The 559762-nt window shown below is 54.5% G+C and overlaps 21 protein-coding genes, 1 long non-coding RNA gene and 4 pseudogenes across 48 annotated transcripts in view; 15 read left to right on the top strand and 11 right to left on the bottom strand.

Annotated features, from left to right (window-relative positions):
- LOC308520091 overlaps window positions 1-7040 on the bottom strand; it is a 16122-nt gene extending 9082 nt beyond the window's left edge. Inside the window, exon 1 of the long non-coding RNA XR_013996070.1 lies at window positions 6873-7040. This is a non-coding gene — a long non-coding RNA (uncharacterized lncRNA). The remainder of the gene's footprint in view (window positions 1-6872) is intronic.
- Window positions 7041-25291: 18251 nt separating this feature from the next.
- TLE6 (TLE family member 6, subcortical maternal complex member) lies at window positions 25292-36921 on the top strand (the record flags this gene model as incomplete). The annotated part of the gene is made up of 14 exons (XM_081092730.1): window positions 25292-25366; window positions 25468-25560; window positions 26557-26630; window positions 27014-27059; window positions 28052-28114; window positions 32935-33223; window positions 33834-33898; window positions 34006-34043; window positions 34660-34912; window positions 35008-35258; window positions 35560-35698; window positions 36091-36241; window positions 36481-36557; window positions 36702-36921. 14 exons carry the CDS (start codon window positions 25292-25294, stop codon window positions 36804-36806), a joined length of 1719 nt encoding a protein of 572 aa, XP_080948856.1. The 3' UTR covers window positions 36807-36921.
- A 1368-nt stretch (window positions 36922-38289) lies between these two features.
- TLE2 (TLE family member 2, transcriptional corepressor) lies at window positions 38290-59218 on the bottom strand. Of its 2 annotated transcripts, XM_081092576.1 has the most exons (20): window positions 59090-59218; window positions 58920-59017; window positions 58553-58616; window positions 57892-57936; window positions 54055-54117; window positions 52675-52749; window positions 52292-52472; window positions 51916-51935; window positions 51686-51793; window positions 50100-50144; window positions 49399-49548; window positions 47531-47669; window positions 46554-46714; window positions 44961-45037; window positions 43943-44192; window positions 43213-43460; window positions 42927-43074; window positions 40992-41142; window positions 40324-40400; window positions 38290-38715 (listed from the first exon to the last, which is right to left on the bottom strand). In XM_081092576.1, the coding sequence occupies exons 1-20, from the start codon at window positions 59111-59113 to the stop codon at window positions 38608-38610; spliced, it is 2232 nt and encodes a 743-aa protein (XP_080948702.1). In that variant the 5' UTR covers window positions 59114-59218; the 3' UTR covers window positions 38290-38607. The 2 variants fall into 2 exon arrangements, with proteins under 2 accessions (XP_080948702.1, XP_080948703.1); XM_081092577.1 differs by lacking the exon at window positions 51916-51935 and having other exon boundaries at window positions 51686-51791; window positions 52255-52472.
- On the top strand, window positions 54676-55715 carry LOC308519223 (transmembrane and ubiquitin-like domain-containing protein 1; annotated as a pseudogene). The gene is made up of 2 exons: window positions 54676-54699; window positions 54762-55715. The product of its transcript is annotated as a transmembrane and ubiquitin-like domain-containing protein 1 (transcript).
- Window positions 59219-60809: 1591 nt separating the features above from the next.
- LOC308520200 (large ribosomal subunit protein eL32-like) lies at window positions 60810-61284 on the top strand (annotated as a pseudogene). The gene has a single exon. The product of its transcript is annotated as a large ribosomal subunit protein eL32-like (transcript).
- A 12587-nt stretch (window positions 61285-73871) lies between these two features.
- On the bottom strand, window positions 73872-82926 carry TLE5 (TLE family member 5, transcriptional modulator). The gene is made up of 7 exons (XM_081092575.1): window positions 82741-82926; window positions 81532-81629; window positions 78627-78690; window positions 77330-77374; window positions 76621-76683; window positions 75072-75146; window positions 73872-74987 (listed from the first exon to the last, which is right to left on the bottom strand). Exons 1-7 carry the CDS (start codon window positions 82765-82767, stop codon window positions 74766-74768), a joined length of 594 nt encoding a protein of 197 aa, XP_080948701.1. The 5' UTR covers window positions 82768-82926; the 3' UTR covers window positions 73872-74765.
- Window positions 82927-102802: 19876 nt separating this feature from the next.
- Window positions 102803-128325, top strand: GNA11 (G protein subunit alpha 11). Of its 2 annotated transcripts, XM_081092573.1 has the most exons (8): window positions 102803-102948; window positions 120263-120447; window positions 122254-122408; window positions 123009-123137; window positions 125854-125983; window positions 126139-126292; window positions 127787-127971; window positions 128092-128325. In XM_081092573.1, the coding sequence occupies exons 1-8, from the start codon at window positions 102813-102815 to the stop codon at window positions 128179-128181; spliced, it is 1164 nt and encodes a 387-aa protein (XP_080948699.1). In that variant the 5' UTR covers window positions 102803-102812; the 3' UTR covers window positions 128182-128325. The 2 variants fall into 2 exon arrangements, with proteins under 2 accessions (XP_080948699.1, XP_080948700.1); XM_081092574.1 differs by lacking the exon at window positions 128092-128325 and having other exon boundaries at window positions 127787-128091.
- A 7838-nt stretch (window positions 128326-136163) lies between these two features.
- GNA15 (G protein subunit alpha 15) lies at window positions 136164-159198 on the top strand. The gene is made up of 7 exons (XM_081090646.1): window positions 136164-136718; window positions 144909-145093; window positions 149045-149199; window positions 149882-150010; window positions 152427-152556; window positions 153709-153862; window positions 157622-159198. Exons 1-7 carry the CDS (start codon window positions 136574-136576, stop codon window positions 157846-157848), a joined length of 1125 nt encoding a protein of 374 aa, XP_080946772.1. The 5' UTR covers window positions 136164-136573; the 3' UTR covers window positions 157849-159198.
- Window positions 159199-166664: 7466 nt separating this feature from the next.
- Window positions 166665-171610, top strand: S1PR4 (sphingosine-1-phosphate receptor 4). Its single transcript, XM_081090645.1, has one exon. It carries the CDS (start codon window positions 166680-166682, stop codon window positions 167835-167837), a length of 1158 nt encoding a protein of 385 aa, XP_080946771.1. The 5' UTR covers window positions 166665-166679; the 3' UTR covers window positions 167838-171610.
- Window positions 171611-172997: 1387 nt separating this feature from the next.
- NCLN (nicalin) lies at window positions 172998-193179 on the top strand (the record flags this gene model as incomplete). Of its 2 annotated transcripts, none has more annotated exons than XM_081092571.1 (15): window positions 172998-173543; window positions 179310-179500; window positions 180407-180551; window positions 182126-182220; window positions 183972-184052; window positions 185946-186049; window positions 187189-187277; window positions 187371-187510; window positions 187946-188124; window positions 189609-189696; window positions 189790-189828; window positions 189909-190072; window positions 191005-191058; window positions 191185-191263; window positions 191420-193179. In XM_081092571.1, 15 exons carry the CDS (start codon window positions 173360-173362, stop codon window positions 191477-191479), a joined length of 1692 nt encoding a protein of 563 aa, XP_080948697.1. In that variant the 3' UTR covers window positions 191480-193179. The 2 variants fall into 2 exon arrangements, with proteins under 2 accessions (XP_080948697.1, XP_080948698.1); XM_081092572.1 differs by having other exon boundaries at window positions 173360-173543; window positions 189912-190072.
- An 11921-nt stretch (window positions 193180-205100) lies between these two features.
- CELF5 (CUGBP Elav-like family member 5) lies at window positions 205101-248522 on the top strand. Of its 4 annotated transcripts, none has more exons than XM_081092556.1 (13): window positions 205101-205451; window positions 221293-221375; window positions 231793-231841; window positions 233598-233726; window positions 234741-234820; window positions 236740-236886; window positions 237729-237870; window positions 237955-238101; window positions 239607-239669; window positions 240066-240152; window positions 243556-243699; window positions 245687-245929; window positions 247277-248522. In XM_081092556.1, exons 1-12 carry the CDS (start codon window positions 205193-205195, stop codon window positions 245887-245889), a joined length of 1533 nt encoding a protein of 510 aa, XP_080948682.1. In that variant the 5' UTR covers window positions 205101-205192; the 3' UTR covers window positions 245890-245929; window positions 247277-248522. The 4 variants fall into 4 exon arrangements, 3 of the variants coding, with proteins under 3 accessions (XP_080948682.1, XP_080948683.1, XP_080948684.1); XM_081092557.1 differs by having other exon boundaries at window positions 231793-231844; window positions 245762-245929; XR_013996069.1 differs by lacking the exons at window positions 205101-205451; window positions 221293-221375 and adding an exon at window positions 228779-229120 and having other exon boundaries at window positions 231793-231844; window positions 243597-243699; window positions 245762-245929.
- Window positions 248523-264702: 16180 nt separating this feature from the next.
- On the top strand, window positions 264703-359434 carry NFIC (nuclear factor I C; the record flags this gene model as incomplete). Of its 9 annotated transcripts, none has more annotated exons than XM_081092562.1 (11): window positions 295021-295086; window positions 310803-311334; window positions 336034-336105; window positions 339549-339623; window positions 340364-340487; window positions 341082-341206; window positions 347195-347320; window positions 349146-349330; window positions 349892-350039; window positions 352045-352130; window positions 356283-358632. In XM_081092562.1, 11 exons carry the CDS (start codon window positions 295084-295086, stop codon window positions 356298-356300), a joined length of 1494 nt encoding a protein of 497 aa, XP_080948688.1. In that variant the 3' UTR covers window positions 356301-358632. The 9 variants fall into 9 exon arrangements, with proteins under 9 accessions (XP_080948690.1, XP_080948689.1, XP_080948692.1 ...); XM_081092561.1 differs by lacking the exon at window positions 295021-295086 and adding an exon at window positions 301317-301427; XM_081092563.1 differs by lacking the exons at window positions 295021-295086; window positions 349892-350039 and adding an exon at window positions 264819-264914.
- Window positions 359435-366368: 6934 nt separating this feature from the next.
- SMIM24 (small integral membrane protein 24) lies at window positions 366369-368946 on the bottom strand. Its single transcript, XM_081093269.1, has 4 exons — window positions 368741-368946; window positions 368424-368535; window positions 367949-368011; window positions 366369-367324 (listed from the first exon to the last, which is right to left on the bottom strand). The coding sequence occupies exons 1-4, from the start codon at window positions 368805-368807 to the stop codon at window positions 367213-367215; spliced, it is 354 nt and encodes a 117-aa protein (XP_080949395.1). The 5' UTR covers window positions 368808-368946; the 3' UTR covers window positions 366369-367212.
- Window positions 368947-370344: 1398 nt separating this feature from the next.
- Window positions 370345-371076, bottom strand: SMIM44 (small integral membrane protein 44; the record flags this gene model as incomplete). Its single annotated transcript, XM_081093205.1, has 2 exons — window positions 370777-371076; window positions 370345-370580 (listed from the first exon to the last, which is right to left on the bottom strand). The coding sequence occupies exons 1-2, from the start codon at window positions 370976-370978 to the stop codon at window positions 370345-370347; spliced, it is 438 nt and encodes a 145-aa protein (XP_080949331.1). The 5' UTR covers window positions 370979-371076.
- A 2993-nt stretch (window positions 371077-374069) lies between these two features.
- On the bottom strand, window positions 374070-379824 carry DOHH (deoxyhypusine hydroxylase). Its single transcript, XM_081092570.1, has 5 exons — window positions 379435-379824; window positions 376928-377245; window positions 376032-376108; window positions 375215-375455; window positions 374070-374863 (listed from the first exon to the last, which is right to left on the bottom strand). Exons 2-5 carry the CDS (start codon window positions 377199-377201, stop codon window positions 374544-374546), a joined length of 912 nt encoding a protein of 303 aa, XP_080948696.1. The 5' UTR covers window positions 377202-377245; window positions 379435-379824; the 3' UTR covers window positions 374070-374543.
- Window positions 379825-382177: 2353 nt separating this feature from the next.
- LOC308520199 (large ribosomal subunit protein eL38-like) lies at window positions 382178-382817 on the top strand (annotated as a pseudogene). Its single transcript has 2 exons — window positions 382178-382540; window positions 382768-382817. The product of its transcript is annotated as a large ribosomal subunit protein eL38-like (transcript).
- Window positions 382818-391153: 8336 nt separating this feature from the next.
- On the top strand, window positions 391154-418308 carry FZR1 (fizzy and cell division cycle 20 related 1). Of its 2 annotated transcripts, none has more exons than XM_081092551.1 (14): window positions 391154-391358; window positions 408741-408875; window positions 410002-410127; window positions 410235-410298; window positions 410386-410513; window positions 411187-411269; window positions 411679-411862; window positions 412637-412702; window positions 413152-413254; window positions 413395-413579; window positions 413795-414028; window positions 414400-414504; window positions 415048-415140; window positions 415418-418308. In XM_081092551.1, the coding sequence occupies exons 2-14, from the start codon at window positions 408807-408809 to the stop codon at window positions 415457-415459; spliced, it is 1482 nt and encodes a 493-aa protein (XP_080948677.1). In that variant the 5' UTR covers window positions 391154-391358; window positions 408741-408806; the 3' UTR covers window positions 415460-418308. The 2 variants fall into 2 exon arrangements, with proteins under 2 accessions (XP_080948677.1, XP_080948678.1); XM_081092552.1 differs by having other exon boundaries at window positions 391200-391551.
- LOC308520197 (neo-calmodulin-like) lies at window positions 397233-399071 on the bottom strand (annotated as a pseudogene). The gene is made up of 2 exons: window positions 398741-399071; window positions 397233-397322 (listed from the first exon to the last, which is right to left on the bottom strand). The product of its transcript is annotated as a neo-calmodulin-like (transcript).
- Window positions 418309-418817: 509 nt separating the features above from the next.
- On the top strand, window positions 418818-422392 carry TEKTIP1 (tektin bundle interacting protein 1; the record flags this gene model as incomplete). Its single annotated transcript, XM_081092727.1, is given in 5 exon segments — window positions 418818-418900; window positions 421678-421916; window positions 421995-422172; window positions 422174-422202; window positions 422205-422392. Coding segments are annotated over 5 exon segments (717 nt in total).
- Window positions 422393-422566: 174 nt separating this feature from the next.
- Window positions 422567-433085, bottom strand: MFSD12 (major facilitator superfamily domain containing 12; the record flags this gene model as incomplete). 3 transcript variants are annotated; one of them, XM_081092554.1, is made up of 10 exons in its annotated part: window positions 432637-433085; window positions 429206-429416; window positions 426242-426380; window positions 425939-426121; window positions 425561-425653; window positions 425378-425470; window positions 424279-424449; window positions 424093-424187; window positions 423004-423134; window positions 422567-422910 (listed from the first exon to the last, which is right to left on the bottom strand). In XM_081092554.1, coding segments are annotated over exons 1-10 (1416 nt in total). In that variant the 5' UTR covers window positions 432935-433085. The 3 variants fall into 3 exon arrangements, with proteins under 3 accessions (XP_080948680.1, XP_080948681.1, XP_080948679.1); XM_081092555.1 differs by lacking the exon at window positions 426242-426380 and having other exon boundaries at window positions 425939-426056; window positions 432637-433062; XM_081092553.1 differs by lacking the exon at window positions 422567-422910 and having other exon boundaries at window positions 422993-423134; window positions 432637-433077.
- Window positions 433086-445149: 12064 nt separating this feature from the next.
- On the top strand, window positions 445150-450437 carry HMG20B (high mobility group 20B). 2 transcript variants are annotated; one of them, XM_081092283.1, is made up of 10 exons: window positions 445150-445193; window positions 445447-445502; window positions 445927-446035; window positions 446558-446761; window positions 447367-447487; window positions 447680-447726; window positions 447992-448064; window positions 448333-448548; window positions 449131-449263; window positions 449777-450437. In XM_081092283.1, exons 2-10 carry the CDS (start codon window positions 445465-445467, stop codon window positions 449787-449789), a joined length of 954 nt encoding a protein of 317 aa, XP_080948409.1. In that variant the 5' UTR covers window positions 445150-445193; window positions 445447-445464; the 3' UTR covers window positions 449790-450437. The 2 variants fall into 2 exon arrangements, with proteins under 2 accessions (XP_080948409.1, XP_080948408.1); XM_081092282.1 differs by having other exon boundaries at window positions 445181-445279.
- Window positions 450438-453207: 2770 nt separating this feature from the next.
- GIPC3 (GIPC PDZ domain containing family member 3) lies at window positions 453208-455784 on the top strand (the record flags this gene model as incomplete). The annotated part of the gene is made up of 6 exons (XM_081091081.1): window positions 453208-453432; window positions 454121-454306; window positions 454445-454625; window positions 455049-455161; window positions 455428-455509; window positions 455633-455784. 6 exons carry the CDS (start codon window positions 453208-453210, stop codon window positions 455782-455784), a joined length of 939 nt encoding a protein of 312 aa, XP_080947207.1.
- Window positions 455785-456356: 572 nt separating this feature from the next.
- On the top strand, window positions 456357-458858 carry LOC308520195 (uncharacterized protein; the record flags this gene model as incomplete). Its single annotated transcript, XM_081092726.1, has 3 exons — window positions 456357-457262; window positions 458473-458561; window positions 458720-458858. Coding segments are annotated over 3 exons (1134 nt in total), but the record flags the coding sequence as incomplete, so codon positions are not given.
- Window positions 458859-459727: 869 nt separating this feature from the next.
- TBXA2R (thromboxane A2 receptor) lies at window positions 459728-467586 on the bottom strand. Of its 2 annotated transcripts, XM_081092868.1 has the most exons (4): window positions 467278-467586; window positions 463676-463764; window positions 461724-462592; window positions 459728-460391 (listed from the first exon to the last, which is right to left on the bottom strand). In XM_081092868.1, exons 2-4 carry the CDS (start codon window positions 463737-463739, stop codon window positions 460146-460148), a joined length of 1179 nt encoding a protein of 392 aa, XP_080948994.1. In that variant the 5' UTR covers window positions 463740-463764; window positions 467278-467586; the 3' UTR covers window positions 459728-460145. The 2 variants fall into 2 exon arrangements, with proteins under 2 accessions (XP_080948994.1, XP_080948995.1); XM_081092869.1 differs by lacking the exon at window positions 463676-463764 and having other exon boundaries at window positions 467278-467582.
- Window positions 467587-471514: 3928 nt separating this feature from the next.
- Window positions 471515-487676, bottom strand: CACTIN (cactin, spliceosome C complex subunit). Its single transcript, XM_081092867.1, has 10 exons — window positions 487209-487676; window positions 483489-483960; window positions 480352-480447; window positions 479842-479987; window positions 478720-478882; window positions 478526-478640; window positions 475201-475393; window positions 474358-474480; window positions 473955-474238; window positions 471515-473082 (listed from the first exon to the last, which is right to left on the bottom strand). Exons 1-10 carry the CDS (start codon window positions 487382-487384, stop codon window positions 472592-472594), a joined length of 2259 nt encoding a protein of 752 aa, XP_080948993.1. The 5' UTR covers window positions 487385-487676; the 3' UTR covers window positions 471515-472591.
- A 2052-nt stretch (window positions 487677-489728) lies between these two features.
- Window positions 489729-545374, bottom strand: PIP5K1C (phosphatidylinositol-4-phosphate 5-kinase type 1 gamma). Of its 4 annotated transcripts, none has more exons than XM_081091601.1 (19): window positions 545159-545374; window positions 517581-517612; window positions 515442-515534; window positions 512857-512987; window positions 511980-512097; window positions 511455-511607; window positions 509810-510109; window positions 508466-508671; window positions 506053-506136; window positions 504920-504968; window positions 503443-503527; window positions 501385-501546; window positions 500558-500696; window positions 500388-500420; window positions 498698-498802; window positions 496583-496706; window positions 495206-495283; window positions 492911-492994; window positions 489729-492629 (listed from the first exon to the last, which is right to left on the bottom strand). In XM_081091601.1, exons 1-19 carry the CDS (start codon window positions 545250-545252, stop codon window positions 492627-492629), a joined length of 2073 nt encoding a protein of 690 aa, XP_080947727.1. In that variant the 5' UTR covers window positions 545253-545374; the 3' UTR covers window positions 489729-492626. The 4 variants fall into 4 exon arrangements, with proteins under 4 accessions (XP_080947727.1, XP_080947730.1, XP_080947729.1 ...); XM_081091604.1 differs by having other exon boundaries at window positions 515462-515534; window positions 545159-545348; XM_081091603.1 differs by lacking the exons at window positions 492911-492994; window positions 495206-495283; window positions 498698-498802 and having other exon boundaries at window positions 492349-492629.
- Between the last annotated feature and the right edge of the window lie 14388 nt (window positions 545375-559762).

Here is a 559762-nt window from a genome sequence, read left to right as displayed (position 1 = left end):
ACGCACTCTTTTGCTGAAATTTTTCCATGACCGTTTTGCATAAATGTGGCTGAATTTTGATGAGGCTCATTTTCATCTTGATGGCTTGGTTAATCGACAAAATTGTCGCATTTGGGATTCAGAAAATCCACGAGTGATTGTTGAGAAACAAATGCATCCACAACGTGTCACTGTTTGGTGCGGATTTGGGGCTGGAGGCATCATCGGACCATTCTTCTTTGAAAATGCGGCTGCTCAGGCAATAACAAAAGAGTGCGCATGTGCCAGCAAAGCCGTGGAGGCCATTTACCCAATATGCTATTCCATACGTAACCCTATACTGTATACTTTATGAATCAATAAAAAATTTACAATTTTTAATTATAAACCTGTGTTTTCTATCAAAAGTACTTCTTGCGTGAATTTTGGGACACCCTTTATTTCTCTTCCCCTCTCCCTTCCTCTCTGAAGTCAATCTATAATAATAAAAGCGTGATATGCTAATTAGACTGGATGTCCTTCCAAACAACCTTCTAGACCAGCGGTTCTCAACATGTGGGTCGCAACCCCTTTGGGGTAGAATGACCCTTTCACAGGGGTCGCCTAAGACCATCGGAAAACACATATATAATTACATATTGTTTTTGTGATTAATCACTATGCTTTAATTATGTTCAATTTGTAACAATGAAATTGGGGTCACCATAACATGAGGAACTGTATTAAAGGGTCGCGGCATTAGGAAGGTTGAGAACCACTGTTCTAGATGAAGCCGGGGCTGCGAGGGAAGCCCGATCCCAGGTGCCTGCCGGTGGCTGGAGGGAAGCCTGGGTCCTGGGTGCCAGAGGGAAGCTGGTGCTGGTAGCCAGGGGGAAGGAAGACCTACTCTTGGACAAATTTCATGCATTGGCCTCTAGTACAAATATATTAAAAAAAAAAAAAAGACTATGTCTCTGTAGCAAAAAGGGGATGTGGGTGTGATATATAGGGTGTCCCCCAAAAATGTATATACACTTTAACAGCTGATAACTCAGTTTTCACTCCATTTCAGATTTAACTGATTTAAAATAATGGGTGAAGCCAGACTAAGCTTTGAACAAAGAAAATTTATTCTAAAGTGCCACTAGACTTTTTTTTAATGGGGATACATCAACTTTATCTACAGTACAAAACTGGCAACAGTCGACAAATTGAGGGCACACAAATACAAATGAAATAATTCCTAATGTTTGCGATCCATTGCTTGGCATTATCAGCAGAGCCTGGACCAGAACAGTCATCAGTTTGAAAACCGGCATTGAAAAAAAAATTACTCATTTCTGTATATTCTTTTAAAATTTGAAAATGAGCTGTATGTTAATAAACACTGACTTGATAATCACTCAAAGTGCATATACATTTTTGGGGGATACCTTAAGAGAAAAGAAGAGGCAGGTGCTAACACGAGTAACCTGTAGCCACGTGGCACGTGCCTGTTAAAGGCAGTAAATAACGAGTGGGCCCGCTTGTCTGTACAATAACATTCCTTTCAGGTGACAGGAACCTACTTACCAAGAGGCGAATTGGTGCTCAGCTAGCTTCCTAATGATGGCATGGCCATGTTAAGTAATGAGAAAAATTTAGGCTAACAACTATGCTTTTTATTGTTATGTTAGACTGTACTTTTTATACTTGCTTTTAAAAAGCCCTGGCCTGTGTTCTCCGTGGTTAGAGCGTCAGCCTGCGCACCAAAGGGTTGCGGGTTCAATTCCTGATCAAGGGCATGTACCTGAGGTTCAATCCCTGTCTTGGATCAGAGCCAGTGTGGAGGCAACCAATCAATGTGTCTTTCTCACATCTCTCTCTCTCTCTCTCTCTCTCTCTCTCTCTCTCTCTCTCTCTCAAAATCCATAAAAATTTTTAATGTCCTAATATAAGAATAATTGCACAATTCTGTAAATATGCCAGATACCAATGAATTTTATAAATTAAATAGGTAAACTTTATAGTATGTAAATTATATCTCATATAAAACTGTTGTTAAAAAGTTCAGACAGCCCTGGCCTGGTGGCTCAGTTGATTGGAGCATCATCCCATACACCAAAGGGTTGTGGGTTCGATTCCCAGTCAGGGCACATACCTAGGTTGCAGGTTGGAGCCCAGGTCAGGGGGCATACAGGATCCATGTTTCTCTCTCTCACCGGAATAGAACCTGAAACCGTTTGGTGCACAGGACGAAGATCAATCATCTGAGCCACTCCAGCTGAGCTACTTTATTATTTTCCATATGAATAACTGTAAATCTATTTTTGCCCCACCCTGTATATCCTCCTTAAACTAATGGCATTTTCATTCAAATTCCATTGAATTTAACCAAATAAGAGTAGGAAAATGGAACAAAACTTCAGATGTTTCATAGATTAAATACACCAAGGAGCTATTACCACTTATGGGAAGAGATTTTTTTAATATTAGATGTAATGGGATAAATGTATAGAAATCAGTAAACATACCTGAGATGACACAAGAGGACACCTGAGAATGTCTGTGTTCTTTAAAGAAACAAAACCAGCTGATTCTACTATCCCCACATACTAAATGCAATTCTCAAAGGGTTCCTCGGCCAGGTACTAAATATTCAAAAATCAGCGGTTCAGGGGCAGGGAGTGGGATGGAGGAGGTCAATGGAGGAGAAAGGGGGGGAATCTGTAATATTTTCAACAATAAAAATAAATTTAAATAAATAATCAGCGATTCCAAATTGTAGGGAAAAAAACCAGAGTATTACCAAGACCAGAAAGGGACAATTCAAAAAAAATATTCAAAGGCAACGACATTCATAAATATAGAGGCAAAAGGAGTTTTAAAAGGCAATCTAGCCCCGCTGGTGTGGCTCAGTGATTGAACGTCAACCTATGAACCAGGAGGTCATGGTTCAATTCCTGGTCAGGGCACATGACCCGGCTGCAGCCTTGATTCCCAGTGTGGGGGGTGTGCAGGAGGCAGCCAATCAATGATTATCTCTCATCATTGATGTCTCTCTCTCCCTTCCTCTTGGAAATAAAAAAAAAAAAACAACATACTTTTTTTAAAAAAGACAGTCTAGTCTAGGCCCTAGTCGGTTTGGTGCAGTGGATAGATCATGGGCCTGCAGACTGAAGGGTCCCGGGTTCGGTTGCAGGCTCCATCCCCAGCCCAGTCGGTGCATTCGGGAGGCAACCAATCAATGGGTTTCTCTCTCTCTCTCTGTCTCTCCCCCTCCCACTCTCTCTAAAAATCAATGGAAAAATATCCTTGAATGAGGATTAACAAAAAATCTAATAAATAAATGAATAAAAAGAATATTAACTCAAAACCAAGTTCATTTCATTCCAGAAAGGCAAGATGGAGTAAATATTGATTGTTTGCCCTAGCCAGTTTTGCTCAGTGGATAGAGTGGTGGCCTGCGGACTGAAGGGTCCCAGGTTCGATTCCGGTCAAGGGCACATGCCCAGGTTGTGGGCTCGATCCCCAGTAGGGGTCGTGCAGGAGGCAGCCAATCAATTATTCTCTCTCATCATTGATATCTCTATCTCTCTCTCCCTCTCCCTTCCTCTCTGAAATCAATATATATACATATACATATATATACACACTAAAAATGCTTTTTAAAAATATTGATTGTTCAATGAGTACAATTTATCCCATTCATGAAGAAAAGGCACACTAACCATAGGCTTCCAGTCTATAGATGCTGAGGACATGCTGGTCTCATGTCACTGCTCATTGATGACAATACAACTTAAAGACAAGGGAACAATCAGAAAGAAATGGTATCTACATAAAGCCCAGAGACAACTTCCTATTTAACAGTGAAATGTTACAACTGTTCCCTCTGAGATCAGGAACAAAAGATGAGAGAGGGCATGTATACGATTGTACACCTGTGAAGGCCTAGCCAGTGCAGCGATGAAAAACAACAACGTGGGAAAAGGCTTACTAAGGGAAAACACTAAACTTCACTAGTACCACATAAAAAGATTTAGTATTTAGAAATCTCCCAATCCTACAGACAAATTATTAACTTAAAACTGATCATAGCCGCCAAAACCGGTTTGGCTCAGTGGATGGAGTGTCGGTCTGCGGACTGAAGGGTCCCGGGTTCGATTCCGGTCGGGGGCATGTGCCTGGGTTGCGGGCATGTCCCCGGTGGGAGATGTGCAGGAGGCAGCTGATCGATGTTTCTCTCTCATCGATGTTTCTGACTCTCTGTCTCTCTCCCTTCCACTCTGTGGAAAATCAATAAAATATATTAAAAACAAACAAACAAACAAAAAAAAACTGATCATAGCCAAAACCGGTTTGGCTCAGTGGATAGAGCGTCGGCCTGCGGACTGAAAGGTCCCAGGTTCGATTCCGGTCAAGGGCATGTACCTGGGTTGCGGGCACATCCCCAGTAGGAGATGTGCAGGAGGCAGCTGATCGATGTTTCTCTCTCATCGATATTTCTAACTATCTCTCTCCCTTCCTCTCTGTAAAAAATCAATAAAATATATTTTTAAAAAAAAAACTGATCATAGCAGGGGTATTGGTTAAAATACAATATTAAAAAACCAGTATCATCACCAATAATACATCTAATAACGGGTTAATATCCAATATTATAAAGAACTCCATGTAACTCAACACACACACACACACACACACACACACACACACACAAAATCCAATTAAAAAAATGGATGCCCAGGTGGCGTGGCTCAGTGGTTGAGCGTTGACCTATGAACCAGGAAGTCACAGTTTGATTCCCGGTCGGGGCACATGCTCAGGTTGTGGACAGGAGGCAATCAATGACTCATCATTGATGTTTCTATCTCTCTCTCCCTCTCCCTTCCTCTCTCGCAAATCAATAAAAAAAATATATTTTTAAAAAATGGGCAAGGACCTAAACAGACAGTTTTCCAAAGAGGATATACAGATGGCCATTAGACATGAAAAGATGCTCAAAGTCACTAATCATCAGAGAGATGCAAATTAAAACCAAAATGAGATCACCTCATACCGGTCGGAATACCTGTGTGCATGTTCCCCACAATTATTATTATATAAAAAATATATATATATAATTTTAGTCCAAAGCCCATGCCACACCCAAGATCTTTGAAATCTCTGGGGTGGGACAAAGGCATTGTTAGCTTTTTGTTGTTAATCCTCACTGGAGGATATTTTTTCTATTGAATTTTTGTTTTGTTTTGTTTTTTAGAGGGAGAATGGAAGGGAGAGGGAGAGACAGAGAGAAACATCAATGTGAGAGAGACACATCAATTGGTTGCCTCCCACACACCCTGACCAGAGCCAGGGATTGAGCCTGCAAATGAGGTACATGCCCTTGACTGGAAACGAATTCAGGACCCTTCACAGTCTTACTCAGTCTGCACAAATCACACTTAACTCCAGCAACTCTGTGGATGATGCCAAACCAACTATAACAAATCACAATCACATCATTTGCATTAATCTTTGACATCAAGTGTCACAGACTCTGCACCCTGAATGGAAGCGTCACTATGGTTTTTATGAATCTTTTTACTGTGGATCTCCACCAACCTTGCATGAAGGTGGGAAGCTGTATGCATGTTGCCCGCGATCCTATAGAAGAGAGGACGTTTACTGTATCTGAAACACTCTCAGAGGCACCTCTGGTTAAGCGGGGGAATAATATGAGTCAGCAGACGGACAAAGACCTGAGACACCGAGCCACCCTCCCTCACCTGGAGAAACCCGAGGCTGGAGTAAGGGAAGGCTCCTAGCGCCGAGCTGGACACAGAAGAGGCTGCACAGGCGCCAGGTGACAATGCTATCGCAATCCTTCCTGACCCTGTTCTCCTGGAACATCCACGGAAGGTGAAAGGCACCACCCCAACCACCAGCTCTGGAAAAAGGCACATTGCAGGAGCCACCGACTTAGGTAAGACTCAGATGTCTCCACGTTTACCTCTGACAGCCCAGAGGCAGACACCCACATCCCCATTCTCTGGCCCTGAATGGTCGGCTGTATGTTCCTCCAAGCAGAGCTTGGCTGAGCTGCTCTCCGGACCCCAGAGCCCTGAACTCAGGCCTGTCCTCCGCCGCAGCCCAGACGCCCTCTCCTGAGGACACGCTGGCCTCCGGGGGCTGCTCTCCCAACCACACCAGTCCCTCCTGCCTTTGTTGACTCCTCTCCATAAAGGCAAGACTCGGAAAGCCCACTCCTGAGACCCCCGCAGGTGGCACGGCCTGAGAGTGCTCCCCGCTGCCCAGCCTCTGCCCAAGTGCAGTCCCCTCTCCGCCCTGCGCAGGAACTCTTCCGAATGAAAATCTCTCCTTACAAAGCTTGGACTTTTTCAAACTTCACGGGCTTGACCAAGTGGTCATAATTTCCCACCTTTTACCCAAGCTTTCCTAGTTTATGTCCTCCCGACAGGCGCAGGCACTGTCCCCATCCTGTCTGAACAAGCACGGAGGCGCCGACAAAGCCCGCTGACCGGAGCTGAGTGCGCGGACCACAGGGTGGCAGGTGCCGTCACGCCGCCTTCCCGCTCCCCCTCCTGCCTCGGAGAAGAAAAGCCTGTTTCTCCCTGGAGGCGGCACAGCTCGGGTCCCAGCCTGTCCCCACTGCACAGTCTGAACCAAGTCCGATTCGACGTTATCTGTCGGGTCCAGCTCAGGTCCGCCCCGGCGTCCATCCCGCCCCCAGCCCCTGGCCGCCCGCGATGGCGGCCGGCTGGTCCTTCCTCGGTCCCCCAGCTCGGCCAAGGCCTCGGCGCCGGGACACGACGCCGGCCCAGACCGCCACCGAGAAAGGACACTCGGGGGGATTGGGGGAGTGGGGGCCGCGCGGCTTCCAGCCGGTCCGAACCAGCACAGCCCGGCCTCGGCCCGCTCCGCGCACTCACCATCTCGCGACCTGCTCCGGGCTCTCGGGCGGCGTCCTCTCCGCAGCCCGGGAAGTGGGACAAGATGACGGGAACCCAGGGCCCCGCGCGGACCCGCGAGAGCGCCGCCGCCGCCGGAGACCTCGGCGCAGATCGGCAGCGCCCGCTCCGGGTGAACGCGCGGCCCCCCCGCTGATTGGACGGTGCTGCAGGCTGGCCCTTCCTGAGGACTCTGATTGGGCACAACTCCGTCACGCCACCAGGCCGTGATTGGACAGTTTCTGAGGACCCCCCCCTTCCCATGTCTTGATTGGGCAGCCCCTCAACCCCGCCCCTGCTCCCTGATGTTGCTCTGGGCCCCGCCTCGCTCTCCCCTCATTGGACAGTCACAGACCCGGGGCTGAGTAGCGGGCGGGGTCGCGGGCTGTGGGCTTCAGCCTCCCCTGCTCAGCCCCAGCCCTGCCTTCAGGTCTTCGCAGCGCGACGCGCGCCCTGTGGCCTGAGCCCGTCCCCTGCCAGTCACTGACCCCACAGCCAGAAACAACGGCCATTCCTTGACCAAGGGTCTCAAGGTTTGAGTTTCTGTGAAGCTAAAGCTAAAATCACGGCCTACCTTGTGTTTCAGCTCCTGAGCCCTCAGGCGGAAGGACCACTGGCCACGTCCCCATTAAACCGAGGGACGCCGATGCCGACCCAAAGATCTGAAATGATGATTTACTGCCCTCACTTCATTCTTGACCAATCAAATCAGCAAGACCCACGACCCCAAATCCCTTACTCATATGACTTGTGATTTTGCTCTATACAACTCCTTGTCCATAAAAATTCAATGAGTTAGGCAGGCCTTTGGGCTTCAGCTGCCTGTTCTCTTGGGTGGCTCCATTCATAATAAAAATAACCAACCTTTCTCCATTACAATTCTTGGTGTTCAGTGTTTGGCTCTCCTAGTGCCAGGTGGTCGAACCTTCTGTTCGGTAACATTCACCCACTGGTAGACATGTCCACCTTTTGGCTGTTTAGAAGAGTGCTGCAGGGTGCATTCGTGTAACCTATTTGAGTGCTGTTTCAATGCAGGTAAGAGGGAATAGCAGGGTCACATATAATAGGGGGTTAACTTTCTGAGAACCGCCAGCTCTCTTCCCCCATGGCTGCACCATGTCACGTTCCCACTGGAAGTGTACAAGGGTCCCAGTTTCTTCACATCATCCCTTTTTTCTGAATGGCTTCATTCTAGACATCGTAATGGGTAGAAGTGGTAACACCTTGTGGGTCTGATTTGCATTCCCCTGGTGATTTGTGATGTTGAGAATCTTCTCATGTATTTATTGCCATTTGTAACTCATCTTTTGAGAAATATCCATTCAAGTTCTTTGCCCATTTTTTATTTTGTTTTGTTGTTAATCCTCACCTGAGGATATTTTTCCATTGATGTTTAGAGAGAGTGGAAAGGAGGGGAAGAGACAGAAACATCAATGTGAGAGATACGCTGATTGGTTGCCTCCCACATGTGCCCGGGGGTCAAGGGCCCGGGGTCAAGCTGCAACCCATAGTGCCCTTGACCAGAATGGAACCCAGGATCCTTCAGTCCGTGGGCTGGTGCTCTATTCACTGAGCCAAAATGGTTAGGATTTCCACATTCCAGACATTCATAGGGTTTCACTCCCAAGGCTTTCCCACACTTTTTATACTCACACAGTTTCTTCCCGGTGTGTGTTCTCCCGGGTTCTTGTAGGTAGGAGTAACAACAGAAAGTTTTTCCACAATGCTTACATTCATAGGGCATCTCTCCAGTGTGAGTGCTTACATGTCATGTAAGGTAGGAATAATATCTAAAGGCTTTCCCGCATGCTTTACAGGCGTGAATTTTCTGTCCACAGGGACCTCTCACATGTCCCAGAAAGGATGAGTGGCACGTGAAAGCTTTTCCACATTTCTTACAATGAAAGGAGTTTTTACTACTCAGACTTCACGAAGCTCTCAGGTGATCTCCCAGTATCCTGACTTTGATAGTGTTTCTTCACAAGGTCTGTTTCCACATGCGTGCTTAGACACAAGACACACTTGGAGGCTTTTCCACACTCCTCACATGGGTGAGGTTTGTGTCCAGTGCGAGATCTTTGCTGATTCATAAGGAAACAAAGATCTGTGAAGATTTTTCCACACTTAGTACATTCATAGGGTTTAACTCCAGTCAGATGTCTCTTGTGCACGGGAGGATCTGTGATCTGGTTCAGGGTGTCTCCACATTCATTGCCTTCATTACTTTCACAGGGAGTCTCCAGCACATGACTGTTCAAAATAGGGAGCACACTATTAGGGATTAAAGATTGTAAATGTCGCCTTGGCTGGTGTGGTTAGAGCGTCGGCCATGCACTGAAGGCTCAAGGGCACGTAGCCACCCATCAGTGTTGGTCTGTCACTCTGTCTCTTTCTTTCTCCCCCTCCCTTCCTTCCTTCCCTTCTCTCTAAAAATCAATGGAAAAAATATCCTTGGGTGAGGATTAACGACAACAACAAGATTATAAATGTCTTGATTAATGACTTATTCATGGTTCGTCATGACTATATTGACTATGTAGCTGCCATTTTCAACAAGTGGGTATGTTGTTGGCACTGTCTGCATTGTTACTCTGTGCAACAAGCTTTTTGCTCTGGCTGAGCTCACATGGAGCCCTAACTCTCAGTATTTCTTACATCTGGGGCTTCCTGATCATGGTTTCCAACTGAATTCTGTTTTAGACAATATCTACATCACATTTATGAAAATGTTATCTTGTGAACAGTCTCTGAGTACGCTGTTGATTAGCTAGGTTTTCTCATAAATTTCAAGTTAGTCTGACATTCTGCCAAGAACCCCCTTCCGCCCGCGGGAATGCCACTCACCTCAAACACCTCTCTCAGGTTTCGTGATGATCTCCAAATGCTATGAAATGTCCAGTGTTCTCCAAAAAACAGACCAGGAAGCATTTCTTGTGAATCTTACTATTTTCTCTTCACTGGGCATTTCAGTCTCTAAAATATTCCACTGAGAACACGATCTACTGATTTTGTGCAGGAAACAACCTGCAGTAATTGGTAGCATATACTTTCTTGGGATCAAGATGGTGCAACAGAGGAAAGTAAGAGACCCTACGTGGATTTTTTTTCATACACTGATCCCAAAATAGAAAAAGAACAACTGGACATGTGAACAAAGAAACACTCCAAGGACCTTAGCTGTCTGAAACGTTGGCAATAATAGAAAATAAGTCAAAATGGCAGCCTCTTCACTAAGAAATGCTTCCAAGAAATGCAGACTAATGTTGAGCTAAATATTCTCAGAAAATCGAAGTAGGTGTAAGAGGAGATACAGAAAGTCTTCCCACATGAGTGAGGAGAAATGAAAAGTCCAACAGAGAAGCTGCATGAAAGACAAACGTCACCTGTCGCACACACAGACTGAGTCATGCTTCTGTTGGACATGTCCAAATGTCATGCCTTTATTCAGAACTTATTCCTCCTGAGGGTTGTTGTTCTGCTGTTTGCAGGAACAAAGGCCTAAATTAAGCCTTTTATTTTTTAATTGATTTCAGAGAGGAAGGGAGAGGGCGAGAGAGATAGAAACATCAATGATGAGAGAAAATCATTGATTGGCTGCCTCCTGCATGCCCCACACTGGGGATGGAGCCCGCAACCCAGGCATGTGGCCTGACTGAAAATCGAACCATGATCTCCTGGTTCATAGGTAAACGCTCAACCACTGATCCACACTGGCTGGGCAATGGAGTCTTTCTTTATGGTCCCCAGCTGCCATTGGGAGATCAGATGGTATGTGGCCACTGCCTTGCACCTGGACAAAAGCTCGTCATAGGGGAAGATGGAGGGCAACAAACATTCTATGAAAAGGGCTAATACTAGGACCTTAAAGTGACGTTGAGTAAGTGTAGGTTCAATTTCAGCAAAATTATCACGTTAAATGTGTATTAACCACAGTGTAACTGTCTCAAGGGTGATGCTCTCACTGCCCCACAGCGAACTGGAGACTTGCTCACACTTATAAAAATGGGAAGTGCCCCGGCCAGGTGGCTCAGTTGGTTGTAGTGTTCTCCTGTACACCAAAAGGTTGCCAGTATGATTCCCGGTTGGGGCACATACCTAGATTGTGGGTTCGATCCCCAGTTAGGGCATATATGGGAGGCAACCAATCGATGTTTCTCTTTCACATCAATGTTTACCACCCCCCTTCCTTCCTCTCTAAAGAGAAGAAAAAAATCAATTAGAAAAAACACACCAACATATCCTTTGGTGAGAATTTAAAAAAAAAGAAGCCTCAGACTTTCCTCAACAGTAATAAACAGACTAATATATGAATCTTTGTTTTCATGGAAAAGCTATTGGATTCTAGGTAGGTCCTATGAAGGCTTGGACTGTGTCTGTCTTTTTCCCAACATATCCCCATTCCTTGGCCCCAAAAAGAAGGGACAACTGTAAAAACTATTTCTTCCCTAAAATCTAAGTAAAGGGGCCTTACCTACTGAGGTAAGTCTCCAGCATCACTTCTCTGTGGAGCTTCCTCTGAGCACCATTCAGCAAAGCCCACTCCTCCCCGGTGAAGTTCACAGCCACATCCCCAAAGACCGTGTCCTGAAACATCCCACATATTCTATTTCAACAGGGAACCTCTTCACCAATGTGTGTGTGTTGGGGCGGGGGGGGGATGAGGAAGACTATCAGGGAACTGGACTCAATTCCTAGGACTCCTGCGTTCATATTCGCAGGGGAAATGATAGTGAGCAAGCAAACCAAATGCAGTACACTCAGGGATAATAAGTGCTTGAAATCTGGAAGCCAAGTGCACCAACAAGTGATACAGGCGTATCCACAGACAATTACAAGAATGATCTTTACTGAGATAGAGTGGATTCTGAGTAAGGCAAAGACTGAAAACCATCATTCTGATGACACAGAATGGATACTTGGCTTGCTCAAAAGTTATTTCCTTGTCAGCTCCTAGACCCAGAGCCAGAATGTCAGGATTCTGGGAGCAATGAGATTTCGGTGCTGCTTGGCGTGAACAACTCTCGCCTTGGAAGTCAAGAGCAGCGAGGAGCCTGGTCTAGCCCCTCATGTCCAAAGGCAGGGGCACAGCCCCTCCCCAGCGGAGGTGGACTCTAGGCGGAGGTGGAGGCCGGCACCTGGGCCTGGCACACCTGTTGGGTAAGAGGAGCCTAGTTCCTGAAGACTCTGTCCAGTCAGCAGGTCTCACAAACAACTGAGGACCCAGAATTTGAGGAAAATGGAAGTTGTAGTAAAAACAATACAAATTGGACAAATAAAAGAAAGTATAAAAAAGGAATAAAGTGCCCTAACCGATTTGGCTCAGTGGATAGAGCATCGGCCTGCGGACTGGAAGGTCCCAGGTTCGATTCCGGTCAAGGGCATGTACCTGGGTTGCGGGCACATCCCCAGTAGGAGATGTGCAGGAGGCAGCTGATCGATGTTTCTCTCTCATCGATGTTTCTAACTCTCTATCCCTCTCCCTTCCTCTCTGTAAAAAATCAATTAAATATATATTTAAAAAAATACACATCCATAACAAACCCACATGGAAAATTTAATTTTAAATAATCACATATCAGCCCGGCTGGTGTGGCTCAGTGGTTGAACATCGGCCCAGGATCCAAGAAGTCACGGGTTCACATCTAGGTCAGGGCTTGGACCCCCAGTAGGGGCATGCAGGAGGCAGCCAATTTATGATGTTTCTATCTCTCTATCCCTCTTCCTTTCTCTCTAAAAATCAATAGAGGGGCCCTAGCTGGTTTGGCTTAGTGGATAGAGCCTGCAGACCAAAAGGTCCTGGGTTTGATTCTGGTCAAGAGCACATACCTTGGTTGCAGGCTCCTCCCCAGCCTGGGCCCTGGTCTGGGCTCATGCAGGAGGCAACCAATCGATGTGCTTCTCTCACATCAATGTTCCTCTTTGTCTTTCCCTTTCTCTTCCACTCTCTCTAAAAAAAATCAACAGAAAAAGAGCCTCGGGTGAGGATTTAAAAAAATTAAAATCAATAGAGAGGAAAAAATTTTAATAACCACGTATCAGATACATCAGGGATTTCAAGCATCCTTAAAACAGTGGCTTCAGGAGGAATCTTTGTAGTAATAAACAGATTTTGGTGGCAGTTTGCACAAATCTACATCATAAAATGGCAGAAAATTACACACACACACACACACACATACATGCGCGCGCACACACACATGCACACACGCACACACACGCACACATGTAAAACTGCCAAAATCTGAATAAGCCTTTTGGATTGTACGAATGTCGATCTCCTGGTTTGTTTTTGTTTTTTTTAAATAGTTTATTGATTTTTTTAGAGAGGAAGGGAGAGGGAGAGGAAGGGAGAGGGAGAGGAAGAGAGAGAGAGAGAGACATTGATGTGAGAGATAAACATCAATCAGAGTGAAACATCAATCAGCTGCCTCCTGCACATTCCCTGCTGGGAATCAAGTCTGAAACCTGAGCATGTTCCCAGACCCGGACGATGCCCAACCAACTGAGCCACACTGGCCAGGGCTCTATCTCCTGGTTTGTACGAAAGCTCTGTAAGATGCTACCACTGGAGGAAGATGGGGCAAGGGTACAAGACCTCTCTGTGAAACTCTAGTTATTTTTAAGTTAAAAAAGCCCTAGCCTGTTGTTCAGTGGTTAGAGCATCAGACTGACGGTCTTGGGTTCGATTCTGGTCAAGGGCACCTGCCTTGGTTGCAGGCTTGCTCCCTGGCCCCGTGGCACATGCGGGAGGCAACCAATCCACGTGTCTCTCTCTCCCCGCTTCCCTTCCTCCCTCCCACTCTCTCTAAGAATCAGTGGAAAAATATCCTGGGGCGAGGATTAACAACAACAATAAAAAAGTTAAAAAAAAATGAGTGGCTGAACCATCACAGGGTTCTTTTCCTCACATAAAGACGCTGAAAGTTAACCAAACAGAAGTGGAGCGGCTGCCTCGGTGTGCCGCTGCAGGCCCACGCTCCTGCGCCTTGCTTCAGCTGGGGGCTGTGACCTTCGTGGCTACACCCCACTGAAGGCACCAGGTGGGGATTTCAGGCATACACGCCAAGGAAGGTGGGAGGCAGCGAGGCAAAGGGTGAGGAGTACAAGCTGGTCATCTCTGTCCCCAGTGACTTCTCTCGACCTCTCATTGTCCAGGACCACGGGGCGTGGCAATCAGTGGATGCAATGAAGAGTAGGAGGTGACGTTTTTGTTCATTATTGTGTGTTTCTGGTTTTCTTCCATTCAGAGCACATCACTCCCCTGAACAAAACAGGGGCTCTGTAAGTAAGGCAAGAGAGCTGACTACCCGACCACCTCACGTGGCGTCTGCAATTGAGCCGGATAGCACACCCTAACAAAGACCAAAGAACTGTTAGCGAGGCCACACACTCTCATCACAACGCCATCAACTAGAGCAATCAATTGTGACAGATAACTTACAATAGCCACGCTGTGAATATTAATACACGTTGGACAGTATTTAGAATTTGTGGTGGCCTGGAGGGAGATGGGGAGAGAGGAGCCAGGGGGTCCCAGGCCTCCCCAAGTCCTCCGGCCGCCACTTTCCTACCCCCAGGGCCACACACCGGCACCACACAGCCCACTGGAGAGGAAGCGATATCCCGTTTTGCAGATGTGGAAAGTGTAGCCCAGAGAGATCCGGTTGCTCACTTGGCCAACGTGGCAAATGAACTCGCAAACAGAGTTCGGGAGTCACTCTCCCAGCAAACTCTCCCGTCTCCGCATCAACCGCTGAGCGCCTCGGCCAGTGATGGCGAACCTTTTGAGCTCGGCGTGTCAGCATTTTGAAAAGCCCTAACTTAACTCTGGTGCCCTGTCACATATAGAAATATTTTGATATTTGCAACCATAGTAAAACAAAGATTTATATTTTTGACATGTATTTTATATATTTAAATGCCATTTAACAAAGAAAAATCAACCAAAAACATGAGTTCGCGTGTCACCTCTGACACGAGCGTCATAGGTTCGCCATCACTGGTAGGCCTTCGTGCGGCCAACCTCTGGTGGGACCACAGGACACCCCCACAGTCGGGCACCGCCCACACCGACACCAGGAGTGCACCGTCCGACATGTGCCAACCTGCAGATCTCACCTGGTGCTAATGACAGGAGCGTGCCCACCCCGGGTCCTGGGGACCTTTATACGTCATTTGCTTCAGGTTCTGGCGTGGCAGGGAGCGGAATGGGGGCGGGTCTTGGTTTGGGGGGGGCTACCTCCTCCAATCGCTGAGCAGAGCTGGGACACCATTGAGCCCAAGGGCCGGTCCGCCCTTCCAGGGCGGGTCTGAAGCTGGAATGGCACGGGGGCTGTGGGCGTGGCTTACATGGGACCCGCCCCGGGGCGTGGCTATGGTCAGAGCGCCGACCCGCTGTGTGGCTGGAGGCGCGGTCACCGTGCCGGTCTAAGGCGCCCATGTCACCCTAATCCACAATAACTACTCACAAACGCTTATTTCCTCCAACACCTTCTTCACGCTAACACACGTATAAAAAGATATTTCCATGGTTGGAATGTTTCTTCCTTGAATCTCATTTCTTCCAGAAGTGGGGTCAAATTTTGTGCATTTCTTACACGGGGCTTTTCTTACTTATAAATTCCTTGTGATATCCTGTCCTGGATGGCACCTCGTTCATGTTGTCACATTTGTGAATATTTTGTTTTGTGCATGGGTGGACCCAGGAAAACTGCGTGTGGATTCCTCAAGTACATTCTCATTAAGCACCTTCCATAGCCCCCACTCTGTTCACTGAACAGAAAAAATCCTTGCCCTCATCCTTTTTAGATTCTGGTAGGGAGGAACCAAATTAACCATATTAATAAATAGCATATATAACAAATTTAATATGTCACAGTGTGACAAGGGACTGGCTCGAGCACCGGTCCCTTCTGCTGTCTCTCCCAAGCCCCACACAGCTGTTTGACTGGCATCATATACAGGAAGCCTCTAACCTGCCTCACTACCCTCACTCCTCCCCTTCTGAGGACCAAGCCCCAGCTTTTTCCAGTTTCTAGGCAAGATGCTTCTGGTACTGGTGGGCTGGCCCAAGGTGACGGAGGTGGGTCCGGGCCAGGTCTAGGACTTTGTGGGCAGCTTCTGGCTGCAAGCTGCCATCTCAGGCACCTGGAGAAGGTCATGTGTTCGGTGGGTGGCAGGTGGGATGAGCTGGGTCAGCTGGTGGAAATTGCACTAACAGGCTCAATTTAGAGAGAATTGAAAATTCTTGCAGGTCTTCCATTTAAGGACATGTCTGCCTATTCAGAATTGATAACTTCATCACACCATAGTATACACAAATCAATTCGGAGCGAGTCATAGACATGAATGAAAGATAATAAAACTTCCAGAAGAAACACAGGGGAAAAAATCTCTGTTTCCCTTAGGTCAGGCAGAGTTCTTTGATAAGACAGAAAATGGGACAAACACACACCAAGAAAAAATCAAGTGGGTCACTAAAATTTGTTAATATTTGCTCTTTAAAAGCCACTGTGAAGAAAGCAAATGACAAGGAAAAAATATTTGCAAGACATACTGACAAAGTCATTATATCCAGACGAGATCAAGAATTATTTCAATAGAGAAAAAGCATGGTCACAAAAGGGCTGCCTGTCACTCTCAAAACCTCCTAGCTCAGTATTCTTAGAAAATGCCCCCTGACTTGGGATAAAGGGGCACAGAATGCAATTAACTCTCAAAATTAAAGGGGGAAACATGCATAATTTACGTGTGCACATGCATACATACACCCAGAGAGTACGTATCTCGGTTGCAGGTTTGAACCCCCACCCAGTTAGGATGAGAACAGGAGGCAACCGATTGATGTATCTCTCACATCGATGTTTTTTTTCTCTCACATCAATGTTTTTTTCTCTCTCTCCACCTCCTTCTTCCCCTCCATTTTCTCTAAAAAACAAACAAATAGACACTTTCCCTTTCCACAGAAGAGTCAGTGCTGTGTCTCCCTGGCTGAGATGAGAGAGTTTGGGGGAGGAGAGTGGCTCAGACCAGGGGAGGCCAGAGCAGACTGACCCAGAAAAGGAGCAGACCAAACCACAGCAGAGCAGACCAGTGTAGTGCAAAACAGACTGGCAAGAGCAGAGCTGTGTAGCCCGAGAAGGGGCTGACCCCAGGGCTGCTTCACAGCTATGCCATATCACAAGTGAGCTGTTTTACACTGAAAAAAGTTACCTCACCTCAAATTGAGGGTTCCTGCTGGTGCTGAATTGGCATCAATGACCATCAGTTGACACCTGCTATATGTTTTCATACTTCTACTAATTAAGTATGTATTGTAAAATAATACATGGTATTATTTTGCATATTTTGGTATAATATTCTGTATATCTTTTGGCAACTCCTTTTACTCAACATCATGTTTTGATTCTTTTTACCAAAAATAAAAAAAATAAAAAACAAACAAACAAAAAACTATGGGAAAAATATCCTTGGGTGAAGATTAAAAAATATATATTCTCAGTGAAAGCAGCCAGGCACAAAAGACCACATATTTTGTGATTCCATTCATATGACATTTCTAGAAAAGTCACAACTACAGAGACAGAAAAGTAGGGATGGGAGGAAAGGATTGATTCAAAAAGGACAAGAGGGACATTTCAGCGGCAATGGACATTTTTCTAAAATTGGGTTCTGGTGATGGTTGTACAATTGTACAACTATACAAAAAATCCTCAAACAGTATGCTTAAAATGGATGACCCCGTTGTTATGTAATTATACTTCAATAAGTCTGTAATTAGAAATTCTACCAGAAGAGGGTGCCAGAGACCACGAGTTCAGCTCAGAGCCAGCCCTGGGCAGCAATTTTCAACGATTCTCATTTTATGGCACACAAATTAATTACTAAAATTCTGCGGCACACCAAAAAATAGAATATTTTTTGCTAATCTGACAAAAATAGGTATAATTTTGATTTCTTTATACCGGACAGCTATTGTATTGTTGGCTGTCATTTTTTAATTTGACTATCTAAGGGAAAAGAGGTCAGTGCCCATGACTAAATAATTAGTTATTGCCTATTTTAACAATTCTTGTGGCACACCTGTGTGCTGCAGCACACCCAGTGTAGCTCAGTTGGCTGGATCCTCGTCCGGATACACCAAGGTTGCAAGTTTGATCCCCAGTCAGGGTACTATACTAAAAAGATTTAAAAATCACTAGCCTAGCCCACCTGGTGTGGCTCAGTGGTTGACCATTGACCCATGAACCAAGAAAGAGGCCACCAGTCTGATTCCCGGTCAGGGCACATGCCTGGGTTGCAGGCTCCATCCCCAGCGTGGGGCATGCAGGAGGCAGCCAGTCAATGATTCTCTCTCATTGTTGTCTATCTCCCTCTCCCTTCCCCTCTGAAATCAATAAAAATATCTATATCAGGGGTCCTCAAACTACGGCCCGCAGGCCACACGCTGCCCGCCGAAAACATTTATCCGCCGGCAGGGTGTTTTTGCTGCCACTGCCTGTTGCTTAGCAGCCAACTCGTCCCGCCCGCAGTGCGCGTGTGTGTGGAATGTGCGCCACACTCTGTCTCTCGACTCCTCCGCTCAGTCTCTGGTGTGATCAGACTAGTCATGAGCTTGCCTGTGCAGAGCCTGCTGCTGCCTGAGGACTGAGGTAAGAACAAGTTAGGATTTTTTTATTTTTTTTTTAAGTTAGGAGGTCTATTTTTTTTTTATTTTGAAGTTAGTAGGGCCTTTTTTTTTTTTTTGAAGTTTTGTTTTTTCACTTCAAAATAAGATATGTGCAGTGTGCATAGGCATTTGTTCATAGTTTTTTTTTTAAACTATAGTCCGGCCCTCCAACGGTCTGAGGGACAGTGAACTGGCCCCCTGTTTAAAAAGTTTGAGGACCCCTCATCTATATATATAAAAGCCAACGTGACCATTATGATGGAACGACCAGTCGCTATGATGTGCACTGACCACCAGGGGGCAGATGCTCAATGCAGGAGCTGCCTCCAACCTGCTGTCCCTGATCACCTGATTGGGGCTGAGCCCCCAGGCTGGTATGGGGAACCAGGGGGTGGGCGGCAGTGAGGGAAGGAGTGGGGGAGGCAGGGAACCGCATGGTGGTGGTGCACGGGCGGCCAGGGAAGGAGGAGGCGGGAGGCAGGGAGACAGGGAACCTGATCGGCCCTGATTGCCGGGAACCCACCTGTGCACAAATTTTGTGCACCAGGCCTCTAGTATTTAAATAAATAAATAAGCACAATAAAAACATATTTTTTTAAAAATCGCAGCCCTAGCCAGAGTGGTTGGAGTATCGGCCTGTGCATCAAAGGGTCTTGGGTTCAATTCCTGGTCAAGGGCACCTACCTGGGTTACAGGTTCGATCCTCAGCAGCTATCTGGGTGCGTGCAACCAATTGTTGTGTCTCTCTTACATCAGTCTCTCTCCCTCTCTCCCCTCCCTCCCTTCCACTCTCTGTAAACAGCAATGGAACCCTGGTGGGTGTGGCTCAGTTGGTTGGGTGTCCTCCCATGCACCAAAAGGTTGCTGGTTCTATTCCAGGTCATGGCACATGCCCAGGTTGTGGGTTCTATCTGTGGTCCCAGTGCATGTGGGAGGCAACCAATGGATATTTTTCTTTTCTCTCTTTCCCTCTCCCTTCCCCTCTCTCTAAAATCAATAAAACCATATCTTTTTGAAAAAGCAATGGAAGAAACATCCTCTGGTGAAGATTTTTTTTTTTTAAATCGGGTGCACTCTCTTTCCAGGGAGCACACCAGTGCCTTTCCCTTTCCCTGTCCCCCCCTCCGCCCCCAGTGTTACCATTAGCTTCCTCACTCCCAAGCTCCAAGGGCCTTACCATTACCTCCATAACTCATTCCCTAAGCCCATGTATTCTAGGAATTCCTTTTTCTACCTCTGTCATTTACCCAATAAATGTTCTCTTACCAATATATATATATATATATATATATCACCGGCCTAGGGGATTATGTCTAATTTGCACAGACTACCTTCTCCTCCTCGCACCTCATTTAGGGAACGCACGACTCTCAAGAAGGTGTTCTGCAGCCTCTCCAGCCACTGCCCCCTTCACGTGACAGCACTGGGATTGGCCAGCTGCACATTTGCTGGGAGGCCTTCCACAATCTCAGACAGCCTTAGCTTGACTGTCAAAAGCAACCTCAGCACGCCCTGCCCGCCCAGCCCTGATGGGGAAGTGTCCGCGGCATGCAGGGCCCCTGGAGACACAGGCACAGGGAAAGTCGGCAACAAAGGACTGCACGTGTGTGGACAGTGTCTTCCCTGCAGCCTCCTTCCAGCAACACGTAACCCAGTGGTTCTCAACCTTCTGGCCCTTTAAATACAGTTCCTCACGTTGTGACCCAACCATAAAATTATTTTCGTTGCTACTTCATAACTGTGATGTTGCTACTGTTAGGAATCGTCATGTAAATATCTGATATGCAGGATGGTCTTAGGCGACCCCTGTGAAAGGGTCATTTGACCGCCACAGGGGTCGCGACCCACAGGTTGAGAACCGCTGGCGTAAACACAGCAGACAGAGGAGAGTTAAATAAAACAAAAAATACCACAGGGCGGTGAGAGGAGAAAGAAAGGCTGGAACTTGGATCATTGCTCATCAGTGACCCAACGTCAAACCAGCAAAGCCACCCCCAGGTTCCTGCCCACCAGAACCTGTGAGAAGATAAAGGTTTATTGTTTCAAGCCACCAGGTTTGGGGGCAATTTGATCTGTAACACTAGCTAAGACATCTCGATTTCTTTAAAAGTGAGAGCGGAGTCCAGGAGATCCGAAATCCGCTTCTGGAATGGATGTGCCTTCCTCCAGGCTTGGGTCCTGGTGGTGGTCCAACCTACTGCCACTATGTGGGCAGTTCCATGGCAGAACCCTAACTTAGATGTGAGCATTAGAGTGTAAGGGCTACAAGGCTCCATCCCCTGGGAGCAAGATGACCTGGGTTCAAATCCTAGCTTAGCCATTTTAGTAACTATGTGACCTTGGGCAGATTAGGTGACCTCTCTGGTAACCCCAGTTTTCCCCTCTGCAAAATGGGGATATCAGGCTTCCTGGAGGAGTGAATGAGTCACTATAGTTACTTCATTTCTTTTTTGAGCCTTGTGGAGAGCAGAATTATGTCCCCCCAAAAGATACATTCAAGTCCTAACCCACTACCCCACTCCGCTCCCCTCACCTATCCCCCCACAACCTGAAGACGTGACGTCACTTGGAAATGGGTTATTACGGATGTTACGATGAAGTCATGCTGAAATAGGGTGAGCCCTAATCCAATGACTGGTGTCCTTACAAGAAGAGGGAAATTTTAACAGAGAGACACACGGGGGAGAAGGCCACGTGAAGACAGACACAACAATGAAGACGATGTGTCTACAAGCCCAGGAAGGCCAAGGACTGCGGGCCATCCCCAGAGGCTGGAAAAGGCAGGAAAGGCCCTCCCTGCAGCCTTTAGACTCTGCAGGGGTTCTCAACCGTCTGGCCCTTTAAATACAGCTCCTCATGTTGTGACCCAACCATAACATTATTTTCGTTGCTGCTTCATAACTGTCATGTTGCTACTGTTATGAATCGTCATGTAAATATCTGACATGCAGGATGGTCTTAGGCGACCCCTGTGAAAGGGTCGTTCGACCGCCAAAGGGGTCACGACCCACAGGTTGAGAACCGCTGCTTTAGAGGGAGCTTGGTCCTGCTGACACCTTGATTTTGGACTTTGGGCTTTAGAATGTGAGGTGCTAGAATTCCATCGTCGTAAGCCGCATATCCTGGTCATTCGTTACAGAGGCCCAGAGGAAAGGAATACAAGCCTCTTTCCACCAGGTGGCAGAAAGCAAACCTCCATCAAAGCCAGGTAATTTGATAAATTCACTTTTCCTGGGGCCAGGTCTAAGTGCAACGGTGGTCATGTGGTGTCTGAGAGTGGGGACAGCTGGGGGCATCCTGCCCTTGAGCATCTCCCCGTCCGGCCAGTGTCTTCAGAGAGTCCTTGTCCCCTTGCGCTGCTCCTGGTCATTCATTCGCTGGCTGGACACCAGAGTCCTTCTACCTACAGGCTTCCTGCAGCTTCTTCCTCCCTTCTGACACTTGGCTATTGTTTCTTGCTCACGTGGGCCACTGGGAAGTTCTGGGGACGGAGGAGAGAGTGGGACCGGTGAAGCCCATCCCCATCTCCCTGCTGTCACTTCTCTGTGGTCACGCCCCAGCCCCCTCTCCACTCTGGGCTTTTTCTTGCCTCAATCCAGGTGACTCTGGGATCCCTAAGGTAACAGGCCTGAGGTGTCCAGGACAGGCCTAGGAAATGCCAGAGCTTTGGAAATGCAAACCTCTTTTCTCTCAAACATTCATCCAGGCCTTGGATTTCCACCAAGTAGCGCACAGCTCAGAAGCCAAGAAGGAAATCTGTGCTTCCGCCTTTCCTCTGCGTTGTGTCATCCATCCCCTTCCCCAGAGCTCAAGGAGGCTGCAGAGCTGGCTGGCCAGGCTGGGGCGGGCAGGGGACAGTGAAAGAACCAGCAGGGAACACATACCAACAAAATGTCCAAATATTACCCAGCCCCACACACAGGGCTTTCACCAAGTGAGAATGGAATGGCTGCCACCAAATGCCTCCCACTTCTGCCGGGACCCAGAATCTTTGTTTTTGAAGAACCTCAGGTCTGTGCCATTCAGTGAACTCTCTGCAACGACGGGAATAGTCCAGATCTGTGCTGCCCAACGCGGACAGTCCCCAGCCACAGGTGACCACTGAGCAATTGACATGAGGCCAGTGCACCTGAGGGACTGAATCAGCGGTTCTCAACCTGTGGGTCGCGACCCCTGTGGCGGTCGAACGACCCTTTCACAGCGGTCGCCTAAGACCATCCTGCATATCAGATATTTACATGACGATTCATAACAGTAGCAACATTACAGTTATGAAGTAGCAAAGAAAATAATGTTATGGTTGGGTCACAACATGAGGAACTGTATTTAAAGGGCCAGAAGGTTGAGAACCACTGGACTGAATTTTAAATTTTATTTAATTTTAATCGTTTTAAGCAGTGACAGGGACCCAGCAGAAACTAGGCAAGACAAGCCAGCTTTGGATGAATTAGTGTGCTCAGCTGAAAGTCTACAACCACAGAGGGAGGGAGAGCCAAGCGCACAGAGGGAGGCAATTAGCAGGTTGGACCATAAGTAAAATACACTTCAATTAAGGGCCGGTTGAGGGATCATGGGTGAAAACCTATTTTGCGGTTCAAATATGGCAGCCCTCGCTTTCTCTTCCATAGACCAGCCAGAAAACCCAAGTTATGTGTTTACACCAGAACCTCTCAGGGCTCAGAGTTCAGATCTGAACTCTGTTTCCCCCTGTAGCACAGATCAGGGGAAATGGGAGATCTCTGGACCATGTGGATCCCAAGCCAGCACACCTGCCCAGGATTCTGTGGCTCCTTGTGAGAATGTGTTAGAGTCCTGTTGGCATTCTATGAATTTTGAACACAACAGGGCTGAGAGCCACGGAGATTAAAACAAGATGAGCTCTCATTCAAACCACATTTCGAGTAAATAAAACAAGAATGGGAGAATGGAGGTCTCACTGAGGTGGTGACCTCTCGGGCAGAGCTGAAGGTGAGGGAGGGAGTCAGTGGCTGTCAGACTACCCCAGGCAGATGGAATAACTAGTGCAAAGGTCCTGGGGTAGGCAGAAACTTGGCCTCTCACTCCAAAACTCCAGACTGACCACTTTACATCTTGAGTAGGCATTTTAAACCAGGCCAAAACAGAGTATATATATTATTGATTTCAGAGAGGAAGGGAGAGGGAAAGAGAGATAGAAACATCAATGATGACAGGGAATCATTGATCAGCTGCCTCCGCACGCCCCACACTGGGGATCAAGCCCGCAACCTGGGCATGTGCCCTGGACTGGGAATGGAACCCTGACCTCCTGGTCCAAAGGTTGATGCTCAATCACTGAGCCACACTGGCCAGGCCCAAAACAGAACTCTTGAATCCCTCAACAGCCCCCTACAACCACCCACTGTTCTCAGATACAGCCTAGATACCCACCGCTCTTCCCACCTTGGCCTTGAACCTGGAAAAATATGTACCAGCCTCAAGGCCTTCGCAGCAGCTGCTTTCTGTTCTCAGATCTGCAGTCCCTGGGCTTGGAGGGCAGTTGGGAAAATTCCTGATAAAATGCGCAGCCTAGGGCTTGGCTCATGGGATGCGCTGGATAAAAGGGAGCGGTTAAGTTTTCCTCGGAAAGGGGGCTTGAAGCTTCGTTTGCATTGCACGTTATTAGCCCATATCTAAGAATTAGAGTGAAAGCATTAAAGATTCCCCGCATTCCAAGTGCCACCCCCCAGCCCCCATCTCCTGCGCTAAGCCACTCCTGGGCCTCACGAAAAATTATCAGGCTTCTCACCAAACAATGAAATTACACGCCGCCCAGCCCCTCCCCACTGGCACCTTCCGACCCCAAGCCCCATGCCCTTCTACATATCCTCGCCCTCCTCCGCAACCCAAACTGCCTGCGGCTTTGCACGCACGCCGCTCGTCTCCGCAAGGGGACCGCAAGGGTTAAACCGCGGCCCCGGGTGAGCTGATTGACAGCACGACCAGCGGCCCCGGGCGAGCCGACCAATCAACGATAGCGGTCGTGGCCCACGTGGGAAAGCGGCCTTGCGATTGGTCAGAGCTGCCGACTGTCGCCCCCGGAGCCCGAACCCACGTGCAGCTGCTGAGCCTTCATTGATCCGCTTCGCGGCGCAGGTGGCGGCGGGGCGGGGCGGGGGCGGGGCGGGGCGGGACCAGGGCGGGCCGGGGCGGGGCCCGACGGGTCAAAGGCCCCCCGGGGGAGGGGAGGGGAGGGGGCTTCCTCTTGGCCTGAACTTGGCTGACCTCCGCGGTTTCCTCTGGCTCCTCTGAGCCTCTGTTGTAAGGGAGGTGAGTAGGCCCCGGGCCTTTTGGAGGACTCCAAGGTCACCGGCTGGTGAGGAGACTTGGAGGGGCATTGGGGGACAGAAGCAAAGGGAAGAAGGGACTTGGCGCAACAAGAGTGATTATGGTAGAGAGGTCTCTTTCCTCCGACCTGAGACATTCCTCCTCATTCACCTGGCCAACTCTTACTCATCCTTCAAAACCCCTTTCCGATGGTGTTCTCTCGGCCTTTGGGAAATGGCCTCAAAGCTGAGGTTGAGCCTTGTGTACTTCTCTGGGTCCCCCACGCTCTGACTGCCCTCCCCAAGCCCTGATTTTCCCAAGCCCTGACTGTTCTCCCCGGACACATCATAGGGGGCCCCATCACAGGGCGAGACCTCGGGGGCCCGACTATTAATCAGCACAGCTGCAGGCACCAGAGTGTTTGAGGAGTGGACATAAACTGTAGGGAATGCAGTGGGTGCTGGAGGTCAGGGGTGGGGTTGGGGGCCAGGACTGCGGACTGGGCCCCGCAGTGGAGACCAGGGTGAGGGGTGCAGGAGGCCCCCGCAGGGGTGGGGCTGGTCTGTCACTGTCACTGCCTTAGCTTTCTGCCCTCAGGACCTTCCATTTCCCTGTTGCTTTTAGAGTCCTGGTGAGCACTACCTGAAGATGACCTCTTCTGGCCATCCCAGCCCCCGGGGGCACCCTCCACGGATGCTGAAGCCCCCAGGAACTTTGGTGAGGAGGGAGAGGATGTGCTATGGCATTCACTTCTGGGGGGAGGGGAAGAGCCTGGGGGCTGGGCTCATATCTAATTCTCCTGCTGCTGCTGCTGCTTTTTTTTTTTTTTAATCCTCACCAGAGGATATTTTTTCCATTGATCTTTTAGAGAGAGAGGGTGGAAAGGAGGAGGAGGGGAAGAAAGAGGGGGAGGGAAACATGGATGATAGAGAGACACCTAGACTGGTTGCCTCCCACACAGGCTCCCACCAGGACTGGGCCAGGGATCAAATGTGCATCCGAGGTACAAGGTAAATGCCCTTGACTCGGAGGCAAACCAAGATCCTTCGTCTGCAGGCCAATGCTCTAACCACTGAGCAACCGGCCAAGGCTAATTCTCCTCCTTCTGATGGAGGAATATGGGGTGACTGGCCAGGCCTTGAAGTTGGGGTCACTAACCCATCATACTGACAGATGCAAAGGCACATACTTGCTTGATATATATATCTTTAATGATATTTAGAGAGAGAGGAAGGGAGAGGGAGAGAGAAACATCGATCAGCTGCCTCCTGCACGCCCCCCCGACGGGGGATTGAGCCCAAAAGAGACCCAGGCATGTGCCCTGACCTGGAATCTAAGGGGCAACCTTCCCGTGCATAGGACGACACCCAACCATCTGAGCCACACTGGCTAGGGCGGCATTTGGTTTTTAAACATTAAACTTACTTCTTATGACCCAGGTGTAAAACACATGACTAGATCATCTGTTTTGTTAATATTTTCCAAGCAAAATTTCCCACCCTCCAGATGTTACTTCCCAGAGATGACCATTGCGAACGGTTTAGGCCAGGACTGGGCAGATTTCTTCCATAAAGGGCAAGAGAGGGAATACTTCAGATTTTTAAAGCAAGATGCAGAATGAAAGGTACTCTGTGGGTGCTTCAGTAACAAGAGAGAAGGCAAATTACCTGCAGGTTTCGGAGATCCCATCTCACACTCCATCAACCCTTCCAGGCTCCTCATGAGGCCGACACTCCAGGCCTGAGCTCTCAGGACATCCTGGCTCAGCTGAAGAAGCAGTTCCCGAGGTGAGGACAGTGCAGGGGGGGCAGAAGTCCCTCTGTGGTCCTAGACCCCACGGGGGCGAGGGGCTCTCCGGGTGGCTCAGAAGTCCCTGACCCAAAAGACAGGACCAGTGACAGGGAAGCCTGAAGCACAAAGGAAGCCAGTAATCCTAACCCTGGCTTTTATGTAAATGTTTGGTTTTTGTTGTTGTTTAGTGTGAATTTGCATGCATTTAATTTTATAGATGTATTTAAATGCTGCACTAAAACTGTATTCATCTTGACACTGCTCTACATGTGGTCCCTGGAAGGGGATCCTCTTCCCCTCCCAGCCAGGGTCTCATTCTGGGGGAGGGTCCTGCCCGCCCCCGCTCCCTCCCCCCCAGCTGGTCTTTTTCCCCCCACAGGTTCCCTCCTCACCTGCGGGCACAGGTGGACAGCCTTTACTACTTGGTGAGCCACGAACCAGACAGCGCCTCTGGGCAGCCCCGGGAAAGGCTGTTCTGTTTTAGCCTCAGGAACAGGGTTTTGAGACAAATTTATTTTGCTAACTTTGGGCAAGTGAGTTACCCCATTGAACCCTAGCTTCATGTGAGTTTTTCTTAATAATAATCTCGCTGTGACAACTGGAAATTCCATCTTTAAAGGAGCGGCTTCTTTAGCTCACAGCACATGACTAGAGTCCTGCCCTTGAGGCGTGTATGTTCTAGTGTGCCATGTTTTCTAGAACTTTCCATGATGTTCTGTGTCCACAATGTCCAATATGACACCGGCTAGCCACATGTGGCAATTGAGCACTTTGTAAGGACCTGAATGTTTGGTTTAAACTTAAATAGCCGCACTTGACTGGTGGCTACCCCATTGGACAGGGCAGCTCTAAGGGGATGAGAGGAACAAGTAAGTAAATAGAAAAAAACAAAATTTTAAAAAAATGTCAGAATTAAAAGGAAAATAGAAAAGGATGAGTGGAAAATGAGTAAAGATTTTGAGCTAGGGTAGCCAGAAAGGGCTTCTGAGAGGAAGTGGTGGTCACAGAGGATAAGGGCTCCTGCTAGCCCTCGAGAGAACAGGGACAGGTGTCCCAGGCAGTGGGTACTGTATGTGTAAAGGCCCTGGGGCAGGATTGTGTATGACGCGTTGGAAGAACAGTAAGGTGGCAGGCCAGTGTGCTTGGAGCAGAGTGAGCAAGAGGGTGAGAGAGAAGGGGTGGGGAGAGGTCTCTGGGAAGGCCTTTGACCTTCGCATCTAGAATGAAATCCAGGGGTCTCCCTACTTAGCTCTCATTTCGAGGGTATGAAGTGCCATCCTATTTGATGAGAGCAGGGACCAGAGAGGTACAGTGACTTGCCCAGGGTCACACAGCTGGGGAGAAGCATGCACAGCATTCAAATTCTGCCCACTTCCACTGACCACCGCCCGGTGTGACCCCTGTTGTTCCTTTGTAGCTCCAGAAGATTCGGCGCGATCTACAGGAACATCACAGGCAGGTGCGTCGCCAGGAGCTCTGGGTACAGCTGCCTCTCCTGGAAAGGCAGGGGAGAAGGGGGAGAGGTGAAAGCAGGGTGGGGGCGGGGGCGGAGGCAGGTCATTCCAGGCTTTTTGGGCTTTTTACCCCAGGGAGGTGGGAGCCCTGGAGGGCTGTGGGCAGAGGAGGGGTGGGGCCTAGAACCTCCCAGGATGTCAGTGGATCCACAGTCTTGGGAGTATATCTCCCATCCTCTCTCTGAGCCTCTTCTTCTGGCCTGCTCCCTGGGTTCGTGCGTGGCTCAGATGAGTCCAGGAGTGTTTTTCACACTTTGCAGGTCAGTTGCTTCAGCTCTGAAGGGCCTGTTATGTGTGCCAGACATACCTGGATTACCCTCTTCCTTGTGTCTGAGAGTTCTCAAGGGCCTGGCTCACATCTGAGCCAGGGACAGGTCCGCACCGAGGCCCTGGCTCCCTGCACAGGGCGCTGTGCCCAGGCTGCAGCATGACTTCCACCCCTGCCTGTCCTCCTGCCACCTGGCCTCTTTCTCCTGGGTGCCGGCAGGGCTTTCTGCCGGTGCCAGATGTGCCTGGCAGAAGGCCAGGGCCATGTCTGTGATTTAGCAGGGGCTGGGGTGGGCAGCTCAGGGAACTGGGAGAGACAGATGGGGGAGAGGCAGGAAGCAACCAGAACAGTTATTCATTCAACAGATATTTATCTATCACCTTGCCAAGGGCTGTTGTAGGCGCCAGGAAAATAGCAGAGAAGAACACAGACAAACCCTGGCCCTTGGGGTGAGCAGAGCTTGGTAAATAGAGGTGTCAGATGATGAGGGCTGGGCAAGGTGGACATGGAATGGAGCAGCCCCCAGGGGACGTGGGGGACCAGATTGGGAGTGGGTTGCAATTCAGGGTGGCCAGGAAAGACTCATTGAGAAGGTGACATTTGAGCAGAGAACTAAAGGAGAGGGGAGCGGACCATGAAGGTATCTGAAAAACAGCACGTGCAAAGGACCTGGGGCAGTAACCAGGCCCGGCATGCTGGGGAAACAGCAAGGAGGCTCTTCCTGGAGCAGAGTGAGACGGGGGAGGCAGCGAGGGCAGGTTGTGCAGAGCTGTGTGGGCCACGGTGAGGACTTGGGCTTTTACCACAGTGGGGATGGGAGCCCTGGAGGGCTGTAGGCAGAGATAGCACCTGACTCAGGTGCTCACAGGCGGTCTCTGACTGCTACAGGGAGGACTGACTGTAGCTGGGCAGGAGCTGTGTGGGGGTTGGGGGGACCAGGTGACAGATGTGTGGGAGTATATCTCACACAGTTATGTGGTGAGAAGTAATCAGATTGTGGACCGTGTTTTGGGGAGGGGCCAGAGAGCTCTTACTGAGTATCAAGACTTGGGGGGGGGGGGGCGAGGCCCCAAGATGGGCCACTTCTGTTGTTGCTCAACCCAGGAGCGTCCTCCCCACCCCCAGGTGATGATTCTAGCAGCCTTGATGGCCTCTTGGTCCCCAATAGACCACTTCCCCCTCCCCCTCTTCTCTATTTCCCTCTCCTTGTTTTCCCAGCCTCCTTGCTGTGCATTTAAAATCCCAAGCTAGCAGCAGCAGCAGCAGCAGCAGCAGCCGCCGAAGCCAGCCGCTACTCCCACTCCCACTACTCCCCACCGTCTGCCGGCACACAGCTTTCCCCTGGGAGGGCCAGCTAGCAGGCAGGAGGGAGCAGCACTTTTCATGCTGAGTGCATTAAAGTGCCAGTAAATTGCGCATTAACGAGCCAGGGCGAATTGGGGAAGGCTCCCCTGGGCCTCCTGCGGCTGGGAGGCCCAGCTGGGGAATCCATCACTGCTGGCCCCAGGAGGCAGCCGCCCTGAGCTCTGATGGCTCAGAGAGGGGTTCCCACATCCCAGACCCTCCCACCACCACCCTGTTTGCCCAACAGGCAGGGGAGGGACTGGGCTGTTCCAAGAGGCCGGTAAACACTGCCTGGCTGCACTTCCCTGCTCCCGCCCCCCCTCCCCCCGCTCCCGCCCCCCCCCCCCCGCCCACCCCACGCCCTCTCCCCCGCTCCCGCCCCCCCCCACGCCCTCTCCCACTCCCGTCTCCTCTAACTTTGGTGCTTTTCTGGGCCTTAAGTTTTCTCGCCTGCAAAATGGGAATGGCAGTAATGCCTATTAGACACCTGACTGCCGTTAGTGCTTATGCTGCGTTTCCTTCTTATCTTTCTTTGTGAATCAGAACATTTCCCCAGTATTTTGGAGTCTGCCCTGGGCCAGACGACTTTGAGGGGCTGCTGGAGGGGAGTGGGAGCCGTAGGCCAGCAGACAACGGTGCTATCCTAAGTGGTAGCCATGGGCACGTGTGGCTATTTGACTTAAACAGGTGGCACCAGTCACATTTCGAGTGCTCCGTAGCCACGTAAAGCTGGCAGCTGCCCCATTAGACAGGCCGCTCTAGAACCATTTGCTGGAACTATGTTTCGTCTGGTACTGGATTAAATATAGCTGCACATGCGCACATCTCCACATGCACTGGCTGGGAGGTTCCAGCCTTGTTTGCTCTTGTCCCCAGCTGGAGGCACGTTCTGGGAACCACTGTCCTTGGTTCTAGGCACTTGTGCCATCTGGTTCCCAAGCCACTGGCCCCACGTGGCTGCTGAGCCCTGGAAATGTGCCTGTTGGAACGGCAGGAATGTCATTTTCAATTGTACGTAGCTCTGTTTAAATAGCCACCCGTGGCTGGTAGCTTCCGTGCAGGGCTGCACAGTCCTAAGGACGGAGGGTTAAAAACAAACGCAGTACCTGTCAGATCAGTGCCATGGAGAAAAGGGATAGGGTATGTGGTAGGGAGGAGCCTATGCTAAAAGAAGAGCCCTAGCTGGTTTGGCTCAGTGGATAGCGTGTTGGCCCGAACGCTAAAGGTCCCGGGTTTGATTCCGGTCAAGGGCAAGTACCGTGCTTACAGGTCAGGCAGTGTGCGGGAGGCAAGCAATTGATGTGTTTCTCTCACATCGATGTTTCTCTTTCTCTGTCTCTCCCCCTCCCTCCCACTCTCTCTAAAAATTGACGGAAAAATATCTTCCAGTGAAGATTAACAACAACAAAAAAGTACTGACAGGCAGGCTGGTGGGTAGGTAGAAAAAGGAAACTTGAAGATAGATCACGCTGTCCCTTCCATGTCCATAGAACTTTTTTTTTTTTTTTTAATATTTTTAGAGAGGACGGAAGAGGGAGAGAGAAAAGAAACATCAATGATGAGAGAGAATCATTAGTTGGCTGCCTCCTGCACACCCCACACTGGGGATCGAGCCCACAACCATGCCAGGAATCGAACTGTGACCTCCTGGTTCATAGGTTGATGCTCAACCACTGAGCCATGCCTGCCGGGCTCCTCAGAACTTTTTTTTTTTTTTTAAATAAAACCTATTTATTTGTTTGTTTGTTTGTTTTAATTTTTGTTGTTGTTGTTGTTAATCCTCACCCGAGGATATCTTCCCATTGATTTTTAGAGAGAGTGGAAGAGAGAGGGAAAGACAGAGAAACATATCGATGTGAGAGAAACACATCAGTTGGTTGCCTCCTGCACACACCCTAACCAGGGCCTGGGCTGGGGAGGAGCCTGCAACTGAGGTATGTGCCCTTGACCGGAATCGAACCCGGGACCCTTCAGTCCACAGGCCGATGCTCTATCCACTGAGCCAAACCAGCTAGGATTATTTAAAAATATATATCCTATATAATAAAACCCTAATATGCAAATCAATCGAACTACAGAACTACCAGTCGCTATGACACACACTGACCACCAGGGGGCAGATGCTCAATGCAGGAGCTGCCCCCTGCTGGTCAGTGGGCTCCCACAGGGGAGTGCCGCTCATCCAGAAGCCAGGCTCACACAGCCAAGGTGGTGGGAGCCTCTCCCACCTCCGCTGCAGGCCGGCGGTAAGAAGCCGAGGGGTCCCGGACTGCGAGAGCCCTGGACTGCAAGAGGGATGTCTGACTGCCATCTTAGGCCCGGACTGCGAGAGGGATGTCTGACTGCCGGGCCTAAGCCAGCAGGTGGACATCCCCCAAAGGTCCTGGACTGCAAGAGGGTGCAGGCCCGGCTGAGGAATGCCCCCCCACCCCCGCCCCTGGCCCAGCCCACGAATTTCGTGCACCAGGCCTCTAGTATATATATATTAATGATTTTAGAGAGGAGGGTAGAGGGAGAGAGAGATAGACACATCAGTGATGAGAAGGAATCATTGATTGGCTGCCTCCTGCACACCCCACACTGGGGATGGAGCCCACAACCCAGGAATGTGCCCTGACTGGGAATCGAACTGTGACCTCCTGGTTTCATAGGCCAACGCTCAACTACTGAGACAGAATAGATGGCTCAGGTTTTAGTTTTCAAACATCCCAAGAAAACAGGATGTGCACCCAGATCTGACTCCGCTTTCTACCATCCTATAGCAGCGCTGTCCTCAGGATAGATTTTATCGGCCACTGCCGAGGCTGGCTTCTGGGTACCACAAACTTGCTTTATGCTATGTAGTGCAGAGGGCTCTGTGTTATCGGTAATCACCCCAAAATGTTCAAGGTAGGTGGTGTATCCCCATTTCCACACAGGGAAACTGGCTTGCAAGCTGGGGTTCGCACCCAGGGCTGTCCAATTACAAAGCTTTAGCTGGAATAATGTTTCCCTCCTCTAGGCAGAACTTTTTCGACAGTTCATAGAGACATGCAACCAATCCCTGGGCTTCCAGCCACGGGAGGTAGGTTTCTGGGTCCTCCAGAGGGAGGGCACGGGCGTGGGCACATCCTCCTGTCCCTCACAACCCGGTGCCGGCAGTACCAGGTAAACCAGGTCTCCTTTGGTGAACAGGCTGACCAGGACGCCTGGGGACCCGCCAGTACCAAGGTTTCCCAGCACCCAAGGGTCAAGCCCCCACAGCCCTCCGGTCTTCAGGGGCCAGACTTCAAAGACGTCATGGCCACTAGGTCATCTGACTGGCACCAGCAGCCCTCTGGAGTGGACGACTCCCCAGCTCACCAGCTGGACACACGGCCGTCTGGGGACTCTGAGCCCCAGTTTTGGCAGGATGTTCTGACCCAGCAACTCTGGCAGATGTTTGCCGGGACCCACGATAAGGTGGACCCATGGAGACACAGGCGTGAGTCTCCCTAAGGTTGGGAAGTGGGCGGCCTCGGCACGCGTGGAGGGCGGCGCAGGCTGAACCGTGTCTTCCTCCTGCCTCTCCCCATCCCTTCCTCCCCTCCCCTCGTCACAGTGAGAGAACAGATGCCAGGCATGGTGAGTGAATGGGCTGGCGGTGATCCTGGCTGGGCCCCAGTGCGGGTACTCAAGTTTCTGTGGGATTGGCCCACCTCCTCCACCCTCAGCCCTTTCGTGCCCTCCAAGGAGTCGGGACTCTGTCCTGAGACTGTCTGAACTCTGCCTGGGTCAGGGGACTCGGGCAGTTGCCTCGTCCCATCCTCACCACCTGGGCTGTGAGGTTCTAAGACTAACCCTGGGCAGGTCCTTGGGTCTGACCCTGTTTCTTGCTGGCAGGAGAGCCAGAACGTAGGACCATTCTACTTTGGAGCAAAACCCTATACCGAAGATGCTTTGGGTAATTCCGGTGGGACGGGGGTGCGGGGGGGGGCGCGGCGGGGAGGACAGGGGGAGGCAGCTTGTTCCAGGGGGGCCATATCTGCTGCTAAACTGCTCTTATCTCAGCCCAGTTCTCCGCCCACCTGTGCCCTTCCACATCTCCCCTCCAGGTTTCCCAGAAGGGAGCATAGGGCCAGGCATGGCACCAGGGGTGATGCTGTCCCGTGTGGCCCAGGTAAGACCCAGGCAAGAGCCAGGCGTGAGATGCCCCCGCATTGAAAGCCTGGGCCTCGGGCAGAGCGAGCCAACGTGGCTTAGCTTTGATCTTGGTCCCCCCCGCAGGAGCCTGCTAGGAGAACCTATCGCTTTCTGAAGCCCATGTAAGTGTTAGACCTGCCTCTCCTACATGTACCTCTGTCCCCAGGAGGTGGAAGAGCCCAGAGGTACAGGCATGTCCTCACCCTCCCCATCACCGCCATACTGTCTTCAGTAACTGGCGAAGAGGGGTCTGGGTAGGGATGGGAAACTCGAGTTACTTTCATACCAGCATCACTATCCCTACCCACATGACCAGCCCAGGTTCAAGGGATTGGAGGAGGCAACTCCCATGGAATGGGGAGGGGGAGAGGCTGTTTCCGGGCTGGAGGCAGGCATCCCCAGCCTGGCGGTCTGAAGCTAGGGGAGCCCAGATGTGGGAGAGACAGTTTGCCTGGAAGAAGGGGCATAGTGGCTGGGACCTTGAAGGATGAGCAGGAGTTTTCCAGGGGGCAAATCATTGCAGGCAGACGGGCGCAGTATTTGGTTATAGGACAGGGAGAATACTTGGAGGGGTGTGGGCAGGAGATGGGAAAGGGTAGTGTAGTGGGGAGAGAAGGCCTGAGAGAAAATCCCCGCATCCGAAAAAGAAAAAAGCCCCTCTAGGGCCTTGATGGGTGCCCCCCTTTGGGCAAAGGGGCTCCCAGGCAGGCCAGTGACCCCAAGGTCTCCCCTCCTAAGATGCTGGGACCCTGAGGACTTCGAAGTCACATGGAAGAGGCCAGATGCCTTGCCCTGGCAACCCAAGAAGCTGGCCATCCCACACAGGATGAGGCTGATGCGGACGCTGAAGCACGGGGAGTCCGTGCTGGCCACCGCGGTGAGCAGCTTCACGCGGCACGTGTTCACCTGCAGCAGGGGTGGCGTCAAGGTGTGGAGCCTGGTCGGCCAGATGGTGGAGGACAGATTCCCCGTCAGCCACCTGCGTGTCCAGGTGAGCGTGGGGCTGGTTCCAGGGGGCGAGGCTTGTGGGAGCAGGAAGAGCTCCCAGGAGCGGAGGACGCTCACCTGTGCCTCTGCCCTTCCCAGACCCCGGGGGCCTACCTGCGCACCTGCCTGCTGTTCTCCAACAGCACGACGCTGCTGACGGGCGGCCACAACCTGGCCAGCGTGAGCGTTTGGGACCTGATGGCACCCTCCCTGCACATACGAAATGAGCTACCCGCTGAAGATCTCACTTGTCAGGCCCTGGCTGCCAACCTGGAGGACAGCCTGGCCTTTGCCGGCTTCACCGAAGGCACCATCAGGATCTGGGACTTGCGGGACCACAGTGTGGTTAGGTGTGGCCCCGGGGTGGGCGGGGTCACCCTGAGAGCCCCTTCAGACATCATCTGCTGAGCAGGGGCTCAGCAGTCACAGGGTTAACGCCTTTGCCTGCTTGAACTCAGATCTGAGAGGGTTGAAGACCTGGGTTCAAATCTTGACTGGGCTGGGCTGTTTCCTCAAAGCCCCCAGTCCTGGTACTTTTTGTCTATCTCAGTTTCCCCATCTGTCAACTGGGGATGGTTGGGTGAGTGATGTTCCTTGGGCCCAAAGCTTAGAGTCTCAGTTCCAACCCCCTCTGCTGCCTCTCCTGGCCAGGGACCTGCCGGGCCCTCCGAATGGAGCCAAGAGCATTGTTGTCAAAGACAATAACATCTGGACCGGGGGTCTCGATGCCTGCCTGCGGTGCTGGGACCTGAGGACCAAGGAGCCCCGGGAATACCAATTTGAGTCTCAGGTGTGCAGGCTGGGATGGGGCCTGCTTGGCCAGGTAGCAGCTGGGTCTTGGGCTAGAGGAGGAGGTGGATGCTGTGAGGTAGGGTGGGGGATAGTGGTACCCCAAGTCTTGGTGGTGCTGGGAAGAATAGGGGCCATTAGAAATGTTCTTTCCTGTTGCCCAAATAGCATTGGATACTTTCACAGTCTTTGTGATAATTTCATAAAGTGGAGAGGACCCGCCCATTCTACAGATGAGCAAACCAAGGCTTGGAGATGTAGAGTTGCTTGTTGGGAGCCTTGCAACCAGGAAATGGGCAGATGGTCAGCCCCTGGGGGTGGTTCCCGTACTGTTGCCCACCTCCTGGGCCAGGCTGGGCCCTGACCAGCTTCTTTCCTGCCATGTACCCCCAGATAATAAGCCTGTCCCCCAGCCCCCGGGAGGACTGGGTTCTGGTGGGCACAGCCAATGGCCAGCAGTGGCTGCAGTCCACCCTCGGAGGCCAGAAGCACATGGTGGGCTGTAAGAACAGCACCATCCTCGGTCTCAAGTTCTCCCCTCTCGGTGAGTGGGGGAGTACTCTGTCCCCCAGCCAACCTCAGGGCCCCACCCCACTCTGACTGGGCCCGGCCCTCTCTGACCTGCCCTGAGCCCCTTCCTCCCCTCTACCCTTCATCAGCCTGAGCCTGTCACATTGCTGCTAGGGGACAGGTGGGAGGTGGGGGTTCCTCCATTTCCCGGGTCCCCAGGAGTGTGGCCCTCCGCTGCCAGTTTTGACTTGGTGCCCCTCTGCCTCCTTCCAGGCCAGTGGTGGGTGAGCGTGGGGATGGACAACCTGGTCAGCATCTACAGCATGCCCACAGGAACCTTGCAGTTCCAGGTACCGTGGAGGCCCGGGGTGGGGCAGGCGGTGCTTAGGCCAGGACTCCCAGTGCCAAGGGCCCACGGGGACCACATTTGAACTGACAGGCACGGGTAGGGCCAGGGTGAGTGCGCCTCCCCTGCTGTGCTCCAATCCTCCCAGGCTCCCGAGAGAACTTCCGTCATGTGCTGTGACGTTTCCTCTAACAACCGCCTGATCGCCACGGGGTCCAGGGACCATGCCTCGGTGTACCAGATCATGTACTAGGGGGCTCACCACTGCCATCTCAGCTCGGGGTCCTTTCCCCCCCAATGAGGGGGAAGCGGTGGAGGGTCATGATGGGTGGGCCGGTGATCTTTGTCACGTGTAATAAAGCAACTGGAAAAAGCAGAGCTGCCCTGGTTCTGCATCGCGTGCCCTGGCCGTCTTGTGAAGATGTGGAAGGACTTTGTCCAGCCTGGGTCTCTGAGCCTTAGAGTCCACATTCTCTGAGATCTGATCAACGCCACCAACCCCTAGCCCTGGGTGGTTTGGCTCAGTGGATAGAGCGCTGGCCTGTGGACTGAAGGGTCCCGGGTTCGATTCCGGCCAAGGGCGTTAACAAAAAAAGCCACTAACCCCCACTTGGGAGGCAGGGGGCATATGGAACACTTCCTCTTGTTCCCCTGAGCTAATCTCTCCTCATCTCACAGAGATGTTTTTCTGCCGCTTCCTGCACAATTCCAGGGATGGAGTTCTCGGTCCTTTTGAAAGCGCCCTGTCTGACTAGACCAGAGCTTCTCACCCTCCCAGTGGGACTCCCATAGCACCATTTGCTCACCTGTCCTTCCAGGTTAAGGAGTCCCAAACGGTGCCAACAGGTGTAGCTCCCTCCACCACAGAATTATCCTTCTCCATAAAGAATCTGCAGAAACTCCACCTGGGGGTGGCTTTTGTTTCCAGCAGGGACCCTGTCACCCTGCCATCTCCCTCCGGAAGGTCCCAGCAGCTTCCCTGTTTGGTCCCCCAGCCCCTTCTACTCCATGGTCCTGGTGGCAGCCCGAGGGAGCTTCCAGAACCCAGATCTGATTGTCACCACCCCTACCAGCCCTGCCCCTCTCTGGCTCCTACTTCCGTGGCTTTCTCTGCTTAAGCTCCATCTGGAGACCTAACCCCTCTTGTAGCTGAGGAGGAACCCCCCCCCCGGCCCCACCCTCCTGGTTTTCACCAGGCCAAGCTCCTTCCTTACCTCTGAGTCTCTGCACATGTTGTTCCCTTTGTCTTTGGTGACCTTTCCTCCCTTAACTCTTGGCTTAGCCACCTCCCCTGGGACTGGGACTTTCGCTGTGATGATGACAGTGGGCCAGGCATCGTGTGCCAGGCTCATAGGCGTTATCTCTGGGCCTCAAAGGAAACACGATGCCACCCCAAACACCACATGCTCCACTATAAACCCCAACCCTTTGTAAATGGGCAGTGTCTTGGGATGATTCCGTTCAAAAGGCTGGACTAAAAGTGATCATGTGAAACTCTTAGGCTAGGGGTTTAAAAGCCATGTATGACCCATCTTCCTGGTATGTTGGACCCTGAAGTGACATGTCGAGGTGGTGAAACCTCCACCAGCCTGGAGCCCTGAGTGTACCTGGAGTTGAGCCCCAAATGCCACATGGACTTGCCCGAGAAATATCTATTGTGTTCAACCACTGAGACCTGGGGGCTGTTTGTTACATGGCACGACTTAAGCCAGGCTGCCCAATACAACACAGTATTTCACACATAATGAATGATCTCATCCAGATTAGGGAGGAGAAAGACACCCACACAGCTAGAAAGTGGCCTTCCTTCAATAACAGCTGCCCAATTAAAGCAACAGTGCCCAATTCCCCAGCCCAGGACAGAAGGAAATTGTGACAAATACATTTATTTCCCCAAAGTCCCTCTGCCCATCTGGCCCCACACCCAGCAGGGGAAGATGTGAGGGGTTGGTCAGAGAGCAGATGAGATCCGGCGCCCACAGGTACAACTAGAGAGGGGATGCTGGGGTCTCTCCTGCACACCCTCTCCCCACGAGTGCAGGAAGGGGGTTCCGTCAGTAGACCACCTCATACACCGTGGCTTTCTTGTCCCCTGAGCCCGTCACAATGTACTTGTTATTCCCAGAGATGTCGCAGCTCAGCACGGAGGAGGATTCCTTGGACTGTAGGAGGGAGGAGAGAAGGCAGAGGTGAGACGTGGCTGACACTGGCACAGGCTGGTCAAGCTCCCAGCGACCTGCACATGTTCGCAGGGATGAGGCAAGGTGACTGGGGCCACTGCCTGTAGCATGAGCCCGTAGTCAAGGTGGGGCCAAGACAGGAGAGCCCAGAGTGGGAGCCAGGAACAGGGAGGCGACACGGGTGCCAGAGAAAGGGCCTTTCTGCACAAGTGATGATGCAGGACCTGTTATTTGGACACCAGGGGAGGTGGGACTGGAACACTGCCCTTTCCTGGGAAGCTCAGGGAGTGCGCACCAGGCAGACACCCAGCACAGCAGAGGGCCAAGCTTAGGGCACGGTGACCTCCTGCAGGGCGCAGCAAACTCTCCGCTCAGGGCACAACAGTAAATTTTCAGGCTTGGCCTAAAGTCCAAATTAGTCATTAGCCATTAAATCCCGAGACTAAATAAATCAACCTCACTTTTTTTTTATAGCCCTTTAAAAATGTAAAAACCTCCTCCCACCCACCAGGATGACTATAACACAAAAGACACCGCAGCCTTAACCAGAGCGGCTCAGTGGTTGAACACTGTCCAGGGCGCCGAAAGGTTGCTGGGTCGATTCCTGGTCAGAGCACATACCTGGGTTTCGGGTTTGATCCTCAGTCAGGGAGCGTATGGAAGGTAACCCAATCCATATCTCTCTCTCTCTCTCTCTCTCTCTCTCTCAGTCTGTCCTCAGGTGAGGGTTTAAAACAAAAAAGACACAATAGTAAGCCTTGCTGAGAATGGGGAGAATTTTGAACGCTCCTATGCTGCTGATAGGAATGGAAAATTTGGAAAAGTCTTGCGGTTCCATCGAAGATTAAATTACCAACAAATTGCACTCCTCGGTATATGCCCAGGAGAAATGAAAATGTGTCTACACCAGAACATGTACGTGAATGTTCACAGCAGCACGATCACAATCGCCAAAAGGTAGACATAACCAAGTGTCCATCAACAGATGAATGGGTGAAGTGTCCACTCACACAACGGAATATGACTCAGCCTTAAAAAGGAAGGAAATTAGACGCCTGCTACAAAGTAGATAAACCTTGAGGACTTGATACTCAGTGAAATAAGCCAGAGACAAAAGGTTAAATACTATATGACCGCACTCACAGGAGGTCCTTAAAGGAGTCAGAGTCATGGAGACAGCAGGTATAGATGGTGGTGGGGAGGGTTTGGGGGGAGGGAAGGGAGAATGGGGGAGCGGAAGAAAGTGTTAGTGTTTAATGGGCATAGAATGTCAGTTTGGGAAGATGAGAAAGTTCTGGAGATGGATGGTGGTGATGATGACACAACAGTGTGAATATACTTAATGCCACTGAACGGTGCACTTAAAAATGGTTAAGATGGCACACTTTGTCCTATTTTACCACAATGAAAAGGGAAACAGGCTGGGCAGCAATGCAGCCCGTGGGCTGCAGTTTGCGGACCCAGTGTTAGCAGCCGTCTGCAGGTGTGATGGAGGACCCAGGAGAGCTGTTTCACCGCCAGTGCAGCCACCCCGGGGCCCTGGGCACATGGCATCCTGCAGGGGCTGGGCTCCAGACTGCCCCCACGTACCTGGAAAATGCTGGCACCATATGGCGTCCTCCAGGCATTGAGCAGGTTGTCCTTCCCTGTGCTCACGAACCACCGCCCTGGGGGAAGGAGAGGGGTGGGGGGTTGGAGGAGGGAGGGACTGAAGAAGCCTGGGGCTGTGGACTGCTGGCAGCGGTGGGCCTGGCCTCTCACTTTAGGGGGACACAAGCCCCCTTAGGGAACTGAGGCTTGATCCTTCCATTTCCCAGATGGTAAAGTCAAGGCCCCAGGCCTCCATCTGATTTTCAAGAAGGGGTGCCCCCAGGAGAGGGCTGGCCAGATAAAATACACTGCCCAGGGACATCTGAATTGTGATGAACCACAAGTTATCTGTAGTGCAGAGGTGTCCCAATGATTGTTTTTCTTCTTAGTATATGTGTGTCCCATGCAATATTTAGGACATACTTATACTAAAAAAAAAAAAAAAAATTTGTTAGCGTAAGTAAATCCCATGCAATATTTGGGATGCATTAACTGCTTTTTAGTATAAATATGTCCCGTGCATTATTTGGGACATACTTATTGTAACACATTATATGTTGTTTAAGATTCAAATTTAACTGTTTTTGTGGGGGGGGGGGTGCTATTTTGTGTTTTGGCAACCCTGTCCCAATGCCCTGGAGTCCCCCCCAAGCCCCAGGCAGACACACCGCAGGAGGCAAATTTCAGGGACAGCACACAGCTCTCATGAAGGTGCAGCTGGTATTTCTCTGGCTTGCGGACGTGCAAGATCTCAACATTGCTGCTCTCCATGCCGACGGCCAGCCAGTCTTGGTTGGGGCAGTGGCCCAAGGAAAAAATCTGGGAGGGAAGAGGGAAGAGGTAGGGTCAAAACCCCTTGGGACAGTGGGAGGTGCCCAGAAGAAGGGGTGGGGGAGGGGGAAGTCCAACGCTCTCCCACCGAGGCCCCGGCTTGGAGTGCAGCTGGCCCAGGGCCTAGCAGCAGCAGGCAACTGCATGTCAAATCATTAATATTAATCAGCATTACACGGAACCCCGGGGCCTCACATCCATTATCTGCTTTGAACGCACAACAGCTCTGGGAGGGAGGGGGGGAGGGGGTGGTGGGGGAAGCCAGGCGAGGACAGTCGCTCCCCTTGAGCAGATGGTGGAAGGGAAGCTGAGGCCAAGTCTGGCTCAAAGTCACGAAGCAAGTCCAGCAAGTCTGTGAAGGGCCAGGCCTTCCGACTCGCAGCTTGGAACTTCCCTGCTGCCAACACCTCCTTTTATTTTGATTTGAAAGGACTTGGTGGCCTCCTCATTCTGGGCCGCACCCCACACGAGGCACAGAGAGGAATAAGGCCCTGCTCCATCCTAAGTCTCACAAAGCCTTACAAGTAAGACATGTTTGGAAAGAACCATAAATACATAGAGAGAAGACTGGAAGTTCTCACATGTTCTCTTCTGGCCAGACAGAATGTTCCCGCATAGAGACAGGTGCCCACGTGGGATAGGAGACACTCACCACGGAATCCCCTGATGTGTATGTAACTCAGCTAAGTTTTGGAGATAGAGGATGGACAACTATCCACCTGTACCCCTCATTTCCCGGCCAAGAAAACACTCAAGCTAAAAAGAAGGTAGAACAGAAAAGGTTGGGGAACATAAAGAGTTGGGGGCTTCAAGGAGGGGGGCAAATTTGTTGGGGTTTGAAGGATGAGTAGGAGTGTACCAATTGGAGAGAGGAAGGGGAAGGCATGTCAGTCAGAGGGAACAGTAAGTAAGGAGGACTAGAGTGTCCCAGGGCATGGTGTGTTTGAGACGAGAGAATGGAAGCCTTAAAGGACTGTCCCCTGAGCGGTGGGAGACAGGGTCTGGGGCCAGGGTATCTGAAGGCCTGTCTTTAATGGACTCTTTGCTCAGCCCTGAGAAGCCCCCTGATTCTGTCCAGCTCCTTCACCACATCGTTCAGCCTGGATTCCCACAGGGCCCTCAACAGAGACCTCTCTGTGCCCTGCTCCTATGTCAACCTCTACCTCTCCCCCAAGAGTCCTGAGGTGGGGGCGGTCAGAAGCTCTCAATAAGGTCAAAGGTTGAAGGCTGGGTGGAGAAACCAGTCGTACAAGGAGAGACAAAGGAATGTGGGAATGGCTTGGCCAGAGCATCTGGGAAAATGATCTGAAGGTCTTAGCAGCCCTGCAGTGTAATATAAATCAGCTCCTTTGTGGTTCTCTGTGTCTGTCTTGGAGAATAAAGGGGAAAGCCTTGCCCTTGCTGGTTTGGCTCAGTGGATAGAGTGTCGGCCTGGGACTGAAGGGTCCCGGGGTTCAATTCCAGTCAGCGGCACATGCCCGGATTGCTGGCTCGATCCCCAGTGGGGGGTGTGCAGGAGGCAGCCGATTGATGATTCTCTCTTGTCATTAATGTTTCTATCTCTCTCTCCCTCTCCCTTCCTCTCTGAAGTCAATAAAAATATATTAAGATATAAAATAAAGGGGAAAGCCTGTATCTGAAGGACAAGAACGATGGACACAGGTAGCAGGCATTTGATTCTGCTCCGAATCTGGAAGTGGGTACCCCGGGGGAGAGGAAAAGAGGCCAGATTCCTGGAGCGTCTACCCCCTCCCACTGGGCCCCTTCGGCACCTGGGAGCTGAAGTCATGCTGCTGCAGCTGGCGGCCCTCCCGCAGGTCCCAGCAACGCACAGTGTTGTCCAGGCCCCCCGTCCAGAGCCGAGTGCCATAGTCAGAAATGTCAATACAGCTGGCACCATCCGTGTGGCCCTGGAACTGCCTGGAGGGAGAAGGGCCCGGGCATCCATCCTGGAGCTGGTGCTGCTCCAGCATCCTCCAATGCCACTCCTCTGCCCCCACAGCACAAAAGGAAAGGAGGCGGGGGCTGGCCCAAGGTCCCATGGCACCCTCCGCCCACCTGACCATGGTCTGGTTCTGCAGGTCCCACACCACGATGTTGCCATCGCTGCAGCAGGAAAAGCAGACCTTGGCGTCCGGGCTGACCGCCAGGGCGTAGCAGGCGGGGGCTGAGGAGGTCAGCTCGGCCTTGATGCGCGGGGTGGGTGCTGCCAGGTCCCAAATGGACAAAGTACTGGCCTCACCGCCCACGATAAGGCTCCGGCCATCGGGCAGTAGCTTACAGGAACGAATGTAATTGTCCCGGTTCTGGAGGAGAGAGAAGCAAGGGCATGGGGATGACCCCCCCACCCCCCGCCATGCTCCCTTGCCTCCAAGAGCCCAGCTGAAGAAGCTGCACCCCACTTCTGGTTAGCTTGAAAGTCCTGCCCCAGGTTGGCTTGTAAGCCCCACCCATTGGGCTAGAAGCTCCAACCCTACAGAATTCATAGCAGTTATGAACGCTGATGTCCTTAAGCCCCGCCCCATTGGACTTCAAGCTCCGCCCCTGATTGGCCTAAGTTCTACCTATTGGCTGATAAACCCCGACTGGTTGGCCTATAAGCTCCACCTCATTGGCCTAGAAGCCCCGCCCCTTATTTGCCTATAAACTCCACGCCATTGACTGATAATCCCTGACCCTGCTTGGCCAGTAAGCGCCCCCCACCCCTTCCTTGGTATATAAACCCCATACTGTTGACCTTTGGCCGCAAGCCCCACCCCCGTGCGTTACAGGCCCCGCCCCGCCTCACCAGGCAGTCCAGCTGGGCCACTGGTGTCTTGGCGCCAGGCTGGCCCACATCCCACACCTTCACGCAGCCCTTGCCTCCCGTGTACACGTGCTGCGTGGAGCCGCTGATGGTGACCGCGCAGACCACCTCGCCGTGCGCCAGTGTGTGCAGCTGCCGCGCGTGCCGTGGGATGCCTGCACCCACTAGCGCATCGGATGGGAAGGGCACTGGTTGCATCTGCCCGTCCGCAGACACGTGGAAGGAGTAGGCCCTGGACAGAAGATGGGCATGATGCGCGCCCCAGAGGGCATGGGGAGGCCTCCGCACCCTCTCCCCGGAAGGCAGCACGGTGCCTCTGCTTGCCTGCTGCCCCGCCCCGCCTCATTTAGGCAAGGGAACCACGGACCAAAGGGGATGTGAGAAGGTCGGTGTGGTACAAAAGGAAGAAAGGGCTCCAGGTGGTGGTCTGGTGCATGGTCAACAAACACTTAGTAAATGTTTGTCCACGAAGAGGCCTTGAAAATGCTGTCCAGCAGTGGCCACCAGCCACATGTGGCAAGTTAAAGGCAAGTAAATTTAAAATTTCAGTTCCCTGGACGCACTGACCACATGTCTAGCGCTCAAAAGCCACAGGGAGCTGATGGCGATCAGAGTGGACAGCAGCAGGCAGAGAACGTGCCCTGACAGGAAGGTCTATGGAGACTCGGTGCCAGGTCCTTCTCTGTGGGGCGTCCTGGGTGCTGTGAGTATCGAGCAGCATCCCCACCCGCCCACCAGAGGCTGGGAGCATTTGGCTGTGATAACCAAACACGTCACCAGATATCATCGCATGTTCTGAAACAGGGGAGCAAAATGTACCCCTGTTGGGAACCACTGGTCTACACTTTCCTGGTTACCTACCTCTCTCCAGAGAGAAGAAAGAAGGGAGAAGGGAGCTCCCATTATCTTACAGAAGAGACTTTCTGCGGGGGCATCAAGACACCCCACCCCACCCCACCCCACCATGGAATGCCCTTGGAGGGAGCCCCCCTGTACTCACGGCTTTCCCCCAGAGATGCTGGGCAGGGAGGAAGAGATGGATGACCCCCGGAGATGTGGATGAGATTCAAAAGCCATCTGTCAAAATGCCAAAGGGGGTGTCACAGGGTAGGTGACTCAAACTCTCATGTGCCCTCTCCCAGACCCTCCCTGCTATAGCCCCTGTGTATCAGAGGACCCCAATGTGTTTCTTAGCCCCTCCCCAAGAAAGCATAGAGGCCCTCTCCTCTCCCATACTACAGATGGCAGAGCGGAGGCTTTCACATGAGGGAACCCCAAGATCTCTGTCCAGGGAATCCTAGAGCCCCAGAATTGTAAGGAACCCAAAGAATCTTCCATCCAGTGCTCAGAACAGGAGTCTGCAAACGACAGCCCCCTGCTTGTTTTTGTAAATGAGTTTTATGGGCAGACAGCCACATTCGTTCATTTATGTTTTGTCTATGGTGGCTTCTGAGCTATATAAAGGCAGAGCTGGATAGTTGTGACAGAGACCAACTGGTCTGCAAAGCCAAAAATACTATCTGGCCCCTTACAGAAAACATTTGCTGACTCCTTTTCTTTTTTTAATATATTTTTTATTGATTTCAGAGAGGAAGGGAGGAGAGAGATAGAAACATCAATGAAAAAGAATCATTGATTGGCTGCCTCCTGCACATCCCGCACAGGAGATCAAGCCTGCAATCCAGGCATGTGCCCAGACTGGGAATCGAACCCTGATCTCCTGATTCATTGGTCAAAACTCAACCACTGAGCCACACCGGCGAGGCACTGATTCCTTTTCTATGGCATCTCTTGCAAGTGCCCACCCAGCCTCTGGCCTGGGTATCTACAGTGAAAGGCATTCTATTGCCTCTGGAGGCACCTTGATCCACTTGGGGAGGGCTCACTCCAGCAGTCATCTGTCCCAGTACTGCCTCTGGGGCCATGCAGGCCCTGTCTGCTCCCTCCACTGCAGCTCAGGAGTCTCATGTCTCATTTCTTCAACTCCTCCTCATGGAAACTCACTTCCGGTTCACTCCCCAGGCTAGTCCTTCCTCTGCAAGCTACCAGAATTGTCACTGGCCCTTAAATATCAAGGCTCAGCCCAGCTGGTGGAGCTCAGCGGCTGAGCATTGAGCCAGGAACCAAGAGGCCACTGGTTCAATTTCCGGTTGGGGCATATACCCAGGTTGTGGGCCCGAGCCCCTGTGGGGGGTGCTGCCTCCTGATGATGTTTCTCTCTCATCGATGTTTCTATCTCTCTCTCCTTCTCCCTTCCTCTCTAAAATCAATAAAAATATATTTTTTTAAAAAAATCAAGGCTAACAAATGACAGCATCTGCCAGGAGGTTGAATGGGACCCTCCCCTTTCCTGGCTGGGCTCTCCATTCCTCTTTACTGCAGCACAATCACAGCTGCTTTTCCACAGTCACGTGTGCTGATTTGTATTAAGCTTGTGGAACTACTGAGACCCTCAGATTAGCTTTCTACATGTACTTGTCAAGTCGGGGCTCCCCTCCCTTTCCCCAGCTCCTGTTTTTCGTTATATAACTGGTTTTCCCTCCCAGCCTCCAGCTTTTGGTCCCTGCTGACATCTCCCACACTGAGGACTCACCATGGGGGAGCGTCCATATACCATAGAGCTACTGACTTGGGGGGACAGGTGGAGGCTGACGTAGGAGCTGGGCACAGAGAGATCCCCATTAAGTGCACTGTGGGAGCCCAGGCTGAAGGACGCGGTGAAGGGACTGGGCAGGGCCAGAGGGCTCCTCAGGGCTGAGTGAGAAGAGACAAAGACAGGTCTTCAGACATCCTGGACCCAGATCCTGCCTCCCACTCGCTTGGGGTCAGGGCGCCAGCACTGTGACCTGCCATTCAGGGCTCCTGTGCTCTGTTCCAGCATTCACCACACCCTGTCGTATCTCCAGGCATTTACAAATGCGTTTCCCTCTGGCTGACATGCCTTTCCCTTTCCTTCTTCAGTTTCTGAACTTCTACTCATCCCTCAAAACCTAGACGTCATGTTTAACATTTCAGGAACATCCCTGAACCTCTCCAGTCCACCCTAGCCTCCGACTTTGGGTCTCTCCTTCTCCCCCAGGTGTATCACACAGGGCTGGGAGTTCTGGGGTCTGGGTCTCCTTGCCACCATCTGGGAGCTCCTTGAGGGCAAGTTTTCTTTTTGGGACCCCGAAACCAGCACAGGCCTAGAAGAAGAGCACCGTCATCCCCATATTACTAACGGGGAATCTGAGGCTCAGAGGGCTTGGGTCCGTTCCCCAAGGTCACCCAGCTGGCAAGTGTCCAAGGCTGGCCTCAAACCCAAGCCTTTCTGACTCTAAAGCTTGTCTTTCCAGGGCACTAGGCTGAAGGCCCCGAGTACGCCTGGGCATCAATTTGCCCACCTTTCAAACGAAGACAGTGAGAAAAGCAAGGCCCAGGGTGAGGCAGCATCCGACTCAGAGTCATGAAAAGGATCAAGGCCATGCGAGGGCTGGCATCCAATCTCCTGCCTCCCTCACCCCCGACCACTTTCTAGAACCTCCCTCCCAGAGAGGAGACCCGCTCGGGCAGGCACCAGTGGGCGCTCACCAATGCTGTCCGTGGAAGGCGTTGGCTTGGCAGCGAGCTGGCGGAGGTGACTGGCCGAGCTGGGCCCGGGTGTGGACGCATCCTGGGGCGGGGAGGAGTCGCAGGACTTGGAGGCAGGGGTGCTGGCAGGAAGGTCATTCTGGGGAGAAAAGGCAGGACAGAACACTGCCAGGCACCTGGCACCTTGCAGGCCAAGGATCTGGTCAGAGATGGATGAGAAGGAGCAGGTGGACCTGGGAGGCCAGGGCTCATGGGAAGTGACCACACACGGCAGTGCAGCTCTGCAGCTGCCGACACTTTCAGACAAGTCCTCACCAGGAGAGGGGGCCCACAGCTGATCCCCTAGGCACAGGGGACACGTGAGCGTCTGCACACGTTGGAATGCCAGGTGGGTGCCTGGGCACACGCACGCACATGCATGGCAATGGGAACCAACACGCACATGCATGGTGAGAACCGTGCATGCATATGATAAGGTGTGCAGTGTGGATACACAGTCAGGAACACCATGTAGACAGAATGGGCAAGGTGGGCCCTCAGGCAAGGTCACACCCTGAGGAAGACGGGGGGAGAGACAAAGTTGAAGGCTGCCGGGGACAAGGAATGGGAAACTCTGGGAGGGGCTGGAGACGCTGGAGACCACACAGCATTCTCCCAGTGAAGGAACAGCACCTGGTGCTGGTGGGCTTTCCTTCTCCCCACGGGGAGGGGATACTCCTCACAGCTGCTCCTTCCACAGGAACGCTGGAGAAGAAGGGAGGCCGGGCCTCCACACGGGAGCACGCGGGTGTCTCTCCTGCCTGCCATGACCAACCTCGCCTTTTAAGAGACTGATTCACATCTGTGTCTTGCGTCCGTTACATCTTATCTTCCCCTCACAAAATGACACGTATTGTCACATGACACACCCACGACAGGGAGTGGACGGGGACAGCATGGTGACGGGGCCTCTCCGTTAGAACAGAGCTGCTCCTCCCCCTCTCTGGTCTCTTGAGAAGCAAAGTGAGCCCTAACCTTGACGGTTGCCATAGCAACCTGCTGGGAGGGTAAGCCTAGAAACTGAAGCAATCTCCCAAGTAAGTTCAGGGCAAGGGTCTAGGGGAGACCTGGGGGAGGGAGAGGGACAAATAGCTGAATTAAGAATTCCTTGGGGGTGCCGGGTCGGGTGGCTCAGTTGGTGAGAGCAGCTTCCTGAGACACCAAGGTGGCAGGTTCGATCCCTGGCCGGGGCACATACACAAATCAACCAGTGAATGCCTAAATAAGTGGAACAAGAAATTGCTATTTCTCTCTCTCTCTCTCTCATCAGTCAATAAAAACGTTTTTAAAAATTCCCCCCAGGGGTGTATGTAATCTTAGGCGGTCCTATACTGGCATTAAACCTGGGAGAGGCAAGTAGAAAGTTGTTCTGATGTGGATCCTGGTTCCTGGTGGGGACAGCATTTCAGGTGGGGTCTGGTGTGTCTTCATTGCCTCTCAAAGGCCTTACCACTCGCAGGGCTGAAGTCTGCCTTGTGACTGGTCCATTCTACAGTCTCACTGTTTATTTTCAGAGCATTTCCTATTTATTGCAAGCGATGCCTGACTTCCCCATAAGATGGTGAGTTGCCTCTTAGTATGTATTTACAAAGTTTACTTACAACGTTGCCTTTTAATGTTTATTTAGGTGCAACAGATGAGTCCACTTGAAAAAAAAATTACCTAAGTAGGGTAGAGGGGGTTTTAGGAAGGTGGCCAAATAATCTGGAGGGGAATGCTGGACACACCAGTCTCACCAATTTTTCCTCTCCTCGTGTCAAATGGGTAGTATCTGTTTCCAGGCCTTCAGGGTGAACAAAGTGAGTTTCAAGGCCTCCCCTACTTCTTACCAGAACGAGCTCCTTGGTTCTGGGGAGCGGTGAGCTGAGGCTGGAGGCCAAGGAGGCTGGGCTTTCCACAAGGTCCCGACGGGCAGGGACGCAGATGGGCGCCTTCCCACAAGGGGTGGTAGTTGGGCTGGGGGGCTCAGAGGGCTGGTCCTAAGTTTGAGGTGATGTTGAGTGGGTGAGAAAGAGAGCCTCTCTCTTTACCCATCCTGAGCCCAACCCCAACCTCTAGACAGGGCACCTGCAACCCACCTTGGGAGGATTGTGAAACTCCCTGTGCCTCAGTTTACTCATCTGTGAAAGGGTTTAATGTTGGGACCTACTCTATAAGCACAAACGGCAAGGACTTATAAAGGCTTGGTTTTGTTTTTTCCCCACTGGACAGATGGGGAAAGAAGCAGCCAGGAAAGGGGGAACACTCCTCCAAAGTCACACAGTGAGCCAGTGCTTGAAGCCACTTCTGCAGTCCATCACCAGTGTGCCCTGGGACTCAGTTTCCCCACTGTGCTATGGAGAAGATGTCCACCTGAAGTGACCGATAACCCCTACCTCCCTTGGCCCCAGCCATCCCACAGAGAGGGGACCAGTAATTCCATGCCCTCTGCCCCCTCCCCCCCAACTCCAAAACCCACCACTTGCTCTGTGTCCAGACCTAGTTCCCTGCCTCTGAGTCCTGGAGTCAAAGAGTCAGAACCTCAACTCACCTCATCCACCACCAGGTTGTAATCACTCTTGTCCTCGTCGCTCTCCTGGGGGGACACGGAGAGAGAGCTCACCCTGCCAGGCCCCTGCCTCCACACCCCCTTCCGTCACTCGGGAAGGGGAGCATGCATCCAGCAGGCCCTGGGTCGGATAGGAAGTCTGGGGCTACAGCAGCCCATTGGCTTGGTTCAGAGGCGAAGATGCATTTGCTCAGTGCAAGGGAGGGTTTGAGGTAAGGGGGTGAAGGGAGTGGGTCTCTCCTAGAGAAGGACGAGAGAAATAGTGCTGAATGCCCAAGACTTGCGGTGTTGCCGTTTATTTCCGTGCAACAGAATGACTCCTGAGTGACTCCCAGTCCTCCCTGACCTCCGTTTCCTCCCTGTGCGATGGGAGGAGAGCCAGAGACCAGGAGTATCCATACTTCCTTCTCACGCATCCATCTGTGCCCCATCCCCATGGCTCCAGCACAGACCTCATCCCCTCCTTGATCCCCTGGCCTGCAACCTTGCCCCTTCCAAGTAGCCTTCCAAGCTAGCCCCAGAGAGATGTTCTTAAAACCTGTTCCCACATCTGCTCTACATCCTCATAGGGCTCCCCATGGCCCCCGGAGAAACACACGTTGGGCTGCCCTCTGGTTTGGCTAGAAAGCAAGGGAAGACCAAAGGCTGCAGCCTGAAGGCCACATCTGCCCAGCGGGTGGGTTTTCTTTGACCTCCTTATGCCCAGTTTTCTTTAACACAAAATTAAGCCCTAGCCGGTTTGACTCAGTGGATAGAGCTTTGTCCTGCGGACCAAAGGGTCCCGGGTTCTATTACTGTCAAGGGCACATACCTCGGTTGCGGGCTCCTCCCTGGCCCAGGCCCTGGTTGGGACTCAACCTGGTGCAGGAGGCAACCAATCGAAATGCTTCTCTCACATCAATATTTCTCTCCGTCTTTCCCTCTCTCTTCTACTCTCTCTAAAAATCAATGGAAAAATATCCTCGGGTGAGGATTAAAAAAAAAAGATTAAAGGCTTCCTTTAAAAAAAGCTTAAAAGCTTCTCTGAGAAAGAGTGGCCGACATGGGCTCAGTAGTCAGCCAGGACCAAGTCACAGCTGCCCCTCTAGATGGGACAAATGCCCCCCATCTGGCCACTGTCCCAAGCCTCACTTTCAACATGACCCCTGGGGCACTAGAGCTTGAAACTACAGGAGCAGCAACTGCTCTGACATTGAGAGAGGAGGAGGTCCCAGCCCTCCAGGGAGGGGGCCAGGGACAGCTCCCTGCAGAAGAGTACAGTGATTTTTGTGCCTGAGAGGCAGAGGGGAAGAGGTTCTGGGGGTAGGGAACAGCTAGAGCAGAAGCCAGGAGGTGGGAAAACAGTGCATGGTTCAGAGGCTACAGGGACTTGAGCGACTAAAGGATTAAGCCTGACGCCACAGGGTCTCTTCTGATTGGCCAGTGCTCCGTGAGCAATGGGGAGTTATGGAAGGCTCTGGAGTGAGAGTCATGGGCAGAACTGGGCTCTGGAAGCCTCCGAGGGGTGGGGCTTGGGGCTGGTCAAGGCCACGCACGCCCACCCCAGTCTTCCTCTCGCCCCCACTCACATAAGGTCCCGACAGATCTTTTTCCTCAGCTTGCTGCTTCCCGTTGCCACCCAGGCCGCCTGGTCGCTCGTCTTCCACCACGCTCTCAGGGGGCGAGGGGGATGCACTCTGCAGAGGGAGGAGCCAGGCAGGAAGAAGATCAGGGTCCCGGGCCCCCATCCTGCATCCCCTCACGAATACAAAGCAAATGTTATATAAGAGGGCAAGTCCCCGGATAACCCTGCACTTACCCTGCTCGGAGCTCTCTCCACTGGCGGGTTGGGGGCCAAGGAGAGAGAGAGAGAAGGAAAAAGAAGGAGGGTTTCACCTCCCATGGTACCAGACATGGCACAGCCCTCTACAGTGTATAAATCCCTCTTCCCAGCTCAGACTCTCCCTTCTCCTGCCAACACCATTGCAGAGTGGGTTATCCCTTCCACATACCGTCAGATAAATGCCCAGAGCGGGTTAGTAACTTGCCCAAGGACACACCGTCAGTTGGAAGTAAAGGGGCCCTGCAGCCCCCTCACACTTATGTGAGTTTGATGCTCTGGGCAGGGTGGTCTGCCAGTCCTCGCCCCAACCACCACAACCCCTGGCCAATGCTACCCTGCCCCATCCGCTTACCTCTGGACCCCTCAGCCTCCACACCTGCCCGGTCCTCCTTCGCAGCCGCGGCCAGCTGAGCCTGGGCAGCCAGTGCTCCGGACAGGGCCAGCAGCCCCGTGGCACTGCCACCCACCAGCCCAGATGGGCGAGGAGTGAGGGGCACAGGGGGGATGTGGTGGGACAGTGGCTGGAGCTGCTGCTGCTAGAGAGGAGGAGGGGTGGGCCAGGGGCAGGTGGGGTGTTCGGGTGCCCAGTAATACCCCTGGCCCAAGAGGTTGCAGAGTGGGGACAAGGTCCACCAAGACCAGCTGCCCACACAGCACCCCCAACTTTAGCACCTACTGGTGCAGGGACCTGGGGTAGGGTCTCCCCAGGACAGGGCAGGGGCCAGGATGACTCACCCCAATGAGGCTGTTCAGCTCCCCCACAGTCACCTGCTTGGCACGTTCCATGGCCTGTAGCACCTGCTGTTGATGCTGGGAGGTGGGGATATGGAAAGGGGGACCTCAGAACCCCCTGACCGCTTGGAAATCCCATCTGCCCAGGCAATTCCCTCTGTGGCCCGCTCTCCTCTCCCACCCTCACCCATGGCATTTGCTATTTCTCCTCTATCTGCCTCTTCTTTTAAAAAAACAACAACCATGAAATAGAGAAAAAGAAACAAAGCATATAAATGCAATTAATACTAATAATTATAAATCGGAGCTTATAAAGTGGGGTCTCCCCTCGGCACTGCTGGCGTGGGGGCCGGACCATTCTCTGGGGGGCCGCCCTGGACACTGTGGAGGACTGAGCAGCATCCCTGACCCCGCCCACTCGATGCCAGGAGCCCCTCCAGGGCCAGCCACCGATGTCCCCAGACATTGCCCAGTGTCCCTGGGGCCTGATCACCTTCAGTAAAGAACCACTGTAGACGTCAGCACCGACAGACCAACCACCCAGATCAGAAAATACGCCCTGGCAGCCCCTAGGAGGCCCCACGCACCCCGCCCTCTTGTCCGGCCTCTCTTCCCTCCCCTCCCCTTCCCACACGAACTCTCTTGTTTTCTGTATAATGTTCCCACCTACGGCTGCCTTCCCAAATCTGCCTGAATTGGTCCACGTGGAACCATTTCATGTCTCAATCTCCGTGTTCTCTTTTGTGTCTGACTTCCTTCACTCAGCATTATGTGTGCAGCCTTATCCATGATGTGGCCGGGGGCTGTGCAGCGTTCAGCGTGCAGTGCTGTAGAACTTTCTGTGGTGCGGTGATTAAATGTTCCCTACCCATGCTGCTGGATACAGAAACCACTGGCCACGTGTAGCCACTGAACACGTGAAGTGTGGCCGGTGCAACTTCCATTGTTTTCCTCTCTGCCTCTATGGATCTGACTCCTCTAGGGGCCTCCTCTGAGCGGAATCGCACAGTATGTGTCCTTCTGCGTCTGGCTGATTTTACTGCGTGCAATGTAAGGGCTAACTTTTACTGGGAGCTCCCTAAGCACCCAGCATCATCCTCAACACCCTCCTAAACTTCACCACAGCTGCACAGAGAGGACAAGCAACTTGCCCAAGGCCACAGCACGCAGCCGGAACTCAGACCCTGGTGCAGGGCTTGAGCCCCACTCCTCCCTCCCCCTCAGCCAGCCCACCTTCCATCCCTGAAGCCCATGCCCCAGCCAGTGCCCTGGCCCCTAAGCCACTCTGCAGAAACACTGCCTGTGGCAGGTTCATCGGCATCCAACCCTGCCCACCCCCTCCGTCGTCTTCCAGCTTCCTCCCGCCGCCACAGGCCCACTCACCTCCTGAGTCAGGAACGGGACAATCTGAGCACAGATGCCACTGAGGCGCTTCACAATCTCGGCCTGGCAGGAAGCAATCGGGAGGGGCTTGGAGGGGGAGCCTCCACTGGGAGGCCCAGGTTTGAGCCCTGGCTGAACCCACGTCCCTCTCTGCGGCTGCAGCCAGGTAGAGATCCTGGCACCACCCTCAGGGCAGGGCGTTGTGATGGGACAGAACAAGTAGGCATTTGCTCTCTGTGCCTAGTTCCTGGCATAGAGCTCCTAAACCAGCCGTGGGCAAACTACGGCCCGTGGGCCAGATCCGGCCCGTTTGAAATGAATAAAACTATTGAAAAAAAAGACCGTACCCTTTTATGTAATGATGTTTACTTTGAATTTATATTAGTTCACACAAACACTCCATCCATGCTTTTGTTCTGGCCCTCCGGTCCAGTTTAAGAACCCACTGTGGCCCTCCAGTCAAAAAGTTTGCCCACCCCTGCCCTAAACCCTTGGGATTTCTGAGGGGGGCGGTATCTTTGGTTATCTGTAATAAGCCCCTTTCAACCGCACCTGAGTTTATTTTAGCCCCACCCCCTGACCTCCAGGGTGGGGAGAAAGCCTGGGATTGAGCCAGTCACAATGGCCAATGCTCTGATCAATCCTGCCCGTGGAATGAGGCCTCTAGGCGGCAGGGAGCGGGTACTTTCAGGTATCTGCGACCACAGCCTGGCGCCTCCGGCCCAGAGGTGCCCAAGGGTCTGCTTTGGAGCTGGCCAAGCCGGGCACTGCCCTGGCTGAATGTCCTGGCTGAAGGGGTGGGTGATGAGATGAGTGGTTGGGGTGCTTGCCTGCCTTCTGCTGTGGGTTCTTGCCTGGGTCTCTGACCCACCGCCCCAGGTGTCAGGGACGCCAGCACCGGCACAGCACAGCGAAGCAATGGCGGCCACCAACAGCATCAGAGAGGAGGCCCCAGGAGCCAAGACCTCCAGCCAGAGACACAGGTCAGGCCGCACAGCCAGAGCCTGGAACGGGCCTCCCAGCAACTCTGCGGCTCCTGGGCCACCCCTCCCCCCAGGAGCCCCTAGTACTACTGCTGAAACGCCTCAGTGGTTTTAAGCAGCCGGCCAGGGCCTGGCCCCATGGCACCACTGGCTCCCGGAAAAGGACCCAGTTTCCCAGCCGGGAGCAATTGGCACAACTCATTACCAAGGGCAACTGCTGGGAGACGACACCCAGACCCTGGGCAGCCTTCACCTTCCTCCCAACGGTGTTCTCAGCTTCCACGGTCCACATGGGCTGGCCCCGAAATTCCCTCTGCCCCCCCAGGGTCAGAGCCAGGCCCCGGCAGCTGGAAATGGGCAGCCTGCTGCCCTGCTCCTGCTGTGATACTACCAGACCCAGGACCCCCCTTCTTCCCCCTGCCCGCTGCTCTGGGTCCGGTTGGCTTCACCCTGCTCCTCAGTCTCCTGGCCTCTGCCATGTACCCCGCAGGCTCTTGGCAGGATGGCTGGCCCCTCCGGACCTCGCTCTGCAGGACAAGGTGGGAGCTGCCGTCTGCCCAAGCGCAGTTCCCTGGCCTGCCTCTTCCCGCTACCCTCAGGGGCAGGCGGCGGCCCCTCCCTGTGACCTCCATGGCTCTGAGCCATCACTCAGGGTTGCTGGCCCTCAGCCCCCACTGACAGTGGGCTCCTCCTCCAGGGCCAGGCAGCTGCTGTCCTTTCTTGGCCTTGGGCAGAGTGGGCCCCGCCCCTGGGCCCAGCCTGAGGACCCAGCACCTCTAGTCTCTAATTGCTCGTTGGGCTGAGTTGGGGACCCAGGGATCTGCCCGGAACACGTGCAGATTAAAAACTCTGATTTTTTTTTCTTCCTCACCCGAGGATATGCTTTTTAAAAAATTTTTATTTGAGAAAGAGGAAGAGAGAGAGAGAGAGAGAGAGAGAGAGAGAGAGAGAGAGAGAAAGAGAGAGAGAGAGATGAGAGAAATATCGATCGTTTGCCTCCTATAAGCGCCCTGACCGGGAATTGAACCCACCATCTTTTGGTGTACTGGATGATGCTCCAACCAACTGAGCCACACTGGCCAGGAAAAGCTTTGAAGTTTTTAAAAAGGAAAAAAAAAACCTCTAAAATACAGGGTATAGAGAGCTTTCGGGTGAGTGAGCACGCAGAGGTGCTGTGAGGGTGGTGCCCTGGGGAGGGCCTGGAAGCTTCTAGCCCTGTCCCCATACCTTAGCCTCTGCAGCTGTCCATCCAGCTGTCCCTGAGTTATAACCTTTATAATGAACACCTAATAGTAAGTAAGAACTTTCCTGAGTTCTGTGAGCCATTTTAGCAAATTATTGAACCCATGGAAGGAGTATTGGGACCCCCCCCCCAATTTATAGCCAATTGATAATGGTGGCCCAGACTTGCAATTGGTGTCTGAAGAGGGGACTGAGCCCTGAACCTGTGGGGTCTGCACTAACTCTGGGCAGAGAGTGTCGGAATGGAGCTGAACTGCAGGACAGCTCGCTGGTGTTGAAGTTGGAGAATCGGTTGGTGTGGGGGAAACCCACACTGAGTGTTGGAAGTACAGAGCAGATAGAAAACAAGGGGGCTTTACTTGCAGGATTCATCTGGGACCAGGTCTGGGCTGGGGGTGCCTCATTAAGGCTGAACAGAGGGGACTCCTTGTGGATGGGGAAGGGGTGGCTATGGCATATCCAAGGGTGTATGCAGTCAGCCTGTGCTTTGCATCTGCCTCGGTTACAGGAGTGCTATGTGCTGTGTGTCAGGGGGGGAGTGTTCCCAGGCCTGAGTCCTACCCTGTGCCTGCCACCCCATAAGGGGGTCTATTTCATACACCTCTGGGACCACATCATGCTCCAGAAAGACACTTTCCCTCCCACCCACCCCAGAACCAGCAGAGCCCACACATACCTGAAAAAGCATGCCAGGGCAGACACCCCCAGCACCCTACATTCCTAGCCCACCTACTCAGAAGACCCAGTACTAGGCTCCACCCAGTAACTCTAATATTCTGATGGACAGAATCTAAGATTCCATCCGCCTCAGAATCTCCATCCTATTAGAAGCCATCAAAGAACTCTCAGTTCAGGGTCAGGATCTTGGGGTTAATCTTGGACAACTGAAGTCAATCTCAGAACCTTCGATTCTAACTCAGAACCTTGAGATCACTCTTAGAAGTATAGGCCAGTCTTAGAACCTCAGAGCACTAGAGTCGATCTCAGACCCTTTGGAACGGCAAACAAAGCCCAGACCAAAGTAACTCAGTTGGTTAGATATGTCAAACTTGTGGGTTCGATTCTGGGTTCAGTTCCCGGTCAGGGCACATACAGGAAGCAACCAATGAATGCATAAATAAGTGGAACAACAAATCAATGTTTCTCTCTCTCTCTCTCTCTCTCTCTCTCTCTCTCTCTCTCTCTCTCTCTCTCTCTCTCCCCCTTTCTCTCTCTCAGACCCTCAGGATCCGTCTCCAAACCTCAGATTCTGCAGGCTGAAAGGGACCTCCAAGACTGTCCATCTGGCCCCTCCCAAGACAGAAGTCACATCCACAGCCTCCCCGGCTTGCTGCCAACCTCTGCTATGAGCCCTCCCCGACAGGGATGCCTGGCTCTGCCCGCCATTCCCATCTCTGCTGGTAACATCTCCAAAGGCTAGACAAAGTCTCCAGAAGTTCAGAATCATTTTTCTATCCTGAGGCTAAAACCTGGCCCCCTGGTCCCAGAGATTTCAGGTTAAGATCCCTGTTCCCCGAATCTGCCTTGTCCCAGACTGCCCTGGAGCTATCCCTCCCACAGCTTCCTGACCCCCACTCTCCCTGCTGAACATCTTTATCCCCAACACAGTTACCTGCTTATGCATTTCAACGTTGAGCCCGTAGGACATCTCATAGTACTGCAAAGGAAAAGCCAGTGGAATGTCCATGGTGTGCTGGGTGACTCTGGGTCTTCCAGGAGCCCCCAGGCTGGGGGATCACAGCAGGACACAGATCATCCAGACCCATGGGACCCCCTAGAGCAGTGGTTCTCAACCATCCTAATGCTGTGACCCTTTAATACAGTTCCTCATGTTGTGGTGACCCCTAATTTCATTGTTACAAATTGAACATAATGAAAGCATAGTGGTTAATCACAAAAAACAATATGTAATTATAGATGTGTTTTCCGATGGTCTTAGGCGACCCCTGTGAAAGGGTCGTTCGACTGGCAAAGGGGTTGTGACCCACAGGTTGAGAACCGCTGCCCTAGAGGGAAGCAGGGCCCCCTCCACTCCCTCCAGAGAGGTGGGGCAGGTGGTGGTGCCCAAAGACGCTGACCCCTCGGAGATGCCCATGAGAACAGGGGACACCCTTGTCTTACCCTTGTGAGGGTCCCTGGAGGAACAGCCTGCAATCCCAACCAGCCCACTTTACAGGTAGGGAAAACGAGACCCCAGAACGGCACAGGGAGTCCGGGTTCACACCCCGAGCCCTGCTCCCCACTCCCCCCACCTGGCATGCCAACCCCCTCACCATGACATAATGTCGCTGCATTTCAGTCTTCTCACTGGCCAGCTTCTCACATTCCAGCTTGAGGCTGGGGAGGAGACAGGGCATGGGGGCCCCACTCTCCCTGCCTCCCCCAAGGGAGACCCACGCGCACCCCCTCTGGGCCGGTTTCAAAGTGATGGGTATCACGCAGCCCTCCCCACTTCCTGATACCACCCCGTCCCAGGCCCAAATGCCCCAACACCGAGGGTCCCCCTCCACCTCCCCTGCGCTTCGCCCCCAGCCAGGCCTGGCCCCGCCCCTTGGCCCCGCGGGCCCCGCCCCTTCCCCCCCGCTCCCAGGTGAGCCGGCGGGTGAACTCGGGTCCCCGCGGGGCGCCGCCCCCCCTCACCTGTGGTACTGCGCCTGGAGGAACTGGAATTCCTCCTTGATGCGGTCGCAGATCTCCAAGATCGAGAACTTGAAGGGCTGGCCGGACTGAAGCGGGGTCTGGGGGGGACACCAGGGATGAGTTCCCGGGCGCCCGGGACGCCCACCCCCGCAGCCCGGGACCCCACTCACCGGGTGCCTTCCCTGGGGGTACATCCTGCCGGAGCGGGGAGCGCACCTCGCGCCGGGGTGTGACAATGTGATGGGGAGCGGGGCGGAGTGGGGGGGGCGGGGGGCTTCCTGGAGAGAGAAGCGGGGCTGGGGCGGCGCGGGGCAGGGACCCCGGAGTCCCCGCGCCCCCCGAGCTGGCGCGAGGGGTAGCGGGGACGGAGGCGCGCGCGAGGCCCTCCCTCGGGCGGGGGCGCGGGGCGCGGGCGGCGGGCGGGCGGGGAAGGTCGGCGAGCGCGGCCGGTGTCGGAGGCGCGGGCGGCGGGCCGCGCACGGAGCCGCCTCCCTCCGGCGGGGCTCGGCCGGGAGCCGCGGGCAGAGCCGCCTTAAGGTGGCGCCGCCGTCCCCCGGGCCCGCCCACCCGGCCCGCCGGCCCCCACCCGCGCCCTCCCCGCCTCCAGCCCACCCCCTCCCTTCGGCCGGTGCCCGGCGGGACACTGAGCCCCGCGTCCAGTCCCGCAAACAGCGCCCCCCTCCCCCGGTGGAAGCACAAGAGAGACAAACAAGGAAGCAAATACCTACCTGGTGGCCGCCGCGGGGCCGCTTGGCGGGAGCGAGCGGCGTGCGGTCCGGACGGCCTTGCTGGGGACGCAGCTGCGGCTGGAGGGCCGGGAGGAAGCCGCCTGCCAGGGCCGCAGGGACGCATCCCCCGGGAAAGGGGCGATAGCGCACGCAAAGGCCCAGAGGAGGGGAGGGGGTGCTGGGCAGATCCAGGGTCGCCCCGACTCTGGGCTTCAGGCTTCTCTGAAAATGGCAGAGTCGGGGCCCGTTTTTAAATGAGATGGTACATGAACGGTCCTCGGCCTGGCCTGCACACAGTACGTTCCCAGAGGCGGGAGCTGGTGTTCTGATGGCCACCACCAGCAGCCTGGGCTGTCTCCCCCCTCAGACTATGGGCTCCTAGAAAGCAGAGGTCCCAGTGAGAATGGAAATGGAATCTCTGCCATCAGGCCGAGGTCTCTAAGGACAGGGGCTCCACCCGCCACCGCAGACCTCAGACATCCAGTGAGCGTTCCTCACACTCACCTGGGAAGTGGGCCATTCTTACTCCATCTTGCATATAAGAAACCTCAGGGTTATTCGTTAAGTCAATCAACAAATATGTATTGAGCGAGTGCCTACTGTGGACCATACACTGCTCTAGGCAATGAGGCTCAGAAGGGAACAAAACAGCCCAGCCTGCGTGGCTCAGTGATTGAACTTGGACCTATGAACCGGGAGGTCATGGTTCGATTCCCCGTCACAGCACATGCCTAGGTTTCGGGCTTGATCCCCAGTAGGGGACGTGCAGGAGGCAGCCAATCAATGGTTCTCATCATGGATGTTTCTATCTCGCTCTCCCTCTCCCTTCCTCTCTGAAATCAATAAAAATATTTAAAAAAAAAAAAAGGGAACTAAACAGGAAAAACTCTTGCCCTGTGTTTATGTCTGCACCCATGTCCATAGGTGAGGGAAAGCATACAAAAGTGTTTATCAAACTTAAAAGTATCACTTTCCAGCCAATAAATTTATTGAGCATCTACTATATGCCAGACATCCTTCAGGCACCAGGAATACAAGGGTGAGTGAAGGCGAACAGATTGTGGCCTCGTCTGACAAGATCACGACTTGATGATTAGGGAATTATTTGTGTGCACAAAGAAAGTTTAGGGAGCAGTGATAGAAGTAGAAAGAGACCCCTCTCTTCCTCGGTGCTGCCTACGGAGGTGGCAGCCATCTCCTACTCGGCACCATGGCTGCCCTCAGACCCCTCGTGAAACCCAAGATTGTCAAAAAGAGGACCAAGAAGTTCACCCGGCACCAGTCACACCGATATGTCAAAATTAAGCGGAACTGGCAGAAACCCAGAGGCATTGACAATGGGTGCGTAGAAGATCCAAGGGCCAGATCTTGATGCCCAGCCTTGGTTATGGGAGCAACAAGAAGACAAAGCACATGCTGCCCAGTGGCTTTCGGAAGTTTCTGGAAGTTCAGGAGCTTGAAGTGCTGCTGATGTGCAACAAATCTTCCTGTGCTGAGATGCTCACAACGTCTCCTTCAAAGAACCACAAGCCGTTGTGGAAAGAGCAGCCCAGCTGGCCGTCAGAGTCACCGATCCCAATGCCAGGCTGCGCAGCAAAATGAATAGACAGAGTGTGTACACATTGTATTTGTGTTAATAAAATCATAAAATTCTGCAAAAAAAATGTAGACAAGAGAGAACCTACTTATCTGGGGTATCTGGGGGAGGCCTCTTTGAGGAGGTTAACATTGGAGATGAGACCGGAAGGATAAAAATGAAAAGCCATGGGAGGGGAGGGGAAGAGACATCCTGAAAGTGTCTGTGTGTTGAAGGGAGTATTCCATGGCTCCCTATTGCCATCAAAATAAAATCCAAATTCCTCCCTCTTCCCACAAAGCCCTGCACAAACCTCCTCCCTGTCTTCCCCTCCCTGATTCCAACTCTCTTCACCCTCACCCTCACTCACTGGCCACCTCACTGTTCCTCCAACTCACCAGGCACAGTCCTGCCTCAGGCCTTGGAACTGACTAGTCCCTCTACCTGGAACACTGTTCCCTTGTTTCTCATCATTCAAGTCTCAGCTCAAATGTCACCTCCTCAGAAAGGCCCCTGCTGGCCACCCATTTAAGAGGCATTTACCTGCTATTTTCAAACACTGCATCCTATTCTCTCTCTTTCTAGGTCCTAACAGAGTTTGTTTTGTTTTTGACATGATCATGTTTCTTCCTGGATTGTTCTAGTCATTACTTGTCTCCCCCTAGTACCAGGCTGTGTGGGGACAAAGCCTGTCTTGGTCCCTGCAGAGCTGGCACACAGTAAATGCTCAATAAATGAACAGGCAGTGGGGTGAGAAGAAACAGCTGATGTAGCTAAAGGCAGCTATCACTGGCCACACTCCTGGAAATACTAAGAAAAAGGGAGTGCCAAGATTCCACAATGGTTGGGGTGTGGGTGGGGGCGGGGGTCTGTGAAGTCCTCATTTTAAAACTTTTCCAGGCATCCTTTCCTCCCCCTGCCTCCATGTTCTCCTGACTACTTCCACGAGGATGGCTCCAAGCTCTGGCTCCATCCCTAGTCCCTACCCTGAGACCCAGCCACGAACCCCAGGTCTACAGACCAAACATCTTCCCTGACCTGTTAGGCCTCACAGTCCATCCTGATCCCCCAAGACAGAGCATTAGCCTAGCCTCTTTTAAAATATATATAGTTCAGAGAGGAAGGGAGAGAGAGAGAGAGAGAGAGAGAGAGAGAGAGAGAGAGAGAGAGAGAGAGAGAAACATCAATGATGCGAGAGAATCATTGAACGTTTGCCTCCTGCACATCCCACACTGGGGATCGAGCCGGCAACCCAGGCATGTGCCTTGATCGGGAATCAAACCCGAACCACGTCCTCTTGGTTCATAGGTCAATGCTCAACTGCTGAGCCACTCTGGCTGGACTAGGCTAGCCTCTTCTCTCCCCATCACCTGCTGTGCAACCCTGCTCCCATCCCCACAGCCTCCTGCCTGCATCAGCCCTTCATCCTCTCCCATTGGAGCTCAAGTCAGCTCCCTGCTCTGAGCAGCCTTCACTGTTGTCACCTTCCATTTGAGTCTGCCCTCCTTCACTTAAAACCCTCCGGTGGTTTCCTGTTGACCTTGGGACAAACTCCCAGATCTTCGGGCTAGCCTGGATGGCCTTCACCTCCGGGCCTGGATGGCCTTCACCTCCGGGCCTGGCACAGCTTCACCTCCCGCCACCACTCCACACTCCCTCGGCTCCAGCTGCTCCAGCCAGATGACTCAGTCTTTGTTCTTTCCCACCTCTGGGCCTTTGCTTATCTCTTCCTTGAATTCCCTCAGATCTTTTTCTGCCTGAACAAAACCCATTCCTTCAAGGCCTAGCCCAAAAGGCATCTCCTCCAGAAGGCATCTTTTCCCCCACATACACATCCTTGGTAGTAAGTGGATAGTTACTCTATAACCACCTCCTCATGATAGATTCTGGGGCCCTAGAAAGGACCCAGCCCCAGGCTTTGCCAAGAGAATTCCCAGGGTGGATTTGGCGGGGGAGAGGGGGGGGAGCTGAGGACACACTCCAGGGCCCACATAGTTGATACCAGGACAGAGGGGCAGACCCAGGGCCCAAGGGACCCAGAGTTAGAACAGAGTCTGTGCCTAGTGGGTCCACGGGGGGCTTCCTGGAGGAGGGGACCTCTACCCACCAGTCTTTAGATCTCTCAGCCAGGCACACTCCACAGGGGAGGATAAATACAGATTTGTGGATTGTCTGAGAAGCCACAAGACCACACACCACGAAGAGACTTTTTTTTTTTTTTTTTTTTTGCCTTAAGCAATAGCATCCCCAGCTTGGGAGCAGTTTAGAGAGTTTGGGGAGACTCAGCTGAGAGCAGTCTGTGAGATGGGGGGACCCCAGGCAGCCTGTTACTCCATAACTTGCCAAAATCCCACATCCAGCCAGAGCAGGAGGCTGGGAAGGCCTCGCCATGTGTGAGTTACAGCCTGAGCAGTGTAGCATGACCTTCTCATTTCCCCAGCTAACTCTTTACCACGGTGGTGATTGGGGGCGGGGAAGGGGGGGCGCTTCAAGCTCCACTTCTCTGGGCCTCGGTTTCCCCATCTGCAAAATCCAGGAAGAAGTTGCAAAATGAGGGAAGGGGCTTAGCTTCCACTATCTCCCTTCTCACTGTACAGAAAGGCTCAGCCCTGGTTTCTGGCTGGGTTTTAGGATGAGGGTGTGTGTGTGTGTGTGTGTGTGTGTGTGTGTGTGTGTGTGTGGTGTGGTGTGGTGTGGTGTGGTGTGGTGTGGTATGTGGTATGTGTTTTAAAGGAAAAAGCTGAGAAGCAGCGGTGGGACCCCGGATTGCTCAGACCACCTTAAATCAGCCTCACAGCCTGGGCTACTGTGGAAATTCCTTTCTCTGCGGTGGTTGGCTGGGCGCGCCAGCCAATCCGCTCGCGGTGCTCCCACATGGGTCCGTGACGACACAGTAGGGCTGGCGAATGGGGATCGAGGAACTAGCAACCAATGGCAGGAGGCACTAAGGTTGGCGGGGCCAATCGCAAGGCGGCGAGGCGCTCCCAGCAGGGTGTGAAGAGTGTGGCTCCCCCTCCCTGGAAGCTGAGACCCCCGCGAATGCCTAACCTGACAGGGTAGGGGGGCGGGGGGGGGGAGCCTGGATTAGCACCCTACAGCACTGAGGGAGCCACCCCCTGAGCCTGACAGGCCTCCATGAAAAGCAAGAGCCCCTCATTTAACAGCTTCTTGGAAAAGCCCGGCCAGCTGACGGGGCCAGCTGGGCGCCTTTCGCCCTATTTCACCGGTAGGTAAACTGAGGTAGACGTTAAGTCGCGCTAGACCCCCTTGAGAAGAGCTGAGACTATCACGGAAGACGCAGGCTTTTAGCACCGCTCAATTTTTGTCCCCAGGTCAGATGGATCGATTTATAGGCGGGTGTGTGTGTGGGGGGGGGGGGGGGGGGACGGGGAAGCGGTTGTTGCTTGTTCCCGTGCCTCAGTTTCCCGAGCGCGAAGGGAGGAGAGACAGGGAGCAGGGTTTCTTGGAAAGACTACGATCCCCAGAAACGCCCGCGCGGCGCCCTCCCGGGCTGTCAATCAAAGTAACGTGGGTACCTCTCCTGCCCACGCTCTCCCGCCCGCTTCCAGCTCCTGCCAGCTCCCGCTCCCTCCCCGCCGGCGCTGGGCCCGGCGCGGTATAATTACAGCCCATTGATCCGACCCGGGCCGGGAAAGCGGCTCCCTCGGGGAGGCCAAGCCTTTGGCTTCCGACATCGCCAACCTCTGCCTACCGCCCTCCCAGCAGAGCTGCTGGGCCACCAGCCAGGCCTGTCCCCTCTCGCAGGCTAGGGCTCTTGGGTGACCTCAGAGCCTCCATTCCCTGCCAAGGTTGGCGGAGCCCCCCACCCCCTGGAAAATCACACTCGTGGTTACTTCCATCCAGAAATATGGGGTGTCCTTCGCCATGTTCTAGCGCCCACTGCTTCATGCGACCTTGAGAGTCTTGAGGGCCTCTCTCTGGGCCTCAGTTTACTTACTGTATAGTGAGATTGTTCCACAAGACTTATTCATGAAAACCAGTGGTTTTCTTTTGTTTTTTCTGTCCACCTGTGAGTAGCCAGGCCTAGACTATGCTGGGGTCTCAAGAAGGGTTCCCAATTGGGGGAAGTTGGGGGAGACCAAGCAGAACCCTCTCAGGCCCCTGTGGCCAGGGCTGGGGTAGAAGGAGGGACCAGAGGTGGGCATGGTGGGGAGCTCATCCAGGAGTGAGGTCCCTGCTTGGGAAGTTGGGAAGGCTTCCTAGATGTCAGGTGGGGGTGCTTATACTGGGGTTCTGCAGAATGCATAGAATGTCTCATCTAAGCAGTGCATTTATATTACCCTAACCCAGCGATTTTTAACCAGTGTGCCGCAATAATTTTTAAAACATGCAATAACACTTGACTATTTAATCAGGGGCACTGATCCCTTTTCCCTTAGATTGTCAAATTTAAAAATGATAAGAGCTGCCCTAGGCAGTATGGTTTAGTGGATAGAGCGTCGGCCTGCAGACCAAAGGGTCCTGGGTTCGATTCTTCTATTCCTGTCAAGGGCATGTACCTTGGTTGCAGGCTCCTTCCTGGCCTGGGCCCTGGTTGGGGCTCGTGCAGGAGGCAACTAATCGATGTGTTTCTCTCACATTGATGTTTCGCTCTGTCTTTCCCTCTTCCACTCTCCCTAAAAAAAAAAAAATCCTTGGGTGAGGATTAACAAAAAATGATAATAGGCAATACAATAATAGCCATCCAGTGTGAATGAATCAAAATTATATCTATTTTTGTTAGATTGGCAAAAAATATATTTTTTGGTGTGCCACAGAATTTTAGTAATTAGTTTATGTGTGCCATGAGATTAAAAAGGTTGAAAATCGCTGCCCTAACCCAAAGTGGACGGAGGAAAGATGGGGCAACTTTAAGTCCCTCTTGGGTTTGAGGAGCCATGAACTCCTGGCCTTGCTGGCTGAACCTTACCTGGCTGAGAAGTTGGGGGGAGGTGGATATACCCACGGACTATGGGCCCCTCTGCCTACTTTCACCAGGGTTTGTAGAGTCTCCATAGGCTCAGTGGCAGGAAGCACTCCAGCCTCTCCCTGGGCAAGAACTGGGCAGCTCAGGGGAGAAGAGAGTGACAAGGAGCCCAGTATGTACCCTGGCTGGAGGAAATGAGGTTGGTAACTTCAAATAAGTTAAGGCCTATAAAATACTTAATACAATTCATAGTAAATGTTCGGTAAGGGGTAGCCATTTGAACTCCCCAAAGGGCCCTTCTCTCCCACCCTGACCTCACACCCCACCGCTGGGGTACACATCATTCTTCATTCCTCCTACATCTTTGATCAACCATTAAAATGTGAATCAGATACCATCCTGCCCTCTGCTTAAGAACCTTCCATAGGTCCTCGTCACTCTCAGAATAAAATGCAAACTCCCCACCACTGTCTACAAGATCTGACCTTGTCCCTCCCTACTCTTACCTCCTCCGTCTCCCCTTCACTCACTCTCCTCTAGCCACATGAGCCTCCTCCTGGATCTTCCAACACACCAGGTCCTGCCTCAGGGCCTTTGGCTGTGCTGTTGTTTCCTTTGGCTGGACCATGGTTTCTTTTCCTTCCAGTTTTGGATCAAACACCGGGTCCTACTGAGGCCTTGCCTAGCCAGCCTGTGGCTACAGTGGCCCAGACCTCTCTGCCTGATCAGCCTCTCATTTCCTTTCCTTCACAAGCCTCATGACTTTCTGAACACTTACTATGTATTTACTTGTGTGTTTATGGTCTTCCCAGGCCCCACACAGTGCCTGCGCCTTGTGTATACAGGGAGGATAAAGGGACAAGCCCAGAGAGGAGTAGAGCCTCATCTAGGTCTCCAGGGCTCCTGAAAACCTGCCCCGTGCCAACCCTGCCTACCGGGGTCCTCTGCAATCTAAGGTCACACTATCCCGATGGCCTGGCTGCTCTGTCACTATGATTCTATAAATCAGAGGTCCTTATTGGAAACTTCATCTTATTATTATAGGATCAAATAACTCAATAGATGAACCAGGTTTAGCTATTATTGTGTATATATGTGTGTGTGTGTGTGTATGTATGAATGAGAGAGAGCAAGAGAGAGAGAGAGGGAGAGAGAGAGAGAGGTAGGTATGGGGTGGGGGTGGGGCAAGGCTGGAGCTGGCATCAAAAGACATCCCGTTTTTATTTTTAACTAGAGGCCTGGTGCACAAACTCGTGCATGGGTGGGGTCCGGTCGGCCACCTGATTGGGGCGATGGGGCTGGCGGGGGGGAGTGGCCACAGGCGGTTGGCCAGCTGGCCCGGCCCCTTGGTTGAATTCCCAGTCAAGGGGACAATGTGCATATTAGCCTTTTATTATATAGAATATGTTTTTTAAAATGTTTTTATTTAGAAAATAAATAAATATATTTTTATTGATTTCAGAGAGAGGGAGAGGGAGAGCGATAGAAACATTGATGATGAGAGAGAAACACTGATTGGCCACTTCCTGCTGGGGATCCAGTCGGAAACCCAGGCATGAGCCCTGACCAGGAATTGAACCTCCACCTCAGGGGAGACACGCAACCAACTGAACCACACCGGCTGGGCACATCCCCTGGCTGGCCATGTGCCAAGGTTTCTGTGGCTTAGTCTCCAGGCCAGGGTGGCAATGCCTCCGTCGTCAGTGCACAGGACAGTGCTGGAGCCACAGCCCTGCTCATGTGGGGCGCCCTCTCTGCGGAACTTGGCTGCCGGGTACACATGACAAAGCTGGACACACCCTCTCATTCTGTCTTCATTACTTTACATTCCATCACCTCGCTGCCCCTGAGGGTGTCAAATTTCTGAAGCCCTGGGGGCATCCTGGTCGGAGCTTCTGTTCCAGACCCGTCACCATCCATGCCCCCTCCATCCCAAGTCCGGGCTTCACCCTCTGTACCCTTTGACCTGGCATCCTCTTGCCTGACCCCAGACCGGCCCAGCCGCCTGTAGGCACTGCACAGGTGTAGGTGGAACAGACCCGGGAGCCCAGTATGAATCTTACTCCTCCGGTTCTGGTTTGTGCCGAGACCTTTCATCCCCTTGGGCCTCAGCTTGCTCAGCTGGAGAAGAGGGCCCAGTAGAGGCCTGGGTAATGGCAGCTGCAGCTGTTCTTATTCTGGAGCTAGTGGTTTATTCCCTTGACCTTGTGGGAGACCACTAGGCCTTGCAAAATAGGGCGGAGGGCCTGCAGCAGAGGGCTCAGTCCTGCCTCCAGCTTTGGCTTTGGCGGTTCCCTCTGCCGGGAACTCCCACCCGAAGCCATCTCCCCCTGCAAGGCAGGCTCCTGTCCTCCAGGGCTCAGCTCAACTGTCACCTCCTCAGAGGGGCCTCCTCCAGTCTCCTGTCATTCTGTCTGCTGCTCCTGCTGGATTTTTCTTCTGGCGCTTGACTGTTCTCTGGAATTATCTTATTTACTAATTTGTTTGTTGTCTGTCTTCCCCACCACCCAGTGGGTTCCATGAGAGTTGAGAGGGCCTAAGTCAGGGTCTCTGGGCACCCAACTCAGTGTCTGGCATACTGCAGGCAGGTGTCAGTTGGCCTTGCTTAGGGTTGGGTGGGGTAGGGGGGCAAAGGCCCTGAGAGGCCTAGGGACCTGTTCAAGGTCACAGCCCTGCGCTATTTGCTGTGGGGGGAGGGGGGCACTCTGTGGCCACCATTCAGGGGCCTGGGACCACCCCCTCCCCTAGTCCCATGCCTGGCCTGGCAAAATGCCAGATGGCTGGCCTCCTCCTCCTCCCCTGAAGCCCCCACTGCCGCTGCCACCTGGGAACCCACCATTACCCACACAGCCTGGCCCAGCTTATAACCAACACGCTGGGTCAGGCCCAGCAGGGGACCGGGAGCTCGGGCTCTGGGAGGCGGAGATGGAGAGCGGGGCAAGGGGAGGAGGAAACAGAATGGGCAAAGCTCCAGGAGGCTGAGGGGAGGGCGGGGAGGGTCAAGGGCAGCCGAGGGGCGGGCTTCCAGGCCTGGCAGTCGCCCAGCAACAGGGCTCAGGGGGCCTGGTGGCTGGGAGAGGCTGGTAGGAGGAGGCAGCGGGGGTGGGGGAGTGGGGACACATTAGGTCAGGTGAGAGGCGGGGTGAGACACCGGATGACAGGTAGAGGGGCACAGAGCGGGGGGGGGGGGGGGGGGGGGACACACAGAGCGGGGCAAGGGGAGAGTAGGAGGGAGAGATAGAGGGAGGAGAAATCTAAGAAAGACCTTGAAGGACAGAGGGAGAATTAGATCAGAGAGAGAGAGAAAGAACACACACAAACCTACAGAGGCAGAGACTCAGAGACACCCAGAGGCAGAGAGGTGGAGATATAGTCAGAGCTGGGTGGAGACTGGGGAGAGACCCTCAGAGGGGCATCCTGGGCAGTGAGTAGGGGGTTGGGGTGCATGCAGCCCCCTCCTGCAGCTCCAAATGCCAGCAAACATCTAAATACCCACAGCCTCTTCCCGAGCCCCTGCAGCTCTCTCTACTTCAGCCTGACTCTAGTCCCCAGAAGAGCTTGCTCATGGCACCTCTGGGTGTATCCTTCCCCTGCTTAAACACCTCCCGTGGCTCTCAGAAGCCCCAGCTCCCCTCAGCCCCCCCCCACCCCTTCCGTGCCACCCTGCAGGGCAGGCCCAGACCCAACCATCTCACTTCAACCATGTCCTCACTTTCTCCCTCACTGAACACGTGTGTGCCACGGAGGATTCTAAGCTAAGTCCCGGGGATCCAGGAGTGACCAAAGGGACCAAATCTCTATGGTCACAGAAGGAACATATCAGAGCAGTGTGGGGCGTGCAGGAGGCAGCCCATCAATGATTCTCATCATTGAGTCTATCTCTCTCTCTCTCTCCCTCTTCCTTCCTCTCAGAGGGCAAGAGAGAGAAATATCAATGATGAGAATCTGATCGCACGCCCCACACTGGGGATCAAGCCCGCAACCTGGCCATATGCTCTGACCAGGAATTGAACTGTGACCTCCTGGTTCATAGGTTGATGCTCAACCACTGAGCCACACCACTGGGCACTTTCTGATTATTTTGGTCTCCAGTCAAGGGCAGGAGACTCAGCTGTGGCCTGCCTTGTTTTATGACTTTGATGATTCCCTGCCCTTCCTGGGGTCTCAGTTTTGCCCTCTGCACAATGGGGAGAGAGATCTTATCATCAAGGTCTCTAATTTCACCATCACTGCAGTATAGCTCCTTTTTGTTTCGCCTCCAAGTCCATGTTCAAGCCAACAACACCCAGATAACCTGGGAAAGAGGAAGGCCAGGTAAATATTTCAGGCAGCAGAGGTACCGAGCTGGCCTGGACTGTGAATGTTTAATGTGTCACATCCTAATTACAGTTCATACTCTGAGGGTGTTTTTCTCCAGGGCCGGGCAATCCAGCAGTCCTACCGCCCCTGCTGAGCCCTGGCGGCCAGACCAGGAGAAGGAGATGGGCCTCGCTCTGGGGAGCTTGGGTGTTCTCAGTCTCTCCACCCCCATCCCCCCCTCCCAACCCCCTCTGTCCCACCTGCAGGAGTGAGTGGAGTGTCTGTCGGGTCAGGGCAACTGGGACTTGTAGGATTCTCCAATATTAAGGCCATTAGAACCATTATATGGACTGGTAAATCGAGGCACAGAGAGAGCTGGGTAGCCTCACACCCTTGATGCACTCAGATCCCTTGCTAGAAAGACCCGTAAAGCTCGAGGAGGCAGGGAGAGAGGAGGGGTCAAATAGGAGAGGGGCCTTTCAGAGGGATTCCCAGAGGTAACGGGGTCTCAGACGGGGGGACGGGGGGCAGGGACGAGGGGGGAAAGCTGGGCAGTTATAAAGGATGAGTTCACTCCACTCCCCGCTCCTCCTCTCCCCTAAAGTCCCGTGCCCAGGGAGCTGGGAGCATTGCTTCCCCTCCCCCCTTCCCCTTGAACTCCCGCCCCCTCTTTCCTCCTCCTCCTCCCTTCCCTCTCCCATCCCCTCTCTTCTCTCCAGCCCCCCTTCTCACTTCTCTCCCCGCTTTTCCCCTACCCCCCTCTTCCCCTCCATTCTCTTCCCCTCCCCCTCCACCCTTTCCCTTTCCTCCCTCCTCTCTCCTGCATCCCTGCTTAACCCCCACCTCCTCCTCTATTCTCTTCCCTCCCCCTCTCCTCCTCCTCCAGTCCCTAACCCCCCTCCTCCTCTCCTACCGCCCCCTCCTCCCCTTTCTCCCGCCTCATTAGGCGCGGCCGCGGCGCGGGGCCCATTAGCGGATCAATTAGCTGAGGTCGCCGGCGGCGCGTCGTTAAGCGCGGGAGGCCTCGGCGGGGAGGAAGCTCCGGAGATGGCACCTCCTCTTGCCCGGCTTCCCGGCGGAGATCGCGCACCCACCCACCCCCGCCCCGGCCCGGCGGCCTCCCAGACCCTCCCTAAACCCACAGGGGACCCGCCCCGCAGGCGGGATGGGGGCGATGGGGGCTCCGAGGCCGAGAGGGAGACCCGAGGTCACAGATCTGTCCTTAGTTTAGCAGGACCCCACTTCCTCGGAGAAGACCCTTGGGTGGGGGCTGTCGGGTTTGTGACCCCCCCCCCATACACACACACTTAGGGCTCTTCATCAGCCAGCAGCATCAGTGATAATATCACCCACAGCTGCTGAGCCCGTGCAAGCTTTCTGCTAATTCTCCCAACATTTCCCAGAAACTGGGATCAGACAAGTGACTTCATGCCTCAAATCACTACTTAGGGTAGGAGGGGGTACAAACCCAGATCTGCCCTCAATACATTTGCTAACATGTATTGCATTGCTTCTATGTGCACATTTAAAAAAAAAAAATGCTGACAGTCTCCATCCCTCTTCTGCTTTGTTCTCTATCAACAAGCCTCCTGATGCATTTCGTATTTCCCTTATTTGTTTATCCCCCCCAGGAGGGCAAGGATATGTGTCTGTTTTGTTCCCTGCTGTGTCTCTAGGGCTCATAGTTGGGTCTCTAAATGAATGGATGACTGGCCAGGCTTTGCTCTAAGCACTTGTCAAGGTGGGGGGAGGTTAGGGGGAGGCCTGCAGAAAAGTACCTTCCGGGAGTCTTGGAGGGTTAGAATGCTGCGGAGGGGGAAAGAGAACATTGTTCCAGGCAGAGGGAACAGCGTGTGCAAAGGAACAGCAAGATGTTTCAGCCGGGCTGCAGTTTGCTGAAGAAGACTGATTGCAAGGCCTGCCAAGTGGGACCAGGTGGAAAACTTAGAATGTATTTTGAGGGCTATGGAGGCCAAAGATCATCTATTCTTTTAAGTAATTGTTTTAAATTGTGAAATATAACACACAAAAGAGCAAACGGATTGTAAGTGAACGATTCGATGAATTATCTCAAAGTGAACATAGGTAACCAGCCCCCAGTTACACAAAACATGACCAGTGTTGTTAGAAATCCCCTTCCCTCCTACCTCCGCTCAGGGGATAACCGGAGGAAGTCACTTGGACCTGCTTTTGTTCTTTATATAGATGGGATCACGCCATACTTTATTTTGTGCCCAGCTTCTTTTGTTCAGCATTATGTATGAGAGCTGCATGGGGTTGAGTGTAGCAATAGCACATTTTTCATGGCTGTGTAACATTCCACAACACAACTATGTCACAACTTGTGTGTTCTGCTGTTACTGAGCATCTGGTCATTTCCAGTTTGGGGCAATGATGACTCGCCTCCAGGATTCTGAACACTCTGGTCTCTTTTGGCAGACTCAAGTGGCATGTCTGTTGGGGGGGTGAGTCTAATAGGGACACTGCTGGGTGCCAAACAGCCTTCCAAAATAGATGTAACAATTTACAGTCCCCGAGCGTGATTTGTGGTTTTCAACACAAGGATGAATATTAAGCAGTGAGTTACCCTATCACACTGGTGTTCCTCAGAGGTGCTTTGGCTCCAGTGAGAGAGGTGGGGCCCAGCGGGAGGCTGGTGTGACTACCCAGTCTCCTCTCCCCTCTCAGCTCCTCCTCTTCTCTTTAGCAACATGAGACATTTCCCTGAGGCCAGTGGGCCGCCACCACCCATCATCCTGCCTCCCTTTCTGTGCACTTGCCCCCTGCTCATGGGAACCCACTGGATTAGGGAGGCAGATGAGCATTCCTTGCACTTTAAAAAGTCCTCTGGGTGCTCCAGCTCCCTGAGGGTGGGATTTCTGTGTCATACAGTCCTTGCAAAGCTCTTGCAAATTTGGGATGGCTGCCCACCCAAGTCCACATCAGGAAATCTTTCCTTATGGCTCTCTCTGGGGGGGTGGGGGGTGGGAAAGGGCGGGCCTTCAATCTGTTCCTTGTGTGTGTGTGTGTGGGGGGGGTGTCCAGGTTCAGCTGGGGGTCTGCATTCTCTGATCCGGGAAAAGGGTCCATGGGTGTGTGCGCAGTGGGGTTAGATTCTGCAGTCTCAGTATCTTCTGCTCTAAGGGAAAAGAATGTCACTTAGGGGCCTTTGGGCCTGCTAATCAGAAACCAGCCCTGCTAACCCGCCAGCACCTGGGCTGGCTGTGTGACCTGCAGCCTGCAGCTGACCCTCTCTGGTCTATGCATCAAGTTAGGGAGTACACTTATAAGATGGACTCATCTAGGACTCTCGATATTTGGTCCTGTAACAGAGGGAGCCCAGACATAAAAGAAGTCCTCTTCTCCCTGGGAAGGGGGGGAACCACAGGCAGCCCGCAACACAGAGGCAGGGACACAGCAACCAACCTTCTCACATCTTTATTTGAAAGGCACAGCTAAGCCCACCCTCGATACAGCATTTTCACTTCTCTGCAGAGTTCAAACGACTGAACACAACAAAAGCCGACCGTCTAAGAGGCTATATACAGACACAGGTGTGGGTGTTGCTTTTTTTTTTAAACATTTTGTCTTTTTTTTTTTTTTTAATATCCCCTTTCTTAAAAGACAAGCTAGTATACCGAAAAAAGAAAAAAGAAAAAAAAAAAAAAACCAAGACAACTTGAGTACCCTCATCTTTATTCGGGAAAAGGAGAAGGGGAATCTTGGGTTGCCCACCCCCACCCTGCTCATCCTGGCTTAACTTTCATCCTTGGTGGGCGAGGAGAGGAGAGAGGACCAGGTGGGCATGAGCATCTGAAACTAGCAGAGGTGAGTGGGTGGGAGGTGGCGGGAGAGACAGGGGTGCCCAGGGCAGGAAGGGGCAGCTAGCATTGTGTTTGCATGCAGTGCCAGGGTGGGAGGCTGGGATGTGCCCTACGGGGGCCCAGCAGGCATACTGTCAGTTACACATGTGCAAAATGGGGAAGTGCAGGGGGTGTTAGACTTCTTGAGGTTTTGCCTCCTGACCTGACCTCCCATTTGCATCTCCAGGCCTCAGCTTGCCTTATCTGTGGTACAAGCAGGTATTGACCCATTCAGGCTGCAGGGGGGTGGAGGAGGGAGGCTGGGAGCCAGAGCAAAGCTGGGGGGGCGGGGGGGGTGTGGCACACAAGCAGGGCTAAAGGCCCCAGCAGCTACTATAAATACTACCGGAGTTTAGCCAATCCCGAGCTATACTGTCTTGCAGTGAACATTCCTCTCTCTCTGTATCTTGTGTCTCCTCTTTGTCCCCCCACCCTCCCCATCCCGGCCACCAGCTAATCCGACTTCTCCCCATCATCCTCCTGGTGAGTGTCGCCGTCGTGCCCATTCTTGTCCTCCTTGGAGAGATGGGCCTGGGAGCCCAGCGCAGACAGCGAGAGGAGGCCAGTGCCCGCGCTGACCGCCGGCAGGGAAGGTGGCTGCAGCCCCACGGGCAGTGGGGTCAGGGGCAGGGCCAGAGCCTGCAGCTGAGACAGCTGGTGGGCTTGGAGCTGCTGCTGCAGGACAGAGGGAGGGGGTATTAGCCACTTCGGGCCCACTGGCCACCTCTCATCCTCCCGCCCACCCTAGACCCGACTTACTCGGATGATGGAGTTCAGCTCTGGAGCCGTGACCTGCTTAGCTCTCTCGATGGCTCCCAAGACTTGCTGCTGGTGCTTGAAAGAGAGAGGACACAGGGGGTTTGTGTCAGCCTGGGAGAAGCCCTCCTCCCACCCGGCCTGTTAGTGCGATCCCAACCCCCGTGGCTTTCCATCCCACCAGCAAGCCCCCTCTCTCTGGCCGCTTCCTTTCACCCAGCCTCAGTCTCTTATCTGGAAAATGGGGACAAATGGAGATGCACAGAAAACCCAAAGGGGTCGGGGCCAGATACTTAGAGGAAAAAAGGCCTTTGGCTGAGGAGAGAAACCTTGGATCATGATGCCACGTGCAAAGAAAAGTGCAGTGCACGGCCTGGCCAACTGTACAGGGAAGTCTTGTTCCTTCAAGAGCTCAGAGACTGTGCTGGGAGATCCGCTAATCCAAGCTCCCGTCCTCCCCGCACACGCCCTGTCCCTGGCCATGAATTCTGGCAGGGCTGGGGTATGAGTCTAGGTTTAGGGAATATCTCCCACCTATTCCCACCCCTCCTTGAAAGTCAGTCTCTCCTGCTCTCAGATGCTAGAATCTGCCATCTTCCTTTTTGCCTTGGCTGCTGGGAAGCCCTGTCATGAAAAGTAAGCACAAGTCTAGGTCTGAGGGCTCCCAGACCCTCTTCTCTGGGATTTTCATGGTGTCCTTCTGGAATGGTCCCAAGACACACACATCCCCTAAAGGTCCTTGAGATACGGGTAGAGCTTAAAGAGGGAATGACGAATTATCGACAGTAAACCTGGCAGAGAGCAGCAGCTGGGCCTTATTCGGTTGGGTGGGGCACAGGTGTGGGGTCTCTGTGGAGCGGGTCTTACACCAAGAGTTTGAGAACCCCAAAAAATAGAAGAGGAAGAACGGGGTGCCTGGTTCTCCTGGATGTGTGCATGTGTCCATGTGTGCCTCGCATCTGTATACATCTGTGTATGCAGCTGTGTCTGTGTATCCGTGTCCATATCCACATTTGTATCTGTGCACGTGTGCGTGTCTCTGCACCTGTTGCACAAACATGTATCTGTGTGTGCCTATGGGTATGTGCACCGTGTGTATCTGTGTGTTGCATCTGTTTGTCTGCCTCTCTGTATGTCTTCGTGTGTGTGCAGTGCCCTCCCGCACACGCCGCTTGTCCCTGGCGCGAAGCAGCCCACAGGGCCTGGCAGGTGAATCTCAGGAGGGTGAAAGGTAGAAGCAAAACAAGGAAAAAAAACCTCTTGGTGGAGCCCTTGGCATAGCTAACATTTTTACAGTGAAATGACTCACTCAGGCTAGGAATTCCAGAGTAGGGTGAGGCCCCTCCTTCCCCAGCCCTCCACCCCTGGGGGTTCTCCAGCCTGGGGATTTTTCTGCACAGGCTGACTAGTAGCTGGGAGGTCCAGAGAGGGGAGGCATGTGCCCTGGGGCGCCCAGATCACTGCTGCCCAGGTGACTGCAGTGGGGAGGACCTGGAGCAAGTTCATGGTCCATCTATGCTTCTTCTCTGAAGCCCCCGGGGACACAGCTTACCTCTTGGGAAAGGTAGGGGAGGACCTGGGCACAGATCCCATTCAGCCTCTTGACAATTTCAGCCTAGAACAAACACACAGACTCTTCAGTCCCTAGTTCTCTCCCAAGCACAGGTGCAGACCAGCCCCAGAGGCCCGGGGTTCTGACTAAGAGGCATCAGCTTAGCCCAGGGTGGGATCAACACCTGGGACCCTGCCGGCATCTCATCAGTGGCAAAGGCAGGATCTGAGGCTGGTGCTCAGCCCTTCAGCTAACAGTGCAGGCCCAGTCCAGAACCCAGGCTGGGCCACTCAGGATGTGGGTGGCCCTGGGAAGATGACGCCCAGCGCCGGGTAGGTAGTGAGCACTCCCTGGGAGGAAGACAGGGCGGAGCAGTGGCATTATTCTTCTGTGACATCCTTGACAGTGGCCTCCTCAGGGCAGAGATGGCTAAAGCAAGGCCGGAGGGCGAGAAGCAATCCTTGGGTCTTACCGAGTGAGTGAGTGTGAGTACATGTCACCCGCCTGCCACTGTCACAAAGGGGTGGCAGATCTAGGGAAGGCCTCTGGCCCTCCTCCTCAGGCAGAACAATCTCCCAGGGAGACCTCAGAAAGAAGGGGGGTGCTTGGGAGGGAACAAGATCGGAGCACCAGGGCAGGCTTGGCATCCGGCCAAGGGGCGGGCTCCTACCTGCCTGGGGTGCCATGGAGAGAGCGAGAGAGGGCGTACCTGCTTGTGCATCTCAATGTTCAAGCCATAGGACATCTCGTAGTACTGCAAGAGGGGAGACAAAGAGAAAGAAATGGGGGCTGGTGAAAGATGGGGGGGCTCAAGTGACAAAGAGATAGGGTGACAGAGACAAAGGGGGAGGCAGAGCAGGGGAAAGCAGAGAGAGGCATGGAGTAGGGAGCGATGGAGACAGGCAGGTGGGAGGGAGACAGAAGTGGGGGGAGGCACCCACCCCCGGAATGGGCCCAGGTGCCTGGCGGGGCTGCTTACAGAGCTGAGGGCGCTCTAGGGCCTCAGCGGCAGCCTGGCTCCCTGGTTTCTGAAAGAATCATCCAGCCCCACCTCCCCCCAACACACACATTCCAGGGCTCCTAATCTTTTATCTTTATGTGTCTTGTCTGCGGGTGGCCCCAGACTGCAGGGAAGTTTGCCTTCCTGGGTATAAATAATGGAAGATAAACAAAGCCTGCTGGGTTTGGCTCTGGAGCCAGGAGCCCCCTTTCCAAGCCCCAGATCTAACCCTGCTCCCTCCCCCGTTCTAAACCCTCTCATGGCTTCCCACCCCCCCCCCCCCCCAAGCCCAGTGGTTCCTAGGCCTCTGCTTAGTCCTTTGTCCTCCCTCCTCCATCCCCCAAGCTCCTACTCATTCTTCAAGACCCCAGGGACAATGCCCCCAATTCTCCAAGCAGGGCCTTCCCTCTGCCGTCCCCCAGCCCCCTCCTTCTGGAGCTGGGAGCTGTAGTGTCAGTCTGCCTCCCGCACAGCCGGGGAGAGCCGGGCTAGAGCCTGGGCCAAGGCAAGGGTTTTTTGATGTGGAACTCACCACCTGGTGAGCATGAACCAGCAAGTGATTCTGGCAGTGTGGATGGGCAGGCTCTCAACTGTCAGTGGGAAGAATGCCTTGTCACCCCCTCCCTCCCACCGACCTCAAAGGGTGTCAGCCTCCTGGGGAAAGCTCAGGAGTCCTCTTCCCAAAGCTTGGGAGAGGAGGGGTTAAGCGCTGGGATGCTGGATGGTGGGGGCGGGGATCCGGCCGCTCCCCCACGTCAGTTCCTGGCTTCCACAGCCGCTGCCTCCTCTGCCGGCTGCCAAGGACAGCCAGGGGACCTGGCAGGCCCAGGCTGCAACCCGGCGGTTTGGCAGCTCCACCGCCGCCTGGGCCTGCAGCCAGGCCAGCAAGGTGGACCCTGAATCCTCACACTTCCCAGAGGAGGTGGCCAGGCTTCAGCGGCAGCTGCTGGTGGTGCAGGACGGTCTGGGCTCCCCCACCCCCACCCACGGGCCTCAGCCGGCTCACCATCACATAATGACGCTGCATCTCCGACTTCTCGCTGGCCAGCTTGTCACATTCGAGCTTCAGGCTGAAAAAGAACATGGGACAGGGGGTGGGGGCTGGGCTTACCCCCAAACCTTGACAGGAGACACACACAACACGACCTCTGTGAGGATGGGGTGAGGGGAACCTCAAGTCCCCCAACTGTACAATGGGGGTTAAGAAACCAGCCTTGCAGATCTGGCGGTGGAGAAAACGATAGTGATAATAATAAAATAACAAGTCTGAGCAAACACCCCGTGGGGTCAGCCAGGGATTCAAACAGCCTTTTACCCATCCCCCAAACCCGACGAAGTCAGGACTGTGAGCATCACTCATTTTACAGATGATGCAATGGCCGCCCAGAGAGGCTGAGTAACTGGCTCAAGGTCACAGAGCCAGGAAGCTGGCTTCAGAGCCACACTCTAACCACGGTGGAAAACTCCAACAAGGGGAAGGACAAATCGAAACTATAAAGGGGCCCAGGAGAGGCCCAGGGGCTGACCGATAGGGCTCTGGGTTGGACTCACCAAGTAATCTCCAATGGGGCCCAGCCCCTCTTATGGCCTTGATTTCACCAGGGGGTAAAAGTTCTACTGTTGGGTGATAAGAGATGGGGACCCCCTGGCCTCTATCAAGCTCCGCCAAGCAAGGAGGAGCTTCAGGCATTTATTAAAGCTTCCCCCCACCCCACCATGAAGGCCTCCCGGGGGAAAGGCAGGAAATCCCAGGAGTCCGACAGCACAGACTCAATCCAGACAGATGGGTTCAAAGTTCAGCCCTGGGACTCGGATGCTGTGTGACTCTGGGCCTGTCTCTGTGCCTGTTAAAAGCACCAACCTCCCTGGTGGGAAGATGAAAACGAAAGGGATTAAATCAGGAATGTTCTTAGAATAATGCCTGGCATATTTTAGCCCCAATAAATGCCTGTTGATCGCACAGTCACCCAGGAACCTGTGTGTCACTCTGCCAGACTGACCGTAACTGCACACCCAGTTCAGAGATGAGCCATGGCTAGGGTTGTTGTGACACTCCCCCGTCTTGAGTTTGTTTTCGGATTTTTTTTTTTAAGTTCATTTGTTGCTACATTAAAAACAAACCCAGCCCTGGCCAATCTGGCTCAGTAGTTAGAGCATGGGCCCGAGGACTGAAGGGTTGCGGGTTTGACTCCGGGTCAAGGGCACGTACCTCATACCTCGGTTGCAGGTTCAATCCCAGGAAGCAACCAACCATTCATTATGTGTCTCTCTCACATCAATATTCTTCTCCCCCCCCCCCCCCCCCGCTTCCCTTCCACTCTCCCTAAAAATCAATGCAAAACATTTCCTCACTCCGTGGGTGAGGATTCAAACAAACAAACAAACAAACAAACAAACAAACAAAAATAGGTGGGGCCCGGTAACTCAGTTGTTAGAGCATTGTCCTCATACACCACGGTGTGGGGTTTCGACCTCCGGTCAGGGTACAGACAAGAATCAACCAATGAATGCATAAATAAGTGGAATGACAAATGAATGTCTCTCTCTCTCTCTCTCTCAAAAACAAAACAAAACACACACACAACAAAAACACGAAGAACCACCAATAAATAATTTAAAACAACAGGCAATTTCATCCTAAATTCTGGATCTCTGGCTCCTCTGGAAGGTCTCGCAGACCCTGTGTGCCAACATGGTAGGAGCCCTCACTGTATGGTGGGAAGCCCAGGCCAGGGGATGGAGTCCGCAGAGTGTAGGGAGGGATCCACTTTACCCAAGGACACAGCAGCACTCCAGCGGCACTGTGACCCTGGTCTCCGGACAGGCAGTCCTAGTGCTCACTGTGACGTGGGCCCGGGCCAGACAGGTGGGGAGGGCCCCCTGCAGGGGCTCAGAAAGGCCAGACCTGCCAGGCCAAGCCCCTAAACTCTCCACATCATAGGACCAGAGCGAAGTTCCTGCGCCTGCCCTTCCACCATCAATGCCTCAGTTTCCTCATCTTTGAAAGGGGCACAATAGAACAGCAAAGAAAATAACATAAAATGATGTGTTTTCAGTATGTAACACTTTGGGAGCATGGGAAGGACCCGAAGAGGATGGATGTTTGTTAAAATAAAAAGCAAGACGATATATCACTATTCCCCCTTTCTTCTTGAAAGATCTTTTTGGGTGGGTCCACTAAGGTCCAGAGAGGGCCCAAGGCCTTGCTGAAAACGGTGGCTGGCAATCCCCTTCCGATTCCCAGGCAAAGCTCTCTTCTCTAACAGAGATGTTGAGGATTTGCATTCTTCAACCCAGAAATGGGGTGCACATCTCAGTTGTCACTTCCTCGCTGTGCTTCCCCTAGAGACCCCAACTTCTCTGGGCTTGGTTTCTCTAAGTGTGAGTTACAGATAATAGCAGTTCCTTCCCCTTGGATCCCAATCCCAGTCCATGGCAAACGTTAGAAGATTAAATTCTGGAAGGAGAATGAAAATCTGTTGGATGCCAGGAATCCTTTCCCCAGAACTGGGCAGAGAGATAAGAGGCAGAAGAATTTTTTCTTTGGGGGAACTTTTCCCATTATTTTTCTTTTTGGGGGGGTAGGAGGTCCAACCCCAACTCCAGTTGTTGCCAGGTTTTTAATCCAGTGGGGATTGGAGTGGGGGGCAGGGGAGCAGGGTTCCGAAGCCATACAGCTGAGTCAGGCAAATGATTTAATTTTGTGCCTCCACTTTTCTTATCTGTGAAATGGGCTGCTCTGAAGACTAAATGAGTTTAATATTGCTACGTGCCCAGGACCGCGACCGCCTTACAATAGGACACCCTACACCTACATTTTTTCAAGTTTTGTGTATAGCAAGGCCCACCACCTTGCCATCTGCGCTGGGGGCGCCACCTCTCCCTGGGCAGGACCTACGCCCCCAGCTCACCTGTGGTACTGAGCCTGCAGCAGCTGAAACTCGTCTTTGATGCGGTCGCAGGAGTCCGAGGTCGTGAATTTGAGTTGCTGGGGTAGGTGCGACGAGCCCTGTGGGGAGGGGACGAGCCCGGGTCAGGCGGGCGCGGCGGCCGCCCACTTCCCTTTGGGGCGCCCCGAGGCAGCAGCCGGCGCAGCTGCAGAGCGCCCCCCCCCCCCGCCCCCCACACACACTCTGCCCCACTTCCCCCGCCGGTGTTTACAGCCCCTGGCGCGGGCCCCGCCCTCGCTTCCTGCCCCCGCCTCTCCCAGGGAAGCCAACGGGGTGGGTGCACCCGGAGCCGCTGCATCCCTCCCACCCCCCGCTGTGGAGGTGTGTTTCAAAGCACGCCCTTGGTGGGGGACGGGGTGCGCCCTCTACCGCCGCTTCGAAGCGCTGGGAGGGGGTCGCAACATCCAAGAACCCCAACTGCCTCCGGGAGGGGGGGAACAAGTCCTAGGGAGTCCCTTCCCCAAGTGTGTGTGTGTGGGGGGAATGCGGCCTCCCCGCAAAGTCCCACTGGGGGAGGGGTGTCTCAGCGCCCGAAATTTAACCGGGCCCCCACCCCAGATTCCCAGCACCCTCCCTCCAGGCCGCACTCTTCCGCGAGGGGTGCTCCTCGGATCTCCTCCGGCTCCTAGGCCCCGAAAGCAGGCCAGGCGTTAGAGGTGCCTGGTGGGGCTCCCGGGGCGCCCGAGGCCAAGGCCACCCAGGCCCGACTTGGCTCGGTGGGGGGGCGGGCCGCAGGGCTCAGGGACTAGGGTGCTGTCCGGGCGGGGAGCTGGAGTGAACCCCGCCTGGGAGCTGGGGGGACGCCGGGCCCGGAAGCTGGGAGGGGGGCAAGGAACTACAGTGGGGGGAAAGTCTGGAGAGCTCAGGGAGTGGGGGCAGAGTAGCGCTGGGCCCAGAGCTGGAGGGGACCGGGCCCTGGAGTTGTGGGGAGGCGCCGAGCAGGGAGCTGGGGTGGGGGGAGGGCGCATGGCTCAGATCTGGAGGGGGATGGACCGGCGGGGAACTGGGGGGCGCAGCGCCCGGACCTGGAGTAGAGGAGCCAGGCGAGGATCGAGGGGGCCCCAGGGCCGGGAACGAGGTGGGGGGGGTGGCCCGGCCGGGAGCTGGGGGGTGCGCAGGGCCCGAACCTGGGGGGGAGGGGGAGGGCGCCGGGCCGCGGGCCCCGCTTACCGAATGCCTGCTTTGTGGAAACATCATGTCAGTCGCTGCGGGGGGCGCGGGCTGCGCCCCGGCTGTGCGCCCCGGCTCCGGCGCCTCGGGGCGCCGGGCGGCCGCGCCTTTGTCCCGGCGCTGATCCGCAGCTCCCGGGGCCGCCGCCGCCGCCTCCCGCTCCCGGCCTCGACCGCTTCCTGCGCCCCCTCCCCGTGCGCCCGGCCCCGGCGCGCCCCGGGCCCCGCTTCCTGCGCGCCCGGCGCCCCTCCCGCCGCCCGCCTCCTCGCACGCCGGGCCGCCGCTCCTATTGTCTAATGGCGGCGACGTCGGCAGTGGCCGCGGCCTCGGCTGCGCGGAGGCTCCGACTCCACCTGCTGCTGCCGCCCGGGCCCCGTGCGCGCCGCCGAGGGGGGGGGGCGCGCGCCCGGGGAGGCCTGCGGATCCCCACCCAGCCCGCCTCTTGCGGGCCGCCGGCTCAGTGACCTTGGGCCCGGCTCGGCCTCGGCCCTGGCAGCTGCCTGGGCCTCGGTTTCCCTGTCAAAAAAGGGGCCCCGGCAGCCCCCATCTAAACCGCCAGCGCTGTCATGGGGAGACCTGGACACGTGCCAGGGACATGCTCTGTAACCTTGGCTCCCCGGCTGTTCTCTCGGAAACTCGTTTTTCTCTTCTGTAGAAAGGCAGGGGTCATACAAGCAACACGCATTTATTGAGCACCTACTGTGTGCCAGGCCCTGCTCCAGGAAGTGGGGGTGGGGGTGGGGGTGGGGCATACAAAGTCCCAACTCTGGTGGAGATGACTTGAGACAGACAAGAGACAAATAATGGAGCCCAAACCCTGGCAGGTCAGATGTTGGTAACAGCTATGCAGAAAATAAATCAGTGGAGAGGGCTAGGAAGGTGCAATTTTAAACAGGAGGCCTCCTTGCCTGCAAAGGACCCGAAGGTGACAGAGGGAGCCGATAGGAGTACAGGGAACGGTGGCTTATTCAAGGAGGCAGTAACAGCAAGTGCAAAGGCCTGGAAGCAGCCCTGGTGTCGGCTCCCAGGAGCCGAGGAGGAGGTGAAGGCAGGGAGGCAGGGTCAGCCGCTCCAGCATTGGAACAAGGGCCATTCTTCCAGAAAGGCCTGTGCTTGGATTCGTGATCTGCTGTTGCGGTCTGGAAATTCCTAATTATTTTTGAACAAGAGGTCTCGAAGTTCCATTTTGCACTGGGCCCTGTGAATTCTGTAGCTGGTGATGTATAGATGGTGCAGGGCCTTGCCGGCTGCAGGAAGGACCGGAGATTTTACTCTGAAGAAGGTGGGAGCCCTGGAGGGCTGTGGATGGAGGAGGGATGGCACCTGACTCAGATTTGATAGAATGTCTCTCCCTGCCATGCGGAGATCAGGCCTCATTGAAATAATGCGTGTTACCATCCTGGCAAGTGTTAAATGCACAGTCTCTTAACTCTCATATCATTATCAACCATGCAGCTTGCCCTCTACAGAAGAATAACTTTTTTGAGCCTTGGGTTTTCCCATTTATAAAATGGAAGTTAGACCCTGTCACTTTTCCCAGGCAGATAAGGGCCTAGAATGAGGGCCAATTGAATAAGCAAAATTTAAAGCACCCCCAAAACCCTTCAAGATAAATAATACTTTAATGTAATATTTTTAAAAACAAAAGTTAATGTAAGAAATTTTCATGGCGCCCAGCTGGCATGGCTCAGTGGTTGAGAGTAAACCTGTGAACCAGGAGGTGGTTCGATTCGATTCCTGGTCAGGGCACATGCCCAGGTTGTGGACTCGAGCCCCTGTGTGGGGTGTGCAGGAGGCAGCCAATCAATGATTTCTCTCATCATTGATGTTTCTATCTCTCTCTCCCACTCCCTTCCTCTCTGGAATCAATCAATATATATTTTTTAAAAAAATTCATGGTGATGGGAGGAAACTAAACTTTGGGAGGTGAGCACACAATGGAATATACAAATGTAGGATGATAATGTTGTACACCTCATATTTATATAACGTTATTAACCAATGTTATCCCAATAAATTTCATAGAAATAAATAAATAAAAATATAGGATGAGCAGCCTGGCTGGTGTGTTCAGTGGTTAGAGCGTTAGCCCACACACTGAAGGGTCAGGGGTTCAATCCCTGGCCCTGGTCAGGGCATGTCTGGGAGGCAGCCAATGGATGTTTCTCTCTCACACCCATCTCTCTCTTTCCCTTTCTCTCTCTCTCCCCTCCTCCTTCTTCCCTTTAACAACAAAAAAATGCATGATGAGCAAAATGCCAACCTATTACATAATGGCGGGATCCGATGGGGCCAGAAACGAGTTATAAAAATTCAGGGCCTCCCCAGTCCTGTGCTGTAAAAGAAAAGGAGCTGCTTTTAGGAAGTTCTTCACTATTCCAGCCGGGTTCTGGAGCACACAGACCCCGCAAGCATATGAGAATCCCCGACTTACATTATTTTTGGGGCCCAGGGCAAAATGAAGATGTATGGCCGCTTGTTCAAAAACGGTGAGGAATTTTGAGACGGTGATAATAGAGCGGTAAACCGAGGGCAGGGTCCTTCCCTGGAGAGGACAGGGTCCTGTTGGAGTGCACGAGTCGCCTGTCCTCGAAGCTGGCCCTACTCCCAGTACACACCTCCCACACACCTCGGGGCCAGACACCCGCTCTCCTGGGAGGCCCCCTCATCTGACCCTCACCTGCGCAGGCACCTCCTGGTATTAAGGCACTCGCTCCGGGACCAGACACTTCCATGTTAACAGACTCCAGAGACACTCCCGGCACAGTGGGGTCAGGGCGGGGCCACAGGGAGGGACTCCGAGCTTTGCCTTTGAAGGAGAGTAATTATGAAAAAGTAATTTTCAGATAAAAGGGCCTGTCAGCACATCGCGAAGCCCAGAAGTGTGGCCCAAACTATGCATAATAATAAATTCACCCACATGTATGTGTCTTTACTACATGCCAGGCTCTGCCGTAAGCATTTTAATCCGAGGTCCTGCCATTAACGCATTTGAATGAAGGGGAAGTGAAGGCTCTGAGAGGTTAAGTGACTTGGCCGAAATCACACAGCCGGCAGGTGGCAGAGCCAGGCTGTGCACCTAGGGACTTAGACCCTTGACTCCAACTTACTGCCCTTCCAGAGAGGGCATGAGGCGGGCAGATCTCAGTAGAGCTGTGCCTGGGGCTGAATTCTATCCTCCCCAATCTCTGTGTTGAAGCCCTGACCCCCAATGTGGTTGTCTCTGGCGATGAGGCTTTTAGGAGATAAGCTTTAGTGAGGTCATAAGGGTGGGGCCCATGGCCGATAGCACCTGTGTCTGTATAAAAAGAGGAAGAGAGATCTCTCCATCACACTCAGCGTAGGAAGGCCGAGGGAGGACAGCAGTGAGGCGGCCATCTGCAAGCCAGAGCGTCCTCACCAGAAACAGAATCCGCTGACACCTTGATCTTGGACCTCCCGGCCTCCAGGACTGTGGGAAATGCGTGTTTATTGTTTAGAAGCCACCAGGTCTGTGGTGTTTGGTTACGGCAGCCGGAGCTGACTCAGCTGCATTCTGCTTCGACGGGGCAGCCTAATCCTGACAAAGGTCATTTTCCGATCCACCAAGATTCATTGAGCACTTACTGTGTGACAAGCGCTGTGCAGGGAATTGAAAAAGACCAAATCCCTGCCTTGCAGAGCTGCCACTCTGGTGGGGGTCATACGCACAGACATGGACATATAAAGACAGAGATTTTACTATTAAGGAGACTAGAGAAGGGCGAGTGCATGGATGTCAGGAAGTTTTCGGGAGGGCACAACAGCCTGTGTGAGGAAGTGATATCGGAGCTGAGACCTGGAGGGAGCGGGGTGAAGTCTAGAGGGAGATCCTTCCAGGCAAAGGGCACAGCCATGCGAAGGCCCTGAAGCAGGAAGGCCTGGTGGTCGGAGGAAGAGAGAAGAGGCCTGGCTGGGGCTGGAGCGGAGTGAGCAAAGGGGAGAGAGGGAGGAAGTGAGGCTAGGGAGGGGATCGGGGCAAGTTCAGGGCCATGTGGGCCACGGACAGGACCCGGGCTTTTACCACAAGGGAGCTTGGAGCCCCGGAGAGCTGTGGGCAGAGGAGGAACAGGATCTGAGTCAAGATTTGCAAGCCTATCAGCTCTGCAAGGGGAGAGGTTTTGTCCTCCCTGGTCACTGCTGTCAGTCTCCACTTAGAGTCATGCTTGGCACACAGTAAGTGCACTGAATTTTTACTGAGGGAATGAGTGACTAATAGCTCCCTTAGGGTTTGGGGGGTGGGGGGGGGGGTACTGAGAGCAGTGAAATCACATGGTTCCAGGTCACCTAGCCAGGTTATGGCAGGCCAGGGACTGAACCCAGAGCTGGACAGCTGAGGCCCCAGCTCCGCCAGACCGATCAGGGAGTCTCCGTGTCCGAATGGTGGCCACCTGTTTCCCCTGCCTGTGATTAATGGCCAAGCAGCCCCATCCATCACTTGCCAGCCAGCGCCTGGCTCTGCCCGGGAGGCCGTGGGGCCCAGCACTCATTTGTAAGCGGGCGGCCAGGCTAGTCTCAGATGGCTGGTGACACGAGACAGATCCCTGCTCCGATGTGGCCCCGGCTGTGGCCCTGAGAACCCCAGGGGAGGAAAGGCCAGCGTGTGGGCCCAAGGGGCTGGGGATGGGTGGGGTCTGAGGGATGTGGAATGGCAGCCACCCAGACAGTAAGATCTTCGAGAGCCCCGATTCTCCCCCCAATTTATTACATAATCAAACTGTCCCCTTCTTGGTTGCAGTGTTCCACTCTGCCTTTCCCTCCCCTGCTGTGTTCTAGTCTTCCTACCCCGCCCCCCCCCAAAAAAAAATCACAACAAAAACATGCTCCTTGGTGCAGTGGGCGCAGCCCGACCTGCCCCTCTCCCCAGCCTCAGTTTGGGCATCCCCCTGGCCCGCTGGCCTCTCTCCTTGCCTTCCCCCATTCCCACTCCCAGCAAAACCTTCTAGGCCTGGGCTCAGGGACATGACTGACCAGTGCCGCCCTCCTGCCTGGAGTGTGTGCCTTGAAGCCTCAGGAAGGAAGGATAGGCTCCCGGTCCACCTGGTGCAGGCACAGCTGGGGAGGCAGGCGTTGATCTGACTGCCACTCCAATGTGGCTCCCAGCCAGGGGGGATCCTGCCCCCAGCAGGCATTTTGCAACATCTGGGGACATCTGTTGTCACACGGAGGAAGTGCTCCTGGCATCCAGTGGGTGGGGGTCAGGGATGCTGCCTGGCACCCCACAGTGCCCAGGATGGTCCCCAACAGAGTGACCCGGCCCATTGAGAACAAGGGGGGACCGTGATGCCTGAATAAGAGCCGAGTGACAAATTGGGAGAAGAGAGTGAGGAGTTCCCTTCCAGGAGAGTTTGTAACAAGGAGCCTGACCTTGCCTAGAGGGTCGGAGGGTCAGAGGTCCCTACTGGAGGGCGTCCCCTAAGATAAATGATGTGGGGGTTACCTAGGCGACAGCTCGTTCAGTTGGAGAAAACTGCAGGTTCAAAGGCCCTGAGGAGGGGGCAAAGCTGCTGGGACTGGGGATGACGAGGAGGCTGGAGGGGAGGGGGCCAGAGGGAGAGAAGATGGGGAGTGAGAGGGGGCAGACCACCAGGGCCTGGATTCTGCTTTCACCCAGAAGGCTTGTGAGTATCAGAAGAGAGAGAGCAGGGAGCAGGGTGGCCTTATGGCTTTCATGGGTCCCTTACTCTGCAAAAATTATTAAGACAGCCCTAACTGGTTTGGCTCAGTGGATAGAGTGTCAGCCTGAAGACTGAAGGGTCCCAGGTTCGATTCTGGTCAAGGGCATGTACCTTAGTTGCCGGCACATCCCCAGTAGGGAGTGTGCAGGAGGCAGCTGATCGATGTTTCTCTCTCATCGATGTTTCTAACTCTCTATCCCTCTCCCTTCCTCTCTGTAAAAAATCAATAAAATATATTTAAAAAATTATTAAGACATTTCGCCATGGTGTTGGTATATAGACAGATATCAGCTGGGCTGGATGAATGACAATCTACTTGTGATTATTATATTCATTGTTTTCTTCCAATTTTTTTAAAATCCTCACCCAAGGATATGCTTTTATTGATTTTTATAGAGAGGAAGGGAGAGAGAGAAAGAGAGATAGAGAGACACTGATGTCAGAGAAAAAACTGGATGGGTTGCCTTCTGTACACACCCTGACTGAGCCTGCAACCTTTTGGTGGATGGGATGATGCTCCAACCAACTGAGCCACCTGGCCAGGACTTCCAATTTTAAAGGAAATTAAAACATGTTACAGGCTCCTAAAAGCACCATGGGGCCTGGGCATTGTGCCCAGTGGATACCATAGCCCTGGTAGGAAAAGCCTCAGAGAGCAGAGCGGCAGTGGGGCAGGTGGAGACGGGGTGCAGGCTGGACGAGGGTGGGGATGGGCAGGGAGGGAAAGGACCCCATACAAGATACAAGGAGATCCATCAGGGAGGTGTTCAGCATGGACAGCGGGATGGAGGGCAGAGCCATCGTGAGCGGGAGCTGGCCCGGGAGACGGTGCCTGGGGTGGCTTGCTAGCTCCGTTTTGGATAAGCTGAGTTCAAGGACCCTGTGAGACGCCCACAAAAATGTCAAGGAGGGGAAACATAGAATCACTGGACTTCATCGAAATGAAGAACATGTGTGCTTCAAAGGACACCATTATGAGAATGAAATGACAACTCAGAATGGGAGAAAATGGTTGCAAATCCTGTATCTGAGCAGAATCCATTATCTTCCACTCTGAATATAAAGAAATAGAAAGGACTGGTAGAGTGTCGACCTATGAACCAGGAGGCCATGGTTCCATTCTCGGTCAGGGCACACGCCCAGATTGCAGGTTTGATCCCCAGTGTGGGGTGTGCAGGAGGAAGCCAATCAATGATTCTCTCTCATCATTGATGTTCCTATCTCTCTCCCTCTCCCTTCCTCTCTCTAAAATCAGTTGGGGGTGACCAGGCCAGCAGGGGAGCAGTTAGGTATCGATCAGGCTGGCAGGGGAGTGGTTAGGGGGTGATCAGGCTGGCAGGCAGAAGCAGTTAGGGGCAATCAGGCAGGCAGGCAGGCAGGCAGGCAAGCGGTTGGGAGCAGGCAGTCCTGGATTGTGAGAGGGATGTCCGACTGCTGGTTTAGGGATCAGGCCTAAACTGGCAGTCGGACATCCCCCAAGGTGTCCCAGATTGGAGAGGGTGCAGGCTGGGCTGAGGGACACCACCCCCAGTGCACGAATTTCATGCACCCGGCCTCTAGTGTGTGTGTATATATATATATATATATATATATATATAGAGAGAGAGAGAGAGAGAGAGAGAGAGAGAGAGAGAGAGAGAGAGACTGGGCAAAGGGCTTGAACAGACAGTTCTCTAAAAACGACATGCTTTTGGCCATGATGCTCAACATCACTAATTATTAGGGAGATGCATGTCAAAGTCACAATGAGATACCACTTCGCATGCATGAGGGTGGTTATAATGAAAAATAACTTTTTTGTTGTTGTTAATCCTCACCTGCAGATATTTTTCCCATTGATTTTTAGAGAGAGTGGAAGGGAGGGGGAGAGACAGAGAGAAACATTGATGTGAGAGAGACACATTGACTGGTTGCCTTCCCACAGCCCCCGCCCCTGTCAGGGCCAGGGATCGAGCCTGCAATAGAGGTACCTGCTCTTGACTGGAATTGAACCCGAGACACTTCGGTCTGCGGGCCAGTGCTCTAACCACTGAGTCAAAGCGGCCAGGACAGATTTTGTGGAGGAACTGGAGCCCTTGTGCACTGCTGGTGGGAATGAAAAATAGGGCAGCTGCCCAGGGAAATTCAATGGCGGTTCTCCAGAAAGTTGAACATAGAGTTACCACATGACCCAGCAATTCCACTCCTAGGTGTAGCCCACAAAGAATTGAAAGCAGGAATCCAAACAGATATTTGTATACCAGTGATGGTAGCAGCTTATTCACAACAGCCTAAAGAGGAAACAAGAGTCCATCGACGGATGCGTGGATAAACGCAATTCACCACCTTCACCGCTTCCCAGTGCACAGCTCAGTGACATGAGGTACACGATGAATGTGTTTTATTTTTGTGTTTCTTCTTCTCTTGGGAGCTTTGAGCTGTGCCCTGGGGAACCTGGCCTTGGCAGGGCGGGGAGCTGCTGCTGGAGTGTCAAAAGGCCTTTGAAAGGTGTTCTCGGCATTTCCCGGATGCTGCGCAGTAATTAAGTGTGGTGATTAGCAGAGCACCTTCAGTGGGCGCGTCTCTGGGGACACCTGGGGACGTTTGGGAACTGTACGGAGCAGGGAGGTGTGGCTCCCTGAGACACCCAAGGGCCAAGGGCCTGCAGCAGCTCTGCAGCTGGTGGGCTGTGTGGCTCTATACCGTGTCTGTGAGTCTCTGGGCCTCTGCTGGGTGGGATTTAGGTCCTTATAAGAAGAGAAGCAGCCCGGCCAGGCGTGGCTCCGTGGTTGAGCACCGACCTATGAACCAGGAGGTCACGGTTAGATTCCGGGGCAGGGCATATGCTCAGATTGCTCAGGGTGGGGCTTGCAGGAGGCAGCTGATCAATGATCCTCTCTCGTCATTGATGTTTCTATCTCTCTCTCCCTCTCCCTTCCTCTCTGAAATCATTAAAAAATAAATAAAATTTTTTTTTAAAGAGAGGAGGCCAGAGCTCTCTCTCCGCAATGTGAGGACAGAGCGAGAAGCAACCATCTGCAGGCCAGAAAGAGGGCCCTCACATATTCAAGGTTCTAACCCTGCAGGCACCTTGGTCTTAGAATTCCAGTCTCCAGAACCGAGAGAAAATAAATGATGGTTGTTTAAGCCACCCAGTCTATGGCATTTAGTTATGGCAGCCTGAGCAGACTAAGACACGGAGTTACGTAATTCAATCCTCAGAATAGCCCCAGTAGGAAGCTGCTGTAGCCAAGGAGATGCAGAGGCCCAGAGAGGGCAAGACACCCCCCCAGGATCACACAGACAGGAGATTCAGACTCAAGCCTGGCTAGTTCTCAGTTCCCCATGTATTTCCCAAACCTTCCCTGGGCACCATTCCCCCCACCCCCCCAACCCCACCCCCACTGCAAACCACTCCAGGGAGGCAGTTTAGGTTCATTGTTTTTTTAATTTGTCTTTATTGTTGAAAGTATTACAGATAGCTCCTTTTTTTCCATCAGTGACCCCCTCCCCCCCTCCAGGTTCATTGTTAATAGAGAGATGTGAGTTCAAATTCTTACTCTGGCATTCTACTTTCTGAGTGATGTGAGCAAGGTACAGTCTATGTCTGAGCCTCAGTTTCCTCATCTGCAAAACAGGAGTCCTAACAGTTCCAGGAAGTTGTGAGGGTGGAAAAAAATTAGGCATGATAGCCCCTTAGCTGGGGCTTAGCACAGAGTAAGAGTACTTGAGCAGGAGTGCTCTCTGACCCTCCATTTCTTCTTCTATAAAGTGGGCATAGTGTTGGTACCTACTTGTGCAAAGTGCTTGAGTCAAAGACTTGAGTGGATGGCAGTAAAGAGCTCAGAACAGGGTCTGAAACCAGTAAGCACTTGATATATATTAATTTTTTTAAATGGTCAGAAGGCCCTGGCCGGTGTGGCTCAGTTGGTTGGGCGTCGCCCTGTGCACCCAGGGGTTGCCGGTTAGATTTCCTGGGACACATGTTCGGGTTGTGGGCTTGATCCCGGTGCTCATAAAAACAAACATGCCCACCAACCCAGAGACACACCCACCAGGACCCGGCTCCCCGAGGATGCGTGGCTGCTTTCTCTACAAACTGGGCTGTCCAGCCTGGTCTGAGAGGAGCACACAGGGCTATTTGCATTTAAATGTAAATGAATTCAAATGAAAAAAACCGAGTTTTTTAGTTGCCCTGGCACACACATCTAAAGGGCTCAGTGGCCACAAGCGGCTGGCTTGTCGACAACCCCAAACTAGAGTAGTGCCATCTTGGCAGAAAGTGCTGGTGGGCAGCGCCGCGTGGAGAACCGCTCCTGGGTCAGGCGGCGCAGGGAGCTCGGTCTCCCCCGCCCACGGGCGCGGTTCCACGACCGTCCACACGGGGGCAGTATGTCCCAGGATCCAGCGACTTGGGCACAAGCTGAACTAAGGGTACCGCATCCCTCAGCTTGCAGGTCCCGGAAAAGCACCCACTGAGAGTCAGGCACTGTGCTGGACACCGCGCAGCCCCGGGATAGTCTAGTCCAGGGTCCCCCCTCTTCACTTGGACATCGGGGCGGGTCACTGTCTGTAGGGGGACATCCTGGGCACTGTCGGGGTGTTGAGCAGCATCCCAGGACTCCACCCACTCAATTCCAGGAGCACCCACAGTAGTGACCACCAGAAATGTCACCAATATTACTGTCTTTTGTAGGGCATAATCACACTCAGGTGAGAATCACCATTGATTAGTGGAATAATAAATGATAATAATAATTATTATAATAACAAGAAAAAACACTCCTGGACGTGTTTACTGTGTACTAGGTCTTGTTTTAAGCATTTTGCATAAATCAAACCCTTTGAGGTAGGTACCTGTTCACAATATCTCTGTTTTACAAAAAAAGAAATGGAGAAAGTTTGAATCACTGCCTCAAGGTTGCAGCTCGACATCATGGAGCTGGGATTTGAACCCAGAAATTGTGGGTGCAGAGTCTGGGCTATTACTGCCCGGCCCACTTCTCACCATTCCCGCAGCCTCCACCCATCGTCTACTGTCTGGGCCAGCACAACCCTCTCTGCCCTGGTCCTTCAGCTCCCACCCTCGCCCTACCACCACAGCCTGTCCTCCCAGCGGCAGCCATCAGAGGGCGCCTGCGAGCCCCCCATGGCTCTCCTCTCTCTTAGGGAAAAAGCCCCAGGCCGCCCGGTCCCCCCATAAGTTCCTGCACCGTCTGCACTCCTGCCCTCACCTCCTCCCTTCCTCCCCCTGGCTCACTCTGCTCCAGCTATACGCATTCCGCCAACACACCGGGCTCTGTCCTGCCTCAGGACATTTGCATGGGCTGTGTCCTCTGTCTGGATTGCTCTTCTTGTGGATATATCAAATGCCTTCCTCACTTCCCTTTCTAATTCCTGTATCTAAAACTCCACCCCTTCCCAAGCCCCCTACTCTGCTTTATTTCCTTCTCTTTAGCATTACTCCTATCTAATATTTTATATATTTAAACTATTTATATTTGTTTGTTACCTGTCTGCCCCCACTTAGAATGCCAGCTCCATGAAGGCAGAAATTTTTGTCTGACTTTTCATTGCTGTGTCCCCAGTGCCGAGAACCGTGCCTGACACACAGCAGGTGCTTGATAAATTTTTGTTGAATAAAAAACCGGCTTGTCCTGGCCGGTTTGGCTCAGTGGATAGAGCGTCAGCCTGTGGACTGAAGGGTCCCAGGTTTGATTCCGGTCAAGGGCATATGACAGGATTGCAGACTCGATCCTCAGTGTGGGGCCTGCAGATGGCAGCCAATCAATGACTCTCTCTCATCACTGATGTTTCTACCTCTCTCTCCCTCTCCCTTCCTCTCTGAAATCAATAAAAATGTATTTAAAAAAAAAAACAACCACAAAAAACTCTGGCTCTATTATGTCCATTCAGCTCATTATAACGATAAGCCGGAGCATTTATTGAGTACTTATGTGTGCCAAGCTATGTGGGAATTTTTTTATCCCTTACTTATTTTTTGAGATATAGTTCACATAGCAAATTTACACAAATTTAAAAATTTATTTTAAAGTGTACAAGGGTTTTTAATATATTTAAGATGCCGTGTTGCCAGTACCACTAATTACAGCATATTCCATCACCCCAAAAAGAAACCCTGTCCCTGTTAGCAGTCACTCACCATCCCCTCCCCAAACTCCTGGCAACCACTCACCCACTTCCCGACTCTGTGGATTTGCCTGTTCTGGACATTTCATGTAAATGGAATCACACGCTGTGTAGCTTTTGCATCTGGCTTCTCTCACTGAGCACCATGTTTTCAACGTTCATCCACGATGGAGCGTATGTCAGTGCTTCCCTGCTTCTCACCGCTGCCTGGTATTCCGGCGTGTTCTGGGTTTCACGCGGACGACACATTGTGTTTATTCACCCACCAATGGGTGCGTGGGTTGTTCCCGCTTTTTGGCTGTCATGAATGACATCGCTGTGAACATTCATGTGCACGGTTTTTGTTTGAACACCTGTTTTCTCCGTGTCCTTGCCAACACTTGCTATTATCTGTCTTTTTTTTTAATGGTTTTATTTATTTATTGTATTGGTTTCAGAGACAGAAAGGAAGAGAGAGAGAGAGAGAGAGAGAAACATCAATGATGAGAGTGAATCATTGATCGTCTGCCTCCTGCACACCCCCTACCGGGGGTCAAGCCCACAACCTGGGCAAGAGCCGTGACTGGGAATAGAACCATGACCTGGTTCATGGGTGGATCTTCAACCACTGAGCCACACTGCTTGGGCTATCTATCTTTTTTATTCTAGTCATCCTAGCGGCTGTTGAATGCTACCTCACTGTGGTTCTCATTTGCATTTTCCTGGGTATCTACTATGTGCAGAGAACCTTTTCATGTGTTTATTGCTACTTGGAAATTTTAAAAATTTTTTAATCGATTAAGGTATTACAACTGTGTCTTTATCCCCCCATTGTCCCCTCATCCCCCCCAGTCCTGCCCTCACCCCCTGTTTGTCTGCGTCCGTTGCTTATGCTTATATGCATGCATACATGTCCTTTGGTTGATCTCTTCCCCTTACCCCCACCCTCCCCTGCCTTCCCTCTGAGGTTTGAGCATTTGATCGATGCTTCTCTGTCTCTAGATCTGTTTTTGTTCATCGGTTTATGTTGTTCATTATAATCCACAAATGAGTGAATACTTGAAAATTGTTATCGTTACCCCAACAGTTGCAGAAACAGGGGCTCAGAGAGGGATAGCCACTTCCTGCAAGTCACACAGCTGGGCTGGAGGGGCAAGTGTGTGAGGTATGAGAACCAGATAGTCTACTAGCTGCTCAAAATGAGACTGCCCTGATCATCTGTGTGCAAATCTTTGTATGGATGTATATTTTCTTTTCTGTTGGGTAAATGCCTAGAGTGAAATGGCTAGATCCAACGGGAGGTCTGTGTCTAACCTTTTGAAAACCTGCCACATAGCTTTCCGCAGTGGCTGCGCCATTTTGCATTCCCACCAGCTGGGGATTGGGGTTCCAGTGGCTCCCTACTTTTGCCAGCACTTAGTATAGTCAGACTTTTTCATTCTGGTCTAACTGTATCTCACTGTGCTTTTAATCCGCCTTTTCCTAAGTGCTTCCTGGCCATCTGTATGTCTTTTTCGGTAAAGAGTCAAAGCTAATGTTCACGGAGCTGTGCAGCAAACATTCGTGAGTGCCTCCTACAGACCAGGCCCACCGGGTACTGAGAACAAACCGTGACCCAGACAGACCCAGAACCCTCAGTCTTCTTGGATTAGACCATCTTCGAGAAACTAAAAATAAAAGGAAACAAATGATTCTCCTCTCTGATTGCAGGCTGGGGACAGGGCTGGGGGCCTGCGGCAGGATCAGGTGTGAGCCCCTTTCCAGTTCCCCTAACACCATGTCCACGAGATACCACCGATTTCCTTTTTTTATTGATCTCAGAGAGGAAGGGAGAGGGAGAGAGAGAGAGAAACATCAACGATGAGAGAGAATCATGGATCAGCTGCCTCCTGCACGCCCCCAGCTGGGGATCGAGCCTGCAACCTGGGCATGTGCCCTGACCGGGAATCGAACGGTGACCTCCTGGTTCATAGGTCAACGCTCAACCACTGAGCCACACCGGCTGGGCTCAGCGATTTTCTTTACAGGGGAAGGCGGCGAGCGCTCCCTTTCAGCCACGAGGCATGGAGAAGGGTAGGGACTTGAGTGCTGTGGGATCTGCCACCTGACTCCAGGGCTGGCACTTTGACCCCAGGTGCCCCTCTGTCCTGTCTGCCTCGAGCCTGGGTTCTATTCACCTTTGCTCTCAGCTCCGTGCCAGGAAATGGTGTTGTTCCGTGGCTCCTGGAGCCCCTCATAAAATCAAATTCCTCAAGGCAAGGAGGCCAATGTCCTAGGGAAGCGGAGAAGAGGCCCAGGGAGCCAGGAGGGCAGGCCTCCCAGACATCAAGGTGTGGTGGCTGTGGGTGGACTTTGTCTCTCTGCGCCCGTGGGTGGGGAAGGCAGAGTCAGCATTTAGCAAGTGGCTGGGCCCCGGGGCTAGTTCACCACCTGCCTTGGGCCTCGGTTTCCCCGTCTTACTCACTGGGGGCCTGCCCAGCGCCCGCCCAGCTCCTGGCTCATAGTCGGCACTTAGCAAATGGATGAGAGTGACAAGACACCTCATGCTGGCACGCTCCCAGCTGCTCCCCTCACTCCCTCCCCCAATGCCCAAGGCAGAGCTGCTGCCAGGAAGGGGTAGCACAGATGACATTTAATAAATACATAACGTGGAGAAATAAGTGAACCCCTAACTCTTCCCCCATCTGATTTGTTTTCCTGCCTTTAACTCCAGTCCCAACACTACCTGCCCCCATTTCAGTGTCTTTAAAAGTACCACCGCCTTATAGTTATGGACAGGCATGTTAGGGAACCATAAATTGAATGTATTATGATTTCACTAAATAATAATAATAAATTGAATCATGTAAAAAAATAAAAATGAAAGTACCACCTCTTGGCCCTGGCCAGTTTGGCTCACTGGTTAGAGCGTCAACCAGAAGACCGACAGGTCTAGAGTTCGATTCCCCCCGATCAAGGGCACATAATGCAGTTGTGGATTCGATCCCCGGCCCAATAGGCCTGGTTGCGGCTTATGCGAGAGGCAACCAATTGATGTGTCTCTCTCTTGACGTTTCTCTTTCTCTCCCCGCCCCCTTCCACTCTGTCTGAAAATCAACGGAAAAAATATCCTCAGGTGAGGATTAGATATCCCAGTGTCTGGGTTGGCCACAGTTTGTTTATTCCACTCATCTGTTGGTGGACATTTACTTTGGTTGTTCTCAGTTTGGAGATGTTATCAATAAAGCTGCTGTGGACATTTGTTTACAGGTCTTGTGTGGACATGTGCTTTTTAAAAAAATATATATTTTATTGATTTTTACAGAGAGGAAGGGAGAGGGATAGAGAGCCAGAAACATCAATGAGAGAGGAACATCGATCAGCTGCCTCCTGCACACCCCCTACTGGGGATGTGCCCGCAACCAAGGTACATGCCCTTGACCGGAATCGAACCTGGGACCCTTCGGTCCGCAGGCTGACGCTCCATCCACTGAGCCAAACCAGTTAGGGGTGGACATGTGCTTTTATTTCTCTTGGATTCATGTGTTAGTTATCCATTTCTGTGTAACAAATCATGCCTAAACATGGTGCCTTAAAACAGTCAACATTCATTATCTGACAGTTTCTCAGGATCAGGAATTTGGGAGCGACTTAGCTGGATGGCTCTGGATTGGGGTCTCTCATGAGGCTGCAGTCAAGCTGTTGGCCAGAGCTGCCTCATCTGAAGGCTCCTCCAGGGCCGGAGGGGCAGCTAGTATGGCTCCCTCACATGGCTGTTGGCAGGAGGTCTCAGTTCTACTACACATGGCTCTCCAGGAGGATAGCCTAGACTTCTGTAAAGATGCTATAAGAGCAAGCAAGGAGGAGCCCAAGATGTCAGCAAAGACATTTCATAACCGAATCTCTGAAGTCACATCTGCCATATTCTATTTGTCAAAAGCGTAACACTAAATTCAACCTATGTCCTGGACAGGAGGCGAATTCATGAATGTCAGGCAGTGGGCTCACTGGGGGCCATCCTAGAGGTTATCTACCACCGTCTCCTAGTTTTTAAATATGTATTTAAGCAAACATTAAGCTTCCTTTGTGTACTTCACAAGAACTGTCTCCTTGGCTACTTACAATAGCTCTCTGCAAACAAAAACAAAAACTAATATTATGATGACATGATCTCACTTATATGTGGAATCTAATGAACAAAATAAACTGTCGAACAAAATAGGTCCAGAAGCATGGATGCATGAATCAGACTGACAGATCTCAAGGAAAGGGGGGTGGGGGGGGCAGAAAGAGATTAACTAAAGAATTTATATACATACTAGAGGCCCGGTGCACAAAATTTGTGCACACAGGTGGGTCCCTCAGCCCAGGCTGTGCCCTATTGCAGTCCAGGAGCCCTTGGGGGATGTCCAACTGATGGCTCCCCTGTGGGGAGCGGGCCTAAGCTGGCAGTCAGACATCCTTAGTGCTGCCGCTGCCACAGAGGCTCAGGGCTTCTGGCTGAGTGGTGCTCCCCCTGTGGGAGCGCACTGACCACCAGGGGCAGTTCCTGCATTGAGCTTCTGCCCCCTGGTGGCCAGTGAGCATCATAGCAACTGGTTGTTCCACTGTTCAGTCAATTTGCATATTAGCCTTTTATTATATTAGAATATGCATAGCCCATGGACACAGATAATAGTGGGGTGAAGGTCTGAGGTGGGGCAGGGGCTGGGTGGAGGGGGCAAATGGGAGACATCCGTAATACTGTCAACAATAATATATATATATATATATATATATATATATATATATATATATACACACACACACACACACACACACACACATATATATTTTAAAACTAATATTATGCCTACTTTGTAGATGGGGAAACAGACCCAGGGAAGTTAAGTCACTGCCTATTGTCCACACCAAGTTGGCAGCAAAAACAAGATTCAATTCTGAGCTTTAAGTCCTGTATGAGGTGGAGGCTGACTACCGCAAAGAGCAGGAGCAAATAAGGGAAGAAGGGAAGAAAGTGCAGTTATTATTTTTTACTAGGGGCCCAGTGCATGAATTCATGCACTTTGAAAGGAACTGTGGGCCATGAGGCTGCAGTGAGTAGGTGAGCATAGGGGCGGGTCTTGGCCCATCCTCCGTGCCCCTGCCTGGCCCCTCCTGCCACGGTCCCCAGTCTCCTGAATGCCGGCAGCCCCGCGCCCACCACCACTGCTCCCATGCACTGATGGCACTAGCCCCACTCTGCACCCGCTAATGGCGCAGAGCGATGGGGGCTGGCGCTAGCAGCAGGTGAGAGCAGCAGCTCCAGCGCCGGCAGCGGGTGCGAGAGGCGGCTGCTGGTCCCAATCGCCCCTCAGGAGCAGGAGGTGGAGAAGCCCTGAGGGGCGATTGGGACCAGCAGCCGCTGATGGTGCCAAGCAATCGGGGCTGGTGCAGGGTGTTGGCAGTGGGTGCAAGTGGCTGCTCTGGCGCCAGCCACGGGTGCGAGCAGGGCTGGTGCCAGCAGCAGGTGCAAGTGCCGGGTCGGACCATGGCGCACAGGAGCAAAGAATTTTCAGTAACCACCAGAGGCTTGCCCCAGTGACAGTGACCGGCGCCCCGCCTTGGTCTGGTGCCCCCGCTCACCTGCTCCACCATCCCGCCATGGCCAACACCCACCATGTTCCATGCTCTGCTGCCTGCTGCTGACACCTGCCATGTTCCGCGTGTGCCCCCTGGTGGTCAGTGCACGTCATAGCGACCAGTTGTTCGGTTGTTCCACCATTCGGTCTATTTGCATATTGGGGTTTTATATATATAGATTCCCGAGGAAAAGAAGAAGCACCCAGGAGAGCTATTTTCCTTCATTGATTTCACAAACTTTTATTGAGCATCTACTGTATGCCAGGTGGTGTTTCAGGCCCCAGGATACCCACAGAGAACACGATGGACAAAGTTCCCTGGACACATGGAACTCACACACATGGGTGACCGATTCTACTTGTCACTATTCAGTCTAGCACCTGGCACACAGTTGCTGGAGAGGGGAGAGGCCCAAGGCTTTGTGCTGGACATGGGGGGGCCATGGTGACCAAGGCACACATGATCACTGCCCAACTGGAGGTCACAGTCTGGTGGTAGATATGGATAGCAAACTATGTTTGCAAACAACGAACAACTCATCTATTCTTTCCTTCAATATTTATTGAGCACCTATTGTGTACCCGGCTGGATTCTAGATAGAGCAGTGATCAAGACAGACACAGATCCGCTATATTATGGAGGGTGGGGTAAATGAGTAAAGAGATAAAGAAAAAGGGTTATTTTGGTTTGTGAAAGGGCTGGGGTGGGAATCCAACAGGGTGGTAAGTGGGGTGGGGGTGGTGTCAGGAAGACCTGTCCGATCTCCTCCTCCAGACAACGTTTTTCTTGTTTCTCTGGTCATAGGGTCTTTGTTCAAGTGGAGCTTTTGTCTGTTTTTTTTTGTTGTTGTTTTTTTGAGGGGGGGGGACCTGACTCAGGTGGCAAGCCCCCAAGATGAGAGTTTCAAGGAGTTAATCTTTCTACCCTCCCAATCAAATAATAAATGGAGACTTTGACCCTCCTCTTACCCCTTATCTCAAGACAGGAGAGTACAATTGTGTCAAGGTGCAGCTGGGAAGGTGCGTGATGGGATCTGGGCAAGGCCAGGTGGGGAGTGGAGTGGGGAGTCTCTAGGAGTCACCTCCAGCCGGATCAGGGCTAAGAGAGGTGCCATTGTGAGGGAACTATTGGTAATGGCACCTTAGTTTCCTTGCCTGTGAAATGGGTTCCCAATACCAGGAACACTTAATATTCCCAGTTTGAGGATGTTATCAATAAAGCTGCTATGAACATTTATAGGTCTTATGTGGAGCTGTGCTTTTATTTCTCTTGGGTGCATGTATTAGTTATCGATTTCTGTGGAACAAATCACTCCTAAACATGGTGCCTTAAAACAGTAAACATTCATCATCTTACACAGTTTGCTTTTTCCATTATTCAGAAGTTATTGATTGAGTAACTCCAGTGTGTTTGGGCCTCAATCTAGGTCTCTTTCTGTAAGAAGCCAGATAGTAAATATTTTAGTTCTGTTGCAACTACTCAAGTCTGCTGGTGCAGAGTGAAAGCAGCCCGGAGCTCTATATGTAAATAAAGGGGTCTGGTTGCATCCCAAGAATATCAACAGGGTATTAGGTTGTTTTTTTTTAAAGAGGCTTGGAGCAGTGCTCAGTACACAGTAGGCACTTCATTAATGCTTGTTTTCTGCCTGGAATATATCAGGCACTTCACTAATGCCCGGTTTACAGCAGGCACTCCATAATGTTTTTACCTTCTGTTATATAGTAGGCATTACATTAATGCTTGCTTCATGCCTAGTTAGATAGTAGGTGCTGCACTCATGTCTGGCCCATACCTGGTATATAGCAGATGCCACATGCCTGCGGTGTGCTTGGTATATAGCAGGTACTGCATTAAGGCTTGGTCTATGCCCGCTATACAGTAGGCATTCCATTAAAGCTTGCTGCATACGTGGCATATAGCAGGAACTGTTATATGCCCGGGCCCAGTATACAGGAGGCGTTTCATTAATGTTTGTTCCAAGAATGGATGACTGTAAGGTTCTTTTTGGTTAGGCAATGCCAAGACGCTTCCCGGGAGACCGTTAAGGTTGGGACCCCAATGTTTCCTGTGGGGTTGGGTCCCCAGCGCCAGACCGCATTGGCGGGGTCCGTGCCTCCTGCTCTCCAGCGGAGCGGGGCCGACCCGGCCGAGCCGAGCCGAGCGCAACCGAGCGTGCCGGCCGAGTCCGCCACATTCCCACAATCCCGGGCGGCCCCGCCTGGCTCCCAGCTGAGCGTCCCCCTTCCCACGTTGGCGCAACCAAACCCGCGGGCGCGTCCGCCTCGCCCCGCCCCACCCCGCCCACCTCGACCGCTAGTCCCGCCCTTTCAGAGGGCGCGCGGGCCGCCGCCCCCTCCCATTGGTCGTGCCGCACGCCCGTCGGCTCTGTGCCCGCGCAGGTTAGGTTGTGCAGCGCTGTCGCTTGGTCGCAGCGGCTGCGGTTGGCGGCGGCGGTAGCGGCGGCGACGCGGGCGCAGGGCGGCAGGGCGGCAGGGCTGGAGTGCGTGGCGGAGCGGGACCGGCGTTCGCAGGCAGCCGAGCAGACCGGCCGTCCCGGGGTCCAGCGCCGAGGGCCAGGCGGGCGCGGCCGGGGCGGCTCCAGGCGAGGGCCGGGCCGGGCCGGGGGGCGGCGGCGGGGGTGGCCGGCGGGCGGCCGGGGCCGGGACGATGACTCTGGAGTCCATGATGGCGTGTTGCCTCAGCGATGAGGTGAAGGAGTCCAAGAGGATCAACGCCGAGATCGAGAAGCAGCTGCGGAGGGATAAGCGCGACGCCCGGCGCGAGCTCAAGCTGCTGCTGCTCGGTGAGTGCGGCCGGGCCTGCGGGGTCCGCGGCGACGGTGCGCGTGCTGCCGGGCGGGGCCGCCGCCGCCGTGCTGTCCGCGCCCGGGCCAGGGGCCTCGGGGTCAGCCCCGGCCGTGCTGTCCACGCAGGCGGCCTGGGGCCTGGGGCCCGCCTCTGCCTGTGCAGCCCACGGCGGAGGTTTGGGCCTCGGAGTCGGTGCCCGTGTTGTCCACGGCGGCGTCCGCGGCCTGGGGGCCAGCCCCTGCCTGTGTTGTGCATTGGCGGGGACCCTGGTTTTCGGGGCCTGACCCCGCCCGTACTGTGGGGTGCGCCCCTGCCTGAGCTGTCCACAGGAGGTCCCAGTTTCTTCGGGGCCAGCCCCTGTCTCTGTTGCCCACGTCCAGTCTCTAGGAGTCGCCTCCTGCCTTTGCTGTCCACTTCTGTCCCCTGGGTCCTCAGGGCCAGCCTGTGCTGCCCACGGGAGGTCCCTGATCCCGGCGGGGTCGACCCCACTGTGTGGTCCAGGTGGGGCCCCCAGAACCCTGGCAGGTCTGTCCTCTATCCCTTCTCACGAGACGAGCCCCCTTCCTGCATAGGGCTGGCCCCCTGTTTCTGCCCTACTCAGTGTCCCCCTCGCTGCCCCCAGCGTCTGTTCGGCCCAGACCTTTGATCTGTAATCCACTGACGCGCCCCGCATTCCCCCTGAGATCCCCTCTCAGCCTCTTCCCACCAGGTGGAGCCCTGTTCCCTACACTCAGGGCCTGCCCCCCACCTACCCCCCATTCCTTTAAGCCACATCTGCTCCTCCCTGCCCCCCTGAGGGAAAGGGGTACACACCGTGGGGGACAGCCTTTCTTCTCTCCTGGAGGTTTCTGTTTGGGCTGGAGGCTGGGGGCAGGTGGAGCCTTTGCAGGTTTTCGGAACTGGCCGGCTCCGTCAGCCTTCCCCAAGCCTTTTCCTTCCATCTTGGTGGGAGCTGGTCCTCCTGGGTCCTCCTCCTCCTCCTCCTCCTCCAGGGAAGATTCCTGTTCCCGTTCCTGTCTCCCCAGGGCACACCTGTTGCAGGGAGTGAGTTGGCCCAGCTGTCAGCAAAGTGTTGTCACCCCAAATAAGGGCTGTTGAAGGACTTACCTCTGCCGGCAAAGGCAAGAAGGTCATTTACAAAACAGAAACCTGGGCCCTGCCCATTATGAGTCCTGCTTCCTTTTCATTCCTGGGCTGCAGGGAAAGTTGTGAAAGCTGCAAGCTGCTTAGAGGTAGTTTTGATGGGCCTGGGCGGGAGAAGGGGGAGGGTTGGAGGTGGCGTGGAGCTCCTGATGATGAGTAGTGGCATTGGTGGCCCTTTGGGAGCCAGCTGGTCTTGCCTGGGATGCATTGCTTCTCCCACCTGCAGGGTCCTCCCTTTTATGAAATACCTTCTCTACTTTTTTTCCAAATGTATATCCTGATTTACCTAAAGACCATAAAATGGGCTACCTCTGAGAAAAGACAGGCAGAGAGTAACCTTAAAGTTTGGCGGAAACTTGCAGTGGTATCCGAGTGGCAGGCACTTGGGAGGACTTTGTGGTAGGCAGTAGAGTTTATTTTGAGAGGGGGGAGAGGTTAGAAATTAGAAGTGTCTCAACATTATCATCAGCCGGCCTTGACTGGGGCCTGGGTGAGCCTCCAGGTGCCCCTGCAGCCTGTCCTGAGCCTGTCCAGGCCTCAGATCGATGTGGGGGTCAATGCCACAAGTCAGTGACCTGTGCTGCTGCAGCCTTGGTGTGCCTCTGCATTCTCCCTGGGCTTCCCCAGGAGCCCTGCAGCGGATCTGGAATTGGCCAATGCCCACCTGAAGACGTGGGGCGAGTCAGTTGCAGGGGCACCTGTGTCTGTAGTCCCACCCCTTCTCTCCTGAGGGCACCCAGCCAGCACATTGGGAGAACAGGCACCTGTCTCTTGAGGTTACATCCTAAGCATGGAGGTCAGATAAGACAGTGAGGGTGATGTGAGCTCCCAGGTCCACGGTGAAGGGTTCTGACATGAGGAGGATCGTCATCAGTGCAGGGCAGAGGTCCAGGTGTGTGGGGTGGGGACTGACCCTGCGGCCCTCCTTACCCAGTGATCCTGCAGGCTTTGGGCCTGGGACCTTTTTGGGAACCCTGGGAACACTTACTACCAAGCAGCCCGTCTTCTGAGATTGAATACCCCTTGCTGGGAAGACTTTGATGACCAGAGGACAGCGTGGGGTGTGAGGATGCAGGGAGGGCGTTCTTACTGAGTACCCTTTGCCTGGTACTCAACCGCTTATAGGACTCATTTTAGCCCCCCACCCCCAGCAAGCCAGCCACTGGCTAAGGACTGTCCCAATTTTGCAGGGCAGACTGAGCTTTCCAGCAGCAGTCTGGACTGGGGGCTTTCCACCCCTTAGCTGCTCAGAGTGGAGTGCCAACTTCCGCATCCCTGTGGCATCTCTGTGTGTGTGTGTGTGTGTGGGGGGGGGGGGGTCTTGTTTCTGTGAGGTTCTGGTGTGTCTGCTTTGGCGCCTGGGTTTGGAACCAGGTGGAGCAAAATACTGTCACTTGAGAAGCCCTTGCCCATTTCACCATGTAGGTCCCCTGTCTCCTTAGGTCTGTATTCATGTGATCTATGGGACCTCTCAGCCTGGTGGGGGTTTTAATGTCCCATCCTGGTGGCAAGAATGACCTACCTGTGGAGCTCCTGGATCTGGACTCTGACCCTTGGACTGGGGGAACCTCTTGGACTCTGTCCCCAGTGCTCCCTCATAGCTCCTTTTTAAATCTCAAAGAGACATCTCTTTTCCATACAGCAGGGTGTCCCCCTCAGCACTGGGGACATTGGGGCCAGGTCAGTCTCTGTAGGGGGCCATCCTGGGCACCGTGGGGAGCTGAGCAGCATCTCTGGCCCCACCCACTTAATACCAGCACCCCCAGTCTGACAACCACAGATGTCCCCAGACATGGCCTGGTATACCTTGGCGCGGGTGGCGGGGGGCAGGACTACTTGTGTTTGAGAGCCGCTGCCCCAGTGTAAAACGCGTGTTGCAGAGCTAGTATGTTATCAGTGTGTAAATTACTTTGTCAGATGTTTTGTGAGTGCTTAAAAAGGGTATTTTTGTTTGTAGGGTCCAAAGCTGTGTGCGTGCATGTATGTGTGCACTCAACACACATCGTACATGTGAATACATGGATACAGGTCTTCAGTGTCATAGCCCTGGTGTTCCAGGCAGTGTCCTTGTTAATATTCTGTCTGTTGTTGGGAATAGGATGGCGAGTATGCCTGTGCTGCAGGTCCCGACAGCATGCATCACTCTGCTATCCTGTGGACCAGAATCCTGAGGCCAGTAGGAGCTTTGGGGCGGGGATCCCAGGCAGGCCCACTGGCTTCTGTCATTTGATAGAAAACCACTGAGGGGGTCCCTGTCTGTGCCTCGAGACAGGTTTCCCATTTGAACCTCCAGGCTTTCCATGGGAGCCCCGTTTCAGAGGCCCAGCAGCCTGCCCGGGCTGAGCCCAGTGGCTCCAGGGATTTCTAAATAAAGCAGGGCGGTCAGTTCCGCAGGCTTCCTGTTGGCCAGCTCTGGGCCCCACAGGGCGGTGAAAAGGCTCGGAATCTGGCATGGGGTGTGGTGGCTCCAGCGGGAAGGGCGTGCCTCCCAGTGCTTTGAGGTGTAGAGCGGAGCGTGATCACTGGTTCCTGGCAGAGGGGCCTGGCCAGGTCCCCTGCAGATCGAGAGAGCAGGAAGCGCCCATGGATGGCCTCTTGTCTGTCCCTCGATTTCCCCTGGGGCTGTGGAAGGACCTCCATGCACCCCAGGAGTCTTACTGTGCTTGAAATTAAAATGAAATTAAATGTTTTTGGCTAAAAGGGTTTGCTTTCCCGGGTGCAGTCCCTGGAACTGTGAGGAGCCCAGACTGCCCACTGTCCTCTGTTTCATTGCAAGTCCCAGGAAGACACCCAGTGCCTGGTCCCATGGGGCCAAAAGGCTGAGCCCCTGGAATGACTCCCCACAAAGAACAGTTAGTGTTGCAGGCCCTTGGAGCCTCACCAGGTGTGTCACCAGGCTCTGGGGCCAGAGCTGGCACTTAAACTCCATTTGCACAGACGACTGTGCTTCCGGTCTGGGCTCTGTGTGTGCCTAGCTGTGCCGGTCACTGCGGTGAGACTGGAGGAAGTGCTCAGCCTCAGACATTTAACCACAGAAGGTTTCACTTTCTGCTTTTTGTGGTGGAGTCTTCCTAGGTGCAGCCCCACAGCACTTACCACTGCCTGTGGCATTAGGAAACCAGACATAGCTTAGATGAGGACCTCTGCCCGAGGGTTGCTTTTGTCTCTTCTCTGTCCTGGCCCTGGGGTGGGTGCATCTGGTCTAGGACTCTGGGCCATGTGGGTGGATAGAGCTGGAGAGCAGTGGGAGGAGCGGTCCCATCTCTGGTCCCAAAGGGCACCCCTTTCCCAGCTTGCAGCTGCAGCCTGGTCAGTGGGGACAGTCAGCCTTGGTGGCCTGCTCCCTGGTGTCTGTGAGCAGTGGATGGGATTCAGGATGTCTCCACGGGCTCTGGGAATGCCTGTGTGCAGGGTTATTTTTTGGTGTAACTCACGCTGCTCACAGAACTGGGATTTCATACCTCAGGTGGCTGGCTCGTGGGAGGGGGTGTTCATAGTTCCTGTGCCTCTCAGCCTTAGGGCACCTGGCCTATTGTGGGGTGTGTTGCCCTGCCAGAGTGACTCCTCATTCCCTTCAACACCCCCCACTTCCAGCTCTTGACTGTCCCACTGCCACGTAGCATAGAGCCCTGCAGACCTCAGGAATGTGTTCTGATGACTGATTTGTGATTGGATTCAGTGCCCCCAGGAGAATGGAATGGGAGTCACCTGGCACCCCCTGATGCCCCATCATACCTGGACGTGAGGCTCCCTGCTCAGGCAGCCCCATTGCCACCTGCCTGTGGCCCTCTGCTCTGCTGGGTGGACACATGGGTACTCAAGGGCACAGCTCACAGCTGCCTGTCTCGGAGGCCCCCCTGGAGGAGGCGGGGTTCGTCCACCTCTCCCCCACCTCACCAGCCAGGCTGGGCAGCAGGGGTGGTGCTTGCTTTGGGGTGGGACCATGGTTACTCAGTGTTGTTTCCTAGGCTCAGTTTCCTCATTTGTTGGGGGAAATGGTGCCCCTGCCCCTGAAGCACTATGGTACGAAGAAATGGCTTACAGTAGGTGCTCAGCAAGCTGAAGAAGCTTTGTCCTGTTATCTCTACCCTGTCCACTGGATTATTTGCATAAGTTCCCTTTAAAAGGCTTCGGGAATAGTCCTGGGATATGGGTGTCCATACCAGGACCGAGCTGGGAAGTTCTAGAAAGTGCTGGAGTGGGGTTCTGCCCCTGTGTGACTCCTGTGTTTTGGTCTTCTCTTCTGTGAAATGACAATAATTTAGGATTATGGCAAGGATAAAGTGGGGTGATGGGTATTAAGCTAGGAAGTGCCACTCACAATATTCCTGTTGGTGAGCCTGTCCCTCTGTCTCACAGCAGGGTCTCCAGAGTTGGGTCCCCAGAGCTTGGCTGTCAGGGATTTGGCCATCAGGGTACCTTTTCTTTCTTTGTGTTTTTTTTGTTCATTCTCACCTGAGGATATTTTTCCATTGATTTTTAGAGAGAGTAGAAGGTAGGGGAAGAGACAGAGGGAGAAACATTGGTGTGAGAGAGCCACATCAATGGTTGCCTCCCTCCTGCGCCCCAGCCTGTGCCCCAACCAGCCAGGGATCGAGCCTGCAACAGAGGTACGTGCCCTTGACCGGAGTTGAAACCAGGATTGTTCAGTCCGCATGCCAACACTCTATCCACTGAGCAAAACTGGCTAGGGCTGGGTACTTTTCCTGATTTCCAGTCCCTGGTTGGTACTGTACGAGGTGGGTGCACTGTAAGCATCTTAGAAGGAGCAGCTCCAGTTGAGACTGGTAGGAAATGCCTTTGGTTGTCATGTTTGTTTGCTTGTGGACCTTGATTGCGAGGGGGGTGGGGGGAGGTAGAGTTGGAAGGGATAAGAGTTGACAGGTTAGACCCCTCAGGGAGACTGGGGTGGGGGGATGTGGGGGCGGGGCATCTGAACAGGAGACAGGTTGCCTGTGTCTGCCCCATTGTTCTTCTCATCTGAATGGATGGGGATGTCTGTAGCTGGGCTGGGTGGGTGGGCGGGGTCCATCCGGCCCTGTCCTCCAGTCCCTGAGCTCTGCCCAGGCACCCACATCTAGTTGGGCTAGACGGCAGGGGTGAGTGGAACTGGAAGCTTATGTCACGTCCATTGACCTTCAGAGGCTTAAGAAAAGACTGCGATAACACCCAGCAGGTGAGGATAAAAGTGGGGGCTCAGGCCCTAACCGGTTTGGCTCAGTGGATAGAGCGTCGGCCTGCAGACTGAAGGGTCCCAGGTTTGATTCCTGTCAAGGGCATGTACCTTGGTTGTGGGCACATCCCCAGTAGGGGGTGTGCAGGAGGTAGCTGATTGATGTTTTTCTCTCATCGATGTTTCTAACTGTCCCTTTCCCTTCCTCTCTGTAAAAAAATCAATAAAATATATTTTTTTAAAAAGTGGGGTCTCAGTGCAGCCACTATGGAAGACAGTATGGAGTTTCCTCAAAAAATTAAAAATGGAACTCCCATTTGACCCAGTGATCCCATTTCTAGGAATATATCCCAAGAAACCAGAAACACCAGTCAGAAAGGATATATGCACCCCCGTGTTCATAGCAGCACAATTTACCATAGCTAAGATCTGGAAACAGCCTAAGTGCCCATCAGCAGATGGATGAATTAGAAAGCTGTGATACATCTACACAATGGAATACTATGCTGCTGTAAAAAAAGAAGGAACTCTTACCATTTGCAACGGCATGGATGGAACTGGAGCTCATTATGCTAAGTGAAATAAGCCAGTCAATGAAAGAAAAATACCATGTAATCTCACTCATTTATGGATAATAAAGGCCATTATAAACTGATGAACAAAAATAGATACAGAGGCAGAGCAGCATCGAACAGACTGTCAACTACAGCGGGAAGGCCGGGGAGGGTGGGAGCGGGGTAAGAGATCAACCGAAGGACTTTTATGCATGCATATAAGCATAACCAATGGACACAAGACACTGGGGGGTAGGGGAGGCCGGGGGAAGGTCAAGGGGAGAAAAAATAAAAAGGAGATATGTGTAATACTCTTCGTAATACTTTAAGCAATAAAACAAAATTTTTTTAAAAAGTGGGGGCTCAGAAGACACCCAGCAAAATGGTTGGGATGGCCAGTGCTACTGGGCTATTGCACAGTGGCCTCAGTTAAGGCAGGCAGCATGTCCTGACCAAAGGGTGTCGCACCTTGGAGGCCCCTGGGCAGAAGTCAGCTCCACTGACTTTGCCTTGGCGTAGAGATAAGATGAGTCCAGAGGTTCACACTTTCTGTCCTCCTTCCTGTCTCTTATCAGTGCAGGTGCCCACTGGTTTGTTCTCTTTCTGGCCAAGGAGCACTTCCCCCAGTGCACTTACGTTTTCTCACTTCCCTGTGGCTGTGGCGGTGGTGGAACAGGAGAAATGGAAGTCGGGATGGGGGGAGACGCTGTGGTTGTGAAGCAAGAAGACCTGAGTTCCCATAGTTACCAGCTCTGTGACCTCAGCAAAGCTGCTTAACCTCTCTGTGCCTCAGATCCCTCACCTGTCCAGTGGGAGGCGGGATGATAGTTGTATTGCTGAATGAAAGAATGACCGAATGAGTGGGGGTGAGAGAAGTGTGTAATAGCTTTCCTTAGCTGCTCGAGGATTTTGTGTTTTCTGAGTCTCCCTGCATAAGGTCGTACCCTCTTTGATCTTGGAGCTGTTGACACAGCTTGAGGTTCATGTTGCGTTTCCAGGAGCCCCGGTCCCCTGCAGTGCTATTGCCTGGGCCTTCCTGTGACTCTGTGGGCTCCTGGCTTCTCTACTCACATCCCAGTGTGGTGGACGGCCAGTGCCAGCGCCAGCCCCAAACCCAGCTTCTGACTCTAACACTTAAGTCAGTGATGGCGAACTGATGACACGTGTGTCAGAAGTGACATGCAGACTCATTTTTTTTGTTGATTTTTCTTTGTTAAATGGCATTTAAATATATAAAATAAATATCAAAAATATAAGTATTTGCTTTACAATGGTTGCAAATATCAAAAAATTTCTATATGTGACACGGCACGAGAGTTAATTTAGGGTTTTTCAAAATGCTGACACGCCGAGCTCAAAAGGTTCGCCATCACTGACTTAGGTTCTATTGCTAGATTGCAGCCACCTGCCCCTGGGGTTGTGGATAACTGCATACCCGAGTGTGTCAGTGATATCAGATAAGTGGCAACCTTCCTGCTTTTCAGGTTGTGGCCGGCAGGGGGTTGAACCCCTTTTCTCTCCCACATCTGGGGGTGTTTGCTAGGGCTCAGGGCTCAGACTGACTTCCTTCAATCCAATCTGCCATCCTAGCTCTCCACCAATCAGTGAAGCAGGTTGGCAGCCTCCAACCCATCACAGAGGGGCTTGTTTTCCTTCCTCTTCTCTAGTTAGTCTCGGCTGAGGCAGCACTCAGACTGTCCTCCTGATGGTGGCAGGACTGAGTGTGCCTGGGGGGGTGTCCTGCAGGCCTGTGAGAGGGGCTGACGGGCAGGAGGCAGAAGGCAGACCCTCTCTTTGGGGAACTGGTCCTCAGCGTGCTGAAAATGGGGACCTTACAGATACAGAGTGAACAGCAAGGATGGCCTCTGGAAAGAATAGCTGGGGTGTCGGGTGCTGGGTGTTTCTTGGAAACCGTGGATTTGGGTTTCTGTGCCAGGAGCTCAGTAGGGTTGGAGGGATGGGCCCATGAGGTGACTTGTATTTAACAGTGGTAGGAACTCTGGCACCCAGCTGCAGGCACCCACAGAAGTCCTCTCAAAACACTGGGCTGGTCCTGTTTCTGAAAAACTGTGGGTAGGTAGGGCAAAAGGGATCCATGGACATAAACTTGAGGTCTAACTGCAGCCAGGACCTGGAGCTACTCGGCTTCCTTACAGGGAGGTGGTACACATGCATCACTTCCCCACAGTGTCATACCTGTGCAAGCATCTGAATCCACAATTGCCATCAGGGCCTTTAGCATTTCTAGCGCCACAGGGAACCTCATACGACTCTTTTCTACCCATGCCCCTGCCCTTCCTGGCTACCACCCATCCATCCATCCATCCATCCATCCATCCATCTCTATAGTTAGACCTCTTTTAACCCACCTCCATCCCCTGCCCCAGTCCTTCATCACCCTGTTGCCTTGTTCATGGGTTTTGCATATATATAAAGTTCTTAGGTTGATCTCCTACCCACCCACCCTCTCCTTCCTTCCCTCTGAGATTCCACAGTCATTTCCATGCTTCTATGTCTTTGGATCTGTTTTGTTCATTAGATTCTACATATGAGTGAGATCACGTGATACTGTCTTTTTCTGACTGGCTTATTTCGCTTAGCATAATACTCTCTAGGTCCTCCCTTCTGTCTCAAAGGTTAAGATATCCTTCTTTTTACTGCTATATAGTATTCCATGGTAAATATACCCTGCCTTTTTTTTATCCACTCATCTACTGATGGGCACTTGGGTTCTTTCCAGATCTTAGCTATTGTAAATTGTGCTGCTATGAACATAGGAGTGCATACATTCTTTCTGATTGGAGTTTCAGGTCTTTTAGGATATATTCCTAGAAATGGGATCACTGGGTCAAATGGCAGTTCCATAGTTAATTTTTTGAGGAAACTCCATACTGTTTTCCATAATGGTTGCACCAGTCTGCATTCCCACCAGCAGTGTACTAGGGTTTCTTTTCTTCCATCCTTGTCATTTTTTGATTTTTTGATGGTAGCCATTTTGACAGGTGTGAAGTGATACCTCATTGTCATTTTAATTTGCATCTCCCTGATGATCAGTGACTTTGAGCATTTTTAAAAAATATATTTTTATTGCCAAAACCGGTTTGGCTCAGTGGATAGAGCGTCGGCCTGCGGACTGAAGGGTCCCGGGTTCGATTCTGGTCAAGGGCATGTGCCTGGGTTGCGGGCATATCCCCAGTAGGAGATGTGCAGGAGGCAGCTGATCGATGTTTCTCTCTCATCGATGTTTCTAGCTCTCTGTCTCTCTCCCTTTCTCTCTGTAAAAAATCAATAAAATATATTTAAAAAAATATTTTTATTGACAGGAAGGGAGAGGGAGCGAGAGATAGAAACATCAATGATGAGAGAGAATCATTGTTTGGCTGCCTCCTGTACGCCCCCTACTGGGGATTGAGCCCGCAACCTGGGCTTGTGCCCTTGACTAGAATTGAACCTGGGACCCTTCAGTCTGCAGGCCAACGCTCTATCCACTGAGCCAAACCAGCCAGGGCTTGAGCATTTTTTCATATGTCTCTTGGCCATCTGTATGTTCTCATCTTTGGAGAAATGTCTATTTAGGTCCTTTGCCCATTTTTTAATTGGATTGTTTGTCTTCCTTTTGTTAAGTTGTATGAGTTCCTTACATATTTTGGATATTAAACGTTTATCAGATGTATCTTTGCCAAATATGTTCTCCCATACAGTGGGCTCCCTTTTCATTTTGTTGATGGTTTCTTTGCTTTGCAGAAGCTTCTTATTTTGATGTAGTCCCATATTTTTATTTTCTCCTTAGTTTCCTTTGCCCTAGGACAGTGGTCGGCAAACTCATTAGTCAACAGAGCCAAATATCAACAGTACAATGATTGAAATTTCTATTGAGAGCCAAATTTTTTAAACTTAAACTATATAGGTAGGTACATTGTTATTAACTTAATTAGGGTACTCCTAAGCTGGCCTTTGCTAAAAATATCCTCAATCTGATTGAGGTACGTTCACTGAGGTCGACCCCTTCCAACTCTCCCATCCTCAACTCGTGCATGAATCGTGTGCTGCGTATCCCACGGCCCGCCTGCGCCACGTCTCCCGTTGCCTGACCGACCGACACCCTCCACTTCTAATGCCACTTCTTCAAAATAGACTCGCCCAGGCCGAAAACTGACTTCTGTGCATAGGCCACAAAGTTTCAATAGCACTGCACGTGCGCGCCTGCACGTGGTATTTTGTGGAAGAGCCACACTCAAGGGGCCAAGCAGCTGCATGTGGCTTGCGAGCCGCAGTTTGCCGACCACTGCTCTAGGAGATGTATCCATTAACATATGGATCAAGAGATGCCTGAGATTTTGCTGCCCATGGTTTCTTCTAGGATTTTTATGGTCTCACGGCTTACATTTAAGTCTTTTATCTATTTTAAGTTTATACAGGATCAGAAGACACATAGTCTCCTGGGGTTGAGTTTTTCCCCACTTGGCATAATTCCGTGGAGCCCATCAGCTGTTGGGTATGTCCATGGGGTTTCCTTTTCATTGTTGAGTAGTGTTTATGGTACAGGTGGGCCACAGCTTGTGACCATCTACTGAGTGAAGAGCATTGGGACCAATGCCACTCTTTGGACATCCTATATAATAAAAGCTTAGGTGGCGTCATGCCCTCGTGTGATGTCATCACAAGATGGCCGCCACAAGATGGCCGGCAGGGGAGGGCAGTTGGGGGCAACCAGGCCTGCAGGGGAGGGCAGTTGGGTGCGACCAGGCCGGCAGGGGAGGGCAGTTGGGGGCGAGATCAGGCCGGCAGGGGAGGGCAGTTGGGGGCGATCAGGCCGGCAGGGGAGGGCAGTTGAGGGTGAGATCAGGCAGGCAGGGGAGGGCAGTTGGGGGCGATCGGGCTGGCAGGGGAGAGCAGTTGGGGGCGATCAGGCTGGCAGGGGAGGGCAGTTGGGGGCAGTCAGCCGGTAGGGGAGCAGTTAGGCGTCAGTGAGGCTTGCAGAGGAGCAGTTAGGGGGCTATCAGGCTGGTAGGCAGAAGTGGTTAGAGGCAATCAGGCAGGCAGGCAAGCAGGCAAGCAAGTGGTTAGGAGTCAGCAGTCCTGGATTGTGAGAGGGTTGTCTGACTGCCCCTGTGGGATCAGGCCTAAACCGACAGTCAGACATACCCCAAGGGGTCCCAAATTGGAGAGGGTGCAGGCTGGGCTGAGGGACACTCCCCCCCCCCCGCCCCGTGCACGAATTTTGTGCACCGGGCCTCTAGTCTATATATATAAAAGCCTAAGGGACCTTTATGACCAAACAGCTAGAACAACCAGTCGACCAGTCGATAAGACGCGCACTGACCACCAGGAGCAGACCCTTAACGCAGGAGCTGCCCCCTGGTAGTCAGTGTGCTCAGCCAGAAGCTGGGCTCATGGCTGGCAAGCTCAGCTGCGGCAAGGGAAGCCTCTCCCGACTCCGCGGCAGCGCTACCGAGCAGAGGCAGCAGGCGCAGCGGGGCAGGATGAGCGCGAGTGGCACGGGCCGGCCCTGGCTTGGGCTCCCTCCTGGCCGCCTGCTGCTTGGCGCACTGCTACATCTCCCCTGAGGGGTCCTGGATTGCGAGAGGGCACAGGCCATGCTGAGAGGAATGCCCCCCCCCTCTGTGCACGAATCCATGCACCGGGCCCCTAGTTATGAATAAAGCTGCCTGGAATGCTGTGTGTGAGTTCAGAGCAGCCCCCCTCTTCGTGGTTGGGGGTACATTGGGTGCTGTGGACCAGTCCACATGGACAGAATGAGGTCCAACCTTTGGTGTCTTGCACATTTTTGTCCGAGGATAGGGCTTACTTTTCTCTAAGGGGGACAGCTGTTGAAGGTTTTGAGCTGGGAGGGTGTGTGTGACAGATCTCCCAGGGGGGGCATGATTGGGCAGGATGAGTTGGAGGCCAGGAGGATGTAACTGACCAGGACCCTGGGGGAGTCTGCAGTAGACTGGGTGAGTGGCGTGAGACTTCTCTGGGCAGGTGGACATTGGGTCAGGCATGTGGGGGATACTGGGGCCAGAGATTCTCTCACAAGTGACATGTGCTGACAAGATGTGGCAGTGGCTGGTTGGACAGGAGACAGGGCAGCTCAAAATGAAGGCCGCAGCCAGAGCATCTGAAACAGGTTACTTTGGCTGGCACTGTGTGGCCCAGAGTCTGTCCCGCCCTCCCCCCTGGGCATATCAGTGGCTGAGCACCTCTCAGGCCAGCTGGGCCTGGCCTGTTCCAGGGCAGAGGGCCCTGCTGGCTCCTGCCCCCGTGCCACTGCTCCTGGCTTTGAGGCTTCCACTCAGAGTTGGCACTGGCGTCTCCTCACTCAGTGTCTGCTGGCTCTGGTCACTGGTGATACGCAACACATGCTGCCCTCTTCAGCGGACCTTCCATCTCTGCAGCTGCCACTCCACACTGTCCTTCTTCTGTTTTTACTTGAAAAGTGATGGCCACACTGACCATTCCACATCCTAGGTGACATTACCCTTGGGGTATCTCTTGCTTTTCCTCCCAGTTTTACTGAGACACAGTTCATATGTAACATGTAAGTTTAAGGTGTACAACATGATGATTTGAAGCAGGTATGTATTGTGAAACAATGGCCACAATTAGGTGAGTGAACAGCTCCAATACCTCATGGACTTGTGCTTTTTTGTGTGCTTTTGCCTCTTCTGGAGGTGATCACGGCTGCTGTCTGCAGCATGGGGGAGCTTGCAGACTGGATGACCACGGGATTTGGATGACCTTGGCCACACATCTCATCCAGGACCCCTGATGTCTCCAGGGGCTGGCAGCTTCTCGCCAGTCGTGAGGTGGCATTCAGGGCCCCTCCACAGACACACCCCTCGCATCTCCCCTCCTCTCCTGGGGTCCAAGCAGTGTCACATGCTGATTGACATGGACTGCATATGTGTATGTATGTGTGTGTGTGTATGACTGACACACACACACATACATACCCAGTGTGCCTGTACCGCCTCTGGAGAGCTCTCTGCGGGAGCTCTCATTGTCATTTTTGCCTCCATTTTTAAAAAGCCAGTGTGAGGCCAGTTCCTTTCTCATATGAGCAGTGATCTGGTTTTCAGACTCTTCACTTATCCTCATGTGAAAGCCGAGGCTACTGTTCCTTCTGTAGTTGAGGTGCTGGCGGCATGAGGGGCCTTGTGGACCAAGTGTGGGACCTGCCCAGCTCGGCTTCAGGCTGACCTGTGGGCCTGCATCTGGGTGTTTGGCTTTAATTCTTGCACCTATTGGACTGTTTCCAGTGAGAGAGCCTTTCAGACAGACCAGCAAGGCAGTTACCTTTGTGTAATAGCATTTTGTTAAAAATGGGACTAATCCCATCCCTACAATACACTGGGGGTGCTCCTGGCATTGAGTGGGTGGGGGCCAGGGATGCTGCTTAACACCCTACAGTGCCCAGGATGAGCTTCCCCCCACAGAGAATGACCTGTCAATAATACCAAGAGGGGACCCCGGCCAAGAGGAAAATGTATTAGAAATCACATTCCTAACACCCCACGTGCCCACTCCCTGCAGTGTGTGGTGAGGGAGGGGCAGCGAGGGTTCATCTGGGACATGGGGTCACATGCACAGACCCACACCCCCTCCTGCTTCTGGAGCTCAGGTGGGTTTGGGGCAAGTGAGCTTTTGGCCTCTTGTACATTTTGTGGCCGAGGTGATTGTCTGAGGTAGGATGGTAGGGGATGGTATGGGGGTCATTACTACTTGATGACAGAACCAGTCATATTTATTCCATAAAGGTCCTGAGGTGGTTGATAAAAGTACCAGGGCCCTAGCTGGTTTGCCTCAGTGGATAGAGCATCGGCCTGTGGACTGAAGGGTCCCAGGTTCAATTCCGGTCAAGGGCACATGCCCGGGTTGTGGGCTCAATCCCAGTAGGGGGCATGCAGGAGGCAGTCGATCAGTGTTTCTCATCATTGATGTTTCTCTCCTTCTTCCTTCCTCTCTGAAATCAATAAAAATCTATTTTTTTTAAAAAAAAAATACCAGAAAGGCAGCTACAGGCAAGGTCCCTGCTTTGTGATGTGTCTCACTTGTGACTCGGGTCTCCCTGAGTGAGCTCAAGCGCCTGTGGCCAGTTACTTGGCTGCGGATTGAAGACCTCCTGCTGCTGGGCAGTGACCCTGGGGGCCCAGGGAATCGTCTCTTCTCCAGGAGCTCCCTGTCCCAGAGGCTGGTGACAGACTCCTGCAGAGAGACTCCCCACACAGGCAGTGGTAACGGTTCCCAGTGTCCAGAGAGGGGAGCTGCTGCCTGGGGCTCAGGGTTTTCTGGGCACAGGCCCGGTCACAGGTGGCTGTGAGCAGATGGCACCATGGACAGAGGCATAACTCTGGCAAACACCTGGAGGTGGGTAGACGCAGGTCAACTCACAGAGAGTGCTGAAGATGAGCCTGGAGCAGTGATGGCGAACCTTTTGAGCTCGGCGCGTCAGCATTTTGAAAAACCCTAACTTGACTCTGGTGCAGTGTCACATAGAGAAATTTTTTGATATTTGCAACCATAGTAAAACAAAGACTTATATTTTTGATATTTATTTTACATATTTAAATGCCATTTAACAAAGAAAAATCAACCAAAAAAAATGAGTTCGTGTGTCACCTCTGACACACGTGTCATAGGTTCACCATCACTGGCCTAGAGGGATGGGTTTGGCAAGTTTGGGATATTCTGAGCCCCCAAAAGGGGGTTAGGGGTTCAGTCTGTGAAAGGGGACCTGTGTTGTGTTATTGAGGGCCTGAGACAGTGCATTCGTAGAATTCAGAAGTTCTCTCTTGCTGTATACTAAAATCAACCCTGGCCTAGCTGGTTTGGCTCAGTGGATAGAGCGTCATCCTGCGGACTGAAGGGTCCCGGGTTCGATTCCAGTCAAGGCATAGGCCAGGGTTGCAGGCTTGATCCCCAGTGGAGGGCGTGCAGGAGGCAGCTGATCAATGATTCTCTCTCCCTCTCCCTTCTTTTCTGAAATCAATAAAAAATATATTAAAATAAATAAAATCACCTCAAAACTTAGTAGCTGAAAACCACAATCACTTGTTATCTCTGAAGATTCTGAGGGTTCTAGCTGAGAGTCATGAGTAAAGCAATCAGCAGGGGCTGGAGGAATCCCTCGCAGGGTGGCTTCCTCGTGTGGGTGTTGGTGGGAGGCCACTGCAGTTGCTGTCCCTGTGTGTGTGTATGTGGGGGTGCACAAAAGTGGGCTGACCAGGGCCGTGAGAGGCTGGAGCAGGAAGAGGGACCAGGGGCTGCACTGGTGCTGGAGTGGGGCTGGGAGGGATCGGAGGCACAGAGGACGCCTGGTTGAGCCCAGGGCCTCATCTTGAGGCTGAGGCAAGGACACAGCCAGCTGAGTGGCCCCTTCTAGATGGTTTTCCTGACTTTCTGATTCGTCGAGGCAGCAGAGCTTCAGTGTGCCCCTCTCTGAGGTTGGGGGTCAGAGCACTCACCCTAGAAAAGCCCAGGAAGGTGGTTGTATCCCCTCATGCTGATGGAGAAGAAATGAGACACAAAGGGGTTCGGTGATGCGCCCATCAGCATGGTTTCCGGAATAGAGCTAAGAGTGGATGTGGTGGTGGGAGGGCAGAGAGGTGACCCCCAGGCCTCTGGGTGGACATGGGACACAGTGCTGTGGTCACCTGGGGTAGAGCCTTCAGGGTGGCTTGATATTGGTTGGGTTACAAGTTTGGAGCCAATCAGAAAGGAGCTTCTTGAGGTGAGGATCCTGAATCCTGCGACTCGATTTGGTCCTCACTGCTGTGGCCTTAGATGCAGATACCAAACTGCTGCCCCCAAGGAGAGTGTTCTGGAGGACTCATTGAAGACGAGTGGTGGGAGGTCGACAGACATGGTCAGGTTAGACAGGGACCCAGGCTGGGCTTGGGAACGAGCTGAGTGAACTCCAAGGGAGAGGTCACGCAGCCTGACTCGCTAAGGCGGTGGCAGCCTCTGGTGGAGAGACACGTAACTTCTGCGGGCCTCCGAATCCTCATATGCAGCCTGTTAAACTGATGCTCTGCTGACTCATGCCCAGTGAGGTGGCCACTCACCTGTCACTGTGACCTGGCAGGACGCTTGGGAGGATGGGCCTGCCTGCTGTGTGCCTGGGGGCTAAACACCCCGCATATGTCATTCTTCCCTTTTCCGTACCTCAGTTTCCTCTTGTGCAGAACAGGTGCAAGTGGGAGGATGACCAAGGCAAATCTCAGGGATGTGCTTCAAAGAGTGGTCGCCTGTTGGTCAAGTGTGTCCCATGTCTCCTCTGAAGATCGGCGAGCCACTTGGAGCCAGAAGCATGTGTCCCAGAGACTCTGCTACTGGTGTGCTTTGGGAGGGGACACAGGGCCATGGCGAGTGTGCGAGCTGTTAGCATGTGGGTCTTGATCCCTGTTCTATCTCACTGGGCTATGTTGCATGTTGCAGGCACAGGTGAGAGCGGGAAGAGCACGTTCATTAAGCAGATGCGCATCATCCACGGGGCTGGCTACTCGGAGGAGGACAAACGGGGCTTCACTAAGCTGGTCTACCAGAACATCTTCACTGCCATGCAGGCCATGATCCGGGCCATGGAGACTCTGAAGATCCTGTACAAGTACGAGCAAAACAAGGTGAGGCCATAGCCTGTGGGGAGGTGCCACCTGGGCAGCACATGGGCTGAAGGGGATGATGGGGCCACAGCTGAGCCCACACACTCTGGAGGAGCCCCAGGTTCCCCTATCAGGCAGCTGTACCTGCCCCCATTCTAATGGACTGGGAAGCCAGCCGACAGGTTAGCTGCCCTGGCATGAGCTGTGCGAACTCCTGGTTTCTAGTCCCTCAGAGGATACCTTGTTCTACCAGGCGCTTTACACACCACATGTGGCCGTCTTGGTGAGCCCATGGAGGTGGCACTTCCCTCTTGTGGTTTTTGTTGTTGTTGTGTTTTATTTTTTGTTTGTTTGTTTTTAGTAACAGCTCTGTTGAGATGGAATTCACATACCACAAAAGTCACCCATTTAAAGTGTGCAACTCGTTTTTAACATTCACAGAGAATCATGCACCCTCACCTTTATTTAATTCCAAAACATTTGCATCTCCCCAAAAAGATGCCCTGGCCAGTGGCTCAGTTGGTTGGTACGTCGTCCTGTATACCAAAAAATTGTGGGTTCAATTCTCAGTCAGGGCACATACCTAGGTTGTGGGTTCAATCCCTAGTCAAAGCGCATACGAGAGGCAGCCAGTAGATGTTTCTCCTCTCCCTCTCTCTCTAAAGTCAATAAACATATCCATGTGTCAGGATTTTAAAAGAAAGATACTCTGTCCCCATTAGCAGTCACTCTCCATGTCCCTCCCCAGCCTCTGGCAACCATGAACCCATTTCCCATCTCTGTGGGTGTGTCTGTTCTGGGCATTTCACATGAACGGAATCGCACAGTGAGGTCTTTTGTGTCTGGCTTCTCTCTCAGCATTGTTTTCAAGGTTCACCCACATTGTAGTGCGTGTCAGTGCTCCTTTTCATGGCAGAATAATAATCCAGTGCATCGATGGGCCACATCCACCCATTGATGGACATTTGGTGGTTCTCGCTTTTTGGTGCTGTGACATCTGTGAACAAGTTTTATTCGCACACCTTTTCTCATCTCTCCCGGGCCTGTACTTGGTGGCACCTGCTCTCCCCAGTGGCTGCCCTGCCAGCTGTGCGCCCATGGTTCTCACTGGTGGCCTCTTCGCCTTTGCTTTCATAGATCTGTTTGTGGAGACTTCTCACATGCCCAGAAGTTTTCCTTGGGCTAATGCATGGCATGGAGTCCATATCTGTCAAAATATGGCTTAAATTAATTAATTTACTTTTAGGCTTAAGAATGCCAGTCAGCCAGATTTCTAATATGTCTCTGATAGGTGTGTTCTTACCTTTACCCCAATGCACAGGTTTTCAGGGACCCCTACCAACCCCACCATCCTGGCTGTGGGGCCCCATGTGGGGTCAGCTTGAGCCTCTGGCCCATTGGGTCTCGGTTTGTAGGATCTCTTCCAGCTAAGGCCCAGTTCAGAGTCCAGTTCAACTTGGACCATAGATGACCATCAGCATCTAGGACAGAACTGGGCAGACTACAGCCTGTTGCTATAAATACAGCTTGATTGGCACACGCCTCCCCCGCCTGCAAAAGCCCCCTCCTACATAGGGGGTCATGGTGGCCCGGCAGGCCCTGCTCCAAAGTGCCCCAGTCTTGGGTTTGCTTTGAGACCTGGCACTAAGGGACACTCGCAGCCGGTCATCCTTGCTCTTTCTCACTAGTGTTTACACAAAACTAGAGTTTATGGTTCTGACTCTGGTTGGCTGGTGCGGAGTGTGGCCACATCCTGGGACGAGGGATGCACCCCTTGTGTCCAGGCCGTTGGCAAGCCCATGGCCTTTCCTCCTCCTGCCCTCACAGGCCAATGCGCTCCTGATCCGGGAAGTGGACGTGGAAAAGGTGACGACATTTGAGCACCGGTACGTCAACGCCATCAAGACCCTGTGGAATGACCCTGGCATCCAGGAGTGCTATGACCGGAGGCGGGAGTACCAGCTCTCCGACTCCGCCAAATAGTGAGTGAGGCGCTGCCCGCCTGCCCCGCCAGAGCATGGTCTGAAGGTCACGTGGGTCCTAGTCAGGGTCCTGGGAAAGAGAAAGGACCTTAGGGGAAACGGAAGCAACCTGGAAAAAGGGTGGACTCAGTTAATGACACTGTGAATATTGACTGGTTAGTTGTAACAAATGCACTAAATTAATTGAAGATGTTCGTGGTAGGGAAGGTGGGTGTGTGCTGGGAATTTCTGTTGTGTCTCTACAACTTTCCTGTGGCTCTGAAATTACCCTAAAATAGTAAATTCATTTCTGAAAAGTCCCCGTCCAGCCGGGCAGCCTCTCTTGGAAACCCTGGCGCTAGTTCTCTAGAGCGGCATCCTGGGCAGCTCTGTTAGAGTCCCTCCCAAGTCTTTCCCTGATCAGCATCATTATGTCCCATGAGACCCAGAGAATGACCTGCCCCTTCCTGTCCAGGTTGGGGGTGGGGAGGCCTTGTTCCATCTTTTCCCGAGTATTCCTGGCTGTTTCAGGTGAGACCCCTGCAGGCCCCTCCTGGTTGCTTGGGATGTCCCCTCCCCTCGCAGCCTGGCCTGAGCAGCCCTGTCCCTGCTCTGTTGCAGCTACCTGACCGATGTGGACCGCATTGCCACCTCGGGCTACCTGCCCACCCAGCAGGACGTGCTGCGGGTCCGTGTGCCCACCACCGGCATCATCGAGTACCCTTTTGACCTGGAGAACATCATCTTCAGGTGCCTGTGCCCTGGTTTCCTGGGAGTGGTGGCCTTCTGGGGAAGCCGGGCCTCTGCAGGCTGCTGTGCGGGCTGTTCGTTCCCAGACCCAGAGCCCCTGTGGTGGGGGCAGCAAAGATCCTGGTCTTTGCCCTCAGGGAGCTTCTGATCCAGGATGGGAGATAAGATTTATGAATAAGTAACTATCTCCAGTTTCAGAGTGAGCCAGGCCCCAGTGACTGTTGAGGCTGGCCAGAGGTGGCCGCGGGGAGACGGCCTGTTGGTGGGGCCATTGCAGTGGAGTGTGTGTGAGAGAGGGTGCTGACTTGTGCAGGAGTGGGTGGGTGGTCTGGGGTTCCTACCAGAGCAGGGGTGCTGTGGGGCAATTGAGGGTTCCTGCAAGCCCCTTGTCCAGCTGTGCCCTCACCCAGCTACACTGTTGTCTGGTTGTGTGGCCAAGAAGGCAGGCCAGGGGCCTTGGCACCAAGCTTATGGTCTGGCACTGATCGGAGCTCAGGTGTCATTGAAAGATGGCCTAGTTGGCCTGATGTGTGAGAAGGGCCTGGCCCCAAAGGGCGGACCTTGTGTGGAGACCTGGCCCCCGGGGGCCCAGGTTTTAGCCCAGCTGCACTGGGGAGGCTCATGTCCCAGAAAGGCTGTGACCCCAAACACTTTGTCCCTGATGGCATTCCCCAGACGGGCTGCAGCTGCCATCATGTGCCTGGCATCCGAACCAGGGCTCTTGGCCTGTCACCACCCTCCTGCTCTTCATAGTCACCCTGGCATGTCCGCCGTCCACCTGTGCTTGTTGGAGTCTCCTCTGTGAAATCCCCACCAGGTGGATTTGCCTCTGCTGGCCATGGTGGCAGCCTGCGTCTCAGCCCGTCCCTGGGGCCATTTCTGTCTGAGCCCTGCCTTCCACACAGCAGTGTGTGTCTGTAGGAGGCGGCAGCTGTAGGAACACCTGTCTTCTCCAGTTCAGGTTGGGGGCTTGAGGGCTGCTTTCCCTTATAGCCTTTGTCTTCCTTTTTAAAAATAGAGTCTTTTCTTATTCTAAAAACGTAGGGAACCTGGCCAGTGTGGCTCCATTGTTTGGGCATTGTCCGTGCACCAAAAAGTTGCTGGTTCAGCCAGGGCACATGCCTGGGTTGTGGGCTCAATCCCTGGTAGTGGGCGTGCAGAAGGCAGGTGATCGATGTTTCACTCTCCCTTCCTCTCTCTCTAAATATCAATTGTAAGAAATCTTTAAAAACCTGGGTAATTCAGCCCTGGCTGGTGTGCTCAGTGGGTAAAGCATTGGCTCGTGCACTGGAGGGTTATGGGTTCAGTTCCCTGTCAAGAGCATGTACCTGAGTTGCAGGTTCCACCTTCGACCCTAGTTGGGGCTTGTGCAGGAGGCAACCCATCAATGTCTCTCTCACACTGATGTATCTCTTTCTCTCTTTCCCTCTTTCCCGCTCTTCCTCCCTTCCTCCCTTCTACTCTTTCTAAAAATCAATGGAAGCCCTAGCCAGTTTGGCTCACTGGATAGAGCCTTGGCCCATGGACTGAAGGGTCCTTGGTTCATTTTCAGTCAAGGGCACGTACCTTGGTTGCAGGCTCAATCCCTGGCCCTGGTCAGGGTTCATGTGGGAGGCAACCAGTCGATGTGTCTCTCTCACATCGATGTTTCTCTCCCTCCCTTCCACTCTCTTTAAAAATCAATAGAAAAATATCCCTTGGTGAGGATTAACAAAAAGGATAAATAAATATCAATGGAAAGAAATACCCTTGGGTGAGAATTAACAACAGATAAAAGAAATGCCCTGTAACTAACCCTGTCTCTCAGACATCGTCCCTAGTCCTGCCCCCGCCCCTCCCCCTTTTTGTTTCTGGACCTCTTGTTTTTATCTGGTTCTCATGCTGGATAGTGAATTTTGCAGCCTGCTGTGTTCACCCAGCAACAGGACACACAGCTTCGCTCTCGGTGGCTGTCCCTTTGTCCCCTCACAGTTACTGACGCGTGTTCGTCAACGGAGGCCGCGACTAGGGCGAGTGTGTTATAGACAACGCTGCATTACGACCAATGAGGGAGGGTGTTTCCAGATGCGGGATGTGGGGCCCACATTGCGGGTCCCACTGGGTTCGCACCTCACATCCACACACAGTGCCTGTCCACGGGGCACTTTATTTTTTTAATATGTTTTTATTGATTTCAGAGAAGGGGAGAGAGAGAGAGAGAGAGAGAGAGAGAGAGAGAGAGAGAGAGAGAGAGAAAGAAAGAGAGAGAAACATCCATGATGAGAGAGAATCACTGATCAGCCGCCTCCTGCACGGCTCGCACTGGGATCGAGCCCACAACCCGGGCCTGTGCCCTTGACCGGAATCGAACCTGAGACCTTTCAGTCCAGTCTGCAGGCCGACACTCTATCCGCTGAGCCAAACTGGCTAGGGCTCCCCTAGGCACTTTAGACCAAGGGCTCCTGTTAGACAGAAATCAGATGTGAGCCCTGTTCCCACAGATCTGGGGGGGGGCTTTGATGGCTCCTGCAGATATGGGAGACCCTCAGGGCTCTAATGGGTGTTGGGGCACTCATGACGAACTGATATTGGCGTACTCTTGGGGCTTTAATGGGGCATTGGAGTGTCTGTGACTCTAGCAGACAGAGCCATGCTGGTGGGGAGGGGCTTGCTGGGGGAAGCAGTGCTATTTGCAGAGCCCAGCACTGAGCCCCTGTGGCACGCCTGTCCCCTGCAGGATGGTGGATGTGGGAGGACAAAGGTCCGAGAGGAGGAAGTGGATTCACTGCTTTGAGAATGTGACATCCATCATGTTCCTCGTGGCCCTTAGTGAATACGACCAAGTGCTGGTGGAGTCGGACAACGAGGTGAGACGCCCTGCCCAGCGCTTGGACTGCCAAGGGGAGGGAGGCCCTGGGTAGCAGTGAGGGGCTCCCCTACTCACCAGCCCCTGGCCCTTCTGAGTGCTCTGGATGAGGGCGGCTCCCAGGGCCTCGCTGATCCCGGAGCCTTCCCTCTACAGAACCGCATGGAGGAGAGCAAAGCCCTGTTCCGGACCATCATCACCTACCCCTGGTTCCAGAACTCATCAGTCATCCTCTTCCTCAATAAGAAGGACCTGCTGGAGGACAAGATCCTATACTCCCACCTGGTGGACTACTTCCCCGAGTTTGACGGTGAGTCTGGGGGATCCTTGCCTTTCTGTGCCTCATCCTCCCTGCATGGCCCACGCAGAACCAGGAGATGTTCCCGAGCCCCCGAACCTGACTGGACCTATCGGGGAGGCGAGCTAGGTGTCTCCAGCACAACCCTTAACCTCTTTGGGCCTTGATGCCTCATCTGACACGAGGAAGGTGGTTCCCTCAGGCCTGAGCATGGTTAGTGAGGCCAGAGCTTCCCGTGGCCCCGCACTATATTCTCATCGCTTCCTCCAGGATCCTCCCAAGCAGAAAGGCCTTGTCCCAGGGAGAGCATCCTCTGTGGGAGGGGGCACCTTGCTGTCGGTACACAGCAATGGGGGGACACGCTGGAATGTTCAGCTCCCAGTCCGCCACGCAGTGGCCTGTCCCTGATTGCCCACACAGAGTGAGAAGTTCATGTGGGCTCAGTGGCCCGGCCATAAGGAGGAGCATGGTGCTGGGAATAAAGAGTGACCCAGGACAGCCGTCCCATCCCTCCCTGGATCAGCTGAGCTCCTAATGGAGGGCAGACAATTCCTGTGTGAACCATCCCAGCTTTCAGCACCCCCACTCTGTTGTGTGTGAGCTGTAGCTGTCTGCCCCAGGGCGCTCAGCCACTCCCTTCCTCTAAGGCAGGTGCTTGTTAGGAGAGCAGGGATCATGGATGGGACATCTCCCTAAGCGCTACTGCCTGTGAAACACAGTGTGCAGCCTTTGAGTTGGGGGTGACAGGCTTGGCCTGACCGGTCATGGGTGGGGCCTTGTGATCTGGGCCATTGGCTCCTGCCCTAAAAACCTGAGTGAGGCTTGGCAGGGATTAGGGTGCTAGGCTCTGAGCTCAGTCCTCTGGGCCTCTTCAGGTGTGTGAGGGGTGTGGGGGGTGGGAGGGGAGTGTTGGTGGGGCAGACAGGACCTCTGTTGGAGGGAGAGTAGGAGGTTAGCTGGGAAGGGACAGTGGAGATGATGGACCAAGACTTAGGGTGGGTGCAGACCATAGACAGGAAGGACCAATATTGTGGGCAGAAGCCTCTGGGCAAGGGTGTGGACAGTTGGATGGACAGCCAGGCTGGGATGGCAGCTGTTTGTATGTGCAAGGGTGTGTGGGTGTGCATGTAGGTCTGGGCACATGTGTGTGGCTGCATGCCCGTGTATGGATGTGGGTGGGTATTTGTGGTGCAGTGTGAATGGAATCCGGTGAAGTGAGGCTGGAAGGAAGGTTGGCCCCAGTTTGGAGGTGATGGGAGCATCCCTCGTGCACAGCAAGTGGTGGTCCCAGCTAGGTGGGGCCAAGGGCCAAGTGGGTGGAGATGAGTGAGGGGCTGTGCAGACTCCATGCACACCCTCACGCAGAAAGCTGCCTCCTTTCAGACACATCTCAGCCCTGGAGCCTGTGGCATAAGCTGCCCCACATGGCTGACACCCCATTCCCCGTCCCTTGTCCCTTGCACGACAGGCCTGGGCCGCCTGACTAATCCGCCTCACCTCCCTCAGGGCCTCAGCGGGATGCACAGGCTGCCCGGGAGTTCATCCTGAAGATGTTTGTGGACCTGAACCCCGACAGTGACAAGATTATCTACTCGCACTTCACTTGCGCCACTGACACGGAGAACATCCGCTTTGTCTTCGCGGCCGTCAAGGACACCATCCTGCAGCTCAACCTGAAGGAGTACAACCTGGTGTGACCCTGTGGGGAGCCCCCGGGACAGACCCTCCTGTGTGATGATGTGACAGCGGCTTTGACCGCAGAGGAGCTGATTTTTTTTTCATATTTTTAACAAATGGTTTTTATTTCACAGTTATCAGGGGATGTACATCTTTCTTTCTATATACTTCGTGCACCTTCTCACCTTTTGTCAGCGGCACAGGCTGCCTTTTTCTGGCCTTGACTGTGGCTCGCCTTTTTCTAGAAAAAAAAAGGAAAAAGAAAAAAAAAGAAAAATGAGACAAGCGGAGATGAGACAAACAAGTGCCCTGCCCCCAGCGCCTCCAGGCCTTCCTTGGCCCCTGACCTTGGCCCCAACCCCTTGGGGTTGCACCTTCGGAGACCGGCCACCGTGGGACAGAACCGCCCAGCTGGCCCTGGTCCCTTGATGTGGGGACGTGGGGACGTGGAGACTGACTGTTCTTTCTTCCTTTTTTTAAGTTATTGCCATCTTCACGACGACGCTGTATTTTTGCTCACTGGACTCCAAGAAGTGGGGGTGGGTGGCTCCCCCTGTTGCCCATCCTGGGAAGTGCCTAACCATTTTTTTATTTTATTTTAAAGGTAAAACAAAAAGTATAAGGGCTCCTCTGCAGTGAAGATATCTCTGGACCCTGTCTCAGCCTCCGGTGGTTGCCTGGTCCTGGGCTTGAGGGGTCCTCTGAGCTGTGTCTCCAGGGCCATCTGGCCTGCTTGGAGCTCTCCCTGTGTGCCTGAGGGTCATGTGCTCACCCCGGCCGGAGAGCGCCCGTGGGAGCCCACATGGCCCGGGAGTCAGGAGAGGGCCCACTTGGATGAGAGTCATTTTTGCTTTCATTCCATTTTGTAGCCAGTTTGAAAACGGTGGTGACTGTGGGCTGGGGACTTTTTCCGAATATTCTCAGGTCTGTTCCCACGAAGCAGAGAGAGGTTGAGGGAGAGTCCTGTGGTGGTTCCCAGGCACAGTGGCCGCCGTGGCACGCACTTGCTGACCCCTGGGAATCAAGCAGGCAGCAGGGGCACTTTGCCCAGAGCTGTTGAGGGTCGCGTGGGAGCCAGCAGCTGGCACCTTGGCCCTGGGCGGCCTCCCGGCCATGGTCATGCATCAAGCCAGAGCCATGGGCTGCCTGGCCTAGGTCCCCCTCCCAGGGGGACTCTGAGGGCGGGCACAAGCAGGGGGCTGGTCTTTTGAGGAGAGGGAGTTGGTTTTTCATCTGATGTAGACTGAACACTACAGTGTTTGTTTTGTTTTGCACAGTGGAAGGGGAACGGGCCCACTACACCTGGACCCTGAAGTAGCAGTCTGTGTGGCTGCTCCTTTTTGGGGCCATTGACAAATGCAAAAGAAACAACACGAAAATCGGACCCACCCAAAGAGCCAGTCCTGGGTGGCTGGCCCCTCCTTCCTCCTCTCCCCATCCCACCAGCAGGACAAAACCAGGAAGGCCCCAGGGCAATGGGGAGCCAAAGACAGGCAGAAGTTGGGGGTGGCTACATTCCTGGTAATCAGCTCCATCTGGGGGCAGAATGAGCTGGGGATCTCCAGCTTCTCGGCCAATTTTTCCAAAAAGGGTCCTTTTTGTGCCATGTGTCTATTTGAGAGGGTCGAACATAACCCCATTCTTGCCCTCAGTTGGAGGAAGCAGGTGGTACTGCTGGCGGTGGGCCTGTGCGAGGACTTGAGGTCCTCATAGGGTGGGCATCTTGATGTCCTAGCACCTCTCAAGGGTCCAGATCACAAAAAGGGAACTGGATTGGACTCTTGAGAGGTGCATGAGCATGTGGGGGAGGCACCGGGAGAATAACTCCTCTTAGAGAGGAGGCAGTGTGCCAAGCATCCCACAGCCCAAGGCTGGCTAAAGCCCCCAGCCCCTCTCCCCACCCCCACCCCCTTACTGGGCCTTCTGGAACACCACGGGCCTGGCCCCACTCCAGGAGCTGAGGGCAGGGCCAACCCGTGTCCCGGGGGGAATCCAAGACCAGTTCTGTGCCAGTGCCAGCCGGGGCCAGAGGTCCCGGACCCATGCAAGGTTGGTCAGTGTCTTTGATTTTCAACCTGATGAACTCCTCCTAATGCTTTCTCTCACGTGCCAACCTCCCAGCTCCTCCCACTGTGTCCGATCACCCTGCAGTATAGCCATTCCCCGGCATCCAACTCCTTGAGAGACCTGAGACATCTTAGTGCCAATGCCCCTAGCGGCAGTGCAGGAACTTCCGGCTGGTGGGGTGAACACTGTCGGGTTATACTTGTATATTACACAGTCCTGATTTCAGACGATTTAAACCTTAACCTATTTAAAAAAATATTATATAAAATGCTGTTTTTAAACCTTTTGTCATTTGAAATGCATGTATTGTCACGTGTGCTGGGGGATGGGTGCAATTAGCTCGATGCCAACCTATGGCAGAAGCTGTCCTGTCCAGGTGGGTGGGCGGCAGGCTCTGCTCAGTGTGTCGGGGCCCTGACCCCTTAATCCAGAGATGCCTGATGGAAGTTGACTTTTCATATCTTTCTCCTGAAATGAATTGTTTTAAATTGGAATAAATCTTGTTCCTAAATGCTGCAGCCCCTCTGGCTTATTTCCTGTTGCTGGCCACAGGGATGGGTTGGGGGCAGCGGAGGGGCCCTGAAGGTCCCAGGGGTGTCACCTGGTCCCCAATGGCTAGCCTGGCTCCTGGCACCTTCAGACTGGAATCTGAACTCATGGCACCCATTGCTATGACTTCCTTTGGAAGGCCTTCCGTCCTGGGCTGGGATGGGGGCACCAGGGCCCTGCTCTGAGGTCTGAGTGCTGGAGCATCCTGCAAGGGAAGTACCTCCTGCCCTGGCTGGGTTTATTAAGAGTGTCATCCCAACGTGCCAGGATGCTGGGTTTGATCCCCATTGAGGGCACATAAAGAATCAACCAATGAATGCATAAATAAGTGGAACAATTCGATGTCCCTCCCTCGCTCTAAAATCAAGGAAAGAAAAGCATCTTCTTTTTGTGGGCAGAGACCGACATGCGGCTCAGTCGGAGATAGGAAGACAAAGCCCCCACCTTTCTGTAAACTGAAGATGCTGGACAGCAGGTTCTCTGCAGCCTTTTGTTTTCAGTTACTTTTTTCTTTTCTAAAAATTTTAATCGTAAAGAGATAACAAAATTTACCATCTTAACCACTTTTTTAGTGCACAGTTCAGTGGCATTAAGTATATTCACTGTGGTGTGACCATCCCCATCATCTATCTCCAGAACTTTCTCATCTTCCCAAATTAGTGTTCCCATTAAACCAGCGGTTCTCAACCTGTGGGTCGCGACCCCTTTGGCGGTCGAATGACCCTTTCCCAGGGGTCGCCTAAGACCATCCTGCATATCAGATATTTACATGACAATTCATAACAGTAGCAACTTTACAGTTATGAAGTAGCAACGAAAATAATTTTATGGTTGGGTCACAACATGAGGAACTATTTAAAGGGCCAGAAGGTTGAGAACCACTGCATTAAACACTAATCCCCTGGCACCCACCGACTGCTTTCTGTCTGTGGATCTGACTCCTCCAGGGGCCTCCTGTGAGTGGGATCACACAGTATTTGTCCTCCTGTGTCTGGCTTATGTCACTGAGCACCATGTCCTCAGGGTTCGTCCCTGCGGTGGCAGGTGACAGTGCCCTTTCTTTTTAAGGCCGAGGAGCATTCCCTTGTCTGGATGAGCCGCACTGCTGGTCCATTCACCCATCCATGGGCACCTGGGTGGTTCCCGCCTTTGGGCCTTTGTGGGTAATGCTGTGAGCATGGGTGCACACAATTCTATTGTGGAATTTCTGGGTCATATGGAAACTCGATGTTTAACTTTTTTTAGGAACTGCTGTTCTGCTTTTCACGGTGGCTGCCCCATTTCACATCCCCACCAGCTGTGTACAGGAATTCCAACTTCTCCCATCCTCCTCCAGTTGTTTACTCATTCATCAGCGGGATATGCCTTGAAAGCCCCCTGTGTGCCAGGCACTGTCCTAGGCATGGTAGATAAGGGGGCGGGGAGACCCAGTTCTTGTGACAAGCGGAGCAGGGAAGTGGGATGAACGATAGTGGCCGTCTCAGACAGGCTTTTCAGGGAAGGCCTTTCTGAGGGGACGTGAGGGAAGGAGCCGTGCTGTGGCCCAAGGGGAGGGCTGTGCCAAGGCCCTGGGACGGGACTGTAGCGGGAGGAACAGCCAGGAGGCCCGGGTGGCTGGCACAGAGTGAGTGAGGGAGAGAGGGAGGAGAGGACAGGGAGCGGACGGGGGCAGGTCGTGCAGGGCCTTGTGGTCAGGAAGGGGATTTAGGGTTTTATTCTGAGTGAGGTGGGTGCTCTGGAGGGCTGTGGCCAGAGGGAGGGTGAGACCTGCCTCCGGGCCTCACAGGCGTGCTCTGGAGCCTGCTGTGGGGAGGACAGACGGGAAGGGAGATGCAGGACCTGGAGTGCCCATGGGTGCCTTCTAGTGGCCGATACAGGGAGGACGGACTTGGGAGGAGGCGGGGCCGGGGGTGAGAACTTGGGACCGTGTTGGAGGGGACGGAGGCGTTCCAGGTGGAAGAGGATGGGGCTGGACTAAGTGAAGGCTCAGGAGGGAAGCTGGACTTGGGAGGTCAGTTTGGGAAGGGAACCTGGTTGAGGCTGCCTGTGCATCTGGACGTCACCCAGACTTCATGCCCTCGATGGCCAGCTGGGGCCGCTCTCGTGCTGTCGCACTTACCTGCGGGCTCCACCAGGCATCCACTAAGAGGAGTCCTGTCATCACCCAGGTTCCACGTGGGAAACCGAGGCAGGAAAAAGCCAGCCCTTTGCCCTGATGGTAGACCAGCACTTCCTGGGTCTTGGCACCAGCTGCAACCTGTCTAGCCAGGTGGGGTTGAGGCAAAAAGATGTGGAAATGTATGGCCCTTGTTTCAAAATGAGGATAATTTCGGCCTGGCTGGCGTGGCTCAGTGGTTGAGTGTTGACCTATGAACCAGGAGGTCACATTTCGATTCCCGGTCGGGGCTCATGCCCGGGTTGCGGGCTCAAACCCTGGTGTGCAGGAGGCAGCTAATCGAGGATTCTTTCATCAATGATGTTTCTATCTCTTTCTACCTCTCCCTTCTGCTCTGAAATCAATAAAAAAATATATTTTAAACAATTAGGAGAATCTCAAGACTAAAAACCTTCTGAGCCAGGGTCCTATGTCCAGGAAGCCGGCCCTGCTGACCACCAATGGACACTTCATCTGTTTCCACCTTCTGGCTCCTGGGAATAAGGCTGCTGTGAACACGGGTGTGCAAGTACCTGTCTGAGTCCTTGACTCCTATTCTTTGGGATGCATACGCAGAGGTGGACTTGCTGATGGAGACTTTTTTGTCTTATCCAAATAAATAGCTCATCAGTTCATAAAAGGAGGGGAGGCCTCGACTGTGTGGCTCCGTGGTTGAGTGTGAACCTATGAACCTGGAGGTCACGGTTCCATTCCAGATCAGGGCACCTGCCTGGGGTTTCAGGCCCGATCCCCAGTAGGGGGCGTGCAGGAGGCAGCTGATCAATGATTCTCTCTCATCATTGATGTTTCTATCTCTCCCTCTCTCCTCCTCTCTCTGAAATCCATAAAAATAGTTTAAAAATAAATAAATAAAAGGAGGGGGTGGACCTTTGTATCTGAGCCTTGGACCACTCCTGGGGTGGGGGTGGGGGCGTGGCTTTGGGTGTGGCTATGAGCAGGGTCCAGGGAGGGACACAACTGTGGCCTTAGGGGCAAATAATCCCATCAGCTGAGGAGTGGGAGGGACTTTGAAAAAATGTAAATAGCCAATTCTTTATTAAAACATAAAAGGGACATTAAAAAAAATATATATATATATTATTGATTTCAGAGAGGAAGGGGGAAAGGGAGAGAGAGGTAGAAACACCAATGAGAGAGAATCATTGACTGGCTGCCTCCTGCACGCCCCCTACTGGGGATCGAGCCCGAAACCCGGGCATGTACCGTTGACCGAAATTGAACCCGGGACCCTTCAGTCCACAGGCCGATGCTCTATCCAGTTTGGAATATAGCTCTATCCAAACTGGCTAGGGCTATATTCACGTTTTATGCTTTTTTCTCTGTGTGTATGTGTTTCAAACATGCACACAAGCCCAGCTGCCGTGGCTCAGTGGTTGAGGACATGGTTTGATCCCTGGTCAGGGCACATGCCATGGGTTGCGGCTCAATCCCCGGTGTGAGGTGTGCAGGAGGCAACCGATCAATGATTCTCTCATTATTGATGTTTCTATCTCTCTCCCTCTCCCTTCCTCCCTAAAAAAAAAAAATTAAAAAAAATGCCTCCCTCACCCCCTAAAAAACACGCACACACGCTCACCCTGGTGCTTCCTAATGAACTAATATGTGACCATGTCCCCCCGCCCGGTGCCTGGCCGGGGGCAAGGAACCAGCTTGCCTTTTGGGGAACTGAAGGGAGTTTTGTTTTGAAGCGGGAGAAACGCAGAGAGGCCCGGCCCAGCAGGCAGCGAGGGAGCGGGTGGGTTTCTGAGGTCAGTGAGGATGCGGAAGGCGTGAGACCAGGGCCGGGCACCCGGTCCTGCTGCTGGGAGTGGGCAGCGGGCAGCTGCCCAGAGACGTGGCCTCGGATCCTGGGCCGCTCCGCATTTCCGTCCGCTCTCTGGTCTGTGACTCAGCCCGGCCTTCTCTGTTGCCAAGCTGGTTATTTCTGTTCTGTGCCTCCTCCAGCTCTGCGCAACCCAGACTGATTTCTGCTTTTCTTCCCCGGCCTGGCAGTGGGAGTCACCCTGACCTCCTAGGGCCGCCGGGGGGGCGGGGGGGCAGCGGGGGGGCGGGGCGGGGGGTAGCACCGTGCCTGCCTGCCCAGTGACCTGACTGGGGTGGGCTGGGGGGGCCATCCAGCAAGGGGTGGGGGAGGTGGGGGGTAGCACAGTGCCTGCCAGCCCCAGCCACCTGACTGGGGTGGGGTGGGGTGGGGTGGGGTGGGGTGGGGTGGGGGCCTTATGAAACTTCCCATCTGCCATTCATTATGATTCAACAGCAAAGAAAACCGCACCTTCTCCACGGTTCGGGCTGGGGGGAGGGGAGGCAGTCGCCGCTGTGGGGCCTCTGGACTCACCCTCTCTGAGCCTTGACAGTGCCACCTGCGAAGGGTCCAGAGGCCCCTGAGCTGTGCGTATCTCCAGGGGAGTGGTGTTCCAGAACTTTCTAGCACTTTCAAGAACCCCTCAAAGGGGATCCTGCACCCAGAAACAGCCAAGATCTGCTGGATTGAGTCAGGAAGCAGCCCTATGTCACCCTGTGTCCACGTCCTCCTTCGAGGGTCCTGCCGGCCGAGGGAGTCAGGGCAGGGCCCGGCCCAGAGGCTGCCCCCTCCAGACCGCCTGTGCCCCGGCTGCGGATCGTCGGCTCCTGCTGGTGTCAGATGCCGCCTGGTCGGTGTGACCCTCCCGACTCCCTGTGTAAAGCAGCTCAAGCCCCTAACAACTCCCAGCCCCATCTCCACTTTATTTTCTGCTCAGAATGTATTGCCATCCAACAGGCTTGACTATTTGTTCAAAATGTCTTTCCTGCCCTGGCCGGGTGGCTCAGTCGGTTGGACACCTAAAGGTTGCGGGTTCGATTCCCAGTCGGGGCACATACTTAGGTTGCAGGTTCGATTCCCGGTCCAGTCGGGGCTTGTGCGGGAGGCAACCAACGAATGTTTCTCTCTCTCTCTCTCTTTCTAAAAAAAAGAAAAAAGAGTCTTTCCTTACTTGTCTCTAACTAGCACGTTAGGCAGAGGGGTCCGGGATTTTGCCACTTTGTTTTTGGCAGCACCGGCTGGTAGAATGCCTGGCACACAGTAGGTGCTCACTCAGCGTTTGCCAGAACGATGAATGGCTCTCCGCAAAGCTGCCTGGTTCGTGTGTAGCCCTTGAGGCCCATGGGTGAGAGCCTGCTTTGCGGGCCCTGTCTGGTCCCATCACGGTCTGTGCCTCGGTGTGCGCAGCTGCCCGCGCAGCTCTGGGGTGAGGTGCACGTGAGACAAGCCCGCACAGGCCAGCACTTCCAACAGCAGGTGCCGCCCTGCCTTCGCGGTCGGGCTTTGGAGGGTGGCTCCTAATTGGCTCAGAGCGGCGTGCAGGCTGGGCCTGGGGGGAGGCTGGGGCGGGGTCAGGGGCCCAGAAAGGATGGGGTCCACCCCTTCTCCAGAATGAGGAAGGAGGGCCCAGACAACTGCTGGGACCCAGACTGCGTGGAGCCCTTCCCCAGCCGCCCTGCCCCGCCCTCCCCAGGGGCGCCCACCTCTCCTGGCTGCCAGTCAACCTGTTAGGCCGGGCTGGGCAGGTCTGGAGATGGGCGGGGAGCCCTGAGCCTCCGCACCCCCTCTCCTGCTCCTCCTCCTCCCCCACTGCCCTGTGCCCGGCACTCAGGTCTCTCCGAGCTGGGCTGCCTGGGTGCCTGAGGCCAGGAAGCCGGGGGTCCCCAGGGGGGTGACCCCCAAGAAGAGGGCAGCCGCTTCACGCTTGGCTGCCGGGAGCCCTTCCTGGAGCCGTCAGGGTGGGGGTCCCCTCCCCCAGGGGGCCGGGGCCATGTTGCCTTGTGCCTTCTGAGGCCCCCGCATCATGGCCCGGTCGCTGACCTGGCACTGCTGCCCCTGGTGCCTGACGGAGGAGGAGAAGACGGCCGCCCGGATCGACCAGGAGATCAACAAGATCCTCCTGGAGCAGAAGAAGCGGGACCGAGGGGAGCTGAAGCTGCTGCTTCTGGGTGAGTCCAGGGCCTGGCGAGCCGGCAGAGGGAAGAGGGCTGGAGGACAGGGTCCTGGCCTTCGGGGTGGGAGAACCTGGGAGCCCATTCGCCAGATGGGAAGACTGAGGCACAGAGAACCCCGGTTCCTTGTCCAGACATGGGTCCAGCCATCTTGCGGAGCATCTGCAAGAATGGAGGTGGCCCCGCGGGATGGCCTGGTGGGGCCGGCCCCAGCCTGGCAGGCCCAGCACGCCCTACCGGCTCTGTGTCATGGGAAGGGAGCCATGAGCTCAGGTCTGCCGCCGTCCGGGCCAGTGCGCCCTGGCCTCTCCCTCTGTCGCCGTTCCCCACGGCCCCCCAGTTCCTCTCTCGCTGCCACACCAGCTGGGAGAGCTGGACCCCAGCTCTGCAGGTTGGCTAGCGTGAGTTTTGTGGGCGGAGCGTTGCCACCCCGTTGTGATTGATTGATTGGTTCATTCAAACGATCAAGATCTATTAAGTAACTCCTGGAGACACAGCAGCAAAAGGTATGGGAGTTGTCCCAGCCTCCATGGACCTCATCTTCTCGTGAGGGAGATAGACGTTAAGCCCATGAACTAATAAGCAGATAAAATAGTTCCCAGCAGCTAGAAGATTGAGGAGGAAAATTAAACCAGATGAGGGAGTGGGAGTGACTGGAAAGGCAGTAGATTGTGACCTCTGAAGCCTCAAGTCTTGCTGTGTCCACGTGTCCACTCCCCTAACCACTGTGCCCTGTGTATGGCCCCAGGGATGCGGGCCTCGGAGGGTCTCCCAGGACTCCCTGAACTCTGGGTGGGGGCTGGGGAAGGCCCTGAAGTCACATCTGCCTGGCGCGGGTCAGAGAGGCGGCAGTCCCCTCTCCCTTCCCTGGCTCAGTGGGAAGCCCTGAGGACCGGAGAGAGGAGAGAGAGTGGGTGGGAGGACTGGACCCCTAGGAATCACACCTTAACCGAGGGACCTTCCAACTTCTAACATTGCTCTCTCTTGCTGAACTAGTTACCCCTGCCCCCCCCATTCATTTCTCCTAGAAGATCTGACATGGCATAAAACTCAAACTCTGGCGCCCCCTGACCTCTCCAACCCCATCTCTGTTTATTGGCCATCATATTCCAGCTGCAGACACCTGGCTTCTTTGCTCTTCATTGAATATTTCATGTCTTCCTTAAACGTTTGGTAAAATCATCAATGAGCTGTCTGAGCCTGGAAAGTTTTTAATTAAGAATTTAATTGCTTTGATAGCTATTTCTATTTTATTTTCTTCACAGATGGGCTATCATTATATTAATAATAGAGGTGACATATTCATATATTATTTATTATTTTTAATAAATAGGGCTATTTAAGTTATCTATTCTTGAGTAAGCTTTGGTTATTGGTGTCTTTCAAAGAATTTGTTGATTTCTTTAAAATTGTTAAATTCATGGGCATAAGATTGTTTACAACATTCCCTTATCATCCTTTTTGGGTGTGTAGGCTCCAAAGTGATGCCCTTCTTTAATTCTTTTGTTTGTTTGTTTGTTTGTTAATCCTCACTTGAGGATATTTTTCCATTGATTTTTAGAGAGAGTGGAAGGGATGGAGAGATAGACACATCAAAGTGAGAGAGACAGTGTGGTTGCCTCCTGCACACACCCCAACCAGGGCAGGGGATTGAGCTTGCAACCGAGGTATGTGCCCTTGACCGGAATAGAACTTGGGACCCTTCAGTCTGCAGGCCGACGCACTATCTACTGAGCCAAACTGGCTAGGTCCCTTCTTCAACTCTTTGTTTTTAGTCCTTTTTCATGTCTAGGGCTTTACCGATGTTAGTGATCTTTCCTTGTACATTTCAAGTTCATTTATCTGAACCCCAGGACCTTTGCACTTTCTGTTCCTCCTGCCAAGAGCTCTCAGTGTCACCCCAGCCTTTGCACGGCTGGCACTCTCACTCAAGCAAGGTCCCAGCTCAACTCTTACCTCCTCAGAGAAGTTTTCCCTGAATTCCGTGGCTACACGGGCAGCCTCATCCCTCTCCATCCTTGACTTGACTTTTCATTCACTGTGTTTACCTGTTTATGGTCTGCCTCCTCCAGTTATAGAGCAAACAGTGCAAGAGTGGGGACCATGTCTGTCTCATTCACTCCTGAACCCCCAGCAACGAGCCCAGAGGACAATGAGCCTGACATATAGTAGATGCCTAGTGTATGCTTTGTAAATGAGTGAACAACTGAATGAATGAGTCAGTCAGTCCTGATTCGGGGGCAGAGTTTGCCCCAGAGCTGGACCATCTTCCTGGAGTGGGGAAGGTCCCTTGCCCGACACCACTCTGACCACTGCACAGCCAGCCCCAAATCAGGACGCCCCTTCTGCTGGTGTGGGGACGGGAGCAGGGAGAGGGGCTGTGTGTGTCCCCAGGCACTGACGTTGCCCTGTCGGCTGCTTTCGACCACCCGATCCATCCCTGCCCTGAGGCCGCCTCCACACCTCCCTCCCTTCTTGAAAAGAAGTGATTTTTTCCTGAAGGCTTGCTGATCCTTTTGAGGATGAAGGCCACGGGGCTACAGGGTGGGAGGGGAAGATTGTCTGTCCATGACAGGAAGTGACCACCACGTTGGGGAGGGGAACAGTCAGAATGAAGCCAGCTCTGTCCATAACCCCAGATGGGGACGCCAAGGGCCAGGGTGGTGAAGGGACTCGCCCAAGGTCACACAGCCAGGAGCAGAGCCCAGAATTCCAGTTCCAAGTCCGTGCGTTTGACTGGCCTGTGAACGTGCCTCAGGAGAGAGAAGCCACAGAACCCCACTGACAGACAGGGAAGCCGAGGCCCAGACCGTGGCAGCACTGGCCGGGGTCAGTGGCCAGTCTGAGCCAGAGCTGGACATAGCAGCGGAGCCACCTGCGCCCCACTCCCTGCTGCCCAGACTGGCTCCTGTACCCCAGGAACCCCGTTTCCCGGGCGGGGGAGTCTGGGACTGCCTTCCCTCTGGCAGGAGCCACATGCTGTCCCGTGATGCCCTGGAGCTTGGCCCACTCCTCGGGCAGCTGCTGGGTTCCGCTTCCTCATCCATCCCGGGGGGAAGTATCACTTCCCGTCTGGGCGGCGAGGCCCCGCCAAGTGGATGCAGCTGCCCCCACAGCCCCCGGCCCCACGCGGGGGTTTCCTGAGGCTGACCAGGAGCCGGGGCTGGAGACGTTCCAGGGCCCTTCGTGCCTTCAGGACTGGCATGGGCTGCCAAGAGGGGTTCCAGCCGTGGAGTGAGTTCTTCAGAATTCAGGCTGTGATCCATTCATGAGTCACAAAATCCATGTTGTGGGTAGAGACCAGACGTGTTTTTTTCTTCTTCAATGAAACAGAAGAGATGAGAAGGAAAGAAAAATCAGTGCATTGCAATGGTGTCAACTGTTGCTTCCTGAGACCTGGGTTCTCTACTTTGGGAGGAGGCCTGAGGGCGGAGGGTTGAAAGGCAGTCGAGAGGTTAGAGGGGGCAGCCCCCGCCACAGGTCTCTGCCGTCGCCGGTGGCACCCGGAGGGGCCGTCCAGTTGTGAGTGTCTGTAGAAAGGTCACTTACCAGGTCTGTGGCTGTCCCCTGGCCTCCCCGGCTGGCCTTGTCCCGTCCTGTGGCTGCAGGGCCCACAGGGCCTGACGAGTCCTCTGCTGCTCCCCCAGCCGTGTGACCTGGGGAAGGCATGTCACCTCGCTGAGCCCCGCGTCTCCTCTGTCAATGGACAGACAGCAGGAGCCTTAGGAGGACGGACCGAGGGCACGCACAGGGCTCCTTGTCCCTGTCCTGGCAGATGCCAAGAATTAAGCCATGCCCACGGTGATGATGAAGATGATGCCAACTGCTGTTATAATTGTCATCATTTAGGCAGCACATTTGGAGCTGCTGGTGTGATCATTTAAAAGCCCGTGCGCTCTGGACTCAGACAGAACTGGGTTTGGCCCAAGGCAGTTCCCTCAACACATCTGGGATTCAGTTTCCCTACCTTGGGGTCCAGCCATGGCCAGTGTCCTCAATGGTTAGAGCACCCACCCACGTACCAAAGGTTCGAGGGTTCGCGTTCCCGGTCAAGGGCATGTACCTGCGTTGCAGATTTGATCCCTGCCCAGATCGGGGGTGCCTGAGGGAGGCAACCAATTGGTGTGTCTGTCTTAAATCGATGTGTCTCTTTTTCTTTTTTAATATATTTTATTGATTTTTACAGAGAGGAAGGGAAAGGGATAGAGAGTTAGAAACATCGATGAGAGAGAAACATCGATCAGCTGCCTCCTGCACATCTCCTACTGGGGATATGCCCGCAACCCAGGTACATGCCCTTGACCGGAATCGAACCTGGGACCCTTCAGTCCACAGGCCGATGCTCTATCCACGGAGCCAAACCGGTTAGGGCAATGTTTCTCTTTTTCTTTTTCTCTCCCTCTCTCCCGGCTCCCTCTTTTCCTTCCACTGTCTCTAAAAATCTATGGGAAAATATCCTCGGGTGAGGATTAACAGCAAAGAAAGTGAGGCTCAGGGGAGCTGGTGCTTCATGCCCTCAGCTCTCAGGGCCCAGCCACTGCTGCCACCCCTGATGCCAAACTTCTGAAGCCTGGAGGTTCCCCGGGTTCCTCCATGGGAAGCGAGGCCGGGGGTTTCTATCGCTGACCGCGACGTCCAGATGTTTCACTTCTGGACTATTTAGTGAGCTTGACATGTCCTTTTCCTGAAATTCAAGGAATTCCAGAATCAGAGGCACACGGCCCCACCTTGGAGAGCTCCAGATTAGAGGCCTGTGGGAGCTGTGAGGTGCTTTGGTGTGTTTCTTTTAAAGAAAACTTTTTATTTGGGAGTAATTTTAGATCTACAGAAAAGTTTAAAGATAGCACACAGTGTGCCCTCTACTCCTAAGCAGCTTCCCTCACATTCAGTTCTTACAGACCTGCAGCGCCATTTTTTCCCTTCTTAGCTTGTTTTAAAATGCGTTCCGACTTATAGGAACGTTGTGCCTGGCTTCTTCTACAACATTTTTGTCTTTTTAATTTATTGATTATAGAGAGAGTAGGGCAGGGGGAGAGAGAGAAAAAAACATTGATTTGCCGTTCCACTTACTTACCAGTATGTATTCATTGGTTGCTTTTTGTATGTGGCCCGACCGGGGATTGAACCTGCAACCTGGGCCCATCCTGGCGATGCTCTAACCAACGGAGCTAGCTGGCCAGGACTGTAAATGTTAGCATTGGACCACATTCCCTTTATTCTCCTCCCCCAAATATCTAACATGTATATGCTACATGTAAGTGTATGTACACGTATGATTTATTGAATGCATGATTACAGCTGTCATTTCTTTACTATATAGTTAATAGGCACATAGTCATTTTTTCTTGAACTGTTTGTAACTTGCAGACCTGGAGCCTTCTTACCCCTGAAGACTCCAGGGGATTTGAGTCTCACCACAAAGCAGACTCCCCAGGACCATGAACAAAAGCTGGTGATGAGCGTGGGGCACTGCTGTCAGCTTTCCCACTTTCCCCACTCCCCCCACTAACGTCCGGTATGGCAACACAACCGCGTCTCTTTTTCTTAGGCCCCGATTCCCGTGGACTTACAACACCCGGTGCCACCTCAGACCTGCCCTTGTCACCCTCAGATGTGCTGGCGGGGGCGGGGGGGCAGGGACAGGATACCCCTGGGGGCTGATGCAAGGCAGTCCCCTCCTTCTCCTGCCTCCCGAACTCTCCACCCTCCTCCCTGCTCCCCCCTCTGCTCCCATTTCCTCTTTCTTGGCTCCACCAGGCCACCCCTTCCCTTTTTGCTGCTTTTCCAGTTCCTCCTGCTGTAGTCCCCCCTTTAGTCCCTGGAAAGCCCCCACACCTGTGTCCCCCAGGAGCCAGGCAGGTTGACCAGATACTGGAGGAGCCTTCCGGGCTTGCACCTCCCACCTGGCTGTCACACCCATTTTACAGACAGGAAACAGAGGCATGGAGAGAGAGAGAGGTTCTGGAGCTCAGACAGCCGGGAGCGGAGTCTTGGAGCTTCTGGTCCGGGGCCCTTAAAGATTCCAGAATTGATATCACAAGCCCAGGGCTGGCTTTGTGCGTGAACAGCCTGGGCGGCCCCCAGTGCCCTCACTCAGAAAGGTCCTGAGGTTTTCGTCTTGCACTTGGCCCTGTCGGCTCTGCAGCTGGCCCCGCAAGGGCCCCTCTCCCCATCCTGGTTCATAGCAAGGCTAGGACTGTTGATTCTGTCTCCCACATATCTCACGAATATGTCCTTCTCACCAGCTCCCCGTCCACCCCATCGCGGTGCCTCTGGGGCCTGGTACCCCACAGCCTGTCTTCCCCCACCGCAGCCATCAGAGGGCGCATATGAGCACCTGGGTCACGCCCGTCCCTCTGTCCACAGCCCTCCAGGGCTCCCACCTCCCTGGGGTAAAAGTCCAAGTCCTCCCCCAAGGCCCTGTCCCTTCCCTCTAGCACAGGGGTTCTCAACCGTCCTAATGCCGCGACCCTTTAACACAGCTCCTCATGGTGTGGTGACCCCCAACCATAAAATTACTTTCGTTGCTACTTCATAACTGTAATGTTGCTACTGTTATGAATCGTAATGTAAATATCTGATATGCAGGATGTATTTTCATTGTCACAAATTGAACATAATTAAAGCACAGTGATGAATCACAAAAACGATGTAATTATGTATGTGTTTTCCGATGGTCTTAGGCGACCCCTGTGAAAGGGTCGTTCGACCCACAGGCTGAGAACCGCTGCCCTCTCGCCTCCTCCCTTCCCTCCCCTCCAGCCTCACAGGGCCTCCTGGTTGTCTGTGCTCTACAGAGAGAAAACAGCCATAGACCATTCAAACACAAATGAGTGTGGTCGTGTGCCAATAAAACTTTATTGATAGACACTGAAACCTGAATTTCATATAATTTTCACAGGATATGAAACAATTTTCTTTTGATTCCTTTCAAGGTAAAAACCAGAACCATAAAAAAGTATCAGAAACAGAAAAAAAACATACAAACTGTAAAAACTCCCCAGATGTGCACAGACCGGCTGTGTCTGGATGTGGCCCGAGGGCCAGCGTGCGCAGACCCTCCCAGGAGCCCCTTACACTGAGCGCATTTCGCCCTCACGCTGAATGCGCAGGCAGGGCCCGTGGAGACCCATGGTGCACAGGCAGGGCCCGTGGAGACCCATGGTGCGCAGGCAGGGCCCGTGGAGACCCATGGTGCGCAGGCAGGGCCCGTGGAGACCCATGGTGCGCAGGCAGGGCCCGTGGAGACCCATGGTGCGCAGGCAGGGCCCGTGGAGACCCATGGTGCGCAGGCAGGGCCCGTGGAGACCCATGGTGCGCAGGCAGGGCCCGTGGAGACCCATGGTGCGCAGGCAGGGCCCGTGGAGACCCATGGTGCGCAGGCAGGGCCCGTGGAGACCCATGGTGCGCAGGCAGGGCCCGTGGAGACCCATGGTGCGCAGGCAGGGCCCGTGGAGACCCATGGTGCGCAGGCAGGGCCCGTGGAGACCCATGGTGCGCAGGCAGGGCCCGTGGAGACCCATGGTGCGCAGGCAGGGCCCGTGGAGACCCATGGTGCGCAGGCAGGGCCCGTGGAGACCCATGGTGCGCAGGCAGGGCCCGTGGAGACCCATGGTGCGCAGGCAGGGCCCGTGGAGACCCATGGTGCGCAGGCAGGGCCCGTGGAGACCCATGGTGCGCAGGCAGGGCCCGTGGAGACCCATGGTGCGCAGGCAGGGCCCGTGGAGACCCATGGTGCGCAGGCAGGGCCCGTGGAGACCCATGGTGCGCAGGCAGGGCCCGTGGAGACCCATGGTGCGCAGGCAGGGCCCGTGGAGACCCATGGTGCGCAGGCAGGGCCCGTGGAGACCCATGGTGCGCAGGCAGGGCCCGTGGAGACCCATGGTGCGCAGGCAGGGCCCGTGGAGACCCATGGTGCGCAGGCAGGGCCCGTGGAGACCCATGGTGCGCAGGCAGGGCCCGTGGAGACCCATGGTGCGCAGGCAGGGCCCGTGGAGACCCATGGTGCGCAGGCAGGGCCCGTGGAGACCCATGGTGCGCAGGCAGGGCCTGTGGAGACCCATGGTGCGCAGGCAGGGAGACCGAGGCAGACACGGTGGACGCTCACCGGGGTCACAGGGTGGCCTGGGCCCCGGGGTTTGAACGCAGGAAGTCTGGCTGAGACTGAGCGATGGCTCCCGTCTGCAGGCCCAGGGGAGAGCGGGAAGAGCACGTTCATCAAGCAGATGCGCATCATCCACGGGGCCGGCTACTCGGAGGAGGACCGCAAGGGCTTCCGGCCGCTTGTCTACCAGAATATCTTCGCGTCCATGCGGGCCATGATCGAGGCCATGGACCAGCTGCAGATCCCCTTCAGCAGGCCTGAGAGCAAGGTGAGCGTCCTGGGGCTGCCACGGGGGCGCCACAGGGGGGCGGCTCCCCACCAGCCCCCCCTCACATGTCCCCCCTGCATCCCCAGAGCTCATCCCTTGGACCCCTTGGGCGTGGGAATCCTGAACCAATGGCCGTTCCCCTGTGGAAATATTAATACAATGGACAGATGACTGCAGGGAAAGGCTGCTGTGCAATTCATGCATCACACACCCCCCCTCTTTTTTTAAATATATATTTTATTGATTTTTTACAGAGAGGAAGGGAGAGGGATAGAGAGTTTGAAACCAAGGTACATGCCCTTGACCGGAATCGAACCCGGGACCCTTCAGTCCGCAGGCCGACGCTCTATTCACTGAGCCAAACCAGCCAGGGCCACACCCCCTTTTTGAGAACACACATTACTTTATTGTGGTAAGAACACTCAACATGAGATCTACCCTCTCAAATTTTAGGTGCAGGTACGGTATTAGCTGGAGGAAGGATGGGCTGCCGAGCTCTGGAACGATCCGTCCTACTGAGGGAAACTCAACCTTGCCATCCTACCTGACTAGCGACTGCACGTGGCCCCTCCCCAAGCCCGTCTCCCCGTTCCCTTGAGCCTGCTGTTCTGGGTGCCTCCCGTAATGGGGTCGTGTAGTATTTTTCTTTTATGGCTGGCTTATCTCACTTAACACGAGGTCCTCAAAGTGTACCCACGTGGACACCTATTGTAGAATTTCCTTATTTTTATTTTATTGTAAAAATATTTTTATTGATTTCAGATAGGGAGAGGGAGAGAGAGAAACATCAATAATGAGAGAGAAACATTGATGGGCTGCCTCCTGCACGCTCCCTACTGGGAATCAAACCATGACCTCCTGGTTCATAGGTCGATGCTCAACCATTGAGCGACACCAGCTGGGCTTTTATTTTATTTTTCAGTTTTACAGTTACATTCAATATTATTTTGTATTCGTTTTAGATGCACAGAATAGTGGTTAGATGACCATATACTTGACAAGAATTTCCTTTTTCTTTTTTTTTTTTAAATATAGTTTTATTGATGTCAGAGAGGAAGGGAAAGGGATAGAGAGATAGAAACATCAATGATGAGAATTATTGATCGGCTGCCTCCTGCATGTCCCCTACTGGGGATCGAGCCCGCAACCCAGGCATGTGCCCTTGACCGGAATGGAACCTGGGACCCTCTATCCACTGAGCTAAACCAGCTAGGGCAAGAATTTCCTTCTTTTTAAAGACTGAATACTATTCCACTTATGGACCACATTTTCTTTTCTTTTTTTAAATTTTGTTTTATTGCTTAAAGTATTACAAAGAGTATTACATATGTCTCCCCCCACCCCTTGACATTCCCCCGGCCTCCCCCCGATCTCTTACCCTCCCCCCCGCCCCCCCAAGGACCACATTTTCTTATCCATTCATCTGGGTTTTTTCTACATTTTGGCTATTGAGAATAGTGCTGCCATGAACATGGGAGTGCTCGTATCTTTTTGAGATATGCTTCCCATTTTGGGGGATGAACACCTAGAAGTAGAATTGCTGGGTCATATGGTGATTCTATTTTTAACTTTTTGAGGAGCCTCCATACTGTTTTCCATAGTGGCCACATCATTTTGCATTCCCACCAGCAGTGCACAGGGTCCCAATTTCCCCACAGCCTCACCCACACGTGCCGTGTTCGGTGTGGTTGTTTTTTACAAAGGCCATGCGAACAGGGGCGAAGTCACATTCCCGTTCTAAAACCTGGAAGCACCTGGTTTGTGAATATGAGGTGGTCCAAGGACGTTGGAAGAGGGACTGGAGGCCTGTGGTTCCTACCTCCCAGGGCTGATGTGAGAATGTGATCAAGTAAAGGTGCTGAAAGCTCTCCAAACAGTGCCCGGAATGCAGTCTGGGCTCAGTAGTGTGAGTGGTGATATGATCATTTAATCCTCACAACAACCCCTTTCAGCCATCACCCCATTTTAGAGATGGGACAGGGGCTCCCCCTAAGGATAACCACGTCTCATCTTTCATCGCCATATATGAGCTGCCTATTTTTTAAATTCTCGAATTTTCTGGAATGATCTTTTACGTCTGGCTTCTGGTGTCGTATGTCTGTGATTCATTTATCTTTTGGGGGCGATGGTCAGTTTATTTGCTGACCTTTGGGTCATTTGCATATTTCTGTCGGGTGTCTACCGAGAAGGAACATGTAGAAGACACTGTTTTCCAAGTAATTGTAGCAAGTCACACGCCCCCCAGCAGAGCTCCGGTTGCTCCCTGTCCTAGCAACACTTGATGTTGTCTGTCGCTTCATTTAAGCCAGTGGTTCTCCACCTTCCTAATGCCGCGACCCTTTAATACAGTTCCTCATGCTGTGGTGACCCCCAATTTCATTGTTACAAATTGAACATAATTAAAGCATAGTGATTAATCACAAAAACAATATGTAATTAGATATGTGTTTTCCGATGGTCTTAGGCGACCCCTGTGAAAGGGTCGTTCGACCCCCAAAGGGGTCGCGACCCACAGGTTGAGAACCGCTGATTTAAGCCATTCTGGATATAAGCGCTTTCTTATTTTCACATCCTTGGTTAGATTATTCCTAGGTATTTGCTAGCTCTTGATGCTACTATAAATGTGATTTAAATTCTTAAAATTTTCCACTAGTTAGTGGTTAGTATATAGACACATATCTTATTTTCATTTATTGATCTTTCATTTGGGGACCCCGTTAAGTTCACTTGTTTATCCTAATAGTTTATCTACAGACTATTTTGGATTTTCTACACAAAGCCGTGTCGTCTGTGCATAACCACATGTAATTTCTCCCCTTCCAAACCCGACCTTCTATTTCTTTTTCATGTGTTAATTAGAAATGGCATGAGTGGGCCTCATTGTCTCGCTCCCAGCCTCCTGTGTTTTAAGAGCGAAGGACCCATAGTCACTTCCTTCAAAGCACATTAAGGACTATTCAGGGCCTTCCCTGAATATAAATTTTACTCTGAATTTTTAGAAGGATGTGTCTCTTAATTTTTACTTTTAAAATTCTTAATCATCTTTTTAAAACTTGGAAGTTAATGTATTTTCAGGCTGTATATTAGTTTGCTCAGACTGCCATCACCAAGTGCCACAGTCTGGGGAGCTGATACATCAGAAATGTATTCTTTCACAATCTGGAGGCTAGACGCCTGAGATGAAGGTGTTGGCGGGGCTTGCTTCTCCTAAGGCTTCTCTCCTGGGCTGGCAGAGGGCTTCTTCTCTCTGTGTCCTCACATGGCTGTCCTTATTCTCTTCCTAGAAGGACACGAGTCATACATCAGATCAGGGCCCACCCTAGTGACCTCATTTGAACTGGATCACCTCTGTAAAGACCCCCATCCTCAAATACAGTCACAGCCTGCGGTCCTCCGGGTTAGGACTTACACTTAGGAATTTGTGGAGGACATGGGTGGTGGACAAAACCCGGCCATAACAGGCTGCGAGCCGTCTCATTGATCCTATACAGGGTTATCCTCACACCCCCAGGCCTTCCCCGGTCCCCACCCCTGGGGCTGTCATGTGCCCTACCTCAGGGTGAGACCTGGGCAAGGTGCTTCTCGTGCCTCAGTAGCCTAATCCCTAAACTGGGGACATCTGTAGGGACTTGTCTCCTGGGAGTCAGGGAACCAGAGCTTGTGGGGAAGGGGAGCCCCGCAGGCAGGAGGCCGCAGTGCGCACGGGCCATGGTCCCCTGGAGCTCGTTTCTCTGCCGCCCCTGGTGCTGGGGCAGCACTTTGCCGCCACGCTCCCTCCGTGGGCAAATGCACGAAGGAGCGCCTCAGAGGAGACGACGGCGGTGGGGATGGGCAGGGGGCGGGGATGGGCAGGGGGCGCACAGGGAGGAAGGAGAGGCAGCCGAGCAAGGAGGGGGGGGCCTGGCTGGGATGTCCGGAGGCTGCTCTGACCTGCCTCGCCCTTCCCTCCAGAACTACGCCAGCCTGGTCATGAGCCAGGACCCCTACAAGGTCACCACTTTCGAGAAGCGCTACGCCGTGGCCGTGCAGCGTCTGTGGAGTGACGGCGGCATCCGGGCCTGCTACGAGCGCCGGCGCGAGTTCCACCTGCTGGACTCCGCAGTGTAGTGAGTCTGGGTCACCGCGGCGGCCGTGCGGGGTGCAGGGCGCGGGGCGGGGGCGAGCTGGGCACAGCTGCGGGTTGGAGAGGCAGCCAGCAGAGACCCAGTGCCAGGACTGCGCCTGCACAGAGGGGGGTCCAGGGGGCCGGCTTCCACCCCGGGGACTGGCTGTTGGGCATCAGCTGGCTGTGCGATGGTTGACGTTGTGCCTGGGGTGAGGTTGTTTTGGGATGACATTGTCTCTGGGGTGACATTGTCCCTGGAGTGACCCTGTTTTTGGGGTGATGTCATTGGTGGGGTGACACAGCTGCTAGGGTGAATCTGCCCCAGGTGACACCATTTCTGGGGTGACACTGCTCATCATCACATGGTAATACTGTCCCAGGGATGATGGTGGATGCCCGGGGTGGTGTCACTCCTGGTGACAGCCCCCAAGGTGACACCCCTCTGCAGCGCTGCTGTTCTCGGGGTCACACCATCCTTGGGGTCACACTGCTTTAAGGGTGAAGCTGCTTCTCCCAGGGCTCCCATGGCCTCAGGGTGGTGCTCCTGGGGCTCCCGCAGACCCCAGAGATCCTGGCCCCTCGTGGGAGGCTCTCCCCTAGCAGCGTCCTCACGGGGCCCTGGGGGTGGGTCTGAGAAGCCAAGGAAGTCCGCGGGGCCAGGCTCAGGGCTCCCTGCTCCCCAGCTACCTGTCGCACCTGGAGCGCATCACCGAGGAGGGCTACGTCCCCACCGCCCAGGATGTGCTCCGCAGCCGTATGCCCACCACCGGCATCAACGAGTACTGCTTCTCCGTGCAGAAAACCAACCTGCGGTGAGTGCAGGGCCTCCTGGGCGGGGAGTGCTTCCTGGAGGAGGGGCAAAGCAGCTGGGGCCCTGAGGGAGGAGTAGGTGTTTCCTGGATCCGGCCCTCAGGGCTCCTAGGTTGAAGGAGGCAGAATTGGACATAAACACCTCGTAGCCCCCCATACAGTCAGGACCGGGACTTGGAAGAGCCCAGAGTGAGGCACCAGAGCTTCAAGGGGGAAATCTTCCTGGAGGAGGGAGCACTGGTATTAGGGCATTGAAGGATGAGTAGGAGTTCTCTAGTTCCGACCTTGAAGGGCTGTTGTGCAGGAGAAGAAAGAGACTGTGTGGTCAGAGCTGTGCCAGAGGGATGGATTTGGACTGGGAAGCTCAGAGGTGGTTCCTCTAGTGATCAATAGGGGGTGAGACTAGAAGTCCAGAGAGTCAGGAGGAGGCAGGAGCCATGGTCCAGGCAGGAAGGGTTAGTCATGGCCAGGGCAGTGGCCATGGGGATGGGAACGAGGGGATGGTGCAAGAAATGTTTCTGATGTAGAAGGGGCAGGACTAGATGAGTGTGGGACTGAGAGCAGGGAGCTGAAAATGTCTCCCAGTTTTCCCATCAGGGTGCCATGGCGGCGGCGGCAGGATGGGGGGTATTAGATAAGACGATAAAGTCCTTGGGGCACATAGAGTCTGAGGGGTCTAGGGCATCTGGGAGCTGACTGGGCACACACAGGCCTGAGCTGGAAGGCAGAGGTGTGGATGGGCATGCAGCAACACGGCGTCGGGAGGGTGCTGCCCAGTGTCCAAGGCCAAGGAGAGGTCAGGAAGGACACAGCAGGAGAAGCGACTTCTGAGATCGGCAGTTAGAGCGTCGTCAGTGTCCTTAGCAAGCTCCGTGTCTGTGGGCTGATGACGGAGCTGTGGAGAGTGCAGGGTGATGCCTGGAGACAGCGGTGGTGATCAACCCACATGGGTTGACTCTCTCACTCCCCTGGACCACCCTCCCCCACCTCAAACATGCTGTTCTGGCCTCTGCAATAGTCCCTTTCTGGAAAGTTCATAATTTAGCTGTTTGCCATAGGTCTCGTCCACTAGATGGAGAGTCCCACACAGTTAGGGGCGAAGTTTCAGTCTCCTGATTCATAGTGATGATCAGATCCAGATCAGGGTGGAAGCTGGTAAATGTGGGAGGATGGCTAGAAAGATGGAAGGATGAATGTGCGGATGGATGGATGGATGGATGGATGTGCGGATGGATGAATGAATGGATGTTTGGATGGAAGGATGAATGGATGGATGTGTGGATGGATGGATGGATGGATGGATGTGTGGATGGATGATGGATGGATGGATGGATGGATGGATGGATGGACGGGTGAGTAGATGGGTAGGTAAATGAATAGATCAGTGAATGGATGGATATGTAGTAGAGGCTGGATTGATGGGTGGATAGATGTATAGATGGGTGGACGGGTGGGTAAAGTTTAGGAGTGAAGGTAGCAGTTGGGGATGCTCATAGGGAAGGCTGGGCTGGGGAGGGGATTTCTTGGCGGGAGACTTGAGTATGTTCTTTGGCTAAGGAGAGAGGCTAATCGGTGGAGTGAGGGTGCAGAGGAACTAAGACTCTGAGATGGGAGGCTGGCAGGAAGTGTACCCCACCTGCCTCAGTCCCCAGAGCCCCACTCTCAATCGCTGCACCCACATCCCACTCCGGACATGGGGGCTTGAGGGGTCTGATGCATGAGAGGGCAGGTCTCTGGGATTAGGAGCCACAGGCACCAGCCTCCTTCCCCTCCTGTGCAGCGGGGCAAGTCCCTTCTCGCTCTGAGGCTTCTGGCATTTCCTGTCGGCTGCCTGAGTAACGGCTGTATCCCCGGGGAAATGACGTAGGGCTTGTTATCAGGGACCCACATTTCTTAGAAGAGAGCACAGGAAGGCAGGAGGGCTCGGGCCGCTGTTGTGGGGTGTGGGGGTGGAGGCCCGGCCCTCGCCTTGGGCCACACACAGAGGGGATGGCGTTGGCCGCTGGACGGTCCCCTGGCCAGCCACAGTGCAGCATCCCCATTTCACTGAGTTGTGCCGACGGCCTGCAGTTTCTCCTAGGACCTAGGCCCATCAGCCGAAACCAGGGCAGACTCCGGATGTGTCTGACCTGCTGGCCTCCACCTTGAGGGTAGCAATCAGACAACCCAGTGCAGTAGAAGTTCAGGAAAGTCCCCTCTCCTCTCTGTACCTCAGTTTCCTCATCTGTATAATGGGTGTCATTGGGGGGGGGCAGGTTGAAATGCAATAACACATAAGAGGCAGTGGGCCCAGGGCTAGCCCCTATTCTTGCTGCTCGTCATCTTGATCTTGGCACATCTCAGATGTGATGGGACCTGGGGGGCCACGCTGGGGGGTCCTGATTAAGCCCGAGCTCTGACAAGGGGCGATTCTGGTAGGATTGTTGACGTTGGGGGCCAGAGGTCAGAACGCAAGAAGTGGATCCACTGCTTCGAGAACGTGATCGCCCTCATCTACCTGGCCTCGCTGAGCGAATACGACCAGTGCCTAGAGGAGAACAACCAAGAGGTGAGGGGCCGCTGAGGATGGAGGGGCCGCCATCTTCTCTGCTCTTCTCCTCCCCCTGGCCCAGGGACCCACAGGAAGCCCCAGGGCCACTCTCGAGCGGGCCTGTGTGTGTCTGGTGTGGCTTTGAGCCTCACCTTCCACTCTTTCGTGATCAGACCATTGAGCCCCAAGACTTAGATTCACAAGCATTTGTGTTGCCAACAACACTCACATGTGATGCGCGCGCACGCGCGCACACACACACATACACCAATATTCATGTCCTGCGAGTCCTGAGACATGCCCCCCCCCCCCCACACCCCCAGAAGCACACACAAACTGTCCTGGAAATAGTGTCACACTGCAGGGACAATGTCACGCTTCTATCCAGAAATGCTGGTGAGGATCAATCTTCCTTTGTCACCTCTCCTCCTAATTACACCCAGCACGATGGCGGGCACACTGTTACCTGACATGTGCACTTTTGGTGGCTCAGTGTCACAGAGGCCTTTTGGGCATTCGGGAGGGAGACGCTATCATTTTGACTTTCAGGTTGAATCAGACAGAACCAGCCTGAGGTCGCTCTGACGTAGCTCTCGCCACCTGACCTGTCCTAGTTTGCTGGGGCGGCAGTAACCAATGACCACAAACCGGGAGGCTGAGACAGCAGAAAAGTATTCTCTCCGGGTTCTGGAGGCAGAGGCTGAGGTCAAGGTGTCGGCGGGGCTGGTCCCCGGCGGCCGAGGGAGACTCTGTCCCAGGCTCTCCCAGCTGCTGGTGACTCTGGAGTCCTTGGCATTCCTTGGCTTGCAGATGCACCAACCCACCTCTGCCTCCGTTGCCACATGGCATCCTCCTTGTATATGAGGCTGGGCCCAAATTCCCCCTTTTTGGGGGGCATCAATCATTAGACTTAACGCCACCCAATTCCAGCATGCCCTCTTCGTGAATTCCAGGCCCTGCTTCCAAATCAGGCCACAGTCTGAAGTTCCAGGGGGACATGAACTGGGGGTGGGGGGGCCCTAGTCAAACTAGTTGAGGCACAAAACCATGCTGGGTCCACATAGGCAGCCGGCCATGCCTGCTCAGACCCATCTCCACGTAGAGGGAGGGCTCCTGTCTGGGCCGAGCTGGCCGATCTGAGCGATGAACCGCCTGTGTCCCCCAACCCAGAACAGAATGAAGGAGAGTCTGGCCCTGTTTGGCACAATCCTGGAACTGCCCTGGTTCAAAAGCACATCTGTCATCCTCTTCCTCAACAAAACCGACATTCTGGAGGAGAAGATCCCCACCTCCCACCTGGCCACCTACTTCCCCAGCTTCCAGGGTGAGTTCTAGAACCTTCTATGCCCTACCCCGCCCCCCCCCCCAAAAAAAAAAAAGCAGCTCCCAAGGGAGATGCTCGTCCAGGCCCTACTCCAGCCTGGAGTCAGTGGAGTTTCAAATACGATTGGACAAACCTGAGTTCCAGACCCAGATGCTTTCACTGCCCAACCTCTCTCTGTTCTCAGTTCTCCCTTCTGTAGAATGGGGATAAAGTAACAGATGCCTTCGTACTTGATGTAATTGCTTAACGAAGAGAATTCTCAAAAGTCATCTATTATGGATGTTGTGAGGGTGGGTCTGCTGGATAGAGCCCATTGTCATAAAGCATACCCAAAAGGCATCAACAACTATTTCCAGAATCTTCTAAGATTTTCGACCCTTTCTTTTTCTAACTTTCATAGTCGTCTCATCTCTACCTAATCGGGTAGCATTTTTATTTTTAAGTCTGTGACTGACCTCTGCGCAAGTTTGTCCAAAGCACACGGCCCAGTTTTCACAGCTACAACAACCCTCTTTCATGCTGTGCTTGTAGCGAATAGATGTGTGTAGTGTCTCATTAAGTGCATATCAAGCAGGAGGAATACAACAGGTTTGGGAACAAACCTTTGGTGCAACCCGAGGCACAAAGGCCCCGGCCAACTAGAGCGGAGTGCAGTGAGTGTTGGGCACCAGGTAGGGTATCTGCCAGAGACGTAAGGTTTTGGTGAAACCAGGGAAGAGGTGTGTTAGCCAGATATGGGGCCACTGTGAGGGTAAAGGGAGCTGCTAGAAGTATCCCAGCTGAGTAGCAAACGCCCCCCAAAGTTGGGGGCTTAAGCCAGCCATTCCACTTTGCTCACAATTGAGGGGGGTCAGGAACTTGGGGAAGGTAAGCCAGCTGTTCACCTGGGGTCCATGTGGCATCAGCTGGGGTGGCTGGCATTGGAGGTGCACGTCTCAGATGGCTTCTTGTACCGTGTGTATGGTGACTGTGATCCTCCGCCTCTTCCTTCCGCCTCCTCTTCCTCCCCCGCCCCTTCCTCCTTTTCCTCTCTCTCTCCTCTCGCTCTCTCTCTCTCTCCCTCCCCTTCCCCGTATCTGGTGTCTTCTAATCCAGGGCTAGCTCGCAGCATGGCTGCCTCAGGATGGTCAGACTTCAGCCCAGGTCGAAGTCTCTGCTCGTGATGTAGCCTAGGAAGTTCCAGGTGGTTACATCCGCCTTATTCTATTGGCCAATAAAATCACTCAGGCCAGCCCAGACTCTAACGGAGGCACCATCTACATTATGATGGCCAAATGGCATGTGACTACAGGGAGGGAAGGAAGCAATGACAGCCATCCTGGAGACAAGCTATCTTTGTTTCCTGGGGCTGCTGTGACAAATGGCCACAGACTGGGGGGCTGAAAACTACAGACATTTATTCCCTCACAACCCGGGAAGCTGGAAGTGTGAAACCAAGTGAGTGGCAGAGCAGGGTCAGTTCCTTCAGGAGGCTCGGGGCGAGAACCTGTTCTAGGCCTCTCTCCTAGTTTCTGGTCGTTGCCTGCAGTCTTAGCATTTCTTTTCTTTTTAATATATTTTATTGATTTTTTTACAGAGAGGAAGGGAGAGGGATAGTTAGAAACATCGATTCAGCTGCCTCCTGCACACCTCCCACTGGGGATGTGCCCGCAACCAAGGTACATGCCCTTGACCGGAATGGAACCTGGGACCCTTCAGTCCACAGGCCGACGCTCTATCCACTGAGCCAAACCGGTTAGGGCAGGGCAGCATTTCTTGACTTATAATGCATCATTCCAATCTCTTCCTCCATCGTCACATGGCCTTCTCTGTCTCTGGTTGTCTCTCCTCTTTTATTTTTATTTTTTTTAATCCTCCCCTGAGGACAAGTTCCCATTGATTTTTATAGAGAGTGGAAGAGAAAGGGAAAAATGGAGAGAAACATCCATGTGAAACACATAGATTGGTTGCCGCCTGCACAAGCCCTGACCAGGGCCTGGGCCAGGGAGCAGCCTGCAACCGAGGTACGTGCCCCTGACCAGAATCAAACCCAGGACCCTTCGGTCCGCAGGCTGACGCTCTATCCAGCTGAGCCAAACCAGCTAGGGCTCTCTCCTCTTTTTATAAGAACACAAGTCATTGAATCTGGGGTCCAACCTAGTTCGGTATGACCTCATTTCAACTTCAGTCTTTACAGCTGCAAAGACCCTATTTCCACATCCGATCACATTCTGAAGTTCGCAGTGGACATGGCTCTGAGGGGACACTATTCACCCCAATACACAGCCAGCCATGGCAGATGAAGCCCTTAGTTCGCATGTACTAAGCTTTGGTGACATCACCGCGGGTGGGAGCCCCTGGCCTTGTCAGAGCCCATGTGGCCAATCTCAGCCCGTCATGCCGGCAAGACTCAGAGTCTGGGCAGCAGATGTCAGCGTATTCCAGGGGGGTGGCCTGGGCACCCCTCGTCACCCTTCCCAGCTGGGCAGCACTTGGAGAGTTTGAGAAGCAGATAGTTTTGAGGATTGCTTGCTTTCCTCGAGGTCAAAGGGAAACTCCATCCTTTTCTCCCAGCCAAAGAGGCTGCAGCGCCCATATACTAAGCTTATGGCTCTTGGCCCGTCTTTCCTGCTACTAAATAATACTCGTGACAATAATGAACAATAACAATGAACACATCTAACACTGGTGGACGCACTCTTATGTATTTTTGACTTGTTTAATCCTCATTAAAAAGCCCTGTGCAGCCCTAGCTGGTTTTGCCCAGTAGGTAGAGCGTCAGCTTTCAGACTGAACAGTCCCAGGTTCCATTCTGGTCAAGGGCATATGCCCGGGTTGCCGGCTCGGTCCCCAGTAGGGGGCGTGCAGGAGGCAGCCGATCAATGATTCTCTCTCATCGATGTTTCTATCTCTCCCTTCCCTTCCTCTCTGAAATCAATAAAAATATATATTTTTTACAAAGTCCTGTGCAGTAGGACTCCTTCATGGGGAAACTGAGGTACAGTCACTTGCCAGAAGTCATACAGCCAGTGGGTGACAGAGGCAGGCTTCCAATCCAGGCCGTCTGGATTCAGAGATGGCTGGTTTTACCCACGATGCAAGCCCTTCTGAGAGAATGACAGCACACACTCCTGAAGCTTTCTGATTACTGAGCACGGAGCCCTGGGCACGATTGCTTTGAATCCTCACCACTCTGGGAGGCCTGGGGCTAGTCCTCATCCCAATTTTCCAAACCAGGAAACGGAGGCTCACAGAGGTCACATTTATTAACATGTATGCAAACTAGTAGGTAGCAGAGCCAGACTTTGGGCCCTGAACTCACGTTGTGCTTTCAATGCAGCAGCCCATGTGCCGCACCAGGGTGGCCATCCCTCCCCTTTCTCCTGGCCTCGGTTTCCCCGTGTGCACCAGCCTCTGTCTCTGCAGCTCCGGTTCCCATCCCTCCAGCTCTAAGCCCAGCCAAGAGCATCTCTTCAACACAAGTGCTGCTCAGAGTCCCAGAGCTGAGCCTCATTGGTCCATCCCAGGTCATGTGACCCCGCCAGCCTGATGTGGCCAATGGCTGGGCTGGAGTCACGTGACCTGCTAGACAGTCAAAAGCTGGCGTCCACCTGTAGGAACTGTAGTGGGTGCTGGAGGGGGAGGGGGGGTGGTCCCTGCAGCCCTGAGCTGCCCATATGGGGAAGAGAGTTTCCGGAGACCCTCCCCCCTTGGTCTCAGTAGGGGGTCCCCGCCTGCCCCAGGAGCCTGTGTCCTGACGCCCTCACTCCTGCCCCCCAGGCCCGAAGCAGGACGCGGAGGCAGCCAAGCAGTTCATCCTGGCAATGTACAGCGGCATGTACGCCGGCTGCGCGGACGCCGCCGACGGGGGCAGGAAGGGCTCGCGCTCCCGGCGCCTCTTCAGCCACTACACGTGCGCCACGGACACGCAGAACATCCGCACGGTCTTCAAGGACGTGCGGGACTCGGTCCTGGCCCGCTACCTCGACGAGATCAACCTGCTGTGACCCAAGCCCCGCCTCCCGGGCTCGGACCAGCGAGCGGCCCTCCGGACCTGCGGGCGGGGCAGGCGGCGCTCCGGGAGCCCAGGTGCCTCCCCGGTCGCTCCAGGCCCACGTGGCGGGGGGGCCACGAGTGAGTTGCGGAAAGCCAGTCGCCGCCGCTTCTCTGCCCTTTGCTAGGACAGCTCCTGGGGTCCCCACTCTTGACTCCTCGAAAAAGGAGCACCATGGCCACCTGGGGTCCCCGGGGTGGAGGGGACGATGAAGAGAGCAGAGGACGGAAGACTCAGGACCCCCGCTCCGGGCCTGTCCCCTCCTGGGGAGAAGTCCGGGACCCCCGGGGGGTGGTACACCCACCCCCTCAGGGATCGGGCAGTGGTCCCGCAGGCCCAGGAACCGGACTCTGGCGCCCCTTAGTGGACAGGAGGGGGTATCTCCCAGTTTGAGGTTTGGGTAGCTCGGAGGCCGCCCTCGGTGGGGAGGAGACCCCTGGAGAACGGTGTTCAGAGCCTCGTGACTCAAAGCGTGTTCTGTTACGGTTTGCAGACGAGGGACATCGAGGCTCACAGGTCTCCCCCTCTTCCCGAGACTGGGGGCTGGGTGCGCTGCATCTTACAACCTGTATTTATTCCCTCATCTGCAGGGCCCCTTGTGAGTTGGACATTAAAGAAATGACATTCTGGAGACCTGTGATTTCTCAGGGGTGCCCTGTTTACCCCCCCTCCCCCCCGCGGTCCCTTCTCAGGTCTCCTGTCCCACGAAGGGTAGAAACATGGGGAAGAAGTAAAAAAGGTTGTACTTGTTCACCCCCCTGTGCTGGGCACGGTATACAGAGCTGTCCAGGAAGGCGCACACTCTGAGCCAAGAGGCAGAGTCCAGCCTCTCTTCCTGGAGGGGGGCGCATTGAAGCCCGCCCTATGTTGCTATTTACCCAAAATTCTAGCGGCGGCTCCCACCCATCTCTGATGAAGATGAAGATAATGGCTCTACTTAAGCCAGATCATGGTGACCCACCATCCGCAGGGATGTCCCATGTAGCACAAGCCCTGTCATTCCCATTTTACAGATGAGAAAACCGATGCACCAAGAAGCTGAATAATTTGACTGAAGTCATGCACTTGGGAGGTCACACAGCCAGGATTCTATTCAATCAACACCCCCCCCCCTCTTTTTTTTACTTAAATAAAAAACCCTTATGTTTTAGAATAGTCTTAAATTTACAGAAAAATTGTGAGGGTAGTGCAGAGAGTTGCCTTATAAAATTGCACCCACATACCCCTACTATTAACATCTTACATTAATATGGTACTTTTTTTTTTTTACAATCAATAAACTAATATTGACACATTATTAACTAAAACTTATACTCCATTCAGATTTCTTCAGTTTCCCCCCTAATATCCTTCTGTACTCCCAGGAGCCCACATGGCTTTCAGTGGTCACATCTTCAGCTCCTTTGGGCTGTGATGCTTTCTCTGACTTTTCCTGTTTTGGGTGACCTTGACAGTGTTGAGGATGCTGGTCAGATATTTTTCCTAGGATTGCTGTAGCGAAGTACCACAGCCTGGGTGGCTTAAAACAACGGAAATGTATTCTTCCAATGTTGGAGGATGGAAGTGTGAGATCAAGGCAGCAGCAGGGCCACACTCCCTCCTGCCTCTCCCAGCTTCTGCGAGCCCCAGGCATCCCTTGGCTGGTGGCCAGTGGGACCTCTTTGAGTTGGCTCCTAGGTCCTGTTGACATGACCCCTGTGGCCTCAGAGGTCATAGTTCTGGCACAGCGAGATGCTTTTGTCTTGTCCTATAATTTCACAGCCCCAGCTCTGCATTTGGCCATTTCTCCAAGGAGCCCTGATTCCTTTTAATGGGACATATTTAGAGACCACACTCTGACCACAAAGTTTGGAAATCCATATTTTCTTCACTTATCTTTTTATTTTGAAAATACTTTCAACCTACAGAAGTTGCAGAACTATTGCAATGAAGTCCCATCTACCCTGCATCTAGGTTAGGGTTCAGCAAACCATCAGATTACTGCTGTTTTTGTAAATAAAGTTTTATTGGCACACAGCCACATCCATTTACATATGGTCTCTGGCAGCTTTTCCTCTGGGGGGCAGAGTTTTGACAGATACTGTCTGGCCCTCAAAGCTGAAATTATTTACTCTGGCTCTTCTCAGAAAAAAATTGCTGACCCTTAAGCTGGTCCGCCCATGACTAACCTTTTGCTTTATATTTCTCTATATACAAAATCTAAAAGTGTATTATATATTCCATAGAGAATATGGAAATTTTCCCCCCTTAATTTTCTAAATAATTTGAGAGTAGGTTGGAGATATGGTGCATCTTTACTCCAGATCACCATGTATTTCCTATGGGGAAAAAATCTGTTATATAAGCAGAGTGCAATAGTCAAATTCAGGAAATCTAGCATTGATACAATAATATATATATATATTTTTTAAAAAATATATTTTATTGATTTTTTACAGAGAGGAAGGGAGAGAGATAGAGAGTTAGAAACATCGATGAAAGAGAAACATCGATCAGCTGCCTCCTGCACATCTCCTACTGGGGATGTGCCCGCAACCCAGGTACATGCCCCTGACCGGAATCGAACCTGGGACCTTTCTGTCCGCAGGCCGGCGCTCTATCCACTGAGCCAAACCGGTTTCGGCCAATAATATATTTTTAAATATATTTTCATTGCTTTCAGAGAGAGGAAAGGAGAGAGAGAGAGAGAGATGATAGGAGAGAATCATTGATCAGCTGCCTCCTGCATGCCCCACACTGGGGATCAAGCCCGAAACCCGGGTATATGCCCTGACTGGGAATCGAACACTGACCTCCTGGTTCATAGGTCGGCACGCAACCACTGAGCCATGCCAGCTGGGCATTGATACACTAACATTGTCTAATATACAGCTCATAAAAAATTTCCTCAATATTGTCTTTTACAGCACTTCCCCCCATTCTAGTATCCAGTCAGGAACCACTCACTGCATTTAGTTTCATGCATCTTGGGCCTCCTTTCATCCAAGACAGCCTTAGCCTTTTTTGTCTTTCATGAACGTTCATGACCTTAACTCTTAAAAAGTATAGAGCAGTTATCCTGTGGGATGTCCTCAGTGTGGGTTTGTTTGATGCCTCCCCATGACCTGATGCAGGTTGTATACTTTGGTGGGAGTATCACAGAAGAAGTGATGTTTCCTCCTCAGTGTGTGATGCCAGGCCAGCCTTGTGCGTTTACTGCATCTCCAGTGATGCTAACGTGGATCTCTTGGTGAAGGCTGTTACCGAAAGGGACCTAGCCCCTGGCGGGTCTGCCTAGGGCTGGCTGGTAGTGTGTGGGTTCTTGACTTCATGCAGGAAAAATTTCATAACCCAAGTCCCAGATGACTATGAGGGAATGTTTATTAATCTGGGACAGTAAAACAAGGAAGGGCTTAGCACAGAAGAAGCAGCAAGAGAGCCTGGGCTGGGCTTCCCTTGCTCTCTGGGAAGTCAGAGAAAAGGCGGCCTGGGGAACAGGTTCAGGGGCAAACCTGGGACGAGCTCCCGCTGTCCATTGCTCCCCTGGTTGCAAGCCTCCTGGGGTCCTCCAGAATTTAGGAGATGCAGGCCTGTGGGGGAAGAAGAGGAGAAAGGAAATAGCGGGGGTGCTGAGAGGGAGAGCGTGTGCTGGGTCCGTTGTCTTGAGGTTTTTATCTCTCTCTTGCAGGAGGGAATATTGGGGGGGGGGGGGTCTCAGGGCAGGGTTTTAGCAAATATTCATCCGTTTTCTAGATGTGCTCCTTCAGGGTCATGGTCTCCACTGATTGGTCACTGTCAGGGCAGGGGGTCATTAGTCACTGCAGCTGGTCCTGGTGTCCACACCTGGTTTGACTGCTTTTCTGGGCCTGGAGCTGAAATACGCTGAGGCCTGGATGTTCTCTCTCAGGAGGTGACCTCCTGGATCTGCTGTAAATTGCTCGGCCAGTTTGTTTAGCTGTCTGTCTCAGTTTCCTGTTCTACTTGTCCTGGTTTGCTGGCCTGTTTCAAGGCGACATTCAAGGGTTTCTTGAGTAAGATATTTTTCTCTTTGTAATTAAATATGTATTCTGTAGGAAAATACTTTGAGATTATGTCAATATCCTGCTCCCCAACAAAATTCCACCCAATAATATTTAATTTTATTGATTTCAGAGAAGAAGGGAGAGGGAGAGAGAGATAGAAACATCAATGATGAGAGAGAATCATTGATTGTCTGCCTTCCGCATGCCCCCTACTGGGGATAGAGCCCGCAACCTGGGCACGTGCCCTTGACCAGAATTGAACTCGGGACCCATCAGTCTGTTGGCTGACACTTTATCCACTGAGCCAAACTGGCCAGGGCTCTACCCAATAATTTTAGCATTTATTGTTGATTATTGCCTGGACCAAATAATGCTATGATAATTACAAAAAAGTGATTTCTCTAACTGCTATTGGGTAGCTGCCTAAGAGTGGAATTGTTGGATCATATGGAAAGATTTTTTTCTTCTAATTAGTTTTATTGTGGTAAAATACACATAACATAAAAGTGACCATTTTAACCATTTTAAGTGTACTGTTCAGTGGCATTAAATCCATTCACATTAGTTTTTTTATTATTATTATTTATTATTATTATTATTATTATTATTATTATTATTAACTAGAGTCCTGATGCATGAAATTCATGCATAGGTAGAGTCCCTAGGCCTGGCCAGTGATCAGGGCTGATCTGTGGGGCTACCGGTGGGGCAATTGGGGGCGGGGAGCCCTGCTGGCACCCAACTTGGCTGACCTGGGGCCTGCGAGCTGGGGGCAGCTCCTGCGTTGAGCATCTGTCCCCTGGTGGTCAGTGCATGTCATAGTGACCCTTCGTTCCACTGGTCGTTCTGCGGTTCGGTCAATTTGCTTATTAGGCTTTTATTATATAGGATTTCAGAGAAGAACGGAGAGGGAGAGAGAGATAGAAACATCAATGATGAGAGAATCACTGATCAGCTGCCTCCTGCACACCCCCTACTGGAGATCAAGCCTGAAATCCAGGCATGTGCCCTTGACCGGAATTGAACCTGGGACCCTTCAGTCCGCAGGCGGACGCTCTATCCACTGAGCCAAACCGGCCAGGGCCATTCACATCGTTGTGTAACCATCTCTACCACCCATCACCAGAACTTTTCTTGTAAAACTGAAACTGTCCCCATTGAGCACTAACTGCCCCTCCCCCTCCCAGGCCCTGGCCCCCACCATCTACTTCCTTTCTCTCCGATTTTAAGGTCATTCATCGCTGGTGCTCATGTAGCTCCCAGTTTGGCCAGCAGCAGCCCCTCAGGCTGGCTCCTGCATCTGTGTGACAGGTCCCCATCTTAGAGCACTTTCTTACTTTCTGACACACCAACGTGTTCCAGGCTCAGGTACTCTCCCTGCCTCACTACCTTTTTTTTTTATTATTATTATTTTATTTTTTTTAAGGGGATGATATTCAGAAGCCAAGATCTGGGTGTTTGATGCTCTCATTGCTATTGAGTAGTTTCAGTGGACAGAGTCAGGAAACAGATTTTTGTTTAAATCACAAGTCCAGCCCTGTAATGGTTCACAGGTCAGTGCTCTCCCCGCTGAGCCAAACCAGCGAGGGCCACACTGACACTGTCAGCCCTGCTCTGGGGCTCTTCTGCACTCTCCCGTTCCACTGTCGCATCTTCTCCCCCCCCCCCCCCTCGGGAAGACCTGGCCCTTCCTATCAATACGCCCGCTACTGTGCTCAGTCCCATAGCACACATGATGGTTTCAGAGTCACTACCCCCATTCCACCCCCGAAAACAAATCTCCTACACAAAGTTCAAAATCTCTTTGCAGTTTCTTCTGTCTTCAGAGCAAGTACTGTGTCCAAAAATTGCATGGGCTGGTTCTCTTGTATTTCTGTGTGGTTTTGTTTTTCATTTGAAATGCAATTATGTTCATTTCTTTTCCATTTTATCCCATCTTAAAGCTCTTTTTCTTCATCCCTGTTGATTTAATTTCATTGTTGACTAGCGGAGGCATTAACTGAGTTAAAGAAAACGATGTAAAGAGGGATGCTCAGAGGGTGTCATCCCCTCTTTTTAATTTCGATCCCCCCACAAGCCTTGTTGGTTTCTCTCCTGTGTTTGTTTTGCAAAAACAAGCAGATATGTGTATATTTTATCTCCCTTCTTTATTACACAACTAGAGGCCTGGTGCACGAAATTCATGCATTGGGGGAGAGGGGTCCCCTCAGCCCGGCCTGCACCCTCTCACAATCCGGGACCACTGGCTACTAACCGCTTGCCTGCCTGCCTGCCTGCCTGATTGCCCCTAACCACTCGCCTGCCTGCCTGATCACCTCTAACTGCTCACCTGCCTGCCTGATCTCCCCTAATGCCTCTGCCTTGGCCCCCGCCATGGTGGCTTTCTCTGGAAGGATGTCTGGAGGGTTGTTTGGCTATCAGGTCTAATTAACATGTTACGCTTTTATTATTATAGATAAGCACCAAATGACCCAAGTCTTTTGTACTTTTCCCCCAAATTGACAAGATGATCTGGAAGTCACTCTATTCATTCATAGAGGCCGTCTTCGTTCTTCTTCACGGCTGTCCGGTGCTCCACTCTGGGTGCGGCATAATGTATCAGCCTGTCTCCTGTGCACAGGCATTTGGGGTGCTAATATTTTTCATTTACAAACAACAATAATAGCCTTCTCTGTGTTAACTTGCATATTTTTAGAGCTGTGGCTTCAGGGCTGATTCTAGAGGGGGCTTGTTCTTACAGCACAGACATATATCATAAGATTAAATCAGGTATGATGTGTGTGTGCACGGCCTTTCTCCCAGGCAGCAAGTAATTCACGGGCGAGGTCGTTGTCGGACAGCTCTGCAGTGTTAGTCAAACTGCTCTCCCATGGCATTGCACTTTAGTCCTGGATTTGCGTTCTGGGCCAGGGATCAGGGGCCCAGCTGGGATTGGGGTTTAGTTGAGGTTGGGGCTCAACTAGAGTTGGGGCTCAGGGCTCAGTCCAGGGCTGGGCTCACTCAGGGTCATGGGTGAAGATCAGAATCAGCTTACGGCTCATCCAAGGTCAGGGGTCAGCCTGAGATCAAAGCTTAGTCTAGGATCAGAGCTCAACCTGGGACCGGAGCTCAGCCTGGGATTAGAGCTCCATCCAAGGACCAGCCTGACCGAGGATTCAGTCCCGGGCACAGGCTGAGTCTCAGAACACGCAGTGTGTCTCGGTTACTGTGTGCACGCCAGCGGTCCCTGGTGAGGCCGGCACGGAGGCCGGCTGTCCTACTGCACAGGGTGGTACCTGGGAAAGACTCGGCTGCCTTTCCCACCCCACCCCAGGCCTCAAACCGCAGCTGCCTACACAGCTTCCTGAGTGGCCCCTCTTCCCCAAACCTCCCTTTCAGATCCGTTATTGCTCGGTCACCTCTAGTGACAAGACGTTACCGCCTCCTCAGGCAGCACCTCGACCTGGGCTTCCCTGAAACGGTTCCGCCCCCACCCTGAGTAGTGAGCCGTGGGAGAGGTGCTGGCAGGAGCCACGGCCACCTGAATGCCCTCCCCGAGCTCCTGCCCACCCCGCCTCCATGGGCACACGTGTGGGCCTGGCAGGGGAGCCTGCCTCCCCCTGGAGACCCCAGGGCAGGACTGTGCCTCGCCTCTTCAGGTTCCCCAGGATCGGCTCTACTCCCCCAACTTCTCACCCCCACTTGGTGCTCACACCTCAGTCCTCAGCCATCTCCGATTGGGTCAGTCTGAGCACGGTCAGGTGGACATGGGTGGGAATGGGGGTGGGGTGAGCCCCCATTTTTCCTGTGAGCCCCTCTCCCCAAAGGGGAGGGGCTATCCTGGGTGGGGGTCCCTAGCTCTGCTCCTAGTAGGGCCAGCTCAGGGGACAGGAGAGACAACCAGCGGTGAAACGAAAAACTCTGCTAAGTGGGGTCCTGGCCTTGGAGAACCCTGTGTTTGTAGGTGGTCGCTTCCCACTGTGTGACCCTCGATAGCTGGTGCCACCTCTTCAGGCCTCGGTTCCCCTTTCTGTGGACGGGTGGGCCACAGGCCTGTCTGGCCCTGTCATGGGGATAAAGTGGGGCACGTCCGCACCTTCAGCAAAGTGGCCAACAGAGCCCTGACCGGTTTGGCTCAGTGGATAGAGCGCCGGCCTCTGGACTGAAGGGTCCCAGGTTCGATTCCGGTCAAGGGCATGTACCTTGGTTGTGGGCACATCCCCAGTGGGGGGTGTGCAGGAGGCAGCTGATCGATGTTTCTCTCTCATCGATGTTTCTAACTCTCTATCCCTCTCCCTTCCTCTCTGTAAAAAAATCAATAAAATATGTATTTTTTAAAAAGTGGCCAGCGGTGCTCATGCTCATGTGTGTGCAATCACTTGACACACACTTATTAAGCACCTACTGTGTGCCAGGCACAGTTGAAGCAGTTGGGAAGACAGTGAAGGAGTAGCTGGGTGCTGGAGGGAGTCACCTAGCTGGGCAGGGTGGCAAGTGCTTTTGGGTGGTGCATTTCCCCTCCTTCTGGGTCCCCTACCCCTCTGGGCTTTCGAGGAACAGAAGGGGACAAAGGAGGGGGTCTTACAGCAGGAGCAGCTGCAGCGCCCTCCAAGGACCTGGGGTGGGAGCGGACCGTTGGGATGCCCCTCCCCTCCCACCCTCCCAGGCCTCACCCCCACCCTGGGGGTACCTCGAACATAACAGGAAATTTCAAATAACAGGAAACCAAGACAGGGCAAGGCAGCAGCTCCACCCTGCCCCGGGGCCAGCCACCCTGGGCCTCAGTCTGCCCTGGGGGACTGCAATGAATGCTACAGGGTCCCCAGTGAAGGCTTCTGACGCCTGCTGGCAGCTGGCGGCCAGTGGGCACAGCCAGCTCATTATCCTGCACTACAACCACTCCGGCCGGCTGGTGGGGCGGGCCACGCCAGAGGATGGGGGCCTGGGGGTCCTGCATGGGCTCTTCGTGGCCATGAGCTGTCTGGTGGTGCTGGAGAACCTGCTGGTGCTGATGGCCATCGTGACCCACATGCGGTCCCGGCGTTGGGTCTACTACTGCCTGGTCAACATCACGCTGAGTGATCTGCTCACCGGCTTGGCCTACCTGGTCAACGTCCTGCTGTCCGGGGCCCGCACCTTCCACCTGGCCCCGGCCCACTGGTTCCTGCGGGAGGGCGTGCTCTTCATGGCCCTGGCGGCGTCCACCTTCAGCCTGCTCTTCACCGCCGGCGAGCGCTTTGCCACCATGGTGCGGCCGGTGGCCGAGAGCGGGTACACCAAGCGGGGCCGCGTCCTGGGCTTCATCGGGCTGTGCTGGCTGCTGGCCGCCCTGCTGGGCCTGCTGCCCCTGCTGGGCTGGAACTGCGTGTGCTCCTTCCAGAGCTGCTCCAGCCTGCTCCCGCTCTACTCCAAGGCCTACATCCTCTTCTGCGTGGTCATCTTTGCCGGGATCCTGGCCACCATCACGGTGCTCTACGGGGCCATCTTCCGGGTGGTGCGGGCCAACGGGCAGAAGGCCTCGCGCCCCCCCTGCCGCCGCAAGGCCCGCCGGCTGCTCAACACGGTGCTCATGATCCTGGTGGCTTTCGTGGTCTGCTGGGGCCCCCTCTTCGGTCTGCTGCTGGCCGACATCTTTGGCTCCAACATCTGGGCGCAGGAGTACCTGAGGGGCATGGACTGGATCCTGGCGCTGGCCGTGCTGAACTCGGCGGTCAACCCGCTCATCTACTCCTTCCGCAGCCGGGAGGTGTGCCGGGCCGTGCTCGGCTTCCTCTGCTGCGGGTGTCTCCGGCTGGGCCTGCGAGGGCCGGGGGACTGCCTGGCCCGGGCCGTGGAGGCCCATTCTGGAGCCTCCACCACGGACAGCTCGCTGAGGCCCAGGGACAGCTTCCGGGGCTCCCGGCCGCTCAGCTTTCGGATGCGGGAGCCCCTGACTAGCATCTCCAGCGTGCGGAGCATCTGAGCCACGGCGGGGGAATGTGGTCCAGCCGCCAGGTGCAGGCCCACGCAGGCCCCCCTCCTGCCCTGGACGAGGCCCAGGAGGGGCGGGCCAGGGGCCTGGGAGCATGCAGGGAGGCACCAGGCAGTGGAGGGAGAGGACGGGACAGGGCAGCCAGCCCGGGGTCCCAAGGCCCCGTGATCCTCCTTGCAGTCCCCCAGTCTGCTGATGCCAAAGAGGCAACCGCTCATTGGAACAGAGGGCGCCCTGGAGTGGGGACAAATGGGGTGACTATGTGTGCCCCAGCTCCTGTGTGATTCTGGGGAAATCCGGGCTCCTTTCTGGGCCTCCGTGGGGCTCCCAGGCAACAAGGGGCAGCCTGTGGAATTGATGACGGTGGAATTGACAACATGGAAGTTCAATGATGGCATGAGATGTCTCCGCCTCCCTCTTATTCACGTTTTTGCAGAGGGAGGATGGCACAAGGGCTGTGGGGCAGCCAGGAGCCTGCAAGAAGGCATGTCGGTGGCCAGGGAAGGCCTTGGGCCTGTGTGCTTGGTGGTGGTGGTGGTGTGGGTGTGAGGGCAGGTGGTTGTGTGTGTGTGTGTGTGTCAGAGAGAGAGAGAGAGAGAGAGAGAGAGAGAGAGAACAGAATGGCTTGTGCCCACGAGCATGTGCTGTGCCTCTGCATATGCACAGACATCTCTGTGGCCTCTTGCGGAGGGTGTGTGCGCACACCTGTGTGTAACCGGACTACTCTTCTGAAAGCATTTGAGCAATACAAGGCTACGGTGGAGGGGGGGGGGCAGTGACAGTTGACACCCTCCCCTTCTCGCTCACTTCCCCTTTCCTCCCCCATCTCTCCTCTTGGTTTCCTGGCAGCCTCTTCCTCCACCTCTAGGTTCTGCATCTCTTGGGACCGCAGTCTGGGGCCAACAAAAGGCCAGTGGTCTGCTTCTCCTGGCCTCGGGAGCCTTGCCTATGCTCTGGAGTGCTTTTTAGCACTGACAGCTTCCCCCTCCCCCCTGTAAAATGGGCTGGTAACAAGCAGAACCCACAGCGAGAGGGTGTTGTTGCTCCGTGCTTGCCACGGCGAAGCGCATCCATGTGTCCCACCGAACGGCTGGCGATGGTGAGAGGTTCCACATCTAGCCGGGACAGGAAGCCCACGTGGCTGCTGAGCACTGCGTCCGTGGCCGGTGAAACGGAAGAGCTGACCTTTGGGTTCGTTTGCATTTAAGGAGCCGATGGGACAGCGCAGGTGCACACCCTCAATACCTGGCCCCCTCGGCTGGTAGAATGTTCTCCTTCTCCATCCTCCCAGGACCCAGCCAGGGTCTTCCTGTCTCTGTCTCGCCAAGTTCTCAGGGCAGCCCCCCACGTCTGTTTCTCCGCCGCACGACGGGGGTTTGGTGACTGGAAACCGTTTACTGCACTGTCCAATGTAGCAGCCGCTGGCCGCGTGCGGCTGGTTATCATGAGCTAGAACGAAAGGAAAATTTCAAAGTCAGTTGGTTGTTTTGGTCGGCGGGAGCTGCCGTATCAAAGCGCCAGGCATGAGGGGGCTTAAGCCACAGACAGGTATTCCGCCCCAGTTCGGGAGGCTGAAGTCTGAGATCAAGATGCCGGCAGGGTTGGTTCGAGGGAGGGTCTGTTCCTAGAGTTTGGTGTTGGCTGGCAATCTCTGGTGTTCCTTGGCTTGCTGATGCGTCGCCCCCATGTCTGCACCCATGTTCACATGGCATTCCCCTTGTGTGTATGTCTGTGTCCTAATTTCCCATTTTCATAAGGACACCAGTCATATTGGATTAGGGCCACCTTAGTCCTGTACGACTTCACCTTAACTCATTACATCTGCGACGACCCTATTTTCCAAATAACGGAGGTCCTGGGGGTTTGGGACCTCAACATATACATTTGTCCCACAGCAGCCATGCGGCCACATTCGAAGCGCTCAGTAGTGACATGCGGCTCCCGGGAACTGTTCTGCACACTGTCGAGGCAGAATGTTTTCATCATCATGGAAAGTTCTGTTGGACGTGGCCAGAAAGAGTTTCCAGCCTGTGTGTGGGTGCACAATAAGCTGGAGTAATTTTTACATTCCCCTGATGCCTGTTCTGGGTGTGTTTATCTGGGGCAGCAGTAGGCAGTGTGGGGTGAGTGGGGCTCACCCCCAAAACTCTCAGCCTGTGTTCTGGGGCCCGTGTTGAGCTGGCTTAGCTGCCCCATCTGCCCTGCCTGCCCTTTGGGTCTCAGCTTTAGCATCACCTCCTCCAGGAAGTCTCTTCTGATTCTCCCGCCCCTCCTTAGGCCTCCTCTGGACTCCCACAGCTGTTTGTGAGTCCCACCGTAGCACCAATCGCCCCTGGTCACCCATCTACCTCTTCCCCTGGACTGCAAGCCGTGGCAATGGAGATCTTGTAGTGTCTGCATCACTGCTGTGTCCCCGGGACCTGGCCCAGGGCCCAGAACACAGCAGATACTCGGTGACCTGGAGCTTTGGGAGCACTGGACTCAGCAGTACGCCTTCTGCTGAGCCTGGTGAACCTCTTCCCCTCCTCCTTCCGTACCCCAGCCCTCTCTCTAACGGTGGCAGAATCGTCCCCAAGAATCCTTGTCTTCTGCTTGTTAGATGGCTCAGGTGTCTGCAACCCATTGTCATTCTCCAGCTCTGCTGAACACCCTGGGCCTCAGCTTCTTCGTCTGTCAAATGAGGACGCTGACAGCCTCTGCCATCCTGGGATGTTGCTAACTCGAAACATAAAAAGACCCTGGAACTATTATGTGTATGCTTTTAAATGAATAAGAATAACAACGCCTTATTTATCACTCGGTGCCTCGTGTTGTGTAATCACCTTTGTTTTAACTCATGTAACCCTCACAAAACCTCTCCATTAACTCCATTTATAGATGAGAAACTGAGGCCCAGAGAGGTCAGGTAACTGACTCAACGTCACACAGCTGGGAAGCAGTAGAGCTGGGATTCAAAACCAGGCAGGTGGCTTTTTGATTCCTGCGTGTTACTGCCTCTTGAATGAATGAATGAATGAATGAATGAATACCAATTCCTTTCCTCCTCGGAAAACTCAAAATTCCATTTCATTCTTTGAAGGAGGACTAGTTGAACCTCCATATTTTAGACAGAAAAACAGAGGCTCAGGAGAGCAGGCAGCATGGGCAGCTCTAGGCAGCCATGTTCAGGCGCCTATCTTTTTTTTTGTTTTGTTAATCCTCACCTGAGGATATTTTTTTTATTGATTTTTTTTTTCTTTTAGAAAGAGTGGAAGGGAGTGAGGGGAGAGAGAGAGAGAGAGAGAGAGAGAGAGAGAGAGAGAGAGAGAGAGAGAAACATCTATATGAGAGAGACACCTCAACACATTGGTTGGTTGCCTCCCTCACGCACCTAGACTGGGGCTGGAGATCGAACCTACAACCCAGGTACGTGCCCTTGACTGGGAATTGAACTCATGACCCTGTGTGAGCTGACACTCTAACCACTGAGCAACACTGGCTAGGGCCAGGCCCCTATATTGACCTGTCTCTGGATGAATGTGTGTGTGTGTCCTATGTGTTCCTATCCTGACCTGGGAGAATGGGGGTGCAGATGGAAGAAGCAGGTAATAAACATTTGGTGATGTGGGCCAGAATGACTTCTTTTTTTTTTTTTTTTAAATATATTTTATTGATTTTTTACAGAGAGAAAGGGAGAGAGATAGAGAGTCAGAAACATCAATGAGAGAGAAACACCAATCAGCTGCCTCCTGCACATCTCCTACTGGGGATGTGCCCGCAACCCAGGTACATGCCCTTGACCAGAATCGAACCTGGGACCTTTCAATCCGCAGGCCGATGCTCTATCCACTGAGCCAAACCGGTTTCAGCCAGAATGACTTCTTATCTCTTTCCCTGCCCTGCCAGGGCACTCCTGACTCCTCAGGCCTAGGACCTCCCTGGAGAGGCCTGCAGAATGGCTGGAAGAAAGGGAAGAAGAAGAATGGCTAGTGTGTTGGAGCTTTCACTACTCATTCATTCACTTAACCACTGTGTGTTAGGCTCTATTCTGGGCACTGAGGCTCCAGATATAAACAATCTGGTTTCTGCCTTCATCACGCTCCCACTCTGGTGCAGGTGGCAATGCCGAGCTAAGAAATGCCCAATGACATTGCTATGAGGAGCTAGCCATGCAGAAAAGTGGGGGAGGGTGTTCTGCTGGCAGAGCAGATGCAACAGTCCTGGGGCTGCCCAAGTGGGTGCGTTCTTATAATAGCAACACTTATTGAGAGTTTCATGAGTGCCTTCCTCTTTCCGAGTCAGTTCATGTGGGTTATCTGGTTAACTTCTTCCACATCTCTTCGGGGAGTGGAAGAGTATTTGATTATTTATTATACTTGGCAGCTGAGGAAAATGAGGCTCAGAGGTGGTGACTTGCCCAAGGTTACACAGGTGGGAAGTGGAGGGGCTGGGATTTGAACCCAATGCTGTTAATCAACACGAATGCCACCCTATCAGAGCCTGGGATGTCAACACCTTGTGGGCCAGGGCTGATGTATTCTTCACCCTGTGACCTCAGTCTTTTCATCTGTACAAGGGGGTGTGAGTTACTCATGCTTCTCAAGATTCCTGGCCCCGAGACAGAGGGTTCTTAGGGTGGCCAGATTAGAAAATACAAACTTAGGACACACAGTTAAATTTCATTTTCTGATGAATAATTTTTTACTATGATTATGACCCCAAAATGAATAAGCATGTCACCAATCCCTGCACGAACTCCAGGTTCCAGACTACAAGTCCCATAATCCATTACGTCATCCCTTTAGGAACCTTCTATGATTTCTACATTCATTCATCCCAAAATTATATAGCTCACCCATTGCGTGACAGGCTTTCTATTAGGTTCCGGGGATACATCAATGCACAAAGCAGACCAAAGTCTTCGCCCTCATGGAAGTTTAACATCTACATTCCTTGGAAGTTTTAAGTGATTTTTTCCAGACTTCTGCCAGGAAGACTACAGCTTCAATGATCCCCTGTGCTTGCTCAATGAGACTACAACTCCCAGGAGACCAAGCGCACCAAGCAGGCCCCTCCCTACGTTACCAACTTTTTGCTCCGTTCAAGGTCAAGTTCTACATCCGCAGTCACCGCCCCCTCCTCCCACAGCAAAGACAGGGCGTAAATAAGTTCCACTTCAAACAGTTCTTTTTTAAGTCTCCGTATTTCCTGACTTGGAGTTTATGTGAAACTTTAGCAGTTTTAGCCAAACAGTCCACCACAGCTAGCATTCTGGAGTAAATGAGCGGGCCTACAACTCCCAGGTGGCTTCGCGCGCTCCGTGAGAAGTACACCTCCCAGGAGGCAGCGCGGCGGCGCGGGGCGGTCCGCAGTAGTGCCCGCAGGACCCCGGGGCGGGCCCGGGCTGCCCGGCGCTGCGTCCTCAGGACCCCGGCGGCTACCCGTGTGGAGGTGAGTCTGCGGGAGCCGCCGCCGTCGCTGCCGCCGCTGTCCCATTCAAGCCGCCGCTCTGCGCGGCTCCCCCGCCGGCCAGGATGCTGGAGGAAGCGGGCGAGGTGCTGGAGAACATGCTGAAGGCGTCGTGCCTGCCGCTCGGCTTCATCGTCTTCCTGCCCGCCGTGCTGCTGCTGGTGGCGCCGCCGCTGCCCGCCGCCGATGCGGCGCACGAGTTCACCGTCTACCGCATGCAGCAGTACGACCTGCAAGGGCAGCCCTATGGTGCGTGGACCCCGGCCTCCCTCCTGGCCTCCCCCGAGCCCCCGCCTTCCCTCCACCGCGCCCCTCGGCCCCTGGCTCAGCCGGCCTCCTCTCGGCCTTCCCCGAGCCGAGATGCCCCCTTCCCTCAGCCGGGTCTCTGCTTCCCGGGCCCTAGGACCCTCCTGTCCGGCCTGTCCAGCTGCCAGACCCTCACCTAGGCCCATGCAAGGCAGAGCGTGGATGCCTAGACCTCCGCTAGGCCCCCAGCTCTCCGCCCGGTGCCCCAGGAGTCCCCCGCGCCGGCTCCCACACCTTCCCGTCCTTGACAAGGGCTGCCTGTCCCAGAGCCCTCCGACGCTTAGGCTAAGCTCCCTCTGCTCCTGAGTCCCCGGGTCCCCTCTCCAATTCCCAGCGGGGCCGGCGTCGCGTTGCCCAGGATGTCCCTCCCTGGGGCACCCCCGCGTGCCATCCCCACTGGGCCATCCTCTGCTCCCAGAGCTTCGCCCTCTGGCCTGGTGGATTTGGAGGTGAGCCACCTCGCTAGGGTCTGCCCGGTGAGCCGCCCAACGTGCTGTTCCACCCAGCCCCTGCTTTCCACAGCCCCTGGGCACCTGGGTGCTCTTGGTGCAGCCTCCACATTCTGCTCCCCTCGGGACTCCAGAGCACAGATCGCCAACCCGAACCCGAACCTTTGACCCTAACTAAGGCCTGGCCCCAGGTCAGGGCCCGTTCCTCTCCAGGCTCTGAGCTCTCCCAGGTCCCCGCTCATGAGCCAGATTCCTCAGAATTCCTTAGCCCGACTCCGCTCCCCCTGTTTAGCCCCTTGCCTTAGGGTCCTGAGGATCCCTTGGACCCCATGTCCTGACCTCTCCTTTGGTATTTGCACCCCTCAGTTAAGCTTCCTCACCTCTAACTTCCTGGAACTCCGCTTGCTCCCTCTCTCCGGGATTTCTGTGTTGTCTCTGATTCCTGGGCCTGCGCAGCTCCTTGCTCCCCCACTCCTGCTGCTCCACCTGCCAGTGGTGGTTCTGACCCCAGTGCCCAAGTTATCCTACGTTCCCTGGTCTCTTCCCAACTACATGCCTGTATCCGTTGTTCCAGAACCTTCTGGCCTCTGGTTTCTCTTCCAGCCCGGTGCTTTAGGTCCCTGCAAGTCAAAGCCTGACTTCTTATGAAGGAGCCTCCCTCTCCAGTTCTCTTGGTCCCCTGTCTCTAAGGGGTCTGCCTCGTTCTCGTCGACTGCCCTCTCCTGTTAGACCATCTCAGGCCGACTGGCGACCCCTGAGGCCCCAAGCCCTGCCAGGCCTTTGGAGAGCCTCAGGCTCTGGAGACGCGTCCAGACTTCCCCTCAGATCCCTCCTCGCCACAAAGTTATGCTCTTTCTGTTCAGAGCAGTGGTTGTCAACCCAGGGTTCATTGGGTGATGACTTTAGGATGGTCATACTGGGGGTGCTTTGCGTGGGTGGGGGTCAGGTATACTGCTGATCACCTCACAGTGCCCAGCACGGCCCCACACAGAGAAAGATCCGGCCCCAGTGCTGAGGGGAGACACTTGGGGTTTCCGTGATGGTTCTGAACCCGAGGCCTCAGGCTCTGGAGGAGTCGGGGTGGGGGACCAGGAGCTCTAATCTGTGGGCACGTTTCTGTGCATTGACATTCTCCTGGGGGAAGGGTCTGACCAGTCTGTACAGTGGACCTTCTGTGACGGTGGACGGGTTCTGTGCTTTCACTCATACGGAGCCACCAGCCCCAGGTGGCCACTGGGCAATGGGGATGTGGCTCTGCCACAGAAGGAGATTTTCACTGTTATTTAATTGTAATAAAGTCACCTACTTACGTGTGACAGGTGGCTGCCATCCTGGTCTAGAGTTTTCATTGGTTTCCCAGAGGAATCCACAGTCCAGAAGGCCCAGATCCTAAAACTCAATATAACCAATTTCTCCAGACCCTGAGTCTCAGTTCCTTCAACTCACACCTGTCATTCTGTCCCAACCCAAACGACTCACTCAGAAGCCTTGCCAAGAGCCTCTGCCCTGCCCCTCCCAACACACCCAGCTTCCCTCTCTGGCCCCTTGGACAGCTGTAGTCTGACAGCCTGGACTCCCCCAGGTTTCCTCTGGCCCTTTCAGCACTGTCCTGCTTGCACCTGATGTGGCCTCCCTTCTCCCCTCCAAACCCACCCAGGAAATGCTGGCTGAATTTGTGGAGCAAACAGGTGCCAAGGCACCATCTTTCTGAATGCAGAGCCACGCTCTCCATCTCCCTGCAGTGCAGACCCTAGGAGACCTCTCTCCCGGCCTCCTCTCCTTTCCCTTGGCTTTTCCCCTTTCCCTCCCTTTTCTAAGTCCTTTGCTCCTGACCCTGGGATTCCCTCCCGTTCTTTTTTTTTTTACTTGGTATCTCCCTCCACATACCCCCTTTCTTGACCCCTGTCTTTGTTGCTCTAGTGAGAAACACAGACACCTCCCGCCCTCTGTGAGGCATTTATACAAGCTCTGGGTCCCCGGGGTGATTGGAGGGTGCCTGGTGGGGCACCCACCCATGTTAGCCAAGTGCTGCTTATCTGCCGAGCAGGGAGACGGAGGTCGGCTTGGGAAACTTGAATGAGGCTCTGCCGGTGGGGCTTACGTGTTCACACCCCCACACACCCTGCGATCTCCCTGGCTCACATGTCAGGCAGACCACTGCTGCCTGGGGAGAAGCTGGTGGGATAGTTGGTGGAGGGGAGGCTCCTCAGGGGTCTGAGGCACTGCTACTTCTTCAGCAGCAGCAGAAAGACGTGGTGTGGCCAGGAGAAGCCCTGAGTCTCTCCCTGCCAGTGGTGCCTCTGAGAACTGGTCGGCTCGGTCGCTGCTGAGTGCAGGCTCCCAGTGTCTCTCACGCCCTCTCCTAGAGTGCACGCCCCAGGCTCCCCACCTCTGGTGCAATCCTGGCTCAGAGTCTCTCGTTTCCCAACTTCCTGTCACTCCTGTTAAGAAACAGGGCTGGGCAGCTGCCCAGGAAGGAAAGGCGTGTGCTCTTTGTGCTGCCGTGAACGGTACTGAGGGAAATAAACCAGGTACAGGGCCACAGGTGTGGCCCACCCCCCTACCAGCTGGACTCTGGCCTTTCTGAGGTCGACTGCTGCTTTAACAGCGCTTGCTTTGTGCTGGTGCACTGTGGCTCAGCAAGGCCCTAGGAGGTGGGGGTGTTAGTACCCCAGCACCCTGCTGGGCAGACGTGCCAGGGCTTCTTTACCTAGGATTGGCCCTTTAGCCATTGCTGTAAATAAAGTTTTATTGGCACACAACCACACGCTAGTTGATGTGTTTCTGACAGCAGAACTGAGTAGTCATGACAGAGCCGCTACAGCTCAGCCAGGCAAGAGAATTAATTGCTTCTTTGGTCCTCGATAGAAAAGTTTGCAGGCTCCTTAGTGGGAACCAGCAACCTCTGTCCAGGTGTCCAGTGCCCTCTACCAAGCCTGCTGGTCCAGAGCAGGGATGTAGGAGGCTGTGCTGGCTTTAACTTCATATCAGTAAAGATGGTCTCTGCCCTTGGGGTGCTCAGAGTCTGGGGGACAGTCCCTGGCCTTCCTCTTTTCCCTCTCCTTCTCTAGCCTTGCTTCCTCCCTCCAGAAATTGGGTCCTGATTCCTGCCCTGTAGGAGCACCAGGCCCAGTGAGGAGATGCACACAGAAGGCTCCACAGGCTGCCCTTCATGTCCTCGCCCCTGAGGTGACGTTTGAGCCCCTCTGGGAGGCTGAGGGCCCAAAACAGGTGGGGCATGGAGGAGGGGCCTTCTGAGCATTTCAGGACTTTCAAGGGCATCCTGAAGGTCTTTGCTGCCCTCCCCTGCTTAAAGCAGAGAGAAGTTCCCCAGAGGATTGGGGGTGGAAGCAGGGTACCCCTGGCCCAGGGCATATGGCCCACCTTTACTCCTTGGTCGCAGGCCCCCTGCCAGAGATGGCCCTCCCTGTTCCCACCTGGGATGCTGTCTCTTCAGTGTCCACCGGCCTCCCTCCCCACCATCCTCCTAGGGCACGCCGTTGGAAGCAAGCCTTCTGTCTGCTTGCTCACTTTCCCGAAGAGCTCATTCCTGGACAGCAGAGGCAGGGATCTAGGCTCCTGGCCCCGAGCCTGGGCTCAGTGTCGCCTAGCATAGGTCTGCCTCTGTGAGAGCATGGATGGCGCCTCCCCTGAGCTGCTTCCGCCTCCAGCTGAGGGCTGGCTCCCCTGGGGATGCCGGATCCCTTCTGTGTCCTCTGTGCTCACTGTGTGGGTCTCCCACTGGGGGCTCTGGAGGGCTCCATCCAGCCCTCATGGGGTCAGGGTTTACTTGGTTGCTTCAGCCTGGGTCAGCCTGCAGCATGTGAAATGTTCTGGACTCCTTGCTGCCTTTACAATTGGGGTGATTTGGTATAAGAATTGGGATTTCTGGCAGCTTTCCGGCAGCATGTAGGTGGCTCTGACATTGGGATGCTGACTGAGCCCCCTTACCCACCATTTCATTGGAAAAGATGGCTCCCTTGCCCGGCTGGTGTGGCTCAGTTGGTTGAGCATTGCTCTGTGCACCAAAGGGTTGCCAGTTTGAACCCTGGTCGGGCACGTATGGAGGGCAGCCAATTGATGTTTCTCTCTCACATTGATGTTTCTCTCTCTCTCCCTTCCTCTCTCTAAGCATGCCCTGAAGTGAGGATTTAAAAAGAGAAAAGATGGCCCCCAAGGGCCTGCCACTATGTTCCATTCTGTGTAGCTGTGGGGAGCTATGTAGACGTATTGCCCCCTCCACAGTCCAGCATTTTAACCTCAAAAGGGCTTCTTTGGGACGCCTTTCTCCAGCAGAACTTCCAGGACACAGCATTCACATGCTGTGTGCCCAAAGGGCTGGCCTTAGGAAAGCTCTCTGCGACTTCGATTCCAGTCAAGGGCTCCCGGGTTGCGGGCTCCATCCCCAGTAGGGGGTGTGCAGGAGGCAGCCGATCAATGATTCTCTCTCATCATTGATATTTCTCTCTCTCTCCCTCTCCCTTCCTCTCTGAAATCAATAAAAATAGAAAAAACAACCACACATGAACCTCTCAGGACGTAAGTGGCTGTGCTGGTTTTACTTTGCAGTGAATGAGGTCTCTGTCCCCTGAATTCCAGTTTAATTAGAGGAATAGATAGCCATACACATGCTAGAGCAGCCGTGGGCAAACTACGGCCCGCGGGCCGGATCCGGCCCGTTTGAAATGAATAAAACTATTGAAAAAAAAGACCGTACCCTTTTATGTAATGATGTTTACTTTGAATTTATATTAGTTCACACAAACACTCCATCCATGCTTTTGTTCCTGCCCTCCGGTCCAGTTTAAGAGCCCATTGTGGCCCTCGAGTCAAAAAGTTTGCCCACTCCTGTGCTAGATGGTGCTGAGGCCCCACCGAGAGGCTTAACGATCAGGGCAGTGTTAGAGCCCCGGAGGGAAGAGGGTGCCTGGTAGGAGGGGGCCAGAGAGGGCAGGACGGGCCACCGGGCTCAGGATAGCCAGGCCCAGAGTTTGGGTTTGCCCTAGGATTCTGGGAGTCGGGGGAGCCGACCTGTGGATTTGTCCAGGGGGAAGTCTCAGCTTTCCTTTGGTTCTCAAAAGGCCCTCCTGCAACGCTCCAGGGTTCAAGTGGGCACTGCATTCAATGCTGGCCATGGCCGACATGTACTGGGGCATGTGGGCAGAGGGCTGGTGGGACTCGGGGTTACTGAGTTGGTGTTCTCTGGGCAAGGGTCTTGGACCCTGCTGAGGGAGCACCCCACCCTTTGGCTCCCCCCTAGGCACACGGAACGCAGTGCTCAACACGGAGGCGCGAACCATCGATGCAGATGTGTTGAGCCGCCGCTGCGTGCTCATGCGGTTGCTGGACTTCTCCTACGAGCAGTACCAGAAGGCTCTACGGCAGTTGGCTGGCGCCGTGGTCATCATCCTGCCACGGGCCATGGCGGCCGTGCCCCAGGACGTCATTCGGGTGAGCCCCCATTCCCCACCTTCTGTACAGGCCAGGGTCCAGAAGCTTCTGTGGAAAAGGGGACACTGGATTTGGAGTCATCTGTGTGGCAAGCCATTTCCCTGAGCCTTTGGGCCCTTGTCCTTCAGGAAGCAAATGCCTCCTGTTCCCCTTCATCATTGGTTCCTGTCCCCCTGGAGTGACTCTGCAAGGGAAACTGGGTAATGTCTGGGGACATCTGTGGTTGTCACAACTGGGGGTGCTTTTGGCATCAGGTGGATGCCACCAGGGGTACCGTTCAACACCCCACAGTGCCCAGGACAGGCCCCACAGAGAGTGACCTGGACCTGATGTCAGCAGTGCTGAGGGGCAGAGGTCTGCTTTGAATGAACAGGGTCTGATAGGATCCCCCAAGATTCTGCGGTAAAGATGCTTTGCACATGAGAAGGGGGTGTGGGGCGGTGGAGGTTGGGTAGGGTCAGCAGCCCACATTTTCCAAGAGCCAGCTCAGTGCCAAGCATACAATTTATGCCCACTGTCCATGTGGGTCCCTGCCGTCAGCTTAGGAAGCCAGCACCCATTGCCCACTTACTGCTAAGGATGTGATGGCCAGTGAGGGCAGGACAGTCCACAGTAACACCAGACCTGACCCCAGCCTGACTGGCTCCAGTGCCTGTTCTCTCAGCCCACTTCCTCCCTCCTGGGTACCACCCAGGGGGCCCCTGGGCACCACCACACCTCACCTGTCCCTCCGTCTTCGTCGTACTTTCCTGTCTCCTTCTTGCCCCTTCCTCTTCTCTGGTGCAATCCTAGCTTCTTAGCTGCCTCCGTGGAGGCATTCTTTCAGGCCTGGCCTATCTGCCCTCCAGGGACAGCCACTGGGCACCCCCAGGCCATTAGTCACCTAACTGTGTGTCTCTTCCACAGCAATTCATGGAGATTGAGCCTGAGATGCTGGCCATGGAGACCATTGTTCCTGTGTACTTCGCTGTGGAAGACGAGGCCCTGCTCTCCATCTATGAGCAGACTCAGGCTGCCTCTGCCTCCCAGGGCTCTGCCTCTGCTGCCGAAGGTGTGGGGGGCTGCAGGAGCCGAGCGGGTTCATGGGGAGCCTTCCCTGTTGAGGTCCAGGGTCACACTGTGCCACTTCTGAAACCCTTAGCACATTACCCATGCTTACCAGTGCAAGTTACCAGACCCTGCCCCAGACCTGCTGCCACAGTCTCAGGGCTGGGGGCCAGGACTCTGCATTTAATAGCCCCCACCTTATCCCACCCCACCACTGATTTTCAGGCAAACAAAAGCTTTGAGAGCTACTAATTTGGAGGGAGGTGTTTTCTGTCTTCAGCCTCCAGATGTTTATGGAAAACATGGCATCTATTTCGTTTTCTCTGTCCTTCCTGCTGAATACATCAGGGTGGGTCACAACGTTCTTGGGAGGAGGAGAAAACCTTCCTCCTATGCCATGGACTGGGGATGCTGTGGTGAGCTGGAAGCGGGAGTGGTGAGCTGGGAGCAGGAGTGGTTCACCGTTGGGAGTGAGATAGCAAAATTAGTCAAAGAAATGCAGCTGAAAGGAACCGCCTGACCCTCTGTTGTCACCTATTGAAACGGCAGGTGTAACAAGAGAAAAGTACTCAGAACTGACAGGAGTGGGCAAGGCAGGAGGGCTTTCCACACCGGCAGACTTGGCTCAGCCCCCTGGGGAAGCAGGCTGGCAGTATGTGTTTAAGCTGTAGACAAAGGTTTGATCCTCCGGGCCAGACGATTAGCTGCATGGGATGCTAGATTGGGGATTGACAAACCACAGCTTTTAGCTGTCTGTGTAAAGAAAGTTTTATTGCCACTCTGCTGTGTCCATTTGTTTATGTATTGTCTATGGTGGCTTTCACGGCAGCACAGTTGAACGGCTATGGCAGAAAATACTGCTCTCTGGCTTTTATACAAAAAGGTTGTCAACCCCTGGTTTATATCAAAGTCTTGATAGCACCTGTCTGCATTGACAGCAGAAGAGTGAATTTTTGGAAAGACCTAAATTTCCAGTTAGATCCAAAGAGGGAAGGAATCTTCTGCTCAGTGGAATATTATGCAGCCATTAACAATGACATCAGGGTAGAATTTTAGCAGCACGGAAAAATGCTTATTTAAGTTGGCAAGTGGCAAACATCCACAGTGAGCAAAGTGGCGCTGCCTTGTGTCTGGTCATGAGCAAGTGAGTTCCAAATCTTCGGGAGCTTAGGCTGTTAGGGCCTTTGGGGATGGGCTGGTGGATCATGGGCCACCTGATGGGAGACTCCTGTTTCTGGGTCACCTCTAGGGTGACCATCTTCATGGGTGCTGAGTCGGTCCTTGGAAGGCTGGGTCAGGGGACGTGAAATGCCTCTGTGAATTTGGAATAGAGGCCCAGGGTATTGCAGAGTGAGGGCACTCTGCCTGCTTGGGGTTGGGGTGACTTTCACCAGCTCATCCTGGACACCCAGGCTCTTTTCCATGTCCAGTCATCGCCTTGCATTCTAGTTTGTGTGGTCAGTTCTGTATGCAGCTTTGCATAGACTGACCATCTAGGGTCCAGGGTATGGGAGTGATGAGGGTGCTGGCTGTGGTCGGGGGACCCTTGGATTGACCCCTCACTGCTCCTGTCCCCAGTGCTGCTCCACACTGCCACTGCCAATGGCTTCCAGATGGTCACCAGCGGGGTCCAGAGCAAGGCCTTGAGTGACTGGCTCATCACCAGTGTGGAGGTGAGTGCCAGCCCTGTTCCTGTGCCGAGCCCCTGGGATGCGGGGTGCTGAGACCACTGTCTCATCCTCAGAGCCCGCCCTGGTGCTTACTGCCCAGTTAGGCCCATTGCAGCTGAGCGTACTGGTCTCCCCACCCTCTGCTTGGGCCAGGCACTGCCTTCTTATTAATGGGGGCTTCTGTAGGCCCAAATTCCCAGGGACTTACACCAGATGGTGCCAGGCTGCTTGGCACTGCCCCCATGTCAGTGTGCAGACTCTGGTAAAAGTTGGGGTGCAGCCACTCCTCTGCCTCCCAGACTAAGCGAGTCTGCCTTAGAGCTGTTTAACACACAAAATCAGTTGAGCCCTGGCCGGTGTCCTCAGTAGTAGGTGTTGGCCTGCGCACTGAAGGGTTGCAGGTTTGATTCCCAGTCAAGGGCATGCACCTGGGTTACAGGTTCGTTCCCAGTCCTGGTCGAGGTGTGTGTGGGAGTAAACCAATCAGTGTGTCTCACATGGATGTTCTCGGCCTCCCTCCCGTCCACTTTCTCTAAAAATCATGGTGGGGAAATACCCTCTGGTGAGGATCAACAGAAAAACAAAGTCATTCAAGAATCCCATGCCTTTCTGTAAGTTCCCTTGAATTCCTCTTGCATTTCAGAGGGCCACTCAGGGATGTCCAGGCTGAGGCCTGGAGCCAAGTGAAGTGGCAGTGAGGAGAGGACTGGATTCCTGCAGAGACGGGGCAAGAGGCACGGCAGCTAGCAGGGCTGGCAGGCCGATTCAGGATAAGGGAGGCTGCTGCAGCCTCTGAGCAATTGATACAACACTCAGATGAATACGTGTTTTAAAGTTGCATAAGAGATGGTGGTGATTTGGGCAGAGAAAACCTGTACTGGCCAGAGTCCTTGTTATCAGACTCCCAGGGGGTCACAGCAGATGGAGCCACTGAGGGTCTGGTGGGTCCCTTTCACATTTTTGAAAAAATATTTTTATTGATTTCAGAGAGGAAGGGAGAGGGAGAGATAGAAACATCAATGATGAGAGAGAATCATTGATTGGCTGCCTCCTGCACCCCCCACACTGGGGATCAGGCCTGAAACCCGAGCATGTGCCCTGACCGGGAATTGAACAGGTGACCTCCTGGTTCACAGGTTGATGCTCAACCACTGAGCCACGCCAGTGAGGCCCCTCTCACATTTGAGGCTCTGTTCCAACCTGGTTGCCGCAGCCTTTGGTTCTGAAAATGTCTGTGCTGCCATGAGTCCTCTGCCATTCCTATTATTCACATGGGAAGCAGGGGGCAGGGAGGAAGTGGGGGTGCTTGGCCTCCCTCCCAGGGTCCCCAGCCAGTGCTGGGACCTGCACTGGGGCTCTTGGGGCTCCATTCCTGACTGCACCATTTCTCCTTACCAACAGTGCTCTGCCCTTCAGAACAGTGGCTTGGAGCTCAGCCTTTGAAGGGCAGGCTTGGTGCGGGGGGAGAAGCACACTAAGAAGACGGCACAGATTCCTGTCGCTAGAGCTGTGGCCAGCGAACTGCAGCCCTGGGCCAAGTCTGGCCTTCAGCCCATTTCCATTAAGTTTCATTGGCACCTGGCCACGCCCATTCATTCACAGGTCGCCCACAACTGGCAGGTTATGACCGACCCTAGAGCTAGCAAAGCTAAAAATACTCTCCTACCCCTGGCCTGCTGGGTGGGGGCAGCCTGGACTGTTCTGGTGGTCAGAACCCCAGCTGGCTGGCCGCTTCACAGATTGTCTCTCCACAGGGACGGCTGACGGGCCTGGGTGGAGAGGACCTTCCCACCATCGTCATTGTGGCTCACTACGATGCCTTTGGAGTGGCTCCTGTACGTATACGCTCGCCTCAGGAGGGGAGGTGGGTGCCTTTCCTCCCACACTGCTCAGCCCAGCTCAGACGCAGAAGCGGCTGTCTGTGGACAGCAGCTGTGGTCAGCGGAGCAGCTCCCACTCTGAGAGCCCTTTAGGCATTACCTCAGCTCCTCTGAGGACCCTGCAGGGTGGGTGTCGTCTTCCAGTTGAGACAGGCGAAACCAGGGCGAGTCTTGTGGACAGGGCTCCATTGCAGATAGGTGGCTGGGCCTGGAATAGAGCCCGGCGTGTCTGTCAGGGTCCCCAAGAGACTCGGTCAATAACTCACCGAGAGTACCCCAGGGCTCAGCAAGATGGGTGTCCTCATGGCCATGTTTGTGCAGAGACAGTACTGAGCCAGGGGCAAAGTGCGTGGGACAGGTTGGGGTGGGGACTAGGCACAGCTTCCAGAGTCCACAGCACTCACTCCCCCAAAACAGGATGTGACCATGCATGTGAGGTGTAGTCTCCAGGGCTCATAGAGGCCCCGTGCCCAGGGTTCTCACTGGGGGCCGATCAGACAGGCCCCTCTGCCTGGCAAGTCCGAGATCCAGAATCCGGAGGAGGGCCCGTGCACAGTATGAGTCATGTGTTGGCACAGACAGGTTATGCCCGGGAGCCCCCATCAGTGAGGGTGGTGGGAGCCCCCAGAGTCCAGTTCCAGACATCGCCCAGGGCTGGCCTTCCAGGCCGGCTTCTCTGAGGAGAGAAGCCTGAGGTGCACTTAGCCCTTCCCACAGGCTGCAGGCATCCCTGGGCCACCTCTCAGCGCTCCCAGCATGGCAAGATTGGGGCCAGAGTGTAAATCTGCTTCCTTTGTCAAGAAAGTCTTGCTTTGGAAGAACAACCAGCTGAACCAAACAGGGAGCTGATGGTGGGTGGACCTGCAGCCTTGTGTGAGTGTTTGTGCCACAGACCAGGGACAGCTGTTCCAGGGGCCACACACCTGGGAGGCCAAGGCCAGCCTTGAGAACACCTGGACCAGCCGGGGCCCAGAGACAGGCTCTGAACAGTTAGCTGAGAACAACGCCCCTCAACTTGTTCATTATTCCTTTTTAGACACTTTCGTCCTAATTTCTGTCTGTGAAATTTAAAAAAAATAATAAAATAAAATAATTCCCATAATGTAAAACTCACTCTTGTAAAGCATACAATTCAGTGGTTTTTAATATAGTCACGAAGTTGTATAACCATCTCCACTATCTAATTCCAGAACATTCCTTCATCCCCATCCCTATTAGCAGTCTGGACATTTCACATAAATGGAATCACACACTCTGTGGCCTTTGGTGTCTGGCTCCTCTTGCTGAGCATCCTGGTCCTCTTCCCCATGAATTTTACTTCTGTTGATACACTATGTGTTGGTTAATAGACTGTGACCTGGGGAGACTCCTGAGCCATTATGGAATCCAAGATTTCTTTCCCCAGGAAATAGTCATTGCCCCATTGGAGTACTGCTTTCAGTCACAGAACCCAGATGAGTTGAAGGAAGGCGCAGAGGGCTGGTGGGCTGGCAGGGGGGAGAACCTGCACCAACTCCCCCCATAGTGAAGGGAGTGAGGGTCCGAGTGCACATGCTGAGGCTGCTGGGTGGAGGCAGCCCTGGTGGCACAGTTCCCTGCTCTGCACAGGGCAGAGTTGCAGTGGGCAAGGAGACGCAGAATAGCGTCAAGTGTCCAGCGCTCATCCGGGAGGACATGGAGGTGCTGTCAGCCTGGGGCTCTAAGCAGAGGAGGGTAGCCATCCCAGGCCTGCTCTAAATGTGGACTGGGGACAAGACTGCACCGGCAGAGTGCTGTGGGAGGAGGGTAATGAGGTGCCATGTGTGGCCGGTGGGGGGTGACGGCTGGTCTTGTCTTGCTCGTCCACAGTGGCTGTCACATGGCGCAGACTCCAACGGGAGCGGCATCTCCGTGCTGCTGGAGCTCGCCCGCCTCTTCTCCAGGCTGTACACCTACAAGCGCACCCACGCTGCGTAAGTGATGGCCGGGAGGGAGGGGCTGAGGGCCAGGTGGGGCCACGTGCTGATTGGGCCACACTGGTTACGCCTTGTGGCCCAGGTGCAGTTCCAACCCCAGGAATAACAGTGTCTCTGTTGAGGGCTACCATAGGCCAGGCCCCTCCCACATTCATCCCCTGGAATCCTGCCCAGGAGGCTCGGCTGCTGTTAGTCCCGGCAAGTGTTGGGGATGCTTTGAGCTGCAAGTAACAATAGAAACACTCTAAAAATAGTCACTTAAGCTAGTTTCCTGCTCTTGGCCATGTGGACACTGGGCTGGGTTGTTCTTGGTTTATTCACCCACACACCGCGCTGCCCTGGGGCAGAAAGGGGCCCAGCGAGAGCGTCAGTCTCCTAGAACTGTTGTCACCAAGCACCACACACAGAAGCTGAAATAGCAAACATTTATGCTCCCAGTTCTGGAGGCCAGAGGCCTAGATCAGCTTGTCACAGGCCATGCTCCCGCTAAGGCTCCGGGGCAGGGTCCTTCCTGCCTTCCGCAACTCCTGGGAGCTGCCTCCAGTCCTCAGAATTTCTTGGCTGTGGCTGCGTCACTCCAGTCTCTGTCTCCTTCCTCACACGTCTTCTCTCTTTCTGTCTTTTCTCTCCTGTAAGAATTGCTGTGGCCCTGGTGGGATGGGTGCGGTGGAGGATGAGGGAGGCCCAGGATATGGTCTTTGGTGACAGCCTGGCTTCAGTCCTGCTTCGGGAAAAGCAGTGCTGGATTCCTTTCTCCTTTCTTTCTGGTCTATTTCCTCGTCATCGATTGGAACCAGGTTGTCGCCTGGTTTTGAGGGCTCAGAGAAGCCTCTGGAACAGCGGTTCCCACCCAGGGTGACTCTGCCCTAGGGGATACTGGACTGTGTCTGAGGACATCTGTGGTTGTCACAACTGGGCATGCTCCTGTCATCGAGTGGATGGAAGCGGCTCAGTACACCAGGGTGCCAAGGATGGTCCCACACGGAGATGACCCGGTGCTGATGCCAGAAGTGGGCAATGGGGAAGCCCTGCCCTAAGGGCTGGTCAGGATTTTGCACTTGGGGGAGACCATCTCCTCCTTGTTGAGGACTTGGACACGTATCTGCCAAAGCTGACACCTCTGCTCTCCCCATCAGGTATAATCTCCTGTTCTTTGCGTCTGGAGGGGGCAAATTTAACTATCAGGGGACCAAGCGCTGGTTAGAAGACAACCTGGACCACACAGGTTCGTGGCCCCCAGCTTTCCCAGGTTATGTGGTCAGGGGCTCTTGGCTTCCCCCCCCCCCCCGACCCCGGTCAGCTCCTACTGTCTCCACAGATTCCAGCCTGCTCCAGGACAATGTGGCTTTCGTCCTCTGCCTGGACACCGTGGGCCGGGGGAATAGCCTCCACCTGCACGTGTCCAAGCCGCCCAGGGAGGGGACGCTGCAGCACGCCTTCCTGCGGGAGCTGGAGATGGTAGGTGCCCCTGGTGACGAAGGAGCCCCCCAGGCAGCAGCTTGACCCCATGCTGGGCACGTGCCCATTTCACAGACAGGGGCCCGGAGGCCCTGACAAGGGCAACAGTATATCACAAGGGACTCGGGGCCAAGCTGGGGTATCTGCCCTACTGTCCCTTGTTAGCTAGTGTCCACCACCAGCCAGGCATCAGACCAGGCACTCTGCAAACCCTGGGATCTTGAGTGAGCCTCAGTTGGCTTCCTGGGAGGCAAGTGGGTTTTCCCCATTTCTAAACGGGGGAGGTTTGGGGAGGGACATGGGACCCGCTTGGCCTCAGGATCCTGTGAACGTTTGTAGAATGAACTCAGTGCAAGATGTCCCTCTGCAGACTTGCTGGGTGTGGCCGGGACCCTGGGCAGTGGGCGGACTCCCTGACGACGCCCTCCCGCACAGGTGGCTGCTCACCAGTTCCCAGAGGTACGCTTCTCGATGGTGCACAAGAAGATCAACCTGGCAGAGGACATCCTGGCCTGGGAGCACGAGCGCTTCGCCATCCGCCGGCTGCCGGCCTTCACCCTGTCCCACCTGGAGAGCCACCGTGATGGCCAGCGCAGCAGCATTATGGACGTGCGGTGAGTGCGGCCCCAGGCCTCCCACTTTATCTCATAGCTGTCTTTCTGTCATCTGGGTCCTACAAACAAAACTATTCTTCCAGAGTAGGGGGCTGGCAGTAGACATGGTGCCTGGAGGGAGCAATCCTGCCCTGTGGGTTCGGGGGAGGGGCTGGCACTAGCCTGGCAGCTCAAGAAACAGGAGTGTGGCTCACCAGGAGTGTGCTTACTCAGCAAGAGGGTGCTGGGGACGGGGAGGACACAGCAAGTGGCTTTCCCCCACCTCCAGCCCCTATGCATGACTTTTAGACCCTGAGCACCTGTGGCTTCTGCCCCCAGGACTTTGCATGGCTGTGCTGCCACCTGGCGAGCTGTGCTCTGTCTCCCAGGCCCCTCATGCTTCCTTGGGAGCCCTCCCACCAACTACTTTCTCACTCTTTTCTCTGGCGCTGCTACCTCTGGCTTCCGTTGTTTTAGGACCTCACATCCCATTAGTTCCCCCTGCTAGCATGGCAGCCCCCAGGGGGGGCCTGGGACAGTCTGCCTGTGCCCTCTCATTGGCCAACCCTGAACAACGTCCTAGCTACTGGACACGCATCAGCTGGGGGAATGAAAAGGTGGTCCTGGATGGGGTTCAGCCCAGCCTGGTGACAGGCAAGACCCAGAGAGTGAGAACAGGCACAGCGGGAGCATCAGCTGGTCCCGCGGCTGGAGGGCTTCTTGGAGGAGGTGGCACTGAAACCAAGGGACATGAGTCAGGAGAAGGGTGTTCCAGGGCAGAGGAAGCTGAGAGCAAAGGAGAGTTGGAGGAAAAGAGGAACAGAGCCCGGAGAGTGAGTGAGCCACCTCCCCCTGCTGCTCCCCCCTCCCAGGGTGGGCCCAGCATCTCACACCCACTTGGATCAGTGACGTTTTGCCTCCAGCGTTCCTCTTTTCGGGTCTGTGTTGCCCATGATCCCTGGTGTCCCTTGGCTTGTGATTGCATCACCCCAATCTGTGTCTCCTTTGTCACAAATTTTCCTCCTAGAAGGACACCCGCCATTGGATGTGGGGCCACCCTACTTCAGTGTGACCTCATCCTAACTAATCACATCTGCAAAGATCCTACCCCCAAATCAGGTCACCTTCCCAGGTTCGGGCGGGTGTGACTTTGGGGGCGATATTTGACCCTAACTGCTTGGCAGGTTCTCTGACCACCCACGTTCTAGATAAGGAAACAGGCTCAGAAGGGTCCAGTCATTTCAGGCAGACACAAGGAGCCAGGCTAGCTTCTCGTACCTGCAAATAACCCCCATGGGTGCTGGGCAGCCTTTTGAGGAGGGCAGGGTCCCCCTAAATTTTAAAGCAGAATCTGAGGTGTGGAGAGGTGCCCGCCCTGCCCAAGGCGGCTGTGTCTTTTCTTATTTACATTATCATTAGATACATGGTTGCTCTTGATTTTTGGTGATTATAAATGATGCTGATTCCAAATATATAGAGATTTTTTTTCCAAATCCGCCCTGAAGGTCCCGGGTTGACTCTAAAACCCTGACCCGCAACACAAGGCTCATCGCAGAGGCCCTGACTCGAGTCATCTACAACCTGACTGAGAAGGTGAGGCCCCACCGGTGGCCGCAAGCCCTCCCTCCCTCCACCCAGTGCACCAGGCGGGTCGGGACTGAGAGCCTGTCCTTCCTCTCTTTGCAGGGGACGCCCCCGGACATGCCTGTCTTCACAGAGCAGATGGTAACCGCTGGGCTGGGTGGGCAGGGGTCCTGGGGCAGCGGTAGGAAGGGGTCCCTTGACCATGGCCATGTTCCTCGCAGCAGATCCAGCAGGAACAGCTGGACTCCGTGATGGACTGGCTCACCAACCAGCCCCGGGCTGCCCAGTTAGTGGACAAAGATGGCACGTTCCTCAACACCTTGGAGCACTACCTGAGCCGCTACCTGAAGGAGGTGAAGCAGCACCACATCAAGGCTGACAAACGGTGAGGCGCAGACGGCCCCCACCCTGTCACAGGCTCATGAAGTGTGGCTGGCCAGTGAGCATGCTCTTCTAGAGTCTTCTATACCGCTCCCAGTGCCAGAGTGAGCAAATAAATAAAATACCGGATGAAAAGTTAAATGATAAGTGAAAAAGTACTGGGTACTAGTTAACTTTGAGTTCCCGATAAAACAGCAAATTGTTTTTTAGTGTAAGTACATCCCATGAAATGCTTGGATATGCTTATCCGAAAAGCCTGTTCCCTATTTATCTGAATCCGCAGAGAACTGATCTCCTGTGTTTTATCTGGCAGCCCTAACCTCCACCCGCCCTCTGGTCCTTTCGTGCTCTAGGCCTCAGGTGGCTAGTACCCCGGCCCCTGTCTGCCCTTAGGGTGCTTCTCCTCACCGTGGGCCCCCTGAGTTTTATCTTTTTTCTGCTCAAGGCTCCCAAGCTGAACTGAGCAGGCACCTCAGGGGGTGTGATAGGAGAGGCACCTGTGGGTGTCCACGGGCAGAAGATGTCCCCAGACTGCTAATTGCCCGTGCTGGCCTCCACCTGCCGTCCGAGTCACGGCACTCCCGGAAGCAGAGCGATTAGAAGAAACCGAGGCTCAAAGTGGCTCCACCGCCGAAGCCAGGGTCCTGGTTCCGGGCCATGGCCACCCGCCCTCTATAGAAATATTCCGAGACCAGCCAAGTTTCTACAGGCCCCGTGTTCCATTGTTAAAGATTGTTTCAGCACCAAAAAGCAATAGGAAAGATCGTATTTCAGAATAAAGGACTGCCCTTTCCCAGGAGGAATCGTGGCAGCCTCGAGGAGACACACACATAGGGTGCTCCCTCCATGTCCCTGGGCTTGTGAGACATCCGGGTGGTCTGCTATCTGGGGTCCCGGCTGTCGGGGCGAGTCCACTGAGAACCCACTCTCTCCCAGGGACCCCGAGTTTGTCTTCTACGACCAGCTGAAGCAGGTGATGAATGCCTACAGGTGAGCTGCTCTGGACCAGGAGCCCTTGTCCCCCTGGGTGACCATCCAGGGGACTGTGGTCCACAGGACAGCCAGGGAGTGGCCAGTTTCACCCCCTCTCTTGACCTCTGACTCCTCTCCCTCCAGGGTCAAACCAGCCATTTTCGACCTGCTCCTGGCCGTCTGCATCGGCGCCTACCTCGGCATGGCCTACACAGCGGTCCAGGTGAGCTCACAGGGCTCAGGTGGGAGGGTGACCTGCCCAGGTGAGTTCTCGCCCCATCCTGCCTAGAAGCATGTGATCCAGTCTCTGGGCCTTCCTTGGTGGGATTTGTCCCTGCCCTCACTCCTGACCTCACTTGCGCCCTCCCACTGCCTCCAGCACTTCGACCTCCTGTACAAAACAGTTCAGAGACTACTGCTGAAGGCCAAGACACAGTGACGAGGCCCTGCCAGCACCATGGGCCCCTGCCTGCCACCCTCACCACCACCCTTGGCCTGCAGGGGCTCACCGAAACCCCGAATTAGAGAGCTGTTCTGTGCTGCTCTTGAGGATTTAGGGGGTTCTTTCTCTTTTTGTCCTTCGAACTCCCTCGGAGGAGCATTGGGTAGAGTTCTGGGCCAGACCACGGACTGGGGGACAAGCGGTGGCCGAGCCTCTGGCCCGGGAGATGGCCCTTCGGCCCTCAGGCGCTAAGCCGCGCTGTGAGAGGAAATTTGTCCGGCACAGCCCTGCGGTCACTCCTGCTCGTGATGCCGACCACGGCTGGCACTGGCTCTGCATTTGTCCTCCACGCCGTCTCCATCCCCCTCAGTGTCCCGGATACTCTCTTCATGTTGGTCTGAGAGGGCAGCTCCAGCCTCCGGGCCCCAGCTTGTAGCTCCGGCCTTGGAAGGTTATGTCTCCTCCCTGAGCCAGGGCTGAGGCACATGTCTCCCAGGACCCCCATTGGGCAGTTGGTGCCCTGAAGACCTGGAGCGCCCCCCACCCCCACCCCGTTGCCTTCCTGCAGGGCCCTGGATTGTTCCCATCACTGGGGCTTCTCTGGCCTCTGCTCCCTTTCACTGCGCCCTAGGGAATGCCAGCATCTCCCCAGGCGTCTTCTCTGTTGGCTCCTGGGCTCCCAACCCCTGGCTCCCAAAGGGAAACCGGGTGCCTTTGGAGGCCCCAGGCTCCAGAGGCAGTGCCCAAGGAGGCCCTGGAGGAGGGGCCCTGGGCTGGAGGCTCTGGCCCCTCTGCGAACTCACTTCTTAGCCCAACTGAGCCGTATCCTCATCTGAAAAGGAGGGTGTGATGTGTCCTGGGCGAGTGCAATCCATGTTGGGGCCTGGTGGGGGCGTCAAGGCAGAGTGTTTGCTGGAGAAGATGTGTCGGTGGGATCCAGAGGGGGAAAGTGTGGGCTCTGCGAGCCTCAACCAAGCCCGCACTCCACAAACCAGGTGCCTCATGGGCGTGAGCTTCTCTCGGTGGAGAGAAGGCTTCCAGCACTGGATGGACCTCAGGGAGATGCAGGTGTACCAATTCATGAGCAATATAATCAAGCAAGTGTTAAATGCTAAGGGGGAGGCTCAGGACCGGAAAGGAGGGGCTCCAGGCTCCCCATGGAGGTCTGAAGTGGTGTAAAGGGGCAACAGGACGGCTCTCCCATCCCCCACCCAGCCTGCTGTTGCCCCTTCCCCAAAGCCCGCCAGCAGGAGGGACTGACTGGGCTCTTGGGGCTCTTGTCTGCCTCCACCTCAGTCTCCCACCTTTGCCAAAGCAGTCCCTGGGCACTTGCGGCTGTCCTGTCCTCAGCCTTCCGGGCCCCGGCTGTTGGCTAAGCCAGGTCTCGGGAGAGGTCAGCATGGGGGCCACAGGTTCTGCCTCGTTCCTCCTCCACCCTGCCCGGAGGACCCACTGCCCCAAAGACTTCACCAAATGCTTGACCGCCTCTGGGGGCTCATGCCACAGGATGGGAAGCTGGATGGGGTGGGAGGAGGGAAACTCATCTTTCCTCACATGTGACTGATGGGTGCACCGTCTGGGATTGCCCAGCTGGTGCCCTCCCTCCCCAGGGTGGCTCAGGCCACTGACTGTTCAGAGCTCAGGCTGGATGTGGGACGCAGTTGGATGATCAGAAAATAAAGCCATATCGAACATTCAGCCTCGAATGTCCTGTCTGGTGGTGTGGGCAGGCTGATTCTGAGGCTGTGAGGGGTTCTGTCCGGGCTCTCCCGGCTTCTGGCGTTCCTTGGATTGTGGACTATGGCTCCAGTCTGCCTCCACCTTCATATTGAGTCTTCTCTGTATGTGTGTCTCTAATATGGGTACTGGTTAGGATTCAGGGCCCACTCAATTCTAGGACAACCTCATCTCAACTAACTATGTCTGCAAAGGCCCTCTTTCCAAATAAGTTTTCATTTTGAGGTTCCCAGGGGTTATGAATTTGAGGGGACAGCATTCAACCTAATATGGGGGTGGGGGCACCAGGCTGTGTGGAGGCCCCTCCCACCAGTCAGGCCCATCCCCAGCCCCGAGGAGCGTCCTGGCCTGGGCACAGCCTCTGGGATACTGGTGCAGCTCACTCCGGGTTTATGGGGTGCGGTTGCTCCAGGCATGGGCAAGGAGGGGTGGGCCATCTCTCCTCTCCCCTGCCGTCCCCCTGCAGAGGCTGGAAGGTAACTTTGGCCTCATCATGAACTCCGGTAAAAGTCCCCACATTTCAGAGGAAAGGCCGGCCCGTTACTCCTCATATTAACATAAGCTGATGTTTCCGTTTTTTACACAAAAAGTTCCACACGAAAACCACCAATAGCCCCAGCTGGCAAAGATGGCTGCCCTCAGGCTCGTGTGTTTTCATCCTGTTTCCCAGTGTATGTGGGTGTATGTGAATATAAGTACATACCATCTCGTTTTGAAAATAGGACTCAATTTTTAAGTATTTCTCTTTAAATAGCTCTTTGCAGACATAACAGGAGTGCAGTGAGAAGGGCACACGCGCTGCTTTGTCTCTAGAAATGTTATAGGAAAGAAGTGAGCCAAGGCGGGGCTGCTGTCAGCTCACTGAAGAGTTAGAGAAACGGAGGCCTTGGAGACAGGTTCGGGGGTTAGCCCGGGACCAGCTGCCACTGCCCATGGCTCCCCTGGTTGCACCGGAGCCGTCACCACACTGAGGGGAACATTTCCCTGCTCCCTTCTGCAGTCTCTCCCTGTGCCCTTGTTCCCAGGTGGCCACTGATCATGTCCCTACAGATTGTCTCATTCAGCTCTGAAGTCAACCAGTATTAACCCCCCTGCTGCATGGCGAGAACAAGAGTCCCTGTCCCCGCCACCCTGGGGCCTGTGGTCCACTGGGGAATCAGGTAAAAATAGTGGGGGGTGGACAGTGATGGCTCCCCGAGGAGGCGATTTTGAGAGAAATCAGAATGGCAGGAAGGATTAAGCTGTGTGGAAATCCAGACAGAGGGCACAGTCCATGCAAAGGCCCTGGGGCAGGATGGTGCTCTCTGTTAGAGGAACAGTGAGGAGGCCCATGTGGCTGGAGGAGAGGCAGGCTGCTTGTAGGGGCCTTGGTGAGGTGTTTGCATTTTATACTCTGTGATGAGGAACCGTGGGGAGGGGGAGGCCCAAGGAGAGGAACATAGGCCTGACTTGTATTTGGAAAGGTCACTGACTCCCCAGATATGAAGATGAAATGAGATTGGGCCACGCGTGTCGGACGTGTGAGAGATGGTTCCTTGGGCTCCCTTGGTGCCCATGAACATCACCTTAAGTCCCCATCAGCCCTGGGTGGCAGCAAATAGTTTGGGCAAAAGCATCTTCTGAGTAGGGTACTGTTATCTTCCACCGGGACCCCAAAGGGGTCCAACCAGTGTCTTGGATCTCTTCCCAGGGATCTTTGTTTAAAAGGCAATAAAACACAATCTAGCATCTCTTGTAATCATCTCTCTCCCCCTTCTGCCCAAGGGTATAATCCACTGTCCATGTCCTTGTCATTCTTATTTTTTTAAATTCTTTTTAAAATGTGTTATTGATTTTAGAGAGAGGAAGGGAGAGGTAGGGGGAGAGAAAGAAACATCGATATGAGAGAGAAACCGATAAGTTGCTTCGCATGCGCACCCTGACCAGGGATCAAACCTGCAACCCGGGTACATGCCCTGACTGGGAATAGAACCGGCAACCCTTTGGTGCATGGACAACACTCAGCCACCTGAGCCACACCGGCCAGGGCTCCTTGTCATTCTTTACAAACAATGATTACGTACATGCTTATGGATACACGGACAACATTCAGCATTTTTTCTGTACGGCTTAAACATTTTATTTAGATATCATACTGTCCTTACCTTGCATTTTTAACCTCTTTTTTTAAACCTCTAAAACAGCTTTATTGGCCGCTAATTGAATATAATCAAAATAACAGATTCCTCAGTCCCAAATTTTCCTTTGTCCCTCATGGTACCTCCCCTTACCCCTCCCAGGCAACCACTGATCTGTGGTCACTGCACATTAGTTGGCATTTCCTAGATTTTTACATAATGGAGTCATTCCCACATGTGTCCTTTTATCTGGCTTCTTTCACTCAGCATAATTATTTTGGGGTTTATTCATGTTGTAGCATGTATTAATCGTTCATGCCTTTTTACTCCGAGGATTATTCCGTTATGTGGATACACAGCAGCAGGTACTCAAGTAACGTCATTTCATTCAACGTGGTTTTCTTATAACGCTGAGATGGCACAGGAACTTAACTCTTGTTTATACCGGTTAGCCTGTGATAAGCTGGTTTCATTATATGCCATTTCGCTAAAGTCACAGAACTTATTGACGACACTAAGTGAGGACTTTACCACAATATGTTATCAATTCAGAAGTTGAGGGACATGAGGGACATGTTTCCAAATTTCAGCTACTACCAATAAGCTGCTATAAACATTCATATAAATTAAATGTATGGACATCTGCTTGCATTTCTCTTGGGTAAATACCTAGGAGTGGAATGGTTGGGTCACATTCTGGGTTTCTAACTTTTTTTTTTAAGATAATTGTGTCATTTTATGTTCCCACCACCGGTACCTCCACATCCTTGCCAACACTCGGTATGGCCAGTCCTTTACATTTTAGTCATTCTTACAAGTGTGTAGTGATATCTTGTTGTTTTAATTTGCATTTTCCTATCGACTAATGTTTCCATGTTTGTATTAGTCATCCACATCTTTGGTGTGTCTTTGGTGACATGCCTGTTGAAAGCTTTTGCCCATTTTTTATGGGTTTTATTGAGTTTTGAGAATTTTTTATATACTAGTATACTGGGTACAAGTCCTTTTTCAGCTATATCTTTGTAAATATTTTCTCCCAGTCTCTGGCTTGTCTTTGCATTGACTTAAGTTTCTTTCAAAGAGCAAAAGTTCTTAATTTTTATCAAGTCCAATATATCAGTTTGTTCTGTTATGAATTATGCTTCTGGTGTCATGCTTAAGAAATTGTTCTCTAACCCAAGGTCACAAAGATTTCTTTCTGTTTCCTTCTAAAAGTGTAATAGTTTTAAGTTTTACATTTCAATCTATGATCCATTTTGTGCTATTTAAAAAAATATGTTGCAAAATATGGAACAAGTTTAGATTTTTACATATGAGATCCAGTTGTTCCAGCACCATTTGTTGAAAAATACTAGCCTTTCTCCTCTGAATTGCCTTTACACCTTTTAAAAAAAATACGTATTTTATTGATTTTCCACAGAGGAAGGGAGAGGGATAGAGAGTCAGAAACATCGATCAGCTGCCTCCTGCACACTCCCCACTGGGGATGTGCCTGCAACCAAGGCACGTGCCCTTGACCGGAATCAAACCTGGGACTCTTGAGTCCGCAAGCCAACGCTCCATCCACTGAGCCAAACCAGTCAGGGCTGCACCTTTTTTGAAAATCAATTAATCAATGTGTCTGAATCAATTTCTGGACTACATTCTATTCCATTGATCTATGTATCTAACCTTTCACTAATACCACACATTTTTTAAAAATAATTTCTTGATTTTTAGAGAGAGAGGAAGAGACATTGATGTGAGAGGCCCTCCTGCATGCACCCTACTGGGGATTGAGCCAGAAACCCGGGCATGTGCCCCTGACTGGGAATCAAACCAGCAACCTCCTGGTGCACAGGATGATGCCCAAACAACTGAGCCACATTGGCCAGGCAGAACCCAATGTTTTGATCACCATGGCTTTCTGAGTAAGTCTTGAAATTAGGTAGTGTGAATCCTTCAACTTTGATCTTTTTCAAAGTTGTTTTGACTATTCTAGGTCTTTGCACTTCCATATGAATTTTGGAATCAGCATGTCAGTTGTGTGTTGTTGTTTTTAAAAAAAGCCTTGGATTTTTTTTTAAAGTCTTGGATTTTCATTGGGATTACAAGGAATCTACAGATCAGTTTGAAATGAACTGACAAGGTACCAATTGTGATGGTTAATTTTCTGTGTCAACTTGACTAGGCTATGGTGCCCAGCTGTTTGGTCAAATGTCAGTCTAGATGTTGCTTTGAAGGCATTTTTAGATGTGATTAACATGTAAAACAGTTGACTTTGAATAACATCCCCCTCCATGACGTGGGTGGGCCTCATCCAGTCAGTTGAAAAGACTTGAGGTCCCACGAGGAGGAAGGAATTCTGCCTCAGATTGCCTTCTGACTGCAACATGGACTCTTGCTGGAATTTTCAGCCTGCGGGCTTGCCCTGTGGATTTCAGACTTTGCAGTCCCCACAACCTCTTTCTATAAATACACATCCTATGGGTTCTGTTTCCTGGGTGACTAACACACCAATATCGAGTCTCCCAATCCATGATCATAGCCAGGGAGAGAGGCCAACCTGAGGGGAGGAAATAGCACCTTTTATTCCAAGGCCTCGACCATCATAAGTCACGTGTGTGGCACGCAGGACTTCCGCCTGGCAGCACGGGCTCCGAGTGGGCCCAGCTCTTGCTTTTATATGTTTCGCTTGCACATACACCAACCCTTTCACTGCTGCACAGTAGTCCATCTTCAGAAGGGACCTTGCACTATCCACCCAACCCTCTGCTGATGGGCACGCTGCTTGTACCTAACTTTCCACCACCTTAAACCTTTATCGGTGTCCCTTGGCACACAAAGAGGGAGTGTGCTTAACCAACGGTTAGCAGACTGTCACCTGTGGCCTAGTCTGGCTCTCTGCCTGTTGGAAGTAAAGTTTTATTGGCACACAGCCCCTCGGGTGTGTATTGTCTGTTGCTGCTTTCACACTGCAAGGGAAGAACTGATCAGTTGCAGCAGAGATTGTGAAGATGGCCAAACCCCAAACGCGTACCACCCAACTCTTCACAGGAAAATTCCACACCCTCTGCTGATCTTTTTTGCAATGGACACACACTCTTGGCTTCTTTGACATTTCAATCTCAGTTCCGAGAGTTACTATGATTTTAACCCCCCTTTTGGCCTACGAAAGAACCAGAGCAGATTGAACAGGAGCATGGGTGGAACACCGGGAGAAATGTGGTTCTGAGGGGCTGCACAAGCTTCACCATTGGCCAAAATTGCAAGGGAATCCTTGATCCATGTCCGGCACCTGGAGGCCTCAGACCCAGGGAAGAGAAAGCAATAGTGATGCTTGCAGCTGGGGTCCAAGACAGCTGCCAGCCTGCAGCCTGGCAGTGGGGCTGCTGGGCCAAGGGCCAACTTACTTGATGGCTTTAAAGGGAGAAATTGGGTATGTTTCCCAACATTTCATTTTCTGCCTTTTTATTTTGACACTAGAGGCCCGATGCACGAAATTTGTCAGGGGAGGTGAGAGGGGGCCCTCAGCCCGGCCTGCACCCTCTCCCAATCCGGGACCCCCTGGGATCACTCTTGCAATCCGGGACCACTGGCTCCTAACCACTTGCCTGCCTGATCACCCCTAACCATTCACCCGCCTGCCTAATCGCCCCTAACTACCTCTGCCTCGGCCCCCGCTGCCACGACTTTGTCCAGAAGGACGTCTGGAATGACATCCGGAAGGTCGTTTGGCTGTCCAGTCTAATTAGAATATTATGCTTTTATTATTATAATTTCAGATTTATAGAAATAGTAAAAAGAACTTCCTAAACCCTTCATATATCCTGCAAATGTTAACTTTTTATCAGTTTTATTTTGTTCTTTTTTTTCTGTCTCTTTCTGGGTCTCTGTCTCTCTCCACCCCTTCACTCCTCAATATGCCAAAGTGTTTTTCCTACAATCCAAGGCAGTCACCTCCCTCCGCACAGAACAATCACCCAGATCAGAAAACTGACACCATACAATAGTGTTTAACAAATTACACAGTTTATTCACATGTTGGCCTCTGTCCCCAACAGCATCCTTCACAATAAAGAACATTCCAGATCACGCACTGCACCCGGGGGTCTTGTCTTTCTAGCCACCTTTACCCTGGAATGGTTCCCCGTCTTCGTGTCTCATGACCTTGTTAGGAGTCCTGGCCAGGCTGTTGTAGGATGCCCCTCACTTTGGGTTTCCTGGTGTTTCCATACGATCGGGTTCAACCTATGCATTTTACAGGAGAGGAGGGTGGGCATATAGAAGGAAGTAAAAGCGGGTGGTGTGTACTCGGCAGGGCATTCCTAGGGTGTGAGCCCTAGTTTCGTGGATAATGGGGTATCCGTTGGCTCTGTCCATTGGAGTCACTATCTTTCTCCAATAAGCACGTTATGGGGAGATACTTTCTTTTTAAAAGTATATATTTTACTGATATCAGTAATAAGAGAATAATCCATTGGCTGCTTCCTGCATGTGCCCTGACCAGGAATTGAACCATGATCTCCTGGTTTACAGGTCAATGCTCAACCACAGAGCCACGCCGGCTGGGTGTGGGGAGGTACTTTTAGGCGGTGCAAATAGCCTGTCACTCCTCAAACGTCACCCTCTAGTTTTCAAAGCCACTGGTGATTCCTGTGAAGCTGTGATCACACTGATGGTTGCCACGTGGGGATTTCTCTCATTCTATCCCTTGTCTGAATTGCATACCTGCTTTTACTTCCAATTTACAGAGGATGAAAGAGACAGACAGGTGACCTATCTTGCTAGAAGTCTTGTGGCAAAAAGGAGGCAGAGTTGGCATTCAAACACAGTTTAAAAAAAAAATTTGGGATATATTCACATACCATGAAATTAACCCTTTTAGATATATCATTCAGTGGTTTCGTGACTTCTATCTAGTTCCAGAACATTCCATAACTTCAAAAAGAAGTCTCATTCCCATCAGCAATTACCCCCAGCCCCCCAGCAACCACTGACCCACTTCCTGTCTCTGTGGATTTGCCTGTTCTGGACATTGCACATAAATAGAATCCTACCATATACGAACCCATGCAGTTTTGATTGCAAGTTATAGGAACACACTGGGGATGGTTCATTCAGAAATGAGGATTTGCTCCTCTTTCTCATCTCCACGTTGGAAAAAACACACCCAAGTTCCATGTGGTGCACACTCACCTCCCAGGATGGTGAGGCATCCACTCCTCGTGTCTCCAGGGAAATAACTCATTGGCCCTCAGGACAGGTGTCCACTCCAGGTCCCATGGGCTGTGGCCAGAGGAGTGGAGCCACATTGAAGGACGGATGGGGGAGACGGGGCCACAACCCCTGAGGGTGGGGCACAACCAGATCCTGACGCCTCTCCCCCACCCTCCCTCGCTCCCCCTCGCCCCCAGGCTGTATCTTAGACCTCACACAACCCCACCCCGTTGCTGAGAGAGGGAACAACAGGGGTTGACCCAATGAGGAACCCTTTCCCATCCGTGAAACCAAATGGTGGGGCCAGGGACCTGGGAGAATTCGGGCAGATTGGGGTTCAATCCTGCAGGATGAAAGAGCAGCTCCCTCCCAGGGGAGGGCGGCGGTGTGGATGGCGGTGTGGCAGCCATAGGTCTGTCTGCTTTGTGGCTGTAGGTGTGTGAAGGCAGGAGGCATCTGGGGTGGGTAGGGACCGCGGGGCGGTTCCCAGGGGACACATCATGAGCCTTGGTAGATGGGGCGCTTCACTTCTGGGAATGTTCTAGAATGTAGTCTGGGCATTGAGGGACTTGGGACACAGAGGGGCAGGGTCAGAGGGCATCAGGGTTGCGGGGTCAGGAAGACACTCAGGCCAGCTGTGCGGAGACCACCAAAGAGCAGAGGTCCTGGCACAGGGCAGCTCCAGGCTGGGCCCCCTGCCCCTGCCCAATACCCTGACCCCATTGCTGACCCTACACCTCAGCCCCTGGGGTGGGGGTTGGAGGGACCTGGAAAAGATCAGAAGCCATTTCTTGTCCCTCCCCGAGGGGCTCACCCCTTTCACACGCACGACCTCTGAAATAAGAATCTCGCTGTGAAAAGCCGGAACGGGAACATGGCGGACATCTTCCCAGACCTTTGCCGCCTGTCGCCTGAAGGCTTGTCAGGAAATGCAGGCCCAGGCCCCCCTCAGACCTGCTGGATCGGGCTCTGCGTTCTTAGCAGGATGCCCAGGAGGACACGCACGTGTGAGAAGTGCAGTGTGGACCCTGCAGCTTTAGCTGCGCTCCCCAGCAGTTCTTCCCGGAGGTCCTGCCCCACGGGGGACCTGGGCGATGTCTGGGGGAGCTCCTGGCACAAGTGGCTGGAGCCCGGGATGCGGCTTACCCCCCAGCAGGTGGCTCCCCCACAGAGAACATGACCTGAATGTCCAGTTTCCCTTTAAGATGGATTTATGTTCGTGTGAGCATTTTGAGAAGCTCTTTGGAAGATGAACCCTGAGGACGTGCAAAGGCTCTGGGGCAGGTGAGTGAGGAAACAGGCTCAGGGAGCCAAGCGACTCCCGGGAAGCCTCCCAGCCCCTGGCTCCCACCCCAGGCTCTGCCCCAGCCTCGCTGCTACTGCTCCAGTAACAGCCGCCCACACCACGGGCCTCCTGCGATGATGCCCAGCCGACCAGGTTTCCTCTGGCTAATAAGTCAGCAAATCGGCCTCCTGGGTTCCAAGCAGACAGCCCCGGGAGTTTTCTCTGCCTTGACCTATTCCCTGATACAGCTGAGTCGTGTCAGCCGGTCAGGGCGTAAACTCCAGAGATGAGCATCACTCAGGAGGCGGAATGCTGAATTTACATTCCTGGAGGTCACACGCAAGCTAGACTGGGACCCTCCCTGCCCCTTACCCTCGTTTGTTTTGCATGTCCAGAGAGAGTGTGGGAAATTCATCTTTCTTCACAGGAGGGCTGGTGGGTTATAATTTTCATTCTTTTTTAAAAAAAGATATGTGTGGTTGTTTGTGTTTTTTTTTAATTCTAGAGGAAGGGAGAGAGAGAGGGAGAAACATCAATAATGAGAGAGAATCATTGATTGGCTGCCTCCTGCACACCCCACACTGGGGATAGAGCCCACAACCTGGGCACGTCCAACCGGGAATCGAATCATGTCCTCCTGGTTCATCGGTTGATGTTCAACCACTGAGCCACACTGGCCGGGCTATTTTTATTCTTTTAAATGACTCTCCAGCACATCAGAGGCTCACAGGGCTTCGAGCATCCTGATTGGGTCTCCATGGAGACTGAACCTGTCTTGGCCCAGCTCCACCAGCCCAGCCTGGGGCTGCAAGCTGAGAACCAGGGACCAGGAGTGGCCCTGCTCCTCACCTAACCCTGACACGCTGCTCCCGCCTGGGGACGGGCAGGTGGCTGCCTGTAACAGTCATGACAACAGCCATTGATTGAGCACTAAGGATGTCCTAGGTGCTATGCTAAGCCTCACCTATGAGTTCACCAAATCCACGCCAAGGGCTTCATCGTATTCACTCTTTAGTCTCACTTGGCAAGTAAGGAAACCAAGAATGTGGGAAAGACAGTGTGGGATGGCGGGAAGTGTGTGGGCTCCGGGGTCAGGCTGGCCAGGTCCAAATCCCAGCACTCTGACTGCGTAACCTTGCAAAAGTGACTTGGGGCTCAGTTTGCCTCTCTGTAAGATGGGTATAAGAACGGTATTTGCCTTTTAATGGTTGCTGTGAGGAATGGGCAGGGACCAGGGTGGGCTCACCTGGGAGCAAAGTTTAAGGGGGCACCAAAAAACGTAGTCGTCACAGTAAAGGCTATTTTATTTTATTTATATATATTATTATTTTTAAAATCTTCACCCGAGTGTATTTTTTTCATTGATTTTTAGAGTAGAAGGGAGAGAGAGAGAGAGAGAGAGAGAGAGAGAGAGAGAGAGATGAAAGAGACACATCAATTGGTTGTCTTCCACATGTGCCCAGGGCCAGGGATCAAACCCGAGCCCCTTCTGACCCCAGGCTGACACTCTAACCACTGAGCAAACAGTCCAGGGCAAGATAAAGAATATTTCAATGCAGTTTTTTAAAAAGATATTTTTATTGATTTCAGAGAGGAAAGGAGAGGGAAAGATAGAAACATCAATGATGAGAGAGAATCATTGATTGGCTGCCTCCCGCATGCTCCCCCATTGGGGATTGAGCCCACAATTCAAGCATGTGCCCTGATAGGGAATTGAACTATGACCTCCTGGTTCATAGGTCAACGCTCAACTACGGAGCCATGCTGGCCGGGCTAATGCAGTATTTTTTTAAAACTAAAATTAATGTTCCCCAAATTCATGATGAATATAATGTCAACATTTTGAATAGAATCAGTATTACTGAATTTTCCTTTGGCTCAGCACTGGATTGTTAGTGATCCTGACTTTGTTTTAAAACAAACACAATTAAAAATTAAATTCAGAATTGGTAGACTGCCCCCACGCCCCAACACACACACCCTTGCTCAGTCTGGCACTTTCCCTGTTACAGTCTCCTCGAAGTTCCTCAAGCCTGTCAGAATGCTTCCTGCCCCAGGGCCCTTGCACTTGCTGCCCCAGTCTTATCTCAGCTCAAAGCCAAGCTCTGTCATCTGCCTTCCCTGAATTTGCCTCCTAAAGGCTTCCCTCCGCTCATTTAGCTGTTTCTTTCATTGTATTTTTTCATAGTGTAAAAGTATCTTGTTTATTTACTTGTAACCACTCCCAGGATTTGTTGTGTGGATTAAATGAGTTTGTGCATGTCAAGAACTTAGCACAGAGTCAGGTGCCTGGAAAGAACTATGCACTTTATCAGTAACATGTAAATATACAACATATTACAATTAAATTACATTAAAGGGTTATAAATATTAGGGGCGGGGGAAGGAAGCCTGAGAAATGAGGTGATGGTGGCTGAACAATTTTAGATAGAATGGATAGAGAAAGTGTTGAGGGATTGAAGGAGTAGGCCATGCACCATTTGGGGGAAGGGTATCCTAGGCAGAGGGCACAGCTCCTGCAGAGTCCCTGGGGCAGGTGGGTGCCTGGTGTGTTGGAAGAAAGGCCAGGAGGCCCCTGTGGCTGGAGCAAGTGAGCAAGGGGGAGAGAGGGAGGAGGTGAGGGGAGGGAGGGGAGTGGGGCCGGGTGTGTGGGACATTGGGGGCTGCACAGAGGACTTAGTCTTAATCTTAGGACATTTTTGGAGAGTTTTAAACATGATGTCCATAGAGTTCTTGGCCCAAATGCATCAATATCTTTTGAAATATTTTGAACACTGCAAGTGTGACAAAAATGTTACTTCTGGTTGTTGATGTAACAAACACGATTCCTATTTCTATTCAGTAAGTTATCGACGTAAAAGTGCTGAGCGCAGTGCCTGTATGATCAGACGTGTTCTTTCTTGTTGTTATTGATGAGTTGTGGTCTTAAAAGTGGCAAGAGCAGCCCAGCTAAGTAAAAGCCGGCTCTACTTTTAGTGATGTTTCCTGTTGTTCTCAGATGAAGGAGCCAGTGACACCTGGAAGTCAGGTGTGCCCTGCCGGGAGCCCCACCGTCACCCACCCAGAAGGCGGGGTTTGCGGCCCGTTGGCCTCAATTACCCAACCTGGACTGGACTCGGTTCTCGGGATGTGGAGTGAGGGATGAGTGCAGAAGGCGCGGGATGGCTATGCGCGCGCTGGCCTCCAGGGGCCGCTGCGGAGGCGCCCTTTTGTGGTCCTGATGCTGGAGCGAGCGGGCGCGGAGGAGGGAGGAGGGCGCGGGGACCGGGCGGGAGGGAGGCGGGAGGCGGCGTCCGTCGTTGTAGCTGTGAGTCCGCCCGCCGCCCGCCGCCGCCGGCTCGGTCCCGCGCCCGCCGCCCGCCTTCGCCCGTCATGGCCCGCCTCACGGAGAGCGAGGCGCGCCGGCAGCAGCAGCAGCTCCTGCAGCCGCGGCCCTCGCCGGTGGGCAGCAGCGGGCCCGAGCCCCCCGGCGGGCAGCCCGACGGCATGAAGGACCTGGACGCCATCAAGCTCTTCGTGGGCCAGATCCCACGCAACCTGGACGAGAAGGACCTCAAGCCGCTATTCGAGCAGTTCGGCCGCATTTATGAGCTCACGGTGCTCAAAGACCCTTACACGGGCATGCACAAAGGTGGGCGCCCTGGCCCCCTCCCTCCCCTCCCTTCTCTCCACCCCACCTTCCGGCATCTTCTCTCCCCCAGCCCTCCTCTCCTAACCACCTCCCTCTACTTGCCTCTGCCACGGCATCATTTCTCCCCCTTCCACCCACCCTCTCCTCCTCCCTCTGGGGGTGCAGCTGACAGATCCGATCTGGCCCCCTCCCCTCCTCCACCCCCTCTCCCTCCCTCTCCACCTTCCGGCATCCTCTCTCTCTCTCTCTCTCTCTCTCTCTCTCTCTCTCTCTCTCCCTTTCTCTACTCTCCCATCTCCCTTTACCTCCCATTCTCCACCCCCCAAGCATCTCTCTCTCTCCCCTCCCATTCCCCCTAACCCCCACCCTTCCTCCCTCCCTCACCCACTCTTTCCTGCCCCTTTGCTGGGGGACCTGCCTGAATACCACCACCCTCCCTGCTCCCCCCGTTCCCTCGGCCTCCCCAGGCCCCGTCGGGGAACTTTGCGCCTCTGGACTCCATTGCTTTGGTCATTTTCACAAAGCCAGGCCGGTGGGGCAGGTCCAGCTGGCCTCCGGGACATACGGATGCCCAGGACCCCGGGCTAATCGGTAACTACAAAGAAAGCCAGAGGGGGGTTGGGGGGCGCAGGGAGCTGAGCCAGGCTGAGGGGGGAGCACCAGCCTCCGGTGGCTCAAATGCTACCGTTCACCCTCCCCCCTGCCCACCCTCTCTGTTTGGATCAGCATCCCCCCTCCATTTCTCTGCCCTCCCCCTCCATGCCTCCACCTTTGGCTCAAGTTAAAACTAGCCGATCCCGTTAGCAATGTGTTGAGGTCTGAGGCCAACGATGATGCGTCTGGGCTGTCCATCTGGCAGAGCCCAGATCCTGGGGTGGACAGGGGAGGTGTGGGCGGCCTGCAAACCAGCGGGAGGCAGGTTGGGGGGAGGACTGCCTGCCTCCCTCCTACCTGATTCTCTCTCCGATGGCACGCTGGGCGCAGGTGCCCAGGGACCGTGCCCCAGCCTTGACTCGGATCATAAGCACAGTCTGAATTGGGGTGGCGTTGACAGCTCTTCTGTTGGCTGTTGGGGGCTGGGGTTGGGGATGGCAAAGGCTTTGCACTGAACACTCATGGCAAGACCCTGGAGGGACCTTAGGGTGGACCAGAGCCCATGACCTATTTCAGAATCATTTATCTCCATCCTCCCCTCCGTATGTCAGCATGGTTATCGTGAATAATGTTTGTTGAATGAATGAATGAATGAATGAATGTGAGCCTGGTAGGATGGAGCCCAGGCCTGTCACTTCAGCTAGACCTCAGCTGATACCCTAGGAAGGAAAGACTCCCCCCCTTAGCCTTTTATCGAATCCTATCATCACAAAAAGAAGGGGGGGCTGGGAAATCTAACTCCTCCAGGTGGCCTAGGAGGACAGGGGGCTCACTTTTACCCATGAATCCAGCTCAGGAATCCACGGCTCTATAGAGGGCTCTGTCCACACTCCACCCCCTCTGGACTCCATGGCTTTGGTCATTTTCTGGTATGTCTGAAGAGCCCATTTCTAGAAAGATTCTGATGGGAATCAGGGGGTGTCCATGTGGCCCCCCAAATGTTGGGCTGGAAAGCTGCTGGCGAGCTCTGGGACAGGGAAGCAAATGGGTTGCAGAGGTGCCCCCTCCTCATTTTTATTTCTCCCCTGGAAATCCTCCCCCAAAGCGAGAAGAGGTGAGGGGTGGAGCTGCAGCCCAGGTTCACCTGGGCCAGAGCCTCAGTTTCCCCACTGTTACCAAAGCAGGGCCCATGGATGCGGGGGTGTTTTTTCTGGCTGGAGAATGTTGGGATTGGGGGGTGTTCGGGGTCTTTCCCATTTCCCATCTTTCCTTGGAGGCTTAAATTAGGAAGCAGGGTAGCCATGATGCTCAGTCCTCATCCTCCTCTTCACAGGGGCCCTGGGCCAGTCTGAGCCCTGGACGTAGGGCCTGAGGGTAACAAGGGGGTGGGGGGCTTTCCCTCCTGTCTGCCCTCACCCTGTACCCTCAGGTCAAGGATAGATCCCCCTCCTGGTCCCACCTGGTCCTGGGCCTGGAGGGACCTTACCTGGAGGTAGGGGTGTCTCGAGTGCCAGCAGCTGGGATGGAGGCCTGTGTGACCTCTGGCCAGTGGCTTCCCCTCTCTGGGCCACAAGCAAAGGGAAGTGGAATGATGAACGGGATGTGGGGGGAGGGGAAGTTCGGGTACCTCCCAGAGAACACTTCTCTGGTGTCATTTCTGGGGAACCAACTAACCTCTAACTCCTCCATGTGGCCAAGAAGGAGTGTGGCCAGGGTGAGGGGTCTGGGCCCAGTGGTGGAGAGAAACCTCCCTCCTGCCCAGCCGTCTGGGCCGCTCGATGCTGGGAGACTCCCATGAGGCTGGGCACCAGGTCAGCTGCAGGGGCCAGAATGACGTTAAGCCAGAACATCCATTGTGGTCACCGTGCCCCCGCCCCCAGCATTGTCATTATCCTCATGACCATCCATCTCATCCTTACTTTTCACATTCAGGGGCCTGTTTGATCTCTCCCCAAAGGGCTCGCCACTGAGGGGGGCTGTGAGCACCACCAGACTTCATATAAAAAGGAAACTGAGGCTCACAGGGCCAACTTCTGGGTCCCAGGGACCAACCAGAGCTGCCCTCCCCACTGTCACGCACCTTCCCCCTCCCGGGCCAGGGGAAGCAGAAGTACATGCGTGTGATGAAGGGGTGACAGGTTCCTCCAAGATGAGGATGAGGCTCCCGGATGGCATGGGGGAGGTGGCTGTGACATCTGACAGCCACAGCCAGTGGTGGGGCCTGCCTGTGGGGGCCTTCCATTCCTAAGGGCCTGTACAGTGGGGGGTCTTGCTGGAACCTAGAGAAAGGCAGGGGGTTCAGCAGATCCTCTGGGCTTTGGGGATTGGACAGGGCTTGGGGGAGAGGACAAGAAGTGAGGGGTCCTTAGAAAGAGGGCAGACTGGGTTTTTTGTTTTTTTTTAAAGAGAAGTGGAGAGAGAGAGAGGGAGAGAGAGAGCGTGCCACCCCCCACCCACACACAGGGAGAGGCAGAGAGAGGGTGGGAATCAGAAAGAGAGATGGAGAAGGGGGATCAGGAGGTCACAAGGCTGCTTCCTACCCCATCCCCCAGATCGGTGCCTCATCCAGAGGAACGGGACCTCCCCGGTGTCCCCAGCCCAGCCAGGAGCTCAGGCCAGGAACTGAGGCCCAGACTGGGGCTCCCAGTGGCCAGTATACAGTCATCAGCCCCTTCCAGCCCCCTGATGGGGGACAGCCCCTCTCCCCCCACCCCCCGCCAGGACCCTGCTCCAAGGGGGCTGGGTGCCTGTAGGAGCCCTGAGGTGTCCCTCTTCCCTAATCAGGGCGGAATATTAATGCCCATCCTGGCGATAGGGTTCGCTGGCCGCTGCCTTGTGGCCCCCCATTTATGGTAATCACATGTGCATTTGCATGTTAATGACAATATTTATCTTAAAATGGAGGTTGTGAGGGGGGCCGGTGTGGTGTGGGGGTATAGGGGGGCCTGTGGTTTCCATGGGAGCACCAGCTGCTCTGCTTGGTGGCAGGAGGGGAGGCTGGAGCACGCTGAGCTCAGAGGCGTGAGATTCCGAGTGTGACGTGCCAGCCCCAGGGAGACAACGGGCTGGGCTGCTGGCAGGCACTGCCCGGGGTGGGGGACTGAGGGAGGAGCCCTTTCCCTGTGGCATCGGAGGGCGCAGTGGCTGGGGGCGGGGGCTGAGCAGAAGCCACTGGGACTGGCCGTGTGGCTTTGAGGCAGGCGGGGGGCTCCGTGCCTCTGTTTCCCCAGCTGCCCACTCTTCATTGATTTAACAGGCTTTTATGCGGCCCCTGGGGCCTTACAAGTGACTGTGACATCTTTCCTGCCCTCCTTCAGGCAGAGGACATTGATTGAGCACCTACTGTGCGCCCGTATTTGAGCACAGCTGGAATTGCACGCACACACACAGGATCTCTATGAGAGTAAGCAATCCGTGAACCCATTACTACCCATAGGACTATCTATTGAGCATTGCTGTGCGCCAGGCCTGGTACACAATGTTGGACAAAACAGACACCCCACAGACCCTCCTAGGTTCAGAACCAGCAGGTGGGAGAACACAGCGTTGATGTCAAGGCTATGATGGCAGAAACACACACTGGCAGGGACAACCTAGAGGAGGCTCTGCCCTCGCATGTGTGGAGGGCAGGAGGGCTTCCTGGAGGAGGCGGTCATTGTGGGAGAGCAGGTAAGAGCTTAACATGAAGGTGAGCTGGCTTCTCTGCATCTTCCCAGCTAGGGGGGCTTGGGCAGGCATCTTTGTCTCTCCAGCCCCGGTTTTGTCATCTATAGAATCGAGAGGCCGGAGGAGCCTCCCATCTCAGCGGGGGGTGGGGAAGGTGAGGATGGGGATGGCAGATAAAGTTTTTAGCACAGAGTTCGTGCTTGGTCAGTGGCATTGGGCGTATCATGTGACTAAGCTGAGACCGGAAGTGTGAGAAGGACCTGGTGAGGGGAAAGGTGTTCCTGGTGGAGAGAACAGCATGTGCGAAGGCCCAGAGGAGCCCTAACTCTGGTAGCTTCGGGTGCGGGGAGGATGGAGCTGTTGCCCTGGTGGGAAAGGAGCAAAGCGTCTTCGGAGCCCCAGAGCCCCTTCTGATGTGGGGCTCAGTTAGCAGGCCTCTTCTGAGAAGTTCTGGCATTGGAGTTGGACCCGGGAGTTATCTCTGAAATAGGCTCCTGTCTCTCTCTTTCACCCCTAATATTGGCAGATGAGAACCTGGCCGTAATGAACACACAGTGGGACCACACGCATTTATTTATTCCTTCAGCCAACACGTCTTGAAAGCCTTTTGGGGACTTGCTTTATACTGGGCAAGAGAGGGTCCTCCGATGGAAAGATAGAAGCAGACACTGGCACCTTCAGCCACAGTGGTCAGGGCTGGGCCAGAGGGAGGGATGCGGGAAATCCTGCCGCATGGAAGGTAGGCATCAGAACTGTGGCCTTGAAGGTTGAATAGGAGCTTGTCAGGGGGTGAAAGCATTTCCCTTATTTGCTAACAGAAGCACTTACTGCGTTCTGGGCCCTGTGATGGGTGTGAAACAGGTCAGCTAGATGGATGTCTTCGTCCTTATGGATATGGGCAGGAGGAACTGGGTTTGCAAAGTCCTGGAGGTGTGAAGGGGCACAGCTGAAGTTGAGGAGGAGTTAAGTGAGACACAGGAGATGAGCAGAGAATCAGCATGGGCTGGACCCTGAAGAGCCCTTGATGCTAAACTGAGCTTGGATTCTCTCCTGAGAGCACTTGGGAGCCATGAAAGAATTGAGAGCAGAGGAGGACCTCAGTTAGACCTGCATGGAAAGGGGGCTTTATGTCTTATTACCCTCCATTGCCACCACCAGCCTCTTTCCAGCCTCCCAGCCTTATTCAGAATATGCCCACTTCCTACACACCTGCGTGGATAAGGTGGAAGCTTCCCGGTTGGTGAGGCCCACAGTGTGGGAAGAGAGGGATGTAAAGGAACAAAATGTGTTCAGGTTGCAGGGGTTCTTAGAGAACCAGGTTACCACATGGGTCAGGTGAGGGATTCGGGCTCAAAGAGGGCCAACACCCAGCCCCAAGTCACACAGCAAAATAGCCAAGCACCACACCTGCCAGCCTGAGCCTGGCCCACTTCAGAAGAATGCCTTCCAAGAGGCTGGCTGTTGTGGGAATGAAGGTAACCAAGGCCAGAGGGAGGGGCTGCTGGATCTGGGAGACACTGACATAGCAATAGTCTTGTTGGTCTGGAGTGATCATTACTGAGGCATAAGCTCTCTGAGGACAGGGGCTGCGTCTTGTTTGCCATTTTGAAGTGGAGCTTGTGGATGAATGAGAGCATGTGGAGATGAGAGTGCGGGGAAATATGGGATGTGGAAGGGTGGACTGGCTAACAGATAGATGGAAAAGTGAGTAGGTGAATGTAGGCATGAATGGATGGTTGGATGACAATGACTCCATGTATGTATGAGTGTATTGGTGGATGAAAGAGTGGGTAGATGGGTAGAATAATTAATAGATTGATGGATGGGTGGGTGGGTGGGTGGGTGAACGGCTGGATGAATATATAGATGGATGGATAAAAGAATAGATAGGTGGATGGAGGAATGGATAGATGGATGGAAAGATGGATGATGGTGGATAGATGAATGGAGTGTGGATGGAAAGATGGGTGGATGATGGGTGGATGGATGGATGGATGGAAGATGGATAGATAGATGGGAAGATGGGTGGATGATGGGTGGATGAATGGACAGGAGAGTGGGTGGCTGAATGAGTAGATGGGTGGGTGCATTGAAGGATGGAAGATGGACACCTCCCCAACATTTGCCACCTTCCTCCTCACCTGGTGGGTGGGATGGCCATCAGCTTTGCAGGCCAACAGACTTGATTTCCATTCCTGGCTCTGCTTTTATTTCTGACAGGTCACCTCATCTTTTCTTAGCTTCTTCATCTGTAAAAGAGAAAGACTATTGATAGCTATCTTAGAGAGTCGTTATAAAAATTAGAATTCACTTATATAATGTGATTGACGTAATTACTGAGTAATGCTTTGCATATTGTTTCTGTCAATACATAGTTAGGCAGTCAGATAGTCAACAACTGTTTATCAAGTCTCTATGACGTGCCAGGCACTGAGCAAAGCTCTGGGGACACCAAGAAGTCCAGCAGGGAGGCGGGACTGACAGTAAACCAGTAAACACATAAGTAAGATTGAGATAGGAATGAGCTGCTCTGAAGGAAGAAAACCAGATGTGTGTTAGGGGGTGACAGCTTACCTTGGGTGGCCAAAGATGGTCTCTCTGAGGAGGTGACATTTGGGATAAGATCTGAATGATAGGTGAGAAAACTGTTATTCTAAAGCTGAGGGAAAGGTCTTCCAGGGGGAGGACACAGCATGTGCACAGGCCTTGAGCTCAGAATGAGTTTGACTTGTTGCAAGAACGGCGAGGAGGCCGTGTAGCTGGGGCAGAAGGAGCAAGGGAGAGAGAGGGAGGAGGAGAGGGCAGAGAAGTGATGGGGGCAGGTCCGGCAGAGCCGTGTGGACCTCGGGAGGAGGTGAGGGGGGAGCCCTGGAGGGCTGTGAGCAGGGGTCCCTTAGGGAGATCATTTTCCAGAATCTGGAGAATGTGGGCTCTGGGCCTTCCATTTACTAGATGGGGGGAAAAGGCACAGAGAGTCCTAGAACATGACTGTGTATTTGGGAGGGTTTAGAACTCCAGAATCAGGTACCTGGAGGCATGAAGGGGGCTGCACGTGTGTCTAGGAAATTACAAGAGGGTTGAATTTAAGGGGAGGGCAGGGAAATACTGAGAGAAGAGGTCGGAAGACAGCAGTGATTAGGTCGGGAAAGGCTGGCAATCATGGCCCTGACCTGAGAGTTCTGGGGAGCTCTGGCGGGCTTAGAGCCGGGGAGGGACATAGCTCACAGCTGAGTGCAGGGATATCCCGTTGGTGGGTTGTGTGGAGGAAGGATGGGAGCGGGATGGGAGGCCAAAGGTCAGAGAGGTGGCCAAGCCGTGGTCCAGGTGGGAGAGGATGAGGCCAAGCTGGGCCTGGGCTGTGGGCTTGGAGAGGAGGGGATGGCTGGAGACATATTTAAGATGTCAAATTATCAGCTCTTGGTTGGGGAGGGTAGGAGATGAGGAAGAGAGAGGATTCTTGTGAAGTGGGTGTTACCCAGGGTGACCCTGCTGCCAGGGGTCACTGGGTAATGTCTGGAGACATCTGTGATTGTCACGACTGGCAGTGCTCCTGGCATTGAGTGGGTGGGACGAGGCATGCTGCTCAGCACCCCACAGTGCCCAGGGCAGCCCCCACAGAGGGTGACCCATCCCTAGTGTCAGCAGTGCTAAGGGGAGAGACGGATAAGTCACTGCTCTTGGGTGGATGGATAGTGGATAGATGGATGGGCAGATGGGCAGGTGGATGGATAGGTGGATAAATCGATGGATGGATGGATGGATGGATGGATGGATGGATGGATGGATGGATAAGTAGATGGACAGGTGGATGGATAGGTGGATAAATCGATGGATGGGTGGATGGATGGATGGATGGATGGATGGATAAGTAGATGGACAGGTGGATGGATAGGTGGATAAATCGATGGATGGATGGATGGATGGATGGATGGATGGATGGATGGATAAGTAGATGGACAGGTGGATGGATAGGTGGATAAATCGATGGATGGATGGATGGATGGATGGATGGATGGATGGATGGATGGATAAGTGGACGGACAGGTGGGTGGGTGGGTGCAAGGATGGGTGAATCACTGGTGACTAAAGCCCTGGGAGGAGTTAAGGTGGCCGTGGGCAGGAGATCTGGGAAGGGGACCCAGAAGAGCCCTGAAAAGTCCCAACATGGAAGGCGGGGGCAGAGGAGAGGCAGCAAAGCAGCCAGGGAGGTAAAAGGTCAGCCAAGAACTGGTGCACCCAATGGAGGGGTCCAGGAATGTGATCCCTGAGCCTGAGGCCTTGCCCTCTTGGACGGGAATGGGTACGTTTATACGTGTGGGGAGGGACAGTGAATAGGGGAGAGGGCCCATCAGCCCGTTGCTCTCAGTGATGTGGGTGACGGTCACAGATTGCGAGGAGGAAGGAAGAGGTGGAGAGGGTGGCCGGGGCAGGCGGGTGATGGAGAGTGGTCCCAAAGCAGAAGGGAAGATCTCCTATAATCCTTAACATATAGTATTATGACTGCGATTTTATGAATGAGAAAGTGGGGCTCAGTGATGTTAAGTGGCTGGCCCAAAATCATCGGGCCTAGATTAGCCACTAGATCACAGAGCTGAAATTAAGGACCAAGAATGTGAGGTACCAGTGTACAGGGGCTTGGGATCAAAGGGATTTGGAATAGGGGTTCACACAATCAGTTATGGTTAGGGTCCTGGCTGGGGAGAGAAGGAGATGTTGGGGATCAAAGAGAAGGTGAACAAGGTTGTCTTTCCTGCATTTGTTTCCCCAGCAAAGCTGGCACACAGTAGGTGTTCAGAAAATATTGACTGGTGGGGGGAAGGAGGAATAAAAATGCATCCAATGTGGTCACTGCCCTCAAGGAAGTGGTCTTGATATTAGCAGATCAGTTTGGAAACAAAATAAATTCAGTCAGTCAGTCAACAAGCATTTATTGAGCACATACTGCATGCCTGGCACTATTTAGGTCCTGAGGACCTCCATTGAACAAAACACATAAAAACTCCACTCCTAATGGAAGCTACAGTTCAGTGGGGCAGACAGAGCTAAAACAAATAGAATGTATGGCATGTGAGATGGTGATAAGGGCACTGGGGGAAAAACAACAGGATGGGAGATGGTTGAAGGCTGTAATTTTAAACAGGATGCTCAAAGAAGGGTTCACTAAGGGGGTAACATTTGAGCCAATACCTGAAGGAAGTGAGAGTGAACCATGAAAAGGTTTTAGGGAAGTACATTTCAGAACAGCATGTGCAAAGGTCATGGGGCAGGACCTATGTGGCTGGAGCAGAGTAATCAAGGGAGGAGGCAAGGGTAGGGAGTGGATGGGGGCAGGGTGTGCAGGGTCGTGTGGGCTTCAGGGAGGACTTGGGCTTTCACCCTGAAGGAGGTGGGAGCCCTGGAGGGCTATGGGCAGAGGGGGACAGAACCTGACTCGGGTGCTCACCATCACCCTCTGGTGGCTGCTGTGGGGAGTACAGATTGGGGGCCAGGATAGAAGCTGGGGGACCAGGGCAGAAGCAACTGCCCTGTCCAGGTGGGAGATGATGGGGCTGGACCACGATGGAGGCCGTTATCAGTAGCCAAATTCTACTGAGCACACTCTGTGTGCTGGGTGCTGGGGACATGTCAGTGACTGGGACACACCCTGTCCCCACCCTCAGGGTGCCCACAGCCCTTTGGGGGCCAGTAACACACAACGAGGCAGTTACAGCATGAGTGAGCAGAGATGGGGGACACACAGGCACAGGAGAAGCCCATGAGGTGCCTCACCCTACATCGGTTGGGGTGGTGAGGCTTACCAGAGGAGGGGGTGACTCAGGTGAGGAGAAATGAGCCAAAGATGATTAGGGTGTGTGGACCAAGGAAAGGTGGTGTTCAAAGCCCGTCAGTGAGAGGCTGAGCACGGGTGTGCCTGGACGCGGCCAGCCAGGGTCAGTCCCCAGAGTTACCAAGCTCCCCAGGAAGTGACAGAAATCCCAGACTTATGCATGAGAATAAGCATTATAAATAGTAAGAAGGAAAAGCCATCCTTTTCATTTTAAAACATTTTTAGGCCATTCCGTCAGTGTAACAAGCTTCAACAACTTAAGTAGTCCCCAGTGTGCGGTGGTTTTCTGAAACTCAGAAACCTCTGGCCCCTGTTGCTCTGTGACATTGGGCAGATGACTCAGTGGCTGGCATCTCAGTTTCCCCATCTGCAAGATGGAGATAATAATAGAAACAATAGTGCCATTATCTTTGTCTAGTCTGAGCATTCAAAGGATTGATATGGGTGGCATGCCCCCATAAGATGCCTGGTGCTCAGTGGAAGTCAACTATTATTGTTGTTACAATTTCAACACGAAATCACCAAAGATCAGATCTCAGAGCAGAGAGCAGAGGATCTTGGCATGAGGAGGGACCCTAAGGATTCCCTGGCAAAGACGTTTTCTCCTTGTGGAGCCATTGCTTGCTTACCTTCAGGGCCGGGGAGCCCTCTCCTTATAAAGAGATCCATGATGAGGCACGTCTAGTTACTCACTGTATTAGGAAATTCTATTTTTCAAACATATTTTTGTTGATTTCAGAGAGGAAGGGAGAGGGGGAGAGAGATAGAAACATCAATGATGAGAAAGAATCATTGATTGGCTGCCTCCTGCACACCCCCTACTGGGGATTGAGCCCACAGCCTGGTCATGTGCCCGACTTAGAATCAAACCGTGACCTCCTGGTCCATCGGTCGATGCTCAACCACTGACCCACACCGGCTGGGCGGGAAACTTTCATACATGGAGGAAATCTCTTGCCCCCCATAGATTCCCCCATTGGTGCAACTCTGCCCTTGGTTCTCAAGAGATCTGTGGGCGCTGACCCTCCCAAGATCAGCCCTGGTCCTAGCGTTGAAAATGGAGGTGTGTGTAAAAGGAGCCATAGAATTGTCACGTGCTAAGCATTCTGGCTGTCAGTTCTTGCAGGTGGACTTGCCCTCTCCACCTGCCCCACTCACCAGTTAACCCCCCAGGGTCCGGTCAATTTGGGGAGGGGCTGCTTGACACCCAGCCAGGCTCCCACGTCATCAACGTCATCAACGGGGCTGATGCGTGGTGTGGGGGTGGCCAGGGCTGGAATCAGAGTGAGCAGCTCGCCCAGTGTGGGCATGGGGTGGGCTGAGTGTCCCCTCCAAGGGCGGTTGGAAGTCTGAGCTCAAGGTGTCAGTTGAGCTGGTTCCTCTGAGACTGAAGGGAGAATCTGGCCCAGGCCCGCGCCCAGCCTCCGGTGTTGCTGCCAGTCCTGCTTCCCTTGGCTTGAGGATGCATCGCCCGGTTCCCGCCTTTGTGTCCACACGGCCCTCTCCCTGTGTGCACGCCTCCGTGTCAGGATTTCCTCCCTCTTGTGAAGATCCACGCTGTGTTGTATTAGGACTCACTCTAATCCAGTATGACCTCATCTTAACTAATTCCATCTGCAGTGACTCTACTTCCGAACAAGGTCACATTCTGAGGTCCTAAAAGGTAGGACAGCAGCATAGGAATTGAGGGCTAGGGAGACGATCCAGCCCTATCAGGAACTGAATGCCAAGGCTCTATAAATCTGGAAACGGGTAAACATCACACATTTTCACCAACCGGAGAAGAAAACCTGAGAGTCCCAGAAGAGATTGGGCAACGAGAACCGGGAATCATTTCAGCACCAGGGACAGCGACCGCGATTGGGTTATTTCTTCCTCCTGCAGCAAAATTCAGACACAGAGGCCACTGGTGTGGAAGGTTGCTCTGGGTCCCTCCCTACCCTTCCATGTTCTGCAGGTGGGGCTCCACAGGCGAGAAAGGGCCCAAGGAGGAAGGGTTCTGCCCCTATTTTGGATCGCCTGCAGCCTGATTTCTTGCCAGCCATGCCTAATTTCTCTCAGGTTTTAGGGCTAGTTATTCTTTTTTGTTGTTAATCCCCAACTGAGGATATTTTCCCCCATTGCTTTTTAGAGAGGGTGGAAGAGAAGGAAGGAAAGGGGGGGGAGAGAGAGAGAGAGAGAGAGAGAGAGAGAGAGAGAGAGAGGGAGAGAGAGAGAGAGAGAAACATTGATGTGAGAGAGACATATCGGTTGGTTGCCTCCCACACACGCCCTGATGATGGCTGGGGATCGAACCTGCAACCAGGGTACGTGCTCTTAACCAGGAATTGAACCCATGACCCCTCAGTGTGCAGGCCAACGCTCTGACAACTTAGCAACACCAGCCAGGGCAGGGCTAGGTATTTTATCACCTCTCATCTCCCTGAAGACCTTTGGGGATTAAATTCAGAGAATAGAAACATACACACACACACACACACACACACACACACACACAAATAACAGAAAGTTAGATCATGGATTGGGAGATGTTTGCATCACACAGAAACAAAAACAGATAAACACACAATATATATAAAGAACTTCTAAAAAGAAACAAGTTGCCTAGCTTCAATAATTCAGGAATGTACCTTAAAATCTCAATGAAATGTAATGGCACACCCACCACTAACATTTAAAAGGCTGGGAAAACCGAATTGGTGAGAAAGAAGCACCAATAAGATTCTCAGACCCCATTGGTGGGAGTATACGTGGGTGCAACCACGTCGGAAAACTGTTTGAAATAATCGATTGAAGCTAAACATATACCAACCTTACAACCAGCAATCCCATTCCTGGATATGCCTTTGTGCATCAAAATATATATGTGAGAATGTTCCATGGCAGCTTTATTCATGGTAGCCCCAAACAGGGAACAGCCTAAATGCCACCCACCCACAGGATAATGGGTAACCATTTGTAGTATATTCATAGGATAAAATATTGCACAGAAATAGAAAGGAATTGATCCCCGAGACACACAGCATCCACAGCTGAGTGGAAGAACCGGACACAAAAGCGGACATACACTGTGATTTCATTTACGTAAGTTCAGCATGAGAAGCACGCAGCTACAGTGATGAGTGACGCACGAGGCGTGGGAAGCCATGATGAAAGCACGATCTGGTTACCACAAGGGCCAGGGTCGTGGCCACTTCTTGGGGATGAGAGATTGTCGTAGGGTGGACGGAACATGGGGCTTCCGGTGGCTTCCATGTTCTATTTCTGGATCTGTGAGATGATCACATGGCTTTATAATTATTTAATTATACACTTACAGATGCTGCCCTTTGTGGGAGAGGAGGTTTGTAGTATATACTGATTACAATTTTTTATTGTGGTAAAATTTGCCATTTTACAGTGTACATCTCAGTGGCATTACCCACATTCACGTTGTTGTGCAACCATCACCACCACCCATCTCCAGAACCCTTTTCATGTGGCAAAACTGAAACTCTTGGACCCTGTGTCCCCCATCCCCAGCAAAACTGCATTTAATACCAACTCTTCATCCCCATTAAACACTAACTCTTCATCCTCACCCACAGCCCCTCACACACACCATCTACTTCCTGTCTCTATTGATGTGACTCCTCATAAAATGAAATCATACGCTATTTGTCCTTTTGTGTCTGGCTTATGTCACTGAGCATAAGGTCCCTGGGTTCGTCACGTTGTAGCACGGCTCAGAATTTCTTTCTTTTGTAAGGCTGAATAATACTTCGTTGTACATATAGGGTGTCCCAAAAGTGTGTACACATACTTTGAATAATTATAAAGGCAGTGCTTATTAAAATTCATTTCATTTTCAACACTGAGCTATCAGCTGTTAAGGAGTGTACACATTTTGGGGGGACACCTGTATATCCCACATTTCGTCTATCCACTCATCTGTTGATGGGTATTTAGGCGTTTCTCTACCTTTTGGCTATTGTGAACAATGCTGCTGTGAGCATGGGTGTACAAATATCTCTTTTGAGTCCCTGCTTTCAATTCTTTTGGGTATCTACCCAGGAGTGGAATTGCTGGATCATATGGTAATTCTACGTTTAACTTTTTTGAGGACCTGCCAGACTATTCTCCACAGCGGCTGTACCATTTTACATTTACAAATGTTCTTTAAATGCTGGCGCCTGTCTTCGGCTCTGCCTGGTGCCCCCCTCCCCAGAGTTCCAAGAGACCTCTCAGGCGTGGGGCGGCACTCCTCCCCACCACCCAGCCCAGCTGGTGGGAGCAGCCACTGTGGTAAGCATCGCCCAGCAGGACGCAGCTTTAATTAGCTCCTGCCTGGGGCGGAAGTGTGCTCCCCAGAGCTGTTCCCAAGAGCCCTGCACGGGAAGTCGGGAGTGAAGGGAGGCAGAGAGACAGGGACCATGAGTGGGAGACGCTGGGGCCGGGGGACACAGGGTCCAACAGCATCAGAGCAGCCAAGGATGGTCTCATTTCACAGGCAGTGAAAACAAGGCCCGCAGAAGTTAGGCAAAGCCCAGCCCTGGGCCCAGACCTCGGGGGTCCATCCCAGGGGTCCGGACACCTGCCTGCCACCCCCACCCCGTCTTCTGCAAACATCTTTCAAAGTACCTTTGATCTCTTGGTCTTTCTCTGGGCGTTTCTTTCTCTTTGCATCTCTTCGTCTGTCACTGTCTCAATGTTTCTTGTTCTGTGACTCTCAACACTTGGCACCCCCGCCCCAACCTGGGACGTAGTCCAATCACACCCTGGCTTTGGACACCTCCAGGGCCTCTCCTGATTGGCTCTGCTCTTTGCTGCCCCTTGGTGGGTCCATCTCAAGGCGCTCTCGGACCATGCTCTTTGGGGGAAACTGAGGCAAAGACCGGGCAGTGCCCCATCCAAGACCACAAAGCGAGTCGGTGGCAGAGCCCGCTGCTCCTCATCCCCGTGCTGGGTCCTCTCCCCACCACGCCCTGACCGCACTTTGCCAGCCCACAGCTCGGAGAGTCTCTTCACCTGGTGTCAGCTGCAGACTCCCATCAGCAGCGGGTCTCCTCTCTTCCCCTCCCTGTCTCACTCTTTGGGAAGTGGCGGGGCTGAACCACTGCCACTGCACCCTCCCTCCCCCCGCAAAAGGTGGCTTCGGTGCGGGTCCTCTTTTTTAATTTTTAATTGTAGTAAAATACACATAATATAAAATCTACCATTTTCTCCTGTTTTTCTCCCCCCCCCCCCCCAGGTGTTTTACTGTAGTAAAATACACATAATGTTAAATTCACCATCTTAACCATTTTTAAGTGTATAGTGCGGTGGCATTACGTGCATTCACATTGCTGCACAACCATCACCACCATCCTCCTCTTGGACCTTCTCATCTTTCCACACTGAAACTCTGTCCCCACTCAACATGAGCTCCTCATCCTCCTCCCCAGCCCCTGACAAGGTCTACTGTCTGTCTCTGTGGATTGGGCCCCCTGGGGACTTCTTGCAGGTAGAATTATACATTTGCCCATTCGTGTCTGGCTGACTTCACTGAGCAAAATGTCCTTAAGGTCCATCCATGTCATAGCAGGTGTCATCATTTCCCTTTTAAAAGAGTGAGTGATATTCCACTGTGTGGATGGACCACACTGTTTGTCCACTCACCCACCCATGGACACTTGGGTTGTTTCTCCCTGTTGACTGTTGTGAATGATGCTGCTATGAACGAACATGGGTGCACAGCATCCCTTTCTCTTAACACCCCCATTCTCTCCCTTCCAGGCTGTGCCTTCCTCACTTACTGTGCCAGGGACTCCGCCATCAAAGCTCAGACTGCTCTGCACGAACAGAAGACCTTGCCCGGGGTGAGTCTGGATGCTGCCTGGGGAGCGGGGGGAACGGAGGGGTGGCTCTCAGCCTGGGGAAGGCCAAGGCCCTTCTTGGGATCAGCAGTGTCTTGACTCAGAAAGAGGTATAGGTTCAGAGGGACAGAAATGATCACCAGTGTGAGCACTTATTGAGTGCCTACTGCACACTGGGCCCAGGCGTCACACCGGAGTGGCTGTGTGTGGTTATGCAGGTGGCACTGGTTGAGGGTGTGAGACCTGAAGATGAGGAAGCATTAGCCGGCAGCGGGAGCAGCACGTGCAAAGGCCCTGAGGCAGAATTGTGCCTAGAGTGTTAAAGGAACATCGAAGCAAATAGAGCTTCAGCCCCATGATTTGGGGGTTGCTTGGGCAGGATTTCCATCCCAAGGGGAGGTCGGCCCAGGCTCTGTACCTGCCAGGTCTCTCTTTCAGCCCTGTCCTCTTTGGGTGGGCAGAGGTCCCCTGAGCCAAGTGAGCCTGGTCTCCAGGCAGCACCTCCTGCTGGAAAGTGAAGGAACCACAGTGAGATTCGTGGCTCTGGGGGTGGAGCTTGCCATTCTCTCTGGATTCTCAGAGACCCTTCAGCAGCAAAAGCACTCAGGAGCTGCTTGGGGCACCTGTATCCATCAATGCTGGGAGCAGGAAGTCTGGGGTGTGCCGCCCCAGTGGGTGATAGATGCACCAGGTGGTTAGGGAAGGCCTCTCTGAGGAGGCAACCTGATGGCTGAGGGAGGGAGGGAGCCTGTCTGCCCAAAGGGCGTCCGTGCTAGACGACACAGCCAGTACAGCGGCCTCGGGCTGGACCAAACTCAGTGCCTTTGAGGAGCACCGAGGGGATGAGCAGAGTGAGGCCATGGAGTGAGGAGGAGGGTGGAAGGAGGGTGGGGAAGAGGAAGGGACAGGACTCCGTGAGTTCGGATTTTATTCCAAGGGTAGTGGGGCCATGGGAGGGTGGCAAGCAGAGGAATGACCTGGTTTGATTTCAGTTTTCAAAACCCTCCTTCCAACTACTGGAGTCCTGGGGTTGCTTAACAAAGCACCACAAACCATGGCACTTAAAGCATCAAAAATATATTGTGTCACAGTTCTGTGGGCCAGAAATCAGAAACCAAGGTGCCAGCAGGGCTGCACTCCCTCTGGGAGAATCCTTTCTGTGACTCTCCCAGCTTCTGGTGGCTGCCAGGAGTTCCTTGGCTTGTAGACTCATTACTCCAGTCATTCCCGCCTCCGTTGTCACAGGGCCTTCTCCTCTGTGTCTGCATCTCTCCAATGTCCCCTGCCTTTCTCGTATAAGGATACCTGCCATTGGACTTAGGGCTGACCATACGTCCAGGATGAGCTCATCTCTAGATCTGTCATTTAATTCCATTCATAAAGACCCCTTTTCCAAATAAGGCCTAATTTTATTATGATTATTTTTTTTGTTAAAACATATTTTTATTGATTTCAGAGAGGAAGGGAGAGGGAGAGAGAGATTAGAAACATCAATGATTTTAGAGAATCAATGATCGGCTGCCTCCTGCAGGCCCCCTACTGGGGATCAAGCCCGCAACCCAGGCGTGCGCCCTTGACCAGAATAGAACCCGGGACCCTTCAGTCCGTAGGCCGACGCTCTATCTGGCTAGGGCCAAGTAAGGTCTCATTTTATTCCCAGGTTCCAGAGGTTTAGGACTCGGGTATATTTTAGGGGGACCATCATTCAACCCGCTACGGAAGGTTAGCACAAAACAAACGGCCAGATGGAAGGGCGCCCTGGGGCAGCATCACCAGGGAGAAACAGCTGACCTGCTTGGCAGACTCAGTAGACAGCAAACAGGGTGGCTTCTTGGAGGAGGGAGCATTGGGGCTGAGTTTTGGGAGATGGGAGGACTGTGGCAGATGGAGATGAAGATGGGGGTGGTGTGAGGACAGAGTGTACCAAGACTCGGAGGCAGGAACGTGCCTGGTGTGTTGTTGAGAGCACACGAGAGCCTCTGTTGTCTAACGGAAGAGTTTACATTAGTTTAGGAGGAGTTTTCGCCCAGGGCGATTCGGCTCCCAAGGGACACTGGGCAATGTCTGGGGACATTTGTCACTGTCAAGACTGGAAGATGCTGTGGGTAGAGGCCAGGATGCTGCACAACACCCCGCAGGGCACAAGACGGCCCACAACAAAGAATGATGTGCCCAAGTCAGTGGCGCCAGGTGGATAAGTCCTGGTTAGGAAAAGAGCTGGTGAGCAGTGCTAACTGGAATATAATGCAAGCCACACCCAGCATTTAAAATTTCCAGTAGCAACGTTTAAAAAGGAAAAAGAAACAGGTAAAATGAATTTTAATGCTATATTTCATTTTAACCCAATATCTCTAAAATCTTATTATTTCAGCAGGCAGTCAGTATAGTTTATTACTTATTATTAAACAAATTTTAAAATCCCATTCCCCAGTCACACAAGCCCCATTTCAAGGGCTTTGTAGCCACATGTGGCTGGTGGCTATCTTATTGGACAGTATGGTTCTAAAATGTTCTAAGCCCAGGGTCACCTCAGACACGATGTAAATGAATGGGCGTGGCTATGTGCTAATAAAACTTTATTTACAAAAGCAGGCAGGGGGCTCAGGATAAGGCTGTAATTCGCCATTCTAGACGCGTGCTGTCCATAGAACTTTCTCCCATGATGGACATGTCCTGTCTGTGCTGTCCAGTATGGTGGCCACTAGGCCCACGTGGCTATTGAGCCTTGAAAATGTGGCAAATATGACTCAGGAACTAAGTTTTTAATGTTATTTAATTTTAATAAATGTAAACTTTAACTTAAGTGACTACATGTGGCTGGTGGTTACCACATTGGACAGATCAAATCTAGAACGTTCTATATTAGAGGCTGGCTACTGTGTTAGCACAGACCCAGAATGTTCTAGACTAGGAGCCCACTAGCCTACCGAACAGTGCAGTCCTGGAGTATCCTAGGCCAGGAGTCAGCTACCGTATTGGATAGCACAGACCCAGAATGTTCTAGACCCGGGAACAGGATGCAGTGTTATTACATATCTAGATTGCAGGGATCGAGGTCTCTCTTGGATGCCAGCTCACTGTTGGGAGGTGAGGCGTTTCGGGCAATACCCTCTCCTCTCTGGGTCTCAGTTCCTCAGCCTCCACATGGAGCCTGGGTGTGAATGGTCACTGTTGCCCAGCACTCTTGGGGCCCCTCATCTAAGACCATATCCGCCAGGGGGGCTGGTGTGGCAGAGGGGAGACGGTGGGTAAGAGAAAGCTGGTCCCTAGCCTCCGGGAGGTGAGGGCTGATGTTTGAGAAATAAGGGGGCAGCGGCTCAGAGTTGGACCCTGCGGATGCAGGGACCCCTGGGACCACCAGCAGGCCTGGGAAGCATCCCCCAGGAGTACAGCATGATTTCTGAAGATTATTTCTTTTCTTTTTCTTTTTTTTTAATATATTTTATTGATTTTTTACAGAGAGGAAGGGAGAGGGATAGAGAGTTAGAAACATCGATGAGAGAGAAACATCGATCAGCTGCCTCCTGCACACTCCCCACTGGGGATGTGCCCGCAACCCAGGTACATGCCCTTGACCGGAATCGAACCCGGGACCCCTCAGTCCGCAGGCCGACGCTCTATCCACTGAGCCAAACTGGTTTCGGCCTGAAGATTATTTCTTAAAGTTTGCAAAATACTACACACTTAGAGAAAAGTGCATGCAACACAAACGACGATAAAGCAAGCACCCGCCTCGTCACTACACAAGCGGCATCCCAGGAACCCCCAGCCCAGCCCCAGCCCAGCCTCTCTTTCTGTTGGAGGAGCCACTGTTCTGACCTTTCTGGTCCCCAGCCCCTGCTTTTCTCCAGGGTCCCAGCACTTGCCAATACATTGCTAAAATATTAGATGGGTTTTTCCTGTTTTCCTCTTAACCCAAAGTGAATGGAATCATATGATGTGGAAGGCCGTCTGCATGTTTCTACTTAGTATGATGCTAATGAGAGCCAGCATCGCACGCAGCTGTAATGGGTACTTTTCTGTTGCCGTGAAGCATTCCACGACATGAATACACAGTGTATCGTTCCTCCTCCTGCTGGTGGGCATGTGGGGTGTTCCTAGTTTCTGCTGTTCGAAATAGAGGTCCTTTTCCGTGCTTGGTTCTGGTGGGCACATGCCCACCGGCACATACCCAGAAGCTCTGAGCCCTCCCTAAGTGTGTGTATCTTTGGCTTCTGATTAGCTAAGGGGTGACTTTCCGGGTGACCCACCCTCCCCCGAGGACACCCACAGATGTGGGACCAGCCTGGCAGAACCAGATCTGGAGGCTCCTTGGCAGACGGCATGGTGGAAGGGGGCTGCTGGGGGCAGAAGGCCCCCGCACCTGTCCGCTGCCTCTGAACACCGAAGTCTGAGCCCCCTCACCCCAAGGGATCTCCACCAAAAGACAGAGCCTCATGAGGTCGCCTCGTGCTGGAACACCCGCCCTGTGGCCCTTGTGCCCGCACATGCCCGCACACACAGCGGGGAGCCAGGGGCCAGAGCTGAATCATCTAGAAATCACGACAGCCATCACCTCTCCTGTCCCCTGCACTGCCCGCCCGAATCCCCGTGTGCATGTGTGAGTTGGGGAAGGCATTCTACAGCGGACACTTGTCTTTTTATCTCTTGATAAAAAGTGAGATACAGCGGCAGGCCTCTCACCTGCTGGGTGACCTGCATGGGCCCCTTCTCTTACCCACCGGCTCCCCTCGGTCAAACCAGGAAGGGAGTGAGCCGTCACCTGCTTGCCCTGTGCGCCCACACCACGAAACAGCCGAGCTCCCCCTCCCCTGATGCTTCTTTCTGAAGTAAGAATGACCCCCCTTTCCAGTTCCTTCCTCGTGTGCCAGTAGGGTCCGTGGGGGACACAGCTTAATCAAATCTCAGCGTCCTGGAATAGGATCCTAAATTGAATACAACAGAATCCCAGAATAGAGCCCGAATGGACCCAGGACCCTGAATCCAGGCGGAGCAAGTGCCTCAGAGCCCAGCAGAAGTTCTCAGCTGGGCTGTCAAACCCCAGGCTGGGGTTCCTGGAAGTGGAATGGGTCCCACAGCAGAGACCAGTGTGGCCAGCTGCTGTCTCTCAGACTGTTTAAGGCAACACCATCTTTTTCGTCATGAAGGTCTTGGGGGCAAGGGACACCCCAGATCTGGTCGCCACCCTACTGCTTATCTGAGCACCTCTGAAAGGGATGTGTTTGTCTGTTCAGCTGTGGGTCCCCCCCAAACCCTTCCTGAAAACCCTTTCTGTGCACAGAGGAGTCTCTGAGGCGCCCCCCTTGCAGGAGCCACACCCACACCCCATGACTTGGCTCAGCATCAATTCAAACCTGCAAATGAGCAAAGGGCCCCCAGGGGCTGAACATCTAATGCTTTGACCTTCCTGGGCCTCCGTTTACTTACCTGTGAAATGGGACTATAGGAGTGTTTTGAGGATCCTGTGAGGTGACACATTGCCAGGTGCTAAGCACACGATGGGAACTTGGTAAATCTATGCTGAATGAATGACCGGACCATCCAAGGCAAGACAAGCTATAGGACTCCTGGCCAGTCGTGTTGCCTTTTCAAGCCTGTTTGCTTCCCAAGAAGGGGGGATAGTGTAGACATGGCCTGGCACACACTCGTGGGCTACCTCCCCTGCTGAGCATTGGTGCCCAGCACATCTCCAGCTTGCTCTGTGCCCATGGGGACAGGACCTAGGCTTTGCTTTCTGTGAAAGTCATAGGTCTTGCCTCGTCCCATGTCAGCTGTTCTTTGTGGATTCTGTGCTGGGTCTTTTTGGGTAAGGAGGCACTGAGACCCTCAGCCCTGCCCTGAGAAGCTCACCCCAAGGAGGAACAGTGTGTGTGTGTGTGTGTGTGTGTGTGTGTGTGTGTGTGTGTGTGAGAGAGAGAGAGAGAGAGAGAGAGAGAGAGAGAGAGAGAAGAGAGAAAGTTGGGGGTTATGCCTTGATCAAAGCAAGGTCTGGGCAAAGCAACCAAAGCAGATAGATAGTGAGAGGAAGGCTTCAGGGGGAGGTGGAATTTGAGGGGTTCTCTTCAAGGTGAGAATGGGGTTCAGAGGGGTACATTCCAGCCAAGTTAGTGCAACAGCAGTGCCCCCGGGCCCCATGGGAGGAATGCCTGGGCCTGAGTGGCAAAGGAGGCTCGAATGCCAGGCTGAAGAACTGAATGCTACCCCAAGGGCAGTAGGGAGCCATGGCAGCATCTAGACGTGGAGGGGGGCTTGGTCTGGGCCCAAGTGGGAGAGGAGGAGGCTGGAATGGTGGCGTGGGCAGCCCAGAGTGGGGGTCCACTTTGCTTCCTTCCTTTCACCCCCCCAGAAACAACCCAGGTGGGGCTTCCCCTGGAGTCCCCACATCTTCTAAAGGCACAAGTTTGCAAACCCAGGAGGCTCTCCTGGGCCCCGCCTGACCACTGGAGACTCCTCCTGCAGGCCCTCCCCGCAGCGGCCGCGGTTTCCTCTGTAATAGACACAGGTCAGACTTAAGGGGTTCCGTGTTCCCAGTGCTGTATGGTTTGGTTGAAGTCACTCAGCCAAAGCTGGGGGGCAGAACAAGGACTGGACCCCAGTCACTTAACATGTGTGCCCACCCCAAACACAGACACCCCCAGAGCCCCAGCCCACAGGAGCTTGGCTGGAGGTGTGGCTGGGTCCCCAGAGGACCCCCGAGGAACTCCGCAGGAGATTGAGCCTCTGATTCGGACTTGCTTCTTTCTCTTTCTGACTTGCCCATCCACAAAACGGGAATGTTCCCGTCTCATAAAGTTGTTTGGAGATGACTGGGACCGTGGATATACATATTGCGCCAACATGAGAAAGTCTCTCCCTCCAACCCCTGTTCACTTCAAAACCCAACACAGACTTTCCGTCTTCAGTGCAGCCCAGCACAGTCTGCGGCTCTGCGGCTCTTCGCTGTTCTTTGCTCTCGGCTCGCCAGCCCTTGATTCTGCCCTCTGCCCCTACCCTGACCCTATGCGTCTGGGAGCGTCTGTATCTGCCTCTGTCTTCCCCTCCACCAGACACGTGGGGTCCTCCCTGGGACGCAGCATTACTCAGTATGAGGCACACTGGGAACGTCGTTGAATAAGTGAAAAGAGGAAGGGAGGGGACAGGGAGGGAAGAGATGCAACACTGGGGAGCCGGAGGTAGAGGAGGGAGAGAGGGCACTCCGCAGAGACCTTGGTGGGACAGGTGGAAAGAGGAAGCTGGAAGGAGGTGGGCAGAACCGGAAGGGTGGGCAGGGGTGACTGGAGAGGTGGGGGTATGGGGAGACCTGCCTCCCCCCCCCCCGCGACACCCCCCCACACACCTTCTCAGCGTTCCGGTGGGCGGGCAGGGCCTGGCCAGTGGCTGGCGGGCTGCCTGGGAGTGGGGCTCAGGGAGTGAGGCGCTGGGCCTCAGCTTTTTTGCTGCGTATGCGCCCCTGTGCGCCCAGGGCCGGCAGTGCGGGCCACGGCACATGGATGCCAGCCAGCCTGGTGTGAGTCTCTAGGCCGGTGGGTAAGGCGGGGTACGGGGCTGTGGGGTGTGGATAGCTGGGCCTTCAAGCCTCGGCTTTTGAGTGGGGGACTGGAGAGGAAGGGGCTGCCCCCCTGGCTTCTGGGAGCAGACCAGGACCTCCTCCTCCTGCCAAGCTGACCCTGGAGGGGGAAGGAGCCTTGCAGTAGGAGGCGGAAGACCCAGGCTCTGCAGCCACAGCTGAAGGCGCAGTTGGTGAGCAGGTACCCAGGCCATGAGAATGGGGTGAGGGTTGAGGGTGCTGTGTTGGGGGCAGGTTCCCTCCTCGTGGCCCCCTCCCTTGTTCCCTCTCTTGGCTCATCCATCTCTAGAAGATTATATTTAAATATCTCTTTTGTGCAAGGCAGGAGCTAGGCTCGCCCCTAAGAGGCAGTTTCCATGGTAACAACAATTGCCAGCTTCCATGTGGTGAATCAGTGTTGCCTTGGCAACCCCATCCTCATCTGCCCAAGGTGCTGGGAGGGGGGAAGAGGTGAGGGCCAGTGGAGGTGAGGTGGGAGGGGTGGGGAAGCAGGAGGCTGATGCTCAGGTGCCCCCTTTCCCCCCGTTTCTTTTCACCACCTCAGTCTGCCCCCAGCCCAGAATCTGGTCCCATCTGGTTGAAATCATCTCCCCTCCTGCCTCCAGCTAGCAGGGTGTGGTACCCAGGTGGAGAAGGCTCAGTGTGTGTGTGTGGGGGGGGGGGCGGGGGTTGGTGAGGGAAGGGAGAATTGTTCCCCCTTTCCTCTGAGGGTGTGGCTGGGTGGCAGATCGTTGGGCTACCGGAATGGGGACACCAGATTGGGGAGGCTGAGGCCTCTCTGGTTCTGGAGCTCCCAAGGCTGAGTTCACATGGAGGCAGCCAGGCCCATAGGTGCCTGGGACACACTGTCAGAGAAGGGGGAGGCGTCCGAAGTGGGAGGGGCTCAGATGGGGGGAGCAGAGAGAAGGAAAGGACTCAGAAAAAGGGAGGTAAGCTAGAGTGGGGAGGGGAATCAACAGGGGGAGGGGACCCAGGGAAAGGGGTGATCAGTGAGGGAGGGGGTTCAGAGCTGGGACAGGGTCTTGAGGGAAGAAGACATAGGGGTTTTAACATTGGAGAGAGGTCTCTACTCATGGGAGTGGGTGGCAAGATCTCTAAATTTGACTTCTAGGACTCCTAGTGCCTCACCTCACCTACTGTGACCTTGGTGGATATAGTAAATAACTTTTCTGGGCCTTGACTTTGACATCTATATAACGGGGTGAAACCGTGCCTCTCTCTCGAGCTGGCTGGGCAGCTGCACTATGATTAGAACATGACATTTATCGAACACCTTCTCTGGACGGGTGGGGATCTACTCCAAGATGGTCTGACCTAGGACCAGCACTCGCTGCCCCCACACCTGCTGGGGAGGGACCAGGTGTCTTTCTGTCCTGGTGGATGTTGACCCCTTTCTTCTGGTTAGCTTAGTTCAGCAGGCTCCTCTGAATCTCCCATGTGCCCTGCCCTGTGTGGGGTGATGCTGTGGTCCCCAGTCCGGAGGAAGAAGAGCAACACTAGACATGTCCTACCCTGAGGCAGAGGAGGAGGGAACCCAGAGAGGGGAAGGATTGCCCGCTTGGGGCTTTTGAGTTGGGATTTGAAGAATCAGTAGGAGTTCACCAGAGATACCAGGTTGGGAAGAGGATTCTGTCCTAGGACCAGCGGAGAAGTAAATGCCACCCCCATCCTACATCCCTCAAGTCTGTTGTCAAATATTCACATTAGCTTATCTCATACCCGTGCCTGGGTAAGTGTGGGGGTGGGAACTGGGGGTGGATTTCTTCTGTTGAACATCATTTTCAGGGCCAGGGGCAGGGGATAGAAGAGTCCAGAACAACAAATCCAGGTTGGTCCACTCAGGTGTGACAGTGCTCCCACCAAGGCTTGGGGAGCTGACAAAAGTAGCAGTCTTGGTATACTGGTCAGCTACTTCTGAGAACAAACCATCCCAATCGTTTTTTAAAATGTATTTTTATTGATTTCAGAGAGGAAGGGAGAGGGAGAGAGAAATATCAATGATGAGAGAGAACCATCGATCAGCTGCCTCCAGCACGCCCCCTATTGGGGATTGAGTCCACAACCCAGGCATGTGTCCCTGACAGAATTGAACCGGGACTCTTCAATCTATAGGCCGACGCTCTATCCACTGAGCCAAACCAACTATGGCCCACCCCAATCACTTTATTTGTTCATGATTCTGTGGGTTGGGAGTTGTTCTGCTGGTCTCTCCTGGGGTCATTCATGCAGCTGCAATCAGTTGGGTCTTAACTGGGGCAAGCTGGGTCAGGACGGCCTCACTGCTATGTGCTGTGTGTCAGCGGGGCGTCTCTGTGCATGAGGGCTCCCAGGTTCCCATAGTTTGCCCCAGCATGACCTGGAATGGCTTGGTAATCTCAGCGTCTCAAGTGTGGAAGCTGCAGGGTCTCTTGAGGCCAAGGTTGGAACTCCCACAACTTCACTTCCATTGGTCAGAGCAAGTCACATGGCCGAGTGCAGATACAAAAGGAAAATAGATTCCAGTTCTCAAGGAGAGGAACCACAAAGTCACATCACATACAGGGACTGGCGGAGTTGGGATATCTTTGCAAACAGCTCATGGCACTTGGGGAGGCAGGAAGGCTTCCTGGCGGAAGGGATATTGTTACTGGGTTTTAAAGGCTAAGTAAGAGTTTTCCAGACAGTGTGAGCAAAGTCCTGTGGGCGGGACCATGTATTATTTGGTCTGAGTGGAGTGTTAGTTGCTGCCGGGTGGTTGGTGGGATGCTGAGGCCGGGGAGGTAGGCAGGGTTGCCTGGCAGAGCTCAGGCAAAGTTTCTACCCACGCTGCTCCAGCTGCCGACCTTGACCTCTCCCCACCCCCTTTTCCCACAGATGGCACGGCCAATCCAGGTGAAGCCTGCGGACAGCGAAAGTCGTGGAGGTAGTTGTCATCTCTCCGTGACCTCCAGGCTGGGGGTTGGTGGAGGGGTGGGGGAAGAAGGGAAGGTTCCTGCACAAAAGGCTGCAGCAGTGCCCTGCCTGCTCACACACTAATGGCGTGGAGACAGGAAGCAGGGCTGCTGTCCTCTCCTCCCGACCACAGGGCCACAGGCCTGGTGCAGCTACTTGCCCCGGAGCTTGAAATACCTGATTCCTCTCAGAGATCAGTAATGGGGATCTTCAGACACAGAGGGGATGGGGTCCCTGAAGGGCTCTGGATTGATTTTTGGGGTTGTGTGTATGTGTGTGTGTGAACGTTTGCATGTTTGGGCAAGTGGGTATGTCTGTGTATATAAGCATGCATACTTGGGCACACCTGTGTGCAGACAGGTGCAAGTATGTGCACATATGCATGTGTGTTTCTGAGGCTGGTGTAGCGGGGGTGCATGCACCGCTGCGCACCCAGCCTGTGCGTGGGCATGTATGTTCAAGTGTGTGTGCTTGACTGTAACAGGCGGGCCTGTGGGCGTGCAGGTTGGGGCCTGGTGTCTGCAGGGGCTGGACTGTGTGGCAGAGGTGTGCCCAGGGAGGGGGGTGCTTGGCTGTCCCCAGAGGGATTCAAAAATTCTTGGAGATTTTTGTCCCTCCTCCCCATCTCAGGTGGATTGGGGGCTGAGGGAGAACAGCCAGCCGGGGGATGGTGTGCGACGGGGCTGTTAGGACCCCTGGAGCTTGAAATGTGTAAGAGCCTGGTGAAGCCAATATGGGCTGGGAGCCTGTTTTCAGGCCGCCAGTGTGGGTCAGGGATTGGAGAGCTGGGGTTTGCATGTCTCCATCTCTGTATCCTCTCTCTTGCTCCCTCTCCCCCCATATCCCTGTCTGTCTCCTTACCTTTTTCTTTCCTGTCTCTGCTGCTCTCTGTGCCTCTCTGCTTATCTCTGTTTCACTCTCATACGTCTTTTTCTTCCTGATTTGCAATCTCTCTGCTTCTGTGTCTCCCTCCCTCCCACCCCATGAGTGACAGCTGCCAGAAAACTGGTCTCCATAGTAACCCATCTTACTGTCTAGGGGAGAGGAAGCTGCCGCTGTCTCTGATTACAGGGGAGCAGCACAACTACCCCAGGGGCCAGGGCTCGGGTACCTCACACAGGAGAGGCTGGCCCAGACTGACCGCTGGCCTTAGACTTGGGCAGGTCCCAGCCAGGCCCCCACTCCAGCTCCACCTGTTGGGGACTGCAGGCTGCCCAGGCCCTTGGTCCTGTGCACACACATGCCTCACTCATTCAACAAACATTGATTGCCTAGTCCCTCCTGAGCCCCGCAAGGTTGGGCAGAGAGCTCTGCTGGGCACGGGGAGGATGCAGAGGCCATCAGCGCTCACCCCTCCCTGTAGAATCTCCTTGGCAGAGAGATCGACAGGGACCTAGGCCAGGCAAGGAAGTTCCTAACCCTGGTACTGTGTGGGTTCTCTGAGACCACAGGAGGGAGAGACCATCTTTACTGGGAGGTGGGAGCAGTGGTGCAGACGCCCCGAAGGATTGAAGGAAGGACATTCCAGACGGGGCGGGGGGGGGGGGGGGAGTAGGAGGGGCACGGCGTGAGCAAAGGCATGAAGATGGGATCGTGCAGGAACGTGGGAGACGCAGGGCAGCGCCCGGCTGTTACCTCCTTGGCGCGCGCAGAACTGGAGGGCCCAGGGGAGAAATTCCCGGAGGCTTTCAAGCCAGGACTTGTCTGAGTGGTGTCTCCGCCCACAGGGGACCGGAAGCTGTTTGTGGGGATGCTGAACAAGCAGCAATCAGAGGAAGACGTGCTGCGGCTGTTCCAGCCCTTCGGGGTCATAGACGAGTGCACGGTGCTCCGGGGGCCTGATGGCAGCAGCAAAGGTGACAGGCCCGAGCTGGAGCTGCCCCTGGGGCAGGGCTGGGGACACAGGGGGCAGGGCGGCGCCCGAGGCGGGCGGGGTTGGATCCCGGGGCGGGGCCCGCGCGGAGGGGCACTGGTGGGTGGGGCCCGGGGGTGGGCGGGGCCAGATGCTTGGGCGGGTGGGTGGAGTCTAGCCTTACTAGCTGTCCATCTGGGGATGCCTGTCATCACCTGACTCTGTCCATGGGACTGTTTCCACCTGGATTTGCCTGTGTTCTGTGTAGGTACTCCCCCATTCCTATATGGCTGCACCTTCTAGGAATGATTGTTTAATGACCTCCACAGACATGTTTTCTTGTCTGCCTATGTGACTGTATGTGACTAGGGCTGAGTATCACTCCTCCTGCATCTGTCTCTGACTCTTCCTGCCGGGTATCCAAATGACCACTTCTGTATGGGTCTTCGTGTGTCAGGTGGTTTCTGGCTATCTGTCCACCCGATTCTGCTCATGTGATTGGTCGGCTGGGTCTGCCTTTGTATGGTGACTTATCCCCATTTCTCCAACTCTGGTCACATGCATCAATCCATCTGGGTCTGAGTGCATCTCTCCCTGGGTGTGCACAGGACCATATTTCTCTGCATCCGTGCCTCATGGTTTGTCACTTTAATTCTGCACATCTGATTACAACTCTGGCTCTCCTAGTGTTGGTAGCTGGTGGGTGTTCTCTAAGCTTGTCCCCATCCCTTGATTGTGGGTTTGACAAACAGCTATCTGGCTGGCTGGCTTTCTGACTAAATGGATGGCCGATTGGCTGACTGTCAAACTCCATGGCTGGCTGTGTGCTTCTCTTACTGTCTCATCCTTCATTGTCCAGCTCTCTGTCTGAGCAAATGGCTGGCTGGCTCTCTGTCTGACTTTCTGGCTGCATGTGTCTGATGCTGACTGGCCATCCAAGGTCCCCAGCCCCCGCTTCGGTGGTCTTACCTACCCAGAAATACCCCATTGCCTCTTCCCTGTTCTTCTCTTGGAGCAGGCTGTGCCTTCGTGAAGTTCTCCTCCCACACGGAGGCTCAGGCGGCAATCCACGCCCTCCATGGCAGCCAGACCATGCCGGTGAGTAGGAGCTGCCCTAGGCCAACGCGGTGGGCATGGGAAAGGGGTAAGGGGGCCCTATTCCTACCATCCCAGCCACCTGGTAGTCCTTGGTTCTTCTTCGTAGTGGGCATAGGTGGAAAATGAGGCAGTTCTGGTGATGATGTGAATGGGTGTGTCTGTGTGATTGTACATATGTGTGAATGTATGTGTGTGAAAGAATGTACTGCCACTGTGTGGCTGCATGTGTGTGTCTAAGAGAGCATGTGAGTGCATGCATGTCTGTGTGAGTACATGTGTGCAAGCATGTTGAGTGCATGAGTATGCCCAGGTGATGTGGGGGGAACATGTACATGCATGTGCCTCTGTAGGTGTGTGTGTGAGGGTTTGTGAATATGTGTGTGGATAAGTACATGTGTGTATGTGTGGGTGATGGCATATGATTGTGTGCATAGTGACTGTATATTCTTAGGTGTGTACATGTGGGATTTTGTGCATGTGTATGTGAATGCATTGTGCAAGTATGTGTGAGTATGCATGGTGAGCATGTATATGTGAGTGCTGTGCATGACTGTGAGCGTACACGGTGAGTGAATGTGTGTGAGCACGTGTATATGTGTGTGAGTATACAGAAGGGGTGAGACCTGAAGGTGGATGGGATTTGCCGAGGCCAGCAGGGGGACATGAGGGTGTGGGGAGTGACAAAATCAAAGGCAGGATCGGAATGGGGGGCCCCAGAGGAGCTGGGGAGGATGGGCTAAAGGGGCCTGCAGTTCAAGGCTGAGGCACACAGATTCCTCCTATGGCCATGGGGAGCCACAGAGGGGTTCGACAGGGAAGGGAAGATGTCCGGTTTAGTTGGAAATGTCTCTTTGGGGCCAGAGTAAGGGTGAGCAGAGGCAAGACTGGAGCCAGGAACTTGTGGGTCAGCAGTGGTGTGAGGCTGGGAAGGACCACCCTGTCACTGGGGTGGCCCTGGCCCCCAGGAAGGAGGCTCTGAGAACCATCTTCACTGTATGTAAGTGTCTAAATCCCATGGGGAAGACAGCCTTGGAGAACCAACTTGCCTCTTAGTTCTTGAAAATGGGTGTGGAGTGCAGGGCAGACTCAGAAGAGCAGGCACCAGTTTACCCCCTGGACAGGCAGGATGGAGCTCATCACCAGGTCGGGCTTCCTCCTCCTCAGAGCTGTCCAGCGATGGGCTGGCAGGCATAACAGGGAGTGAGCTCTCCATCAAAGGGGGCTTGCCACCCTCTCTGATGGTGGGAATCTAACCTGTTCTCAGGTGCAAGGTGCCATTTGCAGGGTTATCCATCTGTGCCCCATTCCTCTCTGGTGACGGGATTCTGACCCATTCTCAGGTGTAGGTGACAATTATAGGGTCCTCCACCCAGGCCGCCATGTTCCTCTCCAGCAGGTGGATTCTCCTGTGTGTGTGTGTGTGTGTGTGTGTGTGTGTGTGTGTGTGTGAAGATTTGTTATTGATTTTTAGAGAAAGAGAGAAACACTGATTGGCTGTCTCCTGCACGGCCCCTACCAGGGAGCCTGTAACCCATGCATGTGCCCCAATAGGAATCGAACCAGAAACCTGTTGGTGCATGGGACAACATCCAACCAACTGAGTCACACTGGCCAGGGCTCCTCCTGTTTGGGGGAGTGTGCCTGAGAGTCAGGGTCCTCCACTGTATCCCAGACACAGCCTCCTGGGCCCAGATGCCTCACCTGTGTGCAGGGGTGGTTGCATCATCAATTGCAAGACCCAGGACTCTGATCTTCAGGTTGTCTCCCTGTGGTGCCCAAAGTCTGCAGCAGGGGCTCGTGGACAGGGCCAACAGCTGTTGCTATCTGTAGCCCTCACCAGAGCTGGTGTGGGTCTGGGGACCCCAGATTCCTGGTTACCTCCCTCCTTTTTTCCTTCCTGCTTGTGGCTGCTCCCGCAGGGTGCCTCCTCCAGCCTGGTGGTCAAGTTTGCCGACACAGACAAGGAGCGAACACTACGGCGCATGCAGCAGATGGTGGGCCAGCTGGGCATCCTGACACCGTCCCTCACCCTGCCCTTCAGCCCCTACAGTGCCTATGCGCAGGCCGTGAGTGACCCCGCAAACAGGCCTTGGTCTCCAGTGGGACTTCCAAGACTACTCTGCGGATCCAGCTCAGTCTCTCTCTCTCCAAGTCTCTGTTGAGGGGTTTGGCCTCTCTGCCCATCTTTATTTTATTTTTTTATTGTAAATATATTTTTATTGATTTCAGAGAGAAAGGGAGCGGGAGAGAGAGATAGAAACATCAATGATGAGAATCATTAATTGGCTGCCTCCTGCATGCCCCCTACTGGGGATCGAGCCTGCAACCTCCTGATTCATAGGTCAATGCTCAACCACTGAGCCACACCGGCCAGGCTCTCTGCCCATCTTTCTGTCTCTTGCCTAGTCTCTCTGACTCAGGGTCCTATTCTGGCCATGGCTGAGCCCACAAATCCAGGCTGATTCCCAAGCCCCACACCTAGCTGAGCCTCCAGCCATAAACTGAGCCCTGAGCCAAAGCTGAACTTCTACTTGGACTGACATGACCCAATGTTCAGCCCCCAAATAATTCAGGTCAAGCTTCAACCCTGAACAGAGACCAAACCCAGACTGAGCCTCTAAGTCTCAGTTAAGTGTTAAGTGTTGGCTGAGTTAAGTGTTGGCTGATCCCTGATCCTAGATCAAGACCACATTCTTGACTGGACCCAGATCCCTGGATTAACCATGATTCCTATGAGCCCTGATCCAAGGCTGAGCCCCATTTCCTGACTGATCCCTGACCCTGGCCTAAGCCAAGATATCCAGCCTGACCCCCCTAGCTACTGGAGGACCAGGCCTCCCTCTGGGACCTATGACCTCAGGGCAGGTGCCACCCTGACTGTGCATCTTGACTCCCTCTCCACCCCCAGCTCATGCAGCAGCAGACAACGGTCCTGTCCACCTCAGGCAGCTACCTGAGCCCTGGCGTGGCCTTCTCACCCTGCCACATCCAGCAGATCGGCGCCGTCAGCCTTAATGGGCTGCCTGCCACACCCATCGCCCCTGCCTCTGGTGAGAGTCTGCCAGGGGCCCAAGGACGGGTGGGCAGGGCCAGAACCAGGCCCAGGCTCCTCATGATGTTTTTCTGCTCTGCAGGACTGCACTCGCCCCCACTGCTCAGCACTGCCGCCGTGCCCGGCCTCATGGCTCCCATCACCAACAGCTTTGCGGGTGTCGTGCCCTTCCCTGGCGGGCACCCTGCCCTAGAGACTGTATATGCCAATGGCCTCATGCCCTACCCAGGTAACTTGGGTGGTTCCCCAGGGCCTAGGAGAGCATGAGGGGGCAGGACGGTGTCTCTAGGACAAGCATAATTTCCTGTGTCTTGATGCCCCATGGAACAGAGAGGCAGAACAATGGGAATCTCAGCTGAGCAGATATGTGCTGGGGGCACAGAGAAAAAGGTTAAACATAGGAAATTTGCACCCAGACATTTCTGGGTTCATATTCAGATTTGGTGGCCCTTGGTTGATTCCTTTAAGTCTCTGAGTTTCAATTTGCTCATCTGTGAAATGGGGCAGATAACATCAGTCACCTCATGAGGTTGCATGGACAATGAAATCAGTATAAAAAAATGATTAACACATCACCTAGTACTAAGAATGGCACCATCAATCTTAATTATTGTTACTATTTGGAAAGATATCAGTACCAGGATTCATTCACTCATTCCCTCACTCAATATTGACCATGCATTGATTTGAGCTCATGAAGCAGAGGTCCCACCTTTCCCACTATACCATGATTTCAAGGCAAACATGTTCCAACGCCTTGCTGAAGTGAAGTAAGTCATCTGTGTTTACACCATTAAAGAGGATTTATTTTGATTTTGAAATGATTGAGGCTAACAGGGAGTTACCAAAATAATACACAGAAGTCCCGTGTACCCCTCACCCAGCTTCCTCCAATGCTAACATCATAGATAATCACAGGGACATTGTCAAAACCAGGAAACTGACATTGGTGTGTACAGTGAACTCAACTGGAGTAGGAGAACTTATTCAGATTTCACTGCTTTGTACATGCACTTGTGTGTGTGTGTGTTTCTATACCATTTCATCACAGATATAGATTCATGTAACCACTACCACAATCAAGATACAGAACTGCTCCAGCTTTCCAAAGTAATTCATTTATTCAACCCCTTTACAGTCACCCCCCCCCGCCCCCCCCCCACACACACACACTGTTCCATCCTCTAGCAACCTCTCTCCATTCAAACGGAATCTTTTGGCTGAATTTTCTCGATTCACCAGCTCTGGTGGCCTGGACAAACTCTCACCTCTCTTAACTCCTCCACTAGGGCCATTGGGAAGGTCATAGCCACATAGGGGTCCATGGGGTGACTGCCAATGAGGTGTAGGGAGTGAGAGAGAGGAAGTGATAGGGATGAGTGGTGGTCTGGAGCAGAGTCCTGGAGAATATAGACAATAAAAGGAAGGAGCGAGGGGGCCAGGAATAGGGAGAGAGAGAGATGGGAGTCATGTGTCAACCTCTCTGGAATCCCAGAAACCTGGATTCCAGTTCGGCTTCTGCCATTTCCGATCTAAGTGACCCTGTGCCAGTTACTTCACCTCTTTGAGCCTCAGTTTCTCCACCTGTAAAATGGGAAGCATACCTGTGCACTGTTTACGCAGAGATGAAGCTGGGGCGGATGTCTGTTGCTCTCTTTTCCGCGCTTAAGAACTGGGGGTGGGTAGAAGTCTTATGTTGCTCCCGCCCCACTCAGCCCCTCCGTCTGCCCGCAGCTCAGAGCCCGACCATGGCTGAGACCCTCCATCCTGCCTTCTCCGGAGTCCAGCAGTACACAGGTAGGGAGGCACGCCGGCCTGCCCCGCAGGAAGCCCGCCCCATAGAAGCCCCGCCCCCAGGGCTCGGCCCTTCCTCTTTCTTTTCTAATCTTTCTTCCTACTTCTGGCCGTGGCCCAATCCCAGCTCTTTGCCCTGCTAGTCCCGCCCCTCAGATCCTGCCTAACGTCGGCATTGGCCCCGCCCCTAACCCGTGTCCCCGCCTCTCAAGTCCGGGCTGCTCTGTTGCCTGGGCCCCACCCCTAGGCCGGCTCTTCGTTGTGGCCCCGCCCCTCCTCCTTCCCAAGACCCACGATTGGCCCGGCCCTCAGCCTAGGCCCCGCCCCTAGAACTAGCCGCGGCCCCCTCGCGCCGGGCGCCCGCCGGCCTCACGCGGCTTCCGCTCCGGGTCTCCACAGCCATGTACCCCACCGCGGCCATCGCGCCCATCGCGCACAGCATCCCGCAGCCGCCGCCGCTCCTGCAGCAGCAGCAGCAGCGAGAAGGTGAGGGGGCCGCGACCTCCTGCGGGCGCCAGCCCCGCCCTCTGACCGCCCCCATCGCCTGCAGGCCCCACCCCTGGCCAGTCCTCGGGGAACCGCGCGGCTGAGAGCTCGGCCCAGGGGACGGAGAGGCCGGGGTTCAAGTCCTGTGCCGTCCCTGGGAGTTTGGGGGGGCACTGACTCCCCCTCTCCGAACCCTGCTAGCTCGACCCCGTAGGCATAGAGGTGCCCTCTCCAAACCTGAATGATTCTCTGAATTTTTGGAGAGGAAGCTCATTGTGAGGTTGGGAAGAGGGGGTGCGGTATTTCGGCTAAACTGGAGCCTCCCTGTAAAGTCGATGGTGCCAGAGTTAGGTTCTGGACTCGGACAACCGGAATTCAGACCCACCCGGTCTGACCGGTGACAAAAGGAAGGTACCTCACCACCCTGGGCCCCAGTTTCCTCCTCTCTAACACAGGCGACTGTTGGTGCCAAGAGGGGCGAGCCTGCAGGGGCCGCTCGGCACGGGGAGACCCTCTGGGTCATCCAGCGGGTGCTGGTGCGGGTGCTGGGGGTGCGGGGAGGCTGGGGAAGTGGCCGCCCAGGAAAGCCAGGTCTGTCCCCAAGGCAAGGGGAGCCTGGCCCGCAGACATGTCAATAAACAAAGACAGGACCCCAATAAACCGATAGCCCAGTTGTATCAATGTCAGATGGCCAGGAAATACATGATACTGCAATGTGGTGGCATTTTATCTTGGAAAAGAGCCGAAATGTGCACGTGGAAGTGGCCTGGGAAGGGCAGCTGCATGTGAGGGGCAGCGAACTAGTGGAAACGGGGTTGTCGGAAATGAGACAGTCGTAGCCTGGGGCGGGGGGGGGGGGGGGCGGCGGGGCGGACAGGTATGGCTCCGCACACACTTGGGGGGCGGAGGAAGTTGGTGGGTGGTACAGCCTGTGTGTGTGTGAGCCCGTATTTTGTTTTCTCATGAGGCTTGGTTCATCTGGGCCCGGGTTTCTGCATTTACCTAGTGTTTCCTGGCGACGAGAGAGCCTATAAGCAAACACAGAATTTGTGCTATGCTCATAATTGTCCCATAACATATCAGTCACATTGGAACACACTTGCATTTTATACAACCAAAGACCTTGTGTGCATATATGCATAACCCATGGGCGCAGACAATGGGGTGGTGAGGGCCTGGGGTGGGGAGTGGGAGTGGGCTGGAGGGGGTGGGGGAGTGGTGGGGGACAAAAAGGGACTTATGTAACACTTTCAACAATAAAGACTTAGATAGTAATAATAAATAAAAATGCAAACAATAAATAAATAAAAGCAAGCATTGTAACAGAACCGTGGTTCTAATCAGAAAGGTAGGGGGTGGATGTGATTGTGTGGTCTTGGATTTTGTATTTTCTGGGGTGGGGAATATTCATTGCGAGGATAAAAGCAATTCTTGGTAGTTTGGTCACTACCTTTGTTTTGGGGAGCATGGGAGCAGGTTTGGCTTCAGATAATCAGATTTTTATTTACTTTATTTTGTTTTTTATTGAATTTATTGGGGTGACATTGGTTAATAAAATTATATAGATTTCAGGTGAACAATTCTATAAAACATCTGTGTATTGTGTGTTCACCACCCCAAGTTAATTGGGTTTTTAAATGGTATTATTTATAGTTTGTGTATAAACCATGCATTGGGGATTATATGGGGAAAGGATGATTTTGAGGGTTAGCCATGTTTTTAAAAAAATATTTCTGCCCTGGCCAGTGTGGCTCAGTGGTAGAGTGTCTGCCCACGCACCAAAGGGTCTCTGGTTAGATTCCCGGTCAAGGGTACATACCTGGGTTTGCAAGTCAATCCCAGGCCCTGGTCTGGCCTTGTGTGGGAGGCAACCAATCGATGTGTCTCTCATATCAATGTTTCTCTCTCTCTCTCTTTCCCCTCTTCCCTACCTTCCACTCTCTCTAAAAATCAATGGAAAAATCCTGAGGCAAGGATTAACAAAAGTAAATAAATAAATTAATTAATTAAAATATGTCTGGTTGGTATAGTCTACCATTTCAAAATTATTTGTGGGAGCCCAGCCAGTGTTGAGCGTCAGCCTATGAACCGGAAGGTCGGGGTTAGATGCCCAGTCAGGCATATGCCTGGGTTGCAGGCTCAATCCCCAGTGTGGGGCATGCAGGAGGCAGCTGATCAATGATTCTCTCTAATTAATGATGTTTCAATCTCTCTCCACCTCTCCCTTCCTCTCTAAAATCTATAAAAATATATTTAAAAATTATTTGTGGTTTCAGGATATCTGGGATTCAGGACTGGCGAGTTCTCTTTAGTTTACTTGATTTTATTTTTGCATCATCTGAGTTTTGGAAATTATCCAAAGTTAGGAGAATTATCCAAGGCGTTTGGAAAATATATCTGGATATTTGGGTTTTGGGTCAGAGAATACTTTTCTTGTTTTATTCTGTGATCATCGGACTTTTATTGCTTTTTTTGTTTTCTTTTGTTAATCCTCACCCGAGGATATTTTTTCCATTGATTTTTAGAGAGAGTAGAAGGGAGGAGGAGAGACAGAGAGAGAGAAACATTGATGTGAGAGAGACACATCCAGTGGCTGCCTCCTGCATGCGACCTGACTGGGGCCAGGGATCGAGCCTGCAACAAAGGTACATGCCTTTGACCAGAATCAAACCCAGGACCCTTCATTCCAAGGGCCGATGTTCTATCCACTGAGCTAAACCTGCTGGAGCTTTTTAAAATTGATTTTAGAGGAAGAGAGAGAGAGAGAGAGAGAGAGAGAGAGAGAGAGAGAGAGAGAGAGAAACATGGATGTGAGAGATACATCAATCAGTTGCCTCCTGTATGCACCCCAATCAAGGTCCCTGACCAGGAATTGAACCTGAGACCTTCCGGTGCACAGCATGATGTTCCAACCAACTGAGCCACACTGGCCAGGGCAATCATCGTACTTTAAAAAACCACACCATCATTTTATTTTAGCACCAGTTTTAGACTTACAGAATATTTGAAAAGATAGATTATAGTTTTCATATATCTACACCTAGTTAACCTGACTTTTGTAAATAATCTGGAGTTTGAGGTTTAGGGATTTTGTTGGATTTTGTAATTCCTGTTATTTATCTTGGTTTGGGCAGAGGGGTAAGAATCATCTGAATTTTGTAAATTATCTGGGGACTGAAGACTATGAGAGGTTTGGAGTATCTGTGTGTAGGATTATAGAGCAGGGACCAGGATGCCCTATCTCCTCCCCCCCATTTCACATCCCTTCTTTCTGGGTATCATGGGGCACCTCTCTCCTGACAGCTGGAGGTGCCCAGATGTGGGTCCAGACCCGCCCCTCCCCTGGGGGGGGCTCCGCCTCCTCTCCTTGGGGGCTTTATGTCTTTCTCTCCCCTACCTGCAGGTCCCGAAGGCTGTAACCTGTTTATCTACCACCTCCCCCAGGAGTTTGGAGACACGGAGCTGACGCAGATGTTCCTGCCCTTCGGCAATATCATCTCCTCCAAGGTGTTTATGGATCGGGCCACCAACCAGAGCAAATGTTTTGGTGAGTACCTGTGGAGGCTACCCCTTCCCGCTGGCCAGCCTGTCCCACTCCCCTGGCCCTGGAACAGGGGATGGGGGTGGGGTGGGAGAGGTTGGTCATCCCTGAGACAAGCCTGGTCCAAAAGAATCGCATTTTAAAAAAAAAAGAATCGCATTCATAATCAGAGTGAACACTTACTAAGCACCTACTGTTTGCTGGACACTTGCCATGCATTCTTTCTAAGACTCACTCGTTCATTCATTCATTCAATAAATACATACATTGTGTCCCTGCTGTGTGCCAGGTTCTGTGCTTGGCACCGGGCACATAGCAGTGAAGCCCTACCCTGAGAAAGCTCACAGCCTTCCCGCACCGTCCGACAGAGCTTCCTGTGATGACGGAATGTTCTACATCCGGTCTGTCTGAGCCATCAGCCCATGTGACTACCAAGCACTTGAAATGTGCCCAGTGTGACCAAAGGACTAAATGCTTAATTGTATTTAATTTAAATTAATTTAAATTAAAATAACCACAAGAGCCAGTGGCTACCAAATTAGAAAGCACAGATTTAGGGGGAGGAGATGGAAATAAGGAATCATAGGATATAGGCCAGGGAATTATAAATGGTATGAAGAAAGATAGAGCTGACTGATGATGAGCCAGCATGGGGAAATCTGTAGGAAGAGTGTTCTAGGAAGAGGCAACAGCATGTGCAAAGGCCCCGGGGCTGGGCCATGTGTGTTGGAGGAACAGTGAGGAGGCCTGTGTGGATGGAACAGAGTGAATGATGGGGAGAGAGGGAGGAGGTAAGGGCAGGTGGGGGACAGGGACAGATCATCTTTGTCCCCAGAAACAGGAAATTAGGGCTCAGAGAGGCACTGACACTTGTTCAAATCACACAGCTGCAAAGAGGCAGAACCTACATTAGAACTAGTCTGTTTGACTACAAAATCTGGACTGGTAACCCCACCCCGTCCTCTCTGAACAGCTAATTCTTGACTGTTTGTTAAGTGCCTTCTGTATATACTCAGTATCCAACCATAAAAGGGAAGAATTGTCCCAATTTACTGAGGGAGGAAAGAGAGGAACGAAATGGTCAGGTGACACACTTGAAGTCACACAGCAAGTACGGAACTCCCACTAGTGCCCAAGCCCCTTTTCTGTAACCTGCGTCCAGAAGGAAGAGGAGATTTCGGGAGGAAAACCCGCCCAATCACTTTCAACCATTGGGGGGTCATGTGCACTCTCTGAGCCTCAGGTTTCTCATCTATATAATGAGGGGACTTAATGGAGAGAAACACAATGACGTTAATCCCTCCACTCTAAATTCCCCCTGGCTCCCCGTGGGCCTCAGCGAGACCCTCAACCCTGAGCCCAGTCTCTCTGCCTGGCCTCCCACTTGGCCTTTCACACAGAGCTCAGGTGACCTCATCTCCAAATGCTTGTGTGGTTCCCTCCCCCGGAGGGTCCCTGGCCTCTGGGCTGCACGTGGTCCCTGTGATGACCAAGAAGTAAGGGGCCGGAGTAGGGCCCGGCAGCCTTGAGCTGGCAGGTGGAGGGAGTTTTGGCTGGTGGCAGCTTAAGGAGGGGGAGGCTGAAGTATTTCTGATGGTCTTGGCGGAAACTAGGAGTAGAGAGACTGACAGAGAAAGAGAGAAGGAGGGAGAGATGGAAAAAGAGACAAGACAAAGAAGCACACACACACACAGTCATAAGGACAGACAGGATCGCAGATGAATAGAGGTCTCAGAGGAGGCAAAGGGCTAACTAGCATCAGGGCCCAGAGGAGGCAGGCATCCTGGTGGGAGGGAGGACCTGGACCCCCAGAGGTAGGTCCCACCTGTCCCCAACTCCACATAGGAAGTCTCCGCAGAGCAAACCCCAGGTAAGGAATGAGTGCCCCATCCCCAGAGGCACGCAGTCCAGGCCAGGGGTGCTGTGTGTCCTCTGGCAAGCCCTGCCACCTCCGCCGGCTGCCTGCCCCTGCGAGCGCACACCCCGCCCCTAGGACCCCACGAGCCAGGAAGCCGAGTGGAAGACGCCCACGTTGCCCACCATCGCGGGTCCACCCCGGTCTCTGCAGGCTTCGTGAGCTTTGACAACCCAGCCAGCGCGCAGACTGCCATCCAGGCCATGAATGGCTTTCAGATTGGCATGAAGAGGCTGAAAGTGCAGCTGAAGCGGCCCAAAGATCCGGGACACCCCTACTGACCACGCCCACAGCCGCCCGGAGGCTGTGGGCTTGGCCCAGGTGAGCCGCCAGGCGGCCCCACCCGCCCCAACCCTGCCCCGCGTTTTCTGCACCCTCCCTATTCCCCAAACCCTCTCCCGGCCTGGGGGTGGGAATAGGGCCAGGGGGGTGAGGTTGCTAAGGGGCCCCCGGGTTGGATTGTAAGGGACCGAGCTGGATGAAGACACTCCCAATCCCTGTCGTGGGAGGGTAGGATTGGGTTGGGGAAGTGGGGGAAGCCAGTGCTCACCAAGGGTGGTTCGGAAACCTTCCTGGAGAATGCTTTGAAGGATAAATAGAAATTTGCCTGAGGGGCTATGTTGGGAATGGGGTAGGGGATGTTGTGGGGATGGGCTTCTCTCCTGTCCTGTGACTCCCAGCTGGGTCCCTCTCTCAGCTCCTCTATTTGGTATAGTTCATACCCAGTGGGTTGATGGGAAGGTGGGATTTTGCCCCGCCCCCCATGCCAGAAAAAATGTCCCCCCAAACAAATCCCCAAGAGTATATTTTGATTTGACATCAGAGCAAACAATTTCATCAACTCATTACCTTTTTTAGGGAATGAATAGTGAGCCTAAGGGATCAATGAGGAAACTACTGACCTCAAGCTTCCATGAGCCTCATCTGTGAAATGGGCTCATAAAAACACCTCCCCTAGAGGCAGTAGGGAGGACTCACACAGGGGATGCAGTGTTTTCCCAGTTGAGCCCGGGATCCACCACCTGTAAATTCTTGATAATTCCTATTTTTTTTCTTTTTTAATCACCATTGGCGTCATCAGAAAGCCTTGCCTGGGGTCTGGCATAAAGTAGGTGCTCAGTTAGGGGATGGAGGTAACTTTCAGACCCTGTCAGGTCTGCACCCACAGATTTGAGGGTGTGCAGTCAGAATCCTGCATCTTGGAGCTCACATTTGGAAACCTGCCACGTTTGGAAACCAACTCACAGGCAACCCACACACTTTTAACCTGCTGGGCTAGCACATCTTTCCTGAGCACCTACTGTGCTCGGCACTGTTTCCAGTGTTTGGGGACACAGCTTCGCACGAACAGAAACTTGGGGGTGGGTGGGGCGAGGGGAGAAACTGCCTTCCTGGTGCTCCAGTGGCAGGCAGCAGGGGAGAGGAGGCACAAATGAACAGGAATATTTGTCCCAAGTTGCCAGATAAGGACACGCACTTGGTTACCCTAACTCTGTTCCAAGCCAGGTTTGTCAGCCTCCAAACTCCAAAATGGACTCTTTCTGAAAAGATTAGGAATCTTGGGGTTCTAGACCCCAGCCTGGCCAGGGCAAGGGAGTGGATGGGAGGGGAGGTCCTTTGCCTTTGTGCCTGGTTCAGAGCTCCCTAACGCCCTCCCTTCTCCACCAGGTGAGGGGCCTTCCACCCCAGGAGGGTTTCCCCGCTTCCAACTGATCCAGGACTTTTCCGTAAATTACAACCGAGTTTGGACACCAGCCCTCCCTCTCCTCTCCTGTCTCCCCTGAGCCCCCTTCCCAAAATGTGAAGCGCTGCCGGAGAGGGCAGGGGGCTGAGGAGCTCACCACTTCCTCCTGGGAGATTTCCTGGCTCCTCACCCCCCACAACCTTGGTGGCTTCCCCAAACTAAACCACCACTTTTTCTATATATATATATGCATATATATAGAGAGAGCTATAGACAGTATATATATTTTTTGAGTGTAGATCATGGGACCAAACTTTTCTGACTTCCTTCCACCCAAGAGAAGGTGACCCTAGGCTGGTCACTCAGCAGGGACATAAGAAGGGCTGAGGCTGGCCGGACAGCCCCGTGTCTCCTCACCTCCCGGCTGTATTGTCAGACCAGGGTGCCAGAGAAGCACTGGGAGTCATCAGCCAACCGATATACCTCCAGGACTTTTGGCCGCTGCCACCGACGATTCTCTCGGGCCTATGGGCTCAGCCGGCTTGAGTGTCCCTGGTCCTAGCTGCAGCTTCCGGGACCCCGAACTTCCCTCCCTTGTCCCAGGGCCCTGCCTTCCCCAGCACAAAAGAGAGCCCCTGGCCTCCCTCAGCCCTTTCCCCCCAGTCATAGCCTTACTCATGTGACCAATAGCCCTTAGCTTTCCGTCAGGGGTAGATGGGGTCGGTGGGAGCCCCTCTCCTCCTACCCCTCCCAAGGGCAGGCAGCCAGCCCTCCCTGCCTTCGGATCACCAGCCTGGAATTCACGGTCTCATAACCAAGATTGCCACGCTCGTTGGACAAGCCCAACCTGCACTGGCCAAGCACCCCTTTGCCGAAGATACCTCTTCAAAGAATTTTTTTTTAACGTTGATCTTTCTGAGCAGGTACAAAGAAGAAAAGAGAAGAAAAATGGGGGTGGGGGGGTCAAACAATGGATTTTTGTTTCCTAGCTGGGGCTGGGAGGGAGATCCTGTGGGGCGCCTCTCTGTACCTACCCAAACCATGAAAACCCACCTTGAAGCACAGAGTCAAGTTCGTCTGGTCGTCCAGTGGAGCCTATTGCCAAACGAGGTACCAGAGAACTTAATAAGCTCAAGAAAAAGAATTTTTGGAAAAAAGAAAAACCCACAGCATTCCCTTTTGTTTCTACCAAAATGTGTTGACCAACCCAGAAAAAAAAGAAAAGAAAAACACATAGTAAAAAAAAAACAAAAAAAAGGGAAAAGAAAAAAAAAAACCTTCGGACCAACTTGTTTCGATATTCCAGAGTTTGATAATTGTTCCAAGACATTCTCTAGTGTGCCTGTATCCCGTGCGTCTGCGTGTGCAAGCGTGTGCTCAGGGGCCAAGAGGGGGCCTCATCTGCGTCTCCGGTGCCCACCAAGCTCCCGCCAGGCCTGGCGTGCAGTGGTGTGTGTCCTGATCCATGTTTACTGGCTGTAAATACCATTTTTATACTCCACACCGAAGATCTACATGATTTGTACAATGTACTTTATTTCTGCTACTAGTAATTTCATGAAGTTTCAACTTGCAAACCAACTTTTGGAAACAAACCGACACACACACACACACACACACACACACACACACACGGCAAGAAAAGGACTTAGAAGAAACTCTGGGCTGACCAATTTTGTGGCTAGAGAGGTCCTTGTCACTGTGGTGTGTTTCAGGTGAGAAGCTACGAGCATCATCTTTATGTCCAAAACACCTCTCTTTGGTCTGGAAAAACTGAAAGTTTATTTAATAAAAGTTTTACTTGCTAAAGGACTGAGTCCTCCTTATTTGCCCTTTCGTGTCAGTAAAGACCAAGTGCATCTGGCCCCATTGAGTTCCTGGGCTAGAGAAAAATCCAGATTTAGAGTTGGGAGATGCAGGAGATCATCCAAGAAGGCAGGTCTGAAGTTCCCATAGCCAAGATTTCATCTACTCCATCCAGAATTTGAGGAAATGAAGTGTTCTTTCTCGGGAAGAGCAGGTGCCTGTGTCTCTTGATTCCCACATTCATTCAGTCAGCCCACAAATGTTTCTTGAACACTCACTGCACATCTGTCTCTTTGCTGGCCACTTCAGACACAGCAGTGACCAGAGGGCTTTAGTCTCTGCCCTCACGGAGGCAGCCCAGGAGAGGAGACTCTATACAACACACTTTTTTTGTTTTGTTGATTCTCATTCAAGGGTATTTTTTTCCATTGCTTATTTTTAGAGGGAGTGGAAGGGAGGGAGGGAGGGAAGGAGGGAGAGAGAAACATTGATGTGACAGACATATCCATTGGTTGCCTCCTGCGCATACCCCAACTGGGGCCAGGAATCGAACCTGCAACCCACGTATGTTCCCTTGACTAGGCATCAAACCCAGGACCCTTCAGTGCTCAGACCAATGCTCTAATCACTTAGCAACACCAGCCAGGACTATACAGTACAACACATTTTTTAAAATTGGGGTAAAATTCACATAACCTAAAATTCACAATTTTTATCATTTTGAAGTGTATGATTCAGTGGCATTCAGTACATTCACAAGATTTTGCAGCCATCACCTCTGTCTAATTCCAGATCATTCCAGCACCTCAAAAGCAATTTCATCTCCCTTAGCAGTCATTCTCCAGCCCCTGGCAACCACTAATTCATTATCTCTGGATTTGCTATTCTGAACATTTCACAAAAATGGAATCCCACTGTGTGGCCTTTTGTGCCTGGCTTCTCTCACTGAGCATCATGTGTTCAAGGTCCATCTATGTTGTAGTGAGTGTCAGCGCCTTTTTCTTTTTCATGGCTGAGCAATACTTCAGTGTGGATGGACCACATCTTGTGCATCCATTCATCCATCAATGGACATTTGGGTTGTTGCCAGCTTCGGGCTATTGTAAATAGTTCCACGATACATGTATACGTTTTTGTTTGAACACCTGTTTCAGTTCTCTTGGATAGATATTTATGAGCAGAATTGCTGGGTCATGTGGTAATTCTGTGTTTCGCCCTTTGAGGAACCACCCAACCATTTTCCATGACAACTGCCTCATTTTATATACCCACCAGCAGTGTGTACGGGTTCCAGTTTCTCTGTACCCTTGTCAGCACTGTTATACAATGACTTTGAATTGGAATGTTGAGGGAGAAAGTCCCCAGTTGAACCTGTAACCAAGGACCCAGAAGTGCCCTGAGGAAGTGATGACTGAAGGAGATAAGACCAGAGAGATGATGTGGCTTTGGCTCCTGCCCAGTGGAGGCCTCAAAAAAAAAAAAAAAAATCCTGACACGTGGGGTGAGGACATGCGGCTCCAGAGGAGGGCCTTGGATGGGGGTGTGAATAGTGGGGATAGCCACACCCAAGCTGAGCCTCTTGAAGGTAGTGGGAGTCATACTAACCACTCGCTTTAATGAGCTACTTCATATCCTGCCAAATACTTTGCAAAACCATGTGTCTTATTGGTAATTCATCCCATTTTATGGTTGAGGAAACTGAGGCTCAGAGACACGGCGTGCCTTGCTCTAGCACCCACAGAGAGAACAAGACCGGGCTGGGATACGGGCTGGGAGGAGGAGTCCGAGTCTGCCTGGCAGGGTGTTCTGGGTGGAAGGAACAGCCTGGGCCAAGGCTCCCAGGCTTGAGATGGTGTGGTGGTTGGACAAGTTGGCTAAGACGGCAGCACTGGGCAAAGAAACAGATGCAGAGGTGATGGGGCCAGATTACAGAGTCCTTTCCTGATCATGTACATAACTGTGTGCCAGACCTTGTCCCTCCCGAGGCCTCTGTCCCTCCCGAGGCCTCTGTCAAGGAGAGAGGGACAAGAACATAAAAGTACTCACCTCTGCAAGAAAGAGTCATTCCAGAGCATGCTAAAAGTTGTGACCGCAAGGAGATTAGCAAATCTGGGACATTACCTTAGGGTGAGGGGGAACCACAGAAGGGCTTTGAGCAGGGGAAGGGCATGATCAGATTGGGGTGTTAGGAGGATACCTGGGGTACCTCCAAGCTGTTGAGGTGTAAATTGACACTCTGGAGGATAATTTGGCAGGATAACATTCCTTTCAAGCATTTATTAAGCGCTTACTATTTACCAAGTATTGTTTTAAGCCTGTGTCATCTAATACAGGAGGCATTAGCTACATGTGGCTATTTAAATTTAAATTATTATAAACTAGAGGCCCTGTGCACAAAATTCGTGCCCTGGAGGGGGGTCCCACAGCCCGGCCTGCACCCTCTCGCACACAGTCCAGGACCCCTCGGGTGGGATCGTGTCTAACCTGGCAGTCAGACATCCCTCTCTTGTAGTCTGGGACCCCTCACTCCTTACCGCCCACCTGGAGTGGAAGCAGGAGAGGCTCCCGCCACCGCCGCTGTGTTCACCAGCTGTAAGCCCGGCTTCTTAGCACAGGGGTGGTGCCGGGAGCTTCTCCTGCCTCCGAGGCAGCACTAAAGAGCAGTGAGCCTGGCTTTTGGCTGAGCAGAGCTCCCACAGGGGAAGCACACTGACCACCAGAGGACAGCTCCTGCATTGAGCGTCTGCCCTCTGGTGGTCAGTGCACATCATAGCAACCAGTTGTTTTGCCGTTCGGTCGATTTGCATATTAGACTTTTATTTTATAGGATTATCTTCCTCAGTCATACTAAACCACATTTTAAGGCTCAATAGCCACATGTTCATCACTGCAGAAAGTTCTACAAGGCAGCATTGGCCTAGGTCAGGGGTGGGCAAACTTTTTGACTTGAGGGCCACAATGGGTTCTTAAACTGGACCAGAGGGCCGGAACAAAAGCATGGATGGAGTGTTTGTGTGAACTAATATAAATTCAAAGTAAACATCATTACATAAAAGGGTACGGTCTTTTTTTTTTTTTTTTTTAGTTTTATTCATTTCAAACGGGCCAGATCCGGCCCGCAGGCCGTGGTTTGCCCACGGCTGGCCTAGGTGTTTTATGTGACTTAACTCACTTAGCCTACCACCATCCTGGGAGTATGTTCTATTAATAGCCCAAATTTATGAGTTAGTAAACTGGAGCCCAGAGAGGTTAAGTGACCTGCCTGAGGTGCACAGCAGCAGTTGAATCCAGGCTCTCAGGTTTTTCTCTTAACTGCTGCACTGCTCTGCCTCCCTGTGCTGTGTAGTGACTGAAATTCAAATGTTAGATTGTAATTCAAGTTACTATTGATAATAGTTTACGCTTTTAAATTTAACTCAGACTCACAGTTGGTAAACGTTTAGAATGTGCATCCTTACAATACGAATGTCTCCATAGAGTGAACTGCTTTGTGCTTGGAATGGCTGAGCCATGGCTGTGGTGTAAGTTTTCATCCAGGGGGATAGGCTCTGTGGCACCCAGGGTGTATCAGTTAGCTATTGCTGCATGAAAATTTTAGCAGATTAAAACAATACACATCCATTAACTCACAGAGTTTCTGTAGGTCAGGAATCTAGGAATGACATAGCTGGGTGGTTATGGCTTAGGGTGTCTCATGAGGTCACAGTGAAGACATCAGCTAGGGCTGCCTTATCTGAAGGCTTGACTGGGGCTGGAAGAGCCCCTACTAACTGGTTTCCTCATGTGGCTGTTGGCAAGAGACCTCAGTTCCTCTCCATGCGGACCTCTTGAACCCTGCCTTTTGTGATTATGTCCAGGTCACACCCCCTCACCTCTGCCTTATTCTATTTGTTAGAAGCGAGTCACTAAGTTTAGCCTACAGTCATGGCAGGCATACACACCAGAAGGTGGGGACAGAGGCCCACACAGGGAGCGCTCTCATGGTGGAATACCGTGTGGCTGTTAAAGAATGGAATCATCTCCAGGTCATACTGTTAGATGAAAACAAGAGAGATGCAGAAAAATGCACACAGCAGGAAATAATCCATGAGGGATGTGTGTGTGTAGCTTCTAAAAAATGCGTAAGTATACATTCTCTCTGGGGCCATGTGTATGCTTGTAAGAAAGAGAGGGAAGGCCCTGGCCACTTTGGCTCAGTGGATAGAGCGTTGGCCTGCGGAATGCAGGGTCCTGGGTTCAATTACAGTCAAGGGCACGTACCTCGGTTTCAGGCTCCTCCCTGGCCCACCCAGCCCTGGTCAGGGCACATGCAGGAGGCGGCCCATTGCTGTGTCTCTCTCACATCAAGTCAATGGGAAAATATCCTTGGGTGAGGATTAACAAAATATGTATATATTAAAAAAAGAAAGAGAGGGAAGGGCTAGAAGTCTCTTCACCAGAAGGAAGGTGCTGGTTTTGCAGAGTGAGGAGCTGGGGGCCAGGATGAAGCAGTGCTGCAATCTTTACAAGGTCTACCTAAATATATTCAGGTATTATTTAAGAAATTAAGAATTTATTTTAAATACATTTTCAAAAGATGAATGGAAAAGGCAGGTATGAGAGGTATTTGGGGGAAAGTGCCTACATTTAACACAACCGCCCCCACTGCCCTGTGGAGAGGCCTGTGTAACAAGGGCCAACAGCCAGTCAGGAACTGAGTCCGACCAACAACCACATGAGCTTGGAAGTGGAGCCTTTCCCAGTTCGGCCTTCAGAAGAGACCCCAGCCCAGCTAACACCTTGATTGCAGTCTGTGAGAGACCCTAAAGAAGAGAACCAAGCTAAGTATTCCTGGATTCCTGCCCACAGACACTATGAGATAAATGTTTTAACTCACTAAGTTTTAAGGTAATTCATTATGCAGCAACTAGAGGCCCAATGTACAAAATTCATGCAAGGGGCTCGGCCCTCACAACCACGGCTTCGTCTGGAAGGTTGTCCGGAAGGACGTTCAGAAGGTTGTTGTTCAGCTATTCAGTCCAATTAGCATATTATACTTTTATTATTATAGACTAGAGGCCTGGTGCACAAAATTCGTGCATGGGGGGCGGGTCCCTCAGCCCAGCCTGCACCCTGTCCAATCTGGGACCCCTCAGGGGATGTCTGACTGCCAATTTAGTATACATTCTCTCTGGGGCCACGTGTATGCTTATAAGAATGAGAGGGCGTGATCCCGGGATTGGGCCTAAACCAGCAGTCGGACATCCCTCTCACAATCTGGGACCTCTGGCTCCTTACCACTCTCCTGCCTGCCTGCCTGCCTGCCTGCCTGATCGCCCCTAACCGCCTCTGCCTGCTGGCCCGATGCCCCCAACTGCTCCTCTGCTGGCCTGATCACTCCTAACTGCCCTCCCCTGCTGGCCTGATTGCCCCTAACTGCCCTCCCCTGCCAGCCTGATCACTCCTAACTGCCCTCCTCTGCCAGCCTGATCACTCCTAACTGCCCTCCCCTGCTGGCCTGATCGCCCCTAACTGCCCTCCCCTGCTGGCCTGATTGCCCCTAACTGCCCTCCCCTGCTGGCCTGATTACCCCTAACTGCCCTCCCCTGCCTGCCTGATCGCCCCTAACCACCTCTGCCTCAGCCCCTGCCACCATGGCTTTGTCTGGAAGGACGTCCAGAAGATGTCTGGTCTAATTAGCATATTACCCTTTTATTAGTATAGATGATAACCTGCATATCAGCAAAACCTCATAAACTATAACCACAAAACCTACCAAGTGCCTGAAATATATCTCAGGAAAACCTGGAGAACATGGTAACATTTTCATGAAAGGCATAAAAGAAAAAGTAGTGAACTGGACAATGATGGTACCCAGGGCAACTCACGATTTTAAAGGGTCAGCTCTCCTGGATGAGCCTTGAATTTCTGCCCAGTTCAGATTCCCACAGTAGTTTGTACGAAACTGGACAAACTGGTTCTCAAACTCATGTGGATAATTGGGAGAGTAAGGGAAACAAAACTAGAATGTGCCCAAATGAATGGCTGTTTATTGAGCACCTCCTAAGTGCCAGACATAGTTCCCAGTGTGTCTTATCTCATTTAATCACCACAGCAGTCCTAGGAGTTAGGGTCTAGTTCACAGATGGGGAGCCTGCCCACTTAACCTCTATGCCATGCTACTCTATAAAACACGAAGGCACATTATGAAGCTATAGCAACTAAAATAGCATGTCATCCGTGTCTGCTGTGTCTTATTTACTTTTCTATTCCCTAGAGTCCCGCACAGAGCAGCTGCTTGCTAAATGTCCTAAAAGCACAGTGGTTAAGTCTGGAGGCTGACTGCCCAGGATTTGAATGCCGGTTATGACGTTCATCAGACCAGTGGCCAATCTCTCTGCAGCTCAGTCCTCCTTCCCCTCCAGCCCCCGCCTTCTGGGAAATGAGGCTAATAGGGTACACACTTCTGAGGGTTCTTGTGACAGGTAATAGTTCCAAAGCCCAGAGGAGACCTCAGAAGCGTCAGAATAATCCCTTTGAAAAGTAAAAGGTGTCCTGTCCAGAGGCTTCACCCCTAACCACCAGCAGGGGCCAGCAGAGACCCACACCTTCGTTTCCTGTTGGACCCTTCATTGGAAATGCCACAAGCACTATTGAGCTCTCATGCTGCGCAGCTGGGTGAGGTAGTGAGGGCGATTCTAGGCTCTCTCCTGGGACACAAAAGCTACCCTGTGCGAATTTCTTAGCTCGTCCCTTAAAGCCGGCCCCACCTCGCTTCTCTCCCCTTCTCTCTCCAGATTGAATGTAGACGGAACGCTCTCCTCCCCACGCCCCTACTCCTGGAGTTGTGCGATGGAGGCACGTGTGATCTTTCAGGCACTGGGAACAGCACTGCAAGGTACAGAGGTAGGAATTATTCGGGGCCTAGTCACAGAATGGAGGGCCTTCAGCCTGGTTGGCCTCAAGGCTGCACAGAGGATGGAAGCAGGGCATGTGGTGGTCAAACTGAGATTGAAATCGGACATGAGGCCTAGGCGACATGCTCACCTCTGGGTTCTCAATATTTGCTGAGTGATTCGACGTCTGCCTGCCCCTGAGCAATCTCATTCTTTCTCTGAGCCTCCGTTTCCTCGTATGTAAAATGGGGCTTGTGATGGTATGCACCATCCGGGTTTGTTGCAACAACCAGGGAAATTAATTAATGCACACAGATTAACAGCCTTGTCAACAAGCATTTATTGAGTGCATGCCCTGTGCCAGGTGCTGTGGTAGGTATTAGAGACACAGCCAGGAACAAAATGCACACTATTCCCTGACCATCCTTCCCCCACCGACCCAGAATCCTGCCCCAAGGCCCACCTCCTCTCTGTCCCCTTTCTCCACGCCTATCAGAACAAGTTGGAGTGAGGGCGATCTACATATTCATCAGACCATCAGCCAATCTACAATCTGAAGTCGGACTTGACTTCAGAGCTTGGGTGATTGTGACGTCAGGAGTGACGCACTCAGTGGTCCTTAAAGGAGCAGTGAACGGTAAGTCGGTTCCAAACTTCCCCATAGAAAAGGAAGTTTGGAACCAACTGATAGGGACACATACCTGCTTCTCTTTGGGGAGGTCTGTGTAATGCAGGTTGGGGTGTGCCAGGGATAGAAACCAGCTCAGACTAATGGCACCGAACCGCTTTGCCATCCTGGGTGAAGTGCAGGGATGCGCCTGCCAGGTTGCAGCGGAGAGCTGGAATTTCAGCACTGGGGGTCGCGGACAGCTCCAGGGTCCGGACTGAGGGTTGCTGTGTGGGTGGGTGGGTGGTTATATAGGCGGTTCTGGGGACAGGGTCCAGAAGAGACCCCTGAGCCCTCGGCCCGCCCACGGGGACAAGGGCCTAACCTTTCCCTGCCTGTCTGCCCCCTATCGAAGCCTCCAATGAGCCCAGACCTAAATCTATGAACCCACCTGACACCTCCAAGCAGATGTCACTCAGATCAAAACTGTTCCAGTCCCCAGTCCTGCTCCTCCACATCGTCTTCATCGCAGCAGATGGCAGTCCCATCCTTCCAGGTGCTGGGGCCAAACAGCACCTTTCTTTCTTGCTCACTCCATATCCAATCTATTGGCAAGTCCTGTTGCCTTTGCCTTCAAAATTCTGTCCTGGATCAGACCACTTCTCGGCACTCCTCTGCCTCCACCTGGTCCAGCACCATCACTTCCCACCTACACCTGTACAGTCCTCCATTCTGGTCCCCAGGGTCCCCTCCTCGCACCACCTTTGGTCCATTCTCCCTGAAGCAGCCACCAGAGAGCGCGTGTGAGCAACCTCTTCTGCCCCTCTGCCCACAGCCCTCCAGAGCTGCCCCCTCCCTGGGGGTAAAAGCCCAAGTCCTCCCCTCCGCCCCCTGCCAGGCGCTGCACAGCCTGCCCTGTCTCCTCCCAGCCCTCATCTCTCCCTTTCTCCCACTCGCTCCCTCTGCTCCAGCCACACAGGCCTCCTTACCTTTCTGCTAACATGCAAGGCATGGTGCTGCCCCAGGACCTTTGCATGGCTGTGCCCTTTGCCTGGAACCCTCCTCCCGCAGATACTCACCTGCAAAACCTCCTTCTCACTCACATGGGTATCCTGGTCGGAGAGTGGGAGTGGGAGGAGTTAGCAGAGGACTAACTATGAGGCGTCACAGGCCCCAGAGACCCAGTGAGGACATTGATCTCAATCCGAAAGGCGATAGAGAGCCACGGGAGGGTTTTATATGGGGTAGAGGTCAGACAATCACATCTGCATTTTTAAAAATCCTCACCCGAGAAGTGAGGGTGTGTTTTATATTGATTTTTAGAAAGAGTGGAAGGGAGGGGGCAGGAGGAGAGAGGCAGAGACAGAGACATTAATAGGAGAGAGACACATCAATTGGTTACCTCCCTCATGCCCTGACCAGGGCTGGGGATCGAACATGCAACCAAGGTTAACTGAGCATCAAACCCATGACCCTTCAGCCCTTGGGCCAATGCTCAAACCCCTGGGAAAACTGGCCAGAGCACAGCTGCATTTTTAAGTCTTCCCCTGGCTGTGGAGAGAATGCTGCAGGGGATACGAGGTAAAAAGATGCTTGTGCTGGCTTCTAGCAAGCAAGGGTGTGGCTTAGATGAGGCCAGGGCTCCCCAGAATCTGTCACCTTTGTCATTTAAACATGAATGTATATAATTATATACATCATGTCCACCTCCTTCAGCATACTGTGGGCTCCCGGAGGGCAGGATTGGGGTCTGCCTTGGTCTTATTATGTTTCCCAGAGCTCAGTACAGGACTTGGCATACAGCAGGTGCTCAGTAAAAGTCTGATGAATGAATGGATAAATATCTCATCCCTAGAGCCCTGATTTGAGGACATCTGACATCACATTAAATATCACATCAAAGCTGCAAAGAGATCGTCATTGGACCCACTGTGCAGATGGGAAATTTAAAAAGAGGAAAGGATTTGCCTGAGCAAATCCAGACCACTTGAGAGTGTCCTCTGGTGGTCATGGGAAGGTTCCAGGGAAAGGTGGCATTTGGGTGGAGGCTGGAAGGGTGGTGAGGAAGGTTGAAGGTCAGAGGAGGCCACTCCAGGCTACAGGAAGGGCATGAGCGCGAATCAAGTCGTTCAATTGCAGGAAGATAAGATCCAGCTGGCAGCCCGATGGGCAAAATATGTGGGGCTTGAGGGTCAGAGAGATGGTCCTGAGCTGGGAAGGTTGGTGGGATTCAGAGGAGTGCTGTGGACTGCAAACTACATGACACCTGTCCGGCACTGCCCTTACATTAGCCCCTCCCCTTGAGTGTGTGCAGGACTTGCTCTAACCAATCGAATTTGGTAAAGGTGATAATGTCCCTCCCATGGTCTGTTTATTTCCCCCACCCTTGTGTTTTTTTCAATTGTGGTAAAATACATGAAGCATAAAATTTACCATTTTAATCATTTTTAGGCATACAGCTCAGTGTCACTAAAGTACATTCACACAATTTATAACATAAACATGTACATTATATACAATATAAAGAATATAAAATGCTATAACATAATCATTTATATGAATTACATATATGAAATATAATGTAAATAATACTAAAAGCTGTAGTTTTTTTCTAAGCACTGTTTTAGTTACATCTCACAAAGTTTGATATGTTGCCATTTTCATTGAATTAAAAGCATTTTCTCAGATTGCAAAGATTTTATTCTTTGAAATAGGTTATTAAGAACTTTGCTGTTTAATTTTCAAATATTTGGAGTTTTTCATGTATCTTATTGTATTTAATACCTCAATTAATTTTGTTATGGTCCGAGAACATAATTTGGGTGATTTGAATTTTCTTACATTTATTAAGGTTTGTTTTATGGCCTATCTCGGTGAATATGATTAAAGAGTATGGTCTATCTTGGTGAATGATCCATGGTCACTTTTTAGAAATATATACTCTACTGTTGTTGGATGGAGTAATCTATAAATGTCATTTCAAGTTGCTCTGTAGTGTTGTTCAGGTCTTCTATATCCTTGCAGATTTTCTGTCTACTTTTTCCATCAGTTGCTGAAAGAATAGTTGTTGGAGTCTTCAAGTATAATTGCAGATTTGCCAGTTTCTACTTTAAGTTCTATCAGTGTCAGCTTTATGTATTTTGATTGTATGTTGCTGAATTGTACATGGTTAGATGCATACACATTCCTTTATCATTATATGTCCCTTGCTGTAATGTCTGCTTTGTCTTTTTTTTTTTTAATTTTCAATTACAGCCAACACTCAATTGCTTTGTCTGATTTTAATGTATCCATTCCAGCATTTTTAAAATTAGTATTACCTTGATATATGTCCCCCATCCTTTTACTTGTAACTTATCTATACCTTTTATTTAAAATTGGTGTCTTGCTAATCATAAATTTTCTCAGCTTTTGTTTGCTGAAAAAAACTTCATTTCTCCATTTTCTAATGACATTTTCACTGGGTATAAAATTCTGGGTTGAGAGTCTTTTCCTACCAGCACTTTGAACATGTTACTCCATTGTCTCCTTGCTTGCACCATTTCTGATGAGAAGTCTGCTATTATTCTTGTCTTTGTTCCTCTGTGTAACATCTTTTTTTTTTTCTGGCTGCTTTCAAGAATTTTCTTTTTCTCTTTAATTTTCTGCATTTTGAATATTATAATCTGGTATGTGTTTGGGGTGATTTTTGTTCTGTTTGGTATTTTCTGAACTTCCTGGATCTGTTACTTAATGTCTTTAATTTTGGAATTGGCCATTCTCTCTTAAAATATTCTGCTCTCTTTCTTCTCCTTCTGGGATTCTTACTACACGTATGTTAGATTAGAAGCCCGTTGCACCAAGATTCGCGCAACAGGCCTTCCTTCCCCTGGCTGCTGGCACCGGTTATCCTCCGGCACCCGGGACCCAGGCCTTTGGTCCGGCCGCAGTCTTCAGTCTTCAGTCCAGTCGTAACCTTCAGTCTTTGCTCTGTGCCTGCCTATGCAAATTAACCACCATCTTTGTTGGGTTAATTTGCATAGTCACTCTGGTTGGCTGGTGGGCGTAGCGGAGTGACACCAATTTGCATGTTTCTCTTTTATTAGTGTAGATTATTTAATCTTGTCCCACAGCCCTTGGGTTCTCTTCACCTGTCTGTGACACCTCTATAATTCTTGAGTATCTTTTTAACAAAAAGAGCAGGCTTCAGGCTTGATCTCTGGGAAGAGTTGGATAAGATTGAGGAGGTTCTTGTTGCATTTATCTTTACAGCTGACCTTGACTCATATTAGCCTATAGTTGTACTTTTCTCTTTAAATACATCCAAGACTCTTCATATAAATGGTTCAATCAAAATAAAAGTAATACCTGGGCACAGACAAAATGGGGATGGTGGTCTGAGTGTTACAGAAGATTGAGAGAGACTTCCCTATCTAGCCTCATCATTTCAAAGCTGGAGAAACTGAGACACAGAGTGGACCTGGGTCCTCAGCCCTTGTTATTGGGAGATGAGACCCGGTGGAGGAGCTAGGGAGCCCTCACACAATCCAGGCCCTGGCCCAGCACAGCTGCTGTTGGAAGTTTGAGCATTGGGCTGTCCCTCAGGGGTCTGTTTCCTTGAGTGGAAAATGCAGCTGATAAACCAGGCCTCTCTGGTGGGAGTGTAGGGCACGTGGCCCAGAAGCTCCACAACCTGCACCATTGGCTGGAGTATGGCTGGTCTCTTGGTCTTTCTTGTTCTGTCTCTCTGTGTGTCTCTGTCTCTCTGTGTGTCTCTGTCTCTCTGTCTCAGTCTGTCTCTCTGTCCCTCCCTGCCTCTGTCTCCCTCTCATCCTCTTTGCGTCTCTCTGTCCCTCTTTGTGTCTGTCTTTATCTCTGTGTGTATGTCTCTGTCTATCTCTGTTTATCTCTTCTAATGTATGTCTCTCTCTTTCTCTTCCTCCTTCCCGCTCTTTCCCATTCTCCCTCTCTTTCTCTCTGTTTTTTGTCTTCGTTTCTGTGTGTAGTTTCTCTCTGTGTGTCTGTCTCTCTCTCCTTCGTCTCTCTGTTTCCCACTCTCCTGCCACTCTCTCTCTCTCTGTCGCTGTCAATTTCATTCTCCTCTGTCTCTATCTCTCAGGGTAGCCCTCTCTCTCTCTCTCTCTCTCTCTCTCTCTCTCTCTCTCTCTCTCCCTCTCCCCCTCCCTCCCTCCCTCTCCCTCCCTTCTTTCCCTTTTGAAGGCTGCCTCCCACATCTGCCTTCCGCCAAGGCCCAGGCTCTGACCCGCCATCTGAATGCCTCACTCCAACCGCACATCTGTGGGGTAATTGTCTCCTAGACCACAAGGTACTGAGGCAAATTATAGTTATGGGGCGGGGGCCTCCATGTGGGCGAACCGCGTCCGCTGGGCTGGGCTCCCCAGGCCTCAACTGCGAGAGATGGCCAAGGCGTAGCCCAACTCCGGCCATGGGAGTAATGCCTGGCTTCTTGCCCCTCCCCACCCCCTTGCCAGACCTGCATCTTGTATGCCAAGATGTGAATGCCTTTTGTGAAAGTCAGCAGGAAATGCCAATGTTTGCAAAACCCTGGACCCGTTATTCATTCATTCGTTCATTCATTCAAGACATATTACTGAGTGCCTACTCTGCCATGGACTGTTCTGGGTACTGAGGCCAAAGCAGTGAATAGGACAGACAAAAGCTGACACTCCACTGGGGACACAGGCAAGAAATAAATAATAGTAACAAATAAACTAAAGCTGGAGGGTATGAGAGTGCTGGGGGAGGAGGAGCAATTTTGAACAGGGGGTCACAGCAGCTTCCATAGGAGGGCTTCATCCAAGCTGAGACCTGTAGGAGGGGAGAGGGAGCTGGTGACTATTTGGCACCCCTGCGTCACAGGGTGAATTCTACTTACCGTGTGTCCCTCGGCTCCTGACTAAACGTCTCTGAGCCTCCGTTTCCCTATCTGTGAAAGAGGAATAATCGAAGTATTGACCTCACATGGCTTTTGGGAGGGTTCGATGTGATTGTGCACCTGGTGCATAGTAGCTGATCAATCAATGGTTTATGTTAATAAGGATGATTCAGATAACGGGGTTTAATGCACACGCTTTGTCAGTGATCATTGGAGCCTGTGTGTGCGCAGTCCTGTCCGGGGTGACTGGGAGTTCCAGGGAGGGCTCCGACCTGGGGCCTGTCCTCCAGGAGCCCTCGTGTACTCAGGGCTGGGGCCTGGGGCCAGGAGGGGGCGTGTCACACAGGTATCTTTTTCTCAAGGAAAATATGGTTGATAATCCAAGCGTCTTGGGTGGGGGTTAAGAGTGTGTGACCCAGCCAATGGATGGGGTGTGGCTGGGTGTCTCTCTCTAACCCTCTCCTCTCACTCTCTCTCCCGCTCTCTCTGTCTCTTTGTCTCTGTATCTGTTTGCCTTTATCTCTATCTAACTCTCTTTCTCACTCTGGGGGTGGGTGGGGCATACTGGGCTGGGTTTTAAAGGACGAATAGGAGTTTCCAGGTGCTGGAAGAGGAAGGGTGTGCCAGGCAGAGAGGATGTGGCGGGGGGGGGGGGGGGGGGGACCCAGCCGCAGTCCCAGTGCGGCCCTTCACCTGCCGACAGTGGGATCAAGCCGGAGAGGGAACTGGTGAGAAGTGTGTTTTAAGAAGGTTCCTTGCCGAAACCGGTTTGGCTCAGTGGATAGAGCGTCGGTCTGTGGACTGAAAGGTCCCAGGTTCGATTCCTGTCAAGGGCATGTACCTGGGTTGCGGGCACATCCCCAGTAGGAGATGTGCAGGAGGCAGCTGATCGATGTTTCTCTCTCATCAATGTTTCTAACTCTCTATCTCTCTCCCTTCCTCTCTGTAAAAATATCAATAAAATATATTTAAAAAAAAAAAAAAAAAAGAAGGTTCCTCCTGGTGGTTGTGGGACACAGGAAAGGGACAAGCCTGTGGTGGCCGCACTGCCACCTGCCACTCTGTCCTCATTCCCAATTCCATGGGGATCGGCCTCGGTCCACAGTTACGTCCAGCACCTGCTGCTCAACCTCTCCCGCTCCCTCCGTCCACTCCTAATTCATCGCCTGCAAGGCCACAGGGAAAAGCAGCGGCCAAAAGCTTTCCAGCCGGACCCCGTCGTGGCCTTTCAAGTTCATGGGCAGCCCCTTGCGCGCAAGTTCTCCTGCTGTCCATCTTCAGTGCCTCCTACTGTCAGTGTGGGGCCAGGACACCCCACCCACAGAGAGCAGTGACCGGCCCCTTCCATCTCGCTTGGACACACACTCCGCACACCCTCAAGCACAGTGAGGATTAGAACAGGAAAACCAAAGAATCCCTCTGGCTTGCCTCTGCTCAGAGACTGGGAGAAGGAAAGAAAGAAAAGAAAATCATGGCAGTTCTAGCCCCTTCGGTGGGCTTTCTGGTTTGTCTCATGTCCACCCCTCACCTCTCCACGGTTCTTGGTGATTATCTGCCATGTTCAAGGTCGGAGGAGTGAAACCCGGAGAGGCACAGTGACTTGTCCACGCTCACACGGCCAGAACCCAACACCCATCTCCTTCCCCGTCCAGGTCCTTGCCCCTGGCCCTCTTCGGACACTGAGAGCCCCTTTCTCATCTCTCAACACACACCTGTTACTGCCCCATGACTCCAGGGCCCCGCCCGGAGCTAGCACGGCCTCGGGGAGTGTTAGGGGTGCCCTCCCCATCTGGCATCCAGGACAGGGTCCTGGGTGGGTCTCAGCCCCAGGCTTCTTTCCTGATGGAGTTGATGGGGAGGCAAATAGGCGGCGGGGAGGCGGGGGGGACGGTAAGGTAGATGTGGGGGGTAAGGTAGATGGGGCAAGCCACACTCCTCTGGGGCTGGAGGGGGTGGATGTCTTCCCAATCAGAGTCTCATTCACAAATCCATGCTTTGGTATGATCACACTGCCTGCCGACACACACACACACACACACACACACACACACACACACACACACGGCCTTCTACAGCCTCCTGGGGCTGTGGGTGGCCACTTGCATGAGACTGGTGGCCTGGTGTGTCTCAGATTAACGTATCTCCATTCCTCCGCCTCTCTCTCCTCTCTCTCTCTCTCTCTCTCTCTCTCTCTCTCTCTCTCTCCCTATGATCTCCGGCTCTGAACCCTCTTCCGTCTCTCCGAAGAAAGCCCCCTTGCCCAGGGCCATGGAAGCTGGCGCCCTGCACCCCAGGCAGCCGGCCCAGCCCCTGCTTCTGTCTGAATAAGGCGGCGTGGGGCCGGCCTCCCCCTCCCTGCAAGCATGGAGGTGCCCGGGGCCCCGGTGTCCAGCAAACCTGGAGAGACCTCGGTCAAATGGCAGCTCTGCTACGACATGACGGCCAAAATGTGGTGGATGGTGAGTGGGGAGGTGCCCCCGGCACTGAGGGGGGTCTCAGGCGGCCGTGACAGGGGCAGGAGGGGACAGCGGGCAGCCAGGGGGTTCTCAGATGTGTGGGCACCGGTGCTGGGGTGTCCGGTGTGGTTGGCAGCAGCAGTGACCCTGCCCAGAGCCTTTGGCAATGGGGAAGGTGGGCAGAAGTGGGGAAACCGAGACCAGACAATGAAGAGAAAGCCATGCCTGAGTCTCGCACTTGAAAGCGTGGCCGAGACTCCCCAGATGCGATTTTGCGTCCGAGTTTCCATGGCGGGGAGGGCGCCACGGCGGCCGCTTTCCTGGGAGATTGGCAGTGAGTTGGCTGGACCCCGAGACCTTGCAATGGCGTCACGGAGACTCCTGTGGCCCCAGGGCCTGCGATGGGAAGTTGTGAGTGCAGCGAGGTCTGGGGGGCTGGGGGGTGCTAGGGAGCACCCAGGAGGCAGGAGGCTCGGGGTCTGAGCTGCTGCGGGGCCTTGGCCATTTCTTTGCTTCCGACCTTAGGGAGGCAGTGGGCACCCTGCAGCATCCACCCCTAAGATTTAGCACCCTTCCAGAAGCTTCCAGGACCCAGCCAGGGAGGGGAGAAGCCAGAAGCAGTGCAAGCCATGGGCCTGGGGCTGGCCGTCCAGTGTCTCTCAGGCCAGCATGAGGCCATTAGGCCAATGCATTCTTGTCTGCCCTGCTGTCCATCCACCTGTCCACCCAGGAACTGGCCTGTCGCCCATAGTAGAACTCTGAAATCTATCAACATGATTCTAGATCACACATTTCAGGTTTGAACCTGGGTGTGCTGTGTGACCTTGGGCCAGTGACTTACCCTCTCTGGCCTTTGGTTTCCTATCGGGGACATGGTGTGGGGCCTGAATGTCTTGGGCTTCGTGGCCAGTGCTCTGTGAGTCCCTGAGGCCTCAGGCTGGGAGACAGCACCTATGACCTTCTGTGACCCCCTCCTAGCTGCTTCTGTTTCTTGGGTTCACCTGATGCAGGCGAACCCATGTTGGGGACAGTGGGAGTTGTTCCCCCAGTCTCGGAGTATTGAGGCCTCAGGGTCCATGAGAACAGAGATTTTCCCCACACCCGGGGGGGGTCTCATGAGTTGTTTTCCTTTTTCACTCTTTCGGCCTATTGTGTCTTCAGGGCTTCATTGTGTGTCTCCTGTTCTCATGCCGGGAACACAGCAGTGACCCAGACAAAGATTCCTGTCCTCTTGGGGCTGATGTTCCAGTGGAAGAAACAGAAAATAAAAATATCAGTGCACAAAGTAGGAGTTAGTTATGATTGTGTAAGGGTTTATAAGAAGCTGGGGGGCTTTGAGACTGGGCAGTCAAGGAGGGCTTCACTGAGGAGGTGACATTTGATCTGAGACCTGGCAGATGTCAGAATTCACTAGAAGAGAAGGGGGAAGAGGTCTAGTCAGAGGGAACAGTATGTGCAAAGGCCCTGAGGCAGGACCATGCCTGGCATGTTGGAGGAACAACGACGAGGCCGATGTAGCTGAAGCAGAGTGAGGGAAGGAGGAGGTGAGGGCATGAAGGAGAAGGGGGGACAGGGCATGCAGGGCCTGTGGACTGTGTGGTCGTGGGCTTCTACTCCCATGAGATGGGTGCCCTGAAGTGCTGTGAGCAGAGGAGGGACAGGACCTGTTTTACATTTTCTAAAGCTCCCTGGGGCTTCTGCGGGGAGAAGGGATAGTCTGGGTCTGACGTGGCAGCGGAGACCAGGGGAAGGCTGAGGCAGCGTCCAGGCCAGCGATGATGGGCGCCTGGAGGTGGAGAAAAGTGGGTGGGTTTCAGAGGAAGTATGGTGGGGACTTAGTGTTTCAACTGGAAGTTCAAAGTCACACAGCAAGCAAAGGGCAGAGCTGGGGATGGGAGAAGAGGCTGGGGTCAGAGGTGAGGGTAACACTTTCCACCCCTCATCTCCACGGTCCTGGGAGAGTCGAGTAGAACTGGCAATTTGAGAAAAGGAGAATGTTTCTGTGCAAACTTGAGGTCTTATCAATAGAGGTAAAAGCCGCCGAAACCGGTTTGGCTCAGTGGATAGAGCATCAGCCTGCGGACTGAAAGGTCCCAGGTTTGATTCCGGTCAAGGGCATGTACCTGGGTTGCGGGCACATCCCCAGTAGAAGATGTGCAGGAGGCAGCTGATCGATGTTTCTCTCTCATCGATGTTTCTAACTCTCTATCTCTCTCCTTCCTCTCTGTAAAAAATCAATAAAATATATTTTTAAAAAAATAGAGGTAAAAGCCAACACAGGGGAGGCTATGGACACACTGATCAGCCGGGAGCGGGTGTCACCCTGGGGCATATCAGGAAGGGGAAAGAGCATGGCTCGGCAGCCTGCAGGGGAAGGACTAGAGACTCAGGGCTTTAGCTCAAAAAAGAAGATGCCTGGGAGAGGAATTCCGTTCAATTAACCCTGTTCCTCCTGACCTTTCTCTGGGCACAGCTCCCCGTTGGGTCCTCTGGGTTCCCCACAAAGGCTCAGTTCCAGCCCCACCCACAAGGAGCCCCAGTCACAAGAGCTGAACTTGTCTCAAACCTTCCCAGCCGGGCTGCCCTTGAGCACAGGAAGCTGATGAGGGTAGGAAGGCCACAGGAAGCTGATGAGGGTAGGAAGGCGTCTGTCAGACCCAGAGGTCAGAGCGCAGCCTCTGCAGGGCCGGTTCAGGTCCATGAGGACTTCCTCCCCACTGGCTGAAAGGTAATGAGGTCATCATCACCGGAAGCAGCCAAGCCTCAACTGGTGGGAAGCCCATGCTTTTAAGTAGGGTGAGCCAGGTGATTCCCAAAAGGTGCCTTTATGTCAGAGCATCAGAGATCCCCAGGAGGTTGAGGGGTCCAGGCAGCATTTAAAATGTGGGGCTGAATGGGGGACAGAGGTTAGGGGCCTGAGATTGCGGCCTCAGCCCCCAAATCCCAGACAGACTCAGCGCCTCCCACAGCCACAGGGGAGTCTGTGAGACTTTCAGGGTCCTCGTAAATATTTTTTATAAAGATATGTTTTTATTGATTTCGGAGTGGGAGAGGGAGAGAGGGATAGAAATATCAGTGATGAGAGAGAATCATTGATCGGCTTCCTCTTGCACACACCGCCCCCCCACACACACACACACGCACACACACACACTCACAGTGGGGATTGAGCCTGCAACCAGGGCATGTGCCCTGGTTGCGAATTAAACTGTGACCTCCTGGTTCATAGGTTGACACTCAACCACTGAGCCACGGCAGCCGGGCCCTCATAAACATTTTAATTTTTACTTCTTTTACAATCAGAAGAAAGCAATGAATATGATATAATGAATATATAGAAAGGAATCCAGCCTGGATTATATTCATCTGCATACCAATGAAGCCCTGAAAGATAATGTTTAATCATTTTATTTTCAAGGAGGAAGGCAAAAACATGTCAGGTCCTTAAAAATCATGATGCAGCTAAGTTCATTCAATCTCTGTTCATTCGTTCAAAGAGCAAGTTAGCTCACCACCTTTCTGTGCCTCAGTTTCCTGATCTGTAAAGTGTGGGGTCATGGATAATAGAACTTACCCCCCAAACAGGGTCTTTGTAGGAAATCCAATGAGCAGATGACTGAGGAAGTGTCTTGCAAACTCTTAAGGGCTGTGCCCAGAATAGAAACTGTGTGAAATTCACGCAGCTAAAGCAGAAGAGAGTGTGGTCAGATTCCAGGAGGACTTCCATGGTTGCTCCATCTATTCAGTGAGTGCTTGTTACGTGTCTGCGGTGAATGAGGCCTACCCAGCCCTGCCCTTCCCGGGCTCACAGCCCAGCACAGGGAAGAGTAAAAGAGAAAATGAATAAATGCATGAGATAATTTCAAACTGGGAGAAAGGCTGCAGAGTTAGAAGAGGGTGATGGAAGTGGGTTGGGCAGGGAAGGCCTCTCTGAGGAGGTGACATCGCAGCCTGCATGATCTCAATGAACCAAAGGCCTGGCGGCAGAGAGAACAGCACATGCAAAGGCCCTGGGGTAGGATGTGCCTGGCATGGTGGAGGAACAGCAGGGAGGCCCATGTGGCTGGAGCAGAGTAAGCGAAGGGGAGAGAGGATGAGGTGATGACAGGGCTTTGTGGGCTGCAGGGAGGACTCGGGTTTTAGTCCAGGGGCACTAGGGAGCCGTGGGAGGGCTGTGAGCAGGGGGGAGGCTCCCCCATCTGCCCAAGCAGGTCCCTCTTCCCATCTGTGAGTGCCACCCACCGCCACCCCCACCGGGTGCCCAGTGCTGGAGTGGGGGGTCGGGGGTGCACAGTCTCCCCAGCCCCCGGCCTGCGCCCGCCCGGCCGCCGCCCACTCTGCCCACATCTGAGGCTCCAAGGAGCCGGACAGTCTGCTGCAAACCACGGAATGTTTCCCCGGAGCGCCCGGGCTGGGAATGTCGGCGGTGAGGAGGGGAAGGGCGGGGAGCCCCGAGAAGAGAGTTGGGGAGACACAGACAGCAGGCCCAGTGCAGGGGGCGGGCCTGGGCAGGACCACAGGCCAACATGAGGTTATTGTCACTGCGATGGCCCCCTCTTTAAGATGGAGAAACAGAGGCACAGAGTGGCAAATGGGCTTGTCCACAGAGCTGGGGAGAGGCAGCTGCGATCCAAACCCAGACCGCCTGGCTGCAGAGCTTGGGGCTTCACCGCTAACCCGCAGTAAAGGCGGCAGTGCAGTTCTTTCAGCGAATGAGTGACCGGTGGATGGACGGATGGACGGATGGATGGATGGATGGACGGACAGATGGACGGATGGATGGATGGACAGATGAACGGATGGATGGATGGATGGATGGATGGATGGATGGACAGACAGATGGATGGATGGACGGATGGACGGATGGACGGATGGACGGACGGACGGACGGATGGACGGACGGACGGACGGACGGACGGATGGATGGATGGATGGACAGCCAGATGGATGGATGGATGGATGGATGGATGGATGGATGGATGGACAGCCAGATGGATGGATGGACGGATGGACAGATGGATGGATAGATGGATGGATGGATGGATGGATGGACGGACAGATGGATGGATGGATGAAGGCAAAAAACACCAGCTGGCTCAGCCTCCCACTTCAACCTGACACGAACCCGAATCCTGATGGCACCCATCCGACCCCCACTCTCCAGTGCGCTCCCAGCACTTCCACCTCCGGGAAGTCCCTCCGGATCCGACTCCAGCCTCTCCTGGTCCGTTTCCTCCAGGGCAGACAAGCACGGGGTGTGCAGGCCCTTGAGGCGTTCCCTCCAGGAGGAGGGTGGAGCCGGGCTGTGCTCACTCTAGGAGCCATCGGAGAAGGGGAGCCACGGCTCAGAAAGCGACAGCATTTCCAAGATCCCCCAGCAAATGGCTTCCACACACCGTGCTGAGCCGTGACCGCAGAGAGTAACCCAGTGGCGTCACAGGCAGCGGAAATGCCCCCCTCCCCGCAAGCTTCTGGAGAAGGAACTGTTGTTACCGCCATCTGAGGGATGGGAAAACAGGCCCAGAGAGGGGCGGTCCTCGTCCAAGGTCGCAGGTAGCATGACGGTTCTGCGCTCACCTGGGGGTCAGAGTGCACACAGGCGGCAGCGTCTGGCTTTGCAACCTGCGGATGGAGGATATCCTGGGGGTTGCGTCACCCCGGAAGTGTGTGTCACACCCTCGTGTCACACTAAGCGTCCATGGTTTTCATGATGTGGAGCTTTTGTCCAACGTTGCGGCTGGAGTCCTTGTAAGCCTGCGAGAGCTGAAGAACATGGCCGGGCGGAGGCACCTGGTCCTCTGAGAGGAAGTCACAAGCAGGGAGCGGCTGGCTTCCTGGAGACGGACTGCTCAGAAGTGCGGAGCGGGGAGGGTGCTGGGTGTGACAGCTACGAGAGGGAGGAGGTGAGAGACGTGCCACACCTGACCATGATGGTCCTTGGATGCCAGGCTGCATTCGAGGGAGCAGGGGCTTTCTCCCCGGGAAATCGGGAGCCGGGGAGGGGGTGTGTGTGGAGCAGGAGTGGCACAGGCAGACCTCAGGGCAGGTGCGGGAATGGGAACGGGGCCAGGAGGCCATAGAAGCCATGATCCAGGTGGAAGGAAAGGAGACATGAGTGAGACCGAGTAGGCCAGGGAAAGGCCCAGGGGGAGAGTGGGCAGAACGTGGGGACTGGCAGGCCGTGGGGACGGGGGGAGGGAGGAAATGAGGCCAATGGTTGGGTCGCTGCCTCAGGGATGGGGAGAGATGGTAGAATTGTCTCTGAGATGGGGACACGGGAGGAGTGGGTCTGAGGAGGAAGATTCTGAATTCAAGGCCCCTGGGGATGAGCTGGGGGGATGCTGGATAGATGTGGAGAAGACCAGTGGGCCCAAAGGAGTGCTGGTGCCTCCTGTGTGATCTATAACTGCTTGTCAATGAAATGGAGGGAAGAATAGGTGGATAGTAGAGGGATGGAGGGATGGAGGGATGAATGGTGGAGGGAGGGAGGGAGGGAGGGATGGTGAATGGAAAGATGGATAGACAGATAGATGATGGATAGATGAATGGATGGACCTATGGATGGATGGATGGATGGATGGAGCTGAGACAGAAGTACTTGCTCTGAGTGTGAAGGGCAAAGGGCCCAGCATAATGCCAGGAATCCCCCATTTCAAGGCTAGGCAGGGAAGACTTGGGGGCCCCAGAAACCATGCCAGTTGTCCCCATAACTCTCTCTCAGAGAGGTCTCCCCACCCAAGTCCTTTCCTCTGCCCAAGTCCTTTCCACTCCCCATAACCGACATTGGAACTTGATGTTCCGCTGCACACACATGGCTCAGCTCTGGGGGGCCCACCGCAGACAAATCAGTGGAAAATTAAAATAGTCCCTGTGTGCTGGTGATCGGCGGCTTCAGCGGGCCACCTAATGAGCCCTTTCTGGGGATTGTTACCAGCTGGGGTGCTGGGGGCGGGGGTCAGCATCAAGCCACCCAATCTGCAAGGGAGAGGGAGGGGCTGCAGACAGTGCTGCTGGGAGAGCCACCTGGTGGTGGGGGTTGGTGGGAGGCTCAGGGAGAAGGTGGCCCTGGGCTCTGCGGGCGGACCCACCTGTGCCCCTGCATCCCTGTGGGTCCTCCCTCGGGTCCTTTGCCCACGGAATTCCTCCCGCCAGGGGTGCTATTTCTCCCCCAACTTACCTGGGTCATCTTTCAGTCTCAGCTCCGATGTCATCACCTTCAAGGAAGCCCTCCCAGACTAGGTCAAGTCTTCCAGTCATTTACTCTCAGGGGCACATGCCCTGCCCACCTGCAGTCGTCACCTCCTAGATACACAGGGAGCAAGAGCAAGAACCCACTCGGCCACTCAACAGCTGTGTGTCCTTGGGCAAGTCACGTTCCCTCTCCGTGCCTTGTTTTTTGTATCTGTCAAAGAGGGTTAACAATAATCCCTTCCTCATAGGGCTGATGGGGAGGGGGGGAGATTAAATGAGCTATCCAAGGAAAACTGCTATTTACTGAGCATTTCCTATGTGCCAGGCATAGGGCTGTCTGGTCACCAAAGCCTTGCAATCTCATTGTAGTGATGGGGTCCCTGAGGCCCCAGAAACTAGAAAAGTTGACCTGAGAGCATCATTGTGTGCCTGGGCTGGTACAGCTCCTTCTGCCCTGGCCCCCCGCCCCCACACTGGCCCCTGCAGTCTGTCCTCCCTGAAGCTGCAACAGGCACCTGTGAGACCTAAGTCAGGTCCTGCCCCTCCTCTGCCTCCTGCCCTCTAAGGTCCTGCAGCATGTGCCCCACTCAGATGAGGTCCCCGGAGGAGTCAGATTCAGAGACAGAAAGCGGGATGCTGAGGGCCAGAAGCGGGGGGCGGGCGATGGGGAGTCAGTGCTGAGCGGGGACAGAATTTCAGTTTGGGAAGATAAAAGGATCTGCAAATGGGTGGTGGTGATGGCTGCACAATGAGAATGTGCTTCGTGCCGCTGAATTGTGCACCTAAGATGGTTACTATGGTAAATTTTAGGTTACATATATTTGATCACAATTTAAAAACAACAGCGGGGCACATCCATGCCGTAGCCACTGTACCGCTAACAGACTTGAGTTTTAGCTGTTCTGATGGGCGAACCACCTGTGACGTAAGCCGACAGGGGCTGCGATGCTCACCGGTGCCGCTAGGGGGAAGCACATGAGCGGGAGACCCGCCTTCATGCTTTGATCTCTGGTGCGCCCGTTCCTGAAGGTTTTCCTTCTCCTGTTCCTCAGCCCACTTTGTTGCTGCTGCTGTTGTTTTATTCACCTAAGTACTCCTAGCCCTTTTCTCCATTACTTCCCCTCCTTCGATGAACGTTTCGGGGTTCAGTGCGTGTCTTCTTTATTTCCACATTCTTCAAAAAGTGCATTTTATAGCAGGGCGCACATGTTCCTGCTATGGCTGTAAAGGTGGTACGTGGTGAATGGGTGTGGCTGTGCGCCAATAAAATTGTATTTATAAAAGCAGGTGGTGGGCTGAGTATTTGTCAGGCTTCTCCAGAGAAAGGAAACCAATAGGGGGGTGTGTGTACATATATGTGCGATGCATGTGTGGATAGATGAGAGAGAGAGAGAGAGAGAGAGAGAGAGAGACACGAGGCCGGCAAACCCAAAATGTGTAGGACAGGCCAGCACACTGAAAATTCAGGTGAGAGTCTCTGTTGTGGTTTTAAGTCTGACATCTGTAGGGCAGGGGGCAGGCTGGACACTCGGGCAGTATTTCTACGTTACAGCCTGGAGGCACAACTCCTCCTTCACCAGGGAAGCTCGGGTTTAGCTCTTACGTCCTCCGACTGGTCGGACAAGGCCCACCCACGTGGCAGACGGCCGTTTCCTTCACTTACAGTCGACCGATTGTAAATGTGAATTGCACCCATAAAACACCTGCACATCTAGCTGAGTGTTGGACCAAATAGCTAGACACCCTGGCTTGGCCCAGTGCACACATACAACGTAACCACCACAGACTGGAGTTGATCCTTGGCCATCGCTTGCTATACCTAATGCGTTCATTTCTTGGAGCTGCTGCAGCCCAGACCACAAACGGGGTGGCCTAACCAACTGAAATGGACTGTCACACAGTTCTAGAGGCTGGAAGTCCAAACTCGAGGTGTCGGCAAGGCTGGTTCCTTCTGAGGCCGTGAGGGAGCATCGGACCCAGGCCTCGCTCCTTGGCTTGCACGTGGTTGTCTACGTGATTACGTGGCATTCGCCCTGTGCGGGCACCTCTGTCCTAATTCCCCCTTTTCACAAGGGCACCAGTCGTATTGGACTAAGGCCCACTCTAACTACCTCATGTTTAGCTCGATCACCTCTGTGAAGACCCCATCTCCACATGCAGCCGTAGTCTGAGGTCGTGGTGGTTAGGGCTTCAACATAGGAATTTTGAGGGGACACAACTGGATTCATGACACGTTGTTATAAACGTGGGTGGTTCTTCCTCATCGCTGTATAATGCTCCGTCTCATGCATATGCCTTAGTGTTTGCACCTGTTCTAATATAGATGGGCACTTACGTGGTTTCTGGTTTGAGGTTTTTATGAACGAAGCCTCTGTGAATATTCCTGGGCCTGCCTTCTGCTGGACAGATGCGGCCTTTCTGCCGGGTGTGTAGCTATCTGTGGCAACTAGTAGTGACAGACTGCTCCCCAGGCGGGCTGCCACGGTCCAAACTCTCTCTCTCTCTCTCTCTCTCTCTCTCTCTCTCTCTCTCTCTCCCTCTCCCTCTTTCTCTCTTTCTCTCTCTCTCTCTCTCTCTCTCTCTCTCTCTCTCTCTCTCTCACACACACACACACACACACACACACACACACGGACTCCAAGGTCCTCACATCCCGGAACACTGGCATCATCTATCTTTCTCATTTCTGCCTCCCTGATGGGTGTGAAGCGATGCCTGGCGGCTGTGCGAATTTGCATTACGTGGGGAGCCTGCGTTGCTTCTTGAGCCGGGTGGTCTTTGGGCCTCTGTCCGCTGAAAGCTGCCTGTTCGCACACGTTGCCCACTTTGCTCTCGTGGTGCCATCTTCTTGCCATAGTTCTGAGGAGCGGGGTCGCGCCCAGCACACCTTCAGGGCACACGTCCCACTGGGGCTTCTTGAAACTCAGTTAGACCAGAGTTCGTTGTGAACTCCAGCTACCAGCCCTGCTGTCCTCTAGCCTGTCATCTCTCCATTCACTCTGTTCATGGTGCCCTTCTTTGGACAGAAATGTTTTTTTTATTGTTGAGAATCAGTGAGAATGAACTTTAATTGTGCAACTTACAAGACAAGATAAACACTCTTCCAGTTACTGGCTTGACATGAAAGTTGGGATAATTAAACAGGAAAAGAAAAACAACGTAAGTACATACATTTAAAAAAAAAAAGAAAGAAAGAAAGAAAGAAAGAAAGAAAGAAAGAAAGAGCCCTAACCTGCATGGCTCAGTGATTGGAGCATTGTCCCACACACCAAAGGGTCACGGGTTCAATTCCTGGTCAGGGGCCGGTGTTTGAGTTGCAGGTTCAACCCCAGCCCCGGTCGGGGTGTGTGTGGGAGGCAACCAATTGATGTGTTTCTCTTATCTAGATGTTTCTCTCTCTCTTCCTCTCACTCTCTCTCTCTCCCCCTCCCCCAATCCCTTCCACGCTCTCTGAAAATCAATGGAAAAAATATCCTCAGGTGAGGATTAACCAAAACAGAAACAAACACATAATAAACTTGGGCATGCCAATGAAATGGTTTGTAAAGAGAAATAGAGCCCTCTCTCAGTTTAAACCTAATTAAAAAACATATTTCAAACATCTTAAGAATAACTCTGTTTGACCATTACTAGATTTGGCCATATGAATAAATAAATAATGGAAGTAATTAAGGGGGCACAATCACCAAGGTATTAATCTTGTTAAGATAAGTATGGAAGCCTAGTTATGTGTTAGGGTCATATATATATATATATATATATATATATATATCCTTTTAAATTTAAATTTTATTTTCCAATTACAGTTTTTAGCCCTAGGCAGTTTGGCTCAGTGGCTAGAGTATCAGCCTGTGAACTGAAGGGTTACGGGTTTGATTCCAGCCAAGGGCACGTACCCGGCAACCAGTCGATATGTCTCTCTCACATCAATGTTTCTCTCTATCTCTCCCCCCTCCTTCCCACTCTCTCTAAAAATCAATGGAAAAACTCAGGTGAGGATTAACAACAACAAAAATCAATTGCAGTTTTTATTCAACATTATTTTGTGTTAGCTTCAGTGCACAGCATAGTGGTTAGACAATCATATCCTTTACAAAGCGTTCCCCGTGATATTTCCAGTAGCCTCCTGGCCCCATACATAGTTCTTACAATACTAGAGGCCCGGTGCATGATAATTCGCGCACTTGGGGGAGGGAGGGGCTGTGCCCTCTGGCAGCCCAGGAGCCCTCAGGCGTTGTCCACCTGCCAGTGGGGAGCAGGCCTAAGCTGTCAGCTGGACATGCTTAGCCAAGGAGCCAGGAGAGGCTCCCGCCACCACCACTGCGCTCAAGCCGTCAGCCTGGCTTGTGGCTGAGCGGAGCTCCCCCTGTGGGAGCACACTGACCACCAGGGGGCAGCTCCTGCATTGAGCGTCTGCCCCCTGGTGGTCAGTGTGCATCATAGCAACCAGTTGTTCTCAGTTGTTCCACTGTTAGTGTTTCCTTTTATTATGTAGGATTACTGACTGTATTCCCTGTGCTGTACTTTGTAGCTATCAATTTGTAGTTCTTAATCCCTTCACCTTTTCCACCCAGTCTCCCAACTTCCCTCCTCTCTGGCAACCCCCAGCCTGTTCTCTCATTGAACAGAAATCTGTAATTTCAATGCCACCAATTTCACACATCTTTTACCTTCGGGCTTGTGCTTCAGAAGTTTTGTTTAAGCAGTTCTTTCTCGCCCCCAAGTCATAAAGCCCTTCTCCACTTTCTTCGATTAACGTTCCCCTTTGATCTTTCCCATTTGGGTCTTTAATCGGGTGGCATCGGCCTCCCAGGTGATGCAGTCAGGGAGCCCGTTTGAAACGAGCGTGTTGACAGAACCACCGTCTTTTCTCCACCAGCTCGTGTGGTCCCTCCACAGGTGCTCAGGTGCATCCCCGGGCTCTCGCCTTTCTCCGTGCGTCCATTGGATTATTGTAAACACATTGCCCCCTGGGTGCTGTCTGTGAGGTCGGCATTCTGACAGCCTCCGTCTGGCGGGGGGAAACTGAGGCTGGGGGAAGGGAAGCGTGTCCCCAAGTCATCCTGGGCGAGGTTGACACATGTCAAGTGCCTGGTCGGCGCCCGTGGGAGACCAAGGAATAGAATGGAGGGAGAGCAGAAGATGGAGGTTGAAAGGGCCTGGGAAACTGCCTGCGTGGCCAGTGCGTGCCCACGCTCCGTGGGTCTGTGCCAGCCATGGGCAGAGGGGGTCCCCAGGAGAAGCTGCCGGTTGGATCCTGTCACGGTCAGAGGGCCCGGGTTCTGCAGGCGGAGGCCAGGTGGCTCAGATGGGCCTGAGTGGGGAGTGGGCGGGCCACACGGGGGCCCCTGTGGGACGGGCTGGGCATATCTGGGGTGAGGAAGCCTCTGCTGCCTCTTTTCTGCCTCTGGGGCCACCAGACACCGGAAAGGGGCATCGGGCAGGAGGCCGGCCGGGAGATGGGGGAGTTCCCGCCACGCCCTGGTCTGGTCCAGCTGGGCTGCTGGCGGAGGCCGTGACCTTTCTCCCAGATCCCGCGCTGAGTAATCCGCACCGGAAAAGAACTCCGCCAGCCCCGGCTGCAGTGCATCCTCGGGGTGGGGGTGGGGGTGGGGGCGGGTGTCAGGCGGGGTCTCCAGCCCGGCCGCTGGGGACAAGCGTGCACGGCCTGGTGTGCTTCCAGGCTGAACCCCCTCCGCACCCGGTTGTCTGTCCCACGTGTGTCCTCGCCATCGGTCCCAGAGCGTGTCCAGGAGGAACAAGGCAGCAATTCGGTCAGGAGCCTGGACACCGAGGAGGCTGGGCTCGAATCTCAGTTCTGTCGCTTTGTTTCCAGAGTTGCCTGAAGAAGGGGACCCCCAACCCCCTTCTGAGCCATGAAACCCCCTTCCTGGTTTTGTGAGGCTCAGATGTGATACCGACGCTCTGAGCACAGAGCACGGGCCTGAGCGGCTTCGCCATTCCGTTCCCAAAGCAGGCACAGGGCGCCTCCGCCCGGTCCTGTCCCAGGTGCTGGCGGGGCCGGTGCCGCGCGGAATAAAACAAAGATACACATCCTGTGGGGCTGGCCTCCCAGGCAGACAGACAGACAACAAACAGCAACAGCACGTGTCCGGGAGGCTCGCAGGGCAAGGACAGCGGAAATGGTGCTGAGAGCTGATGATTGACTGTTGTGGACACCCCCTCAGCAGTGTGGGGAGCCCACAGCCCAGGTCTGAGGCCTTCCGAGGTGCGCACCTATTTAGTGCCAGTTGAGTACCGCGCTCCAAGCGCGTGGCCCTGCTCCCAGGGGAGAAAGCGAGGTCTCTGGTTTGTCAAACGCCAGGAGCCGGTGGAGCAGGCAGAGTCCGGGAGTGGATCTGCCGGGTGTCGAGGCTCCTGGTCCCCACACCCCTCCCCTGGCGGCACTGGCACCCTTCCGGCTGCACCCACCCACCCTCACTCCCATCTCCCCAAACAGGGGTCCGGGCAGGCTGTGCCTCAGGAGGGAGACGGCTAAGGCAGGCACCTGGCAGGACAAGGCAGGGCCGACCAGGAGTGGGGTGCCCGCCCCCACCCCCAGGGCTGCCTGGGAAGCGCCAGCGCCTAATCCTGGCTCAGGAGGACACGCTGTCCTAGAGATTATATAAACCGACCTCTCCCTGTGTTTGTTTAGTTCTCACAGGCTTCCCCTCGTCTGTCATTCCTTAATCGCCCTGTTCACGGCGCTAGGGGTGGGGCGCTTGGAGCCGGGCATCTTTGAGGAGGGGGGTCTGCAGCTCAACCCTCCCTACCCCCTGGGCCCTGGCCACCCTTCCCTCTCCATGAGGATCCACAGGTCCAGCTGGTGGAAGGGGCCTGGGGCTGCGCATGGCGGCTGGAGCATGTCTTAGAGATGGGAGCTTAGGCCCAGCTGAGGGCACCACAGTCAGGCTCTGGCCCCACTCTGACCCCTGGAATATCACCTCCCCACCCGGCACTTCAGTTTCCTCCTCCAGAAAATGGGGGCCCTGGTGGCCCCACCTTCCAAGTTGTTGAGAAGGCCACACAAGGAAAGAGCGTGGCATATAGTAAGTGCTCAGTTAACGTGGGTTGGTGCCTGAGAGGTGTTGGTGCCCACCCCCCCCGCGCGCGTGCACACACACACACACACACACACACACAGGCACCGGGGCACAGGTTAGCCCAGGACGCCCCCCAGATACTGTGACCCTGGTGGCTTTCATCAAGGTTCCAGAGGACAAGGCGTACCTTCTCCCTCATCTAAGTCTCAGGGAGCCCTGGTTCAAGTCCCAGCTCCTCCTCTACCAGCTGTGCCATCGCAGCCACTTCGCCGCGCCTGCCTCAGTTTCCCTGTCTGTACAGTAGGGATCGTGCTAGTGTGCCCTCTTCCTCCGGGGTCTCTGAGAAGACTACGCTCGTTCATCTGTACAAAGCATTTAGAATGGGCATTGGCACTAAATAAGAGAAAAGCAGAGCTAAAAGAGAAGTAAATAAATAACCCCATTGCACAAATGAACAAGCTGAGGCTGGGTTCACATGGTGTATCAGGGGCAGGGCAGGGAGTCCAGAAACCAAGTTGGCTGCCTCCCACCTCTCCACCCCCATGGTGCCCAGGGAGGGGCTTCTGGGGCAGACGGAGAAATGGGGCGAGGGCGTCCAGTCCCCATGGGCCAGGATTCAAATCCCCACCTGGCTGCCTCGAGCGAGTGGCCACCCTGCTCTGAACTTTCATTTCCCTCCTCGGTCAGACAGGACTCGGGTGGGCAGCCGAGTCGGGGTGCCCGCCCTCCCCAACCTGCCACCCCTTTGCATAACCCGGCAGTGGCAGCACAGCCGGAAATCGCAGTGCCAACGACTCCCTCCCTCTGTAACCGACTTCCTGCCGTTACCCACCCACCTTGGGTACCAGCCACCCCCTCCCCACCCCCCACCCTGGCTCACAGGAGCAGAGGGTTTCAATCTTTCACCCGAGGTTCCCGCCCCCAAGGAGTGAACACCCGCCCCCTCCCTCTGCCCCCCCACCCTCTGCCCCCACCCTCTGCCCCCACCCTCTGCCCCCCTCCCTCTGCCCCCCTCCCTCTGCCCCCTCCCTCTGCCCCCCTCCCTCTGCCCCCTCCCTCTGCCCCCTCCCTCTGCCCCCCTCCCTCTGCCCCCTCCCTCTGCCCCCCTCCCTCTGCCCCCTCCCTCTGCCCCCTCCCTCTGCCCCCCTCCCTCTGCCCCCTCCCTCTGCCCCCTCCCTCTGCCCCCTCCCTCTGTCCCCCTGCAGTGGCACATCCTCCTGGATGGGTCCATGAGCTGCTGGTGACCATCGCCAGGTCCCCTTCTGCCACTTGGCTGGCAGCCTGCTTGCTACCTGCCCTTTGCCCAAAGATCAAAAGGCAAAGGGCAAAGGTCAAGAAGCGACCTTTTTCAGATGGAGAGAAGCAGGAGTTGTCCCCCAAACTGGAGAAGGGAAAGGAACCTCCAGTTCAGCAGGACTTCAGAGCAGCGGGCCGGGGGGGGGGGGGGTCTGCCCTCGGGGTGTACACGGAAATGACCCCAGCCCTGGCCTGGAAGTGGATTTGGGGGCATGTGAGGTGGGCTGTGGGGACTCTCCTTCAGCCAGTGGCGCGGTCGGCAGATAATGACAGCCACAGGCACGTAGGACTGTGCCCGTCCATGGGTGGGAGGAGACACAGGCGAGGCTGCTGCCTGGCCAGGCCACATGGTCAGGACGCGCAGAGCTGGGGCTGGAACCTCCAGAGGCCTGACTGCCAGGGCCTTGGGGGCGTCGGGAAGGAGGCCTGGGCGGGCTCTGCGGGGCGGCAGTCACAACGCCACCTCCCCATTCCTGCACAAAATGAGATGTCCCTTCTCCCCCGCAGCGACCCCCGCCAGGCAGGGGCGCATGTGGGACAGATGGGGACAGAGGCTCAGACGTCAGTGGGAGACAGCCTACCTGGGAAGCGCCGAGGGGCCTTAATGGGGACGTGAAGGCGGTGTCCCCGCGCCTCTATCTGTCAGCAGCTGCCCCCTGTGAGGTCCTGGCACCCTTGGGCCTCAGTTTCTCCATCTGAAGGGAGAGACCCCAGAGAGATGGGAGCGGGACTCGGGAGGCTGGCCCTGGGGCCGGCGTGTGTGGGCAGGCTCCTGAGTTCCAGGTGGGGCGCGTCCACACCCAGGCGCTCGCGCCAGGCCCGCCAGGCAAGGGGCTGGGCGGAGGCCTCCCCGTCATCCCGTGCAGTCTGGGCTTGGCTCTGGCCACCTCACTCCACGGCCTCGCTGTCCTCGAACGTGCCAAGCTCAGTCCCCCCTCCAGACCTCTGCCCAAGTCACACAGCAAGTGACAAAGCCAGGACTGCAGCTCAGCCCAGCCCAGCTCCCCAGCCACGACCCCTGGAGAAGTTCAAAGGATTGAAGGGCACCAGCTCCCCCAAAAGCCTGGGGTCCTGCTGCCCCCGTGCCAGTGGCTGCAGCTCCCCAAGCCGCACTGCCCTGTCTCCCCCAAAAGGGTCATCACTCGCCCGCTCTTGGCTCAGGTCCATTTTCAAGGGCGTGAGATGTGCCCACAGCGGGGAGAAAGACTGAGTGAGTCTCCTGCTCCCCAGATCACCACGCCTGGGAAGTGCTACCAGGTGTCTTGCTGTTTTGCTTCTCCTCCCAGCTCTTTAGGGAGGAGCCCGGATAAGCCCTGGGCATAGCAACAGCCGTACATCCCCCTTTCCCGGGGCGGTTGGGGTGAGATGCTGGGGGACCCAACTTGGCAGAAACACAGGCAGCAGCCTCTAGGCATGGGGCGGGGTCCCACCAAGATGCCCGGGAACATGCATGTTACACAAGGCCATGGAGTCCTGGAAGAGACACATACCTTTCTGGGCCTCAGTTTCCCCATCTGTAAAATGGGGCATTCGTGCCCCCACCACCACCCACAGTCAGCTCTGAGGATCCATGCGTTTCGCGTGTAAAAGACTTGGCACAGGGCCGGGCACCCAGCAGCTCTCCTCGATGTAGGCTATTGATATACCCATTATGATACCAGTGAGTCTGTATTACACCCCAGGCAGGGCTGCCACGGCATTTAACAGCCGCCAGAGCCTGGTCTGCCCGAGAACAGACCCTGGTTGTGGCCACTGGGACGGCCTCTGGGTGGGTGAACAGTCTTGACACTTGGACTCTTGGTCTCAGGCAAGTGTTGGGGAGCGAACCGCAGGAGTATCACCTACTGTGCACTCTTGTCAAACCAGGGCAGCCTGTAGTGGTCACTGGGCAGAGGACAGAGAGCCACGGTAGGGCTGGGCATTGGGGCGGAGGGAGCCGGAGCTGGCCTTGGGCTCAGTGTGTGACCAGCAGCACAGGCGTCAGTTTACACATCTGTGAAAGGGAGCGAGGAGAGATGGCCATGTCCTGGTTGTGCAATGGACTCACATGGAGAGGAGGCGTGGGTGGTGCCTGGCGCACAGTAGGTGCACAGTATACCTGTCGTGCTTTCACTGTCCCCACCTCCCCAAGCTGTCATGGGGATAAATGAAGCTCGCCCTAGAAGGGGCTGGCCCGTGACAGCAGGCCGAGAAAAGCTTGCTGAGAAAGAATAATGACCAGGCAGCCCCTTGCTGGCACACAACGTCCTCCAGTTTCCGAAATGGCTAGGCCTCTATGCACTCTCTCTCCCTTGGCACTGCTAACGTTGGGGCCCGGGTCACTCTCGGTGGGGACTGTCCTGGACACTCTGTGTGAGCAGCATCCCTGGCCCCACCCACTCAAGGCCAGGAGCACCCCAGTGTGAAAACCACTGTTCCTCCAACGGCCTGTTCTTGCCCCAGGGCCTTTGCATATGCTGGTTCCCCCTGGAACACTCTCCCAGAGATGTCATCCGGTTCCCCTGGGGCAGAGCCCCTGCTCTATGGCCGAGTTAACATCCACTGCAGCAGGTGGAAGTCCCCCTTTAGCAGAGGAGAGAACGAAGGCTCAGAGAGGGGCACAGACTCGCTAGGGCACAGAGCACTTGGGGTGGAGCCGGCCCTGCCCTAGCCTCCCTCACTGCGCACGACTCTGAGCCCACGTGGGGAGGGGTGGGCTGTCCACCCCCAGCCATCCCAGGGTTCCAGGAACTGGCAGAAGGAGCCCAGGGCATGCCACAGTTGCAACATTCGAGGGCGGCATGCCTGGGCACTGCCACCACCTCAGCCCCGTGGGCACCGCCAGGAAAGAGAAAGCAACTCAGAACTGGGCACCAGGACAAAAGGTGGAACCCCAGGCCTGGGGGTGGCCGCTGGAGAAGAAGGGCCCAGTCAGAGACTTTGCTGCGTGACCGGTTAAGACACAGCTAGGTTTGTCCTGGTCAATGAGAAGGGCCTAGCCCCGCGGTTCTCAACCTGTGGGTCGCGACCCCTTGGGCGGGCGAACGACCCTTTCCCAGGGGTCGCCTAAGACCATCCTGCATATCAGATATTTACATGACGATTCATAACAGTAGCAACATGACAGGTATGAAGTAGCAACGAAAATAATGTTATGGTTGGGTCGCAGCATGAGGAACTGTATTTAAAGGGCCAGAAGGTTGAGAACCACTGCCCTAGTCAGTCAGGCCCCACCTCCAGGTGAAACTCATTGGCCCAATGAAAGTGTGGAGGGTGGGTGCCTTAGGTCCCCCAAATCCAGCATTCTTGGTCCCTTAGAGAAGATCCTCTGCTGGTACTTTCTAATATGGGGACGCTAAGGGTTGGTTTGAGGGAGCTCCCTGTTCAGATGTGTGCCCTTGAGCCGTTAGTGCCTTATTAGAGCAGTAGTATATGTAAAAGTTCCGTAAGTCATTCATTAAACATTCATGGAGGCTGTGACGCTGATGTGAGGAAAAGCCACTTCGGAGGGAAAGCAGAGGGCACAGCCTATGCAAAGGCCCTGGGGCAGGACTGGCCCTCGTGTGCTGCAGGAAGGGCAAGGAGGCCCGTGTGGCCGGAGCAGAGTGAGCAAGGGAAGGCGTGAGAGCAGGGTGGAGAGGGGGCAGTTCGTCAGGGCCCGTGGGCCACAGGGCGGAAAGTGGGTTTTATCAAAGGCCGTGGGGCGCCCTGGAGGCTTTGGGCAGGGGGAGATGTGGTGTGCCACCTAAAGACTGTGGGGCTTGGGACAAGGTCCCTTCCCTCTCTCTGGGCCACAATCTCCTCCTCCATCAGCTGGGGAATGACAATACCTGTTCGGGGAACTGATGTGAAGGCAAAGGGTCCAGCAAGGTGGTTGGCGCATAGTCGCTACACAGCCTTCACCTGACCCAGCCCCTGTTATCGCTCTCCTGGACCTGTGTGGTCCCCCCAGTCCTGGTCCCCTGGGTCACATCCTTGCCCCAGTCTGTCCTCTCCACAGTGGCTGGAGGGCACCTGTGAGCACGGAAGTCAGGTCCTACCCCCCCACCCTTACCCCACCCCTACCCCCACTCCTGCCCACAGACCTCCTTGTGGTCCAGAAGGCCCTGTATGCACGACCTATTGCCACACACCCCGCCCCCCTGCCCTCACCTCCCTGCTCTCTCCTCACTCACTCTGCTCCAGCCACCTGGGCCTCCTCAACGTTCCTCCAACACGGCAGGCCTGTTCTCGCCCCAGGGCCTTTGCATATGCTGGTTCCCTCTGGAACACTGTTCCCCCAAAGACCCACATGACTCCTCAGTCACCACTTCAGGTCTCAGCTCCTTAAAATTGCACCCCTACCCTGGCCCACACTTCTCCCCTCTCTCCTCGCTTTACTTTTCTGTCACCTCCAGCCGCCCTCCGCCGCCTTGTCACGCCGACAGCCACTGACATGTCCACACGCTCCTCTTTCTGAATTAGAAAGGGAGCAAATGAGGCGGTGGCCTTGCTTGAGTTTGCGGGCAGGTTCCACGGCCTGGCCAGGCCTCGCTGAGTGGTTGGCTGGGCCTCAGGTCTGGCCAGCACCAACGTGTCGGCCCGGTTCCTGGGGGAAATGAGGAGACGGATCCGTGTGGATGTGAGCAGATGTGTGTAGGGGTCTCAGCACCCTCCCAGCCCAGAAGCCCACCTTGGCTCAGCAGGAGCCAATGAGGCGTAGGCCAGCCCTCTCCTCGTGCATTTCAGACCCGGCAGCCCTGCCATCAGCTCCAGGATCTCTCTGCCAAGGAAACCCCAGCGCTGAGGTTTTCCATGATGAACAAACAGATGGCCTCAGGCCGAGTGGGTGGGGTGGTGAGCTGAGCCCTGGAAAGGACCAGAGGTCCCTGGAGCAGATCTGCTGCCCCCCACAAGGGAAACTGAGGCAGGGAGCTCCTCCATGTCTCCGTGCCCGGGGGGGGGGGGGGGGGTGCCACTCTCGCAAGGTTCTCAGGTTTGGCCACGTGTAACGCTTGGCAGAGGACAACGTGGGGAAGGCGGAGACCTGGGCCTGCTGCCATGACACATTCCTCCCAGCAGCGGGTGGAGAAAGAGGGAGAGGGCTTTTGTTGTTTCTCCCCTCCCCCCCCCCCAACAGAATGAGAGAGAGAGAGGGAGGAGAGAGAGAGAGAGAGAGAGAGAGAGAGAGAGAGAGAGAGAGAGAGAGTTTGTTGTTGGCAGGAAGAAGGTATTGAGCCAAGACTAGGCAGGCTCTCTTCTGGCCTCTCAGCTAGAGCAGCTGGGAGTGGGATGGCGGGAAGGAAGGATGGAGAGGTTCATCGTCCACTAGTATCCCTGCATTTTGCAGAAAAGGGGTGGCCTCTTGGAAGGACACCAAGCACAGCCTTCAAGGCCCCCTGGCGGTAGCTGCAGCCCCTCTCCCCACAGTTTCTCAGCAGCTTTGCTGCTTGCAGACCTTTTCATAGACTGTTCCCTCTGCTGGGAAGCCCTTCCCATCAATCTCAGCATCCTCCCAGACCACCTTGGATCTGGTCTTCCATCCCCCTGGACCTGCAGGGTCCATGTGAGCCAGGATGGAGCCTAAGGCCAAAGGAAAATTCAGTAATCCTGATCATGCCTTTATTTAAACATGATATTGTGTTCCTTGTGGATGTTCTGCGTTCATTTGCGTTCTTTAAAAGATAAGTTATCTTGCCCTGGCTGGCGTTGCTCAACGGTTAGAGCGTTGGCCCGCGCACTAAAGGGTCGCAGGTTCGATTCCCAGTCAAGTATGTACCTGGGGTACCTGGGTTGCAGGTTCAATCCCTGGCCCCTGTCGGGTGCATTCAGGAGGCAACCAATCAATCTCTCTCTCTCTCCCCCTCCCTCCCTTCCACTCTCTCTAAAAAAAAAAAAAAAAAAAAAAAAAATCAAAAATCAATGGGAAAAATATCCTCGGGTGAGGATTAACAACAACAACAACAAAAGCCAAACATTAGTTATCTTGATGACTGAGTTATTGGCACAGCCCCCTTCCTTAAATGTTGCACCCCCCCCCCCCACACACACACACACAATAAGTGTCTCACTTGCCTCACCCTCTCTTAGGCCCTGGGGATCTAGTTTGCGCCAGGGCCAATCCAAAAGCCTTGGGGAGGGGAAGGATACAAGGTAAGGAGGTAAGGAATGGGATGATGGAGGTCTGGCCCCTACCCCTGGAGACAGACCCTTGGGGACAGGACCCCAGCCGACCTGGTCAGACTCACTGTGTGGCCCTGGGCAAGTCATTTCCCTCTCTGGGCCTGAGCCATGCCTTGTCTATCAAACAAGCTAATAAGCATTCCCTGGCCTGCCTCGAGGGCTTGTGTCCATCAAATGGGACAATAGCCCCAAATGGCTGCCTGCACGATGTAAGCTTTTATTACGGCCCCAGGGCTGCTGCGGCCTCAATTGCCTCATCTGTAAAGTGGGCATAATGATACCTGCTGCTGCTTACCTCCCAGGCTCCAGAGAATTCAAGGAGTAATGATGCTTTGCTGAGGGGACATCTGAAGGCTGAGAAAGTTCTGGGAAGGTGGGGACAGTGACTTCTGTTGGGAAGTCAGACCCTCCTCACTCGACCACAATGATACTAATACCCTCTGCAGAAACACTGAAAAGGAAAAAAAATCAGCCAATACCATTGTTGCAATTTTGGCCTCTTTCCTTCTTGTCCATGCCTCCCAACTCCCCTCCCCCCCCCCTTTTTTTTCCCCTGCCCTTTTTTATAGCTGATAGCTAGAAGGTGGGGCCGTCAGGGGTTAAAAAGATGGGCCTTGTGAACAGGCTGCCCAGGGTCAAATCCCAGGCTTACCATATACTGGCTGTGTGACCTTAGGCAACCCCCTTAACCTCTCTGTGCTTCAGCTTCCTTATCTGAAAATGGACATGGTGGCAATACCTTTCATGTGGAGCTGTGGCAATGGGTTAACGTAAGGCTCAGCAAACTGTGTTACAGGGGCTGGAGTTTTTGTTCAGCATGTGAGCTAAGGATTGTTTTTACATTGTGAAATGGTTGGAAGAAATCCAAAAGAATAATATTTTGTGACATGCAAAAATTATGTGAAATTAAATAAAGTTTTATTGGCACAGGGCCCATTTGTTGACATGCCATTTCTGGTATCTTTTGGCTTTTAAGCTACAAGGGCAGAGCTGAACAGATGGGACAGAGACCATCTGGCTGGCAAAGCTAAAATATGAACTCTGAGGCTTTTTACAGAAAAACTTCAAGCCCTGAGCTACTTTGTGTTTTTTTAAACTTATTAAATTTGGGGGGGGGGGGTGACATTGGTCAACATGAACATATAGGTTTCAGGTGTGGGTTTCTAAGTTACAAGATCTGTATATTGCCCTGGCCTGATAGCTCAATTGGTTAGAGCGTTATCCTGCTATGCCAAGGTTGCAGGTTTGATCCCCGGTCTGGGCACATACAAGAAGAAACCAATGAATGCAAAAATAAGTGGATCAACAAATTGATGTCTCCCCCCTGCCTCTCTCAATTCAATCAATACAAAAATTTTTTAAAAAGATCTGTATATTGCTCCGTTTGACCACCACCCAAAGTCAAATCTTCTCCTGTCGCCATATATCATCCTGAATTACTTTGAAGAGTGCCGGGCACAAAAGGAGCTAGGTCCAGGTGTGCTTGCTGCTCTTGTTAAATGTTCGTTATTGGTGGTACTGAAGTCACCAGCTGTATTTCCCCTGTAACCATCGCATCAGCCTGCATTTCTCCCACATCATTGACGACTCTTGGAAGCCCGCCTACTCCCCACATGTGGAGTCTCCGCAGCCCCACCCGTCGGGCACTCAGGGTTTCCTAGTGGCCGAGGCAGAGCTTGGTGAACAGCCTCACTTCTCCACCTGGGTGGGGTTTTTTGTTTTTAATGTAACAAACATTTCTCTGTCATTACTGGGTGATGGGTCCTATTCTAGGCACTTTGCAAATAACTGACTTAATCCTCGCTATGACTACTGTGATTCCCCTGTATTGCAGATGGCAAACTGAGGCTTAAAGAGTTCAGGTGATTTGCCCAGGGTCACACTGCTGGGATTCGAACTCGGGCCAGGCGGCTCCTGTCTGCGCCTTGGGCCACTCTCCCCATTCCTGAAAGCTGAATCCTTGTATCGAGTGACAAAGATTCAAGTAGTCGACCACGGGCCGACTGCCCCCACTGGACAGATGCCGAGATCTCGTAGGCCAACCTGAAGTTCCACACTTGCAACTCAGCTATGGGCTCCCGGGAGCAAGCCCTGGAATTGGCCATCCCTGCCAAGACCGGAAGTGACAACCCCTGGTTAGAATCCAGGTGTGGTGGCCCCGCCCAAACCTGCAGCCCCTCCTTTCTCCTGGGCCTGGGGGGGCGTGGCCAGCAAATCCACAGAATCCGGCCCCTGCTGGATTTACCCCCACGGTGCCTCCCGCACTGCCCCCTCCCCCATCCGATTGGATTGGCACTCTTCCCTTCGCTCAGCCAGAGGAGGCATCCGTCCCTCTGTTTGTTCAGCCTCAGCCACCGGAAGTGGGGCAGCTGGAACTCCCTGTCTCTCCTGGTAGGCGTGTCAAATGGTGCAACCACCTTGGAAAACAGTCTGACAGGTTCTTAAAAAGTTAAACACATACCTACCACCCTGGGATCCAACCTTCTACTCCCAGGTCTTTACCCAAGAGGAATGAAGGGCTATGGCCATGCAAAGACTTTTACATAAATGCACTTAGTGTAGGTGCTAAGCAGCCATAAAAGGGCATGCACTATTGGGACACGCAACAACGTGGGTGAACCGCAAAATAATTATGCCGAGCGGAAGAAGCCAGACGCGAAAGAATGTGATGGACACAGCCACGCCCATCCCTTTACTTACTATCTGTGTCTGCTTGGGTGCTACAAACGCAGAGTAGAGGAGTGAGTAACTCTGGGTAGTTAGTAACTCTGGGCCTCAGTCGCCCCATCTGCAAAATGGGGCTAGATATCTGCCACTTTGTATTGTGTGACTTTGTTTGTGTTCTTCTTATATAAATGTTGGAAGCATATCTTTATAACTCAGTAATTTGGGTTTTCTTTTTTACCCCCTCCAAAACAAAGCATCTTTAAAAAAAAAAAATTGATTTCAGAGAGGAAGGGACAGGGAGAGAGAAAGAGAGAAACATCAATGATGAGGGAGAAGCATCAATCTGCTACTTCCTGCATGCCCCACACTGGGGATCGAGCCCCAACCCAGGCATGTACCCTGCCTGGGAATTGAACCATGATCTCATGATTCATAGGTTGATGCTCAACCACTGAGCCATGCCAGCTGGGCAACAAAGCATCTTGAAGATCAGTTCATGTCAGTGCTGTGGTTAAGGAAGCCTGATGTATATGTGTGTGTATGATTCCTTTAAATATGTATATTTATATTTTAACATATAAACATAATAATTATGAAATTATCTCTCTATATAAAAGGCTAATATGCAAAGTGTCCCCTCAGGAGTTTGACCGGGAGACCAGGAGTTGGATCCCTCGCTATGACGTGCACTGACCACCAGGGGGTGGCACAGAATGAAGTAAGGCCCCTGAGGGCAGCCAGGGGAGGAAGCCCTGATGGTCCCTGATCACCTGCCAGGCCTAGGGATCCTACCGTGCATGAGCTTTGTGCACCAGGCCTCTAGTGTTATATATAATATTATAATTAAATATAATAATTATATTTATATATGTTGCATATCTAACATACATGTATTTATATATGAATATATCATGCATAACATAATACTTATTTAATAGCATACATTTATATATGTACATATTAAATGTATCATATTTCATACATATACATTTTACATATATATAATATGTATATTTAATATATATACATATATGATTCTTTTAAAATGGGATTTACAAGCCCTTTGGTCTCTCTGAGACTTTCATTAATGCCACAAATTTTTATTGAGCACCTGCTCTGTACCAGGCACTGTTTTCTGTGTCCGGGATTCAGCTGTGAACAAGACCGACTCCTCCCCACCACACCCCATCATGGAGCTGACAGTCTACTCCCAGCACAGTTCTCATTCTGAGTTGACGATTTAACTATTTATTGGGCTTTCGATGCTAGAATGAGTGTAATCCCAGTCTGACTCAGGACTTGCTTTCACCATTGTTCCTTTTGTTAGTAAATGTAAAGGTTTGCTAATAGAATAAATACCCTAAAACTCAACACCACCAGGATAAACAGAACTTTAGCAATAACCTGTACCCCAAAGTTAACCATCCTCCTGAAACTGGAATTTATCCTTTCCTTGCTTGAAAATAATTGTCTCTCTAACATGTATTTCCCCCCAAAAAATGTTGCTTCGCTTTAGTTACTATAACTTTACAAAGAGGGCATCGTGCTATGTGGAATATTTGGGAACTTCTTGTTCCACTTGATGTTCTGTTGCTAAATCCAGCCACACTATTTGCCTATAGCTGAGAGCACCACTGTGGCTGCTGATCAATAGGCCCTGGGGTGAATTTCCCACAATGCATTTCTCCATTCTCTCGGCGTTTTCCTCTCCTTCACAGTATAGTGCTGAACATTATGGGGCATGTTTCCTGGGACAACAAGCACGGGTTTCTTGTGGCTCTGTGTCTGGGAGACACAGGCTATGTTGTGTGATACATGAATGTTCGGTGTTTAGTATTCGTCTGTTTCCCAGAGTGGTTGCCATGTGGAAGAGGCCTGCGTGTTGACAGCCTGTCCAACATCTGGTATTGGTGGACGTTTTAAATTTGGGGCAATGATATAGGGGTGAGACGAGGCCTCATTGTGACCTGGTCGTGCATCCGCTTGATCCCTAAAGGGGTTGGACCTCTCTCCATGCACGTGTTGACCCCCGTGTTTCATTGTTCACACTATGCCTGTTCATGCTTTTTGCACACTTTCCTCTTAAGTAGCTGTCTTTTTTCTTATTTGGAACTTCATTCTTTTTATTTATTTGTTTATTTTTAAATATATTTTTATTGATTTCAGAGAGAGGAAGGGAAAGGGAGATAGAAACATCAATGATGAGAGAGAAGCATTGATCAGCTACCTCCTGCACACCCCGTACTAAGGATGGAGCCAGCAAGCCGGGCACGTGCCCTGACTGGGAGTCCAACCATGACGCCCTGGTTCATAGGTCGACACTCAACCCCTGAGTCAAGCTGACCGGGTGGAACCTGAGTCTTTTTAAAGGACTGTATCATATTCCATCAGAAGGCCATACCATTATTCATAGCATTCATTCTCAACTGGGGCAAAAATTTGTTCTTGTAAGGTGAAAAATCTTACTCTTTTAATGTACAAAACACAGATATATGTACAGTATGTAAATTAATATGAAGTATATCAGTGGTACTAAAATTTCATAAGAAGTGATTAGGAAAAATATCTAAAACTGCTCTGGGGGGACTAATAATGAAAGAAAGGCTGGGAAACACTGATTTATAGCAATTCTCACAAGCATATGGCAATGGAGATCTTTAAGGACATATATATCTTTCCCCAAGATCAGGATAGACTCCTGGGACTTGGACCATATGGTCTGAACTTGTCTTAGACCTCTTGCCAAATGGCTTTCCTAATCCATACACACATTTACTTCCCAGCAAGTTATGAAAATGTCTGTTTCACTACATTCTCGCCAGCACTGGGTTTTGTTAATTTTTAAATCTTTACCTATTTTTTAAATGTATTTTTATTGATTTCAGAGAGGAAGGGGGAGGGAGAGAGAGATAGAAACATCGATGATGAGAGAGAATCATTGATCAGCTGCCTCCTGCACGCCCCCTACTGGGGATCCAGCCTGTAACCCCATCATGTGCCCTTGACTGGGAATCAAACCCCAGACCCTTCAGTTCGCAGGCTGACAACACACTATCCACTGAGCCAAACCGGCTAGGGCAAAGCTGTACGTATTTTAATGAGTGCCAGGACATGATATGTTCTTATTTTTATTATCATTTCTTTGGTCTGTAAAGCTGGACATTTTCTATGTTTGCTAACCAGTCTGTCTTTTGGGAATGTTCTAGAAGGGACGGACTGTGGGCCAACACATTTGGAGGAGAGGCGGTCCTGACTCCAGAGGGGCAGAGGTTTAGCCGAGCTGTGTCCCACAGTTATCAGGAAAGCAGAGCTTGTAACTAAGTGACGAACTTGGGTATTTAGCAGCGGGGGATTTCCTGGTTTCTTCTTGCCGCTCATAGTAAAATGTGGGCGGGAAGAAGTGTTAGGCAAAAAGAAACCAGGATTTGACTATCTGGGAGATCCTCGGTCTATACAGCTCACAAAAGGAGCTGAAATTAGGGGATCCACTGTCAGGAAAGCATCTTCCAGACCATCACCGCTTACCAGGTGGCCCGGGGCAGGTGTCTAAACCCCGCTGAGCTCATGTCCTCCTTTGTGGAATGGGAATGACGGTGACAGCGCCCACTCATAGGGGTGTGAGGGTTAAACGAGCAGGCTTGTGTAGACTCTTAACACTCTGCCTGCAGGCCCAGGGGCGGCCTCCTGGGGGAAATGGTGGGTGGAGGGCTGCTTCTGTGCCCCTGCTTAATGCCCTCTGGACCCCAATCCCCGCCTGACTATCAATGTACGCCTCCCTCCTCCCCTCTCCTCCCAGGTACCTAATTCCCTTAGGCAGGGGTGGGACCAGGATCCCATCCAGCTGGGGATTAACAGAAGCAGATTAGAGGTGCGCTGAGGAAGAGAGGATCTCTATCCCCTTAACCCTTCCCTCGCCAAAGCCAGAGCTGGGGTACCCACATTGCTTCCGTTGACTTCAGGTGTGGGAGAGGGGAGGCCGCCTCCAAATCTCCCCACTCCCACTTCGGAGGGCCCTAAAGAAGGCGTTAGGATTAGGTTCCTTGGGCCTCTGACGTACTGGCTGATGCGGGGGAGGCGGGGTAAGTTTCCCTCCCTGGGCCTCACTTTTCTCTTCCGAAAAATGGGCAGAAGAATGTGCAGATGAAACAGAAAACCTCCGCATCCCCTAGTCACTAGGGCCTAGTGAATGCCCCTGGAGAGTTGAAACTGGCTACACGGAGCCTATACTTACTAAGCATCTACTATGTTGGCGGGGCTACCGTCACCCCTATTTGTCTGAGATTTCCCAGGCCCCCGGGGGGCCCAGCCTCGCACACAGACCCCCAAAATCAACTTCTAGTGCCCCTAGCGTCAGCCACGGCTCCAGAAGGGTGGCCAAGGGTCTGGTTTTCTTCTCCTGGGATGCTGCCTGCCCCCATCCTAAATCCTAGCATCCTCCACGGGGGAGCTGGGAGCCGCTTCCCCAAAGGGGTCCCTGAATTCCTGGAGGGAACTGGGGTCGCAGGCAGGACGAAACCCAGACGCAAGTAAGATATGGGATCTTCTCCACCCCACCAGGCCCGAGAGCATCCCCTCCCATCGTCCCCCCGCTGCGCCAGACGCAGAGCCGGGAGGGGGAAGGGCGGCGCCTCCTCTGCGGCTGCCAGAGGCGGGGGGACTGCGGGAGAGCGCGGGGGGGGGGGGCGGGAGTGGAGCGCTGCGGCACCGCGTCCCAGCCCGCGGCAGCCCAGGCCGACCCTCCACGGCCCCTCCCGTCCCCCACTGCGGGGACTTCGTCATGAATCCTGACGGGGAGGGGGCGCCCGCCCCCCCTGCGCCTACGGAGCGCTCCCGCCCCCCCCCGTCCCGCCTGAAAGCCCCTCGTGACCCCCAGGGCACCCCCGCCCCCAGGTCTGTCGCCCTCGGTGTCCGAGCCTCTGTGTCCCCATCTGTCCCGTCTGCCGTTGTGCGTGTTTGTGACTGTGTGTATCCGGGACACCTGCCCTCTCACGGGCCAGGGTGGCTGGCGCGCTGGCCTCGGACAGCGGTCCTGGGGGTCAGCGTGCGGGTCAGCCCAGGTCTGGAGGATGTTGCTAGGATTGCCCATCTCTGTGCCTGATGACACCCTGAAGGCTCTGGATGTCTAGGTGACACCCCAAGGCTGTGAGCATGTGGGTCCCCGTGTGTCTACCTGGCTGGCACTCGCAGGCTGTCAGTGTGAGTGTGCTGGTGGCATCCTGCGAGAGGTGTGCACCCTGGACACCCTATCGGCTGTGCGCGCGGGTCCCCGTGTGTCTGGGTGCCGCCCGCAGGCTGTCTGTAGCCGCTGCCCGCGCTCCGTGTGCTGGTCTGCGCGCGTCGGGGTGCGTGGCGACAGTCGGAGACGAGGAGGCCCGGCCGCAAGTGCCCCCAGCCGTCGGCGTGCGTGCGTGTGTGTGTGTGTGTGTGTGTGTGCGTGTGTGTGTGCGCGCGTGTGTGTGAGTGTGAGCGCGCGCGCCGCAGAGAAGCTGGTTTCGCTCCGTCCGGCGCGAGCCCGCCGGGGGCTCCACGACCCGCCGCCGCAGCCGCTCGCCCGGCCTCCCCTGGCGCGGGCCGGCGGGGGATGGAGCTGCCGCAGCCGGGGCCGGGGCGCCCAGCAGCCTGAAGAGCCAGCGGCGCGCGGGGCCGGGGGAGGCGGGCCGAGGGGAGGGTCCTGAGAACCCGGGGGGCGGGCACGGCGCGCCCCCTCCCTCGCGCGCTCGCTCCCTCCCCCGCGCGCCCTCCCTCGCCGCCTCCTCCCGCCGCCTCCGGCCCCCCCTCGCCGGGGACCGAGCGCGCTCGCTCCGGCGCCGGCCTCGCCTCCTCGCAGCAGCGCCATGGTACGTCGCCGCCCCCACTTTCGTTTTCGCCCGGGGAGTTTTTTGGGGTGGTGCGTGGGCTCCGGGCGAAAGTTGTCAGGTCTGGGGGGGCTGCCCCGAGGAAGGGCTCGATGCGGGGACCCCCACTCCCTCCCGCCACCCAGGACCCCCGCCCGCCGACGCCCCCCCTCGCGTCTGGGGGCGGAGCTGGCAAGCAGGGCGCAGCGGGGGATCCCGAGTGGGGGGGGCCCTCGCGGGAGCCGCTGTATCGGCGGGGAGGGCGGGGCTCCCGGGAGAGGGTCCCCCCCAATCCGGCCGGACCCCCGCCCCCTATCCGGCCCGGTGGGAGACGGGAGGGCGCGGCTTGGGGCGCCTGACCCTGTAGCTCGCAGCCCGCGGGGGAGCGGGGCCGGGATGGGGTCGGGGCCGGGGTTGCGGCAGCCCCCGGGGTGCCCCAGTCCCGGCAAGCGCGACGCGCCAGCTAGCGGAAAATGGCCGCTGCGGAGAGGGGCGGAGAGCGCGCCTCGGCCGCCGCCGGGCGCCTTGAACTTGGAGCCGGGCGGGCGGCTGCTCCTAGCGCCACGCAGGGGTAGCCCGGGGCCTGCCCTCGCGCAGCGCGAGCCCCGCCCACAGGCCGACCCCGGCCCGGCCGCCGCGCACGGTGGGTCTCCGCTGGGAGGGGTCACCAGGTCTCGGCCCGAGCGCCCCAGGCCGGCGAGCGTCCGTGCCTGCACTTGAGGGTTCCGGTGTCTGGTCCGCCGGTGGCGGTGGCATCCGCACTCCAGGGGTGCGTTTGGGGCTCCGCTGCTCCCAAACAGATCAGCACGGGAATCCGGGGGTGCGTTCGCGGGTCTGCGCGGCGAGGTGGTCCCTTCCTTGTCGGTGGGTCCCCGGGTCCCCAAGCGTCGGGTCCTCTTCTTTATGTGTCTGCGCATCCACGTGGCTGGGTGTGTTGTGTTGCGTGTGGTAGAGCGTTGTCGGCTCTGGACAGTGTGCGTGTGCCTTTGGGTAACTGGGCGACTTGCCATGTGTCCCCGTGGAATGGTGCCGTGAGGCTGTGTGGCTGCGTCGTGTGCCCCCGGGGGGCAGCGATGTCCCTGGGTGACCTTACGGGGTGTCCCCGTGCGTGTGACAGCTGGGGGTTGTCGGTGAGTGGTGAGTGGGAAACGGTGTCGTGTGGCCACATCCATGGGGACAGTTGGGTGTCTCTGTGCAGGTGATTGGCGCTGAGTGTCTATCTTGGGGATGGGTCTACACTACACTCTCCTCCCTGCCCCCCCCCCCCCAGTTCCTTTTTAACTACCAGGGGCTGCTGGGTGGGGCCGGGTGCTTCGTCTACCTGACCTCACCCGCACCCCACCCCCTCCAATTCCCCCTGCCTCGGGATCCCCAACTGGCATGGACCTAGATAGTTGGGGCTTGAGGTTCAGGCCGAGGTGGCTCGGGGACACAGTCACCCCAGGGGCTGTGCCTACTGGGGAGGGGAGCAGGGTGGTGGGGGGTCCCCCCACTACTGCGGAGGAGGTCCTGAGGAGGGTTGGTTACAGAAGCGCAAGGGCTAGTTCGGTCCCAGGGGTGTGGCCAAGTAGACCCCCTCACCCCTCCTGCCTCTCTGCACTTGCCAGGGGGCCAGGCAGGGGTGGGTGGGGGTTCCACCCTCCAGGGAGACCCCTGCCCAGGGCCCCCATATAACTTTCTAAATATGAAAGCCCGGAGGTCAGGCCAAATCTCTGCTTTTTACTTTAGACCCGCGTCTCATGTTGGAAGGGCTGTTTGGGAAGGAGGAGGAAAAGGGGTGCATACACAGCCCTCAGGGTTCCATGCTCCCCCCAGTCCCCCCACCCTCAGCCCTTCCACTTCATCCTCACCCTTCCCTACAGCAGCTGCTCTCAGACGCAGCCCTCTCCCAGCGCACTCCTCTGCAGTCACACTTACCTGGTCTGCCCTGCACCGCACTCACCTCATCCCCTCGTCCCCAGGTGCCCAGGGGGACACATTCCCGTGTGCACCTCCACAAGCGCACACCCACGGCGCATCCTTACGAGGCACCTGGTCACGGTCACACCTGCACTGAACTCTGCACACACAACCACACACATCCACACTGTCAGAGGGACACAAATACACGAGCGCTCACAGGCACCTTCACTTGTGGGAGAGGGGACTGCCAGGAGGAAGGAACAGGGATGTGGGGTGTGTGTGTCATTGTGTGCACGTGTGTGTGTGTCCATGTACCTGTGTATGAATACTGGATTCTGTTGCAGGTGTGTGTGCTTGTCAGCATGTGTCATTGTGTTTGGGTGTGTGTGATTATGGGAGAGTGTATGTGTGTTGTGTGTGTGTGTACACTTGTGTGGGTCTGTGTGTGTGCATGTAATTTGTGTGGATCTGTGTGTGTGTCTATGTGGCGCTGCTTTCATGTGAATCAGTGTGTTGTCTCTGTGTGTGACTGTGTGTGTGTATCCTGTTGGATCTGTTTATCTGTATATGAGTCTGTGTATGTGAAAATCTATGTGTGTGTGGCATGTTTGTGTGCGTCGGTGTGAATCTGTGACTGTGTGGTAAGCTGTGTGTGTCTGTATGTGTGTGTATCTGTGACAGGGCCAGCCCTAGTGTCATATCCCACCTTTGCTTCTCATGACTGAGGACCTGAATGTTCCCTTCTAGAGCCTCAGTTTCTCATCTGCAAAATGGACACTCCCACTCCATGGCCAAGGGGGAGTGGCATGGTCAGGACCCCCCCATTCACAGGCCCGGCTCCCTGCTGTGTCCTCTGTTCTCGGGGTGTGGCAGCTGGGGTGTTACCACCCGGCTCCTGTTATCCCCGCAGGAGCTACTCCGTGAATGCCACTCACTTTTTCATGAACCTCTAAGGAGAGTACAAAAGTAAAAACGGAACCTTCCTCATCACCCCGTCCCTGGTCAGGCCCCAGTCAGGGATGCCCTGTTATCATCCAACTTTATTTTAGGAATTGCAGGTGGAACAAACACACATTCTTGTAAAGGACACATGTATGTTCTCATAAAGGTTACATTTATATCTTATACCATAAAGGATACATGTATATTCTTATTTTTTAAAAAATCCCAAATGAGGTCTTGAGTCTTCTGGCTGAGTCTACAACAGAAGATCTCAACCAGGGATAGTTTTGCCCCGAGGAGACAATGGGCAGTGTCTGGGGCATTTGTGACCATCACGACTGGGGCTGTTCCTGGCGTGTCGTGGGAGGAGGAGTCTGGTCCAGACCCCACTTTCCGCAGCTGTTTCCTGGGCCATGAAGGAGCCCCTCGTTCTTCTGTGGAGCTGCGCAGCATTCCAGCCCGTGCCCACGTCGTTGGCAGTGCCGCACTGGCCCCCCACAGGTGGACACACGGTGGCTGGCTCCAGATTGTCAACACGGCTGTGCATCGGTATCTGGGACAGTTACAGAGAAGCCAAGAGCAAATTCTAAGGAAAGTGCATTTTTTTTTTAATTTTTTAACAAAGGAGCTAATTTGTGCTCCAAACTGCCAGGAGCTAAATTATGCACCCCCCTCGGGACCCTTCCACACACAGGTCTGATTCCACCAGTTGCTTTTTAAAGAAACCACGTGTGCAGGCACTGTCCTAACCTCTGGCCAAGCTGTCATGGATTTACCCACAATCTAGGGGGTAGGGACTATCATGGATCACCCAACTTCACAGAGGGGGAAGCTGAGGCACAGGGGAGGTTAAGTTGCTGGCTGGAAACATAGATTCAGGCTGCAGCCTTTCAGCACAACTGGCCTGCTATGGACCTACTATGTGCACTGCAGGGGCCTCTTCTTACCTGAACTGTATATATTATATATTTAAAAGTAGGTTTACAGTTGTGAGTACGTGAAAGAGTTCCTTCTTGTATTATTTATTAATTATTGTATTCTAACTGTAAACCTACTTTTGCTAACCCCGTGTGTGTGTGTGTGTGTGTGTGTGTGTGTGTGTGTGTGTGTGTTGCTGGTAGTGGACTTGCAGAAGGTTCCACCATCCACCACAACTAATATTAACACAGCGCTCACACACACTATCTCATTGTCTCAAGGATTCTGATACCCGCCGTCTTCCAGGTTGTGTCCTAATGTTGCCATTTCACACATGTGGAAACTGAGGTTCCCAGAAGGGCAGTCTGTGCTCTCCAAACTTTACCTGGGAAAGGAACCTCACCTGCTCCGTGAGGGCTGCAGGCATGGCGGGGAGGGGGCGACGCTCTGAGAGAATGCTCAGAAATCCATTTTAACTTTTAAACGTCTGTGAATTGGGGTGGGGGGGGGTTGCCATCTATGTGCTCCTGGCATTTTTAAAATAAAATACTGCTTTATTTTATGTTTGTATTTGGGTTCCTAGGCACCTGCGTCCCCCATTCACCCTGGAGTTTGAAATGCCCACCACAGCTGCACAATGGGGGTTTAAAAAAACATTGGTGACGCGCTCCGACGTGCTAAGCGCTGTTTAAATCACTGCCAGCGCACGCACGCTGCGAGAAGCGAGAAGCAGCGACCAGGGATTGTGTGCTGGTCGGAACCCTGCTCCCTCCTAGCCCCGCACCAGGGCCGTGGACAAATGGCCTGCACTCCGTGGGCCTCCACTTTCTCCCCAGGAACACAGGGGAATCAGGGTGGTTGGCCTGGGCATGGGGCAGGTGCCCCATGTTGGTAACAGGATGCCATTGGCCTCAGGATGTTCCGAGAGACTAGTCCAAAGGGCCAAGCTTTCTAACAATGTCTTGGTGCACTTTAAAAAAGTATTTTTTATTGATTTTAGAGAGGGGGGAGGAACATCAATGAAGAGAGAGAATCATCGATGGGCGCCTCCTGCACTCCCCACAGTGGGACCAGCGCAACCCTGGCATTTGCCCTGATGGGGACCTCAAGGTTCCTAAGTGGATGCTCAGCCACTGAGCCCTGCAGGCGGGCCTCTGGGCGCACTTCTGATAGGAAGTCAGGGTTCTGCTAAGTGACATCCTTATGCCAACTGACCCCGTGAGGTGAGCACTGCCAGGCCACTTTGCAGCGCGGGACACCCAGGTGGGAAGACGAGTTTAGGCGGCCTCTGAGCCAGGCTGGGAGGGTTGGGGGGTGAACCGGGAAGGTTGAGTTGAGCCCAGGAGTTGAGGTCAAGGTCGTCAGGCACCCTGGGGACCAGAGGGGGAGGGCAGGTCTGTGCTTAGTTATTCTGGGGGGGGGGGGACATTGGAGCTTGAAGAATGTGGGCTGCTGGGCCAGGTGGCCCCACTCTGCCTCAGTTTCCAGGTGTGTGAAACGGGCACATGGCTAGCTGGGGTCCGTGGGAGTCGGTGGACGCCCGGGAAGAGGCTCCAAGGTTTCCCCGAGTTCTGTCTGGACATCGTCCTCCTGGGGAGCTGAGACCTGCAGGGGGAAGCCAAATCCCCCTCCCGCCCCCCCTCCCCCCGCCCCACTGCCCCCCTTGGGTGCTGGCTAAGGAGGAAAGAGCAGATGCCAGGAGTCCTGGTTAGCTGGGCCCTTCCAGCCAATGAGGGCGCTGTGGCAGCCAAGCCCCGTTGCCCGGGCACTGCAGCCCCTGTCTGGCTCTCGGGGACCAGGGGGAGGGGGTGCAGGGACCCCTTCTCCTGCCACGCACCTCGGGACCTACATCTTTAAGGGGAAAGCCTCGCGCTGCGCGGCCTCTGCACACGTCACTGCTTCATTCTCCACCTCCCCCCCCCCCTTGGCTCCTTTCTCCAACTTCCCGGCCAGCTCCGGGCGGGGGGGGGGCGGGGGGAGTCTTAAAAATCTCCTCCGGCCCCCAAATGTCCAGCAGCAGCCCAGCGCCCCCTCCCCACTGGACGCGGGCGGTCGGTCCCGGGAGACCCTCTGCGGTCTCCCTGCGCGGCCGCGGGTCCCCACCCGGGGTTCGGAGCCCCGCGGCGAGAAATTCGTAGCAATAATGGGGTTCACGAGGTAGGAGGGGAGCGTGTCTCCTTCCCCGTTCGCGCTCTTTTTTTTCCCCTCGTTTCTTTGAAAGTTGGATGTGGAGCAGTGGGAGGTTCGGGTGGGAGGGGAGAGAAATTGGGGGGGCGGGAGGGGAGAGGTGGCCAGAGGGAGGAGAGACAGGGACCCAGAGCCGGAGGAGGGGAGAGGCAGCGAGAAGGTGGGGGGCAGGCACAGAAGAGCGAGGGAGAGAGAGACGCAGGAGAGCGGGAGGGAGCGAGCGGGAGGGAGGAGGGCGGGCGACCGAGGGAGGAGGCGGCGAGGAGCGCGCCGGCCGCGGCCGCGGGGGGGCGGGGGGGCTGGAAAAATGACTCAGTAAGTTCAGCGCGCCCGCTCCGCCGCCTGCGCCTCCCGCCGCGCCCGGGATGTATTCGTCCCCGCTCTGCCTGACCCAGGTACGCCCCCCGCCCGCCCCGGCCCCGGCCCCGGCCCCGGCCCCGGCCCCGGCCCCGGCCCCGGCCCCGGCCCCGCACCGGGCCTGGGAGTTGAGACGCCCGAGGAGGCGGGACGGAAAAGGCACGCGTCCCTCCGGCCGCCCGGACCGGATGCCCGGACCTGGGATCGGGGACCGGTGGGGGATGGGCTGGGCTGGGACCCCCCCACCCCCGTTCCTACGTTCCTTCGCCGCGGACTCCAGCCCCGCGCCCCCCCCCCCCCCCGCACGCCCGGATTCTCCCCCCTCCCCCCGGACGGGCGGCTCGGGCTGCAGGTTCGCCCACCACTTTGCAGGACGAACTCCCCCACCCACTCGGGAAGGTCCGAGGGGCGCCCCAAAGACAGGGCTCCGTGTGAACCCCGTGCCTGGGCCGGGGCCTGCCTCCAGGAGGCGTTGGGGGGCTGGCCCCAGCCTCCCCAGCGCTCCCGATGTGCTCCCCGGATCCTCTCCGCGCCAAGGTTGCGCCCCGGCGCTCCAGCCCGGGCTGCCTTTTCCCCCATTCTTGGCCCACGTGTGCGTGGAGGGGGAGGGGGTGCACGAACTTGGAGGCGCCCGCGGTGGGAGGAGGGGTGCTCGACGTCCTGGCTAAATCTCCCGCTCCCCCCGCCACCCCCACTCCGCGCTCCCACCACCGTCCCGACGTTTTCGCCGCATCGATTTGGGGATTATTGAGCCGCTGCCGCCGCCGCCGCCGCCGCCGGGAGGAGCCGGGAGGCCGGTGCTCCGGGGTCTGGCGGGCACTGCGGCGCTGCTCCCGCCCTCAGCCGCCGGCACCTGCCCCTGCCCCCTCCCGTAGCCTCTCACCCCTGGCCCGGCTCCCAGGCAGCCCAGTGGGCCCTGGTGCAGTGACGGGGCGGGGGAGCTGCCCTTCCCCAGGCCGCACCCGGGACGTCCCAGCTCCCTCACGGGCAACCCGCCCCTGGTTCTGCCTTCCCGCTTCCCTCCCCATCCCCATCTCTGGGTGCCTGTGGACCAGTGGGCTTCTGGCCTCAGTTCCCCCGCGGACATGGGGCAGCGTGGCCTGCAAGCTGTGGAGTGCAGTCCCGGATATCCGAGGAGCCCTGTGTGGGAGCACGCAGATGCCCAGCTTGAGCCCCAGGGACTGTCAGTCTCTGCCAGGGGTCCCCCCACTCATGATCCTGGGTCCCCCTCATTCTCGGTAGGGTCTTTGTCACTGGCCCCCTCCAGCACCCACTGAGGAGTTCCTGCCTCCAGGCAGACAGTGAGGGCTGGAGCTGCAGGGGTCTCAGGCTTGTCCTACTGGCATCTCCTGGGTGACCTTGGGCCAGGCCCGACCTCTCTCCAGCCCTCCCTTTCCCCCTCTGAGCTACTTTTGGGGAGGGCCCCTCAAAGTCGTCAGCGCTGGCCCATCTCAGCCTACCAGTCATCCTGAAATTCCCCAGTAACCATGAGGGCTCTAGTCCAGTTGCTTCGTGACCTTGGGCCTTAGGGGTGGGTGGCCTGGGTGGCTCTGGGTGCCCCTGCCCCCTCTGCTCTTCCTGCACGCTCCCCAGAGCCACAGGGGGGGCAGGCAGAGGAAGGCTATTCCAGGCGAGGAGGTTGGAAGGCCGCCTGTTGTCACTGCGCCCTGGAATTCCCCCATCAGGACGCCTCGGGAGACAGGCCTCCATCCACGTTGCAGAGAGGGGGCGGCGGGAGAACAGAGCCCTGGCATCGCCCGTGAACTTGGGCACTCACGGGGCCTGGCTTCCCCCAGGAGCAGGGCAGGGATCAGCCAGGCGGCGCTCCGCTCGATCGTGTAGAAACGTGAAATCACAAAAATCAGAGGTTGCTGGGTGCAGGGAACAGGGGACAAGGAGCCTGAGACAGGCAGAGAGAAGCAAGAGCGCTCCCGCTGGGGGCGGGGAGGGAGCAGCCCCAACGCAGGGGCTCCCCCTCTGTTTATTCTCCCAACTGCCCTCCCCCACCCTGGAGAGGAGCCCCCCTCTCAGATACCCCACCCTCCCAGCCTCAGTTTAGTCCCTGCAGCTCCTCGAAGGCCCATCAGGGTCTGGTTGGGGACCTGGCTGGACCCTGACTGCTCCTGCAGGACCCCCACCCCTGGCTCAGTCTCCCTAGCCCACCCCCACCCCGTTTCTCTCCATCTTTATGTCTCCCTGTCTCTATTTGTTTCTCTCTCTCTCCATCTCTGTCTCTCCGTCTTTCTCTGCCTCTGTCTCTCCTTGTCCTTCCATCTGTCTCTCTGTCTCTTCCCGCCTCTGTTGTCTCTCTCCATGTCTGCTTCTCACCGTCTCTTTCCCCCCTTTGCCTGTGTCTCTCTCTCCTTACCCCATCTGTCTCTCCCGGGTCTCTCTGACTCCATGCCCCCCCCTTGACGACTCATTTTACAACCTGAGTCCAGCCTAAAATAGCTCCCTTTCAGCTGATCCCACCTGGATCCTCCTAGGAGCTGAGACTGGCTGCGGGGTGGGGGGCAGCTCTGGTGCCAGCCGCCCTGTGCCCCCGGCCCTGCCCACCTAGGGGGGGATGGTGGCCCCGAAGGATTCTGGGAGCCCTGTCCTTGTTTCGATGGTGGTGACTCAAGCACTTTTTCACTTTTACTCTTAAGAGGAACTGTGTGGAGCAGCCGTTACTTCCATAAATCCTGCCAGCGGGAAGGCCAGCCTCCCTACGCTTGCCCCACTCTGGGCCTCCCCCCTGCCTCCCTCCTGCCTGCTGCCACCGCCACATTAGTTATTCCGGGTTTGGGGCCAAATCTCTCTTGGCTGCAGTGCCCAGGCTTCCCCGGGGCCACACGGTGCAGCTGCCAGGGCCCCTCCCTCATTCATTCATTCTTTCCTTCATTCCTTCACCCCGGTCCTTCTCAGGGAGGCACTCTTTTTAAAAAAATATATATTTTTATTGATTTCAGAGAGGAAGGGAGAGGGAGAGAGAGAGAGAAACATCAATGATGAGAGAGAATCATTGATCAGCTGCTGCCTGCAGGCCCCCCACTGGGGATCGAGCCTGCAACCCGGGCATGTGCCCTGACAGAATCGAACCCAGGACCCTTCAGTCCGCAGGCCGATGCTCTATTCACTGAGCCCAACCAGCCGGGCAGGGAGGCACTCTTTTTACTGCCATTTCTCCAGCAGGGAGACTGAGGCTGGGAGAGGGCACCCAATTGTTGTTTGATTTAATAGATAATCATTAAGCATCTCTCATGGGGGTGGGGAGAGGCAGAAGGCAGTGAGATCTAGGCCTGGTATGGGCTCTGCCAGGGTCAGGCTTCCCCAGCACCTCTGGGCTGGGCAAGGGGCCTAGACCAGAGAGGGTCAGGACCTGCCCAGGGCAGCACAGCATGGCTGGTGAGGCTGGGGGTTGGGGCACACCTGGTTCTTTGGCCACACCTGGGCAGGTGGGCACTCCCTGTGTGCCCTCCACTCAGGGCCTGATGGCCTCTGATTAGATGCTGTGAAAGGCACACCTCACTCCACGTCTCTGTCTCCGAGTCTGTATCTCTCACCCCTCCCTTCTCTGCGGTGGAGGTGCCTCAGCATCAGGGCCCAGCGCCTTGTAAATCTGCTGGGATTCTGGCCTAGTCAGCATTCTCTCTCTCCCTCTCCCTCTTCCTCTCCCTCCCTCTCTCCCTCCCTGCCTCCCTCCCTCCTTCTGTCTCTCTCCCTCTGTCTCCCTCTCCCTCTGTCTCTCTTCTCTCTTCCTGCCTCAGCCTCCCTCCCTCCCTCCCTAGCTCATGACAAATGGGGCCGCCTGCTCCATGCAGCTCCTGCCCATGTCCACCTCCCGGGGTGCATGTTGACCTGTGGTCAGCAGTACAGGGGCGCCCCCACATTCCCATGCACACTCACTGACACCACTCCTATGGGGACAGAGCCCCACCCCACTTCAGATGTGCTCTAAGGTAGGGGGTGGTCTCAGATCTTCATGCAAATCCTGCTCAGGAGGCTCCCAGTGGAGTTTTCTTTCCAGCTGTGTGACGGGGTGGATAACCTAGACCTCCCTGTCTTCCCGGTGCAGTGAAGTGCCTGGTAACCTTCACTCCTCAGGCTGCCCGAGGATTCAGGGAAGCAGGACACCGCTGAGGTGCTGGCACAGGGCCTGACGCACAGTCAGTCCTCATACATGTTGTGTGAATGGACGGGGGGTTCTGCCAGTTGAAAGAAGGCACTTGAGTCTCTCTGAGTCTCAGCTTCTCTCCCTATGTCCCCACATGGGGAGCATCATCATGCCTCCCTTCGATCGATTCTTTAACCATCACACAGTGCCTGGTGTGCAGTAGGCGCCAAATAACTTGGCTAGCGGTGACCCCACAAAAAATGAGAGCTTTGACCCATGAGGGTTTTTCTGTTGAACTTTCCTCCCAGCCCAGCCTTGTCCAGGCTTTTCCCAAGTTTGGCCAGACCAAGTGGGTACTGGCGGCCTTTGTTAGTTGGGGTGTGTGAATGGGGCCAAGAGGCAGAGGATGAGATTGTGGATTCTAGGTTGGGGGGCAGGAAACAAGGTGACAGGCTGCCTCTTTGGCTGGGTGAGCCCCCCAAGGAGAAGGTGGCCACGGACGGAGCAGGGGAAGGGAGTCACACAGAATCCAGAGCGCACATACAGAGTGCAGAGTGAACGGGGGAGCCCCACCGATGGGTCAGACCACGTGCCCAGGGGCCCGGCAGTGGGGTTGAGGAGGCCGGAGGTCCACAGTCACAGGGACTCTGGTGGAGGCCCCAGCTCTGCTTCTTCCTGGCTGTGTGACTTTGGGCCTCTGGCTTCAGTGCTCTGTGCCTCAGTCTCTCCCTCCAGACAGTGGGCACAGTCAGTGCTCAGCCTCCACGGGGCACAGCCTGGCTCCTCGCCTCTCTCTCGAACACCATGGTCCTCTGGCTCAGCCCCATCCTCTTCCTGGGACACCAGAGAGGGAAGTCAGAGAGCCAGGGCTCACACTCACCTGTCAGTCGGGCAGGGGGTGTACACTCTGGTTTGTTTGCCAAAATTCCTCTCCTTGGCCTGGCCTATCAGGTCCTGCACAACCCGCCTGGGTCCCCTCCCTGTACTCACCACCTCTCCTCTCCCTCTTGTTCACTCGGCCGCCCAGCCGTAGTTTCACTGCCTCCTCACTGTTTCCATCGAATGTGCTGATGATGGCACGGTCCTGCCTCCAGACCTTTGCCTGCGCTGGCGCTGTTTTCTCCACCTGGGAAGCTCCTGCTCAGGGCTGTCACCGTTCAGGTCTTCCTTCAAGTGTCCTGTCCTGTGAGAGACCCTTCCTGATCCCCACCCCCAGCCAAACACAACCCCCAAGGGGTCCTCTGGCCCCTCAAACTCCTTCACATTTCCTCAAACCACTTAGTTCAACCTGACGAGCCCCGGTTACAGCTGGGTCCCCAGCACCATGCACACAGTAGGCACTCAGGGAATGTTTGTTGAGCAACTGAATGACTCTCTCCCTCATTAGATAAGAGCTATACATATGGTCTGAGCTCGGGGGCGGAGTGACCTAGGTTAGGAGCCCCAACTGTGGTGCCAGATGGGTCTGTGTTCATAGATGAGCTCTGCTGTTTGCCATTTCACCTGGGCTTTCCCTCGAGAAGGGGGCATTGGCGTCAGGGCTTTCAGGGATGCATAGGAGTTTGGGTTAAGCGCTTAGGAGGTGGGTCAGATAGATTCTCAGCAGTGTTGGTTGAGTTGCTGAGTGAAGGAAGGAGAGAGCATCCTTCCAGGAACGCTTTTGGAGTGGGAATTGGAGTTCCATGTGCTGTTTGCTGCCCTGGGCTGTCAGGGTGGGAGGGATCCAGGGAGGGGCACAGCCCAGTGCACAGTTGTCCAATCCATAGGGCCCAGCAAGGGCTTGGACCCGGTGCCCACCTCCAACCTGCTGCTGCCCTCATTGGAAGGGCCAGTGGGCCACGTGGGGTTTCTGGGCAAGGCCTCGTCTTGCTCCATCTCCCCCCACTCTCTGGTTACCAGGGCAATAGACAGGCACCCCATCCCCAACCCCCAACAGGCCGCAGCATCCCTTTCTGCCCGTTGTACCAAATGAGAGACTGAAGCCCAAGGCCGAAGGTGAAAGCGGAGGCCAATGCCACCCACAGGGGCTGCCTGGCAGGGGGGTGCCTCAGCCCCAGGACTTAGGGTTGGAGGGGGAGCAAGAGCTGGACGCAGACTCCACAGCTTGTGGGGTCCAGGCGAGGTCTGAGGGAGCCCTGGGGAGAGCTGCCGGAAGGAAGGGACCCTGGAAATAGGGCTTCGAGGGATGTGTAGGAGTGTGGGGGGATGCTCAGCGTCTAGCTTGCCTTGGCAGTCCCCTGTGCCCTGTCAGCCAGGGAGGGCATCGGGAGGTGCCTGCGGAAGAAGCCTCGGTTGTTGCAGGTCTTGTGGGACACAGAGAGCGACAGGCCTGCCTCTCATCTAGCCTGGCCTCCCTGGGAGGACAAGGGAGGCTGGGGCAGCAGGTCCGTGACCCAGTTACGGACTGTTTGTCTTCCTTCCTGCTGGACCAGCTAGGGTCACCGGTGACGTGGGCTCCCACCCCTGCTCTCCTCCCTGGCACCTTTCCCCGGAGAGGGTGTAGAGATCAGAGAGGGGGGAGAGGGAGGGGAGGGCTCAGAGAGGGAAGGAGCTGGAAAAAGGATTGGGGCTCTGAGAGGGGGAGCCAAGACCTAGAGCAGGAATCGAGGGAGAGGGGTTCAGAAGTGGGGAGGTGCCCAGAGAGAATGGCGGTCAGGAGAGGCGTCTGGGGACCGTAGCCTGCCCCTGCTGGCTGACACCCAGCGGCCTCTTCCCAGCTCCCTCTTATCAGGGCCACAGCCATCACCAGAACTTGGGTGGCAGCCACAGCCCAACGTCCACACCGTTGCCCTGGCATCCCCTCCGCGGGACAGTGACCTGTGCCTCTCTCGATTCCCCGTCCTCGGTTCCCCAGCCAGACGGCCTGGGCTCTGGTCCCTGCTCTGCTGACTGGCTGTGTGACCCTGGGCAAGTGGGTCCCCATCTCTGGGTCTGGCATGGCAAGTGGCATCAGGCACAAGACAGGCAACTCGGGTTGGGTGGGACTGGCAGGGGATGGGCCGCTCCGTCCTCCCGCTGCCTGAGCAGGTCTGCGGGCGGGGGCAGCGCGGAGGGCCCAAATGCAGTCCCGGCCACAGTTGTTTCAGTGACTCATGCTTCAGGGCACATTGGAGTGGGGAACTGGGCGCCCAGGCTGAGCCCCCTCACACGCCGCCCTGGCCAGGGCAGGAGGCTATTTTCAGAGCCTCGGTCATAGGTGAAACCTGAGGTCATCCCCTTCCCCCCAGCACCCCGTGGCCGGAGACGGCTCAAAGGGAGATAAAGCCCAGAGCGGGGAGGGTGAGCCGGTCAGGGGGCACCATGAGCATCCAGGTCTGGAGGGGGGACCGAGCCCAGCCACACCCACCTGGAAAGCCAACCAGGAGCCCAGAGCAGCTGTTTCTGTCTCCGAGACCCCAGCCTGGCAGAGAGCAGGCTGTTTTGAGAAAGGGGCCTGATGACCTTCTCGGGGTGAGGGTCCTGGGTTCTTCTCACACAGGCTCTGAGAGTGGGACCGAGGCCAGGTCTCCACCCCTCTCGGAGCCTCCGTTTCCCCATCACGCAATGGATAGCAAAGCCTTGGGCCTTTTCCTGCCCCTTGGAAGACTGTAAGCAACCAAAATATTGCAGCAATGTCCATAATAATAGTAATAGCGAATGCAGCCTTTTGAGAGCTGGGCAGATAATGGGGTTCATAAGCCAGGAAGAGATATCACCCCATTCAAGAAGCCTGGCATGGTCCTGGCAAGAGTAGGACCGATGTTTCTCTCTGTCTTCCTTTCTCCTTGAGTGTCTCACTACTGGAGACAGACACCAGGTCCCGGATGTCCTGCAGGCTGTTTCCCTTGCTGGAAAATGGAGAGAAGGACGCGGCCCTCATATCCCCTTAGAAGGGGCTGGAGCTCCCCGTGTGGCTCTCCGAGGGACCCTACTGGGGTTGCTGCTTTTGTGGAGAAAGTCAGATGGGTGTGGGGTCTGGTCCCAGCCCCTCATGACTGGGTCCCCTCATGGAGTCTCTGTTTCCTCGTGGGCCCAGCAACACTAATTAGGCACAGTAGGAGGGAGGTGTTGAAGTCATAGCTCTGGCCAGGTCTCAGACTCCCCAGACTCAGTTTTTCCATCTGTGGAAAGGGTCTGTGGGGAGGGGGAGGGGAGCTGACCTCCAGGAGCCCCTCTCTCTAGCTCTGAACCTCCATGGCTGAGCTCCCCTGTCCAGTGTGTTCTGACCTGTGTCTCCGGCCTCAGCATTCCTGGCTCCTTCAGTGGGTCTGTGCAGGAGCCCCCACCAGCAGCCCCTGACACCGAGGGGTCCTAGTCGGGCCTGTGGGCTTCAGCCAGCCCTGTCTGTACACGTGTTCTTCAGAAACAGCCCCTTGCCCTCATTTTTTCCATCAGTGCCAAGGGCCAGCAGAGGCCGCCCTGGACCCCCATCTGGTGTCAGCTTCCTCTGCTGAGCAGTGGGTCTGAGAAAGGAGCCCCAAGCATTATTCTCCAAGCCTGGTTTTTCCTGCAGTCATTGAGGACCCACTGTGTGCTCGGCCCTGCTCTCAACAGTAGCGCTCACACTACAGCCTGGGGCCCGATGCCAGCTACCGGTTTTTGTCAATAAAGTCTTATTGGAATACCGCTCTGCCGTCATTTCCATCTTACCCAGGTTACACTTACAGTGTAGAGTGGAATAGTGGCTGATAAAATATTCACTGTCTGTTCTTACGGTACTTTCAGACCCCAGTTCTAGAAGGCAGAGAATGGACCCATGACATCCTCACTCTCCCCACCTCAGTTTGGGCCCCCATCAGTCTCCACCTGGAACCCTCAGCTTGTCCGGTTTTGGGGTTTAAGATAGTTTTTCATGAATGTCTTTCTTTTTTTAGATATATTTTTATTGATCTCAGAGAGGAAGGGAGAGGGAGAGAGAGATACAAACATCAGTGATGAGAGAGAATCAATGATCGGCCGCCTCCTGCACACCCCACACTGGGGATCGAGCCTGCAACCCAGGCATGTGCCTCGACCAGGAATCCAACCATGACCTCCTGGTTTATAGGTTGATGCTCAACCACTGAGCCATGCTGGCCGGGCCATGAATGCCTTTCTTGGCCTGGGCTGCCCATCTAATCCAAGCCTCAGTTTCCCCATGTGGGCAATGAGTTCTCACCTGTCCCCAGGAACTTCTGCTGGGCCCCCTCAGCTTTCCCCAGGAGGTGGAGGGGTCTGCAGGGGTCTCCCCCTCCGCCTACTGAGTTTGCTTGGGGGTTCCCGAGCCTGAGTCTTCTGGTCCCGGCAGTGGGTCCCCGGTGCCCAGCGCCCTCTGACCTCCTGCCTTTCCCGCCCGCAGGATGAGTTCCACCCGTTCATCGAGGCGCTGCTGCCTCACGTGCGCGCCTTCGCCTACACCTGGTTCAACCTGCAGGCGCGGAAGCGCAAGTACTTCAAGAAGCACGAGAAGCGGATGTCCAAGGACGAGGAGCGCGCGGTGAAGGACGAGCTGCTGGGCGAGAAGGCCGAGGTGAAGCAGAAGTGGGCGTCGCGGCTGCTGGCCAAGCTGCGCAAGGACATCCGGCCCGAGTGCCGCGAGGACTTCGTGCTGGCCATCACCGGCAAGAAGGCGCCGGGCTGCGTGCTCTCCAACCCCGACCAGAAGGGCAAGATGCGCCGCATCGACTGCCTGCGCCAGGCCGACAAGGTGTGGCGGCTGGACCTGGTCATGGTCATCCTCTTCAAGGGCATCCCCCTGGAGAGCACCGACGGCGAGCGCCTGGTCAAGGCGGCGCAGTGCGGCCACCCGGTGCTCTGCGTGCAGCCGCACCACATCGGGGTGGCCGTCAAGGAGCTTGACCTCTACCTGGCCTACTTCGTGCGCGAGAGAGGTGAGCCGGGAGGAGGTGGGGGCGCCGCTGTGCCAGGGAGAAGGTGGGCTCGTGCAAGGCCAAAGGGAGGAGGCAGCATATGTGAGGTCTGATGTGGGCGGTGGGTCCAGGCACAGTCCAAGGGAGGAGGCAACCTCCCCGCCGTTGGAACGGGGAGTTGGCCTTCGCAAGGTCAGCGGGAGAAGGCTGCTGAGCTGTGAGGGTGGGGTGGGCGCAGTGGGAGTCTAAGGGGAGAAGTGGGCCTACAAGGGGGCTGGAGGGGACAGGCTCACTCGATGTGAAGGTCTGAGGGAGGGAGATATGATGCAAGGAGAGTGTGATGGGAAAGCAGGTACGTCCTGAGAACCTGAAGGTGGAGGCCTTGATGTCTGAGGGGGCTGGCATGCCTTTGGCGTCTCAGGAGATGAGACTCTGTCCCAGGTCTGATGGGCACAATATGGCCTGTTGGGGACAGGAATGGGGACAGGAGACTGACTGATGGGAGACAGTTGGTTGAACAATCTGATTGTTGGGGAAAGCTGGGAGCGTGCCGGGGCTGTGCGCTGCGAACACTGGTTGATTGACTCTCGGACCTCCAGCGGAGGCCCAACAGGGCACACGTTTGTGCTGTGAGTGGGAAGCTTGGGTGCTGAGTGACTTTGGCCAGGTCACCACCCTCTCTGGTCCCCAGTGCCCCCGGCTCTGGCCCTTTCAGCTGGGTGTTTGCTGGTTCTGTGGTCAAATGCCTGAGGTTGAGACCAGCAGGGATTTTGAGGGTGTAGACAGTCCGTGGCAGCCTCCTGGAAGAGGAGGGGTGGCTGAGCTAAGTTCTGCAGGATGGCTGGGCAGTGGCGGCCGTGAAGGGGTCCCCGTGGCCGGCAGCCTAGGCAGAGATGTGGAGGCCAGATATTGGTGCAGCCTCTTGAGGTCACTGGTGCCGGTGGCCAAAGCCAGGGCCGCTGCTTCCTGTCTGTGTGTCTGTGTTCCACATGCAGCCCCGGCGTGACTTTGGCTATCTCACAGTCTGTGCCTCAGTCTCCCCGCTCTGTGCAATGGGAGAAGGGCCGTGCCGACTCCTAGCAATGGTATAAGGATCAGACGAGTCTGTGGCGCTCCAGGTCTCCAGGGTGTGTAGGAGGGAGAGCCAGACAGAATTTCCCAGTTTTGACCTTGGTTCCTTGACCTTGACCCCATCTGCCCCTCGCCCTACCCGCACCAATTAGCAGCAAGCCCACGGGGGCAGCAGTGAAGCACTGTTGGCAGAGTGTGGAGGCAGAGATGTGGAGGAGGTGACTGTCTCAGGCAGAGGGCAGGGGGCAGGGACTGCCTTGGCTCATTACCATGCAGGTCCAGGTCTCCCCCTCCACATCCATCCTCGCCACCCAGCCCCACCCCCACCTCCTCTGAGCTGAGCTGATAAAATTTTGAAGCAGAGTTTTCTGCCAGCGTCAGCACAATCTCCAGGCGCCTCCCCTCCCCCACCAGACCCCCTCCCCCCGTCAGTTCAGCAGGCAAGCGAGGCCTCCAGGCCTCCCCAGACACCTCCAAGCCCCACTTCTAGCCTTTGTTGGCCCGTCTGGTCAACCTCCTTGAATGAGGGCCAGGAAAGGTCAAGGCTACCAGCCTCCCCTGCTTCCAGCCGACTCCATTATCCCAGGGGAATCCCTGCTCACACCGGACCGGCTGACCCGGCCCCAGCCGGCCTGCAGTGGGGGTGGTGTATGAGAGTGGGGCCTGGATTCCGGCCCTAACTCGGCTGCCTGCTGCTGGGTGATCCAGGACAAGTCACTTGGCTTCTCTGTGCCTCGTTTTCGTGTCTATAAAATGGGACGCTCGACAATAACTGTAGGAACGGGTGCTCATAGTAGGCCAGGCCCAGGCAGAGCTAGGGCTCCATGGATGGTTATTGTACATCCTCATTACGATTGCAATTTCCCACCTCCAGGCCTGGGACCCTGCTGTTCCCTCTGCCTGGAATGCCTTTCCCATATGGAAAACTCCTACTCATGCTTCAAAACTCCAACTCCTAGCCCCACTTTCTCTGTGAGGCATTGTTTTCTGACAGCTTAGCAATTCTTTCCCGTCTTTCCAGCAGCCCCGCGAGTAGAAATCATTGTGGTACCTATTTCACAGAAAAGGAAACAGAAGCTCGAAGAAGGGACTGCCCAAGGTCACACAGCCAAGAAAGGGGAGAAGTGGGACTTGGATGCAGGCAGCTTCTGAGCTGACACCCCCTCCAGCCTGCCACACTCCATGGCAGAAAGGGATGAAGGGAAATTGTGGTTTGCAATATGGGCAGCCAGTCATCATGGCTTGGCCACCCCTAGGCTGGGTCTGTGTTCCAGGCTTCCAGCAGCCAAGGCCTCATCCAAGGTCCCGGGGCCGAGGCTGCCCAGGACCCCCTGCTGAGCCTCGCACCCTGCCGTTTCCCCCAGGACCCTTGTCCGTGTTCTCGGCCAGAGTTAAGTCTGTTCTCGGCCAGGCAGATGTCAGTCGAGTGGCAGAGAGAAGCGGTAGCACCTCCCTGCTCCCACCCTGTGGGCTCCGGGCTGGAGGGGCCCAGCATAGGCCAGAGCACAGTGTGCGCCTTACTCCGCCTACGGGAGGCGTGGGATTGATGAGGGGTAAGGACGGGCCTCAGTCGGCCTCTGGAGGGGTTCGGGGTGGATGATGAGGGGAGCACCCACTGTACAGCTGAAAGGAGGTGCCACCCCCAACATCAGGAGTGGGGCCTCAGAACCAACAGACACACACACACACACACACACAGATGCAGACAGAAACACGGAAAGACAGATGGACCCAGAGACATGGGGAGACTTGGAGGTACCACACACGCCTGCCCTCTCAGCCCTTCCCTGTCCTTGGACAAGGCCCGCCCGCGCCACACCCCCCCAACCTCTCCACCTCTCCCCAAGGGTGTCAGGTGGACTTGTGGGGCCACACCCCAAAGGGGAATCCCAGGCCTCCACCCTGGGGTTTATTTTGGGGGATGTAGGGGTGGAGACCAGCTATGAAAAGGTTCCTTCAGTACTGGGCTGTTAGAGCCTAGGGCACCTCTTGAACCCAAATTTGGCTGCCCCAGGCGTCCATCTGGCGCCACCATGGCCATGAACCTGGGTTCCAGGGACGGTCACAGCGTGTGCCCCAGGGCCAGCCTAGGGGACAGCTGCAGGGCCTGTAATGAGGGGTGATGAGAGCTTCCCCTTGGGACATGGGGGGCTGCCTGCTACCTGAGTGCACTTTGGGTGGGAGGAGCCCTGAGCAGGGGATGCAGAAGCTGACAGTTCACAGTTCAATGAGAAAGAATGTGATGTCAGGGACACAGAGCCGGGGAGGGGTACGGAGCGGGCCCGGTGGGTGCACTCTGGACAGGAAGGAACTCTTAGAGGAGGTCACCTTTGAGATGAAGCCTGAAGGAGATGGAGGCATGGAGGGATTGAGTGAGAGTGCACCAGGCAGGGGCACAGCCAGTGCAAAGGCCCTGGGGCTGGAATGGCCCAGAGGGTGCAGGCATTATTGGAGAGGGAGGTGATGAGGGTGCTGGGGAGGCCAGGAGCCGCTCTTCAACCTGCCTTGCATTTGGGAAGGTGCCTGGAGGAAACAGGGCCCAGAGAGGGAAGCCGCCTGCCCAACCCTGAAGCCCAGCCAGGCCTCCCTGCCCCCTCTGGCGGCTTGAGAAACCTGAGGCTGGTGGGGCACAGTGCCAGGGGTGGGCAGGGGAGGGGCTGCCAGGCCTGCCGGCTCCAGGCAGCTGCCAGCCCGCCCCAGCCACCGGCCCAGCTGGTGCCCATTTGCTGACGCTGCCATGGGCCAGCCTCCTGCTCCCGCCTTGTGCGGTGCCAACCTCCCTGAATGGCGTTGTGGGCAGGGGCCAGCTTGGGAAGCTCTCAGTGGAGAGGGACTGCCCAGGGTGTCCCAAGGAGGGGACAGGAAAAACTGGGGGGATCCCCAACTCCTCCTGGATGGAACCAGGAAGCAGTAATAACAACAAAGTTAATAGGAACTGTGAGCACATATTGAGTGCCACTGTGTGCCCAGTTCTGGGCCCATTCCACTCTCTACTGGTTTAATTCTCTCCCATCCCTGGGAGCGAGGGAACTTCTCCCCTTTCCCATGAGGAAACAGAGATCCAGAGATGGTCAGACACTTGCCAAAGTCACACAGCTTGTAAGAGGCAGAGCAGAATTAGAACCCATGGATTCTGAGTCCTCAAAACCCCTAAAAGAAAAAAAGTAAAAAACACTTTTGAGATTATCAGGTGGGACCCACACCCTCCCAGTGGTACAGATGATAAAAAGGGCAGGCCCTGAGTACATAGTGAATAAAGGAGCCATATTATTAAGTACCTGCTGCCCTGGCCATTTTGGCTCAGTGGATAGAGTGTCAGCCTGCAGGCTGAAGGGTCCCCAGTTTGATTCCGGTCAAGGGCACGTACCTTGGTTACAGGCCTTGATTGCCTGCTTGATCCCAGGTCCTGGTGTGGGCGTGTGCGGAAGGCAACCGATTGATGTGTCTCTCTCATATTGATGCTTCTCTCTCTCTCTCTCTCTCTCTCTCTCTCTACCTTCCACTCTCTCTAAAAATCAATGGGAAAATATCCTTGGGTGAGCTCACAATTAACAACAAAAGTACCTGCTGTGCCCAAACCTGGGTGCCAAGGTCTCCATAAAGGGCATTGCGAGCTGGAGTGAGGGGACCTCGCTCAGCCACAGCTCTGCCCCTGGCTTATGTGTGACTTAAGACAAAGCCCTGTCTCTCTGGTCTAGATGGAAGGGAGCTGAGGGCAGGAGGGAAGAGCCTGTGGGCCACAGAGCAAAGCAAGCCAGCCCTTGATTGAGGTTCCCCTGTCTTCTGGTCCCTGTTATTTAAAAAAAAATTTTAATTTTAGAGAGGCAGGGAGAGGGAAATAGAAACATCATTGATGAGAGAGAATCATTGATTGGCTGCCTCCTGCACACCCCCCACTGGGGATGGAGCCCACAGCCCGGGCATGTACCCTTGACCAGGAGTTGAATCGTGACCTCCTAGTTCATAGGTGGACGCTCAACCACTGAGCACACCGGCTGGGCTCTGGTCCCTGATCATCTTCATCGCAGCACTGGGTGCTGTGCTGGGGAGACAAAGGGTGGACGGAGGGTGCCTGAGGGTGCCTGTTTCTTTTATAATGGATACGATTCGTGCTGTGCTTGCCCCAGGCTGTGTGAGGCGTATCCCCTTTCTGAGCTTCAGTTTTTCCATCTGTAAAGTGGGCTAAATACAAACTGTGTCCACTGAATTGAGGAATTGGAGTAAGCGATTCCCGAAAAGCACACAAGAGGCCCTGAGTGAGTGCTCAGTCCCTTCCTGGACCCTCTGCCCAGCCACAGGAGGCAGTGGGAAGACCTCAGCTCTGCTCAGAGACCCTGAGCCATTCTGCCCACAGGGAACGCACTGGGGCACACATGACCCAGGACGGGCACCTGGTCGCCCCTCCAAGCCTCTGGGTGGTGAAGGGCTGAGGGGTGCCTGGCAGCCTGGATTTTCCCAGGCCCAGGCACCCAGGTGTGCCAGCCGCCTGTCTGCACGGGGAAGGTGGCTGCATGAGTGTGAAGGCCCAGACACCAGCTGATGGTATATTTATAGCAACGGTGGGAGGCCGCTGGGCTCATGGTTATGGTGGCCAGGAGGGACTGACAGGTGAGGATGCTGCTAACACAGCAGGCCCAAAGCCCGCATTGGAGCTGCACAGTGTTGGGAAGTTAGGGGCATATGAGTGGACTTAATGCCACTGAACTGTGCACTAAAAATTGTGAAAGGGGCAAGTTTTTTATTATCACTACTGTCCCACAGATTTTAAAGTTATTTATTGTTAATAAAAATGATTAATAGTGATGCTTTCTATATGTATAATGATAAATAATTCATAAATGTAATATCAGTGTTGGTAATACAATAATAGTTACTATGATCACAACCATTGCCATCATCCTACTGTGGTTCTAGGCCCAGCTCTGCCCTCTTGCCCACTGGGCAGCCGTAGGCACGTTAGTGCCCATCTCTGAGCTCCTACTTTGTAGCGTCAGTACAGGCAGTATTCAGTGAAGGGGACCCAGGTAGCATCTGAGACAGTGGTTCTCCACCTTCCTAAGGCCGCGACCCTTTAACGCAGCTCCTCATGTTGTGGTGACCCCCAACCATAAAATTATTTTCGTTGCTCCTTCATAACTGTAATGTTGCTACTGTTATGAATTGTCATGTAAATATCTGACATGCAGGATGTATTTTCATTGTTACAAATTGAACATAATTAAAGCATAGTGATTCATCACAAAAACAATATGTAATTATATATGTGTTTTCTGATGGCCTTAAGCGACCTGTGAAAGGGTCGTTTGACCCCCAAAGGGGTCGCGACCCACAGGTTGAGAACCGCTTATCTAAGAACAAGAAGCCTCTTAGCACAGTGAGTGCTTAGCCATGGAGCTCTTGGCGAGGAGGTCCTCGCCCTGCGGGCACCCTGCACACGCCAGGGCAAGGCTGCCGAGGCAGCGCATGACGGTGCCTTGTCCACACAGGCAGGGCCCAGCCCCCGGAGGAGCCAGCAGAAGCGGAAGGCATCACATTGCACCTGTGGCGGCCTTCCTGGCATGACAGCGCTGCAGTTGGTACCCTGGCCCTGTGCCCAGGGAGCTAGGGGTGGTGAGGGCAACTAGGGACATCTCCCAGCCGCCCCTCCCCAGCCAGCTGTCAGGCCAGCCCCTCTCCCTCAGCTGGGTGTGGGCGGGAAGTCACAGATGGTCCGAGTTGGTGAAGGATAAAGGAGGGGGCACTTGGGGACACATGGATGTCTTGTCCACATGGGGAAACTGAGGCCCAGAGAGGGGGGGGCACTGCTCAGGTTACCCAGTAAGGGCCCATCTTCTGGTCCATTCGGACCCATCTTCAGTTCCAGGCCAACTTGTGAGGTGCCAGGGCAGGGAACGGGGGGACCCTCATATCTCAGAGTAAATGACTTGCAAGTCAGGAAGGGGGTTCAGGACTGGGACTTGGGAGACCATAGGATGCCAGAGCTGAGACGGCTTCTGGATCCTCCAGGGGGCAGATTCTGGAACTTCCAGAGCTGGGGTCTTCACCCTCCGGGTGATTCTAGATGAGTTTCAGAACAGCACAGCCCAGTAGAAATACATAAATTATGGACCACATAATTAAACATTTTCTTGGTATCTAATACTTACAGGTGTCAACCTACAGGGGAAATTAATTTTCACAATTTCTTCTATTTAACCCAGGACATCCAAAATCATGTCGTTTTGACACATAATCGATGTGAAGCAGTTACTGAGATGTTTTACATTCTTTTTTTGTCCCGAGCCTGTGAAATTCGACATGTGTTCCACGCTCACATTTCCATTCCAGCTGGCACATTTCAGGCATTCAGTCTGACGTATGGCGTGTTGGGCAGCTCAGCTCTAGAACATCTGAATTCTAGAGTATTCCCAGGCAGATCTCAGAGCTCCCACGTTATGAGAATGCAAGGAGGGGGTTCTAGAAGGTCTCACCTGGGGCTTTCCTTCGTCAGCACTGCGGACCCCGTGGGGGGCTGTCTTGGGCACTGTGGGGGTGGGGGGTAAGCAGCATTCCTAGCTTGATGTCAGGAGCATCCTCCGACACTAACCACCAAAAATATCTCCAGACGTCACCCCGGGTCCTTGGGGAGCAGCATCACCCCAGTGAGAACCACTGTGCTATGGGGGAGGGGGCTGGGGGGAGCCTTGGAATTCTTCGAAGTTAGGTTATTTTGCCACCCAAGAAATGGTGCCAGAATCCCGCAAGCTGGTTCCTTGATCTAGAATTCCTCAAGTGTATTCTTGGCCATCCAGGAGCAGGGTCCAGAATTTCCTCAGTTGGATTTCTGGGTGTCCAGAAGCAAAGTCCAGAATTTTTGCTTACCCACGGCCAAGCTCCAGAGTTTTGTGAGTTGGGTTCTAGACCCTCCTGGGGTGGGTTCTAGCATTCTTCACGGGGAATCTTCACAGCAGCCGGGAACAGCTCTCACATCTCCCAAGCAGGGTTCTCGGGACTATGGGGACAGATTCTAAAGCTCCCAGATCTGCCACCAGTGGTCTCATCCAGTACTGGTCTTACTAATATCCACGAAACCCTCCGGTGTGTTCTGGACCATTGACGGCTGGTTGCAGAATTCCTTACGCTGAGTTTTTGTGCGCCCAAGGTCGGACTCTGGGATTGTCTTGAGCTGGTTTCTAGAACATCCAGGGGAGCAAGTTCTAGAATTCTCAGAGTCGGGGATCCAGAAAGTTCAGGTCAGAGTTGAATAAGCCTGTCCTCAGACATTGGTGACTGAGCAGAATATTCCAGAAAAGATGCCTTCAGAGGGGGAAGGAGGTGGGTTTTAGTGTCTCTGGCTGAGGCGGTCGTGGGGCAGCCAGTTGGATGGGAGCACCCGTGTGGTTCGCGGTGTTTGGGAGCAGATGGTGGGGCTATGTGGCTGTGAGAACCTGGAACAAGAGTGGAGACTTTATTTAATCCCTGGTAAATGTCTGTTGTTCACTGGATGTGGGACGTGGACCCTGGCTGTGTTTCCAGAGTTTGTTGTGGGGCCGTGTGCGCTTAGTAGGTCCTCAGTTGAAGGCAGTAACTCTAATAGATGGTGACATCTGGCAGGAGGCAGGGGTTGTCTGCCTGTGTGTTTTGGGTGCTGGGGGCGCTTACAGGCATATTGAGGGCTTACCTAGTTAAATCCTCAGTAAATGTCAGGAATATGTGCACCGTTTTATTTCACCTTAATTCCACCGCGGTGGGGATCATCATTAACAGATGGGGAAATTGAGGCCCAGAGAGGCAAAGCCACTGGCCCAAGATTGCACAGCTAAAAGGCAGTCAATATTCGAACCCAGGTCCGGCATCTCTGACGGCCCACAATATTCCCCCAGGAAGGGGCTGCTTGGGGTGCCTCCCCTGATGTCCCCGGAGTCCCCGTTTGGGCCTAGACCTCAGCTGGACAAGGAACACCTTTGGGGGCTGGAGCCTAACTAGGGGGTGGGCGAGCCTCAGACCCTCAACCTGGGGGAACCAGAGAGGCAGAGGTGCAGCCTGGGCAGCTGTTCCCGTCTGTCTCTCTGTCTCTCTGTCTCTGGGTCTCTCTGTCTCTTTGTTTATCTCTGAGTCTCTGTCTCTCCCTGCCTTTGTCGGTCTCCTCCCTGCCTCCCACCCCAGACCAGCCTGTGGGCTGCCCGGAGGCAGCAGCAGCAGCTGAATGGGCCCCTTGTTCCTGACCACACCCGCCCCTTGGGGTCACCCCAGGACAAGCCCTGGCAGCCTGCTGCCTTAAAGGGCCAGCATCCAGAGAGAAGGGGGAGGAGAGGGACCGCCTCCACTCCCCAGCCCCACACCTCCCAAAGAGGGAAGCATTAATGTGCATGGTGGGGAGGGAGGGCACCCTACCCAGGTACCCTCAGCCTCCGCAGTCAGAGGGGTGGACCCCAGGCAGGGGAAGCCTGCTAGGGGAGAAGACGGCGCGCGCATGGCAGGGCTTGGGCTTGATCTCGGGCATCCCTTCTCCCCTCTGTGCCTGGGTTTCCTCATCTGCGTCTGGGCTCCTTGTGCCCACCCTCAGGGTTTTGGGGGCAGATAGAATAGTATCTGGGCCAGGACTTGGTACCCAGTCGGCATTCTCCCCGTACCCACTGTGCAATGATACAGCACCTGCTGCCTGGGCATCTTGTGAGCAGCATTCGCCTGCCCCGTGGGCAGGGCGTTCACTTCGCCTTCCCCCGTGCCTCAGTTTCCTCAGGTGTAGAATGAGTTCAACCGGTAAGGATGAAGCCAGCTGGCAGAATTAAAGGGCCCACACCCAGGTTAAGGTTCCACTACTGAGGGCCTGTTGCACGCAGGCCTTGCTGAGAAAGGTCCCGTTGGCAGCCCTGTTTTAGAGAGAGTAAGGCTCGGGCTGAGGCTACACGGCCGATTTCACCCCAACTCTGCCACCTCCACCCTCCACTCTGGGCTGTGCAGCTCCATGCTGCTTACTTGCCTTCTCTGGGCCTCAGTTTCACCGTCAGAGCAATGGGACTAGCCCTGTCCACTTGCACACACTAGAAGCCTTTCACCTTCTCCCGCCCAGAGGGTGCTGTGTCTGGGGGTCAGGGCATCCCCCGGGCCGAGCTGCACCTGGTGGCCACTCTGGGTGGCCACGGCTCTCCTGCGCATTAGGCCAGCCCCACAGACAGTCCGGGACAGGTTGCTGGGACAGGTTGCTGCCGGATGGACAAGCCTGTTCCCTGCTTTCTTATGTAATCAGGTTATGCAAGGGCAGCTGGCCTGCTTACATAAAGGGAGGCGGGCCAGGGCCCAGCTGGGGAAGGGGAGGCTCTTAAAGGGACCCGAGTCCCCCGAGTTGCCCTTTTAGGGCCCTGCATAAACGCTGGCCAGTTCTGTGCTCATGGATGCCATCATTGTCATCATTATTATTATTGTCATTGATGTTGTTTATTGTCACAGTATTTTTGCCCACGGGCAGTGCGTCGGTGGAGTCGGGCACAAAGTCCTGGCTTGGCCCACTCTTGCTCTGATGCTCAGTTAATCCCTCCTCTCCCTGAGTATGTTTCCCCATCTGGGCGATGGGAGATGCCAGTGGAGAAAGGCAGTGGGGCAGAGTGGGGGGTCTTGCCCCTGCCAAGTGCTCACCAGGTGACCTCAGGCAAGTGGCATCCCTCTCTGGGCCTCAGTTTCCCCATCTGTAAATACTCCTTCCTCCTGGGGCTGCTGAAGGAGACACGAGTGCAACCACGCGGAGGGGTTAGGACAGCATTGCGCACACATGCTCAGTGCCCAGCCAATTGCACTACTTTGTTGTCAATAAATATTTATTAAGCACTTACTGTGCCAAGCACTTTTCTAGGTCCTGGGGACACCGCCGTGAACTCCACAGACAAAAACCCAGCCCTCCTGGGGCGCACAGTCTGTTGTGGGAAACGGACAGAGAGTAAGAAATAAAGAATAAGGAACTAATACCAGTTCCTAAGGGCTACAGAGAAATATAAAGGAAGGCAAGGGGACAGAGCGGGGGCCTATTTGGGGGAGGTCTGTCTGCGGATTTGACATTTGAGCTGAGAGTTGAGGGGTGAGGAGGAAGCAGTTGTGTGAAGAACTAGGGGAAGGACATTCCAGGCAGAGGGCACAGCCCATGCAAAGGCCCTGGGGCAGAATCCATCTTGACATATCGGAGGAACAGCGAGGAAGCCCCTGTGGCTGGAGCAGAGTGAGCAAGGGGGACAGAGGAAGTTATGTGAGGGTAGAGAGGTGAAGGGGCCAGGGAGGACTGGGGCTCTTACCTGGGGGGAAGTGGGCGCCTGGAAGGCCTTGGGCAGACGAGGGACTGACCTAACTCAGGGGCTCACAGGCGCCCTCTAGCCACAGCAGAAAGGGTGGACTCTAGGGGGCGAGGATGGCAGTTCAGAGACAGGCTGAGGCCCTGCCCTGATTCAGGCCAGTGATGACGGGGGCCTGCCGGGCAGAGGCAGATTTCAGAGGTCTGAGAATCCGTTGCGATTGTCAGCCTGGCCCTAGTGGGAACGTGCAAGTTAGTCACTCGATTCATGCAACTCCTTCTGAGGCTGGCACTGCCCTCCTGCCTCTGGCCCCCGCCTCCGTCTGTAGCAGCACCTGCCTGGGAATATGCAAGAAAGGAAGGAGCAAAGCAAGGACATGGCACCCCAGACACACCCAGGGACACTCCTGGAATCAGAACGCTGTTAGCGGGCAAGTCGGGATGTGGTGCCCAGGCCGCCTGCGGGACTCTGGGCAGGCCGGATGGGCAACTGCCAGCTGCCCAGCCCTGAGCTGGGTGTCTCACCTGCACAGGCACTGTTTTCCCATTTTTATTCCCAGTCTTGCCAGGTGGACTTGGGCCAGCTGCTGCCCCACCCTGTGCCTCTGTGTCCCCCTCTGTGGAGTAGGAGTGATAGTCTGTCATTGTTCATCCAGCAAACAGTAGGTGCCAATTCAGTGATTAGCAGCAATAAGGCAGGAGGCTGGCGGGGAGGTAGCTCCCTGGCATGGGAGCACACAATACTCACTGGGTGACTGACTTCCCCTCTCTGAGCCCGTTTTGTTCCTGTAAAATGGGGGCCACACCCACAGAACCCCTATGGCACCGAACCAAATTCCTGCTCAGAAAGGTGTCCAGGCTGACGTTTTGCAGTCTCAGTCCCATGGGACAGCTGGGCAAACTAAGACCCAGAGAGAGCCAGAGACTGGCCTGGAGTCACACAGCCAATCCGGGACAAAGAAAGGCACGAGCAGTCTTGCCACATGGTTCTTACACCCAAGAAACAAGAACAGATGGCCTGGCTCCAAGATGTTCATTGTGCCTCAGTTTCCAAATCCATGAAATGGGCACATGGCTGGGTCGGTAGGAATCTCTGGACATCCAGGAAGAAGCTGCAAGGGTTTATCTGGCCAGCCTGCAGACCATCCTCCTGGGGTGCTGGGGAGACATTTGAGGGAGGGAACCCCCCAGTTTTCCTTTGGCATTGGCAGAAGAGGAGAAAGCAGATTCCTGGGGGCTTCCAGGTTAATGGGGCTCCTTCTGTATCCAAGCCCTTCGGCACAGGAACGGACTGCAGCCCCCGTCTGGCTCGGGGGAAGCAGGCCTGGCCTCACCTGCCCAGTAGAAGGGCTGGAGCTGGCCCCACCTCAGACCTTTGTGCACCTCTCAGTCTGTCAGACCCAGACACGTTAGCGAGGCAGCTGTCTCTGTACGCACTCAGACCAATTGCTTAACTTCCACATGGCTTCATCTGCCCCGCGGTGGCTCTGTATGTAGGTCTCGGGATTGTGTGTAGGTCTGGCATATAAGTGCTCAAGAAATGAAAGTGATTGTTACTGTTATTTTCATACACTGCTCTCCCCACAAGCCCATTCTGTGCCTGGCAAACTCCTACTTATACATCAGTGCCCCAACTCGAATGTCCCCTCCTTCAGGAAGTCTTCCTCCTCCTCCAGGCCAGGTTCCCATCCCTTCCTCGGGCTCCTCCCGCCACAACTCCTTCTCTTTGATATCCAGGGCCTGGAGCAGTTGGCTCGGCTTCTCAAAAGAGGGTTTCTGCTGATTCTCAAAGGACCACGGGGACGGAGATGGGCAGTGCCTGGGCCTGTTGTCAGAAACCCCTTATGTCACCATTGCTTGGAGTCCACATCTCCCTTAACCTGGTCTTTCCCTCTGAATATCCCGATTTGTCCATCCTTCCTCAGGTTCCTTTGTCCCACACGCATTCATTTTGCACACACGGTATGCCAGGCCGTATCAGAATGACCCAGGTTACCCTCCCAGGGAGCATGTGCTGGGTGCCCACTGTGTGCCCGCTTCTGCTGATGACCACACTGGTCTTCCCGCCGCTGCTGCCCGCCATGCGCAGGCATTCGTTACCGAGCGCTGACTGTGCCCTGCTCCCGGAGCGGGCTGGGGGGCGCCGGGCCCTCTAGTGCCAGCCTCCCCGTGCGAGGCGGCCGGTTAACCCCATGGGCACTGGGACCCCAGCAGCGGGGCTCCAACCCCACATCTTCCCGGACCCTGCGTCTCCCCCCGTCAAGCGTCCAGCTACCTCAGGTGTGTGCTTTCTGCAGAGAGAAACCGAGGCACGGAGCGGGCCGCCGTGCACCGCTCCCCCTGCCCCTCAAGCGAAGCGGGGCTGGGACCTCCCTACGGCCCCCCCTGCGATGCCAGGCCCAGAGGCAGGTTTTGCCCGAACCACGCCGCCCCGCTGCCCGGAGCCCTGCCCGCACCCGCCCCCCACCCCACCCCCCACCCCACCCCCCGTGGCCGTGACCGTGACCGGCTGCGGCCTCCTGGGGCCGCTGGCCAGTGACCTGCCCCCGGAACCTCAGGAGGGGGAGCCGGAGCTGGGCAGAGGCCGGAGGTTCCGCTTCCGCCGCCGTGGCCACTGCGGCCACCGCGGCTTCCGGTCCCCCCCCTCCCCGCCCGTCCCCCCCCTGTGGCCGCACATGTGAGCGGAGCCCGTGGCACACGCGGCCCCAGGCCCGGCCGCCGCTCCTGGCGCTGAGCCGGGCCCGCCGGGCGGCGGGGAGGCCGCGGCTGCGCCAAGAATCCGCTCCCAATGTAAACAGGAGTTATTTTGGGCGGCCCCTCCCGGTGCTGACACATTGGGCACGGAGGGGGGCCGCGTGGGTATTTTTAACCTTGTTTTCCGCATCCTCGGTGCCACCCCGAGGGTCTGGTTCGCGCCGGGTGGCAGCGACGGGCTCCGGGCCGCGGCGGGCACGGCCGGCGGGCACACACGCGCGTGTCCCCCCCCGGGGAGGCGGCGGGGGGGCGGGCCGTGGGCCGCCGGGAGCCCCCTCGCCCCGCCCGGGCCCCCCTGGCCGTGCCCGCGCCGCCGCCGCACAAAATGGCCGCCGGCCCAGAGCCCATGGAGCCGCCGGGAGGGAAAATGGCCGCCGCAGGGTGATGTCAGAGGCGCGGCTGCCAAGAGCGGGGCGGGCGAGCCGGGGCCTGCAGCCTCGCCGTGGGCCCTGTGTCCGCGGGGCCGGACACCCGACACACGCTGGCCAAGCCCGGCCGTGAGGGCAGCCCCGCCCGGTGGGCAGCCCGGCCCCGGGGGTGTGCGCGGCCCCGGCCTGACCCCTGGCCCGAGGTGTCCGGGGCCGTGGTGACGGCCAGGCCACGAGCAGGCGGGGAGCCGCCGGGCGGTGGGAAGAAAAAGAAACTTTTCTTTGAAAGTGACTCCCAGGCAGGTTGGCTCGGGCCCAGGGCCGGAGGCGGGAGAGGGAGATGGAAAGTGTGGTCCAGACTCGGAGCCGGCGGGTCCGGAAGGACGGGGAGCAGGCGGGCGTCCGGTCGGTGGGGCGGCGGTGCCCCGAGCCGGGAGGTCCTGCGAGGCTGCACGGCTGCCGGGCCTCGCTGCTGCCGGCAGGATGCGCGTCTCCAGGAAGCGCCTTGCCTCCCGGGCATTTCGGTTCTGGGCTTCCGGCCTCACCGCCCAGGGCCTGCATGCGCGGCCGCCCTGGCCCCCGGGTCGGGGAGACCCCGGCCTGTGAGCCTCGGGGCAGGACTTGTGTCTGTCTGTGCTGGCTGTGCCCGGAGCCTCGCACAGGGCCTGCCACACGCGGGCGCTCAGTGCACGTGATGAATGAAAGAACCAGGGCTTCCCCTTGGGCCTGGGTCTGCACAGACACTCGGGTCGGATGGGGGTGGGGGCTCAGGGACACCAGCGCTTGGTGACAGCTGGGCGTGTGCGGAACCTGCGCTCACCTTTCTGGGGAGGGACACGAGGTCAGTTACCGAAGGTCTCCAACATGGAGCTCAGAGCCAGAGTCCGGCCCTGTGGACACACAAACCACGTTTGAGCAGACGCCTGAATAAGTGAGGGAGAGAGCCGGACAAGCGTCTGCAGGAAAGGCATGCCAGGGAGCGGAACGGCATGTGCAAAGGCCCTGGGGCAGGGCCGTGGCCGGTGTGCCGGAGGAAGAGTGAGGAGCCGCAGAGGGAGCAAGCAGGGGAGAGGGAGCAAGCAGGGGAGAGGGAGCTGGTGAGGAGCAGGTCATACAGGGCCGTGTGGGCCCCGCGGAAGGGATTGGACTTTCAATGCAGTTATAGACCCAAACTCAGTCCAGTGTGATGGCAGGATACAGGGGAGGACAAAGGTTTGGAAAAGGGGCCGAGGGAGGGTGTTCCGGAAAAGATGTTAAAATGGGCTGGGAACGGTGGCTAGAGTTTGCCTGAGCCGGAGAGGGGCAGGGAAGGTGCCGGAGGAGCCTGGCGGGAGGAGGAAGGCCAGGTCACGTGCCCAGAGGCCTTCCAGGACAAAGCACGGTGAACCTTCCCCGGCGAATGTTTAAAAATGGCTGGTGACACGGGGAGCTGGGAATTCCAGGGCCTGGCTTTGGCTCTCTCTCCAGCTGGCTGGCGCTGGGAGGCCGACGTGGCAGCCCAGCAAAGCCAGCTACACTTGGAAGGCGGCGAAGGTTGGAAAATAAACCAGGTGAGCTCTCCATGGCAGCCGGTGCTGGCCCAGCAGACAAGCCGCTGGGCCCTAGTGGGAACGCTAGGCTCCCCTGTATCCTGCCAGGTTTCAGATACGTGTAATTATCGTTTCAGCAAGTCCTGTACTTTCTACATCCCAGAGATTAAACCCGGGGACAGCTTGTTATGCCGGCTGGGACGCTGCCCACACCTCCTCCGTGCCCTCCCAGAATTCACCCAAGAATCCAGAATTCACTCAACAGCCAGAGACTCTGTGTGTGTGTGTGTGTGTGTGTGTGTGTGTGTATTTTGGTAAAATATATATAATAAAATTCACCAGCTTAACCACTTTTAAGTGTATAGTTCAGTGACATTGAGTACATTCACCTTGTTGTGCAACTGTCCCCACCATACATCCTCAGAACTTGCTCGTTTTCCTGAACTGAAATTCTGTCCCCATTAAACACTACCCCTCCCCCCCCCTCCCAGCCCCTGGCTCCCACCGTCTGCTTCCCTATGGGTCTATGAATGTGACTCCCCTAGGGCCCTCCTGGGAGTGGAATCACACAGTATCTGTCCTGTGTCTGGCTGATGTCACTGAGCCCAGTGTCCTCCAGGCTCATCCACCTTGTAGCAGGTGTCAGAATGTCCTTCCTTTTCAAGGCTGAATAATATTCCACTGTCTGGATGGACCTCATTGTGTTTATCCACTCATCTGTCGATGGACACGGGTTGCTTCCAACTTCTGGCTGTTGTGAAAAATGCTGCTATGAATGTAGGTGTGCAAATACCTGTTTGAGTCCCTGGTTTCAATTCTTTGGGGTTTGTACATAGGAATGGAATAGTTGGGTCATAGTGAAATTCTATGTCTAACTTGTGTTTTATTTTATTTTATGTATTTTTTTGGTTTTGAGAGAGAGAGACCGATTTGTTGTTCCACTTATGCATGCATCATTGGTAGATTCTTGTATATGCCCTGACTGGGGATCGAACCCATAACCTTGACATATCGGGATGAGGCTCTAACCAACTGAGCTACCCGGCTAGGGCTCAAAGTTTAAGTTTTTGAGCAACCGCCACGCTGTTTCCCACAGTGGTCGCACCATTTTATATGCCCATCAATAGTACATGAGGGTTCCACTTTCTCCACATCCTCATAGCCAGGCATTTAAAAATGTAACACAAGTCACGTCCTGTCACTCCTCATCGTGCTTGAGAATAACACCCAAGCTTCTCACTGCAGCCCACGTGGCCCTGATGGCCCAGCTCCTCTCCTCTTTGATCCCCTTTGCTCACCATGTTCTTCAAACATCCCATGTTTATTCCTGCCCCAGGACCTTTGCACTGGCGACACCATCTGCCCCAGCTCTGCCCACGGCTGGCTTCTGTCCATTCCTCAGCCCTCCGCACGAACGTCCCCTCCTCAGAGAGGTTCTGCCTGACTTCTATTTTGAAATCCACCCCCAGAGCCTCCCTCCGTCCCCTCACCCAGTTTCATTGCCTCTGGAACGTAGAAACGTCTGAAATTATCTCAGCCTCCTCCTGTTTGTTCTCTTCCTGTCTGTCTCTCCTCCCTTGGCTCTCTGCCATTTCCCCGATGCCTGGCAAGCAGTAGCTGGTCAGTAAACATCTGTGACATGAATGCCGGTGGCACCTTGATCTCCCAGCTACGACCTGGGAGTTTCAGCCACGGGGATGAGAGCGGGCGGGCGGGCGTCAGGTGCGCGGGGGGCGGGGGCGCCGGGGCAGGAGGGCGGCAGCAGAGGCCATGGCGGCGCCTCCGTCACGGGCTGGGACAGACCGGGTTGGGCTCGTGGCCACGGACAGGAAAGAACAGCCAGTACAGTCCGGCAGCGGGATCCAGGTTACGTTTCTATTGTCGCCCTGAGCATGTGTTTGCTCGAGCAGAAGGCTGCAGGGGGCGGCGACATTCCAGCTGCACATGAGCACCCCCACGGGCTGGGCCCCGGCCAAGCGGGATGTCACTGGAAATACAGCTGCTGCCGAGGGCGGGCTCTCGCTCACACGGCGCGTGCGCGTGGCTGTGCTCCGTGCCTGCTGCGAGAGCCTGCGTGTCTTTCTAAGGACATCTTTGAGGAAGGTTCCAGAATGAGGGGAGAGCGGAGCCAGGCGGATACTGAGGGAACAGTGTCCCGCGCGGAGGGAACAGCCCGTGCGAAGGTCCTCGGGCAGGACCCCGTGCGGAGTGTGGAGGGGGGGGGCTGTGTGACTGGAGCCGAGTGAACAAGGGGGAGGGGGGGGCGGGAGGGGCTGAGGGCAGACCACGCAGGGCCTTGGGGGCCCCGGGGAGGACTCGGACTCCTCCTCCGAGGGAGGTGGGAGCCCTGGAGGGCTGTGAGCAGAGGAGGGACAAAATCGCTTAACTTGTGAGTTTGGCGAAATGCTCTCCCCCAAACAGGTCTATCCCCTGGTCTGTGGTTGGCCCCTCTCCTCCTTGAGCTCTAAAATCCTCACACGGTCTGAGTCAAACCCATAAGGTCAGGGAACAGAGAACGCCCACTTTACAGATGGGGAAACCGAGGCCCAGGGCAGAGAGACCCGAGTAGTCCAAGTTCCCAGGCCCGGCGGTGCCAGAGCTGGGACTCGAACCCAGGGTTTGGGGCACAGCTGTCGCTGCCAGAAGATGCCCCATGTTCCAATGAGCCTGTGACCTGCCGCCTCGTCCTCACGACCCCAGTGCGTCTGACAGGCTCTGGGAGGCCCACACTGCCCCCGAGAACTCCGCAGCGATGCCTTTCGACCAGGGAGCCCCGCGCTCAGGGGATGTGTATTCACATCTCGGGGACCCCACAGGCGTTCCCCAGCTCCGCTGCCACTGCCGACAACACAGCTTGGGCTCACCAGCCTCCGCCGCCCTGCCTGGGCGCTTCCAGCCTGGCCGCCACGTTGTCCTCACGCTATCCGAGTACATGGTGCGCCCGATCGGATGAGCGGACTGCAGAAAACGGTGCGGGGCGGGTCGACAAGGTCAGGAGGAAGGTCACGAACGAGCAACGCTAAGGTTCGATAAGATGTTCATTGTTATGTTTTCCGGGAGGAGCAACCAGAACCAGGCTGCCGCGTCCGTTTTCCTTGCTGTGAGGGTGAGCGGGGCGTCAGCCTCAGGCAGGGGCGGCTGCAGGGAGTCGGTGTATCCGGGGTTGCCGTCTCCCGTCTGGAACATGGGCGCAATCATCACGTCTCTTCTGGGGGCGTTTTGAAGTTTAAATGAGCCCATGGAAGCGACCTTAGAGCCCCGCAGTCTAGAGCAGTGGTTCTCAACCTTCCTAAGGCCGTGACCCTTTCATACAGTCCTCATGTTGTGGTGACCCCCAACCATAAAATTATTTTCGTTGCTATTTCATAACTGTAATTTTGATACTGTTATGAATCAGTATTTATAATGTAAATACCTGATATGCAGGATGTATTTAGGCGACCACTGTGAAAGGGTCATTCGACCCCCAAAGGGGTCGCGACCCCCAGGTTGAGAACCGCTGGTCTAGGGGATGACGGCGAAGTGTGACTGTTGGATGTACCGTCTGAAAAGGAGTGACCTTGTCAACTTTCCCAGGAGCTGGGCTCAGCCCCTCATGTGCCAGGGCTGCCCCCGCCCCCCTCCCGAATCCCAGGGTGTGTGGCCTCCCTTGCACTTGGCAGAGCCTGAAACCGTCCTCCTGGGGTCTGTGGTGACTTGTTCATGGCCTGTTGCTCCCCCGTTAGGACGTCAGCGCCACCAGGGCCGGGCCTTTGTCCATGCGGGTCACTGCTGTGTCCTCCGAGCATGTGGTGCCCAGGACACACTGAGGGTCAAAGGAGAGAGGTAAGCGGCAGTGCCGTTTAGCTCCCATTCACGGATGAGGAAAGAGGCGCGAGGCATGAAGGCCTTGCCCGGAGCACACAGCAAAGGGCCGGAGAGGGCGTGTTTAGGCCTGGCTGGTCACACACGCTTTCTGTCCCACCTTCTTTTCCTCGTTTACAACCCTGTACAAATGGGTTTGACCCTTTTTTCCATTAGCACCTCCCCCTACAGAGCCTTTCAGACATTCTTTTTCCCGAATCACTTCACCCCAGGAAATTTTAATATCTATTAAATAGATATGATTATACCTATTTATGTAGTGTGTCTATATCTATACATATATTTATATTCTATACATTAAAAGAGCAACATTCTCTAATCCTCTTATACCACCCCACTGAGGATGGACAGATCTAGACAAGGGGCCCCTCCTTGGCCCGCTGAGATACGGGCCGGTCACTCTGGGCAAGGGCTGTCCCGGACACTGTGGGGTGCTGAGCAGCAACCCTGGCCGCCGCTCACTCGATGCCAGGAGCACCCCATTGTGACAAGCACAGCCCTGGGGGCCAGAATTGCCCCAGTTAAGAACCTCTAGGCTAGGCAGACAGCTTCTGATACCACCTTTGGGAACCCGACTCGCTGAGCTGGGTCTCAGTTTACCCACTTCGTCAATGGGGCTGATGGAATTGGATGGGGCACCAGGAAGCTCTGAGCACGGTGAGAACTTGGCACTGGAAGCTGCCCGCTTGGAGGCTGGGGCTGGGACAGGAGCCAGCCTCTGGCGTTATCTGCTGCGGGTGCATCTGTGGAGATGGGAGGAAGATGCATTTCAGGGCTGGGTGTCTAAGTACATGGAGGAGGAGGAGCTCGCTGTGCCTCCCCCCCCCCCCCCGATTGTCCAGGGAACATCCAGGGCAGCTCCGCCCAGCAGAGCCGGCAGTGACGCTGGCCGTGTTCAGCACGGTCCCAGTTGGTCGCCACCAGCCACGTATGTGTGGCTGTGGAGTATGGAGAGGCGACCAGTGCAACTGGTGTCCTGAAAATTTCATTTCAATTCATTTCATTTAAATGCAAAGTCGCATGTGGCTAGTGGCTCTCCTACTAGACAGCTCTCGAAGCTGACCCAGATGACAGGCAAGCGGTCAGCAGGTGGGGGAGCACTGTTTTGAGGTTTCAGAGATGATTAGAAAGAAGATGGCATCATAAAAGGGAAGGAGATTCTGACACAGGCTACAACATGAATGGACCTGAGAGCACTACGCTCAGTGACATAAACCAGGCACGAAAGGACAGACCCTGTGTGATTCCACTCAGACGTGGTCTCTAGGGGAGTCGAAGTCATAAACATAGATGGGGAGAGCCAGGGGCTGGGGGGGTGGGGGCGCGGTTAGTGTTTAATGGAGATAGAGCATCAGCTTGGGAAAATGAGGAAGTTCTGGAGACGGATGGCGGGGACGGTTATACAACATTGTGGATGTAGGTAATGAGCTGTACACTGAGAAATGGTGAAATTTTGTGCTATGTTCTTAACTGCAGTCTGAAAGTTAAATGTAAAAATACTTTAATGAGATAGCAAATAAGTACATCATCATATTAAGAAATTATGCTTATTTAAAAAAAAATATTTCCCAGGACGATAGAGAAGGAAGAGATCTTCAACCCAACAAAGGGACCTGCAGAAACCCACAGCTAACGCCAGGCTTAGTGGTGAGGGCGTGCTGCCCGCTGCTCTTTAACATGGCTCTGGGGATCCTAGCCAGTGCAATAAGGCACGAAAAGGAAATCAGAGGCCTACAGCTTGGGAAGGAAGAAACAAAACTGTTTCTATTTTATTTGCAAAGGACATCATGGTCTACATAGAAAATCCCAAGGAATTAAAAATAAATAAATAAAGCTTTTAGAACTAAGAAGTAAGTTCAGTTCAGCAAGGCTGCAAAATACAGGATGCACACAAAAAATCCAATTGCACCTCTAAATGCTAGCAGTGAACAATTAGAAACAAAAATTAAAAACACAGTATCGTTTATAGTCTGTCCCCAAACTTACCATGTATTGATTGGCAATTGGATGGCAACTGTTTTTACACTTTGTATTAGCTAACTGGGTGACTCAACAAACCCGGGGAGGTGGGGTTTGTTATCTTGCCCATTTTACAGATGAGGAAACCAAGGCTCAAAGAGGGGGTGTGGCTGGCCTGCGGGCCCAGAGTGAATGAACAGTGAGACAAGGCTCCAGCTAGAGCCAGCCGTAGCCTAGTGCAGTCGCTGGTAGTGGATACAGAGCCACCAAGGCACAAACAGCAAAGCTGGTAATCATAGTAATGAGGCTCCTCCTCTGTTTGACGCAGCACTTACTGCACATCAGCCTTTGTTTCGGGCACTTCATTGTAGCATTATCACCTTTCCCCCGATGAACAGCCTTCAGGGGAGGTGCTGGGGTTGTGCCCATTTCACAGATGAAGAGAGTAAGGCTCAGAGAGAGATGCGGCATTGCTTCTGAGGCCCACAGCCTGGTCTGCCTGGTTCCAAAGCCACAAGCACACAGGCGGTGCTCAGGAAACATGCCCGTTCCGGAGTGTCAGCCAGGCACTGCTGCCTGCTGAGTCCCTGTGGGCACCAGTTCTGGAAGAGGGTCCCGTGCCCGAGGCCCAGAGCCTGGCGGATGAGTGCCCGGGCTGGGCACTTCCCAATGGAGTGGCCACCGTGCCCAGCCGTGGGGCCATCCAAGCGGGACTGGCCAGCTCCGAGGGGCTGCTGGCTGCCCAACCTGGAAGTGGCCACAGGGCTCAGGGCCGAGCCGGGCACACTCCCCTCGGCTGCTGCCCAGCCATGCCCAGCCCAGTCGGCCACGGCTGGGGCTGCAAAGCCAAGTCCAGAAGGAGCTGCCCCCATCCATCCACTCCAGGATGGGAAACGGAGGCACGGGGCCTCGCACAGGCACCCTCCATCTTGGCAGCCAGTAGGTGTACGGCACACGGCGTGTGCAAAGCCGCTAGCACAGTGCCAGGCAGACAGCAGGAGCGCGTGACTGTTTCAGGAAGTATCCGAGTTATTATTATCTCCATGACAACACCCAGGGAACAGAGGCCCCAAGAGGGGAAGTGACCTCGCCACGACCACACCTCCTCTGAGGCTCCCAGACGGATGGGAACTCGCGTCTGATCCCAGAAGCCAGATGGCGCACGCACGCGCAGTGTTGGATGTCTGGCCGCCTGCCCAGGCGAACGAAGAAACACAGTTGACCCTTGAACAACATGGGCTTGAAGAGCATGGATCCACTTCTACGTGCAATTTTTTTTCAGTAAATACTGTAAACGTGTTTTCCGTTCCTTATGCTTTTGGAACAACCTTTTCTCTAGCTTACTTTATCGTAACGGTACAGTCTGCCGTACATGTAACAGACAAAGTGTGTGTTAGACTCTTTATGTTATCAGTAGGGTTTCTGGTCAACAGTAAGCTATTAATTGAGTTTTGGGGGGAGTCCAGCGTTACAAGGATTTTTAACAACGCCCCCGACCCCCGCATTGTTCCAGGCTCAACTGTGGCCCTCATCACAGGGCACAAGGGCTGTGGGGCGGGGACCTTTTCATCATTTTAACCCTGTTTTCCTTGCCTATAAAATGGGTACAGTAACAATGCCAGCTTTGTGGCTATCTTAAGGATTTGAGGGAGCATATAAAATGGGAACAGCAATATCTGCAGTCATCTTCTTAGGGATTTTAAACATAATCTATAATAATAAAAGGGTAATATTCTAATTAGACCAGACGTCCTTCCAGACGTCCTTCCTGACGAAGCTGGGGCCGGAGGGAAGCCAGCCGGGTCCCGGGTGCCTGCGGGCGGCCCGAGGGAAGCCAGCCCAGGCCCTGGGTGCCAGAGGAAAGCCGGTGCCGGCAGCCGGGGGAAGGAAGGCCCACCCTTGCCCGAATTTCCGTGCATCGGGCCTCTAGCGATGATGATAATAATGAGGACATTACCATGTTTGCCCAAGCGCTTCCTATGTATTATCCCCTTGTCGCCTCCTGGCAACCCAGTCAGGCTGGGCCATGCTCAGACCCACAGAAGGAGGAGAAGACTGCAGCTCAGAGGAGTAGGTGACTGGCCTACGGTCACACAGCTCTGGGTGTGGCGGGGCAGCGGGTGTGGGGGGCTGAGTCTCCCTGGCATTGGATTGTGATTCCCAGCACCTTTCTGTTTGACCTGAAAGACAGATGGGTGGGTCCTAGGTTCTGTGCAGCTGGGCTGGGCCCTGGGCCCCCCTCAGCCTGGGTCCTGGGTGGGTGTGGGGCGGCAGAGGGAGCTGGCGTGATCGCCCTTCATCCAGGCCACTGGAGCCGATAACGCTGAGCTCAGCGTCTGCCCGCGGCACCCGTCTGCCAAGGAGCCTGATTATTTTTAGATAAGATGGATGGGCGAGTGCTGGGGCGGGAGGTAGCCCGCAAGCCAGGCAGCGCGTGGGGGCACTGCAGCTGCAGAGGGGTGCCCCGTGGCCCCCTCTCTGGAGACCCTGAGTAGCACCCCGAGACCAAGGGCTGAGCCCTTAGGACTTGAAGGGCAGAGGCTGAGAGGAGTGGGCCCCAGGGTTCAAGAACTCATCTTTCTGGCCTCAGTTTCCCCATCTGTAAGCTCCTAGGACCGAGGCAGGATTAAACGAGCCCCCCTGTTTCACAAACGAGGAGACTGAGGCTCAGGAGAAGAGCTGGAAACCCCCCCCCCCCCCAGTCGGCCCCTGCACATGGCTTCTCGCCCTGTGTGTGAGGCCACATTCCAGCACCTGGCTACACCGAGAGCCCTGGCACCTTTGCTGATGCCTGCAGGTGCCCGGCCAGACACCCTGACCCTCTGGGGCAGCAGCCAAGGGAGGGGCCAAGCCAAGACCCCGGGGCCTCGAACGTTCAGGGCCCGCCTCCATCACCAACTCCTTCCTCTCTTGGCAGACGCGGAGCAGAGCGGCAGTCCCCGGGCCGGGATGGGCTCTGACCAGGAGGACAGCAAGCCCATCACGCTGGGTGAGTCTGGGGCAGGCGAGGGGTGGTGGGCGTGGCCCGTCCTCCTATTGAATGTGGGGATCGGTTTCCGAGCACCCCCCTCGCGTGCGCTGGTGGCTCCGCGTGTGCGCCTGACGCACGCGAACGGTTCATTCCTCACAGCGACGCAATGGGGCAGCTGCTGGGTGGCTCCATGTTGCAAGTAAGGAAACCGAGGCTCAGAGAGGTGAAGGCACTCACTCAGCCCAGGAGAGAGGCCCTAGGGCACCCTGCATTCCCAGGGGATATTTAACAGTAAATAGGAAGGTCAGTTCTGTGTTGGGAGGTGGAAAGTGGGAGAATTTGCCTGAAGCAGGGCTGGGAGCAGAGCCCTGAAGAATGGAAGGGATTTGGAAGCTGCTTCTGCCCTGCCCCCCCACCCCTCCCCCACCCCCACCCCCACCCACCCCGATCCGGAATCCCACAGTCTGTTCTCTCCAAAGTGGCCAGAGGGCGCCTGTGAGCACCTGAGTTAGGTCCCACCCTTCTCTGCCCAAAGCCCTCCAGAGCTCCCACTTTGGGTGGAGGGTGAGCCCAAGGCCTTCCCACAAGACCCCCACCCCACCTACCTCTGTCCCCTCCCTGCTCTCCCCTCCGTCCTCTCTCCTGCTCGCTCACTCTACTCACTTGCTCTGTTCCAGCTACATGGGGCTCCTCCTCGTTCTCCCAACATGCAAGGCATGATCCCCACTCAGGGCCTTGGCATGTGCTGTGAGCTCTGCCTGGACAGCTATCCGCTCTCCCGCTTTCTCCAGATCTTCCAGGCCTCCGCTCAAATGCACCCCTCAAAGGGCCCTCCGCTCCAGCAGCCTCGGCCACTCTGATCACCACCCTCTGTTTTATTCCCTCCGAGAAAGTTAGTGGTTGCTTATGTGTCTGCCTCCTCCCCTAACGGGACAGCACCGGGCAGAGGTTTTTGTCTAGCTTGGTTACTGTTGTGTCCTCAGTGCCTAGAATAATACCTGGTACACAGTAAGTGACTCAATAAATATTTGTAGAGAGAAAGAAAGGAGGAAGGCCAGTATGAAGCAGAGAGAAAAAAAGAAACTGGAGGGAGGGAGGGAGGGAGGGAGGGAGGGAGGCCGGCCAGTATGTGAGGGCATCCTGTTGGAGGTACCGGCCCAGCCATGCCCGCAGAGGCTGGCTGCTTCAAGGAGGTTCCCAGGCCCCCAGGCCGCTCCTCACGGGCCATCTGTGACCAGAGTCTTCCTTGGCCTCCCGAGACCCCGGAACCTCCTTCTGACTCAGACGTTCAAGGAGGCTGGGCAGCTGCACACTTTGGCCTGGTCCCCTGAGGAGCTCCAGCGTCTGGCGGAGGAAATCACTTCCTTTCCACCCTCCAGGGAGTCCCCTGGAGATGGAGCCGGGCGAGTGCTGGACAAACAGGAAGCCCCGGCGCGGGGAGGGCAGGGGGCCTGCCGACACCAGCTGGCCGGTTGGGTGGGCAGGAAACAGCCATGGCCACTTGCCCTGGACACTGGGGGTCCACCGCCCTGTCCTTCCTGGGATGTGGTGACCCTGTGCTTCCCAGCGTGAGCCTGGGAAGATGACAGGTGCTCAATGAATGGTGCGCACAGAGCTTGTCATCAGGAAGGCTGGGGCTCCTGGGCTGCCCAGGATGTTGGACCACAGAACAGCACCGTGGTGAGCTCCCTGCAGCTGGTGCTGCCCCGTGGGGGCCGGAAGAACTGCGCCCAGCGCGCGCACACACACACACACACACACACACACACACACACGGCCTAGAGATTCCTGCCTGCCCACCCCACACCCTTTCTGATCACTCTCCCAGAAGCAGGGCTGGGAGCAGAGCCCTGATGAATGGAAAGGATTCGAAAGCTCCTTTCACTCCAGCCCTGTTGGCCTCCACCTTGCCAAGTGCGTTCCAACCCCAGGGCCTTTGCACGGGCCATTCTTGCCACCAGGAACTTGGTGGCCCCCAGGGAGGTGGTGAAACATCACATCTATGATCGTCCCAACCGGAGTGGCCAACACGTGCAGGGCAGTCACCCTGTGCCACTGCTGCTGTTCTTGGCACGTCCCACGTTTGAACGCGCGTATCCCCGCTTCCCACCGGCAGGTACCCCAGGGTCTCGGTAAAATGCTGCCCTCTCCGTGCGGCTTTCTCTGAGCCTGTGAGTCAGACAGTTCCCCTTCCCAGGAGCTTCCTCACCCTGCCCGCCCTACCCCTGCCTGACACACCTCACGCTGGACTTAGTGATATTAACATTTTTTCTATTGTGATAAACTACACCTAAGATAAACTTTATCATTGTAACCCGATTACAATGTAAATTCCGTGGCATTAAGGACATTCACAATGTTGTGCCACCATCACCACTCTCTAGTTCCAGAACATTCCATCACCTCAAAAGACACTTCATTCCCCCTTAAGAGTCACTCCCCACCCCACCCCAGTCCCTGGCAACCACAAACTCGCCCTGTCTCTGTGGATTTGCCTGTTCTGGACATTTTACACAAATCCTGTCACCCCTTACGTGGCCGTTTGTGTCTGGCTTCTCGCACTGAGCGTCAGGTTTTAAGGCTCATCCACATGGTAGCGAGTGTCAGTGCTTCACCCTTTTTATGGCTGAAAAATACCCTGTTGTCTGGATGGGCCACGGTTGTTTATCCAGCCATCCAGCCGTCAGTGGGCACTGAGTTGCTCCCAGTTCGGGCGGGCACGCGTCGTGCTGCTGTGAACATCTGTGTGCAAACCAGCCCAGCCCAGAGAGCAGCGCTCTCTTCCTCTGACATTAGGTGGGCGTGGTTCTGGGGACGCAGGATTTTCACTTGTGCCCGTGGACCCTCTGTTCAGCCTGTGGTCGGAGCCTTTTTGCCAGGCTCTGGCTAGGGACAGGGCGGGGCCTGGGCAGAGAAATCCCTCCTTTGTGAAGCCCCCGGTCTGGAGGGAGAGAGAGACTGCAGGACAGCATTGCCTGGGTGATGACTGATAAAGAAAGCAAGCCTGCCCCTCCGGGGTAGTTTGGTTCGTAGCTCTCAACCACCCAGACAACGGGGTATATGGTCCCCATTTTCAAGGTTAGGGAGCATAGAGGGGAAGGGATTTGCTCAAGATCACCACCGAGGGGGTGACTGAGCCAAGCTTTGAACCGGGGTCCGACCTCTGCTTGCAGCCTGCTGCAGCTTGGGGAGCCCCGCATGAAGAGGAGGCTGGTTATGGGGCCCACCCGGAGAAGGGGAAACTGGATGCAGATATTAAGAAAAGCATGTCCCCTCCAGCTGTGTAAGGGCAGAGGGACTCTCCACCTGGCTGGAGTGGCTTAGTTGGTAGCCCCACCACTGCAGGGCTGCAGGAGGAGAGGGGGTGACCACCCAGGCTGGGTCCAGCCCCGAGTCTGGGCAGCGCTGGGGTGCTGAGGAGGGAAACAGACACACTGACACCCATTCCCTCCCTTTTCCAGACACAACCGACTTCCAGGAGAGCTTTGTCACCTCTGGTGTGTTCAGTGTCACCGAGCTCATCCAAGTGTCCCGGAGTGAGTATACCCACCTGCCTGGGCTGGGACCCGGACAGGGGAGGGGCTTACAGAGGGAGGGGCGATGGAGAGTAGAAGGGACTTCAGGATGGAGGCTCCAAGAGGGAAAGCATCTCAGGGAGAGGGTAGGGACTCAGGGAAGAGGAAGGACCCCATCACCCCCTCTTCTCTCCCTTGTCCTCTCCAGCTACCTAGTCACAAGCCAAGGTTCCTAGGAAGGGCAGTATCCAGGCCCTTCCCAGAGCCCAAGGTCAGGGTGACATGCTCCTCCCCAGGAAACAGAATCCATATGCTGGGGGGAGGGGCTGAAGAACCTTCTTCCCGGCATCTCTCTTTCCTGGAGTCCCCCCCCCCACATTTTGATCCCTGCCCCCTTGCGTTCCCTATGAACTTACTGGGCACTCACCCCACTCTCTCAGATACCCCCATTTGAATTCCACCCCAGGGAGTTTTGCTTAACCCTGACCACCATCTTCCCATCCAGATCAGCCTCTGGGAGTGCTGGAAAGCTTGGTCTCCAGCCCTGGCTATGCCTCTGCCTCACAGCACAGCCTTGGCTTCTCTTGATGGCCTTGGGTGTTTTGTTTGTTTGTTTGTTTTTTAATCTATTGAATAAAGCCAGTCCTGGCCAAATTAAGAACCTGGCCAGTTTGGGAAGGGGCTCTCCCCACCCCTCCAGGGCAAATTGCAGTCCTGGACATTGCTCCCTCCCTCACTCCCCTCCCTGTCACTCTCTGCAGCACCTGTGGTGACCGGAACGGGACCTAACTTCTCATTGGGTGAGCTTCAGGGGCACCTGGCATATGACCTGAATCCAGCCAGCACCGGCATGAGAAGAACGCTACCCAGCACTTCCTCCAGTGGGTATGTGCCTGGGTCCCCATCTCTGGGCATTTCATGACCCCTCGCCCACCGTGAGCTGGCCCCAGCTGATTCATTCCTCTCCTTGGAATGCCTGCGCTCATGGTCTCCTTGGGAAATGCCTGCTCATCCTTCAAAACCCAAGTGCCTCCTTCCCCTGACACCCCTCTCTGGGCTTGAGCCCTACAAGCCCAGACCTTGAGACTCATGGCAATGAAGACACCGCTTCCTGCCGACATGTGCTGTGTGACCATGACTGGTCGCATCTATTTGGCCTCGGTCTCCTCCTCTGTAAAATGGGATCACAGTCCTACCGGTTGTTCAGAGGACGACAGCAGGCCAAGTCACCAGCCAGGCCTCAGGGCTTTAGTCACCCTCTGCTAGCTTCCTGCAGTGTGGCCCCAAGTGTCTCATCTAAGCAATAGGCAGGTTGACACAGGTGTTACCATAACTGGCTGCAAGTCTGGGGTTTCTTTGAGATCTCGCGAGAGCACCCTCCTCACCCCGCCCCCCTGCGGACCGGAAGTTACAAAGCCCGTCGCCTCCGACCGCGTCTCCGTGGTAACCGGCCTGCGCTCTTCTTCCCCTGCCCCTTAGGAGCAAGCGGCACAAATCGGGCTCGATGGAGGAAGACGTAGACACCAGCCCCGGCGGCGATTACTACACCTCGCCCAGCTCTCCCACGAGTAGCAGCCGAAACTGGACGGAGGACATGGAAGGAGGTGGGGCTGGCGGCGGTGTGGAGACGGCCTTCCGGTCGGGGTTACGCGGCGGGGACTACGTATTCCGGCAGGCACTACTTGCTTGCCAGGGAGCGGGAAGCGGGCCTGGATCCGTGAGGCCTCCCGGGAATTGTAGTCACGCGGCTGCGCGCAGCTGGAAGTCAAGTCCGGGCTCAAGTTCCCGGAGCTTTTTGGTTCCGCTCAGGCCGGCGGGGGTAGAGGGAGCCTCACCCACGCCCGACTGTCCTGCTCGCTGCCCTTCAGGGACCAGTCTTTGTGGGGTTGCTGATCTATAGGATTGGCTGTAACGATTCTGATCAACAGGGTGTTTCCTCTAGGCGTCTGCCGTAGACCTCCTCCGGGGGGTCCTGAGATGTAGGATCCCTTCTCACTGGGGTCCTCGATGAGCCCTGTATTTAAGAGACTCCCACCTCCGTGGGGATCTTCCCCGGGTGATTCCAGGTCTCTCTTCTCTTAGCGCTCTTTTTCAGGGGGGCTTCGTTCTGTTGCTCTTCTGTCTTCACAGGGACCGCTCCAGGCTCTCTCTCACGCGGTTCCTATTTTATAGGGTCAGCAGTTCCATAGTCTCTTTTCTATTGAGCGCTGGCTCCTGGGGATTCTTTGTTTACATAACGTCTCCCCAAGTGCTTTCTCCAAAGAGTTCCCTTTTGGGGGGGCCTTGTCTCCACCAAGATTCTCCTCTAAAGAATCCCTTTCACCTTAAGGTTCTCTCCAGTGGGCCAGCATCTGTGACTCTCAGGAAACGGTGTACAAAGTGGCCCACAGGCTGCCTTTGCTCTGGGACAGGCATCCCTGTTGTTTCTCAGGTTCTCAGCAGGGTCTGTCCCGTGTCCCGTCCGTCCCCCCCCCGCCCCCCCGCCAATTTTAGAAGCATCGCTCTACCCAGTCTCTTATCCCTTATCAAGAATTCACCCCGTGGGATAGCCTAAAGGTTATGAAATGGACTCTTGAATCTACCAGTTCTTAGAGCTTCCTGGTGACCCCGCCTCTCTGAGCCTCAGTTTCCTCATCTGTAAAATTGGGGTGTTAATACCTGCAGTACCCACCTCACAGGTTATTGTGGGGACTAAGTGAATTGATACAGCTGATATCCCTAGGACAGACCTGGCACTTAATAAGCACCCAGTAAACCTCAGGATGTGTTTTCTCCCCTACCCCCCCCTTTCCCTCCTCCCTATCCCTATAGAGCAGCGGTTCTCAACCTGTGGGTCGCGACCCCTTTGGGGGTCGCCTAAGACCATCGGAAAACACATATAATTACATATTGTTTTTGTGATTAATCACTATGCTTTAATTATGTTCAATTTGTAACAATGAAATTGGGGGTCACCACAACATGAGGAACACGGCGTTAGGAAGGTGGAGAACCACTGCTCTAGAGCCTGCTTTCTCATAAAGATCTTTCCATACCTGTAGGATTCTCAAAAAGCAGCATTACAATAAAGAGGGCAGGTTCAGGCACCAGAGAGAGCTAGGTTCAAATCCCAGCGCTGCCCTGACTTGCTTTGTGGGCTGTGTTACCTGGGGCAGGTAACGTAACTTACCTGATCCTCGGTTTGCTCATCCTCAAAGCAGGAGTGATGCATAACTCTTCTTTCAGAAAGTTGGAAGGAGGAAGTAGAAGGATGTGGGTAGAGAAGCTATAGCACGTAAGTGTCCAGGAAGCAGGAGAGTTTATTGTTGCTCATGTCTTAAAATTCCCACCTCTTCGAATCAGCCTCTTAACACACCTGGTTGACTTTTGAGGTCCCAGGTCTCCTCCCCGTCCACGGTGCGGGCTCCCCGAGCAGGTCCCTAACTCTGGGAGGACCTGTCTCTGTATTGTCAGGCTTTAACTTATGGGTCAGAGTGTCTCTATGGTTCTGCCTCTGTGGGTTCCCCGACTCTATAAAAGACCCTGCATTCAATAAGCTTTACGTTTAATTATGAAAAACAGAAAACTCAAAGGGATAGTGCCTTTCTCTTGCCAGTAAATGTCCAGCCATCAGCAGCCCTAGCAAGTGTGATGTGAGGGACTTCGGCTCCTGCCTTATAATCCACTGAATAAGATGGTCATTTCCACCTCATGGTCCGAGACAACTGCTGGACCTTCAGCCCTCATTTCTGCATTCCAGGCAGCAGGAAAGAAGAAGGGTCAAGACTGGGCATGTCCTGTCCCTTTAAGAATAATTCTCAGAAGGTGCACTTATCTTCTGTGTATCTCTGTGCTCCTGGGTTAGTCATGTGGCCATACTCTGCTACAAGGGGCATTGGGAACTGTAGTCTTATTTTGGGCAATTATCTCAAATTTAAGGGTTCTGTTACTAAGGAAGAAGGGTGGAGCAGATATTGGGAGATGTCTGCCCTGTTATTTACAGATTGGGGACTCAGAAGCACTTTTCATTAACTCTGTGATTGAAGAGGCTGTTTGCATATAAAGTATATGCTGTTTAGAGCTGAAAGACAGCCTCTGTGACGGAGCCGCAGCAGCCCTGAGCGGTGGTACCATTATAGCCTTAAGTCTGTTGATGAGGAAAAGAGCAAGGTTGGAAAGAACCTAGCTTTCAGTTCCGGAAGCTGAAAACAGAAAAAGTTTTAAAAGGAAGGATATGTTAGAGCTAGTCACTGTGGCTTCGTCCGGCCTTCCTGCCCTGAGAAGGAAGGGTCACCAACAGGGGACCGAGGTGAAAACCTAGACCAGCTTCTGGTGTGTGATGGGGAATGAGGGAGCTGGAAGGGAATGTCACAGGGTGTGTGTCTCCCTCTAGCGTTCATTGGTTGCCTCCAGTGATGGCAAACTCACTCCCTCCTGTGGGAGCCTCAGTAGAAACCCCTACTGTACGCCGGTGCCTGCCCTGCAGGTGCTCACAGCTAGTCTGGGAGATAGGTTCGTATGTCTCCCTCCCCCCATCATCTTCCGTTTTCTCCTCCTGACTTCCTCCAGCTTCCTGTCTAGACAGCCCTCAATTAGCTGCTCATTAAGGGGATTAAGCTGCTTGGAGTACTTTCTCCCTTCTGTTGTGGCTGCAAGGGCAGTGCTCAGCTAACCCCTCACCCCAGCAGCCATACTCTGTTGCTTGGGAGGGTTAGAGGTCTGGGGAGATCACGCCAGCCCCACCCAGACAAGACCCCTGCAGCCACATCCTTCAGGCCCCATGAGCCAGCCTCCAGGCCATTGCCCTTTCCATGCCTGGGCCTGGAGTGCCCTTTTTCCTGGCCACCTCCTCCTGAGACCTTCCCTGATTGCCCATCCAAGTGGGGCAGAAAGAGGGCACCTTCTGCTCAGCTCCCAGGGTGCTTTGTTTTTGCTGCTGCTTTGGCCCTTCTGGGGACATAGGCCCTTCACATACATGGTTGTTATAGTGGTGAAGCAAGCAGCCCGTCCCCGCCCCGCCTCTCTCCTCTGCTCCCTGGGTGGTGGAGTGTGGCCTGTGAAATTACAGAGTTGGATTTGAATCCCAGCTCCACCACTTGTTAACTCTGTGGTCTTGGGCAAGTGAGTTCTCCCATCAGGCCTCAGTCATCACATCTGTGAAATGGGGGTGACTCCTGTAAGCCCTGCATGGGGTAGTTGTGAGGGTGATGTGAGAGCAGGCTCCGAGGGTTCTGCCCCAGAGCTCGCAAAGGGTCCTTACCCAGGGCGACTCTGCCACCAGAGGACGCTGGGCCGTCCAAGGGAGAGAGGCCTCACTGTGTTGCCAGTGCTCACTGATGGCTGGGCTCGGCGGAACTAAGCACTCCATTCGCCACACGCTCCTGTTGACCGCCCTGTGTTCTGGGGCGGTGGAGACCCAGCAGTCAGCTAGAGGGGACCCCCTCCCCCCACAGCCTGTGGCTTGCCACGCAACCTGCTTCCCTTATGTCACCGCGAATGACCCACAGTGGAGCTGGCCTTCCAGCGGGGGACGGCCTTGTTCTACAGGGATGCTCAGCTGGGAGGTATACAGGCCTGCTACTCCCCGAAGAGCCTGTGCTTCGGCGGGACAGACAGGCGTGTGTATGTCCTTAATGGGGGCACGCAGGATGCTCAGACGGGGACCTGTAGGTGTATGTGTTGAGAGGAAGATGGCTGCTCAGATGGCGGTGGCATGTTACAGGTTAAATGGAGAGGCGGGGCTTAGATGGAGGACACAGAGCACGTGTGAGCTGGTAACAGTGGCTCAAGTGGGGCATTACCGGCCTGTATGCTGAACAAACGGGTGGGGGGACCTCTGGAGCCTGCCCAGGAGCACCTGCCGGGCTCCCCCTCCCCCATGCCCTGCCCTGGCTCCCGAAAGCCCCATCTCAGGAAGCTCAGGGGGGCGGGTCCACACCAGGCTATTTCCATCCAGGACAGGCTGTTCTAGGAAATCCTCCTAAGTGAGCATCTGACAGTCCTAACCTGGTTCTGCCACAGCCCTGCACCAGCAGAAAGCCTGCCACCCTCCTCCTGCGCACGTGCACACACACACACGCACACGCACAAACACACACGCACACGCACAGCGTGCAGGGCCAGCCTCCTCTCCTGCCCACAGCCTCCACCCCACCGCTCCTCCTGGTCCCTGAGAAAGCCCGGGCCCTGGCTCCCAAGGCTTTGCCAACCCACACGCCGGGACTCGCCCCCTCAAACAGTGAGGTGCGTCCTCAGGGCCATCGAGGGCAGCAGGTTTGGCTCACCGATCCGTTCACCCCAAGCTATGCTGTTGGCGGGGACAGGAAGCTGCCCGTGTGGAAACGCCACAGGGAGAGGGGGCAGCATTGTGCGGGCGGAACAGGGCTGGGGAACGTGTGCAGATGCCCACCCACAGCCATGGGCAGGAGACCCCAGCAGCAGTGACAGCATGCCTCGGAGGAGGGCAGGGGTTCCAACTGGGGTGACTCTGCCCACAGGCGACACTGGGCCCTGGCTAGGGACACACATGGTTGTCACACGGGGGTGGGTGGGGGCCAGGGATGCTGGCAGCACCACACAGTGGGCAGCGCAGCCCTGATGGCCGCAGTGCTGGGGAGGTGTTTCTGGAGTGGGGACCTTGTGCTGGGTGGCAAGAAAGTCAGACCTCATCAGGGTCTCAGTGGGAACATTTCACCCTGAAATAAATTTTAAAAATAATTTCTAAACATGTCCATCTCCAGGCCCCACTTCTTTGAGATCCCAATTCCAGGGATGGGGCCCGATCTGCATTTTGGGGGGGCCTGCCACCATCCTTAGCTCTCACATTTGGAGGCTGGCGGAGGTGGGGTGCAGGGAGGAAGGCAAGGCGCACTCACACTTCTTCAGGGCTAACGTGTGCCTGGCCCTGGTGCGGCCCATCCTCTGTGTCATGGTGACGGCGGCTTCTTCCTGAGCCAGCGTTTGCTCTGTGCCAGGTCCCCATGGATTCGACGTGTGCCCGTTTTACACCATTCATTCACTCATTCATTCGTTCATTCATTTGCTCACAGGAGGTTGAAGGGGCTGAGCTGTCAGGGTTCCCGAGGGCCAGGGCAGGGGAGGTAGTGAGGCCCCCATCTTCAGAGGGATGACAGTTAGCAAGTAATGCCAGCAGGTGGGTGTGCGCCAGGCCCTTCACACATTATATCTCATTTCATCCTTGAGGTGACCTTGCAAGGGTTTTGTTCCTTCCCCCGTAAGGATGAGGGAGCACAAGCTCCGCGGCTTAGGGGCTTGTCCGGGTCCTCTCGGCTCACCAGGCCCAGCCCCCTGTCTGCTCACCCTGCCATTTTCTCCGGGGCTTGGGCAGCCCTGGGGGGCGTGTCTCTGGAGTGAGAAAAGGGGTGGGGCCAGTGGGGGTGCCCGGGGCCTGTGGTGGCATCGAGGCCATAAACCCGGGCGGCTCCCTTCTCTACCGTGAGCCTCAGTTCGCTCCATCTATAAAGTCAACCCCCGGCCCCTTGCCCACACGCTGCTGGGAGAAAGGGGCAGGGGCTCCAGTAGGGAGGCTGGGGTCCTGGGAGCCGAGCCACCCTGCCGGCAGCCCTGTGACCCTCTGGCCCCTCCCCACACAGGCATCTCATCCCCGGTGAAGAAGACAGAGATGGACAAGTCACCCTTCAACAGCCCGTCTCCCCAGGACTCACCGCGCCTCTCCAGCTTCACCCAGCACCACCGGCCTGTCATAGCCGTGCACAGTGGTGAGCACCATGGCCCCGGTGGGGAGGCGCCCCGGGCACTCTTGTCAGTCCCCTCCAGGCCGGGAAGTCCCACCGGCTGAGTCCTGTCGCTATAGCTCCCTGCTGGGCAAGGAAACCCGGAGGTGCCGTGGTAGAGAGCGCCCAGGCCGGACTGTCTCCTGGGGCTTCAGTTTCCACTTTTGCATGGGACAGAGGCACAGCCTGTGGTTTGCCCCTTAACCCGCTTCCCTTATGTCACATGTGAATAACCCATAGACAGACGATGGTGTGGGGCAGTCACAGAAGGAGGCAGATACACCTGGCGTGTGGCCAGGCACACACGGGCCGCGCAGGTGATCGGGGGCCCTCCTGGCCACACAGACAGGAATGTCACACAAATAACAGAGGGAGACAGGCTCCGGGAATCACAGGGTGTCAGCTGAGCCGGGCACGCTGCACCAGGCCCTCCCAATGTCACCTGTCAGTTAGGGCTCCCCCCGACCGACTGGGGCTGTCATAGGACTGAATGAGTTAAATTGTGATAAGCTCCCTAATGCCCCCTGTTGCCCCATTGCGATGATAATGAATTGGTTCCATACAAGGGCAGAAATACATACAGGAAGGCAGGCAAAAATCAGCACAACAGTGATTCAGGCCAGCAGCTGGCAAACCATGGCCCTCAGAGCCTGTTCTGATAAATGACGTTTTATTGACCCCCCCACCATACCCATTCTGTGGCAGCTCTTGGCTAGAACGGCAGAGTTGAGTAGCTGCAACAGAGACCGTACAGCCCAGAAAGCCAAAAATACTGACTATCTGGCCAGGGGCAGGAGAGAAAAGGGGTGGGGGGTGACAGTGACTGGACACAGGGCTTCTTTTCCGGGCGATGCTCTGGAATTAGAGAGTGAATGTAGTAAAACAGACTAAATTGTTTAGAAACGAAAAAAGCAAACAGCACAGATTCAGCCACGAAAAGGAGTGAAGCGCTGAAGCTACGACGTGGCTGGACCTTGGAAACGATGCTCAGGGAGAGCAGCCGGACACACAAGGCCACACAGTATGCGATTCCGTTCATGTGAAAGTCCAGGATGGGCAGGTCCAGACACAGGAAGTGTTTGCCCGGGGCTGGGGGGCTGCTTTCGGGGATGATGAACGTTTTCTAAAAGAGATTGTTGTGTTGGTTGCATAGCTCTGTGAGTGTGTGAAAACCGTTGCATTGTGTACACTTTAAAAGGCGAATTGTACAGGGTGGGCAAGGGTAGGTCTCCAGTTGTTCACATGGGAAGACATGCAGGTTATGGTTATTACAGCAGCTCTGTTAACGCCAACGAATGGCGCAGTGCACTTAGGTGCAACCTGGTAAGCGCTCAAATCGCTGGCTTCGTTATGCTCACGTGCTTAAAGCTCTGAAAATCAGTAAACCTGAATTTCAGTGACCCACAGTGACCCGCGTATAGTATGCAAATTATATCTCAGTCTCAGGAAATACTGACCACCCGGCCCTTTACAGAAAGAGTTAGCTGAGCCCAGGGTTAGGGTGTGGGCTGTGGGACCAGATGGCCTGGGCTCCAGCCCTGGGTCAGCCATCCGCTTGCTGTGTGGCCGGGGCAGGGGACATAACCCCTGAGAGCAGGGATGGCGCCAGAACCTTGAGGGTTTTCCGTGAAAGTCAGCACGTTTGGGTGTATGAATGACAACAAGGCCAGGCCATCGCAGGCCCTGCTGGGCCCGGCTGCTGCCATTGTTACCAAAGGCACCGAGATGCAGGTGCCACCCACAGTGCGGTCCCAGAGAGCAGGACAGACCCGGCAGAGCCCGCAGTAACCGCCCCTTTCCGTCCCTGCAGGGATCGCCCGGAGCCCGCACCCATCCTCGGCCCTGCACTTCCCCACCACCTCCATCCTGCCCCAGGCGGCCTCCACCTACTTCCCTCACACAGCCATACGCTACCCACCTCACCTCAACCCCCAGGACCCGCTCAAAGATCTCGTCTCACTGGCCTGTGACCCTGCCAGCCAGCAACCTGGACCGGTGAGTTTGGGGGCACAGACCTCCCCTCCCCCGCGGGCTCCCGGCGAGGTCTCGGGGGGCCTGCTAACGTGCAGCTTCTGTTGTAAAGGGTTTCCCGAATGGCAGAGGGCCATGGTTCTCTTCCGAAGCACTTAGAGCTGGGCCGGTTCAGGATTCGGCTTTTCAGATGTTAGAACTGACAGCGTGTATCTTGCGAAGCGCTTTGAAATCAGACATGGTCCTATGGCTGCAGCTCGGGCCTGACTTCCAGGAAAGCTCTCGGTATTCAGAGCTTTGTGGATGTTAGGACCGCTGGCGAGGTGATGGATGCCAGGTCCTGGCAGTGGGTGAGGAAAGCGGAGCACCGTGAGGCCACCGTGTTGTTTCGGGCAAGGCGGCACCTGGCGGAAGGAAAGCGAGGGGATGGCTTAAGGAGGAGACGGGGGAGTGCAGGCCCAGGATGCTGGAGGCCTGCAGGGCCCGTGGTACCCACCAAACCCGTCCCCCAGCGGGACCGCGAACAGCAGCCCGAGGCGGCGGGGGTGCCGCCGCCTTAACCACCTGTCTCTCTGTTCCCCCCAGTTAAATGGAAGTGGTCAGCTCAAAATGTCCAGTCACTGCCTTTCTGCTCAGATGCTGGCACCCCTGCCCCCCGGGCTGCCGAGGCTGGCGCTTCCCCCTGCCACCAAACCCGCCTCCGAGGGAGGAAGCACGTCACCAACCTCGCCCTGTAAGCACTCGGGAAGCGGTGCCTGAGGCAGGGCGGGCGTCCCCAAGGGGCCCCCCCAACTCCCCTGCCCGACTGCTGGCGCTGGGGGCTCAGGCCCAGCTTGGTGGGTACTGGCGAGTTCCCTGACTCCCCACTGAGTTGCAGGGTCAGGCCCCCACGGGGCCAAGGCAGCCTTAGGGGACATCAGGGCCAAGTCTCTGTCTGCTCCCATTGGCCAAGTGGCCTGGGGCCCCCATTTGCCCACTCTGGACCCTGAGCCCTCCTCCATGCCAGCAGCCGCTGACAGTAGATGAAGATCTCCAACTGGCGGCCTGAAGGCCAGACATGGCCCACAGCTGCCCTTTGTGGAAAATGAGAATCTCTTGTGTTAAAATCCTGACATTTCACATAAAAATTCCAGAGTTCCAAAGTTTGGGGGGAAGTAACCCCAACAGGCCCTATTCTTGCTAGTGACTTGGGCTGAGCCATACCTATCCATGGGATGGTCTCTGCCTGCCCGCCTGACCCCAGAGGCCCAGGTGAGCTGCGAAGCCCCTGGGTTGGTCTCCTTACCTTCTAGAACTCTGCACTCTCTGGATATGGCTCCAGATTACGGCCCGCTGGCCCCATGCACTCCCCCTATCTGGGGCTGCTCCAGGCTGGAAAGCCACTCCCAGATTCCCTGTCCTGGGGTCCACCCACCAGCAGGGGCTGTGTGCCCAGACCCTCCCTGGGCTCCAGAGCAGGTGAGGGGGGCTGTCCACGCTTCACCAGGGGCCTCGCTGGGGCCTCCGACCCCTGCGTCCTCAGGCTGAGCAGCCCCAGTTGGACAGATAGTCTCAGACCCCCAGGCTTCTCCCCGAGGCCTCATTCTGCCCCTCACCCCCTTTTCGATGTCTCCCTCACTCCCCAAATGAGATTCCTCACCCCGCCTGAGCCATAGGGCCAGCGGTCCCATCTGGCCCTGTTGGTCTCCTTCCTGCATGAGCACTCCTGCCCGCAGCATCACTGCCTGCCAAGGTGCAGGCAGCTTCAGGTACAGACGGGTCTTGCCTGAACACCAGAGGCAGTGTAGGGCGCTGGGTTTGAATCCTGCCTCTGCAACTCACTCCCTGTGTGACCTTGGGCAAATGTCCTCCCCTCTCTGAGCCTCAGTTATCTCAGCTGCAAAATGGGACAGTCACCATACTTGTGGGGCGGTGGGGAGCGAGTCAGTGAAATAGATCAGGGAGAGCATTTAGTGCAACGTCGAGCACAGAGTGGAGTCAGTATGCGGTGATGGTGATCACCGACTACCTACTGTGTCATCTGTGAAATGGGGAAAATAATCATGTTGGCTTCATTGAGGCCACTGTGGGGTAACTGGATCATGCCCGGTGCCTGGCATACAGTAGACACTTAATAGATGCAGAGTAAACACGGATTCCCTTTTCTTCCCGTCACCCGGTTCCTAACTGCAGCTTTAGTCTGCTTCCCCCGTAGCCCTGGAGCCTCACGGCCTCCCACTGACTTCACCGGCCAAGACCACACAGAAACCCTCCCCACCCAGTCCCAGCCTGCCTGAGGCCCCGACCCACAGTAGCACCCAGCCATGAATTATTCACTCGCCCACAAAATGATGGGTGAAATTAAAATACAAATATACAGATATATATATGTGGATGTACATACCCAGCCTTCCCCCTGCCTCTCCAGGAGGAAAATTAATAAATAAAATAGCCTCAATAATTGATGGCGCCCTGTGCGGGATGCAGGCTGCCGTCGCAGGATGGACCAGGCGGTGGAACACCCTGAATAATTCACGGGCGGTTTCTGAATTATCCATCTTTCATCCTGCGCCTTCACTCCTAGCAGACGCCCCTCCCGAGTGACCCCAGGGGCCTGTGGCTGTGGGCTTTTCTGGGTGCCCAGATCGGCCAAGGGAGGGCACTGGGTGCTCTGTGACCCTGGGCAGCGGCCACCCTCTCTGGGTGCTCCCGTGCGGCCCCCTTTGCTAACGGGCTCTCGGTCTCTCTCCTCCCTGCAGCCTACTCTACGCCCGGCACGTCCCCTGCAAACCGTTCCTTTGTGGGATTAGGACCAAGGGATCCAGCGGGCATTTATCAGGCACAGGTAGGGGCCAAGAGGCCGGCTGGTGGTGGGAGGGTGGGCTAGGGCAGAGGGGCCAGCCTGGGTGTGCAGGAGAGGCCAGCCTGCTGGGTCCCATGCCACCCCCCTCGCCGTACCATGGCACGGTGGCCATTAAGTGTGGCAGGGGGACCAGGTTCCATACCCTTCCAGGGCCTCAGGTATGACTATAGCCCCAGCCCCTGCCTGCAGCTTCCTCCCAGGAGACCCTCATGGGCTCTTGCCCCCCCTGGGCCCATTTGTATAGGTGGGGAGACAGAGGCCCACAGAGGTGAGGGGATTTGCCCAGGATCACGTCACCCCAAGCTTTCCACCCCCTGGTCTTCATCCCTCCCGTGTCATCGGTCAGAGGGACCATGGGGGAGGTGGGCAGGAGGTGGCAGAGGACTCCCAGATGCCAGGGGCACGTGGGGAAACCGAGGCAGCCTGTGACAGGTGATGGGGCCTCCCAGTACAGCATGCATGCACCCACCTCAGGTTCAGCCTGCAAGGCAGGGAGGGTGGCAGCAGAGGCAGCGTTGGTGTTACTGCAGCTGAGTGTGCATCAGGGCTGGGAGGAAGGCGGGCTGAGCACAAGGCCAGAGGCTCAGAGAGGAGGAGCAGGTTGCCTGAGGCTGCACAGCAGTGGAGGACAGAGCCCCGGCAGATCCAGAACTGGGACCGGTTCCCAGCTTCTGGTGGAGTGGGAGGTGGCCTCAGCCCCCCACCCATGTGTCCTGGCTCCAGCCCTCGGTCAGGGTTCGAGTCTGTGCTGTGTGCAGACGGGGAGTGTGTGACAGACGATGTCTGAGGGTGGTGGCTGGACCGAAGCCCCTGATTTCCGGTGTGTGTTGGGGAGGGGGTTGCAGAGTGTAAAATAGCCCGAGGACAGCACCAGCTCCCGCAGGCCCTCTGAGGCCCAGACGCACAGAGAAACCCACCCAGGCTCCGCAACGGGTCCGAACCACCAGAACCACAGAGCATGGAGATTTGCAGGGTCCCGGGGGCCATGTTCAGGCCCTCCAGCTCCTATGGGAGGGTCCTCAGACAGGGGTGGGGAGGAGGTGGGAGATAGCTACATCTCTCATTCTCCGCGGAGATCAGAATCTGCAACGCTGACCAGACCCAAGGAGTCACCCGCCACAGTCTGGTGACCTGGGTACAGCTCCAGGGGTGCCGAGTGTGTGGGGATGGCCTGGCCGCCCCCTCCCTCCCGGCCCTGCTTCACTCACTTTGAACCTCTGTCTCCTAACCTTGGGTACCTCCTGGGGGGACTTTGAAGGTCCCAGAACGTTCGGGGACGAGTTTCATCCAAAAAGGGCACCGAAAGGCCAAGGCCGCCCGCATCCCTCACGTGCCCACATGTTAATCACGCTGCTTTGCAGAGTCCCGGCCGGGAGCCAGACAGGGCTCACTGGGTCAGGGGCACCCAGCCGGCTGGGGGGACCCCAGGACCCCCTGCTTTGTGTTTTAGGCCCCCATGACCTCGCCACCCTCTCCGAGTCCCAGCAGCTGGATGCCTCCCCCTCCAGTGCTCGGAGCCAGGCGGTTCCTCTCCCGCCCCCACCCGCAGGCAGCCCTCCCCGCGGGAGGCTGGGAATGTCCTGATGGCTTCAGGAACCAAAGTTAATGAAAACAACAGGGAAGGGGCCCTGCCTGCCTAACCCTTCCCGGCCACTGCCACCCTCCACCTCTTCCCTTATCAACTCTGCATGGGGAGGGGCCGCCCCACGTGAACAGCCTGAAAGGGGAGGGCACTGAAGCAGGCAGACAGGCGGGTCAGGGGGAGGATGGGGGCCCCGAGAGAGTGGGACAGGGCTGGTGACGCTCTGAGGAGGGAGCGAAGGCTGGCCAGGCAGGGAAGGATGCGGGTGCCCAGGCCAGGGCTTGGCACTGACGAAGGCCAGAGGGGATGGAGAAATAGCTGGACTGTGGAAAACCTGCGAACACGGGCTCTGGCTGGGGGTCTTGGGGAGCCATGGAAGGGTTTAGAGGGAGGGAGGGGCATAGCCAGGTCTGGGAATTGGAAAGAATTTTCTGGGACTGGTGTTGGGGGCAGTGAGACATGGAAGCGAGGTGACAGATTGATGAGAGACTCCCCAGGGAGCCTGGGTTATGGGGGAGGCCAGGCCCCCAGTCTGGGTGAACAGGGAAGGCAGGTCTGGGGGTGGGGAGTCCCGCGACACGACACAGGCCAGACCCTGGGTCACTGGACAAAGGACACCCCAATCCCTGGGGGGGTCAGCCCCCCTTCTTCTCAGGAGGGAGGGGAGTGGGGAGGAGGAAGCTGTGGATGAGGCCCTGCTCCCCCCTCTCAGCCTCTGCGCTTCGAGGCCTCTGGTTTCTGGCCCAGTCAGCACTTCTGCCTCCGCCTTCCTGATTCCGGGCAGGTTTGCTTTTCTCTGCCCCCCACCCCCAGGCTGCAGTGGCTTCGCTCCCTCCCCATGCGCCCCCTTCCATCTGCTACCTTCCACCCCATCAGTACCCGTCTGCCTGATCAATACCCCCTCCTCCCATCTGTGCCCCTCCCCCTCAATATTTCCTTCCCCATCCATGTCCCCTCCCCTTAATCAATATTCCCTCCCTCCATCTGTGCCCCTCCCCCTGATCAATATCCATCCCCTCCCCCATCAGAGCCCCCTCCTGAACAATGTCCATTGATCTCCGCCTGGTCAATTCTTCATGCCCTCCCGCCCTCCCTGTCGCTGGCCATCAATCCCCCCAGTCCTGAGCTATCGCTTTGGCCCCCAGAGGGGGTTCCAGGGACTCTGACACCTCACCCCCTTTTCTGTGTGAGAGCCCCCCCCCTTTCTGCTCAGGAGCCCCTCACACCCCTTCAGTAGACGAGTGTCCTGAGGACCAGAGGGGGTTAAGCCACCACATGCCCTGAGCCATACTTGGTGGCTCAGCCAGCCCAGGGGATGCCAGAGCCCAGACCTCACCCCTGGCACGGCGCTGCCTCAGCCTTCCTCTCGGCGGAGGGAGAGGGTGTGGGGTTGAGGGTGCCGCCCTATTCCTGCCCTATTCCTGGGGCCAGAGCCGGGCAGCTGGCCTGGGAGGGGAGGAAGGAGGAGGCCGGCCACCACTGGAGAGGGCCACGCCCAGAGTCTGTCTGGTTGCCAAGGGAAACCAGACATGAGGTAATGGCCAAGATGAACTTGAACTTGGTTGGAGGTGGGGGTTGGGAGCCACAGCGCCAGTTGGATGGGATGGCCCAGCCGCTGCAGGGCACTCTGGTTGAAGGCCTGGTTGGAGGAGATACAATTGATTTATAGCAGGGGCGGGGGACAGCCCTGCCCTGACCTCAGGGAAGGGGCGGTGGTCCCCAGGCCCACCCCGCAGGGGCCGAGTCCATGTGGGGGGGGGGGCATCCACAGCAGCTTCCCTGCGGGGCAGGCCTGGCCTCTCTTCCGGGGCGCTGTCTCCCACTGTGCACATGGGAGTCCGAAGTCCCTGAGGCCCAGGCTCAGGGGTCAGTCCCGGGCAGAGGGAAATCAGGGACTGGCGCATCTCAGGCCAGAGTGTAAACGCCGCTGCCTGCGTCCCACGCTGGTGACCTTGGGCAAATTATTTGACTTCTGTGATCCCCAGTTTTCTCCACTGGGTAATGGGGTGGGCCCTCCTTCACAGGGGTTTCGGGGGATCATTAAGTGGGAGAATGTTTGTTTAAAAAGAGAAGCAACCCTGGCCACAATACCTGGGTGGAGTGGCACTGCAGAAAATTGACTTGGAGGCAAGTGAAGCCACACCCCCCCTTCTGTACTCAGGGCAGTGAGGTTCGGAGTCCTGTTGCCCAGTTACAAAGCACAACGACAGGACGCTCAGGTAGATGTGAATTCCGGATAAATGAAGGACTAAAACTTTTTTTCTTTTTGGTACATGAGTGTATTCCAAAAGCTCATGGTGTGTGCTTGTACTGGAAGATTCATAGGGAATTCGGATTTCACGGGGAGCGCTGTGTTTTATCCAGCAGCCCTGCTCAGGGGTGAAGTCGCTTGCCCAGGGTCACCCAGCACGTGAGGACAGACTTGGGTTGGGGGAGACAGAGGTCACAGGGTGAGGGTGGGGCAGAGGGCGGTGTGGGCAGCGGCAGAGCCTGACCTCGCTTTCTCTCTCTCTCTCCCTCTCTCCCGCTGTGTCCCCCCTGGGGCCGGCTAGTCCTGGTATCTGGGATAAGAACGATTTCTTCCCACGCCCTGCTCCTTCATCCGGGTGGGCTGCACAGCCGGCCCCCAGCCCACGTTTTCGGTGGAAAGTTAGAGCAAAGCAAGAACACCCTGCCGACTCCCAGCCCAGCCGAAAAGACAAAACACATAGACACATACACACAGGAGGAAAAAAAGAAAAAGCCAAAAAAAAAAAGACAAATGGGAAAAAAATCATAAAAATAAACCCACCCAAGCAAGAAGACAAAAGGTAAAGACGGCAACGCTTCGGACCCTTGGGACGCCACAGCTGGACCTGCCACCCTCGGCTGGACCTGCCACCCCTCGGCAGAGGGCACGAGGACATGACAGTGCCCGGGGGTCTCTCTAAGTTACTCATCTCTCACTGCTGCTCTGGAAGGGCAGGTGCCCGCCTCCACCTCCACCTGGATCAGGTGAGCGCAGCCTGATGCCCGTGCCCAGGCCCCACGGGGCAGGACGCCCAGCAGGGCCGCCTCTCCCCCGCGTCCCCTTCGTCTCCGCCGCCAGGATGTTGGCCAGGCTTCCCACGCTGGTGGTGACGTTTCCGAGCAGGAAGGCAGGCGCCACGGAGGCCGGGGTGGGCAGGGGGGCCACAAGGGCAGACGAAGGTTGTGGGAGACCCTGGGCATCACCAGGGGTCAAGGACATGTGGCAGGTTTGTTCTCAGGAGCGTCCTGGGGCCGTCACGGGATCTCTACCTGCCCCAAAGCGTGCACGTGCTGGGCTGGCTCGGGACTTTCAGCCCCACGCCTGTCTGTCTGGGAAGAGAAGTCTCTATGCAATTGCCCCCCAGCCCCACCCGGCAGCATAGAAGGCCCCCCCCTCCACCGCACCCACCTGCGGCTCCACACCCCCAGGGGAGGGATCCACGTTGCACACACTGTAAGAAATGCACTTTCCGAGGAAGGGGCTGTGGGGGCGGAATGGGAAGACCCAGAGCTCCTCAAGGAAGGAGGTCGTCTGGCGTCTCCATCCACTGAGCCCTGGGAGGGGAGGACCCTTCCCACTTACCCAGAGGAGGTGGGAGGTGAGAGCGAGTGGATTAAGTGCCTGATTCCCACCGCCCACCCCTCTGTCCAGCTGAGACGTGAGAGTGGCCGTGGGCATCCCCACCCCCTCCCCCACAACCCGGCCACCTTCAGTCCCTGACCCCTCATTGCTATGCTCCCCTCAGAAAGATGGGGGCCCCCCAGTGGGCCTGAGGGACAGAGCTGGGTGTCCCCCAAGCATCCTGCTGTGCTGGGGCGTGGGGGCAGGGTCTGGGGAAACTGGTGTGCACCCCCCAACGCCTCCTCTGCCAGTGCCTTACATCCTGGAGCGACACCCCCTCCCTGGTGCCTCAGCCCAAAGGGGGACTACGGTTTGCACTTTTATCTCCCCCCAAAGTGGGCACAGCCGGGGAGGTGCATTGCAGCAGGACCCCCAGAAGGACGGCAATCCTGGACGGGGCGGGGGTTCTGGTGGAGGGGGTGCCCGCACCTCTGGGCCCCTGCGGCTGCATAGGGGACCTCCATCTGCTAAGCATTTTCCGTTGAGCCGCTCCAAAAACACTAAGCTGGGGACACCGGGTGCCCCCCACCCCGGCTCCCCAGCCCCATCCCACCCCCACCCCAGGGTGGCCATCTTGAGTGGGGGGCCTAGGAGGGAGTGTTAGGTGTTGTAGGGTAACCAGGCCCAAACACAGACCCCTCCCGGCCCCTCCTCCTGAGCCCCTGGCGGCCTCCAGCCTCCATGCCTGGCGCTGAGGAATATCTACCCACCATGACCCGCCCCGGGCCTGGGCCAAAGCTGGTGCCCTGAGCGGGGCCTCCGCCTCATCTGCTCCCAGCCTGGCCCTCAGCTCCTTCTCTTGCTACCCCCAGGCCTGGCCAGCCTCCCGCCACTTCCAGAAACCGGACTTTCCTCCCAAACCAGCCCGAGGGGCTTGGCGAACCCACTTGATCATAAAGAGAAAGATCCAAGACCCTTTCCCACTCCCCCTCCCATTGTCCAGAGGGGTTCAAGACCCCTGGGCCCATCCATGGGTCCCCAGGGCACTGCAGGTGGCCGCCGGGGGCCGAAGCATGGGCCGTTGGTTGGGAGGGCAGGAGGGTGGGTCACGCAGCTAGGGTATCCGGAAGCTTAGCCGGGAACCTTAGGGTGCAGGTAGGCGTGGTAGGGGAGGGGGCACCTGGCAGCCCCCAGCGACCTAACTTGCATGGTGCTTAGTCGAGGACTCCTGTGGCCTGGCTCCTGCTGTCAGCTCACTGCAGCTGGCACTGCATGGCAGATTCTACCTGGCTCTGTCTCCCAGCCCCAGCCCCACTACTCCCCTCCTCTTTAAAAAAAAGATACAAAAAAAATACCTTTAAAAAAGTCCATGTTTCCTAATTTGCACGAAATTTTCTACCACATGATGTGCCTTGCCTTCCGAAAATAAGTATTACCTTTAAACAATATCAGCGCAAAGGTAGCTGCATGCCCTGCTCGTGTAGTTAAAAAGAAAAAGACAAAACAATGACATGAAATAAAAAGTAAAAATGGAAAAGGGATGTATTTCTATTTGTAAAAAAACAAAACAAAAATAAGAACTAAAAAAAAAAAAAAAATTACATGCTAAAAAGCAGTCCACAGAGCAACTGCCCCATGACCCGCCCCCCTGCCCACGCCCCACCTGCCCTGGGCTGTCTCCATGGCTCCTGCTGCATTGGGGGTGCTCCCTGGTGCTCCGCCAACCCCAGCCCCACCCCTCTGCTCCAAGGGGTCGTTTCTGAAGCCCCCGCCACAGCAGCAGACAGACCTCAGGAGTGCGCCCTGGCTCTTGGGCCTCCGGCTAGTCCCCCAGACGCCACGCATGCATGCATGACCCAGGCTGTACCCCCACGGGGAGGCCGCCCTGCCGACAGCCAGACTCCCCACCCCACCTCTCATGCAGGCTGGCGTTCCTCTGGCTCAGGGTCAAATTGCTCTCCCACCCCCAAAGAGGCCCCCTCTCTTCCCCTGTGTGCCCCCCTCCTTCTTGCCAAAGGACCCACTTGCCCCCCATTCCTGGACACCAGCCTTGGGTGTCAGTTCCTTCCTGCCCTCTCCTTGCCCCCCAACACCCAGTACTACGTCTTCCATCTGTGACTATGGAGGGTATCTGGTATGAAACAAACAAAAAAACAAAAACCAAACTTGATATATGCAATATCTGTCTGTCTGTACCTGTAGCTAGCCCAGCCATCAGAGGCCCCGTTAGAGCGGCCATGGGTCAGGGGCAGCCAGGGGGACGCCCCATCACAGTCCTCTGTCCGGATGGCTGGCCATGCTGTTGTCTTTTCCTTGCTTTTTATTTTCTCATTTCCTCCTTTTTTTTTAAAGTTCCAGTTTCCTCTCCCCTAACTCAGTGGAAGGTGAGATGGTAGCAGTGAGCGGGGTGTCCCAGCGGGGAGGACCGCAGGGCCGAGGCCCCACAGGCATCTCCTCTGGGGACTCGCCAGTGGGACGTGGTCCACTTATGTGCCTGCTGCCCCTTGGACTTTAGAATCGTCTCCAGAGCAGGGTGGGACTTTGCAGGAAGGTCCCAGCTTTCATCAGCCACCGTACGCTCATCCCACCTTTTCTTCCCAAAAGACACCACAGCCAGCCCTGGCCGCGGCCACGCGTGGCAGTGCCCCTGAGAGCCGTCACTTGGCCGGAGAGCCCGCGGCTGCCTGTGTCCATGTCCATGTGTCTGATTTCTGTCTCTGTTCCCACCCCCACCCCCTTTGCAAGGGCTTTGCTGGAGCCATTTTGTCCCTCCGTGGACTGCACCCCACAGCGCCCCCTTCCCGTCCCCAGGAGTGTGAGCGTGCCCTGTGGGCACCGTTGCTGGTACGGTCGGGGATTCCTTCCCAGCCTGTGCGTTGTCCTGGGGCCCTTTGTTCCCATTTCTTGGAAAAGATACAGGGTCCCCGTTGGGCCAAGTGCCCAGGCCCCTCATCGCAGGCAGAGTAAGGCAGAAATGTTAGAACCAGACCCTGACCCACCGCTGCAGTCTGGGTTTATGTCCAGGGCGGGGATGGCGGCCTCGTTGGGTTGTTTTTTTGTGTGTGTATTTTTTTACATGTATGAAACTGACATCTTCTCAAACCCCATCCCCTCCCAAGCCCACGCCACCCACCACTCACCCCCATCCATGCAAAGCCCCCCCACCCTGACCCTGGGTCCAGCTCATGTGGTGGAAAAGAGGAGGGAGCCTCCCAAATGGATGAGGCTGCCCCGCCTTCACGGTTGGGGGCACCAGACACCCCAGACCCGGGGAGAGGGAGCTGTGGGAAGGCCCGGCCCTGCCAGACCGGAAACGGGAGTGGAGTCCTCCGGGCCCAGGTCTGCAACTCTGAGCTAGACAATCCGACCCGAAAGGAACCCCAGAGGAGACTGGAGGGGCTGCTGCAGCTCCCCAAGCAGCAGGCACCCAGCCGCAGCCCCAGGACCCACTCCCTGTCCCCAGAGGCAGCGTGTGCCGGGGGCAGGCGGACCTGAGTGGACAATAGCCAGTGAGCAGGACGCTGGGCCAGAAGCAGCCTTCCGGCCCGAGGGAGGGCCGCACACCCCTCACCCCGCTTCTCCGATGGTACTTTGACCTTCAGTGTAGGGATATATACGCATTTTTTCTTATAATACAGATTATACGGTGGCTACTTTTTATTTGGGCCTGGATTCTCTCTCTCAGACCCTGATTTATTTTTACTTTCTTTCTAGAGGGTGTTGGGGGAGGGGTTCAGAGAGCCACCCTCAAATCCAGCTTCTTCCACATCCTCCCATGTCCCCCCATTTCTGCACCTTTGGACACTTTCTAAGAGTCCCACCTCCAAGCCAACATGGCCTCCCCCTCCTCCCGTCCCTGAGCATTTCAGAGTGTGGGGTCTGGAGTGGCCCTGGACACCCGCCCCACCCCTGCCCCCAGCAAGGCAGGGAGACAGACCCAAAGCGATCCCAGCAGGACTTGTTGCCAGTGATACCAAAACAGAGTTTTCCCAAGCAGTGCCTCACACGTCTGCTGGCGTGGCTTTGGAGTTCTCCCCAGCTCCGAGGGCGGGAGGCGGGGGGGGGGGGGGGGTCCTCAGAAAACGGGAGTCAGGATCTAACAGGAATAAGGGCTCCGGGAGGGAAAGGAAGTCACCACCGCCCCCAGCTGCAGCCCTCCATTCACACCTCCTGGCTAGACGGGACCCTCTGGGAAGGGACGGGAGCTTACCCAGCCCCTTGCAGTTGGGAACCCTCAAGCCCACTCCCAGGTGCATTAACACTTCTGTTGATCTTCCTATCTTGGGTCCCAGCCAGGCCCCCCCAAACCAAAGCCCCTTCAAGTCCAGGGGTCCTGGCCCTTGCCCCCAGTTTCCTGGCCCCCCACTCCCCAGGACCCCACATGGGGGAAGGACAAGCAGAGTGCAGCAAGGGACAGAGCACACAGCGTGGGGGGGACAGGGAGATGGGAGAGGGACCCATTTTCCTCCGAGTTGCCTTCCTCCCTCCTTCCTCCCTCCTTCCCCTCCCCCCTCCCTTCCTTCCATCCAGCCATCCAGCCATCCAGCCATCCATCCATCCTTAAAATTTTTGGTGGTGTTGCTGTTCACTTTCTTTTTCTTTCAAGATATTTTTGAGGGTTTTTTTTTCTCATTTTGTATTTTACTGATATTACCAGGATAGTTTACTCTGTTTCTTGCTTTCTGCTTGCCGCACATACCGGATAACACATACACACCCCGTGCTCATGCGGGGAGGTTCTGGCTGGGTCTGCCTCCTCCTCCCCAGTGTGGGGACTGGATGGGGGTCAAGGGGGCATCTGGGCAGACCGGAGCCCAGCCGTCTCCCTCCCCTGGCTCACCCACCCTGCTCCCTCATCATACTCCGATCATAACCTTGTATATTATGCAGTCATTTCGGTTTTGCAGATGCGCCTAAGTACCATTTACAGAAAGTGATTCTGGCTGTTATTATTTTGTTTGTTTCCCTATGCAAAAAAAAAAAAAAGAAAAGAAAAGAAAAATGGGGGGTTCCATAAAATATTCATTAAAAGGCAAAAAAAAAGAAAAAATGTATAAAAATTAAACAAGCTATGCTTCGACTCTTTCTGGCTGTCTTTGGTCCTTTCTGTGTTCACTGCGGACTGTTCTGTGATCCATGCCAAGTGAAGGGAGGAGGCTGGAGGGGCAGGGCAGGTGACACCCGGAAACAGGAACCCCAAGCGGCGGGTGTCCTGAGACCTTTAGATCAGATGTCCCCAGGGGACCTTTCAGAGTGTCGGGGGACATCTGTGGTTATAGCGGGAAAGCTACTGACATGGAAAGGGTGGAGGCCAGGCTTCGGCTCCACACCACATGGTGCCCAGGACAGCCCCCCGCAGAGGACAACCCAACCCCAAGTTTCAGCAGTGCTGAGGGAGAGAGAGCTGCTTTGATGGCGGGTTGGGGTGAGCCGAGTCCAGGCCCTTCCCACCTGTGTGCCTGATGGCCCCGCCCCGCTCCAGCCCTAGGATGCTGGGCTGCTCCTGCCCTCAGCAGTGAGGGTCTGGCACCCCCTTGTGGGCGGACTGAGGACCTGGACTCAAACCGCCATCCCCATCCCCACAGTCCAGCTCCTCCCCGCAGTGGAAATGGGGCGTTTGCAGGAGCTGCTTTTGGGGGGACTCATCTGGGGTGGGAGCTCAGCTAGAGAGGGCTCAGTTGGGTTGCGGTCTCGGGGGGTTGGCTGGGGACCTCCTTCTGGCCTTTCATCTCAAGGGAAGCCTCAGTGGTTTTCAACCATTGGCCCCTAGGATAGAGCAGTTATTGGCTTGGGGGGGCTATCCCAGCACTGCAGGCTTCTTACCATCCCTGGGCCCCCACTAAATACCATAAAAGGGAGGCAGACTTGTGACAACCTAAAAAATTTCCCCCAAAATTTCCACATGGCCCCTAGTGGGGAGGTTCTGCCACCTGCAGAAAGAGAGGAGTCCGGACAGCCCCTCCCTCTTACCCCTCCCTCCCCAGCACCCCAGCCACTGGGAACCCCCGGACTGTGCACAGAGGAGACAGGAGGCAGAAGATTCCTACATTCCCAGAGCTGCAGTCAGAGAGCACACCCTCTGGCCCTGGCCGGTGCGGGTCAGCGTGTCCGAAAGGTCACTGGTTTGATGACGAGTCAGAGCACATACCTGCGTGGAGGGATCGGGGCACCCCAAGGGCCACGTTCCTCTCTCACCTCTCTGCCTCCCTCCCTCCTTTTCTCTCTCTCAAATCTGTAAAGCATATCCTCAGGTAGGATTTTAAAAAACAAAATAAGAAAACACGCCCTCTGACCTTCGGAATCCCCTCGCCTGAGAGGGAAGTGCCATTCCCCTGCCCCATTGCTACCATTTCAGCAAAACAAAAAGCTGGCCTTGATCCGCCACCTTTTGGGCTCGGGGTTCGGTGCTCAGGAGTTTTGTAGACACTGTTTCATTTAATCCTAGTGGAAATGGATGGTGGTTCTAGTTATTTTCCTCCCCTCTAACAGGGCAGGACACTTGGGCACAGAGAGGTTAAGTTAGTTGCCTGGGGCCCCACAGCACCATCAGTGCAGCACCGGAAGAGTGAGGTGATGGTGCTGTGCACCCCCAAACCTCAGCTCCTGAGTGTCACCGCTTCCAGGACAGGGCCCTGAAACAGCGTGTGGTGGGAGGGGCCTTCATCTCCCAGGAAACAGTCCCCGTGCTGAGCTGCTCAAAGTTCATGTTCAGGAATAGCAAAAGCAAGATTACGGGAGGAGGGAGGCTGGCTCTGCCCTGGGTCACGCAGAGACAGGCAGAACCATTTGCAGTTTCTCCCCACCTTCCCTTTTGCAGGGGAGAAGGGGGCTTGGACCACTCCCAGGCAGCAGAGAGGGAAACCGAGGCCAGGAGAGAGGCTGGGAGCCAGGTGGTTCCTGTGAACTCGTGGGAGCAGGACCCCAAAAGGTCTTGGAGGTAGAAGGGCAGGAGGAAGAGCTGGCTCCTCTCATGAAATTCAAAGGGCAGCGGAATTCAGAAGTCAAGCAGAGGGTAAAAAAGATTCCTGCCATGCAGACTGGGTAGAGATGAGCTGGCGGGGTGCTCGGGGATGTGGGGAGCTCTTTGTCCAGGGGGACCCTCCGAGCGTGAGAAAAATTACCCGGTGGAGACCGACCTTGGGGAGGGCGTATGTCGCACCCTCGGAACATGCGAAGAGCCCTCCGGGAGGGAACTGGGGCGGGTCCGGGCCCTCTTCATTCAGGGACACTTCGCCCTGATGGAGCCATTTGCTGGCCCCAGAACCAGGCCGTGGCTTACAGGGTGCAGGGCAGGCATTGGAGCAGCCCTGGTGCTGCCTGGGGGAGGCGAGTGGGGGCCTTCCTGAGGAGGAGTTCGCGTTCTCCCAGTTTGGAGGCTCTTCTTTCCCCTTCAGCTCCCACCTCCCTGGTCGCCCACTCCTCCCTCCTCCTCCTCACCATCTCATCTTCCTCTTTTTATTGCTGTGGAGATGAGAGGGGCCCAGATAACCCAGTGTAATGAGCACTCACTGTCCCAGCCTCACAATTCCCAGGAACTGCGTCCTGCACCCTTGTGGTTTCCATGGTCCAGAGAGGACGCCGAGGCTCAGGCAGGGAGGACATTTGCCCAATTGTCCTCAAGGAAGGAAGTGCTGGAACCCAGGCAGGAGCTACATGAGCCCAAATCTGGTCCCTCTGGCTTCCTGGATCTCAAAACTGTGGGAGTGGATGGCAGCACCCCAGAGGGACACAGTTCTCCCAGGTGGGAACCACAGCAAGGAAAGGATACCCCCACCCCCAACCCCACCACCACCATCCCAGCACCTGAACCTCCAAATTTCACCTTACCCACAGCCTGCCAGCTCCCATATTTTGGGCAGCCTGTACTTCCATCATGGCTCTGTCAACAACAGCCAGGGAGCCCTGCCCCCCTTCCTAAGCCTCAGTATTTTCACCTGGGAAATGGGGCTAATTAGGTGCCGATGGAGACTGAGAGAGAATAAAGACGCCAGGTGTTCCGTGGGAGCATCTATTAGGGTGTCTGTTTCGTTCGTTTCTTCATGGTTTTCCTGCCCCCCTGGTGGGGATCCTGGAAGCGTCTTAGAAGCCTTTCGGGTGGAATCCTACCACCCCCAGCTATGGGCCCAGAACGGCGCTCCAAATGCCGTACTGTGTCTAGATCCTCATTAAGAAGATTTGACAGAAATGGCTAACGTCCAGGGCAAGGTCCAGAGCCCAGAGAAAGTGAGGAGAAGGGAGCGTCTGGAAACTGGGAGGAGAAATGCTTTTCTAGCCCCAGAAAATGCAGGGCCCCGAGGCCGTCCTCCAAGACCCACTTCTCAGAAACGGTTACAGAGTGGCCCAGACATGGGGGAGGGAGAAGCAGGACTTTCCCAGGAGACAGCCCTAGGGTCTCAAAGTCCAGGGCTCAGGGCAGCAAAATCAAGATTGCAGGGGAAGCGTTTCCTCTGCCCAGGGCATCTGTGCAGCCTGCTCTTCCTTCCATACCTGCCTGGGCATTGCCCCCAGACCAAAAGCTGCCTCTCCCATGTGAAATAGTCCCAACAGAAGCCCTTCTGAAAGGCTCTGATCGATTTGTTGTTGTTGTTAATCTTCACCTGAGGATATTTTTCCATGGATTTTTTAGAGAGAGTGGAAGGGAGAGGGAGAGACAGAGAGAGAGAAACATTGATGTGAAAGAGACACAATTGGTTGCTCTCCGATGCACCCAGACCAGGGACTGGGATCGAGCCTGCAACTGAGGTACATGCCCTTGACCAGGATCAAACCCAGGACCCTTCAGTCCACAGGCCGATGTTCTATCCACTGAGCCAAATGGGCCAGGGCAAATCAATTCTTTTCTTTTTTTTAAAATATTTTTTAATATATTTGATTGACTTTTTACAGAGAGGAAGGGAGAGGGATAGAGAGTTGGAAACATCGATGAGAGAGAAACATCTATCAGCTGCCTCCTGCACACCCCCTACTGGGGATGTGCCCGCAACCAAGGTACATGCCCTTGACCAGAATCGAACCCAGGACCCTTCAGTCTGCAGGCTGACGCTCTAGCCACTGAGCCAAACCAGTTAGGGCTAAAATATGTTTTTATTTATTTTTTAGAGAGAGGGGAAGAGAAAGGAAGAGAGAGACAGAAACATCAATGTGCTGTGAGAGAGAAACATCAATGGGCTACCTCATACCCCCCACTGGGGATGGAATCTGCAACTTGGGCATGTGACCTCTTGGTATATTGGCAACGCTCTATCCATAGACCCACACTGGCTAGGCAGCTCTGATCAATTCTCTTTTTTAAAATATATTTTTATTTATTTCAGAGAAGAAGGGAGAGGGAAGGAGACCGAAGAGAAAGAGATAGAAACATCAGTGATGAGAGAGAAGCATTGATTGGCTGCCTCCTATACATCCCCCACTGGGGATCAAGCCCGCAACCTGGGCAAGCGCCCTGACTGGGAATTGAACCCTAACCTCTCGGTTCATAGGTCGACGTTAACCACTGAGCAACACTGGCTGGGCTCTGATCAATTATTTAATTCAGGTTCCCAAGAGGCAGTCCTGGCCCATATTGATCCGGAGGGGGGATCAATGGTTAGCCAGGCCCTAACCAAGAACTATCAGGCAGAGGGAAAAGAAACCAGACAGTGGGTGGGAGCGGGGGAGCCACGAGGTTGTGGGAGGTAGGGGATTTCTTCATCATGCGTCAGTAAGAATCACCACACAGGACAAATCGGAAAGGAGGTGCATAGAGACCATGGAAGGGGCAAAGAGCCCTCTTGGGGGGTGGGGGGAGGCAGGTCCCAAGCCTCTTCATTCGGGGTCTGTATTCCTGTAGTTATTTCTGTCATTTCAGGTCCAGGTCACCTGTTACAGAGGCATCTCTGGGGGTCTGCCTGGAGGAGGTGGGCAGGAAATCTTCACATGGGGGTGATCGTGGCTTTCGCCTGGTGTTGGGACTCCTCCAGTTCCAGCCCCAAGTTGCTCTCTCCTTCCTTCTTGGCCCTTTTCTCCTCTCTCTTGCCTTCTTTACTATAGAGACACAAAGGCCCCAGACCACAATAAGAAACAATCACCCCTATTTAATGGAAATTTACCTGTGCCAGACCTTGTGATGAGTGTTTTACAGAAAGTGTCTTCATTGACTCCTCAGAATAAAACCTAATGAGGCAACTTTGTTATTTCCACCTTACAAAGGCAGACACTAAAGCTCAGCTGTCCCATGGAGGACCAGGTGGGAGGTGGGAGGTGGGAGGATGGATGGGTGGGTGGATGGGTGGGTGGATGGCACATCTTGGGCTCAGCTGAGCCCAAGGCTGGTCTCCTCTCAGGTCCTGCCCTCCTGCCCCAAGCCTTTGCCCCCTAGTCCTGGCCCCATGGCTGTGGGGCACAGTGTCAGGAAAGCTGGTGGTCAGGATGGGCTGCTGTGAGGAGAAAACATCTGAGCAGCGACTGTGGAGGAGCCAGCCAGATGCTATAGGGAAAAGGTCCCAATTAGAGTGCACAGTAAGTGCAAAGGCCCTGGGGCAGGAATGTGCTTGAGGTGTTCAAGGACAAAAAGGTCATTTGTACACACCCATTTCCCCCAGAAGGGGGCTCACACTGACCCCCTGACTCCCTGACTCACACACCTACACACACTCACACAGGCAGTACCTCAGGTCTGTGTTCTGGTACGGGCTGGTCTCCATTATGAACATGGATTCATCGTCCTTGGCTCTTTAGGAAAGATGGAGACAGGGGGTAAAGGATGGGAAGTGGGGATAGCCTCACCCCAGTCTTCCCAGGGTTGAGGTTCATGAGCTCCAGGAAGCAAGGAGGGGTGGGTTGCACGGCTATTCTGGTCTGTGGGATGGGAGTCTAAGGAATAACAGGGAAATGGAGAGATAGGGGCCTTCTCTACTTACCAGAGAGGGTAAGAAGTGGGAGGGGGTGCCCAGCACTTTGGGGAGGGGTGGTGAAGGGCGAAGGGACAGGTGGCTCTGGGGGCGTGGGGGCGTGGGGGTGTGGGGGCATAGGGGTGTGGGGGTGTGGGGGCATGGGGGTGTGGGGGCGTGGGGGCGTGGGGGCGTGGGGGCGTGGGGGCGTGGGGGCGTGGGGGTGTGGGGGTGTGGGGGACAGATGCTCTCACCTCCTTTTGGTACACCAGATGCGGTTGACGAGCAAGAGGACGAACACTATGAACAGGAACCCCACAACGGCAGCCAGGCCCTGTAGCCACGGCTGCAGGCGATGCTCGGTGGCTGTTGGAAGGTGGGGGGAGGTGGGACTCAGAGACGGGGAGTGTAGGGCCCCACCAAAGGTGAAGGGGAGAAGGCAGTCCGGGTTGCTTAGTCTGATGGGGGCTGGGTGTCCGAGAAGGGAAAGGTGCTAGGGACCCAGCTTGGGGAGGTGGGCTCGTCCCCACGACCCCTCCCCACCCACCGCCCCCGTGGTGGGCCCCCCTACCCTGCTGGGCTTCAGCGGGCAAGAGGAGCAGGGCGCTGATCACCAGAAGGGTCTTCAGGGCCTCCATGGTGTGGAGGAGCTGGCAGCGGGAGTGTGCAGTCCGGACAAGCCTGGTCCTCTTTGGCTGGGCGAGGCCCTGCCCAGCCCCTGATAAGGCGCAGGTGGGTCCGGGGCAGGGGCAGGCCCTCCCTTCGCCCTACCTGGTTGGCATCCCCCTCCCTCCAGGAGGGCAGACTCTGGACCTGGTGTAACAATTAACCCAGGGACTCTGGCACCTGCACCCTGCGCCCGCCCAGGACTGCCAGCGCTGAGGTCCCCCAGGCTCCCCGCCACCGGGGCCAGGCTGGGGTGGCCCTAGCCCTTTTCCGGGCCCAGGCTCAGCACTTTTATGTGTCAAGCTTCCTTCTCTGAACACCTCCATTTATAGAAGCGCAGGGAAGCCAGGAGCACAGCGGTGGTGCAGAAACGGCCAGAGCTTGGGTCTCCCTCCCCACCAGCTTGCTCTGCCTCATCCTGCTTCCCTGACCCCTGGGGACCCACAGTCACTGACAGGGTGAGGACTGAACTGGAAGGATGAGTGATGGGCCACTAGTAGCCACCAAACCCAGCCACTCCCTGTGGCCAGAGATCAGGGCACCCTGGGCAGCTGATGACTCAGGCTCTCAACTTTGGTCCCCGGGGTTGATTAGATACGGGGCCTGCGGGAGTGCAGGAGGGCCCCCCCCAGCTGCCACAGGACAGCCACAGCCCAGGCACGTGGGAGGGAGGCCAGGGGGTGGGGGCTGGCCCTTCTTCAGGCTTGTGAGACCTCCGCAGGCTGGGGGCTGGAGAATGCCAGCATCATTGCACATGCACTTATGGAGTGCTCACTGCATACTTTCCTGAGGTCTGACCCTAACCACCGAGCGGATGGGCCACTCACGTGTCATTGCTCAGGCAACCCAGCCCTAGAACAGGCCCCCTTCGACCAGCCAGCGGGCATATATGAAGCGCCTACTGTATGTCTGTCCTGTGCAAAGCTTGGAAGGGAAGGAAGCCTCAGGTGCTGTCCCCAGTTCGCAGGCTAATTGGGGAGTCAGGACCCCCAGAAACAGATCCAGCAACAGAGCAGTGGAGCCGGGAATGAGGTGTGGAGTCGGGGGGGGGGGGGACGGTGGTATTCGGAAGTGGGTGAGCTCAGAAGAGTGAGTGGGGGCAGAACCCCAAACAAGTCATTTCTAGGCTGTATGCCTCCATTTCCCCATCTAAGTCTCACTCAGAGGATTAAATGAGATAATACATGGAAATGGCTCATTTTGCACAATAGCAGGCATGTACTAAGCACTAGGCAAGGGCTGGCTACTAATATTATTATTTTTAAAATCTTCTTGGCACTCTGGGTGTACAGATGGCCTGCAGCTTGCTGGAGGCTGGGTGGGGTTAAACTCTGGGAGTCTGGGGGCGCAGGAGGGTAGAAATAGTCAGTGTCCTGGCAGCCAAGAAAGGGAACGTTCTCCGCAAGACAGGGCAGAGCCGTCGAGAAAGGGCTCCGGGAGCACAGGTCCAGTCTGTACGGCGCCAAGGAGGGTGGCACCTGGGCCCTGGGCCCGAGGGCAGCGCCCAGCTCAGTCCAGCCTCCAGGAGCTTCGGGTGGGCGGTTCCTTGAAGGCGATGGAGGGGCAGTGGGGGGCCCGGGCGGGGGCTGCAGCAGGTGCCCCCTCACCACCCCCGCCATTGTCCGCATCACCCCGCCAGGCCAGGGCCAGCTGCAGGTCTAGCTCCTCCAGATCCTCACCCTCCAGGCTTGGGCGCAGCTCCCGGGGGGCGTCCTCCTGGTCTGGCTTTGGGCCAAAGGCCCAGTCTGTGGCAGGAGCTAGTGAGGAGCATCCCAGGCCCTGCCCACCCTCCCCCCGCCCCCCCAACCTATAGAGGCCCTCTGTCTCCCCAAGTCCCCATCCACCCTCCTCCCCGCCCTGACTTGGGGAGGCCCTCAGACACCCCGCCCCCCAGTGGCCCAGCACTAGCCTAAGCCAGGCTCATGGTGGGTTGGGACTCACCGGCCAGGTCGTGGGCGAGGTCCTTGATGAGATGCCCGACAATGGCATAGGCCACAGCCACCACCAGGAGCGCAGCCAGCAGCAGGTACAGCACATACCTGGGCAGGCGGATGGCATCCAGTGGGGGCGGGCGGTATTCCTCATACAGTGGTGGGGCCTGGCTCCAGCTCTCGGCCCCTGCCTCACCCACCAGCCCCGGCATGGTGGCCACCTGGAGCAGGAGAGGCCCAGGGTGACCCGTGCAGCGGAAGTATTAAGGGGCTTTGGGTAAGAAGATTGGGGCTTCCCTCTGGCCACCATCTGCCTGGATGAATCACATGGCAAATCACTTCTGCCCACTGCCCCCTCCCTCGCTCAGCTCCAGCCACACCTGCTGCTACCCTGCACACCTCTACCTCAGGGCCTTTGCACAAGCTGTCCCTCTCCTGGAAAAACCTCTGCCCTCATGGTGCTGACATTCAAAGTGGGAAAATGGACTGAGAAAAACATAACCTTAGAGTAAATGATGTATTGGGTGAGAAAATGAAGAGTGGTAGTGGAGGGGGAGGGGCCGGTAATACTACGAGGGCGGTTCAAGTTTAAAATAGGGCAGCCAAGGCCATGCTGAGATGACATTGGAGCTGAGACACAGAGGAGTAAGGGAACCAGCCATGGGAGTGGTACATGGGGGGGGGGGGGGGGTGTTCCAGGCAGAGAGAACGGCCTGAGCAAAGTCGCTGGCCTGTGCCTGGGGTGTTGGAGGAACAGTAAGGAGGCTGTGTGGTTGGATCAGAGTGAGCAAGGAGGAGAGAAGAGGGGAGGGCAGGGAGGGGACCCAGCAGGTTGTGCAGGGCTTTGTGGGCCTTGGAGGGGATTTGGGCTCTCCCCCCTCCATCCCCAGGGAGGTGGGAGCCGTGGAGGACTGTGGGCAGAGAAACCTGACTCAGGAGCTCAACGGCGCCCTCTGGCGACTGTGGCCGACCAGGGCCAGGGTAACAGCTGGTCCAAGTTGGCGATGATGAGGCTGGACCTGGGTAGAGGTAGAAGAGGAGGGAAGTGTGCAGATCTGGGAGAGGTTGTTGTAGTTTTTTAAATATATTTTATTGATTTTTTACAGAGAGGAAGGGAGAGGTATAGAGAGTTAGAAACATCGATGAGAGAGAAACATCGATCAGCTGCCTCCTGCACACCTCCTACTGGGGATGTGCCCGAAACCAAGGTACATGCCCTTGACCGGAATCGAACCTGGGACCCTTCAGTCCGCAGGCCGGTGCTCTTCCACTGAGCCAAACCGGTCAGGGCTGGGATAGGGTTTTAATTGGTCACACCTGAATGTTTTTAGGCTGACCACCGAGAATGATGGAGTTTCCATTTCCGGTGGGAGAAGCAACTTGGGAGGCAGTGAGAGGAAATGTAAGGATACACTGGGTTTGAGGTGCTGCATCAGGTGGAGATGCGGAGGGGCAGCTGGGCCTCGAGTGTGGAGCTCAGGGGACCCCCGGCTGGAGACAGGACTCAGCACAGGTGAGGTTAGATACCCTACAGGGGACCAGGCCACTCAGAGGGTTGAGCCCCCCCTCCTCTGCCCCCCAGGAACCAGCCCTGGGCAATGAGGGAGAGAGGGCGAGGGAAACTGGGCAAATGCAGGGTCCCAGGAAGAGGGGGTGCCTGTGACACTGAGATAATAAGAAACGTATACTTATCTTCGTCCAGGTTCCTGGCACCAAGCTCCTAAAACCCTGCCCCTTCCTGAGTGATGAGGGTGAGAGGCCCCTTCGTGTTTTGTTTTGTTTTAAATGAATGCTGCATTCTCTTAATGACTTTGGAGTTAGGGAGAAACATGAAAAAAAATGGAGGGAGAGAGAGAAACATGTGAGAGACACATTGATACCAGGGCCAGGGATCAAGCCTGCAACTGAGGTTCATGCCCTTGACCGGAACAGAAACCAGGACTCTTCAGTCCATGGGCTAACGCTTTAACCTTTGAACCAAATGGGCTACGGCCCTTCGTGCTTTTAAAAAATATATATTTTTATTGGTTTCAGGGAGAGGAAAGGAGAGAGATAGAAACATCAATGATGAGAGAATCACTGATCAGCTGCCTCCTGCACACCCCCCACTGGGGACCGAGCCCACAACCCGGACATGTGCCCTGCCTGAATCGAACCCGGGACCTTTCAGTCTGCAGGCTGACGCTCTACCCACTGAGCCAAACCAGCTAGGGCCCTTTGGGCTCTTTAACTCACCCCCCCCCCCCCCCACTATACGCGGGCTAGGCCGATGGGCTGGGAGGGGAAAACCAACCGCGGGTGGGAGGAAACCCTTAGCCCCACCCCCGACCCTGCCTGCATCCACTAGCAGAGATTTCATCAAGGTGCCGAAGTGATGGGCTCTCCACAAAAACCCAGAAGAAGGGGCTCGGGGCTTCCACGTGCCGGATGATGGTGTGCCAGTTCCGGGGGACAGAAGCTCCTGTGCTGGGGACCTTCTGGACCTGGCCCTGTCTCTTCATCTGTCCTTTGCAATAAATGGGTAAGTAAAGCCCCTTCCTGCGTTCTGGGAGCTCTCCTAGCAAATCCTCAAATGTGAGCAGGGGGTGGGGAGAACCCTGGTGGGTCAGAAGCACAGGACGGGCCTGGAGCCCGTTTAAGTGGTGGTGTCTGTGCTCATTCCGGGCCCTGAGTGTCAGGACTGAATTGCAGGACGCCCAGCTGGTGTCTGCAGAGAAACAGAGAACTGCTTGCTGTGGAAAACTCACACACTTGGTGTCAGGAGTTGTGAGCAGAGAAGAGGTTGTTGTAAAAACGGGTCATAGCTGTGCCCAAGGACCACACCTCCTGGCACCCATGCCCTCGTGGAATCCCTGCCACCTGCATTAGGGTTGTTAACCCACAGAAAGCAGTAAATATGAAACTAGTTGTTAGGCTCATTAGAGTGATAAAGGCTCATTAGAGTGATAAATGGCCTGCTGAAGGCTGCACCGGGGAGAAGGGGGGTGGAGGGGAGGGCAGGGACCTGGGATGGCAGTCCGTAGCCCAAGCTCTTAGCCATACCACAAAACCCCTTCCTCATCCCCCAATGAGGGCCTGGGGAGAGGCAGGCTGGAGGGCTGTTTCCTGACCCTCTTGGAGGGGGCTGACTGGACAGGGAGTGGGTGGTGATGCGGAGACACAGCCTGCGTCCCTCACGTCTAGTACAGGCAGATCGCAGAGCTGAGCTCTCCAAACGCCCCCCACCCCACACCCACACTTAGCTGCTCCTTGAGAGGAGCCAAGTTAAGCCCCGCAGCCTCCCAACACACACACAGAGTGATTGCTCGGCAAAAATAATTTAATATTCCATGTAAGCAGTGCCTGGGGCCTGTTTGTCACGTGTCCCAAGTCCCTAGCCCAGCCCACCCAGGGCCCCAGGTGGGGAGTTAGAGGCCCAGACCCTGCCCAGGCCCACAGGGCACAGATTCCACACAGTGCCTTTCTCTGCACCCCCTCATTCCTGGAGAAGCTGGGCCACACAACCTCCCCAGAGCACAGCCCCACCCCTGCACCCCCACCCCCAGATCCTCGCTCCCATGCTGACATCCCACCCGTACACTGCAGCCTGTGCTAGGCCCCCAGTCGGGACAGCAGAGACCTCAGCCTCGTCCTGGGGGTAATCAAGATGCAAAAGCTGCTGAGATCCGGCCAAGTGAGCAGGTTCAGGGAGCCAGGGAAGCAAGATCCGATTCACACAAATTCAGTTTATATGCTGAGTCCTCAGGGTAGAGGCCCCGGACCAGGCGGGCAGTAGCTCTAGGAGGAGGGCGAGCGCACCTGCTCCAGCCCGTCCGCGTACTGGAAGGCCGGCCCCCTCTCATACTCGTACATGTCCAGGGCCACCTCGCAGCTCTCCCGCACCACGCGCTCGGGGTCGGCCACGTGGGCCCGCAGGGCAGCCAGGCAGGTGGGGCGGGCAATGGCTCCCAGGGCCTCCGCGCACTCATGTCGCACCATGGCGCTCTCAGTCCTCTGGGCCAGGGCCGCCGCCAGCTGGGGCACAGCCGCCTCGTGCTGCAGCTGGCCGAGCACGTAGCCGATCTCATGGCGAAAGAGGGCGCTGCCACAGTGAAGGCCTGCGGGAGGGAGCGGAGGAGTCGCTGGCTGTGTGGCGCCGTCAGAGAGGCCGGGGACAAGCGGGGACAAGCGGGGACATGGGCTGGGCACCCAGGGGCAGAGACAAGTGATGACGGGAAGACATTAAGGATGCTGGAGCCAGGGTGCGGAGGCTCTACTCTGCTGACTGGGTGTGTGCCCTCAGGCAAGTCTCCTTGCCTCTACGATTGCCCACCCACCTCTGAGCAGGAGTTAATTTGTGTAAAGCCCGTGGGGAAGTGCTGGGGCCAGGCCCAGGGTGCACGTCCCCGGGACAAGTCGCTCCATGTCACAGATGCAGCCGCTAAGCCTCACCCGGGGGCCCTCCTCACCCTCAGCCAGCGCCAGGGCAGCCTCCTCGCCGCCGGCATCCCGAAGGGCGAACATGGCTCGGTATCGGTCGAACAGCGGCAGGGCTTCGTCCAACAGCGCTTCCCGCAGCCGCCCCACATCCCGCTCCTTGGCCGGAGGGGCCGGGTCCACGGAGAGGTAGGGCCCCGCTGCTGCTGGCTCCCCGCTGTGTTGCTGCAGCCACTCCAGCCGACAGACGGCCAGCTGGCACGTCTCAGCCACCTGCAGAGAAAGGTGGCAGGCGGCCCCTGGGGACATGGTGGTGGGCCTGTGGGCCCCCTTCCTATTCTCTGGGGGTAATTAGGGAGTCATAAGGGAGACAGGGCCAGGGAACGGCTCAATGTGGGGGTGACATCAGAACCAAGTGAGAGATGGAGTGAGGGGGAAGCAGCCAGTGCAAAGGCCCCGAGGCAGGACCTGCCAGACCTGTCAGGGGAGAACTGAGGGGGAGCTAACCACAAAGGTGACCTGAATACAAGTGGTCAGAACAGACTCTGGGCGTGTGGGCCACAGTGAGAACTTGTAATTTTATCCTAGAGGTGGTGAGTAGCCATGAGAGAGATGGACAATGGAGGTGCCAGAGAGGTGAGGCCAGCTCCACGGTGACTCAAGGCCCAGGGCAGGGTGGGTTTGGATGGAAATGAAGTGTTCGGTTGTGCCCAGTTTGGGAGCAGCCTGCACCCATCCTGACTGCACCTCTCTCCAGAATTCCTAGTCAAGTAGTCACCATTGCAAACAGACCCGGGTCTGGGGCTGGTCCGGGCGAGGGCAGGGAGAGGGAGGGCCCGGCCGAGTTACCTCGACAACAGGGTCGGCGGAGTACTGCTTCAGGATGTCCAGAACTTCTGGGTCCCCGATGGCGCCCAAAGCCTCCCCTAAGAAGAGCGGGCAGAGAGAGTTCATGTTGATTAGTAGAAAGGACCTAGGCACCGCAGGGGAAGCTCACAACAGGCACTCAAAAACGTTTGTCCAGTGAATGACATGAATAGATGAAAAAGGGGCTGGCAATCTACAGCGCACCATCTGTTTGTTTGTTTTTTAATATATTTTATTGATTTTTTACAGAGAGGAAGGGAGAGGGACAGAGTTAGAAACATCGATGAGAGAGAAACATCCATCAGCCACCTCCCGCACACCCCCCACTGGGGATGTGCCCACAACCAAGGTACATGCCCTTGACCGGAACCAAACCTGGGACCTCTCAGTCCGCAGGCCAACGCTCTATCCACTGAGCCAAACCGGTTCCGGCCCACCATCTGTTTTTAGATGCACATAGAATGGCTTTTATAGATCAGTTGCCTCATGCACATGCCCCAACTGGGGATCAAAACTGCAACCTGGGCATGTGCCCTGGCCCGAACCCACGACCCTTTGGTACACAGGATGGTGCTCTAATCACTGAGAATACCAGCCAGGGCTAGAAAAAGCTTTTTTAATCAAAAGGATAATATTCCATGGCACATGAAAATTATATGAAATTCAAATCTCAGCATCCATGTGGTCCCACCCATCTGTTGACTCTGGTTTATGGTGGTTTTTATGCTACAAAAGTAGAATTGAGTTGTGCGACAGCCTGTCTGCCAGTGGGACTGAAAACACTTACTACCTGCCCTTTACAGAGAAGTGCTGAGCCCTGGCCGGCACCGTGTATGCGTGAGAAGCAGAGGGTGCCCTCACCTCACCTCACCACTCACCTGCCTCGTGGCGCACCATGGGCTCCTGGTGGGTGTCACGCAGCACATCCACCAGCACAGGAATGGCTCGGCGGTCCTGCATCTGGCCCAAGCAGTAGGCCAGCTCGTGCTTGAGCAGGGCGGAGTCATCACTGAAGGCGCGGCTGATCCAGGCAATGGCTTCTGGGCCGCCAAGCCCTCTAAGTGTGAAGAGTGCCCGGAAGCGGGCCTGCAGGGGCTGCTGGGGGTCGCCCAGTGTCTGCCCAATGGCCTCCACCTCCTGCTCCGTCACCATGGTACACGCCTTTTTCCTTCCGAGGCTCCTCTCGGCACAAGAACCTTACCAGAGAAAACCAAAAGGCCAGGTTAGAGGCGCCCTCCTGCTCAAATGACTTGTTCATTTAGTTTAGAACCTGGCCGCGTGGCTTCCGACCTGCTGTCCAGCCTGGATATCTCGGTGAAAGTCTGGCTCTGGCCCCACCTGCTTACTGTGTGGACCTCCCCAGGGTCTTTGGCCTACGTATCAGCAATTACATCCTCAGGTCTGCTCCCCACACAGCAGCCAGAGACTGGTAGCTGGTCCCCAAGAGAGCTCCCCATGACCCCCACCTCTTGGTATCTGTGCCCAGTGTGGCCCCCTCCCACAATGAATAGGACTGACCTGTGTAAACAACAGGATATGGAAGAAATGAGTGTGACTTGTGAGGGTAGGTCTTAAGAAACACTGTGTAACTTGTTACACAGCACAGGTGACTGATACGGAATCCTTTCCGCATAGAAACCGAACTTGTGGCTCCCTTGCAAAATCCTCCTGTGGTGCCTTATTACTCCAAGCTCCCTGCGAGTCCCCAAAGGCCCTAGGTGCCCTTCCCACCCTCACGTCCTCCCTTCCCTTCACTCATTCCATTCCAAACAGGCCTCCTCGCGTTCCTCCAACACACCAGGCAAACGCCTGCCCCAGGGCCTTTGCCCGCGCTGTTCTGCCCCTCGGGAACTCTTTCCGCAGTGCCCCGCTCTCTCTCACTTCCTGAGCCTCAAATGTCACCTCCTTGGAGAAGCCTTGCTGATCACAACCTCCCATGCTGCTCCCGTTTCTTCCCCCTTGTTCTGCTCTATCTTTCCTGGCAGCACTTACCACTAGTAGCTACCTACTGCGAGTTTACTGGTTTAGCTGACCGTGGCCCTTCTGACGCCTCCTTAGACTAGGAGACCCTGAAAGCTCCGTCTCTAGTCACTGCTGCACCCCAGCACACAGGGGGCCCTCAATGAGAACCACCCCCAGTCACAGCAGCTGACATCCACAGAGCATGTGCATGCGCCACTCTTCTACGCCCTTTACAGTCAGGAGCGCATGCAAGCACCACCATAACCGGGTGCGGCAGGGGCTGCGATGGTTGCCATGTTACAGGAGAGGAAGCAAGCACAGGGAGTTTAGTTAAAGGCTTGCTTAGAAGCAACGTGAAAAGTTAGAAACCCAGGCGGTGGAGCTCTAAGCCAGACACTGTGCTGAATGGATGAAATAAGATGAAATGACACGGCTGAGGCTGGAAGGAGGGGAACCCTCTCCTCCTCCAGACCAAGAGGACCTGGAGGCCTCGTAATAAACCTGACAAGCGGCGGCGGCAGCCCCCGCCCCCGGCAGCCCCCTGACCCCCGGGGCCCCTGCTCCCAGCAGCAGCACAGCAGGTTCCACCGGGCTCCACGCGGGCGAGGGCGGTGCAGCTGCTGGCGCGCAGGGGACCATCAGAGGGGGTGACTCCTGCGTGAGGGACAGTCAGAACCCACAGCCGCCAGGAGTGAGTGACGCCTGACGGGCCTGGGCGAGTATCTGTCGGGTGAACTGCACATCCACTGCCTGCCAGGCCCGCACCGAAGCCACGTACACACGGACGCACCTGCCGTCACCTGCCAAAGGGCCGAAGGGGCCGGGACCTCGCAGTCGCAGCGCATGAAGTTACGCTCCCAGCGCCCAGCCCCGCGCGGGCGCCTCCCGCCTCCCCCCTCCCCTCCCCTCCCGCACGGCATCCCATCAGCAGCCGCTCCTCCAGCTGCAGACACAGACAAGGTGAACGGGAAAGGGATGGAGGGAGAGGAGACCTGGATCTCCGAAACCCCTTCCCTCCAGACCGCTCTGTACCAACAATTCCCAGCAAAATGACTTCCGGGAACTCGGCTTCCCCCTCCGGAGGGGTCGCCGCAGCGGAATCCCGCGGGGCTGCGCGCCGGACCCCTTCGCTCGGAAGACTCCTAGGGACCCGAAGCCTCCAGGTCTGTCTACGCGGGGCCCCCACGAACCGGTTCCCCCAGGACCCCGAGAAAGGAGTCGCCTGACATGGGACCCCCAACACGCGCTGGGTCCCCAGCGAAGGGACCCTCGGAGACAGGGTCCCCAGAAGCCGGTGGAAGAGCTCGCCGGCCTCCTCCGGAGGAGGTGCCTCGCATCGCCAGCCAGTGAGTCCCAGAGCCGGGACCCCCGCGCCATGACGCGTCCTCCCCGCGCCCGCCCGCCCGCCAGGTCGGCCCCGCACCGTGCTCCCCGCCGCCGATCGCCCGAACGAGCTCCAGGAACGCAGACCTCACCGCCGCAGGAGGCCGCGGCTGCCTCACGGGCCGCAACGCTGGCAGCTTGCTCTGGGGGCCGCCATCTTGGCGCCCACGTGACCGGACGGACCGCACCACCGCCGCGCCGGAAGGGAGAGGGCGCCGCGCAAGGCTCCGCGGGAGAGGACGCCCGGAGGCGCGAGTGGGCGCCCGGAGGCGCGAGTGGGCACCGGCGCCGTGGCTCACACTTCCTCACCAGGGAGCACCTAAGCGTATGCCTCAGGGAAGGCGGAGCGCAACGACACCCTGTCCCCGGAAGAGAGTCTCTGGAGCCTCCTCACCAGACACAACTGAAAATGGTTTGTGCCGATTCAGCCGGGGGTGGGGTTGGGGGAGGGGGAAGAGGGGTTAGCGACGGAGCATGCGCAGCGTCCCGGAAGCGGGATCAAAGCTCTCTAGGGCGTGGCCAAGACTGAGAACTGAAGGATTTATTAAAAGACTAGAAGCCCGTTCCACGAATTCGGGCACGGGTGGAGTCCCTCGGCCTGGCCCGAGATCGCGCGGCCCGCTCGGGGGAGGGACTGGGGGAGATTGGCTGGCCCGGGGAAGTTGGTGCGCTGACCACCAGGGGGCAGCTCCTCCCTTAGTGTTGCCCCCTGGTGGTCAGTGCTTGTCACAGCGACCCAGCCACTGAATGGGTGGTAAGGGTTGCTTAGGCTTTTATGTATATACTAGGGGCCCGGTGCACGAAATTCGTGCACTGGGTGTGGCGGGGGGGGGGGTGGGGGGGTGGGGGGGGGAGTGTCCCTCAGCCCAGCCTGCCCCCTCTCACATACTGGGAGCCCTCAGGCGTTGACCCCCATCACCCTCCAATCACCTGATCGGCCCATTGCCCAGGCCTGACGCCTCCGCCAGAGGTGTCAGGCTTGGACAGGGGACCCCCATCTCCCCCCGATCACTGGCTCTGGCCCCCACCCAGGCCTGAGGCCTCTGGCCCAGGAATCATGCCTGGGCAGGGGACCCCCATCTCCCTCTGATCGCTTGCTCCACCCCCTGCCCAAGCCTGACGCCTCTGACCCAGGCTTCAGGCCTGGGCAAGGGGACCATCATATCCCCCCAATCCCCGGCTTCGCCCCCCCCCACCCAGGCCTGATGCCTCAGCCAGAGGAGTTGACCCTCATCACCCTCCGATCACCAATCACCGGATCGGCCCCTTGACCAGGCCTGAGGCCTCCGGCAGAGGTGTCAGGCCTGGGCAGGGGACCCCTAGCTCCCCGCGGTTGCAGGCTCTGCCCCTGCCCAGGCCTAACGCCTCTGGCCTAGGCGTCCAGCCCAGTCAGCGGGGACCTGCAGTGGCAGCGGGGGGCGCCGCGATTGTGGGCTTCGCTTTAGGCCCAGGCAAGGGACCCCTAGCTCCTGGGACTGCCAGCTTCGACCGTGCCCAGCTCCCATTGCTGGCTCCACCCCTACTTCCTGCTATCACTGGCCAGGGCGGTAAAGGCGCCTGATTCTCCGATCATGGCTGGGGGGGCAGGGCAAAGGCGGCCCTGCCCCCCAGCTCTTAGCTCCCCCCTGGGTTTCAGATCACTGTCAGTGGCAGGGGGCTTCTTTCTGCTTTCCCTTTCGCCTCCCTGCATTGTGCCTACATATGCAAATTAGCCGCCATCTTGTTGGCAGTTAACTGCCAATCTTAGTTGGCAGTTAATTTGCATATAGCCCTGATTAGCCAATGAAAACGGTATCGCCGTACGCCAGTTACCATTTTTCTCTTTTATTAGTGTAGACTAGAACAGGGGTGGGCAAACTTTTTGACTCGAGGGCCACAATGGGTTCTTAAACTGGACCGGAGGGCCGGAACAAAAGCATGGATGGAGTGTTTGTGTGAACTAATATAAATTCAAAGTAAACATCATTACATAAAAGGGTACGGTCTTTTCTATTTTTAGTTTTATTCATTTCAAACGGGCGGGATCCAGCCCACAGGCCATAATTTGCCCACAGCTGTACTAGAAGCTCAGTGCATTCGTGCACAATGTCCACAAGGTTCATCCACATGGTAACATTTGCCAGAATTTCCTTCCTTTTTCAAGGCTGAATAATATTCCATTGTACTGGATAGACCACATTTTGTTTATCTCTTCATCTATGGATACAGGTTGTTCCCACCTTTTGGCTATTATGAATCATGCTTCGGTGGACATGGGTATGCAAATACCTAGGCGTGTAACTATTGGGTCATATGGTAACTCTATGTTTAACTTTTTGAGAAACCGCCAAACTCTTTCACAGCAGCTACCAACAGTGCACAAAGGTTCCAATTTGTCCACATTCTCACCAACACTTGTCATTTTCCAATTTTTGAGAGCCATCCTAATAAGTGTGATTTTTCTGTTGAGATGCATTAAAAAATTTGACATATTTATGTATAGGTATATAATAGAGCAAATACAGAAAATGGCAATTGGAGAAAATGGACCTTGGGCAAATGACAATTCACTGTAAAATTCTTTCAACTTTTCTATGCATTTGAAAGTTTTCATAATAAACCTTTAGAAAAATTGGCGGGGGAGGAAGGAGGGCTACTTCTTTTTTTAGTGTTTGAACATCTCAGGCTTAAACATTTGAAATGTTTTAACTTTTAAATGCAAAACCTTTGAGTCTACAAATCCATTTTGACGAACTTAAGAGAGCAGTGTTCTTTTTATTTTTAGCACATGTGCTAACAAGTCGAGCACTACAGCAGTGTTTCTTAAACAGTAAAAAGGCTCTTCTTGCTCCGAGTGCCTCTTGGACGGTACACAGAGAATAGTGGGGTGATCCGAGGTGCCAGCCGCAGGCTCTCCGCAGGCCTCCTCGCCATGCCTGGCAAAACTGAGGAAATCAAGGACTTCCTGCTCACAGCCAGCCAGGCGCACGGATGACAGCGCTGTCAAGATCAAGAAAAATAAGGATAATGTGAAGTTTGAAGTCTGATGCAGCAGATATCGTTCTATCTTGGTCTACACAAAGAGAAGGCAGAGAAACTGAAGCAGTCCCTGCCCCCAGGTTTGGTAGTGAAGGAGCTGAAACGAACCAGACACACAGATCTGAACTGTATTAAAATGTTACAAATTCAAAATTTTTTAAATTTAAAAAATGAAAATGAAGCACTTGTTGCCACATTATTTGAAATAGCAAAGAAAAGGGGATGGGGTGAGCAAAAATCCTAACAGCCCGGCCTCTGCCTCCATGGGGTCCAGTCCTCCATCATCACTTGCCTGAACCTGTGCAAGTGCCCTCCACCCTAGATCCTGCCCCACCCCCACCCTCTTCTCCTACAGTCTGTACCTTCCACAGCGGCCACAACAGGGCCCTGCGAGCACCCAAGTGAGGTCTCATCTCTGCTCTGTCCACAGCCCTCTAGGGCTCCTACCTCCCTTGGGGTACAAGCCTAAGTCCTCCCAGAGGCCCACAAGACCCTGCACTACCTGCCCCTGTCCACTCTCTGCTCTCACCTCCCCCTTCTTTCTCCCTTGCTCCCTCTGCTCCAACCACATGAACCTCCTGCTGTGCTTCCTTTGCACATGCTGTTCACTCCACCTGAAACGTCTTCCCTCCAAATACTTCTGTTCACTCCCTCGCTGAAACGTTTGCCCCTTTGCTCAAATGTCACCTCCTCAGTGAAGCCTTCCCTGAACACTTTAATTCAAATCATAGCCTCATTCCCAGCATTCCTCTGTCCCGTTCCCTGCTGGATGTTCCCCCATGGCCTCTATATTTTACCATATGACTTTCTAATTATTTTGGTTACTATCTGTCTTCCCCACTAGAATGTAATTACCATGAGAGCAGGGAGTTTTGTCTGATCTGATGCAGTCTGGCTGGAAAATAATAGATCCCTGTTTTGTAGTGGTTGGCAGTTCCTTTGGTGGAAATAGTCCCACCGTGGTCCACTCATTAATTCCTGACATTGAGTTTGGGGAGTCAATACACATGGCTCCAGCACATCACTGAGTGGACCACAGTGACTGTTACACACCTGGCACATAGCCGGTGCTGAGTAAGTAACCGAGGAAGGAATAAATGACTCATTCATCAGTAGGGGGACTGATTAAATAGCTGGCCAGTGTGGCTCAGTTGGTTGGGAATCATCCCATGCACCAAAAGATTGCTAGTTCCATTTCAGTCAGGGCACATGCCTGGGTGGCAGGCTCCAGCCCTGGTAGGGGACATGCTTGAGGCAGCTGATCAACGTTTCTCTCACGTCAATGTTTCTCTCTTTCTCCCTCTTCCTCTCTCTCTAAAAATCAATTTTAAAACCTTTAAAAAAAATATCCATGCTGGTGTTGTTCAGTGGTTGAGCGTTGACCTATGAACCAGGAGGTCATGGTTTAATTTTCAGTCAAGGCACATGTCTGGGTTGTGGGCTCCATCCCCAGTAGGGGCTATGCAGGAGGCAGCCAATCAGTGATTCTCTCTCATCATTGATGTTTCTATCTCTCCCTCTTCCTTCCTTTCTGAAATCAATAAAAATATTTTTTGACCCTAGCTGGTTTGTCTCAGTGGATAGAGCGTCACGTGGGCCTGTGGCCTGAAGGGTCCTGGGTTCAATTCCGGTCAAGGGCACATGCCCGGGTTGCCGGCTCGATCCCCAGTAGGGGGCGTGCAGGAGGCAGCCGATCAATGATTCTCTCTCATCACTGATGTTTCTCTCTCTCTCCCTCTCCCTTCCTCTCTGAAATCAATAAAAATATATTTTTAAAAAAGAAAAGGGTGGAGCCCAGCAGGCATGGCTCAGTGGTTAAGGTCTACCTATGAGCCAGGAGGCCATGGTTCGCTTCCCAGTCAGGGCACATGCCCAGGTTGCAGGCTCTACCCCTAGTAAGGGGCATGCAGGAGGCCGCCGATTGATAATTCTCTCTTATCATTGAAGTTTCTCTCTCTCTCCCTGTCCCTTCCTCCTTGAAATCAATAAAAAAAAAAAATTTTTTTTTTAAAGAAGAAAAGGGTAGGGACACACATCCTGCCAAGAGCAAGAGAGAGGAGCTGAGGGATGTCCTTGCAGCGATGAAGCAAGCAGCAGCCAAGGAGGACTGAGCCCCACCCCTGTGTGTGTAATAAAACCTGTTCAGAAAAAAAAAAAAAAAAAAGGATTGGCCCTGGCCAGTGTTGCTAAATGGTTAGAGCATTGGCCAGTGCACTGAAGGGTCTCAGATTCGATTCCTGGTCAAGGGCACATACCCGGGTTGCAAGTTTGATCCCCAGCCCCAGTTGGGGCACATGCAGGAGGCAACCAGTTAACGTGTCTCACATCAATGTCTCTCTCTCTCTCCCTCCCTCTCTCCCTTCCACTCTCAAAAAAAACAATAGAAAATATATCCTCAGGTGAGGATTAACAAAAAAAAATTTTTTTGATTAGCCCTGGCCAGGGAGCTTGATTGCTCAGTTAGACCATCATCCAGATACCCCAAGGTTGTGGGTTCGATCCCCGGTCAGGGCACATTGCATCCATAAATAAGTAAAACAATGAACTGATCTTTCTGTCTCTCTCATTTCCTGTCTCTCTCAAATCAATCAACCAATTTTTTAAAATGAATAACGGATTAAATATGCCATTCTTAGCAACAAAGTCACTTTGATGTGCCCACTACGGGTTTAAGACATTCAGTCATTCATGTCACAAATATTTATTGAGCACCTCCTGTGTGACAGGCACTGTCCCAGGCCTGGAGGACACAGAGTGAAACATTGTCTCTGGCTTCATGAAGCTGCCATTCTGATGATTATTATTTTATTGTCTTCCTGTGCGTTCCAAAGTTGACCCCAGATAACTGACTCTGCAGCCAATTTTGCCTGCCTGGCAAGTGCACCGTGTCGTCATGTTGTGTGGCTCAGGCTAATGTTCACACCTGTGTTGACACTGGAAAGCTACAGGGTCAGGAGTGCTGCTCTGGGGGAAGGAGATAGGCCCAGGGATGCAGGAAGCAGATATGGGAGCCACGCCCAAAGCACGGTCTGTGTCTGTCAGGGAACTTGGAACCTTGAGCCTGCGGACCTGTGAGAGCCTGATAGCAGGACAGAAACCTGCGGCTTCTCACACCCTCTGTTCTAGGCCCCTCTACACTTGAGCAAGGCTGTGGAGGCCAGGAGGTCAAACTCGAGGTGCCCGCAGGGCCCTACTCCCTCTGAAGGCTCCAGAGGAGAGTCCTTCCTGTCTCTTCCAGCTTTTAGTGATGGCTGGTCCTTGGCTGTAAATGCATCGCTCTAGTCTCTGCCTCGTCTCCTGTGATGGTCTCCCTGTGTGTGTCCACATCTCCCTTTTCCTATAAGGACACCAGTCACTGGGTTGGGGGCTCACCTTACTTCATGATCATCTCACCTTAACTTGGTTCCATCTGCAAAGACCCAGTTTCCAAATAAGGTCTCATTTCCAGGTCTCAGGGGTCAGGATGTGGACATGGCATTTTGGGGAACACAGTTGAAACCACCACACCTATAGTTCCGATCTCAGCATGGGCATTCAGCCTGGCCCCCTGCCCCAGCCTGGGCAGAGTGAGGGACTTCCTCTGGGCTCGGGTCCCCTGTTGTCTCTCTGCACCCAGTGCAGCGCCAGGAACCATTGATTGAATGTTTACTGGGCTCTGTCACACCTCTGGACTTCTAGTTTGTCAAAATGTCAACCTCCGCTAAAAAAAGGGGTGGAATGAATAAGAATCAAATAATATTCTCCATGAGCAGGACCAGAGAGAGGACATAGTGTGGGTGGGAGATGAGCATAAAATTGAAAGTTGCCCAAGAAATTTAGTCAATGAGATAAATAATATTTTAATGCAATTTTTATCTTTTTTAAATTGACATCTTCCTGGTGGGTATGCTTAGTGGTTAGAGCATGAGCCTACACACTGAAGGGTCTTGGGTTCAATTCCCAGTCAAGGGCACATACCTGGCTTACAGGCTCAATCCCCGGCCCCGGTTCGGGCACATGCAGAAGGCAACCAATTGATGTGTCTCTCTCATATAGATCTCTCTTTCTCTCTCTCTCTCCTTCCCTTCATCTCTTCCTCCTCCATATCCTCCTCCTCATCCTTCTCTACCCTCTCTCCCTTCCTCCCTCCCTCCCTCCTTCCGTTCCACTCTCTCTAAAACTCAGTGGAGCCCGGCTGGCCGGCGTGCCTCAGGGGTTGAGCATCTACTTATGAACCCGGAGGTCACAGTTCCATTCCAGGTCAAGGCGCATGCCCAGGATATGGGCTCGATCCCCAGTGGGGGAGTGAAGAAGCAGCTGATCAACGATCCTCTCTCGTCACTGATGTTTCTATCTCTCTCTCCCTCTTCCTTCCTCTCTAAAATCAATAAAAAATATTTTTTAAAAATTAACATTTATATTGACAGTTGTTACAGCAGCAATAGGAAACCAATGCACAATGATCTCCCATGTTGGTCTTTTATAACACATTCCCTCCCTCATTAACTTAAAATTTAATACAAAAAATCCATATTTTTAAATAAAGACAGGATCCAGCCCTGTCAAATGCCGTCTTCATTGAAAAGAAAACAACCAAGTCCAATGTCAGAGTGGGAATTCTGATTCAGATAAAATGCGCTCACTTTCTTTTGCTACTGTGGTGTGCACCTAGTTTGTCTGAAACGAAAGGGAGACGTATTGAGGATTTGGACACTTTTTCATCACCATCAGAATTTTTTTTAAAGGTGTAGCTCATCGGAATCATTTTGTTTAGTTCTACATGTCATGTTTTAGTTGGAATGTTGATCATCTGGGTTTGGGGTACGGAGCAGTAAATGTTAGAGACATGTTTATTGAATCTGGTGCTGGGCTGGAGGAAAGAGATAAATCAGACCTAGTCTGGAGGGGCAGATAGTCAAGACGTTTCTCCATTGATCATTTACGGATCTCCTTCTCTATGCTCGGCACTGCCGTGGACCTTCTTTGTCCAGAAGAATTCTCTATGATATTCACATTCTATATCTGTGCATCCAATGTGGTAGCTACTGACTAGCTGTGGCTACAGAGCATTGAAAATGTGGCCACTATGGAACTGAACCTTTCACTTTAAAAAATTTGTTTTTAATTTTATTTGTTGATTCTCAGAGAGAAAGAGAGAGAGAGAGAGAGAGAAACATTGATTTGTTGTCCCACTTACTTATGCATTCACTGGTTGCTTCTTGTATGTGCCCTGACTGGAGATGGAACCCACAACCTTGGCATATTGCTCTAACCAACTGAGCTACCCGGCCAGGGCCTAAAATTGTAAGTCATTTAAATGGCAATGGAAACATCTGATATTCGATTCAGTTATTGGAAAACTTGTAAGCAGATTCACCTGGAGTCTGTGAATCTCCTTGTTCCACTGTAAAATTTTCTAAAACATAGAGATCAGCATGTTCAGTGAAAATTAGCACCCAAATAGAGATAAGCTGTAAATATACAATACACACTGGATTGTAAGACCTAATATGAGAAAGTAACAACATATCTCATTGATAATTGTTGATTTTGATTTCATGTTTAAATGTACTAGTAAAGACCTTTGGACATATGGAGTTAATAAAATATATTATTAAAATTAGTAACACTGGCCCAGCTGGTGTGGTTCACTGGTTGAGTGTCGACCTAGGAACCAGGAAGTCATGGTTCAATTCCCAGTCAGGGCACATGCCCTGGGTGTGGGCTGGATCCCCAGTGTGGGGCATGCAGGAGGCAACCGATCAGTGATTCTCGCTCATTATTGATGTTTCTATCCCTCTCTCTTCCTCTCTGAAATCAATAAAAAAAATATTTTTTTTTTAAAAAAATCAATGACACTGGTTTCTTTGTACTTTTTAAATGTGGCTACTAGAAATTTTTAAATTAATTATGTGCCTCATGTTCTGCTTCTATTGGATGGCCTGCGCTATTTTATTTTTCTCAGTCAGAAAGGCCGTGTATTTATGTCCCAAGACTCTCACTGCCTCATCTGTTTCTTTTCCTCTGCATCCCTTCTCCCTTCCTTCCCTCCCTTCTCCTTGGGGTCTGGCTCCTAGGAGCTCCATTTCCTTCCCTGCCATAGAGGAGGCATTTTGAAAGGCCAAGCCACTGGCCCAGGATAGCCCAGCACCTGTGGGGACTGTCCAGGCACAGCCCCTTGCTTTTGTAGCTCCCCCAGTGACGCTGGATGGCGCTGATCCAAATCCTACAGTGGCGGCGGAGTTCACTGAAATCAAATAAGCAAGTATTTGTATTATATAATTTCATACTAATGGACAGAAGTTGTACACCACAGTGTGCTCTTTCCTTTCCAGTCTTTGTCCCAGTGTCATCACTGCAGTGAGACCTTCCTTGATCGCTGTATTTAAGACTTTTACTTTCCACTTTCCTTTGTTTTTGTTATTCTCCACAATTCAGCTCCAGGCATACAGGAATTGTTTTACAACTGAGATGTAATTCACATACTGTAAAATTCGCTCATTTAAAGTGTATAATTCGGTGGGGTTTAGTATATTCAGAGTTGTGCAACCATTACTACATCAATTTTAGAACACTTTCATCACCCCAATAAGGAAGTCCCTAAACGTCACCCCCCGTCCCACTCCCCCTGACAACCACAAATCCACTTCCTGTCCCAGAACATGATTTGCCTGTTTTCAACGTTTCACATACATGACATCACTCACTATGTGGTCTTTTTTATGTGGCTTCTCTCACTGAACATCGTGTTTTCAGCATGCTCATCCATGTTGTAGCATATGTCAGTGCTTCACTCCTTTTTATTGTCAAACACTATGCCATGATATGGATATACTACATTCTGTTTATTCATTCCATTCATTTGTTGGTGGGTTGTTTGCAGTTTTTGGCTATCTATATATATAAAAGGCTAATATGTAAAGTGTCCCCTCAGAAGTTCGACCAGGAGACCGGGAGTTCGATTGCTCGCTATGACGTGTCCTGACCACCAGGCGGTGGCACAGAACGAAGGAAGGTCCCAGCCGGCAGCTGCAAGGCCCCGATCGGCCCTGATCGCCAGCCAGGCCTAGGGACCCTACCTGTGCATGAATTTCATGCACTGGGCCTCTAGTTATGTATAATGTTGCTATGAACATTCATGTACAAATATTTCTGTGAACATGTATCTTTAACTAGTGGCCTGGTGCATGAAATTCGTGCCGGGGGGGGGGTTCCCCTCAACCCAGCCTGCAGCCTCTCCAATTGGGGAACCCTTGTGTGATGTCTGACTGCCAGACATCTCTTTCGCAATCTGGGACCACTGGCTCCTAACCACTCACCTGCCTGCCTGCCTGATTGCCCCTAACCTCTCTGCTTGATCGCCCCTAACTGCCTCTGCCTGCCTGCCTTAAGTCCCTAACTTCCATCCCCTGCTGGCCTGATCTTGTCCCTAACTGCCCTCCCCTGCTGGCTTGATTACCCCTAAACCCCTGCCAGCCTGATTGCGCCCCCACCTGCCCTCCCCTGCCAGCCTGATCACCCCTAACTGCCTCTGCCTCGGCCCTCACCACCCTGGCTTTGTCCAGAAGGAAATAGGATGTCTGGAAGATGGCCAGTTGACCCGGTCTAATTAGCATATTGCCCTTTTATTAGTATAGATTCTCTTGATTATATCCCTAGAAGTGGAATTGCTGGGTCATATGGTCACTCTGTTTAACTTTTTTAAAAATATATTTCTTTTTTTTAAATACTTTTTTATTAATTTCAGAGAGGAAGGGGGAGAGAGAGAGAGAGAGAGAGAGAGAGAGAGAGAGAGAAATAGAAACATCAGTGATGAGAGAGAATCATTGATCAGCTGCCTCCTGCACACCCCTTACTGGGGATCAAGCCCACAACCCAGGCATGTGCCCTGACCAGAGTCAAACCCGGGACCCTTCAGTCTGCAAGCCGACGCTCTATTCACTGAGCCTAACCAGCTAGGGCTGTTTAACTTTTTGAGGAACCACACCAGGCTGTTTCCCACAGTCGTTGCAGCATTTTCCATTCCCACCAGCAATGTGTGAGGGTTCCAGTTGCTCCACATTTTGGCCACACTTGTTATATTCTGGGGTAGGGGGTTCTTTTGTTTTTTTACATTGCCATCCTGGTATGCATTAATTGGTATCGCACTGCGGTTGATTTGCATTTCCCTAATGACTAATGATGGTGAGCATGTGCTTATGGGCCATTCATTTTCTTTAGAGAATTGTCTGTTGGGATCCTTTGCCCATTTTCCATTTTTGGAGCAGAGATTTTATTTATTTTTTTAGCAGATTTTTTTGTTGTTGTTGTTCTGTTCCCGCTTGGAGAGCCTGGAGGAGCATTAGTTTTGAATGAATGAATGAATGTCTGCAGGTAGAGGGGTTTGCATGTCCCGCACATACACCTGTCATTGGGTCCCATCACCTGGTGTGACTGCCTCATTGCTATGTGGGTCTGGCTTCTGTCCACCCTATGGTGGGTCTGCCCTGGGGCGTCCGTTACTGCGACCATCCCCTACTAATCAGAGCCTTTTCCCTGTATTCCAGGGAGCCACCTTCACCAGGCCCCAGGTCCTCTTCCGGCTACGGTTGCCCTTGGCAACGCGTGGCGCCGCGCTTCCTGTATTGATTCGAATTGCAGGCTCCGTCACGTCCTCCCGAGATGCCCAATGCGCGCAGGCGCAGCCCCGTGCGGTGGGCGTGCCCCGGGGGCGTGGTGGGGCGTGGCGGTAGCACGCACCGCGCCGGCGCGGGGGCGTGGCCGGCCGCGGGAGCGCGCGCGGCTGAGAAGGGCGCGGGAGGCCGCGGAGCCGCGATCGCCGCCATATTAAGGAGCGCGGAGCCGGGAATCCCGTCAGTGGCGGCCGCAGCCGACCCGGCGGGGCTGCGGGCAGCGGAGGCGGTGCGGCGCGGCGCGGCGCCGGAAGAGGCGGGGCCTCGGAGCCAGCCGGTGACGGGAGCAAGGCAGGTAAGGTGGCCGGAATCTGGGGACCCGCCCCCTGGACCCGAGCCGCGACCCCCGAGCCGGGCCTGGCGGCGGCGAGGACCAACCCAGAGCCCCCTAGAACCGGGTCGACGTGCCGTGCTGCGACACCCAAGCTAGGGCGCTTCAGGAGGCAGCCGGACCCCCGAACACCGCCCCCAAGCCGAGCTAGGCCCAGGTGACCTCAGCATCCCACTACCGCCTTAACTCCCAAATCCGAGCCTCGCCCCCAAACCCAGCCCTGAGTGACCTCTCCAACCCGGGTTACCTGCAGCCGTCGACCTCACCGCCCCCTCTCCCCTGCAACCCTTTTATAACATGGGGCCGAGCTCTGCCCCCAAAACCAAAAACAAGGGACACCCCCCATCTCATCCCCAGAACAGCGGGTCCATGCCTTAATATGTACTATCCATCTCTGGCTTGTCAAACCCGGGTCTTCCAGGTTCGGGCCATCCCAGCTCAGGCCCTGTCCAAATTTAAACAGCCCTTCCATAGCTGTATGTGACTCACCCAGGCTCGAACCAGCGCCCATCCCAATAACATTCAAAATGAGCTTTGTGGACTCTGAATCAAGTAGTCTGAGGTGTGGAGACCCTGTCTGTCCCGGTGCCCCATTGTATTCACCGCACCCCTCTCGCTCCTGACACAGAAGCACTTAGGCAAGGCAGTTTGAATGCATAAACACCCCCCTCGCTTCTAGACCCTCTGCTTTCTAATCCCCGCTACCCAGGATCAAGCTCTCCCATTTTGGCTGACCCCACCAAAATCTAAGGTGGCCCGTCTGTGCCCAGCTGCTCTGAGGTCCAGGATGGGTCTGTCTCTTCCTGCAAGCACAAGCCCCACCACCCCAGACACCCCACCTCCAAGTGTGGAATGTCCTCCCCAGCCAGAGCTGTTTTCTCCTAAAAATGATGCCCCCCACCCCTGCATTGGTCCTGCATCACCTAGACCCGCCCCAGACCCTAAGCCTGAGACCCACCACTGTGCAGATGTCCAGCCTAAATCTGTTTTTCCCTGTTCTTCCCCCCACAAAAAAATCATCTCCTTGTTCAGGGAGCCTCTCAGGCTGGGAACTAGATCGATCCCCTTACCCCCGTCCACCAGATGATGTGCTCATTCCTCTCACTGGTGAGGCTGTACTCATCCTTTACCACCCCCTCCATCTTAACATAGTTTTGTTTTTTTCAGTTATAGTTGACATACAATAGTATACTAGTTTCGGGTGTATAACATAGCGATTAGACATTTTTATACCTTATGATCTCCCCCCACATTAGAGCCTCCCCACCGCCAAAACCGACCTTGCTTGACTTCCCCATTCTGAGCCACCTGCAACCCGTGACCTCCCCTCCCACACTTATCCCCCACAATCCTTTTGTAAATAGCAAGCGGAGCTTTGCTCCCCAAAACCAGGGCCCCCACTTCATCCCCACAACAGCAGGCCCATGCCCTAACCTGTGCTGTAAGGAACTAGCCAAATCTGATACCCATCTGGCATCACTCAGTTATTACAATATGATTAACTACATTTCCTGTGCTGTATGCTACATCCCTGAGACTATTTTTATAACTGGCAGTTTGTAGTCTTAATCCCTTCACCTTATTTTTAACCACACTTTATTTTATTTTATTTTTTAATTCTTTATTAGTTAAGGTATTACAAATGTGTCCTCGTCCCCCCATTAACCCCCCGCCCCCCTTTAACCACACTTTAAATGAAGACAATTCATCTAAAGAAAAACCATCCACCCACAGCATACATACCCCCACCCCCTGGAGTGGAGACAGGTGGGAGGGACTTGAAAAGGAGGAGGCTGGGTAGTCTCCCCTGGAGGAGGGAGCAGGGTTTGCATGCTGGGAGCCGGTGAGATCCTCTGGGGACTGTCCCCAGGGTGGTACGTTGTCCCCTAGGCTGCGTATTGAACAGAATTTCTCGCGGACCATCATGACCTTTGATGTTGGGGGCCCCTTCTGTTTTGACAATAGTGTACTGGCGTTCCCTTCTGAACTGAGTGGAAACAGGTGTGCTGGTCGCTATCTTTGTGTAGCAAGTGAGGTTGGATTGCTCCAGGAGGGTTTTGTTAAAGATTTGGGCCCACTCCCTCCAAAAATCAGGGTTCTGGGCCTTGGACAGCTCTTGGGTCAAAAAGGACAGCAGGTTTGCCGAGGTGGGGGCAGTGTCTCAGGTGTCTGTGCTGGTGGTGGCGGCGGATTGGGGCTGGGGGAGGAGTACCCGGAAGCAAACAGGAAAATCTAATGAGGCTTCAGAAGTGGCTTTGCATTGATTTCACACTGGCTCCTCTGTTTCAGCAGAAATCGCCCACCAGTGCTCTTTATTGGGACCTCTGGCCAGGCAGGTTTTGTGCACTTGGGACTCCCGAGTTTGGGGAGGTCTAGAGTGGGGTTGATTGTGGGGACCTTTTGCTCAGTGTCACTGGGCGGGATGAGGACCTAAAGTTCTCTCAGGGACGGCTAGTTTGTGTAGAGATCAAGGGAGTTGGTCTTTTAGGGACCATCCGGCAGTTCCCCTGTAGTTTTTCTCTTGCAGAGCAGAGGCTCTCACCGGGGGCTGTCTGCTTGTCACACTGGAGATGCTCCTGGCAGTGAGTGGGTGGGGGCCAGGGGTGCTGTTCCAAACCCAGAGTACCCAGGACAGCCCCTCACAGTGAGTGACCTCACCTCTGTCAGCAGCGCGGAGGGCGGAGATCCTGGGCTAAAGTTCAGACCGTGAGCCCTGGGAGGGCAGGGACTTTATTTCCAGAGCCTGCATTGTGCCCTGGTGGGGCTGGAGCTGGAACACGCTGCTTGAGTGGATGCTGAGGGCCAGGCCCGTTCTGGGGGTTGATACAGGGAGCCGGCAGAAAGGAGTGTGTGGAGGCCCGCTTTCTGCCCCGAGAGCTCCTGGTGGTCTGGTTTCTGTCCCATCACCGGCCCCAGTGGTCTCCACTCTGCCCACTCAACCTCCCTGAGAGTTTGGCCACCGCGGGGCCCTGCTTGTGCATGCAGCTAGGAGCCAGGCAAGTCCTGAAGCTCCTCCCTCCAAAGCACAGACATCTGTTGCGCACTGAGACTCAGTACGTGACCAAAGCTCCCCCTGATGTGCACGCTTGCCAGGACGTTTGTGCCCTGACTGCCATACATCCTGTGTTTTGGGCTAGTGCCCACTTTTCCCTGCCTCAGTTTCCTCACGTGTGAATGGAATGACAGGGCACACTGAGCATTGCTTTACTTAACCATTCAACCAGTACACATGATAAACGGTGCCCCTCCCCAAGTAAGTGGAATGTAGAATCCACTCTCCTGGCTTCCTATGCATTCTATCTGTCCCTCTGTCTCCTTCACTGGCTCTCCTTCTTATTATCTTAACTCATTAATTTTTGTTGATAACAGCTTTATTCAGATATAATTCTAATGCCATACAATCTACCCATTTAAAGTGTACAATTCGTGGTTTTCAGTATGCTCACAGGTGTGTGTATTCATCACCACTATCTAGTTCCAGAACATTTTCATCAGCTCAAAAAGAAGTCCCTTCCCCGTCAGCAGTCACTCCCCATCCATCGCTCCAGCCTCTGACAGCCACAAATCTACTTTCTGTCTCTGGATTTGCCTGTTCTGGACATTGCACATAAATGGACTCACAGTATGTGGCCTTTAGTGTCTGGCTTCTTACTGAACATCATGCTTTCAGTGCTCGTCCCTTTTCGTGGCTAAATAATACTCCAGTATGGATGTATCCCATTTTGTTTGTCCATCACAGTTGGTGGACACGAGCTGTTTCCACCTTTTGCCTATTATAAATAGCGTTGCTATGAACAGTCAGGAACAGGTTCTTGTGTGGTGGCCCTTGTTAATCTGTACTCAGATGCCTCTTTGCTCTTCTACACGTGCTCCTTGATGACCTGCCTGCTTTTCACCCTTAGCTTCCTGTCCTCATTTGCTGCTGGTGCCCAAAGCTTACTCCTGAACTCCAGGCCCACGTAGCCAGCGGCCAGTTCTCTCCTGAGTGTCTCTGTCCATCTCTCCTATGCATCTTGGGTTGAGTGTGTCCAGAAGAGGTCACTCGTACCTCAAACTACCCACTCCCCCTCACCCCCCTTCCCCTTACAATGCCAGCTTCAACACGAGGCCTCTCCTCTCCCTACCCCACATCTTTTCAGGATGCCGACTTTCTCACCTGAACAGGCAGGCATCTGCTCCCTGGTTCCCCTGCTCGCCACTGCTGTCCCTGCCTCCACGCTGCACTCTGCTGGTCTGTAAGCCCATATCTGATCATTCCACTCTCGACTTCTGATCCCTTCCCCAGCTCCCTGCTACCACACAGTCTCAGGAGACTACCCTCTTGGCCTTGCCACCTTTCCCTTTTTCTGCTACCAGTGCACTCCATGCCTGCAGCCTCCCCAGTCTGTTCACTGCAGGCCATTCTTTCTGGATCCCATGCCTTTTTGTACGTGCTCTTCCCAGACCAGATCGGATCCGGGAACTAGTGCTTTGTGACTCTCAGGGCGGTCTGGTCCCTGTGGGGCATGTGGCCACTGCAGAAAGGACTAGGCTGTGTTTGCACAACAAGGAGAGGCCAGCTGGGTGGAGGGGAGAAGGATGGTGGGAGCAGGGGAAGGAGTAGATGGCTGTATGGAGGGTATTTGTCTCCGCACTTTCTGAAGGGCTGAGCAGCTGGGAGAGGTTAGTGTTGGTCTATGGAGCTCACTGGTCTTTGGAAGCAACTATTTCCCTAAGGATTCCCCTAAACCAGGGGGTCTCCACTGGGAGCAATGTCTGGAGACCTCTGTGGTTATCACAACAGCGGATGCTTCTGGCATTGAGTGGGTGGGAGCCAACGATGCTGCTCCACTCCCCACAGTGCCCAGGATGGCTCCCCAGAGAATGACCTGTCCCTGGTGTCAGCAGTGCTAGGGGTTTGGGGGCGGGGGGTGGGTAGAGGAAATACCCCGCCCTAAACATAATAGCTTTTTCCTTCTGCCACCCCCACCTTGGACCCATGGTTGGGAACAGCAGTAAGACAGACTGAGGAAGCACTTACTGATGTTCAGGCTACTTGTTAGGGGGTGAGCTCCTTGTCCCTGTAGGAGTGCAAGCAGATGCAGAGTTGTGGAAGGGCTTTGGGAACCTCATGGGGCTTAATCTGATCCCTTCTAAGGCCCCATCCAGTCTTGAAAATCGGCCCTTTGATATCAGTCACAGTTAGAATCACATAAATGATCATTAATCATTTGGGTGTGGTAATCAAGTTGATGTTCTTCCTTTGTGTGGGGTTTGCATCCTTCGGGCTGCAGCAGACCCAAATGGCCTTTCGGTCTGAACCTTTCACCAGGCTAGATGGGGGAGTAGGGGCTCATCTCCCTTTGGGCATCATTTTCGGAGCTTAGAGCAGCAATTCTCACCTGGGGTGGGCATGGCCCCTGCTTCCAGCGGTGTCACCATGGGTCCAGAGAGGAGGTATTGACAGAATTATCAGTCTCTGCTCTGTGAGCCCTGGGGGACAGTGACTTCAGGCCTCTACTTTCTGGCTCCTTGATCAGCTTCTAGGACCACCTGCACATGCTAGGCGGGAGTAAATAAATGAGTGACTGCATGCATGCTGGAATATGCCCCTCAGGGGCCCCCACCACAGGTCCCCAGAATACCTTGCTTTGGGATTCACAACAGCCGTCCAGGAAAGGTGTGTTGTCTTCCTACTGCATGCTTTTGCTTTCGTTAGCAGTGAGGGACCGCTCCCCTCAAACATCCCAGTTTCTGCTGCTGCTGTCGTGAGGCCAGATGCTGGGTTCTAGTCCAGAGTCCATATCTGTAAAACCACAGCCAGCCCTCCTGCCAGGCAGCCCTGTTCCTCCCATGTCCTTAACTGAGGACGGACTCTGAAGAACGGTGGTCCTTTTCACCTTCGTTGACTGTGTGGGAGGAGGTGGGGCCACTACCTGGCCACTCAGCCTGCAGCCGTGACCAAGAGGTCATTGAGGCAGCAGCCGCGGCCACCAAGGCACTTCCCATGCCACACAGCCCAGGAGTACTGCGTGATGGAGGAGCAGGAAGCAGGCATGGCTGGGACCTGTAGTGGGCCTGTCACTAGGCCCATGGGAATAGCTGCCACTTCCTAGCATCTCCTTTGGGTCAGGCACTCTGCCAGCTGCTTCACAGAAGTTGAGCCCAGTTTCAAAGCAACATAGGCAGTGTTTTCCCTTATCCCCACTTCATAGATGAAGAGACAGAACCAGGACTCAGAGCCAGGTCTTCCTTCTGCAAAGCCTCCCTGCTCCACTGCACACGGCATAACTGGCTGACAGCTGGATAGTATTGGGGCCGGGGGGGAGGGGGGGGCAAGTAAAAAATTTTTTAATTGGAAAACAAATCTACAACTTGGAGTGGATTTGAGGCAAATTGTGCCATAAGCAGATTTTCTTTAAGTGACTAAACGTTTAAAAAGCAAGTAACAATTAAAAAAAAATGTTTCTGTTATAGGACCAGCAGAACAAAAAAATAGTGCACGAGTGCCTGGATAATACACCCGTTTTGCAATAGTGCGGCTTTTAAGTACATATTGTTGACTGTCCATAGTCCACGCAGAGTGACAACTCCACACTTCAACAACATGCTGGCAGTTCCTAAAGAAAACTACTTAAAAACGCATAGCCAGGTGTTCCCTCATTTGACCAACTCCATCTAAGCTTAGATGTGCAGAAGGGCTCAGATATATCCAGGGTAAGCCACAGGCACCATGCTACTTGATCAGTTGTCTAAAATAAGGTTTCAGGACAATAACAGTAGGATAAGGGAAGGAAACATGGAGGAATGAAGTCCTAATTACTATACGTGCATTTTTTTTTGACAGTAGGGGGTGTGGGAAACTGTTTATTGCCTTCACTATCTGATAAGCATAGACAGAGAACTCCCCGAAACCCCTCCGAAGGCTGGGTGCCTTTGAAGCCCTAGCAAAGCTCCGAGCTAGGCGCCACCTCTGTTTGTCCAGACAGTGGTAGCTGAAACTACTCTTCCATTTATTATGTAAATCCTTGCTGATGGGCTAGTCTGCTTGTTACTAGGGGGTCACCTGCCTAAGGGCTATGCTATGGGTGCATCCCAGATCAATAAAAGCTTGGTGAGGCCTGAGCACAGAGGAAGTCCTTCGGGACTTGCCGCCTGGTCCCCCAATATTGCAAAATTATCTCGTCTTTTTCTCTCATTTGTTGTGCGGCTCCTCTTTCAGATACCGAACCCTACTCCACGCAGAACGTGGAGGGAGTCTTACTCGACAAGGGGGAACTTTTTACAGATAAGTTACAAACAAAGGAAAGGCCAGTAAACAATTGTACAAGTAATTTAACACATTCTGTACAGTGTCTCCACTTTACTGTCATCATTTGTACAAACTCCTCACAGTTTACTTGACCATCACCATCCATATCTGCTTCCCTGAGCATGTCATCAACCCCTTCATCTGTTAACTTCTCTCCAGGGTCTGTGGTCACATGGCGAAGCGCTGCCGCACTAACAGAGCCGTCGCCGTCCTATCCAACCCGCGGGTGCTTCTCGCACTTCTTCTTCCCTGTCTGTGTCTTTCATTTTTCCTGCCATCGTTGTCAGAAATTCTGGGAAGTCGATTGTGCCATTACCATCAGCATCCACTGCATTTATCATGTCCCGTAACTCTGCTTCCGTGGGATTCTGCCCAAGAGACCTCATTACAGCTCCCCATTCCTTTGTTGTTATAGGAGGAGTTCCATCACCATCCTTGTCAAATAGTGACAAAGCCTCTTCAGTTGGTTGGTCAGCCATGCTGCAAGCGCTACCGGTCTCCCCGAGACGCAGCTACACAACCACTCAGCTCGCTCGCTCCACTCGGACTCTATAGTCCGAGTGTAGTAGTGGAAGGGAGGGAGCCGTAGGCTGGACACAGGCTTGCCTGACCTGCGGCAATAGAACAAGGTCAGAGATTCCTCTCCTAACCTCCCAGATCCAACGTGAGCAGAAAATTGGACAACTCCTTGTTTCTGATTGGATCTTTCTCATATGGGACTTCTCCAACAACCCCTTAGAGAATTGCTGGGAATAAAACGATAGCCCCTGGGCTCCTAGCAAGATCCCCCACCTTTCTCAGAGGAAGGGGCTGGTTCAAGGCCCACAGGTAATCTGGGGGTGCTTTGAGTCACCTCCCAACTTCCTGGTTCCTCCCCTTATGTGCACTTTTCTCTGGAGATTTAGGGCCTGTGAAAGTCTATGCCCCAATATGACAGTTCCCAGGGAGCCCCCATTCATTTGTCATCATGAGCCCTAATTGGTTGATTCCTGCAGGAAGTGCTTGGGAGAGATTCACGTGTGATGTAATCCAGGGCAGTCCTTTCAGCTTTAGACTGCTGGCTCGCTCCATACTGAGCCTGGGACCCTCACCCATGGGAACATTGTGACCTGAGCGGTCATGGCAGGTGGCGTTCCAGTCCAGTCCCAGCTCCACCACCCACGAACTGCCAGGGCCCTGAGTTCCTTAGTTTGTGAAATGGAGAGATGGGTCGTCCCTGGGGACAAAATTAAATAGAGCATTTAGAGTGCTTCGAGCTGTGTTGGCTCATGGAGGGGTGCAGGTGGAGTTTGCCACCATGTTCTGATAATCTCCTCATGGGGCCAGGAGCGGTGTCCGTTCATCCGGGACCCTGCTGCTTGCATAGGACATGTCCAGGCAGGTGATCACAGGCTCCTGCTAGAGGCTTTCCTCACTCTTCTTCTCCATATCCCTCGTGCATAGCAGGTGCCACTCGACACCTCTCACTATTGGCTGGTGCAGCTTCTCCAAGGGACGATCGCCCCACCCTCACCTGGGGGTGATTCTGCCCTCAGTGGACACTGTCGATGGCTGGGGCATTTGTGGTTGTCACAGTTGTTTCTGGCATTGAGGGGTGGGGACAGGCATGCTATTCAATCCACCATAGTGCCCAGGTTACCCCCCACAGAGAATGACTGGATCCCAGGGTGAGCAGTGCCGATGGTGTAACCCATCTCATAGGTAGCACACCCAGACCACAGTTAGCCTCAAAACACTGAGTCATGGCCCGGCTGGTGTCGCTCAGTGGTTGAGTGTCAACCCATGAACCAGGGGATTATGGTTCAATTCCCGATCAGGGCACATGCCCAAGTTGCGGGTTCGATCCCTGGTGGGGAACGAGCAGGAGGTAGCCAGTCAGTGATTCTCTCTCATCATTGATGTTTCTTTTTCTCTCTCCCTCTCCCTCCTTCTCTCCGAAATAAATAAAAATATATTTAAAAAATACTGAGTCATGCAAGATGTGTCATAGGAATGTCTTCTTTTGGCTCTTTAAAGAACCTTACAAAATATAAAAAACAGTGAGGACCAATTTTTCGAGATAAGCAAGATCTTGAAGGCCTTGAAACTTGGCTTCAGGAAGCAGAGTGCTCTGATCCTGGGGGCCTTGGGCCTTCTGTGAACTCATAGGATGTGTGCCCAGCCTGTATCCAGGCCATACAGGAGGCCCTGTGTACCTACAACACGCCATGTCCCTTTTTGAGGAAGCCTCTAAGACAGTGATGGCGAACCTGTGACACGTGTGTCAGAGGTGACACGCAAACTCATTTTTTTGGTTGATTTTTCTTTGTTAAATGGCATTTAAATATATAAAATAAATATCAAAAATATTAGTCTTTGTTTTACTATGATTGCAAACATCAAAAAAAATTCTATATGTGACACGGCACCAGAGTTAAGTTAGGGTTTTTCAAAATGCTGACACGCCGAGCTCAAAAGGTTCGCCATCACTGCTCTAAGATGATCATGACGTGCTGCATGCTGTATGATTGGTCGTGCCCAGACAGGCTCTTCCGCCTTATTTTCTCATTTGTGAGGAGGGGAGGCCAGGGGGTGATTTGGTAGAGTTAAAGCTCGCCTCCCTTATTGTTCCTCACGTGGGACTCCGCCTATCACTGACTTCAGCTGGAAAAATGACTCGCAGGTGTTGGCACAGGATTGTCTTCAGACCCCTCTAGCCCTGCTAACTCCAGGGCTAGCCCACACAAGCACCATTGTCTCACTCAGCAGGTAGCACTCCATGGTCTGGCCCTATACCAGGTGTCTGGGCACTTATGACATGGGCTGGGTCATTCCCTGTGGGGACCATCCTGGGCACTGTGAGGGGGTTGAGGAGCATCCCTGTCATGAGACCACAGTGTTTCCTGGGGGCAGTCACTCCAGTGAGAACTGCTGGTTTAAACAGGTTAGAGCAACCTGTTTTCCCTAAGTATCTGGTGAGTGGGAACCATGTGTACCCTATAGGAACGGTGAGGTTCGGGTAGCCAGGAGTGGCAGGGACAGCCCCCTCAGGAGGGTGCAGCAGGCCACTGGGCAGGTGGTTGAAAACAAGAGCCCTGCTCCATTGCTACCTGTTGACTGGAAAGCATGCACATTCCGATTGCCCGGGAAGACAGCCCCCTGGGTTGTCAAGAATCCCTGACATGTAGCCCTAGCCATGTGGGGACCTCATTTCTGCCCTTTTCGGTGACTGGGGTTGTGCCCCTTTTCCAGAGGAGCAGGTTGAGGCTTGTCTGAGGCAGCGGCAGAAGGTAGGCCTCCTGATTCTTCATTCTGGGGGACCCAGGGAAAAGGAGACCCTCCTCTTTAGGGCTGGCTTGGTGGGTGAGTGAGACCCCTAATGACAGTACCCTGCAGAGGGAACAGTAATAGTAGGAAGCCAAGCAGCCAGGGCTTCAGCCACCTCACCAGACCAGGGACACCAGCCTACAGTTGGCACCCTTCAGGGCAGCAGGGCAGGTATCTCTCCAGGGCCAGAGTTCTCGCACTGCCACTGGCCCCATCCTTACCACCTCCCCTTCCCCCATCACAAGGCCTTACAGATTGTCTGTGCTAAGTGACTACTTGTTAACAGAGAACTCATTACTTTCTCTAACATTCATACAGCAAAGGCAGCACATGTTCTGGTGCAGCCAGTGCTGCTCTTACCACTGAGACTTCCAGTCGGGCCCTGGACTTATGTAGTTCAACCTCTTCCCAGCTGGCTTATTTCTTTGAATAGCTAACATGTTCCCTTTCACTGATTTCAAGAAGCACCAAATGATGAGCCAGGGGGAGCAAGGCTTCCTTTCTCCTGACCCCGAGCCTCTAGCCCAGAGGTTCTCAACCTGTGGGTCGCGACCCCTTTTGCGGTCGAACGACCCTTTCACAGGGGTCGCCTAAGACCATCCTGCATATCAGATATTTACATTACGATTCATAACAGTAGCCACATCACAGTTATGAAGTAGCAACGAAAATAATTTTATGGTTGGGTCACAACATGAGGAACTGTATTTAAAGGGCCAGAAGGTTGAGAACCACTGCTCTAGTTCCATTCCCCAAGAGCAACCTCTGCTACAAGCTTGTTCTCCAGCCTTCCAGAAATTGCTCATCCCCACAATGCTGTTCTCACAGGCAGCGGGTCCCCAAGACCTTCAGGCCTGCCCTTTTTACTTCAGTGTCTCCTGGTGGAGAAGAAGTCCTGCCCTTAAGGTAGCGCTCGGGTCACTCCTCATGGTCTCTGCTCTCATAAGCTGTCTGTACAGAACAGCTCTGTACACGAGGTTTTGCACACACACGCCCAGAGTTGCTAAGGGCAAATTCTTAGAAGTAGAAACACTGCATCAAAAAGGATGTGCTTTTTTAGATTTTGCAAGCAGTTGCCAAACTGCCTTCCAAGCTGCCTTTCTTAGAAGTCGTACTAGTTTCAGCTGCTGCCAGCAGTGCAGGCGAGCAATCCCTGTGTATCCGTGACAAGGGCGTGTCACCTAATCTCAGAATCACTCAGGGCGAGGAAGTGGGAACCGCCTTCTCCAACTGTAAGTGAGGACGAGTGCTTTTTCCAGGAACAGTTATTCATGTCCTATTCCCCTTTGGTCTATCTTCAGGGTAGGAGATTTTTTTTCTAGTTGTCTTTTTTTAATTGATTTTTAGAGAGAGAGGAATAAAAGGGAGAGTGAGTGAGAAAACATCAAGGTGAGAGGGAACCGTCATCGGCTGCCTCCTGCAGTCCATCCTGGGAGTTGAGCTCGCAACCCCGGCATGTGCCCTGGACAGGATTTGAACCAGCAAACCTTTTGGTGCATGGGATGACACCCAACCCACTGAGCCACACCGGTCAGGGCCCTAGTTGTCTCTTTTTGAAACATGGTGTGTTTGCCTTGCAGACACTTTTCATTTCTCTGGTGATGAATTGACCAGACTTTTCTCTTACAGCTTGGGAGTCTTTGCTCTTCTGTGGTGCAGCAAGCAGCAATTTTGGAGGAGGGTCCCCAAGCTGAAGTTCGGTGTCCCCTGAGGTCCCAGTCCTTGGACTGAGGTGGCCTTCAGCTTTCTGGAATGAGCCAGTCTGCACACTGGCCGAGCTCCAGGCCTTAGTTCCAAGGTCAGGCTGGAGCAGGGTCTCTGGGCTGGTGGGCAGGCCTGGTTGTGTGGTGGGCAGGCCTGGTTGTGTGTTGTATTTCCCAGGTCACGTGGTTTGGGTGTGCATTTGTGCCTGACTGGACCTGCTAGTTATCACTCTCTTGAGGTCTTGGTCTGTGCCTGCCGGGACTGACCAACAGACCCTGAATGACAGATGAGTGATTACTCTGACACATGTTTCTGTGGAAGAGAGGCTAAGGGACTGGTTGGCATAAGGAGCCAAAAACAGCCTTGATTGCCTGCCTCCTTAGGCTTTTATTGTAACAACAGCTTGTACTAAAATTAACTATTAGATGCTATCAGCAGGGTAAGCATCCTTGAGGAGACACATGTGTCTGTAGTGTCTTTTAAGCAAGGACGTGTCTAAGTAAACACCTGGGGGCTCAGACTTGTTTGGAAAAGTCAAGGCAGTGTGTGCCACCTTTGGCAAGGTCCCCCAGAGACCTTTGACCTTTCAGAGAATCCTTAGACTTTCCAACCAAGTCCCATGCTTCCCCACATGTACCCATCTTGTCTGTCTACCTCCACCTCCTCATTGAGAAAACCTGATATGTGAGTGTGTGTGTGTGTGTGGGGGGGGTGCTTCTGAAGGTAGCAGGTCAATTTAGAAACAAGAGCGACATCCCTGCTGGCCAGCAGGAAGGCTCACCCCATTGGGGATGTTAACCTGCATTTACCAGGTCAGAGCCTGGGACGAGTTAGTTCTGGAGCCCTTCCACCGTGCTGGCATCCCATGGGTCCCTCCGTGGGTACCTGGTCTTGGAGAGACATCCCAGGCTGGGTGCTGGGATCCAGTGCCCCCTCCACTCCCTCCAACTTGCCTTTACTTTGACAGCTGAATGTTGGAGCCACTTTTAGAATGTGCTTCCTGGTACCAGGTACCACCACCCAAAATTGTTCTTCACCTAGTTCCCTGTTTCTGGTTTGCTGCTTCTGATATACTAGGAAAAGAAGCTCAGGAGGGTGGGACCATGTCTGTCCCTTGCCTGCTTAACCCTGGCACCTGCCTCAGGCCTCTGGGCAGACAGTCAGCAAATGTCCCTCTTGGCAGAATGAAGACCCACTGCCTCTCCGGCAGACTAAGGGATCTTGGAACTCAGGGTGGTGGGGAGTGGGGTTATGGAGAGAGGGGATGATGGAAACAGAAGGATTGGTTGGCTGTCCACAGTGGGCCACATGGGACTGGGCAGAGAAAAGGACTGTGTTGAGCACAAGCACCTTGGGAACCCTCTCAGCAGCCACCCCCAGAAGGATCCATGGCAGAAGGCCGCAGCATGGTCACTGCCTTCTCTGCCCTGCCCGAGTGTGTGTCCTGCAGCTGCTGTAACAGGTCACCACAAACTTGGTGGCTTAAAACAACAGAAATGGCCCTGGCTGGTTTGTCTCAGTGCATAGCGTTGGCCCATGGACTGAAGGGTCCCAGGTTTGATTCCTGTCAAGGGCATGTACTTTGGTTGCAGGCTCAGTCCCCGTCCCTGGTTGGGACTAGTGCAGGAGGCAGCCACTGGATGTGTCTGTCTCACGTCGAAGTTTCTCTCTTTGTGTCTCTCCCCTTCCCTTCCACTCTCTCTAAAAAGCAATGGAAAAATATCCTCGAGGGAGGATTAGCAAAAATGAAAATTAAAAAACAAAAAAAGACCCGAAAACCCACAAAATTATCTCATAGTTCTGGATATCAGAAGTCCAACACGGGACTAAACTCAGGTGTGGGCAGGGCTGGTCCTTCGCGAGGCTCCAACAGAAAATCATTTCTGGCCTTTTCCAGCTCCTAGAGGCACCATATCCTGGTCTCTCGGCCCCTTCCTCCACCTTCACGGCCAGCATCACAGCCTCTTTCATCATTCACTCTGACCCTGATGTCTCTCTCTTATAAGGACTCTATGTTGACACTGTGCCCTCTGGGGAGTCTAGGATCATCCCCTATCTCAGGGGCCTTGACTTAATTTTATCTGCAAAATTCCTTTTGCCACGTGAGGTGACATGTCCATGGGTCTAGGGACTAGGGCCCTACACATGTGGGCAGTCTGGAACCTCTCTGGCCCTCAGGAGCCACATCTAAATGGTGAGATGCTGCCTACTGTACGGGCTTCTGTAAGTGGCCATACCAGAGTGTAAGCGGGCAGACAGGGGCAACTGATCTGCTGATGACAGGAGGGTGTGCCACTCGGGACATTCCTTCTGGACTGAAATTCAGCACACCACCAGCTGGATGGCACTTCGCCTCTTCACTCGTCCTGGGAAGCCTGTCTTTCACTCTGTCTCTGAGATGACTGTAGCATTCTGGGCTCTGCTTAATTTCTGATGTGCAGAGTGCATCTAAGCTATTGTTGGGGCCTGCTATCCTGAAACAGACTAGCCCTACCAGCCTCAACGTGATGCCATTGATCTGTGAATGGAGGTGGTCTCCAGGGGAAGTGAATTCATATGGGCCAAGAGGTTTAGATGACTCCACGCATAGCATGACCCGTCCCCGATATGAGGCCCCTAGTGTTTTTTCCTGGGGAGAGTGAGCTGCTGACTTTGTCTGGAATAGTTCACTTTCAGCAACAGTATGTTTGGAAGCCATGGGGAGGGGCAACTGCTAAGCACAGGGACCAAGACATAGCCTCCATCCACCTTATCTCCTGAGAGCTCACTGGTGGGTGGCAAATGAGGCCCAGGCAGGGCCAGTGGGGGAAGTTAGCCAGCCTCTCTGAGCTTTTTTATTTTCTTGTGTGCAAAGTGGTGGGTACAGCCAACTGGTCCACATCTGGGAAAGTGCCCACTGACTGTTGGAACTGCTAGAATGGAGCCGTGGCTCCTCCTTTTGTGTCTAGCCCCTGTCAGCCCCACTCACAGGATGCTCGGTCAAGGTGGGCCTGGGGCTCAGTTCTGTCTGCACGCAGCCTGGTGCAGTGGTCGAGATGATTTGGGCCCACCCTTGGGAAACTCCTTTTGAACAGGAGTCTCCACCTGGGACAGACTCTCAGGCAGGCACAGACCTCTCTGTGTCCCAGGTACAGCTGTGCTGCCACAGGAGTGCTCAGATGTGGTGAGGGCACATGTGAGTGGGGAGGGGTGTTGTGGGGCAAGGCCTGGGCTTTGGGGAGAATCTGGAGGAGGAAGGGAGGCGCAGGTACATTCTGGGGCAAGCCAATGGGTGGGCTGTGAGCTAGGCAGGGCCAGGCTAGGCTGGCAGGAAGTCGGAGGAGGTGGAGGACGTGGCCCCAGTCCCCAGAGAGGTAAGGAAGGCCGGAAGCCATCATCAGTCCCTTCAGGAGACTGTCCTGTGGCTACAATGGACCAAAATGTGTCTGGGGACCTCTGTTACTGCAGGGGAGGTGGGTGGAGCAGGAAGGATGTAGCCAAGAAGGGATGGCGGCTTCCAGAGGTTTACCCAAGATTGAGGGGTGCTGAGGTGCTGCGGTCATCAAAGCTGGTCTACTGAGGTGGGGACAGTGGGGCTTGGGGCTCCAAGCTAGCACAGGCTCACGGGAGCCCCAGGGTGTGGAGGGAGGGCCATGGGCACACTGGGGGTGTTGCTGCCCCTCGCTCAGTCTTCACATCCTCATCTGCATGAGGGTGTGGGCACCTAGTTCATGCTGCTGTGGGGGGGGGGGGGGGCATGAGGTAAAACATGCAAGCTCGCTCATGTGGAAGGTGGCGGGACACACTGTGGGAACCAGTGGCTGTGTCCCGCGTTTTGACCAAGCAGCTGGCTTCGGGACTGGGCCACATGAAGGCCTTCCCGTGTGTGCAGTGACGACATGTGAGGGACAAGCACCTGGCGGGCTAGAGCTGGTGCTGCCCCCACACAGTGTGCGTGGTCTCTGATGGGCCCAGGGATTCATCAGAGAGGCCGTTCGGGGCTTTGAGAATAGAGCTGAGGCCGACCTGCCTACATATCTCAGTGTGGGCCTTGGGGCTCCGGCCAGAGGAGTAGAGGGACAGCGGCTGCCAGGGTTCCGGGGCCCAGGGCAGGCCCACAGCAGGAAGCTACAGTCTGCTGAACCCCGTCTGTGTCAGGCTCTGTCCTGGAAACCTGCATTACCCTCCGTGCTCTGCAGTGCCTTGAAGGGAGGCAGGACTGGCAAACGTTTTCTTCTGGAGCAGCCAGAGTATGGCTGTGGGTCTGGTTTGTCCCTGGGTCCCAGTTTGCCACGCCTGCCATAAAGAACAGCCCTTCTTTCTGAGGCTGCCACTCACTTCTGCCCCATCCTGGAACGCCCAGAGCCCTTTCTTCCTCAGATCTGCTCTCCCCTCTGTGGAGTCTTGTCCTCCAGCCTCCTTTTGCTGGCGATCTCTCACTCCGCTTCCTCCGAGAGGCCTCCCAGATTGGTTGGAGTTCAGTGGGAGCTGGGTAGAAGCTGGAGGCCAATTTCCCTGGGTCACAACCTGGTCTGCCTGGCCCTGGGGCTCAAGTGCCTGCATAGGGCCTGGGGCCCAGTCAGCTCTGGCAGACTCCTGGGGAGTGTATTGACCCTCCCTGGTACAGCCCCAACCCATGCCCAGCCCCATGCCTCCTTCTTGGGGGCAGGGGCCAAGGAGCCAGGGAAATGGTTCCTTGGATGGCTCATGGTCTCAGAGGGTCTGAAGTAAGGCAGTGAGATGGAGGTCTGAGTTCGAGGAGCGGGGGACTTGGGGTAAGCCCTTGGGGGTCAGGGATAGGGGCAGCGTTGCCCTAACCAGGACAAAAGTGAAGGGTCCTGTCAAGAAGGTCCCGCAGAGGAAGCAGAGAGGAGTCCTGTTTGTCCAGGTTGTATCTCCCTGTGCCTTCCAAGGCCTCTGGGGTATGGCCACGCCTGAGCTCTGGGCTCCTGGGAGGGAGGACCTGCCATATGGTAGGGCATTCCTGAAAGGGGTTCTGTGGTCACTGGGTGGTGGTGAGGGCTGCTGCCCACTGGTGCTGAGCTGTCCTGCCCTTCCTGCCCCAGGCTGACTTTGGCCGGCTGAACTTGGTGGCCTGACTTGGCCGGCAGCCGTACCTGCCCTGCCCCACCATGGACCAGGACTATGAGCGGCGCCTCCTTCGGCAGATTGTCATCCAGAACGAGAATACAATGCCGTGTGTGAGTAGCCGGTGGTCACCCTGCCAGTGCTGGCCTGGCCCGGTGGAGCTGGTGGGGAGATGGGGTGAGGGGTGTGGTTGGCCACAGGGCTTCTGCCCTCAGCAAAAGAGGGAGGTGCTGTGCAGGTGAAAACACATCCTCCCCCAGAACTCCCCCATGACAGCGGCACAGCCACCAGAGCTGCAGTGGATCTCCCCTCCTCCTGCTGGAGGCCCCTTATTCTTTACAGGGCCTCTGCCTCGTGGCCTGCAGAGGGCACCATCTCTTCTCTTGGGCCGTAGTCAGGACTGACTGGGGGATGAGGGAATTTGAGCCACCTTCCCAGTCAGTGAAGGGCCCAGCAACACAAAGCTGGGGTTCAGCCCTGGCCCCACAGTCTGTGCAGGAGAGTTGGCCTGGGCTGGCCAGGCTGATGTGGGAGGGGGTCAGGGTACTGGGACCCAGGAGCCTATGGGGCAGGGTGACCGGGCTAAGGGGTCTGGGGAAGGTCCTTCTGGTTTTGCCGGCAGACCTTGGCTTTTAGATCCATCACTTCAGTCTCTGCCTCGTTTTCATGTTCCCTTCTTTTCTGTGTCGGTATCTCTGACTCTAATAAGGATACCAGGCATTCATTTTAGAGCCTAGGACTTCAACATATGCTTTTGGAGGACACAGTTCAACCCAGAGCAGATCGCTTATAGATAAGGACGTTCGCCAGATAATCAAGTTGGGGTCAGAGGGTTGGCTGGAAGCTGTGCGCCCACCTTCACATCTCGGTTCGGGTGGTTGGGTTGTTCTCTGGGAGAAGATCCGTCCAGTGTGCAGGAAATCGAGGCGGCGGGGCAACAGGTTCTCAGTGCTCAGGGAATAAACTTTCAACTTTCTGGTCCTGTGGCTGCTTAGAAATATAAAGCCACCTTGTAGTGTGCTAATGTCTTGGGCTCTATTGCTCCGTGGCCTCTTTTTGCCTCACAAAGCTGCCAGCAGGTCCAGCATATGAGTTATGTACCCAAATGTTTTACCTCTGCCCGTTGGATTTCCAAGATTGAACCCCTCGGTCAGTGGCTAGAGACCGAAGGCAGCAGGCAGGGTGGGTGGGTCAGGCTGTGGCTCTGAGGCACCCAGCCCCACCCTGCCATCCTTTTAGGTCTCAGAGATGCGGCGGACCTTGACACCTACCAACTCCCCCGTGTCCTCCCCCAGCAAGCATGGGGACCGCTTCATCCCCTCGAGAGCGGGCGCCAACTGGAGTGTCAATTTCCACAGGATCAATGTGAGGACAGAGGACCCCCCAGTGGGAGGGTCAGGCAAGAAGCCTGGGGCGGGGCCACGCCATTCTGGCTCACCCCGCCTTCCTCTTGCTCCTTTCCTCTCCCGCAGGAAAATGAGAAGTCTCCCAGCCAGAACCGGAAAGCCAAGGATGCCACCTCGGACAATGGCAAAGGTCAGGAGTCAGGGCCACAGACACCCTCTTTCTTTCACCCCCTCATCTGGTCCCACCCCAGCCTCTCATTGTGTTTGGTGCCTGCAGATGGCCTGGCCTACTCAGCCCTGCTGAAGAATGAGCTGCTAGGGGCCGGCATTGAGAAGGTACAGGACCCACAGACGGAGGACCGCAGGCTGCAGCCTTCCACGCCCGAGAAGAAGGGCCTGTTCACGGTGAGCCTGCCAGCCGTGCCCACACTGACCGATGCTTCCTGCTGGGGCTAGAGGTCCCTCTCCTCCATGACTGATCCAGGCTCAGCCCTCATCCCTGGCCTCCTGTGCTGTGTGGAGGCTCCTCCAGGAGACCAGTCTTAGCCTCCCTAGGTTCCTCCTCCTCCCCCACACACACCAGCCCTGCTGGGGGCCTTGAACCCCAGAGAGGGTGGGAGAAGGCAGGGCCAGGCCCCCGAGGCTTGCCCTGTGGCCCTCCTGGGCATCTGCTGAGACAGAGGTAACTCTGGGGCAGGTGCTCAGGTGCAGGGTGAAGGGACAGTGGCCTCAGCAGAGCCGCCCCAAAGAGCATGTCTAAGCCATCCTGGGTCATGGGGGCCCCTGGTAGTGTTGGAAAGAGCCTGACTTCTAGTCCCTCAGGATGGCTGAGGGGCTGAAGGCTGTGAGCGGGCAGGAGCATGCTGGCGTTCACACCGAGCAGGGTCCTGGTTTGCTTTTCTGAGTTTCCGGAACCCAGGACACCCCTAGTTAGAGGTCTTCCTGGTTAGGGCGAGTAGCACCCTCACTCTTCCCCCCAACCACCAGGAGCTCAGGGCACCCAATCTTTGGGTCTGAGATTCCTGAGCTCTGGGACCACAGTGTCCACTCAGTAGGTATGTGTCCACGCTCCCTCCAGTATTCCCTCAGTACCAAGCGCTCGAGCCCTGATGACGGAAATGATGTGTCTCCCTACTCCTTGTCACCAGTCAGTAACAAAAGGTGAGTTCGGGGTCTTTGAGGGCGGGGACAGGGCAGGTGAGCAGCTGGGCGGTACATGAGAGCTGCAGTTAGTCTTAGGACCCCTCCCTGGGGCACACTGTCAGCCTGAAGGTTTTGGGTCCAGACGGGGGGAGAGGGGAGTCAGGGAGGGCTCTCTGGAGGAGGTGCCAAGCAGAGAGGATGGTGTGTCTGTTGATCAAGTCTTGGGGTGGCCAAACACCCAAGGGCAAAGGGCCTTGTGTCCATGGGGTCACCCACCGTTTGGGGATCATGCATGCAGAGGGGCAAGGTGAGTGGGAGAAGATATGCCAAGAACTAATGTGAACCAGGGGTAGTAACATTAGCCGAAGAGTAATGATAACCACATGGCTGATTGACAGAAAATCACCGTCTCGGGCTCTCCCCACAGTCAGAAGTTATTACGATCCCCACGAAAACCCACCCGCAAGATCTCCAAGATCCCCTTCAAGGTTCTGGATGCACCTGAGTTGCAGGACGACTTCTACCTGAACCTGGTGGACTGGTCATCTCTCAATGTGCTCAGTGTGGGGCTGGGCACCTGTGTGTACCTGTGGAGCGCCTGCACCAGCCAGGTGGGTGCTCCGGTGCCCATAAGTGTGTGTGCAAGTGCTTGTGTGTGTGTGTGTGTGTGTGCTTCAGGGGTGTGGGGTGGCTTCCTCTAGTCATTGAGTCGGGCTGGCCCATGTGAAGGGTAAGTGTGGCTGGGTGCTCCAGAGCCTGGGGCAGCACCTGGACAACCTCTCACATCTGAAGCCCACCCTCCAGGTACAGACTGGAACTCGGCAATAGTCAGCAGGTATGAGGGGAGGCCCTTCTGCTGTGGGCTGTCTCCTGTAATGACCGGTAGTCCTTGCTCTCTACCTGAGTTCTGCCTCTGCCTGTGTCTGCAGAGGAGGGGAGATGGGTGTTCAGGCCTGGCTGAGCCTGGGGGCTGCCCACCCCACCCTCAGCACTAACTCTGAGGTGCTGCTGGGCCCACCATGGGCTCAGACACGCCTGCCAGGGTGGGACGTTTTCAGAGATTAATGCAAGTGGTGATGCCCCCTAGAGAGGGCTGCCACCCGTTGGAAGCACCCCAGGTGTGTGATGCCCTCGTCACCTCCCCAGCATTCCTCCCCAGACTTTCCAGTCACTCATCCCTGTGCTGCATGTGTCCCCTTGCAGCCTGCAGTCTCCTGGGCACCCCAGCATCATTATATCAGGTCCCAGCATTAACACCAGTGCCCATAGGACTGAGGTGTGACTGAATGAATAAACAGATGGATGCATGAACGAATGGACATGGGGCCTTGAAGGATCAGCGGGCAGCACGTCAGCTCACACCGACCGCTCCCTCCTTCCCCCAGGTGACCCGGCTCTGTGACCTCTCTGTGGAAGGGGACTCGGTGACTTCCGTGGGCTGGTCTGAGCGGGTTAGTATACAGGGTTCATTCCTCGGCTGGGCAGGGGAGGTCTGACTGGGCCTTGCTGGCAAGGGTCCTCGGCAGTGTTTGGGGGCCTGGGGGACCCAGAGTGATGCCTGCATCCCGCCTGTTCCCAGCCCGGCAGAAACTGTGACAGTGACAGGGCTGCTGGCAGGTCCCCCCACAGACATAGAGTTAAGCGCAGTCCCTTTAGAGCCCCAGCCTTCACCCCAGCCAGGGGCAGGCCAGGCTCAGGCAGGCAAGTTCACACATTGAAGTGCATGGGTCTTACATGTGCGTTGGCTGATTTTGACAAACCCATGTGTTTTGTAATCATCTCCCCAGTAAGTTCCAGGACAAGGTGGGTGTCACTGGATCAGAAGGGACATGTGAGGAGCGGGGAGGGGAGGCCCAGGGAGGCTGGGCCTGATGCCTGCTCTCCCGGGTCCTGGTCCTAGGGGAACCTGGTGGCCGTCGGCACGCACAAGGGCTTTGTGCAGATCTGGGACGCAGCTGCGGGGAAGAAGCTCTCCATGCTGGAAGGCCACACGGCTCGAGTTGGTGAGGAGCCCAGGGTCCTGATGGGGTGTCATCCCAATGGGTGGGAGTGATTCTAGGCACAAGGAAGTGACGATTCCCAGCGCACCCTGTTTCTGAGAGGCCAGGCCTCGGCCTCACCCAGCCTTCTGTCTGGTCTCCAGGAGCGCTGGCCTGGAATGCCGACCAGCTCTCATCTGGGAGCCGGGATCGCATGATCCTGCAAAGGGACATCCGCACCCCGCCCCTGCAGTCGGAGCGGCGGTTGCAGGGCCACCGGCAGGAGGTGTGTGGGCTCAAGTGGTCCACGGACCACCAGCTCCTTGCCTCAGGAGGCAATGACAACAAGGTAGATGCCCTGGGCCCCTCATTGTCCGGCCTCGGGAATATCCTATCCACTCGGCTAGCCCTCATCCATACAGCAGGAGTGACAAGGGTGTGCCCTGAGGGAGGACCATGATGGGTTTGAGGGAGCCATTCATCCTCCCCTGGAGGGCTTGCCTAGGGGCCACAGCCAGTGGAAGGCCTCACAGCTGCTGCCGCTCCCCATCCCCACCCTCCCAGCTGCTGGTCTGGAACCACTCGAGTTTGAGTCCCGTGCAGCAGTACACAGAGCACCTGGCAGCCGTGAAAGCCATAGCCTGGTCCCCACATCAGCATGGGCTGTTGGCATCCGGCGGTGGCACGGCCGACCGCTGCATCCGCTTCTGGAACACGCTCACAGGGCAGCCACTGCAGTGCATCGACACAGGCTCCCAGGTGTGCAACCTGGCCTGGTCCAAGCACGCCAATGAGCTGGTGAGTGCCATGGCAGGGCCTCTGGGTGTGCATGGGAAGGTTCTGGAGCAGGAGCCCTGGGCCCCAGCAAGGCCTTCCCTGGGGTCCTAGGGTGAAGCCAGGACCCTGCCACCCAGATCAATCTGGAAGTACCTGCCCCTAATCTGGGTGCCTGTGCTGCTGACCACCAGCAGAGGCTGGCTGAGCTCTGGGTTTAGTGTAGCTCCCTGTCACCTTCGGCGTCAACCAGAGTTTGGGGGTAAGCGGCTGGGCAGGTCCCAGGTGTCCTTGCTGTTCAGTGGGTGCATCAGGGGGAGTGGACAGCTTGCATCTGAGCCCTGGGGTCGTGGGAGGGGAGCCCAGGTTCAGACAGTGCCTTCTACATTCCACAGGTTAGCACACATGGCTACTCACAGAACCAGATCCTGGTCTGGAAGTACCCGTCCCTGACCCAGGTGGCCAAGTTGACCGGGCACTCCTACCGAGTTCTGTACCTGGTGAGTCTGCACTGGCGGGTCCCGGTCCCAGCACTGGGCCCCCGGGAAGGCCGGGTGCAGATCCAGCTGGCAGCCTCCCCCACCTGGGCCTGTGGGGTGGGGTGGGTCAGCCAGGCCAGCTCCCATGTTCTGCTTTCAAACATTGTGTCATCACTTTGAATCTACTTTCTTGAACTCTCCAGCTCTGTGAGGAAGGGCAGCTGTGCCCTCCTGACAATCTCCCCACATTAGTTTATCTTTATGATGAAACACAATTAACCCCCATCCAACTCCTTAGAAGATCTCTGAGGACAGTTCATCAGACACCTGTTTGCACGGGCCCTCTCCATCCCTCCTCAAGTGTTTTCCTTTCTTTCCAGAAGTATTCTGTGCTTAAACTGTCAGATCCTTTGCGCAAGTGCACAGAGTAGAGTAGGGGCTGGGGCATCCTGTGTTTTCGGCTTTGGTGGGGGCCCGGCCCCCCTGCACCTGTCCTCCATCATTGACTCCATTCATGGGACCAGCTGCAAGGCCCGAGAACAGTGAGGGTCTCTCCTCCTGCAGGCCATGTCCCCTGATGGAGAGGCCATCGTCACTGGTGCTGGAGACGAAACCCTGAGGTTCTGGAATGTCTTTAGCAAAACTCGTTCGACAAAGGTAAAGTGGGTCGGTATCAGCGCCAGGTGTTCCCCCATGCGCATCCCCTCAGCCTATCCTGGGGGCCGTCCCCCACTGCCATCTGAGCAGCCCTGTTCGGACTCTGCTGTCACCTCCCCTGGGACTGCCTGCATCCCCTCTAACTGCTCCTGCATTGCTCTGCACCCCCAGCCAGGGTGCCAGGAAACAATGGTGCCTACTCATGCTCCTCCTCCGGCCCGAAGCCTGTTCCCGTCCAGCTGCGCGGGCTCAGCTTTCTCTCCTGTGTGCCCTGCAGGAATCTGTGTCTGTCCTCAACCTCTTCACCAGGATCCGGTAAACCACGGGCCAGCCATCAGGGCAGAGGAGCACCACCTGTCATCACGTGCATGACCCTCCCTCCTGCACATGTTCCCAGAGGAAGCAGCCGGGGTGGGCGGGGAGCCGGGCCCAGAGAGACCCTGAAGATTCTCATTAAAGCCTGATTGCGAACCCTGTCAGCGGTGTTTGGGGTGGGGATGTGGTTGGGCACCAGCAGGCACGCGGGGTTCCGGCTCCCTTCACACCAGGTGGCCCCAAGGCCCCAGCTTTGACCGTCTACACTCGGATGGGGATGGACGCCTCCCTGGACCCCACCTGCTTCCCTTTGTGTCCATCGTCACTTTGTTGAGCTGCATGCTCTTCCCAGAAGCATGGGTTCACCAGTACTGCCACTGCCCACGTCTGCGACGGGAGAAACAGCTGGACGCCAAGCCAGTCAGCCAGGGGAGGGCCCAGCAGCAGGACGGTTCAGGTCAGCCCGTGGATCCACAGGACTCCTGATAGGTCTCTTGCGGCCACGTCTGCTGTCCCTCTGCTGGCAGCTATCCCGGTGACTTTGCTAGGGGCCAGGCATCAGGAGCAGGCCCAGGCAGGCTGTGCACCAGAGGAGGTCATCTCGAGATGGACTTGTTCCAGGAAAACGGAAGTTGGGTCCACTTGTCATCATGAGCTTGCCCTGACCCTACACTGTCCTTGTCACTGACGGGGACACAGCTGAGCTCTGTCACCAGCGGGACTACGGTTCCTGCGGCTTGCTGGGTGTACAGATCTAGGTGGCCTAAGGGTGCCTCGCCTCCTCCCAGGTTCCTTCCCCACAAGCTATCCCATGTGTCCTGTCCAACCACGCCTATGACCGTGGGGAAGCCAGGGAGGAGAGCGAGAGCAGGGGCAACCACTGGTCCCCCCGAAGCTTTCCGGGTGTCCTCTGGTCCTGCCCCCACCCTGTTGTCCTCTGGCCAAGCTGGGTACCACCTCTCTTCCAGACCTGGAGAAATTGGAGGGAGAGAGGTGGACCCAGGTGTGGTAAGAAGGCAGAGCAGGCCTGGGGCCGGGCGGAGGTCACTCTGGCTCTGCTTCTAGGTCCCCCTCATTTAGTGTTCCCCCCGCAATCGGCCATGTGTGTGCATGTGTATATATGTATCTGTGACTTTTCTTTGGGATTGTTTTGTGTTTTGTAGATGGGTCCCAGAAATGTTTAAGGCTAATTAGAGAAGGGCATGGCCCACCCAACCTGCCTGGGGGTGACAGGAGTCACAGCTTTTAAAGCCTTCATTTAGGAGGGGTGATCAGCTGAACCTGCTTGGATTTGGGGAAGGGTGGGACCCTGCCCCATCCCAGCATCTGTGTGCCATAGCCTCAAGCAAGGACAGTGTACATAGATTTGTGTATTTCGATTGGTCATCTTATTTTTGAGTGTTTTTTTAAGAGAAAACAATCCTTCCCTACCACATGCTCACCCTATGTAGCTGCCGAAGAGCCCAGGAGCTGGCTCTGTGTGTAGGACCCGCGCCTGGGAGTTGAGACAACAGAGAGGAATGTGTGTCCCCAGCCTACGGGCCTGGGGGCTGCAGAGTAGCCCTGTGTCGTCTAGTGGAGTATCACTGTCATTATACCAGGTATGGGCTCATGCACGGCTGGGGCTGGCTGTCCATCTGGCTGGGGTGGCTGACAGCTGCAGTCTGCACATACCCAGGCCCCAGACCAGCCTGAACGTCACAAACAGGTGATGAGCATCTTGCCCTGGGTGCGCTCTCTGAGGGATGCCTGTGTCTCTGATTTCATGTTCTAATAGGGATAAGGGTGACATGCATTCACACCGTCCCTGCAGCTGGGGGGGGGGCGGGGGTGGTCTCCACATGCAGTGAGAGAGGGGCAGGGGAGGGAGGGCCTGCTGGGGGCTGCAGGCTGCACAGGAGCTCTCAGAGCAGGCCCTGCTGCCATCTCCACCTGACGTGACTGAAGTCAGCAGTGGGGGCATCGCCCACCCAGTGTCTGCACTTGTGCATAGTTGAAGGGTGGGTGGGACATAGTCTGTCAGGCACCCTTGATTATTGAATGTGGCTTTTGGGGGAAAGGGGAAAAGGGAGTTAAGGGTGAGGCAGAGGCCAGGGCGGAGACGGGACCTTGCAGCTGCCTGTGACTGCAGAGCCTGCAGGCCTTTTCCTCCTAGGGCAGGTCCCTGACCTAGGCACTGGGGACAACAAAACAGACCAGACCCCAAGACCTGCCCTCATGGGGCTTCTGTTGGGTGTGAGCGGGAGGTGTGTGCTGTGTGAGGGAAGGAGGAGACTTTAGGAAAGGACAGCTTTGGATCCAGGACTTGCTACAAAGCTGATGTTTGAGCAAGGAAGGGTTCGGACAAGAGCAGGAGACCTCTGGGCAGAGGACTTTACAGCCGGTGTAAAGGCCCTGAGAGGAAGGCTCCTGGAGTGTGGAGAGCAGTGAGGAGGCCCTTGGGGTACAGCAGAGTGAGCAAGGGGAGGGGAGGGAGGGAGGAAGTGAGCGCAGCGAGGGGCCTGGGCAGGTCTTGCAGGGGCACAGAGAGGCCACAGAGGCGGCTCTGCCAGGCTGTGATGATGTGACTGGCCTGGACCCGGTGGAGATGGTGAAAAGGGGAGATTGTGGATTTTATTATTTTTTAATTGTGGTAAAATATGCATAACTTAATGTTTACCTTCTTAAACTTAACATTCCGTGGCATTTGGTGTATTTATAATGTTGTGCAAACAGCACCTCCAACTCCAGAACATTTCCATCACCCTCCCCAAACCCACCTCCACTCAGTCCCTCCGCCCCCGGCAGCCCCGAACCCACTCTGTCTCTGTCTGGGCCGTGCTGACATTTCCCATAAACGAATCACACACTGTGGCTTGTGTCTGGCTTCTCTCACTGAGCTCCTGTGTTTAAGACCCTCCCCATTGCAGCGGCACTTCTCGTGCTGAGGAATACTTCACGCGGGCCTGCATGGACCACACTGTGTTGAGTTGATGGGCATTTTGGTTGTTTCCACTCGCTGGTTGTGAATCATGTCCGCAGGTGTTTGCTCTGATGGATTTTGAAACCTGAGGACTGGATGGGGTGGGGTGAGAAGGGAGGGTTGGGGACTGGCAGTTCTGGCCTGAGCACCAGAAGCGCTCTCTGGCTCAGAGACCCCCGTGTGGCCATGTGGGGAGGGGCGGAAGGGGCACTGAGGCCCACGCCACCCAGGTGTGGCCCCGCCTCCTTCCGCCAACCCCTCAGCTGGGGCGGGAGGGAGTGGCCTGGGTGGGAGCCAGGCTACCGGCCGCATTGCCAGGACACAGAGAATGGTCTTTGTTGCTGCAACAATGGCCTCGCAGGCCTTCTAGGCAGGAGCACCCAAGAACCCAGAGGCAGACATGCAGACCCTGAGGCGGGAGGCCACCCAGCCCTATGTCCCCCAGGGGGCCCTCGAAGAGGACTTCCCGCCACCTCTCTACAGGTGAGTGCTCACCCTACCCCCAGGCACGGCCTCTCTGGATTGGGTGATGGGATTTGTTTTGGCTTTTCCCAAGTGTTTAATTCTTCAAAAAGGGCACGTTGGTGCTGCCCCTCACTGGTCAGTTCCCTGCACCTCCCATCCACCTGCACCTGGGTAGCCTCCCCTTCCCTTCACCCCCCACCCCCGCTAACGGTCAGAGCAAGGCAGGCTTGGAGACTGGTGGGGGGGGGGGTGCAAGTCACACATGATTGCTCACTGTGGGCACAACACAGAGCAAACTGAGAAAGTAGGTATCTGGGAGTTTCCTGGGATTGCTGTAACACACACTGGGTAGCTTAAATGCCAGGGATTTATTCTCTCCCATGTTCTGGAGACCAGAAATCCAAGAGGAAGGTGTCAGCAGGGCTGGTTCCTTCCGGGACTAGGAGAGAACGTCTGTTCCATTTTCTCCTGGCTCCTGGTGATTTACTGGCAATTCTTGGTGTCCCTCAGCTTGTAGACACTTGCCTTCATGATTGACCTCCTCCTGTGTGTGTGTCCAGATTCCCCTGTCCTTATGAGGACACAGGGGCCACCCTACCCACTATGACCTCATCTTCATTCTATCTGCCAAGTTCCTGTTTCCAATTAAGTTCATGTGAGGTTCCAGGTGGATGTCCATTGTGAGGACATCCAACCCAGTAGAGCAGGGGTCCTCAAACTTTTAAAACAGGGGGCCAGTTCACTGTCCCTCAGACCGTTGGAGGGCCAGACTATAGTTTAAAAAAAAACTATGAACAAATTCCTATGCTCACTGCACATATCTTATTTTGAAGTAAAAAAAACAAAATGGGAACAAATACAATATTTGTATTTGCATGTGGCCCGCGGGCCACAGTTTGAGGACCCCTGCAGTAGAATATCCATTAATAAGTGGCTGTTTGAATAAGTTATGATTATTTTGCAGCCGAAAAATCAAAGTTAGATGAGTGTTCTTTGTGCCACTCCATATGCAAGGGGAGAAAAAAAGATGTGAAACAGGGCAGCCAGTGTCCACATTTCTGTACTAGTGGGGACACAGGCATGTGCTGCCCATTTCCGGAAGAAATGGAGTGGCAGCCCAGGTCCAGGTGGTGGCTGGGGTAAAGGGGTACTCTCTGGTCATTGTATATTACATTGGAGCATTTTAATTGCATTTTACAGACGATGTGCATTTTGCAGTTTAGAAATCCTAGTTTCAAAAGGGCGGGGTACCCCAGGCAACCTTGAAATGTCCCTTTGGGTGGCAAGTCCGGTCTGCCAGGTTTCTAAGACTGATGTTCCCGAACCTACCAGGCTCGTTCCACCTTTGACGAGACCCTGCGTTTCTAGTTTTGCTCCTATCAAATCTGCTGGAGGGCCGTAGCCGGTTTGGCTCAGTGGATAGAGCATTGGCCTGCGGACTGGAGGGTCTCGGGTTCGATTCCGGTCAGGGGCATGTGCCTTGGTTGCGGGCACATCTCCAGTGGGAGGTGCAGGAGGCGGCTGATCGATGATTCTCTCTCATCGATGTTTCTGACTATCTCTCTCCCTTCCTCTCTGTGAAAAATCAATAAAATATATATATAAAAAAAAAAATCTGCTGGAGGGAGAACTAGCGGGGCTCTGCATGGCAGTGATGACAGCGTTCTGTCAGTGGCCCTGCTGAGGCCTCCTGGGCAGCCAGGCTCACTCCCCGGGGATTTTCCAGGAGCGAGCTCACTAGGTGAGCACACGCACATCTCTCCCTCGGGCAGTGGTGCTATGAGGATGCGTTCCAGAAGGAGCTGCCACATGAGGATTATGCTTAAGCAAGTTTCCCTGCAGCTTCACATGAACAGCATTGGTTGTTTTCTGCCTTTTTTAAAAATGGATTTCAGAGAGGTAGGTGGGGGCGGGGGAGAAAGAAACATCAATTTGTTGTTCCACTTATTTATACATTCTTAGTTCTTGTATGTGCCCTGGTCAGGGATCAAACCCGAAATCGGGCGTATGGGGACAGCGCTTTAACCAGCTGTGCTCCCTGGTCAGGGCTCTGCTTTTTAGTTTTAATGGTACCTCATTGAGGTTTGATTTCTGCCCTCAGCATATTTCCACTAACCTCTGCACTGCAGCCCTTTGTTCCTTAACCCATCCTCTGCTGCCCCAGAGCAGTTGCACATGTTACTTCCTTCACCTGGAGTGGTCTCCTCCCTCCTCCTGTCCTTCCCCCACCTACTTTCTCAGTTTGCTTGTGTTCTCAACCTAAACGGCCCTGGCACCAGAGCTGCCCTCTGGAATAGGCACAAATGAATCGCTCCATAGTTTGTCCTTTAATGGAAGCTTGCCCTCACTCCCAGTGGTCCCTGATGACTGGGTGGGCACCCCACATGCTCTCAAGCAGCTGAGACCACGTCTTCCTGGTGTGCCTGTGGACCAGGGGGCTTCCTGGAGGCTGGACAAGGACTTAGGACCACAGGAGTGGCCAGAGCTTTTATATCCTTGCTCCCTGGTGTCCCTTGGGGGAGAGGCAAGAAAAGGTGAAAGGTTGAGGTTCTGGGGAGGATGTGGCAGAGGAGGGGGCCTCTCCTGCCAGCCTGGGCGGGAGTGTCCAGTGCTGAGGACACGGCCAAGTGGAGCTGGAGGAAGGCCCTCTGCGGTGTGGGCTGGGCCTTTGCACCCTCCATGTCACATGTGGCAGTGAGGGCAAAAGACCCATTCTAGAGATGGGCAGGCTGTGGCCCAGGGAGGGGCAGGGGACAGCCACGGGCTTAGCCTCTGCCCCCTACCTCCACCCTTAGTGATGACTACCTGTCCCTGGAGGGGCCCCGCTGGACACCAGCCATCAAGCAGGCAGTGCGCTGGAAGTATACACCCATGGGACGTGACTCCGCCGGCCAGACATGGTACACCGGCCTAACCAACTCGGATCCCCGTGAGGCCTGGTACACGCTCCCACGGGCCCTGGACAGCCCCTACCGGGAGGCTTACGCCCACTGGCATGGATGCCACAGCCACCGGAAGCACAGCATGCCCTCAGGTGCGTGCCTGGCCGCCCACCTTGACCCTAGCCAGTCTCAAGGGCCAAAGATGACCTTCTCTCCCACTCTCCCTGCAGCCCAAACCCAGCGCCTCCAGGAGACTGCCTGGTATGACCCCATCATGCCCGCTCAGTACAGAGCCCCCAGCACGCGGTGGGGGGCCATGCTGTGGAAAGACAGACCCATCCGGGGCAAGGAATATGGTGAGGCTGGCATCACAGGGGCCAGGGGAGGGGGTAAAACTGCCTGGGTCCAGGAAACAGGAGCCAGGAGGTGACTTGGGTCCTGTCACACAGTGGTCAACAGGCACCAATACGGGGTGGAGCCGCTGGGGCGGGTGTCGGACTACGTACCCTACCTGTCGGCAATGCAGCGTCCGCTCTACACAACCCAGAACTACCGGCAGTGGGACCTGGAACCCTATTGCCCATCCACTGGCCAGCGGTCCCCACCCATCTACATGCCCACTGTCTGATAAAGACCGTCCCCTGTGGGGGCCCTGTGCCTCTCCTCAGGTGTCTGTCTACATCTGGGGATTAGGGCGCCGGTCGGCCAGGTGAAGGGAGTTACTAGCCAAGACCCCAGTGACAGAGTAGGGACCCTACTGCCCTCCCCGTCCTGGACCCAGGAAGACAGCGGAGGTCAGTCCTTCCCGCGAGCAGCTCTTTATTCACTGCCAGCAGTGCCCTGGAGACCCCAGCTAGACCAGGGGTGAGGGGAGCTGAGTTCAGGGCAGTCCCATGCAATATAGCAAGGGCACCCCAAGTCTATGAGGACCCATGAGCTTCCAATACCAGAGGGCCTAGCTATGTGTCTCGCCCCGGTGGAGATGAGCCAGTGGGGTCCAGCCCCTCTTGTCCTCACCCACCATCCCTGCAGCCAGGCAAGGGGAAGGTGGGCACCTGAGGAGCAGGGCCTGAAATGTGCAGTTGCAGCTCATTTGCATAGGGCAGGAGGCCATATGGGAATGTCAGGCTTGAGCTCCAGGGACTCCTGCAAGAGAGGGGGGTTTGGTGAGCATGAGGCCTGCCCCAGTCCTCCCACCCATGACCAGGTTGGGAATGGAGGGGAGTGTCTACAACTCACAACTCCGCAGGCGGATGGGCCAGATGAGGAGACTGCAGAGAGAGAGGGCGGCGGCCACACCTACGCCGCCTGTCACAGCCACCATCACCCAGTGGTAGAAGCCTACGCAGGCCCTGCAGCAGAGCTCCGAGCTGGGGAAGGGGGAGGACAGAGCAGGTGAGCAGACATTTGTGGGGACTCTCGAGCCTGAGCCTCTTACTCCGCCCACTTCAGCTTCGGGCCAGAACCAGGGGGTCGCCCTTGACCACCTTTCCTCCGACATGACACTTCAGCCAGTACTACCAGCTATGCCTTCAAAGTCTATCGCAGCTCTTTCCACTGCTCCCCTTCCTCTCCCTCCACCTGGACCAGCCCATCACCCACCTGGACCAGTGTGGCTGTTTCTGCCAAGGCTCCAGCCCTCACCTTCCACAGACTGTCCTTCTGGAGGAAGCCACAAGAGGGCGCCTGTAAGCACCTGAGTCAGGCCTCACCTCTGCCCGGATCCTTCCAGATCTCCCAAACTCCCTTGGGTGAGAGCCCAAGTCCTCCACAAGGCTCTACGTGACTTGCGCAAACCTCCCCCCACTCTCTCTCCGCTTCGCTCACTCTGCTCCAGCTGCACGGGCCTCCACTGTGGTGTTCCAACAAACCAGGCCTGGTCCTGCTCCAGGGCCTTTGCACTGGCTATTCCTTCCCATTTGCCCAGAACTCCGATACCCCCCAGTTCTCAGGACAATGTCACCTCCTCAAGGAAGTCCTCCCTGACCTGCACCAGTCAGGCCTCCGTATGTGGTGTCCCTCACCCCCCTGGCCACTGGTCTGGATCACACATTTATTCCTGTGGTTAACATGGCTTGTATTACCCCCAACTCCATGACGACAAAGGCCCAGGCTAGTTCTGGCTCCCAGATCCTGGGCTTCTATAAGGCGAGAACTCAGTGGTCTTGTCATTAGGACTGAAACCCCAGGCTCTGAGGGTCTGAGTGACACAGCCCGGCTCCCCTGTAGCACTGCCCACTCACATTCCCCCAATGCCCTAGACCTGGAGCAGTACTGGGCACACACAGTGCGCCTTTGCTACGTGAACTACAAATGCGTCACACTCACGAGCAGGGGTACAGGCTCTGGATGACCATGACTGCCAGCCCGTTGGCTACCTTATCCGAGAAGCTCATGGCGCCGTACACGAAGGCTCCACTGTGCTGGGAGGACACAGGCAGGGAGGTTAACACCCGAGCCCTGGGTCCCAGCCCTGGGCCCCAACCCCCACCCAGCCCTGCCCACCAGCCCTACCGTGTGGGGGCCGATGAGGTCAGCTGTCATGGCCAGTGACGTGACAAGGATGGTGGCACAGCCCATGCCCAGCAGCACAGCTGCTGCATAGACAGCTACACCCAGCCCATCTGCCAATGCCACCCAGGCCGCAAAGGCCAGGATCACCAGAAGGCCCACGAAGTAAGTCATCTGCAGGAGAGACCAGCATCAGGCCCCCTCACTGTGCAGCTCCTAGCCTGGCGCTTGCCCTCTCTGGTCTTCAATCCACCACCACCTAGTCCCTAACCCCAGAGAGTGAGGGGGTCAAGCTGGGCCATTCCTAAGGAGCCCCCAGCTCTGACCTCACCTAGGAGCTGACAGTCTAGGGACAGGTGGCTATTTACATCTTAAGTGCAAATCAATTAATATTAAATAAAATGGCCCAGCATGGCTCAATGGTTGAGCATTGACCTATGAACCAGGAGGTCACAGTATGATTCCTGATCAGGGCACATGCCTGAGTTATGGGCTCAATCCCCAGTGCAGTAGGTGCAGGAGGCAGCCAGTCAATGACTCATCATTGATGTTTCTCTCTCTCTCCCTCTCTGAAATCAAAAATACATTTTAAAAATTTTTAATAAATCATTCAGTTCTTGCCCTGACTGGTTTGGCTCAGTGGATAGAGCGTCGGCCTGCGGACTGAAGCGTCCCAGGTTCGATTCCAGTCAAGGGCATGTACCCTGGTTGCGGGCACATCCCCAGTTGGGGGTGTGCAGGAGGCAGCTGACCGATGTTTCCTCTCATCGATGTTTCTAGCTCTCTATCCCTCTCCCTTCCTCTCTGTAAAAAATCAATAAAATATATTTTCTTAAAAAAATCATTCAGTTCTTCCATCATGCCTGCCACATTTCAAGTACTCCATAGCCACCCTGGCTAGCACATAGTCAGCACAGAAATTTCTAGAGCTCTGCAGCCCCAAGACACTCAGAAGCCAGGATTCTAGAACATGGATCTGCGACACAGGGCAGCTACAAGGTGTAGAAGCTGAGGTATGCAATTACCTGGGTTCTGTGCACCTGCGTTATGAGGGTCCTTGTCTATGCGTGACCCCCTGCCCCCCACCAACCCACACACTCACATTCCTCCCGATCCACTTGTTGATCGGGTTCATGAGGAAGGAGGAGAAGAAACCGCTGAGATACATCACCAGTGGGATGGTGGCGATGAACTTCTGTTGGGGCAGAGTGGACATGGGCGTGTCAGGTGGGCCTCCTTGGGCTCAGGACCCACCCACAGCCCTGGCCCGCCCTCCCCAGCTCACCTTGGGCAGGTTGAGGGAGTAGGTGAGGTACATGGCCATGTACGTCTGGGACAAGTTCACGATGAGCCTCGTGCTCATGTACAGGAAGCCCACCTATGGGCAAACAGAGGGGCTGGTTCAGGGGCCAGACAGGGCCCGTCTCCACTTCCACCAGCAGGGGACACTCAGGGCCTAGCTGCAGGGACACCTGACCCACTATTAGGGACCATAGCTGGACAGGGGGAGAAGAGAGCAGTAATTGATTAGCAATGTCTGCCCTGCTGTGAAATGGAAAGTCTGTTTGCTCATCTACCGGCCATCCTGCCTGCAGCCCCAGAGTAAGGGCCAGGTGGGAGACAGGCATCCACTCCAGCCAGCTCTGCCCCATCACAGACCTACCTGGTAAAAGGCCGGCTGCCGCAGCCAGTGCTTCCAGAGCAGCAAGGGCCGGGCCATGGTGGGGGCCAACAGGGGGCTGTGCTCATCCGGCTCCTCCACCAGCTGCTTGCGCCCCTCCCTGGTGCCCAGGTGGAACAGCAGTGAGAAGATGGCACCAATGCCCACCACCAAAAGGGAGAGGTTCTGAGGATCCGCAGAAAAGGCATCAGCAGTGGCTCTCACGGCCCAGGCCCAAGTTCAGGGCCTGGGGGAGGTCCCATCCCGCCAGCAGCATCCTTGGCCCCCACCCCGGCCCCAGCTCACCCGAAATACTGGCACATCTTGGACCCCCAGCTGGTCACTGACATCCGGGGTGGGCCCCGTATTTGCAGAGGCCTGCAGGTGGAGCAGGAGCCAGGCAGCACCATAGACAGTGATATTGGCCACCACAGTGAAGGCGTACCTGGTGGGGACAGGCGAGGCCTCCGCATGGCAGCCCGGGAAACCACAGGGCCACTTCCTCTCCAGGCAGCCACACAGTGAGAGCTGCTTGTGGTGTCTGGGGAACCTCCGGGTGACAGATAATTTTAGCCACCAAACCTTGGGTGGCCCCAGGGAAGCCCCTGCTGGCCCCAGCTTGCCCAGCCTGCATGTTGTCCGATGATTTACAACTCTGACCCTCAACCACCATGACAAGGGGCTGGGATGCAGAGACTCAGCAAAGTAGGGTCCAGTCAAGTCTGAGAACCCAAGATGCTCAGAAGGAGGATTCTGGAATTGTTGGTACCAAGATCCTGGGCTTCAGCAGGGCAAGGTCTAGGATCATCTGGGTCTGCGCCTGCCTGCAGCCCCGACGTGATATCCCTTCAGGGGCTGGGAAGGTCAGGGGAGGAGCAACCTCTGGGTCTCACCAGGACTCAGTTTCCCTTTCTAAAAGGGAGAACAGCCAGGCCGGTGTGCTCAGTGGTTGAGCACTGACCTATGTACCAGGAGGTCACGGTTTCATTCTCAGTTGGGGCACATGCCTGGGTTGCAGGCTCAATTCCGCATTCTCAGTTGGGGCACATGCAGGGGGCGTGCAGGAGGCAGCCGATCAATGATTCTCATCATTGACGTTTCTATCTCTCTCCCTTCCTCTCTGAAATCAATAAAAATATATTTAAATAAATAAATGTAAGAACAATACCCAGAGGTCACAGTGAAGATGACAGCGTTGGCAATAAAGCACTTGCAGGTAGAAGCTCACCAGAGCTTGGCCTGGTGTAGCCTGACCCCTAACATCTGGGGCCCTCAGGGGCCGGGGCATTGAGCAACCCGTGTCGTTAGTGCTTGCAGCTCTCAGCCATAATGGGGAACTCAAAGACGGGTGGGGACCAGACCAAACTGGGACCAAACAGGCTGAGGTGGAGGCAGGCAGGACCCTCAACAAAGATGCTACAAAATAGCAAGAGTAACATGCACTTACCGGGGGCCAACTGTCAGCTGGGCTCTTTGAGCTCCAGCAACACTGGCGACCCTCACATGCCCTCTCCCTTCGGGCTGGAACTGCCACCTCCTTTTTCTTCACGTGCATGTCCCATAGGCACTTTGGTCTGGCCTTGGGCACATGACAACCTGGGTGTGTGGTGAAGGGCCCAGAACTGTGCCTGGCATACAGCAAGCACGTCACAAATGCTCCTATGATCAGCAGATCCAGAACAGCCCCTTTAGCACCTCAAGCAAGTGCTGGATAAGCTGGGCACCAACTGGTCGTCGGCAGGATTCTAAGATGGCTCTGGAGACTCCCACGCCCCGGTCCTGCCGTGCCTCATCCCTCCCCTTGGGGATGAGACCTTTGAATGTGATGGGATAGCACACCCACATTTAGGCAACTTCTGTGCTACAGGTGAAGGGATTTTTCAGGTGTAATTACAGATTATCCTGGGTGGGCCTGGCCTTCTCAGGTGATTCTTAGAAAAAGGGCTTAAGCCACCCCTGAGATCTGACTCCCTGCTGGTGTCAAAGAACCAGCCAGCCAGCATGAGCTCTCCGCCCGTAAGAAACGGAATTCTGGCCCTGGCTGGGGTGACTCGGTTGGTTGGGCACTGGAAGGTTGCCAGTTCGATTCCTAGTTAGGGCACATGCCTGGGTTGTGGGCTTGATCCCCAGTAGGTGGCATGCATGAGGCAGCCTATCATTGTTTCTCACATCAATGTTTCTCCCTCTCCCTCTCCCTTCCCCTCTCTCTAAAAATCAATTTTTATTTATTTTTTTATTTTTTAATATATTTTTTTTGATTTTTTAGAGAGGAAGGGAGAGGGATAGAGAGCTAGAAACATCAATGAGAGAGAAACATCGATCAGCTGCCTCCCGCACACTCCCCACTGGGTATGTGGCCTCAACCAAGGTACATGCCCTTGACCGGAATCGAACCTGGAATCCTTGAGTCCGCAGGCCGACGCTCTATCCAGAGCCAAACCGGTCAGGGCTAAAAATCAATTTTTAAAAAAGAAAAAAAATTCAGCCCTAGCTGGTTTGGCTCAGTGGATAGAGCGTTGGCCTGCAGACTGAAGGGTTCCATTCTGGTCAAGGGCATGTGCCCAGGTTTCTGGCTCGATTGCCCAGTAGGGGGTGTGCAGGAGGCAGCCAATCAAGGTTCTCTCTCATCATTGATGTTTCTATCTCTCTCCCTCTCCCTTCCTCTCTGAAATCAATAAAAAAGTTTTGTTTGTTTGTTTGTTTTTTGCGCAGCCTGTAGGTGGTGTAAGGCTGGAGCCCCCTCAGGCTGGCACTGGGCCCCGGGCCCTGGACGGCGTCTCCGTCTGGCTGGGGGTGCAGGGAGCGTCTGTGTGCGGAAGGCAAGCCCTATGCAGCTGGAGTTTGTAGCTTTGGATGATGCCATTGGGGAAGAGGGGGGGACTCCACAGGAAGGAGGCTGTCCTGGAAGCCAATGCCTGGATGTGGGGGGAGGCCACCCCTGGTGGGCGGAGTTTTTAAAAAAGAAAATTCATTCTGCCACCAACTACATGAGCAGGATAGAGGGACCCCAAGTCTCAGATGAGACCAGCTCTAGCCTCAAGACTGACATTGAAGCAGAAAACCCCACTGAGACAGCCTCTTAACCCACAGAAACCATGACATGATAAACACATGCTGTTTGAAGCTGCTTGGTGGTCATTCGTTATACAAGCAGCTGCAGGTGACTGGTTACTATGTTACAGATGTATCAGCTGGGCTGGGAGCCCCCGAGGGTGTGACCAGTCCTCACTGCTGTGCACGTGCCCTCCCACCCCACCCTGCCGGTCGTACCTTAGAGCTGTGAGCTCCACCTTCTCGTGGTCATTGGTGACGAGCTCGGGGATGAGGCTGAGGTGGGCAATCTGTGTAGCGGCCCAGCCAAACTGGAAGATGACAATGAAGGGCCCGTAGTAGAGGAGGGCGGCCCACTCAGGTGTGGATGCCCCACAGCCCAGGCAGGGGCTGAAGATGAAAGGGAAGGAGAGCAGAACACAGATGGTGCCTGTGGATGGGCAGAGTAGGGGGTCATACGCCGGACCTTCCCACAGTGGCCGAGGGGTCCCTGGGGTGTGACCGGGTGGGAACAAAACAGAGACACAGAAAAGGCTAGAGACCCTCCCAAAGTCACGCAGTGTGGTGTATGGGATCAGCAGCCCAGAGCACCTCAGGCTTATGGCCCCTGTGACAAATGGGTAAACTGAAGCAGATAGATCTGGGGTTCCCTAGAAGTCACACAGCCAAACGGGTGGGGGGTGGACAGGCCTCCACCCACCCGTCCAATGGAGACACAGAACAGGCTGGCATGGCCCTGAGGTTACACGCCGTAACATGAGTGGCAGGACCAGGACGTGTGGCCAGGTAATAAGAGGGAGGAAGAGCAGGGCCTCCCCATGGCAGTCCAGGAGTCCCGGGGGTTGCCCCTGATGACAGGTGGGGAAGCTGAAGCACAGAGACCCTGAGATCACACAGCAGGTTGAAAGGATGCTGTGGGGTCCCCTGGAAAACCACCCACTACAGACACACCATTTACACCCACAACTTCCCGTTCCCAGGAGCGAGCCTTTTCCTCCCCAGTTCCTACCAAGGATCCTGGGGGCCACCAGGAGTCAGGAGGTCAGGTGAGGCTGGATCCTGCCCTAGCTCATAAGGGGACCTGTCCCTGGCAAACATTCCAATATCTCAGAACAAGCCCAAGTCCTCCCCAAGGCCCTGCACAACCTGCCCCCGTCCCCTCCCTGCCCCTTTGCTCACTCTACTCTAGCCACACAGGGCTCTTCCAACATGCCAGGCACAGTCCTGCCTCAGGACCTTTGCACATGCTGTGCCCTCTGCCTGGAATGCTCTTCTTTCCATCCCTCGGGACTCAACTCAAATGCCACCTCCTCAAAGAAGCCCTCCCTGATCAGCTCAGTCACTGACAGTCCCCTTGCCACTTCAATAGGGTCTATTCTGGACCCTGCTTTCTTTTCCTCTCACCCCTCAGCACACACAGAAATTCTTATGTCTGTCTATCTGTCTGTCTGTCTGCTTGTTTCCTGTTTGCCTACCCCACCAGACTGTGGGTTCTGTTGGGATGGGTCCCAGGTCTATCAAAGTCACTTTCCTCCCATCCCTGAGCCTGGAAGGGGTCTGGCGGCTGGACTTCCTTACTCCCCCAGGCTCCGGAGGTGACCTCATCCCCAGACCCTGGCTCGCCCCCACAGCTCTGGGATCAGGAAATGAAACCAAAACCAGCTTGGTTCTTTCTCTGGAATTGGGAGGGGCATCCTGGGCAAATGCAGGCCAAGCACCAACTGCAGACGCTGGTCAGAAGAATGTGCAGCCCTGGTGGACTCCACCCTGCTGCTGCCCAGGCCAGTTAACCATTGTAGGAGGGAGGCTGCCTGGCTGGGGGGCCTTGGGCATGTGACTGCTCTAGGTGCCTCAGTGTCCAGAACATGGAAATGCCCCCTGAGGTCGATGTGAGAATTGAGAGTTAATGTGTGAAAGTGGCTACTGCTCTGAGCTACTCCCCACCTCAGCGGCCTCAAAACCATGATAGTTCACACCTTCACACAAGCTCTTCCCACTACTTGGAATGTACCCCCACAACCGGCACAGAAACACACTTTCATTCCTCCTTCAAAACCCCAAAGGCAATTTCCTGTCTTTGTCAGAGCTCTGCTTCTTTCTTATGGAGCCCGGTCCGTTCGCCTGCCAGCCGGGGCCTCACAGGAGTATCCATGTCCAGCTTCGATGGCCTCTCTAGGCGAGAGGGCAGCTGGGAGGGCTTGTTAAGGGAAAGAGTGAGTTTATCACCACCACCCACACAGACTCAGGGGCAAATAGAGAAGTGGGCACTTGCTGGGGTGACCGTCGCTCTAGTCACCTCATCAGGCATTTTGAGGAGCTACCCGGCTTCCTCTCTCCACAGATCCTCCACCTCAAGATGGGCATGAAGGGGTGCAGGTAGAGACCTGGGTATCTGGTTGGGGCACTCAACCCCCAGGCCTGTTTTGCATAAACACAAACCGTTCAGTTCTTATTTACAAAAGTGCCCTCAGCACCCCTACCACCCACCTCTGCGGGGGAAAATCAAGTCCTTCCTGGGGTCAGGTGGGACCCTCACTGAGTGTCCAGCCGTCTAAAGTGGCCTGAGAACAGCCCGGGCAAGCTCAGACCTGACAAACCTGAAATCCACCCCGAGGATGTGGCCACACGAAGCAAGCCACCCTCAGGCCATTTGGAGATCTGTTGCACCTTGCAAAACCTCACTCAAAAGGGCCCAGGGTAAATGTCTCACCCCTCATCGTCCCGCCTGCCTTCTAAAAAGCTGCCACCCAGAATTCCAGAGTTCCCCGAGTGGCAGGATTCCCGGTCCTGCCTCCTGAAATGCCTGGAGGGCCCCCAATGCCAGGCTGTGGTGGGCACTAGAGCCAGGGAAAGTGGCCAGGGCTAATCTCCAAGCTCAAGGCCTGGGCGGGCAGAGAAGGGCGCATGGACACAGGCTTATCATCAGTGTGCACAGGGCAGGGCGCCCCAGCCCCCTGGGACCTGCTGCTTACCCTCCCCAACAGCCCTCTAGGCAGGCAAAGGCCCCAGGCCAGAGGGTGAGCCCACGACCTGTCCAGCAGACCCCATCCCGTTAGTCAGGTACAGACCCCTGACCCTTCTGTCTCACCCGCCCCCAACTCAACTCTCAGCTGCCAGGGCAGCTCCCCCAAACGCCCAAGCGCCACGTTGCCCACATTGGGGAGGAACAGACAGAGTACTGCAGAAACGGATGGCCAGGCAGAGGGGGCTCTAGTCTGACCCTCACTTGGACCAAGCTGTCCTGGTGGTCACCCTGATAGAGAGATGGGGAGGTCAAGCCAGACAAGCCAGACTGACAGACCCAACCCGAAGATGGTTCAGGGAGCCCCAGGGGTCAGACTAAGGGAAGCGCACCAGGAGGTCACACCAACTGAGTCGGATGAAGGGGCTTGACAGGTCAGACAGCAGCCTTAGGCAGACAGAGGGAGAAGACTCAGGGCCTGGGGCAGAGGCAGAAGGCTCAGGTCATGTGACAGACAAGGGGCAGGTTCAGGCCAAGGGGCAGAGAGACAGAAGGGGGGGGGGGGAGGGCAGGGAGTTCAGCAGAGAGAGGGGTTGGCTCAGGCACTGGGGCAGACACAGAGGGGAAGATCTGGCCACTGGGGGCACTGGGCAGGCAGGTGAATGGGAGCGGCTCGGCCGCGACTTACCAACCAGGTGCCAGGCCTTGCGAGGCCCGCAGCGGGCGCAGCGGCCGGCGGCGCGGTCGGCCTCGTAGCCCACCAGAGGCGTGCAGAGCCCGTCGGCCACCTGGCCGAGCAGCAGCAAAATCCCGGCGCCGCGCGAGCTGTAGGCGCGCACCGAGTGCAGGTAGACCAGCAGGTAGGTGAACCACATGGACGCGCACAGGTCGTTGAGGAAGTGGCCCACGGCGTAGCTCAGCCGTGCCGTCAGGGACAGCGGCCGCGGGGGCGCCCCAGCTCCGGCCGTCGGGGGCCCCGGGCCCATGGCAGCACTCCGGGCTCGGCCTGGGCCGTCGGACGCGCCGCAAACGGGACCCCCGAGCCCGACCGTGGGAGCCCCTCTCCCCCCACCACCGACTACCTCTGCCCGTCCGCCCCGCCGAGCGCTCCTGCGGCCCTGGAGCCTCTGGCCCCGAGACTACGGTCCGGGAGGGGCGGGGCGGGGCATCCAGGCCTCTTCCGCCAATCGGGGCCGCGTGCCGGGTGTGGCGAGCCAATCATCTTGGAGATGGGCGTGGTCTGGGGGGGGTAAGCTGGGCCTACACACCCGGCTCCGACAGAGCTGCGGGGTCCTAGCGCTCTACGGTCATTCGGGCTTCTCGGACCCCACACCACGAAGTTGGGGGTGACGCAAGGGTCGCCCCCACCCAGACTCCGGTTGCCAGGCCCGTGCCATCCAAGCCAGTCCCAGCTTTATCAGCCAAATGTGGGCTGGGGGCGGGGGATGGGCTGAGCTGGGATGTGTGTTGGGGAAAGGTCTTAGATGCAGCTCGTTCCTCTCTCCGCGGGGTCCGGTGGCTTTGCGGCCGGAGACACCCAATTGGGGGCGGAGAGGACGCATTAGTTCTAATTAATTAGTTATTAAGGATAATAATGGGGATAAGCGTCATAATAACACCAGCTGGCATTTAATGAGCGCCAATTGTGCCAACACCCCACGTGGATTTACTCATCCCAGCTGGGCGGGAGGCGGAGCAAGTCTCTCCTATTTCACAGGCAAGAAACACGCCCAAAGAGCAAGAAAGGTGCTCAAGGGCGCCTAGTGTTCACCTGACAGCGATCAGGTGCGCGCGTTCCCGGGAGGCAGTGCTCTGGACCCCTCCCTACTCCGTTTCAATTGTCTTCCCAGACACTTGGTCACCACACTAGCGGTTTCAAGTTCCACCCCTGCCCACCCCCAGCCCTGGCCTCCAGGCCTCCTCCAGCAGTGGTTTTAAACCTGCACGGCCAGAATCCTGGGATCCGGACCAGCCCGCCTCCTAGCTGTCCCAGCTAGGACAAGCCCCTTAAGTTCGTGGGTTCTCGGTCTCCCCAGCTCTAGAATGGGTATAATGTATGTTAAAAGTGACATAAGCGCCCTGGTATCTCAGTGGTTAGAGCATCAGCCCGAGCACGGAAGGGTCATGAGTCCGATGTCCTGTCAAGGCCACATACCTGGGTTGCAGGCTCCTTCCTGGCCCCGGTTCCCCCGCGAGGAGGAGGCAACCGATTGATTGTCTCTCTCACCTAGATGTTTCTCTCTCCTCCTCCTCCTCCTCTCTCCCTCTTTTCCTCCTTCCCTCCCACTCTCTCTAAAAATCAATGGAAAAAATATCCTGGGCGAGGATTAACAACAAAAAGTGATAGGTGTGTTAGCTCTTAATATTCTCAGCCAGAAAGCCTTCTCAGCACCCTCTAGGGCAGCGGTTCTCAACCTGTGGGTCGCGACCCCTTTGGGGGTCCAACAACCTTTTCACAGGGGTCACCTAAGACCATCGGCAAACACATATATAATTACATATTGTTTTGTGATTAATCACTATGCTTTAATTATGTTCAATTTGTAACAATGAAATTGGGGGTCACCACAACATGAGGAACTGTATTAAAGGGTCACAGCATTAGGAAGGTTGAGAACCACTGCCTAGGGCAGGGGTGGGCAACCCCTGGCACGCGTGCCAAACATGGCACGCCAATAACTTTTGCTGGCACGCAAAACCCTCTCTTATAATCTTCCATTTACAATTTTTTTCTTAATATCGACTTGTTTATTTTTCAGATAAATTCAGTGTAGGTGCATCTTAGATAAATAAATAATTTTACATAACAAGTTATCTTAAAGACCATAGACATGGATTGACGAGAGAGGGGAAGAGCAATTTCAATAGTGTGAAAACGAATTATTGAGGACTTGGAATGCCATTCCAGAAAATTTTTTCTGTTTAAAAAGCTTTACAACAGCATTACTCTCCATGTTTTCATCCACATAGGCTTGTGAATCTTTGTTCTCAGTGATGAATTTTGTTATGTCTCGTAATAGGAGTAGCCTGACAGATGAAAGTAGTAGCTCGTGCATATCTCTGAAGGTCACGAAATATAAACCTGATGTAAAATCTCTGTCATCAGTGATGCAGCAGCAAAAGTCCCACTGATAATATCAAGCAGAGTCATAAAGTTTTCTGTCGGACTATCAGTGTACATGTATACATTAAAAAATAAATGTATTTTTCATCATTATATATTGTGTTTTTGTCGCTCTTATGAATTTTATTATTTCTTCAAGGTTCTTCACATATGTACACCCTAAGAGATATCAAGTAGGTGTAACATGTTCTCAAAAAATTAGGGTTGGCACGCAGAAGAATTTTGAGTCAGAGATTTTGCTGGTTTTGGCACGCACTCACAAAAAGGTTGCCCACCCCTGTCCTAGACCCTAGTCGGTTACTACTCTGGGTTCCCACAGTGCCCTGGGCTGCTTCCATCTCAGCCCTGAGCATCTGCTCTCCCCCCTCCCAGCTGTAACTGTCTGCCCCGAGGCAGGGACCTGAACAGTCTTAGTAACTGCATTGCCTCCAGCAATGCCTGGCGCATAATAGGAGCTCAAGAAATATCTGAGACAACAGAACACTAGTTACCAGAGGGAAGGATGTTGTGGGGAGGATGAAGAAGGTAAAGGGGGTAAAATACATGGTGAGGAGATAAGATTATACTTCAGGTGGTGAGCACACAATGGAGCACACAGATGTCAGATTTTAAGGTTTTACACTTAATATTTATATAATGTTATTAAGCAATGTTACCCCCAATACATTTAATTGAAATACAAATTAAAAATAAATGTCTGTCACATAATTGAATGCTAGACATACAGGCAGAGAATCAGAAATTCAGATAGGGAGGAGATAAAGGGATAAGAAAAGATAAGAACCTCAATTCTTTCCTTCCTGAAAGTCAAACTCCCTTTAGATTTCACCAAGAGAAATGAAAGGCACTAGAAAAGGTGGCTCAGTGTCCACTCTTCCATCAGCTTTCTGTGTGGGGCAGGAACTCGGGGATCATCCCAGCAGCCTCTTGGGACAGACTCAGCACCAGCAAGAGGGGGGAGCCCCAACACATCTTTGGGTTCTGGCCCTGACTGTGGGGAAGGCAGGAGCAAGGCTGCCGCTGACCCTGAGGCTCAGCTGGAGAGCTGCCCTTCATTCGTGGACTCATTCATTCAGGGGATCTAGCCTCATGCTGAGCAATGCTGGATCCCTAAGGATTTGGAGCCCCTAGTCTGAGGGATCCCTCTAGTCTGAGGGACCAGGTCAGAGCTGGACCCTCCCAATTCCCCATGGTCACAACTTCAGCTGGGGAAACCCCGAAGGGTGACTGAATGGCAGATAAGGAGCCAGGACTTTACCTCCAGGTCACCAAAGACTTAAGGCAGAGTTTTGGGAGAGAATGGAAGAGTCAGATAAAAAGTCCTATGGGACGCCCTGGCCAGGTGGCTCAGTGGGTTGGAGTGTCCTCCCGTAACCAAAAAGGTTGCAGGTTTGAACCCCGGTCAACAGGTGACCACCAATATCTTTGAGTTATTCATTCCCGGCAGGGGAGGGTCCACCTGGATGGGAAAAGGTGCTTCTTTCAGATTACCCCCCAAACTCCACCTGAAGTCCTCGGTGACCTGGGGGTGAAGTCCTGACCCCTTATCTGCCAATCACCCTGTTAGGTTTCTCCAGCTGAAGCCCTCCCAGGGGCCCTGGCAGTTCTGTCCCAGTCCCTCAGACTAAGGGGGACAAAGTCTCTCCCCACCACCACCCCCCCCCATTCCTCTTTCTCTAAAATCAGTAAATACCCTTGGTGAGGAGAAAGAAAAAAAAAGTCCTATGGGAGGGGTGGGCTGTTTATTCCCAGTCAGGACTGACTCAGCTACCGGTTGGGCAACCAGTGGAGACATACATGCCCCAGGGGCTAAGAGGGGCCCGGATTTGCCAGGAGGATCTAGGCTCTGCCCAGAGGGAAGGCAGTCAGGAAGGACAGATGAATGCCCAGCCCTTGGAACTGGGCAGACAGACAGACAGGCTTGGGGTCAAGAGAGATACAAACAGCCTTCAATATCTCAGAGCGTCCCCAGCTGCCCCCTGACGCCAGACCTGCGTCCCCCCTCCCCCGGCCAGAAATCTGATGTTCTGATGGCCCCAGTCCAGCCTCAGATCTGGGGAAGGGACAAGCGTAGAGGGAGTGGGGGTGTTTCCTTTGATCTTCTCCCTTTGACTCAGACCCAGGATGACCCGAGCTGGAGATGGAGGCGGGTCGGGGAGAAAGGGAAGGGAGGGTTTTGATCGGAGGATGGCTGGGGGGGGCAGGCACATGATCAGTTTTTGTGATAGGCGCTATCCATTGCATTGTAACACCCCTGGCTTCCGCCCACTCAATCCCAGGAGCATCCCTTCCTGCCAGTGGTGACAACCAAAATCATCCCTAGGCATGGTCCAGTGCCCCTGAGGAACTGAATCGCCCTGGATTCACTAGAAAATTCTCTGCAAAAGGGGTTTGCATTCTCGGTGGACAAGAGTTGGACCTCAGGTATCGCAAACCGGCCAGGCCCGGTTCTGAGCACCAAGCTTGAATTAAACTCATTCAGTCCGTTCAACGACCTCATGAAGGTAGTTACTGTCCCACTTCACAGAAGGGCAAACTGAGGCACAGGAAGTTTTGGTAAGTTGCTCAAACCACACAGCTAGGGTTCAGGGCTACCTCCCTGAGCGTCTGAGGGTCCAGCAGCTACAGGGGTGCCCTCTCCCCAGATGCTTGAGACCCCTGTCCCTACACCCTTTTGTTCCAGCAGCTCTTAACCCTGTGCTTCCCTTTCGCATTCTCAGCCTCTCAACCCCATTAAAATGATCCACGTACTAAATTCACTGTGTGATAAAGCCCGGGGGGGAGGGGGCGGGGGGGGGGGCTAGGATATCCTGGAAGCACCACCCACACCCTGACTCTTCCTGGGGATGGAGAAGAGTTGACTCACCCCAGGTTGGCAAATGAGCATTAAAAATTTAAATGGGCCCGGCCTGCGTGTCTCAGTGATTGAGCATCGACCTATGCACCAGGCAGTTGAGGTTCAATTTCCGGTCAGGGCACATACCCGGGTTGCGGCCCCATCCCCATTGTGGATCGTGCAGGAGGCAGCTGATCAAAGATTCTCTCTCATCGTTGATGTTTCTATCTCTCTCCCTTCCTCTCTGAAATCAATAAAAATATATTTTTAAAAAATTAAATGGGAAGGGCTACAAGCCATCAATTTCATGACTCTGCCTACCCTGGCAAAGCCGTCTCTGAGCCTCAGACCGCAGGCTGGAGATGTCTGTAGCTGGGGCTGTCACACTGGGAAGGACCCTAACGGGGACCAGCCAGGACTGGCGGGCAGGCGGCGGTCCCTCCCTCAGGGGAATGTTACCCAGCATCAGAGGGACCAGGCTCCGCTGCACACCCAACAAATAAAGGCGATCGGAGGAGCGACCTGCAGGCTGATGTTTACAACACGAGGGCAGGGTGATCACAAAAGCAAGATCTGACCTCAGTTTTACAGGAACGCACACACGCACACACGCACACGTGCTCACACACACGTGCGTATGAATGTGTTGTGCTTTGTGCTGTGTCCCCTAAAATTAATATGAGGAAGTGCTAACCCCCAGGACCTCAGATTATGACCTTATTTGGAAACAGGGTGGTTGCAGATGGAATGGGTTGTGGCACCGGAGTAGGCTGGGCCCGGTGCAGTATGACTGATGCCCTTGCACAAAGGGGAAATTTGGACACAGACTCACACGCAGGGAGAACGTCATGTGATGACTGAGGCAGAGATGAGGCAATGTTTCTACAAGCCAAGGAACGCCTGAGACTTGCCAGCAACCACGGCTTTCGGCAGGAACCAATCCAGGCCGAGTCCTTGATCTTGGAATTCTGCGAGACAATACAGTTCTGTAGTTCAAGCCACCTACCTGTGGTGCTTTGTTCCTGCAGCCCTCGGGAGCTGTGTGTGTGTGTGTGTGTGTGTGTGTGTGTGTGTGTGTGTGTGAGAGAGAGAGAGAGAGAGAGAGAGAAAGTTTTAGTAAGAAATGTAAATGTAACAAGCTGATAATGGGGAGTATGGTGGCCTTAATACACTAATCTTGTACAAATAAAAGGGGTTTGGGCAATATTTGCATAAAAACATTAATTTCAAAAACAAAAAGTTTAAGACATCCTGAATGGATCTCATATTTCTAGTATTTCTAGGGCTACAAATTGGAGTATTTTTCCTGCTTTGATATTATAAAATTTCCAAATGAAGCATAGAAATGGATGCAACGAAACTAACATGAGGTTATATGCCTTCAAACAATCATAGGGTCACTGGTTGCACTGAAAGCTAGGAATTGAGAGAACTTCATGCCGCCACGAAGAACCAATTTATAATTTGGGGACAAAAGGATATGCTTTTAGATAAATGTATGAAGGATGTAAATACATAAATGCTGCCTGTTGGGGGTTGGGCTGTGTATGAATAGCATGAGCTGGACTGAATACACTATTATTTTTTCTAGGAAATATAGGAAGGCATTTTTTCCTCCAGAAAAAGTACGGGGTGGAGCGAAAGTAGGTTTTCAGTTGTGAATACTCGAAACACAGAGTTTATTCTTGTAGTATTATTTATTAATTATTGTATTACTAGTGGCCCAGTGCACGAAATTCATGCAGGGGGGGGAGTGTCCCTCAGCCCAGCCTGCACCCTCTCCAATCTGGGTCCTCTCAGGGGATGTCTGACTACCGGTTTGGGCCTGATCCCATCCCTCTCAGAATCCAGGACCGCTGGCTCCTAACTGCTCACCTGCCTGCCTGCCTAACCACTTCTGCCTGCCAGCCTGATGGCCCCCTAACCACTCCCCTGCCGGCCCAATCACTCCCAACTGCCCTTCCTGCTGCAACCCACCTCCTCCACCAGGACCCGCCTCCTCTGCACAAGGCAGTGGAGATGCTGAGACCAGCCTCCTCTGCACTGTGTGAAGCCGCGGGACCCCCCAGGCCTCATTGTGCTGAGCAGCCGCCAGGCTCTGCCTCCACTGTGGGCGTGGGGTGGCCATCTTGTGATGACATGGCGTGCAAGGGCCACCTAGGCTTTTATTAGTATAGATTTTCCATATGTACACTGTAAACCTACTTTTGCCACACCCTGTATTTATCTTTATTTGATGCGTTTCCGTCATTAAGACATTGTTAGACGTAATGAAAAGGAAAAGTGCTTTTCTTTCCAATTACAATTTACATTCCATGTCATTTTGTATTAGCTTCAGGTGTACAGCACAGTGGTTAGGCAATCATATACTTTACGTATACCCACCTGGCACCACACATTGTTATTACAATATTATTGACTATATTTTCTTTTTTTAAAAAAATATGTTTTATTGATTTTTTACAGAGAGGAAGGGAGAGAGATAGTTAGAAACATCGATGAGAGAGAAACATCGATCAGCTGCTTCCCGCACACCCCCTACTGGGCATGTGCCCACAACCAAGGTACATGCCCTTGACCGGAATCGAACCTGGGACCCTTCAGTCCTCAGGCTGACGCTCTATCCACTGAGCAAAACCGGCCAGGACTATTGACTGTATTTTCTATGCTGTACTTTACATCCCCGTGACTATTTTGTAACTACCAATTTATACTTTTCTTTTAAAAAAAATATATATTTTATTGATTTTTTACAGAGAGGAAGGGAGAGGGATAGAGAGTTAGAAACATCGATCAGTTGCCTCCTGCACACCTCCTACTGGGGATGTGCCCGCAACCAAGGTACATGCCCCTGATCAGAATCGAACCTGGGACCCTTGAGTTCACAGGCCAATGCACTATCCACTGAGCCAAACCGGTCAGGGCCCAATTTATACTTTTCAATACCTTCACTTTTTTCACCCAGTCCCCTCCCCTCTGGCAACCATCAGTCTGTTCTTTGTACCTATGAGTCTGTTTCTATTTTGTTTGTTCGTAGTGAAGTCATATGATATTTGCTGTTCTCTGACTGACTTATTTCACTTAATACTCTCTAGGACCACCCATGCTGTCCCAAATGGTAAGATTTCATTCTCCTTTTTTTCCAATCCTTTCCTGAGGCTATATTTCCATTGATTTTTAGGGACAGTGGAAGAGGGAGGGAAAGACAGAGAGAAACATCGATGTGAGAGAAACACACCGACTGGTTACCTCCTGCAACCCGGGGAGGAGCCTGCAACCAAGATACGTGCCCTCAACTACAATAGAACCCGGGACCCTTTGGTCCGCAGGCCAACGCTCTATCCACTGAGGGAAACCAGCTGGGGCAGGTTTCATTCTTTTTATGGCCGAATAATATTCCATTGTATATATGTACCACTGCCTTTGTATCCATTTGTCTACTGATGGGCACTTGGGTTGCTTGCATAGCTTGGCTATTGTTAAAAAAAAAAAAAAAAGACACTTCTATGAACATATATTCTTTCAAATTGGTGTTTTGGGTTTCTTTGGATATATACCCAGAATTGGAATCACTGGGTCATAAGGTAGTTCCATTTTTAATTTTTTGAGAACCTCCACACTGTTGTCCATAGAGGCTGCCCGTCTGCATTCCCACCAGCAGCGCACCAGGGTTCCCTTTTCTCTACATGCTCCCCAAGACCTGTTTGTTGATTGCTTGCTGACAGCCATTCTCACAGATGCAAGTCATTTTCCCCCTGAGGGTATGTTAATGATTTTAGAGAGAGAGGAAGGGGGGGAGAGAGAGAGAGAGAAAGAGAGAGAGAGAGAGAGAGAGAGAGAGAGAGAGAGAGAGAGAGAGAAAAGAGAAGAGAAGAGAAGAGAAGAGAAGAGAAGAGAAGAGAAGAGAAGAGAAGAGAAGAGAAGAGATAGAGGGGTTGCCTTCCGAATGAACTCCAACCAGGGATTGAACCGGAAGCCTAGGTATGTGCCCTGACAGGGAATCCAACCTGAAACCTTTCTGGTGTCTGGGTGACTCACACTCCAACCAACTGAGCCAACTGGCGGGGGTGCAAAGCACTTCTCTTGATGCCAAGGAGCTACAGACTGTTTCCCCAAACTGCCCTCAAAGCCATTCCTTTCTTTTTGATGCGCAGGAAGAGCCCTGAATTCCTTGTGTGGTACACTGGGAGTGGAAAAATTGTTTCTATGGCAACACCAGACTGTCAGTCAAGCAAAAGAGGTGGGGCTCAGAGGGCGGGTCTTTCCCTGTTTTCCTGGGAATTTTCACGTGGCTCGTGTTTGAAAATGAAATGAAAACTTCAGTGAGAACCAGAAGAGGAATACTAGAGCCCTGGCTAGGTGGCTCAGTCTGTTGGAGTGTCATCCTGTACGCCAAAGAAGCTGCTGGTTCGTTCCCTGCTCAGGGCACTAGGTTGTGGGTTCAATCTCCAGTCGGAGTGTGTATGAGAGGCAACCCTTCGATGTTTCTCTCTCACATCAATGTTTCTCTCTGTCTTTCCCTCTCTCTTCCACTTTCTCTAAAATCAATGGAAAAATATCCTCCGATGAGAATCCAAAAAAAAAAAAAAGAATGTAATTAGAAATTTTGAATCGTTGTCTTTGCCCTCCATGTTACCTATATTGTCTTTAAGGAAGCAGAGAGAGGCATGAAGAACACACAGCTGAGAAACAACCCAACAGGACTCTGGGTCTGTCAGGACTCCAGGGCTCACTCATCCTTTTAGCCAGATTTAAACCACGTAGCATATAATGCACCCATTTAAAGTGTATGATTCCGAGGTGTTTAGTATATTTACAGTTATACAACCATCACCACAGTCTAATTTTAGAACATTTTGATCTCCCAGAACAAAACCTCATCCCATCAGCAGTCATGCCTATTCCCCTCCCCATTAATCCTTTTTTTCTTTTTTTGGTACCAAAACCTGTGAAAGAACCACCCATTCATTCTTTATCCCCTGGCAACCGCGAGTCAGCTCTCTGTCTCTGAATGTGCCTGTTCTGGGCACTTCATATAAATGAAATCATATATTGTGTGGCCTTTTGTGACTGGCATCTCTCTTTTTGTTGTTAATCCTCACCTGAGGATATTTTTTTCCATTGATTTTTAGAGAGAGTGGAGGGAAGGGAGGGAGAGAGGCAGAGTTAGGGTTAGTCGGGCCAGTGCTCTAACCACTTGGCACTCCAGCCAGGGCATGACTGGCATCTTTTACCGAGCATCATGTTTCAAAATTCACCACTGTTGTAGCATAAGTCAGCAGTGTATTCCTTTTTATGGCCAATAATACTCTATTGTTTCACATGACATTCTGTTGGACTACATTTTGGTTATCTAGTAGTCAATTGATGGGCATTTGGGTTGTTTTCACTTTTTGGCTCTTGTCAGTTCTGCTGCTGTGAACATTCCTGCATAGGTTTTTGTGTGGACAAGTGTTTTCAGTTGGCTTGGGTGGATACCTAGGAGTGGAATTGCTGGATCGCATGGTAACTCCATGTTTAGCCGCACCCGTGTGCTCAGAAAAGTTCAGGAGTCAATGTCGATGTATTAAGCAGCTCCTGTGGGCACTGTTGTCTGTGCTGGGAACACAGCAACAAACAAACAAGCAGGTCACCGCCTAGGCCAGGTAGCTCAGTTGGTTACAGCATCGTCCAGATATGCCAAGCTTGCAGGTTCCATTTCCGGTCAGGGCACATACAAGAAGCAACCAATGACTCACAAATAAGCAGAACAACAAATCGAGGTTTCTCTCTCTTCCCCCCTCTCTCTCTCAAATCGATTAAAAACAAGCAAACAAGCAAACAGGTCATGTGGAGGAAAAGGAGCTATGGAGAAGAAATAAGACGGGGTGTATGACGTGGGGTACAAGCCTGAGAAAGCCTCGCTCAGAAGGTGACATCTGAGCACAGGCTGAAGGCGGTCAAGCAGCGAGCCAGGCAGACGGTCTCGGGGTAGGCCAGGCCGGGGGAGGGAGCAGCGAGGGCAGAGACCCAGCCGTGGGAATGAGTGAAATGGATGTATTTGAAGAACATGGAGCAAGCCGGAGGAGGGGGGAGTGGAGTGAGATGAGATGAGGCAGGAGGTGATGTCTCTCAGCTTGTTTAAGAACCAATGGGTGCCGAAACCGGTTTGGCTCGGTGGATAGAGCGTCGGCTTGCGGACTGAAAGGTCTCAGGTTCGATTCCGGTCAAGGGCATGTACCTGGGTTGCGGGCACATCCCCAGTAGGGGGTGTGCAGGAGGCAGCTGATCAATGTTTCTCTCTCATCAGTGTTTCTAACTCTCTATCTCTCTCCCTTCCTCTCTGTAAAAAAATCAATAAAATATATATATATATATATATATATATATATATATATATACCAATGGGCTTATCGTGAGCATCCAGAGACTGCTCCTGGCATTCTGGGGGGAAAGGCAGCCTCAGCCCAGACCACGAGAAGACCAGGCTATGCCGGGGAGGTCCCCGATATCCAAGGGCAGAACCTCCTGCCCCTCCAGCTTCACGAGGTCCTAGCAGCCTTCCTGTCGCACCACCTTTGCCCAAATGCCTCCAGGCCAGTTCCTCACCCAGCCCCAGCCTGACCAGCCTCTTGGTCTTAGCCTCAGGGCACCCCAGCCTCCTGGTGCTGGACATCGTCCATGTCCTCATGGCACAGGAGGGAGCTTAGTTTCTGCCCCGTCTCAGAGCAGGACCAGGCACAGAGGGGTGTCCGGGGCCCTAAATCCCGTCAATAAACGGGAAACTTTCCCACCGGGTTTGCAGGATGCTAAGAACGTGGTGCACCTCGCCCTGAGGCCAGTGGCTGCCCAGATGGTCCTTAACCCCTTCCTTAGCAACCTGCCCCCGTCCCCATGACAACTGGGGCGGGGCCGAAGCCGGTCGGGCCGGAGCGGGGAATCTCTCCCTCGGCGGCGGAGGAGGAGTCGGCGCCGTGCCTACTGGCCCTTTAAGAGGCTCCGCCAGGCGAGGCCTCAAAGCGCCCTGATTAGCCCCCGAGCGGCCGAGCGCAGCCCAACTTGACGCACCGCCCGCAGCCTCCCTCTCCACCTCCCACGCGGCTCAGTGGCCGCCCCAGCCAATCGCGAGCCGGCGCGCCGACCCTCATCTGCATGGTCACGCCCCAGGGAGAGGGCGCGACCCAATCCGACCGCGCGTGGAGGCCGCCATCGGCTTGCCGGGGGCGGGGCGGGCGGCAGGGGCGGGCTCCGGGCGGTTGGTTGGCGAGGCGCCGCAGCGGAGAGGTCCGGGAAAGTTTCTTTGGAGGTGAAAACAGCTGCGGAACTCAGGGCCCTGCGAGGGGCCGGCGGTGCGGGGGTCTCGGGACGGGGACGGGGCTGCCTGCCGGCCAGGTGGGGAGGACCAGCGCCTCGCGGGGGCCGATCGCCCAACAAAGGATTCCAGGGGCGCCCGCCTTGGAGGCCTTCCCAGCCCCGGGATCCGGCCCCCCCAAGCGCTGCGGGCCCGGTGGTGTCGGTGGCCTGGGCGCCCCTTACTCAGCCACGCGTCTGCGTTCCAGGTGCGGCCGGGAGCGGCCATGTCCCACGGCCCCAAGCAGCCCGGCGCGGCCGTCGCGTGAGTGCGACTCCCCTGCCACAGCCCCCGCTGGGACGCAGCTCAGCCCCGCCCACCTTGTTGGGCTCCTCGACCCCGGCCCCAGGGTCTCGACTCCCCGCCACCCGGGCAGTCCCTGCCTTAGCGCCTCCACGGGCTTCTCCCCACGCCCGGGCTCCAGCCCCTCCCAGGGGTCCCCACTGCCCCCCTCGCAGGGATCGGGTCCCTTCGCTGCTGCCCTATCTGCCGTCGGGGGTAATGAATGGGTGTGACCCTGGAGTCTTGTGGCTTAAGCCTCTCCCCGGGGTCCCTGCTGGCTCCTGATCCGACCTCCGGACCCTGCCCCCCAGAGACCCCTGCTCCCAGGACTCAGGCCCCCGCTCTGCCATCCCCACCGTCGGGGTCGGGGTGGGGGTGGGAGTGACTGGCGTTCCCGTGACTCCAGGCCGGCGGGCGGCAAGGCTCCTGCACAGCATGGGGGCTTCGTGGTGGCTGTCAAGCAAGAGCGCGGCGAGGGCCCGCGAGCCAGTGAGAAGGGGTCCCACGAGGAGGAGGTGAGAGCCCCCGAACTGTGGTGGGGGAGGCTCTGGGTCTCCAGCCTCACCTCCGACTAGAGCTGACCCGCTGTGGCCCCGCCCACTGCCCAGATTTCCGTCTGGAAGCTGAGACCCCGCCCCATATTAGATGCCACGCCTCACAAGGTCCGCTGCCACTCTGCGTCCAGGCCCCGCCCACTCTGCGCCAGGCCCCGCCCACAACCGAATGCAAGCTCCGCCCACTGCTTGCGTCCCTGGGGGGGGGGGGGAAGCACCTTTTGGCGTATTAGAGACCACACCCACAACAGAAACCGCCTGAACCCCTGTTTCCAGTACCTCTGATACCCCTCACTTCTATCCAGGGTTTCTCGACCCCCCTTCACAATCCTAGCCCCTGACCTGGCCACACCTCCAGGCCTTCTGGGTCCTACCTGCTGGCTGGCCACCTCACTAGCCTCGCCCACGTCTTCCAAGGCTCCGCCCCGTCCCCCTCTGGGCCCCCCTCTAGGCCCCTCCCAACGGCGCCGCCTGGTTCCGCAGCCTGTGAAGAAGCGAGGCTGGCCCAAGGGAAAGAAGCGAAAGAAGATCCTGCCAAATGGCCCCAAAGCACCTGTCACTGGCTACGTGCGTTTCCTGAACGAGCGGCGAGAGCAGATTCGCACGCGCCACCCGGACCTGCCCTTTCCTGAGATCACCAAGATGCTGGGTGCCGAGTGGAGCAAACTGCAGCCCACAGAGAAGCAGGTGGACGGCAGGGGGCGGCGGATGGGGCCAGCCCGGGACCACTGACCTCCCCCCACCCATTCAGGCCCCCGCAGCCATATCCTGAAAGGACCTGGTGTGGAGGGTTCCTCCTCCTGGAGAACTGACCGCCCATGAGGCCTCCCCAGTTCATTGCGGGGAGGGTAGCAATAGGGGAGACTAGACAGAAAACTTAACCAGTGTGGTCACCCAACGTCTAAAAGAAGTAGGGGCGGGAGCTAGATTTTTATGTGAAATCCGAGTTTCAAATCCTAGTAATTTAAAAACTGCATAAGCATCAAGGTAACAAAACTCACCGCTGGTTTGTACCCTCATAAGTGGGGTTTCAACAGGTAAAACAGGTGCTGGAGGGCAGCCTGGAGGTGGGAGCCTATGGTCAGACCCCGTAGAGTGGTTCATGAAGGCTGGTGGTGAGGTGGGAAGCTAGGAGGCACCCTGAGCAGCAGGCTCAGGGGCCAGGTTTTGTCTGGAGGGTAATGAGCTCGAGGAATGTCCAGCACCGTGAGATGAGTGATGGATGGGGGCCTGGCCTTGGAGGCCTCCTCGGCCCTGGGGTTGGGTCAAGCCTTCTCATGCTGCCCTGCCAGCGGTACCTGGATGAGGCGGAGCGGGAGAAGCAGCAGTACATGAAGGAGCTGCGCGCGTACCAGCAGTCGGAAGCCTACAAGATGTGCACGGAGAAGATCCAGGAAAAGAAGATCAAGAAAGGTGAGAAGGGCCCCAGCCCCAGGCAGCCGAGTGCCTGCTCTGAGGGGTGAGCCTGGAGACCCCTCACCTCCATGGGGCTCACATGGGAGGGAGGGGAAGGCGGGTGTTCCAGGCAGGGGGAGCAGCATATGCAAAGCAAAGCAGTCAGAGGAGACCTGGGAGGCTGACCCTGCCCTCCCCTTCCCCCACCAGAGGACTCGGGCTCCGGGCTCATGAATACCCTCTTGAATGGACATAAGGTAAGTGGCCTCCTCCAAGCAGAGCGCCTAGGTGAGAAAGGCCCGGAAGTCTTTAGGCCCCTGGGTGAGGCCCTGAGTGAGCCAGGACCAAGGCTCATGGACAGTGAACGGCCCTGCCCACCTTGTGTAAGTAGGGGCAGCCACCCCCTGGGAGTGTTAACAGACTCGACCTCAGTGGCTCAAGGAGACCCCCAGGCTTGGGGGATGTCGCAGAGGGCATTTGGATGCCCCCTCAAAATAAACATTGCCACTTGTCTTGTCCCAGGGTGGGGACTGCGATGGCTTCTCCACCTTTGATGTCCCCATTTTCACTGAAGAGTTCTTGGACCAAAACAAAGGTGAGCACCAACTCGGGTTCTTGGGGAAACAGGTGTTAGGAGGAGGGTGGGCCAAAAGGGGGCTCCAAGGCAACAGGTAGGGAGTGGGAGTATTTACCCCTAAAGCCAAGCCATTTTCCTCACCTGCCCCGAGGCCGAGGCCGGGGAGCTCAAGGATGGGGCTGGGGCAGAGCAATGCCTTAAGGCCTGGCGCGGGGCACCGCTCGGGCAAAGGCCTGGCAGAGGGTAGGGGGAGGCAGTGCCAGCCCTGACCTGGCTCCCGCTGCAGCCCGGGAGGCGGAGCTGCGGCGCCTGCGGAAGATGAACGTGGCCTTCGAGGAGCAGAACGCGGTGCTGCAGAGGCACACCCAGAACATGAGCAGCGCGCGCGAGCGCCTGGAGCAGGAGCTGGCGCTGGAGGAGCGGCGGACGCTGGCGCTGCAGCAGCAGCTCCAGGCTGTGCGCCAGGCGCTCACCGCCAGCTTCGCCTCGCTGCCCGTCCCGGGTGCGGAAGCCCCGCCCCCACCGGGGTCCCGTCCCCGCGAACCCTGCCCCACCTCAACCCCCGCCCGGGCCACCACGAGTCATGCCCCTGGTGTCTCCGCCTCCTTGCCCAGACCCTGGAAATAGCCAGCCCCGACCCCACTGACCCCCTCCCTACCCCAAGCACTGCACGCACCTGCCACTCCCCACCCCCACCCGCCGCACCGACTGCCCGCAGCTCCGGTCAGCGCTGCTGCCCCGCCTCACTGACCCAGGCCCAGCCGTCCCGCCTTTAGTGATTGTCTTTGGCCGGTTTTGACTAATTTTCTCGCCCCCATTAGACCCCCATACCTCCCACCAGAACCTCTCCCGGGCCAACTAACGTCTTCTGACCCACCCTCACCCCCACCTTCTCTCACAACTGACCTTGACTCTCAGGTCCAGACGCCCTGACCCCTCACCCGACCCCACGGACACGCGCCACGGGCCCCCTCCCCAGGACTCCTCCCTTAAAGACCCCAGTCCTCTGACCTCTGTGCCCTGGAGCCCCAACCACAGCTACTGCAACACCGGGCTCGGCTGACCAGCCCCCTGCCGCCCGCAGGCACCGGCGAGACGCCCACGCTCAGCACGCTGGACTTCTACATGACGCAGCTGCACGGAGCCATCGAGCGGGACCCCGCCCAGCACGAGAAGCTCGTGGTCCGCATCAAGGAGATCCTGGCCCAGGTTGCCAGGTGTGTGCGGGTCTGCCCCTGGCTCAGTCGGGTGGGGCGGCCCTGGATGGGGGACTGCCGCAGGCTAGACCCGCCCTGCCCGCATTTCCCCTTGGGTGGGATTCTGGAAATCCCCGGGCACTGCCGGCTGGGATCCAGCAGCCGGATCCTGTTCTGAGGGTCCCGCCCACCTGGGGTGTACCAGGTGGGACTTATTTGGTGCTTGAGGCAGGAGGCCAATGGCGGAACCACGAGCGCAGCGGGACTGTATTAACGCTGCTGGGTGGGATCTGCCAGCCCCCCTTGGCCAGTTGGACTCACTTAGGGGAACCAGAACTTCTCCAAAGCTTCTTGGCAATTTATTCTGGGTGTCTTCTGGCTCCCCAGGTTAGATGGGGTCAGCTCCAGGCCCCCTACCCTGACATCTGTTTGGAGCTGCTTAAGGAAGGTGGCCTCTGGTGTCCCCTAGGATGGTGGTGGGGACTGAGATGGTGGCGTCCCCCGTCATGACTCCCCTCCTCTCTCCTGTTGCAGTGAGCACCTATGAAGGTGTTGGTCAGCTCGTGGGGATCCAGCGAAGATCAAGCTCTGCTGGTGGCCCCCACCCCATGGAAGAGGGATGGGGGTCCACCCTTTGGGGCCAGGCCCAATCCTGCACCTTGGGAGCTCCATTACTCTACGCCATCCCCTAGCTTTCAACCTCCCCAGCACCCCAAATCCAGAAAAGTCACCTGCCATGCACAACACACATAGAACCGAGAAGATTCTGGCCTGATAGAGCATGTCATACTACAGGGATGTGGGAACACCACACATGGGCAGCATGACCCAGGACACAAGGGGACCAACAGCAGTTCTCAACACTGGTGTAGGGAGGGTGACAGGCTACAGTGGCTCTAGGGATCTGCCCCAGGACACAGGGCAGTGGAAACCCATACCTGACACAGGGAGGGACTCCCCAAAGGTGCTGACCACAAGTGCCCCACGCAAGCAGGCACACTGCAGGACATGTCCTCATGCTTGGGGGAGAGCCTTCTGCCTGTGGCCCTCGACTTCCTGCACCTCAGAATGGAGTAACTGGGACTGACCCCCTGCCCTTGTTCAGCTAACCGACCGTCATGAAGGTGGCCCCTTGGCCACTGCTTAATCTGGACTTTTAAATTAAAAAAAATAATAAAGTGGAATTTGAATTTCAAGCTTGTGAGTGTGTGTTTTTGTAGGAGGTTGAGCCAGATGTGCCCAGGACTACCCAAGATGCTCCCAGGCCTGCCCCCCACACTCCTCCCCCTCCCGCTGCCCCCTGACAATCAGGAATCCACTTTCTGTCTCTGGATTTGCCTGTTCTGGACATTTCACCTGGGGTTACACTCTGACCTTTTGTGTCTGGCTTCTCTCACACACCCTTTTCAAGGCCCATTCACATTATAGCAAGTGTCAGTGCCTCACTCCTTTTCTGACTAATATCTGGTGTGTGGATGGACACACTGTGTTTATTCGCTGATGGACATTTGAGCTTGGCCACTGTGAATTGTGCTGCTGTGAACGTTCAGCGTTCATGCACAGGTTTTCATTTGAGTACCTGTTTTCAATTCTCTTGGGTCCATCACCAGGAGTGGAATTGCTGGGTCATATAGTAATTCTATGCTTAACTTATTGAGGAAACTCTGAGACTTCAGTGTTTAATGGAATATTTAAAACATTCTAGCCCTAGCTAGTTTGGCTCAGTGGATAGAGCATCGGCCTGCGGACTGAAGGGTCCCGGTTCCTGATTTTGGTCAGGGGCATCGAACCCAGATTGTGGGCTCGATCCCCAGTAGGGGGCGTGCAGGAGGCAGCCAATCAATGATTCTCATCATTGATGTTTCTAGCCTCTCCCTTCCTCTCTGAAATCAATAAAAATCAATCAATAAACAAACAAATAAATAAAACATTCTAAAACTTTTGGAGACTAATTTGACCAACACCCATGCTACAGATTTAATTATGTCCCCTCAAAAGATATGTCGAAGTCTTTATCCCAGATCTCAGAATATGACCTTATTTGCAGATATAATTAGTGAAAAGATGAGGTCATCCCAGAGTAGGGTGGGCCTGATCCAGTATGACTGGTGTCCTTATAAGAAGATGAAAATTTAGACACAGACGCAGAAAGGAGACAGCTATGTGATGACAAAGGCAGACATCTGAGTACCGCAAGCTGCTGAGGAATGCCAAGGCCACCACCAGACGTTCGGAGAGACAAGGAAGGATCCTACCCCGGGTCTTGGCGCGCTGATAACTTGATTTTGGGCTTCTGGCCTCCAGAACTGTAAAAAAAATAAATCTGTTTTAAGCCACCGGTTTGTGGTACTTTATTATGACAACCCTTGGAGACTGATACAACTGGATATTGTTAACTCCCCCCCCGCCCCCCCCCCCAGGTGTGAGCTCCCTGGGACAGGTATCTCCATCCCAAATTTGGAGCTTATCACTCCTGGGCAGGTCTTAGACATCCTTTTAGCACATGAATATGTCCTTCTGAAAGAGTACCATTTTGATCGTTTTGGGTTTCTTTTCGTTTTTGAAAGGTTTTAATGTGTACAGTTCTGTGGTTTCCAGTGTACTCACAAAGTTGTGCAACCATTGGCACACTCTAATTCCAGAACATTCCATCACTCCAAAAAGAAGCCCGGTGGCGCTAAGCAGTCAGCCCCAGCCCCTCTCTCCACGAATCCACTTACTGTCTCGGAGCATTGGCCTGTTCTGGGCATTTCACACAAATGGAACCGCACACTGCGTGGCCTTCTATGTCTGGCTTCTCTCAGTGAGCATCGTGTGTGCAAGGCTCATCCATGTTGTGGTGTGTGTCATGTTCTGGAGGCTTTAAACATTTACATACATTTTCTTACATCACCCAAAGCCTTTTCCCATCAATGTCTGGATTCTGAGAGTCCTCCGAGGCGAGAGGCCCCTCATTACAGTGGGAACGGCATTCCACCACTGTTCATTGAGCCAGATTTCCTGATGCCTAGTGTGTTCCCAGGGGATTCTTACAGAGGCCTCCTGGCGCTGGAGCCTCCTTCTTCATCTGTAACCTGGGGCTCCACTTATTCCCTCATCAAATATTGCCCCGGTGCCTGCTCCCTGTGTGCCTGGCACTGGGCCCCCTTACACAGCAGGGGAACAAGAGACCAGACCCCGGCCCTGCGGAGCTGACCTTCCAGTTGGGAGGACAGGGCACCAGAAGGATAAGTAAAAATAATCTGGTTTGTCAAGTGATGCTCAGTGCTAGGGAGAAACGAAAGCTGGGAAGAGAGATCGGAGGTAGTCAGAGGAGGTGACATTTGAGCAAAGAGCTGAAGGAAGTGAGGGAAGGAACCATCTGGAGATCTGGGAGAAGAGCTCCCGGGCGGGGCACAGGGCACAGCACTAGCAAAGGCCCTGGGGCAGGACTGAGTCGAGGAACAGCTAAAGCCGTGATCGTGATGGAGGGGGAGAGAGTGAGGACAGGGCTGGAATGGGGGCAGGTCGTGCAAGGCCATATGGGCTGAGGAACAAAGCCCACTTTTACCGTGAAGGGGGTGGGAGCTTGGAGGGTGGTGGGCAGAGGAAGGACGGGATGTGCCTCAGGTTGTACCAGGGGAACCTTACTCCCACCGCTTCGGGCTGTTGCAAGGATGAAGCGAGCGCGCTCGCAGTGAGCTCCTTTCCTGTGATCCGTGTTTCCCGCTCTACAACCCAGGCCCCGCAGACCGCCCAGCCTCCCCGGGGAGCGCGCAGCTGGCCCTGGCAGGGCCTGGACACCTGGGGCCGGGCCCCCCTCTCCGCACCCCGCGGTGTCGCCTTCCTGGGCGGCTCGGGTTCCTGGATCCCCTTACCCGGGCAGCTCGGCTGTCGCGCCCTGGGCCGGGGGAGGGGAGGCGGCAGGAAGCAGCGGATCCGGCGGTGGCGGAGGCGGTGGCCCGGGTCGCCCAGCTCCTCCGGCCATGGAGAGCGCAGCGGCCCGCGAGGCCCGAGGGGCCGAGGCCCCGCGCCAGCCCGCGCCCTCGCCCGCACCCTCCGAGCCCCCCGCCGCGCCCCGCGCCCGCCCGCGCCTCGTCTTCCGCACGCAGCTGGCTCATGGCAGCCCCACGGGCAAGATCGAGGGTTTCACCAACGTCCGGGAGCTCTACGCCAAGATCGCCGAGGCCTTCGGGATCGCGCCCACCGAGGTGAGGACCGCGGGCCCCCAGCGCCCGAGGCCCACGGGGCTGACCCGGGGTAAGGGTGGAGCTCGGACCCCTGGACTGGGGGCCCGGGGCCTCGGAGACGCACCACTCGGACCCAATGGTGCCCATGCACTGGGGACGCCCCGTTGAGCGGCCTGCACAAAAGAGGAGCAGGTCTAAGGGGTTAGCGAGTCGCTAGATCGTCCGGGAATTCACTCCCCCGCCCCCCCCACCCCCGCAGCTAAGGTGGATACAGCCCTCGGAGAAGCGTGTCTGTGGGTCCTGGGCGCGGCTGGAGGCTGGGGTTCCAGGCAGCCCCTTTCCAGGCGATACGTCGGAGGCAGCCGGGGTTACAGGCCGGCTGCAGAGCGGTGCGCCGTGCAGCCCCCAGGGGGCGCCAGCGGATGCAGAACGGCCGGGAAAGATGGGGAGTGGGGATCAGGGCACCAAGGGGTTGGAACAGAAGTCGGGGGTGGGAAAGGAGGTTTCTTCCTGCAGCCTCCTTCTCACCCTGCCCCTCATTCTGGGGGCCTGTCTCCTCTCCCCCACCCCCGAAGATCCTGTGGGCTGGGCCAGTGTCTTTTGTGCCTCGGTTTCCCCGTCAGGCCCCTGAGCCCATCCCGCCCGTGGTTCGCGCAGACAGCGGGGCGTGAGCGCTGTCATTAACCCTGAGCTCCCCTCCCCGGGGCAGATCTTATTCTGCACCCTCAACAGCCACAAGGTGGACATGCAGAAGCTGCTGGGCGGCCAGATCGGCCTGGAGGACTTCATCTTCGCGCATGTGCGCGGCGAGACCAAGGAGGTGGAGGTCACCAAGACGGAGGATGCCCTGGGGCTGACCATCACGGACAACGGGGCCGGCTACGCCTTCATCAAGGTGCCCGCGGTGCGGGGAGCGGGGGGGGGGGGGGTGCGACTTTCCGGGAGCTCCAGGCCCGGGGGCGAGCCACTGCCCCCCTCTGGTCTAAGGGGGTTCTGCGGGGGCGGCCCCTGGAGTGACTCTGGGTCCCTGCAGAGGATCAAGGAGGGCAGCATCATCAACAGGATCGAGGCCGTGTGCGTGGGCGACAGCATCGAGGCCATCAACGACCACTCGATCGTCGGCTGCCGCCACTACGAGGTCGCCAAGATGCTGCGCGAGCTGCCCAAGGCCCAGCCCTTCACCCTGCGCCTGGTGCAGCCCAAGAGAGCCTTCGGTGAGGGCCCCCTGCGGCCTTGGGGGCAGGCGGGGGGGGGGGGGCAGCTCTTGGGGAAGTGGCTTCTCTGGATGCCGGGGTCAGCGGAGGGGGGGTGGTGGGGTAGGATGGAAGGTTCTAGATGCCTCTGGTGACATGAGGGGGAACTTCTGGCATTGTATTGGGGACAGGTGGGTGGTTTCCATACTGCTACAGTCTAGCTGGGCCGGGGGAGTTGGGGAAGATGGAGGAAGGATGAGGCCGTGTTTAGATCTATTGTGTCACTTGGTGGGAGCTTTTAAAGTGCTGCTTTAAGGCTATGAACACAGGGGGGCCTTTGAAGGATAAGAAAGTTCCAGAAAGTCTCAGCTGGTGGTTTCCCCGTGTTTACAAAGAGTGGATCCACCCAGAACACGTGCCCCTCCACCACTCTGTCCCCTCCAGACATGATCAGCCAGAGGAGCCGGAGCAGCAAATGCCCCGTGGAAGCAAAAGTGACCAGCGGGCGGGAGACCCTGCGGCTTCGTTCTGGGGGGGCTGCCACAGTAGAGGAAGTGGTGAGTGAGGGGAGGGGGGCCTTCAGGGACTCTAACACCTACAGCTCTAACTCTGAGTCAGCGTGACCTAGGCTGAGACCTCCCTCACACAACGCCAGTTTCCCCACCTGCAAAATGGGTCTTCAGATGAGGCAGGGCAATGGTGGTGCAGAAGCATTGGCACGCGAGGTCCCGGCCTGCTGGTACCCAAGGGGGGGAGCCTGGGAGGGGGCTGGGCTGGAGGGATCTGTGGTTCTGACCCTCTGTTTTGTCCCCCTGCGCCCCAGCCCAGTGAATTTGAGGAGGAGGCCTCTCGGAAGGTGGATGACCTACTGGAGAGTTACATGGGCATTCGGGACCCAGAGCTGGGTAAGGGGCCAGGGTAAGCCGGTGGACCCTGGGGGGAGGCCAGCCCACTGGGAGGAGGTAGGGTCCCAAGGGGAAGTTGGGGTCCCAGAGCACTCTTACCCACTTTCCTTCCCACCCTGGCAGCGTCCACCATGGTGGAGACATCCAAGAAGACAGTGAGCGTTCAGGAGTTTGCACGCCGTTTAGACTCCGTCTTGGGCGAGTTCGCCTTCCCGGACGAGTTTGTGGTGGAGGTGTGGGCCGCCATCGGGGAGGCCAGGGAGGCCTGTGGCTAATTTGCCCTGGGGCTGAGCGCAGCCCCAGTCCGGAGCCCAGCCCCCTGCCCCAGCCCTGCAGGCTGGTTCCTGAAGCCCAGCCCTGCTCCAGAGCCCAGCCCAGATCTGAGACCCAGTCCCCCTCTAGAGCCCAGGTCATCTCTGAGACCAAGGTCACCTCTAGAGCCCACACCAGTTCTGAGACCAAGCCTAGTTCTGAGACCAAGCCCTGCTCTAGACTCCAAGCCAGCTCTGAGGCCAAGTTCATCTCTAGAACTTCATCTGGTTCTGAGACCCAACCCAGCTCTAGAACCCAGGCAAGCTCTGAGACCAGGTTCGACTCTAGAACCCATACCAGTTTGGAGACCAAGCCCAGCTCTGAGACCAAGCTCTGTTCTAGATCACAGGCTAGCTCTGAAGCTAAGTTCATCTCTAGAACACAATCCAGTTCTGAGACCCAACCTAGCTCCAGAACCCAGCCCAGTTCCAAAACTCAGCCCACCTCTAGAACCCAGGACAGCTCTGAGGACAAGCCGAGCTTTGGCATTAAGTCAAGTTCTGGAACCCAGACAAGTTTTAAGACCCAGCCCAGTTCTGTGATCAATGCCAGTATCGGAAGCCAGCCCAGCTCTATGACCAAGCCCTGCCACAAAACTCGACCTGACTCTGGAACACAAGATAGCTCCATGATGCTGCCAGACCTGGACACCCAGTTTAGTTCAGGAACACCAGCTAGTTCTGAAACCCAGGTGAGACTTAAGAATCAGCCCAACTACAGAAGCCTCTCCAGCGCAGGGTTCAAAGACAGCTCCCAAACTCAGCCCTACTCACGAACCCAGATCAGCTCAGGAACCCCGATGCATGTGGCAACTCAGCCCAGATCCCAACCCTGCTCTAAAACTCAGTTTCATTCTGGGGCCCAGTCCAGCTCCAGTGATGAGTCCAGCTCAGAAACTGAGCCCAGCTCTAGATCCCAGCCTAGTGCTACCACCAGGCCCATCTCTAGAATTCAGACGAGCCCTGGAACCTCATCCATCTCTGAGGCAAGGCCTGTCTCCACAACCCAGCTTGATGCTGAACCCCACTCTCACTGCAGTACGAAGACCAGCTCTAGAACACCTTCCAACTCTGGGGCCCAGACCAGCTTCAAGGACTGGCCAATTTCCAGAGCTCAATCCAGATTAGGTACTCAACCCAGCTCTAGAACTCAACTCAGTTCTGGAGCACAGACTGTCTCTGAAATCTCATCGAGCTCCAAAACACAGTCAGTTGCTGATACCGAGTTGAGTTCCAGAATCCAGCTAAACTCTAGTCCTGGGACCCAGGCCAATGCAGTAACAGACCTAAGCTTCACAACTCTGTCTAGCTCCAAGAGCAGGCCCAGCTCCAGGACCCAGGCCTGCATGGCTCAATCAACTTCTGGGACTCAGCTCATCTTGGAAACCCCTCAGGCCACAACCCAAGGCAGCTCTGATATTGATCCAAACTTTGCAAAGCAGGTCAGCTCTGCAACTCAGCTCATCTCTAGAGTCCAGTTCAGCTCTGAGACTCAACTCAACTCTGAAACCCCCACCAGCTCAAGGATACAGCCCAGTTCTGGAACCCACCTTAGTTCTAGAATCCAGCCTGTTTCTGGAACTAAACCCAGCTTCAGAACCCAGACAAGTTCTAGAGCCCAGCTTGGTTCGGAGACCCAGCCCAGTTCTGGGGCCCAGACCAGTGCAAGAATTCAACCCAGCTCTGGAGCCCAGCTCAGCTCTAGAACCCAGTCTAGCTCTGAGACCCGGCTCAGCTCTGAAACCCAGCTCAGCTCCAGAACCCAGCTTAGTACCAGGATTCAGTTTAGCTCTGAGAACCAGCCCAGCTCTGGAACCCAGACCAGTTCAAGAATGCAGCCCAGCTCTGAAGCCCATCTTAGCTCCAAATCCAAGTCCAGCTCTGGCACCTGGCTTAGTTCAGAGTCTAAGCTCAGCTCCAGAGCCCTCCCCAGCTCTGAAACCCAGGCTAGTGCAAGAATTCAGCCCAGCTCTGGAACCCAACTCAGTTCCAGAACCCAGCCTGTTTCTGGAACCCAAACCAGTTCCAGAACCCAGACAAGTTTTGGAACCCAGCTCAGATCTGAGACTCAGCCCAGCTCAGACACCCAGCCAAGCTCTAAAACCCTGACCAGTGCAAGAATTCAGCCCAGCTCTGGAGCCCAACTCAGTTCCAGAACCCAGCCCAGCTCTAGGATTCAGTTCAGCTCTGAGACTCAGCCCAGCTCTGAAACTCAGGCCAGTTCAAGAATACAGCCGAGCTCTGGAGCCCAGCTCAGTTCCAGAACCCAGCCTGTTTCTGGAACCCAAACCAGTTTGGGAACCAAGCTTAGATCTGAGACTCAGCCCAGCTCAGACACCCAGCCCAGCTCTGGAACCCAGACCAGTGCAAGAATTCAGCCCAGCCCTGGAGCCCAGCTCAGTTCCAGAACCCAGCCCAGCTCCAGGATTCAGTTCAGCTCTGAGACCCAGCCCAGTTCTGAAATCCAGACCAGTTTAAGAACTGAGCCCCACTCTGGAATCCACCATAGTTCTAGAACCCAGCCTGTTTCTGAAACCCAATCCGGCTCCAGAACCCAGACCAGCTTAAGAATCCAGCGCAGTTCTAGGAATGGGCTTCGCCCACAGACCCCCGGCCTGGACCCTAGAACCCAGTCTGATCCCACTCCTCCAGCCCGACCTCAGCCCCCAGACCCACCACCAAGAGCCCCAACTCCGGGCCCCAGCAAAGCCTCTCAGCCTCAACCCCAGCCCCATGATCCGGTGCGTGGAACCCAGGCCAATACTGGCAGAAGCCTGCCGACACCCTACCTGGCCCCAAAGCCACAGGCCCCCTTGACTCGCCAGAAACCAGCCCTTTTACCTAAGCCCCAGGTGGGACCCCGTAAGTCCACTCCACCTACCACATCTGTCACCCCTAGTTCTGCCTCCGGGGTGGCCCTCCTCCGGTCCCAGCTCCCTGAATCCCCAGCTCAGGAGCCTGCCCACACCCCCGTGCACAGGGGGCCAGGAACTGCTCTGCGCGGGTCAGAGCCCCTCCCCCACCACCAGGAGCTGTAGCTTAGGGGTGACATCGTTTTGGCCCTTGGTGGGCTCCATCCCCTCTCCTTCCCCTCCCAGCTCTGGTCCCCCAGAAGCGGCAGGTGACCCCATTCCCCCACAGGTCAGGGGCGGGAGGATGGAAACGGGCTTCAGTTTCATTGGGCCTGGCTCTGGGAGGTGTAAGCAGATCCCAGGTCTGTGGAAGGGAAAGGGGGAAAGGGAGGGGCGGGGGGTGGTTGGCTCTTCATGTACCTCGAGGGCTCATGGGAATAAAGGCACATCCATCCCACCCCTGCAGCCAGGTGTGTTGTATGTGAGGGCGGTCTGGGGAGAGCAGAGGCAGGGGCAGGCATGAGGGCCCGGGGGGCGGTCACAACACTGGCTGCTTCTTAAGCACCTTCTATGTGCCAGGTGTTTTACGAGCGCTCACTGTGCATGGGTTCGTGTCTGCACACATACATGACGCTCCTCAGAACCCCCGTCATTCGTCCATTCGATCCATCTTTTTTGAGCACTTATTGTGGGCCAAGCGCTGTTTGTTCAAGACACTGGGAGCCGGAGTGTGAAGTGAATGACCGGCTAAACGATAAGCTTATAAGGGAATGGCTCCATCTGGGATGGAGGAAGCGTGTGTCACTCCCTGGCCTTGCGTGTGCCTCCCACGGCTCTAATACCAGAACCCTCTCGAGGGGCGACAGGAAGGACTCCAGAAGATTGGACTCAGTGGGGAGGTGGGCGAGGAGCCAAAACCCAGTCTCACGCCCTCTGCCCGCCCCCGCCTTCTGCTCGGTTGCCACAGGGCCCGATAACGATCTGATGCACCAAACTTCAACAAGTGGCCCCTGGCCTCCAGACCCAAAGGGAAATAAAGCCGCTGAGATACATTTTGGCAAGAGAGGGGGCGTCCTGCCCATTTATATTGAATCTTTTCTAGGCAGAGCCTTCTCAGGTTGGGGTGTCATAGGGGATCAACTGTACCCCACAGAATAGGTCATATTCAGTGGTCAGACCCCCAATTTCCTGGGGACTTCTGGAAGGGGAGGCTTACAAGTTTAATTGTCTCCAGATGCCCTCCCGACACTCCCACTCACCCAGCCTGAAGTTGGGAGGGGCCTGAGAGAAGAAAACGGGCTTGGAAAGGGGGGTCAGGGAAGATCGGGGTGCCCCCAGGGCTGACGGAAGACAGCTCACAATCCTGCCACTCAAACTCTGCTCATCCTGCATCCCAGCTCCTGGACTTCAGGGTGGGCAGCTGTGACTGTCAGGGAGGCCCGAGGCTGAATGGCCGCTGATGTCTCCCCGGCCCTACGCCATGGTGGGCCTCCGGGCGAGCTGGGGCTGCAGGGAGAGCGACCGGGACCGGGTGCTGAGGCCCGGGTGGAGGCGGCGGATCACGGCCCGGCGGAACAGGATGTACACCCAGGGGTCCAGGATCTGGTTCCAGGTGGCCACACGCAGGTAAATGAGCAGCTGCTTCTCCGTGGCTCGGGACAGCTGCCCGGTGGGGCTCATGGCTGGTGGGCTCCGCAGCACCGTCTGGGCGATGAAGACCTGTCAAAGGCCAGAGCAGTTACCCAGGAGTCGGGCCGGCCTCCAGCCCTGCCCCTCCACCCGCACCTCTGGTCCCCTAAGATCCAGCACTGATTCTGTTACTGCTGTGCTGCGTGACCTCGAGAGAGCTGCCTGACTTCTCTGAGCCCCCGCTGGTGTGGCCACAGAATAAGCTCTCTTCCCCTGCTCCTCTCCTGGGCACGATGAGATGTGGTGCAAAACAAGATTTGCAGGTGTAAACAGTTGGAATTACTGTTACAACCAGCACTGTTATTCTATTAAATAGTTTATATTTTATAAACATTTCATAATATATTATAAAACCATAGTGTAAAATTGTATATAGCCTTAGCCGGTTTGGCTCAGTGGATAGAGTGTCGGTCTGTAGACTGAAGGGTCCCAGGTTCAATTCCAGTCAAGGGCACATGCTCAGGTTGCAGGCTCGATCCCCAATAGGGGCATGCAGGAGGCAGCCAATCAATGATTCTCTCTCCTCACTGGTGTTTCTATCACTCTCCCTCTCTCTTCCTCTCTGGAAAGAAAAATTGTATATAAAATAACCTATTTCATATTTTATTTTAAAGGATTTAATATAATTTATGTTTTATAAAATGTTATGACAAATAGTTTTATATTAAAATTTTATATCAAAATATTAGATTAAATTATTTTAATATATTTTATCAAATATTGAATTTTACATGTAATATTATATAATATATCATGTTATTTACAATTGTAATACAATAATTATCTAATAATTAATATATTGTTGATTATAATTATAGTTATATATTAGTTAAAAATTTAGACATAATTATAATTATGTAATGATATATTATGTAATATGTAATTGATATAACTATTAAGTATTAATATATATTAATATATTATTAGATGTTGTATAGTACTTAACAATTATATAACATACAATATGTAATCATATATCATATAATTGATATGATGAAGTATTCATTATAATACAATATAATTAATTATAACGTATATATTTTATAATTAAAATTATATATTGTTAAATAGAGTTATAATTCATATGGTAATACATGCATTGTATTAAAATTCTATTACATGAATATTCTATTAAAATGGTTCCCTGAGCACTACGGTGTGCTGGGCAAGGCTGGGGACACGGCCGGGGACCCGGGGGGTGTCCGTGTCCTGCGCACGGCTTCTCCAGGAGGGGCCCCCCAGCACTGGGCCGGTGCCCACATCTCCGGGATGAGAGCCTGAAATGCATCTGGATGAACGGAGGCCCGGTCACCGCGGACGGCGGATGCGGGCACCCAGGGCAGACCCTGCGCCGGCACTCACCAGCAGCGGCATCCAGCAGACGCTGGCCACCACCATGATGCCCAGGAGCTGGGCCATCATCTCCACCTCGCAGTCCCGCGGGCGCTGCTGGGCGGCCTCCTGCCCGTGGTAGACGTGGCACAGGGTGGCCACGCTGATGGTGTTGAGCAGGAAGGACAGCCCCACGGAGAAGCTGCCCAGGAGCACGAACAGCAGCCCGAAGGCCACGTCCCCGGGCGCGGGGCCCAGCGTGAGGAAGCACCAGGAGCCCGGGTACTGCAGGGTGTACCGGCCCAGGCCCAGCAGGGGCAGCAGGCCCAGCGCCAGCGCCGTGGCCCACACCAGCCCCACGATGGTCCAGGCGCGGCGCTGGGAGGCGGCCGCGGGGCGCGAGAAGGGCCGCGTGATGCCCAGGTAGCGCTCTGCGGCCATGGCGGCCCCCAGCAGCAGCGGGCACAGGCCGAAGAAGACCATGACGACGCCCATAAAGCGGCAGAGGCGACAGCGGGGGTCCACGGCGTGCCAGTCGAAGAGGATGGCGTGCTGGGACACCACGATGGCGCCGGTGATCAGCAGCCCCATGAAGTCGGTGAGGACCAGGCCACAGAGGAAGGTGAGGAAGGAGGACCTCCCCTGAGAGCTGCCCTGCCGGGCCCCTGCCAGCACCCTCAGCGCCAGCAGGTTGGAGGCCAGGCCCACGAGGCAGAAGGAGGCAGCAAACCAGGGGGAGGCGATCAGGCGCCGCTCCTCTAGCGTGATGTTCATTGGCCGGAAACAGGGGCCCCGAGAACTGTCATTGGTCCACATGGCGGAGGGGCAGTCGGGAGCGTCACCGCCCCATTGGGCTGAGGCTGAGGCTGTGGGTGCGGCTGGCACTGGCCCTGGCACACCTGGTGGGGGCAGAGAGATGATTTGCTGGTGATTCATTCTGCATTTAATCAGAGTGGCCCTGGTGAACTCCTATACAACCTTCAATGCCCCAACTCAAATGACCCCTCCTTAAGGATGCCTTTCCTGATTTACCTCACTCTGCACTCACAGGCTTTACTATTACTAGCTCTGTCCTGCCCTAGAATCAGTGACCTGCGAGGTGAGGACCTGGGCTGTCTCCTCTGGGGGACACCAGTTAGTATCTGTTGGGTTGAAGAGAAGGGCCAAGAAGCCCCAGGTTTGAACTCCAGCCCTGGCACCTGTTGCATGACCCCAAGCAGGGGCTTTCTTCTCCCCGAGCTTGTTTCCCTGCTGGTCTCCCATCCAAGCCCTTGGTGGACTGCAGCTTCCAGGACAGATCTCAGCCACAGTAAGACAGGACGCATCCAGCGTGGAGAGGGAGGCTAGTGGTCGGCCAGAGCTCACTGGCTTCCATACCAGCCCTGAGGTCAGCCTCGTGGGTCATAATCTCTCACGAATGCCCGAGGGTGAGGCCCCACCCACTGGTATTTTAGGGAGATCCTTCCTCTCACAGGTTGAAAGTGTGTGGATTATTATTTTTCATTACTTATTTTTTTGAAATCATGTGGATTCTCTCCCCCCCCCCCGGTCCCCCACCCTCTCACCCCATTTCTTGGCATCGCTTTTATAATAAGTAATACACCCCAAAATCCAGTTTCATTCTGGGAACAAAAAAAAAACAAAAACAGAACATCTGGGGCCACAGGTCCCCAGGGATGGGCTATAAAAGGCAGCAGGAGGGACCTGCTGACAGGCGTGGGGCTGGGGGAGGAGCCAGAGGAACATCTGGGCTGGCTGACGCCCAGTGTGAATAAGCCAGCCGATGAGGGGACGGCAAGTGGCAATAAAATGAGAACATTCAGGGGACTCTGTCCCCCTCCCCACGTGGGAGTCTGTACTTGTTCTTCAATAAATCTCCACCTTTGCTATACAAAAGAGAGAGAGAGAGAGAGAGAGAGAGAGAGAGAGAGAGAGAGAGAGAACATTCAGAAAACAGCTCCCAGTTCCCAAAAAGGACGCACCAGGGAAGATATAAAGCCACATCCAGGCCCCCAGCTTCTGCCCCAGGTTCATACCACAAGTCATCCTCGTGTTGGCAGTGAGGGTGCACCTGGTGGAGAGAGCGGGGGGGGGGGGGGGGGGCACGGTCGGGAGGCGGGACCGTGGGAGGAACAGGGAAGGAGCACCCAGGCAGTTAAAGCTCATAAAAGTCCTTTGTTCTTTGCAGAAGGGGCAGCAGGCATGGAGAGGGTAACGAACTTGTTCAAGGTCACAGGGCCCAGCCCGAGCTGAGCTGGAATGTACACTCCGGCCTCATTACCTATGTGTGTTCGTGATTCAAAATTCTGCCCATTCGATGGGAGCTGGTGCCAGGTGGGTGTGGGGGTTCACAATTATTATAATTTTCTCTAAGGAAGAATAAAATTTTCTAAAAAGTTGGTCAGACCGGATTCAAACCCTGCCTTTGCTGCATACCCTCTCGCTGACCTTGGGCTCCCTGTGCCCCCACTCTGAGCCTCAGTTTCCCTTCCTGTAAAATGGGGCTCTTGGTGGCAATGAGTTCATCTGGGTACAGGGCGTAGCACACTGTGGGTGCTCAGTCCCTGTGAATGTGCCCAGCAGGTGGCCACCAGCCTCACCCCCATCCCCATAGTGGGGCCTTGGCCCAGCCCCTCCGACTCCACGCTCCTTATCTCCTCTCATAAATTATCCAGCTCCCGACAGCTGCCCTGAGCTTCCCTCCCAGGCTGAGCGCCAAGGCCACCCCACTTTGGTGCTGGCGGGGCCTCAAGTGGGGGAACTAAGGCCTGGGGAGCGGGGGTGGGTGGGGGGTGGGGGGCGTGCCTCCCATGGTGACGGGGGCCTTAATCCTCCAGCCTGGGCCAGGGTGCGCACTTCGCCATCGCAGATTTCACTGGAACTTGAATTCCTCCTGGGACAAGGCTCTCCCTCCTCCCTCGAGAGCTGGTATGTGCCATTTCTGAACATTCCTGGGGACTCGGGCTGCGCCTGCGGCCACTGCCCTGGCCTCTGCCTGGAATGACTGTCAGCCCCTCTTGGGTTTCATGGTCCCTTGTCCCCACTTTCCGGTGGGCGTTCCTGCACCACTCACTCACCCGGATGCACACCCTGAGACATCCTCATAGCTCCCACGTCTGGGGACAAACCTGTGACCCAGAGCCCACGGCCTAGGGGAGGCTGGAAACTGGCATGACTCCCTTTGGCCACAGCCTGTGGTTTCCAGTCCCCCCTCACAGGGGTTCAGGTGATAGCTACCAGTCTCAAGTTTCCCAGGCGAGCAGGCCAGTAGAGGCACCTGGCAAGGTCTCCCTTCCCTCCCACATTGGCCAGGAGAGCTGGCAGGGCCCCTAACCTATAGGGGACCATTCCCATCCCAGCCCCAGGCCCAGAGCAGCACTGTGTGGTCCTTGGGGGAACCCATCTCCCTCTCTGTGTCTCATGGGAGGCATGGACTTCAGATTCCCATCCCAGATTTGCAGGACAAACCCAGGATTCCATGGCCCGACGGCGGGCAGGTTTAGGCTGTGAAGGGCCAGGGTTCTGGAATTTGAATGAGCTCCCAGTTCTGGAACCTGGAAGGCCTCCAGAGTCTAGAATTCCAAGGGCTGAGGTTCCAGAATTCTGACAGGAGTCTGGCTGGGTCCTGGGTTCCAGAAATCTGTGTCTCCACAACTGGCGCCTTACTGGAGGCTGGACGATGGGCAGGGCTCCCCCTCTGCCAGTGGAATGTGGTATTTTGGTTCCCAAGTCCAGGCCTGGTCATTGCTCACCCCACTCTCCTTCTCCCTCCTCCATCGAGCCGTCCATCTCTCAAAAAACCCCTCTTCCGCTCAACACCCCAAGCCCAGGCCTGTCCGGCCTGCCTGTCCCCGCAGCCTGGGCCCACCCAGCCTCCCCCAGGGATGATGCTGACCTCAGACAAGCTCAGATTGAAGTCCCTGATCGGCCACTGCCAAGCTGGGGGCTCAATGTTGCTGAGCGTCGGTTTCCCCCTCTGTGAAATGGGAATAACAAGGGCATCCGCTTGCCGGCTGGCATGGTGGCTGCTTTTCACAGGCCTGCTTTGCTCCCGCCCAGGAGGCTTTGCTTCAGCTGTGTCCCCCGCCTGTGTGCCCTTCTGCACCTGCTCAGGAGATACGCTGTGTGTGTCAGAGCCTGTCTCCTGGCCAGGTGCACACGGGCAGCCAGGCAGGAGCCCTGATACTGTGTGTGACCTCGGCTGGCTCTGCTCCTCGGCTGTTTCCCACGCTTCCTGTCCTCTAGCTGCTGAGGACAGATCAGGGAGGACGCCCTTTGGCATGGAAGTGCAGGGTCCAGGCCAGGCCCTGCACCAGTCAGTTCCAGCCCAGCCTGGGCACCCATTGTGCACAGGGAACCCCCTCCCACACCCTGCTCAGCCACAGACACCCATACGGACACACCCACAGAAAAGCAGTGCCACCATCAGTCCCCAGGCCCACCCCCACCTCCCCTCACCACAGGCTCAGTTTCCGGGAACTTTTCCTGTTTGTGACATTAACCAGGCCCCCACCCCAGAGGGTGAGAGTGGGGACTCCACAGTCAACTTGACTAGGTGAGAGCCAAACAGCCTCATTTTCTTTCTTTCTTTTTTAAAAATATATTTTATTGATTTTTTACAGAGAGGAAGGGAGAGAGATAGAGAGTTAGAAACATCGATGAGAGAGAAACATCAATCAGCTGCCTCCTGCACACCTCCCGCTGGGGATATGCCCGCAACCCAGGCACATGCCCTTGACTGGAATCGAACCTGGGACCTTTCAGTCCGCAGGCCGACGCTCTATCCACTGAGCCAAACCCGTCAGGGCCAGCTTCATTTTCTTATCTGATGACCAGGTGTCCTCAACGTGCTCACCATCAGGGCTGCCAGGAGGGCCAAAGAGAGGGCGGTGTGAGATGAGGGGAGGGGACCCGGGCCATCTGGCCAGTGGCTAATGATGGACACAAGAGTTCCCGTGGCCCAGAGGGTGGGGCTCCGTGGTTGAGCATGGACCTATGAACCAGGAGGTCACGGTGTGATTCCCTGTCGGGCACATGCCTGGGTTTCAGGCTCTATCTGCAGGGTGGGGCTTGCAGGAGGCAGCGGATCAATGAATCTCTCTCATCACTGATGTTTATTTCTCTCTATCCCTCTCCATTCTTCTCTGAAGTCAACAAAAATATATATTTAAAAAAGGAGTTACCGTGATCCTCTGAACCCATCACGGCGTGCCCCCATACAAACCCCGGCTCCCAGCCACACCCTCCCAGGGCACCTCAGGGTCCCGAGGCCCCGCACAGGCTGGAAACCACCCACCAGCGCATCCTCCCCTGCACGTGGCCGCGCACCGACGGGACGGGCAGCAGAAGCGCAGCCGCTGCCGGCACAGACCCGGTCTCATCACCGCCCCGACACCCGGCGCCGGGCGGCTGTCGCCCCCAGCGGGGCAGGCCCCTGCAGGAAACACCCCGCCGCATCTGCCACCCTCAGGCCGCCCCCAGCAGGGCAGGCCTCTGCAGGAAACACCCCGCCGCATCTGCCACCCTCAGGCCGCCCCCAGCAGGGCAGGCCCCTGCAGGAAACACCCCGCCGCTGCGTCCTCACCTGGCGACGGTGAATGGGTGGGACGGCGCGGGTCACTGCGCGGTGGGTCGGGGGCCAGAGCCCGCGGACGTGCGGGCGCTAGTCCGGCCCGGGCTCCCGGGGAAACCGAGGCACGGTGGAGGCGGGCCCACAGGGGACTTGGGGGCTGCCACGCCGCCGGCGGCACAGGACGCCCCGCTGCGCGTGGTCCCGGGATGCAGGAGGGCAGGTCCCCCCGGGGCGGGAGGGGGGACCTCGGGGACTGAAGAGAGCGGGGCTGGGGGCTCCGCTCTGCAGACAGCACCCTGTCGGTCTCTACCCTCGCCTCTCGCGGTCTCTCTGTCTTTCGGTCCGTTTGTCTCTCACCGGCCCCTCCCCTCTGCAGTGGCCACACCCCTCAAGCCCGGGGCTCTGATGGGGGCCAGCGGGTGCCCCCTAGCAGCCTCCTGGGGGAGGGACACCGAGGCACACAGGCCGCAGGGCAGGGGTGTAGTAGCCAGCGCGGCCAGCACCCCCTGCCAGCCCAAGCCGGGCCCCCCCCAAGAGCTCCTTTGGCATCACTCAGCGTCTGGGCAGCACCCGAGGCCGGGAGGGGGCGGGCGGGCAGGTTTGGGGCAAGGCAGGGTCTGCTCCACGGGGTGCCTGCACCCCCACCCAGGGCCCCAGGGCTGTGAGCTGGTGAACCGCTGGGGTCAGGTCTGGCACCCAGTAGGTAGGTCTGAGGCCCCTTCCAGGGCTGGGGGCTGAGGGTGCAGGGTGTTTAGAGGGGAGGGGCGACCTCTAAACTCTCGGGCCAGAAGCTTGGGGGGCAGCCTTTGAGACGGGCCTTCCTGTAGCAGGTGAGCTGAGAGGTGGGTGCCTGAGGGTGAGGCATTTCCGGGAAGGGGCCAGTGACTGCGAGAGGCACTGGGGCCCGGGCGGGGCGGAGGGGAAGCTGGGAGTCGTCCCTGCAGGAATGATTCAGAGGCTGGGGCCTGGGAGCAGGAACAGGGCTCTGGAATGGGCTTCCCAGGCAGGGCTGACTTCCTTGAAAGCCCACACACACACTTGGGGCTCTGGGCCCGGGTCTCACAGCCCAACGCCACCAGGCTGGGCACAACTGGAGCCAAGGCTGGTGGCTGGACCAGCTGCAGGAGGGTGATAGAAGCTTCTTGAAGGCCCTTCCTGCCCACAGTCCTGGGGCCTCCGGTGGGTGGAGAGGATCCAGGGCGGCCATGGAGGGGTAAGTTTGGGCCTTCAGGAAGTTCGGACCTAGTGGGTCATGACTAGATGGCTGGGCCTTGAGCTCACCCTGCCCAGTGCTGGGGCCTGGGAGGGGCACACAAGTGCAGGCTCTGAGAGAAGATGGACTCCAGCCCTGGACTCCCCTAGGCTCTGGCTGGAAACCCCTTCTCTGGCTTCCCCGCCCACCATCTTTCCGGTCTCCAGGCCTTGGCTCACACCCCCCATCCCTCCAGATGGCCCCTCCCATTCCATCCCATTGTCTGAGTCCCTGCGCCATTTAACCCTGACTTCTCTCTCTCTCTCTCTCTTTAAGAAAATTTTTTTAATTGATTTTAGAGCGAGAGGGAGAGGGAGAGAAAAAACATCAATCTGTTGCCACCTGCATACACCCTGACTGGGGATCAAACCTGCAACCTGGGTATGTGCCCTGCCTAGGAGTTGAACTGGGACCTTTCAGTGCTCAAACAACTGAGCCACACTGGCCAGGGGTACCCCTCATTTCTTGTGATTGGCAAGGAGTCTCCCAACTCCTATGCATCCGGCAGAGCCCTGGCTCCCAGGCCCCCTCCTCTGTAAAGCCTTGGCCTCCAGCCGTCTTGCTCCTCCCCTTTTCCTTTTCTTGCTCCACTTTATTTTTTAAAAAAATATTTTTATTGGTTTCAGAGAGGAAGGGAGAGGGAGAGAGAGAGAGAAACATCAATGATGAGAGAGAACCATTTTTGGCTGCCTCCTGCACACCCCCCACTGGGGACCGAGCCCGCCACCTGGGCATGTGCCTTTGATCAAAATCGAACCCAGGACCCTTCAGTCCTCAGGCCGGCGCTCTAGCCAGTGAGCCAAACTGGCCAGGACTCTTGCTCTGCTTTAATCCCTCCTCAAGGGCAACTGTGTGTCTGGCCCATGTGGTGGGACAATTATGAGCCCCAGGTAGGACTGGAAACAAGACCTGCTCTCAAAGACCCTCCAGGCTAGAGAAAGAGCTGGACACAGCCCTAACCCCTTCAGTCATGCTGGGCCAGAGAAAGCGATTGGGCATAGTGCGCCTGGTAGGCACCCTGGTGCTTGGAGAAGGCGTGAGAACTGGGGCTTTGTGGGATGAGTAGGGGTTTCTGGTGCAAGAGACATGGCAGAAATCACATATGCAAGACTTTGGGGCAAGGGAGAGCATGAAGCTTTGGGACCTGCAGTGAGGGCAGATGTGACGGAAAGAGGATGTGGGGCTGGGGCTCCAGATGGTGGGGAGGGAGGTGGCGGGCGGAGGCGGGGAGGGTATGAGGTGGAGGGAGACTGTTCTATTCCCACTTCCTGTGCCTGGAGATAAGAAGGATAAGGCTGCTTCTGGGAAGGGCCAGGGCAGGGGTCAGAGATGCATGCTTGACTGGGAATTTAGTCTGGTCTGGATCTCACTGCAATGCAGGAGGTGAAGACGCTCATTTTATAAATGGGGAAACTGAGGCCAGAGGGAGGAAATGACATGGCCAAGGGCACAGGTAGGTGGGATTTGAATGTGAGCTCTGGGCTTCCTCCACCTCCTGGGCTGGTGGCGGGAGATCTTCAGGTCTCTTTACCCCCTCCTAGCTCAATGGGCACATGGGAGGCCTGGGAGATAGAGATGGCCGGGGGAGGGTGGGGGCAAATGTTGGGAGCAGAAGCTAGGCTTAGGATGTGCCCCCCGTGGCTGTGGTTTCCGGTGGGGGCCAGGCAGGGAGCATCTATTCTTAGATTTGGACAGCTGAAGGCAGGAAGAAACTGGAGTGGTGGTTGGGGTTAGCTTAAGAAACACTGGTGGTCCTTGGGCCAGGGTGGGGTGATGGGGCAGCTGGGTGGGTGTGGTACCTCCAGCCTGCCCGAGGGGTCCCCTTGACATCCAGCTCGGGTCCCTGCTCAGCTCCCTCACCTGTGTGGTTCCCCAGCGCCCTGGGCAGTCCAGCTCCTGGGCGTGCATTCAGCCCTGCCCTGCAGGGGACCTGCAGCCTTCCCCCCTGCAAGGCAGGCTCAACTCTCCTCAGCCCAGCGGTCCCTCCAGGAAGCCGTGTGTCCCTGCTGAGGTCCCTCAGACCCGGTGCCTTCCCCCGGCCCCAGCCGGACTCCTTGGGCTGCTAGTGTCTGAGCCCCTCTCCTCCCTCCAGACTAGGGGCTCCTGGCTAAACACACCTAGCAAGTCGGGCAGATGCCACCTTCTCCCTTAGGGTGGACACACTGTCTGAACTACAGGCGTGACGTAGGAAGAGGAATTGGGACGCTGGGGTTGGGAGGATTCCTCTGGGGGCAGGTGGAGAAACTGAGGCTGGGACATGGGTGGTGGCCAGGGAGGTAGGGTTCTCCAAATTAGAGAAATCCAGGTTTGAACCCTGACTGCCACTTCCTAGGGTTGCAAATGTGGGCCTCCATGAGCCCGTTTTGCCAAGTGGACGTAAGTGCCGTTGTACAGAGCTGTGTGAGGCCAGGGCTGCAGAGGCACACAGCCCAGGCTGACAGCAGGGTGGGCCTTACCGTATCCTGACCAAAGAGCCTCCAGGGTCTGCCCTGCACTCAGTGACAGGCGAGCAGGCCACGGGCCACTCGGCAGTGGCTGCCAGGGATCCTAAGGTTGCTCTGTCAATCAACTGGTGATTCTGAAGGGACAGAAATGGTCCTTATGCTGCCACATGGCCCTTCTCCATCCTGGACCAGGTTGGGTGGGCGGGCCAGGGTCTGCAGTGTGGAGGGTGCCACTTAACAGGATGCATTTCCCCAAGCCACCCCCTGGCTTAGGTGAGCAGCTACTCACCTCCCAGCATCCACGGTCAAGTCCGATGACAACCTTCTAACGGGAGGAGAGGCTGAAGGGCTGAAGGCAGGGATGGAGGAAACCGACTACAAGAAGCTTCCTAAGGAACTATTTTTAGGTGTGGTTGTTTTTAAAAGGTCTTCTTGGTTGGGTTTCATGTCTTTGTGACAAATGTGCCGTGGTTACAGAGACGTTAACAACGGGGACAGCTGGATGTGGGTGTAGGAACTATCTTTCCAGAATTTCTGAAAATCTACAAGTATTCTAAAATAGAGCCTTTATTTTTTAAAAATGTACCGACCAAATAAATGAAAATAAACAAGATTTCCCCTCCCCACTTAAAAAAAAAAGTCTTTTTAGATAAACCTAAATATTTCCAGATGAAACGGGGCACTGGCGGGGCTGCCTGAGGAGCCGGGAGGTGGCACTTCAGGGTTTGGTGCTGGTTCTTCCCCTTTAGGCTGGGAATGTCTTCATAACAGCGCGCTAACACAATGTTTCTGGGTGGCTGGCACGCTGTACCGTTGACAGTCTGACTATGGGTGAGTGACTGCCCTCGTCTGAAACAGGAACAGGGAGGGCAGCTCTGTGCTGGCTGGGAGGTGGCCCCGAAGAACACAGCTGTTCTGAGGTGAGGGGAACACCCAGGCCAGATCGGGCATCGCAGCTACACCATGGAGGCTGCCTCCTGGGTGCTCAGTGGCTGTGGAAGGACTTCTCAGTGGCCCCTGGCTCCTAGGTCTGATGGTGGGTGTGTCCTTCATGCCCACTTGGGGAGAGACTGACCCTCAGCCAGCACCAGGGGTGAGGTGGGTAGCATGTCCCTCAAATGGTCTCTTTTGGAACATGCACCACAAGGGTCCGGGTCCCACTGGTGTGGGCACTGAGGGAGGCCGCTGGGAAAGGGCCAGGAGTGTGGGCCCTGCAACAGCCGGCTATGTCCAAGGGCCCATCAACGCTCTGAACTTGGATTTCCTCAAAAGCTCGGTACCCCATGTCTGGGCCCCATGCTGTCCTCCCCCCCCCGGCAAGGCCTGTACTGCAGGGCTTGTCTAAGATGGGACTCGGGCTTCACTCTGCCCATGTGGACAGGGAGGTTGGTTGACACTTGCTGGGTTCCCTGGGCTCAAAGAGTCCCCCCAGCAGCCCCTCCTGCATGTCAGAATCCTGGGCCACCCCGTCCTCCCCTCGAGCCTCTGAGGCAGTTCCACAGCGACTTGCTGTTCACACAGGGAAAGGGAGGCTGCGAGGGGAAGGCCCAGCTGGAGGCGGGCCGTGAACCAGCCAGGGAAGGCTGCCAGCCTAACACTCCTGTCAGGTGGTCGGGGGAACGCAGGGCCATCACCGCCGGTAACGGTAGCGCTTGAAGTGGAACCAGAGCTGGAAGATGCCATTCGCGAACTGGCAGCGAAAGCCGTGGCGATGTGAGTACTCCCACTCGCGGTTGACGATCTTGAAGGCGATGTCCTCGTAGGGCGGCCCCGCGTGGAAGCGCAGGGTGGCGAAGTCCTTGTTGTCGGGGCAGGCCTCCAGGAAGTACTCGGGGGTGGAGCGCTTGTCGATGAGGTCGGGGTAGAAGATGTTGAACTTGTAGCCCTGCACGATCTTGGGCGGTGGGTTGTCGAAGTCGTAATGTGTCTGGTTGTACTTGTTCCACTCGAAGCCCGTGTGCACGCGGTTGAAGAAGCGTGGCTTGCGAGGCCGGTACTTGTCAGCCCACAGGTAGGCTTTGCCTGTCAGGGGCATCTCCACGCTGAACTGGGCTTCGTCCTGGCCCATGCCCTCTTTGGCGCGCCGGAAGAAGATGTCCTCCGCACTCTCACTTGCATCGCCTGTGGGAGGAGGGAGGCACCACTGAGCTCGTTTCCGGCCCCCCAGGTGGTGGGAAGGGCAGCCTGAGCCTCCCCCCTACCCGGCCTCTCACAGAAGAACTGGGGCTCAGGGTCAGGCACAGGGAGTGGCAGGCCCTGGCTCCCAATTGCCCTGCCTGCCCAGTGCCCCATCCTCCACTATCTATGCTCACTGTCCTCCCAGTGTGGCACCGAGCACATGCATCCCTCCGAGTGGCCGGAGAGCCTGCGGTTAGAGACTGGCCAGGGACCCGGGGCAGGGCCTTCCTGTACCCAGGACAACAGCAGCTCAGGGAGGCGAGGGGCCCCCGCAGTGAGTAGCACAAGGAGCTCACAGCAGGGCTGGGCACAGAATGTAAAACCAACCATTGCCCTGGCCTGTTGTGCTCAGTGGTTAGAGCATCAGCCTGCGCACCGAGGGGTTGTGGGTGCAATTTCCAGGCAAGGGCACATACCTTTGTGGTTGTAGGTTCAATCAATCCCTAACTCTGGGCAGGGAGTGTGTGGGAGGCAACCAATAGATGTCTCTCACAACAATGTTTCTATTTCTCCCCTCGCCCTCCCTTTTACTCTCTTTAGGAAAAAAAAAAAAAAGGAAAAAATACCCTCAGGTGAAGACCAACAACAAAAAAACAAAACAACCCCCGACCCCTACCCTCACAAAAACCACCATCCCTCTATCCTTGGGGCCAGCCGGTCACCAAGCCCAAATGAACGAGTGAGTGAGCAGGCCAATGGATGGATGCTCACAGACAGGGAGGGAGGGGGACAGAAACAACATCGCCGTCAAGTCCCCTGGTTGGCCCCGGCCCAGCAGCCCCACAGCACACCCAGCTGCCTCATTTGGTGAGTACCTGTGACCTGGAGCTGCTGCCGCGACAGCTGCAGGCGCTGCAGGTCCTCGTCGGGCTCCAGCACGTGGGCGTCCAGCGGCAGCTCGTGGGCCGTGAGCAGCCGGGGGCTGTACTTGCCGGCGTCATAGTCGTCCAGGCTCTGCTGGATCAGGTCCTCCTCCATGAGCACGGCCTCCCCCTCGGCTTCACCCTCTGCCGGTGCGGCCTCCTCTGCCTCAGGCTCCATGGGGCCGCCCTCCAAGGAGGGCCCTGGGGGGGTCAGGGCCTGGTCCTCAGGCTCCAGGCTTCAAGGAAAGAAGGCAGGGCTGGGCTGGGCGGGCGGCTGCCCTGACCCCCCCAGAAGTGTGTGTGGGGTTCTTCCTGGGCCCCAGGCGAGGAAGGCGAACTTTCGGGCTGGGCCTACCTGTGGCCAGGAGACGGGGGCTCCTGCTTGAGGATGGGGAACAGCGGCTCGCTCTCCACGCCCTGCTCCTGTTTCAGCTTGTAGAGCTTCTGCCGAAGCACGTCCTGGTGCCGCTCGCGAAGCCTGAAACACGGGCCAGGGGGTCACCCTCACTGGGTGGGGGAGGGGACCCCAGACTCCCTCAGGCTTTCTCATGACCCCTCCTTTTGCTGCCAGGACACAAGAGGTTGAGAGGGCAGTAAGTGGGTACACACAAGCTGGGGCTCCAGCCCAGCACGGCCATTCCAGGGTCAAGGCTTTGGCCATAAAAATGGGACTTGAGGTCAGGAACCCTGGAGAACTACCCCATGCCCGGGCGGGGGAGGGGGGAGCCCCTATAGCAGGGTATTCACATAACACAAGGCTGGGCAGGGAGGAGGCGGAGCAGGCAGAGAAGATAAATTTAGAGGCGAGTACACAGTCAGTGGCAGGCAGGCGCTGTGTTTACACAGCAGTGCCAAGCACGCTGAGAATTTGTACACAGGGAGTGTGGGGCCAGCAGAAGGGGGGGACAGGCAGCCTGGGGGCTTCTCGCGATGCCGGTTAACCCTAAGTGAAACCAAGACCAGGTTCTTGGGAAAGGCTGTAAGGAAGGCCACTGTGGGAGGCCCTGCCCGACTCCCAGGGCCCCTGAATTCAGGTGGGGGAACGAGCAGCTCTTCCTGAGCACACCAGGGCCCTGATCTATGGCCTCAAGATTACCCGGCAGGCCTGATGGAGGGGGCTCCTGTCCCCCAGGCGAGATCCCAAGAGGGACAAGACCCACCCCGTACAGTGCCTGGCTGAGGCCTGTTGCCCACTCACCTGGCACGTGCCATGTGGGCACGCAGCTGTTGCAGGAGGCTCTCCCAGTATCCCATGTCCAGGTTGGGGCCCCCGGCCCGGATCTTGCCCTCAATACCCTGGAAGATGACCTGCAGCTGGCTGTATGTCTTCCCTTTGAAGACCAACTGCACATCGGAGCTGACCGAGGTGTTAACGCCCTCTCGCCGCTCGCCTACGGTGAGGCAGGGGCCACTCAACACCAGGCTTGGACCCAGGTACCCAGTCTACCAACCCTGCCCACCACTCCCTTCCCAAAACCACATAGAAGAGCCAAGAGTGTTTGCCTGGTAGCTGTTTGGAATTCAGACTATGCTATGCCAGTCCCAGCTGTGTGATCTTGGGCAAGTGGCTCACCCTCTCTGGGCCTCTGTTTCCCCTTCTATGAAGCCTGGTGAGACCATGCATGTGAGCACTGTGCTGTGCCTGGCACAGAGGACACTCCACCACAACAGGAAAAACTGCCTCCACAACAGGGAAATCTGTTCCAGTATCTACCATGGGCTGCAGGCCCAAGGACATGTCCCTTTCCTAGACTGAAGGGCCAAGGACAGGGCCAGATACTGCCTGAGCTTACGTGCTTTGGCACACCAGGCTCCTTGTTGTTTACAAAGATGCCAAGGCCTGCCCCTGCCCCAGGGCCTTTGCACATGGGGTACTTTCCATCAGTAACACCCATCCTCAGCACTCAGCAGGAATGTACCTTCTACCAGATTGCTCCCTTGGCCTGCACACCCAGTATGTGGCTTCCTGAGGGCAGGGACCTCCCTGGGCTTCCCATTGCTGTGAATAAGGAACTAGGTGACAAGCTCACGCTCCCTGCTCGAAAGCAGGATTTAAGAACCACTGTCGCCGAAACCGGTTTGGCTCAGTGGATAGAGCGTCGGCCTGCGGACTGAGGGGTCCCGGGTTCGATTCCGGTCAAGGGCATGTACCTGGGTTGCGGGCACATCCCCGATGGGGGATGTGCAAGAGGCGGCTGATCGATGTTTCTCTCTCATCGATGTTTCTAACTCTCTCTATCTCTCTCCCTTCCTCTCTGTGAAAAATCAATAAAATATATTAAAAAAAAAAATTAAAAAAAAAAAAGAACCACTGTCATGGACACATGGTCACAGTTGATCTGATAAGGTTGAGAGGGACCCAAGTCCCTGTAGCCAACCAACCTTGGACCCTGGAATCAGCACCTAAAGATTCAGCTCCTTCATTTCGTTGTGTACCTGTGTCACCCTTAGCAGTGCTGGCCTCAATGGTCAACCTATGGGCCGATAGCCTGCCCTTGGTCTACGGCAGGCCCAGAAATAACATAGGTCCAAAACCAAATTTGGCAACAACCCCCTTACCAGGCCAAGCAGAGCCAAGTTCTGCACTCACTCAAACAGATGGAGCAACCAGTGAAAACTTACAACCCGAACAAACAGCCCTGCTGGTGCTGTTCCCACAGAAGCTAAGAGCCCTAAGTCATGTTTAAAGGAAGCCATGTCTTAGGCTTGGATGCCACCTGGACAGCCACTGGTGGAGCTTTGGAAATGGGCAGACCAGTGGGGCGGGGTCTGTCTTCAGCCTCTGAAGAAATACCTGCTCAAGAAGTCTATACCAGCCCCGCTGCCACCAGCCGGAGGGAGAGAACATTTCCTGACACACAGGACATCAAAGAACTGCACCTCCCTTCCTCCAGAAGTTACAGCAGCTTGTGCCCCAAGATGAGGGCACAAACCACAAAAAAGGGAGATGTGTACCTGGCTGACGTGGCTCAGTGGTTGGGCGTTAACCTATGAACCAGGAAATCATGGTTCAATTCCCCATCAGGGCACATGCCTGCATTGTGGGCTTGATCCTCAGTGGGGGTTGTGTAGGAGGCAGCCAATCAACGATTCTCTCTCGTCATTGATGTTTCTATTTCTCTCTTCCTCTGCCTCCCTGTCCTTAAAAAAAAGGGAGGAAGAGGGGCTCCTTCACTGAAGAAAATGAAGGGAGCCTGGGGGGGCGGGTGTAGGGGCCACTGTGTTGGGAGAAAGGGCCCAGGAACAAGGAGGAGGCGGCCCAATCGGCTTCTCGATGTGTCTGAGCACTGCCCAGGTCCAGCTGGAAGGCGGGGGGCGGGGGTGGAGTCAGCGCCACGCAGGCAGGGGCTATTCCAGTGCCTGACACTAACTCCCTTCTCTCCAGGCAACCCTCCTGGAGGGGTCTTATCATCCCCATGCAACGAAAGGGACAACTGAGCACCCAGGAGGGAGCTGACCAGCCAAGGTCACGGAGCTGCTTGCTGGCTTGGGTTTGCACCCAGAGTCCTGATCCTAACTGTTATTCTGTCCAAGGGCCTCCTAGCACCTTCCAACCAGTTCTACACCCAGTCCCACTGCCACCCAAGGAGGTTTCCTGACACGGCTTCTGACAAGGGTTTCTCTTCCTTTCTCCGGAAGTTACTGCAGGATGTAACTGCTAAGAGGACGTGAGAAACAAAACTCCATTTACAAAAATAAAGGATATTTATCCTTTCCTAAGAGGAAGGAAATTGTCCGGAGCCACATCTGAGCTTCAAATGACATTTACACAGGCCGGGGGGGGGGGGGGGGGGGGGGGGAGGGGAAGGCTCACGTCCTCAGCCACCAAGTGGGTGATGAAGGATGAAGTGGCAAAGGGACGTGAGGGCCACAGAAGCTGGACAGTTGAAGCCGATGGCTGGAGGGGCTGGAGGGCGGACCTGCTGCGGCTGGTCATGAGCTGTTACAGCAGAGGCTCTCAACCAGGACATTCTGCCCCCAGGGGACAATGGGCCATGTCTGGGGAGTTCATTTCCCCTGTGAACGTACACACGGAGTCAATCAGATGAAAAGAAAACCGAGTTAGAAAGAACACCAGACTGAACAGACTGGGGCTGCATGGCGTTTCCCAGCAAGCAGAGCTGGGTCCTGCGCTTACACCGAGTCTTGGGAGAAAACCTGAAACCCCCACAAAAACCCTCTGGTCCTGCCCCAGGGAAGCCTGGCTGCCCAGGGATCACTTACAGGAGCCCCTTCATCCGCGCTTCATCTCGGAGAGCCCTTAGCCCAGGACCTGGGCGCCCGCTGCTCAGTGCTGCCCCCTGGTGGCTCCCGCAGAGGCCTCCAGAGGGCTGTGGAGCGTCCAAAGAAACTGATGTCTGCACAGCTAAGGTTAGCTTCCAGCGGAACCACCCCCAACGGCAACCCCCACCAACGCAGATGTGTCCCCATGACAACTCCCACCAATGCAGAAATGTCCCCCAAAGCACACCCTGGTGTCTTTCTGGTCAGCCAGCTTGGGGTCAGCGCTGGCCCTGGGTTACCTGGGCCCTTGCCAGAGGCCTCCAGCTTGCGGAGCTTAGAGATCTCATCCTCCGTGATGATGGTCATGTCCCGCCAGAAGTCCACATTCTTGCCCTGCTCCAGTTCCATGTACACCTGGAGGCGAAGGCACACAGGGGTGAGGAGAAAGCAGTCTTGGGGAGGCCAGGGTGTGGGTGGTGGGGCTGGGTGGTACCTGGATATCCTCCAGCAGGTCCTCCATGTCAGCCACCGTGAGGCCATTGAGGAAGGTGTAAGGCTCGTGCATCTCCACAGCCAGGTCATCGTCCTCGGCGCTGATGTACTTGGCCAGCAGGTCGATGGGCTTGGCCCGTCCATCCCGGATTCGAATCTTGGAGCTGCAGGGAGAAGGGGGCGGTGTTAGAGTCCAGGACGTCACCTCCCTCCCATTATCCTGCCAAGGGGGTGACCAGTGTGGGAGCTAGGGTAGGAGCCTTGCCGGCAGGGGGTGGTGGTCAGGGAAGGCTTCCTGAAAGAGGAGGCGTCAGGTGGAGAGGTAAGGCAGGTTAGTGAGGAGAAACAGGCTCAGAGAGGAATAGGCGTGAACATGGGGTCTGAAGAGCAGCAGGTGAGAGTGGAGCCAGAGGGACAGAGAGGACCACTTCTCAATGGACGGGCTGCCCAGGCTGAAAGACAGAGCCTCAGGGCTGTGCCCCAGGGGACACACGGCAGAGGCTGACCCTAGGCTAACATAAGGGGCCCCACGATCAGGAAGGTCCAAGCCCTTGGCCAGGATTGGTGTAGCTGGCAGACAGAAGCGCGAGGGTGGGCTCCGGGTGCACATACACTGGGCCGCAGGTTCAGATACCCATGTGGCCTCAGATAACTCAACCCCCAGGAGCTTCATCTTCCTTCTCTATAAACACAGCTGATGAGCAAACGCCTGTGGGCTGCAGGTGAAGGGACTAGCACAGTTAGTGAGGCCCAGGGCCCAGAACACTCCCACTCAGCTTGCGCAGTTCCGCACATGGAGCCGGTGTATTCAGGGGTCTCCTCTGCACCCAGCCCAATGGGGGAGCCCACCAGCAACAAGCGTACGCGCAAAACTGGGGCTAGTGCCAGAAAGGGGCTTGGGGAGCGCCCCCCAAGAACACAATAGGCAAAAACCCCAAGGGTGAGGGGGAGCCGTGGAACAGCGGGTTCTAGGAAGCGTGAATAGCAAGTGCGAAGGCCCTGGGGCAGAAACCAGCTCCATGTGTTTGAGTCCAGAAGCAGGCTGGTGGGTGAAGGGAGGCGACAGAGGGTATTGCTGAACAAAGGGTGGTGGTGAGCAGCCCCCCCACCCCACTCCCCGCACCGAAGCTTGGCCTGCTGGAGGTGGAAGTTGTCCTCCTGTTCCTCCCATGTCTTGAAGTGCTCCGCTTCCTTCTCCCGCTGCAGCATCTCCAGCTCCTGCTCACGCATGGCCTTTTCCCGTTCCCGCTCCAGTCGGAGCTGCTTCACCTGGGGACGCACAGGGAGGATGAGGCAGGACAGCTGGATGATGGCGAGGGCGGGGGTCTCGTGGGGCCTGCCCTGTGCCCTCTCAGGCCATGGGATCCCTAGGGTTGGGATGGGGACTATACCCCAGGCCTGGCCCCAGCCCGACAGACCCTGGGCAGGAGAGGCCACCCTGAGAGGAGCATCTGAGAGTCAAGCCCAGAGGCCAGCAGAGCCGACGTGGAGAGGAGCGGCTCGCTGGAGACACTGCCTGGGCCCTGGGTGCAGCTGTGCCTAAGGCACGCCTTCCCATGAAAGCCAAGCAGGTTCTGTGTGACTTAAACAAGGGCAAGCCAGCCTCGGAGCCCCTCTGAGGAAAGGCGCCCACCTTCTGCAGCTCCAGCCGATTGTCCTCCTGGATCCTCTTGTTCCGCTCCTTCAGCTCTTTCTCCTCCAGGTGGCTGATCCCCTTCTTCTCCAGGGCCTGCAGGGGTCAGCACAGGCCCGCCGGGTGAGGGCCTCCCTGGCACTTCCCATGAGGAAGCTGCGGCACACTCACGTACAAAGACCGAAATGAATGGACCACAGCATCTGCTTTGCAGCTGAGAGTGAAGCTCAGAGGAAGGACCTGTCCTGGGCACCCCTCACTGCCTTCCACTAGAAGACACCCTCCATCCCCACCCACAAATCAATCAATTTTATTACAATCCAACCTACAAAGACCCCCCTCCTGTCAGTGAAATGTGCTGAGGCACCGAGGAGAGACAGCTGGGCCCTCCTGCAGGGTCATGGGAGTCTCTTGGGACCTGCTGATTCTTTTTTTTTTTTTTTTTTTTCTGGTTACTTTTTTTTTTTTTTTAATTTATTGCTTAAAGTATTACAAAGGGTATTACATATGTGTCCATTTTACCCCCCCCCCCTAGACAGTCCCCTAGCCTCCCCTACCCCCCAGTGTCTTATGTCCATTGGTTATGCTTATATGCATGCATACAAGTCCTTTAGTTGATCTCTTACCCCCCTCCCTCCTGCCCCCCAACCCTCCCCGGCCTTCCCGCTGCAGTTTGACAATCTGTTTGAGGCAGCTCTGCCTCTGTATCTATTATTGTTCAAAAGTTTATAATGGACCTGCTGATTCTTGTTTCACACAGAAACCTAGCTGCACCCGCTGTGTGTGGCAAAGCCCTCCCCTGGGGCAAACTCCCCAAGGCCAGGCTGGGCTGAGAAAGACTCACTGGAGAAATGCCTGAACACGTATGTGCACACCCCAGACTACAGCAAGCTTGCTCATTCGAATTTATTGAGTGCCTACTGGGTGCCAGGCCCTAGGACAGAGCTTGCCCTGTGGAGCTCAGTTTGGCAGGAACTACACATCATAAATTAGGCTATGTATTTAGAAATCACCTCTGCAATGAGACCTTTCTGGGCCTGCTTATTTATTATTTTTTAATCCTCACCCGAGGATATTCTTTCCATTGGTTTTTAGAGAGAGCGGAAGGTAGGGTTGGTGGCAGGGAAGGAGGGAGAGGAAGAGGGAGAGGGGCAGGGAGGGAGAGGGAGGGAGAGAGGGAGAGAGAGAAACACTGATGTGAAAGAGACACACTGATTACCTGCCTCCCGCATGCACCCCGACGGGGCCAGGGATTGAACCTGCAACCCAGGTACGTGCCCTTGACGAGGAATGGAACCTGAGACCCTTTGGTGCACAGGTCGATGTTCTAACTACTGAGCAACCGGCCAGGGCTGGGCCTGCTTATTGTGGTCACTGCTGCATCACAGCGCCTGCCTTCGTTCTCTCCTCTTGTACTTTGCTAACTTACTTATTACAGTTTGTCTCCCCCTCAAGGATGCTGGCCCCACAGGGATAGTGATTTTTGTCTCCTTCGCTTGTGGATATGTGCCCAGGGTCACAAAGGATCCAGCACCTGGCAGGAGTACAGTACGAGTTTGTTAGTAAAGTGCTAGAAACGCAGGGGCAGTGCCCTGATAGCCTACCAGGGGAGCCGGGCTGGTGTCAGTGGTTGAGCATCGGAACTGATGAACTAGAGGCCATGGTTCGATTCCCGGTCAGGGCACATGCCCAGGTTGCAGGCTTGATCCCCAGTGGAGGGCATGCAGAAGGCAGCTGATCAATGATTCTTATCATCGATGTTTTTCTCTCTCTCTCCCTCTCAAATCACTAAAATTAAAAAAAAAGAAAAGAATACCAGGGGGACCTGGGGGACCAAGGGGGCCAGGAGGGCCTCTCCGAAGAGGGACAATGTCAGTTGAGATCTGGAGAATAAGAAAGAACCAGCCATGGAAGAGGCAGGGAGTGTTCTAAGGCAGAGGAACGGTGAGCACAAAGGCTCAGGTGAAAAGGGCTCTGTGTTCAAGATACTGGGAAGAATCCACGCCTGAGCGTGGGCGATGAGTGGAGCTGCCCCAGCCTCCAACTGTGGCCCCTGCCCTCTCCCTCCCCACCAGTGACGGTGCTGTGTGGGGTTGAACTGTATGTTCACGTCTCAACACCTGGAAGCTGTGAATGTGCCCTTATTTGGAAATAGAGTCTCTGCAGATATAATTAGTTAAGATGAGGTCATACTGGATTAGACTGGGCCCTAATCCAATGTCTGGTGTCCTTACAGGGAGAGGGAAATTTAGACACAGAGAGAGGATGACGCCATATGAAGATACCGACACAGAAGGAAGACAGCTACTGACAACAGAGGCAGAGACTGGCGTGATAGAGCCACAAGCCTTGGGTTGCTCCTAGCAACCACCAGAAGCTGGAAGAGACAGGAAAGATCTTTCCCCAGATCTTCCAAAGGGAGGATGGCCCTGCTGACACCTTGATTTCAGACTTTTGGCCTCCAGACGTGAAAGACAAATTCTGTTTTCAGCTAGGCGCCCAAGGCCATGGCTGCAGGTAAACGACCAGTGCGTAATTTTCATCTCAAGAATGAAACGACAGCTCTGAGCTGACAGAGGGTAACTGTGGAATCCCATCCTGAGTGTGGGACACTAAGAACCTATTCTCCAGTCACAGGGAGGTTAGGCTGGTTTGGGGGGTCAAAGCATGCCTGACTGTTATACTGCAAGAGACAATTAACGGAGTAAAACCTGACAAAACCATTGTATGTATGTGTATAAAATAGATTCTGGCCCTAACTGGTTTGGCTCAGTGGATAGAGCATCGGCCTGCAGACTGAGGGGTCCTGATTCTGGTCAAGGGCATGTACCTTGGTTGAGGGCACATCTCCAGTAGGGGGTGTGCAGGAGGCAGCTGGTCCATGTTTCTCTCTCATCGATGTTTTTAACTCTCTCTCCCTCTCCCTTCCTCTCTGTAAAAAGTCAATAAAATGTATTTAAAAAAAATTCTGCATGGCAAAATGCAGTCTGGGAATGTGTGCTGTGAGTGCTAAATACCATCTCTTGAAATTGAAGTTGTAAAAAGTATACAAAGTGAAAACACTAAGGCAGGAAAAACGTGTGAATGGCACAAACACAGAGCTAATCAGCAAGCGCTTCGTGGCTACGACGGCTCACCTTGTTCCATATGAAGGTGCCCAGGAGGTTGTTGTCGCCGAAGGGGTTGTCGGTGTTGGTATAGCCCATGTACTCCTCGCCCCAGCCCATCTTCTCCCGCTTCTTCCTCTCCTTGGCCTCCTTCTTGGCCAGGCGCCGGGCCCGCTTCTCCTCGGGCGTCTCGAAGGCCTTCATCAGCTCCTCCTGCTGCTTCCGCTCCTCCCGCAGCCGCAGCCGCTCCTGCAGGCTCTGCTGCTGGCTCAGGGCCGCGGCCACCTGCCTCGAGCTCTGGGACTGGTCTGGGGAGGCAGAGCCGGATGAGGAGGAGCAAGAGCGGGTCCTCCGGCGGCGGGCCCAGCGGCCCTGGTGCTGCCACTGCCGCTCGCTGCCTGCGTCAGACTGAGAGGACCGGTCCTGTGAGCGCCGCTGAGGGGGCTGTGGGCTCCGGCGCCGTCGTCCTCGCCGCTGCCCCTGGTCTTCCTCTGAATCCGACCTGGGGAGGAAATCCGAAAGGGTGTGCTCGCTGCTCGCTGGTCAGCCATTTGTTCAACATACGTTTCGTGAGCGCCTGCTGTATGCCAGGCACTGTTCTAGGTTCTGGGAACATAGCAGTGACAAAAACATTGATGGTCCCTTCCTTCGTGGGGCTCACATCAACAAGGAAACACACAGTGTGTTATGGGATAGTGCTTTGAGCCACAAAGAAATGATGTAAAATTAGGGGACAAAAGGGCAGAGAGGGTCTCCCTGAGGAGGTACCTGGAAGAAGTGGGTGAGGGAGCTATGGGGAGATCTGGGTGGAAGATGATCCAGGCAGAGGGCATAGCACGAGCAAAGGCCTGGCAACAAGGAACTTGGCATGTTCACGGAACAGCAAGGAGGCCTGTATGGCGGGCGCAGAGTAAGCGAGGGCAAGAGTGAGGGGATGAGGGCAGGGAGAGGGGCTGGGGCTGGAGGTGCAAGAGCAATGAACCGACCTGGCCTGTTTGGCTCAGTGGTTGACCTTTGAACCAGGAGGTCACAGTTTGATTCCCAGTCAGGGCACATACCTGGGTTGCAGGCTCGATCCCCCATAGGGGGGGTGCAGGAGGCAGTCAATCAACGATGTTTCTATCTCTCTCCCTCCCCCTTCCTCTCTGAAGTCAACAAAAATATATTAAAAACAAAAACAAAAAACAGTTTGACCGGAAGATCTGATCTTTCCAAGGTGACGAGAGAGGGCTTACGGAGAGGTGGTGTTTAATCTAGTCAAACAGATGGGTAGGAGAAAACTGGAGTAAAACTGGCAGCAATAAAGGGCCAGGGAAGGGCACTGGGAATAGGGAACAGAATGGGCAAGCCCCTAGGGATGGATTCTTTAGTGTTTGGAGGCCTCTGAACAGAGAGAGGAAAAACTAAATCTGTCTTTAGTATGTTAAATGTTCCACCTATTAAGCTCACGTCAAAAAATCTGGAGACTTCCAGTCAAGATGGAGGCATAGGTAAACATCGTACTCGAATCCTCCAACCACCACATAAAAACTACAGCTAAACTATAGAACAACCATCATTCAGAAACTCCTGAAATCTAGTTGAATGGAAATCTCTTCCTCTCTGTCTAAAAAAACAATTAAAAATATCTTTAAAAAGCCGAAACCGGTTTGGCTCAGTGGATAGAGCGTCGGCCTGCGGACTGAGAGGTCCCAGGTTCGGTTCCGGTCAAGGGCATGTACCTGGGTTGCGGGCATATCCCCAGTAGGAGATGTGCAGGAGGCAGCTGATCGATGATTCTCTCTCATCGATGTTTCTAACTCTCTATCTCTCCCCCTTCCTCTCTGTAAAAAAATCAATAAAATATATTAAAAAAATATATCTTTAAAAAATAATACAATGAAATACCTGGAGGTAAGTCTTGACTATGGAGGTCCCCCTCCATAGCCCAGCCCCACACCAGCTCCCCGCCACCTTCCTGCCCAGGGTTCCAAAGCCAGGAAACAAGTCCCCATAATTCTGGCTGTAAAAACCAGTGGGGATTGTGGCTGAGTGAGACTGGGGATGCTGGAGTCCCAGGCAGTTCCTCTTAAAGGGCACATGCCTGGACTTACTCAGACTCACTCCCTCTGAGCCCCAGCACTGAGGCAGCAGCTTGAAAGGAACCAGGAGCATGCGGGGAGGAACTGAATTGTCTGGCATCAGGGCAAGAGTTGGGGGTGCGGTTTTCTACACCAAACCAGACAAAAGTGCTGGCAGAGGCCACTGTTCCCCAGAGTCTACAGGCAGGAGCCACAGCTGAGTCTCCATCAACCTGGCTCGCACGGTTTGCCCCACCCTGGTGATTCGCTGAGACCCAGCCCCACCCAACTTGCTGGCCCACCCAAGCATTCCCAGTGGCTTCTCCATACAGCTGGCCTCCCCTGACATGTTTTGGACTTTCCTACAATTTCTAAAAGCAGCAGCAGCTGGCCTCTCCCGAGCACCTCCAAGCCCAACACAAGTAGCAGCCTTCTGCCCATCACTCTGTAACTCTGTAACTCTGTAACTCGTGCCTGGTGGCCCCAGGCAGGGCACAGATGGTGGCTGACTCTGCACTTCCTGGGAGGTCCCAGAGCCAGTGCGCCTGATGGACAGCTTCAGTTCATGCTGGATTACAACCCTACCACCTCCACGAACGACACACCAAAGGGGTGGGCTCAGTGAGCACCAAAGCCCCACTGAAGCAAGTCCTGTTCCATAAGGCTGACTTCTGCCAGCAGCTCCTTTGCTGTAGTTGGAGCCGGTCCTGGGAGCTGATTGGTTTGGGGGTCAATCCCTTCCAGTGACACCAAGAGCAATCAAGACGCAACTCCAACAGGACAGTGCACACAACCCACACTGGGCGAACCTGGCTGTGCCGCAGAATTTTAGTAATTACTTGATGTGCGTCATGAGATGAAAGAGGTTGAAAATTCCTGAGCTGAAGGAATGGGAGACAATGAGTGTCTGGAGAGAAAACCTGGGGTCCCCATGGAAATACTGAGGACACAGGTGAGTAAACTTGGGGTCACAGTGGGTAAGAGAATGGCCTGCATGTCACAGCCTGCTAGGGACTGAGCCAGCTCGGGGACCCAGGTCCTGGGGTCAGTCCCCATCACTGTGCGGGCTCCTCTGCGCCGGAACAAGCCCAGATCAATCCTGGCAAGGTGTTCCATCGCCAGCAGGAAAGGACAGTGGTCCATGGGGACACTGAGACCGGGGCCTCGGAGCCCCTGAGCTCTGCACCTGCCATCAACAGCTCTCTCACGCCCTCCTCCACTTCCCAAATCCACGAAACTCAACCCACTTTCTCATGGTGCCTCGCGCTGTGTCCCTCCCTGCAGGCCGCCATCGTCAGCTGCCTGGACAACTGCATCTCCTCCTCCTCCTCCTCCCCGGCCAGTCCCTTCTGCACGTGAAAGCCAGAGAGAGTTCTGCCAAGGAAGCCGGCCCACGTCACGCCCGTGTTCACCATCCTCCCGTGGCCCCGCACTCTCCTACGAATGACAGCCAAGCCCTTTACCACGACAGGAACCTGCACGTCCTCATCTCCGTTACTTTTGCGTCAGCGGCCTCGCTAACCGGGCTCCTGGCGGTCCCTCCCTGCACCCGTGCCCTGCCTGAAACACCCCTCGCTTCCCATCCGCTGCCCGACGTCCATTACCCCAGGAAGCCCTCCCTGGCGGACTCGGGGGTCACCCCTCCCCAGGGCAGGAGCTGAATCCCGAGCGGCTCACGCAGCGACCCCACCTGCGCTCCCGGCTTCGCCGCCTCCGTCGCCCTTCGTCGTCCCGGCGCCGCCGGTTTCGCCGCCCATGGCTCCCGCTCCGATGTCGGCTTCGACTCCCGCTCCGGCTCCGCCGCCTTCGGCCCCTGCGACCCCTACGACCCGTCGACCGCGAGCGCGAGCGTGTATCCCGACCCATCAGCTGGGACGATGGCGGCGGCGCAGACACAAATATCCGGGGCCTGCGCCGGGGGCTTTCCTCCGCCGCGGCGCGCGCCGGGCTGCCCGGTCCGAGCCTGAGCCGGGAGGTGAGAACCCATCCCGCCACCCTACCCGCGGGGACTCGGACGCCTTGTCATCAACCTCCCAGCTCCTGCAAACGTGGTCCGCTGACGGACCCCAGCCGGACTGTCGGGGACTCGCCCGTCAGGCAGTGCCAGGAGCAGTCCCGCGTGGGTCCTCGTGCCTCAGGTCAAGAGGCACCCGGAACTGTTAGTGGGGCGGGGTTTGGAGAGAGGAGACCAAGAAGGGGCGGGTCCAGAGAGGAGGTGGAGCCTTGTGGGCGGGGCCAAGAGGAGGCCTCTACAGGGAGCGAGGACTCCAGGCGTGTGTAGGCGGGGAAGCCCCAAGACCGTAGGTTCGAGTCCCGACCTCTCAAGATGACAAAGAGCAGGAGCTGGATGGAGACTAAAAAGCCTCAGATGTTGGGCTGACCTTCTATGAGAGTCACCATCATGCTGCACCATCCGCCAATGAATAGTTATGTACTTCAGGGATTAAGCTTTAAAAAAATCTTGGATGACTCTTTTAGTTTCCATTCAACCCATTTTATAGATGGGGAAACTGAGGCTCAGAGAGGGGAAAGTCACTTTAACACCCTTCCCTCGATCCCAAAGAGGTAGCTGCAATTTGAACTGGGTGGTCCAGCTTTGTTCTGTGGATGCTGGGGATCCATGGGAGGGATCAATGGGGGACTGGCTGTTAAGGGTAGTTGGGTAGGATGAGTCAGGGTATAGGACAGGAGGCTTGGAGATCTGGAGAACCCCAAAGAGCTGCTCCAAGCTCTCCCAGCCCATCAGAGGATAGTACTTAGTATTTTAAATTAATTCTTTAAATCTTTATCTTAAAATATAGCTTCATAACACCACCCCAAATGCTGGCATTGTGTGCTCTCCTTTTGCTTGGTACCAAGGTGCCAGGTAGGGTGGTCTTCCAAAGGATTCCTTCTAGAATCCCTTACCCTCAAAATAGTTCTATTTTTTCCTTAATCAGTACTATAGAGCAGTGGTTCTCAACCTGTGAGTTGCGACCCCTTTGGCGGTCGAACGACCCTTTCACAGGGGTCGCTTAAGACCATCCTGCATATCAGATATTTACATTACGATTCATAACAGTAGCAACATTACAGTTATGAAGTAGCAATGAAAATAATTTTATGGTTGGGTCACAGCATGAAGAACTGTATTTAAAGGGCCAAAAGGTTGAGAATCACTGCTATAGAGGCTTTACACGAAATTGCTGTCCCATGTTAGATAACTTTATGCAAATTGTTAAAGAATATATACTATGAAAACAAATTAGTACTTATATTGTAAATATATACAAAAAAAAAATAAGTCTTCCAAAAGAAATAACAGACCATCTCTTGCCACCCTGATGACAACCCTGCTTGTCGTGGGATATGGGTTGAACCAGTGAGGCCTGGCCCCGAGATCTTCAAAATGCAGATGCATCTGTGAGAGTATTTGAATTTTAATATTTGAATGTAAGGAAAGCACCTTCTAGCTTATCTGCGGGTCTGGTTTATATGTGAGCTGAGCCATTCTGCATCTGCATCTATGATTATAACTGGGTTTCCAAGGGCTTGCTCACAGACAGGTCTGATTTTCAACGCAGTGCTTCGTAAACTGGGAGTCTGGTAGAAATATTTTTCCTTTAAATGGGGTCCATGCATTACTCTATATGAGCCATTTTGGGGCGTGTCTGTTCTTTTGAGCTGGGCTGCAATGATATCAGAAGCTCTTATTTTTTGTTAATCTTCACCCAAGGATGTTTTTCCCATTTATTTTTAGACAGTGGAAGGGAGGAGGAGAGACACGGAGAAATATCAATGTGAGAGAGACTGGTTGCCTCCCGTATGGGGCCAGGATGGAGCCTGCAACCAAGGTACATGCCCTACCGGCTAGGATGATGTCAGAAGCTTTTAAAAGTTTTTCGAGGTGAACTGAAATCCAGGCCGCCACAGCTATTAAGGCAATTAAGACATTTGGGTCCTGGCCCTGACCGGATAGTTCAGTTGGTTTGAGAGTCATTCTGACATGCCAAGGTTGTGGGTTTGATCCCTGGTCAGGGCACAGAATCAGCCAATGATTGCATAAATAAATGGAACAACAAATTAATGTTTCTCTCAAAGCAGTCAGTAAAATAAGACATTTGGGTCCTGTTATTATTTTAAATCTCCTGAGGGTTTATGTTTTGTTCAAAGCGGGTCCTCAGACTCCCAACCAGACCATAGGAACGCACAGAGAGGCAGAGGCGGTAGATGAGTATTACCCGATTTATTAGAGATCTCTTCAACATAAAAAGAGGAAGGGGTGGCAGGGGTGGGGCCCGGGGCTGCATATGAGTGTTATCAGGGCCAGCAGTGGCTGTAAGGTTACAGAGGCGGCCAGGAGGCTGCGCTCTGGATTGTCACATACCAGACCAGGGGCTGAGCACGCGGAAGCCCCGGTGAGAATTAAGACACACAAGGTTTGCAGTTTCGTTGTGTTTTGAAATCAGTTCAGCCATAAAAACAAGGTTGGGATGGGGACTGTGGGCTGTGGTGACAGTACCATGGCAAGAGACCCCATCAGGGACGGGAGTATTGCACTAAGCCAGGTGGTGGAGGGGGTTGGGGGTTTGAGAGGCGGCTGGCAGGGGACATACAGAGGTTCTACCTTGTCAGCCTCAGGGAATGCCTTTCGTTTTTACAGTACAGCACGTCAGACGCTGCCCATGTTCTCAGCGACAGCGGCCATCAGAGATGAGTCAGGAGAGAAACGGGGACAATTTACAGATTTCCATCTTTGGGGGGCCGGGTGGGTTGGCCCAGGCCTTCCTGGTCAGGGGTCTGAGGAAGGCCATGGGTCCACTACAGTTATAAATAACGTCCTTCCTGCCCCCCTGCCCAGAAAAGAATGGACAAATGCCTCCCATCAGCACAGTCCTGGGACAAAGAATACAACACAAAATGGGTCTCCAAAGGGGTCTTCCTGACTTAACACGAAAACAGAAATGTCATATCCAGGAGGTTTGCAAATTTCTCCTACAAGTCAGCATCCAACCACTGCATTTATTCTGTGATTCAGGAGAGCCCAAGGGGCCCAGCAGGCAACTCCTTTGCTCGTTTCTATACTGACCAAGGATGCCCTGGATGCAGGGCCCACTGCCCTAGGACTGTGCTGCTCCACTGGTCATCGCCACTGGGGCTCAGGATGTCTCTGGGGCCCAGCCTCTGGGCGCCTGGGTGGTGACTCCCACGTTGGTGTTTGGGTGACGCAGCTGTCCGTTAGTCCTTCAGAAGCCTGCCTGCTCAGCCTGCCTGCCTTCTTGGTGGGACTGGTCAGAACAGACTGGTGACTTGTGGCCAGGGTGTCTGCAGACAGCGCTGGTCTGAAATCCAGGTGAGGGTGTTCCCCAGGGTCTGGACAAATGCTCCTTGGGCAGTAGGGAAGAATGCTGTCTTGCTTCTTGTTCGGGCTACCTGCAGGTTATTCTGGCGGATTCTCTGAGGGCCCTTCCCCAGGCTGCACAGAGTCTCCCATGGCCCTGCTCAGAGCTGAAGTGCTGCCCCCACGCAGGCAACAGGAGAGCCCTCGGGGCGCAGCCTGGTTCTCCGGGAAGAGTGGACAGCAGCCAGACCAACAGGTCCCCTCCGGCAGGCTGTCCGAGGTGGGATGAGGAGGGACCTGCATAGCAAGAACCAGCAACAGTATGTGCAGCTTGCAAAGGACTCAAAAAGTCAGATTCCTAGGTCAGCGGGTTACCTAGCTGTCTCAGGCTCCACCAGGGAGGCTGGGGCCGGGGAGAAATTCTTCCGAAAGATGTGGCTTCTATTCCGGGCCGGTTCCCAGCTGTTCCCATGTGGGCCCGAGCTGGCGGGGGTCCACAGAGTGGGCAGGGGGCAGCCATCACTGACGTTTCATCTCAGGGGGTGGAAGTGTGTCTAGGGGGAGGAGTGACTCTGCAAAGCTGTCGGCTACAGCAACCCCTCCGGACACAACAGCGTATCCTGGCGGTCGCCCAGGGGGGCCCTGGAATGGCTGCCCCTGTTGAAGATGACAAAAATAAAAATAAAAATACTGTTTTTCATTAAAGAATTTTTTCCTTTAATCTGCACAGGTGTCTTCATCATTTAAAAACGAGAGAGAGGCTGCCCACCCATCATGGGGGCCTCTTGCTGCAGAGTCTGTCCCTCTAGGCCTTGTGCCTGCCCCTGGGGAGGGCCCTGCTCCAGGACACATGCTCTCCGGAAGTCCTGTGGCTGAGGGCCCAGCTGCCTCCTCTGAGTCAGACGTTTCAGAAATCCTTCTTTGAAAAGGTGTCTCCCATCACTTGGGCCCTATCTTCCAGACACTAGGCGGTCCACATGCCTAGTCCACAGCCCTGAGCTCCATCGAGAGAGGGGGTGGCCGTATGTCCATATTCTAGTCACTGCCAGGCTATTTCTGCTCCAAGTCACCTGGGAGGCGGGGGTGGTGTGAAACACGCTGAGAGATGGAGGAGTCAGCAGGGTGGTGAGCCACCCCAGGCCACCAGGCGGCCTCCCCCAAGGGCAGATGCCTGGCACCCGGCCCACAAACCTGAGCTGAGAGCAGCTGCTGGGCACAGGTGTGTGGCTTCCAGAGGTGCCCTGGGAACCAGTGGGGACCTGGTGGCCCTTGCTTCTAGGTGCCCATCCAAGATAGACAGAGGCGGAGCAGGGCGGTGACTGCGGACACTCAGCAGGATTTTCACCTGGAATGGCTGGACCACTGGGTCACAGGTCCCCAAAGCCAACGAGCCTTGTTCTCTCAGCAAGACACATGCAAGCATAGCAAAGAACCAAAAAGTGCATAGAATGAAGTGTCTTCTTTTCCCATTGTGTTTTTTTTGTTTTGTTTTGTTTTGTTTTTTGTTTTTGTAAAAAAAGCAGCTGTGTGCTGCTGTCTCTGTGCAAAGAGTAAGGACCCAAAATAAATACATGATTGGAAACTCAGGAAGGTTCACAGTATCACAGGCGCAGGTAGTTGACGGAACCGGGGTCATTGCTTTGCAGCCCGGAGCATCAGTGACCATCGCCAAGGGGAGGATGTGGGCGAGGGAGATCCAGTGGCAGCCAGGTGGCAGCTCCTGTGCTCTGGGCCGAGCTGGGCTGGCCAAGTGTATGCTCCACTCCTATGGTTGGTGATTTGTAGAAATTACTGCAGAAGGCAAGAGAGGCAGGTGAGGGCGAGATGAGCCGTGGCTGGACCCCCAACCCATTGGGCCTCCCATGATGGGGCCTGGCCCCACCATTGATGCCTCAGGCCAGGGACTCCACATGCCATGAGGGCTGGACACAGACCCCAAAATACTTACCCATGGGCCACCACACAGGAAGAGCCCAGGCCTACCCCTCCCGCCCCAGACCTGTTTCCCCCTCTGTCCTTGGGGTGCTCTCAGCCCCAAGTAGGCCAGGCTGGCAGGCCATGGGCACACTTACTGTGTCGCTCTCGCCGTCGGAGGCTGAGTGGGCCTGTGCACTATAGTGGAGTGGGGAGTACACCCAGCTCCTCTCATCGGTGGGCTGGAGGGCGGGCAGGCGGCACGTGCAGGAAGGGCGCAGAGAAGAGCAGGGTGTGAGGAGGCACCAGAGAGGTGAGAGGGAGGAAGGAAGAAACAGAAATAAAAGAGGCGGACCCCCAATGCAGGACAAGTGGGCAGCTCGGCCCCCGGCTGCCCTCTCCCTGATGGGGACCTGCCCCCAACCTGGACGGGCCTTGAGATGGGCAGGACCGGGGTTGAGTGGCCTGAGCAGGCAGGGTGGGCAGCAGAAGCAGTGAGTGCAGTCGGGGCGGGGAGCAAAGGTGGCAGGAGCTTGGTGTACTGTGCTGTCCTCTCTCCTCCTCCTCTGCCCACCCGTGACACCTGGCTCAGCAGCACCCAAACCCAGATCCTGCCTGCCATGCAAGCTCTGGGGGCGCTTGAAGGTGCGAGGTGGCGGGTGGCCTAGTGCTCTTCCAGCTGTGTCTGGGGAAGGGGTTCCCCATTCTGTCATCAGATTGGGGGCAGGCGTGCTTCCTGCCAGGTCTGTTCCCATCTCAGCTGTCTTCTTTCTTCCTCCTCTCGCCCAGGAGCCCCCACTCCTGGCCTTCAAAGCCCCGAGGTCTGGGGACCTCTACCCCGGCTCAAGCCTGTTGTGAGCACCAGGCCTGAGCACACACCTGCCCTGGCCATGTCCACCTGGCTGTCCCCTAAACCTACAGCCACAACCAACAAGCCCCCAGACCCACCTCTCAAGCACTCACTGCCCCTCAGAGCCCACTTGCTGCTTCCTCAACCTCTGCGTCTGCTCAATACCACCTTCCCTGCAGCTCTCACAGGCCAGACCCCTGTACCCATCTGTGGACTAGCACAAAGGCACACGGGGCAGCAGGGCAAGACACTACTGCAGGCCCCTCATTCCTTCACACGGTTACGGCACAATACAAAACCCTGCTCATGTGCAGCAGCTCGCTCCGCCTCCCCTGCCCACCTGGGAGCCTGGAGGCCAGGGTCAGGCTGTCTGGGGGCTGCTTGTGCCCAGTGCCCAGCACCGGGAAGCTGCAGGAGGGATTGACACTGACCTAGCTGCCCTGCTGGGACTCAAAACGTGAGAAAAGAGGGTCCCACTGGACCCTCTGTAGAGAGCTGGGTCTGGGGGAGGGAGGGACCCAGAAACTAGGGATGACCCCATTAGAGTTAGGTCAAGGGCACATCTTTCCTGCAGGCCTGAGGGTCCTTCTTGCCACTCATCCAGCCTTCCTGTCCTCCCATCCAGCCTCCACACTTCCGTTTCCACTGCGCCCCCTGCCGAGACACTCTTTCCTCTTCATTTCCACACCCCACGTGTCTTTTAAAGTCCAGGTCAACCCCCTCGAGGCACCTCTGCAAACTGCTCCCCCCAGGGATCCCTTGGGGACTGCTGTGTGTCCCCAGCTGATGGGTCATTAAGTCACCTCTGGGGGATGGCATCCCCATCCTGGGAGGACAGTGTGGCAGGAGGGAGTGGTGAAGCAGTCTTGACACCCAGTGGCAAGTAGGGGGGTTGCTGTTGGGGCTGTGGTGTGAGCCTCCTCTTGAGAACAGAAACTCTCTCCAGTTCTTTACCCTGATCCACCCATTCACACTGTGCGGCTGTGGGCAGGTTACTTGGCCTCTCTGGGCCCTTCACTTATTGCTCATAACGACAATAATAGGACTGATAAGGCCACTGCTGCATGACATCTATATAGCATCCCACTGGGTGGATGAGTGTCAACTACACACAAAGGCTGGACTCAGAATTTGTTTAATCTGTGTGCTCTTGTGGGCTCCCTGAGGAGCAGAGGCCTCAGTTATTGCATCTGTGAAATGGGTATGAAGATAGTAGCTCCTCTCTCCTGTAGCTAAGAGTCAGCTTTGCAGTCCCTTATTGACCCACGTGACCATCCCCATCAGAAAGGCAGATGCCCCTTGAGGAGCCATCAGCAGGAAAGTCTTAATGAATGATAAGTGTCCGCCTGACTTGTCCCTCGCTTGGAAGGGCTGGGAAGAGGTGGCCTGGGGCTGGGGTTCAAATGTAGATTCCGCCATGGCCAGGCCCGCTGAGCACCAGCCGTGCACCCGCTGGCCACTGATGCTAACTTCACAGGAGATTAAGCGACCTCCCTGCAGGACACACAGCAGGGCACCTGCACAGTTATCATGATTATTGTCCCCACGTCCCTTCTCAGAGGGGCAGGGGCTGGGCTTCCTGGAGGCCTGCTGTGTCACTTACAGTCCCCGAGGAGCTCAGCGTCACGGCCCGCAGTCGGCGATGCCGGGGAGAGTAAATCCAGTACCTCCCGTCCGTGAACTGGGTGGGCCGGGAGGGCGGAGGAGGCAAAGAGAGGACAGGATGAGGGGACAGGAATGCAGAATCCAGCTGAGGTCAGGAAGGTCAGGTGGAGAGGGTGCTAGGCGGGGCAGGTAGCCAATGGCAAAGCAGTAGGAGAGTTTGGGGGTGTCAGGGCCACACTGTGGCCTCTGCCTTCTCTGCTACCCCTTGTGGTCCAGCCACCCACTCACAGGACACAGCCCAACCCCCGCACACACACTTCGGGAGAACAGGACAAAAGTCAAGCCCCAGGGATGGGAAAACGATGGCTGGTGGGGAGGACAGCATCCAGTGTGCGCCCTACAGCTCCTGGCAGGGGCCCTGTGACCCAGCAGCACTGGCTCAGGACAGCAGGTGGTGGTAGTTAAGAAGCAGCGAGAGCAGCAGAGGGCCAGGCCCACCCAGGCCTGGAGGTTTGAGGCCAGGCGCCAGACCAGGGCAGTGGGCAGCCCGCAGCTCACCTTCCCTTGGGAGGCAGAGATGAAAATGGAGGTCTGGGAAGAGGGCAGGCAGCTGGGCTGCAGCATCGGGCATTCTCTGGGGCCATCTGACCCCTGACCCGCCATCGAGGGCCAGTGGACTAGACTTTGCAGGCTCCTGGCAACCCAGTACCTACCTCACCCAGGCTCCCGGCTCATCTAATCTGTGCCTACAGGAGATGTAAAGGGGGGAGGTGACCCCAGATTTGGGAGGGAGGCCCCGGTCTCCGGGACAGGCCCCTTCCTGCTGTGATGAACCCCGCCTTGTTCAGGAACAGCCGCCTGTCCTCGGCCAGGGAAGACGAAGGCATGAGGCCCACCTGCCCCTTGCCACATTTCCCTTGCCCCCTTAAGGACAGAGCCCACCCAGCCACCCCATCACCCAGGAGGAGAAGATCCACAGCGTTTCCAGCACAGACCCAGGACCCAGGGGCCACTGGGGCTGAGAGTGTGAGGACTCGGGTGATTCCCAGGGGGACCGGGTGGCAAAGCTGGGGCCTTGGCTCTTGCCAGGCAGTGGTCACAAGGTCTGGGGAGCAAGGCCCAGGGACGTTTCCTGGCCTTGGGCCTGGCCTGGGTCTGAGGCGGGGAGCTCACATGCCACGTGAGTGTGCATGTGTTCAAGAGTCAACCACGTGAGTGCCGTTGGCATGTAAGAGCATGTGTACAGACATGGGTATACGGGTATGATAGTGTGTGCAATGTGTGTCCATGTGTGTGGGCATGTCAGCGAATGTGTACACATGAGCACAAGTGGGTCGAGGGCCCTGTGACGAGAGAGAGCCCCTGGAGGACTTACAAAGTAGATGTCGGTGGCGGGCGTGTCCTCCTCATCCGAGGCCTGGCTGGCGGGCTCTGAAGCCTGGCTGGCGGTTTCAGCTTCAACAACAATGGCAGAGGTACTGGCCGGGGAAGCCTCCACCCTGGGGACAGGGCAGGAATGGGAGTCCTGGGCCAGGCCCTCAGCAGTCCATCCTTTCCTCGCCCACTCCCTCTCACCCTCCTGCCCCCCTTCACAGTGTGTCACTGCGGAGACAAGTCTTAGGAAGCCAAATAAAACTGAACACCCCCGTTTTGTCGTGGCCCAGGAAATAACTGGCCTACCCGGACCTCTCCCCTCAACACAGGCACACAAACTGTCCTGGCCTAGCCACTTACTCCCACTGCACCCTCTATAGAGCGCTGGGTGAACGTAAAGCCTCACTTTCCTTCTCTGGCCTCAGTTCCTCATCTGTAAAGTGGGGACATGCAGGCCTGAGCACTTACGATATGCCGAGCCTGCTCAAGAGCCTTGTATGAATGAACCCACTGATCTCCCTGGGAAGGGTTTGCTGCTGTACCATATCACAGGTGAGGAGGCGGAGACTGAGAGAGATGCTGAGAATCATGCCCAGGCCTCAGCTGAAGGCTATGTGATTGCTACGTAATTTTCATTTCATGAATAAATGACAAGCTCTAAGGTGACAGAGCGTTCCTAACTGTGGCAAAGTTGTTCTTCAGTCATGTTTCAGGTCAGGTTGTTTTTCTGGGCAAAGACTGAGCGATATGTTACATTGCGAGACTTCAGTTAATGGCAAAAGCACAGTGGCAGAGACTGGAGTGTGCATGTGTGCGTGTAAAATAAACTCTTAATGGCAAAGTGAAGCCTGGGAATGTGGTGTAAATGCTAAGGTCTCTTAAAACAGAACAGCAAAAAAATACAATAAAATAAAAATAGAACAGAAATTCTAAATTATAAAATTCAATAGACCAAACAGATGAGAAATAAGTTAAGACAAAGAAACTGGTTGACAACAATCAATACATTGACAGGACAGAGAACTTTCCATTCCTTGGCAAAAAATACACATTTCTCCCATATGTCTATGGATATTAAAAACCATAAAACCAAAAAACTAATGTATGTACGTGACCATAGACTTTAATCTGTTTTAAAACACAGCATAGGCTGTTTTAGGCCACTTTTCAACTCAAAAGTAGAATTAGAGTTAAGTACTAAAAGGGTAAAAAAAATCCTTAGGGACCCAGAAGTGCAGACACTCCTAAATACTAGTAAACCTCAGTCCATGGTCTCTCTCCCTGAGCACTGCTGATATCAGGGCTGGGTCACTCTCGGGGGGGGGGGCTGTCATGGGCACTGTGGGGTATTGGGTAGCATCTCTGGCCCCCACCCACTCAATGCCAGGAGCACCCCCAGTTGTGACAACCACAGATGTCCCCAGACATTGCCCATTGTCATCAGGGGGCAGGACCGCCTCCAGGTAGTTGAAAGCCTCACTGCCTTAGATCAAAGAGGACCTTAAAGGGAAAATCACTAACTATCCATAAAGAGCCAGCATAAAAAGGAACTGCTTCATGTCAAAACTCTTGGGACAGTAAAAGCAGCACTCAGAGGAAAAGGCATAGCCTTAAGTGCCTCTTATCACAGAAAGAAAAAAGGAACTTAAGCACTCAACCTATGCCGAAGTAAAAGAAACAAATGAGAAAACAAATCAGAAGTTAGAAGAAAAAAATTACTGATGAGTTAAAGTGATGGAACAAGAACAAAATATGAGAGGAGAAAGGGTGACTGAGACCAAAAGTGGTCCTCTGAAGAAACTGGCCTGTCATCCTCTTGCAAGTGCAGGCAAGGCTAAGAGTGAGGGAAGGGAGGAGAGAGAATCGCAGATCACCACCGAGGTACATCCCTAGACTGACACATTACATGCAGCTCTGTGAGTGCAACTATGCGCCCCAGCACCTCAGTTCCTGAAGCCCCATTCCCATGCCTCTGCTCCCCAGAATAAATTTCCCAGCCTGCCTTGCTGCCAGCTGGCCATGTGACCATACTCTGCCAATGAAATTGGGGCAGAAGTTGAGTACAGAAACCAGGCAACAGGAGAGCATGGACCACATGGACTGGATGGTCACTCACCCCTCTTCCTCCTCCTTGGGGACCACTATCTCCACACTGCACGTGGGCTCCACCTGCACTGTGATCTGCTGCAGGTCCTCCTCTACGCGTGCCTCCTCCTGGGGCCTGGAGGCAGTGGGATGACATGCTCAATTTCCCTCCTCTCCCACCTCACTTCCCAGGAACTCCAGCTGAGCTCTGGGCAGGTGCTGATTTCAGTCCCATGGGGTCTGAGGTGCTATCTCTAGGTGCCAACCAACCAGGGCCCTAAGCTGGTCCAGCTCAGGCCTAGTCCTTTTGGCTGCCACGCCCAGCTAGGGGCTTTGAGGGGACAGCAAATGACCGTTCACTTGGGGTTGTCCTGGGACTCTGGCACCAGCAGGGGCACAATGAATGACTGGCGACATGAATCCTGCCCCTATTCCTGGGGTGGCTTGGAACCTGCCTAGGACCTGAACTAGGGTGGGGTGGTTTGGGGGCCCAGAAGCTGAGGCCCCTGGTGGGAGGCTTTGGGCAGCCAGCAGGCAGCTGGACAGAGGGAGATGTACTTTTTGCTAAATGTGCTTTGTACCATGACTTTTTTTCAACTGGAAAGAATTATCCTCCCAAAAGCTAATTGTGGAGAGCAACCTCTATTCACTACAGCTGTGTGACAAGGTCAACCAACTGGGAACAACCCAAGTGTCCCCAAGAGCAGGAACAATCTGTTAGAAGGAAGGGAACTGCCTGGCCGGTGTGGCTCAGTGGTTGAGCATAGACCTAGGAACCAAGAGGTCACAGTTAGATTCCCAGTGAGGACATATGCCCGGGTTGTGGGCTTGATCCCCAGTAGGGGGTGTGCAGGGGGCAGCTGATTGATAATGTTTCTCTCTCGTCAATGTTTCCTTCTATCCCTCTTCCTTTCCCAATCTCTCTCTCTCAAAATCAATAAGAACATATTTTTAAAAAAAGAGAAGGAAGAGAATCAGCAAATGCTCATACCAACAACCTTCATCTGGAAGTGACAAAGCAAGGAACAGGGGCACAGAGCCACAGCTTTTGTCAAAGCAAAAGGGAGAAACAGGCCTGAGTGTATGTTTGCTTGTATATTCATAAAATACCTCCAGAGAGAGAAAAAACATCTAGGGGGTGCGCCCAGGGAAGGGACTGGGCATGGAGCAGAGGCAGGCATCTCACTGTGTGCACTTTTCTATCTCTTAGAATAAAAAAGAAAAAGAAAGGTTTAACAGGTGCAGGGGAGGGGGCACCCAGGTAGGAGTGAAACACAAAGTGACTCGAGATTCTGTGTGGCTCTAGAGCAGCCGTGGGCAAACTACGGCCCGCGGGCCAGATCCGGCCCGTTTGAAATGAATAAAACAAAAAAAAAAAAAGACCGTACCCTTTTATGTAGTGATGTTTACTTTGAATTTATATTAGTTCACACAAACACTCCATCCATGCTTTTGTTCCGGCCCTCCGGTCCAGTTTAAGAACCCATTGTGGCCCTCGAGTCAAAAAGTTTGCCCACCCCTGCTCTAGAGCCTGAAGATTGATCGTTAAAATAAATCTGTCCCCAGGAAAGAGGGGCTCTGGGTGGAGATGTGGAGGGGTGAGCTGTGCAGAGGGAAGGGGAGGGCGGAAAGAGGGGCAAAGGGGCTCTGCAGGAGAAGCTGGGGAGACTGTGGGGACTAGAGTAGAGACTGGCAGGGAGGGGGCTGGGGGCTCATCTTACCGGCTATCCTGTCCAGAGGACTGTGTGTGCCGCCTTCCGAGAGAACACAAACGGGGAATAGATGGAACGAGTAGGGAGGCCTCCCCACCTGCCCCACCCCTCCCAGGCCCCGTGCTGGCCCCTCCTCTGAGCCGCCCCCACCTCCCACCTCCGGGCCCCCTTCTGCTCACCTGTACCTTGGCTGCTCTGAGGTCTCTGAGGGGGACCGCTCTGGGATGGACAGGGATGTGGAGGACAGGGTCGTGGCGATGGATGCAGTGGTGGCCTCCTCAAAAGAAGGTGGTGTGCAGGGCAGGAGGTCAGGCCGGCCTGCGGGGAGGAGGCAGTGGGTACCTATGGGAGCCAGGCTCCAGGGCCTGCTGCAGGGACTCTGGGCTCTACTGCGGCTCCCACTGGCACTCACAGTTTTCCCCAGCACAAGGGATCCCAGTACCTTCCTGCTGCTCTCACACTAAAATCCAAACTGCCTCCCTTCCTCCTGCCCTCCCTGCCCTCATCACCTCCCTGCCTTCACCTCCTCCCTCACACTCACTGCTGCAGCCACACGGGCCTCCTTACTGTTCCTCCAACACACCAGGCACCGTCCGGCCCCAGGACCTTTGCGCGTGCAGTTTCTCCCTTGATGCTATCCCCCAGCCCCTCCCTGACTGGAATCTTCGACCCTGGTTGCTTGGAGGGACCTCCAGAACATCAGGCCCAACCCACGGACACTTCCTCCTTCTAGGTCTGTGTCACCTCCCAGGGCGACGCTTTCTATGCTTAGGTCTCCCTGGGCCTCGTCCCAGCTACTCCCTACTCCCCAGGTGCCGCAGATGTTGAACTGGAAGGGGACCCCTCCCATTCGGGCTTAGCCCAGCTGCGGGGGTCCCTTTCCTCACACGCACAGCTATTGTTGCTCCCTGCACCCCTACCCCTAACCCCCTAGGGATGGTGTCTTTCCCCAGCAGCTGCCTCATTCCTCCTGTCACAAACATGCCCACTCCCACTGCCCAGTCACCTTCGTCCTCCAGCGTGGGGTAGCTGCGGGCGCCCCGCAGGTCGTACTGCGTGTCCTCCCGCTCACTGGGGATCTGGCTGGCTGAGAAGGCAGCTGTGGGCCCCAGGGGTTTGACAGCCAACAAGGCACCGCGGCCCTTCTTGGATGGGGATGACTTCAGGGCTGGGGAGGAAGAGTGGCTGATGTGCTTGGGGCGGCGACAAGGCAGGGCCCCACAGACCTCCGTCTCTCCTTTGTGTGAAAGTGTGGTGGGCACCGAGGGGCCCACCACTTGTACACACGGCCCTCACTGTTCCAGTTCCAGCCTGCCCCTCAAGCCTGGCGCCTGGAGGCAATGGGATGACGTGCTCAGGAAGCAATGCTCTTCCTGGAGAAAGCCCTGCCCTGCTTTCCACCTGGCTCTGCCCACCAACAGAGATGGAACCTAGCACCTCCGCTCTTGGCGCCCCAGAAACAGCAGCTGCATTAGCAGCTGCCAATGTTTATTTGAGCACTTTGGGGCCTCATCCCCTTTTCCCGGCCCACCATCGCTGTGCCCAACATTCAAACAAGAATATGGCCCTAACCGGTTTGGCTCAGTGGATAGAGCGTCGGCCTGCGGACTGAAAGGTCCCAGGTTCGATTCCGGTCAAGGGCATGTACCTTGGTTGCAGGCACATCCCCAGTAGGGGGTGTGCAGGAGGCAGCTGGTCGATGTTTCTCTCTCATCGATGTTTCTGGCTCTCTATCCCTCTCCCTTCCTCTCTGTAAAAAATCAATAAAATATATTTAAAAAAAAAAAGAAAAAAAAAAGAATATGAAAAGCCTGGGGAGTGCGAGGCTCAGCGCCAAGGACCTGGGGAACATAGCTCAGCCTCTCTTGACCCCAGAATCCTCGTCTGCAACAAGTGAGGCAGGGAGCCCCGTAACACTCTGCACCAGGCCCGGCCCGTCATCACCCGTCACCGTCCTCTCCTTGCTCCATGGTGGCTAGCGCAGCTCCCAGCACACACTAGGTGCTCAATTTTTCCTGTGGACAACCATTCAGCCCCCCGAAGCCAGCACTCTCCTCGGGACTACAGTGGGAATAACATCCCAAGAAGGTCCCAGGAAGTGGTGTGCTGGTCAAGTTAACACGCAGCTCTTTGGAGACAAGGCTGGATTTGTGGTGTTTGCCTATTTTCATGGTATAAATGCTCCCCCCAGTCAGTTGCAAGCTATTGACTAAAAGTCACAGAACATGGAGCTGCCTCAGCTTTATGAGCCAACTCCAGGAGATGGGCTGGCTTGCAGCCCCCCTAGGCCTGGGCTGGGCTGGGCTGGGAGAGTGGTCCCACGTGTGGAGCACACCACAGGGTTTGAGACCTGGGGAGGAGGCACACACAGACACACACTGAGTTCCTACTATGTACCGGGCCCCACGCTGGACACTGGGGACATAGTGACCAAGGCCAGCAAGCACCCTGCAGTTTTTGGAGGGGGCTGAGGGGCAGAAGACACACAGACACGTTGGGAGCAAGACTCTTTTGGATGGCACGTGGGATCTCAGCCTGGGGTGTGCACCAGAGTCAGGGACCCTCCTCCAGGCCCAGTACACATGTGGGGCCTCCGGAGACCACCCACAGAGCAAGAGCCATTACTGCTCACCCTGTAACCTTCCCTGACAACGTCTAGTTAGGCCAATGACCATCTCAGTGCCACCAAACTCACATGTCCTTAGTGATAGAGCGAGGCTATGGGCAGCCCTGCTGAATGCTGGCACTGGACTTGTATGGAACATGTTGCCCTCACAGCTCTGTACAGGTGGGGAAACTGAGGACCGTGATCTCTACTGGCTGGAGGTCCACACAGACAGAATGAGGCGAAGCCAGAACTCAAACGTGGACATGGGCACCAGGCCCTGTGCTGACCTGTGTGGCGCAGCTGCCTGACTACCCTGTTCTGGGGACCAAGTCCCTGACTGAGCCCCGAGGCTGACCAAGCAGCAGAACGAGGCACCTGGTTTACCGCACTCTTGGCTGCCTGCTCGCCTCTCTCCACACCCCAGGTCCCTCCTGCTCAAAAGGCAGGTAAACTCACAGGAGTTCTTCCGAAAGACTGTGTTGCTCATGAACTTGAAGAAGCGCTCGGCGTAGAAGCTGGGCCGGTGGACGGAGACAGTGTCCTGGGAAGAGATGTGGGGGCCCGAGGGCAAGCAGGGGTGTGAGCACTATGGCTCCCTGTGTCCCACAGGACAGCCCAGAACAGACCACTGTGGGGGGTGGGGGCTGGGGTGCGCCTCCTCTGTGGAGGTGATAAGAGCGTCACAGCACGGGGCTTTCTGGAGGGGACCCAGGGAATCAGGTAAGAGTGGCAGGAAGGGGTGTGGAAGATTTTTACATTGTAAACCTATCTGTATTTGTAATTTTTTGAGCCATGTGAATAATTATTCAAAGAACAAATAGCTATTCAAAGTAAACGGATAAATATCAAAATTATGGAACCAGAGGGGTTTTCTACAGCAGGGGTTGTCAGAGCATGGCCTAACACCTGTTTTATAAGTAAAGTGTTTTTGTTGTTGTTTTTAAAATGTACTTTTATTGATTTCAGAGAGGGAGATAGAGAAACATCAATGATGCGAGAGAATCATTGATTGGCTGCCTCCTGTATGCCCCACACTGGGGATTCTCTCTCATCATTGATGTTTCTATCCCTCTCTCCCTCTCCCTTCTTCTCTCTGAAATCAATTATGAAAACACACACACTTTTTCTCTTTTTTTAAAAAAAGAGCCTCCTGCTGGTTGGCCACCTGGATCTTCTCAATGCACATTCTGAAAGCTCCCGCTTGATCCTCCAAACACTCTCTGAGGGGTGTGGAGGATTGTAGATTGGGATCTTAGCATTTTACAGACTGTAGGCAAACGGATAGCCCTTAACACTTTAGTAAGAATTGGTCTGAAAAGGGGGGGCCATAGAAGGAAAGTTATCTACCAGGGCTGGCTGTTGCCAGAGTTGGACCAGGAGTGTGAGGGCTGCCAGGGTCCCACAAGTGGGCTGTTTGGCTCCCAGTGGTTGGTTCTCACAGTTTTTTATATTTAGAATTAATCCACTGCCGGGGTTTCCATGTTGGCAGTGCTCAGGAAAAATTGCATTGCAAGCTTTTCTCAAGCAATGGAGATGTTCTGCTGAAGTGGGCCACATGCCCACCTGGCAACAGGAGTCAGAGCTGTGTGGTGCTGCCCCTGGGCCAAGACCCCCTCACATCGCACAGTTCCAGATTCTTCTTTGGCTGGCCCCTGACTTTCCCAGTCAGGCTTTCCTTGGGAAGCCTTTCAATCAGCTTGGGGGTCCCCTCCTCCAGGAAGTCTTCCTGTATCCCTCATAGATGGCTCAGACCCGCTGACCCCTTGCCCTGTGACTGTCTGGTCACAGGGCCACCTCTGCTGTACAGCTGCTCCAGGAAGGGGGGACATGTCTCTCAGTTCTTTAGCACCTGTGCCTGGCAGGGAGATGGTCACTGCACTTGTGCACTGACAGATGGAACGAATGAGTGAGTGAGTGAATGAATGATGCTCACCCCATCGTGGACAAGTGCCTTCCAGGTGTGTTCCAGCTTCTTGATGAACCTGGCAGAGAAAAAGCACCCAGAACATCAGCCAAATCATTGGGTCCAGGAGTTCTCTACCAGGGCAATCCTGTCCCCAGAGGACACTGGGCAATGTTTGGGGACATCTGTGGTCATCACAACTGCAGGTGCTCCTGGCTTCAAGCAGGCGAAGCGCCCTGGTTTAAAGAAACTAAAGCTGTCCGCTCCCACTACCGCTGATCTGGAGGAGGACGTGAAAAGGCCAGGGTGCCTGGCCCTCCGTGGCGGACAGACTGCCAGTGCCTCCCCAGCCTGCCTTTCCTCTTTCCTCCAGGCTCCTCTCTACTAGAGTCAGTGCCTTGAACCATGGTCCCCAGCCAGGACCCTATCACACATCTGGGCTGGGTACAATGCCATCTCCCCCTGCAGCCTTCCTGGATGCCCCTCGTCTGTGGGGGAAGAATCCCGCCTTATGACACCACTACCCCCACTTGTTTGCTGCCATGTGCTACCCACTCCTTCCACCCCCCGCCCCCGGGGCCTGGGCAGAAATCCTGGCTGGCTACTTCAAAAGCTACCTAACCCTGCTCCAACCCGAGGGAGATCTTGCAGAAAGATGCCTACAGGAGACAATCAGCCCTCCCATATGAAACAAAACAGATCAAAACAAAACAAAAAACAGGCTGTGAAAGTTGAGGAGCAGGAGCTGATTTTTACAAAGTCAGTCCTCACTTACAGGTTCTGAGACTAACGGAAACAATGTATAACAAAAACAACGTTACCACAGGCTAGCTGAGATAAACATGAGCTATGTTCCCAGGCATCTCAGCAATGTTATAATGCAACCATGTTGAACAAAATGATGTTGTTCAAGGACCTGCTATATTTAAAAGAGAAGCAGGCAAAGAAGAAATCGGCCTTGACCTGTCTTCGACATTACTGAGTCCCTAGGACAAATCTAGATTCCGGGGGTGGAATCTCTAGGTTGGGGACCAAATGCTCCCGTTATGGGAGGGCTGGGGAGGAGGGCGGCCAACAGGAGCCTTCCTGAGGGCTAAGAGAGCCCTGCAAGCAGACAGCAGCGGCCTCCCTGAGCAGGTGCCCCTGGGGGGCGAGGCACCCACCTGTAGGACTGCAGGATGTCGATGATCCCGATGTGCAGCAGCAGGCGCTCCCCTCGGCCATTCACGGCGGGGATCCCCCCCATCCTGGAGAGAGAGGAGCCCAGAGCGCCATCACCCACACATCCAGGCCAGAGGACCAGGGACTGGCCCCGCCTGCTCAGGTCTAGGTGGGAGGGGGCTGAGGCCCCAATTCTGGTCTGGGACTTGGGGAGAGACAAGGGGGAAAGGAGAGAGGAGCCTGGGGTTCAAGAATCCACATGAGCCCTGACCATTTTGGCTCAGTGGATAGAGCATCAGCCTGCAGACTGAAAGGTCCCACATTCGATTCTGGCCAAGGGCGTGTACCTTGCTTGCGGGCACACCCCCAGTAGGAGGTGTGCAAGAGGCAGCTGATCGATGTTTCTCTCTCATCGATGTTTCTAACTCTCTATCCCTCTCTCTTCCTCTCTGTAAAAAATCAGTAAAAAAAAAAAAAAAAAAGAATCCATATGAGCCCGGGTGGTGTGGCTCAGTGGTTGAATGCAGACCTATGAACCAGGAGGTCACAGTGTGATTCCTGGTCAGGGCACATGCTCAGGCTGCCGGTGCGATCCCCAGTAGAAAGCATGCAGGAGGCAGCCGATCAATGCTTCTCTCATCATTGATGTTTCTATCTCTCCCTTCCTCTCAGAAATCAATTTAAAAATATTTTTAAAAATCCGCATGACCCCTATAGGTCGTAGCTTGGCTGGACCTTCAGCGGGGGTCCCAGCACAGGGGACCCCCATCTTGGCATGGGATGGAGCAACTCTACCAGCCAGCTCAAATTCAAAGCTGGAGGCCTGAGGCTGCTGAAGGGTCACAGCTAAGAGGCCCAGGTGCACACACACATACACACGGTGCACTTGCATGCACTCATGCAACTTGCACACATATGCATGTATATGCATACACACAGTTGCTCAGTTACACTCACAGTGCGCCTGCGCGCGCGCGCACACACACACACACACACACACACACACACACTTGCATAATGCGCATATATATGCACACGAACACTCCCAGGCAGGACTGCAAGGGCTCTTGGGTGTAGTCTGGGGAGTTAATTGCCTCACGTAGCCTCAATCCTGAACATGCCGAGCCCAGATGGTTAATGAGGTTACATGATGTAGCAGCTATCCTGAAGCCATCATAACCCAAACCCACCAACATCAGGCTCTACTCACTGCACTCCATGCACTGCTGAGCTCACCTGCATGCCCTGCCATCCCCTGCCAGGCCCTGTGCAGATCCTACAAACATGCCAGGATGGTTTGAGGTCAGGGCCAGCTGTGCAGGGCCTTTGCACATGCCACTCCCTCCCACCTTGCTCAGTCGTAGCCCTGTGCCAGGTTCCCTCTGCCTTCCACAGCTGGTGGCCTAGTGGAGTGGCCGGGCTGGGGTCAAGCCTTGGCCCCCCCACCAGCTGGCTGTGCACACAGGATAGCTATCTCCATCCCATCTCTGAGCCTCTTTCCCCAGCTACAGATGGGGAGGTGGCCCCTCCTCCTCCAGGGCCCCCCGTAAGGACAGAACAGGGTAATGTAGGTAGAGAGTCCAGCTGGTTCCCAGCATGGTCAGTGCATGGCTCATCAACAATCTTGACCCATCTATAGCAGTTCTCGTCCGGGATGACTCTGCCTTAGGGGACATTGGGACATGCCTGGGGATATCTGTGGTTATCACGCCCGGGGGTACTGGTAGCATCAAGTGGGTAGGGACCAGGGATGCTGCTCAGTACCCCAGTGTCCAGGAGAGTGCCCCACTGAGAATGATAAGGCCTCAGTGTCCCCAGTGCTGAGGAAGGGGGACATGCCATGAGTCTGTCTCCCTGACTAAGCCCCCAGGGCAGGATCAGGTTGGGAGGTTGAGGCTGAGGGGGTGCAGTCGGGACATGCTCCTCTCTATGACCTTGCCATTTGGCACGGCCACCTTTTATCTTTGGGGAAGCAACGCGCTCAGTCCTCCCATTAGCGGGTTCTGGGTTAGGTATCTTGCTATAAAGGGGCTCTCCCATCCCCAGTCATCTCCATATCCTGTGCCACCTTTCAATATCTGTCTAGTTGTGCTTCACGCAGTGGGGTCCAGCAGGAGGAAGGGGACCTCTATGCTTCCCATGTGGATGGACAATGGCTTCAATCCACTGATCAGTGTCTGCTGAGGTCGAGACACCCTGGCCATAGCTGTGCGTCATCTGTCTGACCTTCACCAGGCCTGGTGGGCAGACACCGCTGTGCCTGTGTACAGACCAGAAACTGGCCACAGACAGGCTTCTGCCTGGTTTGCTTTGTCATTGCTTGCCTTGTGTGACAGCTCCCCCTGCCCATGTTCACACCTGGCCAGAGGGTGGGTAGAGACAAGAGCTGGAAGCCCCGCCAGCCCCACTACCTACGTGTCATCCGTCTCGATGGCCTCCCCACACGCGGCCCCGCCCTGGATGGACTCCATGGCTGTGGAGTAGAGCGCCTTCTGACCGAGTGGCCGCTTCTCATCGGCCGTGCTCTGGGCACCCTCAGCCTGCCACTCCCGCTCCTGCTGGTCGATGTTGTGCACCCCCAGGAGCAGGCTGTAGTCCATGATCTTGAAGCTCTCCAGCACCTACCGAGTGTGTGTGGAGGGGAGAGTGTCAGGACACACGCCCTGTCCCCCTCCCCCTGCCCCCAAACCTGGTGGTGATCTCAAGCTGCGCACCCTGCATCTCTGTCCATTCAGTCTCCACAGCCACGCAGGGAGACCCTTTGCTATCCCCATTTCACAGACAAGGAGACCAAGGGTGGAAGGCCAGGCTGTGCAGCAGGCAGATGGCGACAGAGCTGGGATTGGCTCCTAGGGTGGCCTAGGAGGTGGGTGTAACCCTAAGCCAGGCTGCCTCTCTGAGACCGGACAGAAAGCTTCCTCTCCTGAGACAGAGCAGCTGACTCTGCGATCCCACTTCCCTGGCGCCAGTTGGGGAGCCTGGGTGCTGTGGATGCAACACCCACTCCAGCCCCACAGTGGAGTCCAGGCACATGGACCATCAGGCTCGGGGGATGAATCCCCCAGACGCCGAAAGGCCCTGAGACATCAAAGTGGTTTTCTGGTGACACTGTGTGAAGTTTTCCACAGGGTCTGTGAGCTGAGGGGACAGGGACACAGAGCAGAGGACACGAGAGGACCCAGCCCAGCCCCTGACAGCTGAGGATCTCGGCAGGGATGCCCCTTGCCAGGTCTGTTTCTTCATTGCTAAAGGGGGAGTGGCCTGCCCTTCCAGGCTGTGGGACGGGTGGGGGTGGGCACAGTCCGGCTGAGACTAAGAGCCTGTGAAGACCCCGGCAGAGCATTCCTTATCCCTAAAAAGCACCGGCTGTGGAAGAGGGCGGCACGGAGCCAGGAGTGCTGGGTGGTGGGAGCAGGTCTGGATCTGAGGTGCCCCTTAGGGGCCATGAGAATGTCGAGCCGCTTCTGTGGGTTTGGGTTGTGTGGTAGGAACAGTCTGATTAGGACACAGGGATGAGGGGAGCAGAAGGGAGCCTGGTGCCGGGCTATGTATCTCGGGCTCACACTGCACTAGCGTCACCAGCATCGCCGGGTCACAGATGGGAAAAGAGGCTGAGAGAGGCTTAGGACCACACAGGGGCGTGTGTCCCACGGTCCCCGCCCTTACCCACCTGCACTCGCCAGGGCCAGGGAGCCTCTGAGGCCCTAAGTTCCTCCTCTGCAGTGGGACTGGGGCAGCGGGGCGGGGGCCAAGGCTCACCAGGCAGTCCCGCTGCAGCGTCTTGACGAGCGCAGAGAAGGTGTCGGCGTCCAGCAGGAGGCCCTCGGGCATGTCCTGGATGAAGTCCAGGTCCTTGTAGGTGGGGATGCTCTTCTCCCGTTCCTTCTTGCTGGCCCGCCGCTTGTATGTGGAGCCCTTGAGATCAAACTTGAGGTGCATCTTGACCATGCGCGGCAGGATGTTGTTCATGACCACCACACGGATGTTCTTGCCCCCGGACTGCACGCAGTACAGCCCGTAGAACTTGGGCAGGAGCGTCCGCGGATTCTGGTTGAGGTTCTGGGGGGTGTGGGAGAGGGGAACGTGTCGGGAGACAGCAGCCAGGAGACCACGCTCTGCCTCGTAGCCACTCCCACTCCCTGGCCTCACACACAGCCGCTCAGATCTCAGGCCAGAGGTCACCTCCTCCCTGACCGACCACCTCCTTCCCCAGCACCCCAACTTTACACGGGTCACATCAGCCAGTTTAATTCTCTATCCCCCCATCCAAATGGAAGCTCCAGGAGGGCCTGTTTCTATCAAGCCAGGTCCAGAGACATGGCTTTTCAATAAAGAACCCCATGGGACACCACGAGTGTCTGGGCCCAGCTTCCCACCAGGTCAGACTACGTGTCCCTCTTCCCCAGCCCACCCTAGGGTTCCCCAACCCCAGAGCAGGGGTTGACAAACTCCAGCCCGAGCGCCAACTCCATCCAGCTGCTTGTTCTCATACTAATGGTTTTGTTAGTGAAGAGTTGAAAAAACATACAAGAAAAATAGCATTTTGTGACGTAAAAACTTCATAAAATTCACATTTCAGTGTCCATAAATAAAGTTTTATTGGCACTCTGCCTGCCTGTCTGCTCCGGCACTGTCTATAGTGGTGTTCCTGCTGCAATGGCAGAGCTGAGCTGTGGAGACAGGCTGTTGGCTCACACAGCTGTCTGGCTCTTTATAGAAAGTTTGCTGGTCCCTGATCTAGGGGACGCAGGGGTCCCACCAAGATCACACATGGCAGATGAGGGACACCCTAAGGGAGATGGTCACAACCTGGGCAGAGCACCCAGAGGGGTCTGTCCCCATGCCCACCAGGTCGGCACAGCAGGGCAGTCGACACTCAGGTGGAGCCCACCTGAGTGTAAGGACCCCCGCTCCCAACCCTGCCCAGGGGCCTGATATGCCCTTTTGAGTCCTGAGTCATACCAGAATGGGGATGCCCAAGCAGCTGGTCCTTTGCGAGGTGCCAGCTGGTGGCCCAGCTCCTCTTCCCCCGTGCCTCTGAGTCACCAAATGCCGAAGCACTCTGTCCATGAGCCACAATTTCTGGACCAGGACTCAGGGACATCAGTGGGGTAGAGAATGGGAATCCAGGACCTAAACAGCAATTCCTGCTCACAAGTGTGGGGGGACTGCCCGAGGGGGTCTCTGAGGGTGAGGCCATGAGACCCAGGAAGAGCCTTGGGGACCCCTCTGCCAGGGCCTTAGGGCCTTTGCTCCTGTGAAAAGGAGCTGGGGGCAGAGCGGAATTGCTGCATGTGCCGAGAGGAAGAGGGGTTTAAGGTTGGGGGAGGCAGACAGGGGCTGGAAGGAAGCCCAGGACACTGCCCCCACCCCCTGGAACCTTGCGGGAACCCATGACCCCTACCATGTAGTAGCCGGGCAGCAGTTTCTGCAGGAACTCTGCCTCTTTGTGCATCACCGTCTTAATGATGAACTCATCGTCGCTGGTGACGTAGAAGAGGGAGCCGCTGGCGCCAGGGTTGGACAGCTCGATCAGAGGCTCATTGCACAGTGAGTACTGGAAGGAGAGTGGTGAGTGGGTGGGGGGTCCCATCTATGATGAGCTCATAGGAGACAGTAACGTCTGCTTTGCTGGCAGGCTTTCTTCCTCCCTCCTGTGTTGAAGGAAAAGGGGCCCCAACCTACAGCCAGCAAGGAACCGAGTCCCGCCAATGACAACATGAGCTTGGCCTTGGACCCTTCCCCAGTCTAGTGTCACATGGGACCCCAACTACTGCCCACCTCTTGATTACAACCCTGAGCAAAGAACCCTGCTAAGCTGCACCCAATTCTTGATCCACAAAAACTGTGAGGTTACAGCCAGGTGGTGTTTTGAGCCACTGAGTCTGTGCTAACTTGTTACAGAGCAACAACTGACTAACACACCTACCAAGTAATCATCTGGCCGGATGCCGAAGAGCTCCCGGAAGTAGCGGAAGGCGACAGGTGCATAGGTCTTGAACCTGAAGTCCTGGAAGTGGTGAGCGGGAGTCAGGTTGCTGCCTTCACTGTGGAGGAAGGAGGGAGGAAAGCCTGTGAGGGATGGTGCCTCTGGGTGCTGTGCTCCACGGCCTTCCCTCAGTGGCCAAACTGAAAGGCAACTTGAGGCTTCCAATGGGACCCAGGGCTGTGGCCAGTCTCAGGAGACCCAGTATTCTGTCTCCGCTCCTTCCTTGGCAAGAGTCCACAATGTGGCGGAGCACATGACCACCTGTAATGAGACCACTTCCCAGCCTCTCTTGCAGCCAGGTGTGGTCAGGTGACTGAACCCGGCCAACGAGCTGTGAGTGGGGCAGAAATGATGTGTGTCATTTCCTGGTTGTGCCCTAAAGGAAAGGGGAATGTGCTGCCCTTCCCCTTCTCCTTCCTGCTGTTAGAATGCAGATGTGATGGCAGAAGCCTAGGCAGCCACCTGGGCTGCTGATTAGAAAAGCTGCATACTGAGGATGGGGGAGCAACGAGAAGGAACCCAGGACCCACCTGACCAGCCCTGGATTGCCTATAGGCTTTCCTGTGTGTGTGAGAAAGAGAGAAAAAAACAAACTTCTCTTTTCCCCTATTAAAAAAACACCACTATTACACTGGCTCTCTCTGACTCAGCAGCAAACTAATATCCTAATGGATACCGAGTCAGACCTCAAAGTCAAACAGACACCGGTAAAGGCTATTTGCAGCAGAGAAGGGAGCTCAGAGAACACAAGGCTGTTTCGTATGACAACACTGTGTCTGTCGGGGGCGCTGTTGGGAGGCGTGGGAGCCAGGCCTACCTGGGGAAGAAGATGCTCTCCACGACGTAGAAGTCCTGCATAAGCACGTCTCGCTCTGGCTTGGAGCTCAGGTTGCCCACGGTGTAGCCAATGCCCAGCTGGATGGCCCCCTTCAGGGTGGAAGACGTGGTCTGTGGGGAAACGCAGCCACATCAAGACCTACCCCTGGCCAGCCCCTACCCCAGCCCTGGGCCCCAGGGTCCTACTAGCATTTATTACAGATTTGCGGGCCTCAGGCTAGTCGCTTGGCCTGCACAGCTACACAGCAAAGAAGTGGGTTGGCTAAGACTCCAATACTGCCTCTTATGACCCCAAGGCCCATTTTCAATCAAGATTGTAGAACATTCCAACATCCCAAAACTGCCCTGATGCAGCAGCTGTCTATCCACCATCAGGGTTTTTTGGAAGAAGGGGACACAACGTATGGAGACACACCCAACTTCCTTTCTGTAAACCTGGGTTTCTTCTGCCCACTTTCTAGGTGATTCATACCATGACCAGAGAACGACACTGGCTCTCTGTGCCTGTTCCTCCATCTGTAGCCAGGAATGGAGATGACAGTGTGTTAGTTCATGGGAGTGGTCCGGACCAAAAGCTGCCTATGCCTAAGAAGCATTCGCTGTTTGCACTTTTCTCATCACTGTGGTTTACGGTGTCACTGTGGCTCTAAGCAGCATGTGCATCACTGAGGAAAGCTATCTCAACCTTCAGTCTCTGATTCTGGGCCCCAGCACCCCGTCACAGGTGCAATAGCAGGAGGGCAGGCAGGAGTTAGCTTCTGCCCCTGAGCAAGTCCATCCTGTGCGGGGGTCTCGCAGCCTCCAGCTGCCTCTTCTCCTGAACCCCCTCACTGAGAGGGCCTGCTCTACCCTCCACACTCAATTCCCTCAAGATGCTATCAACAGAACACATGCTTCTCCAGAGGAGATCCACAAATGGCCAACAGCACAGGAGAAGATAAGCAACACCATTAGCCTTCAGGAAAAGCAAATCAAAACCACAGTGAGATACTACTTCACAGGCACTAGAATGGATGTAATCAGAATGACAGACAAGTGCTGGTGAGGACCAGGACACACTGGAATCCCCATGCACAGTTGGTGGGAATGGATAATGGGGCAGCCACTGTGTTAAACAGTCTAATACAGCAGTTCTCAACCTGTGGGTCGCGACCCCTTTGACTGTCGAACGACCCTTTCACAGGGGTCGCCTAAGACCATCCTGCATATCAGATATTTACATGACGATTCATAACAGTAGCAATATTACAGTTATGAAGTAGCAACGAAAATAATTTTATGGTTGGGTCACAACATGAGGAACTGTATTTAAAGGGCCAGAAGGTTGCGAACCACTGGTCTAACAGTTCCTCAAATGTATACAAAGAGTTTGTGTGACCCAGCAATTCCACGGCTAGGTATATGCTCCAAAGAGATAAAAGCATGTCTGTAAAAACTTGCATACAAATTTTCATAGCAGCATTATTCATAACAGCCCCAAAGTGGAAACAAGCCAAATGTCCATCGATGGGTGAATGGATAAACACAATGTGTTCACCCACATGGGGGAATATTACTCACCCATGAAAAGGAACGAAGCACTGACACTCACTACAATGTGGATGGACCTTGAACACATGGTGCTCGGTGAGAGAAGCTAGGTCCAAAAGGCTACACAGTGTGTGAGTCCATTTATGTGAAATGTCCAGAACAGGCACATCCAGAGATGGGAAGTAGGTAGGGGGATGGGGAGTGACTACTAATAGGGATGAGGTATCTTTAAAAAAAAAAAAAAAAAAAAAATATATATATATATATATATATATATATATATTGATTTCAGAGAGGAAGGGAGAGGGAAAGATAGAAACATCAATCAATGATGAGAGAGAATCACTGATCGGCTGCCTCCTGCATGCCCCCTACTGGGGCTGCATCCTGGGCATGTGCCTCGACTGGGAATAGAACTGTGACCTCCTGGTTCATAGGTCAATGCTCAAACACTGAGCCACACCAGCTAGACCGGGATGGGGTATCTTTTAGGGGAAACGGGAATATTCTAAAATTAACTGTGGTGATAACTGCACAACTCTGTGAATTCTCTAGAGACCATTGAATTGTACACTTCAAGGGGGGAAATCACATGGTGTGTGTACACTCTCTCAGCAGAGATGTATCAGGAAGTATAACTGAGAAAGGGAGGGCTAATGGCAGCGGGGTCCAGGCTCCCTGCAGACTCTTGTGGCCGGGCCTGGCTCAGAGCTCCCCATTACCACCGCATCTCAGCCCTGCTTTCTTGGGGAGAAAAGGGATAATTTCCTCTATCGCTAGATGAGCCAGCAGGGCTGGGAGCTGAGGGCTCACCAAGGTGACTCCTGGAATCAGGAAGGCCGTGCAGCCTGTGCAGCCTCAGAGCACATCCCTAGGCTGCCTGAGATGATGACATGCAGCAGGGACCTCGCCAGCACTGAGGGGCCCATGACCTTCAGTGGACACTGTGCATGTGCGTGTGGGGCAGATGGGTCCCCTGAACTGCTGAGAGCCCCGCTTCACTCCGCCTCAGCTGGCTAAGGGCAGAGGAAGAACCTTTTTGTAAGTGGTTTCACCAGATGCGTCCACGCCCCGATGGCCCAGCTTCCTCCCGTGACCAGGGCCCGGCTGTCCAGTCACTGACGGGGCCTAGAGAAAAGAAAACAGGAAGCATTAGAAGTCAGCAAGGAGGAGCCACTGAGGCCATAGTGCTCCAGAAACTCTGGCAAGAGAGGAGCTTAGTCACCGTGCCCAGCTGGAGCCAGGGCTGGGCCATGTGGGCCGTGCGGGGGGAAGCGGGGACAGAAAGCTGTGTGGGCAGGCTGTACACCCAGTGGGCAATACCTCACATCCAGAAGAGCCCACATGCAGACCAGACCACCAGCTCCTTGAAAAAGCTGGAGGCCGGCAGCCCCGACCACCCAGGCCTAATTTTAGGGTCTTTCCCTCAGTTCTGCTGACATTGGAGCCAGGTCATTCTCTGTGGGGGGACTTCCTGGGTACTTTGGGCGAGTAACCAGTATCCCTGGTCCCAACCCACTCAATGCCAGGAACAACCCCAGTGTGACAAGCACAGATGTGCCCAGACATCATTCCGTGTCCCCTGGGGGCCGAACAGCCCTCTGGGCTGAAATGATTACAAACAGCACCCCCTCCTGGGGGCAGGCCCAGCTCCTGCAAGCTCTAGGGGACAGCTGTGGCAGGTGTGACATCGGCCATCCCAACAAACTTGTGTGGAAGCTACTGGCCCTCATGTGTGCCGTCACAAGAGGAGGACAGTGGAAGGGGCAATGGGAGCCTGGAGGGACACAGAAGCCAGTTTAGAATCAGGGGCCAAGGCCAGCCAGCAGACAGGAACTGAGTGCCTCTTTGGTGGCTCCATCTGTCACTGACATTTAAGAAGTACCTACTGCCCTGACCGGTTTGGCTCAGTGGATAGAGCGTCGGCCTGCAGACTGAAAGGTCCCAGGTTTGATTCCGGTCAAGGGCATGTACCTTGGCTGTGGGCACATCCCCAGTAGGAGGTGTGCAGGAGGCAGCTGATCGATGTTTCTCTCTCATCGATGTTTCTAACTCTCTATCCCTCTCCCTTCCTCTCTGTAAAAAAAATCAATAAAATATATTATAAAAAAAAAAAAAAGAAGTACCTACTATGTACCTACCACCATTCAAAAATCTCACACAGTCCTTCAGGCCACCAGCCCAACCTGCACTGCCCCGCATCAGTTCCAGGCAGCCCTCAAATGCCCCCCACCAGCCAACACTCCTCAGCTTGGCTCCTGTGTGTTCTGCACACGGGCCACTAGGGGGCAAGGTTCCCTCAGGAACCTTCTGTTGCTGCCCCTGCCTCACACCTCTCACTGGCTCCCTATTGCCCTTGGAGCCCCTAGGCCCACCCATCTCCCTCCCACTGTCCTGCACTGAGCCCACTGCAGGGCCCCAGCAAGTGGACAATGCCCTCCATAGAAGGACTCATATGGTGACTGGCATCAAGGGATACGGACAAAGCATGCGTAGGCAGGACTCCTGCTGCTACAGGTGCAGGCAAGCCACACCTGGGCTGCTCCTCTTGTAAAATGGGGCTCAGACACGCCCCTCCTGGGCCACCTTCTGGAGTGACAGGAAACTAACCACAGTGGGGACCCCTCTGTACCGCCCTCGCTGAGGACAGGCAGCAGGGCCCACGGGACAGCACGGCGGCATATATGCATGAGAGTGGCCGTCACCAGGGAAAGCTCTCCAGGAACATGGCTGGAAGATGGTGAAGACGATGGGCTCACAGGCGTGGAGAACGAAAAGGACCCTGTGCTGCTATGTGGGCTGCCTAGGGACACTACACTAAAGGTGCTGCTGGTCAGGCACTGGTCAGGCACCGCCCTCCTGGCCAGATCCTCAGGGACTGGCACTTGCCCAACTTCCTTCTCACCTCTCTGGCCTCCCCTTTCTGGTCTCCCCCTCCCTTTCCCTCACTGGCCCAGGGCCGAGTTCTTGGGCGTCATCCCTCCCGCACCAGAACCCCTGTGGGAAACTTCCCACGCGGGCCGGGGGATGGGATTTCCCCCCCTCTCACATATGCCATCATTTGGGCCCCCCGAGAGGTACAGTGAGGTGCCCAAGGCCACAGAGCAGAACTCGAGCAGGGCTGGTGCTGTCTTCTGGAGGAGGCAAGTCAGGATAGGACCCACGGACACTCACCTCCGTCAGGGCCGTCTTTTTCTGGGCCAAACCTGAGGAAGAGAAGGGAGATGTGAGACTGGCAGCGGGGAGTCCAACCCACAGGGCCTACCACCAACCTGCACCTGCCCCTGCAGGGGCTCCAGGGCGGTTCGGGCCACTGTCACCATGCTCCCGCCCTGACACACAGGCGCCTACAACCTCACAGGGCATTGTGTCCCTAGGGAGGACCACAAGAACCCCTTGTGGGAAAGGGGAGCACAGACACAGGGCACACTGAGGTGGCGGGATGACTGGATGCTGGGTACCCCCCAGGCAGGAACAGCAGGAGAGACCACCCCCCAACTCTGACCCACCATTTACCCCAAAGACATCAGGTCCTTAGTGGAAAGATCTAAGGACCTGCATTTACAAAGTGCCACCCTTCCTCTGCTGGTAGGAGCAGGGCTTAACCAAGAGACACCTGGGTCACAAAGAAATCAGGGGACCTGGAGGGTCGAGGTCAGGATGGTGCTGTGGGGAGGGCCCGGGGCTCTGGGGAGCTATGGTCAGTAGGCAGTGGCTGGGGCCCCAGGCCGGAGCAATGGTGCCAGCTCTATTGGCCCTGTCTAGGGAGCCAGCTATGGAAAGCCAGCCAAGGACTGGTTTTACCACAGCTTCCAGGAGCGCTTCGCTGGCCTAAGGAAGGCAGGCAATGTTCCTCCGTCAGACCATTCCTTCATCTCCGGTTCCCAGCAGGGAGGCCTCAGGCCTGCCACTGACCTCTGAGCCCTGGTGTCCTCACCAGGAAAGTGGCTTCTGCTGAAGATGATCTGCCCAATGAGTGTGGTCAGCAGATATGCCCCCTCCCCACAAAAGGTGTCCGCATCCTGATCCCAGAATGGGCTTTGCAGGCAGAACTCAGTTAAGGCCCCTGGGATGGGGATGACCCTAGATCCCCAGGGGGCCAGTGTCATCACAGGGACCTTATAAAAGGCAGGCAGGAGGGTCAGAGTGAATGATGGGAGAGGCTGCATTGCTGGCTGTGAAGATGGAGGAAGGGGCCACAAGCAAGGATGTGACGCCTCTAGAAGCTAGAAAAGGCCAGAAATGGTTCTTTCTGGAGCTGCAGGAGGGAACCAGCCCTACCCAGACCTGGATTTAGCCTAGTGAGATCCATGTCAGACTCCCGACCCCAGAACGGTCGGAGAATAAATGTGTGTGGTTTTAAGGCAAAATTGCAGTGATTTGTTTCAGCTGCAACAGGAAACTCATTCACTAGGTGTCACTGGGGGGAAGCAAGTGATGACCAGGACAGGCCTGGCCCCTGCCCTCGGGCGCAGATTAGCAAAGAAGATCTTGGGCTTTGCCCCTGAGGGAGGTTGGGTGCCCTGGAAGACTGTGGCTTGGCCATGACATAGGTGCTCCCAGGCGCCTTCTGGTGGCTGCTGGGGATGACAGACTGTGGGTGGATGTGGGGGGCTAGGACAGGAGCCAGGGACCAAGCAGGGCAAGAGGACTGCCTGGTCTAGGTGGGAGCTGATGGGGTGGACCAAGGTGGAGGCCAGGAGGGGGGAGAAATGGGCGGATTCTGGAGAGATCTAAAGTTAGGACAGACAGGCTGTACTTACTGGAGGTGGAGTGAAGAGGCAAGGAGTCAGAAATGACTAAGGATTTTGACTGAAGCAATGAACAGAATGAAGGAGCTGCCAGCTGACGGGGATGGGCAGGAACAGGTTTGGGGGGATAGACAGCCGCATTGTGGCTGTGTTGAGTGTGAGACCCCTGTGAGCCGTCCACGTGGAGACATCTAGGGGCAGATGGACCCTGAGTCTGTAGCTCAGGGGAGCCCTGGCTGGAGACAGGACTGTGGGAGTCATCAGGGTCCAGTCAGAGCTGGAACTCTGAGAGTGGACTGGCAGCCTGGAAGGGTGAGGGTCAGGAAGGAAGAGAGAGGCAGGCCCAGGTGAGGGGTCAGGGGTCAATCTTACCCAGCAGAGGAGGAACCTGCTCTGTTCCAATCAGTGACAGTTGCACATTGTAAAGGTACAAAAAATGCTGAACTGTATGCTTAAAAGTGTGAATTTTATCGTATATGAATGATCTCTCAATAAAAAACATATAAAACAACCCCAAGCTGACACAGCCATAGGTGCAACCAGGGCAGCAGGGGTGTGGACTTGTGTCCTCTTTTAGCCATGACCACCACCCCAGCCGCACCCTGAGTGCCCACCTGTGTATGTGGGGTGCTGAGACCCCCTAGGACATGGTCCAGATGGGGAAACTGAGGCTGAGGGGGCGACTGGCTGAGACTAAGTTCATGGCCACAGGGTCCACCAAACGGGACCCTGGGCCGGGGGGCAAAGCCAACAGACTGAGTCACTCCCCAGGGTCCCAGACAGGGCAGCTGGACTAAGATACGCTGCTGGGGTCCAGCCCCAGCGGGTTCAGGGGTCCCCAAAGGTTCAGACGGAGTCGGCGAAGAAGGAATGACACGGAGACAGCGTTCAGTTGATCAGCAGCCTAGCCAGGATCTCTAGCCAGGATCTCCAGCCAAGTTCTGGTCTGGATCTCCATTCCAGGTTCTGTGTCCATGTTCTCTTGCTAGGTTCTCCAGCCAGGTTCTCCAGGTTCTCCAGCCAGGTTCTGTAGCCATGTTCCCTCGCTAGGTTCTCCAGCCAGGTTCTGTCCAGGTTCTCCAGCCAGGTTCAGTCACCAGGTTCTAGTCAGGTTCTCTTGCCATGTTCTATCCAGGTTCTGTAGCCAGGTTCTGTCTCTAGGTTCTTCAGCCAGGTTCTCTCGCTAGGTTCTGTCTCTAGGTTCTGTGGCCAGTTTCTGTCCAGGATCTTTTGCCATGTTCTCTCCAGTGAAGTTCTTCTGTCTCTAGGTTCTGTGTAGGTTCTGTGTCTAGGTTCTGTGTCTAGGTTCTGTCTCCTGTTGTCTTGTTACATCTGTATTTATACCAGTTGATTCCAATCCTATCAATCTCTATTCCAAAGGTTAGGGCGTTTCTTATCTCCATTCCAGGGAGTAAAGATTATGTAGCTTAAGCATGATTGTTCTTAGTTAAAGTGATTAATTACCCGCCTGGCACTTAGTTAAGGGGTTTTATTCCCTCCCTAACTTCAGGGGAAAATCCCTACCTGGGGAAACAACCTTTCTCAGAGAGGTGACCTTGGTTAAAACACATAGTGCCAAGAAGGTGAGCAAACATATTAAGAACAGTATGCCATATATGCCAGGTCCCTTGAAACAGCAAGGATGGACCGGCTCCCGGCAATACGCCAGCTAGATGGGAGTCAGGTCAGACTCTTGGTGCCTACTCGCAGATGTCTGAGGCTCTCCACCCGGGCATCCAGGCCACAGGGACGAACCTGGGCTCTGGCACATCCCGGGGCTCTGCTGGTGGCAAGTGGGGGCCGGAAGATGCTGGAAAGCTGACATAATATTTTTATTGGATGCCCAACAGCAGGACAATTAATGGTTTGAGTTTGGGATGTGGAGAAGGAAGAGAAGGCAGGAAGCCAGTGGTGGACCAGGGTGGAACATTCTAGACCTCGTGTGGGGGCCCCTTAACCCAGAGCCCACCGAGCGGTGACCACCTGAGTCTTCTGTAGCTCCAGGTCCTTCATCCCAGGGCTGCCAAAGTAGGTCCAACACCGCAGTCCTGGCCTCCTCCACAAACCATACCTCCTATGTCCTCCTGCTTCCCCACCCAAGGTGTCTGAACTCTGTGGGGGGCGGTGCAAGGAATGGACACACACACACCTCGGGGCACTGGCACCACACCATTCCTTCTGCCCAAAACAAGTCTTTGCCAGGTCTCCCCAAGGCTGGCCCTTTGGCCTTCAGGTCTCAACCCAGCCTCCCCTCAGAGTGGCCACCCAGTCACCTCCCTGTCCTGTTACTCAGGCCACATTCCCCAGTTTTGCCATCTGCATGTCCCCACCTGCTCTCTGACATTCCTTTTCTTACCCTCATCATCTGCCCCTCCACAGCATGATGCCTGTGAGGGCAGTGACCGGTAACTCTCGGCCTCCACACATCTTCAGAAAGAGGGGCAACGGCTCAGGGTTGAGTCTGTTGCAAGAGGTCATGCAGCTGCAGGGGAGGGTGGTCACTCCCACTGGTTGGGTCAGGCTGGGGATGGCAGAGACCACACCCAGATGTGGAGCTCCTCCCAGACCAAGATGGGACCAATTATCTTCTGAATGAGCCACCCTATTTTTTTTTAAGAAATTAATTTTTAAAACTAACCTGGAGGAGGGAAAGAGCCTGACATATACAGCTGGGAGAACAGGCCCTATGCAGCCCCTATCTCAGGCCAAGACCTGCCCAAGGCACAATTGTGCTGCCTGTGGGTCTGGTCCAGCCACCAGCAGATGCCTATGAATGCTTGTTGACTTCTGACGTACAAGGGACAGACAGAGGGAGGGACAGAGACAGTTCTCCCCCCTCTGCACACAGAAGCCTCGGCAGGAAGTGCTTCTTTTACATATCCTATATAATAAAGAGGTAATATGCAAATTGTCGTTATGCGGTGAAGCTTAATGACCAATCAGCAGGAGGGCGGGGCAGCAAGCTATGCACAGCAGAGAGCTACCAGTGGCGGTGGGTGGGGCGGCCCGCTGAGGAAAGCAACAGCGACTACTCTAGTATGTGTGTGTGTGTGTGTGTGTGTGTGTGTGTACACATTCGATTTCAGAGAGAAAGGCAGAGGGAGAGAGAGAATCACTGATTGGCTGCCTCCTGCACGTCCCCCACTAGGGATCGAGCCCGCAATCTGGACATGAGCCCTGACCGGGAATTGAACTGTGACCTCCTGGTTCATAGGTCAACGCTCAACCACTGAGCCATGCTGGCCAGGCTGGAGCTACTTCTTCACATGACTAATGTGGAAACCAAGAAAGGGAAGCTCCCAAAAAACTGCGGGCCCCTAGAACCGAGGAAGGGGCTTTAGCGTATGTCCTTCGGCACTCGGCGCTACCTTCAGTCTGTCCAGATGTGCCACTGCTTCCCACTCCTCTCCACTCCATCACCGCTCACCCGGACCAGCAGTCTCCACAGATCTAGACCCCGCTCCGGTCTGTCCTCCTCACAGCGGCCACCAGAGGCCGCCGGTGAGCAACAGAGTCAGGTCCTCTCTGCTCTGCCCGCAGCCTGGGAGAGCTCCCTGGGGTGAAAGCCCAAGTGCTCCCCTGGCCTACAAAGCAACTGGAGCCTGCAACCCTGCCAAGCAGGAAGTGGCGCGGGGGGCCAGCCACAGGCCCCCTCCCTGATGAACTGGAATGGTCTGGCCAGCCTGTGGGCACAGGAGCAGAGTCCGTGGAGACTATACAGGAGGTGGCATGGAGGCAGCACTGTGAGGGCACAGCAGGGAAGGGAGCTGAGCACTCAGCTGCCTGAGTCAGACACCATCTAACTTAATGATCTCATTTCACTATTGCATTTTACAGGGAAAACGGGTTTGGAGAAATTTAGGAAGTTACTCAAAGGTGAAAAACCAGACATTGTATCTCAGAATCCAGAAAAGCAATCAACAAAATTTAACATAAACTTGATGTTCAAAAAAATGAGGGAAAAAAAGTGAGGGTTTCAGGAAGAACTGCCTTTACTTAAAAATAATTCAAAGCAAAAACTCATGGCAAACAAATAAGTATCACCCACAGGACAAGGGGAGTGGCCAAGAGCTTGGGGGGGGGGGGGGCAATAGCACTCACCAATGCAATAAGGCAAGAAAAAAAGGGGGGAGGCCTAGCTGGTATGGCTCAATGGATAGAGTGTCGGCCTGAGGACTGAAGGGTCCCAGGTTCGATTCTGGCCAAGGGCACATACCCGGGTTGCAGGCTCGATCCCCAGTGGAGGGTGTACAGGAGGCAGCCGATCAACGATTCTCTCTCATCATTGATGTTTCTCTCTCTCTCTCTCCCTCTCCCTTCCTCTCTGAAATCAATAAAAAAATATTTAAAAAAAAGGGGGGGGGAATGAAGATTGGAAAAACAAAATTTTAGAAAATCCAAGAGAACCAACTGACCAACCATTAGAATGAAATGGAGTGGAGCACGGTGACAGCCCATTACCCAAGAGCACAGTGCCAGTGTGTGAGAAGAAGTGGGATGTGGGATTCCTGCCTCTGCACCCACCCCTGCCCTTTATAGGCAGCCTCTCCCTGGTTTCATGCTAGGGTGTTGTTTTTTATTTTTATTTTTTTTAAATATATTTTATTGATTTTTTACAGAGAAGAAGGGAGAGGGATAGAGAGTTAGAAACATTGATGAGAGAGAAACATCAATTCAGCTGCCTCCTGCACACTCCCTACTGGGGATGTGCCCACAACCAAGGTACATGCCCTTGACTGGAATCGAACCTGGGACCCTTGAGTCCGCAGGCTGATGCTCTATCCACTGAGCCAAACCGGTCAGAGCTAGGGTTTATTTTTATCTGAAATCAATAAAAACATATTTAAAAATGTACTCTTAAGCCGAAACCGGTTTGGCTCAGTGGATAGAGCGTCGGCCTGCGGACTGAAGGGTCCCGGGTTCGATTCCAGTCAAGGGCACGTACCTGGGTTGCGGGCACGTCCCCAGTGAGAGATGTGCAGGAGGCAGCTGATCGATGTTTCTCTCTCATCGATGTTTCTAACTCTCTATCTCTCTCCCTTCCTCTCTGTAAAAAAATCAATAAAATATAAAAAAATAAAAAATAAAAATGTACTCTTAAAATAAAATAAATATGTTTAAAAAATGAAGAACTTTCAGATTTTACAGTATCTCAGACTTTTACCGCCACTATTAGGTCGGAAAAGGCGAAGAATTCTAGAGTTAGTAGCTGATCAGAGTAGAACACTGCAAAAACATGTGGAAATATGTCAAACTCTAGTTAATGATACACACACTGAAGTGCTTACAGATGGAGTGTGCTGATGCCTGCAATTCTGAAGTACATCTAAAATATTAGCTGGAAAGAGGGAGGGATAGAGGAGGAAGGGGAGGAGGAGGGGAAGGAATGGATAAAGTAAGCACAGCAAAATGTTAATTTTAGGTTCCAAGTGGTAAGTAGTGTTTCCATTTTTCAATTCTTTCAACTTTTCAATGCAGTTGTAATTTTTCTTTTATATATATATATGTATTTTTTTTTCTTTTTACTTCAAAGAGAAGGGAGAGGGAGAGAGGAATAGAAACATCAATGATGAGAGCGAATCATTGATTGGCTGTCCTCTGGGGATCAAGCCGGCAATTGCATATGCCCTGACTGGGAATCAAAATGTGACCTCCTGGTTCATAGGTTGATGCCCAACCACGGAGCACACTGGCCAGACACGGTTGAAAATTTTCTTCATACAATGTTCCTCCAGGTTAAAGGTAAATTGTGATCTTTGATGCCAGGAGTTTTCAAGCATTGGAGAAACACATTTTTAAAGCAGATTCTGCCTAAGGAATGTGAGTGATCACATGGGTAGTAGTGGGCACTACTGGAGCACCTGTGCCAGGCTCTGTGCCACAGGTTTCACACACATTGACTCATCACATTTCCACCACAGGGCCTTTGCACTTGCTGTGCCCTCTGCCTGGAACAATCTATCCCCACATCTCTACACAGCTAGCTTCTGTCCTCTGTGACTCAGGTCTCAGACATTTGTGTCACCTCCTGGAGAGCTCTTCCCTGACCACAAATTCATTCATTCATTTATTCCAAATTCAGTGAGTGTTTCCTGGATGCTGGGCCCTCTTTGGGGGACAAAATATATCTTTGTTTAAATATAATGTCTAATAAGAAAATACTTTAAACACCCAGGAAAACACAGCACAATATAAAAGACACCAATATATCACTGTGTAGGTTAGCCATATCATGTTTTGTTTATCCTTTAAGTTGTGGGTCGGCAAACACTTTGTGAGGGGCCAGAGGAGACCCGGCGGAGGCCAGAACAGGCATCCAAGGTGAAGGGAAGTGATCTGTAGGTGGTTCTCAAATGGAGCGATTCTGCCCCCAGGGGATACTCGGCGATGTCTGGGGCATCTGGGTTGTCATGACTAGAAGTGTCCTTAGCACTGATTGGGGGCCAAGGATGCTGCTCAGCATCCCGCAGTGCCGTGCCCAGGATGCTCCCTCCCAAGCCGGAGAGTGAGCCAGCATCAGCAGCGCCAAGGGGGACCCTGAGGCAAATGCAGCAATATAAAAATGTAGAGGACAGGAAGCATGTGGGTGTTCATTATACTATTCTCTGGATATTTACAACATTTCATGATAAAATATTTAGTTGTACTGTCCTATCCAGTTTCGTCTTTTGTTTTAACTTCCCTGTGATAAAAAGCTACAACACATACACATTCCCCATACAGGCGGTTGCCTTACCAGCCATGTCTCCAACCCTCCTGAAACCAGCAGGAGGTAAATGTCCTTGGACCCACTTTATGGCTGGGAGACTAGGGCTTAGAGGTCTGGGCAAGTTCAAGGCCAAGGAGCTGCAGGGGTTGGGGTGCTCCCTATCCCACACACACCCAGGGTCCCTGTAGCAACCAGCCACTCCCTCCAGAAGCACTTCGGAGGCTTGCCCGGACGCTGCTGCTTCCCAATGTGCTCCCAGGCACCTGGGCCAGCATCCTGAAGCCACCTGGTCACCTGTCCTGGTCTCAAGTGGGCTCAAGGACAGAGTTCCTGGCGGGTTCAGCACTGGCCTAGCACAGAGTGCTGCTGGCTCGTCAGTTTGCTGACCAACTTTTTTTTTTTTTTGCTAATCCTCACCTGAGGATATTTTTCCATTGATTTTTAGAGAGAGTGGAGGGGAGGGGGAGAGACAGAGAGAGAGAGAGACATGGACTGGTTGCCTCCCTGACCAGGGCTAGGGATTGAGCCTGCAACCGAGGTACATGCCCTTGACTTAAATCCAACCTGGATTCCAAGGGCCAACGCTCTACCCACTGAGCTAAACTGGCTAGGACTGTTGACTGAATTTGCTGTCTTGGATACAGACATGCCAGGTTGTGCGCTATTTCTGAGCCAGTGTCACCCACACTGTCACAGCCAGGGGGACTGGTATTCTTACAGATTTGGACACTGGGGCAAGGAAACCTGTATCCATTCACACAGGGCCCCCGGGCTCACTGTACCAGCCCCAGCCTGGACACTACCAGCAGTGACCTGCCTACCTCTGACTGCCCCAGGTACTTCCATCTGCTTCCCTCCCTCCTGTTCCCCCTAACTCAGCCTGGCCCCTATCCACCCCTATCCTTCCCTCAGGTCCCATTGTTTAGGTTCCCTTGCACCCCGAGGCCTGGGCCCTGCTGCTCCCTGCACCTCTTCCTTCCCACCTCCCCTCGGCTTGGTGAATGCTTCCCTGTGCTCCCCCTGGCATCCTGCCTTCAGTGGTCTCTGGCTCCCCTGAGAGCGCCACAGGGAAGGCCTCCTCTCCCTCACCCACTTCGTGACCCTGCACCAGCCCAGTGCTGGGCACCAATAAGACCTCACTGAGTATCCAATGAGCAAGGAACCTGGAGGGCTGCATGGAGGAGGCTATGGATGAGCCTCAGGAGAAGACTTGTGGGAAGAGAGCTCACTCACTCATCTTGTAGTCATTCCCTGGAGCTGGACAGCTGACTGAGGGCTGAATGCCCAGCAAAGCCACAGCCTGAGGTGCCTCTGACCTGCCCTGACCCGCCCTGACCCAAGCAATGTCTGTCTCCTCTCTTCAGAGGGAGAAACTGAAGCTCAGAGAAGCAGTATTAGGATGTTTAGTGTTGAATAAAAGTTGGGACTCATACTGCCAGAAGAAAAAGGTGTATGGGGAGGATATTTGTTAACATAACTCGGGCCAGCAAACTACCCTGTGGACTAAACCCACCCTCTGTCTATTTTTATAAAAAAAGTTTTATTGGAACACACCCACTCATGTACAAATCTCCACAACTTCAGAATTGAACAGGTGTGACAGAGATCACCTGGCCTTTCACAGAAAAGCTCGCCTGACCCCAACATAACCAGAGGTCAGCGCTGATCGGCTTCAAGTCTGGTTGGACTTGGCACCTGAGGACTCTGTCTCAGCGCTGCTGTCCTCCCTGCTGACCCCCACTCCCCCTCAGGCAGGTGCCTGACTGCCCCTCACAAAGCCCAGGGCTGGGCCCACGGGTCATGTGTAGGGCATATACAGCTCTGGCTGCTAGGCCTGGGTCCCCCCATTCCAGGAGCCAACAGCACTCTGCCTGGCTGTGGGGGACAGGGGTTTCCCCAAAGGGACACTAGGTTCCAATAGAGAATATGCAACTGCAGACCTCCATTGAGGAAGGGCCAACAGCCAGATCCCAGGATGGCTGGATAGCACATCCAAGAGAGGGCTCCTCAGGAGCGGGCACCCCCACCGACGCATGGCGAGGATCATGCGCTGTCTCAGGACCCACGTGAGAAGTTTCTTGGCCCAGTTTTCCTCTCAGATATATTTTTACTCTCCAGCAGCCAGGCTGGGCCAAAGACACTGCACCTGAATTCCAGAATGCTGAGAGCTACAGGGGCCCCCCTCGGTCTGGCTCTTGCCATTCACAGGGTGGATGCTCACTTTCCATCCCAGGCCCAATTTCCCAGTGAGGCTGGGTCTAGGGTTTCAGAATCCTAGGCACCGAGCTGGCTTTGTTTTACACCAAGGCAAAGGTGGCAGGGCTTGCCCAAAGTCCCACAGAAAGTTAGCTGCTGCCCGGCTGGTGGGGCTCAATCGGTTGGGCGTTGTCCCATGCACCACGAGGTCGCTGGTTTGATTCCCGGTCAGGGCAACTGCCTGGGTTGCGGGCTCAATCCTCAGTGGGGGGTGTGCAGGAGGCAACCAATTGATGTTTCTCGCTCTCCTTCTCCCTCTAAAAGTCAATAAAAACACACTAAAAAAAAAAAAAAAGGACCCTGGCAGCTGAGCCAGGCTGGAACCAGGCCCCAGACACTTGCCTGGGCTCTAGGATTATTACAGGAACCTGTATGTCAGGGGTCCCTCTGTGCTAGGCATGCGGTAACTGCTCAACTCATGCCTCAATCTGCCCCATGCGGCGAGGGTACAACTTCCCTATTTTACAGATGAGAAGAGGAGATTCTGGAGCCAGACAAGCTGCCTGATGTGGTGGCCAGGCTCCAGGATGACCCCTGGTATCCACGTCCTCCTACGATAGCCGGTGGGTATGACTAACAGATATGGCTAAAGTGCAGCATGTGACTTCTGGCACAGGGTCATAAAAGACACCAACACGTTTACCTTGCTCTTTTCTTTGAAGTCTGTCCTTACTTCACTAGAGATTCCATAACAGAAAGTCTGAGCTTAGAATTAGCATAACCTGACAGACTAAAAAATTGGTTTCTATATACCTGCACATGTGGGTATTTATTTATTTTTAAATACATTTTTATTGATTTCAGAGAGGAAGAGAGAGGGTGAGAGAGATAGAAACATCAATAATGAGAGAGAAGCATTGATCGGCTACCTCCTGCACGCCCCCTACTGGGGAACGAGCCTGCAACCCAGGCATTTGCCCTAACTGGGAATCGAACTCTGCTCTCCTGGTTCATAGATCAATGCTCAACTACTGAGCCATGCAGGCTGGGCACACGTGGGTGTTTAAATGTAAATTAGGATTAAAATAGAATTAAATAAAAATGTTGTTTCTCGATTGTATAGGGTATATTTCACATGCAGAGTAGCTCCATGAGGCTAGTGGCTACACACTGGAGCACAGACACAGAAACTTGTAGACACAGAAATGATGTCAGAAGTCTTACTACAATGAACAACATAAACTGATGAACAAAAATAGATACAGAGACACAGAAACATGGAACAGACCGACAAACCTCAGAGGGAAGGCAGGGGAAGGTGGGGGTAAGAGATCAACCAGAAGACTTGTATGCATGCATATAAGCATAACCAATGGACACAGACAGTAGGGGGACAAGGGCATGTGCTGGGGGGGGGGGGAGGGGCAGGAGCGGGTGGGGAGAGGTCAATGGCGGGAAAAGGAAACGTAATACTTTTTAAAAATAATTTAAATTTTTAAAAAAGTTCTACTACAGAGTGCTACTACAGACACTTATTTGAAATGATATTGGTGAACATCCAGAAACTTTCTTGCATTTACATATTCCCACCAAGCCCTCAAGTTTAAGGAAGAAGAGGTTTTGTATGTAATTTTTAGCCCTAGTGGGAATTTGTCAAATTTAATTTTCTATAAGAAAGATGTGTGATAATATCTGCCTCATTCGTTATTCTTGCATGTATGATGAAATCCTATATAATAAAAGGCTAACATGCAAATTGTCCCCTCGACCAGGAGTTTGACTGAGAGTTCGACCAGGGGGCAGGGCTGGCTGGCCAACCGCTCATGGACCCTCCCCCTGGCCAGCCCACCCCAATCGACCCCAATCGGGGGCGGGCCAGCCGGACCCCACCCATGCACAAATTCATGCACCAGGCCTCTAGTATAAAATAAATATTTAATTGGATATTTATATATATATTTTTTAACATTTTGTTGTTGCTGTTAAATCTCACCTGAGGGTACTTTTTCCATTGCTTTCCAGAGAGAGTGTAAGGAAGAAAGGTATGGGGAAGGAGGGAAGGAGAGAGAGAGACACACACACATTGATTGGTTGCCTCTTGCACAAATCTAACAACTGAGCAACATTGGCCAGGGCTTAACATTTGATTGTATTTCACCTTGCTCTTGGATGGCTCACTGGGGGAACTGGCCACCATTATGGGAGGACACTCAATGACTGTGGAACTGAGGCCACCACCACCAGCCACATGCAGGAACTGGCTCGGGAGCAGCCTTTGGATGAAGCAGTCTCAGGTATCAGCTTGACTGCGAACTCATCAGAGACCCCAACTCAGAACCACCTAGCTCAACCACCCTTGGGTTTCTGAACCGTAGAAACTGTGAGATAATAAGTGTTTATTATTATTTAAAGCCACTGTGTTTGAGGTAATTTATTTTCACAGCAATAATCTATATAATAAAACCCTAATATGCAAATTGACTGAACGGTGGAACAACCGGTAGCTATGACACACACTGACCACCAGGGGGCAGATGCTCAATGCAGGAGCTGCCCCCTGATTGTCAGTGCACTCCCACAGGGGGAGTGCTGCTCAGCCAAAAGCCAGGCTCAGGGCTGACAAGCACAGCAGCGGTGGCAGGAGCCTCTCCCGCCTCCACTGCAGGCGGGCAGTAAGGAGCGAGGGGTTCCAGACTGCGAGAGGGATGGGTGACTGGGGGATTGGGCCTAAGCCGGCAGGCGAACATCCCCCAAGGGGTCCTGGACTGCGAGAGGGCGCGGGCCGGGCTGAAGGACACCCCCCCCCGGCCCCCGGGTCAAGAATGTCATGCCCCAGGCCTCTAGTATTAAATAATACACTTGGGGTTTCAACATGGCATCATCCATCTAGACATTCTCTACCTGCTCTCCTCATTGGTGCCCACAGGGCAAATGGACCATGTGGTACCAACTGACACCCACCCCAGCCTCTGCTGTGTGCGTTCCAGGCTCCATTACCTACACTCTTCCCTCCAGGCCTGGCATACACTAGGTGTTCCATAAAGAGCTGATGAGCAAACTGAATATATTAAAAAGCAAAATGCAGAAAAAAACAAAACAAACAAACAGCAAAATGCAGCCGTGGCTGGTGTTTCTCAGTGGTTAGAGCGTCAGCCCATGCACCAAAGGGTCACAGGTTTGAATCCTGGTCAAGGCATGTGAGGGGGGCAACCAATCAATGTGTCTCTTTCACATAAAAACGGGCACAAAGAGCAGCAAAATAGTCCAGAAGAAACCAACTTCCAATCCAGAACTAAACCTGTACATTTACAATCAACTGATTTCCACAAGGGTGCCAAAACAACTCAGAGAGGAACAAAATCATATCAATAAGTGATGCAGGGACACCTGGATCTCCACACTCGGGGAATGAAGCTGGGCCCTACTGCACACCATACACAGCATTAACTCAAAGCATATTGTATGGAAACTAGACTTCTGGTGGTGAGCATGCTGCAGTGTATACCACTATTGAATAATAACGTTGCATTCATGAAACATATATTATTAACTAACGTTATCTCCATTTAAAAAAAATACATCATAAATCCAAATGAATTTAAGAGCTGAAACTATACAACTCTCAGAAGAAAACGGGTACATCTCTATGACCTCAGGTTCAGCAGTATTTTCTTAGATATGACAACTAAAGTACAGCAACCAGACAAAAAATAAGATAAAGTGGACGTCATCAAAATTAAAAATACTTGTGCAGCCCTGGTTGGTCTGGCTCAGTGCATAGAGCATCGGCCTGCAGACTAAAGGGTCCTGGGTTCGATTCCAGTCAAGGGCACGTACCTCGGCTGCAGGTTTGATCAGGCCCCAGTCACGTGCGGGAGGCAACTAATCGATGTGTCTCTCTCACATCAATGTTTCTCTGTCTCTCTCTAAAAATCAAGAGGAAAATATCCTCAGGTGAAGATTAACAACAGGAAAGAAAGAAGGAAAGAAGGAAAGAAGGAAGGGAGGAAGGGAGGAAGGGAGGAAGGGAGGAAGGAAGGAAGGAAGGAAGGAAGGAAGGAAGGAAGGAAGGAAAGAAGGAAAGAAGGAAGGAAAGAAGGAAGGAAAGAAGGAAAGAAGGAAAGAAGGAAAGAAAGAAAGAAAGAAAGAAAGAAAGAAAGAAAGAAAGAAGAATACAAGCAAAGGTTTTGAAGAAATGTTTCTTCAGAGGATACACAAATGGCCAATAAGCCCATGAAAAGTTGCTCAACATCATTAGTCATCAGGGAAATGCAAATTAAAACAACAGGGAGCCCAGCCGGAGAGGCTCAGTGGTTGAGAGTTGACCTATGGACCGGGAGGTTGCGGGCTCAATTCCCAGCAGGGGCATGCAGGAGGCAGCTGATCAATGATTCTCTCTCATCAGTGATGTTTCTATTGTTCTCTCCCTTTCTGGAAAAAACACACACAACAACACAGGGAGATACTACCTCACACCTGCCAGGATCGCTAGAATGAAAAAGATGGACAATAACAAGTACAATAAGGATGTGGAGAAATCAAAGCCCTCGTGCACAGTTGGTGGGAATGTGCAACAGTGTGGGCCACTTTGAGTCTGGTGGTTCCCTGAAAGGTTAAATACAGAGTTTCCATGTGACCAGCAGTTCTGCTCTCTAGGCACCCGCCCAAGAGAAATGAAAACATCTGTCCACACAGAAAGCTGTACATGCATGTTCACAGCAACACATTCACAGTAGCCAAAAGGTGGAAACAACCCAAATGTCCATCAACCAGTGAGTAGATAAACATGGTGTGGTCCATCCACATGCTGGAATATTATGCAGCCATGAAGAGGAATGACAAACTAAATCTTGCTACAACGTGGATGAATTTTAAAAACATGACCCTACGTGAGAGAAGCCAGGCACAAAAGGCCACACAGTGTGTGATTCCATTTATGTGGAACATCCAGAACATGCACATCCACAGGGACAAAGTGAGTTTAGTGGTTGTCAGGGGCTGGGGTGGTGGGGTGGCAAGTGACTATTATGACTGCTGATGAGAGCGGGGCTTCTTTTGGGGGTGCTTAAAAGCCAGTCATAAAAGGACAAATATTGTGTGATTCCACTCGGATGAAGTCCCTAGAGGAGTCAGATTCATAGAGACAGAATGTAGAACAGTGGGAGCCAGGGGCTGGGGGAGGGAGTTGGGAAGTGATGCTACTGGGAGCGGACTTCCTTTTGGGTGGTTAAGAATGCTTTACAATTACCGTCGTATCCTGCTTGAAAGCAGAACAGTTTTGTGCTTGCTTTTAAAAATTCATTTCTTTTTGTACATTCTCAAACACAACTATTCTACCTGGAAATCTCTTTAGACAAATTAATCAGTTCATTAGGTATGTTTTTTTTAAAAAAATAAAAATAAAATAAAATTGACTGTGGCAATGGATGCGCAATGCTGTGAATATAGTAAAAACCAATGAATTGTACACTTTAGGTAAAATTTGAGTTATATCTCAATAAAGCTATTACCCCAAAAAAGTCTTTAGATAAAAAGTCAAAGTGTGGAATAAAGTGTACGTTATAAACACAATGGGAGGAGGTGTGTGACCAGGGCAGCTGTGCATGGCCAAGTGCCTCCCAAGGGGACAGAGAAGCTGGCAACAGAGATGCCTGGGGGCGGAGCCACGCTTACATTTTGTCATTAACATGTGACGTCTTTCCAAAGGAAGGAAAAGAAAAATCACAAGAAAGTGCTGAATTCTAAGTGGGGACAGTCCTCCCCCAACACACAGGGAGATACTACCTCACACCTGTGGTGACAGGACAGGACGCTTTTGGGGAAGAGCAAAGGGCTTGGTATAGCTGGTGGGTCGGGTGCAGCTGAGGGCTGAGAATGGAGTAGGGGGTAGTCCCAGGGGCAGATCCCTGACAGCAACCTACCCTGGCCTTCCTCCCCCACACCGAGATCTGCCCCGACGCTTTCTGCCCCCTCTGTTCCTCACCCTCCCTTGATCTCCCTCCACGGAATGAATGCATTTCCAGAGTGGTAAACAGGAAGCCTTGCAGAGGACATGGGGGTGGGGGGAGGATTAATCCAGAACTCTGCAGGCCCCAAGCCACTCACTGGACAGTTTTCCAAAGTTCCAGTGTTCAAGGAAAACAGGACCTTCACTACTCAGGCCACAAACATGCCCAAACACCTGTGTGTGCCCAGCACACGCCCTGCCACCAAAGTCCAGGGCCCAGACTCTGGGCAATGCCAGCCCACAGGGCGGTGGACAACCACCACTATGCATGGTCCCATGAAGCTGTGGGAAGGGCTATGTGGGCAATCTTGGTTGGGGGAACTGGACCGGCTTCCTGGAGCAGCAGGCAGAGGACCGGAATGTGCAGGGTGGAGGAGGGATGACGCGGGGAGGGAGGCTCATTCTCAACGGGTCCACAGGTGGAAGGATTCCGGCAGCGGATCAAGGTCCACGGAGGACCTGTCAGCCCTGGAAGGAAGCTTGTCCAATCACAGGTCCTCTGGTGACCCTGCTGTGCCCAGGTCTCTGAGTGCTGGACTGAATTCTAGAGAGGGAACAAACAGTTCCAGCTCAGGACGATTCTGGATTAACTGATGAAAGTGTGAATACTGCACCCATATTAAATTTCCTACACTCGACCCCTGCACTGAGCCAAGAAAATATCTTTGCTTATAAGATATATAGTTGATGCTCATTACTCACGAATTCCATAGCTGCAAACTCACCTTCTGGCTAAAATTTGTTTGTAATCCCACATCAACCCTCATGTGGCTTTCACAGTCATTCCCCGACACATGCAGGGTAGTGAAAAATTTGAGTCACCCCCACATGTACCCAGCAGGGGTCAAACCAGGCGACGCTCTCTGCCTTTTCGCCTCAGCTCTTATACTATACGCGTCCTTTTCATGGTCTAGCAAGTGCCACTTCTTTTACATGTTTGTGCTTTTTGTTGGTGATTTGCTGTTTAAAATGTCTCCCAAGTGCAGAGCTGAAGTACTGTCTAGGGTTCCTAAGCACAGAAGCTGAGCTGTGCCTTAGGAGAAGATGCATGTGTTAGAACTTGGTTCAGGTGCAGCTACAGAGCTGGGAGCACCGTGTTAATGAAGAAACAATGTATATTAAATAAGTGTCTTTAAACAGAGACACAGACAACACAAGGTTACTTATTGATTAGCTGAGAAATGTAACCAGAGGCTTGCAGGAACCTGAAACCCACATTTCCTTCCCCAGGAGCAGTGGTCCAGTGTTCAGAACTTAGGACTCACGGCAACGCTACAGAACAGAATTACTGTGAACGAGAGTCAACTGTACTGATGTATTTAGGGACATAGGGGCATCATGTCTGCAATCATAGGGCATCACGTCTGACTTCCCAATGGCCCGGCAGATACATACACACAGATAATGCAATGAGGCAAGACATTAACAGCTGGGGAACCTCAGTGAAGGTATGACAGGTGTTCACCTCCGTATTCTTGCAACTTTTTCTTCAGGTTTGAAAGTTTTCAAAATAAAATACTAAAAAAGAATAATATATGTAAAGACAGGTAGGTACAGGCACAGAAATAAAATACTAGAATGACGGTCATGGCTTTTGTAGAAAGGAGAGGGAGAGACATTCACATTCTACTGCGTACAGGTTTGGCTGTTGCTTTTTCACAGTAAGCATGTTATTACTTGTCATTTAAGACACGCCTGCTGCAGGAGACACAGGCAGACAATACGGGACAGAATAGGAAATCCAGAAATAGACCAGCCACATACAGGAGTTTGGTATATAATCAAGGTGGCACCTCAAATTGGTGAGAAAAGATTATCCAGAAAGTGGGGATCAGGTAACTCTGAGACACCTGGAAAAGTCTGAATCAACTAAACCCTTATTATGTCTTATGTCAGGATAAATTCTAAATATAGTTAGAATTTAAATGTTTAAAAAGTGCAATTACAGAAGTACTAGAAGAATTTAATTATAACCGCTGAACAGGGAAGACGTTTCCATCTATGAAACCGAACTGGGAAACCATAAAAGGAGAAACTGGTCAATTTGACCACAGAAAAACAACACTACCTGCCCGGCATTAATAAGCAGCATAAGAGAAGACGGAGAAAAGCTACTCGCCCTCGTATCATAAATTAAAAAAAAAAACTTTCATAGTACATCAGGAGTGCCTACAAATCAATAAAAGACTGATAACTCAATTGAATGTGAGAAAGACACAATTATACAGATCCCAGAAAATGAATGTTCTCAAATGTGTGTGATTAAATGTAGGAACAGGGCTGCGTGATAAAGAGGGGTCAGTAAATGTGGAACCAAGACAGATGGGAACTGAACCCACAGAGCTCACTTAAGCAAAGGCAACAAAGGTACAGCCTCTGCGATGGCCCTGACTCCCTAGTGGGTGACATTCCATTTTCCAACTCTAACAAAAATACAGAATACTATAGGGATGAGAGGGCAGATCCTCCCACCAGTCCTGTCAGCGTCCATGTGACCTGGGTGGGCTTGTCTTTGCTCCCTTGGCTGGAAAAAAAACCCTATATATATATAAAAGCCTAAGCGACCTTTCCGACCAGTTGAACGAACAACCGGTGGACCGGTAGTTATGATGTGCACTGACCACCAGGGGACAGATGCTTAACACAGGAGCTGCCCCCTGGTGGTCAGTGTGCTCTCACAGCCAACCTCCTGTGGCTGGCCAACCTCCCACAGTCTCTTCTCCCGGCCCAGCTGAGCTGGGCAAGACAGCCAGGCCGAGGGACCCCACCTGTGCAGATTTGTGCACCAGGCCTCGCGCGCGCGTGTGTGTGTGTGTGTGTGTGTGTATGTGTGTATTTATGTATTTATTAATCCCCACCAAAGATATTTTTCCTTTTCCTTTTTTTTTTTTTTTTAGAGAGAGAGTGGAAGGGAGGGGAAGAGACAGAGAGAGAAAAACATTGATGTGAGAGAGACACATAGATTGGTTTCCTCCTGCACGTTCCCTGACTGGGGTCTGGGATGGAGCCTGCAACTGAGGTACGAGTCCTTGACTGGAATTGAACCTGCTGACACTCTATCCACTGAGCCAAGCAGGCTAGGGCTGGAATATATTTTTAATAAAACAAAGATGACACAGTAAGAGAAAAAACAACATGAAGAGCTTTCACTCCTATTCACAAGATAAATCCAAATCGCAACTATGCTGAGATGTCACTTTACACCCATAAGATTGGCAAAGATCAGAGAAATGGACCAGACACAGGCACTCTCACCCACTGACAAAGGGAACTCAGAACAGTCCATCTGGTTCTGGGTTGATCACTTTCTTTATACTGTCTGTATTTTATGATGTTCTGACATCTCAGGGGCTCACAAACCTGGGGGACTGCCTCTCCTGGCATTGGCCAACTCAGATATCACAAACAACTCCCTGTGAATGCACCTTGGATGTATAAACCAAGCAATCCACACACCCCCAACTTCATCTAACTCTCTCACACAGCCCACATGCCCCTGCCCCAATCACTGTAGGGCCAAGTGCCAGCTGGCCCTATCATGCAGAGCCCACTGAAATTATTCAAACTAGCCAATCATAAGCATTCAGTGTACCTACTCTGCCTTGTCCAATGCATCCTAACAAAACCCCAATAAAGGCCGATGCTTTCCTCTTACCACTCTGCCTCCTGGTGCTTCCCCATGTGCCCTGTGTGCCCCTCTCATCTTGGGAACCATGAGTAACGAATTCTTTCTCAATGGCAGCCATCTCCTAATCTGTGGACCTCACCACACCTGATAAAAACACATCCCAGCCCGACCGGCATGGCTCAGTGGTTGAGCGTCAACCTCTGAACCAGGAGGTCATAGTTCGATTCCTGGTCAGGGCACATGCCTGGGTTGTGGACTCGATTCCCAGTGTGGGGTGTGTAGGAGGCAGCCGATTGATGATTCTCTCTCATCATAGATGCTGCTATCTCTCCCTCTCCCTTCCTCTCTGAAATCAAAAAATATATATTAAAAAAAAACACAAATCCCAGGCCCTGGCCGGTATGGCTCAGATGACTGGGCATCATCCTGTGCACCAGAAGGCTGCCAGCTCTATTCCCAGTCAGGGCACATGCCCAAGTGGTGGGCTAGATCCCCGGTAGGAGGTGTGCAGGAGGCAGCTGATCAATGTTTTGCTCTCACATCAAATTTTCTGTTTCTCTCTCTCTCTCTCCCTCTCCCTTCCTCTCTCTAAAAATCAATTTTAAAAATTAAATTAAAAAAATACCCACACACATCCTAGGTACATTTCAATATAGGTAGCACCTTTCAAAATTACACTAGCATGGAGGGAGCCTTTATCCCATCAATTCTGCCTTCAGGAATTCAGCCGACAGAGATGACCCTGCAGGTGATGCTTTGCAGTATTATTAGAGCATGAGACCGGTCACCACCAAATGTCATCATCTGTCAGGTACCAACAGAATGTATCACCCAAGCTGTGGGCCTTCTAAGGGTGACAGGAGGCCCTGCTAATGATACTGACACCACGGCTGTGGACTAGGATTTCCACGTGCACCTCTGCCAAGTGAATGGGCACCTTCAGGGTGACAGCAGCCCCATCACTAAGGTCTCTGAGTGATCACAATGAGCTCACTTCCCTGATGACCCACCAGGGACACTTGGCATAAGCAAGAAATGAGCCTCTGGGACAGGTCACTGAGTTGCAGGGCTGTTTGTCACACAGTGGGTCCTAAGCCATTCTGACCGACAAAGGCCAGGTCACACAGTCAGGACCAGGGCTGAATGGGCTTGCACGAAGCTGGGAGGCCAAGGAGCCCTAGAGGTAGCCCGCCCAGACCCTATGCTGACTGAGCGGCCCTGCATGGCCTCCCAGCTGCCCTGCTGGAAGGGGGCACAGAGTGCTGGCCCAGGCCACCTAGCCCAAGTTGTGTGCCTCTGCTCCCACTTACTGAGCATCTGCCACACGCTGAGCCCTGTTCTGAGCATTTCCTGAGCACTGATGCATCTAATCTTCCTGTGAACCACAGAGAAAAGCATGTCTGTGATCCCGCTTTGCAAATAAGGAAACTGAGGCATAGAACAGCTGAATCACTTCCTCCGTGACTGCTGGGACCCCACGTCTTGGCTCTCCTTCCATGCCTCTTTTCTCCATCCTTGCCGCCCCCTTGGCCCCACACAACGTACCATTCTCCTGCCAATAGCACCTGATGCACCTTCGGCTAAGACACATAAGGAGACATGTGCAAGAGAAACACAAACCACAGAGCATGAGCAAACCCAAACTTCCCTAAAACCTTCAACAGCAACCCCATGCCTCCATCCAGGATAAAGGCCACAACACATATGCATGATGCGTGGGTGATGGAAAGGAGACAATTGTGGCAAAATGTTGAGGTTCCTTTCTTTTTTTATTAATATATTTTTATTGATTTCAGAGATGTAGAAGGAGAAATAAACGCATCAATGATGAGAGAGAATAATCCATTGGCTGCCTCCTGCACACCCCCTACTGGGGATCAAGCCCACAACCCAAGATGTGCCCTGACCAGGAACTGAACCATAACCTGGTTCACAGGTTGATGCTCAATCACTGAGCCATATCAGCCAGGCAGTTAGGGTTCATTTCTTCAATCAAAGACAGAGGCCAGGTCCCCAAAACGTTTCCTTTCTACTGGTTCAGGCATTTGGGGCCTCTTGGGTGGACCCCACTCCCTCCTGTGCAGCCTGATGGGGCAGGAGGGGGAGGGCTGGGCAGGGCCCCATGGCTAATCCCCTTAGTCAGTAATCTTCTACAGAAGCATTCCCGTGGCTCAGGCTGTGAGTCCAGCTGGCAGCAGCAGGAAAATCCCCAGTGGGGTCTCGGCCTGTTCTCACATGTGGTGACATGCGACTTGGTCAAGGTGGCAGGATTTGGGGACAGAAAGCCTGGCAGCCCAAGACGCCCCTTAGAACCTGGGCCTTCCCATCTGTAAACAGCCAGGTCAAGCAGATGTCAGTTAAAGAATGCTGCCGGGGGCTGCAGGCCTCACCTATTTCTGTCCCCCTGAGTCCTTGGGGCTCCACTGCCCTCATCTTTAGAGGAAAAACCAAGGTGAAAAGCAGGGACCTCACTTGCTCAGAGGCATGCTGTCCAAGGTCAAGGCAGGGTCTACCCAGGTCAAGGCCCAGGCCACCCTGCCAGGTCAGTAAGGCTCCACATGCCTTGGGGGCCCCTGAACAGCACCCCCTCTTCCCTACTCCTCCCACATCAGTGCAAGCTCAGCCCTTCTAAGACCTGCTCCTTCCTGGGCCCTCCCCACCCCACCACCAACTCCAGGGCACACAAAACCCTCCTGGGTTCCTCATCTCCCTCACCTCCCTCTACCCCCATCCAGGCGCCCCACAACCCCTCAGCACCGTCCCCACCAAGTAGCCAGAGCGTGCTCTGCAAAACTGACTCAGTGCACACTGCCCTGCTTCAACCTCCCAGCACCACCAACTGAATTCAGAACAAAACCGAGCCACAGAGGCAGAGCCACGGTCTCCGGCCCCAAGTGGCGACCCTGCCTATCCCCGTTCCTGCCCCACACACGGACTTAGCATCCTTGCTCAAAGGAATCACACTCATTTTGGCCACAGGGCCCCTTTGCATGTTCCCTCTGCCTGGAAGCTCCACCCTCAGCTGCTGTTTCTCACTCAAGTCACCTCCCCTCCTGACTCCTACAGCAGGCTCTTGTCACTCATACCGCCACAACACGTTTCACTTCCCTCTGCACACTCACCACTCTCCGGCATGGTTTACTCAGGAGTCAGCAAACATTTTCCGTAAAGGACCAGACAGTGAGTATTTTCCACACTGCAGGCTATACGGTCTCTGTCTTGAAACTCAGTTTTGCTATTGTAGCGTGAAAGCTGCATAGACAACATGTGAGCGCATGGGCGTGTCTGTGTTCCAATAAAACCAGCTGCGGACTTGTCCAGGGGCCACCGAGTGTGGTCCCTGGTCTTATCTGAGAGGCCAGAGGGCAACGAAGGAATCCCCCTGGTCACTGATATGACTGACCGAGGCACCTAGAACCCCACATGGCCCACAGTAGGTGCTTGATATTCAATAAGCATTGTTCAAGGACCGAGAGGCAACTGCACGTCCTCACATGCTCTGAGTCCCACCGCCAACTCCAGCTTGTGCCAGGCTCTGCAGGAAGCGGTTTATGACGTGCAGTTAGTTCCCTTTGCCTCACGTGGTGTCCCCAGGAGGGAAAATCGCAGTGCTCACATGGAGCCGACTACATGCCAGGCACCCTTCTAAGATCTTTGTACGCCAATTCACTTGGCCGAGACCTATGAGGAAGGTAGTCATCACGCCCATTTCACAGACAGAGACACTGAGGCGGAGTGTCCCCAACTGGTAAAGGTGGTCCAACTCCCAAGGCCTCTCCACGGAGCAGATCGAGGCTGCCAGTCCAAGTCACTTCTGTTGCATTCCTAGAAAGTGGCCAGGGCGGAATTCACACTGAGAGCTTTCTGTCTCCTAAGAACACAGCTCACTCAACGAGGGATGTTGCAATCCCTGGTTACCATAAGGTCACAACTTCAGAGGAGGCCTCCAAAGATGACACCCGCCCCACCCCAGGCACACTGACCCCCCACTGTTCTTGGAGCACACCAGGCCTTTGCTTGAACTGTGCTATCTTCCTACCCTCTCTCAGGCCGCCCTCAAATATCAAGGGAAGCCTCATTGAGGAGGAGGTATTTCAGCAAAAACTTGAAAGAGCTAAGGAAGTAAATGACAGATAAGGAGGATGAGTTTTCTAGGCAAAGGGCATAGCCTTTGAAAAGGCCCTGGGGCAGGACTATGCCTGGTACCTTAGAGAAACAGCGAGCCCTATGTGGCTGCAGCAGAGCGAGCAAAGGTGAAAGAGGGAGATGAGGCCGGGGAGGGGATAGGCCAGGGGCATGCTGTACAGAACTCTGTGAACCATGGGCAGGACTTTTACCTGGAGGAAGCTTACGAGTCCTGGAGGGTTGTGGGCAGACAAGGAATGGGGCCTGACTCAGTTTTTAATGGGAGCCTTCTGGAGTGGGCTGTAGGGAGCATACGAAGGGACGGAGGACTAGGCCAGCGATGGATGGGGGCTGGACCAGGTGGAGGCAGAGGAGGGGAAGTGGGTAGATGCTGGGTCCATTTTGAAGGCTGAGCTGACATAATTTGCTAACAGATTAGATGTGGGCGGAGTTGGGAGGTCTGGGAAGAAGTCGACTGTTCTGAGATATCACGGGAACGGGAAGGACAGGCGGGAAATGGCTCCGAAACAGCAGACCACAGCTCAGCCCCAAAGCCCACAGGCTGCTCACAGGCCCCACAGTGGGCTGTGAATGTGTCCAAGCCCCAGGAACCAGGTGCCCCACACAACTCCTAAAAGCCAGTGGGGAGCGCCATCAGGCCTTCTCTGGACCAGGACTTGGGAGCCCAGGCGTTTAAAGTAACCAGATTCTAAATACCAAGATACGTTTCACCTCCCATCAGATTGGCCAAAATGACAGAGGCTGATAACATCCGAAGCTGGCAACACTGTGGGGAGACAGTCTCTCTTGGCCCCTGCCACACCTTCCTGGAAAGCCATCGCGTATCTGATAGTCATTTTTCAATTGCTAGCCCCTGCCCAGCCAATCCAAGGTGGGACTCCACCTTCTAGGAACTGAAGCACCCGCGTTCAAAGGCAAGACATTTACTGCTTGTAACAGCAAAAGGCAACTCCAGAAATAATCTGAATGTCCCTCAGCAGGAGGCTGGTGAATCAGCAGTGGCTGGTGCCTACAGCAGCTGTTGCTAACATTCATCAAGCACCCTCATCCCATTTTATAGAGGGGGACACTGAGGGTTCAGAGAGATCAAAGCACTTGCTCTTCAGTGGAACCCAGGCAGCTAACTCAGGGATTCCCACCCTCTTAACCACGGCACATTATCCTTCCTCTCTGAAAAAAATAATTGATATCAACATGGGGGGAAAAATCCAAACTATTACAGACAAAAAGCAAGCAACTTACAGAGTAATAGGTATAGTACAGCGGCTCTCACCAGGGTGACTATCTCCAGGGGACACTGGGCCATGTCTGGGACATCTGTAATTGTCACAACTGGGGGAATGAGCTTCTGGCATCAGGTGTGTGGGGACCAGGGATGCTGCTCAACACCCTCCAGTGCCCAGGACAGCCGCCCCAAAACAATACATTTTCTGGCCCAAAAGCCAATAGTGCCAAGGAAAGAGACCCCGGTGTAGCATGAACCATCCTGGTGAAGAATATGCAGACCTATGTGTTTATATAATTGTACAGCAATAGGAAAAGGAAGGACAGCTCTTACCCAAACTTCACAGAACTTAGGTCAGGAAAAGTGGGTTTGGAGGGGAGAGGCAGCCCTTTAAAGAGAGTAAAATCAAAATTAGCTGGGAGAGGCAGATATCTGTGGATTTCAGTGACAAGCAGGGAGGGCCAGCCCATATCTTTCTGGCCCCATGCTCAGACCCAGCCACAGCCCATAGCTGGGATTTGATCTGTCCCTAATCAGCTGACCTAACCCCTGATAAGACAAATGTCTGCTCCGTAGCTTTCCAGTTGTCTGGGGCTATTTTGTCTCTGACCAGCCAGGCCAGGGGGCTGACAGCAGAGGTCAGGGTGCTGAGAAAGGACCTCGCTGGGGCCCTCCACCACGTGTGGTGCTAGCCAGGCAAGGACACTGGCTGAACGCAGGCGGGGCGGCCGGATGGTCGGAAGGAAACAGGTCATCCACCAGGCAGTTCCAGATGGCAGTGGCAAAGGAAGCAGTGGGAGTCTTCCAGAGCCCAGGATGCTCACTCTGGCTCTCTCTTCAGACACTTCTCCCAGCTCCCAGGCAGCACAGCATCTCCCTGCCTGCCAAGAAAGCTTTTGGAGGCCCAGGGGAGGAGGAGGATGGATGCCCATGGGGGTGTCTAGAGGGCTCCACCCATAAAGGCTACAAGGGAGGAGCAAAGCGTTCTTTGGATCAGGAAACTTCCTATTTGGGAGCTTATGACCTCAACTGAGAAGGAACCGCCGTGGCTCAGCTCTGTACTCCGCCCCAGGTAAAGGGGGCCTGTGGCTGGTGGGGCGACCTGGCTCCCCACACCTGCTCTGCGGGAGGGTAAGAAAGGCAGGCCAAGGAGAGGGGCAACCAGGAGGCAGTGGTCCTCCAATGGCGACAGCAGACCCCCAGCGTCCAGGAAAAAGGCTTAGAGGGGCCTACCCTTCCGCGTCTACTTCAAGAGCCCCAGCTCTGAAAATGCCTCGAGATGTCATGCCCTGAGCCCCCTCCTGTGAGAGGGAGGTAAACTGAGGCCCAGCAAGGGAAGAAATGGCCACTTTCACAGAAAGAGAAGAGATGGTGGGGAGGCAGACCCAGAGGCCACAGAGACCTCCCTCCTCCACCCCAGCTGCCCCAGGCCTTTCCCACCAGTAAGATCTGCCCATCGGCTGACGGCCTGCGAGGGGAAGGGGCGAGGTCAGGAAGCTGGCACCGGCGAAGGTGGGTCCAGGCAGGAGGGCACATCTGGCACAGTGTCACCCCATGTCCTGCCCCACCTTGGAGACAGGGCCCCCTCCCCGGAAAGGGGGGTGCTTCATCACTCCACACACGCAGAGCAGCCCCCTCCCAACAAGACAGGAAGGCGGCCGTCCCCGAGCGCCCTCGGCAGGAGGCGGAACACTCACCCGCCGCGCGCCCTAAGGCGGGGGGGGGGGGGGGGGCGAGGACCGGTCTCCCGCACGCTTCCAAGCAGGATGCTCCACCCATGGCCTCTCAGAATGGGGCCCCGCACCCAATGCCGCCCCCAGTCCGCGTCCCCCCCGCAGGGATCCCGGGAATAGGCGACGCCACTCCGAGCCCCCAGGCGGGGGTCCCACCTCCCTCGGGCCCAGGGCAAGTCCCCCGGCCCAGTCGGGGGGCGTTCCATGCCCCCCCGCACCCCGGAGTGGAACGTTCCGGTCTCCCTGCCGCGGGTCTCGGCGCCCCTCCGGCACTCGGACGGGTCCACTGGGCCCCGGCGGGGGCGGCAGGCGGGTCCACTCGGGTGCATATCGGGACGCGAGGTCCGGAACCGTTACCTGCCACCGCGCCGCTCTCCGCGGACCAGGTCGCCTCCGAGGTCACGGTCCCCCCCTCGGCACTCTCCGACTCCTCCGGCACTTCCAGTTCCATGGCCGCGCGCGCGCGCGGACCCGCTAGCGAGCGGGCGGCCGGAGGTTAGGACTCGAGGTGCGGCCGCCGCCGCGGAACAACAACCGCCGCCGACCCGGGGATTGAGGGAGGGAGCCGAGCCCTGGGAGCAGGAGGAGGGCCGGGGACGCGGCCAGGCGCTACGCCACCACGCACGGCGCGCACCGCCAATCGGAACTCGGGGGCGGGGCCTGAGTGCGTCCCACACCTCGGAGCGCCTCGAGCGCCCCCACGCGCCCAGGGTGTGGAAGGGCAGCGCATTCCAGTCACTTCACATTGTAATGGTAGTAATATATATGGAATAAGGAATACTTACAACTAATAAGTTATTTATTACCATACTGTAAATAACACAATATTGTGTTAAATATTTTAATCTAAATAGTAATTATAATATGATAATGTTTAATTTTCATTATGCACGATGTAAAATTATATGGATTATGATATTACTAAATAAAATTAACATATTATTATATAAGTAGTATTAATGTATAATGTAGAAATGTTGTGCTGGGCTGCATACCTGGCGCTTTGGCCAGACGGGTCATGCTGTGCTGTCTGTTCCTAAAACACACAGATAGGAAGGCACTGACATCAGGCCAGGCCTTGAGATATGGTCTCATGGCCCCTTCCCAGCACGCAGGCCTTCTTTCTCAGAAGGCCCGGAAGTCTCATTCCAAATTTGGGAGACAAAGGACTGGGAAAAGTATAAATAAAGAGAGTTTCCTCCATATTGGGGGGCCCAGAATTTGAAAGACACATTTTTCTCTGGGCCTCCACAAAATTTAATAATAAAATGTAACTCTTGCAGTCAGCGCTGCAGTTCGGCCTCTGCTCCAGCAGGGTGCTGTAACTGTGGTCAGCTGGCCAGCTTAATAAAGGCTCTTAAATTTAAATTCTGAGTCGGTGGTCTATCTCGCTGAGTGAACCCATAACAATGTTACGTATAGCATTATTTATAATATAATGATAAATATACATAATAATATTACTAAATGCTAGTCTCAGTGCCAAAGCCTTTGACATGCCAAATCTCCATAAGTTAGGGACCTGTTTTTCACTATTAGTATATTCCCAATATCTAACACAGAACCTTATACTTAGAAAACAATAATTATTGTATAATACTGATCAAGCCGATAAAATCTATTGTCATTCCCATTTTGCACATGAGAATTACACAAAGAACCATGCTGTCAATCAGTGTATTTATGTCTGAAGAGTAATTGTATCCCTGTTGTTATTAAAGTCTAATGGTGAATTGATTTGTGATATGACTAGACGGTTGTTAATTGTGAGGTCATGATTTGAGGAGTGATAAATGCTGCTGTCAGTAGTTTTCTTCATAACTAATGATTTCTGCTGTGGGGAGTGGCTGGGTGTAGGTGGGGGACCCAGACGTCCTGCTAGTGAAGGACGGGAGCTGGGATGTTTTCACTCGGGCCTGCCTGACTCCAGAGACATTGTCCCTCATCACTGCCTGGGGTGCTGGGGAGACGTCACCCTGGAGTTTGGTGGAGATGCAGAATCTTGTACCCCACCCACCTCAGACCTCCTGCATCAGAAACTCCTGGGGTTTCAATGAGCCCCGTAAGGCAATGTGCATGCCTGCGTCTGAGAAGCACTGGTTCACACACTGGGGAAGGGCTGGGGTTGGATTAGTGATAAGGATCATGAAAATGAAATTACAATTTTTTTTTCAGGTTTGATTCTGAACCTTTCCTGGTGGGAAGTCAATACTAAAACTGAAAAATCAAGAAGTGGCAAAACAGGCATTATTCAGAGATGCAGAAATGAATGTCAGCATAATTTAACTTAAACTAAGAGGACAGCCCCTCTGGGAGGGGAGAAATTGTGGGGTGACAATGCCACTCCTAATTTTAACAAACCTGAAATAGAATTCGACTCTTTAAAGTACACGGGTGTATAAACTTTAGTTTTTAAAAAATGAATATGTAAAGAGAAAAAAACCAAGCTGGTGCAGGAGTCTGGGGTGGGGGTGGGGGGGGAGGGGGGGGAGGGAACAGCAGAGGAGGCAGGGAATGGAGAGGAGGGAGGGGCCGGGGTCTGGGTGGGGCAGCGGCTTCTGGTCCTCCTGATTCATCCTCCCCCCGCCCCCCCCCCACGTCCCTGCTCCCTTATTATACCCTTATTATTTTTTATTATTTATTGATTTTTAGAGAGAGGAAGAGAGAGACGTTGACTTGTGGTTCCACCTATTTATGCTTTCACTGGTTGCTTCTTACATATGCCCTCACCGGAGATCAAACCCCCGACTTTGGCGAAAGGGGGGGACGCTCCAAGCAAGTGAACTGCCCAGCCGCTTTTCTGGTTTTACGAGATGGAAAGCGGAGGCTGCCGGCTGGGGCAATTGCCTGGTTTCTGCCGCCCCCTCGTGGTCATATATGCTATTAGCATCAACGCTAGGTACCAGCTAGGAGGGACCCTTGTGCCCCCCCCCCCATATTCCATTCATTCATTCGTTCGTTCATGCATGCATGCATGCATTCATTCATGCCCCAAACACTTATTGAGCACCGCCTGTGTACCAGGCACTGTTCTAGGCCACGGGGATACAGGAATGAGCAAGACAAAATCCCTGACCTCAATAAGGTGACATTCTAGAAGAGAGAGATAAACAAGCACAAGACAGAAGATAGTTTCAGCTGCTAATAAACCCTTTGAAAATAGCACAGATGTGACACAGTGGCAATAGAATGTGATCGAAAAGGACGGGCTCAATATCTATTATGCGGTAAGCTCCTATTCCAGCGCAGCCCAAGAACTACAACGCTAGCCAATGTAATGGCCAGGTTTTTAGATTTTATTGATTGATTGATTTTAGAGGGAGAAAGGTAGCGATTTGCTGTTCCATCTGCTTATGCAGTCATTGGTTGATTCTTGTATGTGCCCCGATCAGGGATTGAACCTCCAACCTTGGTATATTGGGCGGACGCTCTAACCAACAGAGCCAAGGCAATACAAGCCAATTTAAATGTAAAATCTTAACCGTTAGCCCTAGCTGGTTTGGCTCAGTGGTTGGAGAGCTGGCCCTCGGACTTAAGGATCATGGGTTCGATTCAGGTCAAGGGCACCTACCTTGGTTGCAGGCTCGATGCCCGGCCCAGTTGGGGTGTGTGCAGGAGGCAACTAATCAATGTGTCTCTCTCACAGTGATGTTTCTCTCTCTGAAAATCAATGGGGAAAAAAATATCCTTGCCCTAGACAGTTTAGCTCAGTGGATAGAGCATCAGCCTGAGGACTGAAGGGTCCCAGGTTCGATTCTGGCCAAGGGCACATGCCGGGATTGCAGGCTCAATCCCCAGTAGGGGGCGGCTGATCAATGATTCTCTCCCTCATCATGCTTCTATCTGTCTCTCTCCCTCTCTCTTCCTCTCTGAAATCAATAAAGATATATTGAAAAAATATATATCCTTGGGTGAGGATTAACAAAAAAATGAAATCTTAGATGTCATTTAAAATTTTCCACTAACCACAATATAAAAAGCAAAATAGAAAGTGGTAAGATTAGTTTAACCACATGTCTCATTTAACCCAACATATGCAAAATATCATTGCAACATAGAGTGGATATTAAAAATAACAAGCTCTGTGGTACATTTACACTGTGGAATACTATGCAGCAGTAAAAAAGAAGGATCTCTTACCCTTTGAGACAGCATGGAGGGAGGGACCTGAAGACTAGTATTATGCTAAGTGAAATACACCAGGCAGAGAAAGACGAGTATCGCATGACATCATTCATACGTGGAATCTAATGAATAAAATAAATTGACAAGCAAAATAGATCCAGAGACATAGAATCATAGAACCGATTGTTGAATCTCAGAGGGAAGGTGGGGGTGGGGGTGTGCGCGGGGGGGAAAAAATCAACCAAAGAACTTGTATGCATATAAGCATGCTCCATGGACACAGACAATAGTGTGGTGAAGGCCTGGGGCAGAGGGTGGGGGCCAGCTAGAAGGGGGTCAATGAGAAAAGGGGGACATATGTCATACTTTCAACAATAAAGATTTTTTTTAAGTTCCATGTAAAAATATAATGAGCCCATCCAGTGTGGCTCAGTGGTTGAGTGTCGACCCATGAATCAAGAAATCACAGGTTCGATTCCCGTTCAGGGCACATGACCAAGTTGCGGGTTTCATTGCCAGTCGGAGGCGTGCAGAGGCAGCTCAACAATGTTTCTCTCTCTCTAACCGTCTCCCTTCCTCTCTAAAATCAATAAAACCATACTTTTTAAAAAATAACAGGCTATTTTACATTCTTTTGGGAGTACCGCGGCTCCCACATCTGGTGTGTTTTTCATACTTAACCACATCTCATGCATTGGGATCAGTCACCTGTGCGTAGTATCCAGAAGATGTGGACCTACTGTGTGCCCTGTCCTGTTTTAAGCACTTTATGGACATTTATTCATTTACTCACCCTTCGAAACTCCCCTAGAAAGTAGATGCTAGAGTTTTTCCCTATTTTTTAGATGAGGTACCTGAGGAGACCCAAAGCTACCCAGCTGGGAAGTGACTGAAGCTTCTTGGCACAGGAATCTGGCTGGTCAGTTTGTAGCACAGAAGCAGAATTTGCTCTCAGATCCGCAGGGCAGGAAGGAGCCAGCCCTGCCACAGTTTCTGAGATGGCACACATGGTGGAAGGCACGGCAAATGCAAAGGCTTGGCAGTCCCCGCTGCCAAGAGAGCAGAGGGGAGAAGGAGGGGGCCAGGAGGAGATTCATTCTTTTATTTCTTAGTTGATTCATTAAACCTTTCCCCAGGACCAGCCTATATGTGCTGGCCCCAGTGCTGCTATCAGCAAGCGGCCCAGGGGTGAATGGCCCAAGCAGGGCACGACCCGGTGTCCCTGGCCTCTGGGCGAGCAGGGGTTAAGGCCAGCTGCTCCCACGTGAGAGCACCTTGCGACAGAGCCACACACCCAGCCAGCCTCCCTGTCTCGCTCATACTGCCAGTTCGCCTGTGCATGTCGCATGTTGCCCTGCTGGTTCCACCTGGCACAGGACCCGCCAGCCTACAGCTGCCACAAGCGAGGAAAAGTTGAGCAAACAGGTGGGGAGGACAGAGCTCAAACCTCAGGTTCCCTCCCCACCCCCATGCCAGGCGGGCACCCAAGCCCAGGCTCCTGCTGCCTGCCCAGAGGCCTCTCAGCCTCCTAGACAGGTAAGTCCCGCTCTGCCCGTCATCCCCGGGCCATTGCTGGGGCCGGACTCCCCACCACGGGGACCTGGGACCCCCGCTCCCCTTCCCGCAGCTCCCCCGAAAGCAGGAAGCTGACACTCGTGCGTGGGCACTGACATAGTTTCTAAAGGATTATCTGGCTGGCAGCTACTGCCCCTGGCAGTCAGCCCAGGACGCCGGAGCCAGAGACCTAAAAGGGTCATTGTTGGCCCAGGTGGTGCCAGGGGGCCGAGGGGGCACGGGTTGGTCTCTCTGATCCTCCAAACGAAGGACGGGAAGTCGGGCAGGGAGGTGGCAGGTGGGGCAGCCTGGCACCTGGTCAATGTGGGGGCCTCTTCTGAGAATTGCACGGGCCTCCCACCACCGCTGGCACCTGCGGGAGCTGGGGAGACAGGTCCTGGGGTCGCCTTACCTTGCTTCTCCTGAAGGTGAAATGCAGGAGGGGGTGGGAGCAAGCAAATGGTTGTCACAACAGTCCCCAGAGCAGGCTGTGGGCAAGGAGCCAGGATGGTCTTTGCGGGTAGAAGCTGGAGAGGAGAGGGGATGGGTGGCAAGACATTTTTCTGGGTCATTTGCTCCCAGACGTGCAGGAAAAAAGGAGCTTCCTGAGAGCCAGTGTCTGATCGCACCTCAAATCTCTTTGTCCGGGACCAAGTGGGTCCCTTGGGGCTGGGAAGGCATAGGCATCTGAGACGCGGGGCACAGAGTGGGCCTGGCATTTGGGACCACCCCAGGGCAGCATGCTCATGGAGCCCCAGGGAGCAGGGAGGCTTGAGATTTGGGCGGTTGTGGGATTGTGAGGAATATGTTTCGACTGAGACAGCCTCCAGCCATTTCTCCTATCTGGATCTCAGTTTCCCAGTCTGTAAAGTGGGTATAAGAGCCACCAGCTAGCAGGGCTGCTGAGAACACACATCACGGGGTCAGCAATCGATGCTAGTCGTGTGGGGATTGCGGGAAAAGGTGTCTCACTCAAAATCAGACCTCAGGCCAGCCACTTTCCTGTTTTATTCTTTTGGGGGTACCGCACTTCCAAATCTGGTGTGTTTTTTATACTTAGCCCTGGCTCAGAGAGGGGCAGCCACGTGTCCAGGGCTGCACAGCAAAGTTTGGCTGTCAGGCAGGTAGGAGTCAAAATGTAGAGAGCAGGAAGGTCTGGGGGCTGCCCATGCCCCCTGACCGACGTCCCAGGCTCAGCATCTTATGAATTTCCGCCTCCCTGGCTCAGTGCTTCCATGAGGCCCTGAGTTCTGGGGAAAGTTCACTTTCTAGTTGGGTTTCTGTTCTTCCTCCTCGTCCTGGTCCGATGCCAGAGGAGCAGTGTTTGCCCAGGGTGGAGTCTGACACTCTTTGGAATGGACTGAGGTTCATTCGTGGGAGATGTGAATGGGAGGAGGACGTGCCCGGGGACTGGACCTGAATGTATGGAGCACCGACCGTGTGCCGGGCGCTGTTCTGGGCTGTGGGGATTCAGAAAAGGTCCCTGATCTTGTGGGCTTGTATTTTGGTGGAGAAAAACAGAGAAGAGACATAATAAGGAAGTTAACTATCTTAAATTGTATCCTGAGTCAGAGAGCGGTCAGTTTCACAGGAAAAAAGAAGTAAAAGAAGTTCGAGAAATAGGAATGAAATAGACAGGAAGGCATTTTATAATCTTAAGTAAAGATTAGGGAGGGCCCACTTGATAAGACTTAAAGGAAGTACTTGGGGCATTTGAAGCAGCGGTGATGTCAGGTGTAAAGGCCCCAGGGCAGGTGGTTGGAGGACAGTGAGCGAGGGGGAGAGTGGGAGGAGGTGAGGGCAGGAAGGGGATGGGGCAGGTCGTGTGGGGCCTTGGGGAGGACTTGGGCTTTTCCTGGAGGGAGGGAGGAGTCCCGGAGGGCTGTGGGCAGAGGATGGACCAGACCTGATTCAGGTGCTCACAGGTGCCCTCTGGTGGCTGCAGGGAGAACAGACTGTGACGGGAAAGGGCAGGAGCGAGGGGGCCAGGGCTGAGTCGACCGGGTTGGTCCAGGTGGGCAATGATGGGACTAGACCAGGTGGAGGCAGAGGAGAGGGGAGAAGTGGGCAGATTCTGGAAAGACTTGGTAGAACTACAGCACAGCATATGCTGATGTATGAGAAATAGATTGGGGTCCAGGTTGATTTGGAAGAAAGGTGGGAGAATGTTCTGGGGTTTGAAGATTTTAATGGTGAGTGGGACAAGTAACTGGGAGGTAGTTAGAAATATGAGGGGGGGACTTGGAGGCTGGTGTGAGGCCTTTTGGTGTTATGGTGTTAAAGGATGGTTTTCCCCCAAAAGGTAAAAACATGACTCTCATACTAATATGAAAGCATACAGGTGCGTTATGAGTTTGTTTAACGCATTAATTAATGTGGGAACCAGGAAGAGTTTACAGCCTGTTCAAGAATGAGTGTAAGGGAAGAACACACACAGGGCATCAAGAATGCTGAAATGAATTTACAGATCAATTCAAAACGGGTCAGTAGTCACAGGGCAATAATCTGTGGCCCACGGGACAAAATCCATCTGCACTCCTCTGGACAAGACTCCTTTGCAATAGCACCAGTTTCCTGCAATTTACACGGCTGTAAAACAGTTCATAGGTGACGAGAGGCATAGATGACTTGGGAGGGAAGGTATTGCCAGAATCTGGCATTAATCAGATGCTCAATAAGTATGCTTTCAAGGGATGCTAGGGAGCTATTGAATGTTCTTGAGCTAAAGCCACAGCTTATTCACTGCACATTCGTTGGAGGGACTATTTGTTGAATATCTGCTCTCCCCGCTGGTCTGTGAGTTCTACCATTGTAGTATCCCCAGTGCCTAGAACAGTGCCTGGTATGCAGTAGGCACTAAACAAACAAACAAACACTCACCTACTATTCTGAACAGAGTAGAAAGGCCAGTGCTGTGAGAGGACAGATTTCAGGTTGGGCAGGTTCAGCCACAAAGCAGATAAGGACTGTCAACATAGGGGAGGGGACGAGGGACCTTTAATGGGGATGGTCAGAGGGGAGTTGGCCTGGGGTCCTGTTGTGAGGCCAGACTGAAGACAGGGGCTGTAAGAAAGGTGTCAAGGGTCAGGGTCCTACCCGGCTGCTGCACAGGACAGACCCTTGATACAGACAGTTTTGGGGGCCCCCTCCAGTCCTGGGGACACCATAATCCACCTTTGTCTTTTCCCACTGGGGCTTGTGTCCCTCTCCTGGTCTGGAGTGGAGAGGGGAGCACAAGCAGCACACAGACGAACCTTCCGCGCGCTTGCCACATGCCGGATGCCTGAACATTTGAACCTTCCTAAGGACAGGACTCAAAGGCAGAACCAGGTCCCCATGACACAGATGGGGAAACTAAGGCAAGAGTCAGAGGGGTTGGGACTCATGCCAGGCTCAGCGACCCCCTTTCCACAGAGCTTCCTTTTGGAGCTTCGACATCTGAGCCCCCTCCAGCTGCATTCCCCACTTCAAGCTCCTAGGAAGGTCTACAAGCCATCCTCACGTTCCCTTTCCTCCTACATCAAAGCGCTGTCACTAAGGGGCACCAGGACCCCCCACTGCCAACCCCGGGACATCATTGCTCAGTCCTCACACACTCTCCGGGAGTCCGCCACACCCAGAATCTGCCCTTCCTCAAACCCCAGAACCACCCCCTACCCGCTTCTCTCCCACACAGTCCAGTCATGAGGAAAGCATCAGACCAGCCCAAGTGAGAGGCATTCTACCGAGTCGCGGGCCAGTCTGTTCCAGGCGGGAAAGGCTGTGGGGCGAGGGGAGTGGAGCCCAAGCTGGCTGAATGCACTGGGGATCCGGGGTGGGTCCCGGGGCAGAAAAGGGATCTTAGTAGGACCTGTTACAACGTGGAGTTTACTTAATGGTGACTTGGCCGTGTTGCTTTCTTAATTTTCACAAATATACCAAGGTCATGTTCAGTGTTAATGTTGGGGGAAACCGGGTGAGGAGCATATGGGGACTCTTGCATTGTATCTACAACTTTTCTGTAAATTTAAAATAGTTCCAAAATAAAATGTTCATAAAAGGGGGGGGGGGGAGCAACATCTAACAGGGCCTCCAGGTTTGGCCTCCCTAGTCCCCCTCTCCCCACCACAGTCAGCCCTCCCTCCAAGCAGCCACCAAAGGGCGCCTCTGAGCACCTAAGGAAGTCCCACCCTGGCCCCCACAATATGTCTTCCCCGCAGCAGCCACAAGACGGTGCCAGTGAGCGCCTGAGGCAGGTCTTTCCAGTGTTCATGGATCTCCAGGGCTTCCATCTCCCTCCTCCGCCCCCGCCCCCCCAACAAAACAAGCCCAAATCTCAGAAGGCCCTGGGTGACCTGTCCCTGTCCCCTCCCTGCCCTGACCTCCTCACTAACCCTCTCCCCTCACTCTGCTCCAGCCATGCAGGCCTCTTCTCTGTTCTTCCAATATGCCAGGCATGGTCCTACCCCAGGGCCTTTGCACATGCTGTTCACGCCACCTAGAACACCTTCCCCCAGATCTCCCCAGGGCTCCCCCCTCACCTCCTTCGGGTCTAACTGTTTCTCTGCCCAGGTGCCTCTCACCTAGGTCACACTAAACTCAGTTCTCATCTCATCTCGAGTGCTATCTCCTCAGAGAAGCTCGCCCTGAGCCCCCAGTCCAGGTCGTGTCTCCCTGCCAATGCTCTCAGAAGTCTAGGTTGTACTTTTTACTTACTTTTTTTGATGATTTCATTATGGTCTACTTCCCCCGGGGATCCTGGGCTTCCTTTAGAGCAGGGACTGGGCCGGTGTTGTCAGTCCTGTGTGTACACAGTGGGCACCCAATAAATGCTGATGACTGAGCCATATCTCAGAGGTGCTTCAGGACATTGTTGAGTTCCGGTCTGACCTGTTAGGCCACAGATGACCTCAGCTTCTTGTAGCACACCAGCAAAGCAGCCTCCACCAGGAAGTTTCAAAGCCCAGGAACAAAGCCCCCAGGCTCCTACTCCTCCTGGCAGCTGACACCCTGGGGGACCTCAGCCCAGCCTCTGCCCTCTCTGGGCCTCAGGTTCCCCATAGATGCTCAGAAGGGGCCAAGCAAATCCATCTTGCAAGTACTTCCGGGACCTCACCTTCCCCTGCATCCCTCCCTGACCCCTCATGCCACACCTGCTCTGCCCTTTCCTGGTTGAAGTTGGCGCTGCAATTTCAGGGGGGAAGTTGGTCCCCATTACCTCTTCATGCACTTAGTGCATAGCAGGGGCTTGAGACATTTTTGTTGAGTGAATGACTGAATGAATGAAAAGATGGAAACATGAATAAAGTGGGTGGATGAAAAGCAGGTTTTTAACTCCATAAAGTGACCTGGAGGTCAGGGGTCAAGGGAATGGGGGCTCGAGGCCAGTGCTCTTCTCCAAAACCTGGGACGTGAGCACAGGGTCATCTCATGGGTATACCAAGGAGCCTCTGCGTGCTCTTGAAAAGGGCATAACAATGTGAGATCAGAATAATGGGGGGCTGGAGGAAGACCATCTGTCCTGGGGTGAGCGTCCTCTTTCCACGAGGGGTTTAGAGTGGGGTGTCTCTGTCCCAGCGCCATTGACATTTGGGGTCAGTTCATTCTCTGTGGGGGCCATCCTTGCATCTGTGGGGTGTCGATGCCAGGAACACTTCCAGTCATGACAGCCACAGAATCTGAGACATTATCCAGTGTCCCCTGGAGGCAGAGTGGCCCCACAGGGCGAAGTACTGACAGCGAGGATCTGAGGCCGGACAGCCAGGTCCCCCTCTTGTCGGCGGGCTGTCACTTGGCCCCCCTCGCCGCAGTTTTCTCAGCTGTAAAATGCGCACGTGAGTGTCATATGTCAGATGATCCTGGCATGAAGCAAGCACTCAGTGAAAGTGGCCCAGCAGCCTCATTCCCACGGACTCAGCCCATTCATTCTATAGGTAATGGCACTGCGATCAGGTGGCAGGGAGTGTGGGGACTCAGCATGTCCCCCAGCTCCAGGATGTCACCTCCAGGCCACTTGTCTGATTGCCAAACGTGTGCCCCAATCAGCAAGTCCTCCTGAGTAATTGCGGCCACAAACCCCCCCCCCCCCGTGTGTGTGTGTGTGTGTGTGTGTGTGTGTGTGTGCGCGCGCGCGCGCGCGCCAGTAGGGAACTTATTTATGTTTTTTCCTATGACCCATTAAAACTAATACACAGCTATTCAAAAAATGTTTGACCTTGTTCTACCTAAAATCAACTTCTGTGCTGGCAGCTGAACGTTACATAGAGAAAGGCTGTCTGAAGTACTAAGTAGGTCTTCAGAAGGCGCTTCTGCAGAGGTTTATTGCTTTGGTAGCATTTGGGGACCCTTGAGGAGCTGATCATGGCTGACTGGGGTATTCAGACTAGTATTTTGGGGAAAACTGCAGTTGGGAGGAGTGAGAAGTCAGCTTTGGGGGCCTCAAAGGCTTTGATTATACTGTCTATCTTTTTCACTTGACAAACTCTTATTCAACATTCAAAACCCCATTGCCCAGATGGTGTAGCTCGGTGGTTGAGCCTCGACCTATGAACAAGAAGGTCACAGTTCAACTCCCAGTCAGGGCACATGCCCAGGTTGGGGGCTCGATCCCCAGTAGGGAGCATGCAGGAGGCAGTCGATCAATGATTCTCTCTCATCATTGATATTTCCAGCTCTCTTCCCCTCTCCCTTCCTCTCTGAAATAAAGAAAAATATATTTAAAAATTTTTTTTTAATTGATTTTTTACAAAGAGGAAGGGAGAGGCATAGAGAGTTAGAAACTTTGATGAGAGAGAAACATCGATCAGCTGCTTCCTGCACACCCCCTACTGGGGATGTGCCCACAACCCAGGTACATGCCCTTGACTAGAATCAAACCTGGGATCCCCCAGTCCGCAGGCCGACTGTTATGTTTTTCCTATGACCCATTAAAACTAATACACAGCTATTCAAAAAATGTTTGACCTTGTTCTACCTAAAATCAACTTCTGTGCTGGCAGCTGAACGTTACATAGAGAAAGGCTGTCTGAAGTACCAAGTATCCACTGAGCCAAACCGGTTAGGGCAATAAAAATATATTGAAACAAAAACAAACCCAGCTGCAAAGCCCCCTCTTCCAGGAAGCCTTCCCTGATCTCCCAATTTCCTTTCTGCTTCACCCCTTTCCCTAAGCCTAGGGCTTCCCTCTGCACAGTCTTGGCTGGATGAGGCTGGGAGAGGTGTCTACACCCAGTTCTGCCCTTTCAACCTTGGGGTGAGGTGGGGTTCTGAAGGAGCTGAGCCTTAGGGAGGGTTTTTGTGTAGGTTTTTTTTTTTTTTTTAAGCAGAAAGGAATGTGGGTGGAGCCACCACCAGCTCCACCCATGCAGGTGACCTCCTCCCTCCCTCACCCCGGGTGTAAGGAAACTGGGTCCCTGAGGGTGAGGCCAGCCCAGGTGAAGAGGAGGAAGCCGACCTTTACTCTCGGAGGCTGAGGAATTTCCTCCCGCCGCCCTCTCCTCCTGGGGGCCCGGCCCAGTGCTGGGTGTGAAAGCAGAGCCAGGCCCGTCTGTGCTGATGCCTCCCGGGGCCTCCGTTTCCACCTGTGACCCGGGGTAAACCTCCTGGAGATGGGGCGACTCGAGGAGGACCCGCGCCCTGTGCTCCGGAGGTCTCTGGCTTCGGATCTACAGGCCTACTCACTGCTGAACCTCAGCACGTGCTTGTTTCACGGAGAGAAAAGCCCCGTCAAGGAGCAGCTCTGTTCCGAACGGGCCAGTGATCCCCGCCGGGTCTTCCTGGCGGCCGTGCCTGGCTGGCTCCGGCCTCGGCCCGTCGCTGGCGCTGAGCGGGATGGAAAACCCGCCCCGGAGCGCCGCCCAGGGCCTGGACCCGGCGGGGTGCGGTGTGCGGTGTGCGGCGGGGTGTGTGTGTGGGGGGGGGGGGGGGGGAGGCGGTCGCCTGGGCATCCCGGAGGCGTGCCGCGGCGGGGGCGGGGCCCCGGGGAGGCCGAGGAGGAAGGCCGGCAGGTGCCGCCCGAGCGGCGGGGCGGCGGGAGAAGGGCGATCGCTGGGCACCCACTCCGCCGCGAACCCCCACCCCCTCCCTCACCCCAGGGTGGGGACCGATTGACGGCTCCCAGGCTCGCCGGGGCAGGGGCGCTGGAGAGCCCCGAGTGGACCATGGCGGTGAGATTCCAGGCGAGTAGCCCGCCGAGGGCGGGACGGGGAGGGCATGGAGCCGAGTGGGGCTGATCACCAGGACCCCTGGCCACCCTCTGCCTGCGGAACAGGTGGGGAAACGGAGGCCAGAGGCCGGCAGTGGCCAGCCCGAGGCTGCACAGCGAGACGCGGGGCGCCCCTGGACCCTAAAAGCTGCCTCCGTGACCCGGCAGACCTGGGTTCAAATCCCAGCCTTTCTGTGTAACGGGGGCCCTGAGCCCGCGCCTCTCCCTACCTCATCCTTTAAAGAAGGATGGAGAGCGGGTTCCAAGAGGGAAGTGTGTCTTAGCTCCTGGACTGTACTAGGTGCTCAGCAAGTGTCTACCGCGGCTCCCAGGGTGTCGGAGGAAGTGAATGGGGGGACTGTGGGCAGTGACCTCATGTGGGCTGGGTGGCTTGGTGGATGCGGGGAGGCTGCGGGGAAGGGGACCCCCACATATTGTGTTCCTACTGTATACAGAGCCCTTAACTTGCGCGAACCCACAGAGATAAGGGTCAGGGCTCGAGAGCCCCCTTTGCACTCAAGTCACTGGACTGGAGGCAGGGGGTGCCTGTGTCTCTATGTGGGGGGACTTCACCTTCCAGGATGGAGCTTGAATGGACTCACGTGCACAGTACTGGGTTTTAGTACACAGGCCAGGAGGGGTAAACTGAAGCCTCAGGAGGTACGTGGCTCACTGAGGCCACACACTGCTCTGGGCTTTAGGGCGCGACAGTTCTGGTCCCCTACACCTTCCAGGCGGCAGGAAGGGCTCCCAGAATCCCCTCACCAACGGAGTATTTGGCACCCCCACCCCCCATTGTTCCTGGAGGTGGGGGCTGAGGCGGGGAGAGGCACCTGCAGCCTGGGAGCCACTTGCCTGGGGCTGTTCGCCGTGGCAGGACCTGTCCCTCTGGTTGTCCTCCTCTCTGGTGTTTGCAGTGTTTGTGTCCAGTGCTGCCTTTGGGCTGAGGGGGTGGGGGTGGGGGATGGGATGGGAAACCGGTCCAGGCCCACTCCCCTTGGTGTGGGGGTGGGGGTGGGGAGGTGGGGGAGCAGGGGCCTGAGGGGCCTAGGTACACTGGACCTATCTGGTTGGGTTTCTGGCTGAATCTGGCCATTTTT

This window comes from Myotis nattereri, assembly GCF_964212035.1.
Source record: "Myotis nattereri genome assembly, chromosome: 5".
Lineage (NCBI taxonomy): Eukaryota > Metazoa > Chordata > Mammalia > Chiroptera > Vespertilionidae > Myotis > Myotis nattereri.
This window is presented reverse-complemented; position numbering and strand designations above follow the sequence as displayed.

Coding starts and splice junctions, on each gene's coding strand:
- SMIM24 (XM_081093269.1), bottom strand. CDS start 368,807: ATGGAGGCCCTGAAGACCCTTCTGGTGATCAGCGCCCTGCTCCTCTTG. Junction 368,012..368,423: donor ATCTGGTGTACCAAAAGGAG/GTGAGAGCATCT, acceptor TCTTTCCTAAAG/AGCCAAGGACGATGAATCCA. Junction 367,325..367,948: donor TACCAGAACACAGACCTGAG/GTACTGCCTGTG, acceptor GTGTCTCTATAG/TAAAGAAGGCAAGAGAGAGG.
- CACTIN (XM_081092867.1), bottom strand. CDS start 487,384: ATGGGTCGGGATACACGCTCGCGCTCGCGGTCGACGGGTCGTAGGGGT. Junction 478,883..479,841: donor CTCCAGCAGGCCAAGCTTCG/GTGCGGGGAGTG, acceptor TTCTCCCTGCAG/CTCCAAGATTCGAATCCGGG. Junction 478,641..478,719: donor ACCTGCTGGAGGATATCCAG/GTACCACCCAGC, acceptor CTTCGCCTCCAG/GTGTACATGGAACTGGAGCA.
- GNA11 (XM_081092573.1), top strand. CDS start 102,813: ATGACTCTGGAGTCCATGATGGCGTGTTGCCTCAGCGATGAGGTGAAG. Junction 102,949..120,262: donor GCTCAAGCTGCTGCTGCTCG/GTGAGTGCGGCC, acceptor TGCATGTTGCAG/GCACAGGTGAGAGCGGGAAG. Junction 125,984..126,138: donor TGGTGGAGTCGGACAACGAG/GTGAGACGCCCT, acceptor TTCCCTCTACAG/AACCGCATGGAGGAGAGCAA.
- S1PR4 (XM_081090645.1), top strand. CDS start 166,680: ATGAATGCTACAGGGTCCCCAGTGAAGGCTTCTGACGCCTGCTGGCAG.
- TBXA2R (XM_081092868.1), bottom strand. CDS start 463,739: ATGACTTGTGGTATGAACCTGGGGCAGAAGCTGGGGGCCTGGATGTGG. Junction 462,593..463,675: donor GTGGCTTTATATCTTCCCTG/GTGCGTCCTTTT, acceptor TGCCCCCACCAG/GTGTGCCAGGGCCAGTGCCA. Junction 460,392..461,723: donor TCTGCTGGATGCCGCTGCTG/GTGAGTGCCGGC, acceptor GGCCTTTGACAG/GTCTTCATCGCCCAGACGGT.
- PIP5K1C (XM_081091601.1), bottom strand. CDS start 545,252: ATGGAACTGGAAGTGCCGGAGGAGTCGGAGAGTGCCGAGGGGGGGACC. Junction 510,110..511,454: donor TGCTGCCCGGCTACTACATG/GTAGGGGTCATG, acceptor CACACCCCCCAG/AACCTCAACCAGAATCCGCG. Junction 500,421..500,557: donor TCAGAGCAGCCAAGGTACAG/GTGAGCAGAAGG, acceptor TTCTCTCGGAAG/GCGGCACACACAGTCCTCTG.
- CELF5 (XM_081092556.1), top strand. CDS start 205,193: ATGGCCCGCCTCACGGAGAGCGAGGCGCGCCGGCAGCAGCAGCAGCTC. Junction 234,821..236,739: donor ATGGCAGCCAGACCATGCCG/GTGAGTAGGAGC, acceptor CTGCTCCCGCAG/GGTGCCTCCTCCAGCCTGGT. Junction 240,153..243,555: donor GCAGCAGCAGCAGCGAGAAG/GTGAGGGGGCCG, acceptor CCCTACCTGCAG/GTCCCGAAGGCTGTAACCTG.
- TLE5 (XM_081092575.1), bottom strand. CDS start 82,767: ATGATGTTTCCACAAAGCAGGCATTCG. Junction 78,691..81,531: donor CTGCAGGCTCAGTACCACAG/GTGAGCTGGGGG, acceptor GTTCTTTTTCAG/CCTGAAGCTCGAATGTGACA. Junction 74,988..75,071: donor AGCTGAACTCCATCATCCGA/GTAAGTCGGGTC, acceptor TCTGTCCTGCAG/CAGCAGCTCCAAGCCCACCA.
- GNA15 (XM_081090646.1), top strand. CDS start 136,574: ATGGCCCGGTCGCTGACCTGGCACTGCTGCCCCTGGTGCCTGACGGAG. Junction 149,200..149,881: donor CTGCTGGACTCCGCAGTGTA/GTGAGTCTGGGT, acceptor CCTGCTCCCCAG/CTACCTGTCGCACCTGGAGC. Junction 153,863..157,621: donor CTACTTCCCCAGCTTCCAGG/GTGAGTTCTAGA, acceptor CCTGCCCCCCAG/GCCCGAAGCAGGACGCGGAG.
- HMG20B (XM_081092283.1), top strand. CDS start 445,465: ATGTCCCACGGCCCCAAGCAGCCCGGCGCGGCCGTCGC. Junction 447,727..447,991: donor CCCTCTTGAATGGACATAAG/GTAAGTGGCCTC, acceptor GTCTTGTCCCAG/GGTGGGGACTGCGATGGCTT. Junction 448,065..448,332: donor GTTCTTGGACCAAAACAAAG/GTGAGCACCAAC, acceptor CTCCCGCTGCAG/CCCGGGAGGCGGAGCTGCGG.
- TLE2 (XM_081092577.1), bottom strand. CDS start 59,113: ATGTACCCCCAGGGAAGGCACCCG. Junction 51,792..52,254: donor GGTAGCATTGGCCAGGGGTT/GTGGTGGTTGGG, acceptor CCCTCTGCAGAG/TGCATCCCCCTCGCCCCCTG. Junction 41,143..42,926: donor AGCATGACTTCAGCTCCCAG/GTGCCGAAGGGG, acceptor CTTCCCTCCCAG/ATTTTTTCCTTGGGCCACTG.
- FZR1 (XM_081092551.1), top strand. CDS start 408,807: ATGGACCAGGACTATGAGCGGCGCCTCCTTCGGCAGATTGTCATCCAG. Junction 408,876..410,001: donor ACGAGAATACAATGCCGTGT/GTGAGTAGCCGG, acceptor CCATCCTTTTAG/GTCTCAGAGATGCGGCGGAC. Junction 412,703..413,151: donor CCGTGGGCTGGTCTGAGCGG/GTTAGTATACAG, acceptor TCCTGGTCCTAG/GGGAACCTGGTGGCCGTCGG.
- DOHH (XM_081092570.1), bottom strand. CDS start 377,201: ATGGTGACGGAGCAGGAGGTGGAGGCCATTGGGCAGACACTGGGCGAC. Junction 376,109..376,927: donor CATGGTGCGCCACGAGGCAG/GTGAGTGGTGAG, acceptor CGCTCTTCTTAG/GGGAGGCTTTGGGCGCCATC. Junction 374,864..375,214: donor TGCCCTGGCGCTGGCTGAGG/GTGAGGAGGGCC, acceptor TCCCTCCCGCAG/GCCTTCACTGTGGCAGCGCC.